Source organism: Homo sapiens, chromosome 9 (assembly GCF_000001405.40).
Source record: "Homo sapiens chromosome 9, GRCh38.p14 Primary Assembly".
NCBI classification, from domain to species: domain Eukaryota; kingdom Metazoa; phylum Chordata; class Mammalia; order Primates; family Hominidae; genus Homo; species Homo sapiens.
The window spans coordinates 100,855,749-101,343,335 of record NC_000009.12 but is presented as its reverse complement, the minus strand read 5'-3'; the positions used below and the strand labels follow the sequence as shown (position 1 = coordinate 101,343,335).

The following is a 487,587-nucleotide window of genomic DNA, read 5'->3' as shown; positions in this document are numbered from 1 at the left end:
ATTGAAAGATCTCTTTTTGGGACTAGGGGCCTCAAAATTTGGAGATTTCTGTACCTTGACATTAGTAGCCTTCACTAATATAGAGTAGCAGAGACAACACAGAGAGGTGGTGAGTGATGTGGGATACCAGACCTTCATATAACAGGGTGAGATTGATTCCATCACATAGTCTAGGGGCATAGCCAGCCTGGTTTTAGGAAGGAGTTTGATGCTGGGATTTTCTCTGTTGGTAGACTCTCATATATGACCAAAAGGAAACCCCAGACTGTTGGGATATCCTAGAGGAATTTCTCACTCAGTAGAACTTTTTAGAAAAAGTAAAAGTCATATGCTTTCCCAAAGTTTGAATCATAGTCTGTTGGCCAGTAAAAAAAAAGCATGCAACTAAGTCAGGAAACTTGGCACCTTTTCTCTCTTGACCATGATATGACCTTACAGAAGTCAATCATCCCGAGTTTGTGAAATGCAAAGTTGAACTAGTTGACTCTTTGATTGCAAGTAATAGTTATCAACTCAAGCTAATGTAAACAAAGGGATTCTATTATAAGGATGCCAGAGTGTCTCAAAGAACTCAAGTACAGTTGACCTTCAGGAGTGGTTGGAACCAGGAATTTGAAATCTAGTAAGATTACTTTCTCTGCCTTTCATCTTTATATCTACTTTATTCATTCATAACTTCTCTCTCCCCCTCTCTCCTTCCCCCTCTCCTGGTCCCCATCTCCCCCTCCCCCTCCCCCTGCCCCTCCCCATCTCCCCCTCCTCCTCCCCATCTCTCCCTCCCATTCCCCTTCCCCCTCCCCCTCCCACTCTCCCCCCCATCTCCCCCTCCCCCTCTCCCTGTCCCCGTCTCCCCCGTTCCCCCCCTCTCCCCGTCCCCTTCCTCTTCCCCCTCCCCTTCCCTCTTCCCCTCCCCATCTCTCCCTCCCCCTCCCCTTCCCCCCCTTCCCCTCCTCTCCCTCTCCCCCTCCCCTCAAACTCCCACATCTTTTCCCTAAGACTGATTTTCTGGGATTATCTGGATACAGCTTCAGCTTCTGAATTTTATGGATTCAATTACATGTGAGTCCAGGGCCAGGGTAAGGAAAGAGAGGTTCAAGGGTGCAAAATATCAGGAAGACCTTAGAGGCTTGGTCTCTCAGTGACATGAAAGTAAACTTTGGTCCTCTAGGTGCCTCTCTTGCCTCACCTTAGTCTTGACCCTGAGAGAGTGACTATTGATCTCTGGGTCTCAATTCTAAGCTAACAAGGTGAAAACATCATTGCCACATCTTGAATCTGAAATTCAGCTCTAATCCAATCAGCAATGGCACCAGGGCTGATGCCACAAGGTACATACATAGCTCTTGAGTGATCATAGCTCTGGGCTTTAGGAGACTATTCTCAGATAAAAAGGAACTACAAGTTGGGAAGAAAGCCTCAAATCTTCAATCACACATGTACTATATAATATTTATTTCCATTACATTTTTGGTGCTAATTTATTCTGCCCCTTATAAACCTTATAACTCCTAAACATGTACATTGTATAATTTATTATATCAATGTTGAAAGGATCCCTAAAGTTTTCATACACAGTTACTACCCTTGAGAGGCTCATTTGGGAGGATAAAACTAGATACAGGATGCATGCTGAAGAGTGGTTATAGTAAGCAATTAAAATAATTAACTATAAAAATAAAAGCTGTATTGGGCTAATGCATTGTACAGAAGTTTAGAGAAGGAGAATAATAGCAAGGAGAGGAAGAATCAATGATGTCTTCTTAAAGATATCTTTTTGGGGGACAAAGAGGACAGCAGATACAGAGGCTTACAGGAAGGAATCATATCAGAAAATATTAATACCTAGAGAACATTGAAATGTTGCAGGGGACACCAGACACTCTTTTTAATATTACATGTCCCATCTCCCTAACATGAATGAAAGACTCATGAAGTTGGAAATGATGCCACATTCCGTCAAGAACTTTCCCAATATTGAGAAAATATATTCATAATCATTCTATTTATTCAAAATTAATGTATTGACCATGAATTTAAGTGTGTGTAAAATGGCCAGTAGTGCTGTTTGTTAATGAGTTTATCAGGTGGGAGTGTGTACTTTGCAGAAAATCACTTTTTAAAAGTAAATGCAAAAAGACGTTTTCCCCTTGATCCTCTTCTACCTCTGATGACTAATCTCTTATCTACAGTAGAGAATTGGGCATTGCTGTAGTTGGGATGTTTGACCCCTCCAAATCTCACGTTGAATTTGATCCCTACTCTTGGAGGTGAGGCCTCTTGGGAGGTATTTGGGTCATGGGGGCAAATCTCTCCTGAATGTTTTGTTGAGGTCCTTGTGGTAATGAGTGCATTCTCCCACTCTTAGTTCCTCTGAGAGCTGGTTGTTAGCAAGAGCCTGGCATCTTCCTGCCCTCTTTCTCTTGCTTCCTCTCCTCTCATGTGATGGCTGTACATGACGGCTCCCCTTCTCCTTCTACCATGAGTGGAAGCCGCCTGAAGCCCACATCAAGAGCAGATGCTGGAGCCATGCTTCTTGTACAGCCTGCAGAATCATAAGCCCCAAGTAAACCTCTTTTCTTTATAAATTACCCAGCCTCAAGTATTCCCTGATAGCATACACAACAAACTAAGACAGGCATCAATTGCTCTTTTCCTCCACCTGCACTACTGGAGCCTATTTATTTCCACAGAAGTTTTTCTGCACCCAAATACAAACCCCAAAGCCTTTATTTTGAATTATCCCCTAAATAAAATTAAGGACCCCTTGGAGAGTCAAGCTTTTAGGGGGACACCTATTACTGCTATTTCTGTGAAGATATTGTTGAAAAATGGTTCAGATGTATATGCCAAAGTCTCATGTGAGAAATATCTTTTAGAGCTAAAGATCTTTTTGGGAAGGGCCTCACTTTTTCCTTTCCCCTAAGGAACTGATAATTTTTTCTTTGAGAATAGTTAGAACAACATAACTGACCAGGCAGCCCTTTTTCCTTTGGCTATCAGTAGATTGGCACCAAACTTACAACCCACAAAATGCCCTTCTTTTCATGTTCCAGGTTTTCTGTGATAAATACTTGTAATCCTAGTCCATATTTTCCCAAATCTTATTTTATTTAATTTTACTCTTTAACTGTTTTACTCTTTGTCAGTAAACAGATTCAAATCTTTTGTGGAATGGGGTACGGAGGAAAAAAGAAAGGAAGGAAGGGAGGGAGGGAAGAAGACCCCATTTTCCTTATAATGGAGCAGGGTACAAAGTGGCCAATCAAATGTATATGGTAGTCTCTTTACTACAAACAACATTGGCATTCATAACTCTATTAGAAAAGCATAATAGCAAAGACAAGAGCATGAAGTTTTATTTTCCCTTAAAAAGAACAAACAATGGAAAATCTGCAAAGAGCTAGAGGTCTAACAATGGCAGGTAGGGATGACAGACTAAAAGGAAAATAACAACGACAATAACAGAGAGTGTGTTTATGTAAGTCTGTGCCCATAGCCATACCCAACAGGTGTGGGGGCTGAAAAGCAGTGTTGTTTCAGAGCCCTTTGTCATGTATTATCCCCCTTGGCTCCTAATACCTTACAAAGATAGGTCATACGGGTATTATTTCAGCTGAAGAATTAAACCTTAATGTACTGAAAACCACGAAACTAAGATTTACTAGTGTTATAATGGATAAGACAGAAGGCTGTGGTGTCAGATATAGCTTGAATTCCCACTTCTACTATCAACTACTTGTGAGACTTGGAGCATGCCATATAACCCGTTTCCTCATCTGTAAAATGAGAACAATGAGTACTTTCTGCATGTCTCTCTCTCCCTCCTCCAAAAGTTCTGCACATTTTTCACTAAGTTCCCAGAAGTTTAATTTGGTCAGACCTAATATAAACCTTGCCTTGACCTTTTCTTGGAATTTAAATCTCCAACTTAAAGTCTTCTCTCCCACTACAGAGGGTGAAGCACCACTTGGTCCCTTGCCAGTTGCCAATGTTCCAGCTGTCAGCCACCCCAGCAAGTGCCCTTGCAGATGATCCAGTGCATATCCAAGGGACAGGCCTGCCCCCATCCCAGGTGATAACTCTGAAGGCCTCGCTGAAGGACGAGAAGAGGAATCTATTCTGATCCATGGCCTTCTACAGGGCTAATGAGGCTGGTGAGGTGGACCTGGAGCAGGCTCCGGCATTTGGAGGTGACTACATGGGGGTACATCCAATGGGCCTCTTTTGGTCTCTGAAGCCTGAGAGGCCTTTCCGGAGGCTGCTCAAGCAGGATGTGATGAACAGCCCCTTTTGGGTCAGTCTGGACCTATATGACTCCATTTGTTTTCAAGATTCAGCCACTGTTCAGCCCAAGGCCAGCCAGACCGTGCAGCACTGGTTCTCAGGCCCTGGGGTGCAGAGGCAGCAGATCCAAGAAGGTCCAGTGCAAGGAGCCCTTTTTCTCCCTCCAGGTGAAACTAATCTTTTGTGATACAGAAACCACTGTTAATGTGTATTAGTTCATTTTCATGCTGCTGATAAAGGCATACCCGAAAGCGGGAACAAAAAGAGATTTAATTGGACTTATAGTTCCACATGGCTAGGGAGGTCTCATAATCATGGCGGAGGGTGAAAGGCACTTCTTACATGGCAGCAACAAGACAGAATGAGGAAGAAGCAAAAGCAGAAACCCCTGATAAAACCATCAGATCTCGTGAGACTTACTATCATGAGAATAGCACCGGAAAGATCAGCTGCTATGACTCAATTACCTTGCCCTGGGTCCCTCCCAATCGTATCTCCCAGAATTCCTTCTTTGACTCTGGGAATTCTGGGAGATACGATTCAAGTTGAGGTTTCGCTGGGGACACAGCCAAACCATATCATAATGGAAATAAAAACAATAACAAATTGTATCAAATTATTAGAGAACCCGTATTTCCCATAAAGTTTTTTTTTTTTTTTGAGATGGAATCTCGCTCTATCGCCCAGGCTGGAGTGCAGTGGCGCGATCTCAGCTCACTGCAAGCTCCGCCTCCCGGGCTCACGCCATTCTCCTGCCTCAGCCTCTCTAGTAGCTGGGACTACAGGCACCCGCCACGACGCCCGGCTAATTTTTTGTATTTTTTAGTAGAGACGGGGTTTCACCGTGTTAGCCAGGATGGTCTCGATCTCCTGACCTTGTGATCCGCCCGCCTTGGCCTCCCAAAGTGCTGGGATGATAGGCGTGAGCCACCGCCCCTGGCCTCCCATAAAGTTTTAAAACTAATGTGCCAGTGTGTGTGTGTGTGTGTGTGTGTGTGTGTGTGTAATTTTGCTCACCTTGCATTTTCACGGCTATTTGACCTTTTTTTCGCTCTTTCTGATCCCATTCTCTTCTCTCTTTGCACTCGCAGGGGAAGGCCCTTTCCCAGGAGTCATTGATTTGTTTGGGGGCATTGGGAGCCTAGTAGAATTTCGGGCCAGTCTTTTGGCTTCCCATGGTTTTGCAGTGCTGGCATTAGCATATTTTGCCTACAAAGACTTGCCTGACAAACTGCAGGAGGTGGACTTGGAATATTTTGAGGAAGCTGCCAACTTGCTACTAGCTCATCCCAAGGTATTTAAAATACTTTCCATTTTACCTTGGACAACTACAAAAAAACAAAATCACCAGTGTCTGCTCTGTTTTACCAATTTGCACAGACTTGGACACAGCAGAGCTGACAGTTAAATGGGGATGGTAATAACTGCCTTGAAAGATTGTTGAGTTGATTTGTGATCAGTTTTGTGCTTATTGGCACATAGAAGACAATAAATAAATGGTGGACATAATGTGATTATTTTTTAGTGGAAAAAAACCAAGATGCCTTTCATTTGAAGTGTTTGTAACTTATTCATAAGGGTCTCTTCAATGCTTTACTGTCACTCACCTCAAATCAGGAATTCTCTGATTTGACATGTTTTGAAACTTCAGTGATTATCTCTGCAGGGGGATAATGCTGTAGTAAGTCACACTGAAGAGTCCTGAAACTAAGATCAGGACAAAGATACAAGATCAGGTCGGGAGTATCGGCAAAACTGACTTGACTGCATTACCTGACTAGCTGAATTAGCTTTTTAGTTAGTTTCAGAGCTAGGGGCCAAGTGAAGCATAGAGTAAGTGTCCAATGCCAAGAGCCAGGCTAGAGAAAGGAATCTGAAAAGGAAGGGTCATTTTAGCACTCTTTGTCAAGTGTGTCCTTCTACTATTGAAAATGTAGTTCATGGACCAGTGGCCACAGCATCACCTGGAAGCCTTCAGAAATGCAGCATCTCATTTTCCATCCCTGAAACAGCAAACTGCATATTAACAAGATCCTCAGGTGATTCTTATGCACATTAATGATTGAGAAGGACTGGAATAGTAACATTAACCTAGCTTCTTCTAAGAGGTAAATATTAGTTGAACTAGGATCTATTCTCTTGAGGAGTTCCAAAGTACTGATATTTGTGCTAATGATTAAAAATAGAGGCCGGGCGCGGTGGCTCATGCCTGTAATCCCAGCACTTTGGGAGGCTGAGGTGGGCTGATCACAAGTTCAGGAGTTCGAGACCAGCCTGGCCAATATGGTGAAACCTTGTCTCTACTAAAAATACAAAAATTAGCCAGGCGTGGTGGCAGACGCCTGTAGTCCCAGCTACTCCGGAGGCTGAGGCAGGAGAATTGCTTGAACCCGGGAGGCAGAGGTTGCAGTGAGCCGAGATCGGGCCACCGCACTCCAGCCTGGGAGACAGAGCGAGACTCTGTCTCCAAAAAAAAAAAAAAGAAACCCAGAAATAGATATCACAATATCAAGTATCAGGGTTGGTATTCTACTAAGTTTAACTTACTGTTTTGCAGATCAAAATGTTCAAATGTCAGCCATTTCTTGTGGATCAACTTAATACTGGTAAAACAATACTGGCTTACATTTGATGAGTGATATTTGTTAGACTCTATGATAAACATTTTATATGAAGTCTCATGTAACATTCACAATAGCCTTATGAAGTACTATCAACAGCAACCTCATTTTTCAGATGAGAAAGCATATTTAAAGTAATGTGTCAAAACTACATAGGCAGTAAGTGACAGATACAATCTGATAAGGTCCTTGCTCCAAACCATTAAATTATCTTTGACTTCCTCAAATGTTTTATTCTTTTCCACCCCAACCCTGGAGAGCCTTGACTCTTCTCAAGGAGAGAGAGGATATGTTTCCTATTGGGACATTATCAACATCTTCATCTTTAGTGTTGAGAAAACATGTGTAATTTTTCTAAGCTTATTTGGGTCTTTTTAAAAGATTGCCTAAAAAGAATTAAATCCCAACTAAAATGTTTTCAAATTATTTTTTTTCCATTTCAGATTTAACTATTTGTGAAATTAATCTGAGGAAGAAAAGTCAACTGCAGATATTCAACTTAGATTTAGATTCAGGGGATAAGCTTCAATTTCCACCTTTGCCCCTTGATAATGTTGTGGCCTTAAGCAAATCTTTTAAGTTTCCTGAATCCAGTTTGGCTATTGGAAAGACCAGCTGAGATAATGTGTGTATAGCAGCTAGCATAGAGTAAACTCTGAAAAAAACCACTTTGTTATCTTTGCCCATCTATTTTCTTCCCTCTCTCCCCAAGTCTTCAACCAGTCACAAGTGTTTTAGGTTCTACTCCTGTCTTTCTCAAGGAGGACCTTCTTCGTCCTCCTTGAGATTGTTTTAGCCTACTAGTCAATTTCTGACTTCCAGTTACAGCCATCCTCCTTCACTCCCTTATTCATTAATCACACAGATGTTTCCCAATTTCCTTGGGGGACATTTTACAGTATCAGATTCTTGGGCCCACTCATACCTATGGGAACAGACACTTGAAAAATTGAGTCTCAGGAAGCTCAAATTAAAAAAAAAATCAGATGATTCTGATGACAGGAAGTGCTAGGGGCACAACTGTGAGCAAAATAAACAAACTAGGTCTTTATGTACCTGTCGTTGTCTGTCCAGAGTGCCCTTCCTTTCCCCCCTCATCTTTCAGACCTTTCATGTCCCCTCAGCTCCCTCAGTCTACCAGAGAACGAATGATCCTCCTCTATGAGCTACTACCTTTTCCTATTGGTACTACAATTCAATTATTTACTGAATCCAAGCCTTTTGTCTTCATACTCTCATTGCTTTCAGGATTAGCTGTTGAATTTATGGAGGTAATATATGGGCAAAACCTTTGTAGCTATAAAATGCTATTTAAATGTGAATTCCACTTACATAATATTTGAGAGAACCTGAAAAACACCCTTTTTTTCTGGCTAGAGACAAGAATTTTATTCTTCAGAAAGCTTACCTGGCTCTATTCTTGTAATGCCAAGCATCACTGGTGGGTTAGACTCTTTTTGCCCTTACAAAACTCTACTATTGATGAAGAGTGTTTATTTCTATTGTTTCACTTGATCCTCATAACAGCCTTGCAAGGTCGGTATCATCCCTACAAGACAATAAAGGTTAGTGAGAGTTAAGTGGGTAACATTCTCAGTCCCAGGAGCTGGTAAATCTGAGTGCCAAGACTCGACCTTCTTTGACTCTTTCCATCATACTTATTTATTGGCATGCCCGGGACAGCTCTTTCTCAGCTTGTGACCTGTAGCAGATTCCCTTTGTTTTGTGCTTCAGATCCAAAGGCCAGGAATTGGAGTGATCTCCGTGTGCAAAGGTGCCGAGATTGGCTTGGCTATGGCCTGCTACCTGAAGCAGGTGGTGGCCACCGTCTGCATTAACGGGCCCAACGCCAGCTTTGAAGTTCCACTCAGATACGGGGATCTGATTGTGACACCCATCAGCTCAGCTCAGCTCAGCTCAGGAGCGCCTGCAGGTCCACGTCTCTGGAGCTGTGCTCCTCTGCCACTGTAAGGGAGACTCCCCGAGATGGGCTCCATCAGCAGAGTGTGCTTCCTGTTGAAAAGGCTAGGGGTTGGATTCTTTTCATTGCTGGGGAGAGTGACGAATGCCTGGATAGCAAAGCGTACGCTGAGCAGGCCGTGGACCAGCTGCAGAGCCATGGCAGAAGCAGCGGGAGGATGCTGGTGCACCTCGGGGCAGGCCACCTCCTAGAACCGCCCTATGCTCCCTTGTGCTTCGCGTGCTGGAACCCGGGCATTTCCAGGCCTTTGCTCTGGGGAGGAGACGCTGCTGCTCATGCGGCAGCCCAGGAGCACGCCTTGGGGGAGATCCAGAAATTCTTCAGGCAACACCTCATTAAGACCAGAAGCAAACTCTGAGCAAAAGCTGAGTGATGATGGGGTGGACAGAGGCTGGAGTGCGGGTGGGAGGATAACGAGGATAAGGCAAGAGCACAGTGGGGAGAGGGGGCTCTCCTAGTTTGGCTGGATTCACAGTCATCTTGAATCAACTGGAAGGTGGTCAGACAAAAATCAAAGGACCGGGCACACATTCATGGGAAGTATTTCTCATAAATTGGTACGTGTTTCAAATTTTTGTAAATTGAATCCTAGTTTATACGAACTAAGGCACATTATTATTTCAAAATGGTGATACCCTTGCAAATTTTTTTATTGTTTGTTTTTGTTGTTGAGACAGAGGCACGTTCATTCACCCAGGCTGGAGTGCAGTGCCAGGATCATGGCTTACTGTAGCCTCAGACTGCCAGGCTTAAGCTATCCTCCCACCTCAGCCTACTGAGTCACCGGGATTACAGGTGTGTATCACCAAGCCCAGCTAATTTTTTTTGGAGAGACAGGATCTGGTTAGGCTGGCCTCAAGTAATCTTCTTGCCTCTGCCTCCCAAAGTTCTGAGATTAAAGGCATAAGCCACTACACCTGGCCCCTTGCAAACTGAATAATCTTCTATACCCCAGTTAGCAATACCCTGGGCCCAGGCATTGCCAATCTAGATAAATTCCCTAGAAACTCCAAGTTACTGACAGAAATACATTTTCTGTTTAAACGATTTTGAATTGCGTTTCTGACACTTGATATGAAAAGTTCTAAAACCACCATTAAGTATAATGCTTGCTATAGATTTCCAGTAGAGTCTTACTTTTTTTAGAATAGTGATGCTTCTATTTATTCCTAAAATATATATTTACCATTTTAATAAAATTGAATTTTATCAAATGCCTTTGTGGCATTTATTAATTAAATGAGTTAATATTTTTTAAAGCTGTTAGAACAGTGCCTGGCACACAGCAATTACTATTCTAGAGTTAGCCATTATTATTTTCATAAAGCTGTCCTTCTCCAGTCTGTTAGTGAGGTGAATTTCATTCATTAATGGACTAATTTTTCTTATGTATCTAATTTTAATAAATTAATTTCTCATATTGATTAATGTGGGTTTTAAAATTTGTTTTAGAGCCAATCTGGACATTTACATTTTTTCAGAATTGCACCCATGTTTTCTAGAACACATTTTTCTCTTACAATTTTTGATATGGCCCCTATTGTTTATATGCATGTTTTCTTTTTCTTCTCAGCCTGATTTGCCAAATATTTCTCTTTTATTTATCTTTTCCAGGGACAGTTTTTGGTTTATTTTTTGGTCAAATTGTTTTTTACTGATTCATTGATTTCTGATTTTTAGAAATAAATTATTTTCTGCTGCCGCTTTTGTATTTTCCTGGCTTTGTGATATGCAGTGCTCTCATTTCATTAATTTCTAAGAAAGTTCTGATTTACTTTTTGTTCTGTTTAAACCCAAGAGTGATTTTGCAAAAGTACAAAGTGTTATCCTGTAAATAATTTGCCATTACTAGGAGGAGGGGAGGAATGTCACTTTGCAATGAAGGAATCAGATTATTACCACCTGAACTCACTGCTTAAGTTTAGCATCTGTAAAAGGGGTCAGTGACATATGCTTCATGATGGGATGTAATGTGGAGGACCCAGCACTGCTTAGAACTACTCCTAATGACAGTTTCAGGAGTAGTGAAACTAATCCTAGGAGTAGGCTTGAAACTAATCAAGCCTTTAACAATTAATTAATAATTACTATGGTATCTGGAGAACAAGGTAAATGGCCCTACAAGTTAACAAATCCAGAGTATGGGTCATTCTACGGGACAACTGCCTTGTTTCTTCAACAAGTTAATTACGTGAAAAAAAGAAAGGCTAGAGTGGGCTGGGGCAATTAACTTCAGAACTAAAAGAGACTTGAGACATATCAACAAAATGTGATGTGTGGCCCTGGTTTGAATAAAGTAACTGTAAAAAGACATTTTGGGGATAATTCGAGAAATTTGAATATGGACTGGATATTAAATGATACTAAGGAATTGTTATTATCTTGTTAGGTGTAATAATACCATTGTGGTTATGTAAAAAAGTCACTATTTAGAGATGCGTTCTGACATATTTAGCATAATAGAGTCGTGACATCTGGTAATTTAAAATACTATGGAAATATGGCAAAATGTGAATAATTATTAAGTTTAGATGATGGGTGTAGTCAAGTTTGTTATATTATCTCTCTATTTTTATGTTTGCCCACAATTTTTCATAATAAAAAGTTAAAAAAAGAGATATATTCAAGATATTTACCTTTCTGTCCCCAAAGACAAGAATGTTAGTATGTACTACATCTTTTTCTCCCATGGAATTCCCCCATTAATTTCAGATTATTTTTAACAATAATAACTATGCTTTAATAATTTCCTTGCTCTTTCTTTTTATATGTACAGCAATAACTTTGGCATCCTTGCTCTGTCTTACAATTCATTTTTAAGAAATTCTTGGCTTTACTTTTATTTTGCCATTTGTTCAAAGTACAAGCTCACATAATTCCTTGAAAGATTCATATTCATTTGAATCTTAGTACATCTGAAAATGTCTATCTTTTGCTCTGACATGTTAATGATAATTTTTATAGTGAAAGAATTTGATATTAACAATTATTTTCCTTCAGCACTTTGGGGTTTTTTTCGGTGACAATTTTTGCCAATGAGAAGTCTGATTCTCCTTACTTTGTGGGATTTTTTCTCTCTCTCTCTGGAAGATTTTTACAATTTTCTCTTTGTTCTGAGATTTCATCAAGATATGACTAGGGTTAGGTTTATTAGTACTCTTTAAATTTATCTTGACTGGCACTATATGGCCTATTTCAAACTAAAAACTTGTTTCTATGTTATAGTTTGAATGTATGGTGTCCCTCCCAATTTCAGGTGTTGAAACTTAATGTTCAACACTTAATGTAATGTAATATACATCAAGTTCCAACACCTGAAAATGGGAGGGTTGCCATACAATGTAATAGTATTAACAGCTGAGGCCTTTTAGAAGCGATTAGGCCATGAGGCTTCCTCCCTCGTGGATGAGGTTAGGGTTCTTATAAAAAGAGGCTTCATGGAGCGTTTGGTCTTTTTGCTTTCTGCCACATAAAGACACGGTGTTCCTTCCCTTGAGGATTCAGCAACAAGGCACCATCTTGGAAACAGAGCAGTCCTCACCAGACAACTGAACCTGCTGGCACCTTGATTTTGGACTCCCAGCTTCTAGAACTGTGAGAAATACTTTTCTCTGTTTTATTAAGCACCCAGTCACATGTATTCTGTTATAGCAGCACAAACGAACTAAGACAATCTGCCTTCAGCTTTAGGACATTTGCTTCTGTTAATTATCTGACCACTTCACCTTTTCCATTTTTTCTGTTCCTTCCTTGGAACTCCTATTAAGAGGATTTTGGAGCTTCTGGATTCATTCTCCGTGAATATTAAAATTTTCTCTTACTTTTCTCTCTACTTTCTCCTCCTGCATCCTTGGAGAATTTTACAGTTTAACTGTTCAACCTACTAACTTGTTTTTAAGGTGTGTCTAATCTATTTAGCTAATCTCTTGGGTTTTATTTTGATCATTTTTAATTTTCATGTTCTATAATTGGATCTGATTCTTAAAATGTGTTCTTGTTTTATAGATATGTCATCCTTTCTTATTCCTCCTTTTACCCATGGCTTTCATGAATACATCCAGGTTCTATTGTGGGTGTTGCCATTATATTTAAAAAACAAAATGAACTGGAGTTCCCTCATTGGGATCAGCACCACCCAGGTCTTACTTTTCAGGGATCTGATTTCAGCATAATGAAATGTGGTTTTTTTTTTTCAGCTTTCTTCTTTGCAAGGTTCTGCTGGAATCTTGGCTCCCGGGTCTGCCTTCTAGGCTTGACTTAATTTTGCCAAATGTACAGAAATTAGTTTTCAAGGTTGTCACACTTAAATCCCTCAAATGATGAATTAATTCCACAAGTGGTGACTGGTTAGTTATCCCTAGGTATGGACCTCATTGGGCCCAGGCCCTGAACCAGAGAAACCTTCACCAGACAATGGGCTGCTGTGGTGGAGCTGCACCTGCTCACCCGCACACTTAAACCCCATGGCTGCTGAAGAGCAAAAAATGCCAAGATGAGAAAACACCTGACTGCACCATCCCTACAAAGACAGAAAGAAACTTTTGGCCGCCAAGAGGGGGAATAAAAAGGGGACATATTTTGTATAGAAATACATATAAGAAGTCTGTGTGACTTTAGTGAGTCTGGATTTATCCAATCCTGAAATACTAAAAAACATCGCTTGAAGTTGAAAAAAACTTTTGGCCTTATAGGACAATTCAACAGAGAAATTACTTTGTATAACAGCATTAAACATCATCCCAAAGGAAGAGTTGTTCTCTGTTCCAAAGAACATGAAGTAAATTGATAGATGGATATTCCATTAAGATTAATAGGGAAATGTAAGCACATCTTCCTTTTAAAGAGAAAGAGAATGCTTTTGAGGAAAAGAGCTTTACCCTCAGCCTCCCCTCCATTGATCACATGGTTTTACTTGGCTTGATAGGAAAGCCACAAAATGTAACTTTTTATAGATGCTGACACACAGGATACCAAAATGACAAGCCAGGATGAGGACAGAGGCACTAGTTTGGCGAGGTGCAAAAGTTAATTTTCCTGGCAGAGTCATTTCTAGTGTTAGAAGTGTGTGTGGTGTTACCTGGGTTTCCATGAGAAGTAAAACTGTTATGGGTCAATGGGCTAGAGAGTAAATCCAAATTCAATTTATTTTCCTTTCCAGCTTTTCATCTGTCACCAGGCTCCTGTGAGTTGGGGGAATCAGATCTGGAAAAGTGTTCTCTAGGAAGAAAGTGTTTATTGAAAGCTATGATCCCACCACATACAATTGGGTCTCAAACTCTGTTGAGTCTGCTTCCTAGATATTTTTCATATCTTTCCAATGCATGTTCTCTTTACCATTACTGCCACTACCCTACATCAATCATAATCATGTTTAGTCCAACACAATACCCTCTTACACTTTCTACACACAGATGTAGCCCAGAGGGATCCTTTAAAAATACAAATCTAACTATGCCATTCTCCTGTTTACTGAGGGCTTCCTGTCCACTGAGGGCTTCTTACCATTTTAGGATAAATTCAAAGTCCATAACAAGTCCTCCAAGATCTCTGATCTTCAGTATCATTAAATATCTTTTTCCCCTTTACTCACCAGCCAGCCTTCAGTTCTTCACATGTATAAAGCTCTTTCCTGCCTCAGGGCTTTTGTATGTGCTGTTCCCTTGGCCTGATATGACTTTCCTTAGGGTTTCTGTCTCATTACCTCCTTATTCTGAATAGCCCAATATGTATGTCACTTCTTTAGAGAAGCCTTAACTGATAACTCTATCTTCCCTGTCTAAATCAGGAGTCCCTTAAAAACATTTATATATTAAATATTTTGTGTTGGTTCTCCTCTTATCCCACTCTAAGCTTTGTAAGGGTAAGAAATAGGTCTGTTTATTTTGTTATGTATCTCCAGTTCTTCACATGATCTTAGCACATAATAGATGCTCATTAAGTACTTATTGAATAAGTGAATGCATCTATCAATTCTGGAACAATCTGGATCAAGAATGAGGATGTGAGCAAGGGATTTGGTATTTATTTAAAAATCCCTATAGTAGTATAGGGGATGATAGTAAATGACATGCTAGTTCTAGTACATGTCTTGAATTCAACAGAGCATGTTGTGGGAAGCCAGGGACCCCACACAGAGGGACCAGCTGGAACCACAGCAGAGGAACATAAGTTGTTAAGATTTCATGGACATTTATCAGTTCCAAAATAATACTTTTATAATTGCTTACGCCTGTAATCTCTTAATCCTGTTATCTTCATAAGCTGAGGATGTATGTCACCTCAGGACCACTGTCATAATTGTGTTAACTGTACAAATTGATTGTAAAACATGTGTTTAAACAATATGAAATCAGTGCACCTTGAAAAAGAACAGAACAACCATGATTTTTAGGGAACAAGGGAAGACAACCACAAGGTCTGACTACCTGTGGGGTCAGGCAAAAAGAGCCATATTTTTCTTCTTGCAGGGAGCCTATAAATGGACGCGCAAGAAGGAGACATATTGCAAAATTCTCTTCCAAGCAAGGAATATTAATATTAATACCCAGGGAAAGGAATGCATTCCTGGGGGGAGGTCAATAAATGGCCACTCTGGGAGTGTCTGTCTTGTGTGATTGAGATAAGGACTGAGATAAGCCCTGGTCTCCTGCAGTACCCTCAGGCTTACTAGGATGGGGAAAAACTCTGCCCTGGTAAATTTGTGGTCAGACCGGTTCTCTGCTCTCGAACCCTGTTTTCTGTTATTTAAGGTGTTTATCAAGACAATATGTGCACCGCTGAACATAGACCCTTATCAGTGGTTCTGTTTTTGCCCTTTGCCCTGTGATCTTTGTTGGACTCTTATCAGTATAGTTCTGCTTTTGCCCTTTGTCCTGTTCCCTCAGAAGCATGTGATCTTTGTTAGATCCTTAGTAGTAGTTCTGCTTTTTGCCCTTTGAAGCATGTGATCTTTATACCTACTCCCTGTTCTCACACCCCCTCCCCTTTTGAAACCCTTCATAAAAACTTGCTGGTTTTGAGGCTCAGGCAGGCATCACAGTCCTACTGATATGTGATGTCACCCCCAGCAGCCCAGCTGTAAAATTCCTCTTTTTATACTGTCTATCTTTATTTCTCAGCCTGCTGACACTTATGGAAAATAGAAAGAACCTATGTTGAAATTTTGGGGGTGGGTTCCTCCGATAAGAGCAGGAATAGTATAATGACCATAATGTAATCTACTCCTTAAAACAGACTTCGGCAATCTGGTATTTGATGTATTTACCTCTAAGACACTGAACACATTTGAGAGGTTCTGGCAGTTGCCTGTAATAGGGAGTCTAATCAGATTTTTGAAACAAAAATGCCACTTGTGGTTCTTTCACTCTTTATATCATCCCAGTGATTCCTACTCTCTTGCATCTTGAGGGTAGAATTTTGCCTGCTTGCATTCTCTGATTCAGTACAGAATACATATTCTCTCCTGAAGGGCTATATTTTCAGCTACATATAGCCCATCTGTCTATCACAGCCTGATAGGGAGATATTTAGAACTTACCAAAAGGGGCACCCACATGTTTAGCTGGTAAGTGCAGTTTCCTCACCATTGTTAGTCCTGCATCTAAATGTATTCATCTTTCAGCTATCTTCAGGCTCCGCTAAAATCCTCTTTATTTCCAAATGAGTCATAGTCTCCCTTTAGCCAAAGTAGGAATAAGTCTGGCATCTATTTGTGTATTACAGAAATTTTAACTAAGTGATTTTTCTGTGTCAGGTGATGTTCTTGGCACAGAATAAAAAAAAAAGACATCATAGATAAACACAGGGGCTAACAGCTTCATGAGGTTGCTTATGTCAACACACCTGGCTAGCCTTCCTTTGTTTCTCTCTCCTCCCCCACTTTCCTCTTCCAAGAAGAGTCAGACTTTCTCATGCACCTGTGGGCTTTCCTTAAAAAGAGAAAAGTTTACTGCAGAATTCATTCTCTGAGGCTACAGTCGCCACTTGTCCTATTTGGACAGACGGCTTTTTCCTTGGCAGGCAACCCACATGGAGGAGTCTCTAGCCTGAAGAATTTCGAATGACAGACTTGACAGATCAGTGTGAGGCCTGTGAAGTGTCTTGGGGCTAAATAGGAGGCAACACTAAAGTTGCCATGCCATAGTGGTAGGGAATCAGACTCAGGGATTCCAGGGGTAGGAGTCCAGAGATGCCCCTTAGCTCCAAGTGGACCAGAGTGCTGTCTCAGCATGGCTCAGTCATACACCATCTCCCAAGTCCAAGGCCAGGAAAATGGAGTCTGTGGCCAAAGCTCCTGGAATACTACAGATAGGTCCCTTTAAAATCAGAACTAGAAAGAAGAATAGAAGGATAACATGACTCACTCTACCAACTTATGTTCTTAGAAATGCTATCTGGTAGCCAGATACATTGTGACAAGAAATGGGTAATGTAAAAGCAATTTAGACTGCCAGCATTTTTCAGCATGTCTTATGATGAACAATAAAATAAAATGAATCCCTCATTGTTTCTTTTTAAAAAATCCTAAAATATGTTTAGAAAAAGAAAAATCATTCTGAAATTGCGTGACATTACAGGTAGGTAGCTTATACAGGATTGGAGAGCCCAGAGCTTACAAATTATTCCTTCTCACTGTTTCCTTTTCTTCCAGCAGCATCCCTTAAACCAGATAAGTAGGTTTATTACACTGAAAACCCATGAAAAGATGTGGACTCGGTTCAAAGGCATATCTTGATGTAGTGGAAAGAATGAAATTTGGAGTTGGGCAGACCTGGGTTTTGATATTACTGCTGACATATATCGTACTCCTTTGGCTTTGTCACAGCTTCACTGGGCTCAGTGTTTTGAAAACAGACAGATTATGTTTGTGAAATTTCTTTGGTTCCCTCTCCTAACTGTAGTCAGATATCACCCAGAAGATGTGTATGACATTGTATGTGCATAGGTAAGCTTAGGCCAGAATGAGATGGGGGATTATGAAAAATTTTAGCAGAGGTAACTTTTGTTCTTAAAAACTACTATCTAACTTTTTATTGACAACTCAGAAGTATCTATGGGTAGGCTGAAGGTAGAGGGAGCGTGCTAGGGATCCAGAATGTTTCTGAGTATCTTAATAATTTAAAGAATTTTATTTGCCTAAACACTCACATATTCTCACACACACCTGTGAAGCTATCCCTCAGTCATGCCCCTATTAGAATTTATTTCAGCAGACGTGGAACTGAACAGTGTAAACACTTGAGTTCACTTCATCATGACTCTTCAAATACCTTTGTCCTGTGGATAAAGCTTAAGACAAAAGACATGAGCCAGAATACATTTTGTGATAACTTTTTCTTCTCTTTAGAAAAAAAAAATATGTACAAAAAAAGCTGAGAAGAGCCAACATGGAAGTGTCAAGAAAACATTCTGATAGGTACGGACAAAAGAGCTCCTTCAATCAAAGGAGTTACATATTAGTTCTCACCATGCTAGAAAAATGAGATGCAGTTAAAATTCTAGAATAATTAAAAGCCACAAAGTGAAACTGTTGTTCTGGGGCCCTATGTTGTAGATTCTCTGATTCCTTTTCTGTAAAATAATACTGTGCAAACTGTAAAATATTCATTTTCATATAAAGTCCATATAATATGAGATACAAAACTGTTGAGTTGACAGGGGAGGCTGATGTTGGCTGCTTTTTGGAGAAAAGCTGACAGTGGCACCTGCCTGCCAGAAGACATTCCAGAAAGATCTTGAGTTATTTAGTAGAGGCCATTATCTAAGAAAGAATCATATAACCCCAATACCCTCCAAATCCAGAATTCTCTGACAATTGTTTGTATAACTAGGTGACTTTGTTAATATATCACTTTAAACTTTGAACGTAACAATTTGTTAAGAGATCAGAGTGCAACATTCTTTTTGAAGACAATTTTTTTTCTACAATTGACTTTGAGATTTATTATTAACCAACATTGTCCTTCCTGCAGCTCAAAAGTTTGCCTTTTATTAAAATTCAAAAATTCTGGAGGAGGCAGCAACTGTGGTAATAAAAGTTTAAAGTGAATTGTTATATTCTGTGTTTATAAAACTGAGAAAAGAAAATTTGTGTACAAATATCACAAAACAACGTCAACCATTGAATAAATGTGGTTCTTCAATGCACGCTTGAACAAGAAAATTTTGTTGGTTTTAAAATTCTGGCATAAATATATTAAAGCTGACCAAAAAAAAAAAAAAAAAATCAGGGCAAGCTACATCACTTCCTCATACAAAAAATGTACAAAACATTAGCTTCTAACTAGATAAACGTAATATTTGTCATCACAGTTTGACATTGAGCAACTGTGTGTTTTGAAGTATAGAATTGGAAGATGATTTTAAAAAACAGCTTGTGACACATCAGTCGTCTCAGGTAACTTCGGTCATGGACGCAGAGTGATTCTGTGGAGCAAACACAAGCAGATAAAATCTGAGATAGGGTTGCCTGACACGTGCACACTCACTTGTCCCTAAATATTCCCTTGTTTTGTCTCCTCAAGGGTACACAGGCTGTTCCGTCCCCCTAATATGCTTTTCCAAGGCCCCTGAATTTCCCTTACCTCTTTGGTTTTTTTATTTTATTTTTTGAGACGGAGTTTCACAATTGTTGCCCAGGCTGGAGTGCAATGGTGCAATCTCAGCTTACTGCAACCTCTCCCTCCTGGGTTCAAGCAATTCTCCTGCCTCAGCCTCCCAAGTAGCTGGGATTACAGGCATGCACCACCATGCCCGGCTAATTTTGTAGTTTTAGTAGAGACAGAGTTTCTCCATGTTGGTCAGGCTGGTATCGAACTCCCGACCTCAGGTGATCCACCCGCCCCAGCCTCCCAAAGTGCTGGGATTATAGGCATGAGCCACCATGCCTGGCCTCCTTACCTCTTTTTATTAAAACTTCCCTGATTTTTCATCCAAAATAGGATAACTTCTTCACCCAAACTTTTTTTTTTTTTTTTTTTTGAGACAGGGTTTACTCTGTCACCCAGGCTGGAGTACAGCCTTGATCTGCTGGGCTCAAGTGATCCTCCTATCTCAGCTTCCCGAGTAGGTAGGACACTGGGCACATGCCACCATGCCTGGTTAACTTTTAAATTTTTTGTAGAGACAGTGTCTCACTATGTTGCCCAGGCTGGTCTCGAACTCCTGGGCTCAACTGACCCTCCCACCTTGGCCTTCCGAAGTGCTGGGATTACAGGCACAAGCTACTGTGCCTAGCATCTTCACCTAAACTTATTCTCTATATAATTCTGTCTTATGCTTAAGTATTTTCTAATATAAACATTTAAGAGCCTCAAAGTAATTTAGCATCCCGCACATTTTTAATGTAATGTTTTAAATATGAAACAGCTCTAGTGTTTAAAACCTTTCTACATGTTTTATCATTAGAGTCACAAATTACATAGAAGTGAGTTTATTATTTCAAAATGTATAGAATTTTTGGGGGGTTTGTTTTTAGTTTAACTTTTTTGGCTAGAGAAAATGTGGCTTACATAATACAGATCCATTAAAATGTTTTTCTTGAGACTTGTATCATGGTCTTGTATACGATGCATTTTCATAATGTTTCATGTGTTTTGAGGAGGGTTATATATAATGCACATCAGATCAACCTTATTGATCATGTGTATCCTTACTATTTTTGTTTGCTTATTAATAAGAGAAAAGTATTACAATCTCCTGTGACTGAGGATTCATCCATTTTCCTTGTAATTATGTCAAATATTTTTGTCACTGGCTGGCTTTTAATTAGTTTTAACTATTAAGCTTTTATACATGTAATCAACTAGGTGAGGGTGGATATTTAGGTTCTTCTTTTGAGTAAAATGGGCTCTTCACTGTTTACAAGGTTATTTCTGAGTTGCAAAAATTCTCTCTCCATGTTTTCCCTGCCATTACTCCTCTATTCAATCTTGGCTGCCACAATCAGACAGAAAGCTCAAGGACACTTTTTTTCTTGCATTGGTAATATAATAGAAACTTTAGCAGCAGATAGTAACTGCTCCAGGTTCATCAAATGGAAGCATTCAATTAAAACAACAACAACAAAATATATATATATATAACCTCCCACTTCTTGCAAACCTAAAGTCTTGTCTTTTATTTGAACTTAAAACTCAATGCTTTGGGTCTATGAAATTATTAAATCTTTAACAAACTGTGGCTTTGATCTAATTATTATTATTGCTTTCCTGATTTCTGTCTTTTTTTTTTTTTTTTTTTTTTTTTTTTTTGAGATGAAGTCTTGCTGTTGTCCCCCAGGCTGGAGTGCAAAGGTACAATCTCGGCTCACTGCAACCCATGCCTCTTGGGTTCAAGCGATTGTGTTGCCTCAGCCTCCTGAGTAGCTGGGATTACAGGCGCCTGCCACCACGCCTGGCTAATTTTTGTATTTTTAGTAGAGACGGGGTTTCACCATGTTGGCCAGGCTGGTCTTGAACTCCTGACCTCAGGTGATATAAAATATATATTAAATATGTATAAGTATCTTTTAACTATATATGTATACATATATAAGTATATATACATACATAGATGAAGAAAGTAAGGCACCAGGTTTAAGTAATATGCCCAAGGTCACCAATCAAAATTAAATGATATGTATGTATGTAACATATATATATACTTATATATGTATATAAATATATATTAGTGTATATATGTATCTATATTTAATATATATTTTATATAATTATATATATTTTTCCCCCATGGGGAAGACATCTGGAGACTCTATACCACATCCAGAGTGAGTTAACACAGTTGTTTCATTTCTAATTTAATTTTTGTTATTAGAAACTGTGTGGACAAGAACTCAACTGAACAACACTCAGCTGATTGCTCATGTACATTGTGAGTGGGGCGGGGTGTAGAACATGGATAATTAAGAATTGGTTCCTTTGGGATCCCAACAACTTTATACAATCATAAAATAATGCTTTGAAAAACTTGACTATTTTTGTTTTATAATTGTTTACTTTTTGGTTTCTCTATGGTATTTGGGAAAGATTTTAGAAAATGCACCCCATCTCAATCAACTATACTAAGGGGAATCACAGAAGGTAGATATTCAAATTTGAGGTAATGTTTTAGAGAGGCCCAGAGCACTGTGGCTCTGAGGGCTGCATGTGGCAAAGGGGAAAGAATGTCTTGGGAGAAAGGGAAACGAGCGTGACTGATGCCCTCCCCATCCAGTCTTCTCCTTAAGATATTTTGAATAGTGGGATGGATTTCATGTGTACGAATGTGTGCTCTGAAGAGAGGTTCTAATCTCTGATCTGAAAAGGTCCACATGCTGGGAAGATGGTTCTGTTCCAAAAATTACAAAGATGCCGTTTCTAACAGAAACCATGGCTGTTGGAGTTGCAAGGGAAGTTCTTGCTCACAGGGGGGTATTTACTTTGGAAAAACTGTAGCTCAGGTTCAGTATACCAGCCCCCTGTAGCATGTTTTCATATTCAATGCTGGGAGTTGTGGATTTCAAAAAAGAATTTTCATTGAATGAAATCTCAGACTGTGTGGTGTAGGAGAACCAGCAGGGCCTCAGTATTGGATGGGTCTTCATTTAATTTTGACTGGGTGACCTTGGGCATATTACTTAAACCTGGTGCCTTACTTTCTTCATCTATAAAATAGGATATAATAAAACCAATACAGTATCATGAATATTAAATGAGGTGACTCTCAATAAATGCTAGTTCTCTTTTCTTGACCAACAAATAAAGGGTTTATCTTTCTAACTATCCATGTGGAAACATTTATTACTAAAAACAGATGCTTGGTGACTTGCATTTTTCACGACTGGTATGGATAGCATAATGTGAGAGGCAATACTTCTCTTTAGCTTTCTGTGGCTTCATTCTGGCTAGCCTGCAGAAGTCCTTCTCATAGTTTCTTATAAATCTCTACTTTCCGTGGATGTTCAAATAGTGATTATGGTCAAATTTGAGGTTCTTGGTTTTGGCTAAAGTGTCTACTTTAGGTTTTGGGACAAGTTTGTATTCATCCATCAATATGTATTTCACACCTAGTGGATGCCAGGATACATGGTAAATAAGACATGGTTTATAGGGTCCTCAAAAAGTCCCAAGTCTTTGGAGGAGGCAGACATGAGGGAACACTTGGCTTTACTTATGAGTGACAGTCACATGAGAGGGGTCTGGAGGGTCCTTTGGCCCAAGCCTGGTATTCGGGCAAGGCCTCAAATTGTATCCATATGAGGCGGCATCCATAATCACAAAGATCTGTTGACAGGTTTGAGAGAAGTTCAACTACTACCTGTAAACAATGAATTAATATCTATTTTAAGAATCCTTTATCTTGTGAATAGCATTTTTTGAAACCCTGTTTAGCACTTCATTTTTCAATTTAAGTAGAATCCCTCAAAATAGAGTCTGGACATCTCTAGGCCTGATCAACCATCAGTGGCCCTGAGAATTAAGAGAGAAAGAAGTCTAGGGAAGACATTAGACAGATGTCATGCTTGAGCAGTGCTGGGTGGAAGGATGAGGTGTGCAAAAGGGGTGTTCTTATATCAGGATATTCGGGGGATAGCATTTACAAGGACACAGAGACTGGTATGTCTATGGAACTCAGCAAATATTTTCTGTTTCTTTTTAAAATTCACTTGTTTTCATTTTACCACCCCAAAATAGAGACCCTCTCTGACTTCACTAAACACAGGATTGTAATTAGGGAAGAAAAGTTAGAGAGATTCTATTTCACTATTTCATTACAGGGTATCGCTATTTAGCTAATTTGATATTTAACCTGTAGCAACAGGCTGTATATAAATAAACCAGAAATATTTTTGTTAATATTTTATTTCTAGACCAAGTTAAAATGTTAGCCTTAATACAAATTAAGGGAAAACAAAACAATACTTGGTACTGTATTAATGGAGAACCTTAAATATTTTTCCTAAAATGGAGATACGGAGGTAGATTTCTTGTTCCAACCCCCCCAAGCCCCGCCCTCAAAACCTGGTTCATTAATAATATTAGATTTAATTAAAGGTAAAAAGGCATAGGATATTGAGACCAGCCTGGCCAACATGGCAAAAAACCGTCTCTACTAAAAATACAAGAAAGTAGCCAGGCGTGGTGGCGCGTGCCTGTAGTCCCAGCTACTTGGGAGGCTGAGGCGAGAGAATTGCTTGAACCCCGGAGGCGGAGGCTGCAGTGAGCCGAGATTGTGCCACTGCACTCCAGCCTGGGCGAAAGAGTGAGACTCCATCTCAGCGGGGGAAAAAAGAGCATAGGGTAGTTTGTCTTAGAGAGATGTCATAGTTAATAATCGTTAAATAGTGAAAATATTATTTTATATTGCACTGATATGAAGTACATAATAATTCCAAAGGGAACAAAGGGAAGTGATTTATCTTTTATATCTTCTATAAAAATGCTTGAGTAGGAAAATGCCAAATGCAAACAAGATTTTACGATAAACAGACTATGACAAAACATAAACACTTTAGCCGGGCTCAGCTACCCGAAAAAGATGACATGCTAATGAAAATCATATTATTAGTTGTCCCCCATCTGCTTAAAGAACTCCTACTCATCCAGCTTTCCTACTTGCTACCTATACAACCTCGGGCAGGTAATCTAACATCACTGTCTTCAGTGTTTTTTTTGTTTGTTTGTTTTTGTTTTTTTTTGAGATAGGGTCTCACTCTGTCACCCAGCCTAGAGTGCAGTGGCGCGATCACAGCACGCTGTAGTCTTAATCTCCCAGGCTCAAACACTCCTCCCACCTCAGCCTCTGGAGTAGCTGGGACTACAGGCATGCGCTACCATGCCGGGCTAATTTTTGTATTTTTTTAGTAGAGACAGGGTTTTGCCATGTTGCCCAGTCTGGTCTCAAACTCCTGGGCTCAAGCAATTCACCTGCCTTGGCCTCCCAATGTGCTGGGATTACAGGCGTGAGCCACCACGCTCGGCCTGTCTTCTGCATTCTTATCTTTACCTGTGAAATAGGAATTATAGTATCTATTCAATAGGGTGGTTGTTCAAGTAATGATATATTTGTAAAGCTCCTAGCAATTGTCCTGGGAAAAATTAAGTGCTTCATATCATCTGTCCAGGCTCCTTTCAGTTGGCAAGTCGTCTTCCTGGCTTTCCCTGTCTTCTCACATGGAGTAGATTTTTTTCCCCTTCATTTGTATTCATACAGCACTTTGTGCACCTCTGATTCAGCATGTCATATTATGACTACCTATTTATATCCACCTTTCCTGATCATCTGTGATTTATTTATTTATTTAGTAAAGATGGTGACTTGTTACATTGCCCAGGTTGGTCTTCAACTCTTGGCTTCAAGCAATCCTCCCACCTTGGCCTCCAAAAGTGCTGGGATTACAGGTGTGAGCCACCATGCCTGCTCCTTATCTATGAGTTATTTGAGGGCAAGGACTATATCAATTATTTTTTGTATCCCTGGTATGATGCAAGGTTCTGTTGTAGAGTAACAGATCAGGAGGTACTGTTGCATTGAATTTTTGTCACAAAAACAGGTCCAAAGGGACATTTAGTAGCCTTTTAAAATGTGCCTCCAACTTACATCACTGTGTGTAACACAACCTTTTTCTTTCCAAATATGATCCTAGTTATTAAGTCAAATTGCTTTTTTCCATATGATTAGTGCAAATTTCATGAATGTGATATTATATTGTAGGTCAAAGTATCCTGAAACAGCTAAGGTTTAAGTTAGACATTACTAAGAACTCTCTGAGGATTCATGATTGCCCCAACCCCCGGAATAAATATAGGAATAATTGAGGGGAAAAAGTGAAGGCTGCCTTTTGTGAGGGCCTTTACAATAAATTAATCAGATTCTCATTGATGCTGGGTAGATTAAGTGGTATTCATGGATTGATACTGACCTCCCAAAGTGTTCAGCCTGTGGGTTTGGTTTGCTAAAACTGCTTTACCATACCTGTGCACTTAAGGTTTCCAGAGGGCTTTCTATCCTTGGGAAAGCCATTAGGGGTACTCCACGGGGATCCTCAGGCTTGGGTTTGGAAGGAGATCCTTGCGTTCCTTTAAAGTTATGAACCACACACATTCCCTGCAGGATGAGGGGGAAAAAAGAATGGGGTCAGACTGCAGCCATCAATGCCTGGCATCTGTGAGGGTGGCAGGCCTTTCCCCTTGAATATCATCACCAGAGTGACCTTTTTCCTTTGAGAGAGGGGAAAGGGACTATGGGAAGTGCTGTGGAAACGTCTGTTTAATCACCAGATGACCAGTAATAATCGCTCTCCACCCCATTGGGTCTGTTTTCTCACCTGTAAAATAAGAATAGTAATACCCACTTCACAGATTTGTAATGATTAAAGACATGGTGAATGCAAACCACCTCATAATAATAGTTAAAATTTATTGAGGGCCACTATGTGTCTGGCACGACCCTGAGGATTTTATCCAATTTCACTTAACCCACCCAACAATTTCATAAGGGAGGTACTATTATCTCCAGTCTAGATAGGGGGGCACAGGGAAGTTATCTAACTTGCCCAAGGTCACACAGAGATTGAAACTCCAGAGCCCTTAAATCATATCCCTATACTATTTTGCCCCTTAAAAAGTGCCAAATGCATAGCAAGTATTCAGTCCATGTTAGCTGGTCTTTAACTCTTACCTTAGATAGTCATCTTCAGATTATGACTATTTGCTTGAGATTAGATAACTCTTGAGTTTTCTTTTATCGCTTCCATTTAAAACTTTCCCTGTAAGTTACTGCCCACTTTTCTGTTTCCTGCCAAGGTCTTTTCATAACTGACTGTTTCTACCATCTTCCCTGCTTTTTTTTTTTTGCCCAAGAAGAACCCTCCTTTTCCCTGCCTCTTTCCATACTTTCTTTGTTTCTTCATCCAGCATGTTCGAATCTTTCCTGCTACTCTTCAAACCCTGTAGCACATTGGCATGCATCCTCTCTACCTGGCTCATCTCCATCTCACTCTTACACTCAGCTTTTTTCTTTTTTCTTTTTTTTTGAGACAGAGTCTCACTCTGTCACCCAGGCTGGAGTGCAGTCGTACGATCTCGGCTCACTGCAAGCTCTGCCTCCCGGGTTCATGCCATTCTCCTGCCTCAGCCTCCCGAGTAGCTGGGACTACAGGCACCCACCAGCACGCCTGGCTACTTTTTTGTATTTTTTAGTAGAGACGGGGTTTCACCGTGTTAGCCAGGATGGTCTCGATCTCCTGACATCATGATCTGCTGGCCTCGGCCTCCCAAAGTGCTGGAATTACAGGCGTGAGCCACCGCGCCCGAGGACCCTACACTGTGCTTTAACTGGGAAGAGGGGAACCTGTAGAAACTTTGGAGTGGAGAGACCCAGGTCCCTCTGCTGGTTATTGGTTGCATGGCTATTGGGCAAGTTACTTATCTTTGAGCCTCATTTTCCTCATCTATAAAATGAGGATAGGAATATTGTTAGAGTTGCCCTGGGGGCACTTGATTAGCTGTCTATAAAGCATACAGCATGTGGTACTTGTTCAGCTAATAACTTCCTTCCCCTTCCTCCCACATTCCGCCTCATGGGAACCACAAACATAAAGCACTATTGAACATTTACAGTAGATATCCTGCCATTCTCAGTGTTTGCTCTTCTTTTTCTGTCTCCTCTCCAAGTCTCTGCTTTGGAATGCCTCCAGGCTCCTCCAGGACATCCTTCCCCTCCCATTTCCCAGCTTTGTGTGTGTCTGTGAGGTGTGTTCACATGCATGTGCCAACAGGGTGGTCTCTCTTATGCCAGAGCAATTCAACCACAGATCTGGGTCTTACGTAAAGGCCATTTGTAGGCAAACAAATTTTGACATCAATTGGGAAGTCACTTGAAAGCACTAGCAGACTGAGTAGTTACTGAGTGATGAGAAACAGGGCTGCATGTTATGGAGAGAAAACAAGTTTAACGTTGAAGCAGGATTTGTGTATGGGGCTTCAGCAAACCCCAATATCATCCCACAAAGACCCTACAAAATTGCTTGGAACAGTCAGAATGGCTCTTCCTCTCTAACTGGGGATGGCGGCTTTAGAACTGATGGTCAGCAACATTGTTTGTCTTTTCTTGAGCCAAAGTCTATTTATACACCATTGATCTCCCTTTGAAACCCTTCTCTTCCCTTCAAGTCACCTGTTTTCTTTCCTTCTTAAAAAAATTCCTCAGGAATGGTAGTAGGCGATAGGGGGAAGAGGAGTTGGTTAATCAGTACAAAAATACAGTCAGATGGAAAAAATGAGGCCTGCTCACTATAACAGTAGAGTGACAATAATTAACAATAATTTACTGTATATTTCAAAATAAATGGAATAGATTTGGAATGTTCTTAACACAAAGTAACAGTATTTGAGGTGATGGATATCCCAGTTACCCAGATTTGATCATTATACATTGTATGCTTGTATCAAAATATCACACATACCCCCGAAACATGTGTAACTTCTATGTATCCATAAAATGTTTTTAAAAGGCGTTCCTCAGGAAAGTTCCTAATGAGATATCAAGATTTTATGATGACTTCAGCACTGCTTTTCCTGCAACTTCATCCAGAGTATTTGCATTTTAGTTTTTCATCTTTCACTATAGGAAGAATGCCTGGATCCATTCAAAATACTGGCACATTTTTGTTTTATTTCTCTTCACTTTATTGCATGTTGCAGATATTTTTTTTTTTTTTAAATTGAAGCTTTTTGACAACACTGTCCAGCAAGTCTATTGGCACCATTTTTTCAACAGCACATGCTCACTTTGTGTCTGCGTCAACACTTTTTTAAAGCCATAAAGTGCTTTTAAATTAAGGTAACTGCATTGGTTTTTTTTTTTTTAGACATAATGCTATTGCACACTTAATAGACTACAGAATAATGTAAACATAACTTTTTATATGCACTGGGAAACCAAAAAATTGTGTGCCTAGCTTTACTGTGATATTCACTGTTGCAATGGTCTGGAACCAAAGCTGCATTATCTCTGAGATATGCCTGTCATTTTGAATTAGAAAGAAGCTTCCCAATCAATGTTCTGAATGTGAGCATTGTCTGTATCTTAGATTTTTTACAAGTTGGAAAACCAAGTTAGAGGCTGGGAGAGGCATGTGTGTATTTTGCATATTGGGGAGGGAAGGAAGAGGGGCTAGGAAAAGGAAGTGTGTTAAGTCCTATGACTGAAATCCAGCTATGTGTGATGCCAATCCAAATGGATCTTGGACCAGAGAGGGCAGAATAGGAGGAGGGAGGTCCTACAAGACTGTGATGGCTTCTTTCTCCTTGGGGAGGCTTCCTGAACATTGTTAGGGGATTCATTTCATGCACAGTATAAGTCTCCAGGCCTGATGATTCATCATAAATTTTTCTGGGCCTGTTTTAAGTCCTTGAAGATAATAGAAATCTGCATCTCTGAGGTGTGACCATGCAATGGAATACTACACAGCAATAAAAAGGAATTATGGATACATTCTACAACATAGATGAATCTCAAAATAATTATGCTAGGTGAAAGATACCTGAAAAAATACATTATGATTCAATTAATATGAAATCGTAGAAAAGGCAAACTAATATAGAATGACAGAAGATCACCAGTTGCCTGGGGATAAGGGAAAAGGAAGGGTGAGAAAGTTGTATGCCAAAATTGATCAAATTGTATACTTGATGTGTCATTTATTGTATACCTATTATACTTCAATACAACCGTGAAAGAGAAGGCAAAAAGAATAAAAATTAACCTCTTTTTATCAACTCCAACTCAATTTAAGGGATTTCCTAGGTGAGCAGGTGGCCAGACCTCCATCTATTTGGGGAACTAAAACATAATCAGAAATACAAGAAAAATGTATTAACCAAAACTCTTCTCCAGGAAGATAGGTGGTTGAGAAGCCAGTTTAGCGGAAGTAAGATTCCCAAGAGGCATGTTCCAATAGTAACAGAGGCCCACTAAAAAGGGCGGGTGTGATCATCTGCAGGGTTTTTAAAATTTCCGAGTAGGAGATGCAACTTTGGAATTAGAGTTGAGTTTCTTGGGATGCTGGAGAAGAGGCTGCTTGCTTCTACCAGTGCTCTTCATTCTCTATTCTTCCCTCAAGGAACACTTAGCTTTTGCCCCCAATATGCTGAGAACAAATACTTAGAGAAGATTGGTTTGAAGGTGTGCCAATTTATCATTAGTCTGCTTGGCCCCAGTCCCAAGCCCAGTGTTGAAAGGGGTAGAGCCAGCTGTACTTCTAGGGGCAATTCTCTCCCTGCCACCCAGAAGGAATTTGGCAATCCAGTTTCTGAAAGGAAAGAGTGTTTTGAAATCATTTTTGTAGCAAAAGCATGTATAATACTTGGAGAATAATTGTAATTCACAAGGTTGGGACGAAAGGAACACAGATGGTGAAGTCTGGGAAACCTGACTCACAGTTTTTCAGAGAGTAGAAGAGGGGGAAAAGGTAAAAAGAGGGAAGTCAACCTACCAGAAACAGGGCCACTGCAGTGCCCAGGATGAAACCAGCAATCACGTCCGAGCAGTGGTTCCGATACTCAGAGACCCGGTTGAGGCCTGTCAGGAAGGCTGTGCAGAGAGTTCCGAGGCACAGCACCGGCTTGGCCAGTCGACTGCTCTTCGTCTTGATTGTGCTTGTAATATACATCTGGAATAGGACAGAGGCCAGGGAGTGACCAGGCAGCTGCCTTGTGCTATGAGTACACATGCAAGCAAGCAGGTACATACACCAGCATACACAAGCAGGGGCTTGTGTCAAAGCAACCACACTAACTAGTATTCCTTGAACAACTCCATTAAGATATTTAATAAATTATTTAGGTAGGAAATCAGTGCAGCAAGAACAATGAACAGATGTACATTCTTCAGTCTTTTGTAATCTAGTGGACATGTCAACAGAAGTTATTAGTGACACAAAGAACGCATTAACGATTAGATTCAGAACATGCAGTTTTTATGTGACAAGTTTAAATATCATTTGGGGTATAAGAAATCCATATGAGAGTCTGAGATACCAAATAAACCTTCTATGGGAATGAAGCTTTTGGTGGAGAAGACCAGGTAGGAGAGTGACTGTAAGTGACCGTACATTTTATTTTTTGTGTCCCCAAAAGTTCCTAGTTGCTTTGTCACACCTTCAGGTGATTAATACCAACAAAGTGTTGACTGATGAGTTAGTTGATAGGCTGAATTAGAACCTCCCAACAACTGCATCACATAAATAGGTTTCAGCTGTGCTAGTAAATTGACTCATACATTCCTCAGGACAGCTGTGATCAGCTTTATTCATTCATTTACTCCACTGTTTCTTAAAATATTAAAATTTTCTGTGTGTTCCACAAGATACAAAAGGTCAAGAAGACCTGAGCTAAGTAAAAGATGATACACGTTATGACACCTGAGATGTAGGCGGCTGTTATTAGTTTGTTGTGAGGTGCTGGGTAAGACTCTGACGTTTTACAGGTTCAGTTAGCAAATGTGTCCCTGGTGGTTTAGAGTTAGGAAGCCATGCCTTTTTCATGTAAGTACACTTTTTTAGCTAACCTTTGGTAGTAGTTACAAAACACCACTAGAGGGCACCATTGGTCTATCATTTCTTAACAAATGTGCTATGTGAGCTTAGCAATTCTAAAAAATAATATGCTGATACTTATATAGTATGTGTATATGGCCTGAGCACATATAAGTTAAAATAGACGCATTTTACAGTATTACAATAGAAATTCTTAATATTCTAGAATGATACCTCAACACTGGTGAGAATACCAGAAGATAGGAATCTCTTCTATATAACAGATTCCCTATAAAACTGGTTACATCACAGTTACATAAATTACAGCATATTATTACACTATTTTCAGACTCTGGTAAATGTTACTTAAAACCTATGCTGCATATATTCAGTTGTTCATGCTATTATGTTTTCCAATTATATCTGTCATAAATCTTTCCTATAAGAAAGATTAAAAACTATTAAAAGCATGAGCCTATGGTTAGTTGGTATTCTTCATAGTATTAACCAGTACTTAGGAAATCCTTGTTGAGTAATTTCTGAAAGCATTTGACATGTAATAGCGGCTCAGAAGATTTATGCAATTGGAATCTTATATCAGGGTTTATCTGACTATAGTCTGTGAGGCATGATTTGAATTGGATAACATCTGAATCCTTGAGAACATGTTATAGTCACATTTATTCTGTGTGAGCTGATGATATTTACTTCTTTCTTGCCCAAAGAACTTCGTATCTCATTTGTTGAGACAGTAGTTTATTATAAGTAACAGAATAATTTTTATAATGGTACTATAAAAATTAATTTCACACAGCAATGACTTGAGTCTGATAAAAAATACAGGAAAAGGCACAAGAATACATTGTTTAGGTTCTAGATAATTAGGAAAAATCAACATTCTGAAAATTTGAAAATATGTTGGATACTTCAGAGGGCTTTATTTGTTTAAAAAAAATACCTGCATAGAGGTTTTTTGGTTTGGTTTTGTTTTTGATAAAGCAAAGACATTTAACTGAGCTATAATCTGTTTTGTAAATTGAGGCTTCTGTGTTATTTGCATCCTTGTTTCTTTAATGTGGGGACAGCTGAAGTCCTTTTTTTCACATACTCATGTCACATAGTTGGTGGTTGACAAAATAACCCTATCGATGTGATCCTGTAAATGGGACACAAAGGCACTATCTGCTCCTGGTTGTTTTAAATAAATAGATCAGACCCATAGTCACAAAGAATGACTGTGTATTAATTATTAGATTCAGAACATGCAGTTTTTATGTGACAAATTAAAGAATCATTTGGGGTATAAGAAACCCATATGAGTTTTTGCCTTTTTTCCACCCTAGGGGTGAAGGCACAGACCCGTTTTCTTCCCGCAGAGGCAGAACATGCCTCCTGCAATTACACTCAGTGACAGGAAGGGTAGCATCTCCCTGGGGGGTGGGTTGAGGGCATACTCAGATGTTTGGGAAGAATGGACAGTTTGAAAGGAGGCTTCCTTCTGTCTTTTCCATTCCCACACTTTCCATTGAGAATTACCAGACTAGTCATATTCTGAATATAAAATAAGTTGAAGTAAGGAAAGGGGGTGTTTTGGGCCAACAGTTGCTCTGCCACTGGTAAATGCACCTGATGTCCACCAGCAATATCGTATCAGCCCGTGGAGCCTTTGAGCTGATCTCTGCATGTCTATATTCTGGGTCCTAAGAATGCATAAGCCAGACAAGAGTGAAATGAAGTTATTTCCAAAATGAATACAGTTAAAAAGTTGGAAAATAAGAGAGACACCATTGTTCTTTAAGATGTGGGACATACTTTGGTTTTTCTGTTACTAGAACAAAAAGAAAACCAGAGAAAATTATACCCCAGTGGGGCAGTCAATGGCTGTGCGATCTGGGGGACAATGAGAAACATACTCTGGGGTGTTGAGGTTTTTCTAGGATCATCCCTGTCTCCTAGCAAAGTCATGGAGAAAAGTGCCAGAGCAAAGGAAAGCTGTGTATCCTGGGTCTGCATGTTGTTGGAGCAGTCATTCATATAAGGCCCATGCTTGCAAATTTCTAGGCAGGTGTGAGAAGGTGTGCTGTTCCGAAACCAACGAAAACCTTGACAAAGAGTACTGTTGTGGGAGGTAAGAAAATCTCAGACACAGTACCAGGAGTCTGGGTCCCTGCTCTGGTTGTATGATCTTAGCTATACTGTGGGACCCTGCTTTCACATCTGTAAATGGGAGGATGTAATTAGGTGATTATCAAAACATTCCAGAACTAATATCCTCTGGCAGATCAGGAGATTGAAAGTGGGGTAGAAGTGTGTGTGTGGGGGGGCTAGTATATCAATAGCATAATGTAGAGAAATATGCCATACATAAATTTAAGAGTCGCTATAAGTGACAATGAAAGAATGGAGACAGGGCAGGGAGACACACATCCTATCAAAAACTGGACTTAGGAGAGACAAGACTTGCACACTCACCGTGGCATATAAGGCGGAGTAAATGCTCAGAGCAGCGTGTTTGGAGGGAAAGGATCTCCGAGCCTTTTCTATCACTTCCAGGTCCCCAGTACAAATGTTCCCATTGTTTATAAACTGGTGGTGCGCTTGGCAGTCTGCACTGGTGTAGTTTGGCTTGCACACAGTCAGGAAGTATGGCGTTAAGTGCCCAGTGACCACTTGTCCGGCGTTTACAAAAATGTCAGTAGCAAAAAGTCCAAATGCAAACACCCCTATAAGAAGATTTAAAATCATTAGGAATGGTAACATACTCTGTCAATTGCATTTTTCTCCTAAGAGAAAACAGCGGTGAGAGTCCATGATGACCTATCAAAATGATTCTAAGTACTCCCCGGAGTATCTTTCCAGGAGTGGTACCTGCTTCCCAAATCACCATTTCTTCCAAATTGATGTAGACATTCTACTGTTAGGACTTTATGGTTTTGTATCGGTAGTTTAGAAAAAGCACAGTCTAACGAAAATAATTTGAATTTTGGAGTCATATAGACACATCAGTGGTGACTCATTCAGAGTATAAGTTATTTATCTTTCTTGAATCTTGGTTACCTTTGCTGCAAAATGGAGTAGGGGGTAGTTTGGGGAAAAGAGAATAATCTACGTGCAAAATACTTGCTATGGTGTCTACGTAATTAATCAACATCAGTTCTCTCTCCTTCTATACGAAATACCTTCTCCCTGATTCTACTTGGAAATGTAAATCATCTTGGGAGGAGTTATTTACAACATGGCAGGTGAGAGTAAAGGAGGATCTTATGGAATTGTCTTTTAAAAAAATTATTCTAGAAACTTTGCTTGAATTGGAGTTTCATTTGATGTTGGAAACAGAAAATGAGAATAAAGGAAAAGTGTTAAAAACAAATGTTGTTGACCAATAGCCTCCTATTGCTGCTATAACAAATTACCACAAACCGAGGGGCTTACAACACAAATGTATCCCCTTCAGACTTCTGTATTCTGGAATTCAGAAGCCTACAATAGGTTCCACTAAGCTAAACTCAAAGCATTGGCAGGGCTGTGTTCCTTCTAAGTGCTCAGGGTATAATCCACATCTTTCCTTTTCCATGTGTTCTAGAAGTTGCCTTCATTCCTTATCTTATGGCCTCTTTCCAGCACTTCACATCATTCCAACTTCTGCCTTCACTGTTGTATCTCCTCTGACTCTGAGCCTCCTGCCTGTCTCTTATAAGGACCCTTGTGATTATATCTGGATAATCCAGGATAGTCTCCCTATCACAACTTCAACCACACCTGCATTCCCTTTTGCCATGTAAGGTAACATTCAGTTTCCAGGGACATGATCATCCTTTGGTGGGGAAGGGTGCATTATTCTGGTTTTGCTGTTGGTCTGAAAACCCTGTGAGTAGGCTATACTTCCTGGATTTTATTTGTTCTCTGGTAAATTCCAGAGGATTAGCCCCAACAAGCTTGAACATGCAGAGGTTTCCTTACAGAAAGCTTTGCTGTGAGTTATTTCAAGGCCTGTATATTACATCTATGCACTGAGAAAGGCTGTGTAGAGCTATAAGTGGGTTGAAGAGATGAAGATGTATTATATGCAATTGAAGGTAGAAGTTGACAAGTGCGAGAGGCAGCATTAACCCTTGTAAATGTCAAGAGTCTGCTATAGTTTCAACTAAATGTCTACCCAATTTTGACTCCCGTATTCAGTGTTCTGAATCTGCAAATTGTGCTGACTTCAGCACCCAAAAATTAATCCATTATAGCAGAAGTGAAGACTAGTTTGGCTGAAACCTTCGTCTGGTTTTCATTTGTATCTGTGCTGATTGCCATCATCTTTCTTTTTGTGGCCTTGCCAGAATGTGCTTTATCATAATGAGAACTAGCTCTTAAGCTTCTGCTGGCTCATACTCATTGGGTCTGACCTCTGAGAGCAGGCATTCATTGATCATCCGAGGCAGTTTTCACCCCCAGGTACTGGAAGTCTGAATGGTTGGAGATTTTCTACATCTTCCAGCAAGATTTTCAAAGACCAGGTTGCTGGGTCTTTCAAGGGGCAATAAGTCTGTCCAGACATAACTTTTCCAGGAAACTAGGGTGATTTACGATCTGAAAAAGGAAAAGTGGCAGGATCTCCCTTTGGCATTTTGTCAGAAGTGTTTCCAATTAGGGCAGGTTTTATTCTTTCTTTGGCAGAGGATTTCTAGGTTCCTTGGGTCAGTGCCAGCTCTGTGGTCACAGCGATTGTATGGTGGCCAGCTCTCCACACCATTGTCCTGTATGCCAAGGCTGAAAGTAGCTTCTCTTCTTCTCTCTGCCTTCTGTGGATTGTGTCTGTTTCTTCTGCTGGCTTCAGGAGCATCCGCTGTCCAACCACTTCATTCTGGTGCATTTGATCCAGCTTCAGGAAGTACCGCATCAGCCTGGGAAGCCCACCTGCCCCATGCAGGCCACACCAACAAAGCGCGGTGGAACCTGCACTGGTAACTCACAGACCATGTCAGATCATACAGGGCTTTTCCAAAGGAACTCAAGCCATCTCTCTCTTACTTCACCCTACGCTCCTTGTGTGTATTTTTACAAGCCTCAGAAGCTAAAAACAGCTACTTTTGCCCTTAGAGTCAGATGAAACACCATTTGGTCTCCAGTATTGCAAGGTATGATTTGAAGATGTTTTAAAAATGTCTCTGTATCTTGGCTTGGAGTCTAAAATTCTTCAGGTGAGATCATATTTTTTAATAGATATTTTTCATTTCTGTAACCCCACACCCCTCAGATGGTTCTATTTATCTTAAGGCTCTGCTCCATCTGTGTTGTTTCTTACTTCAGAGAAGCCAAAGCCAATTATGTTTCTGAATGGATTTTCCAATTTACAACAGACACAAAAGTCCAGAAGTAAAGCACTTTTTATTTGCCAGAGCTATGTCCTTGTTGTGATTGCTGTGGCTGTGTTCAGAATTCTGAATATGCTTGGTTTGGAAGATCAAGAGCTACAACCTGGAGGGCGAGACAGTCTTACAAAGTTTCTGAAATCAGCTGCAGAGCAGGTGAGGAAGCAGATGTGGGTGTCACAGGAGGAGCTGAAGCCCTGCCTGTTCTGATTACAGAAGTAAAGAGGTACTTACAGGCTCCCCGCCTCAGGCTGGTGTCAAGCCTCAGGGGCTGGGAAATACAAATCTCCAGAAGGGTTTTTTGTAAATGTGGACAAAGGGCATCGTGTTCCTGCTGGGGTGTAGATTGGGAACCCCACAAACATCTTAGAGAAGTTTCACATCCAGCTTGGCACCACAGCATAGGGTAACTGCATTAGCAATGGCCAAGGAAGGGTCAAATTAGTTGAGAAGAGGCTTGGAAGGACAAAAAAAATTGGTGTCTGCTGGTGATGGCCATGATCAGGTCCCAGTAACATGGATTGTCTAAGGAAACCTGAGCTCTTTGTGACCTAAAAGAACATAACTGATGCACACTGGGCTAAACAAAGGATAAAGAAAGAGGATGATGAAGGTGTTAAAGTCTCTCACTTTTTTCTCAGGGTTTTACCTGGACCCCATCTGATCTCAGATAGGATGTCTTTGGACAAGTTAGGATCTTTGATCCCTAGTAGTTTAGGACATGGAGTGAAATTCTGTGACCCTATTCCTGCTATGGACTCAGCACAGGACTCCAGCACTTGACTCCACCAAGAATGTAGTAGAAACAGTGACAGAACCAGGAAACGTGCATGAAGGAGATCTTCAAAGCCACCAGTAATTGGTCTACTGACAAACAATAACAGGCCTCATTCCAGGATCCCTTCAGAACTGGGAAAAGTACAGAACCAGACTGCTCAGTGCTGTCCACACAGCAGACCTTCATTAGGAAGCCTAGATGCATGCAACAGAGTAACAATTAGCAGAGGTTGGTGGGGTGAGCAAAGGAAGGACCATGTTCCTTTTAGGCCCGGAAAGTCTGAGACCTTGGGTAGAGCCTCAAAACTGAAGGCCAAATGTTGCATACTAAATTATAAATGTGTAATTCTCCAGTCAAAAAGGCACTTTGCTGACAGCCTCTGATGGATCATCTCTCATTGTCCACTAAAATCATACATGACGACAGTGAAAAAAGATGGAAAGTTGGCCAAATGACACCAAACTGAAGGGAGGATGAGTGAGAGGGGTCCACTGTTGATAACCTTCATATGGAGTATGTTTAATCTCTCTCTTTTTCTCACACACATACACACACTTGCGCATGCACACATGCACGCACACACACACACACTTTTACCTCATGGAAAACTCAAGCTTCTCCTCAGAAGACAGAGACTACAGAGACGGCAGGAGAAAATCTAGGGAAAGGCTTTCTTTCTTTCATACTATCAGGCCCCTGACTCTGAGATCCAGGATTTAGACTCCCCAGAAAACAAGGCTTCTGTCTCCCCACTGGATGAGTTCGCTCTGAATTGGCTGAAGACTCTCCTCTCTTACCTTTTTTTTTCCTAAATGTATTTACAGAGAGACTCCTGGACAAGAACTCAACAGGAGGTGGCAGGGGCACAGGCATGGGCATTTCGCATTCCAAGAGGACTAGATCCACGTGTTCTGGAGAGCGTGGCTGCTGCTGGCTATAGCAGCTTTGTGCACGCTCTATAGAGTACCAATGAGCCACACAGTGAGGACAGCAGATGCTAGTTCCTTGGAGCTGAGGAGCTCTAGTAGGAAGCCTGCTAACTAGGGACTGGACTTGGGGCTGTGTACGTCTGCTTTCAAGCTGTAGCTCTGAAAAGTTGGCCAAGAGCAAGTCACACTTCTGCTGATGAATAGAGCATGCATAGGTCTTGCCCCATTTAAGAGTAAATAGGGAGAAATAATCACAGATCACATCGGATGTTGGAAAAATCTCCTATTTTAGACTAGTATGGTACCATTATTCTCATATTTCTTGTTTCAGTAGGAACTTTACACTTGCATAGATTATTCAATAATTTCCATCTGTCACATTAGAATTGTTGAATATGGAAGCTTTATTACAGCAAGGAACACATTTGTTTTTGCTCATCATTGTATTCCCAGCACCTAGCATCAAACTTGGCACATAGTAAACATTTAACAGATAATTGTGGGATCAATGAATGAATTGCTGAAGAAACTTTAGAGATTAACAGAAGAGGATAAAAGAGCATAGAAACTTGTCCATATTTTCTAATTCATGTTGGTGCTTTGCATCCCTGATTTCAGAGAACATAGTTGACAAAAAGCCATTTAGCATGTATGTTGCAGGGATCATATCTCCTTTTTATAAAATTCACAAAGTCGGGCATAGTGCTAGGCAACTAGAAAATAAGTGATCATTAAAAACTGGGACTTTATAAGTGTCTCATGAATTGGAAAACTGTAAATCATAATTCACAAATCAAAGCACTCTCTATTCTAATGCAGTGAGAATAAAAAAAACCTTAGAGTATGGAGATCTATGTCATACACAACAAATACTTTTTATTGGAGATGTTTGTGAAGCACAAGAAACTCAAGTCATGATGAACTTGGGAAGTATTGATGGGTAGTTTTATTGAAACATGCATATCTTAGAAATGTCCCTATTTCTGATTCTGAGAAATTACAATGGTTGTCAGTTTCAGTATTAACACGTGGGCACATAAAAACTTCTATACATTTTCATGTGGGGAAACTAACACATGGAACTTTAAAAAAGAAAAGAATAGTGAAAAAGACATAAAAACAATTTATCTGGATTAAATTGCCAACAGTACTCTGCATCTATGTTGAAAAGCTACTCTGTGGGCAGTTGCTTAGTCTGAACCGCAGCTTTTACCACCCCTCCCTACTTTCCTTAACATTCGTTCTCAATCTCTTATCAAAAATTGTTGGCCAGGCACAGTGGCTCATGCTGTAATCTCAGCACTTTGGGAGGCCGAGGCAGGCGGATCACCTGAGCTCAGGAGTTCAAGACCAGCCTGACCAATAGGGTGAAATCCTGTCTCTACTAAAAATGTAAAATTAGCCAGGTATGGTGATGCATGCCTGTAATCCCAGCTACTCAGGAGGCTGAGACAGGAGAATCACTTGAACCTGGGAGGCAGAGGTTGCAGTGAGCAGAGATTGTGCCATTGCACTCCAGCCTGGGCAACAAGAGTAAAACTCCTTCTCAAACAACAGCAACAAACCAAACCAAACAAAAAAACCTGTGGGCAGAGTGGCTTGTCCCCGTAATCCCAGCACTTTGGGAGGCAGAGGTGGGTGGATCACTTAAGGCCAGGAGTTTGAGACCAGCCTGGCCAGCATGATAAAACCCTGTCCTTACTAAAAATACAAAAATTAGCCGGTGGTGCTGGGTGCCTGTAATCCCAGCTACTCAGGAGGCTGAGGCAGGAGAATCGCTTGAACGTGGGAGGCGGAGGTTGCAGTGAGCTGAGATTGTGCCACTGCACTCCAGCCTGGGCAACAGAGCGAGACTCTGTCTCAAAAAACAAAAACAAAATAACAACAAAAATAAACTGTTAAAAAGAGGACTGTTCTTTTGTTTCTCTATGGTAAAACGATGTCGTGAAAGATAGTGAAAGTAGTAGCATGTTGTATGATATTGAGGATACTTGAACATTTTCTCGTTTTCAAAATCTAACCAGCTTTGTGCATCTCTTTGTGGTAGCTTTTCTACCGTGATGTCCACAAAATGAGAAAACGTGCCCTCCCATTAGCTTCTGGCCTCTGTTTTGGTAGAAAAAATGATAAAAAAATCTTATCCCACACAGAAAAGTACAAGCAAATGGCAGGGGTTTACCAGTGCCATTTCAACACTGTAAGAGGAATACCTAAGGAATTCTTAACACTGTTTCCCCAACCACATTCTGATTCAACCACCAACTTCCATTGGAAATGGAACACAAGATTAAAGAAACACATACAGTTTACTTTTGCTTTTTCTTTTCCACATCAGGATCCCCAGTAGAAAATCTCTATCTAATTCCATTTTTGCCAAGGTACCTCAATTCAACTATTGAAGACCATTCCTTCAGGAAACCACAGTTTCTTTAGGAAAAGTGGTAAAATGCTTTCTCATTAACATGCTTTATTCAAACTGGAAGTTTCCTATGAAGATAATTTATCTGAGGTTACCATGTTCATCCCATTTCCTTATAAAGGTGTACTGACCTGATGAGATGTTTAACTATGACTGCCATGGATACCAGGTAATAATAACAATAGCTAATATGCTGTGCTTAGTACATACAAAGTATTGTTCTAAGTGCTTTGCAATATTAGTTCACCTAATGCTCACCATGACTTTGAGGTAGACACTATTATCCCTACATTTTACAGGTGAGGAAATTGAGATCCAGAGAAGTCAATTAACTTGACCAAGGTCATACAGCTAGTGAGTAGAGGAGCTTGGGTTACAAACAGAATAGTAAGGCTCCAGAGGCTATATTCTTAATCATAATTGTCTAAGCTTATTTATTATTAACATACATATGGATAAGCATCAGACCATAAAGATATCTTAGCTTATGCTTGGGAGCACACACACATGCACACAGCACTGAGAAGAGGCAAGGACTTTATAACATGTCCCTCATGAAATGTATTTCACTTGCCACAACAGAATACGAATTCTTCAATTTTGTAGTCAATTTTCCAAAAAGAAGATGATTGAATATCTATGATATGTCATCATTTGAATAAGGCACTTTTCTCATCACTTTAGCAATGAATCTGACTTTTTTCTAGTATGACAAACACATTCGGTGCAATTGATCCATATGCCCTATATATTGTGCTTCAAAAATAAGTTTCTGGCAAAATTGAATACATCAGTTCCTTGGATAGTAAATTTTAGGTGTTTACAGAGCAATGCTGTAGTCTTTCTCCTATCGATACTGCACAAACACCAAAGGCTGACAATAGCCTGCTTGTCTTGATCAGATGGTTGAAATCATAAGAAAAGATTTTATTAAAGTCAATTAATCTGAACCTAGTCACTTTATCTGTTAAAATGAATTATAAGTATGCCTTGTATCACAGGGTGATTATTCAAATCATAAAAAACAGTTGTAAAAACACTTTGTCAATTGTGAGCCCTTTATTGATATTGCTCTTATAACTGAGAGAAGTAGATGTAACTAAGGGAAGTGGTTATAAATTGATTATAAAATTATTTTTTAAATGCAGGAAAGATATAAGAAACCTACAATTGTAACAACCTGAAACAAATATTTGACTCAGTTATTCATCCTTTGTATTAATAAAGCACCTTTTACAATGCGATAAGCTGGTGGTTTAGAAAAAAATACCCTGTATTTGTCATTGTAATTACTCATGATAAGTGAAGATGAAGGATAATTACTTAATAAAGATGATGAGTAATCAACTAGAAAGCCCACCAAATATTTTTATAAACAAAAGAACAAACAAATACATTTTTACTTCCTCAAAGCATAAAATTACTCTGCTTCTTAACAGGATTTTATCTCAAGAATGTCCTCTTTACTCCTTTGACAGGACAATTCCCCAGTGCTTTATCTCACAAATATGAGCCTTCTCTCTTGCCACCTAGCCTCTAAATATCTTCTCGGTCCCTCTAGGCGGTATAATGCCAAATGCTGCTTAATACAGAGGAAAACATAAAAGTTTGCCAGAGGCTATGGTAACTTTAAAGTGGAATGGAACCTGTGGATGCAAGTAAGTCTAGAAAATATGCCCTGGATACAAACTAAATGTGGAGAAAAAAATGTAGCTACCAAGAGATATCGAAATATAGGAATATTGAGGCCTGGATTTTTAGAAGGCTTCAAATTCGGCTTTTGTGATTCCATGTTTGTAAGTTTCTAAAGCTGAAGCTGATGATCTGAATCTACTCCCATTCCTACCACAAGATCAGCATCAAGCCCCCATGGGCAGCTCCCAGCCCTGTTGGTGATTTACAGATACTGAGATCTGGCACTGTTGCCCTCTGCTTGATGCATTTCCTAAACAATTTCATTATGTTCTAATGTAATAACTTAAATAGTTTCTGCTCACACCTATAATATCAACACTCTGGAAGGCTGAGGCTGGAGGATCCCTTAAGTTCGAGACCAACCTCGGCAACATAGGGAGACCCTGTCTCTGCAAATAATAATAATTTAAAATTAGCTGGGTGTGGTGGTGTGTGCCTGTGCTCCCGGCTACTCAGGAGACTGAGGTGGGAGGATTGCTTGAGCCTGGGAGGTCAAGGCTGCAGTGAGCTGTGGTCATGTTACTGCACTCCAGCCTGGGTGACAGAGTAAGACCCTGTCTCAGAAAATAAAAATAAGTAAGTTGCTTCCAAAACACACACTACTTTTTAAAAATTATTATAGAAAGCTTTGAAACTACACTTTACTAACTGTTGAGTCATCAGTTAGTGCCTAGTTTTGTTATATGAATATTTTTGTTATGCAAGATATTGTATAACTTCTTAAAAGTCTTTGAAATATACTTAAAAAAACCTTTACAAAAGTAGTTGTCAGCTGAGGGTGACCCTGCCCCAGGGAACTTTTGTAATGTTTGGAGACATTTTTGATTGTCACTACTAGAGGAGTGAGTGCTATTGGCATTTGTTGGATAGAGGCCAGGGGTACTACTAAACATTGTATTAATACAATGCACACAAGTCAGTATTCTACTTCTACACAAAAAAAGAATTATCTGGCAGAGAATGTCGAGAGTGCTGAGGGTAAGAAACACTGTTTTACAGCAATTAAGTTCACTGTAGTGTCATGAATTTGCATTGTCTAACCTGCAAAGTGCTACAGAAAGCAGTCTTCTGCTCAGTCCTTTATTGGAGTCCAGCCTCTCAACACTAGAGCTAAGGAGGACCCACAGAAAAGAATCACTAGTCTCATATGACTCAATAACTTTCCTCTTGATAATTAGGGTAATCTAGGGAGTTCTAGGGTAGGAGTCTTGGTCAGATCTGTAATATTCTGGCTCACCAAGGATGACAATCAAAGGGGAATAGATTCAGTCCCTGCACTGAGCAGAGGAACCAAAAGTAACCTCATCACAATTTCTTGAGACCCAAGCAAAGGTTGCTCCCTGGCTACGCCTTCTAGGCCAGTCATGGTACCAGCTTCAGCATCCTTCCTCCCCTGCATCCTTGAATCCCAGCCACAAGCCCAATCCTGATCCCTAGTAGGAAGCAGCAAACATCTTAGTCTCTAATCTAGTGCCTTGGCTGCTTAAGTGGTCCAGAAACAGGGGTTCCATTTTGTTCCCTGAAGATTCTTCCTGGCTCTTTCCTCTTAACCTGTGTACCTGAGCTTCAACTACGGTTCCTGTTGCTGAATTCTAGAAATTATCTCCATCTGCTTATAGGCCCATGTCCTGCCTTGCTCTTGACATTTTTCTTTTATGATCTAGACTCATGGCTCAGAAAGAAAGTTGGGTGCCTGGGCACTGTCACTTATCTTTAGACTACCTGGGTAGATTGAACTTCTCGGTCAGCACATGGAGCTGGCCTGGTTCCCTGGGCATCTGTTTCCCTGGGATCATCCCTGTCTTGATTGCTCTGTCCTGCTATGAATTCACTGCCAACTCAACAATTCTCATGGTATACAGCTTCTCCTCTCCATTTAAAATTACATATCTGCTGCCACAAACTCCCTATTTCCTTTCCCTATTTTTCTCTGTACTACTTATCTTCTAACATTATAATTTATTTTGTTTAGTGTCTGGCTTTTTCTATCAGACTATAAACTGAATGAGGGCACATTTCTATTTGGTTCACTCATAGATTCTAAACACCTTAATCTGTACCTAGCATCTAGTAGGTGCTCAATGACTATTTCATTGAAGGTTGAATGAACATGACCGGCCCCCCAGCTGTATTTTAACTATAAATACTGAATGCAAACAGAAATAGACTAATTGAATCAAATAAAGTCTTTTTCTGATAAAGTACATTTAAATGACTTTCAAAATCGAGGATTTTCTAGTTCTCAAAAAGGCTGACATTAAGCTCGTCCCAGGGTATCAATTCTTAAAACCATAAAACGCCATGACCTTTGAAACTGCATTTAAAATATTCATGCTTCACTTAGACCACACTTGATTTATGGAAATTAATTAGCGTTACATGAATTCGCTGTTTACCATGGCACTTTTTAGTCTGTCCAGTGCTACCTAATCCTCGGACCGGACCTAAATGGCAGAAGACTTGGCTGGTATTTAATTAAATTTTTATTAGAAGTAATAATGGATCAACTGTGTGACCCCAAATGAAAAGACTATAATGAAGAGCTCTGGATGACAAGCTATTTTAGTGCTAATAGTCTAATGTTTGCATATTTGGATCAGTTTTTTAATTAACTCAAAGCAACTATTCAGGAAGGGAAAGTTAATTTGGTTTTCCTTCTATATGGTAAACAAACCAAAAACCCTCATCAAATTCTAATGCTGTCTATTCATTACTTTTCAGTATTAAAAAGTTACTGTTTAATAATTTATATTTACAAAAATATTTACTCAAGTATATTTGTGAGCAGAACTGAACTGAACTTCACATTTTTTTTGGAAAATGTAACTTCCTTACTTAGTCATTGCCACTGAAAAAGAAAGGTGGGTGTTTAACTCTCTTGAGAACATAAATCTGTGTTGCTGTTACTACACAATGTAATGTAGTAGCAAAGGAAATGGTATAAAGTAAAAGAAATGAAGAGGGAAAAAATGAGAGAGAGGAGTCTTAATACATGTTACTAATTTGATTACATTTGTTTTTATAAAGTACAGGTAAAATTTGTTAGTTTAGCCAGTTCCTTTCCTCCCTTTGCACATTATATAAATATAACTTGAGAAACTATACAATGGTTTAGAAGTGGATAGAGAAGTTTAGCTATGATGTTTTATGCTTAAAGCCTGGGAGGACAGGCAGCTTTCTTATAATGAGAAGGTTGGGGGGAAAAATGTATTGTTGGATTTGTGAATCAAAGGAATTTAATACTCTCCGTCAAAGTCAACACCATTAGCATTTGCTAAAGGAGGAGATGGTTGAATTTGAATGTTTTCTCTTTGATGTCACTATTCTTGTCATTGTCTCATTTAAAACTTAATTTGGATCTGTGGGGTGAAGCAGAAGCCTATCCTTCAAATCCATGCCACACAGACGAGAGGAGACAAAAGAATTAGAGAAGCAAGTTGAAGTTTTTGCTCTTCTATCCACACTGAAGACTGTTAGAGAACTTGGCCATCGTTCTGGATAGCCTTTATTCTGCCCTCACTCTTTAAAAAAATTATCTTTAGTTCTTTTTCTGATTTCTAAAAGTAAACATATTCATGATAAAAAATTAAAATTATGGAACATTAGAAAGCCAAAAATTATTTGCCCAATTTGCCCATTATCCTACAATTCAGAAGTGACAACAGCTAATTTTTAGTGTGTTTCCCTTCAGTCTCTTTGCTATGGATAACACACAAATACACATATACACTTATATAATGTTGCATTCTTTTTATTTAAAAACAATTATGGATTCATAGTGTTTTTTTAAATTTTATTTTATTATTATTATACTTTAAGTTTTAGGGTACATGTGCACAATGTGCAGGTTAGTTACATATGTATACATGTGACATGCTGGTGTGCCGCACCCATTAACTCGTCATTTAGCATTAGGTATATCTCCTAATGCTATCCCTCCCCGCTCCACCCACCCCACAACAGTCCCCAGAGTGTGATGTTCCCCTTCCTGTGTCCATGTGTTCTCATTGTTCAATTCCCACCTATGAGTGAAAATATACGGTGTTTGGTTTTTTGTTCTTGCGACAGTTTACTGAGAATGATGATTTCCAATTTCATCCATGTCCCTACAAAGGACATGAACTCATTTTTTATGGCTGCATAGTATTCCATGGTGTATATGTGCCACATTTTCGTTATCCAGTGGATCACTGTTGGACATTTGTGTTGGTTCCAAGTCTTTGCTATTGTGAATAGTGCCGCAATAAACATACATGTGCATGTGTCTTTATAGCAGCATGATTTATAGTCCTTTGGGTATATACCCAGTAATGGGATGGCTGGATCAAATGGTATTTCTAGTACTAGATCCCTGAGGAATTGCCACACTGACTTCCACAATGGTTGAACTAGTTTACAGTCCCACCAACAGTGTAAAAGTGTTCCTATTTCTGCACATCCTCTCCAGCACCTGTTGTTTCCTGACTTTTTAATGATTGCCATTCTAACTGGTGTGAGATGGTATCTCATTGTGGTTTTGATTTGCATTTCTCTGATGGCCAGTGATGGTGAGCATTTTTTCATGTGTTTTTTGGCTGCATAAATGTCTTCTTTTGAGAAGTGTCTGTTCATGTCCTTCGCCTACTTTTTGATGGGGTTGTTTTTTTCTTGTAAATTTGTTTGAGTTCATTGTAGATTCTGGATATTAGCCCTTTGTCAGATGAGTAGGTTGTGAAAATTTTCTCCCATTTTATAGGTTGCCTGTTCACTCTGATGGTAGTTTCTTTTGCTGTGCAGAAGCTCTTTAGTTTAATTAGATCCCATTTGTCAATTTTGGCTTTTGTTGCCATTGCTTTTGGTGTTTTAGACATGAAGTCCTTGCCCATGCCTATGTCCTGAATGGTAATGCCTAGGTTTTCTTCTAGGGTTTTTATGGTTTTAGGTCTAACGTTTAAGTCTTTAATCCATCTTGAATTAATTTTCGTATAAGGTGTAAGGAAGGGATCCAGTTTCAGCTTTCTACATATGGCTAGCCAGTTTTCCCAGCACCATTTATTAAATAGGGATTCCTTTCCCCATTGCTTGTTTTTCTCAGGTTTGTCAAAGATCAGATAGTTGTAGATATGTGGCGTTATTTCTGAGGGCTCTGTTCTGTTCCATTGATCTATATCTCTGTTTTGGTACCAGTACCATGCTGTTTTGGTTACTGTAGCCTTGTAGTATAGTTTGAAGTCAGGTAGTGTGATGCCTCCAGCTTTGTTCTTTTGGCTTAGGATTGAATTGGTGATGTGGGCTCTTTTTTGGTTCCATATGAACTTTAAAGTAGTTTTTTCCAATTCTGTGAAGAAAGTCATTGGTAGCTTGATGGAGATGGCATTGAATCTATAAATTACCTTGGGCAGTATGGCCATTTTCACGATATTGATTCTTCCTACCCATGAGCATGGAATGTTCTTCCATTTGTTTGTATCCTCTTTTATTTCCTTGAGCAGCGGTTTGTAGTTCTCCTTGAAGAGGTCCTTCACGTCCCTTGTAAGTTGGATTCCTAGGTATTTTATTCTCTTTGAAGCAATTGTGAATGGGAGTTCACTCATGATTTGGCTCTCTGTTTGTCTGTTATTGGTGTATAAGAATGCTTGTGATTTTTGTACATTGATTTTGTATCCTGAGACTTTGCTGAAGTTGCTTATCAGCTTAAGGAGATTTTGGGCTGACACAATGGGGTTTTTGAGATATACAATCATGTCATCTGCAAACAGGGACAATTTGACTTCCTCTTTTCCTAATTGAATACCCTTTATTTCCTTCTCCTGCCTAATTGCCCTGGCCAGAACTTCCAACACTATGTCGAATAGGAGTAGTAGACAGGGAATCCCTGTCTTGTGCCAGTTTTCAAAGGGAATGCTTCCAGTTTTTGCCCATTCAGTATGATATTGGCTGTGGGTTTGTCATAGATAGCTCTTATTATTTTGAGATACGTCCCATCAATACCTAATTTATTGAGAGTTTTTAGCATGAAGGTTGTTGAATTTTGTCAAAGGCCTTTTCTGCATCTATTGAGATAATCATGTGGTTTTTGTCTTTGGTTCTGTTTATATGCTAGATTACATTTATTGATTTGTGTATACTGAACCAGCCTTGCATCCCAGGGATGAAGCCCACTTGATCATGGTGGATAAGCTTTTTGATGTGCTGCTGGATTCGGTTTGCCAGTATTTTATTGAGGATTTTTGCATCAATGTTCATCAAGGATATTGGTCTAAAATTCTCTTTTTTTGTTGTGTCTGTGCCAGGCTTTGGTATCAGGATGATGCTGGCCTCATAAAATGAGTTAGGGAGGATTCCCTCTTTTTCTATTGATTGGAATAGTTTCAGAAGGAATGATACCAGTTCCTCCTTGTACCTCTGGTAGAATTCGGCTGTGAATCCATCTGGTCCTGGACTCTTTTTGGTTGGTAAGCTATTGATTATTGCCACAATTTCAGAGCCTGTTATTGGTCTATTCAGAGATTCAACTTCTTCCTGGTTTAGTCTTGGGAGGGTGTATGTGTCGAGGAATTTATCCATTTCTTCTAGATTTTCTAGTTTATTTGCATAGAGGTGTTTGTAGTATTCTCTGATGATAGTTTGTATTTCTGTGGGATCGGTGGTGATATCCCCTTTATCATTTTTTATTGCATCTATTTGATTCTTCTCTTTTCTTCTTTATTAGTCTTGCTAGCGGTCTATCAATTTTGTTGATCCTTTCAAAAAATCAGCTCCTGGATTCATTAATTTTTTGAAGGGTTTTTTGTGTCTCTGTTTCCTTCAGTTCTGCTCTGATTTTAGTTATTTCTTGCCTTCTGCTAGCTTTTGAATGTGTTTGCTCTTGCTTTTCTAGTTCTTTTAATTGTGATGTTAGGGTGTCAATTTTGGATCTTTCCTGCTTTCTCTTGTGGGCATTTAGTGCTATAAATTTCCCTCTACACACTACTTTGAGTGTGTCCCAGAGATTCTGGTATGTTGTGTCTTTGTTCTCGTTGGTTTCAAAGAACATCTTTATTTCTGCCTTCATTTCGTTATGTACCCAGTAGTCATTCAGGAGCAGGTTGTTCAGTTTCCATGTAGTTGAGTGGTTTTTAGTGAGTTTCTTAATCCTGAGTTCTAGTTTGATTGCACTGTGGTCTGAGAGACAGTTTGTTATAATTTCTGATCTTTTACATTTGCTGAGGAGAGCTTTACTTCCAACTATGTGGTCAATTTTGGAATAGGTGTGGTGTGGGGCTGAAAAAAATGTATATTCTGTTGATTTGGGGTGGAGAGTTCTGTAGATGTCTATTAGGTCTGCTTGGTGCAGAGCTGAGTTCAATTCCTGGGTATCCTTGTTAACTTTCTGTCTCGTTGATCTGTCTAATGTTGACAGTGGGGTGTTAAAGTCTCCCATTATTATTGTGTGGGAGTCTAAGTCTCCTTGTAGGTCACTCAGGACTTGCTTTATGAATCTGGGTGGTCCTGTATTGGGTGCATATATATTTAGGATAGTTAGCTCTTCTTGTTGAATTGATCCCTTTACCATTATGTAATGGCCTTTTTTGTCTCTTTTGATCTTTGTTGGTTTACAGTCTGTTTTATCAGAGACTAGGATTGCAACCCCTGCCTTTTTTTGTTTTCCATTTGCTTGGTAGATCTTCCTCCATCCTTTTATTTTGAGCCTATGTGTGTCTCTGCACATGAGATGGGTTTCCTGAATACAGCACACTGATGGGTCTTGACTCTATCCAATTTGCCAGTCTGTGTCTTTTAATTGGAGCATTTAGTCCATTTACATTTAAAGTTAATATTGTTATGTGTGAATTTGATCCTGTCATTATGATGTTAGCTGGTTATTTTGCTCGTTAGTTGATGCAGTTTCTTCCTAGCCTCGATGGTCTTTACAATTTGGCATGATTTTGCAGTGGCTGGTACTGGTTGTTCCTTTCCATGTTTAGTGCTTCCTACAGGAGCTCTTTTAGAGCAGGCCTGGTGGTGACAAAATCTCTCAGCATTTGCTTGTCTGTAAAGGATTTTATTTCTCCTTCACTTATGAAGCTTAGTTTGGCTGGATATGAAATTCTGGGTTGAAAATTCTTTTCTTTAAGAATGTTGAATATTGGCCCCCCCCGCCCCGCCCAACTCTCTTCTGGCTTGCAGAGTTTCTGCCAAGAGATCCGCTGTTAGTCTGATGGGCTTCCCTTTGTGGGTTACCCGACCATTCTCTCTGGCTGCCCTTAACATTTTTTTCTTCATTTCAACTTTGGTGAATCTGACAATTATGTGTCTTGGAGTTGCTCTTCTCGAGGAGTATGTTTGTGGCATTCTCTGTATTTCCTGAATTTGAATGTTGGCCTGCCTTGCTAGATTGGGGAAGTTCTCCTGGATAATATCCTGCAGAGTGTTTTCCAACTTGGTTCCATTCTCCCCATCACTTTCAGGTACACCAATCAGAGGTAGATTTGGTCTTTTCACATAGTCCCATATTTCTTGGAGGCTTTGTTCATTTCTTTTTATTCTTTTTTCTCTAAATTTTCCTTCTCACTTCATTTCATTCATTTCATTTTCCATTGCTGATACCCTTTCTTCCAGTTGATTGCGTCGGCTCCTGAGGCTTCTGCATTCTTCACGTAGTTCTCGAGCCTTGGCTTGCAGCTCCATCAGCTCCTTTAAGCACTTCTCTGTATTGGTTATTCTAGTTATATATTCGTCTACATTTTTTTCAAAGTTTTCAACTTCTTTGCCTTTGATTTGAATTTCCTCCTGTAGCTCAGAGTAGTTTGATCGTCTGAAGCCTTCTTCTCTCAACTCGTCAAAGTCATTCTCCATCCAGCTTTGTTCTGTTGCTGGTGAGGAGCTGTGTTCCTTTGGAGGAGGAGAGGTGCTCTGCTTTTTAGAATTTCCAGTTTTTCTGTTCTGTTTTTTCCCCATCTTTGTCGTTTTATCTACCTTTGGTCTTTGATGATGGTGATGTACAGATGGGTTTTTGGTGTGGATGTCCTTTCTGTTTGTTAGTTTTCCTTCTAACAGACAGGACCCTCAGCTGCGGGTCTGTTGGAGTTTGCTAGAGGTCCACTCCAGACCCTGTTTGCCTGGGTACCAGCAGCAGTGGCTGCAGAACAGCGGATTTTCGTAAACTGCGAATGCTGCTGTCTGATCATTCCTCTGGAAGTTTTGTCTCAGAGGAGTACCCGGCCGTGTGAGGTGTCAGTCTGCCCCTACTGGCGGGTGCCTCCCAGTTAGGCTGCTCGGGGGTCAGGGGTCAGGGACCCACTTGAGGAGGCAGTCTGCCCATTCTCAGATCTCCAGCTGCGTGCTGGGAGAACCACTGCTCTTTTCAAAGCTGTCAGACAGGGACATTTAAGTCTGCAGAGGTTACCGCTGTCTTTTTGTTTGTCTGTGCCCTGCCCCCAGAGGTGGAGCCTACAGAGGCAGGCAGGCCTCTGTGAGCTGTGGTGGGCTCCACCCAGTTCGAGCTTCCCGGCTGCTTTGTTTACCTAAGCAAGCCTGGGCAATGGCGGGCGCCCCTCCCCCAGCCTTGCTGCCACCTTGCAGTTTGATCTCAGACTGCTGTGCTAGCAATCAGGGAGACTCCATGGGCGTAGGACCCTCCGAGCCATGTGAGGGATATAATCTCCTGGTGCGCTGTTTTTTAAGCCTGTTGTCGGAAAAGCGCAGTATTAGGGTGGGAGTGACCCGATTTTCCAGGTGCCGTCTTTCACCCCTTTCTTTGACTAGGAAAGGGAACTCCCTGACCCCTTGCACTTCCCGAGTGAAGCAATGCCTCGCCCTACTTTGGCTCGCGCTTGGTGCGCTGCACCCACTGTCCTGCGCCCACTGTCTGGCACTCCCTAGTGAGATGAACCAGGTACCTCAGATGGAAATGCAGAAATCACCCATCTTCTGCGTCACTCACGCTGAGAGCTGTAGACTGGAGCTGTTCCTATTCGGCCATCTTGGCTCCCGGATCAGGAAAGGATCGGATTCATAGTGTTTTAACTTTTCACATATCATGAATATTCTCCATGAAAAATTCTTAATACCATTTTCTGAGGTTGCAACTTATAATGGCCTCATTTTTTTAAAAAAATTAGAGATATCTAACTTAAAAAATAATTTTAGTCCACAAAAATTAATCTACATTTCTGATTGTTTCATTAGAATGGATTATTTGCAGTGGAATTTGGGGTTAAAAAAAGACCATTATTTGTAAGGTTATTGAAATACACTGTCAAATTGCAATGCAGAAAGGGTTAAATATCAATTTAACCAGAATTGTATTAGAATCTCACGTTTTTTCATCTTTTACAGCATAAAGCCTTATTTTCTTAAAAATGAATTCACTGGCCTTTTTTGCAATGTGGAGCTGATGATATTTCTTGGAAAATACTATTTGTAGTAGATTGTGGAATAATTACATAAACTGCAAGAGAAAATTCATGCCATTTCAGGTTCATTAGAATGGCTAGTGGAAACAGTTGTCATTTTCCAATGTCAATTGCGTAGTATGTATTTTGGTAGCTTTGGGGCTAGAAAAAAGACGGTTAAGCTCTTCAAAATAAGTTTTTCTAATATATTTTGATTACTCCCTTATTTTACTCTAATTTTTTCCAAAGAAAACATTTCCATTTAAAGAGTCTTTATTGTAAGTAGTACCCTTTCTTGTGAAAAAAATTCACATATACTCAGAGTAAGTTACCCTTCTCAAGATTAATAGATGCATTCCTTCACCCCTCCTACAGGAAAAGTCAGAACAGACTTCTCTGGCTTTCTCTTAGAAATTACCTCATTTATGCACTTTAATTTCCTAGGACTAAGCTGAAAGTGGTAATAAAGTTAATTAAACAGAAGGCAAATGAATACTTAAGAATCAGCTTTTATGAAACTAGTTTTAGGCAAATCCATGATTTAACAAAGTTTATCTTTGCTTTTCATTCACCCTAATAAAGACATACCTGAGGTTGGGCGATTTACAAAGCAAAGAGGTTTAATGAAGAACTCACAGTTCCATGTGGCTGGGGAAGCCTCACAATCATGGCAGAAGGCAAGGAGGAGCAAGTCATATCATACATAGATGGCAGTGGGCAAAGAGAGAAAATGAGGAAGACGCAAAAGCAGAAACCCCTGATAAAACCATCAGATATTTTGAGACTTATTCACTACCATGAGAACAGTATGGGGGAACCACCCCCAGGATTCAAGTTATCTCCTACCAGGTCCCTCTCACAACATGTGGGAATTATGGGAGTACAATTCAAGATGAGATTTGGGTAGAGACACAAAGCCAAACCATATCAACTCTCAAAAATCATTTTTTGGCAACCTATGTACCAGGTACTTTGAAGTATGCTGTTGACATGGAATGAAAAAGATACAACTTCTGTTCTCCAAGCGATCATAAATTAATAGGAGTAACAGATTTAAGTAATTATAGTAATATGAGAAGTGCCTATAACAGATGTAGGTGCAAGGCTCAGTGGAGGCCTAGAAGACGAGGCAACTAGTTGATGGGATTGGTAAACAGGTAATGTCTAAACAGCATTCTGAAGATGAGTAGGGTTTGGCCAGCTTGTAAAGTGAAGGGGTAGCAATAGAATATTCTAGGCTGAAGGAGCAGCACATGTGCAGGTACTGAGGCAAGGTGTCACACTTTCCTTTGGAGGCCATGTGAAGCCGTTTAGCATGATGGGAGAGGGCCTCACAAGGGAGTGGCTCGGGATGAGGCTGGAGACATGTGAGGACCTCAGATTGTGAAGGGCTCTGTAGGCTATGTTAAGGACACTAGAAATCTATTGAAAGGTTTTAAGCAGAGAATTGACTTGCTCATATTTTTGCTTCAAAAAGCTCAATAGCTACAAAACGGTCAATAGATGGTAGCTTTGTGGGGCTGGGGTGAATGCAATGATATTGCAAAACAAGATATAGGGAGACAAGAACTTTTAATAACCTAAACCAGTGGTTCTCAAACTTTCCATGCATCAGAATCACCTGGATGACTTGCGAAAACACAAATAATCAGACTTAATCCCTACATTTTCTGATTTAGCAGGTATAGAATGAGGTTTAAGAATTTCTAACAAGTTCCCAGATGGCGTAAGGTGTCTCTCAGGTTTTTTACTTGAGCAACTGGGTGGATCCTAGAGTCATAAAAAACAAAAGAGGGAAAGCGTGAAGGAAGTGCTTTTTTTTTATTTTTTTATTTTTTTACTAAACCCAGCAATCCCCTTTGCCTTTCAATGCTGTTTCCTCTAATTCTCCAAAGTTTAAATGTTATCTTTTGGCTATCTCTCTGCTCTAGCATCCCTTCCTTAGAAGCAGAATCTCATGATGCTGAACTCTAACTCACCTTATTTGAATGTCGCTGGCTTATCCTCCCAAGGTCCAGATCTCTATTAGCTTATGACAGACCCAAACGGACTAATGTGTCATTGATTATAAATGGGAATTTGATGCTCCTCCAGCGTGACAAATTTCTACTTTAACGGTGGTCTTTCTGAACCATGCCTCTCTCCAATGTGGTGTCTCAAGTGGGAGTTTTGGATACCACAACAGACAATCTAGAGGACTGGTTCCTGGATGGTGGTGATCTTCTGGCATCCCTCAATAAACAGAGACTTGTGCTACCAATGCATAAAGGTCTATATAAATGACAAGTGCCAGTCAAAATTTTTATTCCTTGGACCCTGCTCCAAGTGGGTGGGTCACAAAAGGTATAATTTATCTTTGCCAAGGGAAATAACTGACTTTAAAAGGTATTCCAATTTAATTGCAATAAATCTCTGCTTTAAATAACTTGCTTTAATTATATATACAGGAAATAGATCGGACAGTAGTCATAAAATCTTCCCTGAATCAAATTATGTACGTGTGTGTGCATGCGTTACTCCTGGGGAAAAGTTACTTTACCCCATTTCCTGTCAAGATTCTTCATATGTACAACTAGGACTATGAAATACGTTACAGGGGCCGGGCACAGTGGCTCATGTCTGTAATCCCAGCACTTTGGGAGGCTGAGGCAGGTGGATCACCTGAGGTCAGGAGTCCAAGACCAGCTTGGCCAAGATGGTGGAACCTCGTCTCTACTAAAAATGCAAAAATTATCCAGTCTTAGGGACAGGCACCTATAATCCCACCTACTCAGGAGGCTGAGACAGGAGAATCGCTTGAACCTGGCAGACGGAGGTTGCAGTGAGCCGAGGTCGTGCCACTGCACTCCAGCCTGGGGAGAGAGCAAGACTCTGTCTAAAAAATAAAATAAAATACCTTACAGGGTTTTGGGTAGATTAAAAGAAATAATTTCTGTAAAATGTCTAGTTCAGTGTTCTGTATCATAAATATTCTCTTCTCTCCTCATTTCCCCTTGATGATCTCTTATCTTGCCCCTCTGGGAAGTGATCAAACTCTGGACATCTTTGGAAGGAGCCATTGTTTGGAATGAGTGAACTAGATAGTAGTGGCATCATATTGATCAGGGTATACCCTGTAAGCCAATTGCAAACTTGCATAATCTGCAAAAACTTTTATTCTGCAAATAACATCAAATGCCTGAGACTATTTTAATGTTAAGGGTTACTTCTTTTAAATTAGATTTTCTTAGGTTTCCCACTGCACTATTTCTTTCATTTCCACTCCAACCAGACAAGTTATTGCATATTTGATTTTGATGTGGTATTTGCTTATTACTTGAAGAAATTCAATCATTTCCTACAACAGGAAAAAAAGATTAAGGATTACCAAAAGGCTTGACAGCATGCTGTATTCTGACCCTCACTTTCTCAGTTGTCAGTTCTCTTGTTTTAAATGGTATCATGGCTCCCTTAAAAATCTGGTCAGGAGGTATTTGTAGGATCTCATTAGAATACTGTAATAGTTATCATTTATAGAGTACTTAATGTGTAGGAACTTTGTAAGATCTCTATTCTTACCTGTACCCATACACATTTATTCCCATATCTATAATTATTAATCACTAGCACCTCAGGAATTTTCATAAAAGTCCTAGAAGGAGGGATGTAGAATATGCCTTCATTATTCCCTATCATGAACACTAATAAAAGTATTTGTTTTCCAACTTTGAAAAGGCATTATTTTCAAGAACCTGATGGCTGAGATTTCCCACTCTTTGTTAAATTCCCTGCATAACAAAATTACTGGATGGGAAGTCTGTCAGGAAATTTGACTATTTCTAAATTTATTTTATTGGCGTCCCCTGATGCTCCCCCACCCCAACCCCTTGCCTGACTCTGCTAAAAGGTATATAGCAATATCCAGCCAATATTAAAACATACGTCCAGGGGAATCTCAGATAACTGCTATGTGGGGGGAAAATCAGTTGAAATCATTCATAAGACAATTTAAGAAGTACCATTTCGAGAGTCAAAAATTTGATGTGGCAGTAGGATCAGGAAAATCCCCAAAGCAGCCCTTGCTTTTAATGTTGATACTTCCATAGTTTATTTTACCAAGTGTTTGCCTTTAGTAATTTTACTTTTATGTGAGAGCTTAGTTCAGCACCATCTTGTACTCACCTGTGAATCTTATGATCCTTCGAAGTAAGGGGTTCAGGTAACAGCATTCTCCGGTCAGAATTGTTTTCTCCTGAGCAATCAGGGATTCTCTTGTTGATTTTATGAAATACATGGATATCTCACCAATAAAAATCTAGGGAAGGAATGTTTAAGAAATGTCAAGTTGGAGATCTGTTTGATAAGAGAGGCCCATGGCTTTAAAAACAAAACAAAACTGTTGAGGACCCACAATCATTTTAAAAGATGTTGGAGAGAGATGGTGAATTAGATCGTAATTTGCATTTAACACTTCAAAAGAATTAGAGAAAGTGATAATTGATCATTTCAGATAGAGTTTCAGCCTATAATATTAAAATCTAAGGTCACATGGAAACAAATTGAAATAATAAGTTGTAATAGAATTTATGACAAGGTTCATGCTGGGATTGAATTCTTTTTTAACTTTCTGTGTGAGTAGCAATGATGAGGAATGATTCAGACAGCCAATGTGCCCAAGAAGGCATTATATACACACATCACAAGAGGTGACAGTAAGACCTCACTTTATATCAACAGGTTTGTGAAAACTGGAACTTTAAGTGAAATGACATACTGTATGCTATAAGAATTTAACTCTTCTTTATATCAATTAGTCTATGGTAAAATTAGTTTTGTTATATAGCATGTTGTTTTGCTTAAACTTGCAGTTTCCAAGAACCTATCCACCACAACATTAAGTGAGGACTTTACTCAACTGCATTACTTTATTATGTGCCATTACAATTATTTACATTCTAAATTCTTATTTGATCACAATTGCCTCAGATATATTTCTCCTACCCTGAACTGGTTGATTAGCCCTTCTTTATTATAGGCATCTCTCTCGTTAAACTAATAAATATATGTTACCCTTTAAATTATAATGCCCTTAGGTAGATTAGAAGCCCCCTAATAGCAGGGACTACATCTTAATAACTCTTTAGTATCCTTATGGCACCCAGCACAGTGTATTCCCATTTAAAACAAGGAATTGGTAGAGACAAGTTTTCATGAACAATGACACTGCCATAACTGAAGATCGAGACTCATCAAGGAAAAGTAAAAGGTTAATTACCGTTATCTATTAAATACTGGGCGTTAGGCACTTCAGCATAGTCTTTTCAGGCTCACAAGATCCCTCCTGCAGGCATAATTATCCTTGCTTTACTGTTGAGGAGTGACAGTTTAGCAAGTTTAGGTAATTTACCCTCCAAAGCATATGGATGGTGCATGGGGCACAGGAATTAGTATACACGTCAATTGGATTCCAAAGTCCACACTTCCCACTATTCATATGCCATTTTGATTTTCCTAATCCTAATTTTAACATTTCCCCAGAATAATGTGATCTCATAGATGATCATCTTTGCTGTACATAGACCTGTGATTTTAGAGAAAATTTATTAATGTTTTAATTCCATACCTTATATTTCTCCTGTCATGCTGGAATGTCTGTTTAGATGGATAAAGATGATGACATAATGAAAGGCACATGGATAACAGAAATTAAAAAGTATAAAATTTCAAAACTGGAATCATTTATAATGTTCTCCCTTTATGGGTTTCAGGAACTCGGACACACACAGACAGATAGTATCTGAAGCATCTCTAGAACACATGCATTAAAGTGTATGTACACTGTGATGTTAATAAATCTAGCTAATTAACATATGCATGATCTTACATAGTTATCATTTTTGTGGTACAAACACTTAATGTTCACTTGGAATTTTTCAAGAATATATTTTATTAATTATAGTCACAGTATTGTGTAATAGATCTCTTGAACTTATTCCTCTTGTGAGATCAACTTCTGTAGATTCCACATCTACAATTAGAAGTGAGATCATGCAGTATTTGTCTTTCAGTGCCTGGATTATTTCACTTAACATAATGTCCTCTAGGTTTATCCATCTTGTCACCAATGACAGAATTGCCTTTTTAATGGCATATATGTCACATCATTTTAAATCCAGACACTGAGGCAGATTCCATATCTTGGCTATTGGGAATAATGCTGCAACGAATATGGCAGTTCAGATATCTCTTTGATATACTTATTTCATTTCCTTTGTATATACACTCAGTAGTGGTATATAGATTGCTACTAGATCAATGGCAATTCTATTTTTAATTTTTTGAGGCACCTCCATATGGATTCCTATACGATGGCTGTACTAACTTACATTTCTACCAGCAATGTGCAAGTGTTCCCTTTTCTCTATATTCCCACCAATATTTATCTTTCATCTTTTGATAATAGCCATTCTAACAGGTGTGAGATTATATCTCAATGTGGTTTTAATTTGCATGTCCTTGATGATTAGTGATACTGAGCATTTTTTTTCATATATTTGTTGGCCATTTGTCTTTTGTCTATTTAGGCCTTTTCTTCATTTTTAAATTGGGTTATTATCTTGCTATTGAGTTGTTTGATTTTCTTATATTTTAATAATCTTTATTAGACATATGGTTTACAAATACATTTTCCCATTCTGTAGGTTGTCTCTTCACTTTGTTGCTGGTTTTCTTCACTGTGCAGAAGCATTTTAGTTTGATGTAATCCCATTTGTCTATTTTTGCTTTTGTTGCCTGTGCTTTTGGGTTCATATCCAGAAAATTATTGCCCAGACATATGTCATGAAGCTTTTCTTCTATGTAAGACCTCATTGCTTTAGGTATTACAATTAAGTATTTAATCCATTTTGAGTTGATTTTTGTATACGGTGTGAGATAAAGTCTTAATTTTACTCTTCTGCATGTGGATAGCCAGTTTTCCTAACACAATTTATTAATGGACTGACCTTTTCCCATTGGGTGTGCTTGACACCTTTGTTGAAAATCAGTTGGCTATAAACGTGTGGATTTATTTCTGGGTTCTGTTCTATTCCATTGGTCTTTCTTTATATGCCAATAGCATGTTGTTTTGGTTACTAATAGCCTTGTAGTATATTTAGAAGTCAGATAGTGTGATGTCTCCAGATTTGTTCTTTTTGCTCAGGATTGCTTTGGCCATTCTAGGTCTTTTTTGATTGATGACTTTTAGGATTGTTTTTTCTATCCTGTGAAAAATATCATTGATAGCTGGGTGTGGTGGCTCACGGCTGTGATCGTAGCACTTTGGAAGGCTGAGATTGGAGGATTGCTTGAGGCCAGGAGTTCAAGACTAGCCTGGTCAACAGAGCGAGATCCCATCACTATAAAAAATGTATCATTGATATTTTGGTAGCAAATGAGTTGAATCTGTAGATTGCTTCATGTAGTATTAAACATTTTAACAGTATTAATTCTTCCAATCCATGAACATAGAATATCTTCCCATTCTTTTGCAACTCCAATTTCTTTCATCAATATTTTATACTTTTCATTGTAGATACTTTTCATCTCTTTGGTTAAATTCCTAAGTATTTTTTGTAGCTATTATAAATAGGATTATTATTTACTTTTTTTCAGATAGCTTGCAGTTAATATATAGAAATGCTACTGATTTTTGTATTTTGTTTTATATCCTGCAACTTTACTGAACCAGTTTATTCTAACAGTTTTCAGTAGAGTCTTCAGGGTTTTCTGTATACAGGATGTCATATGCAAACAAGGAAAATTTAATGTTTTTGCTTCCAATTTGAATGCCTTTTCTTTCTTTCTCTTGCCAAATTGCTCTGGCTAGGACTTTATGTACTATGTTGAATAGAAGTGGTGAGAGTTACCCTTGTCTTATTCCACATCTTAGAGAAAAAACTTTCAACTTTTCTCCGTTGAACATGAATTTAGCTGTGAGTTTACCACATATGGCCTCTATTGTATTGGGTTACATTTCTTTATACCTAATTTGTTGAGGGTTTTTTAAATCGTAAAAGGATATTGAATTTTGTCAAATCATTTTTTTGCATTTATTGAAATATATAGTTTTTGTTCCTCATTCTTTTAAAGTGATGTACTACATTTATTGATTTGTGTATGTTGAACCATCTTTGCACCCTTGGGATGAATCCCACATGATCATGGTAAATGGTCTTTTAAACTGTGCTGTTAAGTTTGATTTGTTAGGGTTTTTTGAGCATCTTTGTATCTATGTTCATCAGGAATGTTGACCTGTGTTGTTGTGTCCTTCTCTGGCTTTGGTATTAGGGGAATGCTGACCTTGTAAAATGAATTTGGAAGTAGTCCCTCCTTTTCAATTTTTTTGGGAGAGAGTTAGAAAAGGTGCGATATCAGTTTTACTTTAAATTTTTGGTAGAATTCAGCAGCAAAGCTGTCAGCTCCTGGGCTTTTCTTTGCTGGGGGACTGTATATTATTGATTCAATCACCTAGTTTGTTTGGAATTTCTATTTCTTCATGATTTAATCTTGGGTAGGGTGTGTGTTTCCAGAAACTTACCTGTTTCTTCTAGGCTATCCAATTTGTTGGTGTATCATTGTTCATAATAGTCTAATATGATCCTTTGTATTTCTGTAGTGTCAGTTGTAATGTTTCCTTTCTCATCTCTGATTTTGAATCTTTGAATCTTCTCTTTTTTCTTGTCTAAAGGTTTATCAATTTAGTCTATCTTTTCAAAAAAGCAACTCTTCATTTTGTTCTTCTCTATTGTTTTTCTAGTCTCTATTTATTCTTATTTTATTAATTTCTGGGTTCTCTATTCTGTTCCATTGGTTTAGGTGTCTGTTTTCATGGCAGCACCATGCTGTATTGGTTATTATAGCTCTGTAGTATGATTTGAAGTCAGGTAATATGATTCCTCCAGTTTTGTTTTTTGCTCAAGATAGCTTTGGCTATTCTGGGTCTTTTGTGATGTCATATAAATGTCAGAATTATTTCTTTTCTATTTTTTTGAAGAACATCGTTGGTATTTTTATAGGAATTGCACTGAATCTGTGGATCACTTTTGGTAGTATGGGCATTTTAACAATATTCTTCTAATCCACAAACATGAAATGTCTTTTAATTTTTTGTGTCCTCAATTTTTTGATCAGTATTTTATAGTTTCATTGTAGAGCTCTTTCACTTATTTGATTAAGTTTATTCCTAGGTATTTTATTTGTAGCTATTGTAAATGGGATTATTTTCTTGATTTCTTTTTCAGATTGTTCATTGTTGGCATATAGAAATGCTACCATTTTTTTGTTTGTTCATTTTGTATCCTGAAATTTTATTGAATTTATGTATCAGTTCTAATAGGTTTTTTTTGGTGGAGTCTTTAGGTTTTTCCAAATATAAGATCATATAGTCTGCAAGGAAGGATAATTTGACTTCCTGTCCAATTTGGATGTTCCTTCTTTCTTTCTTTTGTCTGATTGCTCTAGCTAGCACTTCCAGTCCTATATTGAATAACAGTGGTGAAAGTGGGCTTCCTTATCATGTTCCAGATCTTAGAGGAAAGGCTTTCAGTTTTTGCCCATTCAGTATGTTACTAGCTGTGGGTCTGTTTTATATGGCATTTATTGTGTTGAGGTATGTTCCTTCTATACTCCGTTTTATGAGGGTTTTTAATTATGAAAGGATGCTGAATTTTATCAAATACTTTTTTCAGCATTAATGGAAATGATAATTTTTTTCTTCATTCTGATATGATGTATCACATTGATTGATTTGCATATGTTGAACCATCCTTGCATCCCTGGGATAAATCCCACTTGGCCATGATAAATGATCTTTTTAATGTGTTGTTGCTAGTATTCTGTTGAAGATTTTTGCAACCATGTTCATTAGGGATATTGGCCTGTACTTTTCCTTTTTTTGATGTGTCTTTGTCTGGTTTTGATATAAGGGCAATACTGGCCTCATATAATAAGTTTGGAAGTATTCTTTGCTCCTCTATTTTGCAGAATAGTTTGAGTAAAATTGGTATTAGTTCTTCTTTAAATGTTTGGTAAAATTCAATAGTGAAACCATCAGGTCCTGGGCTTTTCTTTGCTGAGAAGCTTTTTACTATGACTTTGATCTTATTACTTGTTATTGATCTATTCAAGTTTTGGATTTCCTCATGGCTCAATCTTGGTAAGTTGTATATGTCTAGAGTTTATCTATTTTCTCTAGGTTTTGCAATTTATTGACATATAGCTGCTCATAGTAGTCTCTAAGGATCCTTCTAATTTCTGTGGTATCAGTTGCAATGTCTCTTTTTTCATCTCTGATTTTATTTGTTTGAGTCATCTCTTTTCGTCTTGGTCTGGCTAACTGTTTGTCAGTTATCCTTTCAAAAAACCAACTTTTCATTTAATCGATCTTTTGTATTGTTTTATAAATTTCATTTATTTCTGCTCTGATCTTTATTATTTCTTTGCATAATTTGGGTTTGGTTTGCCCTTGTTTTTCTAGTTCTTTCAGATGCATCATTATGTTGTTTGTTTGATGTTTTTCTACCTTTTTGCTGTAGGAGTTTATTGCTATAAAATTCCCTCTTAGTACTGCTTTTGCTTGATTCCATCCACTTTGGTATGTTGTGTTTCTATTTTCATTTGACTCATAATATTTCTTAACTTCTTTCTTATTCATTGATCCACTGATCATTCAGGAACGTATTGTTTAATTTCCATGTGTGTGTATAGTTTCCAACATTCCTCTTATTGATTATTAGTTTTATTCCATTGTGGTCAGAGAATATACTTGATATGACTATTTTTTGAATTTAAGACTTTTTAATGTCCTAAGATATTACCTGTCCTTGAGAATAATCTATGTGCTGAGGAGGAGAATGTGTATTGTGTTCCCACTGGATGAAATGTTTTATAAATATCAAGTCCATTTGGTCTATACTACAGATTAAGATCAATGTTCCTTTATTGATTTTCTGTCTGAACTATCTGTCCAATGCTGAAAGTGGGGTGTTGAAATCACCAGCTATTTTTGCATTGAGGTCTATCTCTCTGGCTCTAATAATTTTTTGCTTTGTATATCTGCATGCCCCAGTGCTGGGTGCATATGTATTTACAATTGTTACATTCTCTTGCTGAATTAATCCCTTTATAATTATATAATGCTAAATATAATGTTAAATTTCTCATTGTGCTCACTTACTGTTTTCCTCATTTACTTGTATTGTTTTTCTGTATTTTCTTGAAGTTCATTGAGCTTCCTTAAAAACAGTTATTTTGAATTCCTTGTCAGTGAGTTCGAACATCTCTATTTCTTTATGGTCAGTTAGCAGCATTTTATTTTGTCCCTTTGGTGATATCATGTTTTACTGATTGTTCTTGGGGCTGCGTATTGAGATATACACATTTGTAGAAGTAGGTACTTATTCCAGTCTTTGCAGATTGGCTTTGCTGGAAAAGCTCTTCAACAGTCCATTCAGAGATTTTGGACAGGCCATTAAGCTTGGTTCTGAATCGCAGGGTCACTACAGGGGTGGGGTATGCCCAAAACCTGGGGCTGCTGAGGCCTGCCTGCTGCTCTGGCCTGTCCAGATCCTATAGACACTGAAGTCAAGCCAGCGGTAGTACAACTGGGAGACCAACTCTGCCTCACAGGCTTGAAGTCTGGGACTGCAGGGTCCCACCCAGGACTGGGACTCAGTTTGTGGATACTACTCTGGAGTCTGGGGCTGTGGGTGCCTGCCAGCCTGCCTGATGCTGGATTTCGCTGTGGTGGGCCCAGGGTTGGGGTCCAAGGCAAAGTCCTGTTCTCACACCCCTCTCTTTCCCCCAAGTGGATGGTGTCTCTCTCAATGTTGTGATGGTTGGGGGAGGGGTGGTGCAGGTAATGTAAAATTCTCCTTTCTACCATTTTCAATGCATCTTTTATTATTATTGTGTTCCAACCAGTTACTCTGATCTCTCGCCTGGTTTACTTAGCTCTTGTGAAGGTATTACTATTTTAGCGCATGGATAGCTGCTCAAGTTGTTTCAGTTGGAGGGGGTATGATTACTGGATAGCACTATTCCACCAACTTGCTCCATCCCTCTTCTTCACAAATATTTTAAAAAACATGTGGTACGCAATAAATAACTGATATCAATACAAAAAGTTTAGAGGAAGTTTTTAGATTTCAGAATATAAACAGTCTGTGGAAAAAACTAGTCACTGAAAGATGTATTATAATTTTGTATTTTAAGGAAATTTCACTGCATGTTATATGTGGTTGCAATTTAAAAGGGCATTTAGAATTCCCAGAATACATATTTTGTGGTCATACATATGCTAGTTGTGGCTCTAGTACTGGGTGATATCAAAGTTTTTGCTGTTTCCTGAATGCGGGCTTTGGAGTTGAAATCTCAGCTCTCTCCTTTATTGATGTGTGATTTTGGGTAACTAATGGAAACTTTTTGAGGTTCAGTTTTTCTTTTTCTAATGATTTGAATATGAAAGTAGTGACTGTATTACATAGTTGTTGAGAGGATTAAAAAGTGAATGTAAAAGCATATATATATGTCCTATGTTTTCTGTTTGTACTTGCTGGTCTACCCAGGCAAGAATGTGTGTTGAAACAGGAGAAAGAAATCATTGTGCCCAGTCCTGGAGTAAGGAAATATAGTGTAATTCTAGCTCGACTCTGCCCTAACCAGGTGTTTAATTTTGGACTAGTTGCTTGACCTCTTTGGGTGTCAGTTTCTCATCTGTCAAATGAAGAAGTTTTACTACAGGATCCCTAAGGTGCTTTTTTAGCTCCAACATCTTTGCCATTATGATAGGAGCCAAAAAGAGAGGGCTCGTTAAGGGAAACTGAAATCATGTAACTGGGCTTCAATCGCAGTTCAGTCAGTTAAGCTCTCCAAGGCCAGCGTGATTTCTTGCATTGCTTCTTCCTTCAGCCATCATTTCCTTCTACAATCCCATGGGCCTTCACCCTTACCAAGTAACCTTCCCTGAAAGCAAAGTAGACACAGCCTACCCCAAGTCATCACATTTGCTGATATCTCTGTCACTTTGGGTTGTTAAAGGACAGCAGAGGCTGGTGATCAGATTTTGCCCACACTCTAGATATTCTAACACTCTGAGGAAGAGGAGAGAGTTCTTTATATACTCCCCAATATTAGTCTCTAAGTAGTTTCAGGGCTCTCAGTCTTACGGATTTTTAGATACTTCTAATATTCTCCCTGGGAGGCTTCAATAGTAATAAACATCTCCAAGAAGGCAGAAATGGTTTTTGTTTTAGATTTTGTTTAAAAGTTACCCAGGAGATTTTCAACCTATAGACCCTGCTGCTAGCCCTAACTGCCAATGTCTCCATGCTCCACTTTAATCTTTCCTGATGAGTGCTGTCACATTGATAACCCCAGACCTGCAGAGAGCTTCCTGTCCCCTTACTTGCAGAACTTTGGCTAGTTCAAGAGCTCTTAGGTGTAAATGATGCAATTCAGCTCTAGACACTTCCTATGCGTTTCAAAGCTCAAGGCTTAAATGGAACCAAGGCTGTTTGGATGATTCTGAAAAGAGTTCAGTAAATGGGATAATAAGTGTTTTTGTAAACTGGAGCCTCTCTACTGGTCTTACTCCAGAGGCCACATCCACCCGTTCAGAAGGTGTCTTTAGGTGGCACTTGATATAAAATAGAGCACCAGGGCGGTATCATATTTCCAAAGCATAGTGTTCTCTTATATCTTTTTATCTGAACAGTGAATACAAGAGAAATGGGAATTTTAAATGAGTTAGCTAAAATACTACTTTCAGTAAAAAGTAAAATGCATTGAAGTAAAAATAGAGTAAAAAGTAAAATGCATTGAAAATCACATATTTTTAGGCAAACAATATTCTCTCCAAGAAACAAATTGTCAAGTTCCTTAACATAATCATCTAGTCATCAATTATTAGGAGGGGTATATTGAAGATGGAAAGCATATCTCTTGGTGGCATGATGTCAGGAGAAAAACAATCTCTAAAGGAGATTTGGAGCAGTCATCTGCAGTATGGACAGAAAATGAGAAAATGGATTTAAGTTTTTTAAAAAATCCACAATAATTAATGGGCATATCTAGAAATTTTTTCCAGAAAAATGTAAATTATAAACACTGAATATATTAGCAACAAAGAAAATGTTGTGAATTTTTTTTTAAAAAAGGAAGTCATGTGATAATGTACAAAAGGGAAAAAAGATGTGAATTATAAAATGTTATAAAGAGTTTCAACAGATGAGGTTGTTCAGAGCCTGGAAAAGGCAGATTATGAGGAAGTACAAGACCCTACAATGTCTCCTTTGCTTCGGCAGCTGCACCCCTCGTCAGCCAGCCAACAGGCTTGCATTATTGAGAGCCCACTTTGTGATCTGCACTGTGCTCTGGGTTTTTACATTTGCTGGAAGAGCTTACGGCCCAGAAACCCCCAAATGAAGATTCACAATTTTCTCCAAATTGTGCCTTTCTATCAAGTTGTGTTTGTCTCTTCCTTTCCTAGGAAATTCTAGATGAGTCTTGTAATGCATGCGCGCACACTTGCATACAAAATGTGAGCTATTTCAATCCTCGGGCTGGAAGTCATGTTCTGCTACTTCAATACTAAATACTCCCCTGTCACTTCATTGTGAAGCCAAGAAAAAAGGTTTAATAGCCATTTTTTTCATGCCTTGTGCTGCTGGGGCTGAGATAAAATGAGGGTAAATCAGATTCTCTGCTGAGTAAATCCTCTTATCCAAACAGGCTCTCTTCCTTTGACTCTGAGTGTATGAGTTTATTCAGAAGGCCTGAGGCAGTAGTTAGCCAGGGTTTCCAGGTGGTCAGAACATACCCTGCAGATTTCTTTCAAGCATAGACTGCCACTTTGGGCTAAACGGGGACACAGTAAATCCCCCATGCTCTAACCTTTCCTGAAGATCTGGGACAGCAGTGGCCTTGGCCTTTTGCGATTTATCCCATGTGGCCGTGTCTCAATATGATGCTGATCTTTTCTGACAGCAAAGCACAAAAGGAGAAATAGGAAATGACAGGTTGAATATACAGCAGAGTCTTTCCCCTCAAGCATTTCTTGTGCATCCCTGCAATTGTGAATGGGGTCATTAGTGCACATCTGCAGACGCGCAGCAGTGCAGGGTGCTAGGTTCTTCCATGGTCAATGTGCTTGAGGGAGCACAGAAAACCAAGGACAGACAAGTCCACATTGAGCTACACTTTTGAGATTTGATGTTAGTTAGTGTCTCACAGATCACCCAAGAGGCGTCACGCTTCATTATACTCCATAGAGAACAGGAAATGGTTTTAAGAAGGAATAAACAACTGTGCAGTTCTGTGAAACACTTAATCCGGCACAGAGGTGCAAAATCAAACTCCAGAAAGAGAGTCATGATTTGGGAGTTTGGAAGCCTCCAAATGTTAGCTTCTGATGAGAATGTTCATTTTTCAGTTTTCATGGAATCTGAGAACTGGCAGGTGCTTAGAGATCATTTAGCCTAACCATTTCTTTTGGGTACAGATGAGGAAACTGAACCCACAGAAGGAACATGGCTTATCAGAGGTCACACAGTTACTGGGGGCAAAGCTGTGACATGAGACCTGCCTCTCTAGTCTTATTAAACCTGGGAAAAGATGACTGCATTGTGAGGAGAGTGGAGGATGCATACTCAGAAGCAGGAGTGTGTGCTGAGGTGGGCACTTGGGAGCTGCAACAGGTCATACCTCACCAGGATAGGACAGGAGAAGTGAATGCAACTCCTTGTTCCCAGGAAACTGTTCCCATGAAACTTCCCTGAGCATTATCAGAAAAGGTCTTCTGTTTTCTGTCTTGCTGCTGCTCATGTATTTTTAGGTCTTGAGGGAAAATCAAGCGCCATTAGCAGGGTAGCAAGGCCACGCTGCTCTTTGCCATTGACCTATCAGCTGCAATCAGCCCTGGTTCCTACCAATGCCCCTCATTTGCGAGGAAAATAAGTGGAACCAAATGGGTGGCTGTCTAATCATGTACAGAACCAGGTGGAACCTTCAGCAAATCATCTAACCTACTTGAGTCTCAACAGTCTCAACTCAAAATGAAAGAAATTGGACCACACACTTTCTCTATGTTCTTTGGCTGTTCTGAGGATAAATTAGGCCATGTCTGCAGAATATAAGTATATTAAAAGATGTTATTCTTGTGACCATCATTTATGTAATATATTTGGGGGGTTTGTCAGTATTATCAAAGGAATGAAAAAGCTGAATCGGGGTTTCATAATCGAGAACTAGAGTAGAACTGTAGGTGCTTAATGCTCTGTCCACTGACCAAATCACATTGACTTCCATGGGAGCAGTTGTACTACATTTCAATTTGTGTCATTTGGGGAAAATGAATTAATGGAAGAGATAAGATCAAAAGCTGTAGCCTGGAGAAGAGCTTCTGCTGAAAATCTTAAAATAAAGAAGACCTATCACTTTTACTCTGAGAGGAGAGAAAATTCTTTGTAAAGTTTTGGTGATGTATGTTTTTATTAGAATTGCCATTTTCAAGTCTTATTAAAGTTTGGTCATTTTGTAATTATTGCCAAAAGAAATGGACTATATAATTTGTTTTAGAGGTATGTCTTTGGTTTAAAACCAATATACATTCATGTAGAATTTGGAAAGAAATATATAAAAGTATAAATGAAGAACAAAAACTAACATTACCATTCAGAAATAATAGTTGAAAATGTTTACTTTCTTTCTATTCCTTTTATAATTATAAATTTGGGATTATACTTGCAACATCCACAATGTATCTTCTTAGGATATGTTAAATATTCAGATCCACAGACTACATTTGGTGCTGGTCCACTTGGAAGAAACCACAGCTTGCCGGCAGGGTAGCATTGCCTGCTTATCTTTAGCACATGTCCTTGCAGTGGTCCAGCAGAACAATACAGCTCAGGTGAATGGGGGCTACATACATTTCAGAGGATGCAGGAATTACCCTGGCTGAAAAGCCACATGCCCTGTAGGAGTCAATATATGGTGTAACAACTCCATAGGCATAGTTTCCGGGGATCCACAATAGATATGCCAAGTTACCAGAGTCACTGTTATTGGAAGTCATAGCAGAAGCACTCTCTCAGGTCATAACAGTTATCTGAGAACAGATGCAATTCACCAATAAGGGCTCAATTTTACCTGGTGACATAATTGATACATATTATCTTTTTCTAGGGGAAACAGGCAGAAAATTGTGAGGTCAGATTCTCTTACAGAAGAGAAAAAGATCTTACCCACAATACTGCATACAATTTTTTGGCCTTAAAAAATCCTAATATTAAATTACAAACATGTTCCATCATTACTTAAGGTGTTTCAAAAACATGGCTGGCACATAATGTATTAAACCAGTCTGGTATTGTGTATTTAGCTAGTTCCTAGTTTCTAATTATTAAAACTATTACTGACATGAACATCCCTATATACAAATCTTTGTATTTTTATAAATCTAGAAAATGTAATTAATGACTGGGTCTGAAGTTTATTAAGCTCTTAATACATCTTTAACAAACTGCTCTTCAGAAAGAAAATATTGGTTTATGCTTTGACTAGAATTACATGAAAGTCTCTACATTTTGTAAACATAGACTAAGTTCTTTGAAAACATTTGCCAATTTTATATGAGAAAAATGCTGTATCCTTTAAAAAATGATTTTTCTTTGGTTAGTGATGAATTTAGAAATACTTATATGCACACAGTCTATTGATTGCTGGTTGTTAGTTGTCTATTCTTGTCCTCTCTCATTTTGATTTTGGGAAGCTCATCTTTTTAAGTATTAAGGGTATTTACATTTGAGTCTCCTATGTGGCAAACTTTTTTGCAGTCTTTACTTCTGATGGAAATTTTTATTCTTAGGTAGGCAAATCTACCAGTTTGTTTTTATATGCTTGCATCAACACTGCTAAGTGAGTTATTGTTACTATTCAGAGTGCTTTTGTGGGTATTTATGTGGACTCACTTTCTAAGCGCTTTACATACATATTTTTCTTGTTTGTAATATGCACGGAAAAGTTTTTCATTTATGAAAAGGCCTTGAAACATTTTATATTGTTTGAGATTTCTTATTCCTCAAATGTTTGAGGAAAATTATTCCACAGCTGTGTGTCCTGAGTACTATTTTTTGAGAAATATTTTGGCATGTTTAAAATTTTATTCTGTTGGCATTCATATATTCAGCTTTGCTACATCTTTTAAAAAATTTGATATAAGGCATCACTAGTAAATATCTTCATAGAGTTTTCAATTTTATTGAGATGTAAGCATTTATTGGCACAGAATTGTATATACAACTTAAATAAGTCTTAAGTTTATATTTTCATTTTTAAGTATATGTTTTCTTAACTGTATTTGTATGTCTGACTTTCTATTATAGACTAGCCAGGCAGATGTACATTTAATTTATTAATTCTATTTTCTGACTAACTTTCTGCCACAATTTTTATTAATCCATTTCCTTCCCTTTTTTATATTTTTTTAAAATGTAAAACAATCTCTATAATTATAAAAAGTAACTAAAGGAGAACCTAGGCAACGATAAATGAAATTTCCTGAGACTGGGAAGAAGAGAGGAAATATGTCAGTAAGTCAATGGATCACTCAGGGATGCCTGTCTGAATACACAGGAAAGCGATATGCTTATGAGACAGGAAGAAACCAGGACCCAATTCTAGACTGAGCCCACAGCCTCCAGGTAGAGCCACCATGAAACCATACCAGACAGAACCGAGTCTGGCCTCCTAGTTTTACGTGGGGTGTGGAGTGTGTCACATTGTGAGGTACATGGAAAGGTGTCCTGTATGCTTTCTCTTATTCTGTAGGCTGGTAAGAGACATACAGAGATTACCCTTCCTCTGAGGAATGGGCATATCTCCCTTCACTCTAGAATTGGAGAGAAGAGGTCTTAATGAGGGTTCTCAGTGGAATTTCATTCCTTTCAGAAGTAGGAAGTTGGTCTGTGATTCCAAAGAGGGCAAAGAGCAGTTCCAGCCAGGTTTTTTGTTTCCCTGTTCCTGAACACTTCGTAAATGCCAGGCACTGCGCTAAGTCATTTCTAAGCCCCACAGCAACGCATGAGGTAAGCATTCAGTTGTCCTTATTTTGTATGGGAGGGAACAGTGAGGTGACTTGCCCAAAGTCAGGATGTGAATCCAGGTGTGTTAGGCAGCAAAGCTTGTTTCTTAGTCCTTCTGATACATCATGTTGTGGCTCATCAATGCTGATCTTAGTCCTTACAGCACAGTCCTATCATTTAAGGGAGAGCTTTGTAGAGCCTGGGGTCAATGAGCCAAATGAATTTATTATGCCCATATTATTTATCTTCAAAATTCTATTCCATTTCTCATCTGAAAGCAAGCAAAACATTGGCACAAAAAACTAATATTCGAACTGAATATCTAAGCAATTGCTATATTCCTCGGCATGCCAGTCAGTATTTTTATTACTGCCGAATAGAGGGCAGGTAGGGGAGGAGGGAGCGTTCAGGGAGTCAGCTGTTAGAAGAGAAGGAGGGGAATGGGAACTAAGATCACATCCTGACTAATCTGACCTTATGGCATATTTAGGCAGAAACACTTAATTTAAAACTCCCCCAAATATCATTTTAAAAAATAAAAATTAAAATGTCTAAGTGTTAAATCACTTGACCAGGTAACACAGATCTGCAAACTTTATGCTGTTAAGCAATCTCTGTAGAGGACTGTGTGGCCCATTTTTTGCCTCATGAAAGGGAAAATGAAATATATGAAGGTAAAGTTGCAACTTAATTTAATGTGATGTAATGTGAACAGAGCCAGAGCCATCAAGAATGAATCACAGCAAACTTCAGGTTAAGCAATTTCTCTCATCTCTGGTGTCTACGGAAGTTCAATGAGAACAGCAGGAAATATCGGCCTGAGGGATTCTATTCTACTCTAATCTCAGCCATTATATCAGTGCCAGCACTTACATTCAGAATCTCTTGTGAATACTTGCAACTCATAGCATATTTTTTCAAGAGGACAATAGCTGTTCTTAACACATTAGCCAATCATACCTGTTGATTTATAACATTCTCACATGCTTTTTAAAAAAAAACATCTTTTTAAAATTCAGATACCGAAAAACAAAAGCCACCCATACAAGACAAGACCTATGTTAATGAGTTTTTCTGCAGAGCTCCATTCACTCTGTTTTGGCTGAAATAGGATGCCACTGATAAAACTGCTGGTGAATGCTCAGGAAGAGAAGAAAGAGGAGAAAAAGCAGACAGAAAATATTCTTGGGTATCTGACAATAAAGAGGAAAGTCTATTTCTGTACTTACAATAGCAGTTGGGGTGGCAGCCAGCACACAATAGAGCACCAGAGGGGTGATGAAGCTTTCTTCCTCTGTCCCTGGGTAAGGCTTCATTAAGTCTCCGTCCTGACAGAAGAATCCTTGGATATGCACCTGAAAAGTGTCAGTGCATTCGAAGTAGTAGGCAAGCAGCACTGTCCCAGCCATGATGACAAGCTGAAAATACAGCATGGCCACACAGAGACATTAGCAGGGCTTCGGAGCAGCCCTTGCCCCTCAGAGCACACTCCCTCCATCACCCCAGCAGCGGCTCTCCTGATATTGGTATTGGCGAGTGTGTGCGTGCCAGGCGCAGCGTGCTCTGGGAGTGTGTGCTTGCTTGTCTGCCTTGTAACATCTGTTCTATAAACCTTCCAGCAAATAATGAGCAGCTCCCATCTGAAAGGCAGATCCCAGCCAGGCTTGTAGAGAGCTTCAGCCCCTGCTGCCACCCTTTCAGAGTCTCAGAGTATGCACGGGAACCAAGGCACTATAGCCATTTAGGACAGAGGTGAAAAGTCAAAAGGCAGTGGCAAAAGAGTTGTCAAGACATAGATGTGAGAACTGTTCATGAGCAATTTCATATAATATTACAGGTAGACTTACCTTATGAAATATGAAAGGTAGGTAAACCACGAGTAAACGAAGGAATGGACAAATGAAGAAATTAACAGGAAAGCTAAATCCTAGATGGGTTAAGGGAAATTTCGACACCCTAAGTTATTGGCAGGTATTCTACATCAGTCATAACTTTTATCTTTTTCCAAAATGGTTTCTGCCAGTAAGTCAAGGACTTTGCTGATGATCGTATCTTATTATAGAAATATAGCCTTCGTAAGATTTAGACAGACATAAAAAAAAAAAGACACAGTTATCCTTTTGTTTTGACTCAGATGTCCTAGATACTCACCGAAGTTTAGATATAGTTTTTAGCAGGTATGTGGAACTGAGGGGATATGGAAATGTAACATGTTTTTCCATTCATATTTGGAAATCACCAATGCCAAGATAAGATGGTGAATAAAGGTAGATAGAAAATACATTTGAGGTCATGAAATTACAGAAACTTAAGCTGGGGGATATCTTAGAGTTCTTCCTGTCTGACACCTTTATTTCATAGATGAGGAAAGTGGAACTGACCACTGCCTGATTATCCAAAAATTAAACTAAACATGTGCTTAGATTGAGCATTAACAAAACAGGCAAACTAAAATGAAGAAAATATATTTTTAAATGTTGATTTGTTTAAAGGTATCAAAGTTATGAAAAAAAATCAGAACTTGGTAGGACATCTTTAGATATCTATGGCTTAAAGTTGTTTGTATTTTGAAGTACATATAAGGCAGTAAAGGGAAATCATAATCTTTTCAGGGCTTAAGAAGACTAAAGTTCTTATTTCAGCCCCAGAATGACTAATCCAAGGCCACACAGCTGGTTAGTGTGAAAGCCAGGACTAGAAACCCACATTTCCTGATCTGTAGGAAAAAAGCAAAAGCTGAGCTGTATCAGGATCTAAAACTGCATCTTATACGAAAAGGTAGAGAGTGATGGGGGAGGCAAAGTAGCTAAACTCTAGCACAGAGAGGCAATTTTTGGCATCCTCATCCATTTTCCTATCCATTGCTTTAGCCACAGCATTGAAGCACAGCCTTTACCCTCTGCCCCACTATAAACCATTCTCTGGAACCAGCACAGCCTCTACTTCTGGGATAGTAATTCTGCAACTCTTCCATACAGTAGCAGATTAGCATCATTTTCTTTTTTCTTTTTTTTTTTCACATCAAAGATTTTATTTTTTTTATGTATATTTTTATTTTACTTTAGGGTACATGTGCACAATGTGCAGGTTTGTTACATATATATACATGTGCCATGTTGGTGTGCTGCACTCATTAATTCATCATTTACATTAGGTATATCTCCTAATGCTATCTCTCCCCCCTCCCCTACCCACAACAGGCCCCGGTGTGTGATGTTCCCCTTCCTGTGTCCAAGTGTTCTCATTGTTCAATTCTCACCTATGAGTGAGAACATGTGGTGTTTGGTTTTTCGTCCTGGCGATAGTTTGCTGAGAATGATGGTTTCCAGCTTCATCCATGTCCCTACAAAGGACATGAACTCATCATTTTTTATGGCTGCATAGAGACTCTGTCTCCAAAACAAAACAAAACCAGACAGAAGTTTGTACTTGAGACACATTATAACAGAGATACCAAAGAGGAAAGGCATCAAAAGAGGAGAAATTGGAAGGACAGGGAAGATTCTTAATTCAAATGATCCACCCACCTCGGCCTTCCAAAGTGCTAGGATTATACAGGCATGAGCCACTGCACCCAGCTTCAAGTACAAATTTCTAACCATCTTATCTAAAGGTGTTTACCTTTTAGCTACATCCATTGCTACCTTTCCTTTTATTCCAATTAGGCCACAAACCATCTCTTCATTCACTAGCCCTTACACATGACTTGTTTCTGACTGTTTATGGATTACATTCTTCTAGTATCTAGCGTTTTCTGCTCCCAGAGATGTGGATCTCCAATCACAACTTTGGACTGTCCAGTAATCTCTGGACACTTCCATGTGTTTTTCCATGCTTGGAGTTGTTTATTGGGGCCACATGTAAATCACCAACCTTTATGCCAGCCTTCTCTGCTGTTTGAAGTAATTGGTTTATTTATTTTCCTTATAGCAACAGAGAAGAGACTTGGATAAATATGTTTCCTGAAAGATTGAGAGAGATACTCCAAAGCTACCCCTACTAATAGGTGCTCCTGATTGCAGCTAGTTTATAAAATCAAAGCTATGAAGTTACTGTTTCTTTTATGCTTGACTTGTTAAGTGAGTTGACCTGATGGCAAGGAACATAGCCAGTTGACTTGATGTTTTGAAGATGAAATAACACCAGGCTTCCAACAGTTTTAAGGCTCTGTCTCTGGAGTTCCGTCTGTCCCCCTGCAAAGGGCTGATCTGGGATTTTTGTGTGTGTCATGTGTCTCATCCATGTGGCTGGAAACAATTTTGTCTCTCTTGGCTTCATCAGCTCTTGGGAGATACCTGAATGGGAATAGGCAAGATCTATGGGGGCTTCTGGATAAAAAAATAAAAATCAAAATGACATCTAGCTTCCTCTTTCGTAGGAAGAGGATTGTATTTTATGGGTATCTTTGTGCTACCACTTCCTTTTTCTAAAAAAAAGTGAAAATGAGGTAAATGAAAGCAAAAACTTATACATAGGAAAAGAACTCAAGACAAACACAAGGAATGGAAGCTCTTAAAACAGAACTATCTTAACACCAAATACACTGAAATAAATGAAGATCTAACAACAAAGAAAGCATTACATGCCTAAATTTGAGATCTATAGAACAAATCTTGAATAGTTGCCTAGCTGATTTAATCCCGGAAGCAGCATTCAGAGAGAACTGGATAAATTAAAAGTTTATAAAAATTTGCAGGACATAAAGAACAGAGAACCTTGGAGACCCAAAGGGTGGTAGTGGTAGGTGGGAGCTTCAGCAGCTTATGTGACAGAACTGACCACCCACCACGAGCATGAATTGGCTTGCCTTGGCTCTTCCCCCGAGCAGCCAGAAGCCAGAAACTCTTCCTTGTAATTTTCTTTTTCTTTATTTCTTTCTTTCTTTCTTTCTTTTTTTTTTTGGAGACAGGGTCTCATTCTGTCTTCCAGGCTGGAGTGCAGTGGCAGGATCTCGGCTCACTGCAACCTCCGCTTTCCCGGTAGCTGGGATTACAGGTGCATGCCATCACGCCTGGCTAATTTTTTGTATTTTTAGTAGAGACAAGGTTTCATCATGTTGACCAGGCTGGTCTCAAACTCTTGACCTCGAGTGATCCATCCATCTCAGCCTCCCAAAGTGTTGGGATTACAGGCGTGAGCCACCGCGCCCGGCCTTCCCTGTCATTTTCAAGCAATCCTCAAACTCCCTGGGAAGTCCCCCAATAATGCTATTTAGAGATGCACAGAAGCAGAAATAGAACAACTCAGATTTTGATTTCTAGTTGATTTTCTATTGAACATTCTCCTGTGACCTTTTTTTTTTGAGGCGGTGTCTCGCACTGTCGCCCAGGCTGGTGTGCAATGGCACAATCTCGGCTCACTGCAACCTCTGCCTCCCAGGTTCACACAATTCTCCTGCCTCAGCCTCCTGAGTAGCTGGGATTACAGGCGCACACCACCGCACCCAGCTAATTTTTTGTATTTTTAGTAGAGACGGGGTTTCACTATGTTGGCCAGGCTGGCCTCGAACTTCTGACCTCGTGATCCGCCTGCCTCAGCCTCCCAAAGTGCTGGGATTACAGGCTTGAGCCACCGTACCCGGCCTCCTGTGACCATATTTTTAAAGGAAACTGATGCACATACTGCAGGAACAGAAACAACACACATTGATTCTGTCTCCATGAGCAGAGAGATCCATCTCACTGCACTGATGATGCCACACAATTAGCCATCAGCATACTCCTTTCTTCCTCCCTGTCCTGAGATATGATTTATCACTGTCTATGTTTATGTCACTGGTGCCAGCTGGCACACTTGCTATCTCTGTTGCCTTCCTCAGCTCCATTTAGGAATGCATGGAGGGAGGCCATAATGTTGGTGTCACATGAGCAGATGGTGAGGCCATGCTGGGTGCAAGTACTGGTGGAAGGGTTGAAGATGTCAGTGTGAAAGAAGCAATTATGGCTGTGGGAGTATAACAAGGTGTAAGGAGCTCATGTACCAGGGACTTTCCTCAGCTGTTGCTTTCCAAGAATGACAATCCAATATAGCAGTAAAAAATGCATTAAGTGCTGATCATTCCACGAGGCTTCAGAAGGCAGAATCCAGCAATATCTGAAATTCAGCTTCCTGTGGTTAAAAGCACTGTGTTTCTACCAAGGCCCTTTGCTGGTTAAAGAAAAGTAAAAATGTCAAGAAGAGCAATAATTGTGAAGGTCACAAAGCTGAGAGAAGAGGATGAGAACCTTTTCCAACAGGCTGTTAAGTCTGGAGGAACTGTGGACCAATAATTTATATGTCCTGATACAAGCTGGGGAAACAGGGAATCAGATAATGATGGTGTGACTCATGTAAGCCTGTGTGTCCAGGGCAGTAGGACAGAGGCAAGAGTTTGGAATGAGAGTATACATGAAGCATCTTGTCTGAAGTGTAAAGGGCATCCTAGTGCTAGGTGATCAACAATCCAGTTTGTTCAGGGCTGAGGGGCTTCCTGGGGCACAGGACTTTCAGGGCTAAAACTAGGATGGCCCTGAGCAATCTGGGGTGACTAAACACAAACAATGAACCAAGCACAGACAAACCAGAGACAATATATCTGTCCCCAAAGAAGTTTCTCATTCTGGTTCGGCCATGAGCTATCAAAGCTAGTCAATCAGCAACTCTTCTTGTGAGCTGCCTCTGAACTCAGTCTAAGTGCTGTGAAGGTGAGGAATTCTCAGACATGCTCTCCAACCCCATGTAATTTGTAATCTACCTGGGGCATGCCCACCAACACAAGGAACAACAAGTCTTCTGTAGGAGGTTGTCTGCTGATCCCCAGTGGGAGTTATGCGTGGCTGCAGGTGCCTGGTGAACTGGTTGGGAGGGGACTTGATAGAAGGAGAACAATGGAAGGGGGGATATTGCATGAGGGAGAAGAGGATGCATGGGGAAGGAGAGGGCTGTGTGGTGTCTGCTTAGGGTATTGGTTTTGGCCCAGCTCCATCAATATAGATATTCAATTCCATAAAGCGAGGGGATAAAGGAAATGTTGGGCAGAGGGAGTATGACATCAGAGCTTAGGTGGTAAGAACTGACACGGTTGTGACATGAAAGCAATGTCTTAGCCAGGACACCAGGGAATAGCACACTTTAAGGATTTGGATGTTTTTTGGTATTGGGAAAAAGCATCCTAGTCACAAATGTCAATAGTTGCACACAAGGGCTGGGGTGGGAAACCCTCAAGTAGCATTCACAGAACTGGAAACCAATGTAGTAGGCTAGAGGGGAAGCACATAAATTGACAGCCCCCATGAGACCTCACTGGGGAGCCTTAGAAATAAGTTTGACCCCCTGAGAGGGGATGGAGGTCCTCCATATACAACAGACACAAGAGCCAAGGAGGTGGAGGAAGGAGAGAGAAGGAAGAAGAGAGGGAGGAAGAAAAGGAGAAGGAGACAGAGATGATAATGTTATATTGTGCATGTCCCAGGAACTGTTTTAAACACCTTACGTAAATTAACTCTTCATCTGCCCAACCATGGTGGGTGGTAAGTACATTATTATTTCCATTTTACATTTGAGGAAACAGGCACAGACAGATTGCATGAGGTCACAGAGCTCACAGGAGTAAACCTTGGATGATTACTATAAATATCTCTCTCCACTCAAATTTGTGTGGCCTAGGGGAAAGTCAGGTTACAAATATAAGTCAGCAGAATATTAAGAACTAAACTATGTTACATACTTGGACACTTTAAATGTTTCCAAGTGTCAGTTTTCTCATCTATATGAAGGTTAATAATCGTCTCACAAAAATGCAGTGAGGTGTGTTTATGTATTCCTATTTTGTTCCAAAAATCAGCTTTCATCAAATAAAGTAAGCTAGCATCAGCAAGAAGTTGGAATGGAAGCAGGAAGGAAATAAATATGGTGATATAAAATAGAGGCAGGAATTACATGCTTCATTCTAAATTGTCTAACAGTCAATGCAATAAGGAAATGGTGGTCAATATCTATAAGATCAAAAGCAAACCAATGGTTAAAGGATAAGCAGAATACTTCTGGTATAGTGACCAGACAGGAGTTCTTCCTTTGGGTTCTTGTAAACAACGTAACAGGATAAACAATGATTCAGTGGTGAGTATCATGGTGCTGTTATTTTTTTAAAATTTTTCTTTTTTTAAATTATACTTTAAGTTCTGGGATACATGTGCAGAATGTCCGGGTTTGTTACATAGGTATACATGTGCCGTGGTGGTTTGCTGAACCCATCAACCTGTCATGTACATTAGGTATTTCTCCTAATGCTATCCCTCCCCCAGGCCCCTACCCACTGACAGGCCCTGGTGTGCGATGTTCCACTCCCTGTGTCCAGGTGTTCTCATTTTTCAACTCCCACTTATGAGTGAGAATATGCATTGTTTGGTTTTCTGTTCTTGTGTTAGTTTGCTGAGAATGATGGTTTCCTGCTTCATCCATGTCCTTGCAAAGGACATGAACTCATCCCTTTTTATGGCTGCATAGTATTTCATGGTATATATGTGCCACAATTTCTTTATCCAGTCTATCATTGATGGGCATTTGGGTTGGTTCCAAGTCTTTGCTATTGTGAACAGTGCTGCAATAAACATACATGGGCATGTATCTTTATAGTAGAATGATTTATAATCCTTTGGGTATATACCCAGTAATGGGATTGCTGGCTCAAATGGTATTTCTGGTTCTAGATCCTTGAGGAATCACCACACTGTCTTCCACAATGGTTGAACTAATTTATACTCCCACCAACAGTGTAAAAGCATTCCTATTTCTCCACATCTTCTCCAGTATCTATTGTTTCCTGATGATACTGTTCTTAATATGAGACCTCATATCAACTTAATATAGGTTTCATATAAGCAAAACTCACAAAAACAAGACTCTGAAATAGAATGGAAGAGGTAGGCATTATGATTCAGCTGCAGTTGAACTTGAGAGAGACAGCATAATGAAAGGTTAAGAGTACAGGACAGATTGCCTAGGTTGGAAACCAGCTGTGCTGCCTACTAGGTGTGTGGTCTAAATTTTCGTGCCTTCATTTGAAAAACTGGGTTAATAATACTATAGTACCTAATGCTTCAGATTATCATGAAGATTAAATGAGACTGTGTAACAAGTACTTAGAGCAGTGTCTGACTCAACAAAAATAGTTTCCTAGAAGAGTAGATAGACTGTGTATCTTTCAAGACTCCTTCCTTGGTATAGTTTTTCTCAGTTTAGTTTCTAAAAACTAATGGGCAGCAGTGAATTAGAGACTATTTTTCTAGTAAGTCTCCAGTTAGTTAAATACAGAGCTATATCTTTTTTTTTTTAACTTTTAAGTTCAGGGGTATATGTGCAGGATGTACGGGTTTGTTACATAGGTAAATGTGTGTCATGGGGGTTTGTTGTACAGATTATTTCATCACGTAGGTATAAAGTCTAGTATCCATTATTTTTCCTGATCCTCTGCCCTCCAGTAGGTTCTAGTGTGCATTGTTCCCCTCTATGTGTCGATGTGTTATCATTTAGGTCTCACTTATAAGTCAGAACATGCAGTATTTGGTTTTCTGTGTCTGTGTTAGTTTGCTAAGGATAATGGCCTCCAGCTCTATCCATGTTCCGGCGAAGGACATGATCTCATTCTTTTTTATGGATGCATACTATTCCATGGTGTATGTGTTCCACAGTTTATTTATCCAGTCTATCATTGTTGAGCATTTAGGTTGATTCCATGACAGACCTATATCTTTTAATTAAAGCAATTAAAGTGTGGTTAAGAAGGACATCCTCTTGTGAAAACTGAGGGACTTCAAATGTACCAGTGTGTATATGAGAATTCATCCCCTCTTCTTTAAGGACTAAAGAGGTGCCCACAGGCAAGGATATGTAGACGAAATGTGATCATCCAGTCATTCAACTAATATTGAGTGTCTACTATACACAGACATCAATAATACTTAGTTAAAAAAACTGAGCAACAAAAATGTTAAAATAGCCATGGTCTTTGGACTCATGGGGTTTTCTGTCAGGGAAGACAGATATTATAAAAGTAAGTCCAAAGAAATAATAATAATGACTCTTACTGATTGCCCATGTAATCAGCTATGTAACTTTAAATATATTATCTTACATGATACTTAACACTACTCTGTGAGGTATAATGAGTTACCTCAATCTGAACCTCTGGAGCCATTTAACTGTTCTTTTTACACTGAAAACCTGCAATTAACACAATGACATGATGTATATAAAAAGCTTAGTACAATGCCTGGCACTTGATAAGTACTCAGCTCTTTTTCTTGCTTTTAAATTTCTATTTGCTCTTCCTTTTCAGTGCTTTTTTACTTTGGGGTGATAGTAGAGGTTGACTGAGGTCTCCTCTTCCTCCATTCTTCTTTCTTAACTATCTGAAAACATTGTTGCTTTAATTTTCCCTTTTCTTCAGCCTGGTCTATAAATGGTGGTACCCACCCAGGATCTATCTTTAACCCCTTTGTCATTTTCTTTCTATGTTCTCTTCTAGGGAGATCTCATCTCTTTTCGTGGCTTCCATTCTTATATTGATTCCATTGACTCTCCTATCATCATTTGTAGCTCTGGGTTTTCTCCTGACCACCAACTTGATGTGTTCCATAGGTACTCCAAATGCCACAAGTCTAAACTGGAACTCATTATTTCTCCTCTCCCCAGGCTGCAGCTTCTCTTGAGTTCCCTATCCTGGTAAATCCAACGACCATTCTCTCAGTTACACAGGCTAGAAATCTCAGTGTCATCTTAGACTCCTCCTTCCCCTAGCTTTCTCTTCACGCCATACCTGGTCAGTTGCCAAAGTCTTACTGAAGGGTCTCCTTACATTTATCTCATTTATGCAAACTGCCACTGCCACCTTCAGGCTTCCACATTCTCTCACCTGCACTTTTGAAATCTTGTCCAACCTGCTTTTGCTGCCTTTGGGATCTCAACCTCTCCGTGCCATCATTTACCCTGCTGCTAAAGAGTTAACCATCCTAAGGTATAGCTATGATTATATCTGTATACTCCTCCAAAATCTTCAGTGATTACTTTGTATGGGCTGAATTTTTGTGTTCTCCCCAAATTCATATTTCAAAGCCTAAATCCCCAATGTGATGGTATTTGGAGGTGGGGTCCCAGTCTCATGAATAGGATTAGTGTTCTTAGGAGACATGAGAGAGCTGATCTCTCTCTCCTGGCCTCAGTGAGGTTATAGCAAGGAGGCAGTATGAAACTAAAATGAATCTTGGGACCCCAAAATCACTAAGCCAAAGGGAAAAGTCAAGCTGGGAACTTCTTAGGGAAAACCTGTCTCTCATTCCATTTCTAAAAAACGATTAAAAAGCTCCATGCCTCCCTCACAAGGAATTGCCTTGTGGACAAAGGACAGACAGAACTCAAAGTCATCCCCCTGCTGACTGAGATAAATGCATATCCGATTGCTTCCTCTGGAAAGGCTAACCAGAAACTCAAAAGAATGCAACCATTTGTCTCTTATCTACCTGTGACCTGGAAGCCCCCTCCCTGCTTCAAGTTGTCCCGCCTTTCTGGACTGAACCAATGTACAACTTACATATATTAATTGATGTCTCATGTCTTCTAAAATGTATAAAACCAAGCTGTGTCCTGACCACCTAGGGCACATGTCATCAGGACCTCCTCAGGCTATATCATAGGCATGTCTCTTTAACCTTGGATAAACTTTCTAAATTCAGACCTGTCTTAGATGTATGGGGTTCACAGTAGCTACCTGCAAACCAGCAAGAGGGCCCTCACTAGACAGTGAATCTGCTGGCTCTTTGATCTTGGCTTCCCAGTTTTCAAAACAGCAAGCTATATGGTTGTTTATGCTTCCTAGTCTATTACAATTTGCTATTGCAGCCCAGATTAAGACACAGCTATTCTAGGTAAATCCAGCAATTTTCTCTGCATTGAACACACTGGCCTTTGTCCTGCCCATATTTTTTGGTAATGGATAGAAGCAGCCTACCATTCGAATAGAGTCCAAGCCAGCAAATCCCATCAGGCATGGCCTCTTAGTTAGCGGAGAATACATAGGTCTACCTCTCTTCTTGGGCTGCCTTCACCTTCTTACTTGGCCACTCCTTGAAGAATAAATACAAATACTACATCCTTGTCTTCATTTAGTACTTCCTTCCTCCAGTGTCTCAGTGGTTGTTTATAGGTGGATGATATGGAGAAATGTAGAGCATATAATAATATTACTAAGTAGATTTACAACTACATCAAGGAAGGGATAAATATTTGGTATAACTTAAACTAAATTGGGCTACAAAATTTTCTCTTTGATCTTTTGCTGCTAGGGATTTTTTAATTCAATGACATGGATGAATACATAGAAGAATGTTAAACGTATAGTGATACAAAACTGGCAGGCATAGCTAATATCAGAGAAAGCAAGATTAAAAATTCAAAATGATTCTGACATTTGGGATAAATATAAAATCCTACAGCAAGTTTCTGATAGTCAATAATTGCAAGGATCAGTAGAGCAAAAGGCATAGAACTCGAGCCTGAGAGGCTCAAGAGCTCTGGTCTTTCCCAGGGCTGCCTCAAAGAAGGGAAAGGGCAGAGCTGAATACACATGCTATGCATGAGAAAGTGACAGTGGTGAGAGGACGAGCCAAGAGAATTCTGTGAATAGAAGGTCATGGATGACTTGTGCATTTTACTTATTTATTCACTTGTTTAAGGGAGGGACAGGGGATAGATGCAATCCATCAAGGATCTCTATGGTCTAAAATTTTATAGTTCCGCTATATCTTTCGTTAAACTAAACTGATTTTGGTGCTAACTTGAGGTCTCTCTGGTAAAACAATAGAAGTCAGCAAACTCCTGCTACACACCAATCATGTGCCAAGCCCCTCAGAGGGATGAGAGAAATATAAAGATGAAGTTCTTAGCTTTTCAAGGATATGATGATGTGACCATATTATCAGTGTTATAACACAATTGGTTATACCTTAACAGATGGATAGATGAGTGGCTGAGAAAGATGGAAGGAAGGATGGACAGACACCACAATGACATCAAGAAGTGAATATTAACTCTGAGAGAGAAGTATGTGGCAGCAGTGACATTTGAGCTGGCTGTCATGGTGTAATAGAAATGTATGGCCTTCGGAATTTTAAGACCTGGATGCAGTACTAGATTGACCATTAACTACTTGTGCAGCTTTAGGCATTGTACAAAAATGAGTACTGAACTGGCTTTGGGAAGACTGGTTTAACTTTCTGCCTAACGTGTGGCTTTTAGCCTTTCCCTTGTTCTAACAGTCATTTTGAGTCTTAAACCTAGACAGAAGAGTAAAGAAAACTTTTATAATTAATTTTGTTGGCCTGTTCATGCTATAATAATATCCACATTAAAACCCTAATGTATGATGTTGTAAGTCCAAAATAAAGATAACTTACTTAAGGATTTAAAAATAGATTAATCCACTTAATCTAAAAAAAAATAGGATTTTAGCCCAACAAAAGAAGTTTGCCTAATCATTATGGATGGGCTATGGTGGGATTAAGTTGTATGGGGTTTTGTGATATATTTGATGCTGTACTTTTCATTATTTGAGGATGGGAGCATGTAATGTGTTTTCTATCACCAGAATATTCTAGTACAGAACACTAGTTGTCGAATTATAAAGAAGAACCCAGAAGTGGATGGACATTGGCTTAGATGAACACTAAAGCTCCTGAAATTGCTCGGAAGTCTTCACAGCATAATGTGATGGCTCCCTCCTGTGCTCACCTGCCAGGAACTGTGCCCTTCTGGCATGAGGTGTGACTATCCCAATCCCTCTAAACCAAGATGTGAGGCCCTAAGGGAAAGGATCCTTCAAATCTGTAACCCCAGTTTAGCACAGGCACATAATAATAAAATATTGGTTGAATAAGTGGGTGAGAGTCTATAGTTTGTGATATGATATGAAACTGTTTGGGACATATTATTACATTGGTTAAAACTAAACTATTGGTTTCATATAAATGTGTTCTGAGTGGTGTTCTCCAATATACAAGATAGTAATAAGTGCTCTGGGAAAGAAGAGGGAGTGTGGGGACATGAGACAGAGAGATAAGTATCTGGGGCCAGGAGAAGTTTGTGAAATCTTGGGTTAAACTCAATTTGACAGATTTTGTTACTGGAAGATTCTCAGGGCCTACTGGTATTGTGGAATTCCCAGAAATGCATTTTGGCATACAGTCATTTAAACTCATTTGAACACAGAGCTTCCCCCACTTTCTACCCATGGCGCACTAAATTATCAATATAAAGAATATTCATGAAACTGAATTTGGGAAATGCAGACAGTTTCTGAACTGGAAAGAAGAAGGGAGGGAGAGAAAAAGTATGACTGTTTATTTGTCTTGGGGGTGTTAGAAGCAACCTGTTTACAGGCATCAAATTTAATAAAAGCCTTTTGTATTGCTACAATCTTTATTTCTATCAGGATAAATATACTATCTGTTCTTGATCATTGAACCATTGACCTCAATTGTGGTTACAAAATAGGAACATTTTGCTTGGACCATTTTGAGGAACTCAGAGACAAATGCCATCTCATAGTTCAGGCATAGGGACCCCCACATCAGGTTCTTTGCTACACTATTCACTATTATGCATATGTCATAGCAAGCTAAGAAAGGAGAATGAAAGAATGTGGCAAACAATAATAGCAGCAACAACATACTTTACAATGAGCACCACCCCTGGAATTTCTGCGATTACGGAGATCCCTTTTGGATCTCTGGGTTGCTTTGGAGCAATTCTGGTGAAGCCGTCAGCAGTGGCTGTCTGCTTACCCCCTGAACCCTCGAAAAATATGGCTTGGAGCTCCTCAACTCCTCACAAGATAGTTCTTCTTCAATGCAGTCAGGCTCAGCATCACTATCACCATCTATATCTCTAAAAGACTTACGTATATTTCTTCAAGGCTTATCTGGGTGTAGTTTTATGTGATCACACCATTCTATGAACGTGTAAGCAAACACCTACCTAATATTTTAAAAATTAAACTCTTGAGTTTCTATCAATTATTATGTAAAACACATATATCCTGTTTTAAAGCTTATAAGCTATATGCAGAAAGTTTCAAAAGAGAGGATGCAGTTCAAACAGTTGGGTTAAAGGATAATAATACAAGAGTTGCTGCTGTTGTTGTTTTTTAAGGAAGCACAGGGAGGAGCAGGAGCGGAAACTAAGAGGAGCAGCAGCAAATGTGTATGGCCAGAGAAATGGGTTAGCAATGGAACACTGGACTTGGCTCCACCACTGCTGTAAGGTCATCTCAAGTTCTTTTATCTTTGGACAACTTTCTCAAAGGAGACAAGATGAAATTCCCAAGACACTAGGATGCTTTGTGAAGTTATAAGGAGTTATTATTTTACCTCTCCTAGCTCGTGAAGTTCAGACCCTTTAATCATTCACATAGATGCACTATTGGGGAAAATTGTTTTGCTTTGCAAAGGCACATCTAAATATTTGCAAATGTAGCAATGATAAGCACATTCCATATTGTATTGCCACTACTCAGTTGCATGTTGTTTTCTTGCCCCTAAACTGCAAGCTCCTCAGGAACTCATCTTTGAATCCCAGGCAGCAAGAATGAAACCTGGTGTTTGATAAACACATTTGGAGTAAGATGCATTTCTTAAATAAGATCCCTAAAGCAAAGGCCAAAGCAAAAAAATGGAAATAATTACATCAAACTTCAAGGCATTCTGTTCAGTAAACTAACTCTTCAATAAAGTTAACAAAAGGGTTAACTCTTGCAGAGTGGGAGAAATTATTTGCAATCTTCGAAACACAGATGTAGTTAACATCATATATATAAAACAAACTCCTGTAAATCCAGAAGGGAAAGACAGGAAATCAAATATTTACATGGGCAAAGTTATGAATAAGCAATTTCTAGAGGGAACAATCCAATAGTGTCCTGGAGCTGTGTTGTGCCATCTTATGAGAGCCTATTATGAAATTTCATGAGCTAGTTGCTAAAGGGTAGCTTGAAATTGGTCATGCTGCAGTATTTATACCATGGAAATTGACAAACTGCACAACAAATCAAACTCCCTTCTCTTTCATCATCCCCTATAGCCAGGAGTTAAACATTTACCAGCCAAATGCTAGAGAAATCCAAATGACTAACTTTCATATACATGAGCTCACTAATGGAGAAATGCAAATCAAAACAATAGTGACATGCTATTTTTATGTCTAATCAAATTAGCAAAAATTTGAAGGTTAGATAATAAGTGTTGATGAGAATATAGGCAAATGGAAACACCATGCACAGCCAAGAGATTTTAAGTTGGCACAGACATTTTGGAGTACAACCTGGCACTGCCTGGAGAAGGGGAGTGTGCATATGCCCTATAACCCAGTAGTCACACTCGTTGGTATACATCCCACAGGTTTGTGCAAGGAAAGACATAAGGTTGTCAATACAGTGTCATTTTTGGTTAAAAAGTTGGAGGGAACAGGAAAATAAGTAAAATGAGGTACTGCCTATGATGGAATATTACATAATTGTTAAAAAATAATGTATTGGATTTTCATAAACACATAAGTGGCTCTTATATGTCTAATACTTTTCTAAGCCTCAGTTCTTTACACACATTCATTCAGTCCTTATATTTTTACAAAGTGGATATTAGCAACTATTGGATTGGAGAGTTTAAGTTATTAGCATAAGGTCACACAGCATGGAAGAGCCAGCATTCACCCTATGTAGTATAATCTAGATCAGGGATTCACAACCCCCCTGGTCTGTGGCCTGATAGGAACTGGGCAGGAGGTGAGTGGCAGGCAAGTGAGCAAAGCTTCTTCTGTATTTACAGCTGCTCCCCATTGCTCACACTACCACCTGAGCTCTGCCTCCTGTCAAATCAGCGGTGACATGAGATTCTCATAGGAGCATGAACCCTATTGTGAACTGCACAAGTGTGAGATCTAGGTTTCATGTTCCTTATGAGAATCTAATGCCTGATAATCTGTCACTGTTTCCTATCACCCCTAGATGGACTGTCTAGTTGCAGGAAAACAAGCTAAGAGCTCCCACTGATTCTACGTATGGTGAGTTGTATAATTATTTCATTATATGTTATATTTTAATAATAATAGAAATAAAATATACAATAAATGTAATGTGCTTGAATCATCCTAAAACCATCCCTATCCCCTGGTCCATGGAAAAACTGTCTTCCACAAAATTGGTCTCTGGTGCCAAAAATGTTGGGGACTGCTGGTCTAGATTTTCTACTCTTAATCATTATGTTCTACTGACTAAAAAGCTTAAAAACAAAGCTTAAAACCATTAAGTGAAAAACAGAAAAGAAGCAGAGAAAGACCCGTAGTACAATGATTTTTATCTAAGTTAAAAACATGTACTAAAAACACTACATACTTTTCAGGGTATATACATATTTAAGGGCATATAATAAATACATTAGAGTCAGGATAGGGAATGGTGAGGACAAATCATCAAATGACTGAACCACATACTGGGCAGTATAATTAATTCAATTTGGTAGACGCAAAGACCAAATAGAGCCCATGAATGAATATTTAGCATCCTATAGACTTAGAAGGTTTTACGTTGAATAAAAGGTGGCATTTGATAATAGACCCAAAATACTGCCTTTCTCAATTTATGGTTGTAATAAATCTGACTTGTTGAAAAAGAAACAGAATGAGTAGAAAATAAGAATCATGCTGCATGCTAATGCATTTTTTTTTTTATTTTTGGAGACAAAGTCTCACTCAGTCAACCAGGCTGGAGTCCAGGGGCATGATCTTGGCTCACTGCAGCCTCCTGGGTTCAAGCAATTCTCGTGCCTCAGCCTCCCAAGTAGCTGTAATTACAGGTGTACGCCATCACACCCAGCTCATTTTGTATTTTTAGTAGAGATGGGGTTTCACCATGTTGGCCAGGTTGGTCTTGAACTCCTAACCTCAAATGATCCGCCTGCCTCGGCCTCCCAAAGTGCTGGGATTACAGGCATGAACCACCATGCCTGGCCACTAATGCATTCTTCGTCTTTTATCAAATTAAAAAAAAAAGACACCTGATTGCTGTTGACTCTTGTACAAAAGTCCACAACCATGAAATGCTGTGGAACCCTCCACTGTAATTCATCACAGCTATCAGTGTAATAATTTTGCTCTAAAAAATGAGGAATATTTTCATGAACCTACTGTTTCATAGTTTTCAAAGGAGATCAGAGATATAATAAAGTTCTATTTAAATATTAAAATCACACTTATCTCAAATCTTTTTAAAAGAGTTTTGGTTATAATAAGAATTATTTTCTCATCATGAGTTTTTAAATTAGGGACTTAGGTAATGAAAAATGATTTTATGACTCCACATTAGAATGAAAAATGATTTTATGACTCCATATTAGAATGAAAACATAAAACGAACATCGAGTTTTCATCATGCCACATGGAACAAATCAATTAAAAAAAAAACTTAGGAAACATGGTAAGCATTTCCTACATTTGCTTTCAAACAGTTTTAAACAGAAGTACTTATGGTACCGTTTTAATTTCCTTGCCAGAAAGGAACATGATTCTTCTTTCTCCATGAGCATGGCCAAGTTACTTCGGAATTAGGCAAATAAGATGAAAAGGAAAAACATTCTCTCAGGTCAAGCAGTTTGTTTTTCTAATTAAAACAGGTAAATCTCAATGTTGCAAAGAGACTCAGATGTTCTCATTTTCCTTTAAAAATTAATGGATAAGGATTTTTCTTATTTCCCTTTGAAATTACTCAATAGGTTGCCACTAAGATAATGTCTTTCCCAAACACATTTAAGGATCCTGCATAAATGAACAGATTGGGACTTCGGTCAAACTCCTTGTGGCTGTCAGATCACAAGTGTTCAGACCTGCACCTGCTTCCCTCTGGCTGCATCTAAATGAAGCCAATTATACTAGAGAAAGTAATCAGGTGAACACCTAGTTCATCTAGCTTGACAGGTGTTTCACATTGTGGGAGTAACACTGTGCATTTATGGAAATGTTCTATACCTGTGCAATCAATGTGGCAGGCACTAGCTATAGGTGGCTCTTGAGCACTTGAAATGTGGCTAGTGCAGCTGATGGATGGAATTTTTTTATTTCACTTTTAAATTTAAGTGGCCATACATAGCTACTGGCTCCATATTGGATGGCATATGATGGCATTGCATTAGCAGGGTGATACCATGAACGAAGTGTAAGTTTAAACCTTTTCTATAGAATATTGTAATATATAAATATGTAAATTGGAAAACATATCATCAGGATTTTTTATTCACTAAAGGTTAATTATTACTAATACTTGGTGTATATTTATCCTTCCAGACTTTTTCCTCCTCAGGCATATAAACACACTCAATCATAGGTAGATTTAAAAATATGTAAAATTAGAATCACAATATACATGCTGTTCTACAGCTTGCTTTTCTCTCAACAATACATTGTGACCAACCATCCTTCTATATCAGTACAGAGACATATTTACAGCTACATGAGCCAGTACGTTCTCTTCTCATTTCTGTCATTTCCAACCAAAAAGTCTTGATGAACATGAGAGACCAGAGTCACCTTTAGGGTTATGATGCTGCTTGTATCAAGGGCCCTATCTCAGGATGAAGATGGAGAAGTAACAGGTGAAACTCAAAAAAGGAGACCTTTGGATGCCAGGTAGAGGAAGTTAAATTTCTTTATATAGTCCGAAGCATTTTGAGCAAGGCAGTGGCATGGTCAAATCTGTCATTGAAGAGATTGACCCTGGTGGTAATCTATACGAGACTGGAGCAGAAGATGGCAGGCAGAAAAATCAGATTTGGTACAATGGTTTGCTTACACATCAGTTACTAAGTACTCAGAATACTTCTAACACTGCTGTGCTATTGCATTTCCAGAGCAATCTCACAACATTCTATCTAGCTTACTCTCTCATAATAAAGCAAAAGTGAAATACCCTGCTTTACAACAGTTTAAACTACTGTGAAAATAAAAAATGATTCATTCACTAAACTTTTGCTGAGCACCTACTATATGCCAGGCAGTAGAGAAACAACAGTGCACAAAAATGAAGTCTTGGTCCACATGGGAGAGGCTGTAAAAGGAACAAATTTGGGGGCTATCGGTTTAAAATTAAATAAGTTTAATTTTGAACATATTTTGATATGCCTATTAGACATCCAAGTGAGACATGAAGGAGGCAGCTGAATATGAATTGAAGAAAGTTCTTGGTTAGAGACACAATTTGGGGGGTCATCAGAGTATGTGATCAGCTAGTTAGTGAACCCATAGAATAAAGAGGAGTCCAGGAGATGAGACTGAAAAAGGTGATGACAAGAATAGACCTGCAGAGAAAGCAACAGTCAGCCATGGACAAGGATCAGAATCTCCAAAGAATAGGGGAGGTGCTGTGGTGTCAGTGAGGATGGCTATCTCTTGCCACAGTTTAGTCCCCAAATCTATCACCTAATAGTGTTGGCATATCATGAAGTTTGGCATGGAATTTGGTATAATCATGGTGATTCTATCTAACTCACAGCATTGAATGCAGCAAAGACTTCTTTCGTTTTTTAACAACTATGTATAACTGCAGCAAGGAGGCAGGGTTAGTGGTATTGATTGATGGTAAGAGTTTCCAAGTGGATTAATTTTAAGGAGGAGAGCAGGACATTAGTCTGGAAGAAGCAATGAGGAGCAAAAACAACACCTAGCCTGTCACTAAGTCCATTAGTACAAGAGATATGGGAAATAAGACATGGCCACTTGGGAGGGCTCTAGGGAAGCAATATAATTAAGGAGAGCCAAATTTCCAGTAGGAAAGGGAAGGTACTATTCAGACAACTTTAAGAATGTAATGGATTTTGCTGATTGCGGGTGAGTTTTGGAATTCATAGAGCAACTCATACTTTGAGTAAGCATAAGAGGGTGCTCTTTGAAAAGGAGGAGGATGGAATCAGTTCGAGATGCACAGAGCTGTGTGCGCACAAGAACCACAGGGTGAGAGAAGACCCAGAGTCCTTATTTTCTAAGATAGGAACAAAGGGCATGACAGAATTAGTCCCAGTGTTCTTTGAGGCAGAATGGTGGGGCTGTATTGAGAAGGGAGGAAGAGCTAGATCTTCTGTTTTGTGCTCTTCCATGTTGTGCTATAAATTGGAAAAAGTAATAAGCCTTTGGTACTAACGTAGAAATGCAGTCATTTAAAAAACATTTTTATCATGTAAAGTGTTTCCTAAATTGTGGCAATCTAGCACTAGGCAGCACGGATTTAATTCTTATTGCAAAAAATATCGGTTGAACCCCTACTACTGTACTGGGTGTGGACGACAATGTAGAGAAAGGAAAGCAATCATCTCCAGAAAACATAAGCCCTCAAATACAGCTGTGCCCATTGTCCAGCAAGAGATGAGAAGAGATGTGCCAGCTACAAAACCTTTTCTTGCTCTTTGGGATTCTAGGAGTTGCATCTTCTCTATCTCCAGAGCGAAGACCAGTTGTCCACTTCTAGTATTCCTATGTTGGGTATTTGTAGTTGAGAAAAACCTGTACCATTTCATAACGCTCACCTAACTAAACGATCAGACAATGACACACATTAGACCATCTTCATTGTTCAAAATGTGGAGGATCTAAGCACTTTTCCACACCTAACCGGGCTGCCATTTCCTGTGTTTAAAGAAGTGAGAAAATGTGAGGAAAAAAAATAGTATAGAGTCAACAGAATTAGAAATGACAAAAACATGCTATATGCGCCACCCTCCTCCATCCATGATTATGACAGATGTGCCAATAATTTTTGGGACTCTTTCCTGTTGATCTTTTCCACATGGTACTCCAGACAGTCATTACCAATCGTTTATAATTGGGCCACCCCTGATAACACAAGTGGTACCACCTTTTTAGATAGTAGGTTCTAAAATGAGATAGAATATCATGGGGTTTTAAATACATGCTTGAATGATTTCTAAGCTCACTTAAAGAAGTACCCACAAGGTCCTGAGATGAGAAAACTCTAGTTTCAAAGCATCTTCTCCAGAAGAGAGGCACACAAGAGGCAATCTAGCATGAGATACTGCTAGACATTTGCTCACTGATGGTTTAATTTTGTAGGAAGCCAAATGGCTTCAGTGAGGATGGCTATCTTTTGCTACAGATAAATCCCCAAATCTGTCACCTAATAGTGTTGGCATATCATGAAGTTTGGCGTGGAATTTGGTATAATCATGGTGGTTCTACCTAACTCACAGCATTGAATGCAGCAAAGATTTGTTTTGTTTTTTACCCTCTAATCTTAGATTAAGTTGTTCCCAGATGTATTTTGGTAGGAAGATGTTATTATACTCCCCTGACAATCTTAAGACCACTTTTTGAGTTTTGGCCTCAGAAAGTCTTTCTTCACCTTTTTATATTTAGAAGGAATGCCTAACCTATTTGGTCAACCACTTAAGCTCAGAGCTTGGAGTAATTTAAAGTTTCACTTGGAGAAGCAGACACACAGCAGATACAGTATTTTCGTTGTTTTCTCTAAATTGAAATAAGATAAGAACAGGTATTAAGCTGCTTAGAGATTTGAATTAGAGAAACAATTATCCTAATACACATGATAGGGGAAAGGATCTCAGAGCTCATAATCTCCTGATTCGTATGAAAAACTGTCACTCTGTGGATATCCATGCTTGACTGGAGGTTATGAAAAGTAATCTAAGCCTCCTTTTCTCACTTTTATCCTCTCTGATTGATTTCTGGTTCTTTTGAAAATGATTGTTCCTCTTTAAAACTTTCTGAACATAGCACAATGCATAATCTGTATCATTTGGCACTCTAACTACTTTGCTATTATACTAGGATTCTTATGCCTGAGCATGCCTTGTCGGTATTTGCAGTTGAAATTTATTCAATGAAATGTGAAAGTACTTTGTAAGATACATTTAGAGCATTTGACTTAGGCCAAGCATGCTGAGCTAAAAAGGTTCAGGAAGTTATATTCTTACACAGTTAATGTTGTTCATGACAGGTATCTTTTCATTTTTGACTGCCTGCTTTCTGACCTCTTGCAATGGCCACCAGAGGGTAGGGAACTCAGTGTGTGAAAGATCATTTCAATGGTGTCTTCACATTTTTGACATCTTTGATGTCCGAACTGCCATAACTAGGGTGAGTAGTCAGGGAGCTGGTCTGAGCTTCATCACCTGACACCTTATACCTCACCCTCTACTGTCTCCAGAAGTAGATCCTTAAAATTGTTAGTATTGCTATATGAGCTCACCCAGTCTTAGGCCACCCTTTTCCTGAACAGAGTTTATTTATTTTTCTGTGAAGGAGAATAAGAACTCTATTCCCTGAGAATCAGAAAAAAAACTTAGCTGGATATACTTAAGAGGTGGTTATACTCACTCAGCATGTTCAGAGACTGAGGAGCCTTAGGAAACAGAACAGCAATAATCAGGCTGCTTTAATTCCTACAATATTTCAAGGAGTACCCTGGGCCTGAAAGACACATCCCTCTACCTGGGGGCCAGTGAAAAATCAGCGCTCCAGACTAAGAGATCCCCAGTGATTGCAAACACAGCACAGCTCATGTGTTTTCAGAGTCTGGTACATGGTAAATGCTCTACGTGTGCTTGTTTAGTAAATGGGTGAAAGGCAAGATTCAGACATTAGCAGCTAGATGGTAATACCAGACTACTACCCATACCCAGACTACTGCACACCCACTTTCTCTCAAGTGCCTAAAGACAACCACCAGCCAGAGATGCTTTGTAGATTGACATGTGGTAACTGTCAACCCCATCAGAAACTGAAAACACTTTTCCTCATAAATCTCTCTTGAGGCCCCCTTCCTTTTTCTATGGTGGCTGTGCAAATTCGCCTCTCAGATGCTAAGTGGTTGATGTAAGACCCAATGTGGTCATCTAGAAGCCTGAGGAAGGCTGCTGGAGTTGCCTTTGTGTTGCTGCTTCTGTTTTTTTCTCTCCCATGGAAAAATCTTCCGTGGAGACCACGTTTCTGAATCCAGTTGTCTTAAAGCTTGGATCCAAATGACACATTGTTGGGCGTCCCTCCTTCCAGGAGCTGCTGCTCATGGCTTCAGGAAGGAGTCTTGTCATTGCCGCAGAAGCTGCTTTGGGCACCTCTTAGTGTGGTTTTATGGTAAATTAATGAGTTAGAGGCCTCAATTCTTCTATGAGACCTCCCATATACACATGCCATTTCCCTTGTAGTTTCTCTCACTAAATAGGAAGAGTGACTTATTTCAGCCAGTAGAGATGTGTGCTGATGTGACTACAAGCAGAAGCATTTGAGAGTTCATAACTGCTCTTGCACCTCTGCCAGGAGAATACAACTGGGTTAGCTAGGTGGAAGGATGTGAAAGATTCATAGAAGAGAGCTGAGTCATGCAGGTGACAGCAAAGTAACTCCCAGATGTGTGCACCACAGACAATAGCTGGTTAACTCTGAGACCTAGGAGTGTCCCCAGACAAGAACAGGAAAACGGCCCAGTATGGTCTAGACAACCAACATACAAGCTAAATAAATGCCTACTGTTGTATGCCACTGAATTTTGGAGTGCTTTGTTACACACTGGTATTACGGCAATGGGCACCAGATATAGTTACTTTCTTTTGCTGTTGAGAGATAGTATAATTCTGTGATTAAGGCACCAGACTCTAGAAGGGAAGAGATTGGGTTTATATCTTGCCTCTGCCACTCACTAACTGTAGAGAATCACTTAAATTCTCTATAACTCAGTTCCTTCATCTGTAAAATGGAAACAATAGTATCTACCAATAAGCTAATTACCTGAAGAGCTCAGAACTATCTCTGGCATATAGTACACACTATAAATGTGCTATTATCATTTGCTAGTATGTTGATTAGCATTGGTGAAAAGTCAGCCAAGTGGTTTAAGCCTGTGTGTCCCACAGTCTGTCCCTGTCCTCTTAATTAGGGAATGTTAATAGAGTTTTTCTAAGGAGTTTTGTTTTTTATTTCATGTGCTACTACTCCTTTCTTAGGGTGGGTAAGAAGTTTGTTAAGTTGGCCTCAGTGTCTTCTCTCTTCCTATGAGTCAATCTGTGTCATATCTGGAGATATTGAGACTTTTGCCATTTAAATGTCATTTTCCCTAGATTTCAGTGCTTATACAAATCTATCTATCTATCTATATATATATATATATATATATATATATATATATATATATATATATATATATATTCATATTCAATTTTGAGAGGTATATGGGAGATTATGGTCAAGTAGCCCTTTGACCCAGAGGTAAAACAATATAGTTTCAAATAACCAAATACAACCTTATTTGTCTTTCCTTATTTGGATTTTCCATGTATTTAGAATAACCTAGCAGATTAATATTCTTTGTCCCTTTACCCTATTTGGAGTCTATGTCAAAATATGTAATTTGACAGCTACTTGGAGAAGTTCCCTGACTTACAGACCATGTTAGTTCTTTGGCTCATGGGACTAAAGATTCTTGGAGCTGGAAAGCACTGTAGAGGTTACTCAGTCTTTCCAGTTACAGATGAGGGAACCAAAGATCAGACAAGTAACTTTTTTGTGGTTCCAGAGAAAACAAAAGAACCTGGGTAAGAATACAGAGCTCTCCCAAGTCCAGTGGATTCTTACTCTTTTAGCGTTTAATACTTGATATGCACTAGAAAAAATATATAGTGTAAGTTGGACACATAATAAAATAGATACCTAGATATATCACCAAATCTTTGACATCATCAATGACACAGAGACTTCTCATATATACAGCTCTAATCTTAGCCTACTGTATCTTGTTGCAACCCTAACCTGATACAATCCCTAAAGAGGTCAACATTTTTCTGAATTTTATATTTATCATTTCATTGAACATTGTATGTTTACCTAAATTATATATTTAAATAAAAATGGTATATCAGTCATGTTTTTTCACCACACGTTATATTGCAATACTTATCCACATTCTTGCACGTAGCTGAAGTTCATTTATTTTCATTGTTTAAATTGAGCTCTTTTTTTTGCTATAAGGTAAAATTGCTATGAATTATCTTGATCATGTCTAGTGAGACATGTATAAAGTTTATTTAGGGCAAGTGATAACAAGTGGAGTTTCTGGAACATAGGTTAATGTACACACTCAACTTTGTAAGATAACACCAAATTGTGTTTAAAGTGGTTTTTCTTTTCCATGCTTAGCAGCAGGGTTTTAGAATTCTTAACTACTCACAGGATCCATTCTTGGTGTAGTCTTTCAGCTAGTAAATATAGTACTAGTAGGTGTATTGTATTCTTAACTTGCACTTCTCTAATGACTAATAAGGTTGGCCATCTTTTCATGTTTCCTCTTTAATAAAATGCCTATTTATGTGTTTTTTTGCATTCTATTTTTCTTTTAGTTGACTTGTAGTTATTAATAAATTCTGGACACTAATCTTCTATCAGATACATATTAACAAATTTTCCCAGGTATTTATTGGCTTAACTTTTTATTTTATGGCATCTTTTAATGAATAAAAATTTTTGGTTTTAACATTGTCTTCAGTATGATTTTCACTACATCAAAGATGCATTTTATTGTATGTCAACCTAGAAAAAAGATTATCTCCAAATTATAGAGACTTATATGTGCAAATAACCTACTATCTTAGTCAATACTATATCTGAAATGAGAGACTGAATTTTTTTTTAAATCATAGAGATAAAAAATGGAAACTCCTAACACTTTGTTCTAAAAGAATTTGTTGCTCAGATACTGGGTGATGCTCAGATACTGGGTGATGATGAGAGAGCGTAGATGTAACTTAACAGAAATACCAAAAAAAAAAATTATTCATTCTCAGCTGTCAACTAATTTAGCTTTCTTGTAACCCTATTAATTATTTTTCGTCTTTCTGAATCTTGAATCTCTTCATCTTCACTGCTTCTGAACATATCTCAACATTTAAAACAAAACAAAAAATAAAGCCATGCTTTGATTTTTTTTCTTTTAAATTTTTACTGCCTTTACTCAATCTGTTTACATTCCTACACTGCAAAGCTACATGGGGGTTAACTTCATTGACTTCCTCCACTCTTCTCAAATCATCTCATTAAAGTCATCAATAACCTCCTAATTGAAAAATTCATTAGGCACTTTTCAGTCCTAACATTATTTGATGTCTCTGCAGCATTTGACACTCCTGTTCACTCCATTTTTTCTTGAATATATCTCTGCCCTAACCTCCCTTTTTTTGGGGTTATTTTCCTAGCTCTCAGAATTCCATCTCAAGTCTCTTTCATCAATTCTCCTCATGTGCACACCTCAAATGGTCATGTTTTCCAGGGTTCTACCATCAACTCCGTATTCTTTCCCTACTGTGCTGGGAGGAATGTCATATACTCCCAGGGTTTCAGCTATCTCTTGTATGTTGAAATATTCATTTATCATGTGAACCCCTTTCCTAAGTTCTAGACCTTACTTTCTACTAAGCTTTTCCAGTGGCTTCCACTACCACCTATACTTTGATGATTCACAGACCTAGAGTACCAGCCCAAAACACTCTCTTGAGCTCTAGACCCTTATTTCTTAATCCACACTTAACATCTCCTCCTAGAAATTTCTTAGGCACCTTATAGTCAAGATTTTCCAATCTGAACCATAATGTTCCCTCCCTCCACCTCCTGAAGGCTCCTCTCACAGTACTTCCTTCTCTGAAAATTAGACAACTATCTATACAGTTACTCAAGACAGAAAATGGAGAGTCATCCATGAGTCCTCCTTTCTTTTCTACACTCCATATTTAGCCAGACTGTAAATCTGATCAATTTAATATTCTTAATATGACTCAAAACTGTTCCTCTTCATATCTGCTGCTCTTTAATTCAGGCCCTCATCACTTCTTTCCAGCACAAGTCTCTTAGCTAGATTCCCAACTTTGGGTCTTGCTCTGGTCCAGAAGAGTCCATTTGCTTCACTTCCACTAATATATTTTTTTTCTAAAAAGTTAATTGATGTCCTTTTTCTAGAGGATAAAAATCCCAACTCCCTACTGTGAAATTTAAGATTCTGACGACCTGGGTCCTCTCTACCTTTCCAACCTCATCTCATAGCTGTCGCCTGCAAATATCCAATTGATGAATCATACATTTCTACTTCAGGTAAGGTTACCTACATGTGTCTCACTTTGTTATACCTCTGTGCCTATTAATATGCTTTTCCTTCTGCTACAATTATTCTTTCTTTCATTTCTTTGCCTAATGAATTTCTTTGAGGCATAATAAGTGTTCACAGGCACTGCGAAACCTCTTTATTTTTTCTAGGAAGCATTAGAAATTTTCTCCTCTGTGTTCACTTAGAGCCTTATTTTCCTGTTATAGCACATGACAGAGAACAATAATTACTTGTTTGCATGACAATGCTCACCATTAAACTGTGAGCTCCTCAAGGAAAGTTGCCAAGTTCTAGTTATCATTGTAGCCTCAGTACTTATAGTTACCAGTACACAGTGAGCACTTAATTAATGTTTCTGGAATAGGTTAACTCAATGTGCATGAATATTGTGGCATCACTTCCACAAAAGCTTCTGTCTCCCATGGCTCCATTAGCAGTTCTAGAACATATAGGCAGTGATAGTTCTGCTTTTCTGTAGGGTGATCAGTCTATATTTAGAATACTTGGTATGATGCTGCTCTTAGATTAAGGCAGATATAAACTGAAAAACATTAAGAGAACAATCAGGCACCAACATCATGTCAAAGAAGCAATGATTGAAGAAATGGAAATCATTTTGGTGAGGCATCACAAATCAAAAAGAATTTTAACAGTATCTACTGTAATAGAATTGAGAGCAAGCACTCTTATTCTAATAAAACACAAAGATGGAAGATCAAAGTTGACAGCAAAGAATTTGTTCTTTGCTGCTTCTCTCACTGAGAGGTTGAATCTAATTCTCCTCTCCCTGAAGGTGGTTTGCTTGACCAATAGCATGGGATTAAAAGGGTATGGCAAGATTTCCGAGACTATATCAGAGAAAAAAAAAAAAAAAGAATTCCAGCTCCTCCCTTGGTCTCTTGGAATGTCTCTTCTTGAAGTACCCACACTCCAAAGTCACTCACTCATTTTCATACTGTGAGAAGCCCAAGGCTCATAAAGAGGACACATGTTGGTGCTGTTAGTGCCAGCAAACTCCTAGCTAACAGGCAGCTTCAACTGCCAATGACTTCTGAACCATTTTGGATTCCCTGGTAGATAACTTAGATAATTGCAGCCACATGAAAAGCCTAAGCAAGAGCCAATCAGCCAGATTCTTTCTGAATTCCTGATCCACAAATTTCTGTGCAAAATAAAATGCATTTTAAAAAATAAATGATTACATTTGGGGCTTTTAACTATTAAAATAGGGTGGTTTGTTACCCAGAAACAGCTAAAGCAACCACTACAAATGTTGATTGATTGATTTGGTAACGATAAACCGTTGTGCCAAAAACTGACTTTTACCACTCAGATCTTCCTTCAAGAAAGGTTTTGCTGCCCAGTTACAAGGAATGTGATTATCTGGCACCCTCCAGCTGTTAGCTCCTTCAGGGTCGTCTACCTCATATCTGAGCTGTGAGCTTGCTCTTTTCAGATAAGGCCCCAGCCAATGGCTGAGTAGCCATTGCCATAAGGCAATGGTAGCCAACGCCACATTCTTAGGTGTCCCCAGTCAATGGCTAACCAAAATGGGGTGTGAAGGTCTATCTCAAGCTTGTCCAGCCAGCAGCCCATAGGCTGCATGTGGCTCAGGACGGCTTTGAATGTGGCCCAACACAAATTCATAGATTTTCTTAAAACATGAGATTTTGTTGTGATTTTTTTCAAAGCTCATCAGCTACTGTTAGTGTTAGTATATTTTATGTGTGGCCCAAGGAAATTGTTCTTCTCCCAGTATGACCCAGGGAAGCCAAAAGACTGGACACCCCTGGTCTAGCCATTTCTGTACAACTGAGGACTCCTTGAATGAGCAATCTTTGCCCTAGAACAACTCCCTTAGGCTCACAGAGACCTCATCTGTCTGCATCATGAGCAATGTCTCCACTTGCCCAGTACTGCTGCCTCTCTCTTCACATGTATATTCCCCAATAAACCTTTCATGTACCTATTCCATCTCAGTGTCTGCTTTGGAAAGAACACAAGACATACAACCATCTTGCATTATTTTTAGAAAATTATAATAGCAAAAAGCAACTTTGAAGACATGGTAGCAAAACAAGCCCATGAACACTTGTGTGGCTATTGGTCCCAGTTATTAATGGCTTAAGGTCATTGCTTGTTTTACCGTGTTCAAGTAAAGTATGGCAATGCCTTCATTATTGGCTACCTATACACTTAGCAAATAGCACTGCAAATAAAAGGAGGGAATGAGACTTACACAGAAAGCACCAGGATCCTGATTCTACATCTGCCTGAAGTGGCAGGGCACTCAATGGAATGACAAGCATTTAACAAAGATCCAGTTGGCCTTGTAAGACATTGGCTGATTTTCCTAAACCTTAATCCAACTTCAGTAATTTCCCAACTTTATTGGAAATCCTCGTCTGACACTGCTTGCTTAAAAATATGTGGGCTAAGAAGGGAGGTTGGATAACAATTTCAAGGCATTTATGAAGGAACCGTGAGATTGAATCTTTCGAAGAACATTCAAGTCACATTTTCATAGAAGCTGAAATTGTCTCTTTTCTACTTAGTTCAAAGACAGTAATTTTTTCATGTCATCCTAATAGATTAGAAGAATTGATATTGTTAAGATGACTGTGCTACCCAAAGAAATCCACAGATGCAATGAAATCCCAAATCAAAATGCCAATGATATTCTTCAGAGAAAGAGAAAAAAACAATTCTAAAATTTGTATGGAACCACAAAAGACCCTGAATAGCCAAGGCAGTACTTAGCAAAAATAACAAAGCTGGAGACATCACACTACCTGACTTCAAAATATACTGCAAAGCTATACTAAGCAAAACAGCATGGTATTGGTATAAAAACAGACATACAGACCAATGAAATGGAACAGAGAACCCATAAATAAATCCTCATATTCGGAGTAAACTGATTTTTCAACAAAGGTGCTGGGAATATACACTGGGAAAAGGACACCCTCTTCAATAAGTGATGCAGAAAAAAACTGGATCTCCATAGGCGGAAGAATAAAACTATACCCCTATTTCTCATCATTTACAAAAATCAACTTAAAATGAATTAGACTTAAATGTAAGACCTGAAACTATAAAACTACTAGGAGATAACTTAAGAGAAATGTTTTAGGACATTGGTCTAGGCAAAAATGTTATGGGTAAGTCTTCAAAAGCACAGGCAACAACAACAAATAATAGACAAATGGAACTATATCACACTCAAAAGCTTCTGCACAGCAAAGGAAACAACAGTGTGAAGGAAGAACCTGTAGAATGGGAGAAAATATTTGCAAGCTATTCATCTAACAAGGGGATATCCAGGATATACAAGGAGCTCAAATAACTCAACAATAAAAATCTGATTAAAAATGGACAAATGATCCGAATAGACATCTCTCAAAAGCCATACCAATGGCCAAGAGGTACATGAAAAAATGTTCAACATCCCTAGTTACCATGGAAATGCAAATCATAACCACGATGAATTATTTTCTCATCCCAGTTAGAATGCCTATTATGAAAAAATAACTGCTATCAAGGATGCAATGAAAAAGGAACTGTTACTGTTTTTTAGGAATCAAATCTTATTTTTTCAACTGTTATTTTAGATTTAGGGGCACATGTATAGGTTTGTTACCTGGATATATTGCATGATTCTGAGATTTGGGGTATGAATTATCCCATCACCCATTACTAGGCAGAGTACCCAACAGTCTTTCTACCCTTACCTCCCTCTCTCCCACCTCTAGTCCCCAAAAAGGGAACTCATACACTGCTGGTAGGAATGTAAATTAGTACAGCCATTGTAGAAAACAGTATGGAACTTTCTGAAAAAACTAAAAATAAAACTACCATGCAATCCAGCCATCCCACTACTGGGTATTCATCCAAAGGAAAGGAAGTATATGGAAGTGATACCTGCACCCCCACGTTTATTGCCACTCTAATCACAATACCAAAGATACAGAATTGCCTAAATGTCCACCAACAAATAAATGCATAAAGAAAATATGGTATATATGTACACACACACACACACACACACACACACTCAATGAAATTCAGCTATTTATTCAGCATGAGTAAGCCTTGAGGATATTATGTTAAGTCAGGCACAGAAAGAGAAACACTGCATGTGTAGGAGCTAAAAAAAAAAAAAGTGAGCTCATAGAAGGGGAAAATAGAACTGCGATTGTTAGAAGCTGGAAGGGTAAGAAGGAAAGGAGGATAAAGAGAGGTTGGTTAATGAATAGAAAGCTACAACTAGATGGCAGGAATGACTTCTGGTGTTCTGTATAAGTATGGCTAACAATAATCTTAATTTATTTTTATGTATTTAGGGAGTACAAGTGCAGTTTTGTGACACGAATATATTGCACAGAGGTGAAGTCTGGGCTTTTAGCCTACCCATCATCTGAATAGCAGACATTGCACCCAACAGGTAATTTTTCAACCCTCACTCTCCTCCTATTTTTCCGCCTTTTAGTGTCTCCAATGTCTATTAATCCACTCTCTACGTCCATGTGTACCCATTGATTAGCTCCCACTTGCAAGTGAGAACATGCAGTATTTGACTTTGTTTCTGAGTTATTTCACTTAGGATAATGGCCTCCAATTCCATCGAAGTATGTTGCTAAAAGACTTTCTTTCATTCTTTTTTATAGATGAGTAGTATTCCATTGTGTGCATATATATATATACACACACACACAATTCCATCATATATATATACCCTATATATATACCCATATATATATATACACCTCTATATATAGAGAGGTATATATACATCCTATATACATACCCTATATATATATAGGGTATGTATATAGGATGTATATATAGGGTGTATATATACCTCTCTCTATATAGGTATATATAGAGAGGTGTATATATATAGGTATATATATAGGGTATATATATAGGGCATATATATAGGGTATATATATGTGTGTATATGTATATATATGTGTGTATATGTATATATATACACACACGTATATAGGCTATATATATGTATGTATATGTATATATATACACACACACGTATATATAGGCTATATATATATACACATTTCTCTGATTTAAGTCTATTTGGAGAATAAGCATATATATATATATATATATATATAGGCTATATAGCCTGTGTGTGTGTGTATATATATATAGCATATATATATATATAGGCTTATTCTCCAAATAGCCTTAAATCAGAGAAATGTGTGTATATATATATGTGTGTGTATATATATATATACACACACACATATATAGCATATATATATATATATATATGCACACAATGGAATACTACTCATCTATAAAATGGAATACACAATGGAATATATATATAGCCTATATGTATATATATATATAGGCTATATACACACACATATATAGATATAGACTATATATATAGGCTATATATATATGTATATATATGATGGAATTTTGTGTGTGTGTGTGTGTATATATATATATGCACACAATGGAATACTACTCATCTATAAAATGGAATACACAATGGAATATATATATAGCCTATATGTATATATAGGCTTATTCTCCAAAGAGACTTAAATCAGAGAAATTTATAGATGTGTATCTGTGTTTAATGTGTCCTTAATTTTTGCTATACACACACACACACACACACGACCTTTCTTTATTCAATCAGTTGATGAACACTTAAGTTGATTCCATGACTGTGCTATTGTAAATAGTACTGTGATAAATATAACAGCGCAGGTATCTTTTTTTATGTGATGATTTATTTTCCTTAGGGTAGACACCCAGTAGTGAGATTGCTGGATCATTTGGTGGTTCTATTTTCAGTTCTATTGGGAAATCTCCATTGTGTTTTCCACAGAGGCTGTACTAATTTACATTCCCACCAACAGTGTATAAGTGTTCTCTTTTCTCCACATCCTAGCCAACATCTATTGTTTTTTGACTTTTTAATAATAGCCATTCTGACTGGTGTAAGATGGTATCTTGTTGTGGTTTTAATTTGCATTTCTCTGATGATTTGTGATGTTGAGCATTTTTCACACATTTAAAGATACACTTGTATGTTGTCTTTTGAAAAATACCTGTTCCTGTCCTTTACCCACATTTTAATGAGTTTGTTTTTCTTGAGTTTCTTGTAGATTCTGGATATTAACACTTTGTCAGATATATAGTTTGCAAACATTTTCTTCCCATTCTATAGGTTGTTTGCTTACTGATTATTTATTTTGCTATGCAGAAGGCTTGTAGTTTAATTAAGTCCTATTTGTCTGTTTTTGGTTTTGTTACATTTGCTTTTGAGGGTTAACAATAATACATATTTTCAAAAAGATAGAGGAGAGGATTTTGAATGTTCACATGCAAAGAAAAAAATGTTCAAAGTATTAGATTTGCTAATTATCCTGATTTGATCATTACACGTTGTATACATGTATCAAAATATCACTATAACCCATAGATATGTACAGTTATTACACGTTAACTAAAAAAGGAAAAAAAAGATGGTCATTTTTTCAAGTGTATTATGGTAACTATGAAGAAAATGTGTGTGTGTGTGTGTGTGTGTGAGTTTAGAGAGAGAGGGTAACAATTAGTCTATGATTTAAAAATAGGAATTATATATTCTACTGGCATTCTGTCCTTTGGTCCACATTTATAGAAATATTTGCCTTTTCTCTGATAGTTATTACTTTTCCTAGGGAAGAGAAGAATGCCAGGAGAAGGATGTGATTCCTCTGTTCAAATATTAGAAGAATTATGAGAAATTAGATTTGTTACAGCAAAAGTTAATATAACAGCCAGAGGGTAAAATTGGTCCAATAGGTATTTGGAAGTTAAACAGAAAAAAATTTGCATTGACTTTTTTTGGAATTGTTTAAAGATAGATGCTATAGTTTGCTTTGATAGGTAGTGTGTTTTCTATTGCTAGGGAAAACCAAGCACAACCCTGGCAATTACTTGATGGAGAGAATACTAGAAGGCATTCAAGTAAATCTAGAACAACAGGCTTTAAAGTCTCTCTACCAGAAATTCTATAAATACTGAAGAAACAGTAAGACAAATATGAAGGTATTATGAGGAACTCTCCCACTCTAAATATAAATATAATGTAACAGGAATTACATTACTATAATCAAATAGTTCTGGTTCCCATTTTGTCAGGTATAAAGCTCTGCTGACATCTTTAAAATTATTTTTTATAAAGCCAGCCAAGCATGGAATAACTTCATAGCTGCTTTAGCAAAGACTAATTCAGGAAATTACACTAATGAGAGGCTAATAAGTCACACTAAGATGAGCCTAGAAGCACACGTCTTTTTCAGAGGAAGCTGGTGAATACTGTGCCTGTAAGTGAGAGGTTTATGTTCTCATTTTCTAAGGAAAGGTTTTCAGAAATTTATCAGTAGGGGGCATTGCTGTTCTATCAGCAGAAGAGCTAGACCCAAGAAGTGCTCTCGGTAATTGAGCACTTAGAAATAATCAACAAGTCAAAGCAGATAAGAAACTATTTTTTTTCTTGGAAAAAATTCACATGTCATCTGTTCTAAATGAAACTTTAGAAAATGAAAGTACAGCATGTACATATTTGGTTTTTCCAAGATAAATGAAAGATGCTAGAGGTTTTAAAAAAATTTTGTTAAAGAGAGACTAATATCACAGCAGCTGCAGATTCAGCACTTCCAATCTCAGGAATTGAGAAGAAAGCTGAATTTGCATCATGGTGAACTAGCATCACTAATGCTTACAGCTCCCATCTAACCGTCATGAGAGTGAAATTAAACAGTTCTCCCTGTGTTCGAAACTTATTCAGTACAACAAATACTGGTCTGTTCTTCCCTCTCCCCTTCTACCCATATAGGCAAAGTCAAACAATCATGAAAGGAATCGGGGGAAAAAGTAAAATATGCAAATGTGGAATGCAGAGATGAGCTAAAGAGCTGCACTTGTTTACCTTAGACACACAAGACCCACAATTTTTCGTGGATAGAAAGATTGTTAAATACCATCAAAAATAAATGCAATTCTTTCCACATCTGCCATGATATAAATGCTAGATGTCAGGTATAATTATGTATGAATTATCATAGTTTATAGAAAAACTTGATATCCCAGCTTTTTAAAAAAATCCCTGTACTCAAGAATATGTTAGTTTTATAACTTAGAAATTAGAATCCTGAGACTTAATGAAATTCTGAATCTTAAGAAACAGCAAAAAGTAAGGATACATTTAAACACAGATACACATCAATAAATTTCTCTGATTTAAGTCTATTTGGAGAATAAGAAGGCAGACTAATTCTCACCCACTTTTAAGGTTCATTCAGATTTTATCTTCATTTATTTAACACAAATCAATGAAGTCACTTCTAAGTAATTGGCAGACAAAGGCTAGGTATTCTGGTCTAAATTTGCCTTGGCCTATGGGGCCATATTCTGAACTCCTGGAACAGGAATTTCTAGTTGAGATCTCTCTCTCTCTAATGCCTTAGATATATATCTCAACTTAAGCCCTTATAGCATTACGGTATAGAATTTTTGTTTGTTTTTTTTTTAAAAAAATACACTTGGAGATTGGAGAGAAGGTAAAACCCTAAGGACATGATACGAACCAAGTCAATAAAAGGGAGGGCTATTGGCTCTGCATTTTTAATAAATTATAAATTTGTAAATTGGGAGAGAGAAAAGGTGGGAAGCCATTGAGATAGTTCTCTGGAGGTGAAGTAGCCATTAAAACTCTCCACATGATGAGAAAACTTTTTAGAACTAAAATGTCTAAATATGAAGTTATTTGCAACATTTCAAGGTAAACTCACCCTCTTCTCCTTATACTTTCTACAAACAACTGCCTTGTGAGTGGGTATGTGTATGTTACAAACAGTAGGGGGGAGAAAACAACACCTTGGCTCCATGTTGATGACACGTGGAAAAGGATAAGAACTTGAATGACAGAGAAGTCACACAAACTAAGCTGAATATGCAGAATCAGGACCATGAACCTAGAGGAGACCATGTAAATGTAAATCCTTCTCTCATTCCTTGCCTCTCACCACCTTCTCCCTACCCCAAGAATTCACAGAAATCTTGGGTAGTACTCTGAACCTCTGCAAGTACAGAATGGAGAACTGAGTCAGTATTATAATGATATTAAAGGGTCAAGTAGCCTTAGCTGACTTTGGAATTACATGGTGGCAAAGCCCAAAAATTATTTTCAAACCATGTTTAAAGGGTAATTTTGTCTTCCTCATACCCTCCAATGCAAAGTTGTTCTGGCCACTTTCTGAATAACTGAGGTCCTGAGATTCTGGTCTCCACTTCTGTCTTAGATAATTTTGTGCAGCTGTATCACAATACCTGAGACTTATAATGGACAGTCCTGGAGGGTGAGAAGTCCAATATCAAGGAGCTGGGATCTGGTAAGGACCTTCTTGCTAAAACATTACATGTCAGAAGGTGAGAGAAAGAGCAATAGCAAGAGAGGGCCAAGTTTGTCTTTATATAATGCACCAATCCCACCCATGAAGGTGGAGCCTTCATGGCCTAATCATCTCAAAAGTCCTACGTCTTAATACTGTTACAATGGCAATTAAATTTCACTATGAATTTTGAAGGGGACAAACATTAAAGCCATGACAACTCCCATCCCCGTTGGGTCATTCTGGTAGGGCCCAAGGCACAGGGTACCATCTCTACCACCATCAACCCTTCTGATGAGCTCACTTTCATTTTAAGATTGTGATTCAAACTTTCTCTTTTTGTAAACATTATTCCATTTTCCCCAGTTACAAAATAATTTTTTAATCATTACACTTTCAGAAGTAAATGAAGAATGGCCCTAAAATCACACACCTACCTCCAGTTTGGCATGTCTATGTTTAGAGAAGCTTGTTATGGTAGTAAACAGAATTAAATGCAGCCATCTGTTGGTAAATGAAATATATGTTGAGTAGCAGTTACATTTCAGTTCAGAAAAAGATTCTGGGCTTAATCTAAATGTCCTTTGAAAGCTAACTCAAGTCTATTTGGAAAGATTAGTCCTATGTATGAGACGTATATTCCAACACAGGTTTGGAATCTGAAGTGCTCAGATGCTGACCTGAATGGGGAAGTTTCGGTGATTGGATCAGGTAAGAAAGTTGTTCAGTGTAGGATCAGACACATATTTATTTTAGCTGGAGTCAGATAAGCCAAAAGAAAGTTAATAAGATAAAGGGAAGTCTTTAGGTACCTATGAACAACCGGACATTTTCTTTAAAAGCCCCTCGTAATGTTGAGTGCCTTTATACCCATTTTACTGATTGAGGAAACTGAGGTTCACAGAGAAAAAATAACTTGCCCAAGACCTCATAGCTAGGGCAAGGTAGTGATGGGGTTGAAATGCTGGTATAATTCTAATCTCTCCATGAAAACACAGATGTAGCTCAGCAGGCAGGCAACTAGGGATGTGATTATAGGCCCAAGGCTATTGTGATATGTGAATCAGTGCTGAGCAGTACAAAAAGCAGATTTGTAATCAGAAGGTCCAGGCTCTGCTACTCATTAGACCTATGACCTTGGACAAATTGCTTGTTACTCTTTAACCCCAATTTCTTCATTATTTTTTTTCTCTTTTTAAGAAAAAAAAAAAAGAGGAGGAAGAGGATACAATTATCTACTTAACCTGAAAAAAGCTCCCCAAACAGAACAATTTAGGAGCAATAACATGTAGCCTTTTTATGTCATGATGCCCAGTTGCCCAGTTGTCCCAGTGACACTAGCACCACAGTGAGAACAGACACTCCAAGGCCACTGGTCTACTTGAACCAGTTTTTGCAGAACCAGGAGAGCAGATGAGATATATTCCAGAATTTCTCAGTGAGGCTCAAAGACCTGCAAAGAATGCTTTTGGATAATCAGTTGTTTACTTTCGAAGACATTAAAAAAATAAAACGGCACCAGAAAAATTGGCCTCCCACAAATCAGTTCAACTTCCTGTCACTAACTGTACTCAAATATTTTGTTCATTCACTTGTGGCTGCACTTAGGCCTTTTTCCACGGCAATATGCTTCTGCAAGCATAAAAGTGCTGAAATGTGTGTTTGTATGTGATTTTAAAATTTACCTTTGAAAGTGTAATGCTTTGAAAATTACATTTAACCAGGCCACATAATTTGATGATCAAGAATAGGGAGTTTGAAGTATAAGATAGAAAAAGTAAAAATATGTAAGGAAGATAATGAGAGAAATTCAGAATATTTGTGTCAATATGGATTAGCATAAACTTGGTTTTCTCTCTGATGCTGCATACAGCAACAGGAAGGAAAATCGACTACTTTAAAGCAAGTGAATCAACAATGAGCAAAGTTCACTAAAATAAAATAAAGTATACTTTGATGTTTCTCTAATATATGGGTTTTATTATTGTGGTGACACAAATGAATCTTTGTCAAGGGTGAGAATTCCCTGGGTAGTAAACTCAAGACATTTTGACTTTTGTAGTAACATTTTCAAAGCCATTAAACAAATTCGAAAGAAAAAGGTCATCAGATTTGTTTTGCAATTGAAAAGAGCCTTGGTTAGCCCCAATCAATAGGATAATCACATAAGACATTTTAAAAAACAATGTGGAATCTTCCTCCATTTTCAAAAGTACCTGAGAAAATTAAACTCTTGCAATAGGAGAATTTGTGCTAAATCTCTGCTTGATGTATATGGCTTAACCTGCTTGGGGGTAGAAAGAAACCAAAACTAAAAAAAAAAAAAACAAACGATCTCATTTATAGCCAGGAGACTTCAGGCCACAGATGGTTCCCACTGCTCTCTTACAAGTTTTTTTGTTTTTTTTTTAATTGGGGCACCATTTTCTGTTTCTTTTTTCCCTTCCCGCAATAGTCATGACAGTGAAAGGACTGGGCATGGTGTAGGGGTTGTAGGAAGGGATACAGTGAAAGTTTTCCTGAAGAAAAACTCTGGCCTTGGAGCTGGACAGTTCAAACCCCTCTTCTGCTGCTAAATGGCTGTGTAAGCTTGGACAATTCACTTAACCTCATCAAGTCATTATTAATAGGGAAAGTAATTCCTAATATGACAGAGGACAAATATCAATGCATGAGGAATAACAACCTCCTGCCAAAGAAAATTCTGGCCAGACAGCTAGATTCCTTCCTTTTTATTCAATAGATCCAGAATTAAACACTACAAGGCAGAGAGTACAGCAGAATTCACTGGAAAAAAAATAAATAAATTTTAAAAACCTGCAAATTCAGAGCAGAGAATGACTAGTTCAAAAAAAAAAAAACTTTAATAATGTCTAAAAGTCTGATGTTTTAATTCTTTTTTATTTTGAAACTAGCCTTTGTGTTTTGGTGGTGTTGATAAAATAGCACCCACTTTAGCCCACGATGGGTTTTGAATCAGTTGAGAGAGGTGTGAGAGAGATCAAAATAGTCCCTCATTACTTCTAAAGCCTGGGTTAGAGACTTAGGTGGACCTCCTAATACTGAACCACAAAATCAGGTAGATGTGCCTACTCAGTCATAGATAGTGCTAGAAAACCACAGTCCTTTTCCACACAGAAGGAACAGACTAGAACACATATTTCCTGTGGTAGCTGGCTCCCAAGGGGAAGGAGAAAGGAAGATGCTGAGCTATGCATACCTAGTTTTTCTTGCAAACTTGGCAATCGTGTACTTTATTGCATCCCAGGGGAAGAACAACTGAAGGTGTGGACAGAGGCCAGGGTTTATGCCCTTACGGGTGTCTTTCCATATGAAAGGAAATATCAACAATCAAAAATGTGCTTCTGTGAGCATCAGTCATCTCAATTCATCCTTGTTCAGTGGAATGAATTGGATTTACAATAATTTATTGTAATTAATAGAACTCTGCATCGATATCCTTAATGTTTAAACAATACATCTCAGCATCCTGATGAATACATCCTGGTTTTATTCTGGAATGGTTTGAAATGAGATATGATATGTCTGGATTTTCCTTTTCTTTATTAAACCTTTTAATGCATTTAATTTCCAGAGATGACTGGATTGGTTCCAGGAGAGGGAGGGGAGAAGCCTGTATACATCTGTAATGATCTCTGACAGTGTGACATGGAGAACTGATTTTTACAGCAGTAGTCAAAATTACAGTAATTAAGAGAAAATACCCACATCTTTATAAACAGAGTGTTAACTGATTCAAAAAGAACTTAATGAGAACTTACAAGAGGAAGTGCACGTTTGCCACTGAGTATTAAACATTAATTAAAGTCAGAAGGCAATAGTCAAATTGCCTCTCCACTTCAGTCACTTGGCAAGGCACAGAAATTGGAGAGGCTTTAGAATCTGCTGACTTTGCTGGCTCTGACCCTTCAAATGGGTTCTGTAAATTTATGGTCAGTTTTGCTGCTGAATTTTACTTCCTATTAAAGATCTTGTTGTAGAAACTCAAAGATGAAAGTTTTCAAATGCACACAGCATTTTAGAATTGGACACCTTATTTTAAAAGAGTATTTTAAATGCCCTTTTTTATTATAAAGATAAATTTAAAAAAATTTATCTGTGAAATACAGCATGAAATCATGAAATAAAATATGCCTAGAAAATATTAGAAGGAAATACATCAAATTATTAGAAATGGATTCCTATGAATGATTAAACATTTGATGAGTTTTTCTTTTTTGCATTTTATATGTATTGGTTTTATAAATGGAAAAAAATAAAGTGTGAATTTCTCAAAGTTTGTATATTCTCATGGAATAGGTAATCAGGGCCCCAAAATTGGCTACAGGGTACACATGAGAACTAGCTTTTGTTTCTGTTTCTGAGATCTTGGGAATGTTGCAAATTTAATAAGATGCAAAATGATAAACACAGCTAATCCTTGAATACCACACTGCACTGTTTTTCTTTTTACTGAATGACTGCAGATACACTTTGCCATTTCAATATACAATTACACTTGTGAATTAATGTATCATTGTGGCTCTGATCCAACATCAAACCCTTGATCTGATAACAAGCAAGACAAACTTCCAGAAGCAGACCTAACAACTTTTTTATTCTGAGTTTAGAACTGACCAATTTGAACAAGGCAGGTCATAGGAATGGTCAGATGAATCTCCTTGGGGGCTCCAACCCATGAAACACTTTATATTAACTCCTAGGCAAATAAGACAGTGACTTGAGGGTGGGTGGGAGGGGGGAATCTTTCCTTGTCTTATCCATTCAACTCACTTATTTTGTATTTTTCTCCTGCGAGTTTCTATTAACTTCCTATTGGTCTTCTCTAGTCAATCTACTCTCCCAAAAATTCGGCTGCTACTTTGTCCAGTTGCCTTCAACTTCTGCACAAAATTCACTATTTAACTGTTTTAGATTATGACTCCCCCTTTCCTGTCTAGCGTTTATGGTGTACTCAATTGGTTCTGCTTTTAAATAATCTCATTTCCCTAATACGTCACATCCCCAATAGTTCCACTGGAATTTACTATCAACCTCTGTCCAGTTTTTTTCTTTTGTTTAAATTTATTAAGTTATTTACCTTTTCTACTTCTTTACATTTTACCCTCTATACTTAATTCCTTCTTGTCTGTTTTATATACTTATTCTTTGACAATGTCTTTAAAAATTTTTTACACCGCGCTTTTAAGTGTGATATATTCTGACCAACCCTCTAGTTGGTGAGGCAGGTATCACATCCATTAACAGGTGAAGGAATTAAAGAAACTAGGATCCAAATAAAGGATGTGGACCTCACGCTTTGCTTTTAAAATCCAGTGTTTGTTCCACTGCATCCCTACTGTGTACGAGGAGCATTTGAACCACAGCTTTGGTCAGTGGAGGGAGCTTATATTAGGCCTGGAAGGAGACACCTGCCGTGGGCATGTGGGTGAGGGGAGTTTGCAACATTATTTTTCTCACCTGCTCTCCCTAAACTTCTTGATGGAGTGTGTGCATGTGTGTGTGCTCCTGACAGCAATAACAAAGTATCTCAAACATCCTAGGCAGTCATCTTGAATTTGTCAGATTGATCTGAGTTAAAAGGAAAGCCGGCTGAAAGCAGTGGTTTGTGTCTGTAATCCCAGCACTTTGGGAGGCCAAGGTGGGTGGATCTCCTGAAGCCAGGAGTTCTAGACCAGCCTGGCCAATATGGTGAAACCCCATCTCTGCTAAAAATGTAAATAATTAGCCGGGTGTGATGGCACATGCCTGTAATCCCAGCTACTTTGGGAGGCTGAGACAGGAGAATCGCTTGAACCCAGGAGGTGGAGGTTGCAGTGAGCTGAGATCACACCACTGCACTCCAGCCTGGGCAAAAGAGTGAGACTCCATCACAAAAAACAAAAAACACAGGAACAAAATTGAAAAACTAGAAACTTCACATCTTCTGAATAACTGTGGGTTCTCCTGTTTTCATTATGTCAAATGAAAAATGAACAGATTTGGGGGTTGTTTAACCTCAAAATGAAATTATGTATAGCCTGAGCTGCTGGCCTACAATTCACTTGGAAACTCTTTTGAAGGAAAATGTTAAAGACAGGCAACATACAGAATGGGAGAAACTTTTTGCAATCTATTAATCTAATGTCCAGAATCTACTAGGAACTTAAATGGATTTACAAGAAAAAAACCCCATTAAAAAGTGGGCAAAAGGCATGAACAGACACTTTTCAAAAGAAGACATTCATGCAGCCAACAACCAACCTATGAAAAAACGTTCAACATCACTCATCATTAGAAATGCAAATCAAAACCACAATGAGATACTATCTCATGTCAGTCAGAATGGCGATTATTAAAAAGTCCAGAAACAACAGATGCTGGCAAAGTTGCAGAGAAAAAGGAACACTTTTACATTTTTTTATTTTTTAAAGTGAATGTATGTATGGCATTGAAGCCACCATCACATTGGGCCACAGGAAATGTATTCCCAGTCGTGATTATTGGGGCTCCCCTACGGGATCCTAGTGCATCAAAGAGGCCCTCAAGGTGCTGATCTATACTGGTTAGCTCTGCAGCCCTTTGTGTGCAGCCCACAAAGTCCCTTCAAGTTCCCATGGCTCTGCTGCTTCTGTGTCACAATTAGGGCACAGGCACCTTTGCTGGGGCTTGGAGTTGCAGGGTCCAAGGTTCAGCCTCTTTTGGTGCCCCCATGTGGTCATCACCTTTCAGGTTCCGCTACCTCACAGAAGATCTGCCACCCAACAGGACATATGTCTCCATTAATAGAAAGACCTAATCATTTTGTTCCTCTTTTCTAGTTTTGAGGAATATGCTCCTTCCTTCTCCCTTCTGGCCCTCAAGGACATGCCTCTTCTCTTCCTGCCCCTTCAGGTATACCAGTATAACAACTTAAAAAAATATAAGCTTTGATAAAACACAAGAGCTGTGTCAAATTTATATGTTGAAATCCCAGCCTCCAAGGGATGGTATTAAGAGATGGGATCTTTGGGAGGTGATTAGGTCTTGAGGTTGAAGCCCTCATAAATGGGATTAGTTTCTTTATAAAAGAGACCCAGCAAGCTCTCTCACTCCTTTCTGCCACATAAGAACACAAGGAGAAGACAGTCATCTATGAACTAGGAAGAGGGCCCTCACCAGACACTGAATCTATCAATGCCTTGATCTTGGACTTCCCAGCTTCCAGAACTATGAGAAACACACTTCTTTTGTTTATGAGCCACCCAGTGTATGGTGGTTTGTTATAGCAGCACAAACAGCCTATGACAACAAGAACAATCAGTGACTTTCAGTAGCTTCAGCTGTTTTCCCTGGCATATATCTCTGTAATGACTAAGGCACACTCAAGCCCTGGCTACTTGCTTGGTATTGAAATGGAATGGGATGAGTGAGGAGGGGGGAGGGGAATCAACACACATACATGTGTGTGCACAAATTAATATCTCAAAATCTTTTTCTGCCTCCTTGTAATAAGCAAAGGGATTCCCAGGAAAATCACCTTTGGGAAAAGCTACCATGACACTTGTTCATAGTGCAAGCAGCTAAACCATCATGTCAGGAGGGTAAGCTCAGGAAATTAGATTGAAAAGTGATGAAAATAAGCCATGGGCTCTTTGGTTCTGTAGAAAGAACATTAAATTGGGAGTCAGGAGACATGAGGTCAGACCTCAGTTTTCTCACTTACTTACTGTACGATCTACGAAAAATGACTTTAATCTCTCTGGGCCTCAGTTTCTCCAGATGCAAAATAAGGGATATTGATGGGTTGATCCTAAACATCCTCCAAGCCTCAATATTGACAACTGGTTTGGTAAAATAGGAAAGGATCTATCATTTTTACAAAGCATCTTAATGATCCACCAGATCGCTGTCTCTAGTATCTGACACATTTAAATTATATTTCTTGGTTACATAGGGGGTGGGGGTGGTGGTGGGGTGGGGGGCGGGGGGATAATGCTAACTGAGTGTATGAAGCCTCCAAGAGTGAACACAATGTGTAAGCATGGGTGTGTGACATTTCAAAACCAACTCATTCTGACTGCTTTGGGTCCTTCTTTCTTTGTTCATTTGGAGTTATTTTCACTGCATGCTCCCGCTTCGTGTTCAGCTGCACAGGAAGTTTTTGCAATTGGGTTAAGAAATTCTGGGAAACAGGAGTTTATGGGTAAATCCTTGTATGGCAGTGGACCAGCTCTTGCTTTGGGTGAGCTATGTGGAATTGGAATGAGCCAGTCAGCCCTGCACAGAGAGGTGAGGCATGGCTCTCGTTAAATCCATCTGCGGTGCCTGCTATTTTAGGGAAGCCACAGTGTGAGCAGTGGCAATATTTCACTCCACAAATGGGCCATAAGAAACATTAAAGATGTCATGTATTCTAAAGAAATTGACTTAATGATCCTACTCACTTAAGGAGGAATTGCTGGCAAAATTCATTCCTTAAATGAGTCCAAATGACAGATTCCTGCACAAACACAAATTCATGGTAACATGCATGAATTAACAAACATGCTAACATGGTAAGTCCTCAGATCTTGGAAACTGTGACTTTCAGCAAAATGACGTACAACAAAGCCAATTTTACCATAGGCTAATTAATATAAACTGGAGTTAAGTTCCTATGGCACATTTCTGGCTATAAAAGTATCACCGAAGTTCCAAAGACAGATATCAAAATGCTTTTAATATTAAGCATTGCAATAAATGTGAACTATACATACATTTAAGAAAGATTAATAAAAAGCTAATTATATACTAAGGGTTGAGGGTTGATATTATTCATCCCAGCAACTGGAGGAACCAGCCCTGGACAGGACGCCATCCCATGGGAGGGACACTCACACCACACCCACTCTCTCAGTCTGGGACCACATAAGCACACCACTTCACCTAATGTGCGTAGCTTTGGGATGTGCAAGGAAGGTAGAGTACCCAGAGAAAACCCACAGACATGGAGAAAGCATGCAAACTTCAGCCAGACTGTGGCACTGACCAGTAATCAACTTTTTTTCCTTATCAACATTGTAATGAAGCAATGTTATTTGAAGACCTGCTGCACAGCTTTTTTGCACCCTCAGATCTCCTCCATTGTGTCTATAAACCCCAACCCTAGGCCTCAGGGCACTCAGAGCTCATAGTGTGTTTTCTTTCCGAAGTGAAACCGTCACCACGATGCCCACTTTATAAGGAAGGAATAAAACACTCTGTGAAAGACTCAATGACAGCAGCCGAGAGCATCATTAACTTTGAGTTCAGTGAAAAGAAGGGAAACAAATTCAAAGTCATCAAAATGGAAGCTTTTAATTGTTCCCCACCATGAACTAAAATGAATGTTCAAAATTGAATAGTGGATCATATCTTTTGGATATGATCCTGGCATCCCCCCTATTTTCTGGCAGAGCACTTTAAATCATTGTTAGTGTGTAATCATCAACAAAAGCAAAGACCTTCACCCAAATTTGTAGAGAATGTCCATTTTTGCAGAAGTTTTCTATTTTCTTCAGCTTCTTACATTGCCAATTGCCAGAGACTATGGCACAGTGGAATATTCTTATTTATTCCTCACAATAGCTCCCCTAGGGAGGCTTGAGGGCTTGTTATTCCATCTCTATAATATGGGGGAGATTTAGCACCAGATATCAAGCCATATGTTATAATACATCATTAATTGAAACAGGAGAAGAACTCGGGCAGAGGTTTCATATTATTACATAATGTTGACACATTTTAAAAAGAAACTAAAAACTATTTGTTTTCTACAATAATGAAGTACTGGTTTGGTTATACACACATATAATGTATATATGTACTTCATATATATATATTTGTATTGGTTTGTTCTCATGCAGCTACGAAGAAATACTTCAGACTGGGTAATTTATAAAGAAAAGAGGTTTAATTGACTCAGTTCTGCATGGTTGGGGAGGCCTCAGGAAACTTAAAATCATGGCAGAAGGCACCTCTTCACAGGTTGGTAGGGGAGAGAATGAGTACAAGCAGGGGAAATGCCAGATGCTTATAAAACCATCAGATCTTTTGAGAGTCACTCACTACCATGAGAACAGCATGGGGGAAACTGCCCCCATAATTCAATTACCTCCACCTGGTCTCTCCCTTGACACATGGGGCTTATGGGGATTACAATTCAAGATGAGATTTGGGTGGGGACACAAAGCCTAACCATATCAATATTCATACATCATTTTCTTTAAATTGATACAACTAAAGTGACTGGATGTTTGATTTTACACTACATTTGCCATTTCATCACTTCCCAGGGGAACTCAAGTTATCTCAAAATATAGCACGATTTCCCCAATTAAGGTTTTTTTTTTTGGAAACAGGGTCTCAGTCTGTCACCCAGACTGGAGTTCAGTGGTACCATCATAGCTCACTGCAAGCTCAAACTCCTGGGCACATGCAATTGTCCCACTTCAGCCTCCCAAATAGCTGGCACTACAGGCTCATCCCATGGTGCCCAGCTAAAAATTTTTCTTTTCTTTTTTTTTTTTTTTTTTTTTTTTGTAGAGATGGGTCTCACTTTGTTGCCCAGGTTAGTCTCAAACTTCTGGCTTCAAACAATCTTCCCACCTCAGTCTCCCACAGCACAGGGATTACCTGTGTGAGCCACTGCACCAGGCCCCACTCCATTTCTTAAATGCGTTTCTTCATACTCTTAGATGGTAGGTTGGGAGAGAAGTAGTCTGTAGCCTCTTTCACTGTCACTAGTTGGGATAGACAACCAAAACACTTAAAGTCCTGGTGCTTTACTTAGAATGTATCATTATAGGTCCTGTTGTCTGTGGGTGAATTAATAAAGGATCTACTATCATGGCGGGGGCGGGGGTTTGCTTTATGATGAATGGTCTCACACAAATTCTATTTTTAGAATGTCGTGACCGACACTATTGTACACCAACAAACTACTGTTCCCATGCAAACTCAGGAGAGACTTGCCACCAACAGCTGGTGTCCTTCACAGCTGTTGACTTCCATACTGTTTTAAGACCTGTCATTCTCAGATAACTTAGACATTTCAGAGGCAGATATGTACTTCCTTCTGAGACTATGGCTTTTAAATCTTTGTTAGTGTAAAATGTCCTTCACAGACACAATCTTACATAGAACTCAAATATTAGAAACATGCTGAAGTGGAGGTACCCTAGGAGAAGCAGTGAAGAAAAAACACACAGGTTGCCTCCTGGTCCCACCTCATACCATCTTTAAGGCTCTCTCTCAGAAGGCTAGCCCTCTGCAGAACCCAATTTGAGGACTCCTGCTCTAGACTATCTGTAGAACAAGCCACATCACATACAATTGCCCATATTCTCTGAGACATATGATGGAAAAATGGTAGACTGCAGAATCTGCCTTTTAGCAAAAAGCATGCTGGTGTGTATTGGCACATCATCTAACAGGAATTCCCCTAGGACACACCAACCTGAGGGGAGAGCTGAGTTGCCTTATGATGGGACTGTCATACATACTGCTGGCTTCCCCAGTTTCTCAGGTGCTACTTCAATTCCCAAGTTGCTGCAGGGCTGCCCCAGCTGCTGCTATATTTCTCTGAGGACTTGGTGTCACTACCTAAAGAAGTCATGCATTGCTCTCCTAGTGAAGAACTTGCTTCACCATTGCTATAGATGCTGTTGTTGTTATATGTTGATGCTGATTTTCTACATGGTCTCTTTACTACTAGAACAGCTAAGGATCCTCTCATTATACAAGGAATTTCTTTTTCCTATTTTCTTTCCTTCTTCCATTCATTTAATCCTCAGAAAAAGAGAAAAGGCTTTGAGTTCTGTCTTATTCAAGTAGTGTTGAGCATATTTCTTGATAAGTAACAAATTCTTAGCAAATGTATATTCTCTGTAAATATATATTCTTCTAAGATATTCACTTTTGGAGACAAAAAGCACACACTTCAGAGTGAAACAGCCATCATTTCAAACCTGTGTACTGCTTCCTGCAGGTGGTATGATTTGGGGCAGTTACTTCACCTCTGAGCTTCCATTTCCTCGTTTTTAAAGCACGGTGGCAATACCTACCTCAGGGTGGTTGTAGAAAGAAATAATATGGTGTATGTGACTGGTGTGGCATGCAGTAAGTGCTCAAAAAAGGTAAGTTCCTTTCTTTTCCCCTTGAAGAATGAAGTGCTGTACTACTTGCAGGGGGTCAGTCTGGCTCTGCCCTTCAGGGAGTCCCTGTGAGCCAGAGGTTCCAGCCATTCCATAGGAGCCAGCTGGGGAAGCCTCTCCAAAGAGCAGGGTAGGACCCACGGATCTGGGTCCACCATACTGTTCTTTACTGACTAATGGGCTGTCCCTGGACACTTATCTCAAGGAGTTTCCAGCAATGTCAAGCAAAGAAAACAGGCCTTTGATAAGAATGATACAATGGATTTTGGAGACTTGGGGGGAAGAGTGGGAGAGGGGTGAGGGATAAAAGACAACAAATACAGTGCAGCGTATACTGCTCAGGTGATGGGTACACCAGGATCTCACAAATCACCACTAAAGAACTTACTTATGTAACCTAATACTGCCTGTACTGCAATACCTTATGAAAAAAGAAAAAGAAAACAGGCCTATGGTAAAGTTGCAAAAATAGAACAGGGAGAGGGGTAGTGTTAACAAAAACTATCAACTGTAGGAGTCATGTTAACATTGTTAACAAAATTGGTGTAGAAGCATGTTATTTGTCCTCAACCCAGCATCCATTTCTTCATCTTCTGGGATTATCGTTCTAACATACTTTGAAAAACCAGTTCTCCTTACTTTTGGCTATATCGTTTGATGGGGATTAACCCTATGCCTTGCTCCAGGGTAGAGCCTTGATTGGCTAAAGCCAACAACATGTTCAACCTTCTAGCTGCAACCGTTGGTTCAGAGATGGGCATATGACTCAATGAGAACCAGTGAAATATTTTTCTGGAGCTTAAGAGGAAAAACAGTTAAATTTCTGTGGAGCTACCATGAAAGTGTGCCTTCTTTTTGGATGGGGTAATATGAAGCTGTATGACATGAACTACTACCACAAGAGGAAAGTCTAGAGCTGCTAGGCCAAGGGGTGAAACATGAGGATAAAGAAAGGGAGCTAAGAAATTAAATTAGGTGGGAGGAGTGTGAGAGGATAAAGTCCATATTTAATGTCTTTGTACTGCTGGATCAAGCCTTATCTTAAGCCTGTATCCATCTGGACTATAAGATTAGGTAAAGCAGTCAGTTTGAAAACAGTTTTCCTGATATTGCTGCTTATTAACTGTGTAACACTTGGCAGGGCCTCAATTTCCTCATCTGAAAGAAAGGATTTAATAACATCCTTTTATAGTTGAAGTGATAAATAATGAGTTAATATATGTAAACCACCGTGCTCAATTAAATGACATTTTTAACATAAAAGTGGTTAGAAGTTCATATAGAAGTATCATCTAGAAGAGTGGTTCTCAATTGAAGCAATTTTGCCCCTCAGTGGACATTTGGCAAAGTCTGGAGACATTTTGGGTTGTTACAACTCAAGGCATTTAGTGGGTAGGGGCCAAGGATACTGCTCTACATCCTATGATGCACAATGCAACCTCCCATAACAAGGAATTATCCAGCCCCAAACATCACTAATGCCAAAGAAACCCAGATCTAGAGAACACATCTACTGATGTCAGTGAAGTGCTCCAGTTGAGGCTTCCATTATTTCTGCCAGAATACTATGGGGAAATGAAAAAAGGACACTGGCACGATGAGCAAGTACATAAGACGGTAACACCAAGGGACAAAACAAAGGGATTCCCTGGCTCTCTGCCAAGGCTATGAGCATTCTACCTGTGAATTTCAGAGTAAATGAAGGTTCTAAGAGCCCAGCTGAGGTAATGCATAGATTAGGGAGCTCTAGAAAGTGTGAGCTTGATTACCCAATTAGAACTGATCGCAGGATAGCAACAAGAGGATAAATACTGTCCAGGTGGGTATGGAGCAAGACATAATCTCAGAACAGCATGTTCCCTGCATCTTTAGGTATTATGAGGAGCAGCACAGTCAAAATGTTGAGAATTTGATACCACAAGTAGAACATCTTAATATCATTAACGATCTACTGACTTCCTGTAGGTAATATATTGTTTTATACTCAAACATTATACACATACATCTCTGTGCTGAGAGAATTTGCAAATTCTGGCATGGCGAGGAAATAGAACACTGCCTAGTTCAGTCTAACAGATATTCCTAGATAGAGAGCAACAAGGTGAGATGGTCCTATAAATCATAATCTGGCCCTTTGTAACAAGGATAATTATCATGAAGTTGCAGAATACTTCCAGATTTCAGCATTAAATGCTTCTTTTCTCACGTACCAGGTAGCTGGAGTGAATTCAGTGTTATGTACCCACCTCCTACACTTGGGGCAGAATTGCTTAAAGTAACCCAACTGCGAACCTCCACGGACCATCTATCTACATGGTGTCTGGGAGCCCCATCCACCTACAGTGAGAGGTGAGGACAAAGGCAAGGACAAGCTTTAACAGAAAGCTTCCGTAGCATTAATGCTGATGCTGTGTGACTTCTCTTCCCCTTTCACAGTAGGGGAGAAGCCGGATGGAGGAGCGTGTTCATGACATGGCCGGTTTAAAAACTATCCTTTCCTCTGTTCCTCTGCTGACTCAGTCAATTTCCCTAAAGGACATATAGATGTGTGTGAGTGTGCATGTGTATATGTATCTGGTGGCAGCTTTAATTATCACCGCTCATTACCTTTTTCCCTGTGCTCATTTTAATTGTCTCTGTGACTTTCCTTAGCAACTTATTTGAAAGCATTCCAGTAATTCTTTTCCCATTTCTGTTGGTGAAATCTTTATAATAGTCTTTTTATTATCCGTGTTTTAATGGTTTTAGTTTGCTACCTGCCAAGATTGCTGTAGTCTTAATCATTACATTTTAAAAGACAGCTGTTAGAAGTTTCTTTAACTGCACAAATAACATGTTAACAGCTGAACTAAAAATGAAATAAACTTTTAATTTCCCATGCTTTGCTAATAAAAATAGTAATAATAACAATAATAGCTACCATTTGAAAGCTTACTATGGGCAAAGCACTGCACTATGCCCTATATATTTTTCATTTAAGTGTCACATCCTTATGAGATAGGGAGTATAGTGTTATCTACATCTATTTTGTAGAAAAATAAACTGAGTCATAGGTCAAGTACCTTGCTCAGGGTCATGTCAAGTGGTGCTCTGTCAAACAAGGAGTGGCCACATGTCCCACCCAGAACTAGACTGATGTCAGAGTTGGAACTCAAAGACTGTATTCTGATTCTTTCCTCTGTGGTTTCTTCCAATATTTATCATTATGCATACAATAGTTTTTATATTATTGCAAATACAGCATCGACAGACTTTATTGCTTATTCTTTCCACTTAACAGAATACTGAAAACACTTTCCAAGATGCTATCTCATATTCCCAATGTGGATCATTTTTGATCCACATTGATAGCATATTCTTGATATACTATCAAGAATAGTGTATTCTTCCATAAAATTGATAGATCGTACTTGAATTGAGCATACTTGTGTTATATGATATTTATGTGGTTTTTGGTTTTTCATCTTTTAAAAGAATCTAGTCATGTATATAGCATTTTCTAATTTTGATTTATTTTTTGAGATAAATTCCTAGGAGTGAAGTTACTGAGTCAAAGGGTAAGTGTCTTTTTAAATAATTCTTCAAATGTGTTCTTCAAATGTTTTCCAAAATTATGCTTGGAGTGAGCATTTCTTGAGATACTAGGTTTATCATGATTCTATTAATATAGAAATTTATCATTATTTTAAGTTTGTATTATTTCAGTAGTCATTTTCTGTTAATAGGCAATTGTTTAAGAATTATTGAGGTTGGACAATTCATTAATATATGGTTATTTTCAATTTCTATAAACATTCTATATCATATAGACAAAGAATCAACAAACTATGGCTCATGGGCCAAACCTGGTCTATTGCCTGTTTTTATAGTTTTATTGGAATACTTCCACACTCATTCATTTATGTATTATGTATGGCTGCTTTTGCATACTACAACCACAGAGTTGAATAGTTTCAACAGAGATTGTATGGCCCACAGGTAGAAGTGACTATATAATTTACAGGGTCCAGTAAAAATTGAGAATGTGGAGCCCCTTGTTAAACAATTAATGGGAATGTTAAGACAGTGACAGCAGAAGTTTCAACCAAGTGCAGGTAACAAGTCCATGAAACTGTCCCTGCCCACAAGGCCTAAAACATTTATAATTTGGCCCTTTACCAAAAAAGTTTGCTAACCCTTGGTATATATGTTTAATCCTAAATCTGTTATAATAGGTTCAAATGTCTTCTTTTTCTATGATTTCCCTTTTTAATTATGACATTCATGTCAAAACACTGATTTTTTTTTAAGCAGGGCAGTGATTTTTTTTAATGTGATAGAATCTTCAGATAATTTCTTTCAATAATTACTACCTCAAAGATCAGACAGTTGAATCTATTCTCTTCTGGTTATTTTTAATGATATTACTTCATATATTTAATTCTATTCACAGCATTAATTTTAATGTATAGTATTAAACATGGGTTATACGCTAATCTACTTTAAAATTGAGAATCACAACTCCAATTGTAAATATTTTCCTTATTCATTGCTTAGTAATGCCTACCTTACCATACATGAATTTCTTATATATAACTGGTCAATTTTTGAGCTTTTCAACATATTTCATTAATTTCTGATTCTATTTTTTGTTCTTTAGCTCAGTGGTTCTCAACCAGGGGTAAATTTTCTACCAAGAGCACATTTTTGGTCATCACAACTGAAGGAGAAGGTGCTACAGGCATTTGATGAGTAGAGTAGAGGCCACTGATGCTACTGAACATGTTACAATGCACAGGACAGCATCCACAATAAAAAATTATCTGGCCCCAAATATCAATGGTGCTGATGTTGACAAATCCTACTTCAGCTTTGTATTTTATTTACTGATGTAAGTACCTTAAGTGCCATTAAGGGCAGATTCTCTTCCTAATTTCTGTTTCTTTTCAAAAAATTTATTTGCTTTTGTAAAATTCATTTTGTAAATGAATTTTAAAACAGCTCTGTCAAATGGGATCACATTAATCTAAAAAGCTTCTGAGTAGCAAAGGAATCAATCAGCAAAATGAAGAGACAACATTCAGAACGGGAGAAAATATTTACAAACTACCCATCTGACAAAGTACAAATAACCAGTCTATCTAAGAATTCAAACAACTCAAGAGGAAAACAAACAAACAAAAAAATCCAATCAAAATGGGCAAAAGATCAGAGTTGACATTTCTCAAAAGAAGACATACAAATGGCCAACGGTTACATTTTAAAAGTGTTCAGCATCAATAATCATCAAAGAAATGCAAATTAAAACTCCAATAAGATATCATCTCATACCAGTTAAAGTGGCTTTTACCCAAAAAATAGGCAAAATGAATGTTGGCAAGGACATGAAGACAGACAGTAACAAATACTGGCAAGGATGTAGAGAAAATGAAAAACCTTCATACACTGTTGGTGGGAATGTAAATTAGTACAACCACTACAGAAAACAGTATGGAGGTTCCTCAAAAAAACTAAAATTGGAACTATCATATGATCCCGTAATCCCACTGCTGATATATATCAAAAAGGAAAGAAATCAGTATATCAAAGAGATAGCTACACTCCTATGTTCATTGCAGCACTATTCACAATAGCCAAGATTTGGAAGCAACCTAGGTGTCCATCAGCAGATGAATGGATAAAGGAAATGTGGCATATATACACAATGGTATATTATTTAGCAATAAAAAAAATAAAATCCTGTGATTTTCAACAACATGCATGGAACTGGAGGACATTATGTGAAGTGAAATAAGCCAGGCACAGAAAGACAAATATCACATGTTCTCACTCATACGTGAGAGGTAAAAAAAAATGAAAAATGAGCTAATGGAGATAGAGAGTACAATGATGGTTACCAGAGGCTGGGAAGGGAAGCAGGGAGGAGAAGATAAAGTGAGGATGATTAAATGAGTACATAAGTACAGTTAGATAGAATGAATGAGGCCAGCTGGGCGCGGTGGCTCACACCTGTAATCCCTGCACTTAGGCAGGGGGATCACGAGGTCAGGAGTTAGAGACCAGCCTGACCAACATGGTGAAACCCCGACTCTACTAAAAATAAAAAATTTGGCTGGGCATGGTGGCGCACGCCCTGTGATCTCAGCTACTCAGGAGGCTGAGGCAGGAGAATCCCTTGAACCCGGGAGGCGGAGGTTGCAGTGAGCCGAGATGGTGCCACTGCACTCCAGCCTGGGAGACACAGCAAAACTCTGTCTCCAAAAAAAAATAAAAAAAGACCTAGTATCAGGTAGCACAATGTTGCTGCCTGCCTACGTTGCTAGGTAAAGCTTTCTGAACCTCTCCTGGTTCTGAGCACTGGACAATTCATAAATCACTGTTTCTTTGTTCAGATAAACTCTGCTAAATTTAGTTTGACTAAAGTTTTTCTTTTAACATTTCAAATAACTTTACTATTACAAACATAAAATTTCAGGAGAGTTTATCTGGTCCCTTTAGCTTTTTTCTTTTCTTTCTTTTTTTTTTTTTTTAATTTCATGGAGTCTTACTCTGTCACCCAGGCTGGAGTGCAGTGGCGTGATCTCAGCTGACTACAACGTCTGCCTCCCAGGTTCAGGTGATTCTCCTGCCTCAGCCTCCTGAGTAGCTGGGATTACAAGTGCCTGCCACCATGCCTGGCTAAGTTTTGTATTTTTAGTAGAGACAAGATTTCACCATGTTGGCCAGGCTGGTCTTGAACTCCTGACCTCAAGTGATCTGCCTGCCTCGGCCTCCCCAAGTGCTGGGATTACAGGCATGATGCACCGCACCTGACCCCTCCTTTAGCTTTTCAAGCTATAAAGTAATATAGTTTGTTGATTCTTTCCAATGTTTATTTTTGTTTAGTTTTGAGAGCATAGGGTTGGACTTCCAAACCAATTTAATGAATAATGCTGATAGAATTAAAGGTGTGAATTATTTCTCAATTGAGCAAAATGTTCTTTAGAATATTTATCATTTAAGTTAAAAATAACAACTTTTAATGACTTTCTGAATGAAAATTTAAGCTCCAGATTTTTGTCTTAAAATACTTACTACTGGCGTTTTGATTTTATTACACAGTACATTCACGTGTGTGTATATGTGTGTGTGTGCATGTGTATATATCTACACACCTATCACATATATAATAAACCTCTAAAAATTAATGTGACATGACAAAGTGCTGGGTATGTGCTAGCTAGTTAGAATATGTTGGCAGTGCCATGATGTACTTAAGCTTATTGAAGTATAAGGAGCTATTCAAGGATATAAGGTACCTCTGTAGCAGGTCAAATTGTAATTTTCCCCAGCATTCCTGCAGAATGTGATTGATTCTTGAATGGACTTGAACAAAAATATTTCTGACCTAATCCTCAGTCCTTCAGTCCTTCAGTGATAGCAATCCCTAAGCTCCCTTTTTTATTACCAGCATCTGTCTTGTCACCTCATCCATCTCTTTATACAGATTTTTCTGGAGGCCTTACAGAGCAGTCAAGAGTGACTGAATTGCACATTCTCTTCAGAGATCAGAACTGTAGCCAAACACTTCTCTGTAAACTGACCCATGTTCCTGGTTCTTTCTATGAATATAAGGAGTCATAGAAGTTTGCATTAAGGGATACAATACTGATGAAAGAAATTATTTAATTCAATTATAACCTTTATTTCTTTCAGTATTTAACCTTATGTGAATTACATTAAGACAATGATACATTTGCATTTGAGGGGCTTATGATTAAACTAAGTTTCCCTCTGTTTTTTTCACAGTGTATTTTCCTTGTTAAGTACCAAACATCAGCTTTAGAATCTGATTGGCAATATGGAGGAATGGAAGGATCATAAAAATGAATTGCAAACCAAATGGTATAAAGTAGGAATTGATAAAGAGTATCCTATAAACAAAATGCTAAGATATATCCTAAAGACTCAGGTGGTCATAGGTTTTCCCATGATTGCTCCAGATAATGGACATGAAAGCACACAGTAACCATGTTTAAACCATACCTTTTAATTTATAAAGTTGACATTGAAAAATGACAGAAAGGTAATGTATTTACAAATTTTATATGCTTCTGCACTTTTACTATTTTAATAACCTTAGAATTTCCACATAATATGAAATTTAAACAGATTCCTTATTTTGAATTTAATATAGTGCTTTTAAAAAGTATTTTTAAGGATTTTATCTCTTTCTGGTTGCTTACTTAAACTATGTTATGCATTTTTGGATATTCAAATAAGCTCTTGATTTAGTAACTAACATGGATCAAATGTTTAAAGGTTTGAAGAGGTATAAAAATGGCTAAACTATTATAAAAATTCTGATAAACTGTAGAAGAATGGTAAGTTTGCATTAAAGGAATGATCGAGTAGACTATTAGATAGGAATAAAACCACCATGAATTTGAACCCTAGTTTCACCATTAGCTATAATCATCTTGGGCAATTTAATTCACCTCTCTATATTGCAGTGTCCTCATCTGTAAAGTGAAGGCAATAATAGCATTCACTTCATAGGCTTGTTACAAGGACTAAAACAAGTTAATTTATGTAAACTATTTATGACTACAACAGGCAGAGAACAGTGAAGAATGAGAATGACTGGCATAAAAGAAATAAAATACTCTAGGGCAAACTGAGTGGCACTTCTAGATAAAAATACTCAACAAGCTATTACCAGTGAGGAAGAGAATTACACAGGAAACGTGTTACAACTGACAACATCATCATACACTTGTACTCAATCCTCACGTTACAGATATCTCTCATTCCTTTCAATATAGATATGTCTACCATATTCAAAGAAGACAACTTCCTATATAGTTACACAATGATCCTTGATAACTCAGAGAATATACATCTGACAATACCTGTTTATATAATCTGAAACCTATAGTTATATACTGACAACAGTGCATTTTTCTCTCAAGAGTTTGATCACTGGACTCATTATTGTACTAAGAAGAATGATGTTGGAAATTACATTTACCATAAGATAAAATATGCAAATATTTTGACAATTATTATTATGATCTTCTGGAATCATGTATGTTACTCTGTATATAGCTGGCATTTTGATTTACTACTATCAGATTTTAGGGAAGAGAAGGCATCTCAAAAGCAACGGAATGTGAGTGAAGAGCAAAAGATGTGGCCGGGAGTGGTGGCCCATGACTGTAATCCCAGCACTTTGGGAGTCTGAGGCAGGCAGATCACTGGAGGTCAGGAGTTTGAGAACAGCCTGGCCAACATGGTGAAACCCCATCTCTACTAAAAATACAAAAATTGGCCAGGCATGGTGGCACATGTCTGTAATCCCAGCTACTAGGGAGGCTGAGGCAGGAGAATCACTTGAACCCAGGAAGCAGAGGTTACAGTGAGCCGAGATCACACCACTGTACTCCAGCCTGGGTGACAGAGCGAGACTCCATCTCAGAAACAAACAAACAAACAATAGCCAAGATTTGGAAGCAACCTAGGTGTCTAAGAAAAAAAAAATCTCACAGCAAAAAAAGCAAAGGATGTAGTGTTAGAACAACTTGAATTTGAGCCCTAACTTTACCATTAGCTGTATAATCTTGGCCAATTTAATTCACCTCTCTGTATTTGTTTCCTTGTATGTAAAGTGGAGGTGGTAATAATATCCATTTCATAGGCTTGTTACAAGGATTAAAACAATTTATGTAAAATACTTAGCTCGGTGCCTGATATATAGTATTAGCTGTTAGCTATTATCATTTATAAATGAAAGATCCATTTTTAGTTTGGATTCTAAGAAGAAAGTTACTCCTTCTGTCCAAAAGACTAAAATCTTTTCATCATATGAGCCCATTAATAATAAATCTCCCAGAAGAACTGAAGTCACAGAGAGGGACAGAGTTGCTTTAAGAACATGCCAGGCCTAGTGTTAAGGAGGTGGGCCTAACTAGTAGAATTCAGATTTGTTTCCCAGAATGGACACAACTGAGTAATTAGCTCATTTATAGAATATTTTCTGGCCAAAGACCACCAGGAAACCCCTAGAGTTGAACCAAGTTTGGTTTGCTTGTTGCAGCAAGGGATGATGCACACCATGGGACTGTGTGGTCTTAGATATCTCAGTCACTCATTAGATAAGACAGGTAAATGTTTCATATTTTTTGATTTGGACAATGTTTTCTCTGTTTTCAGATGTGAATTCAGAGTAGTCTTGTTTTTGTCTTGATCCATCATGGTCATAGAATAGCCTTGTTTGATGATGGTGTGTATGAAATGTTTTGTGTTCATCTGAGAACACCAAGGCCCGGTTGATAGTACTAGGACAGCTCCTGGGTGGCAGGGGCTGCCTTTTTTTCTTACCATCTTAATGAATCTTATTTCTGACTGAGTAGGTGACCCCTTGTGAAATCCCCTATCTTTTCTGAACATTAATTTCAGCATCAACATCTTAATTCTGAACTTAACCAGGGGCAATAAAACCATAATTATAGGCCGGGGGCGGTGGCTTACGCCTGTAATCCCAGCACTTTGGGAGGTCGAGGCAGGTGGATCGTGAGGTCAGGAGATCGAGACCATCCTGGCTAACATGGTGAAACCCCGTTTCTACTAAAAATACAAAAAATTAGCCAGGCGTGGTGGCAGGCGCCTGTAGTCCCAGCTACTCGGGATGCTGAGGCAGGAGAATGGTGTGAACCCAGGAGGCGGAGCTTGCAGTGAGCTGAGATCGCGCCACTGCACTCCAGCCTGGGCGACAGAGCGAGACTCCGTCTCAAAAACAAAACAAAACAAAACAAAACTGTAATTATAATAATAGGATGAATATAATATTAAGTTCAATTACAATTAAAAATGGAAGGATACCCACTTCCATGGTAAAGATAAAGCAGTAGATTGCATTCTTCTTCTAAATTCTAGATTTTAAATGCCTCTCCATTTTTATCAACAAAATTGATCAACATAAATGTGTCAAATCCATCATATTCATATGACGCAAGGCCAAATTTTGAAGAAAAATTGATTGGAGACTATGAATCCTCTTATAGTCTGTCATAAAGAATGAGAGAAAGAAAAAAAAGTCAAGTACCCCCTGCAGAAGACTCAAGAGAGTGGGTGGGAATGGCGAGGCACAGACTTGTCTTCCCAGTCTGTTGTTTAACCACTGCTTACTTCCCATACAAAGCCCCACAGAGCCCAGGGAACCCCTGAGCCCCTGGATTAAGGATTCCTAAGTTTCTGGTGTTATTATCTTCTCATACTCCTGTCTTATACCAGATGATCTCTGCAGTACTCTAAAGAAATAGCAGGGGCTACATTAATTTCTTCAAGGTATATGCAATTCATACCTCACTAAGCCAGAAGTACTTTTGCTATGACAAAATGCCACTGTATATTGTACTGCAGCACTAGCCACTATTTGTAGTGTTAGCAAAGCATGGTTGATGACCACAACTTAAAGCAATTATCAGGACATAAAAAAATGTATGTAACATTTGGTTTTATAATTCTAAAAATAATCCTACATCTGAAGGAAACTTACAAGGTTATGAAAGTAATCCATATACTTCCAGGAAGTATGGCTCATTTTTCACATCTAAGACAACATTATTCCTGGGCTTATACCTGGGTTAACAGTCACTGCACAATCAAACTGTCTGCAGGAATCAATGTCAATCTTGAAGACAGAGCAAATGATTAGATCAGCGAGGCTGTGACCCAGAACATAGCTGATGTGCTATTTTTAAAACTTCTCGCTAAAAAATTATCCACATTTGCAGTAATTCGTTAGAGTGACTACCTCAGTAGCTGAAAAATGAACAAACCCGGAATAGTCAGATTCCTTGACATTGATTTGATGTGGAAATCAAATAGTTTGGCTAGCAAGAAAACTGCAGTGTCAATTACTCAAACTATGTTGCAGGTTTTACCCTATTCATCTTCATGGTTTAAAACAAACATCAGTCCCTCATGTGATTGGTAGATCCTATCTTTCTAATGAATAAACAATAAAAAGGGGGCTTTATAAAGGGAAGAAGCACAGATTGTTGGGCTGTGGAGGTGCTGATGGACTGAAGGGGCCAAGAAATCCAAGAAACGACCCTAAAGGGAGTGATAGATAAGGAGCAAAGGTGTTTCATTCATTCCACAATTAAGGTTGGTCCTGTCTATAACACAGCTACGCTGAGTTACCCACACATATCTGCCAGACGGGAAAAATTCACAGAGGAAAAAGTCCACCTCTTTGAATCCACAGACCTCATGCTTAGTTTATTCATTTCATTTCAGAGAAAGCTTTGTGGAGAAACTCACATAGTTTCTGTAAATGGAACACAGAACACACACATTCTCAAATATTTATGCTTGTTACAATCACCTGGAGGGCTTGTTAAAACACGAATTACTGGGCCCTACCCCACAGACTTTCTGATTCATTACATTTGAAGTGGGTGTTGAGAATTTGCTTTTCTAAAAAGTTCCCAGGTAATGATGATGCTACTGGTCTGGGACCCCACTTTCAGAAAAACAATTTTTTAAAATGAATTCTTTCAGTTTATTAGTTTCTGAGCTGAGGGTAGGCCTCCTTTCTTGCCCAATACACTCCACATGTGCTCAATAAATGACAGTAAGTGAATGAGGAAACCAAGGCACAGACAGACTAAATGGCATGCCCAAGTTAGATCCTTCTTTTCTCTTAGCCTGGCCAAAGGTGGGAAGCACTAAAGGATGTGGAAGTGGCCAGTATGATCTGTCTCTGTAAATGTGAAAGGTACCAAATTACAATGAATTAGAATTTTTGTGGGTCTTTTAGAAAACCACTCCAAAGGCTCCATTATAAATGTTCTATTTCCTTTTTCTGACTGCTGTGAAAAAGAAAACTTAGTGGAATTACCTTTACAAATGTATTAATTTATTCTACCCCAAGGATATTATATTCAGTGATTTGGCAAAACTAATCTGAACTAATAACAGGCACATTTGCTGAGACTAAGCAAATTTTCCAGTAGAGAGCTACTTAGCCACTTGGAACAAATGAAGGTTGAAGTATAAAGATTAAAGAATAGCTGTAATGTCCAAAAGAGGTAAGAGTGTTTACAGAGACATCAGCACAAATTGACGAAAATGCAAAGCCTAGGATGTTAACAAAGAAAACTATCACCAAGGAGTGAAAAATTCACCAGGAAATTTTCCATCACTGACAAATGCTCAGGTTCAAGAGACATTCTCCATGTGTGTCTCCAGAGGACTTTAATCACTGTGTGACAACCACACCTTCTCAGAGCCTTTGCTTCTATCCAGTGGAGTCAGGCAAACAGTGACTATGCATTCACTTCTACACTGTCCCCTTAAAAATCCTAAATCTATTCCATAGATGAAAATTGAAATCTCACAGCCTACTGGAACCAATATAAATGAGTAAAATTGGGAGAATATAAGGTAACAGGTAGTAGTGAGACTTGGCTAACCAAAAAATATATGCTCCCTTTTAAGGGGGAGCTGCACCCCAGCTTTAGGATATTGTTGCTCTATGGGATGTGATCCCAGTGTTACCAGATCTTTCAACTTTGCAGGAGGCATCAGAATTTGGATTTCCTGATAAGCACTGTGTGACCCAAATGAAATACGTTTGTAGGTAGAATAGGACCTCTAGCTTTTCATTTGAGACCTTTCCTTAGGCTCTTGGAAGTCCTTCTGTGGTCCTGTTTACCTAGTTCTCTTATAATCTCCTTCTGGATATATATTCTGTCCTCTAGTCCCCCCAGAAGCACTCTTTCTTTTTTCAAAATCTCTCAGAGGCACAGAATTCTTCTTCCTCTAATTCTTGAAGGACCACACAGGTAGATAATGGTTCTATCAGGAATTGTCTTTGACTACTTCATATGCCAAAATACAGTCCATTAGTGATGGGTTTGTTTTCCACGGTGAATGGGGGTGGCCCAGTATCATACAGCCTCGTAAGGGGAGCTGACTTAAGGAGAAGACACTTAGGTTCTATCTGCCCTAGCCAACTTACTTCTCACACCCCCACTTCATCTCAGGCCCCTGGAACGACTTTCAAAAAAATGCATCTGGGCTCTAAGAAAAAAGAATACCCAATTGTTCAGAGCATGAAGACTGCCAATCCCCATTCGGGCTTTGAAAAAAACTGAACTAAGGAATAAAGGGTTTGAAGACAGCTTTGCTTCGTTCTTCCAATTTAGGTACAACTAAAGTGTAGAGGGCAATAATAATACTGCAGGTAATCTGGTCTAATGCTTCTAGTTCCTTTCCTGTCTCATTTTCCTTCCTTTTTTAAGAGGAATTAGTGAGGGGAAAGAAAAAGTTTGAATATTTAGATTTTTTTTAAAGGTTTATCTACTCATTCCCTGAGCCAATATTTATTCAGTATTTTGCATTTGTCAGATATGGAGTTTATAGTCTGTGAAAGATATATACACACAATAAAAAAGTAGGCAAATAAAAATTAAGATAATTATAAATTATAAAAGGTACAATCTGGAAAATAGGATAATGCAAATCACAGAGGAAAAATATCTTAGTACTTATTGCATGTTTATATTCCAAACCTAGGGTGGAAAGGGGTAGGTGATGTCCCTTTTTGAAGGATTTCAGTGCCAGGGGTTATATTCCCTATAAGTCCTGGCTTGGCAATGGAGGGGTTTCTCTGGTGGTCCACTCTATGCCATTAGAAAGGATGTCAAGGTCCTGGTGGTGCTTGAAATCTCTTTGGCCCTGGTGCAGCTTGGTCCTTGAAGCAGCTCTGAGTTCTGGAGGAATGAGTACTTTCAGGTATGGATAGTAGTTACAGGGAAAATATAATTAGCTCACATATGGGTAGACATTCAACAGATGAACAGGAAAACCTACCTAGGTGTTGTAGTTGGGAGCTGAATCAATTTTTCATGTCCAACCCTTTTCAAGAAGAGACTCTGCTGGTAAGTGAGCCAAGTTTAAACCAATCCTGTCCTCCATCCCCACCTCTGCCCCCTTGCTGTGGATCAAGAGAGGGTTGGGCAATGTGCCCACAACTCAAAAGCACAGAACAGAAAAGGCACCTAAACAGCAAGCAGAGAGCTCAGACTCTGGGAGAAAGCTCAGGCTGCAGAGTAGAACAAATGGAGTCTAGGGTTAATAGATCAAAACAGCAGGCATTTTACTATGCATTTTCAGATATAGTCCTACAGCATAATCTGTACTCAAAGGAGAACTTCCAGAAAGTTAACCATCAGGTTGAGAGTATGAACCTGGAAATCACATGTGTATTGTGTATGTCACAAGACTTGGTCCTGAATATCTTCCTGTCCTGAGTATGAGTATGGATTCAAACATTCACAGATAATTGTTGTATTTACAAAGTCCTAAGTTTAAAAATGCCTCCCGAAATCATTACAGGTCAATAGTTTTAAAATCTTTTTCAATCCCATCATTTTTGAGAAATGAGCTAGTTCCCCTAAATTCTGTATTCACTAAGACTTTAACAATTCTCCCATTTGCCAGAATCTTTGGGGCACTGTGATGGTATAATTTGTGGGCACACTCTCCCCACCCTCATGACTGTCTTACCCTCTTCCCACCATCAGTTGACAGTCTCTCTGAGGAGATATAGATCATATCCTTCTTCCCAGTTATAGGAAAGATTATGATAACTAAGCTGACTAAAACTAAGTAAGCAGCACCTCTTTGCTTTAGTAAAACTCATGTTTGTCTGAACCTGTGCTATTTTACACAAGCCTGTAAGTACAGGACACTCATAGACCATTTACAGGAGAGTTCAAATATGATATCACTTCAGTGCCTGGCATACGGCCCAGCATAAAGAAAAGTTTCAATAAGTAGGTATTTAATAAATGTTTGTTACATAAAATCTGATTGAACAGTTTTAAGGTTGCAGGCTAGTCTATGACATGACAGAGCTCTTAAGTGGTTATATTTGCCATACCTAAAGGAAATTTGTCAATGTAAACTTTATGAACATCAAAAAAAGGTGAACATACAAAACAAAATGTTTAAATACATATGATGTCCCCAAATAACAACGACTTTCAGATGAACATCTCATACCTACTATTTATTTTCCTGTAGATAGCAATGCATTACTTATTCATGATTTATGTCTTCTTAGAAACATCCAATTTCTGGCATTGACAAGGCCCCTTCTAGGTGAAGAGATTTTTCAAAAACATCATATGAGCTTCTCTAAAATAGTTTTTCTCAAAAAATAAGATCCACCTGCCAACAGCATTTAGCATCAGGTGGGGCAATTATTTAAAATTTAAATTTCTAATCAACCGCTTTTCCTGAATCTGGTCTTTGAGAGGAGAATCAGGAATCTACATTTTTTAACTCTCCTAGTGATTCTCATGCATACTGAAGTTTTAAAACCACTGCTCTAATGCCTTCAGGGTAGAGTAAGATACCTGCCAAAAGAAATAAAAGCATGCATTGATCTTATGAAGCCCCCTAATAGATACATAAGGATTTTGTGAGCAGTAATGACTCCATTCTTTCTTCTAATAGGGACTTAAAACTTTGAGACATGAGTACCTTAAAGGGTACAAAAATAAAATCCACATGCAACTATAGAATGAGTTGGTTACCACATTTCTCCTCCCCATTTCCCTCCCCCTCCCCGTCCACACCATATACACAAACCTTCTCTCCAAAGATAGAACCTAAACTTCTTTCAGGGACCCTAGTAAAATTGAGTCTTACTCACTTTAATTTGTGGTAGACTAGACTGGACTGGGGTGAGCATCTCATATACCTAAATGTTCTCAGTTCTTAAAAAGTTGAAAGTTGAATTTGACTGGCAGGTCTTTTGGGATCTCATTCATAGTAGCCCAGTAAGAAAATACCAACACCTTAGAGATACTAGAGAAGCTTAGAAATCCATTCAGTACTCCCAGAGCCCTCAAGACCCAGTTTGGAGTGGGGTTGGTCTCCAGGGAAGTGCACACAGTAGCCAAGCCCTAACAGAAGAGCCCAACCGTGGCTTTGCTTTCTCAATATACGGAAACAGCAGCTGCAGAATGCTCATCAATATGGCTGGCTGGAACTTAAAATCAGAGCTAATCATACTCAGCATCTTCACCTAAACATCAGCAAAGCCTAGGCATTCAGGTGGAGAGGATCCAGGTGGGAAGGTCAAAGCCAGAGATGATTGGGTTTAGTGCTGGTCTAGAATGTGAATTGCCTTTTCTTTGCCATCTCCAGTACAATATGATTTTCATGCTTATCTTGAAACTCCTGATTTCCCTTATTCATAGTGTGACATAAAGTCCTCTAGGAAATAGAGGTTGGGGCAGGTGAGCCCTACAAATCTCCAATGGGCTTGAGCTGGTTGCTACTACCCCTTTCACACCACTCTACCTCTTGAAAACAAATAACAAAAAATCTTGCATTTATATTGGGTTATGAGACCAAGCTTAGGTTAACTCAGTAAACTGCAACACTAAAAGATAGGGAATCCTTTTATACTGGTATAATTCTGAAGACTAATGGGAAATGAAGAGAAACTTGCGTTACAGGGGAAGCAATCTTAGTACATCCACACAAAGTTTCCACTGATATTTATCTTTACAGACCACTTAATCAGGCCAGTAATAAGAAAAACAAAGACATAACTCTTTCTCAAATTCCTTTCCCTATTCTGATCCTACATGGAAAACACATTCTCATTTCCAAGTGGTAGAGAATATTTGCTTTCAGGAAAAAAGAGAAAAAAAATTTGCAAATCACATTCTGAATGCCATAAAATTTGTCTTTTAATTTTAGAGTAAAAATAACTTCTGAAGTTATATATCTGTCTATATATATAGATAGATATATAACATATCTATATAATGTGTATATAGATATATAATGTATCTAATGTGTATATAGACATATATATACACATCACACATAGATATATGTGTTTGCACAGATGTCCATTTTTTTCCTCCCAATTTCTACTAGATCCACATAAATTTTATAAGTCCCATTGCCTTATTTCATAGGATCATTATGCTTGAATCTGGAAGAAACCTTAAGTGTTCAATATGTACATTTTACAGATGAGCAAAATGAAGTCTAGAAGCTTCAAAGTGATTTCTTCAAGGCCATATGGCTACAAGTTTACACAAGAATGAAGATGAAAATCCAAATTCCCTGATTCCTGGCCCAGCACTGTTTCCAAAGGACCATAAAGTCTTTTTCCCCCCCTAAGGTCTCTGCTTAAATCCTATATAGCTTGGTTTAAAGAGCATAAAAGTTATGCTTTAAAAGTAATGGCAAAAACAGCAATTACTTTTGCACCAATCTAATACTTTTATTGCTCCATCTTGCTCCATCTGTAACATAGCCTGGTTATAGAAGACATACCAATAATGTGAAAGAATACTGTGTCTGAAGAAAAACTGCCTCACTGCATTTAGAGGTGGCACTGCCCCCAAATCATTTAGTAATGACAGAGTTGATACTGTTTAAAACATGTATCTGCAAGAGGTTTGTAAAAAATCGATGATTTGAGGTCTTGGGATTATTTGATATTTCTTATAGCTCTCAGCAACTTCCATTCAATTCTGTGCAATAGGAGTTTATTGAGCATTACTGCAGAGGCAGCTAGTGCCCTGCCCTAGTCCCTTGGTACTCACCATTTTCTTACAAGAGCGAATCTGTGCCTGAGGGTTTTCTGAGATTCAGAAGTACACTGACTATATGCAAGGCTGGCCAAAGTACCCAAAATTCAATGCCTCTGGGAATAAACCTCAAACAACAATGTAGCTACCATATGACAGATATTCCAGCTTTCTTGCCCCTCAGCTGGGAGAATGCTGAGGCATATTCTGGCAGCCTTCTAGAAATCCCTAGCATGCACAGAGCCCCATTTCTCCACAATGAGAGGTGCTCTTTAATGCACCCTGTATCAGCTTCATTTCTTTTCCATTTCTGTGCTCTCTATAGTACTTTCTGGGATTACCACCCAGATAAACTACTTGCATTCAAATCCTCATTTTACGGTTGGCTTCTGGAGGAATCCAGTCTAAGACAAGCATATGCTTTGTGCACATAACTGTTCAATAGCAAGCCTTGAGGGATATGAAGATGGAAATGATATTACCCCAGCCCTCAAAAGGTTGAGGCCAGGGAGGGATAACTAGACTTCTAAATATGCAACCACATAGGTAAGACAAGAGAAGACAAAATATTTTTGGAGGATAAGGGATGTATGTGATAAAAATATTTTCACAAATAAAGGATTCCCACAGTGAACAGAATTTGCCAATAAGAACTTACCATGAAATTCTCTATAGCATGACATTCTCAAATACGCTAAGCAGTCACATTATGCACATTAAACAACCAACCAAGGTCTTAATTTTCCTTGGAAGCATGTGTCACAGAATTTGTGATTGCTTATACAATGCAAATTTGCATGACCGATCCAAAGGGAAAAATTTCATGCAACTTCTTGTTTTTTAGTGGCAAGAGTGGTCACATAAACCTCCAAACTGGTTGGACCTGATTAATTCCCTATTTTGCATCTTGTGTTTGAAGAGAGTCAAAACTATCTGTTTTTTCTTTTCATTCAGTTATGTCAAAGTATGCTAATTTCTGTGGGAAGCAAACAAACTGAATAAATTCTGTGTATGTCATTAGGTTGAGAAGCCAGCCCTTTGAGCTTTCACTTGAGCTAGGAATCATGCCAAAGTCAATCACATGTTTGCAGGTCACAGACGTTCACCACACAGAATCCTATAAATAACTCTTAACCCAAGATGAGTTGTTGAATAAATGACATAATAGAGCAAGTTGAATAAAACTATGTGATAAGAAACCTGAAGAATACCCGTGAACTGATACAAGGCTAGCTTTTTCATATTTGCTCTAGCTGGATTGTCTTGTAAGCTAATGATTACTGAGAATGTAGCCTGCCAGGTTCTAGGCACCTTAAAAACTCTATTTAACTCTGAAAACAGGCTAGTAAAGCAGGTATTATCATTATTACCTTTTTATAGTTTAGAAAACTGAAAGTCCGAGATGGTCAGTAACCTGCTGAAGGTCACACAGATATTTTGTCAGACCCTCAAATCCAAACTTTCCCTAAAATACCATGCTGTCTTACTCCAGAGCTGAAAATAAAGCATACTATATTTTAGCTTCAAAGTGTTTCATCTTAGGAGATGCCAAAGAAGAGTCTGAGGAAATATCAGCTAAGAGGAACTTATATTTTAACAGTACAGAGTTGCAATTATTAGGTGCTAATGGTTTCAATATGTCTCCTCCAAAGTTCAGGTGTTGAAACTTAATGGCCAAAGTGGTAGTATTGAGAGATGGGATCTTTAAAAGGTGATTAGACTATGAGGGCTCCTCTCTCATAAATAGAATTTAGGTCCTTATGAAAGAGGCTTCATACAGCATTCAGCTGTCTTGGCCTTTTGTCCTGTCATGTGAGGACATGGTGTTTGTCCCCTCCAGAGGATGCAGCCCTTACCAGACAAGCTTGACCGTGGAATTCCCAGTCCCCAGAACCGTGAAAAATACTTTGCTGGCACCTTGTTCTTGGACTTTCCAGCCTCCAGAACCATGAAAAATACTTTTCTGTTTTTTATGATTTACTCAGGCTCATATATTTTCTTATAGCAGCACAAACAGATTGGGAAATTGGGTCTAATAACATGTAGTTCCAGGGAAAATGAGTCTTTACTTTTTTTCTGTGATTATTTTATCTACTATCAAAAGAAAATTAATGAATTTTTAAGTTATCTACATTCTATGCAATGTATACCAAACATTTATCCCCAGAAAATCTGAAGATGTTCTCAAGGAAAAGTTGCAGGGTTTAATATCAAATGATTAAAATGCGTTGGTTGGGTAGGATGTGGAACCCATTAAATTTCACAGAAGGATGGGGACCTACACAGAAATAATGGCATACAACATGAAAAATAAACAAAATGAAATTGTCTACACTGACTTAGTTTTAATTAGGTAATAAGTACCCTGGATCACATAGCTCTCAGATTTAATTCAAATCTCTTTAAAAATTGTTTTAGCCCTCTATCCTTCAAATCGTATCACCTAGTTTTGTTAGAATAAAGTTTTTCCACTCTGTATGTATTCTCTGCCTTACTGGGTTTCCCATAAAGTGAACTTTGAAACAATGATGTGGGTGTAAGCACTTTATTTGTGAAGTGATCCCAGGAAACATGTTGGATGGGATCACTTCCCAAAGGGATGGGATAGGATGGGAAAGGGAGGGAAGCCAATGAGGTCCATTAATGAGTGTGTTATCACTATGGGCAACTGGCATTCTATTTTGCTGGTACCCTCTCAGAGACTATATCAAACTCCTGTGAATTGTCCCACTGAGGAATGAGGAAGCTGGATTATTTATCTACCATCACCCCTCCTTCTTTAGTTGAGGACTGCTCCTGAGCCTGCCAATGCCCCGTCAATTATAGTCTATTTGTTGCCCTAGCATGTTCCTACAGCTGGAGAACAGCCTCAGGCAGAGGACAGAGAATCCTATCTGTTCCAGAACTGTTTGCAAGGCCCCTGGGGATAGATCATGAGAAAATGAGCATCTCCCACACTCTACTGGTGTACCTTCCCACAGTGAGGTTCTTTATTCATTTAGTTCTCAAGCTTTACTGGAATGACCTGAAAACTTATAAAATGCAAATCTCTAGTTTCGTCCCATTCTGATTAAAATCAGTGGTTGGGTTCAGAATTTTAACAAGAACTCCAATCACTCCAAAGCAGGTGGTCTGTGTGCTGCAGTATGAAAAAAGTGTGCTAGTGAAACCAAAGGCTATTAATGAATCTCCATACAGGCTAACTAGTACCTCAGAGATAAAGATCTCTATCTCAGGCATAGATGTACCTTATTTTTCTGTGTCTCAGTCCTCAAATATAAGCTGTTGCTCCTAAAGAAAATATAATGAGTATATGGATGAGTTAACACTTTGCCAGTCCAATTCTGAAAAATCATTTATATGGGGAAACAAATCACTTTTATATCCAACAGATCATGCATCAGGAGAAAAAGTATCAGATACCCTTATGCTAGAGTGACCGCATTTTTCTAACACATGGTCTGCTGAAGGAGTAAATTTATGGGGAAAATAGGACAGAAGAGTTGACATTAGGACAGAGAATAAAGTTATTGTACTTACATATGCTGGTTAGAAATCTTGGGAAAATATTTTCAAGCCCCTGCCACAGGGACTAGCAGATAAACTAAAGCAGCTTTGCAAAGTATCAAAGTTAGGCCAACCATTGAGATTGTGTTTTTAAGTTTCCTGAGTTATAAGAAAGGGTGACATAGTCGTTCAGAATGCAGTCCCTTATATTCAGAAGTTTTTCAATAACTGAGTTCCTTTCACATTTTTATCTGTCTACTATGTATTACGGAAAGTGGGCAGTGAGAGCACTGGGGCCATGACACTTGTTCCCCTGTGAGAAAGATATTCTGCAGTCTGAAGGAATATGGTATCTATTGTATATAGTGAAAATCTCAGCTCATGTCTCCTTTCCATGGCTCCAGGTTCTCAGCACCACTTCTGTGATCTCATATCACCAGGTAAGGTCTAAACTCAAAATATTCAAGAATGCTCTTGTTTCCCAAAGCCCTTACGATAAATACACTGCATAATCTGGCCTGCAAGTTACTGCATGATTTGGCCTCTGCCTACCTTGCCAGTCTCCTCTGTCACTACTCCCTGTCTCATCCTCTAAGCTCCAGCCTTGAAACTCTTTTAGCTCTTCAAATTCTCAGTACCTTTATAGGTCTTGGTCCATGCCACACTATCCTTTCCTTCTGAAGCCCTTCTCCCATGAGCCTATGCCTTCACTTGAATACCACCTCACCGTCTTCAGGTATTGGTCTACATGTAAATTCCTCTGGTTGGCTTTCCTGACCCCTTCAGACAGGTGACTGGAAGCTCCTGTAGGATCTTTGCAGACCCTAGGCTCTCCTAATCTTGAAGGCTCCACCTCTCATCATGTTATGTATGTGAAGATACACCACACTGCCCATTATGAAATCATTCTTGCTATAAACATTCTGAAATAAGTTTTATAGTTATGTTTTTGAAATTTTTGAGTATGAAATTTGTCATTGATTAGGACAGAATCAAGACCTGCAGGTTTGGTTGTGACTCCGTTAATAATCAGTTGTATGATCTTAGACAAGTTACTTAACCTCTATGAACCTGTTACGTTATCTGAAACGAGGGATTTGCATAAGTGATCTAAGGCCCCATGTAGCTCTAAGAGTCTATGCTTTTATCATTAACTGTGGGGAGGGATGTTTTTAGTGGTGGTAGGTTCATGGGGATGGGAGTAGGGCACAGATTGTTTACTGATGTACATGCACCACAAAGACTGAGTATCAGTGGGTATGCTGGCCAGAGCTACATACACAAGTATATGTAGAAAATATAGTACTAAGACTGAAGATAAGGAAAACTATTTTACATAATGAACAATTTATTAATCTAAAATAAAAGAAATTCAGAGTACTCAAGTATTATTTATTTTCCTAAACAAGACTGACAAGTGAAATGTGAGTATAATTATTTATAGTCATACTCCCTAAGGCTTGGCACTGGTGAAAACCACATAGAATGTCTTGTAAAAACAATTGGGTATTAGAAAGAGCAACTCTCATTATTTCTATTGTGCTTTGAGAAATGATATGTCTTTGGATCTTTTGTGAATATAAATAGTTTTCAAATTGCAGAAGACATAACCAGTCTGTAACTTTGTATAAAGAATTCTGTATTTCATACTACACACATCAATAATTTAATGCAGTCTTTAAACATAGTTATTTTATTTCTTCTGATAAAAAGTAATACAAGTTCAACGCAGAAAATGTGTTTTTAATCCCAACACCCAGAAACAGACACTGATTTTGGTGCATACCTTTTCTTTATAGGCATACACTTGATAGGCACATAGTTCCAAAAAGGCATCACATTTTACATCTGTCTTGCCCGGTTGGACTGGAGAGGTTATCTGGCTTGGAGCCTGCAATATCTATTGCCATGACCAACACACCTGGCATATCTGAGAAGTTAGTGAGTCTGATGGTTCACAAAAGCCATTTTTATGAATTAATCTGCATAGAGAAAGTAGAAGAAAAAATGATAGTAGGAAAGACATGGAAGTCTGCCTTAAATATTTGCCCTTAAGACACAGCACCCCACTGATGTTCAGGTGACAGTGAGACATCAAGTTTGGGAGCAGGGCTTCTTCCCGGCTCTGTGTGGAGAAAGTATAATACTAGTGGGTCAATATTAGCATACTTCCTGTGAGTAACGCTAGCAATGGCAGGGTGAGGCAACTTTACATGGTTTCTTTGCTTGAGGAAACAGATACGCGTGACCAAAATTGACAAAGAAAAAGGTGGCTAGTTCTCTGGGTAACAAGGCAAGAGACTGCTTCATGAACACAGATGAAAATCTCAGGCTCAACCTGGCAATTGTGTAGAGCTGTTGGAATCCTCTGTGAACAGGTCTGAGCAATAGATGCTGGTGTTTTAATTCTTACTGATACCATGACTGTCATCTAGATTCATGTACTGGCGAAGCCTGGGGAAACTCAGATTACATACTGCTTTGAAGCCATTCCCTCCCGCATTCACATAACTATCTAATTTGAATATTTCCTCACGAGGCTAAATCTTTAACAATTTTTTTTTTTTTTTGAGACAGAGTCTTGCTCTGTCGCCCAGGCTGGAGTGCAGTGGCCCGATCTCGGCTCACTGCAAGCTCTGCCTCCCGGGTTCACGCCATTCTCCCGCCTCAGCCTCCCAAGTAGCTGGGACTACAGGCACCCGCCACCACGCCCAGCTAATTTTGTTTTTATATTTTTAGTAGAGACGTGGTTTCACCGTGTTAGCCAGGATGGTCTCAATCTCCTGACCTCGTGATCCGCCCGCCTCGGCCTCCCAAAGTGCTGGGATTACAGGCGTGAGCCGCCGCGTCCGGCCAACAATATAATTCTTTAATCAATGCATAGTGGTCCACTATATAAAGGGACAAGAATTTTAAAACCAATACTCTGTAGTTTAGTATCAGGAATTTTATTTTTCATAATTATTAACAATTTTGTGATAAATTATCTTGCAGTAAAATCTGTCATATTCATGATTATTTCTGTAAGATAGATTATTAGGAGTGTTCTTTTGGGGTCTAAAAAGAATACAAAGTCTTGAAAATTTTGCTAAACATTGCCAAGCTACTCTCTCAACAGACTGCCATTTTATATTTCATCCTCTTAAAAGCAGACTTCCTATAAAGTCTGTTTTTATAGGCTCCAAGATAGATTGGAATGGCAGTTGTCTTAAATTATTATAGCACTGCATTAGCTTAGAAATTATGCTTCATGTAATTTTGGAATTAAGATTCAAGAGAAATTCTAATACCTTGGCCAGCCACACATATCAATGATGGTCTAGACTGGTTGATATTATATTCAAAGAGGGATTAATTCAGTGACAGAAAAATGCATCACAAAGCAAAGAATGAATTTACCAGCTACCTGTGCAAAATAATACACTGCATTAGACAAGATGCTATCTTTTATAGTTCTTACAAATATAGTATGTTCACTTCAGAGTCTGCCATTATCTTGGAATGGTTGCCTGGGCTTATGCTCCATGAGGGAAGGCAAGAATGTAAAATTCTATGAAGATTAAAGTATTGGTATATTCATTCAACGTTATGAAGAATGCTTGGTTTAAAGTACTGTAATGCTAATTCTCAGGGAAATTCACAGGGAACACGTGATGTTACCACATGGTATACAGCATAGGAACAAGGTGGTCTGGAAAACAACACAAAGCAGGTGGCAGATTGAGGAAAGCTGGGGTAGAAGCTGGGAGATGCCAGATACTTCAGTATATATGGTTGTCACTAGGACTGTCATCTTTGGAATGACAGGTATTCAGAGTCATAAGGAAATGTTAATGGTCTCCTAGTCCAGTCACTCACGTAGTACTAGAATCTTCTCTTCAGCCTCCTACCACTTGGCAAACTGGTCTCTGCTTGAACTCTTTAGTGACAGGGAATGCTATCAGCACCACTTACTATATAAATTATTTAATGAATAAAAAACCCAGCAAGCACATGCAAATGCCTTTATGAAATAGAATATGTCTAAGTAAAACCTTTTATTATCTGGATGATTTGGGACTTACTTTTCAGTAGGAAGACATTAAACCATGAGGGAACTGTGGTAATCATTTAGGCTATAAAGAATCTCGTTCCCTTCAATATATTTGTGGAATGCAATTCCCTACTCTCTTTGAAGTGGGGCATGGCCACATTTCCATTGCTTTGGCTAACGAAATGTGAGTGGAACTGACCTATATCAATTAAATATGAAGCTATAAAAGCCTGTGTTGTGAATCACCATGTTTGTTTGTTTCCCTTTACCAGAGTGACCGTAAAAGCTTGTTGAGATGCAGATACCAACAGGATGGGTCCCTGAGTGATTGTGATGAGCAAGCTCTCAAACCAACACACATGGGACTGGCAGTGTCAGAAATCAGCCTGTGATATGTTAAGCCACTGAGATTTAGGCATAGTCTGTTATTATGGCAAAACTATCGCATACTAATTATTAAGGTCAGTTTTAGCAGAGACTATTTTAAAATGCCAATTTAGAATATTTAGCCTGGGTCAATATATGTATTTGGTCCAATTTCCTAACATCTGCAACTATGATAGCCTACAATCACAACCTGTGGTCAATACCTTATTTAAAAAACTACATGTAATTGCACTCAGCGTTTTAACTTTTTTTTTTTTTTTTGAGATGGAGTTTCACTCTTGTTGCCCAGGCTGGAGTGCAACGGCGCTCTATCTCGGCTCACCGCAACCTCCGCCTCCCGGGTTCAAGCGATTCTACTGCCTCAGCCTCCCAAGTAGCTGAGATTACAGGCGTGCACCACCATGCCTGGCTAATTTTTTGTATTTTTAGTAGAAACGGGGTTTCTCCATGTTGGTCAGGCTGATCTCAAACTCTTGACCTCAGGTGATCTGCCCACCTCGGCCTCCCAAAGTGCGAGGATTACAGGTGTGAGCCACCACGCCCGGTCAGCATTTTGAACTTTTTAAGGCACAAAGTAAACACATTTTAGAAAATTGTTCAAATCTTAGAAAACTACATGCATCAAATTCAGTTTGGTGATGATCACTGGAGAGGCAAAGAGGAAGACAAGACCCTGTATGGAAGGGTTCATGGGAGCTTCAACTATATCAGTTATGCTTTTATTATTTTATTTTAAATCTGAACTAAATAATGTCAAAATGTTAAGATTTTATATAGCTGGGTTGTAAGTACTTGAGCAATTATTAAATTATGTTTTATTATATAGAATATGCTTGAAATCACTCAAAATACGTTTTTAAAAGAATGTTACTTAACAGTTATAGACGTCAAAGGAGTTTTCTGATTATCAGCTAAACCTCCATCAAACAAAATGAGCCTGTATCCAGAGTTCCAGATAGTTGAGATTTACCTGGATTAAAATGTAAAAATATTCTTTAAGCTCTTAAAGGAGGGCAGATTGTAGAAGTCTCATATTTCAACATTTCTGTATGTCTGAACATATCAGAAAGGACTTCCTTACTCTATCTTTGTTATCCAGTGGAGAAAGTTGACTTCCTGAATGTGACTCTGAGACCAATAATTATGCCTACATATTTGTAGTGGAAGGAATATAAGAGTTGCATTTATGTTACATTTAAATCTCAAGTGTAACATCTATTGGCAATGTAGCCTTAAGTAAATCAATTAGCTCCTCTATACCTTTTCATTTGAAATTTAAAAAGTGAAGATGAATTTCTATTGCATAGGGTCAATATTATCCTATTGATTTTTTCAGTACTCCAGTTTTATACTAAAATACCATACAAATGTCAAATATGGTGTATTTAATGATATAACACCAATTTTGGGGACATAAAAAATCTGAAACCTGAATAATATATCTTAAGATATGTGCAGATTTATCTAGTTCATCAAAATGTTGACAAGAGCAAAGGCACTTTCATTCTGACCTTATCCCTTCTCATTCAAAATGTTTCCATGGTATGTTACAGTTATCATTACCATTTTATAGATTACTAGTGAGGCTGTATATCTTATACTTATGAGATTTGTATTTCCCGCCCCACTCCCAGAGTCAGATTGGGTCTTTATTATCTCTGAAAGGGCAGGATGGGGAGAGAAGGATGAACCATTAAGGAATATAGGAAAAGGGGATAGTAGGGGAATTACAGAAAGACAGGGGGTGGGATATTTCCATGCTCAACTCCCAGTCCTTCCCTTGGAGTCTAACCCCCTGATTTCTGTGAGAGCAGTATTTCCTTCTCTCCTGATTCCTTGTCCTCCAGTGCCAGACCCATTTTCTTAGTCCTACATTCTCTTCTCTTCTTTGTGACAATTTAAGAGTGGACTATATCTCAAAATACTCTACTTGTAGAGCCTCAATTCTGAAGAACAGAGGAACCCTCACTCAATTGGAAGAGCATCTAAAGACAAGGATAAAGGGTGCTGGAAACCATAGCTCATTTTAGAACTTAGCACTGATATTTCAATACCATGAAAAATAGATACTTGAATATTGGTATTGTCCTCATTCTGATATTGCAAACACTAGTCAAATGATGTTTAAGTAAGAAAATGCATGCAGAAGTACTTTATATTTGTCATTGCAATTTAAAATACTCTCAAAAATTTTTATTACTTTGTTTGAAGCCTTATTCAGTAACCACCTTAATATATATTATAAAAATATTCAAGCCCAGCAATGTCACATTTCTAGGGATTAAACTATGCAGAGTCCCTCTCTTACTATCAAGGTTGTATGTGTATGTGTGTATGTGTGTGTGTGTTTCATTGGTTTTCTTTTCAAATTTGTTGTTTTATATTGGGTAGAAGCTGTTGTTTTTCATTATTTTCATGTTAACATTTATAACCACCTACCTCTTGGCAAGCACATTCAGGTACAGCCACGTTTTTTTTCCCCCCTTGAAGTTCCCATAAGGAAGTCATTTTTATTTCCATTTCACAGATGAAGCAATTGGGGTCCAAAGAAATTCCCCAAGTTTATACTAGCAATAAATGGCAGAGCCAGGACTCAAACTCTGTGCTTTTGACATCAAATTGTTTTCTCTTCTCACTCATTCTATATAAGGATAAAATTATGATACTTTAATAAGATCTAGCAGAGTTTTTAAAAAGCCTCTTTTGCTTCTTTAGAGAAAAAGCTTTCAATGTTACTTAAATGTAAAAATGTAAGAGTTGCAATCTAAGTCTCAGGAACAGGGCAGTCAGCACTGCTGAATTTGGGCACCTGCAAGTAAAGGGCCAAAAGCAAGGCCAAGAGAAATTCGTTTTTCAAAACCTGAGACACACAAAATAAGGGAAACATTGAAATGGTATTCAATGTCCAAAAGTGATGATATGGAATTCTTTAAGTTCTGGCCCCAGAGAAAGACACTCGAAATCATCAAGTTCTTGCTGAACTTCATATTATTTATCTGCAGTCTGCAATTTATAACAATCACCTGCTAGGTTCAAGCTGAGAAAATTGAGTTGTCAAAAATAGGCAATAAAAATTGCAAGTATGAGCAACCATCAAAATGATAAAACTGTCAGACCTGTACACATCAAACAACAACTTCATTCATTCTGTCCAATTCCTGGTACTTAATATTGTCTGCTATGGTAACTAAGCTCCACTTAGAGTTGCTATTAGCACAAATATATATAAAAGAGACTTGGCTGAGTTATTAATGGTTTCATAGAGAACACGGTAAAATTTTCTTGAGAGGAATCCACTGATGTCTGGGAATATCTGTCAAACAGGGCATCTCAGTCTTAAGCATTTTGGAAAATATGCCTGGTATTAGCTGTGAGAAGGCATGAGAGACCTCAGGAAGTTTACATTCCTGTTTTTCAGATGTTTCACTCACCAATTAGAATGTGTTTTTCCTCAGAGAAGTCCTTTTTACAAAAAAAGTCTCAAGCATGAGAAGTTTTGCTGAAATGACAGTGAAAAAAAGGAAGGAGGAAGAAAACAGGAAGAGAGAAAGAGTAACAGAAGTGGAACGGGAGAGAAGGAAGAAGGGAAGGCAGAAGGAAGGGAAAAAGGACTAAGAATGAAAATCACAGACTATTTGAATTTTATCTCTTTTTAATTTTTGAGGTATGTTTAAGTACCTTTATTCTAACAAAAAGTAATGTTATGAGTTTAAGGAGAAAAAATGATGAGAAAATAGATGTCCTCATGTTCATTAAAGATTGTCAATTTTCTCCTTTTCCTGCACCATCTGACTTCTCTAGCTTTTGTCTGGCTCAGCATTGTTTCAGCTTGCTCTGGTAGAACCAGAGCAGTAAAGAGCTATGACCTGTCAGCCAGAAATATCATTGTGGACTACCTTGAAATTTTAGCGATTCTGTCTGAAAAGTGATAGAAAAGTTTATATCCTGGCTTTTAAAATCACTATCCTATTTTTAAGGGATCTGGCCAGGACTACAAGCTACAATTCAAGATCAGCTGAGACTGGGAGATGTACAAAAGAGAAATTTTTCTGAATGTCTGTCATTCAAGGATTTGGTTTTCAGAACTGCCTGCCATGTCCATTACATATACTTCTTGATCCATTCTGCTTTCCTCCCACTGTTAATCCTCTCCCTTTCAGCTTTTCCCTGTAGGTGCTCTTGTAATCTACAAACTTTGTTCTCTCTCCAGTGGCATCTTAACTTTTCCTTTTGGTCTATAAGAAATTCAAGGATTACCAGGGGCAATGCTGCTCCTGACTTGTGGTCCCCATAAGACCTTTTATGTTGCCTGCTGTATTGTCAGGCAGCTTCTCTACCACTATTTCAGCCTTCTGGGTGAGTCCCAGGCAGGCTCCTCAGTCATCAGCAACTTTGAATTGTAGAGGCTGGTTGGCATCTGTTCTCCCCACCAACTGCCACAAATAAACAAAACATCCCCAAGTCAAAACTCTGCTCATACAATTAAAATCACCAAGAAAATGCACATCAGCATTCCACTATGAGCAGCTTATATGTCTCATTACCACCCTGGATCTGTCACACACATTTCAAGCATGGCCCAACAGTCCCGGCTCTATGAAGAACTTAGTGAGATCCAAGTTACAGAAGGATAGTTACTATGTAAAGTATCCAAAATGGCAAAAGACATAATGCCTTGGGGAAAAATGTAGTTACTGAATAAGTGTTTGTGGAATGAATGAATGAATGTATTCATGAAACAAAAATGGCATGAAAACATTCCACTGCAAATACCTACAAACAATGGTTATCCCTCTCACCTTCCCTTTCAATTCACAGGTAAACTGAAAGTGTTCTATATAATCCACCTGTTGGTATAGGAAGACTACAAGGAAAGATCAACTTTGACGATACGTTTGAGACTTTACAAGTTTGGTTGCTGAATATAGAAATTAAACCCAAGGGCAACAAACATTTATGCAAAATTCCTCCAAAGTGATACTCTCAACACCTAAGGTCTACATGAACCTTACAGAAGAAGTAAGCTCGGCTAAACTGGAGCTAAACAAAAACCACAAATATAAGGAAACAGTCCACCATGAGCTAAAGAAAGCAGACACAACCAACAGGAGGATCAGAGTGCCAATATTTTCAGATAATAGGACAATCTGAAAATACATAATTGCATTTGATATAATTAAAGACAAACTAAAACCATAAGCACAGAAAATGACACTATAAAAATAATTTTAAAAACACACAGAATTTCTGGAAATTAAAAAGCAGCAACGAGATGGGCTAAGAGATGGAGTGAAAGAATGAGAAGATACACATAGATGTTGCAGAAAAGATATTTGAAGCAGCAATGGTTGAGAGTTTTACAGAATTAGTGACAAACATGACTTAATATTCAGGATACACAATAAGTCCTAGCTAGTATAAATTCACACTTAGACATATTATATTGAAATTTCAGAGCACCAAAAGAGGTGGAGGATTTAACCCCCCAACTCATGACAAAGTTGGAGGGTCAGACATGCCTCATTATACCCTCCTCCCTTTTGGAATTCAGGAAAAGTTGACCAGCGTTTACCATCTACACAGACTTTAAGTGTGATAAGAAACATTTACAGTCTATTCTCTCTGGAGCCTGCTACCTGGAGGCTTCATCTGTATGATAAAATTTTGGTCTCCATAACCTCTTATCAAACCGGACATTCCTTTCTATTGATAATGACTCTTTCAACAAATTGCCAATCAGAAAATTTTTAAATCTACCTATAACCTGAAAGCTCTCCCCTTCAGATTGTTCCACTTTCTGGATCAAACCAATGTATATCTTAAATGTATTTGATTGATGTCTCATATTTCCCTAAAATGTATGAAACCAAGCTTCACCCTGACCACTTTGAGCACATGTTCTGAGGGTCTCCTGCAGGCTGTGTCACAGGGCGTGGTCACTCATATTTAGCTCACAATAAATCTCTTCAGAATTGGAATCTCTTCATCAACAGTACTAGACTCTTGCTGAAAGGATTGCTAAAGGATAAACTTCATGAGCAAATTACAGTAGGAGAGGAATAGTAAGCAAAGAAACTGATGAATACAGGTAAATTCAAAGAAGCCCAACTGAAAAAAAGGTGAAAATTTTAAGGAAAATATAAAAATGAAGGATGACATATAAGAGCTCGAAGTAGCCAAAGAATGGTCATTGATTGTTTAAGAGAATCATGGAGCTATTGATGAACTTCAGTTTGTGTTGTCAAATATGTATATTTAAAATTTTAAAGTAATTTAAAAAAAGAAATATAATTTTTAACCAATAAAGGAAGGAAATAGGGGATTAAACCAAATTAAGTAATCCAAAGTAGATGATGGTAGGGAGCAAGAAAAAAGTAAAAATCCACGTTTATTCATAATTCAATAGTAAAACACTTGAAATATTTTCTTTAAAGTCGGCAACAAGGCAAAGATGTTTTCTACCACTGCCTCTATCCAACGTTACAGGGGAGTTCTTAACCAAAGCAATAAGACAAGGCAAAAAAGTAAAAAACATGACAATTGGAAAAGAAGAAATAAATCTGCTGCCACTTATAGATGATGTAATTGTCTGAAAAAAAACTACAGAATATATGACATACTCATAAAATTAATAATAGAGGTTTTTAAAATTTCTTCAAAGAAATTGATATACAAATATCAAGGTTGCTTCTATAATGCAGCAGAAAACAACTGGCAAATGTAATTATCCCCTAGCAATTCTGCTATGTGTCAAACTAAGAGAGCTCTTGCATATATGCACAAAGAGACAAAAATAAGAATATTTTCTGCAAAAACATTTATGACAGTGAAAAAGCATATTAAGCAAACAAACGCATAAACAAACTGTCCCTCAGTAGGTATATTTGCACAATAGGATAAATTGCAACAATTAAAACGAATGGACTGCCCATCTGGATAAATCTCAGAAACATAATGTTGAATGAAAAGGCAAGTTGCAAAAGAAAGGTTCAGCATAGTGTCATTTATGTAAAATTTTCCTAAAATATTTATGAATATATACATATGTAGGAAAATATAAACCATGCATGGGAAACATGTAGGGAAAAGAAGCCCCAAACTTCATACATATAATGACTTCTGGCTTCAGGACAATAGGATTTTGGCCATATCTGTAACATTTTATTTTCCTTGACAAAAATATTTGAAGCAAATATGACAAAACTTTAAGATTTTGTCTTGATGGTAGGTGCAGGGATGTCAGTTATTTTCTGTGATTAAATTCTTTCATAATTAAAAAAACAGTGAAAAGATATTCATTGGTCAAGTTGACATTTTTTACCAAGTTTTGTGATATCCTTGTTATAGTACCTGGAATAATATAGGTAAACAATAAGTGTTTGGTGAATGAAATACATGAGAATCATGAGAGCCACTTTGAGATTCACCTCCTTCCCACTCAATGTCTTCTGTGTCCTACTTCCCTTCCCTTTTGCCTGCCTATTTCTAAGACAGTTCTAAGAGAATTTCCATGCAAAATAAGAACAACAATACAACAAGAAAAAGAATAAACCATCTTTCCTCTCCCAGATTTTTAGACTTCTATTTATGTTTGTGTCAGGGTAAGCTACAGAAGAACTAATTTATCTCCTTTGTTGCTGCTCCACCGGCCAAGCTCTTCATTCACACATTAGAGAGCTGAAAATCTTCGGAGACTACAGCTTCCAGCAATAAATTAAACATCTCACTTTGAGGGTTGCTTCCTCCTTGATTTTTAAGAAAATATAAAATAAAATTGCTGCAGGGAGGATAAAGATGATGATGGATGACTTATTCCCTAACTTCCCGCAGCCTACTTAAAAAATTATTTTTCATATAACAAAAGAGAAAGCAAACACTGAAAAAGGTACTGTTATTTTACCTTCTAACTTTTTCGCATAAGCAGCAGGAAAAATGATTTTTTCCCTTCACCACAATATTAATAAGAAGAATCGTAACCAGAACCCACAATATGTATAATTATCACTATTGTCTGAATGGAGTTATTTTGGCATCGTATAGCAAGTTAAATGCAAAATATTAAGAATATGTGTTTCTTGTTGAATGATGAGTTCTTTGTTTACCCATTCAGATATTTAGCTTAAATTGAGTCTATATGTAACTTCGCTTATATTAACATCTCTGTTCCAACCTTCTCTCCTATCTTTACCTGGTTCTGCAATATGAACAGATTATCAAATATCACCAGAAAATAAGTTATGAAATATTTGTTCATCTAAAAGTACCAAGCAATGTCTATAAGGTGAAACTCAATGATCAGCCAAACACCCATATATCTGATCAAAAATCAGAATGCTCAAAATTATCTGACTATATAGGCAGGTAAAGTTATTTCAAGTTGGAGAACATAAAAGTTCTTGTCTAAGTGTTTCACAGGATTTGTATAAACAACAGATGTACTGAAAGTACATTTTTGCTAATATGAGTAGTAGTTTAACCCAACTTTGTTTTTATATGGATAATAAAGTAGATCAACACACATTTCTCCCACAGTCAGCCTAAAAGATGCCGTAAGAAAGAATATGCTACAGCTCACCCCTGGGATGTGGAGACTATCCTTCAGTTACCCAGACAGAAGTTCAGGATACTTACTTTTCAGCTCTTTACACTGTCATATTTTAGGTCTGATCTTTAGGCTAAAAAAAAACCGATCCACTAGACGCCCTATTTTCTTGATAAGGCAGATACAATAACATCTCTGGCAAATCAACATCTTATTTTGAGATAACCTAGAAAGCAGTTTTTTTCCGAATTTCCTAAAAAATTCATGTCTTTGTCTCCTCTATAGCAAACATAGAAACAGAGGTAGAGTACAAAAGGAGTTCAGGAAATTTAACCAAAAAGGTGCTGGAAAAACTGCTAGTACAAAGTTGGAGCAACTGAACAAAGTAATTCAGGACAAAAGAAATCATACATTGCACAAGCTCCCAATACTCTACTAAAATGTCCAGAGGAGATAGTAAACTCTAAGATTATTTTTCTTTATTTGGGTTCCAAGGCAAAAGACCATGAACTAATATCATCTGTAAAATGCATGGATTATTGACTTCCTGAAACAGGATATTGATTTTTTAATAAAAAAATTAATTAAAATGCTTCATTCTCTTTCATAGTTAACATTCACATCATTGTCGAAAATAGAAGAAATATAATAAAACACAATATTCATTTTATTATATTTCTTGGATATATTAATTTGGATATATTATATATCCAAAGGTGAAGTTTAAAAAATTCTTACTCTATGACTTCCTATTTAAGAAACACTTTGCATAGTTTATTAATCTTTACCAATATTTGTGCTATCAAAATTGACTTACCAATCATAAAATTAATTTTATAAAATAATCTAAGTTATCAGAATAAAAACTGTTACTTTTATTTCAATTTGTCCATAAAGGTTAAAAAATACACATACCTCAACAAATATAAAACACGGGATGATGGAATAACTTCGTTGAGTGTTGTTTCCTACAGCCATTTCTCACACCATATAGCAAGACTGCACCGTCAAAAACTGTCCAGGCTGAAATAGAAATAGGTTGCATAGTATAAGAACCATATATTGAGAAGTCCCTTAGGTACTTACATAAAAATATCAGCTACTAGATATCAGCTTTCTAGATAAGCAGGCTGTGTGCAAAAGCAATACAGTGATCTACAACACAGTCAAGTCAGACTAATAATCATTCCAATAAAAAGCAAATAATATATACTTGCCATGAATAGTTTTACAGCCAAAATGACCAGGTCAGGAGCCGCTTGTGCACATAGCTAGTGAATAGAATTCTAATTGCCTAGTACTGCATAGTGCCTTACCCCAGTAGACTGCCCTAATGCCATGAAATACAATTTTTGGTATAAAACTTTTTTTTCTTGTCCATCCTGCATGGATCTCTCTTACTTGTTCCTAATCCTCCCAATTTGCAACCTAGAGAATTGTCTGTTTATGCTCTGGTCTCTCCCTTTGAAGCTGACACTTAGTACAGAGCCACCAATCCCTGACTTCCTTCCTTGACCATTATTTGTCCTTGCTCTCTTGAATACACAGCCATGAACAACTTCAGGTTAATATGTCACCGATCTGTTTCACTGGTTCCCCTCAGCCCTGTGTGTGACCCAAACATAAAACAGTAAAGGCATAACACATTTCATTTAACTTATAAGACATTCACTTAGCTTACAAGAATGGAGTAGCTGGGCAATAGCAGATTGTCATTAAATATTTTATTAGAACACATCTTCCCTGCCTTGAACTGAAAATATAATTGTATTAGGAGATTAGTTAGTTTTGATTCTTCTTAATACAATGAAGTAAAGATTTTAAGCTTTAATGAAATTTCCAGTCCAGAGTTTTAAAAATCCAGTACATTTTTTATTCTCTAGCCAAAGCAATACTACACATTTCAGATATCTGCTCTTAAAGTCATTATTTTTCATTTGTTCTGTTTCTCTGTCATCCCTACCAACAGTTCTTGTAGATTTTGATTACAGTATGAAAGGTAACATAGGAAGTACCAGTCTATTTGAATGGCCAGCTGTACTTTTTAAAAGGTCAGACATTAATTTTAATGTCTTCATTTCTATCCTTCCTAAGTTTCTTTCTGCCCTTTTCCAGAATGAAACTTTAAAATACATATCCTTCCCTTTTGAGATATCAACTCCTCACTTGTCAATTAAAAGTTTCTCTGATCAAATTTAATATTATGTGCTTTATAAATCCATACCAACCACAGTATTTAAGTTTTAGGCAACTTAATTTTTTTCAATTAAAATTGGATATTTTCTGTTATAAAATCATACCCATACTACATGTGTTATTTCACCATTATATTTTAGGATGTTATTTTCTACAATAAGAAAGGAATCTATATGTAGAAAACACATTGAATTGATTGGATAACCATCATTTTAAAATGGACAACCATTTTAATTTTGCCCTTACTTAACCCAAATATCTTAGAATTTACTTAGTATTTATGATATAAATGAACTTTCCTGTTAGCATCAGCCAAATACAGTGTTGTATATCTGAAAAGAAAATTAAATATTAATCATGTTCAAGAAGGCAGAGGCACGAGAAAAAGCAAAGGCATCAAACACCTAGTGTTTTAGATGGCTTCTCCATGTAATTAATAAAGAATAACAATAAAGTGGAGAATATAAGACAAGCTTTAGGATACAAAATTCCCCTCTATTTTCATTTTTCTGGTCCAAAATGCAACCAAGCTTTTTATATGTATATGGCTACACACACACACACACACACACACACACACACACAAAGAGACGGGAGTAACTACAGTGAGGTATATTTTATATATACCAATTCACTCATTTTAAGTGTACAATTCAATATTTTAAATAAATTTACCAAATTGTGCAACTTTCCCATAAGATAGTTTTAGAACTTTTTAATCACCCCTAAAAGAATTATCATGTCTATTTACTGTTAATTCCCACCATCAACTCCTTCACCATATCCCAAAGCCAGGTAATCTGCTTTCTGACTCTACAGATTTGCCTTTTCTGGATATTTTAAATGAATAGAATAATATAATACACGACCTCTTATTTCTGCATTTCTTCACGTAGCATATTTTTGAGATTCATTCATGTTGTTGCACATTCAGTAATTTTTTTCCTTTTAACTGCCGAATAATATTCCATTGTATGGCTATTGCACTTTTACCAGTTGGTAGACATTTAGATTGTTTTGAATTTTTGGCTATATCCAGTATTTGGTTGTATTCAATATTATGGAAAACCATGCTAATAACATCTGTGTGCAATTCTTTGTGTGGATTTATATTTTCATTTCTCATGGATATTAGACACCTAAGAGAGTTGCTGGGTCATACGTTAAATTATGTTTAATTTTTTAACAGCACTACTAAAACGTTTTCCAAAGTAGCTATATCATTTTACATTCCCACCAGCAATGTATGAGAGTTCCCATTTCTCCACACTGTCATTGACATTTTTATTGTTTATCTTTTTTATTATAGCTATTCTACTGGGCGTGAAATGATATCTCATTGTGGTTTTAATTTTCATTTTGCTAATAAAAAATTATGTTGAGCATCTTTCCATGTGCTTATTAGCCATTTTTATATATTCTTTTGTGAAGTGTCTATTCAAATACCTTTTGTGGTTGGGTTGTTCGTCTTATTATTTTCAAGGTGTAAAGGTTTTTTGTACAGTCTATATACAAATCTTTATCAGATACATATTTTCAATATTTTCTTCCAGTCTTTTGCTTACGTTTTAATTTTATTTTTTCCATCTTTTTCATTGATTGAGGTGAAATTCACACAATACAAAGTTAACCATCTTAAAGAATACAATTCAGTGACATTGAGTACCTTCACAGTATTATGCAACAACCACCAAGTTCCAAAATATTTTTTCACCCCAAAAGCAAGCCCTGTTCCCATTAGCTGTCTCCCACTTTTCTTTAATTGACAAATAATAGTTATATATATTTATGAGGTATAATGTGGTGCTTTGATTTTTATAATATGAAATGATTAAATCAGCATAATTAACAAATGTATCACCTCAGGTACTTATTTTTACTACCAAAACATTTAAAATCTAATTTTATAGGAATTTTGAAATATATATCATTATAATCACCATTCTGCACAACAGATCATTAAAGCTTATGCCTCCTGTCTATCTGAAACTTTACACCCTTTGATCAACATCTTCCCTTTCTCCATCCATCCCCCTCTTCCAGCCACTGGTAACCATCATTCTACTCACTATTTCTATGATTTCAACTTTTTTAGATTCCACATGTAAGTGAAATCATACGGTATTTGTCTTTCTGTTCCTAGCTTATTTTACTTAGCATGATGTGCTCCAGGTTCATCCATGTTATTTCCCCCTTTTTAAGGCTAAATAGTATTCCATTACAATACTACATATATATGTTCACCAAATAGTATAGTAACACTATACTATATATATACTACCTAGGTGTCAATTATCAATGAATGGATAAACAAAATTTGGTTTATGTATGTATGTGTGTGTATATATATATACACATACACACTATATATATGTGTATATAAGTATGTGTGTATATATATGTGTGTGTATATATATATATACACACATGCACACTATATATATACTACCTAGGTGTCAATTATTAATGAATGAAGAAAATCTGGTGTATTAGGTATGTGTGTGTATATATGTATGTGTGTTGTGTGTGTGTATATATACACACACACACCCCCAAATAGTAATTTGGTGTGTGTATATATGTATGTGTGTGTGTATATACATATATATACATATACATACATACATGTATATACATACACATACACACACACACACACACACACACATACATATACCCAATTTCTTTATCCATTCATTGATAATTGACACCTAGGTAGTTTTAATATCTTGGCTGTTGTGAATAATGCTGCAATGAACATGAGAACGCATAAATATTTTTGGCATACTGATTTCAATTCCTTTGGATACACACTCAGAAGTGGGATTACTGGATAATATGATAAATTATATACTTAGTTTTCTGAGGAGCCTCCATACTGTTTTCCAGAATGGATATATTAATTTACATTCCCATTCAACAGTGCACAAGCATTTTTTTTTCTCCACACCATCGTCAACACTTACTATCTTTCATCTTTTTTATAATAGCCATTCTAACAGGTATGAAGTAATACCTCATTGTGGTTTTAATTTGTATTTCCCTGATCATCAGTGATGAGAATATATATATACATATAATATATATAAATTTATAAATATATATATTAGATATATATTACATATCTAATATATATTAGATATATAATATATCTAATATATATCTGTTGGCCATTTGTATGTCCTCTTTTGAGAAGTGTCTACAAAGATTCTTTGACCATGTTTAGATTGGGTTGTTTTATTGCTATTGAGTTGTTTGAGTTCTTCATATATTTTAAATATTAGCCCCTCATCAGATGTATGTTTGAAAATATTTTCTCCTGATCTGTAGGTTGTCTCTTAACTCTACTGTTTCATTTGCTGTGCAGAGCTTTTTTGTTTGGTGTAATCCCGTTTGTTTATATTTTGCTTGTGCTTGTGCTTTTGGGGTCATATCTAAAATCGTCTTTGTCCAGTCCAATATTGTGAAGCATTTCTCTTGTTTTCTTCTTGTAGTTTTACAGTTTCGGGTCTCATGTTTAAGTACGTAATCCACTTTGAGTTAATTTTTGTTTATGGTGTGGAATAAGAGTCCAATTTTGTTCTTCTGCTTGTGTAGATCCAGTTTTCCCAACACCATTTATTGAAGAGACTATTCTTTCTCCACTAGTGCTTTCTTGGCACCTCTGTTGAAAATCAATTGACCACAAATATATGGGCTTATTTCTGGGCTGTCTATACTGTTCTATTGGTCAAAATGTCTGTTTTTAATGCCAGGACCATGTTGTTTTCGTTCATTATAGCTTATAGATTTTTAAGTTAGGTAGTGTAATGCATTCCGTTTTATTCTTTTTTTTCTCTATTCCTTTGACTGTTTGAGATCTTTTGTGGTTCCATACAAATTTTAGAATTGTTTTTATTTCTGTGAAAAATTACATTGGAATTTTGGTAGGGATTTCATTGAATCTATAGACCTCTTTGGGTAGTATGGACATTTCTTTTAATTTCTTAATTGTATTAATCAGGGTTTTCCAGAGGGACATAATCAATCAGAATTAATGGAATGTATGTGTGTGTGTATGTGTATATATATGTGTGTGTATGTGTATATATGTGTGTGTCTGTGTGTGTGTGTATGTGTGTGTGTGTGTGTGTATATATATATATATATATATATATATATATATATATATATATATATATAAAGGAGAGTTTATTAAGTATTAACTCACACAGTCACATGGTCCCACAATAGGCCATCTGCAGGCTGAGGAGCAACGAGAGCCAGTCTGAGTTCCAAAACTGAAGAACTTGGAGTCTGATGTTTGAAGGCAGGAAGCATCCAGCATGGGAGAAATATATAGGTTGGGAAGCTAGGCCAGTCTAACCTTTTCAAGTTTTTCTGCCTGCTTTATATTCTCTGGCAGCTGATTAGATGGTGCCCATCCAGATTAAGGTGGGTTTGCCTTCCCCAGCCCACTGACTCAAATGTTAATATCCTTTGGCAATGCCTTCACAGACACACTCAGGATTAATACTTTGCATCCTTCCATCCAATCAAGTTGACACTCAGTATTAACCATCACAAGTCTACCCCTTGTCAACTTGAACCCATGCACATCTTCTGAGATTATGCATAATCTTCAAATAAAGACAGTAATAAGGTCATAATTATGTCTAATGTAATACAACTACCCTTCATACAACTGGAAATGTACCAATCCCCAACCCAAATACATAAAGTTAACAATACTTAAATGCTGATATGAAGTCAATAAATCTTATGTCACATGATAAAGGAAATAAAATGAAGATATTTTCTTAGTACAAGTGTATACGTGCACAAACATGTTTTTAACAAAAGAAGGAGGAAATACTTAGGACAATTACAGTCCTCATTCCTGCAGCTGGTCAAGTGGTCATAGCTGGTATTGGTGATTAACTTCTTCTACTACCCATTCTATATTCCCTTTGCCTTCAGCAAGCAACTCAGCAGGTTGTGCTTTTTTTCCTGATGGTGTGACCCAAACCTTCATTCCTGAAGGGTCTGGGCCATTTGTAGTCCTGCCTGGATTAGGCTGTTGTAGTTTCCCATTGACCTTAATCACAAGGCATGGTAATACTAAGCAACGCCCTAATGGATCTCCTAATAGATTCCATGCATACTCTTCCTTACCTAAGTTGTAGAGTAGTAGACTGATTTCATCTTGACAGTCCAGGTCTATTATCCCAGCCAATACTGTCACTCCCTTCTTAGCCCATTGACTTAAAGGTAGGAGAAGCCCAAAGTTTCCAGGTGGCACTCTTAACTTTCAGTTTAATGGAATCATTGTTGTATCTCCTGGTGACAGTGTTCCTCCCTCTGGAACTAAGACCTCTAGGCCAGCAGAACATAATGTCGCAGGAACAGGAAGCAAAAATTTTGCTAGTGGATCACTAGGGGTGATGGTGAGTGGTGCCACTTCCACTTCCATTCCTTGATTCCTGGACTCATGAATCCTGGCTATGGGAGAAACAGTACTGTATATTGGACACTGATTCGGAGCATACATGGCCTTCTGGCGAACTCTGCCCCAGCCCTGCAAAGTATTGTCACCAAGTTGGCATTGTAATTGTGACTTCCAAAGGCCATTCCACCATTCTATCATTCTAGCTGCTTCAGGATGATAGGGTACATGGTAAGACCAGTGAATTCCATGAGCATGAGCCCACTGCTGCACTTCTTTAGCCACAAAATGAGTGCCTTGTTCAGAGGCAATGCTGTGTGGAATACCATGATGGTGGATAAGGCATTCCATACGTTCACAGATGATAGTCTTGCCAGAAGCATTGCGTGAAGGATAGGCAAACCCATATCTGGAGTAAGTGTCTACTCCAGTGAGGACAAACCTCTGCTCTTTCCATGATGGAAGAGGTCCAATATAATCAACCTGCCACCCCAAGGAATGATGCCATATCTAGGGCTCAGTGTTGGTCTCTGCTGCTGGCAAATTGGGCACTCAGCAGTGGCAGTAGCCAGGTCAGCCTTGGTGAGTGGAAGTCCATGATGCTGAGCCCACGTGTAACCTCTATCCTTGCCACCATGGCCACTTTGTCCATGGGCCCATTGGGCAATGACATGGGTGGCTGGGGAAAGAGGCTGAGTGGTATCCACAGGTCATAGGTCATTCTATCCACTTGATCATTAAAATCCTCCTCTGCTGAGGTGACCCATTGGTAAGCACTCATATGGGATACAAATAACTTCACAGTGTTTGGCCACTCAGGTCCCTCCACATTAGTGATGTCTTTTATATTTACATTTTACTAGTTAGCCATTTTTACTCAGAGACTTTCCTTGTTAAACTTTAATTTCAAAGATCATTTAATTCAGATACTGATTACCTTACTATTATTATACCAATCCAGATTTTTGAAAGCAATTTATGATGTAAAAAATACAAATCAATGTCAAAATAAAATTAATATTGGGAATTATCAGAAAAGACTAACAACTTAATAGAAATTATATAAATTATACAACCTAATAGAAAAAATGGGTATAGTCAATTTAAAGAAGAAATATGGATGACTAACATGAAAATATTTACAACCTCATTAATAGGTTATAAAAACTAAAATAATATTTTTTGTTTCACATCCATGAAATTGGAAGAAGGTAAAACTCTGATAGCATCAAAGGTTGGCCATATGGAGCAGCAAATGCTCTTCTACACAGCTGAAAGAAGTGCTATTTGGAACAACTATTTTGAAGAATGATTCAGTAAAACCTAGTATGGTGGAAGATTCTCATTCCTTTCACCACAACAAACAAAAACAACAAACACCCTTAGTAAAACTCTTACCATACAAAACATACATCAGTTTTGTTTCTATACACTAACAATGAACTGTCTGAAAAAGAAATTATGAAAATGAGTCAATTCACAATAGCATTGAAAAAGAATACAATACTTAGGAATAAATTTAAAGAGGTAAAATATCTGCACTGAAAACAGTACATGTTGATGAAAGACATTGAAGAAGACACCAAAAAAGAAAAGGCATCCCATGTTCATGGATTGGAATAATTAGTATTGGTAAAATGTCCAGACTATACAAAGTGATCTACAGATTTAATGTGATTCCTATCAAAATTCAAGTGGCATTTTTCACAGAAATAGAAAAAAAATCCTAAAATTCCCATGGAAAAAGGACCCAAATCGCCAAAGCAATCTTGAGCAAAAGAACAAAGCTGGAGGCATCATACTTTCTGATTTCAAAATATATTACAAAGTTACAGTAATTAAAACTTACTTTCTTTGCTGAGACTATTTTTTCATTTGTTTCAAAGATATTTGTAATTTTCCACTGAAGCATTTGCATGATGGCTGTTCTATGATCCTTTTCAGGATTTTAACATCTATGTTATCCTGTCATTGGTGTCTTTTGATTGTGTTTTCATAATTAGTTTGAGATCTTTTTGATTCTTGGTATGAAAAGTGATTATTAAAACCTTAGGATATTATAAGGCTCAAAATTTTCTTTTGATCTTGTGCTGTACTGTAACTCCCCTGACGCTGCTCAAGTGGGTAGAGGCGGAATGTCACTTTGTAACTGCCATGTGAAGGTGAAGTCTAGGTTCTCCACTTGGCCTCCTATTATACATGGGTAGAGAGGGGCCCCTTGTTATTGCTTAACAGAGGTGGAGTCCAGCACTCCCACTAGGCCTCCACTGATACCACCCTGGTGGAGACAGAGGTACCTCATTACTGCCCCTAGGTGGCCTCCACAGATACTGCAAGAAGGTGGCATTGTTATTTGTCGTAAAATTTCTAACTTCACATTAGGCTTCCTCTGATACCATCCCAGTGAGGAACGCGTAGGAGTGCCTCATTACTGCCTGTTGGAGTAGGAATCCTGGCTCCCCACATATTCTCTCTTAACACCATGGAAGGGAAGATACTCATTGCTCATCAAGAAATAAAGTCCTGGCTCCCCACTTGGCCTCTGTCCTGAACCCAGCAAGAGTTTTGGGACCCTCCTTACCTCCTGGCCAGGGTGGATATCTAAGCACTTAATTCAATCTTTCTAGTAGGTGGAGGTGGGGCCTCAGTTTTTTCTGTGGTGTTTGACTAGGGTCAAGAGGTTATTATCTAAAAGTTGTCTGGCTTGTCCGGCTACCCTTTTCCAGGCCCTTTGGCTAGAACAAGCAGGCTTTCCTTGGGTCATTATTTGTCCGCTCCTATTGGCATTTGTGGTTGCCAGCTTCTCCAATATCAGGTCTGAGACACCTGAGGCAAAAGAAAATCCTGAGAAGTCACTACTATGTTGTTCCTTGTGTTGTGAAGTCCTTAGCCAGTCTGGCTTTTCTCTCTCTTGAGTCTTCTTTTCTTTTATATAAAGCATCCAAGCTTTCTAGTTGTACTTAGTGAAAGGAATAGGGAAAAGTATGTCTTACTTCATCTTCTCAAAGCAAAAGTCATCACAACTCTTTTTGAAGAAGTACCACATATGGCAGCCACCAAGATTCTCATTTAGCCCAGCCTTGCTGTGTTCTCATGAATTTGAGTTTCTTGGTGACAAAGGTTTCAAAATACCATAACAAGCCATATAATTTATTCATTCACTTATTCTTAAATTATGCCAGGTATCCCATTAGGCATGACTAGAAGCAATAAGCTAGTCAAATACCCTGTATTCTATGGGCTAACAGATATCAAGAAGAGACTGAAAAATATATAAACAAATATAACAATGTATCATAGGCACTTATATGCAAAAGAAATAATGGTGGCGCCAAAGAATGATCAATTCTAACCCTTGTGGTCAGAGATGTGTTATCTTTTAGGCACAGTAGACAGTGCCTAGGACCCACTTTTTAGCAGTCTACAAAAATGTTTTATTTTATTTTAAAATCAGAAGAAAAGTTAACTTTTAGGTAGACAAAAATGTTTTCAATATATAATATTAATATATTCAGTTTTATGCCAATTCAATTGTAAAATACAAATTTTAATTTTTTCATGAAGAAAGGTGTCCACAAAACTGCTTAGGGCCCATGAAATAATAATGCAGCCCTAGTTGGAATAAACATAAGTAAAGGTTTGTTAGAGGAGATAGCTTGTCTAAGTTGATTAAAATAGTGTTGGTGTTCCCCTATCAGACATGAGAGAGAGAAGCATTTCAGCTAAAAGGAACAGCAGGAGCAAAGGTTTCCAAAGATAAGAATCAGCCTAACATGTTTTAAAACTCTAAAAACAATGCCAGGTCTAATGTATGAAGTTCTAGGAAGAGCTATAGATGCTACCAAAATTTGTTTATGTACTTGAAGCTCATTATGCACAAACTCTCGTAATTAGAATACTTCAAGGATAAGAATTACAGAATTGGTTATTTCCACATCAGATAGGAACTTAAAGCAAAGAAAAAATCAATATTGACAGTCACTGATGTTTCTTGCTAATTAATTCAAATAAAGCTCTTCATTTCTAGGAGGTAAATATATTATGAATCAGACTTCATTGGAATATGAATTTCAGTAAAAGATTCAATGCTACCTCACGTGCTCCCATGGAATTTTCTACATAATTTCTTTCCTCTTGTTTATGAGAAATATAATCATTCCTAGGTAACTCGGGACAAATAAAAATAATTACCCATTACAAAGTATCTGTGTCTGTGGTACAGAAAATGGATGATGATGGAGCATGGTGATAGCAGGAGGGGAACAAACCTCTTTCATTTCTAAGCTGTGCAAAGTCAGAGCCACATGATCAGTCAGAGAATGTGCAGAGAATAAAAATGCCCTTCAAAAGGGTCTCCATGACCTACTGGGCCTTTCTGCCCAGCCTTGATGTCAGTTAAATTGCTAGTGGTCAAGTCACAGACCATGGTCATTTGTAATAGCCCAGCACTTTTGATTTTAAGGAAGCTACAAATTGCTCTTTGTATAGAGGATAAGTTGAATTAATCTTTTTAAAACGTCATGATGATTCCGTTCAAAATTAGAATGACTTAATAGAGTTCACTAAAATAAAAATCTAAAAAGCTAGGCAACAACAAGCCCACCAAAAATTGTACCCTTCGAAGTAAGCCCAAGAATTCTGCACTTTGAGCCTACATTGATTTTTGAGCAGTGTTTTTTCCTTTCTTTTCTTTTTCTGACAGGATCTCACTCTGTTGCCCAGGCTAGAATGCAGTGGTGCCATCACAGCTCACTTGCACCATTGACCTCCCTGGTACAACCAATCCTCCCACCTCAGCCTCTTGAGTAGCTGGAACTACAGCACATGCCACCATGTCCAGCTAATTTTTAAAGTTTTTGTGGAAACAGGGTCTCACTATGTTGCCTAGGCTGGAACATTTTTTCTCAACTCTGTCACTGTTGATCTTGCAGGCAAGATCTTTGTTGTGAGGGGCTCTACTGAACATTGCTGGATGTTTAGTAATATTGCCGGCTTCTATCCTCAAAATGCCAATAGTAGCAATTCTCCCTTTGCCACCCAAGGGTGAAAACTAAAAATTTCTACAGACTTTGCCATATGTCCTCTTCAAGGGGAGAGAGAAAAAAGGCATGGAGACTTCCCCTGATGGAGAACTACTAATTTAGGAGAATTAAGAGCAGAGTCCCTAGGATGAGAATTTTTGAGCTGGTGAAGAAACTTCTTTAGCTGGGTTAAAAGTCACAGTTTTAGCCAAGGGGACAACCATATTCCTGCCTAATACCTAACAGAGGGAAATCTGAAAATTACCTCAGGGCCTTGTTGTACTGGGGGAAACAAAGGGCTTCCCAAGCCCAGAGTCTACGGGTGATACTAAAACACTCTGAACTCCAGAAGAAAGCAGGGCTGTTTTATCCGTTAGGTACTATAGGGCCAATTGCTAGAGCCTGTGAGCTATTTAAGAGCCCATGAAAATACATAAGAAATTGTTTAAAGGCATCAAAAATATGCAAAACCAAATGAAAAATATGTAAAAATACGCCTGAAAAAGTAAAACTCTAGCAGCTTCATTAACTATTAAACTTAGTCTTCACAACAATTTCATTAATATAAAAATGATTTGTAAGTAGGCTACTGTAAATATAAAAATAATCCTTTGCAGAGAAACTATAAATAACTGTATATTAAATTAGTGACTCAGGAAAAGGATTTTAAAAGAATAGTTAAAATCTTTTCATTTCACTTTGCCATGAAATAAAAGTTTACTCTTAGATGTAGATTATTCTTTATGGGTTTGTTATCCTAGGGATTGGGGCCTCAAAAAGTGAGCACTGAAGACAATCTTAACAACCTTAAAATAGCTCTGGAGGGATTTTGCTTCCAGCCAAGATAAAGTAAGTAGGATTTCATGCCTGAAACAACTGAGAAATACAGACAAAAATAAATGAGACAATGGTATTCAAGACATTGGACATGAGGCAATAAAGTGCAATGATCCTTGAAAGATGGGAACAAGCAGAGGTGAGCCCCATGATTGCCCTAGCTTATAGTCTGGAGAGTATCTAGGCAATGATACAACAAGGGGAATCCAGGCAAGTGGCCAGCGATCACCCTGAGTTGGGTAGATAGAGCTGGGAATGTGGGGAGGCCATGGCATCTCAAGTTCACAAGGCAGAGTTCCAGAGAGGAAAGTGCTGCAGAGAGAGAGCACTTGGGGGTTTGCAGAGGGACCTTGAGTCTTCAGCAGAGTACTGATGAGCACATGCATGGGTGGAAACTACCCAAGGCCCAGAGAGAAACCGTCTAAGAGAATTAGAGTAAGTAATCATAGGGGTTTACACAGGGCCAAGAATACTTTCTCTTCCCACCAACCAAGGTAGAAAACCTCCTAACTAACTCACCAGATATCAGGTGTACTTAGGTTTTGACTGAATAATAATTGAGCATGAAAACATTTCTCATCCAGGGACCATAAAGTGACACTGAAAAGTACTCCTTGCAGCATATTTTGTTTTTTTTTTTCCCCTTTAGTGTGTCTGTTACCAAATACTGAATATTCATTGAGATATCTTTTATTTTGCAAAAGACATCTTAACATGTTATAGCCAGTCTGCACTACTGAGTGGTACGCTTTTTCCCTGGTGTTGGGGCCTCCTGGAAGCAAATATGTGTGACAGCACGACCCATGGCCCAGGTCAAGTTGAAGGCATCTCTAATATGAGTTCCACAACATTTAACATGGTGAAACTCCCTAGAAGTTCCTCAAAATTAGGTTGGTTCACAATAAAATGAGATTATGGCTAGAATTAAGGGAGAGTGGTATATTTCTATATGATGCCAAATCTTAATTGGAGGTAAGGCAGTTGGAGTAGAAAAGGAAAAATTAAAAGATAAGAATGAGACGTGAGAGTTACATTTCATCATATTCCCCAACACTCAGAGCAAGCCATGATCCCAAAAGGGAGCTCATCTTTGACACAGGTTAAATAGGCATTCGTTTCCTCAGTGATACTGAGCTACCCCTCCCTATTCTGAATCATTTCTGTTCAGTACATGATCCTCAACTAAGATCAAATTTAATTTTTAAATTAATTTGCATTTAATTTCTCAAAGCTAGAAAAATCTATTTTTTAAAGAACAAAGACATTAAGGGATAGGAACACATCCAGTGAGATTGCAGGTGAGTGCAAAATAGATTTCACCAATAGATGATGTGGGATTTAGGAATACACTCTTTGAGCTTTCAAGAGAAATACTTTGTTCACTTTTAGAGAGTTGCAAAGCTTATAAAGGACAATGTGAAGACCCAGACACAACAAGAGGGTGGCATTGGCACTGCCCTTCTCTACAGTCTCTTCGCTCCAGTTTCTTTCTGCTAGATCCACAATGCAGCCCTTGAGCTATCCCCGACTAAAGCAGTGAGATACAAAGAATGGAAGACCTACAATCCAGGGAAATCTGAAATTTAGTCAAATCTTTGCAAACTACCCAGACTCAGGAACACTGTGAGGATACCTGGGCCCCCACATTTTTCTTAAGTGACTTTTTAGACCCAGGGGTAATTCCAGGTTTCCTCAGGGCTCCCACAGTACATTGTCCTTGTTCATAAGACTAGTCTTTCAGCTTTGTTCCTATGGCTTAAATCTGGTGCATCACAAATACCTCATTCTCCCTCTAATCCTGAATCCCTGCCTGGACCTCAAGTAAGTGACCAGGACTCAGCTGCCCTATTTACCTTTATGAATCCTTTGAACTTATATGTCTGGTTCACAATTAAGTTCTGTGCCTGAATGGAAAGTCTGCAAGACAGTCATTGCTGTCTTGGGGTTGGGGACCCCTGGCCTAGAACACTCTTACCCCTCTATATTTGCCTAGGAAAATGTCTGCCTGTTTTTCAGATCTGCAATTAAATGCCATTTTCTTTTCTTTTTTTTAAGAGACAGGATCTTGTTCTGTCACCCAGGCTGGAGTGCAGTGATGCAATCATAGCTTACCATACTCTTGACCTTCCTGGTTCAAGTCATCCTCCTACCTCAGCCTCCCCAGTAGCTGGGATTACAGGCACATGCCACCATGCCTAGCTATCCTTTTTAAAATGTTTTTGTAAAGATAGAGTCTCACTACATTGCCCAGGCTGATCTTAAACCCCTGGACTCAAGTGATCCTCCCACTTTGGCCTCCCAAAGTGCTGAGATTACAGGCATGGGCCACTGTGTCTGGCCTAAATGCCATTTTCAGTGGGAAAGTTTTGCCACCTTCTCAGACTACTTCAAGTCTATTACACACTTTCATCATACTTCTTACTAGTATGTGATATGGTTTAGCTGTGTCCCCACTCAGATCTCATCTTGAATTATAGCTCCCACAATCTCACGTGTCATGGGAGGGACCCAGTGGGAGGTAATTGAATCATTGGGGGTTCTTTCTCATGAGATCTGATGGTTTTATAAAGAGGAGTTCCCCTGAACAAGTTCTCTCTTGCCTGCTGCCATGTAAGATGTGTCTTGCTTCCTCTTTAATTTCTGCCATGATTGTGAGGCCTCCCCAGCCATGTGGAACTGTGACTCCATTAAACCTCTTTCCTTTACAAATTACCCATCTTGGTTATATCTTTATTAGCAGTGTGAGAACAGATTAATATAGTATGTATTGTGTAATTGTTTCATATCTTTATTTTTCTGGACTGTCAACTTTGCTCCATGAGCCAGGACCATGTTTGTCTTGGTCAGCACAGTAACCTTAGCACTTCATACAGTGCTTGGCACATAGTAGGTACACAGTAATTGTTAATATAAACAACGTCCCTCAGCTACTCAGCTCCATCATTTGATTCTACATTGGCCCTAGATCAGTTTTTTTAAGCTCCTGATTGACTCTTAGGTCTTGGGTCAATCCTCAGCAGGTCTTGAAAGAACTCAACAATATAGTCTTAATCTAAGTCTCAGGTCAATCATCTCTGCCTACTGCAACTAGATAGAACTCACTCTACCTTGGACCCAAAGAATAGTGAAAAATAAAGTATTTGGAAGTCCTAGACATAAAAATGTAAACCAGAACACATTTTCAAATATAAAATTGAAAAGAGAGATGATTCTATTGAATTCTACCTCTGGGACTTCATTATTATGAAAAAAATCACTTTAGATTATTTTTTAAAAAGATATATACCTTGATAACATTTGATAACATGTAACAAAAAGCAATTTTTTTTTAAAAGTCTGAGTTCATCTAAAAAAGTAAGCCATCTCTGTTAGAGACTAGTCTTTTTAAGACAACAATAAGAACAAGAATGATGCCAACCACAAAACTCAGCAGGTGACCTGAAGCAGTTGAGAAGAAAGCAGAAAGCATGATAATGTCAAAATAAACTAATGGGAAGGGAGTATCCTGAATTATCTTACGGTCCACCACGAGGAGAACTGCTAAGTAGGAAAACACCATCCCCAGACTAGAAGGGCATTGCCCTAATTCCTTTTTAAAATTGTTCTTATTGTTTACCTCTATTTTTCCACTAGAAAAAAAAATGGCCACAAAAAGTAGAAGGGCACAAAGAGATTTGCTTAATTAGAAAGTAGTGAGTTAATGTTTCCTTCAATAAAATCAAAGGCTGAAAGAAAATGAGTTTTGGATGCTCAGTTAAACTGAGACCTTAAAGCAGTGGAGAAAGAACTGAAGCACACAGACACACAGACACACACACCCCAAAAGGGATGAGACATTGGGAAAGTCCCCAGCAAAAGTACTTGGTTTAAAGTCTGGAGAGAAAATAGGCCAAGAATATGTTGTCATTGCTCTCAACTTAAAAGTAATGAATATGATTCTTAAGCATACTTACGTATTTGTATTCTCTTCTTGCTTTGGTTATAAAATTTCAAATATAAAAAAGTAACTGAAGTTATCAACAACAAAATTAATAATGAAACCCCTATTACATTGCCATTATGATTCAGGTTGTAGGACTGACTACATAAAAGGTCAAGGATTGTTTTGTTGTGGTCTCTTACACTCTTTCAATAAAAAATATACATAAGGCTTAAGATGAACTTGCATTATGTTGAAGTCTATTGTAAAATGGGCCATATTTTAGAAAGCCTTTAGTGTTCCTCATGTCATAATGCCTTTAACTAAATTATTTTGAAGACGAGCATTGAGAAAAAGGTTCCACTTTATCCATTCACCCACCCATCCAATAATGTGTTAAGTACCTTCTGGGTTCAAGGCCTTATCTTAGGCTTTGAGTCATGCAAATGTGAGTCAAGCAGTCATTGACAGCAGGTAGCTTACAACCTAGAAAGAGAGTATATGCAGATGGAAATGCAGAATCTATTTTAAAAAATAACATAGAGAATGAGAATTCATAGGAAGTAGAATTTTTCCATGGATGATAGTTGAGCTAGGTCTGTGAGGACAGGTTAGTTATGAAGAGGCCCAGGAGGAAGGAGAAGGATTTCTAGTCATAAGGAATGGAATGAGCAAAGTATGGAACAGAACATCCCATATCATATCTATGGTATGAAATTAGGGTTAGGCAAGTTTGGCCAGCACATAAAAGACACCAAGGAAAGTAGCACTGCAGATAGTGACTGGGTTGTTGAATGCAAGTTAAGGATGTTAGAGTCCCTTTATTAACTATGGCTAAGAGAATGCAAGAGGGATGGCAGAGGGAGACTTATTAGGTGCCACTATCCTTTAGGACAGAATTAGAATTGATATGGTTTGGCTGTGTCCCCACCCAAATCTCATCCTGAATTGTAGCTTCCATAATTCCCATGTGTTGTAGGAGGGATCTGGTGGGACGTAATTGAATCATAGGGGCAGGTCTTTCCCATGCTATTCTTATGATAGTGAATAAGTCTCAGGAGATCTTATGGTTTTACAAAGGGGAATTTCCCTACACAAGCTCTCTTACCTGCCACTGTGTAAGACTTTGCTCCTCCTTTGCCTTTGATTTTGAGACCTCTCCAGCCATGTGGAACTGTGAGTCAATTAAACCTCTTTCCTTTATAAATTACTCAGTCTCAGATATGTCTTTATCAGCAGTGTGAGAACAGACTAATACAAGAATGATGCAAGAGCTGGCTTCAATCTAGATTTTGTATTTTTGAGATGAGCAGGGAGGAGAGGTAGATAGAAGCTCTTGTTTGAATCTGGGATTCTCTGAAGTGGCTTAAAAGGGACATTTGTTATGTTATTAAAGTCAGAGGGACCAAAGTGCCCTTTCAGAACTCCTGTCCTGTCACTGATTCCTCTCCATTGCCCTTTGATGTCTGCACTAGTTCTCATCTCCAGGGCCACAGTGGTTTCTAATGACTCAAGAGATGAGGATCATTAATTAAGCAGGGAGGAAAGAAGCCAAGGATCAATTCCAGAGTAACAAATTGCAGGAGAAGAAAGGAAATGCCCTGAGAGACTAGAATTCTGAAAAAGCTGTACAGGAAAGTATTTTTGGAGGTGGTGGTTCCAGTATATTAGACAGCCCTTTATGGTCTTGCCTGCAGGGATGTATGTCACAAGCTGTTCTGAGCAGTGGGGAGGCTGTGATACTGTTGTTCTGCCAAGCAAGGCTGCATTTTCCAATTTAAAGCTAAGCTGCCCAGGAGCCAAGCTGTTTGTTTTTCAGAAGGGGAGACAGGAAGAGAAAGTGTGTGTGTGTGTGTGTGTATGTGTGTGTGTGTGAGAGAGAGAGAGAAAGACACACACACACACACACACACACACACACACACACACACACCGAGAGACATAAAGACAGAGACAGCAATCCAGGAGTTGAAATACCAAATCTATCTGCATGTCTACTCTCTGGAACAGTGTTTTTTTTTTTTTTTTCAATAGATCTTCTGGCACCCTCAGAAATCACTGCCAGGAAGTCCCTATGCCCTAGCGACAGGGTAACTAATTAGCTCTGTTAGACCTTGTTGGAATCTCACAGGAGACAGGAAAAAGAAGTGAGAGAAATTCTCTTTTACCACAGGAGATTTCATAGCAGAACTGAGACAATGCTGGGGTTGGCCATGGTTTGCCTGCACTGCTACGCAGTCAGGGGAGCACTGTGTGCATAGTGGGGCTAAACCAACTTTAGAATTTTAAATGAGTATGATCTGAAATTTTTGCTCATTAATCTCCTTGACAAACATTTATTAATGACTTACTAGTCCACACCAGGCTTTACTGAGGCCATTGCTTTATATTTTAAGATTTACATTTAACACTATAATATTTCTGGAGTTAATTTTTGTATGATATAGAGACATACTGACCATTCTTTTTAATACTGCAAACTGCTTTCCTTATCTAAAATTCCTGATACTTACTCTGTATCTTCTCTTTCATCGATGTCACTTATCATTGGACAAATTGTCTTTCTTTAATGTCTGAATTACTAATTGTCTTTCTTTAATGTCTGAATGTATTACTAAGTTTCACAACTTCTTGCCTATTTTGTTCAACAGTTGTACACTAAGTGTCTTTTGGAAAGATGATATTAAACAAGTCATTACAAGTGGGATAAAAACGATGTCTCCCCAGAGCCTATAATGCGGTATTTAACATAGGCTAGGGGGCCAGGAAACTGTCCCATGAAAAACTGATCTTTGGATGTATAGGAATTAAGTGAGGGTGAGAAATATATTCCTGTCAAAGGGAATCCTATATAGGAAGTTCCTGAAGTGAAAAAAAACCACGGCCATATGGTTGAAACATAAAGGGCCCAGGCAATGTGGACGTGCAGTGATGCTGGAGAAGAGGCAGGGCCTGGGATGCAGGAACAAGTAGGTCTTGCTATAAAGTTTGGAATTAATTCTAAGAATAGTAAATTATAGAAAGGTTTTAAGGAAGAAAACTTCCATGATCTGATTTGCTTTTATTAAAGATTGTTCATTTGGCAGAGAGTGAGAGAAGAATGAATATGGTAAAGTGGCCGAAGACTCCTATGATCATCTAGACAAAAGGAGATGGTGGCTTAAGAATTTGGCATTTCAGACAGGCAGGAGAGTGAATTCAAAATTATTAAAATAGCAAATAGATAAGATTTAATAATTGATTAAAGTGAGAGTCATGGGGATGTCAAAATGCTTTTCCTTATTTATTTAAATCCCTCACACTAAAACAGTCATCTTTTCTGTTTTGTCTCCAGTGGTGATGAACAGATGACAAAGAACTTTCTGCTTACTCTATTGTTAAATCACCTGCAGCCTCCTCTTCTGTCCTTTTCCATGAATCCCAATTTTTCCTCTCAACCTTCATCTGGCCCAGAATCAGGCACAGCATGGAGCAGATTATTATTGAGAATTGCCTTTAAATATCTCTTTTAAAAATACCATGCTGCAAGAAAAATGACAAAAATAATATCCTATTGTAAATTTATTCCCCAAACAAATTGGAGTTCCTACAAGTATTTGCATCCTTTATTTTCTCTTTGCTTTTCCAACTCCTACATATCCTTCAAGGCATAGTTCAGTTTCTACCCCTGCCATGAAGCCTTCTCAGATGACTGTATTCAACTCAGTCAATCATTCATAACAGTCATGCTTTGATCTACCAATAAGCCATGCAACACTTACCATCTCAGCCATTGATTTCGTGCTTAACCACAGGCAACATTATGTCAATGACAGAGTGAGAAAATCACCATCTCTTAAACCCTCTTAAGCCCAGTCTGATTTGCTTTTTGTGCACTCATTTTCTTTCAGTCAGACTCCAAAGTTCTTATTTAACTTCCTATAGACATATGTGTTATCTTTCAATCCTGATTATAATCAACAGGGATCTCTGACTTACATAATGCTTTATGTCTCTCACAGCATCTGGCCTGGTGCTTTAAATGTTACCTAAGTGAACAACACATGGCAGATATTTACGATTGTTCCAAGGAGAACTGTGGAAGGGGTGACTAAAAGTTTGCCTTTAGCTCCAACTCCCTCTCCTCTCACCTCCAACCCCCTCCCCTCTCATATCTGCAAAAGACTCTGATTAATGCATAGTCAATCATAATATTCATGTTGGAAAGAAAATGAATGAATGAAGTCAAACAACCTGGTTCACCTGGTTCTTGTGCTAAAATTACTAAACAAACAAACAAACACCCTGAAAAACAAACACTTTTAGTTTTACTTCTACTTCATCTTTCCCCTTTAATTTTTAGGGAAAAAATTTATAATGCTATCAAAATGTAAGGATCACGGGAATGAAAAAAAACAGCAAAATTTTGGCCAGGTGCAGTGGCTTGCGACTGTAATCCTGGCACTTTGGGAGGCCGAGGCAGGTAGATCACTTGAGGCCAGGAGTTCGAGACCAGTCTAGCCAACATGGCAAAACCCTGTCTCTACTAAAAATACATTAAAAAAATTAGCTGTCCATGGTGGTGTGCACCCGTAATCCCAGCTACTCTAGAGGCTGAAGCACAAGAATCACCCGAACCTGGGAGGCAGAGGTTGCAATGAGCCAAGATCGTGCCTCTGCACTCCAGCCTGAGCGACAGAGCAAGACACTGTCTCAGAAAAAAAAAAAAAGAAAAGAAAAGAAAATAGCAAAATTTAAATAGCATTCATTTATTTAAAACTCATAACAACTCTATGAAATAGATCCAATTATAAACTGCATTTTATAGATGAGAAACATTTACAGAGAGTTTAAGCAGAGTGCCCAGGTTCACACAGCTGATAAGTATTAGAGCTGGAATTTATACCCAAGTGTCTGGCCCCAAGTTTGAACACTTAGTCACCACATCAACTTCTTCTCTGTAAAAATAATTTAAAAAAAAGGAAGTAAAGGGCTTAACCCACATACCTGGTCATTAGCTTTCTGGATGATGGTTAGTTTACTGTCTGATACATTGGTTCATTTTAGCATAAAATAAGCATGCAGGGATGGTGACTCCCTGATACATGTCCTGAGTTTTTCATAATTTCAAACAAATACCCACAAATTCCTACCAAGATACATTCAATGACGATATTTAGGAGACCTGCTCTTCTTTCCTATGTCATTGAAGCTCCACACCTCACAGGGTGGTAAAAATTATTCCAGGGATTTGATATTATTTTGTCACCCAACCTGGAATGGTTAACATAAATTAGCCCCCCCAAAAGATTTACATCTGCTAACTGACCGTGCCACTATCTATAAATAAACTTTGGATGAAGTTAACACCTGTTACAGTGTTCTCATCCATTTGTCCTTTTTTTTGTCTTAGTACTTGCTGGCTTGTGACCTACAGAGTAAAATCTAGATGGGTTCATTAAACAACCTGTGCTTCAGCCGGATGTCACTAGAATGCCACCAGAAGAGCAAGATTTCCTCTCCAAATCAGCACCAACCCCATCACCTGAGCACATGTATGTAACTTTGCACCTAGATGAAAAAGCACCTGTTCAACAGACTTCAGCACTAGTTTTAGTCTGACAGGTGTGGATTTGAAGCCAGATGACAACTGGAATCAAGTAAGCAAGCTAGTCCCTGAAACTTGCTGCATTTCTGTCTACTCCTTTGTATTATGAGGGGTAAATTTTTTGATGTGTGTACTGTTTAGCACATGCCAAGTGTTCCATAAACATTTGTTGAATGAAAGTTCTTACCCTCAGCATTTGTAGTTCTTACCCTCAGCATTTGTAGTTCAGTTCTCTATTTTTGTCGTGGAGTGTTCAGACACCAAATAGGAACAAACTATGATACTATTCTGTTCAATAAGAAGGGACTGCTTTTAGAGAACATTAGCAATACTTATTAAACATTCTCCTTATTCACACAGATAAAAAGATCATTAATTACTTAGCTTAGGTTAATTCCCAGGACACCTAATTTGTTCACATCTATTTTCAGAAAAGCTTAAGATTTAAATATGAATAATTTCGACAATTATTTTTCCTCACAGAGAAACCACAAGGCAGTCAAACAGGCAGTGCTTTGCAGGCTATATGTCAGCCGGTGGGGCTTTATGAGAAGTTCATTCTTGAGATTGGAGGAGAAATGTGGATAATAAGTTAAGGAGAATGATGAACCAATCAGCAAGAAAAACCTAAAAAGCACTTGTAGGTTCTGCCTGAAGGCCTTAATTAACTGCATTCCCCACAGCACAGAACAAACCCATCTGGACAACCAAGAACATAAAAACCCAGCATGTAGAGCTCCGTGATGGGTCAATGCTAACAAAATGGTAGGTCAAACCCTCAAAGCTTTTACAAGACCCAGAAAACAAAAATCAAAAGCAATGGTAAGATTGAAGCTAGAATGTCCCAAACTTAATAACACAAAAACTCGAATTCTCTCTAGTTTAGCCCATCAAGCTAAGAAGCCTCAATGGCTCTAAAAAGGAGGAAGAGATAGCTACAGCAATGTGTACATATGCTGTTGGCACAAAATTCACAAATTCTTCCCTGAGCAAATAAAGCCAGTCACAGAATCATTTGCTTTGCCTTTGGAAGTTGGTCACTTTTGTCACTGCTTTGTGAATGAGCCAAAACTGTTTCTAACCAAAGCATTTATTTAGGGCCTTTGTACTGACACAGCCTGGGAACAATCCAGAAACTTACATCAATTCTGTGTTAGGACAAAGGCAAGACAGAAGATATTCCTGCTGCTTGTGGGGTGGGGACAAAGCACTCTCAGGCTGTGTTTAATCATGCAGACATACCTGGCTGGCTGAAAAGTGAAAATTGCAATCTTTGGAAAGATTGTTTGCTGGATACCCAGTACCATATGATATAACATGAAATAACTCATTATGCTTTTCTTCCAGTCCTTTAAAAATAATATTATCTTTTTTTTTTTTTTAACAATTGTGGATACTGAGGCTCAGAGAGGTTAAGTAACTTGCCTCAGGTGACTACCTGGCTAACAAGTGTCAAAGCTAGAACATAAACTATGGCCACGGCACTCTAAAGTCAGAGGGCTTCCTACTTTACCGTGCTAGCTCCTTATCCTATACAATGCTTACCTAGGATAGCCAGGCTATCAGTATTTTGAGAGAAAAAAATATTGAAATATTTAGTCTAAATGAATGCTATGAATTAAATACTTAAAATAATGAAGTCTGGGGTAAAAACATATCCCATGAATCTAGTCCAAGTACCCAACCTATGCTTAGAGTTTCAGAAAAGAACTTTTACAGTTTGAAAAAGGTAATACTTTTTTTGAGAGACAAATGGTCCTATGGTATGGGAAAATCCCCTTATAAGACACTCTTTTGTCTTTATTTTAATAAAAAGATTATATTTTGAATGCTTCCTGTGAGGTAGGCAGAGTGAAACTCTCCAGGATTGCCTTAATGAACCCCCATAATAATCTTATAAGGCAGGCACTCTTATTAATAACCCCATTTTACAGACAAGGAAACTGAGGCCTAGAGTAGGTCCATAACTTGCCCTAAATCAGACAAGTAAGCCTTAGTGCAAGGGTACAAATCTAGTTTGTTAATGTGGTTTTCAAGTATGTGGAGACACACACTAAAATACAAGGAAGTAAAACCTAATGAGTTCCAAATATTCTCTGGCTTAACATCAGTGAACAGTTGTGCTTATTTGCAAGTTTGTAGAGAGATAGATACCCCATAACCCAATTCTTTCCTCAACTTAATGTGTGTCCATATTCTTCTCGTCATCTTTGGTTTCCTAGAGCCAGAACATCTTAGAGTAACTGAGGCAACATGATAACTACTATATATTGAGCCTATATTTGAACACCTGCAGTGAACAAAATACTCTTACAGCTTGTTCCATTTGTAGTCAGCTCAGAAAATCATACTTATATTCAGCTGACAATGTTGAAATGACTTTTAGGAACCTCCCACTTGTATCTCTTATAGGTCAAGGGCAAAAAACTGTGCTGATGAAATGACATTATCAAAATCAAAGCGGTTTAATGCTATTCATTGAAGCACAAGTGATCTTGAAGGAAACTGAGAGATATTCTTTTTCAAGGACAGCTTTAATAGCTGAAGGGGTATAATGTTTTATATCCAGTCAACCATCCGGCTATAGACAACTTGTCACACTAAAGTGATTTAAGATTTTTCTTTTTTTAATATTTCGATGACATGTTGAATGCATATAAGAGGTTAGAGTGAACAAGGAAGTTAAGGGCTTTCTTTTTTCAAAATCATATTTGCATTTAACTTGAAATTCTTTCCAGTCATACGATTTTTGCATAAATATTTATGGGATCTTGATGGCTAATTAGATTATAAGTCTTTTATCCAGGAATTTGTCTAATTTTATGCTCTCCATCAAACCTGAGCTCTGTGCTGATCTTCAGTCCATGTTAAACAAAATTATTTTAACACCCTTTAAGGCTGCATTTCAAATTCTCTCATTTGTTACTCATACTATGTCACGGAATATATAGTCTTTATTTTTGGATGAAAGTTTGAAGACCCAAATCCCCCAAAAATTGATTTCCCATGTGAAAGCTCTCATTTTGATCAAAGAATAATAAAAGTGCCAAATGCCTCAAAAGCAAAGAAAGCAAAAGGCACAAATGGGCACTTTACATCATCTGCCAGGCAGAGTTACATCAATGTCTTCATGTGGTCTCCACAACAACCCTTAGAAGTGGAGATTACCATCTCATTTTACTGTGAAAGAAAGTAAGGAGGAGAAAGGCTAAGTGACCTGTTCAGTATCATGAAGCAACTAAGGAAAAATTATTCTCCAACCAAGTCCTCAGACACAACCCCACTTTTCTAGTTGGAGGAAGGTCAACTTGCAATTATTCAGATGGGAATAAAACCATTCTCCCATTGTTCTTCTCATTTCTAGAGGCTCAAGCTGTCTCCAGGCATGCACTTTACAAATCCAAATGGGTTTTGAAGAGGCCTTTTCATCTACACTTAGCATTCTCACTCCACTTCTTTATCCCTCAAGATAATGCTATCACTGCCATCAAATTTTTCTTAGTACATTTTGTTCTAGCACCATCATGTCACAAAAAGCAAAATAAATCCTCTTTGTGGAAGAAACTTAAGTTACAGACTTAAGCATCCAGCTCTAAAGGTCTCACTCCCTGGAAAATGACATGCAAAGGTTAAAACTGTCAACACAAAGCTTGGAATACAGTAGTTGTTCATTTCAACCAGGTGGGTACCTATCAGTGCCCTCTTTCTTCATGGAAGCATTGTACACAATATCCCTTTGCGCTCATTTGTGGAAGTGATTTATCATCCTTGTATGCCTGGAATCTTTGTGCTTTTGCACTCCAGTTCTGACTCTCCACCTCTTTCTAACTGGTCTCTCTTTTAGCCCTTCTCTTTTGTTCTACAAACTCTTATTCCTTCATAGAACATTTAGAAATAAAGTAGTGTAAGTGCTGAGTTTAAAAGGTCAAATAAAACCACAAGGCTTATAGCCCAAACGGAAGTCTCTCATTCCACCTTTCAGCTCCATGTCCCCTTGAAACATTTCAATCATTTCTTTGATATTTAGTAAGTAGATTAACACATTTAAGAGTAAATAGTGTTATTCATATCATTATGCAGGAGAAAAATCATTTTTACCCAAATTTCAAAGAAAAAAATTCAGAAGGGAAACATATTTCCAGAGCCTAAACTACCACTCAAATCTTTCAAATCAACTCAAAATAGTATAAATTTGAGGCCAATGCCTATATTTATATCTCTGTAGTAATAGACACCAACTATAGGATGATGACTTTTCCTAAGGATATGAATTCTGTGACTGGGGGCTTGTTTCCCCACTTTAATTTCTAAATACCTAGATTAATTCACTGATTATTTTAAATCAAATAAGAGCTTCTACTTCTATTGAAACTGGAGCCAGGCATCATCAGGATTATATTATCAATTGCATATGTAAGATGGGGGTAGGTTTTTATCCTATAGATTTCTAATTAAACATGTTTGACTCTCAAAATTGAAAGTTTATGAATTTAGCAATAAGCACACACAAAATTATTACATGAAAGGTTAATGGAGAGTCCATTCAATGCCATGCCTCCATTCACTCAGCTGAAGCCAGTCCTCCAAACTTAGGAGAAGCAATTGGTGCTAGCATGTACCCCTGAGCCTTACTGCTTCAGTTGATCTGGCCCAACTCCCAGCTGTGCAGTATCTGCAACTTCTATTTATCTGGAGCTATTTTCCTGAAGCAGAGGATAATTGCTCAGTCACCTGCAATGCAGGCTAGAAGTGCCAGAGAAGTAAAACTCCAGGAAGCAACCCTCAACCAACGTTTGAAGGTATTTGGAGTAAAAATGCCTCAGCTTTCCCACCTTTTGGTTGAGAAAATTCTGAGGCATGCATTTTACACTGTTACAGACTTTCCCACTGAGTTAAGTTCCAGCGACTCATGATGATAGCTGACTTGACAGTTTATCCTTTGTCAGCTGTCTTCCTTCCCTTTCTCACTGTCCCACTCCACTACTGATATTTCCTCGGCTTACCAAAGAAACTATTTGTATCTGCTTTTTTGTCTCATGGCATGTTTCTGGAAAGATCCAAACTGAGATGAAAGCCAGCTTCTTCATTTGAATTCTGGTCCTATCACCTTCCATCTCACTCTCTCCTCCATTGACCTCTTCTTCTTCCTAGGAAACAATCTTTCCTCACTGTGATGAAACCCTCTCTCATCTCTTTCCAGATATCTTCCTAACTCTACCCTCCATTTTCCTTTTCATTCCATCTAAATAGTGCTTTGAGGTTGTAATTTTCCCATCTTTACTAATTGCAATCTGGCTTCTTTACCATTTCTCTATTGAAGCTTTTTTTACTAAATAACAACAAACTTTTAAGTGCCAAACCCAACTAACACTTTTCTGCCCCTAGTTTACTCCATTTCACTGTAGTTTGTAACACTGTAGAAACCATCTTCCTTAAGCTTGTTTTTTTATTTATTTTATTTTTTATTCACTTATTTTATCTTTTGAGACAGAGTTTCCATCTGTCACCCAGGCTGGAGTGCAATGGTGCAATCTTGGCTCACTGCAACCTCCACCTCCCAGGTTCAAGTGATTCTTGTGCCTCAGCCTCCCCAGTAGCTGGGACTACAGGCATATACAACCAGGCCCAGCTAATTTTTAATTTTTTTTTAATAGAGATGGTGTTTTACCATGTTGGCCAAGCTGGTCTCAACTCCCAGCCTCAAGTGATCCACCCACCTTAGCCTCCCAAAGTGCAGAGATTACAGGCATGAGTCACCATGCCCGGCCCCTATAAGTTTCATTTACCTTGACTTCTGTGACACCACTCTCTTGATTTGCCTCTTACATTTCTGATTATTTCTTTGTAGGCTGCCTTGCTGGAGTCTATTCTTCTGCAAACTATTTAAGTACCGATATTCCCCAGGGGTTTCTTCTCAGACTTTTCTTTTCACCATATATGCTTATCCTGGGTAATTTCATTTATCTACATGGTTTTAACCATCACAATATGCTAATAATGCTCAAATCCACATATTCAGGATTGATGACTCTTTTAAATTTAGACACATATAGGCACCACCCAACCGGACATATTTACTGAATGTTTATAGATGTCTACAGTTCATATATCCAAGACTAAACTCATAGATTTTGAGCTCAAATCTCATAGAATCTGCATCTTACTTAGTGAAACCTTGATATGCCTAATCACCCATCCTACCTCTTAAAGATCATGACCAATCAATCACTTGGCAAGTGAATTTTACCTCCTGAATATTTCCCAAATTTGTTCTCTCCTTTCCATCTTCATTAACATAGAAAAATCAGGTGAAGTGGGGACCAAAAAGTGTAAGCTGGCTTAGGTATTTAGAATCTGTCATTTCAAATCTGTGATTGAAATAGGTCATTATAATTCCTCATTAGCTCCTTCACATGGTATAATAACCTATTTATGTTCCTTATCTCCAGGCTTTATTCCACCCATTAATCCTTCCTCAATACTGCTACCAAATGATCCTTCTGTAATAAGTGGGACCATGTCAATGTCAGGCTCACCAGTATATAAAGACAAAGTTTAAGCTTCTTTATATGTCATATAGGGACCTTTATTATCTTAACCTTGCCTAATGCTTGCCATTCAGAATCATTTATATTTCTCTGCAAATACTAGGCAATAGCTGTCTTTAGTTTTTGAACTCAAGCTATTTCCTCCATCTGGAAAGCCTTCCCCTCTCCTCTTCCCATTGACATACCATTCATTCATTAAAACCTCCCTCAGGTATTCCCTTTCTCTGATTCCCAAACCCTATAAGACAGAATTATTATGTCTCATATTTTTTCTATTCTTTGTATATAACTATTTTACCGTATGTAGCATACCAAATTCTATTAGTTTGCTTCTGCAGCTATTTCTTTTTTTTCTTTCTTTCTTTCTTTTTTTTTTTTTTTTTTTTTGGAGACAGGGTTTGACTCCCATCACCCAGGCTGGAGTGCAATGGTGCAAACTTGGCTCACTGCAACTTCTGCCTCCCAGACTCAAGCAATTATCTTGCCTCAGCACCCCCAAATAGTTGGGACCACAGGCAGACACCACCATACCTGGTTGATTTTTGTATTTTCTGTAGAGATGGGGGTTTGCCATGTTGCCCAGGCTGGTCTTGAACTCTTGAGCTCAAGTGATCCATCTGCCTTGGCCTCTCAAATTACTGGGATTACAGGTGTGAGCCACCATGCCTGGCCTTCTGCAGCTATCTCTAACATTAGCTAGAAAACCTCTCCACCCACAACAAACTCGGAACCCATGGTCAAATGAAAGTAGTGGTATACAGTCTACTACTTTGTAGGACTTTATGTATTTGTTAGTTAACCATTATATATGCTGAATTCCCATCTTCCTTTTAGACTATTCATTTCATGAGGACAAGGTCAGTATCTCTTTTGTTCTCTGCTATAACCCCAGTGCTAAGTATTATATCTGCCAGAAGAAGTGTTGGATAAATACTAGCTGACTAATTGGCTGACTCCTTAAAGACAAGGCCTATATTATATTCATATTTGCTCTTGCTTGAATGTGTCCCCAAAATCTATGTATTAGAAATTTAATCCCCCGGCCCAGCCAGTGGCTCATGCCTGTAATCCCAGCACTTTGGGAGGCTGAGGCAGGCAGATCACTTGAGGTCGGGAGTTAGAGACTAGACTGACCAACATGGAGAAACCCCATCTCTACTAAAAATACAAAAATTAGCTAGGTGTGGTGGCGCATGCCTGTAATCCCAGCTACTTGGGAGGCTGAGGCAGGAGAATCACTTGAATCTGGGAGCTGGAGGTTGCAGTGAGCCAAGACTGCACCACTGCACTCCAGCCTGGGCAACAAGAGCAAAACTCCATCTAAAAAAAAAAAAAGAGAGAGAGAGAGAAAAGAAATTTAGTCCCCAATGCAACAATGTTGAGAGGTAGGGCCTTTAAGAGGTGATTAGGTCATGGGGGCTCTGCCCTTGTGAATGGATTAATGCTGTTGTCACGGGTGCGGGTTCCTGGTAAAAGGATGAGTTCACTCTCCTTAATCTCTTGCATATATATGCTTGCTTGCCCTTCCTCATGCGATGACACAGCAAGAAGGCTCTCACCAGATGCAAGCCTCTCAACTTTGGACTTCCCAACCTCTGTAACTGCAAGAAATAAATCTCTGTTCTTTATAAATTACCCACTCTCTGGTATTGTTATAACAGCACACCATAGACTAAAACAATCTCCTTTCTCCAGTTCAGCAGGACTGGCCCAGAGAAGGCATCAATAAATATTTAAATTGAATGTCAGTCACCCTACTCAAATGGCCTGGAAAACAAGCAAATAGACTGTTTCCTGACAGTTAGACAATCTCATTTTCTTTTTTTTTTATTATACTTTAAGTTTTAGTGTACATGTGCACAACATGCAGGTTTGTTACGTATGTATACATGTGCCATGTTGGTGTGCTACACCCATTAACTCATCATTTACATTACGTATATCTCCTAATGCTATCCCTCCCCCCTCCCCCCACCCCATGAGAGGCCCCAGTGTGTGATGTTCCCCTTCCAGTGTCCAAGTGTTCTCTTTGTTCAATTCCCACCTATGAGTGAGAACATGCGGTGTTTGGTTTTTTGTCCTTGCGATAGTTTGCTGAGAATGATGGTTTCCAGCTTCATCCATGTTCCTACAAAGGACATGAACTCATCCTTTTTATGGCTGCATAGTATTCCATGGTGTATATGTGCCACATTTTCTTAATCCAGTCTATCATTGATGGACATTTGGGTTGGTTCCAAGTCTTTGCTATTGTGAACAGTGCTGCAATAAACATACGTGTGCATGTGTCTTTATAGCAGCACGATTCATAATCCTTTGAGTATATACCCAGTAATGGGATGGCTGGGTCAAATGATATTTCTAGTTCTAGATACTTGAGGGGATATCACCACTGATCCCACAGAAATACAGACTACCATCAGAGAATATTATGAATACCTCTAAGCAAATAAACTAGAAAATCTAGATGAAATGGATAAATTCCTCGACACATACACCCTCCCAAGACTAAACCAGGAAGAAGCTGAATCCCTGAAAAGACCAATAACAGGTCTGAAATTGAGACAATAATTAATAGTCTACCAACCAAAAAAAGTCCAGGACCAGATGGATTCACAGCTGAATTCTACCAGAGGTACAAGGAGGAGCTGGTACCATTCCTTCTGAAACTATTCCAATCAATAGAAAAAGAGGGAATCCTCCCTAACTCATTTTATGAGGCCAGGATCATCCTGATACCAAAGCCTGGCAGAGACACAACAAAAAAAGAGAATTTTAGACCAATATCCCTGATGAACATCAATGCAAAAATCCTCAATAAAATACTGGCAAACCAAATCCAGCAGCACATCAAAAAGCTTATCCACCAAGATCAAGTGGGCTTCATCCCAGGGATGCAAAGCTGGTTCAACATACACAAATCAGTCAATGTAATCCAGCATATAAACAGAACCAAAGACCAAAAGCACATGATCATCTCAATAGATGCAGAAAAGGCCTTTGACAAAATTCAACAGCCCTTCATGCTAAAAACTCTCAATAAATTAGGTATTGATGGGCCAGGCACGGTGGCTCACGCCTGTAGTCCCAGCACTTTGGGAGGCCGAGGTGGGCGGATCACGAGGTCAGGAGATCAAGACCATCCTGGCTAACACGGTGAAACCCCGTCTCTACTAAAAAAAAAAAAATACAAAAAAAATAGCCAGGCATGGTGGCAGGCACCTGTAGTCCCAGCTACTCAGGAGGCTGAGGCAGAAGAATGGTGTGAACCCGGGAGTCGGAGCTTGCAGTGAGCCAACATTGTGCCACTGCGCTCCAGCATGGGAAACAGAGCGAGACTCTGTCTCAATAAATAAATAAATTAGGTATTGATGGGACATATCTCAAAATAATAAGAGCTATTTATGACAAACCCACAGCCAATATCATACTGAATGGGCAAAAACTGGAAGCATTCCCTTTGAAAACTGGCACAAGACAGGGATGCCCTCTCTCACCACTCCTATTCAACATAGTGTTGGAAGTTCTGGCCAGGGCAATCAGGCAGGAGAAAGAAATAAAGGTATTCAATTAGGAAAAGAGGAAGTCAAATTGTCCCTGTTTGCAGATGACATGATTATATATTTAGAAAACCCCATCCTCTCCACCCAAAATCTCCTTAAGCTGATAAGCAACTTCAGCAGTCTCAGGATACAAAATCAATGTGCAAAAATCACAAGCATTCTTACACACCAGTAACAGACAGAGAGCCAAATCATGAGTGAACTCCCATTCACAATTGCTTCAAAGAGAATAAACTACTGAGGAATCCAACTTACAAGGGATGTGAAGGACCTCTTCAAGGAGAACTACAAACCACTGCTCAAGGAAATAAAAGAGGACACAAACAAATGGAAGAACATTCCCTGCTCGTGGGTAGGAAGAATCAATATCGTGAAAATGGCCATTCTGCCCAAAGTAATTTATAGATTCAATGCCATCCCCATCAAGCTACCAATGACTTTCTTCACAGAATTGGAAAAAACTACTTTAAAGTTCACATGGAACCAAAAAAGAGCCCGCATTGCCAAGTCAATCCTAAGCCAAAAGAACAAAGCTGGAGGCAACACGCTACCTGACTTCAAACTATACTACAAGGCTACAGTAACCAAAACAGCATGGTACTGGTACCAAAACAGAGATACAGACCAATGGAACAGAACAGAGCCCTCAGAAATAATACCACACATCTACCACCATCTGACCTTTGACACACCTGACAAAAACAAGAAATGGGGAAAGGATTCCCTATCTAATAAATGATGCTGGGAAAACTGGCTAGCCATATGCAGAAAGCTGAAACTGGATCCCTTCCTTACACCATATACAAAAATTAATTCAAGATGAATTAAAGACTTAAATTTTAGACCTAAAGCCATAAAAACCCTAGAAGAAAACCTAGGCAATACCATTCAGGACATAGGCATGGGCAAGGACTTCATGTCTAAAACACCAAAAGCAACGGCAACAAAAGCCAAAATTGACAAATGGGATCTAATTAAACTCAAGAGCTTCTGCACAGCAAAATAAACTATCATCAGAGTGAACAGGCAATCTACAGAATGGGAGAAAATTTCTGCAATCTACTCATCTGACAAAGGGCTAATATCCAGAATCTACAGAGAACTTAAACACATTTACAGGAACAAAACAAACAACTCCAGCGAAAAGTGGGCAAAGGATATGAACAGACACTTCTCAAAATAAGGCATTTATGCAGCCAACAGACACATGAAAAAATGCTCATTATCACTGGCCATCAGAGAAATGCAAATCAAAACCACAGTGAGATAGCATCTCACACCAGTTAGAATGGCGATCATTAAAAAGTCAGGAAACAACAGGTGCTGGAGAGGATGTGGAGAAATAGGAACACTTTTACACTGTTGGTGGGACTGTAAACTAGTTCAACCATTGTGGAAGACAGTGTGGCGATTCCTCAAGGATCTAGAACTAGACAATCTCATTTTCTATGTATAATTTCACACATTTCTACTGGCTCATCATTATTTTTGGAAGATCATCAAATCAGGAAGTCCAATGGCAAGTTAGACAAAGAGTGGCAAACCGATTGCTTCTGTCACACCAACTTGAATGGATTTATAGTAGTGCTTTAAGTTTTGTACTGGGAAAGATTCTGAGGCCATGTTCGACCTAAGGGTAAGATCATGAATTAGCACTCATTTATGGACTGGGAGAGAGAGAAGTGGCAGCGCAAGTGCTACATAGTTGCCATCCCTTTGTAAACCAATGGTAGGGGAGGGTGACAAGTAATACTGCCACACAGGAGGCTTCATTGGTACATGCTCAAACATTCATCCAGAATGTCAGAGAACCTGGCAATTAGCTCATTGCTTAGGATGCTGCTCTGCTATTCTGTATGATTCTAGAACACATCAAAGCAACATGGCTTTATCTCACATTTATGCAATAGCTATTTGCCTCTGCTTAAGGACACTAATATATTTTCCTTTGATAATAAGTACAAATATTTGAAGCCAAATAAATAAAAAGGCCTTTGGGTATTCCAGCAACTAAGTTTCTTAGGATAAATTTGACTTACATAAATTATTTTCTATAGAGAATATTACCACCTTATACTTAGTTTCCTACATTTTAAAGTTGTTTTTCCACCATTATTTCATCTGAGAAGGGTTCCAAAGAATTACACAGCCAACTCATAAGGGCAACAAATTCCCATTACTTTGGTGTTATCTAGTTTATAGACTATTTTCTATAATCCACACATGGCTTTCTTTTCATCTGATTTGACCTTTAAAAACATGCCATCTGGACCTTTGCTTAAAGATGTAAAGGTGTTTCCATTTTATTCTGTTCTCTCAAATACCACATGTTTAAGACTATTACAGGAAAAAATTCATTTAAATAGAAATGGCAATGCTGTCCCAAGTATAAACTACAGCAGACCAATCATGTAAAATGTGTATATGTAAGAGTGAACATGTATGCCTCAGAACTCAAGTAGAAAGCAGACTGCACCGAGAACGAGAGCCACTGCCCTTAAAGGCATGTTGAAATGTCATTTTGTTAGAGGCAATGAGATCTGAGTTCACAAACATATCATAAAGAAGCAGGTCATATCCTGACAGATCAGCAGGGAGCTGGATCTGAAGTGGAAACAAGCCGAGTGGCTCTTCCTATGATCCACCGCATAACCACCTAGTTGATAGAGACAGTCAGAGGAGAACAGGATGACAGAGAGACAAGAGGCAGCCATCCCCAGATCATGACACTAACCAACTATGACTTAGAGGTTTTGCTAAAAACCACACCAGATTTTTGAGTGACAAAAATTGAAATCAGATGCCTAAGATTAAAATAAATAACAAACACAAAACATAACAGATTTTGTGAGAAGGCTTTTGACATAAGAAGGCTCAACTAAAGTTGCAGAATGCTCCAATTTAACTGTTCTCTTTCATTGTACATAAATATATTCTTCAGAAGCTAGCAGCCCAAATCAAGAATAACTAATAAACAAAAAGGCACCAACTTGAGACCTATGCATAAAACTACAAAACTAAAGCAAGCAAAATTAAACAAAACTGAATTCCTCCAATAAAGAAGAAAAGAAGAAAAATTGGATTAAGATCATTTAACAGAAAAAGAACCATCAGATAAAAAGGAAGGATTCTACAAATAAATCTCAAAAGACACAAAAATATTTCATATAGCTGTAGAATGAGCTTAAAGAAGAGATACAGAATTTCAAATAGGTGATTACTATGAGATTATAGAAGATGATAAAAAGAGTAAGTTGGCAGAGAAATGGAAAATAAAAATAAAAGCATGATAAAGTCCCATTAAAAGCACATATATAAAATAAACACAACTGAAAAACAGCTGTGGATACAGTGAAGAGGCTTAAAGAAATGACATAAAACAAGTTAAGAAAAACGAAGATATTAACATTTTTATAAAGATGATAGATGTAGAAGTCAAAGGGAATCCTACACACCTATAATTGGTGTTCCTGAAAAAGAGAACAGAAAAAATGGAATACAAATATTAAAAGATTTAAAAGAAGAAAATAAGCCTGGAATAAAGATTTGAAACTGAAGATAAAAAAGACATATCTTTCCCTAGGAAAGCCTGACATAGTATTGATGATGTTGCTGAACTCCAAAGATAAAAAATATTCTATGGATGCCCACTTATAAAGAGCAAGGAGAATAAAAACTTCTATTGGCTTCTGACTCCTTTCTAGCAACATATAGAAGATATATGACAACGTAATGAATTAGAATAGACTGTAGAATACAATGAAAAACCATGGATAAAATTCTAAAGAAATGAAAACATGACCTGAGAATTTTATAACCAGCCAAACTATTCTCATTGTCTAGCCACCTCTAGTGTAAGCCAGGTATGGAACTTACTTTAGGGAAGGTAAAGCCCACAGGTCCCAGATGGAATATCTGGTGCACACATGGGTACCCCCGATAACCATAAGACTGTGGGGTCTTATAGAGTTCTGGAGTCCTCATAGATAAGTCCCAGAAGTGTTTAACATGGTAATGATTGTAAGGTTAGGGATTTTTAAAGACTGAACTCTTGAGGAATTTTCATTTGCTTATGTATTCATTCATTCACAAATATCTGTAGAGTACCTGTTATATTCCAGTGTCTATGCTTTACTTAATTCTGGATGTGTAATGTATAGAGTTTTATGGTAATTATTCCTTTTAAACATAGCTCTGATAACAGTGTTTTCCCACTATCTCACACATGTGGGGAAAACACAGGAAGAACGTGTCAACTGTTCATAATTCTGTGGAGCAAATTTCTGCAAGAATACATAACACTGGTGCTTATTACCTAGATATTTCAAATACAAATTTAAAAATGCAATTGTCTTGAAAGAGTTTTAAATAAAAGATAGTGGGAGATCATCACTTCAGCCAGAAGGATGGGGAAGAGAGTGCTAATAAAAGGTTTTGGGGATATCTGGCATTGGAATTACAGACAGATTTGGACATGTGGGGATGAAGGGAGAATGACTTCCAAGCAGACGGAATTGTGGGAATAAAGGCAAAGAAATGGGAAAAATTCTAAATATGCCCTGGAATAGGGAACACTGGATTGGAGAGTACTAGAAGGTAAGGTGGGATGAGTCTCTGTGGGACTGGGTGGAGGGCTTCAAAAGCCAAACTAAGGTGTGGGAGTTTTATTCTGCAATTGGTGTGACCAAGTGAACATACAGCAAGACCTACATTGTGTTTTGGGTAAGAATAATCTGGCAAAAAATCTTTAAGAGGAACAATGAAGAGACCCTGACATGGGGCTATTTACAATGCTAATGGAGGGGCTTAACAAAAGACAGAAAGGGCTTAACCTCACATAATGGGAGTAGGGAATACAGCTGGAGAGAATGTTGGAGATTAATTCCATGAGGCAACAAGAGAGCTGAAGAAACAGTTCCAACAAATGGCTGAAAATGAGATGAGAGAAAAGTGGTGGAGGATCTACATTCCAGGTCTGATTACTTGGGAGCTGCTAGCAATTTTCTTACTCTTTAAGAGCTTTTTGCAGGAGTTGTATATGTAGTTTCATTGCAAGGCAAATGACCGGGCAGGGTTTGAAGTCAGATAACCAGTGGCACTTAAGTTTCCTTTAAAAGAGGGCAGAGTCCCCAGCCAGTGAAATATGGGACTGAAGTAAAGAAGATTGGTCACAAGGGCATTTACTGTATGAGGGTCCAAGGGAGGTACATTCCAGAGGAGAGAGTATGGAAGACTCAACTCATTTACCCACCTCACAGTTATACTAAGGCAAGGCACCCTAGGCAATTGAAACTCCATTCCGTCCACTTGGAGCAGAGAGGCAGGTTGATGACAGCCTAACTGCACACATGTAGGACCCTCTCCTAATATCCACCCTCAAGTGAATGGGCATCCAAATTTGACTTCAGTTATGACCATGGTTTGCAGAATGCCCTGAGCCAGGAAAAAGAAAGCCCCTTGGACTTGACCATAAGAATGGGCTTTGAGGTCAGAACACTCCTGGGCATTCCATTTCTGCCACTTACTAAGTGACATTAGGCAAGTGACTTAACTTCACTGAACCAGGATGTTAATATCCCACAGGGTTCTTCGGAGGATTTGACAGGATAATGAGAGTAAAGTGAATAGCAAAGAGCATGAGATGTGTAAACAGCAAATGGGTGCCTGGGGCCCTTCCCCCCACACTCCCAAAATACCTGCTGTATGAGCTGCTGGTTTCCTGCACAGTCACCTCCAATTCCTGAAACTACGTCTTCTCTCTTCTCCACATATGTCCCCCTCTTTCCTTCTCCTTCCCTGGAATTTATTTCTCTTTGTCCATTTCCTGGGTCTCTTTTTCTCCTAAATTTTGCTCTCCCGTCTTCTTAATTCATCGGTCTCTATGCTTTATGCTATTCTGCTCCTTCCCCACTGAGCAAGTATTACTAAAAAGACAGGATGAGCCAAAAAGGCAGTTAGTATGAAAATTCATCATCATGATTCCCAGAGTAATTCAAAATATCCCCTAATATTATGAAGAAATAGGTGCCTTCATAAGACTAAAAGTGGCTATTTTTGTAAAACCCACCCAAAGACAGAAAATGGGTAATTCTCACAAGGAGCCCTTACTGTGAACAAATACAAGACATTCCTTACAAATTATAAATGTGCAGACATTGGAAATATACTAGACCACTAAGCACGAGGTAGAATTCTGCTCTGAGCCACAGAGAACAACTTGTGAGTGAAGTTCAAATGAGGCCATCAAACCAGCCAATAGGTAATTCCAAGCACAGGACCTCTTTTGTAGGGAAGTTACTCTCAGCCTGCACATATAGTTTCTGTTTAGTTTTAACGTTATCAGGTAGCTGAGCCGTGACTCCACTGTTTTAAAAATGTCATAGCGACATTTCACCCAACAACACAGCCTTAACAACATCCTAGTTCTTTTTAATTAAGCAGCATAAATCAGAAACAGAAGTTTCTTAAAATTCTTAATGCCACGTGGAATCAGAACAAGGCTTACAATTGCAAAATTATCAATATCGCAATATAAAGCATCTCTGTATTTTTCACATTCTAATGTCATGTGTTTCTGGCAGAATTTTAAGCTTCTTGACCCTAGGATGATGGCCTGTGTCATCACTGAGAACTCAGGCAATGTACTGTGTCCTGGCTGGGGGTGAGAGGGAGATTAGAGGCAGAGAACATTTTGTTAATTGCTTCTTAGGCCCTTACTGGGGAGTAAGGGAACTCATTCCTTCTGCACTTCGTGCTTGGAACTTGCTTGTTCAGCCAGTTTGTTTAGCTGTGCTTTCAATAATGGTACTTCACTGGTTTCTAAAATTCCCGGGTAATCCAAAAGAAGGACAGGACATGGGACACATGATTTTGAAACATCCTGCCTTTCTTTCTGCATAGTTAACAGAAAGTCTCTTAAATTAGACTGGCTGGTAGTTTTTGGAGTGTTCTAGGAGACCTATACTTTCCACTACATGGGCCTCCATCTAGGGAGGCTTAATATCAGGTATCCTTATAAGAGGAGATGAAGTGTATTACCCCTTTTTCATTCAAGACTGTTCTGAAGGCTCTTCTCCAACCACACTAAGAATCTAACTGCCTAACTAGTCATTTTTTCAACAAACATTTATTGAGCATCTGTTATGTGCCAGGCCCTGTGCAAGTCATCGGGGATGCAGTAGCAAACAAACTATAGTTCCTCAAAGCAAGAGACACATAAAAAATTATGCTACACTATGAGAAATGCCAAGAGATATGAAGCACTATGGGAGACAGAGGGAAGTAGTAATTAATTTTATCTAAATAGTAGAATGAGGGAAGGATTCTCAGAGGTTATGTTTAAGGAATATTTTTTTTCTTTTGAGACAGGCTGTTGCTCTATCACCCAAGCTAGAATGCAGTGGTGCCATCATGGCTCAATACAGCTTCAACCTCCTGGGCTCAAGGGGTCCTCCTGCCTCAGCCTCCTGAGCAGCTGGGACCACAGGCACTTGCCAGCATATTTGGCTATTTTCATTTTTTTTTTTTTTTTTTGGTAGAAATAGGGTCTTGCCATGTTGCCCAGGCTGGTCTCAAGCCATCCTTCTGTCTTGACCTCCCAAAGCGCTGGGATGGTAGGCATGAGCCACCACATCTGGCCTGACATTTCTTTTCTTATTCTTATTTTTTAATTTTTTAACTGACAAATCATATATATTGCCAGTCATGATGGCTTGCATTTGTAATCCCAGCACTTTGGGAGGCTGAGGCAGATGGATCACCTGAGGTCAGGAGTTCGAGACTAGCCTGGCCAACATGGTGAAACCCGTCTCTACTAAAAACACAAAAATTAGCTGGGCGTGGTGGCAGGTGCTTGGAATCCCAGCTACTCAGGAGGAGGAGGCAGGAGAATCACTTGAACCTGGGAGGCGGAGGTTGCAGTGAGCCAAGATCATGCCATTGCACTCCAGTCTCAGTGACAAGAGCAAAACTCCGTCTCAAAAAAAAATTGTATAGATTTATTGTGTATAATATGATGTTTAAAATTTGTATACATTATGAACTGGCTAAATCAAGCTAATTAACACATGAACTACCTTAAATACTTATCATTTGTTTGTGGTGAGAACACTTAAATCTACTCTCTTAGCTATTTTCAAGTATATAATACATTGCTATTAACTGCAGTCCCCATGATGTGCAATAGCTCTTTTTAACTGATTCTTCCTGTCTGAAATTTGGTATCCTTTGACTAACATCTCCTCAGTCCCCTCAGCCCCTGGTATCCACCATTTTCCTTTCTGCTTCTGTGAGTTACAGCAACATGAATGAAACTGGAGGACATTATGTTAACTGAAATAAGCCAGGCACAGAAAGACAAACACTATATGATAGGTCTGGACTTTCTCACCATGGTGAGAAAGGGGAATAAGTATTAAGGCAAGAGAAACAGCATGAGCAGAGGTAACAGATGAAAAAGTATTTGGCATGTTGAAAGTGCTGTGAGTAGTGTGGTTGGTTAGAACACTATTATATAAGTGAATGAGAAGGTGGGGAAATGAAATTGGACATAGACCAGTTTATGAAGGATTTAGCAAAATGTTCTTCAGACCAGTAGTTTTCAAAGTGTGGTCTCTAGACCATCAACATCAACTGAAAATGTTAGAAATGCAGATTCTCAGATCCCACCTGTATTTGCCTGCTAGGGCTGCCATCACAAAATGTCACAGACTGGATGGCCTCAAGAACAGAAATTAATCTTCTCATAGTTCTAGAGGCTGGAAGTCCAAGGTTAATGTGTCAATAGGTTTGGTTTTTTTCTGAGACCTCTCTCCTTGGGTTGAGATGGCTGCTTTCTCACTGTGTCTTCACATGGTCACCCCTTAGTCTGTGTGTCTCTGTGTCCTAATCTCTTCTTACAAGGACACCCATCATTGGATTAGGGCTGACTCCAATGACCCCATTTAACTTAATTACTTCTTTATTATTATACTTTAAGTTCTAGGGCACATGTGCACTACATGCAGGTTTGTTACATATGTATACATGTGCCATGTTGGTGTGCTGCACCCATTAATTCGTCATTTACATTAGGGATTTCTCCTAATGCTATCCCTCCCCGCTCCCCACCCCCAACAGGCCCCGGTGTGTGATGTTCCCCACCCTGTATCCAGGTGTTCTCTTTGTTCAATTCCCACCTATGAGTGAGAACATGCGGTGTTTGGTTTTCTGTCCTTATGATAGTTTGCTGAGAATAATGGTTTCCAGCTTCATCCATGTCCCTACAAAGGACGTGAACTCATCCTTTTTTATGACTGCATAGTATTCCATGGTATATGTGTGCCACATTTTCTTAATCCAGTCTATCATTGATAGACCAAGTCTTTGCTATTGTGAATAGTGCCACAATAAACATACGTGTGCATGTGTCTTTATAGCAGCGTGATTTATAATCCTTTGGGTATATACCCAGTAATGAGATGGCTGGGTCAAATGTTATTTCTAGTTCTACATCCATGAGGAATCACCACACTGTCTTCCACAATGGTTGAACTAGTTTACAGTTCCACCAACAGTGTAAAAGTGTTCCTATTTCTCCACATCCTCTCCAGCATCTGTTGTTTCCTGACTTTTTAATGATCGCCATTCTAACTGGTGTGAGATGGTATCTCATTGTGGTTTTGATTTGCATTTCTCTGATGGCCAGTGATGATGAGCATTTTTTCATGTGTCTGTTGGCTGCGTAAATGTCTTCTTCAGAGAAGTGTCTGTTCATATCCTTCGCCCACTTTTTGATGGGGTCGTTTGATTTTTTTCTTGTAAATTTGTTTAAGTTCTTTGTAGATTCTGGATATTAGCCCTTTGTCAGATGGGTAGATTGTAAAAATTTTCTCCCATTCTGTAGGTTGCCTGTTCACTCTAATGGTAGTTTATTTCGCTGTGCAGAAGCTCTTTAGTTCTTTAGAGGCCCTGGCTTAAAACAGAGTCACATTCTGAGAGATGAAGTGTTAGGGCTTCGATATATGAACTGGAGGAAAGACACAATGCAGCCCATAGCACCACCCCAGACCTACAGAAGAAGAAGTTGACAAAGACATGAAGGATGAAGAGGCAGCCTCTAGTCTGTCTGGTAATCTCTCTAGATGATTTGATAGACTTAAGTCTGGAAACCAATGCTATAAATAGAGGGCATTAGAAATTTCTAGTTAGAGCAACAATATGACACAACTGTGTTTTACAAAGAACATGCTGGCATTAATATGGAGTTGTAGACAGGCAGGAACTGGATGTAATGGGGCCAAATAAGAGATGACGAGGAAATGAAGAAAGCCATTGATCCATCCACTTTCTCCGTGCCTCATCCAACCAGGCAAATGTTACAAGAGAAAAAAAAAAATCACTGAACTTGGATCTCTAGTTGCACAATAAATTTATGAACATCTACCTCACAGAAGCTTTTAATACCCTCAGGCCAACCCACTATACCCCACTCTCTGGAGTTTGCTTTTCTCACTCATAACACTTGTCATAGTACTTATCACAATCTGATCTCAGTTGCATCCTCTGCCCACTATAATGGGAACTCCTTGAGGACAGGGGCTTTGTCTGTCCTGTTCATCACTGAATCCTTAATGCCAAGGGGAAAAAAAAAGCAGCAGCAGCCAAATGAAGGAATTAAAGAAACAACAGTGGAAAATGAAAAAAGGAGACAGATTCAAGAGAGTGAGTTTTAGGAGAGACCTGGAAGGATTCTGGGACTATTCCTGAATTCTTATCTGGGTGAATGTCCTCAAGTTAAATAGGGAATGTAGAAGAACTAGCTGAAGCAGGCGAAGATACGGGGAGCATCTATTCTGGCCACACAGCAAGCTGGGACAAAGCAAAGACTAATCACAGAGGAAATTCCTCGTAGGAGTTCCTCTTATCCCTGATGAAAGGGCCATCCAAATAAAACCAAGTCCAAACAAAAGCATGTGGGGTCAGGCCACATTTAAGTACAAGCCTAGCTGTCCTGGCTACTATAGGCCAGAAACAGCACAAGTTTCAAGTTCTGATGGGTCTTTAACCCATCTACTCATTTTTTGTATTAAGTCACTCAAAATGTATGACCAGAGAGAGGCAGAATGGTATAATGGTTAATAGGGCAAAGTCTATAGCTAGAATGACAAAGTTTGAATCTCTGCTCTACTATTATTAGCAGTAAGACTTTGGGCAAGTTACTTAAACTTTCTGTACCTCCTTTCACTTACATGTAAGATAAAGTCTAATGAGATATTCTCTTGGTGAAGGAGAAAGTTGGGATCACCTAGTGAGAGAGATGATCAGATAGATTTGGATTCAGAAAACTGGTAATGGTTTGGACTAGACACTGGAAGATAAAAAGTAGATTGGCTGAACAGGGAGAACCAATTGGGCCCAAGAATGAGAAATCTGCAGTGATCTGGCCAATTAGCAGGGTTATGCATTTTATTTTCTATATTGTTAGGCAACAAAGGAGCAGCAGTAGAGAAAGTCAACAATGGGGTTGATCTGGGGTGGGGAATCACTGGGTGGATATAGGGACTGAAATTCTAGGGAGTGTGGGAATAGAAGGTGTCAGTGACGGAGGTTCAGGTAAAGATGTGTGTTTTCATGCAGTTTTCCAATCTCAGTTACTCACATACTTCTTTACGTCTTTCCCATGTCCATCCTATTGCTAGATAATTAACTTTCAATCTACTATTTTTACTTAGTCTCATTCTAAGAACTAAGGGTTGGATTCTTTTCTAAGCCTTGTTCAATAAATGTTTTTAAATACTCATCCATATACAACATAGAATCCTCCTGCTTATCATATGTTAGGAAAAATTCACCATTATTGTTAAGAACTTGAGTTTTACTTCAGTTCAATTTCATCTAACAGGGAGTAGTAAGATTTGCCATTTGCAGTGTGGTTTTTGGCAAAGTACTTAATCTCTCTAATCCTCCATTGGTAATAATGTCTACTTCATAGATCGTGCCCAGAATTAAATAAGATAATTCACATCAAATGCTTACCCCAGTGACTGGCATAACGAGGATGCTCAATAAATTACAGCTATTTTTGTTATATCAACCCTCCTAGTCATTAAGAATTTATGATGCTAATGATTAAATAACATGAAACATAGCCAATACTTTCACAGTGTGGAATCTTCCCTTTTGCCAGAGGAGATTTCCATAGATTCTCCTAGGAGACTGATCTCTCTTCACAATGTATAACATGCCATGTTCTTCACGGTTGGTAATTAATGTTTATTTTCTAGTCAAGGAATTCATATTGAAAGAATATGACACTCCTACATAGAGTTAAATTATACAGAAATGTCATATTTTCTTCCAAACAGAAACTTCCATATTCGGATCCTTTTGTCACAGGATTCCTGCTAGGCGTCATCATCATGAGACCTCTAAGCAGAGAGTGTTGCCTTCTGGCAGACCTTGAGGTCGCTTATCTCACAGAGCACACTTTCCACCTCTTTCTCACATCTGCCTTGCATCTTGCTATTGCCAGTTAGTTTATCATCCTAGTACTGTACTGTCCTTCCTACTAGACTAGACAGAGTACATACACACCAAACTGTGGGAGTTCAGTAAGTCTTATTATGCTTTTCACAAAAATCATCCTCCCCACAACTCATTGGCCAAGTTCCATTGTAAGTAATTGGTTATTATCTTTTTATCCCTATTCTGCTCCACACTATCTAAGGGTATAACAATTTTACTGGCTTCTGTTAGGTTATTATGTGTCATTAAATAGCTGCATATTGTACCTTCTAGAAGGGGCTATTTAGTCTTCCACAACAGATGAGATGATGAAGAGCTATTTAAATGGGGGAAAGTCCTTGTGGAGACAGCCTGTTTTGTAAAAACGTAAGGCATCTTCTGCTGCCTTTTAGCCACTTGCCAATACGTGTAAAGATATGAAGAACATTTTGCATACCGATTTCCACCCTAACGATTTCAAGGCTATTTTATCCTTGCTGGCTTTTCAAATACCTACAACTTTTCTGCTCAGTAACAACCAGAGTCTAGTACACAGTAGACCTCTACAAACATTTGCTGAATGAATAAAACTCAAATTGGCTTCTGTACATTTCAGCAATCCACTTTCTCTACTTATTCACCTTATTTTCTGTTTCCCTAGAAAAAACAGAATCTATTCTTCAAAAGCAATTTTTATGAGAATGTTTAAAACCTTAGTCCTTTTGGTGACACAAAGTGGGGAGTAGAGAGGGATGTAGGTGGATAGGGAAGTAATGATACCTTTCTAGTTCCTTTTGTACTCATACTATCCCTCTCATTTGAGGAGGTTATAGATTCACAAGCTTTGTCTTATTAACTCCATCGAATGGCAATTTGTGGCAGATGCTTATTCCACTTGTTCCTGTGAGCAGTTGAGGTACAGAATAGGGAAAGGCTCTCCAGCTGTTTCAGATCATAGACTCTAGCTGATTCCAGATTCAGGTCTAGATTCCAGGCCCTCAGTCCTTAGTTCTGAAACCACATCTACTTTCATCTTTTAGTTCAAAATGGCCATTCTAGGGAGACTGTGCATGTGTGGGAATAAGGAGTATATGATAACTCTGTACTTTTGGCTCCATTTTGCTGTGAACCTAAAAATGTATTAACTTCTAAAATATAGTCACTCCATTGGCCAATTATATATAACTCTTGGTTTACATTTCCATGCTTACCTGGAAGTAAAATGGCAATATAATGGCAACACTCTCAATTTGAGTGTAACACACTGTCGATTCATTCTTTTTGCAATCACTCCCTGGCATCTTATCTGACTACCTCCTCACCACACTGTCAATCCTGAAGGGGAAAAGGAACCTATACTCAATGAGAATTTATCTTTTCTTCCAGTCTAAATCTAAAAATCATGATAGCTTTTTAAATGTCTATAGAGTAAACAAATATGAAAAGCTTTAGTTTGTAAAGAACTGTAAGCCCAGTTTCTGAGGACCAACTAGTCAGATTCTCTCTCTCCTTCATGTCTTTGGGTGGTGACATTTTCTCCTTTAAGCACACACCCCTCATTAGCTCTGGCAATGCACACTCTCACAGGTCTCACCGCATGGGAGACAATGCCACTGGCTTCTTTCCAAGGATGTAGAGGCGCAGCCAAAGTGGCTAACATTCCATATGGTGGTGAACACAGTTCTGTCTTTATAATGTATTCATCCCAAGAGGCCTCATGGCAAACTAATTAATTTTGCAATGGGTAGTTTTTTTTTCATGTATTTGTTGTGAAATAATCTATATTTCTTCACCCTTTGAAGACATTGGTATCATTAAACATGATACTTAGACAACATGAAAAAAATGATACTTAGAAAGCATTAAGTAAATAGTTATAATGAGTTCTAATGGTAAAAACAGTTGCTGGAGACCTCTTCCCTTAATATGAAAAGACAACTATGTCCCATTGGTAGGATAGGCACACAGAAGTGGTCACATTTCATGAAGAGTCAACTTTAATCCTACCAAACCCTGGGGAAAAAACATGAAATTTGAAATGGAAATACACAGGTTCAAATCCTAGTTCTGCCACTTTTTAGCTTTATCATCCTGGTAAGGTATTATCTTCTCTGAGCCTTAGTCATCCTCTGTCACTGGAGGGTGATAATTCCTGCTTCACAGGCACTTTGTGAGCATTAAATCAGGCAACAGATGTGGCACACATATCAGAGTGCCTGGTGCTAATGAGTGAAGTAACTCAACAGAGGTCACACAGCTAGTGAGAGCCAGGGCTGGGGTTCAAATTTAATAATTCTGGTAGCTAAGAGCATAAGATTTAGGACCAATCTTGTATCTTGATTTCCTTACTTGTGAAATGGAGGTTGTCCTATCTATCCTGCATCTCTGTGATGAGAAATAAATAATATTTGTAAAGCATTTAGTACAGCACCCAGCATGCAGTAAACCTTTAAATTCATTAATTCTTTCAATAGACAAGCAGGCAGATAGATAGATATAAAACACCTGTTGGTGCCAGGTACTACACTAATCTTTGGGATACAGCAGTAAGTGAAATATAGCCTGTCTTATAAATGTTAACATTCAGAAATATGACCATGACTTTTAACAAGCCAGTGAGTTATGATGTAGATAATACTGACCTCAGTTTGCAAATGAGGAAATTGAGGCACAGGAATTCATTTCTCAAAATCACCTCAGTGGCAAGAACTCTGATCTGTATTGACCCATAGCCTACTTTCCATATTATGGGAAATAATACTAGGACAGACAAGATGGTACAAGATGACAGAGCTGTCTTAATGACTGGATGTGCATAACTTAGTTGCCCATATGCATGAGGGGTAATAATGATAATTCACACACACAGCCTCATCGATGCTATCTCTGTGCTGTGTAGGTAGCCTGGTACAGCAGAAAAGCTCAGGATTTTAGTCAGAGGATCTGGATTTAAATCCTGCATCGGCCACTTGCTTATTATTTGTGAATAACCTGATAACTTGAACCTGTCTGTTCATTTACACAGTGGGTATGACAGTACAGTCAGGGCTGTTTTGGGAATCAAATCAGGCATGGATGTTTAGGAAATTTGTAAACCCTAATACATTATGGAAAGAAACATTATGACTATTTCAGAGGCAAACTATTTTCTTGCATTACATTTTAGCCTCTAGTTATTTTCTAGTGGTACCACATACTAGAAGCTGTAGACTGCTCTTTAGAGGATATTCTTGAGCAGTTCACCCCAGGCTGCCATGTCCAGTATGCAGGCTATGCCTTGCACAAGGACACCCAACTAAGGAGGCAAATGAAAGCTAAAAAGCAGCCTACTCTCTGCTCACGAAGCTGTACACCCCAACACAGGACCACCTCCACCCAGAGGAACTGGCATCCTTTTCTAATTTACCCAAGGCAAAGTATGGGCTATCAGTGTCCCTAACTATACTTTACATTCTCCTGTTTTAATCTTTCCTTCTTCCATCGATTCCTATCCAACTATGTATTTCTTGTCCCTCCAACTTCCATTCCTTGTGACCTGTGCTCTTCTCCTCCCTGACTTTCTTTTTCACCTGGCAGTGAAAACCAGCATAGTGCCTCTCCCTGAACAGTTGCTTCTCTTGCCTTTACATATTTCTAAGCCCAGTGCACTTCCTTCTCTCCAGAACTGCCCCTCAGTCTGCCAAAGAACACCACTTCTCTGAATGCTCTTAAGACTTAAGGAACAGGCTCAGTGAAGAGCACATCTTTTTCATTTTTAATTTTTATGGGTATGTAGTATGTCTACATATGTACAGGGTATATAAGATATTTTGAAACAAGCATACAACGTGTAATAACCACATCCTGGTAAATGGGGTATCCATCACCTCAAGCATTTATCATTTTTTTAGTTACAAACATTCCAATTATACTTTTAGCCATTTTAAAATGTAAAATTATATTTTAAAATGTACAATAAATTATTATATAAAATAATCACTCTGTTGTACTAACAAATACCTGATCTTATTCATTCTATGTAACTATATTTTTAGACCCATTAACCATTCCCACATCTCTCACCCCTGTCCACTGCCCCCACTACCCTTCCCAGCTTCAGGTACCCATCATTCTACCCCAAGAAGATCAACTTGACTATAAGTCAGAAGAGCCAGATGCTGCAAGCCAGGTAACCACGTTCAATTTCTCACCATGCTAGTATGACTTATAATAACACAACATGCTTCCGTACATAAAGTTCTTAAAAGTAAACACACAGAATAAATACAATTCATGAATAAACATATGCTGACCTTATTGACCAAAAATTGAACAGAAAGGAAGAGATTTATGAGTAAAAGATTCAATAGTAACAAGTAAAGGTAGAGAAATTGGAAGCTTCACTAAGGTGATAAAAGCAGCTTAAAGTCAGAGGAAAAGAGGACATTGTCATACAAACCATGTGTTAAATGGCATCAAATAGGATCAGCAAAAGAGAATCTACAAGCCTTTTGTCCCCCAGTTTAAATATATCCAGTGAAAGAGATCTCCGATTTAGTGTACATACATGTATTTACTCTCTCAACTCTAATACTGACCGCATAAGCTATTCATGTGAACATTATATGTTTCTTCCAGGCACTCTGGAGCAATTTGCAACATACAAGTAGTATATCAGATTCTAGAGGGAAGTGGGCTGGTAATAAATGGTGAAAGAGAAGATGAGATAATTATTCCCCACTAATTCCTATTTACCCTCCACTAAAGGAGGGAAGAAGAGGAGGAGGAGGTGAGGTAAGAAAAGAACTCTGAAGTAATTAACACCCACTCAGAGGTGAAGGAGAGAGATTAAAGCTGATGAGGGGGAAAAACGTATCAGAGAAACTTTCCTAAATCCCTGTAACTTCAGTCACGGAACACACTATCTGCTTTTGCATTTTGCCTACGGTTTCTGACCTGCCTCCTCTTCCCAGCATAGCCATCTAAAATAAACCTTGGGTGTGTTAATGGACAGGATTTACCTGACTCTCCTGCTGCTCCTTTCTTCATTGAGAGCCTGCTGGGCAGACAGAGGCAGGAAGGGAAAACTGAAAAATGTAAAGGTGAAAATGTACAAGAATGTAGCAGCAAACAGGGATCTCCAAGGAGGTAAATCTCCAGCTTTTATCAAGAAAGGACTCCTGCAGCAATAAGATCTGCAACCTTTAAGCCGGAGGTAACTCAGAGTAGAAGGGAAACGTCTTTCTACTCTAATGACCAACATAATTCAGGAACACAACCCAACAGAATATAAACTCCAAACCAGCAGATCTTAGGGAGCTACAGGGAGAGCAATCCTGAGAGCCTCATTTAAGTGGAAGAGGATAATGTGTCATTGATCTTGAGGTAGTTGGTAAAAGTGAGAGAGAAAAATACACCGTAGGAAAACCAAACAAAACAAAACTGGACCATTTAGCCTGGCAGGGACAGAAATAAGGAGACCCTTAAGAGAGGAGTTTGAAATCACAGTAAAAAGTGCAAGTGATGTGATACAATAGAAAACACGTTGCCTGGGAATCAATACCTGATTCTAAGCCATCACTCTAATAACCAAATGGCTTGTTTGGGGTTGAATGTTCCCAAATGGGGATTTAGATAAGGCCTTTGTTTGAGTGGCCTATGAATTAACCTTTGCTTTTTTCGCTTTAGGGAATATGGTGTGGATAGAAAAAGGGCAGCGATTAAGCTACAAAATTAGAAAAATTACCATGGGGATAGCAGCAAGCTAATTTCCCCAGTCCAGGTTCTTTGTAATCTCTAATCCCACACTGTGATGCAGTTGCAAGTTCACTAGCCAGGGAGTCAGGACTAATAAGGTGGACCTAACACCAGCTCTGACTCCAATTAATAATGACACAGAGAAATAGTTTTCATGCCTCAATCACCTCATCTGCAAAATGGGGAAGGGTGTGAGTTGAGCCATAAGCTCGACTCTCTGCAGGTCCTCTGTTGCCCCATAAGCCATACCCAGCCCCACGTCCCACTATTTGCCCACAGATATCCTCTGATTCTCCCAAGGTTTATCATTCATCTGCTGCTCCGTACCAGGCCCAGTTCCACCGTGTCCCACACATTTGCTCTTGCTGTTCTGTTGGACTAGAAGTAGAATCCATCTCTACCACCTTCCAAAATCTTTTAGTTATTTGCCATACACTGAACAATTGAAGTTCATCTTTCAATTTTTCCTGTTCTAGCCATGTGTGGTGGCTCCTGCCTGTAATCCCGGCACTCTGGGAGGCTGAGGTGGGCAAATCACTTGAGCTCAGGAGTTCAAGACCAGCTTGGGCAATGTGGCAAAACACTATCTCTACAAAAAAATAAAAAATTTAGCCAGGCATGGTGGGGCATGCCTGTAGTCCAAGCTACTTGGGAGGCTGAGGTAGGAGGATCACTTGAGCCCAGGAGGCAGAGGTTGCAGTGAGCCCAGGTCACACCACTGCACTCCAGCCTGGGTGACAGAACAAGGAATGGTCTCAAAAAAAAAAAAAAATCCTGTTCTTACAGACCACAATATATCACTTGACACTTGGACTGTATTATCTGATGCTCTCCTCAAATTATTTTCTATGACTTAGGCTTGTCTCTTTAAATAGCAAATTCCTTAAGTGTTAAACTTTCATATTTTCTATAATTCTTAAGCAGTCAGTAAAGGCTTAACACACAGATATAGTCAGTTTGGCTTGAAGGCTGGCAGAAACTATTAGCAGATGCCAACTTCATCTTTATACAGTAGAACAAAACTCCTGAACATTTCCTAGAACTCCAAATCTAAACTTGAGTTTAGTTAGGCTAACAATCTGTGATTTCCTCAACTGTCCTTGAATATTAGTAATTCAAATATTTGAATGCTTTCCATGAGCCAGTTCTATGCGCCAAGTGCCTTGTGTATATCATCTTACTTAATTCTCACGACTACCCAATAGATAGTATTACGGATCCAATTTTGTAAATGGAGAAAATGAAGCACAGCAAGGTTAAGCAACTTGCCAAAACTCAGAGTAGTAAGGAGTGGAGCTGGGACTTGCACCTGGGTTGTCTAAGCTTATAACCACCATACTATTCTGCTATATGGCTTAAGTGCCTGTTTTTACTTTGCTCTAGTTTTCTTCACTTTCCTACAGGGATAAACTCAAGTATAGTAGGCATACAACAGTCATCCTCTTTCTAGTGTGGAAGGAGGATGTTCTTTAAGCTGAAAACATTGAACAACAATGATACAGTGTTACTTACTCTTTACTGTGTTCACTTGATGCCAGGCAATACACTAAGCACCTGTATATGTCATATCATTTAATCATGATCGCCTAAAACTAGCCATGTAAATATCATGTATAGTAGATCCAACTATTATTCAGTTTTTGCAGCTAAAGTGATTGGAGTTTAAGTTAAATAATTTATCAAATGACAAAAGGTTTCAGATGGTGAAGCTAGAATTCAAATTTAGTTCCATTTGATATTGGAGGCCAAATTCAACCTGTTCACTTTCCTGCGTTCTCATGTTACTACAAGTTATAGTGCTTTAATGATTTAATTACAGCAAATTTTCTTTCATAATGTACATAAACTCAGGGGAAATAATTAGATCTATATTCTTCCCAGCAGCTGAAAACTATGCTTATTAAAAAGAAAATAATATTAAAGTATAAGATCAATTTCAAGCATGTGTAATATAAGAGAGACAGACCATGTGTGGTAAAGGAAATTTTGTGGATCAAAGTGGGTATTGATGGGGAAAATTCTATATATGGAAAAAGAAAGAAAAAAATCATTTTATTCCTAAGACTGTTACTCAAGCTTATCTAAGTTTCCTAATTGGAACTTGATTCCCAAGGGATTTCTATCACAGCTAAACACTAATTCAGTTGCACAGCTTTGTAGCATGATTGAATCTGGTGGCTAAATTTAGACCTGAGAGAACACAACCATAATCCTTGCTTAAAATTATTCAAGACAGAGACAAGTTCCAGAGACTGAGGAAAAATGAAGGGATGAAAAAGTCCACTTAAGTACTGGAATTCACTAATGCATTCTTTTATTATTAAGACTTAATAATAAAGCAGATTTAGGTTTACAGCAAAATTGGGAGGAAGGTTTAGATATTTCTCATATACCCACTGCCCATACATATGCAGAGCCTTCCCCAGTAACAATATCCCCCACCAGAGTGGTGCAGTATTGCAACTGATAAACTTACACTGACACATCATAAGCATCCAGAGTCCATAGATTACATTAGGGTTCATTCTTGGCTTATATATTCTTTGGGTTTGGATATGTGGGTAATAACATGTATCCATCATTATAGTATCATACAAAGTAATTTCACCTCCCTCAGAATTCTCTGTGTTCTGCCTATTCATCTCTTCCCCAATCCCCAACTCCTGGTAACCACTGACCTCCTTATTGTCTCCATAATTTTGCTTTTCCAGAATGACATATAGTTGAAATCTTACAATATTTAGGCTCTTGAGATTCACTTCTTTCACTTAGTAATATGCACTTTAATTTTCATGTCTTTTCATGGCTTGATAGCTTATTTCTTTTTAGCACTGAATTTTACTTTGCTCTAGTTTTCTTCACTTTCCTACAGGGATAAACTCAAGTATCGTAGGCATACAATAGTCATCCTCCTTCTAGTGTGGAAGGAGGATGTTCTTTAAGCTGAAAACATTGAACAACAGTGAAATAGTGTTGTCCAATGAGGGGACACTGAGAAGGCACAGTGCCCCCTCAGTTTCCAAACTATCTGTGTTTAAAAACCACTACAACGTCACTAGACATTACTATCCAAATAGTCTAAGACAAATGTAGTTATGGAAAACCAAGATAATCCCAATACACCACAGCTTCTTTTACCAACACAAATACAGCACTTGCTATAAGCCAGATACTGTTGTGACCACCTTGTTTCAACTCATATCAGTGCTGGGAACAATGCTATGAGGCAGACACTATCATTATCACCATTTCACAGATAGGGAAACCAAGAGAAAGATTAAGTAACTGGCACCAGACCACACAGCCAGTAAGTGGCAAAGCTAAAAACTGAACCCAGGTAATCTGAGTACAGAGTCCATGGTTTTAACTCTTTACAAACAATTTCTTTCAAAGCGAAGTTCTTCACTACCTGTTTCTCTAGAATTTAATTCTTCCTTTGAAAAGTTAGGTTACAATATGTACCTTTCTCAGACTCTGTGGAAAGTTAGCTAAGAAAAAGAAGGTAAGTGTTGGCAAACCTTCCATATCCGCATGTAGATGTTGGCGTCTGAGGGAGAGCCTTCACTGAGCTGACCAAGTGGGCTCCCCGCTCACGACGAGTCCTCTACATTCCAGCTCCATCTGGCTCACTTTCTGCTTCTACTTCCCTAATAGAACTTCTGAGTCCTAAAAGTCCTCCTCAGGTGGCCCCTTTAAACCTGATGAGCTCAACAACAGACACAGCTGGGGTCAAGGAATTTGGAATTGCCTTAGGAATTAGAGGCTTGGGTTTTGGCACCTGTCTTCACTACTTTTAAACAAAAATACTGCTTTAGCTACCCTCCTCAGCTTAGGTTTCAAATATGACAGGTATTCTCCCCTTAAAAGAAATATTAATGAGCGGGTTCAGGAGTTCAGGTAATCTCATTTCTCCCTGCATTCACGCATACCCATGATTATTCCAGAATGAGTTTACAGAATGCTGTACCAGGGCATTACAATAGGCAATGTTTTTAAAATGCCGTCAAGGTCAGGTTAAATCACATGATTATCATTATTAACTATGCAATTGGCCTCATCCAGAATGAGAAGGGAAGTAGAGGCCATTAAGCACATATTTATCGTTAAAATTATTTCTAATATTAACATGATTATTATTCTCACAACAAATTTGTGATGTGTGTACCTTTATCTACATTTTACACATGCATAAACTCAGGTTTATAGATGTTTAATAACCTGTCCAGGGCTTCCTCTGTAAGTAGTAAGAGGCTGAGCTCATATTTAAAGCCATACCTGTCAAAACCAAAACACATACTTTTTCAAGTACTTCTCGACCAGTTTATTAAATCTCTCTTTGCACCTGATACACTTTCTCTGTATTATCCTATTCTCTACTGAGAACATCTGAACACACTTGAACATATGTTGCCAACTCAGCTTAGCACAAGTGATGGAGAATGGAGAAGATAAGCGCCCAGAAGTGATTTTGTATTATCTATATTTTGAGCCATAGTCTGCTCATTCTTTGTTAGTTGCTTTATTATTAGTAATTGGTTGGGAATCAGCAGAATTAAAATCAAACTGAGAAAGTTCTCAGTAAATTTGTGCCAGTCTCACAAAAAATAAGTGCTTAACAATATGTAATAACATGTATCTAATAGTGATAGCTACCATCTATGAAGTGCCAGACATTTAATCTAATTAGTTTTTAAAGCATCCCTCTGAGGTTGGCATATAATTAGCTCCATTTTATGGAAGAGAAAACAGGTGTAGGGATGCTGAGTAACTTTCCTGGGGTTATGCAGCTGATAAAGTGGCAGAGCTTGGATCATGTAAGCTCTGTCTGACCTGAATGCCCCCAATCTGCTCAGCGTCATCTGTGTGATTGTCTCAAAGCAGGAGCTTCTCACCATGAAAACATGGAGACAGTGGAATACTAAAGGGAGATGCAGAATAGTTTCTGTACAAATTTTTTTTGCTTTTTCCCCCAGCTTCATGAGGTATAATTGACAAATAAACTGAACATATTTAAAGTGTAAATTTGATGACATTTGACATATGTATATACCCATGAATCCATCACCATAATCAAGATAATGAGCATTTCCATATCCCCAAAAAGTTTCATCGTTGTCCTTTATCTAATGCTCTGTTTTCTCATCCCCAGGCAACTACATTAACTGCTGTCAAAATACATTAGTTTGCACTTCCTAGAATTTTACGTAAATGGAATACTATTAATATATATTATTTGTTGTCTATCTTCTGCAATTAGAATAATTATTTTGAGATTCATCCATGTTATTGTATGAATTTTTTTCCCTTTTATTTATTTTTTTATTGTTTTGAGACAGTCTTGCTCTGTCGCCTAGGCTGGAGTGCAGTGGCGTGATCTCGCCTCACTTCAAGCTCCATCTCCCAGGTTCACACCATTCGCCTGCCTCAGCCTCCTGAGTAGGTGGGACTACAGGCGCCCGCCACCACACCTGGCTATTTTTTTGTATTTTTAGTAGAGACGGGGTTTCACCATGTTGGCCAGGATGGTCTCGATCTCTTGACCTCGTGATCCACCCGCCTCGGCCTCCCAAAGTGCTGGGATTACAGGCGTGAGACACTGCACCCAGCTTTTTCCCTTTTTTTTTATTGCTATTGCTGAGTGTGTGGATATACCAGAATTGCTTATCCATTCACCTGTAAGTGGATAGGTTTTTGGGTAGTTTCTAGTTCTGGGCTGTTACAAATACAACTACTATGAACAATTGTTTACAGGTTTTTGTGTGGACATATGCTTTCATTTCTCTTGGATAAATATCTAGCAATGGAATGGCTGGGTCATATGGTGCATGGGTAACATTTTTTTTTTTAGTTTCTCAACTGTTACTTAAGGTGGATGTACCATTTCACATTATCACCAGTGGTGAATGAGAGTTCCAATTGCTCCATCACTTTGCCAACATTTGATATAGGCAGTCTTAAATTTTAAACAAGGATCTCTTGGGCCCCTACAGTGTGCTCTATAATGAACAAGAGGGCATGGGAGCACTAAAGAATTAGAGGACAAGGAACTCTACCCTATATGGTTCAAAATCTACCTGGGGAGACAATAAAGTAATGAGAACACCTTTAGTACAGATGTATATCTATATCTATGATCTGTGAGATATAAGAAGGATTAATATTATATAATATCTATATATGATATGTTAGGCATTATTAAGTATAGTTGGTCAGGTTTAGCTTCTAAGAATAGATCAGCTTTGTACCAACTTTGAGAGAACAACAGGATTTGTATTATTAGAGAGAGGAAAAAGATGGGGTTTCAAAGTCCTCTATTGATTGAGTTAACTTGAGTACACATTTTAACCTCTCTATTCCTCATCACAGAGGGTTATGTTGTGAATTACCCTCATCAAACAATAAGACAGAGTATTATGGAATCATCCACTTTCAAAGCTCTCACCAGAGAAGTTGTCAACCCTGCAGATTACATGGATTTAGGCAGAGAAATTGATAATACCTACCTATGTATTTGGAGAGATAACTCAGATTAACTTGGGCACATCAACAGAAAAAACATCACCCTCCTGTCATGTTAAACCTGCACTCGGCTGAGTACCAAACACAGTATCTATTTGCTGCTTTCAAGAAAGTTCAGGTCTACCATGCCTTTAAAACAGCAAATGGAAACTGAATTTGGCACTCAGTAAACTGCCTGCCATAGATTGGTTCAAATATGACAAGAGTTTGGCAAGAGTAGGTAAGATTATTATTATATCTCAAAGGAAAAAATGATTTATATGCACTTTTAAAAATAAGTACTCATCCTTTTAAAGAAATAACTTCTCTGAATTTAAACAAAAATCTATAAAGATACATTGGGAAGAATCATGATTCCAGTGAAGTTTTTCTTCCTTTGAATTTCTCTACAGCTGAATGTTCTGGTTTGTGTTCCAATGTAAGCCACAGACCACTTGGTTCTTTAAAACTATGGTCCCAGTTTTTCCTTAAATATATCTCTAGACACAGAGCCCATGTTCCCCAAGAAAATTCTCAATATCACAATATATCTCAATAAGCACAATTCTCATAGTGCTTAATGTTTTCTAGATCCCAGTAAAATTCCTGAACTACTTTTTCTAGAAATTCTGTTAACCTTAATCCTTACCTGCACCTCAGCCCAGTATCACCTACACAGCCCAATATCTGATGGATTTAATTCTTCCTACTCTCTTTCTCTATTTCTCATCCCTCATCCTCTTGAAATGATCCTCTAACTATCTATCTGTTTCATTCTCCTCATTTACCCCACCCCTTCCTGGGAAAAGATGAGTGTTGGGAGAAGCTGGGGCAAGGCTTGCATGTCTGACATAATGTAAAAGAGTCTTGGAACATGTCCAGGATCCAGGGTCTAAAACCCCCCATGGCCTTTGGAACACCAAGCTCTGTGCTAAAGGGTGGAGGGCTACGCTGACACACCATAATCTAAGGCCAGGGCATAAAATCCCTCGTAGCTTGGATAGAATCCAGGGCTCGTGGCTCTGGAATGTGTCTAGACTTGCTGGCTCTTTGCTCCTTGCTCTCCCAGGATTGATTGTATCTTGAGTTAAAAGAACCTGCTCTCCACTATCTCAAGTAGCAGAGCTAATGCTAAACCATCACAGCTGTAAATCATGTGCTTAATGCAATGTGCCTTTTCAACCTCCACATTCTCACCACCTGTTTCTTTGTTGGATTACCAATAAATAGCATGGGCTCCCAGAGCTCAGGGCCTTCACAGCCTCTGCAATCACAATGGCCCCCTGGTCCCACTTTACTTCTCAAACTGTCTTTTTCTCAATCCTTAGACTCCGCCGGACTTCGTTGCCCCCATGACCTGGTGTTGGGTCTGATCACACAAACATTCCTGGCACCCAACATGGGGTGACAAAGACCCTGGTGAAGGAACGCTAGAGCGTATGAAAGCAGAGGACACATCGTCAAAGGACACCCGAGGATGTCTAAAAGAAGCTCAGCGGGAAAGTTGAGTACTTGGAAGAACGAGGGTAACAATGGGACAAATTGAAAGCAGACATTCTGCTTATTTTTCTTAAGGCATTTATTACAAAGAGGGGGAGTGAAAGTTAGTACTTAGAATTTCTTATCACTCTTTAGTGCAGTAAAGCAGTTTTGCCCATGGTTCCCAGAGCAAGGGACTATGGAGTTGGATAAATGGGAGAGAATTGGCAGAGATTTTAAAAAAGCGTATAAAGATGATACAAAAATTCCAGTCTCAGTTTGGTCAATGTGGGCACTAATAAAAGCAGCTCTTGAGCCATTTCAAACAGACGATAAGGCAGATTCAGATGAGGAAGAGGAGGATGAGCATACACAACTAACTTCAGATTCTGAATGTGAGGAACAGAAACTGGAGGAAATTAAATGAAAGAGAAACTGAAAAAAAGTATGTTTTACTAGCCTGTCAGCTCCACCTGCTGAATTAAGTGAATAGCCACCTCCTCTTTCTCTCCTTAATGGGAGAGAAAATCAATTAGCTATAAAACTTACCACTCCTGTAGCTGCAACATTAAAACCTGGAGCAATTGGTAGTGCTAAGACCCAGTGGAATCTGAGGTTTGTTTATTCAGAGGGCACCTCAATAAACCGAGGCATATCTGGCACAGTCAGTGCCCTTACAAACGGCAACAATTGTCTCCCGCCGTGGCAGGCAGTGCTGCTGTGGACCTCTGCAGCACAATTCCCATCTCCCTACTTCCTGGAGAGCCACCAAAAAAGGTCCCTATGGGAGTTAGGGGACGCTTGCCCTCAGGAACAGTTGGTCTATTGCTTAGAAGGTCTGGTCTAAATTTGAAGGGTGTCACTGTGCATACAGGAATGATTGGTTCTGATTATACCAGAGAAATTCAATTAGTTATTAGTTCCTCAACTGCATGGTCTGCTTCCCCAGGAGAAAGAATTGCTCAGTTGTTGACATAAAGCTGGGAAGCAGCACAGTGAAAAGAACAGGAGGCTTTGGTAGTACTAATCCAACAGGAAAGGCTCTATATTGGGTTAATCAAGTATCTGACAAAAGACCTATTTGTACAGTAGACCTGCTGTTGGATGCTTACAGATTGACACACAGGCCTGGTTGGCAGTAGTCCCCAGAAAAAATAAATCATGGGCTGCTTTGCATAGGACAAGTAAAGCCATCTTGAAGCTTCAGTTTCATGGTTAACCTGCCTCTGCTAGAGAAAAACAGATTTAATGAGCACACAGGCATGATATGGGCTGAATGTGTTCATTGTGGTGTTTGTGGCCTTTATGATGGGAATGTTCAACCTCTACTCCTACTACATTGGTGGAAAACAAAATGAAGCCTTCACAACAGAGTTTTAAGACAATGTTCTGGGCTATATTTGGACTTTCTGAAGTGAAATCAGTGGTCATCAATTATAACCACAAATTCATTGAAAATATTGGTTATGTTCTTTATGGGGCCTGTAATGTTACAATGGTCATTGTTTTGCTAAATATGTGAATTGCCATGATCAACAACTTATTCCAGGAAATTGAGGATGACTCTGATGTGGAGTGGAAATTTGCAAGGGCCTAACTCTGGTTTTCCTGCTTTAGGCAGGAGACAGCACTTCCTATTCCCTTCAATCTGGTGCTGGGTCCAGGGTCCCTGTTTTGTCTCTTGCTGAAGCTTAAAGCATGGATTTCTGAGCTCTACCCAGGGTCATAAAAAAGGTTTCCAGGAAAGATGTAGAGATAAGTAAGTAAGTAGAGATAAGTAAGTAAGCAGAGATAAATTGAGACAAGTAAGTAAGTAGAGACAAGTAAGTAAGTAGAGATAAGTAAGTTAAGTAAAGTAGAGACAAGTAAGTAAGTAAAGTAGAGACAAGTACGTAAAGTGGAGATAAATAGAGATAGAGATAAATAGAGATAGGGACTTGCAGGAACTCACAGGAACTAACAGGTACCACAGGGACAGATAGGGATAGATGAAGACTAGCAATATAAGGTCAGTGCCCTAAAGAGGTACAAAAGCAAAGACTAGCAATATAAGGTCAGTGCCCTAAAGAGGTACAAAAGTAGAGACTAGCAAAGACTAGCAGAGATTTGCAGGGACAGACAAGAACATTCTGAATTATGGAAATTAGCTATGGCTCAAAGGGCAAATATAAAAGGAATGGAGGGGAGGGAGGTAAGGATAAAAATGCTCTTTCTTTTCTCTCCAGGACCTTTTGGTCCTTTAACTAAACTTAATCAAGGGGTGGATGCATTGGTTTCTGCGGTCTTTGCTGGCACAAGCATTCCATTCGTTAACTCATCTTAAGGCCGCAGGCCTTAGAAAAAAATATGGTCATATACAAAGAGCTGGGAAAAAGGAAAGATAACTATATGGGGAAGAGGATTTACTTGAGTCTCTTCAGGTGATGATCAGGTGCCTGTGTGGGTGCCCACGAAACATCTGAAGATCTATCCTGAGCCACAGCATCTAGTGGGCCCACCTGTACGGTGTGAATTGAAGGTTTGAAAAGCCTTGATTTGCTTTCCCTGTGCCTTCTGTTAGAAGGGGCCTGTTTCTCATTATCAGTGGCCTCCTGGCTACAGCCAAAAATGTTTTTGCTTCTGTTTCATTAGATTTACTAATATGGAGGTGAGGGTATGCTTGTGTTTTTGCAGGAGATGAATGAACCATGTAGGTGCAATCCCCATGACATGGGAACAGATCAAGAAAACCGCACAGGAAGCTGAAAAACTGCTGGAGCACCAGGGTTTTACCTACAGATGCTTAATGGACCAATGCTTTCTGACTGAGCTTCTCTCTACCCTGAATACAAGAGAACTGAACAGTTAGGCAGGAGTATCATCACCCCTATTCAGCATGAAGAAGTTACAGAAGAGGGACCTTCATCCTTCTGCAACCGCTAGAATTAAGGGTCCTCTTGAAAAAGGGAAAGGGGAGATGTGTGGGAAGTATTCAAACCAGAGCGACTCCAGTTTGAATAAGGGCTAAGAAAAATGAAGCTGGATCACCAACCGGCAATTAAAGGCTGCAGAGCATGAAAGTGCCTTGCTCAATTAAAAGAGGCCACCTTTTATGCTAGAAATAATGATAGCTAGTAATAATGATAGTAATAATAATACCTTCTGTTTTACAAAAAAGAGAAGGGGGGCATGTTGGGTAAAGCTGAGTGTCGGGAGAAGCTGAGGCAGGGCTTGCATGTCTGACATAATGTAAAAGAGTCTTGGAACATGTCTGAGGTCCAGGGTCTAAAACCCCTTGTGGCCTTTGGAACACCAAGCTCTGTGCTAAAGGTGGAAGGCTACCCTGACGCACTATAATCTAAGCCCAGGGCATAAAATCCCTCGTGACTTGGATAGAATCCAGGGCTCGTGGCTCTGGAATTTGTCTAGACTTGCTGGCTCCTTGCTCTCCCAGCATTGATTGTATTTTGAGTTAAAAGAACTTGCTCTCCATTATCTCAAGTAGCAGAGCAAATGCTAAGCCATCCCAGCTGTAAATCATGTGCTTAAAGCAACGTGCCCTTTGACCTCCACATTCTCACCACCTATTTCTTTGTTGGATTACCAATAAATAGTGTGGGCTCCCAGAGCTCAGGGCCTTCACAGCCTCCACAATCACAATGGCCCCCTGGTCCCACTTTACTTCTCAAACTGTCTTTTTCTCAATCCTTTGACTCCGCCAGACTTCATCACCCCCACGACCTGGTGTTGGGTCTGATCACCCCAACAACCCCTCTCCATGGGCTCCCTACTATCCTGTGAGCACCCATCTATCACTGGACACATTACATTTATGGTAACCCACAGTTGCCCATACAGGCCAGATCAGACTCAGGCCATCTGATTTCCAAGCTCAGAGACCTAACCATAAAAATATTCTACTTCTTAGTGTCTTCAAGACACTAACTTATAGTTCTATAAGTTAGTTCGGGACTAACTTATAGATAGAGCTATTCAATATTCCTAATTTGGGAGGACTTTCAGATTTTTAATGTTTGGTATCAATTTGAGAGCATAGAACAGTATTTCGGATTTTGAAAATATAGAGATATATTGATATGGCTTATAGGGAGAACCATCTATAACAAAGACCTTGAGAAGCTTCAGAACAGTAATTCCTTGGCACAAGCCCAGGTGAATCTACCATACCGATGTTACATTCAGGTCTAAGGGAAGAGTGCTTTTATGAGGCCCCAAAACATTGTACTTAAGAAAAGCTATTTATATTAAAAGTTACTACTTGCAATTCTGGAAACAGATGTAGACAAATACAGATCTAGCTCCTCTGGACAGAACTGAAACACAGCAGTCTTTGACAGTAACCAGTTGCTAACTAGGTGTTAGAAGAAAGACTGGCTAGGTGTTAATGAAGATGGAAGTACAGTAGTATACAAAATGCAACAGCTCTAATTCAGAGTTTGTCCTGGGTCATATTTAGAACAGAGTATTTTTCATAGGGATGTCATTTATTTCACAATAAATTTAGTGGCTCCATTGATTCTGATTAGCTACAGAAATCTTTAGTGATGACTGAACATTAAGGTGAACAATAAATATGACTCTACAGATAACGTTGGGAATATACTACTTTGAAACTGTTTTTGTTTTGTTTTAAATTAAATATCAACCTTAAAGCTTGCAGAGATTTTGATTAACCTTATTTTTTCCTAGTCTATTAAGAAAAAAAATTAAGCTTTATACAGTTTCCACTTCTGGAAAATGAGATTCATCTCAGAGTTCTTGTGAGATAAAAAGCTCTTAGAACCATGCCATGCACACAGCAAGTGCAATTAACTGTTTGCTGGTAATATTATTAAAACCAACAATTGTAGACAGTCAGTATTTGTAAAACGAAGGAAAAATAAATATGTTTTAAAATGCCTGGAAAGGGTATATATCTTTATGATGTATGACAGTGTTCCTGTGGTGAGATTAGCCTTCAGTGACAGATCAGGGAAGATTGCCAGATAAGATTCCTTGTTACAGCTCACATGCTACTTCTGAAAAATCCCTTTATACACGTTCAAAGCAAATGGCAATAACTAACCTGAAAAACAAATGAATACAAAGCAAGTTTCAATGTCTGTTTTCATACAAAGGAAATAAATACCCAAAGGCTAACTATTTGGACATGCTCCAGCTTTCTAGACAGTATTGGAAAATGCTACCTCCATGTTCCTTGGTGTGGCACTGGCCTTTTTGTTCTTTAAACTACATATTAATGAAATCACTTAACCACATTGTCATGGCCACATTTGTAATCAGTCTTCAAACAGCTTCCCTAGTGCATATCCTATATCTAAAGAAGAGTAGATACTCAGCCAGTGTAATAGCAAGGGAAAAAGCTGCTACCTTCTGGAAGAATTCACTAGTCTTACTTGACCACACTCACAATTCTTACAGCATAGCTGGTTATAAAATTTTTGCAACTCTTGTAAATCTAAGATGATCACTTATTTTTTGCCTTCTTTGAGCACCATATCCACTCCATTTGCTGACATTCAGTGTGAAAACTGACTATACACACATTCTGAGGTGAATGTAGAATGAAGCTAAGGTAGGTTTACCCTGCAGTCATTGACAAAAAAAATACTCCTTGATTATGTATTACTGTATTAAATATTATTTGCAACTAAAATGCATGGTAATACTCAGGAGAACAGAGCTTTGGTCAGCATAGCCTTTATTTCTTCATAAAAGGTGGCCTGGTGCGTTGAAAAGACAGCTATTCAGAGAGATCTGGCTACAGATTTGGGTTCTACTATGATGTGAACTTAGACAACTGACTTAAATGCTCTGAGTCTCAGTTTCTTTACCTGTGGAATGAAAAGAATAACCCTTGCCTAACAGGGTTGTTGCAAGCATTAAAGGATGTAAAGTGCTTAGCACAATATCTGATACATAGGAGCTCAATGAATGCTAATATATTCCTCATCTGATAAAAAGAAGTTAGATATTGTTTTTAAAATGCATTGCACTATTCTGCTGGCTATGATTTCAGGTAACAGTAGTAACTTGTTAGAAACCCATTTTAGAAGCCTGTAATTATTATGTGTCCCAAGTGCTACAGAAGACTTTACAAAGAATCTGATCTGGCCATCAGAGAGAACCAGTGGTGACAATTGGTCTTCCCCTCTACCTAAAACCCCCAGGATTATAGTTCACCTCCTTGTGAATCAGCCCCATCAATCTTTAGGCAAGTTTAACTTAGAAAATGCTATTTAAGTTGAGTCCTTGTTTCCCTGTAATAGCCACTCACTGATTAATTCTAATTCTGTCCTCTAAGCCACCATATGTCCAATGCAATGGATGTGATTATGGTAATAGGAAGAAAAAGTCACTAAATTCTGGATATAATAGGAAGGCCCTCATAGGGCCATATTCTCTTCCAGAATACAGAGATTCTTAAGCCATTTGGGATGTGTGGCTGAGTAACTGGTCCTCAAACCCTTTCTTTGGTGATGACCCCACACTTACATCTGTTGAAGGAGGGGAGCATATGGTGGTGTAATCATCTCCATTGTTTAGCTGAAGAAATGGAAATATCTTAAGATAAAAGAAGGAGATGGCACTTATCTTATAGACACATACCCACCCATTTATTCAACTGCACCTGTTGCTAACCAACTATGAACAGAAAGGCAAGGATAAGTCATTGAAAAAGATGCCTCACAAGGAAGTGAGGCTCTAGCCAATAAGGATATTTATGATGCTTCCTTAAGGTGTAATAAATATAGATGATACAAGGATAAAGACATTGATAAGATACAATTGGCCAGTGACCTTGAACAAAAATGTGGACATCCAAATGTTATCTTTCCTTGAAATAAGTTGCAAAGCCTAATGCCAGTAATATCAGCAAATCTAGCCATCAAGGCTAACAATAGGAACTCACAACAACGGATTCCATTGGCTAGAGTGAAGGTGCTAACAGGAGTAAAAATAAAATGGAAAATAAATTGTGAGAGATTTCTGTCTCTTTCTCATATGTGGCAGATGATTATTTTTATTATTACATGTGCAAATATATTTTGGCTGGAACATCACTTTAGGTGTCAAGATGTGTGACTTAATCAGCCACAGAAAGAATCCCAAGACCTGTTTTAGCCAGTAAGCAAAGCCAATAAAACAGAGGCTAAAAGTAGAAACACCTGCTAACTTCTAATTATGGCAGTAAAGTGAGGTTAGATTGGCCACTAGTGAGGCTGTTGAGTAGCCACTGATAACCTGAGTTTTCACCTATGTATGGCACTAGCCTCCACAGTTGAGTATGAAACCACAGATGAGACAGAAATGGGTGGTTTGGGTGGGGAGGGAAGTGAAGAAGGATGGGGAGGAGATTATTATTCCAGAGCCCAGAGCCACTGCATTCTCTAAGCTAGATAGAGGGGCAAAAAGGCCAATTGAGGTTATCTTCGAGGTCCTCTGGAAGGCATCTCATCCAGCTCTGGCCTCTGGTGATCTGCAGAAGGCAGAAGTATTATTGTTATGGTGTTAGGCTGGTCCTTACTCCACATGCTGAGTTTCTAGTTTCCCATTGATATTCCCTAATCTACTTCAGGGTTTTCAAGGTGCCAGCTCCTCAATATCTCTACAGCCTGATCTTTCTCCGAAGAATCTATTGGTTCTTCTTGATTGCTGATAGGCATTTTCCTGTCAATCCTGCACTCTCACATGCAGATACCTGTCCTGATAGTTCCATCACCTCCAGAGGGACACTGGACCATGCTCTGCAGCCCTCTGCTGCCCTCCACTGGCCATATCTGATGGCCAGGGTTTGCTCTGAGCTCCCCAGGCAGCACGGTGTGAAATGGCTTACTCTTGAAGCATCTCCCAGGAGACCAGTGGGCTGCCACATTGCCAAAGCAGCTTACCACCCTGGAACACAAGGATACCATAACACAAGGGAAAGCACTACTCTGAAGGCCCTGTCCACAAATTACTCTTCAAAGAAGAGGTATCCGCCTTTCATGTACTAAACATATGTTGACCTCTGTGGACAAGAACATGGTAAGGCTGGGGAGAAAAGAGATGAAAAAGAAATAGAAAAATACTCTCAGAAAGCTCCTGGTGCTGCATGTCCAATTTGGCTGGCCCATTCCCAGGGGCTTGATTTTAGTATTGGAGAGAAGCAACTTACTCTCTGAGCCCCAAGCCCAAGTCCTTCAGGAGCTTCTAGAAACGAACTTCTCATGTTTCATGGATGTCATCCAAATTTGAATTTTACCTGCCATGTCTTTGTCTTAAAAAACAAACAAGCAAAACAAAAAAAAACATGGCATCAAAGTCAAAGACATAGGGTCTGCCTTCAAGAAATTTCACAGTTGGAAGGAGAAAGATAGTCATAGAAAAAAAATAAAAAATAAGTCACGATGTGGCAAGAGCCAAGCTGTGTGGGAATGAGAAGCAAAGACAATTAATTAGGACTGTGGGGATAAGGTGAAGCATTTAAGGGTTGTCTTTGTAAAACAGAAATCTGATCAACATTGTCTACAGGCTCAAATAGAAACCCCTTAGCATGATCTAAAGTAGGCTCCATAATATTTCCCCTACCTTCCTTAACTGCTGCTCTCATCATTCTCCAATATCTGCTGGTCCAACTGAAATTCATCTTTATCTCAACCAATGTGCAACCCCAGAACCCATGGAGAGAGAAAGAGAGAGAGAGAGAGTTCCAGATATCCCTTCCCAGTGCAGATATCAGTCTCAGATCTTCTGTGCTTCACTTCCTCCTCAATTTCTCGTCACCTCTTGTTTGATTTATTCAGCTCTCTCTTTTAGACCTTTATCTGGAAAGACAATTTTGATCTGTAAGGTCTGAAGCCAGACACATTCTCTCCCTTGGATATTTATGTGCTTTCTCTTTGGCTGTCTCAGCTCAGCCCCACTAAACCCAGATACTCAGAACCCAACCAGGCAACACCTATGTCCCATCTGTGAAGTGGCACCTGAGATCCTGAAACATTATTGCCCACAGCAGGTCATAGCCTCTGTTTATCAGCTTCCTCCCCATCTCTGTCCTAGGATGTTAGTCATAAATCAAAGCTATAGCAGCTGCACTGTATCTTAGGTAATTTCTCTGAATATTTTATTTTATCTTCTTTCACCCATTGGCTACCATCTGAATTGTTCCTTTATGCTTTTTACTTGAAAATACTGCTAAACTTACACATTCTGTCTCTACTGACAGTGTCCAACAAAGCAGCCCTTGGACAGGGTTAACCCCAATATCCCAGAGTACCACTTAATTTGAAAAGAGGGAGTCAGACAAAACTATGGTGATTATGAGAATACTGGTAGGATCAAGGAATGTTTATTGAGTGCTCAGATGTGCCAGGTTCTGTGCTAGGTGCAGGTTGTCATTTGATCTTCACAATTGCCTTTTGAAAGAGGTAGTATCTCCATTTAAAGAGAAGGACACTAAGACTTTGGAAATTAAACTATTTGCCTAAGGTTTTCTTTCACATGTGTGATTTCAGAGCCTGTACTTTTTTTTTTTTTTTTAAGTGAAAGCAAGTTTATTAAGAAAGTAAAGGGATAAAAGAATGGCTATTTCATAGGCAGAGCAGCAGCATGGGCTGCTGGCTGCCCATTTTTATGGTTATTTCTTTATTATATGCTAAACAAGGAGTGAGTTATTCATGAGTTTTCCAGGAAAAGGGTGAACAATTTCTGGAAGTGAAGCTTCCTCCCCTTTTTAGATCATATAGGGTAACTTCCTGACATTGCCATGCCATTTATAAACTGTCATAGTGCTGGTGGGAATGTCTTTTAGCATGCTAATACATTATAATTAGTGTATAATGAGAAGTGAGGACAACTAGAGGTCACTCTTGTCATCATCTTGGTTTCGGTGGGTTTTGGCTGGCTTCTCCACTGCAGTCTGCTTTATCAGCATGGTCTTTATGACTTGTATTTAGTGCTGACCTCCTATCTCATCCTGTGACTAAGAATGCTCTAACCTCCTGGGAATGCAGCCTAGTAGGTCTCAGCCTCATTTTACCCAGCCTCTATACATGATAAAGTCACTCTGGTTTAAAAGCCTCTGACATTTTCCCCCTTCCTTTTATAAGAGAACCCTTAATCCTAAGGGTTGCAGAGGGATGAAGATCCATCTTCTGTAACTTCTTCAGGCTGAATAGGAACGATGATATGATATCCCTGCCTAACTATGAAGGTCTTTTATATTCAGGGTAGAGAGAAGCCTGGTCAGAAAGCATCAGTATGTTGAGGGCCACTCATAAATCTTGAGTTTCAACAAAAGGTGATATTTGGAAGATTAATAAGTGCTCAATTTAGGAAAACATTCAATAAGCTTATCTTGCATTTCTTTTTTTACTTTTTTTTTTTTTTTTGAGATGGAGTCCTACTCTGTCACCAGGCTGGAGTGCAGTGGTGCAATCTTGGCTCACTGCAACCTCCACCTCCCAGCTTCAAGCGAACCTTGTCTCAGCCTCCTGAGTAGTTGGGACTAGAGGCACGCACCACCACACCCAGCTTTTTTGTATTTTTAGTAGAGATGGGGTTTCACCATCTTGGCCAGGATGGTCTTGATCTCTTGACCTTGTGATCCGCCCGCCTTGGCCTCCCAAAGTCCTGGGATTACAGGCGTGAGCCACTGCGCCAAGCCGTTATCCTGCATTTCTACACAAAGAGTACAACAGCAATATATCCCACAACAGTTAAGCAAAATTATCCCAAGTAAACTAAATAAGAAGGCTTTCCATGAACTGGGCAACTGATGGAACCAAGCTGATATGGGACCGCTACCTGATTCCAATATGTGGACAAAATTAGAATATTGATTCAGACTTTTACATTACCCATTCCTTTTGTTTCTTCTGAGCAGCAGCCAGAGATCACTGGTGGTTTCACATGAATAAGCAGAGTTAGTCTAAATTCAGAAAAAAACTTAAAAAACAACTCATGAGACTAGAATCTAATAACAGACATACTATAGTTCCCAAAACATAATTATTCTCTCAGAGCCTGTACTCTTAACCGCATGTTTTTTCCTGGTTGCCTGCCTCTCAGACAGTCAGTACTCTATAGCTATTTATTGGATTTTCTAGATGAAACTGACATTTGGCCACAGAACCGCATTTGGATTTGTATTAATTCCTAGAGAATCTTGAAAGTTTTGTGCTTCTACAGAATGTTCTTCTCATTCTCTGAAAAACTGGAAGGTCTTGAGTAGAGTCCAAAATCTGCTGTTAAGTAGTGAGAGTTATTTGGAACTTAGCATAAAGTGGTCATCTTTAATGGAGTAAATTACTATTATTGTTGCTGTTATTATCTCTTTTAGTTGAATCTGAGGGAATTCTATGAGAATAAGGAAAGCAAGAAATCCCTTTCATTAAAATGGGATGCAGCTAAGTGTAGTTGAATCTGAGGGAATTCTCTGAGTATAAAGAAAGCAAGAAATCCCTTTCATTAAAATGGGATGCAGCTAAGTGTACATTCAAGTAATATGATAAAGGCATAATACACACATGCCATATGGTATATATGCTCATTTCACTGTCAGGTTTTAAGTAACGGTTGCTAAAAAGGCTATTATGCAATATGGTTTTTTATGTCTCTTACATCAATGATTTTCTTTTAAGCTCAATTCTTTGTCCTCTCTTATATTCCCTAAGGGAAGAAAAGACACATCTTTCAATCTCAACTGGCAATTTGTACTTTTAAAAGTAAAATCCCAAAAGTATGATAAGACTACATCTGTTGTGTTCATCACTATAACCCCAATGTTTGCCCATTTAGGCACCCAATAAATACTTGCATATTGAAATCAGTCATCACTCTCACAACTATCACAATCGCCCTCACAGGCTAAATTTATGCAGGTTGCTGATGCTTTGTGTGAATCAGCCTGGGAGCACGGATACATGTAAATGCTTAGGCTGCCTCTTTTCCCGTGCATTCCTGAAGCTCCATTTGGAAAGAAGAAAGCCATCTTCCAGAAGTGAGTGGGGCACTTCGTTTCACTAGGGTTTTGGAGTGGAAATGGATTGAGGTGTCATAAATGAATGTACTTTCTGTACTGTGGAGATGGGACAGAATGTGAGAAGGCAGCAAAATCAAATGCAGTCTGGCCCCAGAGTGTCATGCTGAAGTTACCTGGAGAGTCATCTCCAGCAACTGCAGGGCTCACACTATGCTGAGAAACATAATTAGCTACAAGAGATAACAAAATAAAAAGGAGACCTCTCCACCACCTCTCAAAGGTACTGAATAAGTTCATCTAAACCAGACCATTAACAAATTGTCCTAAGCTCTCCCCTTTATAGAGATGCATGTCTACCAGCATCCACCTACTGTGCTTTTAAGGAGTGCTGGAGAAACAGTAACCCCTCGCTGACCATTCAGGTCTTCATTAAATTGGGACCAGCTCTACCTAAGCACTTTGCACTTAGAGAGGCAGATATGTAATTGTTAAGAGCATCTGTCCCAGAACCAGATAAAGTTCAAATCCCTTTTCCACTGTTGCTTACCCCAAGATCTACCTTAATTACACTGTGCTGTGTCCTGAGGCGTTGGCCTGTGCGAGTCACATCAGCTGGCTTCCTTACCTTCCTGCCTCCCAGTGGGGAGCAATGGCAGGAGACAGGAAGAAAGGAGAGTGAGGTCTGATACTCCTACCTCTCTCCCTGCAGAGTGACCTTGGGCCAGCTACATTCCTTATCTAAAGATCTCAGTCTTTTGTAGATGACCCTATCCACACAGCCATATCTATTTCCTGGATCTTCAGGTTTAAGGTCTCCTTAAATCAGACAAATACAAGTGTGCTATCTGTCCCCTGTTGGGATCCTGCCTGATACACCATTTACTAGGATGTGATTTTGGTGAGTTACTTAACCTGTCTGGGTCTTAGGCTGCTCATTTATGTTGGGGATGATAGTAGTACCCTGGTCACAAGGGTGTTGTGAGGATGAAATGATACATTAAAGCAGTTAGAACAGTGTTCAATGAAATATTAACTACTGTTATTACAGAAGCTCAGTTTGAGAAGATTCCTCTTTTTTTAGCCTCAGATTGGCCTCATTCATTCTCTCATTCCTATTCTTTCTCTCTGACTTCATTTGAAAGGAAAACGCCTACACTTTTTTTAATGCTTCAGACCATCTGAACTGTCCCTATTTTCTGCCTGTCACTGTCTTTCCCTCCTTCCTTATCTGTGCTTCCTCATATCATCTCCTAAGAAGTCCCCTTCCAGGTTCCAGGCCTTCTTCTCTGCCTGCAGACCCTGCAGCTAACCTTTCCAAGTTTGCCTTCATTTATTGCTGGGCAGAGACTTCTGCACAATTCTGCAACATAACCAAAAGAACCACAGAGCTTCATGTTTCTGCAGAAATATGCAAATTGCTTTTTTAAAAGTTTTCTTGTGAAAAAAAAAGGTATGTCTATCAACAATGCAGGAGTTTGGTTGGTTTTCTGTTTTTGTTGTTGTTTGGTTTTTTGCATGTGAAAAAGCTTCAGTGGCAAAATAGACTGTTTTTTGGTTTTTTTGTTTTTTGTTTTTTGTTTTTTTGTTTTTTCTGTTCTTTCTTAACACTTACATTTTCCCCCAAGCATATTCAATACTAGACTATTTAAGAAGTTGTAAAAATTCCTATTAGGAATGTAATTGTAGTGCCCTGGGTACATTTGAATTTTGGTTTGCAAAGATCTTGGGAAGATAAATTTTCTGGTTCATCTTATAAGAGATCTATTTCCTGCAGAAAAATTAAAAACATAAATAATAGTTATATATCCCTTACTCATATCACTTTCTTGTTGCTTCTCTAAACAGCACACAGTATTTACATAGTATAAAGGCATAAATGTACAAAAACACTGACCTAATGCCTTAGTGTTTTGTTTCGTTTAGTTTTGGTTCAAGTAAATCAGAACCAGTATTTAGTTTTCACACTGGAGGCTACTAAAACATCCTCCAGGGTTAAAAAAAAAAAAAAAGGATTAATATGCTTAAGAATTAAGCAAGAGAATAAAATTATTCTTATAACTTCCTCTCTCAACTCTGATTACCATTCTATGACCTCCTGAACTTGAATGTCTATGTCTAAAAGAATAACACAGCCACGGTTGAGGGTCCAGGTATATACAACTGTGAATAGATAATTAGAAGCATCTTTCACGATTTTTCAGTTCCCAAAATGAGAAGTAAAAAACTAGAAGAAAGAATCCATCTTTTAAGCTGCAAATCATGTTCACTGAAAATGAAAGAAAATATCTGAGGCAGACATCTGAATGGTCAGTGTCTGCCATGTGAATTGACAGGCTCTTGTTTCTGCTGGGTTTATTTTGACATAAATGATAAACAAACAAACAAGCAAGTGCTGCCACCTGGCATTTGACAATGTGAAGATGAAGTTTTAACACACCTGCTCAGATGTTTCACAGTTAGACAGCTGCCAGCACCACTTCCTATATCAATTTGGAGGAATGAAAGGTGCACTCTCAGCATTCCTCATTCCCACATTTCCCCAAAGTGTGAAGCACCATACGGAAACTGTCAAGCTCAGTTCTGCACTGCTTGGGGTAACTATGGAGTCATGTGGGGGTTCTGCATGTGGAGGGAAGGAATTACTGCATGCCAGGAGGAGACAATGATTAAATGCAGGAAGAGATAGCTTCTGTATTAAACCATCTGAAAGACTGCTAATGACACTGTTTGCATCTGAAGCTGTTAATCTTGGATATTTTTAGATGAGAACAATAGCCAAACTCCTAAAATCAAAAATTGTATCCTCTCAGAATATGAACCCAATACTAAATAGGTAAGGACAGCAATCTTATCTAAATGCTATTCATGAAAATAAACTTTTATTTCCTTCTGTACTCACTTTTTAATTCTATATGTGGAGTACCTGTTGCCTATTATGTAAATATAAATACATATATGTATGTGCTTCATAAAACAATATAGAAATGACAGAATCTGAAAGTTGTCTTCACCACCATGAATAATTTTTGACACAAAAGTTTCTAAGTGACAAACTAGGTGTTAAGCTAATACGCAGGTAAGATGTTTAAATAACATTGTAAAACTGCATTGTCTTTAAATATGATTCTCAGTTGACATGTATGCCTGCTGATAAAGTGTGTATATGGGGACAGGGAAATTCCAAATGATCCTCTGAACTTCAATTTGTTTAAATAAAGCACATTATGTGGTTGGGAAGGGAGGAGGTGAGGCTGAAGCAACGCTGTATCTATTTAAAAACATTGGTATTTGAGCGAATACATTTTATTCAGTTCTACTACAAAGACTTTCTAATATTTATATGCCTTTCTAAATGTCTCATTATCCATGGTAGGTTGGGTGGACAGATACCTTAAAACGATATGATTCAATTGGGTCAAGCAGAGAGAAATGCAAGCATTTGCACTGCTGTGGGGTCAGAGAGACTCAGAAAATAATAATATGCAGTTTTTACAACTGTGCTATTAGGTTTCACTACCTGGTATTTGAAATTTTCACAAAGTAACTGACAGTGCTTCATAGTTTGTCTATCTTAGCAAAATAAATAAATCTATTTATAAAATGCCAGACTAGCACTAACAGAATATTGACAAATCATACCAAATTGCATTGATAATTTAATGTTATTTAGGCATGCAAATATAGGTATAACAGGAAAATACTATCCCCCAAATATTTCACCATACAATCTCCAAAATATTTTTATTAAAGGAATTGACTGCTAAATAGAAAAGGTCTTATGAATGCATCAGTTACATATAAATTCTATTGCATAAGCAAAGCATTATTAGCATTACTGAACTATGAAATAGAATTGGGCTACAATAATATAGAATCAGATATTCTAATAATATCAAGAGAAGATTGATTTACCCTTAGCAGGAATATCTTCCTAGCTTTTATTTGTTATTTTCTGAAAACGACTTGAATTGCTTATTTTCTTTTTAATAGCAATAACACTTGTTCTTTAGAGAGTACTTAGGAAACATAGATTTAAAAATAAAAAGAAGAATATAAAAATCACCCATTACCCCACCGCTAGTCATGTTTTGGTATATATCATTTTAGATATTTAGTTACACTGTCCATACTTTTCCAAGGGTCATCATCTAATATATGATTAATATTCCTTTATGACATTATTTTTAATAACAAACTATAATTCCATTAACCCATCTTCTGTGGTTGATCACTTATATTGCTCCCAATTCTTCACGATTATTAGCAAGGCAAAAAGAACATCTTATGGGACCATGGCTTTGCACACATACCTAGTTATTCCCATAAGATTAATTCCAAAATATCATATTGCTGGATCAAAAGGTATACATCTTAAGGCTCTTTATAAACTATTACTAATTATAGAAGTAACACATGAACATCATTTCTCAAAAAGCAAACACCTATATTTTTTCTTCCTCCATGCCACCCTGCACTTTAGATGTAACCACTGTTAGCAACTTCTTATTCGTCCAGAAATTACAAAAATTGAAGCATGCTAAATCTTAGCAATACCCCTTGGAGAGTATTCACTATCAGGACATTATATCTCTACCTCAATCCTTTTGATAATTTTACTAGATTTAGTGGCCTGGATATATCATGGCTCATAAAAACAGTCCACAATTGATAGACAGTAGGTTTCATTCAATTTTTGCTATTAAAAACAATGATATAACATTCTTCTACGTGTATTTTGCAAATTTGTGTAAATGTTTCAGAATAAAAGGAATTTGCTAGGTAAATGGATAGATGCCTTTTAATTTTGCTAGATGTCTCCATATTGCCATCTAAATAGTTGTGTTTATTTACATTTTTATTATCCTCAGCAACACTGAGTATTATGCAACATTTTAATCCTTGTCACTCTGCAAGCTAAGAAACTGTATTATTTTTGTTGTTATTGTCATTTGTATGTTTTAAATTATAAGTGAGATCTATCACTCAATCTGAAACTCAAATTCAAAAATCCTGTTGAATCATCATATGAATTCTGAAGCCTGGTGAAATTCTTGTTCCTGCTATTCTTCAGCTAATTTGTTAGCTAAAAACTTGTTTTGTAATTTATATTATTCACTTTACATACATATTATATTGCTTTTGAAGATGATAATTTAAAACAATAACAAGAGCTGTTTTCTTTTAGTACTGTTGAAAATGACTAACTGTTTACATGTCTGGGATACTTTGCTGGGAAATTATTGAACAGAAGCATCCCCACCTTTCCTAAAGCAGAGTCACTCAGCACCACACAATGGCCATTTGTATATGCCAAGAATTCAAAGTAACTTTGAAAGTGACATGTCACAAACAATCTGCCCAGTGGCAGATATTATATATGGCTAGTTGATTATGAGGAAAATTTATTAAAATATAAGGTCGTACTCAAATACTCCAAACTGTATTGAAAAAGAAAAAAGGAATATACCCAAGAATACTAACAGCGATTATCCTGGGATAATAGGATTACAGATTACTAAATTATAAGATCTTGCCATGGGAATGCTAAAAAAATCAACATTAAGTGCTTTGTGCATGAACCTACTATGTATACCTTTTGAAAAACATACTAGAAGAAATTTTGAAATTTACGGGAATAATAATTCACTCAGTGAGTACATTTTGAATACTTCCTGTGTAGCTATGATTGTGCTATAAGCCAGAAGTATATGGCATAGCACTGGCTTTATAAGAGCTCACAATCTTAGATATACGAAACATGATGAGCAATGTCAAAAGAGAGAAGATGATAAAATGCTTATTTAAATGCATCAACTACGCCCTTGGGGAAATCTAAGTTTCAGTTTTCTATTGAAATGATGGTGTTTAATTACAGTAGATCAGAGGTTCCCAAACTATTTGATTTCAGGACCCCTTTATACCCTTCAAAAATACTGAGGACCAGTCGGGCGCGGTGGCTCACACCTGTAATCCCAGCACTTTGGGAGGCCGAGGCCGGCGGATCGTGACGTCAGGAGATAGAGACCATCCTGGCTACGGTGAAACCCCAACTCTACTAAAAAAAAAAAAAAAAAAAAAAAATACAAAAAATTAGCCAGGCGTGGTGGCGGGCGCCTGTAGTCCCAGCTACTTGGGAGGCTGAGGCAGGAGAATGGCGTCAATCCGGAAGGCGGAGCTTGCAGTGAGCCGAGATCGCGCCACTGCACTCCAGCCTGGGTGACAGAGGGAGACTCCATCTCAAAAAAAAAAAAAAAATTATTGAAGACAAAAAAGAGCTTTTGCTTATGTGGGTTATATCAGTCTTTACTATATTGGTAAATAATATTGATAAACTGAAAAAATATTTATTAATTCAGGAATAACACTAATAAACCCATTGCATATTAACATAAAAACACATTTTATAAAAAATAGCTCTTGGAAATGAAAAGAATTCTGAAACTTCCAAAGCAGACAAAAGATGTAGCTTAATTGTTTGGAGTTAATTTATGGCATGAAGTGGGATTTACCAGAAATAAAGAAACAAAGGAAGAATAAGGATAAAAGGAACTGAATTACAATGCTATTGGTTTTTATTTTCTCTAAACAGAAATCCATTTTGCTGTCTTAAGGTGACCAAATTTCTTGTATGCCTGGACAGTTCTTGTCTATGCCTGTTGTTCTGGCATGACTACTTAGTTACAAACAGTGCCTGTCTTCACAAAGAGTCTCAAAGTGGACAATAAATTATCTTATCATACTACTTATCCAAAACATTGCATAATCATTTCTTTATGCATCACCTATGCATGTTTTTATTTCATTCAACAAACATCTATTGAGCACCTACTGGGTACCAGATTCTATGCTATCAGTCAGGAATACGAAGTAGAATAAGCCTTGCAAGATGCTTACTATCTGACAACTCCTGGTCCATAGACAGATCAATTGATTTTTATCATGCATTACCTGATTCAAGTCTCTTTTAACAAACATGATTATTATTATTATTATTTCCAAAAACATGGAATTACAATAGTAGAAGATAAAAGTTGTTCCTGAGGGGAGGAGCCAAGATGGCCGAATAGGAACAGCTCCGGTCTACAGCTCCCAGCGTGAGCGACGCAGAAGACGGGTGATTTCTGCATTTCCATCTGAGGTACCGGGTTCATCTCACTAGGGAGTGCCAGACAGTGGGCGCAGGCCAGTGTGTGCGCGCACCGTGCGCGAGCCGAAGCAGGGCGAGGCATTGCCTCACCTGGGAAGCGCAAGGGGTCAGGGAGTTCCCTTTCCGAGTCAAAGAAAGGGGTGACGAACGCACCTGGAAAATCGGGTCACTCCCACCCGAATATTGTGCTTTTCAGACCGGCTTAAAAAACGGCGCACCACGAGACTATATCCCACACCTGGCTGAGAGGGTCCTACGCCCACGGAATCTCGCTGATTGCTAGCACAGCAGTCTGAGATTAAACTGCAAGGCGGCAACGAGGCTGGGGGAGGGGCGCCCGCCATTGCCCAGGCTTGCTTAGGTAAACAAAGCAGCCGGGAAGCTCGAACTGGGTGGAGCCCACCACAGCTCAAGGAGGCCTGCCTGCCTCTGTAGGCTCCACCTCTAGGGGCAGGGCACAGACAAACAAAAAGACAGCAGTAACCTCTGCAGACTTAAGTGTCCCTGTCTGACAGCTTTGAAGAGAGCAGTGGTTCTCCCAGCACGCAGCTGGAGATCTGAGAACGGGCAGACTGCCTCCTCAAGTGGGTCCCTGACCCCTGACCCCCGAGCAGCCTAACTGGGAGGCACCCCCCAGCAGGGGCACACTGACACCTCACACGGCAGGGTATTCCAACAGACCTGCAGCTGAGGGTCCTGTCTGTTAGAAGGAAAACTAACAACCAGAAAGGACATCTACACCGAAAACCCATCTGTACATCACCATCATCAAAGACCAAAAGTAGATAAAACCACAAAGATGGGGAAAAAACAGAACAGAAAAACTGGAAACTCTAAAATGCAGAGCGCCTCTCCTCCTCCAAAGGAACGCAGTTCCTCACCAGCAACGGAACAAAGCTGGATGGAGAATGATTTTGAGGAGCTGAGAGAAGAAGGCTTCAGACGATCAAATTACTCTGAGCTACGGGAGGACATTCAAACCAAAGGCAAAGAAGTTGAAAACTTTGAAAAAAATTTAGAAGAATGTATAACTAGAATAACCAATACAGAGAAGTGCTTAAAGGAGCTGATGGAGCTGAAAGCCAAGGCTCGAGAACTACGTGAAGAATGCAGAAGCCTCAGGAGCCGATGCGATCAACTGGAAGAAAGGGTATCAGCGATGGAAGATGAAATGAATGAAATGAAGCGAGAAGGGAAGTTTAGAGAAAAAAGAATAAAAAGAAATGAGCAAAGCCTCCAAGAAATATGGGACTATGTGAAAAGACCAAATCTACGTCTGATTGGTGTACCTGAAAGTGATGTGGAGAATGGAACCAAGTTGGAAAACACTCTGCAGGATATTATCCAGGAGAACTTCCCCAATCTAGCAAGGCAGGCCAACGTTCAGATTCAGGAAATACAGAGAACGCCACAAAGATACTCCTCGAGAAGAGCAACTCCCAGACACATAATTGTCAGATTCACCAAAGTTGAAATGAAGGAAAAAATGTTAAGGGCAGCCAGAGAGAAAGGTCGGGTTACCCTCAAAGGAAAGCCCATCAGACTAACAGCGGATCTCTCGGCAGAAACCATACAAGCCAGAAGAGAGTGGGGGCCAATATTCAACATTCTTAAAGGAAAGAATTTTCAACCCAGAATTTCATATCCAGCCAAACAAAGCTTCATAAGTGAAGGAGAAATAAAATACTTTATAGACAAGCAAATGCTGAGAGATTTTGTCACCACCAGGCCTGCCCTAAAAGAGCTCCTGAAGGAAGCGCTAAACATGGAAAGGAACAACCGGTACCAGCCGCTGCAAAATCATGCCAAAATGTAAAGACCATCGAGACTAGGAAGAAACTGCATCAACTAACGAGCAAAAGCACCAGCTAACATCATAATGACAGGATCAAATTCACACATAACAATATTAACTTTAAATGTAAATGGACTAAATTCTGCAATTAAAAGACACAGACTGGCAAGTTGGATAAAGAGTCAAGACCATCAGTGTGCTGTATTCAGGAAACCCATCTCACATGCAGAGACACACATAGGCTCAAAATAAAAGGATGGAGGAAGATCTACCAAGCCAATGGAAAACAAAAAAAGGCAGGGGTTGCAATCCTAGTCTCTGATAAAACGGACTTTAAACCAACAAAGATCAAAAGAGACAAAGAAGGCCATTACATAATGGTAAAGGGATCAATTCAACAAGAGGAGCTAACTATCCTAAATATTTATGCACCGAATACAGGAGCACCCAGATTCATAAAGCAAGTCCTGAGTGACCTACAAAGAGACTTAGACTCCCACACATTAATAATGGGAGACTTTAACACCCCACTGTCAACATTAGACAGATCAACGAGACAGAAAGTCAACAAGGATACCCAGGAATTGAACTCAGCTCTGCACCAAGCGGACCTAATAGACATCTACAGAACTCTCCACCCCAAATCAACAGAATATACATTTTTTTCAACACCACACCACACCTATTCCAAAATTGACCACATAGTTGGAAGTAAAGCTCTCCTCAGCAAATGTAAAAGAACAGAAATTATAACAAACTATCTCTCAGACCACAGTGCAATCAAACTAGAACTCAGGATTAAGAATCTCACTCAAAGCCGCTCAACTACATGGAAACTGAACAACCTGCTCCTGAATGACTACTGGGTACATAACGAAATGAAGGCAGAAATAAAGATGTTCTTTGAAACCAACGAGAACAAAGACACCACATACCAGAATCTCTGGGACGCATTCAAAGCAGTGTGTAGAGGGAAATTTATAGCACTAAATGCCCACAAGAGAAAGCAGGAAAGATCCAAAATTGACACCCTAACATCACAATTAAAAGAACTAGAAAAGCAAGAGCAAACACATTCAAAAGCTAGCAGAAGGCAAGAAATAACTAAAATCAGAGCAGAACTGAAGGAAATAGAGACACAAAAAACCCTTCAAAAAATCAATGAATCCAGGAGCTGGTTTTTTGAAAGGATCAACAAAATTGATAGACCGCTAGCAAGACTAATAAAGAAAAAAAGAGAGAAGAATCAAATAGACACAATAAAAAATGATAAAGGGGATATCACCACCAATCCCACAGAAATACAAACTACCATCAGAGAATACTACAAACACCTCTACGCAAATAAACTAGAAAATCTAGAAGAAATGGATACATTCCTCGACACATACACTCTCCCAAGACTAAACCAGGAAGAAGTTGAATCTCTGAATAGACCAATAACAGGATCTGAAATTGTGGCAATAATCAATAGTTTACCAACCAAAAAGAGTCCAGGACCAGATGGATTCACAGCTGAATTCTACCAGAGGTACAAGGAGGAGCTGGTACCATTCCTTCTGAAACTATTCCAATCAATAGAAAAAGAAGGAATCCTCCCTAACTCATTTTATGAGGCCAGCATCATTCTGATACCAAAGCCGGGCAGAGACACAACCAAAAAAGAGAATTTTAGACCAATATCCTTGATGAACATTGATGCAAAAATCCTCAATAAAATACTGGCAAATCAAATCCAGCAGCACATCAAAAAGCTTATCCACCATGATCAAGTGGGCTTCATCCCTGGGATGCAAGGCTGGTTCAATATATGCAAATCAATAAATGTAATCCAGCATATAAACAGAGCCAAAGACAAAAACCACATGATTATCTCAATAGATGCAGAAAAAGCCTTTGACAAAATTCAACAACCCTTCATGCTAAAAACTCTCAATAAATTAGGTATTGATGGGATGTATTTCAAAATAATAAGAGCTATCTATGACAAACCCACAGCCAATATCATACTGAATGGGCAAAAACTGGAAGCATTCCCTTTGAAAACTGGCACAAGACAGGGATGCCCTCTCTCACCGCTCCTATTCAACATAGTGTTGGAAGTTCTGGCCAGGGCAATCAGGCAGGAGAAGGAAATAAAGGGTATTCAATTAGGAAAAGAGGAAGTCAAATTGTCCCTGTTTGCAGATGACATGATTGTTTATCTAGAAAACCCCATCGTCTCAGCCCAAAATCTCCTTAAGCTGATAAGCAACTTCAGCAAAGTCTCAGGAGACAAAATCAATGTACAAAAATCACAAGCATTCTTATACACCAACAACAGACAAACAGAGAGCCAAATCATGAGTGAACTCCCATTCACAATTGCTTCAAAGAGAATAAAATACCTAGGAATCCAACTTACAAGGGATGTGAAGGACCTCTTCAAGGAGAACTACAAACCACTGCTCAAGGAAATAAAAGAGGACACAAACAAATGGAAGAACATTCCATGCTCATGGGTAGGAAGAATCAATATCGTGAAAATGGCCATACTGCCCAAGGTAATTTACAGATTCAATGCCATCCCCATCAAGCTACCAATGACTTTCTTCACAGAATTGGAAAAAACTACTTTAAAGTTCATATGGAACCAAAAAAGAGCCCGCATCGCCAAGTCAATCCTAAGCCAAAAGAACAAAGCTGGAGGCATCACACTACCTGACTTCAAACTATACTACAAGGCTACAGTAACCAAAACAGCATGGTACTGGTACCAAAACAGAGATATAGATCAATGGAACAGAACAGAGCCCTCAGAAATAATGCCGCATATCTACAACTATCTGATCTTTGACAAACCTGAGAAAAACAAGCAATGGGGAAAGGATTCCCTATTTAATAAATGGTGCTGGGAAAACTGGCTAGCCATATGTAGAAAGCTGAAACTGGATCCCTTCCTTACACCTTATACAAAAATCAATTCAAGATGGATTAAAGATTTAAACGTTAGACCTAAAACCATAAAAACCCTAGAAGAAAACCTAGGCATTACCATTCAGGACATAGGCGTAGGCAAGGACTTCATGTCCAAAACACCAAAAGCAATGGTAACAAAAGCCAAAATTGACAAATGGGATCTAATTAAACTAAAGAGCTTCTGCACAGCAAAAGAAACTACCATCAGAGTGAACAGGCAACCTACAACATGGGAGAAAATTTTCGCAACCTACTCATCTGACAAAGGGCTAATATCCAGAATCTACAATGAACTCAAACAAATTTACAAGAAAAAAACAAACAACCCCATCAAAAAGTGGGCGAAGGACATGAACAGACACTTCTCAAAAGAAGACATTTATGCAGCCAAAAAACACATGAAAAAATGCTCATCATCACTGGCCATCAGAGAAATGCAAATCAAAACCACTATGAGATATCATCTCACACCAGTTAGAATGGCAATCACTAAAAAGTCAGGAAACAACAGGTGCTGGAGAGGATGTGGAGAAATAGGAACACTTTTACACTGTTGGTGGGACTGTAAACTAGTTCAACCATTGTGGAAGTCAGTGTGGTGATTCCTCAGGGATCTAGAACTAGAAATACCATTTGACCCAGCCATCCCATTACTGGGTATATACCCAAATGACTATAAATCATGCTGCTATAAAGACACATGCACACGTATGTTTATTGCGGCATTATTCACAATAGCAAAGACTTGGAACCAACCCAAATGTCCAACAATGATAGACTGGATTAAGAAAATGTGGCACATATACACCATGGAATATTATGCAGCCATAAAAAATGATGAGTTCATGTCCTTTGTAGGGACATGGATGAAATTGGAAACCATCATTCTCAGTAAACTATCGCAAGAACAAAAAACCAAACACCGCATATTCTCACTCATAGGTGGGAATTGAACAATGAGATCACATGGACACAGGAAGGGGAATATCACACTCTGGGGACTGTGGTGGGGTCGGGGGATGGGGGAGGGATAGCATTGGGAGATATACCTAATGCTAGATGACGAGTTAGTGGGTGCAGCGCACCAGCATGTCACATGTATACATATGTAACTAACCTGCACAATGTGCACATGTACCCTAAAACTTAAAGTATAATAATAAAATAAAAAAAAAAAGAATAAAGCTATAATAGGAACCACAAAAAAAAAAAAAAAAAAAAAGTTGTTCCTACCTTCAAGGAGTTTACAAGCTTATAGTATAATGGGAAAGCAGACAATTACATAAAAATTACTAGAAACATGATAAGTGAAAAAGGTAGTAACTTATAAACAGCATGGAAGAGGTGATGGCAGAATTCTTTTTTGGGAGAATAGTACTGCACTTGTATTTGCAAGTACTCTTTAAAGGGCTTCTAGACTGGCTTTAAAGGAAAAAGTTTAAACAGAGGAGCTCATCTGCTTTGTGGTTTAGGGTTATCTGTATTGGGTTCATGGGTTTATTCTCTAAATATATTCAAGAAATACCACAGTTCTTGAGAATCAGCTTCTATAGAATGATGAAGAATGCAGAAAAAAAAGATTTGCCCTCAAGGAGCTAATAGTTTTGTTCAAGGGTTTGAACCATATGGTCCATTGATATCTAAAGGATCTTTACATTTGTTTATCGTTTCATTCATCCTTTTATTCCATTTATTCAAGTGGATGACCATATATTCCATAAAGTGTTTCATAAGAAATTTTGGAAAGCAATAATGTCTGATGCTGAATTGTTATTGTTTCTTTTTTTTTTTTTCCATTTGAATTACCTCAGATTATCCTCAGGTCTTCAAGAAATGTGTCAACCACTGTCCAGAGCTGGTTCTGGAGCTGCAGCTGGACCAAAAGGTGACATACAGTAACAAAGATTCAGGAGCATTGACAGTAAACACTCATTTTCAGGACAGGACCACATTTCCTTTAGTATTAGCATACTAAATAAAAGAATGATAAATAAAAAGCCAGAAAACCCAAGGACACTTATTATATTTTGATGGGAGAAATATATGATGATATGTAAGTCATCACTGGCACATTAACCCAGTCCACATGTTTCTTCAGAGAGGTCCTAACTTTGATAAATCCTTAGAAGAATTCATGACTGCCATCCCACCACACAAAAAAGTCAAGAACCATTGGTAAAGAATGAGAGAAATGTAACTAATTATAACACAGAGCAAATGCTATAATAAAAGAATGCACAAAGTTCCAGCAGTAAGCTCAACAAGACACTAACAGGAATGGGTGTGCATTTCTTAAGGCTTAATTTACTTACACATACCTTTTAGTATACACAATACTGCACACTGGCTCAAAGTGTGAGTTTTGAGATCAGGCAGATCTGCATTCACATTTGATTCTCCCACTGTTTAGCTATGTTACTGTGGGTGAATTACTTTGCATTACTAACCACAGTTCTCTTAGCTATAGAATGGGGAAATAACAGTCCTAACTGTGGGGCCCTAACTATGAGGATTAAATTATAAAGAACCTGGGGAAATACCTGTGTATTATAACTGCTTGATAAATATGAACTAGGAACACAACACACACACACACACACACACACACACACACACACGGAACAAAGAGTAAATAGTTTCTGATGAACTGTCTTTGAGCTTCTCCCATATATTATCAGAAAATAATTCCTTGAAATTTCTTAAATGCTAGCATATAAAAGTGTGTGTTCTAAAATACATTTCCGTAATAATTATATTATTTTAGTGGTCAAAAATAATGATGTTGCACTTTAAGCAGGTGAGTTGAGAGAAGTGTGAGGAGTTGGGGTGGAAGACTCATACAAAGGCAGACAGTTCCAATAATACCTAGAAAATGCAGTCTTAGGTTTTTTTCACAAATAAAAATAAATAAGTAATTAGAAGGTAAAACCTAATTCTTATTCCTTTCCCAGGTCCCCCCTTTAATCCACTCAGTCTCATTAGCCTGCCTTTGCAAATGGAGATGAAATAATTTTGCATTGCAAAATAATCACTGCCACCCCAAAGGTGAGATCTTCCCATCTTCTTCACTTTCCATGTGTGACATTCTTTAAATCAGACCTTTTTATCTTTCTACTTTGCTGCGTTCTAAATTTAGTTAGGGACCCATATTAACTCATTTTTTTTTGTAAATTTCATGTTTCAGAATATTGCACGTAAGAAAAAAAATGCCTAAAATGTGATTCTTGTAAAGGAAATGATGAGCCCCTCTGACCGTATGTCAGAAAAAGAAAGAAAGAAAATAATCAGCCACCACATTTTTTTCCCAAATCTATAACTCTTTCTCATTTTACTGCAATACACTGAGAAAAAATAATCATCAGTGACTGGATCTGGGAAGCAATTTATTATTGGACATTAGTGGAAAACTCTCTTTCAGTTCTATACAGCACAGACTCCTTCACTGCTTCAAGGGGAGAAGAGGAGAAAGAAGGGCACTTTCTGGTGAGCCATATTTATTTAGTGTACTGTCATCCCTTGGTATCCATGGGGGAGTTGTTCCAGGACTTCTCAAGAATACCAAAATCTACAGATACTCAAATCCCTTACATAAAATGGTGTAGTTTTTGCATATAACATACGCATGGTCATTCTCCTGTATATCCTAAACCATCTCTTAATTCCTTATAATACCTAATACAATGTAAGCACTATGTAAGTGGCTGTCATATCGTATTGTCTAGGGAATGATGCAAAGGGAAAAAAGTCTGTACCTGTTCAGTACAGATGTAACCATCCTTTTTCTCCCCATGTATTTTCAATCTGAGGTTGGTTGAATTCATGGATGGGTAACCCACAGACAGGGAGAGCTGGATATATTTGCATTTCATGCTTTTTTTTCCCACCACAATTAATTTCTCTCAACTTTGCAATATATGTCAGAAATCAGAAAACAAATCCTTCTTCCTAGTCAATATTTAGGACATGAATATTTACCAAGTGGCTCATCACAGGATCATAGACAAAAAGGGAAACAGACGCAGACAAACAGTGCTGGGCTAGGAGGGACATTAGAAACAATTTAATTCAACTTTCTCCATCATAATAGCATTCATAGGGTTTTGTTTTGCTGTTGCTGGTTTGTTTGCATTTTACTAAGCACTTTACATGGCTTGTCTCTTTAAATATTCACATCCCCACTGACCAACACACTCCTCCCCCGCCTCCCCCCGACACACACACACCACATCCATTAGACTTATTTTATAGAAAATTGAGGTTTAGAGGGATTGAGTGACTTTCCGAGAGTCAAAGAACTAGTAATTGGTGCCTTTAGGCTTTGAACCCAGGACTGAGCAACTCCAGAGCCTGTCCTTGTATAAGAACAAGCATGTCGAGGACAGCCTTTAAACGCTCATCTATAGACAAAAGAGAAGTTAGTGAGCTCTTGTTCTCTTATATTCAAGACTCACTTCTCACTTTCCATATTTGAAAATGGAGGCCCAGAAACTCCAATTAATGAACCAAGACCACAAAAGTACCCAGTGGCATGGCCAGGATGGAACTCAGGAATTCCTGTTCCCAGTTGGTTCCTCTTGAACCACACACTTGATCCTTGACATTTACATTAAATACACTTTTCCTATTTTTAAAGGGATGCACTGTTTTGAGAGGCCACTTGCTGCTGCATCTTGCCTGCTTCCCTGATGGGTTGACTTCATTTCCCTTTCTCTTCTTTTACCCACCATTCACATGTTGATGACCCCTGGGGCTCCACATCTTTAGCCTCTTTGTTCCCCACTCATTCACTAGTCAGTCCCATTCCCATGAGTTTAGTTATCACTGACAGATCATCTCCACACTTCTGTCTTTGACCTGAACTATTCCCTGACCTCCAGACCCTAGAAGGGGTATGCAACCTCCCCTTCTGAATGTTGCAGAAGTGCCTCGATTGACTGTGTCTGATATCAAATGCATCATCCCTCCCTGTGCATCCTGCCTTCCTCCCCCATCTCATTTATTCGTTCTACCTGATACTCATGACCCACCAGGACACAAGTCCACGAGTGCTATTGAATTTTACTTCTAAAATGTCTTCTTATTCTGCCTCTTTCCACTGCTTTTGCTATAATTTAAGACCTTATCATCTGGCATAAACAGATGTTGGCAGTAGATTTCCTGCTACATTTCCAATCTATCTTCCACTCGGCCTCCAGAGTGATATTTCTGAACACAAACCAATCACATGACTTCCTTGCTTAAATCTATGCATTGATGCTCTATCACTTACTGGGAGGGGGAAAAAAAGCACCACCATGTTCAGGTTCAGTGTTATAGGCCACAAGGACTTCTGTGACCTGATGTCTCATGAACACTCTAGTCTCATTCTCTACTCCTCGTATTTTCATTATACAAATCCAAAACTACATGAGGTTCTCCAGACATGCCAAGCTATTTTATATTTTATGCTTATTGCCTTAGCTGGGCCCTCTTACAGAAATACCTCCCCCACCTACCTCTTCCTGGCATCCTGAAGAATTCCTAATCAGCTTTTGAAACAGACCTCACACGTCATCTCTTCCATCCACACATCCTCCTCTGGGTGGATTCCATTCCGAATGTGGCCATTGTTTCTTGTGTGTCTCTGGTCCTTGGACACTCGTTGCTGCATTTCCCACAGTGTATGGTAATTATTTGTATGTTTGTCTTATGATACAGACAATGAATACTTTCAGGTGTAAAACACATACATACCTTCTAGGGTTAAATCTACTCAGATGGTACTAGCACTCACTCAGATATTCCACATACCCTCAGATTTTAAACATGCTTGTTCACATGTTTGACAGAGGTATTGAGATGTAACACAGGTTCACTTATATTCTAAGCACATCATTCAAATGTTACATGTGCTCCTGTAGATGGCACAATACTTGTTTGGGTGATACATTTGTCCCTTAAATGTTAACATGTTCACTTAGATCTGACTTAGATGTTAATCAGTTCACTTGGGTGCTACATGCAGGTGTTACACATACTTAGGACAGTGGTTCTCAAAATGCACTTTCCAGACCACCAGGCGCAGCATCACCTGGAAGCTCATTAGAAATGCAAATTCTAACCTCACCCTTAATCTGCTGAATCAGAAACTCTGGGGTGAGGTCCCAGCAATCTGTGCAAGTTGTGCAGATGATTCTGGCCATGCTCAAGTTTGAGATCCACTGACTTAGATGTCACACACCCTCATTCAGCTGTTCTCCCTGCCTGTTCAGATGATGTCCTTATTCATGTGGGTGATACACATGTTCACTAAAATGTTACACATGTCTGCAGCTTTGATCTCCTGGGCTCAAGCAATCCCTCCCACTTTAGACTCCCTTGTAGCTGGGACTACAGGTGTGGGCCACCACATCTGGCTAAGTTTTAAATTTTTTTGTAGAGATGGGGTCTCACTATGTTACCCAGAGTGCTTTCAAACTCCTGGGCTCAAGCAATCCTTCCACGTCAGCCTCTCAAGGTGCTGGGATTACAGGTGTGAACCACTGTGCCTGGCCAGCTTTTCTAAAAACCATATTCACTTAGATGGCAAAGAGCTCCAACATTACACACTGATATTTATATAGCACATGTGCTTATTCAGATGTTATTCCTGAGATATTGCAAATCCTCATTAGACAGCACACATGTACATGAAAATAATGCAAATGTTCACTGTGTTGTTAACAACGCTCATTTAAATGTTACATATGTTAAACTATTCACTTTGATCTTTGATATTCATGTGCTTATTTAACTATTACCTACCCTTTTGCAGATGATACACATGTTCACTCAGGTCTTATGCATGTTTATACATATGCTTCACAAACATCTTCTGATGTTATATATGCCTATTCAGATCACTCTTGCTCATGTAGACACCGATGGATCATTGCATTATATGTGCACTCACTCAGATATTGTATCGTGTACCAGGTGTGCATTGCTAACCAATCCATGCTAGAGATGATCAAGGAGTAGCTACTGTTCTGGCCACTTCCCACTGTGATTATGTTATTCTTCTTCTGAAAGGTATACTTGGTCCTCTATGGCCCCCAGGCCCTTTCCTGATGCTGCTGGCATTCCACTGCTTTTTAAGAAGAATGTGCTGGCCCACCCATTGCCTCATCACTTTTTGTGATCTTCAGGGTAGCCCAAGCACACCACTGTTTACACAGAATTTATACCTGTTTGCCACACTCAAATACCCTCATCTACTTGAAGAAAATTGTTCCAGCAATTGTAAGGCTTTTACTGGATTTGAATGTGCTTATAACCACATCTTCTGTCATTTTTGGCAACCCACAGTCATGTAACTACAAGGCATTCCATGTTCATTCATTTCAGGGAAGCTTTTGATTGGTTCTACTTCATGATGTTACAATTGCTTTAACCACAATCAATAAGAAAGGCTTGGACAGCAACACTGGGTCAACATTTAAAGCAAAGAGTATTGATTGAGAACTTATTATGAATTCAGCCTCCTTCAGAGGCCCAGAAATACTTCTCTGTGTGTCCCAAGTGTTTCCTCCTCCAATATGCAGAGAAAGAGCTTGGTGTTTGGAGTCAGACTGGTGGTAATTTGAATCTCGGTTCCACCACTTACTCTGTGACCTTGAGAAAACCATTTAATATTTCAGAAACATGGTTTCTTCATCGTATAAAGGGGATAGTAATGCCTACCCTGAAGCTTTTATGTGAAAGTTTTATGTCTGGCACATAATATGTGATCAAGGAAGTTTAGCTTTTAAAAAAGGATTATGTTATAAGCTAAACAAAGGCAAAAATTATGCTTTCTCACATCGAAACTACCATGATACATGCAGGTAAGGTTTGGACTGGCAGCCAAGCTCCATTTATACAGGCAAACAAGCCCATCACAGTCTCAAGAAAGATCCAGACCAGGAACCTCCAAGGAGTAGTAAGGACAATGCTCAAAAGTCCAGCAGTCCAACAAACAATCAGCTACTATAATTCTACCCACAGCTGTCAGAAAACTCCTCAGCAGAAGCATAGGAAGCAGTGGGGAATGAATAGAAGTCCCAGTTATCTCAGATGTTATTCAAATAAAATCTTGGAATAGGGATTCAGTCTAAAGTACCATCCTATTGACTGAGGCACATGAGGATAGAAGAAGTGAGACTATTGAGCTTGGAAAACATGGTACTAATGGACCATTCCAGGACAGACAATTTGAAGATCTGAGAAAGGGATAGACAACTATATAAACACTGACTACAGTCACTATTCAGACACCTTACACTGGGTCAGATTAGCTGCAAGGCCATCGACAACACAGCCTGGAGCTTGTGTTCAGCACTGAGGCTTGATGCTACCAGGCACTAGGGAAGAGGATGGGGGTCCTTGAAACTTCCTGCCTAATATCAGATTGTTTCTAGAATGGAGATAGACTGAAGCCCCATGGGAGGTCACTAGTGAGCTGAAAAAAGTGGAAGCAAGAAAATGGGATTGTGGGTTGGTGACACAGTGGCTGCTAAAGTAGTTTTCCCATGTTTGCCACATTTAACTCACAATTTGGTGCTTATCAACCAAAAGGATCACCTGGCTGTATGCATTCATTCTTTAAATGAGGCAACCTATGTGCAGTGTTTAGAACAGTGCCTGACATAGACTAACGACCATATAAGCATTTTCTAATATGATGGTATTTATGAATTAATTCAACAACTATATAATGTATAGCTGCATGTTTTAGTTTTGAGGGATATAGGAAAATAAAACAGTCCTAAGCTCAAGGGATCAATAATCTATTAATCTAATCTGATTTTTATAAACATAAAAATATAAAGGAAAGAATGCCTAATTATGCATGGGTTTGGTGAGGTGGGTGTGCTCCAGAGAGCTTCTCTGGCGTGTTTGAGTGCATTCTGCATTCCTGTGTATTCAGCAAGACAGAGAAAGTAGGATGTTGCAAAAGAACACTAGCAACTGCAAAGGCACAGGAGGGTAATACAATCAGGGAAATGAAAGGAGCCAAAGATACTATACAGAGAATAGAAAAAATGCGAGCTATAGAGGAAGGTTAGAACCAGATAGCAAAGGCCTTAAGTGTCTTGATAGGAGATTAGACATAAGCCCATGGGTAATAGGGAGCCACTGAAGGTCTTTAAGAAAGAGAATGGCTTGAGTTGATTTGTCTTTTAGAAATATCACTCTGGCTACCATATGAAGAATATCCGGAGAGTGGCAAGGCAGGAAGAAGGGAGCTTACTAGAATATTCTGGCTGCAATTCAGATGGATGATGATGATGCCCTGGATAAAGGAGGAGCAGGAGAGCTGCAGATGGGAGGTAAGAGGTAAAAATTATGGGATTTGATGATCACATGAACAAGGGGTTGGGAGAGAGAACATGTATCCTATCACACTTTCAGAAAAACTGCAAGTTACAAATCAAATGTTGCATTGGAGCTGGAAACAATGGTCTGCTCCTTTGGTGAGTAATCCAGGAATGCTGGCAATGATTCACAGATTCCTGGTCATCATGCATTCTGGGCCTTGACTACTTCTGGGATGATAAAGCCCCAAGGCTGATCTAGTGAAAAGAGGTAGTCACAATCTCCATTTCATTTAAGCAAAGAAGATGGAAGTGGCTGCTATGTAGTAGTGATGCACTTACATGTCAGTTGAGTAGATGGATGAAAATTTTAAAGTTAAAGTAGAAGAACATAGGGTTGAATGCAAAATTGGTCCATGGTTGTGGCATGTTTGCTAGATGCATCAAAACAGACAAGGAACTAATTACATGACTTCTGAATAGGCAGAAGGCTGACATTCTGAAGTTTCTAAGCTCTGTTATAGCTCCCATGACCAAAATATTCAGTTAAAAATGTCAGGGCTACATATTAAGTGGGCACTCAATTGAGTGAATAAATTAATGAATGAATTTTTCTGAAATATTAAATCTAGCTTTCAAGATTCCCCAGTGATTACTTTATCGTTCATATTTTCTACATGGGCTTGGTGGCAGCCTATTAATAACTGAGAGTGTTGATTAATGGATTAGTATTAACTTGGAGGGAAGTTTCAGCATTCCCAGGTTTCTGTATTTGGCTCAATCCTGTTCAAGCTTTTAGTCTATAATTTAGATGAAAGTGCTATTGTTATTCTTATCAAATTTGAAAATGACTCAAAGCTGGTGACTTGCCTCTCTCCTTCCTTCCTTAGAAAGTAGTGAGAGTATGTCTAAAGCTCAAGCTGCCATAATAAAAGACCATAGGCTCGGTAGCAGTAGCTTAAACAACATTTATTTCTCTGGAAGCTGGAAAGTCCTAGACCACAGTGCTATTAGATTTGGTGTCTGGTGAGGGCCCTCTTCCTGGTTTGCAGATGGTCATTTTCTCACTGTGTCTTCACAAAGAAGAGAGGAAGAGTAAGCTCCAGTCTTTTCCTCTTCTTATAAGGACACTAATCCCATCATGGGGACCCTCGCCTCGTGACCTCATCTAACCGTAATTCCCTTTCAAAGATCCCACCTCCTAATACCATCACAGCGAGAATCAGGGTTCCAATAGATGGATTTTGAGGGGACACAAACAATTAGTCCGTAATAAGATGGAAGTCAAGGAAGATTTCCCTGAAGAGGTGAGCCCTGAGCCGAGATCTGGAGGATAAGCATGGACATGGGAATTCACTTCAGAGACAGGACGCAGGGTGCAATGTTCCTGCAGCACGAGGGAGTAAGGGCCCCTGGAAATGCTGAAAGGCCAGTGTGCATGGGGCACAGAGAGGTAGGATAAGGCTCAAGAGGTAGGCAAGGCTGGACTGGGCACCCATTTTATTTAATAAGGATTTAAACTATGGTGATACCCTTATTCACCAAATTTATGTTGAGAAATTACTATGTCAAATACCAGTTAGGCACTAAAAATATACTAGGAGTGATAAACTGGACAGATATGACTCCCTCCTGGTCCTGATGAAACTTAGAGTCAAGAAGAGCAGAGAGATAGTTAAATAAACAACAACAACAATAAATCACAAAATTAATAGGTTCTGAAATAGGGAAGTAGGGACATATAACAATTTGGAGGACGGGGATCAGCAGAGGCTTCCTAAAGAAAGTGACATTTAAAATGACACCTGAAAGAGAAGTAGACTTTAGCAAGACAAAGATAGAAACACAATGTGTTCTACTTTGAAGGAACAGGTGTACGGGCCCAGAGGTGAGAGAGAGCATGTTGTGCTGGAGGAAGATGAAGTTCAGAAGCAGCTGAAATAAAGGGTGCAAGGAGAGAGTGTCAAGAGAAGCAGCTGGGGATGTAAGCAATGGATACATCAAGAGGGGACCCATGCTTCACGTTAAGAAGTGCAGAGGGAAGGAGGCGTTTCGAATGCCTTGGCAAGGAGAAAGCCAAAAGCTGGGAGGCCAGTTAGGAGATTATCTGCACAATTCAAGTGAGAGTTGATGAGATCCGAATTGCAAGTCAAGACAAGAAAGGAAAAGGAAACTGGAATGGTTGAGATATATTTAAGAGATAAAAGCCTTTAGATGGAGTAGCTAATTAGCTAAGAAAGGTATGGTAGGCAGAATAATAACTACCCAAAGATGTCCCTGGACGAATCCCCAGAATCTATGAATATACTAGGTTATACAGAAAAGGGGGATTAAGGTTGCAGATGGAATTAGGTTGCTAACCAGATGACCTTAAATATAGAGATTATCCTACATTATCATGGTAGGCCCAATGTGACCACAAGGAGCCTTAAGGGTGGAAGAGGAAGACAAAAGAGAGAGCCAGAGGAATTGGCAGTGTAAGAAGGACTTAGGCTGAACTTGCTGGGTTTGAAGATGAAGGAAGGCAGCTATGACCCAAGGAACACTAGGAAAAGCAAGAAAACAGATTCTCCCCCAGAGCCTCCAGAAGACATGCCGCCCTGCCAACATCTTGACTTTGGCTCAGTGAGGGTCATTGTGAACTACTGACCTCCAGAAATGTAAGATACTAAAGTTGTACATTTAAATCACTAATTCTGCGACAATTTGTTAGAGCAGCAATAAAAAATTAACACAGTGAGAGAGAGGAGGGATTGAGGATGATACCAAGATTCTGTCCTGGGCAACTATATGAGATGGTGTTTCTGTAAGGAAACATAGGAGGGGAGAAACAGGTTAAGGAGAAAGGTGTTGATTCACTTCTAAACACATTGAATTTGGAGTTCTGCAATACTGATGTCAGGTACATGCATGGGTCTGAAGATCAGAAAATAACTCTAGATTAGAGATGCAGATTTGAGATTGATTAACATATGTGGTAATTTAGGCTACCAAGCAGAGGAACAGTGGAGGGGGGAAGAAGAAAAGGGAGGAGGGGAAAAGAAAGGGAGGGAAGGAGGATAGGAAGGGACCTAGCACACAACCATGAAGAACAGTGGAATTTAGAGGATGGGGAAAAAAAAAGAAGCACATGAAGTTGAAAAGGAGCAGCCAAGAAGAAAGGAAGAAAACCAGAAAGGCACAGCCATGCAAGGCAAACTTAAAATATGTTTCAAGAAGGAAAGGTGGGTCCCAATAATGCATTACTGTTTGTTTGTTTGTTTGTTTGTTTGTTTGTTTGTTTTGAGACAGAGTCTTGCTCTGTCGTCCAGGCTGGAGAGCAGTGGCACGATCTCGGCTCACTGCAAACTCCGCCTCCCAGGTTCAGAATGCATTACTATTGAAGAGGTTATAGCAGTTAAAAAACGGAGACGTGAACACTGAACTCAGGTGGAAGGAGGCTACTGGCACTCTGGAAGCCAGACTGGGGTGGGTCAAGGGTGGATTGAGGGAAAGCATAATCATCCATAAGAAAATGCACAATTTCAATAGAAATCAAACAACACCTGCATGTGTGTGCACACAGTTTTTCATCTTTAAATCAGCAAACATGAAATCTTTTTTATTTATTAAATTTTATGCAGTCCTGGTGAAATTTCAGGGAAATAAGGACTCTTATACATTGATAAAGATTGTATACTTGGTGATATGTGTTGAATTATGTCCCCCCAAAAAGATACACTGAAGTCACAACCCCCTATACCTCAGAATGTGACCTTGTTTGGAAACGGGGTCTTTGCAGATTTATCCAAGTTAAGAGGTTCTAATCTACTAGGGCTCATGTCGTTATATAAAAAGGAAATTTGAATACAGACACAGAGGGCAGAAAGTGTGAAGAGACACAGGGAGAATATGCTGTGTGAAGATTGGAGTCATGCTGCCACAAACCAAGGAATATGTCTGGGGCTCCCAGAAGCTGGAAAAAGCAAGAGATGATCCTTCCCCTACAGGTTTCAGAGGGAGCACAGACCAGCCAACACCTTGTTCTCAGACTCCAAGCCTCCAGTCTGTGAGACAATAAATTTTTGCTGTACTAATCCACCAAGTTTGTGGTATTTTGTTACTGCAGCCCTGGACAACTAATACATCTTGCAAAAATCTGCCCCAGGACAGTTTAGAAATATGTATCAAATGCTTCTAAAGCAGTAATTTTGACTCAATCTCAATTAATTTATAATAATTAAAAATAACAAGAGACTCTTAAACAGGAAGGTTCACTGTGATAAGTTTATAATGATGAAAAATTAGAAAAACAAATCAAAATGAAAATAAGAAGTTGGCTGACTAAACCATGTATTTATAAGGTGAAATATCATGTGTTAAACACTATTAAAATACCATTTTAGAAGAAAACTAATGATATGAACAAATGTTCATACTACATTTTTACATGGAAAAGCAGGTTACATTTGGTCCGATATTATTCCAACTTTGTACTTCACGTGTATATCTAAACAATGACAAGCATTAAAGGAAAGCGTGGGCGATTTCTATCTTCATCTTAACACTTTTCTTGTTTTCTGATTTTTCTACAGTGAATATAATCATGAGAATACTAATAGTATTTTTCAAAATATATTTAATTAAACTAGTTACAATAACAATGTGTTTGGTTAACAACAATTAACTACTATCTATCTATCTATCTATCTATCTATCTATCTATCTATCTATATTCTAGCTTTATTACTTACTATGTATTCCTGGGCAAGTCCCTTAACTTTTTGAACATCTATTTAATAATCTGTAAAATGAGAATAAGAACTTTCTCATTTGGCTGTTGTGAGGATTGAATGATAAAACTGATTTAACACATATTAGCATAATGCCTGCCAAATACTACATAGTTAATAAAAGTTACCCACTATTATACGCCAGTCTCCTAGAATTAGCTTATCAGGAATCAGAGATCCATGACAACTCACCAGGAAAGGTAATCCCTGTGAGTTTTAAATGTTCATGATTTATAATTGTTGTAAGGTGTCAAGATATTTGTTTCATCAGCTGAGTACTAACATTCCAGGATCAGTAATGATGCAGCACAGCAAATATGAGTAGCTCTTTTGTGTTTGTGTTGTTACTTTCCATTTAATGTTGTAATTTCATTATAAAGGAGATTTTTAGACATGGAATAATAAAAGGCTAAGCAGGTTAAAAGTGATTACTATAAGATAAATGACAGCTGAAATATCATTGCCAACCATTTCTCATTGTAATCTTGCTGTAATTTCCTCAAAGCATTTTACAGGGTGAGAGCAATAAAAAAATGTCTTTTTGCTCATATAGAGCTCAACAATGGAAAATTTTATTGCTGATTACTTAAGATGTTCTGATATAGCTATCATGAAAATCAACAGTTGCTCAATATTACAGAACCAAACTCTGCGTTTTATTTTTTTTAAAAGAAAGGAAACACAAAGTGAGACTATTTATTTTCAACTTCTATGCTATTCATCTGGCAATTTCATTTGCCTACTATATGGCCTATCTGACTTCTATAAATAGAGAGGAGACAGTCGTTTCATAAGCAAATAAATATTTTTATATTAGAATTACTTTTTTTCAATAATTATTTTATTTTTAATTTTATACATTTAAGGTGTACATCATGACGTTTTAATATACATACCGAAGTGATTACTGCCATCAGGTAAATGAACAACCATCATTGCACATATTGGAAATTTGCTGAGAGTAGATTTTCTGTACTCTTACCACAAATTCTTTATTGGTCCTCAAAGTCACTTTCCATCTGGACATACCTGCACCGTTTTATCAGAAATTCCTTGATGTTCCCTGCAATATCTAAATTCAACTAGTCATTTCCATGAGGATAAGGAGGGTAGAATTGAAGGCAGGGGAAATTTTGATGCTTCTTTTCATATTCCAAACTATCAGTAAGGGTCCTCTTCTAATTTGTACTTGAAAAGGCCTAAAAGCATTTGTTCGTGCAGTGTTGACAAACTCTCTACCATGTACCAGTCTCTCTGCTTAGTGCTGGCATTTATCAGAGAGACAGAGATACATCTAACACCTGTTATTAATGAGTCAAATTTCAGATTAAAGGAATGATTGGTGATTTCATTTGTGGAAGAAACATTTGACACAGAAAACAATACGTAGACAATTCTGAATAAAATAATACCAAATAGTCACTCTCACTTCTAGAAAAGATTACGATCAATGATTAGCAACACTGAATGGGTTAATTTCTCCCTTCCCACTTCCCAGATAATCTATGTAAGACCCTAGAGACTTATTTACATAAAATGTATTGACACTTCACATCAGTGTAAATGTGGTTTCCTGTTCATTATGCCACATTTTCTGAGAACAAAGAACAAGTAAATTCAACCCAGTCTACATTGGTTTTAGAGGGCCACTAAAGTGAGACCTAGAGAAACAAAGCTAGAGTGAATAAAAAGTGAAACCCACAGCAAGCCAAGTATTTATCCTACATTTTATAAACGTTTCTTTGGTAGAAGTAGATATAATTTTTACATCTCTCGTTCTTTTCTTCTCATGATTTCTATGGCTTCCTGAATAACATGTATGGAGACTTTTAGTAGAAAAATGAAGATGACAATGAGAAAAGACTAGCAGAATAAATAAACATAAAACAGGGACATTAAAGTACATATTCAATTAAAAATTTCCTTTCTTAAATGAAGAGAGTGTCAGTAAAACTTCACTTCTTAGATTTTATAAGAATTATCTGTCATCATAGAAAATACAAATCTAATCTCAATTTTTTTTATTTTTATTTTATTTTTTTTTTTTTGAGACAGAGTCTCACTCAGTCTGTCACCCAGGCTGGAGTACAGTGGCGCAGTCTTGGCTCACTGCAACCTCTACCTCCTGGATCCAGGTGATTCTCCTGCCTCAGCCTTCTGAGTAGCTGGGATTACAGTGTACATCACCATGCCTAGCTAAATCTTGTATTTTTAGTAGAGATGGTGTTTCACCATGTTGGCCAGGCTGGTCTCAAACTCCTGACCTCAAGTGATCCACCCTCCTTGGCCTCCCAAAGTGTTAGGATTATAGGCCTGAGTTGCTGCTCCCAGACTTTCAAATATTTTTTTATTTGGGGCTGACCTGCTTCTCATGAGATAATATTTAGATTAGTCATCAAAGCCTTGGAACACTGTGGATATAGAGTTTTCTGTGCTGGTAAGAAGTCCATGAAGGAGTATGGGAACCTGCTTATGGATTTGTGGCTATTGGCCTACTATACAGATTTTGTATATAGATTTTGACCAAGGATATAAAGGTTATCTACACACTTCTGTTCTACTCTGTGACTGAAACCTCTGATACTAGAACAAATGTTGGGTGAGAGTCTCAGATTTCTATGAGCAGTGGTGTGGTTGACATAGTAATGTATAGCCCAGATCACCCTTCAGGGGAAGATTACTGAAGACAGCCTCCAGATATAAGCATCTTCACAGTCACTTCAGCTGTAGGCAGCTACCTGGCTATGGGACACACCCTTCATGGGGTAGACCACATTTGGTTACTGAGCAAAATGGGCAAAAAGGTCCAATCATTTTGACCCATCATAGGACAACTCTGATGGAAAATTCCTATCCCAGAGCTCCCTGACAGATTGGCTGAGATTTTGTCAGACATATATCACCGTTTACCTTCTTCCCCTGCCTAATCTTGCTTCCTCCCACCTCTTCCATAAGTGCCGATCCCCAGTAAAACTCTTGTGCCCCAAATTCTAGCCTAATATCTGCTATCAAAGAGCTCAAGTGATGACATGAGTTGAGTATACAGAGATAAATGTCCTCAGTGTTCAAGAAGCTACATTAAAGACAGTAGACAAATGAACATAGTCATCATATCAATAGATTAAAATACAAAAAGCACATGATCGACTTTTCATAAAATCTAACACTCTTTCATGATAAAAACACTCAATAAACTAGGAATAGAAGGGAACTTCCTCAACCTGATAAAAGGCATCTACAAAACATTCATGGTTAACCTCATACATAATGATGACAGATTGAAAATTTCCAACCTAAGATCAGGAACAAGGCAAAGAGACACTTAGAGTTAAGGTCTTGATTGGGATGAAGACAGTAGAGCCCCCCCCGGTCCATTTCCAATGAGGGAAGTGGAACCCCAAGAAGCCAGAGTAAGTTCTGGGGACAAGCTAAAGAAGTGAGTCCACTTTACGGATTACCCCAGTGCCTCCAGTACCACATTCTTCTGAAAACTAGCCCCAGCCTCATTTAAAGTCCCTGTCTTTGACCTACTGAGGAATAACGGGATCCATTTTCTAAAAACTTTCTGGCAAAAGTTAATGAATTATGACTTCACTTCCAAATAAGAATTGAATTTTTTCTATCGCTTTTTCCCCCTCTATTCCTATAGTATCTTTTGTCTTTTAATGTTGGCCCCAATGTTTGTTTCTAAGACTTCATGCCTCTATGTTTAGGATTATGATTATAAATTGCCCCATCTGGCCATGTGCTCTGTAGATGGATCCCATCCTCTCATCCTTGACTCTCCCCTACCTCCTTCATCTTCCTTACTGACCTCACAGGCAGCCCTGTGAATTAGTCAAGTCATTTTTAGATTCAAGGGGTAGCAACTGAAGTTAAACTAGCTTTAGCCAAAGAAAAGGATCTTGGAAAGATATTCTAGAGTATCTTTTTTTGTAACTAAATAAATAGTTGAACAACCAAATTGCAGGAAATGTATCACTGGGCCTTGGAGACAACTGGGGCCAGGGATATGAATGCCATCTGGACTCTTTTTCACCCCCTCCCTCTTGTGTCTGTTTCTGTCTGTGAACCTGCTCCATTCCCATTACAGTGGTATCCTCAAAGCAGGAGATCATGGCTATCCATTGGCTCCTAAGCTTCCACAGCAGAGAGGTACAGAAACTGTGTTTTATTTTAATATGAAAAATAACAAACATTCTATTGGTCAAGGAATAAAGAAATAACTAGCCCATGAATCACAAAAATAATGACCAGGCCTAACCCATCCCAGAGAGGAGTTCTGCTTATGTGGCAAGGATTTTTGTTGCCATTGCTGTTTATCTTAATTGGAACACCTTTAGGTGGGACATGCATTCTCTGGCCAGACTCAGGCCCTGTCACACTGTCATATTCATCGATGTCACACAGCATGATTGTCCCTGAAAGAATTTGGGTTTGTAGCCCAAGGTAGACTGAATTTCTTAAGGATAGGCACTAGGCCTATTTTCCTTTCTTTATGCTTAGTACCTAGTCAAAGACCTACATACCATGTCCCAAAGAAATCCTTGAATCAAAAATTGAACAGAACTGTAACAAACCAAAGAAGCCTTGCAAAGCAAACTGTCACATCGTACATTAGAAAAGCATGACTCCCTCTATGAAGCTCTGGTTTTCCGCTTTTTTCTTTCCTAACAAAAGCCAGAGACTTTACTTCTCCTTTATAAACTTGGTGTTATAATAGTACCAACTGCACAGAAGATTGTGTAGATTAAAGGTAAAGAAAATAGAGCATGTGGCTCTGGGCCTACCAGAGCAGCATTAAATAAATCATCATCATCACTGTCACCATCATCATGTCAGCATCATCATTGCCACACTGCTTTCACTCTTAGGGAACCGCCTCCATAGGCATCTGGTGATGCATAAGAGTTTTAGTTCCTTTAGTATCACTGGTAGGAATTTTCACCATGTACCTTGCTGGGCACAGCATCTTCAACCTATCCAGATCCTGGAATTTAGAAAAGAGACTGGGTCCAAGCAGGTCTCAAAAGCATAGCACAGACTGTGTTACTCCTCCAATGGCTAGGACCACCTGATCATTTCCAACAAATTTTCCCTGATTAGACAGCCTCCCAGGAATCCCACACAGAAAGCTCTGAGTCAAAGTCCCCTTGTGTGCAAAGCTTAGAATAGGCCTCATTATAGTGACTGTAGAGAACTCCTCTAAACCCAGCCACTCAGGCCAAACACAATTTATCTTCTATGCTCCATAGTTATTAGATCTACAGATTGGGACACATTTAAACTGCATCCTCCTTACAGATGAGCTGTAAAGATTAATTAGGCAGTATCAGCCAAGGTGGAGGTCTCATGAGAATTATGCATGACTGTACTTACTCTTGTTTTTATAAGGCTTGGGAATATTCTTTCTTTCTCTTAGTTATTTAAAATAAAGAATCTGAGCATTTATAAGTAAACAGATGAAAGAATAAATCTTCGTATTCAATGCGGCATTCCTCAATCAAGCCTTCTTCTTTAAAATAGATAAAGGAATCTACACTGAGGATGCTGCATGGTAAGCGATCACTCCTCTTACGGGGACACTGCTTTATGGTGTAGATGTAATTTTCAATGTCATTTTGATTCAATCTTTTGTTAAAGATCTACCTTGAGTAACCAATTGATTTTTGTTAGTCCCTGGAGTAAATGCTTACGGGAGGCTTCATTGCATTTATTTAAGAGGCTCCTGCTCCTTTATGAAATGCATTTGATTTAATAACAGGAGAAAGAAAAAAGGCTTCATTTACTACATGCTATTCTTTCCAGTCAATTTTGCATAACTTTTTTTTTTTTTTTTTCTTGAGATGGAGTCTTGCTCTGTCACCCAGGCTGGAGTGCATTGGCACGATCTGGGCTCACAGCAACCTCCACCTCCCAGGTTGACACCTGTAATCTCAGCTATTCAGGAGGCTGAGGCAGGAGAATCGTTCGAACCCCAGAGCCGGAGGTTGCCTTGAGCCAAGATTGCGCCACTGCACTCCAGCCTGGGTAACAGAGTGAGACTCGATCTCAAAAAAAAGAAAACAAAAATTCTAGAGAGAACTAGTGTACGTTCCTGTTCCATAAAGCAGGATTCATTTGCTGATCTGTGCTGTAGAATCAGGCGTTTACAGTCCTTAAACTAGATTCTAAAGAAAAGGCCGGGCCTCAGCTTACTCCCATGCCACTTAGGAAATTCCTTTTTCTCCTTCTTCTCCCTTCTGATATTCGGTATCTTTGAATAGTCATGACAGCAATGAAAATCAGGGTGATGACAGTAGTTGTCCCTCACTGGCACATGCTGAGCAATTTACTTATATTTGCTTATTTAATCTTCACAGCAACCCTAAGAGGAACATTCACATCATCCCCATTTTACAAGTAAGAAGGCTGAGATTTAGAAAGATTAACTTGCTTGATCCAAGTCACACACATTTAGACCCAGGTTTATCTCTCCCCAAAGCCCATGATCTTTACTCCTGAATAACACATGGGACTGGAAAATCCTTGCCAAATAAATAATCAGTATACCAGCATTATCGTTCCAAATTTAAAACCCAGAAAAGGTAAGGAGTGGCCAAGCTTCCAGTGCAAACTAGTAAATGACAACTTTATTTTCACGAGCTTGACTTTGCAGTTAAACATATATCCAATCCAGTTTAATGCATGGCAAAGATAGCTTTCTCCCTGCAGCACTGGATTCACCATATGCAATAACATCTCATCACCTAAGGTGAACTTCACAGGGGCAAACCACTTTTTTCCTAAAAAAATAAAAATAAAAATCCCCTCCTTGGTGGGGGAGGAGGAATGCTTTTCTGCTTACCCCAACACCCCCTCACTCTCACCAGAAGAGAGAAAAAAATTACCCCCAAAATATCTAGGTAAGCTAATGTTGTAACTAATATGAGAGATAACAGAGAAGAAAAACAAATGGCTGAGCAAGTAAACCTAGGGACTGTAATAGTAACAGGGTAATCAGACACCACTTTTTCAACAAGAAATTGGAAGATATAGTATTAATAGGTGGATTACATGTGGTGGTTTTCAAACCCATAGCTAGAGCCCCTTATTCCCCTCCACAGTTGTCTCTAAGGCACTGCCCGTCTGACAGCCACTACATCCTCCACTCTCAAAAATGAAGCCCAGACATTAATTGGATGTAACTGACTTGATCTCAGGGACAACTCTTCAATATCTAAAGATGCATCAACCAGAGCATTGCACCTGCTTAAAATTGCAGATATTTCCTAATCCAGACAAAGAAAAGAGTGTGCTTCTTCTTGCACCAATTGTTGTGCCTTACAAAGGCAATGCCAGCCAAGTTAAGATCCAAGCTTATGCTCCTAGCTCTGTGTCAATTCAGCTACTCACAAGCTTCAGCGGATTCCCCTGATAACACATTTCAACATCCCACACAGTCTGGAGATTTCTGCTATTACCTAATCTCCATTCCTTTTTCTAAGATTTAAATACATCTCTGCTCATCTTACGTTAAGCAGAAACAGAATTGGACCATGTCGATATGTAACACAGAGAAAAAAATTAATCTAAATTTACTGTACCTATTTCTGATTTCTAATGGGGAAGTATAGGGATAGAGATGCCATAATTCATATAATTCTCCACTTCTTCTAACCCAATTCAGAGACTAGAGGGGAGGAAATAGATTGGAAGGCATTTCTGATTTAAAGTGGTGAATTAAATACATGCATTGGCCGGGCATGGTGGCTTATGCCTGTAATCCCAGCACTTTGGGAGGCTGAGGTGGGTGGATCATGAGGTCAGGAGTTCCAGACCAGCCTGGCCAAGATGGTAAAACCCCATCTCTACTAAAAATACAAAAATTAGCTGGGCGTGGTGGCAGGCGTTTGAGACAGAGAATTGCTTGAACCTGGGAGGGAGGCAGAGGTTGCAGTGAGGCGAGATCGCACCACTGCACTCCAGCCCGGGTGACAGAGCGAGACTCTGTCTCAAAAAAATAAAAATTAAAAAAAAGCACATACTTAGTTCTGCACCCACCCCCCAAACCACATTAAATCCCAAGCAAGATATTTTTTAAATGCTTGAACTCACAAAGGAAAATGGGAGAGGAGACAATAATCTAAAATGTTGGGGGCTAGAGAATGGAAGGATGGGTGACAACTGACTTGGTAGACTGAGAAAGCAGAATTCTAAATCAGCAGCAGGAAAAGGCAAGAAACAATCTGTTCTACACTGCAGAACTCCCACTAGGCTCCGGAATCAATGGCACCAGATACTTCTGAAAGGGAGAAAGATGATACGGCTAAACACAGGAAGATGTGTTAGAAGAGTGTTTAGGAAGCATTTGCTCCTCCTTAGTCTACTACCATTGTTCTTTCTCCATCTTAGTAGAACCTGGAGCTCTATTCTCAGGAATGGGAAAAAAGGGTCTCCAAACAGTTGAGTGCAAAGCCCCATACTGAAAACGATAGAATTATAGAGCATTTACAAACTGAATGCTCAGACCTCAGCCCCTTTCCATCTCTCAGTTCCCGGAGGTTGGCAGACATGCAGGGGATTAGAAGAGATTTCTCTGGGGATTGTAACCAGCCAAAGAGAAAATTCTAAAGATATTGATATCAGTATTTTTGTTGTTTGGTTGTTGTTGTTTTGGTGGGGGTTAGTTGTTTGCTTGTTTGTTTGTTTTTGTTTATTTTTATTTTATTTTTTGAAACAGGGTCTTACTCTGTTGCCCAGGCTGCAATGCAGTGGCACAATCATGGCTCATTGCAGCCTCAACCTCCCCAGGCTCTGGCAATTCTCCCATCTCAGACTCTCAAGCAGCTGGGACTACAGGCATGTGCTACCATGCCTTGCTAATTTTTGTAAAGGCAAGGCTTTTGCATGTCAGCCGGGCTGGTCTTGAACTCTTAGGGTAGCCTCCCAAAATGCTGGAATTACAGGCATGAGCCACTGCACCCAGCCATATCAGAAGTTCTGTAAGAAAAGAGTCCATCCAATCACCCTACAGTAAAGGCCAGAGTCAACAAATCTCTCCATAGTATGCAGAGATTCTAAATATGTTCACATTTCAAAAATCGAATCATCAGATAGAACAGAGAAAACAGAAGAGAGGAACTGTCAGTGAAAAAAAACTCAAGGAAATTTTCTACACATGGAAGATATAAATCTTAGATTTAAAGCTCTGACTAGCCTAATGGCCCAGTGTAATGGGTAAAATAGATTCCTATTAAGACATTGTATGAAATTTCACAGTAAAATTTCAGAATTTTAGGGAGAATTAAAAGATGCCAGAAACTTCCAGAATGAGAAAAAAATAGGCTTTCCTATAAAGAATGGAGAGTCTAGGCTGGGCGTGGTGGCTCATGCCTGTAATCCCAGCACTTGGGAGGCTGAGGCAGGTGGATCACGAGGTCAGGAGTTCAAGACTAGCCTGACCAACATGGTGAAACCAAGCCTCTACTAAAAATACAAAAATTAGCCAGGTGTTGTGGCGCACACCTGTAATCCCAGCTACTCAGGAGGCTGAGGCAGGAGAATCGCGTGAACCTGGGAGACAGAGGTTGCAGTGAGCCAAGATCGTGCCACTGCACTCCAGCCTGGGCGAAAGAGCTAGACTCTGTCTCAAAAAAAAAAAAAAGGCAATCAAAATGAAAAGATAATAGAGCAATACCTTCAAGATGTGAAGGAAATAGTGAGTTTTGATCTAGAAGCCCTTACATGCCCAACTATTATTATTTAGCATGAGGATAAAAGAGAAACAGATTCAGACATGAAAATTCTAAAACAAAACACACAACAACAACAACAAAACCTTCCCTCTTGTGTATCCTTTCTTGGGAAGATACTGAGAGATGTGCTCCAGCAAAACAAAGGAGTAAATTAAGAAAGTAGAAATAATGAATTTCAGGAAACAGAGGATTTTACACAAGAAAGCAGAAAAGAGAATCTCCAGGATGACAGCAAAGGGAGATGGCAGAATAAAATGTATGCAGCCTGCCTAGGAGCTCACCAGACCAGACTGGGCCAGGTCAGAAGTCCATGGGAATGATTTCTACAAGAAGATAACATGAGTGGAAACTGCTGAGAGGAAATTTACTTTAAAACATGGAAAGTAGATGCTTCTAGGGAGGTGAAAGTGGTAGGGAGGATGGCATTTCCTCACCAACATATTAAAATATTTAACTCAATACCATCCACACATATAACTTTAAAAATATTTTTCAAAACACTATTTTTAAATAAAACATACATGAAAGGGTAAGACCCTGACAATCTAGCACATTGTTTAGAGGATGACATTAATTAATCTTTGTGTGTACAAAAGGAGGTCAGAATCAAGCTTGAGGGTGGGGATAGGAAGAGGGCTGAGTTTTTCTGTATGAGAAACTGAGAATACTTTTTTTTCGTACTAAGAAACATACAAGAATTGAGACAGGAGGGAATGAAGATAGAGGAGAGCAAAAAGGAAATAGACTGGAGCAAGTACTAGCAGAAATGGCCAAGAGATTTATTTATTTATTTATTTATTTTGAGATGGAGTCACTCTGTCGCCCAGGCTGGAGTGTAGTGGTACCATCTCAGCTCACTGCAACCTCTACCTCCCAGGTTCAAGTGATTCTCCTGCCTTAGCCCTCTGAGTAGCTGTGATTATAGGAGTATGCCACCATGCCTGGCCAGATTTACTTTAACTTATAGGTCCCAACCTTAAGGCCAATCTCAACATGGAAAAAAATCTAGAAGCACACACAAATTTGATTCCCAAAAAACTGAAAATCTTAACTAGAGATTCTCAAGGAGATCAGGAAGGAAGTTGTATTTTACTTCACACAGAAAGATTTCCTAAAACAACTTTTTAAATATCGTTGTCTGTCCCCAGGGTTTTCTGCATTCTACTCTGAACAGGACCTGCTCACATCTAGCCCTTTTTTGTTGCCAGATCTCAGAACTCAGCCTCACTGACACTTCTCTGACCCTACCTGGAGCCTTTGACTTCCCCCCTCCCCCCTCCCCCTCCCCCTCCCCCTCCCCCCCTCCTCTTCTTCTTCTTCTTCTTCTTCTTCTTCTTCTTCTTCTTCTTCTTCTTCTTCTTCTTCTTCTTCTTCTTCTTCTTCTTCTTCTCCTTCTCCTTCTCCTCCTCCTCCATTCCAGACTCTCTTTTCTTCCAGGTAAAGCCATTTGACTTTCTCCTAGCTCCTCCAGGTCTACTTTTCACCTATCGGCCATTAGCTCATCAAAGGTATGAAAAGGAATGATCATAAACATTTACAAATTCTGTTTCCCCCTCACATATAAAAGTGAAAGGTCTTTCTGCAACTGTAGTGGATAGTGGTACAGAACCCATATCTGCTTCCCCATTCTTCGGGACAAAGGTGCTGGTTTTCACACCTGTGTCCCTTTTGGAAATTGCCCTTTCTAAGGGAGCCGCCTTGCCCAAGGTTAGGCCCCCTACCCAGGTCATATAAGGGGGTTCCTAGATGCAGCTCCCTTGCCTCAATTTGGGATGACTCTGAAGGTCTTTCCCCACTTTGGAGCTCCTCGTGGGATTGTCTAAGGCCTCTGTGGTGATGCACTGCAGTTTCACTCCCTCCTCTGTCCAGTCAGCTTCCTACCCCCTCACAGGTGCTATTCTGAGCACATCCTCCAATAAATTTTCTGCACACTAATCTCTATCTCAGAGAAGCTGACCTAAGACAGTCAGTTACAGGCTTCAGGTAACTTAATTAGCACTATTTGAATGCATAACTATTTGAATGCATAACATACCCACTAATGTGGCTGCATATGTCTAGAATACATGAAAAAAAAGAAAACAAAGAAAACAAAGGCAGCAAAGTTTCAAGTAATACACAAATGGTTAAGCCAGTCGGCTGGAGAAACGGGGTGGCTGGTAGAAAAGAGAATATATGGGAAGGAATGAAAACTCAGGGTTTGTCTTGGAGAATTGCCTCTGGCCATTCCTAGGAATCCTGTCTAGTCCTAAGAAGAGATAGGGGCATAAGCAGGAATAAAAAGAGTGGCTTTTTCTCAAAAGATCTGTGAGATGTGAAGAAGCAGAGGCAGCATTTATTTGGGTTTAGTCTGTCTAACTTTGGCATCAATGGGGTGTGAGGGATTTGCCCCTTCAGCAAAGCAGCCATAGCACTAGTCCACTGGGATGCTACCACAGTGCCACAAGGACATATGACAAGAGGTAACACCTCCAGTAATGGGAGGTGGCACAGGTCTACCTGTGATAGTTGTGGCACAGACAAAATACCCTCATATAACTTTATCAGGTATATCATAGGAAAAGAGGGAAGTAGGGAAGAAGCCGAGGAAATGGCAAATGTGAGTAGTGGAAGAAGACTTGTTCTAGAACATTCTTGAATCATCCCTTGAAGACTCAATAAATATCCAGAGGAATTTTATAGTAGGAAGGTTAAGTTTCCACTTTAGAAATATGTCTTACACATACACACAATACCAAAAATGAGCTGATATCCAGAGTAAAATAGACAACTAATATTAATTAATAACTCTCCTAATTATATTCCATTGCTAAAGTCAATTGTTTATTTCAACTAGAAAATCTGCCTTATTTAAGACATTAGTACTCAAAGACAATTGATAATGGGTTTGCATTTCCACAAGTGTATTTGAATTTCAGTTATCTGACATCTCACAGTAGGGAATTGCTATTTGCATTTTCAGGTACAGACATCTGGGATTCAAACATGAGACTGAACACAATTATCCTTCACAATAAAAGCAAATAGAGCTCAGCATGAATTTGCTAATTGTTCTTTCCCGCTGAGCCACAATTTTTAGTCAGAACATATACATAAAAGAGTAAGTACCAATATGCCCATTCTTCTCACAAAGGCCAAAGTTATCTTCTCAAAGGCAGAGTCACATTATTTCAGTCTTTTGCTTGAAAGCTTCCAATAGAGACTAAAACTCAAATTCCTTATCATGGCAAACAAGGCTCTAGATCAGCAGATCCAAGCTTAAGCATGCATCAGAGTGACCTGGAAGGTTGGTTAGAACACGGATGGCTGGGCCCCACCCCAGAGTGTCTGATTCAGGAGGTCTGGGGTGGGCCTGGAGAATTTGCATTACTCACGAATTCCCAGATGATATTGATGCTGCTGGTCCAGTGACTGCACTTTGAGAACCACTGCTGTACCTGCTCAAGTCCCTGTCCAATCTCCAGCTTCATCTGACACTCTCCCGCGTGCCCCTTCTGTGTCACTGGCCTTCTTTCTGACCCTCAACACCTCATGCTTGTTCCAGTTTCAGGGTCTTTGCACTGATTGTTCCCTCTGACTAAACTTGTTCTCACTTTGCTCTTCACCTTCTCTGAAGGGCCTTCTTACCCTATCCCCCAGCTAAAGGAAATCCTCATCCAACCACTCTCCATCTACACCACTGTCCTATTTTATTTTCTATCCCTGGCACTCATCTCTATCTGAAGGTACGCTATCATTAATTGCTTATATGCTTATTATCTGCCTTCTCTACACAGAGAAAGCTCCAAGTAGGCAAGGAATTCCTCTGGCTGTTTATCTGTAGCACTAGGGGATAAATGATAAATAATTTTTGAATAAACAAATAAATCTGTGGAGGAAACCAGATAGCAGTTTGAGTTTTCTAGTCACAAGAGAGCTTTTTTCACTAGGCACCAAATGACTCTACCTTGATTGGTCTCTTTCTGTTACTCTCATCTGAGAACTGTTTGTGACCTACGTCATCTGTAATTAGAAAATGTATTCCACATGTCATTTGTAATTAGAAAGTTAGACCAGGGCTTATAATTTAGTACAAAGCTGGTGGAATGTTCATTGTGCTAATCAGAGAATGAATATAGTAATATTATGCTTACTCTACCAAAGACAATAAAGCTATTTTATAAAAAGACCAATGGTGTGGTGAACAAATCAAACATATTTTAAAATGAAGCAGAATTCAAATTTATTTTGATGTGAGGCTATTATCTGTGATCTCAGGCATATGACTCTTAACAAGTCACCAAACTGAAAATCCATACAAGGAAATGCTTATTTACAATACTTGAAAAATTCAGTTTTCAACCCAAACAAAAATATAAAAGATATACTTCTCTTAAACACTGGATTATTTAAGAATTTTATCTGTTCTCCAGCTCTTAACATAAACCTTAATTTTTATAGCACTAATTTGAGCAGTTTCCCGCAACTGTTGTCCATGAAAATTTATTTTTAGGAGATGCTTAATGTTTGGTTCAAATTCTGTGGCTCACAGTAAGTGATCTCCCTTAATTTCTTTTGCTTGGGAAGGAAAGTAAAACACTGCACTTTAGAATCAGATCCTGCTGGGGGTTGTTTTAATGACACTTCATAAACTTGTATCTGTAGTTCTTCCTTTTGTTATCATTGCACCAAACATGTTTCTATTATTTGAAATTATTTTTCTGGGTAACCACTTGATAATTAGTGCAATACTTAGCTCATCCAGTATACAAACATACTCATACACCATTCTCTCGGTGTTCTGTTAAACCTGGCAGAAAACCTACCACATAGTGATGCTCAGTGGGTAATAAATGAATGAATGACCAACATAGCAACCAAAGAGAACAGGAGCACAAAGTCATAGTTAGAGAAAGGATAGTTGGAGGAAGGAAACCTGTTTCTCCTATGCCTTGCACTGCCCCATTTTCTCAGAGAAATGTTTTACTTAAGAATGGACAGAGCCTTGATGCTTATTCAAAGGGAAGAATATTTGTGGACCTGTTGCTGCAAATGGGTTATCATGTAATGTGGCAAAACAAGTCACTAATTAGCTGGGTCATGTTGGGTAAGCTGCTTTACCTCTATGAACCTCACTTTTTCTTTTAGGGAAAAATTGGTGAGTTTAAATGATTTATGAGAGCCAAAATTCCATGCTTATCTATTAGATCTATTTCTAATAACTGAGGAAAAATGCTACATCCCAATGTCATACTTGATTTTGTGATAGCTAATCACCTAAACTGAAATATATATAGCATTCACAAACCATCAATTTAATGTATTGCATGTTATTGATCCACAAAGACACTGGATGCCATGTTCACTTTTCCTGATGCATCGGTATACCCCCTAGGACTTCACAATTGAATTCAGAATTGAAACCTCGGAGCCATAGTTTTTTACTATGGCAAGGCCTGAGTCATACTTTGTTTCATGCGCTTTCCTGGCTTCATTTCTTTGGGACAGGAATTATATAGAATATCCTGGCATCCTTGCCTTTCTCATTTTGTGATTTTTATGGTATATGTGCTTGGAATATCATCACATGATAATAGGATATTAATATTCATGGCTTCATCTTCTTCTGTCTCCATAAAACAGATTCATATAGATTAGCACTGGCTGCTTCAGTGCAGATACGCAAACATGAGCCAAGGCATGGAAATCCGTGTAAGGAACAACTTAACTTAGAGTAAGTGAAATAGATCGATCTACTTTTATTTTTCTAGCTGAACACATTGTAAAAATTAAGCAAAACAAAAGTCAAGTGTGACAAGGATTTTAACCAGAGAATATAGTAGATTGCCATCATCAAAGCCCATACGAAAAGACAAGCCTAATCTTACTGAGCTTATCTAGGTATTCAGCAATGACCAACCCCAAGAAACCCACTGTTCTACAATCAATTTCTCCACCAAGGGAACTTATTCAAGCTAATGAACTGAGGGAAGACATAGGACTGCAAACAACGTCTGAGCTTTTTTTTTTAGCATAAAATTAAATGATCTAGGTTGCATACAAACCAATAGGATGGTTCACTTTTAATGAAACATGTAAATTCTCCTTTACATGTAGCCCTGAAAAGTTGCCAATTGAAGAGAGTCTTTTCCCTGATTAGCGGCCCTTTGCATAACACCCCTCACTATATAGTCATTGAAACAAAACACATGCTGTGCACAGCTGCCTCAATTTGTGCAATAGATTGGCTGCAAAACAAATTTCAACCCAGAATCCTGTATTGGTGAGCTACAATTCAGTTGGAAGTTCCTTTGAGAAATAACACAGCAAAAATTAGAGTTTTAAAGTATCACCATGCTATACAAACATGCCATGATTTATTACTTTGTGCTCAGATCATCTAACCCAGACCCATTCCTCTCCAATTGTCTTTGTTTTATCTGCATAATAATAGTAGCTACCTTTGATTTTCTGCATTTGTCAGGGTAGTTATATGAGTTTGTGTATTCTCACCCTACTTGGTTAAACCAGTTAAGAATTCCTAAACATCACAAATCTGGACACATGCTTTCTTAAAGTTTTCATGAATAGCAACCATGAATGGTGAAATTATTTTCTTTAATACAACATGCGAGAATAAAAAGCTTTCATATGGATGCAAGAACTTCTAAACTTCTCTGTGAATCTTCTCCTGAGTTGCTACAATATTTTCCTTTGTTTTCTTCTGAACTACAAAGCCCATAATGACAATCTAAGATCTGGGAAATATTAACATATGTTTTCCATGGCATATGATGTAAATATCATTTCCTTGGCAGCAATTTTATTTGAAAAATGTATTATTTGCCTACCCTACATCCCATGCCCAATCAATAGCAATTTTACTGCCAATTCCACTTGCCCAGCATCTACTGAATGCATCTTTTCCTCTCTATTCCCTCAGTTAATCTTTCTCTCTCAACTTCATTACTTGTGGCACAGCGTGATTTGTTATACACCAAATCAGTTCCCTTCTCTTCCTGGGCACACAGCTAGACTACACGTCCCAGCCTTCCTTGCAGTTAGCTGAAGCCACATGATTTGGTTCTGGCTATAATGGAATGCATGCAGAAGTGTTATATGCTCTTTCTGGATGGTCCATAGAATCCTTTTGAGAATACCTTCCTTTCTCTTTTCCAAATTGTGAGCTGGATGGAGGAGAGACTCCAAAGACCTAGAGGAGGGCTAAGCCGCAACACATAAGGAAGACCAGGGCTTGAGTCACAATTTGGAGGAGAGCTGTCTGTACAAATGAGCCACCCAACCAGAAACATCTGCAGTGGATTTGCAAAAATGAGAGGCAAACATTTACAGTATTGACGCTAGACTGTAGGGATATCTGACACAGTAAATAGGCTATCTAACTAATACACTACTAAAATAGCCTCATCTCCCAGCTTCTTCTCTCTCTATCCCATTGTCCATACTGAAATCATGTGTATCTTCTCCAAACACCACGTTCCAACTATTACCCCCATTCAAAAATGATTCATAGATACACTGAATAGACAGTTGCTGTATTTCTATTCTGTTCCAAGCTAACCTCTTACAGAATCTCACAGTTGAAATTCCTTCACCTGGCTTTCTACGATTTCCATTTGTGTTTACAAGTTTGCCTCTCATTACACACCCTACCCTGGGCTCTATGTTCCTAATTCCTGGCAACCCAAATTATTCACTATTCCTGACATAGTATTTAGATTGTTTGCCTTCATGCTTTTGATTTCCTTTGTTCTGTTTCTAAACTTTATATTTCTTTTTAAGCTCCACTGTAAATGCTATCATTACCAGAAAGCTGCATTCCCCTGAATCCCTAGCTGAAAGTAATCTTGTACTATCTCTGTCTGTCTCTCTCTCTCTCTCTCTCTCCTTCTCACTCCCATTGCTCTCACATGATTTTTTCTGTTTCTCCAAGTTCTGCAAGTGCAAGGAGGATGAATCCACACACCTGTCTCATTCCCCACTGGAGCTGACACTATGTCTGGCACGTAGTGGGTACTTCATTGAATGACTACCACTTACTCGTTGGGGCTTACTATAGTGCCAGAAGGGTAATAGGTCATTGTTTAATGAATGTGAAATCTACATTTCCACCAGGTTACATCAGTCTGCAATTTTTAATACTTCAAAACAGCTTAACTTTTTCCCTCCAAATATCTGTTCTTCCTCAGCACTGCCTACAGATGGCTTTCCATCCTTCTGGTTGCCTAAACCAGAAACCTAGAATGACTCCTCTCTTCCTTACTCCCTGAGCTGTCCCCTGCTGATGCTACTTCCTAAGAAGACCTCAAATGCATGCTATCTTCTTCAGCCACTGCTCTCTTAGGGCAGGCTGACATTGTCACCAAACTGGCCTTACCCTGCGTTTAGTGCAGCCCTCGGCCTCCCCATTCCTGGGTCCACTAGATACACACAGCCAGATGGTCTTTCTAAAATCAAACCTGATCTTGTTCTTCACTCATTTAAACTCCTGAAAAGGCTTTTGACTGATATTTCACAATCCCACTCTAGATAAAGTAAGCATAAACTAACCCAAATTTTTGTAAATTGATTAATTCATTTTAACTCAGCAAATAAATGTGAAGCACCTCTTTGAAGTGTCAGATACTGTTGTTAGTGCTGGAGGATACAATGCAGAACAAAAACAAAATCTGTGCGCTCGTTGAATTTACATTCTAGGGTGGGGATGTGCAGTAAAGAAAGACAAAATAAATACACTATTTAGCATATTAGAAGGTTACAAATGTTGAGGGGAAAAAATGGAGCAAATATTGAAGTCTGAGAGTGCAAGTTTAGAGGAAAGATCATGATTTAAACGAGGAAACCAGGGTAGGCCGTTATTGAGAAGGTATCACTTCGAGTGGAAGATATGAACCAGGCAGACAGAGGAAGTAGCCAGTGCTCAATCCTTAGTCCTAGAAAGAAGCATTTCTCGTCTGTATGAAAAGGTTGATCTAATAATCTGTTGGTAATCTCTGCTTCAGCCACCAAGACCTGCTTCGAGTTCCTTTATGTGCCATTCTTCCTTTTCTGGTTTTTTTGCGATGTTATTCTCATATTCCCTATGATAGGAATATGTCAAAGGAGCCCAGGATCCAACTGAAAGAGTTCCCAATGGCCAAGGCTGGAACAATTTGAGCAAAATATAGTAGTATTGGATTATAACCCAAAGTATATAATAAACATCTACGAGTCCATACTGACATAAATGACTAAGTAAATAAATGAGGGAGAAGAAATGAATCTCCTGTACAGAAGAATTCCAAATAACTTAAATTGATAGTCCCCCTGACCCCATGAAGTCGGAGCATGTCTCCCCATTCCTTAAGTGAGGAATGTGCATAGTGAATTCCTTCCAAAGTACGGAAGGGGGTAGGGACAAAAGTAATTTGCTACAGTGGAGAAATCTGACACACACTATCTCAGCCAGGTGATCAAGGTTAACATCAATAGTTATAAGTCACATTGATAGTATGTACTCTTGATACGATATGGGTAGAACAGCACTATTTTCCTCCCCAAAACCCATAAGCCCTGTTAATCATGAGAAAACATCAGAATTCCCTCTGTTCTTCCCTTCCCACTTTCCCTAAGTCCTCCTAATCCCTTAGGGGTTAGCTGAGCACTGCCTGCCATTCTCTCAAACTGTAGTGTGCATACAAATCACCTGAGGTGAAGCCTGGCAGTCTGCATTTCTGACAAATTTCCAGATGATGCTGATGCTGACAGTTAGGGACGTAAGTGTTGCCAGTCCAGAGGGCTGGTCAGTGGTTCTCAACTTTGAATCATATTGGAACCAACTAGGGAACTTTTAAATACCTGCCTTTCCCACCAACAATACTCCACCCAGATCAGTCAAATCCAAAATTCTGAGAGTGGGATTCAGGTATAAGTTTATTTTCCAGTTTTCCAGGTAATTCCAATGTGCAGGCAGGTTAAGAACCTGTGGAGTGTCCAAGATGCCTTCTAACTCAGAAACGTATCACTGGGATGGCCAGGCCTTTCCAGGGAGGACACCACTGATACTGCTCGGTTATGTCACAACGTTACCATTGTAGACACAGACCTGCAACACAGTGATTCTAATCATGGGCTCTAGAGAGGGGATGTGTAGGTTGAAATCCAGCTCTATTACTTGATCTTGGGAAAGTTGCTTTACCTCTATCAGCCTTAATTTTTTCATCTCTAAAATGAAAATCATTATATCTAACATGTTGGTTGTTGCTCTATTACAGGATTTAAAAAGGTGGTTACGCCCAGCAACTCACAGGTTATCAGGAGCCAGGCTGCTGTAGATTTTAATATGAGTTTTGCAGCATCACAGCTTTTTTTTTTCCTAAACAAATATGCTGGTTTGTTTTCTTGCTTTCCTCCTGAAGAGCATCCATATGGAAAATAACAACAGCCACTAGGGAAGGCTAGATCATCTTAAATGCCACCAGGGGAATTCTTTCCAGTAGTCAATTTCCTCTTCTGTCCTCAGTTCCCAAAGATACCCTAAGCAGAAGTCACTGTTTTGTTTTGTAAAACATTTGCCCTGGATAATGGACAGTAATTCTAAGCAGTCTTTCAGCAGACAGAGCCCTTTTCCTATCCCCTGTCATCCTGTGCATAATAAGCAAAGTTGATATACTACACTCACTAGAAGTAACGTTCTTGTCTGTCTTCATTTGCTAGCAGTGGATTATAGTTTTGATTGCCTTACATGAATCAAACACTCTCTTAGTGGAAGCTGCAACAGCAATGAAATCATTAGATGGTTCCACCTAATTAGTAAGTCTTGAGCACATTTGTCTCTCGGTGTTTGGGGAAGGGATCATAGACTCAGGGAGGCTAGGTTTTAATTTATACTAAGCCTATGGGCACCTTGAAAAATAAGAGCATTTTTCCTACTCTCAGTTCATGAAGTTTCAGCCATACCAAATGTTTCAGCATTAGAGCAATCTCAAATTCTACCCCTTCCCACCCTACCAGGCCTGGTTAGCAAGACTTGAGAAAAAAAATATTGAAAATGTATTCATAAATCCAGGTCTTTCCAAAGCTCTTCAGTGATGAATGAAAACCCTGCTCCCAAATACTGCTTTTTTAAGCCCCTACCGGGACTTGTCTGCTCTGTCCTCTTCCCCTCGGGCTTCCATCAATACACTGGCTATGTCTCTACAGCCATGACTCTACTGACACTGGAGTGTTATCTTTCTTCTCTCCCACATACAAAATTTGAGAAGTATTTTCCCTAGAAATAATTTATAAAGACTGGTTGGATTCAGTAATGTCATTAGTATAATTAATTCAGTTAATATATGTAAGGTCCTAGAATAAGGACTTGTACATGGTATTTGCTCAATAAATGTTTGGCATTAATATAACAATTATTGCCCTTATAATAGTGGATCAACCATATTATTTTCTGAATAGGCTTTTGTGGGCTAATGTGTACTTTAGACACCTTTTAATAATAACTGAGTACCTTCTCAGCATTTAGCATTATGTTAAGCATATGCTTTGCCTCAAATAATTCTCACAACAGCCCTATGAAGAAGGTACTGTTATTCCTCACTTAAACAATAAACAAACTAAAACTCTGGAAGGTTAAGGAAACTACTCAAGGTCATACAGCTCATAAGTGCCAGGCCTAGGATTTAAACACATGGCTTTTCTGTTCTTAAAGCCTGTTCTCTTAGTCACAACACTCAACTCCCTAACAGAACAATGCTTGGTCTACCCTGTCCATCTTTGCTGTTCTCAGCATCCACCTAGAGGAAAGAAAGGAATCTGTTAGTGCCAAAGGGTTTGGAAGTCCAGGGAAGACTTTTTATCTGCACTCCAGACAAAGTTTTGAAAGGTGGATTGTGACCTCTCTCGGCAGAATAAAAAGCATTTGACTTTTCCTCTGTTCTTTCAAGAGTTCTTTCTGGCTTCATGTTACTCATCCTCTAACTTCCTAAGACTCACTCATGCATACCCTCTTATTAAAGTCCTTTAGCTATTAATGAATCATTAATTTCTATTGATTATATATATTTTTTAACCATCCTATTCAATACAATATTCTTGAGGGCAAGAACCATATTTGTTTTACAAAATTCACAGCCCAAGGCCACAAGAGCCAAATGTCTCCTCTGATTGACCGTACTTCCTCAAATCCTATCCTAAAGCAGACCAAGATAATGATGGTGATATTATATGAAGTAATGTTATTTGCTCACTAAATATAGGTCCTGCCTTTGAGTCTTTTTTTTTTGGTGACTTGTACTGAGACAGAAATATTATATTGTTCAGTTACAGTTTGAACCTATAAAATAGTTGACTACCAGCAGGAAAAAAATTTATGACCTCGCAACAGAGTTGAGGCATCATTGCAAATGAACACTGTCCTACCATTACAGAGAACAAAGCTTGAATAGTAGCTTTGCCATTTACTAGCTCTCTATCTCAGGCAAGACATTTAACATATGAGAATTCTCTCATCTGGAACACCATCATGCAGGGTGATAATTTTTTCATCTTGTGTAACTAAAATGTCTAGCTCAGAGTAGCTCTTCAATAAATGGTAGGTAAGTGTTTATAAATGGTAGGCTGGGGAAATTCAATGAACCCACCCCAGGAGCAACAAGCACATCCAGTAGCTAGTTCTTGGTTTCTAATATAATTTTCCAATTAAAGGACCAGGAATCCTTGAAAAAATGGCTGATTCTAGGTCAGGGGAATAAAATATACAAGATGAGTTTGGAACACCTTTTAGTGCCAGAAAGTAAGGAAGTGCCCAAAGAAAATCACTATGATGGGGATATGTCAAAGGAGCCCAGGATCCAACTGAAAGCACTCCCAATGGCCAAGGATGGAACAACTTGAGCAACAAAATATAGTAGTATAGGATTATAACCTAAAGTATATAATAAGCATCCATGAGTCCATACTGACATAAATGATTAAGTAAATAAATGAGGGAGAAGAAATGAATCTCCTGTACAGAAGAATTCCAAATAACTTAAATTGATACTCCCCCACCCCCACCCCATGAAGGTGGAGCATGACTCCCCATTCCTTAAGAGGGGGATGTGCATGGTGAATTCCTTCCAAAGTATGGAAGGGGGTAGGGACAAAAGTAATTTGCTACAGTGGAGAAATCTGACACATACTATCTCAGCCAGGTGATCAAGGTTAACATCAATACTGATAAGTCACATTGATAGTATGTGCTCTTGATATGAGACATGGGTAGAACAGACTATTTTCATCCCCCAAATCCATAAGTCCTGTTACTCATGAGAAAATATCAGACAAACCCAAATTGAAAAACATTATATGAAATATCTGACCAGCATTCCTCAAAACCGTCAAGGTCATCAAAAATAAGGAATATCTGAAAAGCTGTAACAGTCTACAGGAGTCTAGGGAAACATGAGAAGTAAATGCAATGTGGTATCCTGAGTGGGATCCTGGTACAGAAAGCAGACAGATAAAAATTAAGAAAATCTGAATTAAGTGTGGATTTTAGTTAATAAGTGTATCAATATTGGTTCATGAATTGGGACAAAAGTACCATAGTAATGTCAACAATAGGGGAAGTTAGGTGAGGGTTATACAAGTGTTCCCTGTAATAGTCTTGCAACTTTTCTGTAAAAATAAAACTGCTTTGAAATAAAAAGTTTTTTTTAAGTCAATGAATCCTTGCTTAAGGTCACACTTGGAACAGTATATTTCTAACTATAAATAAAGTCTCATAGTAAAAATAATAGTGGGATTATGTTACACATTTGATTAAGGATTTCCTGCGTATTTTGGAACTTGGAGTAATCTAACAGTTTGTGAGTTCTCTAACACAAATTATCCACCTTTTAAACCATCTCATGAGAAGACTTTACTGAGATGGTTACAGAGCAGCATCCCAGAATGCTTGACAATTTCTTCCTACAGAATTGTGACCAGGGTAAAGAATATTTTTGACCCATTTGTTATAAATAAAATGCCTTAATGAAAACAGAGAATTTGTTATGTAGAATATTAAGGCTGGGAAACCAAGACCAATTATTCTGAGAAAAGCTGTTTTCCACAAATGTGCCAGAGAAATGTTAAGAATCAATACAGCCTATTTCCAAAGGTTTGAAAGGAAGTGAGTGCTCGATTCAATGTCAGGGTTCTCATAATATGACATCTACAATACCCTGCAGAGGAGGCATTTTTCAAATAAGAAGTTCTGAATACATACATACCTCAGCTACTTAAAGAGCGTTCTGTGCATGGAGGAGGTTAAGTGCTATGGAATTCCTTACTGGCCTGTATAAAAAAGTAGGGTGAGAGAGAAAGCCTGGTAATAATAAGTCCTTAAAATGCTCTGCAAGTCCAAGGATTCATTCCCTCCTGGTTGATATGACAGTTTAAAAATATATGCACAAATCCTTTGATATTTCTTGATATGGTTTGATTGTGTCCCCTAAAAGTTCATGTCTTAAAAAGTTGGTCCCCAGTGTAGACGTGTTGAGAGGCAGGACCTTTGGGAGGTGATTTGGTCTCAAAGGCAGAGCCCTCATGGATTAGTCCATTCATTGATTAATCAATTATCATGAGAATGGGTTGGTTATCACGAGAGTAGATCTGTTATAAAACCCAGTTTTGCCCTCTCTCCTGAGCCCCCTTTCCATGAGACTCCCTGAGCGACCTCAAAACTCTGCAGAGTCCCCATCGGAAAGAAGGCCCTCATCAGATGCGCTCCCTCAATCTTAGACCTCCCAGCCTCCAGAACTGTAAGAAATACATTTTTTATAAATTACTCAGTCTCAGATATTCAGTTATAGTAACAGAAAACAGACGAAGATGCACCTCCTACCCAGAATTGGGGTCTATGTCTGCTCCGCTTGGACCAGGAGGGCTTTTGTGACTGTTTCAACCAATGGCATACAGCAAAATGGATGCCCTGCTTCCAAGGTTAAGTCCTAAATGTCAATGTGCTTCTGACTGGCTCACAGGAATACTTGATCTTTGGAAACCTGCAGCTTCTGTGTTTGCTCTGGCACCACTGTTGGTCTAGCTCCAGCAAATATTTGACCATAACCCCATTCATTCATTCATTCATTCCATAAATATTCATTCCATAACCCTATTCATTCATTCATTCATTCATTCATTCTATAAATATTAATCCCATGAGAAACTCTGAGCCAGGTTTAGCCAAGCACTTTCTGAATTCTTGCCCCACAAAATCCATGAGGTGATAAAATTATTGTTGCTGTTTTAAGCCACTAAGTTTTCAGGTAATGTACTATACAGCAATGGCTAATTGGAATAGTTACTTTAAAATAATTCAAGAATGAGTTGGATTAATATAAAGTGTCAGTACAGGGTAATAATGATGCACTGACTGTGTTTTGTCAAACCTGTCTATAGAATCATAGATCTATAAATTTATATTAATGGTAATGGTGTTTTAGTTTAATACTACAATTATTTACTCATAACCCAGAGCCTTCTGCTTTAATTTAGAAAATATTTGTTAAGCATCTACTATATGTCAAGCACTGTGACAAGCATTAGGAATTCAATAGTGTAAAAGACAATCATATACCTAGTTTCATGAGCTTACACTCTAGTGGGAGAAACAAACAAAAGGAAGTAAACAGATCAAATGATGGCCAATTATGGTAAGCGCTGTAAAGAAAACCAACAAGGTACTTGGGACAATCTTACTTTTGACAGGTGATTAAGAAAGGTGTCTTTGATGGGGATAGTGTTTAAGAAAAACCTTAAGATTGAAAAGAAAAATGACCAGACAAGTTAAGGGCAGCAGAAATTTTCCTAGAAGAGGAACAACATAGACAAAGGCCCTGAGATGTAAATATGCCAGGATCAGGGTAAAAGTCAGGGTGGATGGAGCTTAATACGTGAGGAGTGTGGAAGAAACAGCTAGTGTTCTACCAGAGAATGTCTATTCTGTGTTGAGGAGCTGAATTAGAGAAGTGGCTTTCTAGTAAAATATTTTATTTTCTCCTCCTTCTCCCTTGCATGTAAGCATAGTTATGTGACTGAATCTTGGCCAATAGCATGTGGGTGGAAGTGCCACCACTAGAAGGGTACTCACAACCTCTCCACTCTCTGCTTAAGCGCCAGCTGGACACTGATTGACACATAAAGGATCTGTGAAACTACATGTGAGGATGCCATATCACCTTCACCGTGAGACCCTGAATGACTGCATGGGGCAGCCCCCATCATTTCTTCCACCTTCAGCTTGGTCCAGAAGAACAAAGTTCACAAAATTAGAATTTCTTTTAAATGAAAAGAAATAAGTATACAGTTCAAGGAAGTGCCTCGTGCATTACCTAGCAGCTTTTACACTTTCTGAAAGTCTTAATAAACACTTTATATGTTTTAGAAAACATAATCTCCTCAAATATCTCACTCTAGCTGTGTTAAAGAAAGTTTATGTCAGGCTTCTCACCCCTTGTGATATATGAAAAACAGTTGACTGAGAACACACAAAGATCATGTGATCTTTATCAAGCCAAGCCCATTCCCGCTGCTCCCAAAACTGAACTTTGAGCATGACCTAAGACTCTGTAGCAAATTAAGGTATCATCATCATGAGGATTACACAAATCTGGTGGACACAATGATAAATGAATGACCCAGAGTAAACCATATTTCCAAACACAAGCCCAAAGACAACACAAGCACTTACACCATATGATAACATAGAGCCTATTATTTTTGCCTTACCTTATAATTGTTATCTATTGGATCAGTTTTCATTTGAGAGTCTCTTCTGGGAAAGAATATTTAGACAAAAAACAAATTTCAGGTAATTTTAGTTGCCTTTCCTCTCTACATTTCAGGAGTTAGTGCTCTCAATGCAGTTACAATGTGTCATAAGATGTTCTAAACATGTTCCCTAAATGTAGCAGTTTAAATCACTGCATAAAATAATACAGACTAAAATATGTGAGGATTATGCCTATAACCTAGCATTAAAATAATTTTTTTGCTATGTTTAAGTATAAAACCTATCAAAAGGTTTGCTTATTCTGCAAAACTCAGGTCTACCAATATTAAAGGAATATTAGCCTGTATGTAGCCTAATGAGGGCTAAACTAAAATCCAGGCAATCAATGAGCCCCATTTGCACAATTATTATTTGAAAAGAAAACATGTATTTTTAAAAATTACCTTCTTTCTGAGAATATCTGTAAGTTTGAAGGGATTTTTCAGCTTGCATTGAGGTGGTTAATGTTGTTTAATGTGATCCTTGACAGATATTTGCATGAAATGCTCAGGTTTGTGAAGGAAAACATACACACACACACACACACACACACACACACACACACACACCACATTTTGTCATTAACTGTGAATGCCCCAGAAATACTTGCAAAAGACAGAGTTTGATTGACAGCTAGAAACTGCATACATTAACCATTTTTCAATTTTGGCTACTTTAGCCTTTACCTATGCAATTATATCACCTGATGAACAAAATGCAGCTGTTCACAAGTAATCAAAGCAACTCCAAATAGCATGATAATTCTTATCTCTCCTGAAGATTCTAGACTCAAGCCAGCTAGATAGTTATTTCTTGATTTTCTCACCCCAAAATTTCGTTCAGATTTTAGAGGAACTGTAGAGGTTATCATATTAAAGCAGTTCAAACTGATTTCCAGAGACCTTGACCAATTATTTGTTCATTTATTCCATAAATATTAACCTGTATCTGCTATGTGCCAGTTACAATAACTATGTTTTAAGGACCCTGCATAAATACAACATCTTCCTTGATCTTGAGAAGAAAATAGTCTCTAACAAGTCTAGGGAATACAGACTAGGGACAATTAACTCTAAACGACTCTGGGAGCCTCAGGAATCAAATGAGTGAATCTTACTAGGTTGGTGCAAATGTAATTGCACTTTTTGCCATTAAAAGTGATGGCAAATCCAGAAGAAAATCCCAAAATAATAAGCTTCAGTTGTTTAAAATGTGACTTGTGCTCCATAATAAAGATGTCTGACTGAGCTGCTTTTTAGTCAGCTGTCAGAAGTGTATCATGCAGAGAAAATCTTCAATTCCTGAAAGTCCCTCTCTTTCTCACACACACACACAAACTGCAGAGCATTTTGCAAGTTATATCTTAATTAACATGTTTTTTTAATATCATAAATGAAAGTTAATGGGATGAAGAGCTCAGAAGAACACCTCACACTGCCTAGAAATTTGCCTCTGTTTTCACAGAGGCAATTAGATATATTTCATATCTTATAATTTCAAGATATTAGAATGGCAAAATGAGATCTTCAATCTGTATATGTGAGACTACAGAGTAATGCTGCTTTTGTAAAGAGCAGAGCAGAATCTATCACCTCAAAGACATGCAGGCCCAATCAGGGTATAATCCACACTGGGAAGTTAATTATTTAAGTATTCTGGGGGCTTCCTCCACAGTCCTTTGGATTTCTTGAAAGGTGACAAGTCTTCATACTGAGACACTAGGATTAGTTTGAGAAAATGGTCAAAAGCAGTTCAGAGTTTGGTTTGGTAAATAAGATGAATTACAGAATGAAGAATTACCACTTTTTTTGTTAAAAAAAGGAGGGAGTGATTATAAATTGATAAAACATTTTTGTACTTTATAAAGTGGCTCTGGGGAAAATTCACAAAGGGAAATTTTGAAAGTGTTTTAATAAATGGCATCATCACTGGAATAAGTTATATATAGAAATTCTAAAGTGACAACTTTAGAGAGAAAAACACACATTTAAATGTATAAAATCCCTGTATCTTGCTACAGAGTGTAAAGCTTACACTCATTATTTTTAATGCATTAAAAAATAATGTGTTAATTATCTAAATTATTGTATATATTTTTAATACTCAGCCTCTATTTTAATTGACAAGTAAAAGTTATACATATTCATGTATGGTGAACAGCATGGTGTTTTGTTATATGTATATATGGAGAAATGGCTAAATTAAGATAATTAACATATGCATTACCTCACATATCAATATTTTTTGTAGTGAAAACATATGAAATTTACTTTCTAATCAATTTTCAAATATACAATATGTTAACTGTAGTCACTATGACGTACAATAGATTTCTTGAACTTATTCCTCCTGTGTAACTGAAATTTTGTGTTCTTTGACAAGCATCTCCCTAATTTTCCTACTCCTAGCCTCTGGTAAACACCATTTTACTCTGTTTTTCTGAATTCAACTATTTGACACTCCACGTATAAGTGAAATCATTTGGTATTTGTCTTTCTGTTTCTGGCTTATTTCACTCAACATAATATCCTCCAGGTTCATCCATCTTGTTGCGAATGACAGGATTTCCTTCTTTTATTAAGGCTGAATAGTAGGCCATCATGTATATATAACTGATTTTCTTTATCCATTCATCCATTGATGATAACTTAGGTTGATTCCATATCTTAGCTATTGTGAATCATGCTGCAATGAACATGAAAATACAGGTATCTTTTCAACATACTTATTTCAATTCCTTCGGGTATATACCCAGTAGTGGGATTCCTGGATAATATTGTAGTTCTATTTTTAGATAATTTTTAAAGCAACCTTCATACTGTTTTCCATAATGGCTGTACTAATTTACATTCTCATTAATGGTGTGCAAGGGTTCCCTTTTCTCCACATCCATGCCAGCACTCGTTATCTTGTCTTTTTGATAATTGCCATCCTAACAGGTGTGAGGTGATACTTCATTGTGGTTTTAATTCTCTTTGCTTTGCTGATCAGTGATATTCAGCATTTTGTCATATACCTGATGGCCATTTGTAAATCTTCCTTTGAAAAATGTTTATTCAGGCCCTTTGCCCATTTTTTAATTTGATTATTTGTGGTTTTGCTATTGAGTTGCTTGAGTTCCTTATATATTTTGGATATTAACCTCTTATCAGATATATGGTTTGCAAATATGTAAATTCTTGCATATTTTTAATCTCATTACTTTACAGCCATAATGCCTATTCCCTCCATGTAATTATAGGAAGCATTTTATATACACCAAATTCAAAAGCCTTTTACAGACAGGTGGCTGGTGAATTACCAGATCCTTAATTCATAAATTTAACTTGTTATACTCATTTAGTTTATTGTGTGTAATGCACACAAACCCTGAATGATTCACACAAACTATTTTTTACTCATAAAAACATGCTAAAACCTTTTCAGAGAGTTGCTTTTGTCTCCTTTTGGAGTGCTCCTTCTTGAGTGTGTATAAACAAGCAAATTCTTTGATATTCAAATTAATGAAAGCAGTGGAAAAGAGAAATGAATCCATCTGAAAATCATATGCTTCTTTTTGATACATATTAATGAAAAGATCACACAAAAAAAGTTATTTAAGAGAATGTCTACCTCATATGCAATGAAAAACTCCCTTGCTGGTAAAAAACAGACCAAAAAGTTATTTCACAGATAATCACAAAATCAGAATTTTAGTTCTCCCCCCACCAGAATAGTAAGTGGCTGGAAGTATGTACTTTTAGGTGGGAGTAATATGGACTGAAGCCCTGACTCAGAAATTTGTTAGCTGTGTGACCTTAAGTTAATTAACTTTTTTGAGCCTTAATTTATTCATCCATAATATGAAAATAACACCAATACTCATTTTACAGAGTAATTTTAAGGATTAAATAGTAGTGCACATAACTTGCTTAGTATAATGCTTTGGAACTTAATTGTTGTTATTACTGTTGTTAATATTATTTTTAATTTGAGAAACTCTTTTGCCTATAAAATGGGGCTGCCCCGTAATTAAGCAGTGAGAAATAAAAGAGATGGCATAGAAAATTAGAAAAAAATAATTTAAATGTTATGCTATCCTGGGTATCATTATGAAGTACAAAATGCTATTTTGCCTATATCACAATTAACAGTAAGATGTCTATTCCCCATACTATTTCAGACTGAACACGCAGTCTAAGTAGTTGCATCTCCTCTGTTAGCAATGGGGGATTGAGTAACTTTAGTCTGGGATGGTTGAGTTTCTCTGGGCTTCATCAACAGATGGGATCACAGTAGCTGTAATAAATCAAATTTCACTGTCTCCTGCCCCATCTGTTCAGGCAGGACCTGCAAACAACCCCACCCCCACCTCCTCAGAGTCTCACTCAGATATGTTTGGTGGGCCCCATGAAGTATCTTATGTGAGCTCACAAACGGCTCTGTTAGTTCTCATCATCACATGGTACTTGTCAGGGTCTACTTCTCCCATTCCAGCTCTCTTGGTCAGTGTTCACAGACAGCAAAGCCATTTGAGGAGGGTCCCTTGCTGCTACCATAGCTGCTGATACCGCCCCCTCTCCCATATAGAATAGTCATGCCAAGTATGATGTATCTCAGTGCTCACAAAACCATGGACCTCTAGGTGTGTTCAAGGAAGAAGGCTCTGGTTCCACACTTTCCCTCTCAGCTTTGCCACACCATTACTTAGAAATGGTGCTTTCCAATGGGCTCAGATGGGGCAGAGCATGAAGGTAGATGTTTCACAAAAGCCATCATGTTGTACTCCCCAGGCCCACTTTCTCTTCCTCCTCACCTCCAAATGTACTCATGCAAAAAGAAACTAACAGCCTGTCTAGCCCATTGTCTTCTCAGGTGTACACAAATGTGCTTGGTTATAAAGGTAGATGCAATGTGGGCTCAACCAAACACTCCTTCCAATAGAAAAGAATATAACCTAGTGGTTAAAGCATGTTCTTCAGGAACAGACAGAAGGTTCAACCTCCAGGCTTCTTATTTACTAAGATAATATCTCTAAATCTCAGTGTCTTTCTCTGTGAACTGGGAATACTAAGGACACCTTCTGAGCTATTGAGAAAACTGTCAGCAAATTAGTATAAATATATAAAACACTAAGCATAGTTCCTGGCTCATAGTAAGCACTAAAAAGGCAGTAGTTATTAAATGAGGTATTTTTTTTTTACAATATACCATCACCTTGTTTATTGTGCATTTCCACAATGCCCATTAATATATAACAGTTAAAAATACTAAATTTTTCACTAGAATGATATACCTTGATAATGCAGATACTGGCTTATTCATTTTAGAGAAATAATCCACTTTTCTGATCATAAAAATAGGTTTCCAAATGATATTGCTACTTACAGTACATTTTTGCAGAATATTAATGTCATTCCTTTAACCAAGAAAATAGTTGATCAAATCACGTTTTTCATCCTTATATATCTAACATTACACTAAAAAATTGGATTACTTTTTGGGAATAAGAATAGGATTCATTCAAACATTTGCTAGTAATGTATTATTTCATTCATTTATTCTAAAGACACAAATTGAGGCCAACAAAATGCTAAGCAATGAACTAAGTGCCAGACATACGGGGTTTACAGGTGAGGAGATGGCTTTCAAGGTGGGCAGAACAACATAAACACTGGCAGGCTTCATGCATTAGGTATGTTTGGCGTATTATCTTGTGCCTGGAAAGCTGGGCTGGGGACACAGGGCAGAGGGCTGGGGGGTTGAGTAATGAGTAGCCTGGCTTGACTGATGTGGTAGGCTCATCTCTGAGGAGCAGTGGAGAATAACCCTCAGACTTTAGAATTCCTCCCTCCCTACCACTCCTTTGTGGTTCATACTTCAGTCCACTCCATCCCCATTTCTAAACTCACTGGTCCACTGACATGATCACAATCTCCTTATCTACATCTGCATCTCCAGCTCTTCCACACCTACTGAACTACTTCTTTGGAGTTCAAAGGTTGAGTAATTGATGAATTCTTCCCCTTAGCCCTTGCATATGAATCCCCTTCTAATTTGCTCTAGTACATTTGCCCTACTCAGGCTATATTCTGTGATGATTTCACTCTCATCTTGTTTGTCTTGCATTTTCATAATATTCTGGGTCCACTGCCACCACACCCATTCATCTTCTAATTTGAATCACTCCAAAGGCCACAAGGTATTGCTACAGAAAAACAAAAATATACTAGCCCATGCTATAATAAATCTGTGATAGCCTACATCAGGGGGCACTGTTAGTGTGGCCCAACAATCTCTTTGATTTTTTTTTTAATTACCTAAACAAATTCTCTCAGGATTTGTCCCAAACTGCAACAATTCAAGCTTTAAATTGGAAAGACTTTGCTTTAAAATCTATCACTGTAACTTACTAGTTGGGTGAATGTCATCAAATAACTTACTCCTTCATCTGACAAACTTCATCTCTAGACTAGAGTCAATAACATCTGCCTTACATCTGTCACAGATGTGCAAAGGCTCTAAATGAGAGCTGGCAGAAGATCATATTTTTCCCTCCATCCACACAAGCACTGGGTTTCTTCTGTCAGCCTCTCTTTTCTCACCTAAAGACTATGGGTAATAATAGTACATACTTCCCCAGAATACCAAAGGATTAATAAAATAATGCCCGTAAAGCACTTATGCAGAGACTGGCACTTAAGAAGACTCAATAAATGGAAGCTGTTGCTATTGCTGCTTTTGTATTAATAACTTGCATAAAGTAGAAACTGTCAACTACAGATACAGGAGGCAGTTAGCTTTGGGGAACATGACGTAAATTCCAAATATATTCCAAGCAAACAGTGGCTTTATAACTGACAGCTTGAAAGAGATGAAGTTAATTGTGTCTACTAGCAAGAGAATCCTCAAAACATCTACGGCTATTCACTGTACCTCTCCATCCTACCCGTGTGATGTGGAACCATGTGGCCCAACAATAAACCAGACAGATCAATAAAGTTAAAACAAGAATTCCCACATGAGAGAATGCAGGGGGAAAGACCCATCAAATTGGATTATGACATAAAGAGCTTCTGTGTGCGTGATGAAAATATCTGTAAGTGATTTTATATGATCTAAAGCAGAATACTAAGGGCCAGTGATTACATAAATAATGGAGCAGGAAGATAGCATAAAGTATTTAAGATTATTCAAGACAATGAGTAAGCATAAAACTGCCATTTGAAATGAGAGTGTCTAATCCAATTCGCTAAGGAATTGATTAACCGATCTTTTGATTTACTTGAAACACTTGACCAAACTGCTTTCAGAAAGATAAAACCAACTGTCTCAGCTGGAGACTTAAAGGTAAGCTCTGTCTTGAATGAAATAAGAACTCACAATACATTTCATAGCCTATTATTTGGTTTTAGAGATTGTCTTTATTAGGTGGGTATCAAAAGAATGCTTCCTGGATTAGCATAGGAGAGGAAAGACTAATCCATTTAGATCTTTTTCACTGTTAGCATAAAAACTCAAAAACAATTTAATGTTACAGATGATCCTCCTGTACAGGATGCAAAAATCCTTCAAGGAAAATAGAACTTAATTTTATTCAAAGTGTGAAAAGCCCCATCCTAATGATAACCATTTTATATAATCATTGGTTCTAGTTGAACCTTTCAGTTAAAGGGACTTGGAATTTTAAGAACTGAACTATGAGCTCAGGTTAAGCAGTCCACATGGAGCCTTTCGCTTATGAAATGACCACGTTGTTAACCAAGAAGCAAAGAAAAAAGTGCTTAGCTCCCCTCCTGCCACAGACCGTCCCTGCCTTCATGCTCACAGCAGGGCCGGGGGCTCTCCGTATCTGATTCCTGCTGCTTCAGCTCCTAATGGCCTTCCTCAATTCCCATTCTGTCTTTTCACTTTTGGCTGACACAGCAAATGCACACGGAGAGGTTTTGCGGCATAGTGGAAGTCAGAGACTTGAAACAAAGAAGGCTCGTTTATTATTTATGTATTTGTTTATTTATTTGGAATTCCCTCCATTTGATGGTCAAGGATTTCAGTGGCCAGCACCTTGGAAAGGCCCTGGAACAAATCAATTTTCAATAACCTCAGGGATCACAGGGTACTGGATAATAAGCAATAAGTCTTTGTGAAGAACAAATCCTGTCTAAAAGAAGGGTTTGTCCAAAGCACAGCTGAAGACAGGAAGGCCTAACAGAAATATTACACCTTAATGCCAGTACGCCAATACCATTTTGGATTCTGTTCCAATTGAGTCTGTCATCAATATGCTTCAGAAATGTTTCTGGAATCATTTTTTGATTCAGGTCAAAGGTCGTGTCCAAATAAATGAATGCATGAGAGGGGCTTGAAAAATTATCTGGTGAATTGAAACCCTTTGTGAAAATTACGTTATAGAATTCAGGCTACTTGGGGTATTAAGTTTCATGAGGAAATTATAGTTCAATGTGGGCAAAAGTATTCACATTAATAGTTTTTGATATTGAATTCTATGATAAAAAGGATTTTTTTGTGTGTTTTGTTTTGTTTTGTTTTGTTTTTGAGATGGAGTCTTGCTCTGTCACCCAGGCTGGCGTGCAGTGGCTCTATCTCAGCTCACTGCAACCTCCGGCTCCTGGGTTCAAATGATTCTCCTGACTCAGCCTCCTGAGTAGCTGAAACTACAGGTGTGTGCCACCATGCCCAGCTAATTTTTGTATTTTTAGTAGAGACGGGGTTTCACTATGTTGGCCAGGCTGGTCTCAAACTCCTGACCTCAAGTGATCTGCCCACCTCAGCTTCCCAAAATACTGGGATTACAGGTGTGAGCCACCTCTCCCAGCCTGATAAATGGGGTTTTATATACCTTTTTCTAGAGATTTTGTGAAGTATCAGAGGCCATCATATGCTTCTAATTTTTTACAGAATAAAGGCTTGTCTTCTCAGCCTCATACGCAAGGCCATTTATGATCAAGCCCCAGACTATCCTTCAAGATGCATCTTTCCCCTACAACTTCCAGATCCTTTACTGCAGCCACACAGAAGTACTTTCTTTGTATTCACTTATTGATTCATATCCTTGTTCATTCATTCAACATACAGACAGTATCTCATTTGTTTTTCCAAACAATCTTGTAAGGTAGGCCGAGGAATTATCATTCCTCCCAGAGCAGGGACATGAATACCCTGTTAGGGCATTTGAACATAATCCCTGAAGGACACAGAGATTCCACAGAGGACATAAAATTCAAGGGATTTTTGTCATGAAATTGAAATTGTTTATTTTTGGAAGATAACTCTGGAGGCATTAGAGTAGAAGAGTTGACAGTGGACACAAAGGATATTGTAATGATCCAACCAAGGAATTCTGAGTCTAAATGAATCCTGTGGTGATGGGAATGGAGAAGTATGAAATCAATATGAGAGACCTTTAGGAGGTAAAGTAATGGAGGGCTTGACGACATTAAGAAAGGAAGTGAGCGGGAAGAAGCCTCCAGGAGGAGACCTGGTTTTCAGGCTCCAGTGATTAGATAATGGTGGCCCCATTAACTGAAATGGGAAGCGTAGGCATTTTTTGTGAGGGAAGGTAAATATTTTTACATGTTCTGTTTTAGGTACTGTGTGGCATCCAAGTTGAGATGTCATCAGGCTATTTAACATGTGAATCTGGGCTCTTCTGAGTGGAGATATCAAAAATGGATTGACATAAAGTATCTATTTTGTGCTGCCTCCGCCCTGTCCTTTTACTCTCACCTGACTGATCAAAGACTTTAAGTGCCAATTTCTTTTTACCAGCAGCTTAGAAGTATTTGTGAGATAGCGAAATACAGGTGACCATTGCTGACTGAGTCCAGTTGCCTCCCTGGAAGGCAGTTTAGCAAAAAGAGCCTCAGTTGACAGTATGCCCACCCTATGTGGAAGATTTTCTTTTAAGCCACAATGGATTGCAGCTCTGATTAAAAAGTGGAATCTCTTTTTTCTACCCCCTGAAACTGGGCTTGGCCATAGAACTTGCTTTTGCCAATGGGACATTAGAAAATATGACCTAAGCAGAGGATACAAAAGTTTTTGCACATTGGGGCTTGTCCTCTATTACTGCTGGGAAATCTTCTGCCACCATGCAAATAAGCCCAAGCCAGCTTCCTATGAAAAAAGGCAACATAGAGGGAAATCCCAGCCACTCCAGCCATGTCTGTCTTCTCCGCTATCTTGTATGTGCCAAGTGAGGCCCTAGATGCCCTTGATTGTGGCTTCTCAGCCATTCCACTATTGATTATAAAATATTATAGATTGTTCCTTGCTGTGAGAGTGGAGGGCTGTCCTGTGCATTGCAGGATGTGTAGCAGTAGCTCAAGCTTCTATACACTAGACACCATAGCTCTACTCCTTCCCCCATTGTGGCAGCTAAAAATGTCTCTAGACATGCCCAAAGTTCCCCAAGGGGACAAATCACCACCAGTTGAAAACCACTCATCAAGACCATACATACGGTCTTAAAGCTATGTTCAGATATATTTTTATAATAGTTGCAAGTAACACATATTTATTATGTGCTTATTATGTTCAATACACTATGGCATATTTTATGTGGATTATGTTATTAATCCTTACCATAAGCATAAGAGATAAGTATTATTCTTATCTATATTTTACTGATTAGGAAACTGAAGTACAAAAAGGTTAAATATTATGCCTAAGTTTACCTAGCTAGTAAGCAATAAAGCAGATATTTGAATTCAGGCAGTCTGTTTCTAATATAACTCATTTACCTACCATTGAATTCTTATGTCTCATTACATACTAAAATCCAGTTATGAAAGAATATGTATAGGGTAATATCATTTTATTTTTTTAAATGAAGAAAACTATATGTAGGCAAAAAGAAAGCCTGCAAGGATACACGTTAAAATGTAAATAGAGGTTATCACCAATGCGTGTTGGAATTACTTACACTTGCTCTGTATCTCTAAATTAAAGAATAAATGTCTACCTGCCTTGAAGAAGGTGCAGAGTAAATGGAAGAGAGTAACATGTGCATAAAATAGCTGCAAAGCAAGAACAGTAATGAAGTAAGCACTAGCAGAAGTAGAAATGTAACGTGAAAATTAAGTAGAAAATGATTATTTCTGACTAGAAGCATCTGAAAGATGGAGGAAGATTTCAGTAGGTACTGAAGGATAATTAAAACTTTGACAAGTGCACACCAGACAAGAAGGTCTAAGACATGGGAGCAGGAATATGTGGGGCATGCTAGTGGAAAGGCTACAAATCTGATGCAACTTGAGCAAGTAGAAAATAAGGTGAGGAAGAAAGTCTGGGGCTTACTATTGGAGGATATTGAGTGCCAGAATAAAGAGCTTAGATTTCATGATGAGCTGCTGCTCATGTTGAGTAATGGGGCAATAATGATTAGCAAGAGAGAGACAGAGAGAGAGAGAGATAGTGGTAGTGGTAGTAGTAGTAGTAGTAGAAGTAGTAGTAGTAGTAGTAGTAGTAGTAACAAAGAATTGGAAGGGATGGAGAGAAGAGGATATGGGTAAAAACTTATGGGCAAAATAATTACATCCTTAACTGAGATAGCAGTAAAAACAGAAACAACACTGAATGTTGTGAAGAACAGAAAATGGAAGCTCATCAATATCAGCATTTAAGGGACGATAGAGTGAGATACGCTGGAAAAGTAGACTGAAAATAAGAAGTAATAGAGGCAAGATGAAACTATGAAAGGATCATCTTCGGGAAGTCCTGGGAGGAGACAAAGTGAACCTAGAGTGACAGTAGAGTTTGGATGAAACACTCGATTGACAAAGAGAAGGCTAAGGAGACTGGGTAAGAGCCGATGGATGAAAGGAGATGTGCAGAGGCAATGAGATGAAAGGCTAAGAGGTTGTGGTAACACAAGGGTTTCAGAATTTCAGGTTTTGAAACTCTGTGAGTTTCAAAGTGAGAAGAGTTCTAGTTTGTCTAGGATCAATCAATGCTGCTATTAATAGGCATCAAGATGGGCCAATTGTGACTATTATAAATGTTTTGTATCAATTTGGCACTACCAATAGAAAGACCAGCAGAAAGACAAAATCCACTGTGTAATTTCATCATCCCTCCTCCCTCTTCTGGGTGCATGTTCTATCCTACTCCACAATACTCAAACACGTCCTTACAATACTCCCTGTCCCAGATGCTGTCTCTTCACACTTGGCTTTGCCAGGAACAAATAAACAGCAGAAAACCCAGCACCTACTCATTTGGGAAATCTTCCTCACAGATGTCTGGATATCAAAAATAAGACCCAAGCCCTTCTTGGAAAGCTCAAATATACATATAGTTTTCATCACTTTTCTGTCTTTTATATTAATGACTTCATATTTAAAATAAAATCTTTGCCATTACTCCCCTCCACTTCTCATAGTGGACAGAAAATTCTCTCAACACATGTACATCTTTTTGTTTTTTTTCCAAAAAAAGACATTGAGGAAAAATCAAATCAATTTGGAACTCACAGAATCACAGATCTTGGAATTTTCTGGAATCTTTAAGGAAGCTCCTGTTATAGTTGTCCGGTCTAAGTGTAAAAAACTCAGAGAATTGCTTATACTCTTTTTTTTTTTTTTTTTTTTTTTTCTGAGTTGGAGTCTCACTCTGTTGCAGGCTGGAGTGCAGTGGCACGATCTCGGCTCACTGCAACCTCCGCCTCCCAGGTTGAAGCAATTCTCCTGCCTCAGCCTCCCGAGTAGCTGGGACTACAGGCGCACGCCACCACACCTGGCTAATTTTTGCATTTTTAGTAGAGACAGGTTTCACCATGTTGGCCAGGCTGGTCTTGAACTCCTAACCTCAGGTGATCTGCCCACCTCAGCCTCCCAAAGTGCTGGGATTACAGGCATGAGCCACCGCGCATGGCCTATACTTTTTTTTTTTTAAATCAAGGCTCTTATTAAGAAGATCACTTGTTAACATACATACACATATATATGGTTATTTTTTATTTTGTTTTTATACAAAAATAGAATTTTACAATACCCATTACTCCATATGTTGAAAAAGAGTATACCATAGTCATTAAGAATGGCAACTTCGGAGCCAGCCCATCAGAGTTTAAGTCCTAGTTCTACCCCTAAGCATTTGTGAGACCTTGGACAAGTCATTTAACCTATATCTGTCTGCTTCAGTTTTCTCAACTGTATATTGATACTGTGAGAACTTAATGAAGCAATATATGTAAAATACTTGGAATAGTGCCTGGCATATAACATGAAGTATGTACTTTTAAGCCACTATAATTATTTTTCCAGCTGCCAAAGGATAATGAACATTCTTCCAGGTGAATAGACATAAAGTCACATTTGTCAAAGTGGCATAATGTTTCAATTTATTTAATACTCTATAAATTTATTCAATGTCTTCTTGTTAAGCATTTAGATATTTTTCCAGATTTTATCTACTAAATGCTGTATCACTGGATACATCCTTAAATATTCATACCCTTATTTTTCTAGAATATCTTCTATCTTCCCTGAAGTTGGATTACTCAATGAAAACATAATTAATTTTGAAAATATTTGCCAATTAAGTCCCAAAACTGTTATAGTAATTCACACAACTGTCTGCAGTGTTCAAAGTGTGTTTTCCCACACACAGGGGCACACACAAGTGCCAGTGCTCAATGAAAACAAAATTTTAAAATTGTTTACTGATCTGATAGCTGCAAAATGATATCTAGAGCTTTTATTTCTCTAACCACTAGTGAAATTGAACTTCCCTTGATGTGATATTGACTATTTGCCTTTTCTCTTTTATAAGTTTCTTATTTATACACTTTGCTCTTTTTTTATTATCTATTTCTTATCATTTTGTAATGTTCTTGGAGAGTATGTTTATTAACCTATTTTATGCCATATGGCATGCTACCCTTTTCCTGTATTTTAAGGCATCATTGCCTATGGGTACTAGTGGATAGCCACCCTGTAGAAGATGGCTCTGAATGCAGATTTTTCCTGACCTCTGAGGATTTGTGGCTATTGAAGTATGTATATTCAATGCAAATGCATTAGGAGATGTGCATGTTTCCTATTATAAAATCAATGCTTCTGTGACTCTCCCTGAAATGAGACAGTGTCACATTAATCTTTATACTTTACCTAAAGTAAAAGAAGCCTTTTCCTGAAAAGTGATTTTTGGCTTATTGTGATTCATTAGCTCACTCTAAGCCCCATTTCTCCAGGTTAGCCTTACAACCTAAAGTGGTGTATTCTTCTCTGATATCTTGTAGGAATATATAAGAGACTCAGTAAGAAGTTAACACAGTTTCTGAGAGGCCCAAGGGCTCTAGGATCCCTGTGACTTTTAATTAGCTCAGGGAAGGCCTGGTACCTCCTATCTTGAATGTTCACTAGATCAAGGATTTTGCTGTCTTATGTCTATGCCTTTTGTCTTCCCAGTGAAATTATAAACTCGGTTGTCATTTTTCATTTTGCTTTTCAGGAGCCCCAGTGTTTTCTTGGACACAGAACAAGCCTATTTGGCATCTCTCCCTATGAGTAATCATCTATTTATGGACTGGTTTCTCTGACACATTTCTGCTGACATAGTTCTCAAGACACAGAAGAAGAAGAAATGAAATTGGGCCAAATGGTACCTGAGTGTGGCACATGCGATAAAGGAGCAGGTGATTCACTCAGTCAGTCAAGTCAACACATTTTTTTCTAACTCCTTCTATATACTAGGCTGGGGTCCACCTACCGGTATGGCACAATTTGAGGAAAACCGCAAGATACACCTAAGTTAAATCACTTCCTTCAACATTAAAGGTTCAGTTTCTAAAGTTCTTAGCAATACCTTAGCTGTGATCAGTAGCCTGAGCAAAGAAAACATGAGAGTAATCAAAAGGGTAGAAAACAAAATTGAAGGGCTGCTCAAAGACAGGAGGGTATTCAAAACAGACTACTGTTTTGAGCATTATAAATTTTACATGAGCATTTAAATGACATTTGAGCATTATAAATTACACGAGCATTATAAATTCACACTTTTAAAAAGCACAGGTACTGAGCATCAAATACTGAGGAAATCACATGATTCCATCCTCGGGGTGGATTCATGCTGGCTGCAATGAAGCTGAAAAAATGAAAAGAGAGAGAAATTGAAATGATACCATTGTAAGGTTACGATGGAGACTGCTTGGGCTGATGAAGGGAAGGAATGGTGTGTTCCCGACACAAAGCACAGAATATGCACCACAATAAGGCAGAGTAGGTATAGAAGACAAATATCCACAAACTGGCTAAAAGACAATTTGCTTCACACAGCGCTCAGATATACCCTTAACATCTTTTACGCAAGTTCACTTCTCAATGGACAGATGAAGTCATTAAGTAGGTTATTACTTTATAACCAATTCTGATCAACAGTGATGTGAAAGTATGGAAGACATCCTCAAAACTTGAGAGTTCCCAACTGTCAAGGAGGAATAGTGCAAGAACTTCCTAGAAGGAGCAAAAATCCCTTAATCTAGAAATGGTTAAAAGGACTAAATGTATGTATATGAGAGGAGGGGAATCTCAGAGTAAAAATAAGACTCAAAAAACTATAAATCATTCTGCTGGGGAAGAAAAGATGTATTATCTAGGGCAGCATTAAATTCTCATAGGAGTGCGAACCCTATTGTGAACTGCGCATGCAAGGGATCTAGGCTGCGTGTTCATTATGAGAATCTAATGCCTGATGATCTGAGGTGGAACAGTTTCATCCCAAAACCAACCCTCTTCTCCCCCGACCCCCAATCTAGTGAGATCAATGTGACCAAAGAAGGGGGGGTTTCAGTAAGTTCCATTTTAAAGGCCATATACTAACAGTGATACTTAACCAAGATAAATGCGTTAAAATAAAATAATTAAAAGGATTTATGAAATTCATAACAGCAAGAATAAACTAAGGGAATAAGAGTTGAGAAAACACTGAGAGATTAAAGGATGTTTTACTGGGTTTTGTAACACTAAAAGAGGTAGCCCGGGTGCAGTGGTTCACGCCTGTAATCCCAGCACTTTGGGAGGCCGAGGCAGGTGGATCACGAGGTCAGGAGATCGAGACCATCCTGGCTAACATGGTGAAAGTTTTGTCTCTACTAAAAACACACAAAAAAATTAGCTGGGCGTGGTGGCAGACGCAGGTAGTCCCAGCTACTCGGGAGGCTGAGGCAGGAGAATGGCGTGAACCCGGGAGGCAGAGCTTGCAGTGAGCTGAGATCGTGCCACTGCACTCAAGCCTGGGCGACATGGCGAGACTCTGTCTCAAAAAAAAAAAAAAAAAAAAAAGAATAAAAGAGGTAAAGAAAAATTGGAGCAGATGATGGAGAAGGAAAAATGCAACTTGGCAATTTTCCTGTTGCTCTGGGCAGGGGTGGAGGGGAAGTATGAACTGTAAAACAGTCTGGGGGAAGGGGAGGGCGTCATGCATTTAGGAACAGCAAGGCTGTCTAAAATGGCCAGAAGAGTAGACAAAGACAAAAGCAAGGGAAAAGTAGCTCTGGGGAAAAAAAAGGGCAGAAAACTGGGAAAATGTCCAAGGAGAAACTCTCCTGGGTGAAGTCCACACACAGCAATGGATAAAGTGAAGTTTGTGTTTAGTAGGGCCTCAATGCAGTGCACTTACAGACACATAGATGCATTAGAATGTGTATGTTGAATTTTGTGGAGTAAACCAGTGTTGGTTAGTTAATATAAATTTCTGTAATTTTGGAAGAAGCTATGATTTTTTGTTGGTTTTCAACATGTCCATATCTGGAGGATGTTGCTGATATTTTTGTAATCTAAGATCAAGGAAAGGGGAAGATAACTGATATTTATTGAGAATGAACAATGTCCCAGAGATTTACAGACAGCTCAGATGCTCCTTACAACAATCATATGTGGTAGGTATTATGAACCCATTTTTCAAGGAAGAAATTGAAGGTTAGAGAGGTTAAATATCTTTCCCATGTTAAAGCTAGTAAATCAGAACTGGAAATCATCTGGTGGATTCCAGAGCCCAAGCTCTTCCTATTATCCTATACTATGTCCACAAGGCAGTGCAAGGATATTAAAAACTCTTCAAACATCAGGTGTTGTCATCACTCATGGCTTGTACAGCTTTGGGGCTAGCCTCTTATCTGACCCTGTCTTGTTAAAATATGCTTCTTTAGAGTAATCATTTCAGATCTCTAATCCAGTGCATTGTTGGCTCATTCTCTCCCTACCTATTGCCAATTAGGCATCTAGCTTCCAACTCTCAGAAGCTCAGAGTCATTCCATGTATTCATTGCTCTTTTGGTTCACTTACTCATTCACTTCCATTCACTTACTTATTACACTTCCATTCACTCACCCATTCCACAAATATTTAATACATACTTAAATATATTGAATAAATAAAAGAACAGGAATGTGCCTAGTTTCAACTATTGTCTAACTGCCAAGACCTCCATCAGCCTGTTCAGATTCTATCTAGACTATTCATCCAGTTGAATTTTCCTAGTGATTCGGGTCAAAATGGTTTTAGCTGCTCCCACTCCCAGCTCTACAGAGGTCGAGGGCATTGAGACCCTTCTTTTGGCACTGAGTTTGGTGCTTTCAAACCACACAGCTATGTCTGGCAAGACCTTGGTGCTTCTAATCTAGGTAGTCTTGAAATAGCTGATTCCTTTTGGATCAGCTCAGACCCCTGCTCCCTTGACCCTTTCCATTTTCATCTTTTGTAAGCAGCCCCCTTCTACACCCATCTACAGTTTTAAAATCAAGGCTGAGAATCTTCTTAACTCCTCTGGGTAATCTCAGATAGTCCTCAAATTAAGAAGGGAACATAGTAAGCATAACACCTAATACCCTTAAGTAAGTAATTTTGGGCAAATTAGGTAAAGAGATTCCCTGTATGAATGCCACACGTGTACTCAAGTTTACCATAAAACACTTCCTAGACACATCAAAGAGAAACACATCTGATCCTAGGGTGATTTATATCCTCAGCCAGCACATGCATTTCCATCTGATTCATACTATATGCTTTGGTTTTCAATTGAAAAATGAACAGTAAAAATTTGAGTTTCACATTGCTGGAAGAGTTACTTCATCTCCTTTCATTTTCTATAAAATGATGGTGCTAAATTAGAAACAACGTATTAATGAGTACTTGTGCAGAATTTTAAAATTTACCCTCCAATACTTTATCTCAAAACAATTCTCTTTGAGTTACCCTTGTCTTCATTTTACAAATGAAGCAATGAAATCTCAGAGGGGTTAAGAAAATTCTCAGCTGCACAGTGAATAAGCCAGAAGTAAGGCTTACAATCAGAACTTTTGACAGAAATCTCACACTCTTTACAGCACACTCCACCACTTCCAAATGTTTTCTGTGTTCTCTTTCAGGGAGTCGTGTATGAACTGCAAAGTTGTCTAGGGGAGAGTGTGGGGATCAAGCAGTAGGAGTCAGCAGCAAGGGCTGCCCAAAATACGCAAGAGAGCAGACAAATACAAATGCAAAGGAAGAACTGTCTATTCATTTCCTTAGCCTATTTTTTGATGGTATTGTTTGTTTGTTTGTTTGTTTTTCTTGCTAATTTGTTTGCGTTCCTTGTAGATTCTGGATATTAGTCCTTTGACGGATGTATGGATTGTGAAGATTTTCTCCCACTCTGTGGGTTGTCTGTTTACTCTGCTGACTATTCCTTTTGCCATGCAAAAGCTCTTTAGTTTAATTAAGTCTCACCTATTTATCTTTGTTTTTGTTGCATTTGCTTTTGGGTTCTTGGTCATGAAATCTTTGCCTAAGCCAATGTCTAGAAGATGGCCAAAAACATGAAAAAGTACTCAACATGACTAATGATTAGGGAGATGCAAATTAAAACCACAATATGATACCACCTTACTCCCTCAAGAATGGCCATTATCAAAAAATAATAAAGAAAAAAATAGATGTTGGGGTGCATGCGGTGAAAAGGGAACACTTCTACACTGCTGGTGGGAATGTAAACTAGTACAACCACTATGGAAAACAGTGGGGGAGATTCCTTAAAGAACTAAAAGTAGAACTACCATTTGATCCAGCAATCCCACTACTGGGTATCTACCCAGAGGAAAATAAGTCATTATACAAAAAAGATACTTGCACAAACATGTTTATAGCAGCGAAATTCGCAATTGCAAAAATGTAGAAACAGCCGAAATACCCATCAGTCAACGAGTGGATAAAGAAACTGTGACTGATATATTGATGTATGTATGTATATATGTATGTGTATATGTATATACACATACATATGTATATATGTGTATGCATATACATATATACATATGTATATATACACACATACATATGTATATATGTGTATGTATATACGTATATACATATGTATATACATACACATACACATGTATATGTGTGTATATATACACGTGTGTATATACACATATATACATACATATATACACACACACACATATATATATGATGGAATACTACTCAGCCATAAAAAGGAATGAAATAACAGCATTTGCAGCAACCTAGATGGGACTGGAGACTATTATAGTAAGTAAAGTTACTCAGGAATGGAAAAACAAACATCGTATGTTCTCACTCATAAGTGGGAGCTAAACTATGAGGAAGGAAAGGCATAAGAATGATACAATGGACTTTGGGGACTCAGGGGGAAAGGGTGGGAAGGGGGTGAGAGATAAAAGGTTACCAATTGGGTTCTGTGTAACTGCTCCGGTGATGGGCAAACCAAAGTCATCACTAAAGAACTTATTCATGTAACCAAATACCACCTGTTCCCCAAAAACCTATGGAAAAAAATGCAAAGGGAAAGCAGCTCTGGAGAAAAGGGGCAGAAGATTAGGGAAAAGTCAGAGGAGAAATTATCCTGGGTGAATTCCATATGAAGTGACTGATAAGTATGTGTCTTCATCTCCTATAATAATCAAACAATTATTTTTAATTCCCATTTTAAAAATGTTTAAATCATTCTCATTTACAGAATATTACCCTGGGAATTATAATTTCATTAAACTTTCTTTTGGTCAAAAGTATAATCACTTAAGTTATAGGAATTCCTTAAACTCAAATTGAGAAATAATCCAGAATTTTTTTTGAAGAAAAAGAAAAGTTCTCAAGTCTCTTGCTGTGGTTCTAGATGTTCAGTAGCAGGTCTCTTTGAAAGGTGAATCTACCTTGGCAGGTAACCCATCATTATTATCAGGATGGTGTCCAATGTGGCATGAGGGGGAATCTAGCAGAAAGTCTCTTGGCTACAGAAGATCTGGTAGGCCAGGCAAATTCCTAGACAAAAGAAGTGTCCCTAGGGTGATCAGTAAATGCTTTCTGAATGAACAAGAGGAAAAAGAAACCCTCATCTCAGCAACTGTCCCCTTGGATCCACAACAAAGAATCTTGAATTCAAGAAAACACCTGAAGGAACAAAAACTTACAGGTGAGTGGAGAGTTTGTGAGAGAGGGAAAAGATTTCACTCTTGGATGAAGGCTTACCCTTTGATGAAAGAAGCTATGTGGAGTTCTCTCCTCCAAATGCTCTATTGAAAAAGCTACAAATTATCTGATAAATTCTGATTTATCCTCTAGTGACTTTAAACTTGTTGTAATGTCAGGCAATCCATTTACCCAGTGCTGAATGATTAAATTTCTCTTCTCTCTGTTCTTCTTCTATAAATTATATTTTCTCTATATGTGTTTAGCTTTCCACCACCTGCCTCCAGACTTACCTTCCCTGATGACGCTCATAAAAGCTAACATCTTTTAAGAGTCTAGGCCATCATATTCTCTTTTAACATGGTTAAACTTTCCAAGAATTTTACATTTCTTTTCAATTGGTTTAGTACATTCTTCCATGTAGTTGGCATTTAAGTGAGTGAAAACTTCTGTTCAAAGCAAGAGAACCATAAAACATTCAATAATTGCTCTCCAAGGAAATCCACAGAGACGGAGACTCAGACTTATGTTTTTCAGGCAACACTGCCACTCCTTACACAGCTTCCCCAGGAGGGACTCCAGGCACAACTTCAAGTAGTCCAAAGCTTCTTTATGGCCCCAAAGTCCTCCACAGAGCTGCCTCTGGCTGCTGTCCCCTAGACCACACAGACCACAATAAACCACATAAGAACATCTGTCAGCATTTCACCCAGAACCAAACCTAGTAGCCAGAGGTACATTCACACTTAAAGATCCCAAGATAGCTAGATTTCCCATAGAAATTTGTGTTTCCTCAATAACAGTTCATATATAGAAATAAGAAGGTATATGTCCTAAATATTTTTAGTTCACCAAAGGTATTTTCTCACCTTGATTCCTTAATCTGTGTCGCATTTGCTTATTTTGTTGTAGACAAATGAGTCTTTATATTAATATAAAATGGAGTTGTATTTCTATGGGTACCACTTAATTTCATCTTCTTCCATATGAATTGCACCGCTTTACCTGGCCATCTTCCATTAACTAGCTAGAGGGAGGCAGAATTCAGCTCCATCAAGAAGAAAGCTTTAATGTTGGAAGGTCCCACAGTGAAATAGACTCATGGCATAAGTAAGCTCTCTGGCATATGCCCCAACTACCAGAGATCCATGTACTCGAAACCCAGGTTGAGACACCTCTGCCTCATTAAGAGCTGTCCTATGGGACCAAGCCCCTACATTGGGGACCATTTTCCACTATGCGTTCACAGATCTCCCCCATTCTGGGCCTCTGGAGCTAACGTCACATTTTAGATGTTCTCTTGCTCTCCTGCGTTTCAGACCTAGTGATTGCCACCGGTGTCTTAAATCCATTCTCAAGACGATATTTTTTTTTCTTTTGTTCATTTATTAAATACATTTTAATTAAATTTATAGAGTGTGACAGGTACTCTTCTAGGTCTTGGAGGTATAACAATGGACAAAATATACAGAGTCCCTCATCTTATGATGCTTACATAGTAGAAGGAGGCCGGTCACAAATAAACAAGTAAACAGACATATGAATAATAAGGCATTTATCAGTACTAATGCAGAAATGCAAATCAGAGTAAAGAGTTAAAGATTAATGGGCTGAGTGTTTTAGACAGTTATGAGGGAAGGCCTGTCTGATGACACTTGAGCAGATGTGGTGGTGGGAAAGGGAGACATTCAAGTTTTTGCAGAACAGGCATTCCAGACTGAGCTAACAGCAAACGCAAAGACCCTGAGATGAAAGTATGTTTGGGATGTTTGATGAACAACTCTCAGGATCCTGGTCAACCACAGCTCACACCCAATCAGATTCTATCTTGGGTATATCCATTATAGTCACCAAGAAGGGGAAGAAATGGAGCCCTGATGCCAAAAAGGAGAGGCTGGACAGTTTCTTGTGACATAGTATGAAAAAAGAGATTCCAGCACTGAGTAAGTGGCTGGGATTCTTAACATTCACACCTCAGTTCCATGATTCTGTGCAAGCATATATATGTGTCTACATCCAGGTGACCTACCAGTATAACTAAGGCAAATGAGACTTGAAAAAACATATTTAACTAATAGTGATAATAGTGTTATCTTTATGCTTGAGAAAGGTAGACATTATCACCAATTCCCAAGTATTTGCATGAAAATAAAATCATGCAGACAAAGAGGGCTGAAGTTTAATTTTTATAGCAAAGTTTTGATGTATTGATCAAATGCTTTCATTTTCCCACCTCTTGCTATGTTCTGAATTCTACAGTTCATGGATCAGCAATGACTAAAGATGATATTCTGAAAAGTTTTCAAATTATTAGCATATTGAGTCATATTTTCAACTTCTGGTTTAAGTCTCTATTTTTTTTTTTTTTTTTTAGGAGGCAATACGGTTTGGCCGTGTCCCCACAAAAATCCCTTCTTGAATTGTAATTCCCACAATTCCCATGTGTCATGGGAGGAGCCCGGTGGGAGGTGACTAAATTATGGGGTGGATTTTTCCTGTGCTGTTCTCACGATAGTTAATGAGTCTCACGAGATCTGATGGTTTTAAAAAAACAGGAGTTTCCCTGTATAAGCTCTCTTTTCCTGCCACCATCCACGTAAGATGTGACTTGCTCCTCCTTGCCTTCTGCCATGATTGTGAGGCTTCCCCAGCCACGTGGAACTGTGAGTTCTCCATTAAACCTCTTTCCTTTGTAAATTGCCCAGTCTCAGGTATGTCTTTATCGGCAGTGTGAAAATGGACTAATACAGAAGGTAAGAAGAGTGTTATTCAGTATTTTAAAGCTTGACATCTAAATGGTTCTAAGCACTATGTCAAGTGATATAGCCCTTATAGCTGTATATCATGGGTATATCAAAAATAATGAATGATAATGGCAGCTACAGTTTCATTGGTCATGTTGTGGACTCTGTGTTCAGGCAAGTAATTTATTTATCTCATAAAAACATCACTGTGGGAGGGGTACTTTTATTATCTCCATATCACAGATAAAAGATCTGAGACTTCATAAGAGTAAGGAATTGGAATAACATCACAAAGCTAGTGGATGGCAGAGCTCAGCCTAGAACCTAGCTCCATCTGACGCTCTAGTCCAAGCTCTTAACCACCACATGATCCTGCTTTCAGAGCAGGGAAGGATAATTAGAGTATTTAAGAATCAGAGTTCTATTTATGCTACTATCATGGAGAAAAATCATTGGTTAGTACAACAAAGATTTCATGACTTGATTAAAATTAGCAGGTAAAATTCATTTATCTTGGAATTCATTCCTTAAGGTTCAAGATGGCAAGAAGCTAAACTGAAAAATAAATCTCTACCAATATGTTTACAGATGAACACTCTCCCTAGGTAACATGGGCACCACCTGATCTCAATATTACAGCTGATTGTTGTCTAACTTCGAAGTGTTATTCTATTGTGAGAATATCAGGCCATGGAGAAGGAGAAGATAGAGTGCAGTGAGGGGTTATATGGGCAGGGATGGGCGGGAGGATGGGCACGCAATCTCTGCAGCCATTTGTGGGTTAACAGCAGTTACATAAGGCATGAATTTCAATGCGCCAGAAATCCGTTGCTCAAGCTAGTATTTGTGGAGTTCCCTTGTTCCCTCTTCTTGATGTGGGGGTTGATTTGCAGTCAAGTGTAATGAAATCAGCACTGGTTTAACAGGCTGGAAACTGCCTGTTATCCCAGCCTCTTCAATCACCAGTTGTGGAACCCTGGACAAATCACTTAACCTTGATGGACCCTAATTTTCTTATCTAGAAAAATTAGACAATTTAAAAATTAGATTAGCCCTTCAAGCAATTCTGTGAATCAAGGAGAATTTACAGCTTTTGCCATTTATTAAGTCCTCTCGTTATTTTTTTCTCTTGCTAGAATGTGAATGTTTCCAAAGTACATAGTACAGTAGGTAGCTCTTCAAATGAGCTCAGAAAAAATATTTGTTCAATGACTGAATATACATGAGGACTGATGGCCAAAGGACCCTAAGATATATCAACTGAGCTCTATTTTAAGATGGAAAGCAACAGTCATCCTTTTCATATAAGAGTAATATTTACCAAATATTTATTAATGAAAAGAAATTGCTTCTATTTGAAATTATAGCTAAAAGTAAATAGTAAAATAATATGTAAAGTTAATCCTACCTTTATAAAAATAATAAATGTAAATGTTAATGGACCAAAAATGTTGAAGAAATATACACCAAACAACTGATAGTCGTTTTCTGGGAAAGAGGTTAGAGCAGAAATATGAGTGATATTTACTTTCTACACTAAGCACCTCATTATATCTACATTTTGTATTTTATCATAGTACACATATAATTGGCTTAATTCATTTTTAATTGCTAAAATACATTGTTTCAAACTAGCCTGGCCAGGAACTGTCTGTGTCACATATTACATGTCAATCCATGCAAAAAAAAAAAAAAACTAGACCCAAAAGACTGTCTCAAACCTAGAGATATTCCCTTGCTTTTACAGCAGAAAAAAAAAAATACAGACAGATAATGTTTTTTCCAGTTAATACAAGTGTGAATGAAAAGGTCTTTCTATTTTTTAGTTCCTGTGACCCCCAGGAGGGAAGGCTGTGGGCTGATTATTAGAGCATTTGAGTGTGTGGGTTGCCTGGAAGCGATAGCTAGCAAAGGCTGGGAGATGGGAAAATGATAAAGCATGCTTGGCTTACAGAGCTGCTGAGCCGAACAGCAGTGCTCTCACCCAGATATTATTCTTGTTAATTGTATCTGATTCCACTTGATTATGTATTTCATTGAATCTAAATGTTGGTGGGGGAGGTCCATGCTACTCATCAGAAACCTCAATAAAAAGGGCACCCCAGAACCCCTCGACAGAGAGCCATGCAAACACATTACCCTTCATTGTGACAGATTTGCTCCAGTAAATATGATCACTTTTTCTTCACCCTGTGTCTGTAAGCATTTCTAGAACACTTGATGCCATAATACCCAGAGAAAAAGCCCTTTCTAACATAATGGAGGCAATATACAATATGGACTATCATGTCATGTAAAAATTTATAACATTCACACAAGCAGGGGATTTATTTCTTATGTGTATGCAGTTCTTCTCCCTGTTATTGATGAATGGAAAAAGATAAATGTACCGTATAATGAGGAAATAACAGCACGATGTGGAGCTGACTGCTGACTTCCCATCCAGTTAACATGGACAAGCTGCTGAAGCTCTCATCTAAAGCTTCATGGCATCGTGGGTGGCAAGAAGGTTATGGGGTGATCTGAAACTCTACACCTTTGAGAATCAGAAGGATTAAATAAGATAAGCATAGATTTTGGACTTAGATCAGGTTTTCAGTCCAGCGGTAGCTTTGAGAGCTTAGGTAAGCTCTTAATTCAGTTTTCTGAGACTTGGTTTACTCAGCTGTCAAATGGGGATACTGATACCTATTTTCCAGTGTGTTGTAGAGGTTAATAATCCATAGTAGTAGCTCGTATGGTACATAGGAGGCCTACTGAAAATGTCTTTCATCTATTTCTTTTTATCCTTTTCATTCATGCTTCTTTCCTTTCTTCTTCTTCCTCTTCTTTTTTTTTTTTTTTTTTTTGGCAGAAATAGCCAAGCTTTGTCATTCTACCTTCCAAGCTTGGCCATTCTACCTTCTGACCTCAAATCTTCAAAACAGGCCAGCAGTGCCATAAGCCAAGACCAGCCAAGTTTATAAATGGAATAGTTTTCTTCTCTTTTCTATCTTGGGTCTTGGGTCTTCAAAACACTTAAAAATATGGAAGTATAGTAATAACTACATGTAAATTTACAAATTAAGGACTAGTCTAGATGATCTTTACATTTTCCTCTAGCCCTAAGACAAAGAGATAAATAGAGAGATGACAGGCAGATAGAGCTTTTATTCTTATCCTTTTGGCTTTGCTTTTACAATGTGAATATAACGTTTATTGACCAGAAGATTAGCCAGGTCATGAAATGCTTATTAGCAGTTCATACCACAATGATGAATGGTGTTTCAATATTTTCAATCAGGGCCCTTGCCATATACACTGTTCCTGCATTTTTACACCAGTATAGGAAAGCTAGGATGTATCCTTTGTGGAAAGAGCAGGGCTGGGACTAGGGTCAGATGAGTGAGGCACCTGCATTGGGCACAAAATTTAAGACATTCCAAAAAACTCAGTAATCAAGGTAAACAATATTTTAATGCAACATTTAAAAAAATCGTAATGCAACATTCCATGATGAACACACACAGTATCAAAATTTTAAATAAAGTCAGGAACCAATCCTGCGTTTGCTTCTCTCACCCCACCCTCACCCCAGCCCTGGGCAGAATCTGGGTCTGAAATTAGAATATGAGAATTCTGGCCTCCATTCTGATATCACTTAACTACAGTAAGCAAAAGCCTCAGGTAAGTTGCTGCAGTTCCTTAGTTCTCAGTTTCCTTGTGTCATTTCACTTGAAAGTCTGACTAGGTAACTTCTAACGAATCTTTGAACTTGGGACAATCCTATGATTTTCTATAATATGAAGTTGCTTTATTTGAAGTGTCATCAATGACTCAAAAGGAGAAGTTGGTTCAGTAATTGATTCAGTTATTCAATCAAAAACGTTTACTGAACGCTTATATATGCCAAGCACTATGTTAGGCACAAAAAAATACAGAGTTGGGGACTACTGAAACACATAGAAAGAGAAGCCAACCTTAGAGTTAAGAGGTCAGGACAACTTCCCTAGAAAGAGACTCTGACCTAAAAACCCAAAGGAGTTAGGGGAAGACAAGGACGGAATTCCAGAAAGAGGGAACAGCATGGCGAAAGGCCTGAAGGTAAAAAGAAAAATCTCATGGGGGTAACTGTAAGAAGTTTAGTTTGGATGAAACATTAATAGGATGGATGGGGGGTAAAAAGTCTTTGATTATAGCACAGTAATAGAAGTATTTGCCAGAGTATAATGCAAAGACACAGAGTTATGAGTCAAACCCGGGTTGCAGTTCCTGCCCTGCTGCCAAATAGCTAGATGACAGAGTTTCCACATCCACTGGGATTCTATTTTAGAACACATGACAAATTTTTCCATGAAGGGAGGCATTTAATTTCCTACGGAATGTTGTAAATCTCACATTTGAGATATTTACAGTTTATGTCCCTCAGTACCAAAGAGGTGCTGTAATTAATACAAGTAGTCGTTTCCCTAAAACAATCTGCTAAACAGCTAAGTCCCTGTTGTCTGATGCCTATGAGCCTGAAGGTGCAAAGACTAGGCTAAACGCAAGCAAACTTTCATCTTCCCCAGACAGGTGTGAGAAGTGGGCAACTAGGCAAGTGTTATTGGCAGGTACTTCCAGCACATGTCTACTCTACCTAGGCTTATGACAGCCGAGCTGGTCTGCGCCTGCCATATTTGTGTCTGCTGATTTAATTTCTGCACTTAGGAAGACAGGATTCAAGCCAACTATTTATAACCAACCCCCCCGCCCCCAAATTTTTTAATGAATGCAAAAGCACACCATCTCTTGAGTCCTGAGCATAAAGTCAAAGCTTTATGTTTTTAACCTCACTGCTATCACACTTAATACTCTCCATTTATTAGGTACTTACTCTGTCCGACCTTTACAACAAACTCAGTTAATCCTCACAAACCTCTGCAATGGGATCCATCTTAAAAGCAGGAGTAATTGAAAGCACAGAGAAGTAAACTGTGTGCCCAAAGTCGCACAGTTTATAAGTGGCAGAGCCAGAATTAAGAATTCATTTAATTTAGAATTCTGAATCAATTCAGAATTAATTCAGGTTAACAGCCTAACTCTAGAGCCTGTGCTCTTAACCGCTGTGCTACATAAACAAGTCAGGCTCATCAGCCTGCATGCCCAAGTGGTACCATTGAGGTATGGCACTCAGAGGCTCCTTAAGTTTCCAGGACATTCAAGGATCTGAATTCTCTGAGTTTTAGAGGACTCATTTCAGTCATGTAGTTGTGGGGAAGAAGAGCATCTGCTGTATCTGTCCTCAAATATATCTTTGCATGCTCTTGGAGAAAGGCATCCTTTCTCCTCTCTCTCTCCTCTCCTGTTCTCATTTCCCAAACCCTTTGTTCTTAGACACTAGCTGGTTCCATCTGCTCCCTTTTGATAAAAAATGCACTTGAGACTCACTGTACCTTCTCACTGTACCTACAGCCCCATAACTCTTTCCCCTGCTAGACTTCATAAGTGACTGATAGTTACGCATTGCACGTTTTTTTTTTCCTCCCATTCCCCACTGAACTCTCTGAAATGGTTTCTGAGCACACTGCTATACTAAAATTGCTTTCCTAATGGTCACCAGAAAACTCTTTTTCATTGTCCTTTTTCAGTTCCCTACTTTCAACCTTTTCAAACTCCCCTCACTTAAAATCATCCTGGTAATTTATACATTTGATGAAAGGAAATTGCTTGTACAATTATGAAAATGGGCTTTGAGACCTGACTCTGATACTTTGTAACTTGGTAGCTATGGACAAGCTACTGGGACCTCTCTGTTTCAGCTGCTTCAGCTGTAAAGTGGGAATAGGAGTCATAGGTGTTGTCAAGATTAAATAGGATTCCACGTGGAGGCATTTAAACAAGTCCTGGCACAGTTGGGACTGTTTCTGTGAAGTCTGAGCACTCCTCATGGTTCCCTGAGGCTTTTGCTTTCATGCCAGTTCTTTTCCTTCTTGTCTGAGTATTCACTTCCTATGCTCTTTCCTGGGGCTTATTTCTCTCCTTAATCCCTATATTTTGCTAAATGCTGAAATTTAGTCTTTGGCTGTATGGTGTCCTTCTCTTCCCATCTTCTTCCCTAATAAAAATAATACTTGGCATTTACTATGAAATCACTAGATGCTGGGATCTCTACTAATGCTTTCCAAGATGTTCTGGTGTCACCCCAAAATCAATTTCTGCAAAACAGCATTAAGCCTTTTACTTTCCTGAGCTAACCTCCTTCCCCATCCCTCTGTCACCATCAATCCAGCTACCAATGGTCAAACCCGAAGTGCTATCTTGGATTTGCCTTCTGTTGCACTCCCTGTAGTCAATTTGAAAACAAACTCTGACTATGTTTTTTCCCCATTCTGGCATCTCTTAATGGCATTTTCAGATTGAAATTCAACATGTTTGGGCTTGGTTCAGTAAGGGACCTAGTTCCTGGGTCTGCAGTGTTGATGGCTGGAACACAGATGATCTGGCCCTCATTCCAGGATGCCAAGATGCAATGAGCTCTTTAAGTGAGATCCTTATGAACTCTCTGGTGCAGATTATTTTTAAAGTTTTCACAATGTATATTAAATCCGGAAATTCTGACAAGAAAGGGGGAAAAGGGAATTTATACACACTGCCATACTACTATGTATCAGCAACTGTGCTAAATGCTGTTGCTTCCAAGATGCAGTGATGAGCTCATTTTTTAAACATAAAAAAGAGTCATGATGCTATTTCTTAGTGGCACTTCAGGGTACAGTTCTTCTTCATAGGGGCAGCTGAGAAAATATGTTTTTTGTTTTGATTTGTGGCCTCCTTGGCACATTTTAACACTGACCTCCAAGTCAGTTGATCACGTTGGAGAAATGGAAGTCATGATTTATCTTCTACTATTCTAATGCAGGAATCATCACCTCATGGCTGGATTTCTCATTCATTTATTTAATGATTCATTCAACAAATATTTATTGGGTCCCTACTCCATACCAGGCCTGTGCTAAATGCTGGTGATGCCACTGTGAATGCCTTACTCTCACAATGCAAAAAAGGCAGCTACACAAGTGAATGCCAGGAAAGAAGAGGGTGATATAGGAGCACACAGAAGAAGGAAGGCCCTTCTTATATTAGCAGGCTTTATTTCACTTGTCTTTCAGATACATCTCCTCTTGTCCACCCCTACTGCCACCACCCTCATCATTTAACACCTACATTTCCACAATAAGTTCCCTGCCTCCAGTCTCAACACCTCCAAGTCATCCTCCACACTGTAGTCACAGTCATCATTCTCTAATGCAAATCTGATCATGTCTCAAACTTTCTCAACTTTCAAACAAACACCCCTAGCCTTCCCCATAAAATTGAAGTTCTTATGCTTGGATAGTTCCATTCACACTTGATTGCTGCTTATGTCTCTTGCTTGATGTTGTGCCACTGCAAAAAGCTAAGAACCCATATCTGTCGCTACAGCCACACAGAACTACTTCCAGGCCTTTCAGAGATATTTCTGCCTGGAAAGCCCTTCTTTCCTCCTTGTCCTTGTTCAAGACTCAGCTAATGTCAAGCTCTCTGAGAAACCTTCTTGATCTTCTTACTCTCCTTGAGTTGGATGCCCTCCCTTTGTGCTTCCATGGCATTCTGAGCATATCTCTAAAAAACTCACTCTATAGCATTACTTGTTAACTGGTGTCACCCAGATGCTGTTCACCCTCAATGGCTCTAACCACATGAGATGGCTTATTGCCACCCTAATTTATCAGACACTCTCAAGTATTTCCTCTGCCTGGAATGTCCTTTCTATCCTTTCCTCCCTGGTAAAAGACTATTCATTTTTCTCAAAGATCACCTGCTCAAATCCTCCAGGGAAAGGAAAAAATCACTTTCATGCCTGTACTATTGGCACATGGTTTAACCTACAATTACAGCAGTTAATCAGATTGCATCATAGTTAAATACCTGTTACCTTGATGATTGGGACCATTTTTTACTTTCTTATCTTTTTTTCCCCAGCCTCCAGCATGTAACAAGTACTTATACATGTTTTCTGAATGGTGAGAAAATCCAGGAGGAGGGGATGAAGTGTACAGCATACACGTTAAGAGCTCATAGTACAATACAGAACCATCCTGCTTTCTATTTCATGTGTGTTCATCTTGTATTTACAACTAGAACATAAACACTTTGAGGGACAGAACTATGTTACATATTTTATATGACTTCCAATGCTAAATACAGGATAGGTGGTCAATAAATCCTTGTAAATAGAATCTAGTATAATCAAAATAAACTGATCTTGCAGATGAAGGAAGAGGAAATATATAGTAACAAAGCAAATAAAGAGCTCTAGTGAAAGCAAAAAATATTCTTGATCTTTTCTTGCCAAGGTTTTCAAAGAAAATGATGAGAGTGTTCACCATGGGATAAAAAGGACATATGCTGACAATTATAGTTAAATCCCCTCTATGCCAATTTCACTTGAAAATATTCCTGGAAAGGTCTTTACTTCCCTAGTTATTTGAAAATAAAACACTCAGATTTCTATCTTACTGAATACCTTTAAAATCATAAAAGCGAAACTATTTTAATAATAAGCATCCCTTTCCCAATTCCCCCCCACCCCCTGCTTCTTTTTTTCCTTTCTTAAAAAAGCTTTTCACCTTTGGCTATGCTTACTTATGAGTGAAGATCACTTTCATAAGTCATTTCTCAATTAATCTCACAAATATCATGCTTTCTCCCACTTCAAAGAAGTCACAAAATGTTAAAGATAAAAAGGTCCCCATCCCAAGCAGCAGAGAGACTCCCCAACCTGTCATCTCAAAGTGAAGAGAAGCCCTCACCCCCACCCGTGAGGAGCAGCAGGCATAAGTACTGGATCTGAGCTTCCGGAGTTTACTTCTTTCAGCATCAGCTTGGCTTCCAGATTCCCCATACACTTTTCCTAAAAATACAAGGCTCCTGACGTGCACAAGAGCCAAAAATGTACCTGTCTGCCCAACCCGCCTTTCAGGTACAACCAACACGTCAAGATGGAGAAACTTTCACACGAGGCACTTTCTAGACCTAAACAACTAATTTGTAAGTATGCTAAATGTTATCCCAGAAATAGTGAAGTCTTTTACGCTCCAGATGTGACATTCTAGACACCTCAAAACTAGCGTCCCACCAGAAGAATAGGAGCTGCCAACCATACAAGCAGAAGGGGCATAGAAATTCAGTGAAGGCTGTAGTGTACGTCCCCTCCAGTCAACCTCTTCCTGCCTTCATTAACCTCTAGTCACACCTCTCCTAAGTGACCATTATTTGTCCCTCTTCTATCTCCCTTTGTCCCAGTCCTGGACTCCTCACAGGCTGACCCAGTCTCTGCTGTTTCAAAAGGCCATTCGATTTGACGCTTTTCCCGGGTGCAGCGGGTGCACTGCACTCTGAGATCCCGCCCCAGTAGTAGAAAGGATTTTAGGAAATCCTTTTCTCAGGACCTTTTCCGTCGGGCCGAAGAGATATTCAGAACCGTGCCTGTCCACCAACTAGATAGCAGACACCACAGAATCTCTCCCAGGAAAGAGGTTGAAAGGAAAAAAACCCGACATCCCCACAAAGAAAAATAATAATCCAGAATCCTCCACATATTCCACACGTGCGTGTCATAAAACCCTTGGGAAATGGGTTGGGAGAGGATAAAGCCCCGTCTTCCCACTGCCGCCGCCGCAGCAGCAGCCCCTGTTCAGCTCCCAGCGCTGCCGCGATGGTGTGCGTGAAGACAGCACCTTCCCTGAGGAGGAGAGATCCTAGCGTCCTCCGTTCTAGGAGGTGATTATGGCAAGCCTGTCAGTAACTCATCATTTATCCCCGCACTGACCCGAGCCTCACCCCGGCGCCTTTGGCACCGGAGCTCGATGAGAAAGCCGAAGGCCGCCCCTCCAATTTTCCAGGTGACACACACACCCCACTATGCGCCTAGGACGCAGAGGGGTGGAAGGGAAGGATGACAGGTGCCCATGCCTGAGGGAAAATCAATGGCAACCCTTACAGCTTGGGGTGAGAAATCTCAACCCCCGCCCGGGTGGGAGGACTTGGCATCAGCTACCTGCAGGGCGCCTCCGCCTGCACACCCACCCAACGCGTGCAGGCTCGCGTTGCAGCCCGGAATGCAGTCAGGAGGGTGGAACGGGACGGAGGGAGCCTCCACGCCCCCTTTGTCTCCACGTTTCCCAGATGACATGGAAGGAAAGTTTATGAGCAGGGAGGTGGTAGCTTTCTGCTGGGTCAATCTGACACCTCGCAGGAGGCGACCCTCCCTGGGTTCGTCCTCTCCTCTGCACAGCCCCAGCGCCGCCTTCATCTGCACCTCGACACCCACAAGCAAGGCATGGGACACCTGCGCCGCCGGGTCCGGCCAGGAGCTTGCCCCGCGCTGCCCTACTGCCCCGGTGCAGAGACTTCCCCAGCGGCCCGGCTGCGGGCGCCGCACTCACCTCCCGCAGCGGAGCGTCCTCCAGTGCGCCCTACTGGGCCGTCCGGCTCCCGGGAGCGAGGTACATTCAGGCGGCGGTCCGAGACACGCTCTCCAGGCGCTGCTGCATTCCGCTTGCGTGGGAGAGCAAGCCGGCGAGCGAGCGGCGCGGGCGTGTACGAGTGTGTGTTTGTGCGAGTGTGTGCGCGAGTGTGTGTATGTGTGTGTCCGTGTTTGTGCGCGCGCCCGTGGGGCGGAGGTGCGCGGGATCACAGATGCCGCTGGGCGCCCATCCCGCGCTCTGCTTCCTCCGCTGCCTCCTCCTGGCGCTGCAGCTTGCACAGGGTCCAGGTTTCAGGATCTCCTGTTTGTTTAATGAAAGGAAAGAGCAAAAGGCTGGCGCGGAGGGGGCGGAGGAGGGGAGAGGCGGGGAGGGTGCCGGGCTGCGCATGCTCAAGAGAGACTCAGCTCTGGCTCCAGAGCCCAGACAGAGCAGAGAGAGTGAGCTCGGGGTAGAGGCAAGCCAGCCAGATTGCGTCCAGCGGCAGTCGCTCCGCGGGGTTCCCAGAAGGCAGCGGGGAAACCCCGCCGCAAAGGTGCGCCCTGCGCGGGGACTCCGCGGCGCATGCAGAGCTGGAAGCCAGTGGTGGGATCCCCACCCATCCTTGGAGACCGCTTCTGCCTCGAGTCCTCGGTAACGTGGGGCTGTCCTCTCCCGGTGTGGTTTTAGCGCTGGCGCGGGCGTTCCTGTGGGCCATTCTCTTGCTTTCTACCCTGCGGGCAACCGAGATGCGTCTCCCCAGAGGTCCAGGAGGAACCACAGGCTGCAGGTCGCCCCGAACTAAAATGAGTTTCCTGGTGTGTGCTTCTTTCTTCCCCTCCCAACTTCCACTCCTTTAAGAGCAAGAAAAGGCAACGTCCAGTCGGGTCCCACAACAGCTTTAATGGGGCGAGGGCGAGAAGGGGGCTAGCGATAACTCTTCCAAACAACAAAGGAGGAGTGGAAGGAAGGTGAGTCTCTGAGGACCCCATACTAAGCCTCCTTTGATGATAGGGGTAAATGGAAGAGATATTTGCCCTATTTAAGAAGGCAAAAAAAAAAAAAAAAAAGAACAATGGGTTCATTGTCCCCTTGCCTAGAATGCCAACGCAATTCTAGGTCTTTGTGAGGCCTCTGGCTATTTGGTAAAGTGGGAGAACTGTCAACTCGAAGAGAGTCCAGTAAGAGAACCTGAGCCTGCTATGGCACAGTAACCTGAGGCCAGGGGAGATGGCAGGTGAGAGTCGTTGCAAGTAGAGTGGAAACTTCTTGGATCAGATTGTTCTGTGAGCAAAACAGAATGGTTAGGATCCATTCAAGAGCTTCTATTTTCAATCTCTTCCCTGTTTAATCGTTCTGTCTCCCCACACACCACACCCCATTTTCTTTCCTACAGAAGAAAAGACATCCCAAGCAGGAAACTCCCTGTAAAGAGATTTCTACCTCCTTTTTATTCATTTTCTGTCCCTCCAGAAAAGGATAACCTTTGGTCCCCTCTGCTTTGGAGGAATAGAGGACAGCCTGCCTTGTGCAAATCTTTTCCAAGCTTTCATTAAAGATCACCTCTAAGCATTTCCACTTTACAGTGGAAGCGAGCAGATGCCTTCTTGCTGAACTCTGACCCACATACCATTCATCTTCCCAATAATAATGCCAAGTGACACTCGAACAGCAGGACAATTAGATCAAATCCTAGAGCACACCCAGAGGAGAAAAAAACAGCATGTCTAAATACCACCAACAAAAGTTTAGGAGAACAGACTTAGAGGAAGGAGAGAAAAAAAGGAAAGTTCTTAAAAAGAGAAAGTGCCCTGGGTGTAGTGGCAGGTTTATTTTCTCAGTAGATCCTTGAAAGAAGTAGAATTGCAGCATCTCTTTGCTTAAAGGACAAGTGAGAGTAAGTCTCCATCCACCAGGTAGGGGAGATCAGGTTCTCCTGAAGAGCAGCAAAGCCTCTATAGTGAACCATGTAGGGTATTTGGAGCTCCTCCTTCCATGCCTGTTTATATCAGGACTTCCCTTTGGTGCTCGGCTTCTTGGAAGGCATCCAAGATAGATCTGCCTTGTTGTCACGTTCCCCTCAGAACAGTAAACAGTGTTCACTAGAATTGCAAGGTGTTAGTATTGGTAGGGCCAATTGCTTCCTTGAGGCAAGATAGCCATTCTCTTTGCCCTGGTGCGTAAGCACAAGGTGAGTGACGGCTTTGAATTCATGAACTAAGAGGGGCTGGGGTTTACAGTTCACTCAATAGGAGACAATTCTAAGGCACTTCCTCCTACAATGATAAGTATCCAGGGTTGCCTGGCCAAGAAGCCCACTCTATCTGAGCCTGGCCTTGGGTGAGAGGGAAAGGGATACCACTCCCCTCAATGCTTAGGGACCATCTCTAAGCAGATGGACCTGTTCGCCATCTCAAAGCAGAAAGTAGCTCCAACAAGGTGAAGGGTGAAGGAGAATTTTTAAATGCAGAATTGCAAATAAAGTGAAATCTCTTTATGGTGTGTCTGCTAGGAGATGGTGAATGAGCAGTTCTGGAAGAGATTTTTACTGTTTGGGGACAGTAGGGAAAACACAGGGACATTAAGTGAGATGATGTACATAAAGCACTTAACATAGTGCCTACTGCCTAACAAGCTCTGCATAACCTGTAGCTCTTATTTTGGTTATTAATATTTTCATTATTGTGATAGTTTATTTTTTTAAAAAGGCTAAGAAGCTCTTTTTTCCTTAGCTTAAACAAGCAAAGCAGATTAAAGCCAAAAGCCTTCCAGTTTTTCCTTCTGGCTTCCTCCATCGCCCCCTCACTCATCACCCTGATCACTGATGTATTCAAATCCATGTAATGAAAAGCATGCTACAAAGATGTGTGGCAGTGTGAATGGGGAATAGCTCCAACTCTCACCCTTCCACCCACAAATCTAGACGTAAGTGTGAGATAGCTTTGTCTTTCAGTAACATGCCTCAAGCACTTTTTGCCACTCATGTCTCACAGTGATTAAGGACTCCTGCCTGGCAGGGTCTCTTGCTATAACACCCCACCTACATTGGAATACCAAGCTTTGTATTTTCACTTTTTTTTTTTTTTGCCTGCCTTCTAATTTTAGCTATCATATGTGTTACTCCTCCTAGGTAACAAAATGCCCAAAGCCAATTAATATGCACACATCTGCAGATGGTTTGAGATAAATTAATGGTAAGAATTTCAGTGGCTGCCAGTATTTTTAATGCTCCTTTATCACAGATTTCAGACTTAATACTCATCTGCTCTACTTAAAGAATAATCCCTAAACTTTGTACTTCCTTCTACCAACCAAGCAACATACCTAATGGCCTTATTTCCTATATCAGCAAAATAACCCAGCATTGTTGCCTGGATATATATGAAATTATATATTTTTTAATATTATATATATTAAATTATATATTTTATTATATTTTTATTACATATTTTATATATGAAATTTTATATTTTTAAAGAAAACTAGCTATTAAATTTTAAATAGAAGTAGCTATTCAAAACATAATATCCAAAAAAATTCTATAATTAATAAAAACAAGTAATAGATGAAAGGACTGAACATTAAATTCTCCCAAGTTATGGAAGCTATTGAGGTGTCTGGATTCTTAGAAAACTGTATTTTCTTATAGTTTTCTTTATGTTTACATATAGTTTTCTAAGAAAACTATATGAAAATTGCATTAGGTTATATATAGGTGAAGTAACATAACTCTGTCATGATATAGCATGTGCAAAGATTCTGCTCTGAATATTTTCTAAGAAATAGGAAATACACCATTTCCATTTGAATTGTATCCTACCTATAATTTTGGTTCTTTTCAAAAATCACTCTAATAAGACAAATAAATATATAATGTTTTCTTCCTGTAGAAATTTCTTATATATAGCAATCTTTTCTGGTTCAATAAAAATGTCAGGCCATTAGTATAAAGGCTAAACTAGTGGTTTCTTATTCCAAGAATCAAAGTGTTTCTGGAACTATCAAAAACTATTACAAGACTATCCCTATAGCCCTTTGCATATATTCTTACTGTAACTCTTAACATCAAGTTCTTTTTTTATATCTGACTTGTCCCCCCTAGGTTGGATGTAAGTCATTCAAGAGCAGAGTTTATTTCTTTTTTATGCACCTAGCGCCTTGTGAAAATAAGAAAGATGTATCTGTTCAGTAAATGTTTAAGGAGTAAATGAATAAATACATTGCCAAAAGTGAATTTATGTTGGTAACACGTTGACTTTGAAATAGACTACCAAGTACCATGATACTTGGCATTCCTTATAGATGATGAAGTCAGTAGACACTGTTTTGTGTGTGATTATCTATAAATGGGAGTTGAGATGAGAAAAGCAAATCAGGCTTCTGTAGATAGTTTTTATCCCCATGGAAACATATATATTAAGCACATTCTAATTTTTCTGGTTTAGAAAGCGAATTAGTTTTGGCTCAGAGTGTACTATTATTCAAAGGATAGATTCATGCTGGCCAAACTAATCCACCAGAATAATGTTCTAATGTATTAAACTTTGCCCCTAAGTAGGACAAAATATTTGGGTAAATCATGGTTAGAACTCTTTTTTGTCATCAAGAAAATCCAAAAAGCAAAAAGGACCACCCCCAGAACTTTACCCCCAGCATTTCTACTATAGCTGTCTTGAATGAAAGGGTCTAGTAAGAAGCTGGTTCTGTTTTCATGTAAGGGTCTAGTAAGAAGTTGGTTCTGTCTTCATGGATGGGAATTTGGGTGATGAGGAGTTTGTGGGGTGGAGGAAGGCTTAACTATGAACAGTCTCATCTCTGATCAAAACTACTCTGAGACAGGGAAAGTAGGATGAGAGGACCAGGGGATCGGCATCCTGTTTATCTTTTATCTTTCATTAATTCATGCACCTAATAAAGGAGTTTATTAAGAATGATCATCAGAGAAAGAGAGATCCCAAAATAGAAGCTGCAGTCTTTTATAGCCTAATCTCAGAAGTAACAGGCCATCACTTCTGCCACATTTTTTCAATCATACAGACCAACTCTGGTACTCTCCTCAGATTATCTTAATTTTATCTTAATTTTAGGGTGATTTATGTTTCTTGCTGGGACCCTGACTGATACAGATCTCAAGAATCTCTTTGTTATTTATGGACTCATCTCACCCACCTTGGACCTAATGCTTGTTGCTATTTCATATGCTCTGATTTCTAGGTTTCTTCATATACCGTGGTTTATAACCTGGGTTAATGCCTCATATGGCCCAGCCCCCAGGATCTATGCACATGTGTTGCTCCAGCAACACTAGGAGCTCCACTCCCACCTAGTTTTCCATGTCTGCCCAAGTAGGACCCAGATACCTATCACTGATTCCACCACTGTTTGATTCCACCTCGTGGTGCCATCCCAGTTATCCCTCTCAGAAGCCTCATTGGGAAATGTGAGAATTGTGATTCAACCTCTCTTGGACTTTACATTTTGTAGATATTCTACTGCTAGATTTTCCCTTCTGTGGACTCTGCCCTAATCCAGGAGAGATAGGTTTGCAAAAGCCCATCTATCTCTTTTTCTCAGTCTGTTCCATGCTGCCAACATGGAACCATTCACTCCCAGTGGTTGATAAATCATATGTCTTTATTTTTATTATCTTTAAAATGAGAGAAGTGAACTAAATTACTCAATCATCCTTTTTTTTTTTTTTTTTTTTTTTTTTTTTTTTTTGAAACAGAGTCTTGCTCTGTCACTCAGACTGGAGTACAGTGGAAGGATCTCAGCTCACTGCAACCTCCCCTTCCTAGGTTCAATTCTTGTGCCTCAGCCTCCTGAGAAGCTTGGATTACAGGCATGCGTGACCACACCAGGCTAATTTTTGTATTTTTAGTAGAGACAGGGATTCGCCACGTTGGCCAGGCTAGTCTTGAACTCGTGGCCTCAAGCTATCCACCCGCTTCAGCCTCCCAAAATACTGAGATTGCAGGGGTGAGCCACCACACCCAGCCCTCAATCCTCACTTTTTAATAGTCTAGTCCAGGGGTCAATAAACTTATTCTGCAAAGCACCAGATTGTATATATTTTAGGCTTTGTGGGCCATATGGCCTCTGTCACAACTACTCTGCTCTACAGGCATGGACAATGAATAAAAGAATGAGAATGGCTGTGTTCCAATGTATTAAAAAAAAACAACAACAACAGGTGGTGGACTGGATTTGGCCAACAAGCTATAGATTGCCAACCCTGAGTCTAATTCTTCATTTTCCACACTTCACCTCTGGCATCAGTAATGTATTCAGTAGAAGGAACTTCAATCTTTCTTTCTGTCCTGCCTGTAGGAAAATAATAAGAACCATGAAATCTGTGCAGGAAATCTTAGTCTGTTGTCAGTTTAGGGGCTCTTCATCAGCGAGTGTGGCTTTCACACTATCTTAAGAATGTATTCGGAAAATTATTTTTTTCCTTTTTGTAAGGCAATTGGCTGTGTTTTCCACATGGAATAGTGGAAGCAAGGGCAACTATACTATTTTTAACCTAAAACCAACTTTTGTAGCCCTAAAAGTTCAGTGAGAGGAATATTGTAAAGGAAAATAAAAACAATAGTGTGAGCATGATACTCCTATTAAAATGGGGCAGGTAAATATATTCTAATTATAACTAGCACCTTAGGAAAACTGCCTCTAAAGATAAACTCAACCTCAATAAAACAAATATATTCTTATACAGGCCCCAGTATAGGAGCAACACTTCTGAGTTGAATTCACACAAGTTGAGCTGCTGTCTGAGCATTTTTCCACATTCAGTCCAAGTTATGAAATTCAGCTTATCTAAAAATTTCACTCAAATTTCACTCTGAGTTACAAATTCAATGCAATCCCTATCAAAATTCCAACATCTTTTTTGCAGAAATAGAAAAATCCATTTTAAAATTCATATGAAATCTCAAGGTTATTTGAGGGAACCCAAATAACCGAGACAATTAGAAAAAGAGACAATTTAGAAAAAAAAAAATTGGAGGTCCCAAACTCCCTGATTTCAAAACTTACTACAAAGCTAAACAAAATAGGGTAGTAGTGGCCTAAAGACAGACATGTAGACTATTGGAATAGAGGACCCAGAAATAAACCCTCACATATATGGTCAAAATTACTTTTGACAAAGTTGCCAAGACCATTCAACGGGGGAAAAGACAGTTTTTTCAACAAATATTGTGGCCAACAGGCACAATAATGAAGTTAGACACTCACACCATATACACAGATCAACTCAAAATGGATCAAAAACCTAAACACAAGCAAAAACTACAAAACTCTTAGAAGAAAACTGAGTGGAAAAGCTTCATGATATTGGATTTGGCAATGATTTCTTAGATATGACACCAAAAGCACAGGCAACAAAAGAAGAGACAGATAAATTAGACTACATCAAAACTAAAACCTTCAAGGGACACTATCAACAGAGTAAAAAGGCAACCCATGGAATGGGAGGAAATACTTGCAAACCATATATCTCATATGTCTGATAAGGTATTAATATCCAGACTGTATAAAGAACTGCAACTCAACAACAGGAAAAAAACCAACCCAATTAAAAAATGGGCAAAGGAGTTGAATAGACATTTTTCCAAAGAAGATATATGAATGGCCAATTTTTCACCATAAAAAAATGTTCAAAATCACTAAGCAAATCAAAACCACAATGAAATACCACTTCACTCCCATTAGGATAGCTTTTATTTAAAAAAACAAAACAAAACAAAACAAAAAAACAGGAAATAAGTGTTGACAAGGATTTGTAGAAACTGGGACCCTTGGTCCAATGGTGGGAATATAAAATGGTGCAGTCACTATGATCATTTTTCAAAGAATTAAACATAGAATTACCATAAGTTCCAGCAATTCCATTTTTGGGTATATACCCCTAAAAATGAAAACAGGGACTTGGATTCACAATAGCCAAAATGTAAAAGAAATCCAAGTGTCCATTGACAGATGAATGGATAAATAAAATGTAGCATATACATATACATACAATGGAATATTATTCAGCCTTTAAACGGAAGGAGAATCTGATGCATGCTATAAACCTTGAATACTATGAGAATTAAGCCAGTCACAAAAGTACAAATACTGTATGATTCTACCTATGTAAGGTACCTAGAATAATCAAATTCATATAAACAGAAAGTAGAATGGTGGTTACCAGAGGCTGCAGGTAGCAGGGAGTAGGGAGTTATTACTTATGGGTAGAGTTTCAGTTTTGGAAGATGAAAAATGTTCTTAAGATGGATGATGGTGATGGCTGCACTTAAAAATGGTTAAAATGGTAAATTTTATGTTGCATGTATTTCACCACAATTTTTAAAATTAGAAAAATAAATGTAGTTCACTCCTTCAATTGCTCCCTCCCAGCAAGCTTTCCCTCTCAAAAAGAATTATATTGATGATACCCATAATCTAGTAAAAACAGGATATTAGGCTGACATTGGGTTGAATTCCAGCTCTGTCAGGGAATGTTTTAGCTACATGCCCATAGGCAAGATACTCTAAGCCTGTTTTCTCATATATAAAATATGGAAAGTAATTTATCTTACTAAATCATGAGAAATAAGATAACACAAAAGATGTCTGACAAGAAATTGACACTTAGTAAACAGAAGCTATCATCAGCAACAACATTCATGTTTCCCACCCAACAAAACAACATTTAAGTTCCCATCTTAAAAACTTGAGGTCATCTTTGGCCTCTTATTATAACCAGTTATCATATTTTGTCACTCTGACAGGACAATTCTTTTTTCAAAATGTTTCATGATTTTTTTTCTTTCTTTTCTCAAGGCTAACATCCCAAGTATCATCCCAAGCTGGGGTGATAAGGATCTACAAATGGATTTTGGTACCTATATATATATATTTTTTAACTTTCCTATAGGAATTAGACTATGATAGTCATTCATTCATTCTTCTTTTATTTAACAAATAGGTATTGTTTGTGCCAACATAATCAATGAAATTGAGGTCAGGACCTCCAGACAGTGCTCTGAACAAATCATGCCTAATATTGTGACTTTGTATATTTATGTTATTTTCAATTTACAAATGTATTTGTTAAAATAACAATTTCATGAAAAGTATAAAGGAAAAGCCTCCGGGACTTAGCTAGAAACAATCTTAAGGTGTTGCTGGAATAATATACTATAGTCACATGAATATTTTATGTTAACCACCTAACTTTGATATAGATATGAGTTATGATTTTAAGTCATTTAACTGAAATGTTTTAAGACCATGGATCCTAGCCCTTGGATAATTCCACAGCACTTTTAATGGTAAATGATACATTAACTTAGCAAAGTGTCTAAACCACTCTCCTAACTAGGAAAACTGTCTCAGGAAAATTACTCAACAATATACCAAACTATACAAATCTCTTCATAAAATACCAATCATAATTAATCATCATTAATTACCAATTATACTATCATCATCAACAGATAACCTTCATCGGAATTAATCACCTTTAGTACACATAACTTGGTAAGCCAAAGATTCAATAAAGTGAAGTGTCTGTTGTTTTGGTTTGTAATTTTCCCCTTTTGGCCAGTAATGCTATCCATATTTCCTCATTTCCTCTAAGAAAGCACCATTCTCCAACAACTAATCCATTTGTTTTGAGTGGGATTGAAAAACCCCTCCCCGCTGCAAGCATGTGCATAGAATTCCAGCCTAGTTAACCAGAGTTTCCCATTGCTCTAGTCATTTTCCAAAACAGGAAAATTAGATTAAAATTCAGAACTTTTGTTCCAATGGGAAAAAAAAGCCTCTTTTATACTAGGATGCTAAGCAGTTAAAATGCTGTAAGGCTGGGAATGACAGAAGAGAAACTTTAACACAATTTTGAATCCCTAATCCTACTATGCCCTAAAATATCAGTGGACTTTTCAGTTACTTGAACAGTTAATTCGTTTTTTGCTTAAGGCATTTTGAATTAGATTTTCTTTCTCTGGCCCCATTGAAAATGTCTTTATCGACACATTCATTTGGGCATCTCTGTAAGAATAAAAATGGTAAACAAAAGGGAAAGCAGGCAAAGGACGAGGACAGTGTGTAAAGGATCCCTATGGCCACACTGTGACTGGTTTCTAGCCCAGGACATTTTAGCAGTCTTTCACTTATAAGCATATATCTTATGTGTCCTCTTCTCCTTTCCTGAATTGCCAGAATCGATGGCTGGCACTTTTCAAGGCTGACACCCACCATTAGACAGATGGAGCTGAGTGGGGCAAGGCAGAGGCCAGGGAGACCCTGCCAACTCATTTGGCCTCAGGCCCAGCCCAACTCTATAACCACTGCTGCTGTCAATATCCAGCTAAGGCTGGTCTGAGTTCTCTTTACTGTCAGCTTTTCTAGGCTCCTGAAGTTGACAGTGGCATTGCTCCTCCCAGGCCTGGTGGATACATGTGCCAAATCACAGCTTTGCATGGTTGGTAAGGTATCCCATGGCACTCAGGCAGACTGAAGCTGCCTCTCATCCCAAGGGCTCCTGCACTGCGGGGGTTGTCAGCAAGAATGCCTGGAACAGCTGTCACCCCTCTGCTTGCCAGACCGATGTGACTGGCTTTGTTGGTATTCTGTCCTTCCCCACACCTCCCAAAGTTGTCCAGTTCATAAGCGTCAACTTCCCAGAGAAAGAGGAAGTGTTCTTGATTTGTCCTCCTCGGCAGGTTCATCTTTTATTCTGCATCTAGAAGGGATCTAAAATGTGATCATGTCACTCACTGGCTTAACTTTTCAAGGGTTTTCCCAGGCTGATGCTCAAGGTCCTTCATGATCTTGACCAAGGATATATCTGCCCCAAACTTCACCATTCACAACCCACCCAAATCTTGTCACCTCCAAGCCATTCCAAATGTGCCAAGTTTTCTTCTATCAGCACCTCTTACATGCTGCTGTGACTTACCCCGTCATGTCTGCTTAAGTCTTTTCTGTCCTTCAGGTGTCAGCTCAGATATACCCTCATTCAGAAAATGTTTCTGAATCCCCCAAAATAGAGGAGGGGAAATAAAATACCCCTACTCAGTGTTCTCACAACCATCTGAGTACCTGTATCCTAGAACCTCTCATACTGTATTGTAACTACATATTTATAAATGGCTGTGGTTTGACTATTTTCATCCCCACCAAAATTCACGGTGAAACTTTTCATCACCGTTGTGATAATATTAAGAGGTAGGGTGTTTAGTAAGTCATGAAAATGGAGCCCTCATGGATAAGTTTAAGGATCTTATAAAAGGGCTTGAGAGTGGGTTCATTCTCCTCTACCCTCCCACCATTTGAGAATATAGCATTCCTCCCCTTTTTGCCCTTCTGCCTTCACCATGTGAGGACCCAACAAGAAAATTCTCACCAGGTGCCGGCACCTTTATCTTGGATTTCCCAGCTTCCAGAACTGTGAGAAAATAAATTTCTGTACTTTACAAATTATCCAGTTTCAAGTATTTTGTTACAGCAGCACAAACAGACTAAGACAATATGTGATTCCTTTTATAGCCTGTGAACAAATTGAAAATAGGAGTTATGTCTCTTACCTGGTACACAATAAGTACTTCACTTATGTTTGTTAAATGAATAAATTAATGGCATATAAATAGCTGTGCTTCCATATTAGAATTAGAGCATAAAATAAGACAGTAAATGCCTAACTCCTAGGAGATGTTTCATTTCAGGAAAAATGTTACTGCTGCCTTCTGCTAGTCCACAGGCGTGCCTGATTCTAAGTGAATGTGAATTGTACTGGCCAGGACATAGAGAAGCAGAAGGACTCTCACCACTGTTTCTTGCCTCTTGTAGGTCTCATAGAGAAGAACTCTTGGCTGTGGAGTATCCCATCACCACTTCCACCAAACCAAATCACCTTATCTCTGTGCGCACTCCCAAAGAATAGCACATCATGGGTGTATACAGAGCACCAGGGAGCACAGCCCTGCTTTGGCAATCAGTGTTACCAGTGTCCCCACACTGTCCATGACTGGCAGGGATAACTAGCAGCAACTGTACTGCTGCATGCCCATGGTAATGAGTGTCAGCAATATTGAGGGCAGTGAAACTTCCATGGCACCTGCAATGCTGGCTCCGTGTATTTGCTTCATCCCAAATATTAGGATCTATGCTAATAATGGTGTGCTGCAGCGGCAGTTACAATGTTGAGGCTCCCTTTTCTAGATTAGTAGTTTCCTCTTACCAGCAGCCAGAACTAGAAAATAGAAAATTAAATAAATTAAACCCAAATACAAATTAAAGAACAGAATATAGCTGGTAGAAGAGAGGATCTTTTCATCAATACTTGTGTTTCCATCTCATATACCGTAGAAAACTGGAAGAAGCTAGAGAATCATTTTTTTCTTCTGTCAATGAGACCATTTCCTCTAAACTAATATGGTCTAAGATAGTATTAAAACTCTAGGTACTGTACTGAAATAGAGCCCCAAACCTTGAGTTCAAACCTTGGTTTTGCTCTTTATTTATTTCTCACAATGATATTGGATAAGATCCTTCTCAGCCTAGGGACCACTATCTGTAAAATGGGCATAATGAAGACCCATCTCATTGGATTAATATATGGATTACATAAAATAATGTATATCAAAGTGCTTTAAAAACATGGGGTGTGATCCGCAGCCACTCTGCAGGGCATAGTCCTTTACACATAGAAGGCGCTTGATGAATATGGGTTGAATTGAAATGCAAGGGAGCTATCACTAAACACAGCATTGAAATGTTGCAGGATAAATTGACAGTTCCTTACTCTCTCCACTTCGGGTCATTCTCCTCAGTTTGGGAGAAAGAATTAAGATTTACCAGATGGTTTGCAACTGAGTAGGAAAAATAAATAGGAAGTGAGTCTTCATTTCAGTGAAACCAGTGCCCTCAAGGTTCTGAAGCAGGAATCACACTTCCTGGGTATCTTTAGAGATTCTCACCATTCCATTAAGCTCCTCCATATACACTCTAAGGAAGTTTGGGGGTGAAGAAGCTTCAGGGAGTGGTTAGCTGCATTCTCTTGACTGTTAAGTGGAATTGGGTTTTGCTAGTTGTGGGTAATGGAAGTACTCAACATAGCCAAAGAGGACCAAAAAAAAAAAAAAAAAGTCACACATGGCATCACCACACACTGAGAACAGAAAAAGGCAGTCTTGGCAAATTGGCTGTCAACAGATGCCTTGCTAACAGTGCTTCAGATGATGGGAGTCATGATTCAAGCAAAGCAGGAATCAGCAAACTCACAATGCCTGCCCAGTGGGCAATGAGAATCATCGAGCAATGCTAGGTATAGATGCAAATACAGACTTATGGGAGAAAGGTCCTGTAGTAGACCAGAGTGTATGCCCTTTTAAAGGAAGATACAGTTGTCATGCAGAAAAAGGACACAGTGTTATCAGCTCTTGGTTTTTCAAGAAAAGGTGCAAGTCAGGTTTTACACGAAATCTTTGATTTTTTTGTAAAAGTTGAATATTTTTGTTTCCCAAAACGCAGACAAAGAACCCCTGTGTTGGTCAAGGAAATACATCTACAAGCAAGATTTAAATCACAGTCAGCCAGTGTGCATCTTCTGATGTAGAGTTTCTCTGACACTCTTCAGAGATTTCTTGTTTTCATGAGGGTCATATTCTACACAATGGCACATCCTAAGGCCTGTGGATGACTGAATTATGCTGTAGTCACAAGAAAACCATGAAGTGCATCAGGATCCTTAGGAAAAGAGCTGTGATGTGGTAGGGCACAATTTCTTGTGAACCAGGGGCAGTATGGCAAATGAGGGGTGAAGGCTTTCCTATGCAGCTCAAACAGCATAGAAGACACCAAACACACACACACACACTCACCAGACTAGATCTCACCGACAGCATCACACAGGTAAAACCATGCAGCAAACTCAATAGGAGAGTCCTGTAGGTGAATGGAAAGAGAGTTGTGCTAGGAAACATAGACTTAACTGCAAATCACCTAGCTTGTAAAATGGTGATTAAAATAATGCACTCTTTGTAAGGTAGTTTAAAGGATTCAATGATATTCTATGTTTGACACCTAGCATACTGTTTGGCAAATGGTATATTCCATTATTATTGTTATTATTAAAGAAGTTAAGCCCTATTCAAACGTGGACTATTCCTGTAACACACATTTCATAGCACCCAACTCACCGAGTGATAGACCTCACAAATATCATCTGTGGTGGGTTGGTTTCATGGTTTTGCATATTGCTAAAGAGGAAAGGGTGAGGCAATCAACTCAAGAGGATTGTTTTGCAGAATTTAGTTACACTGCTGCCTTCCCCAGCTTTGCTCATTATAATTTTCCATTGGGCTGTGGGTGGAGAGTGAGTAATGTCACATTGGACAGGAGGAAAGCTCCTGGGTAGCAGAGCTTTTTGCTAATAATTAAGCCCTTTCCATAGTGGGAAATTCAGCTGAAAAATGAGGCTATAACCATTTTTATTATAGTTGACATATTTCCCTTTACCACTGAATAAACAAGATCTTTTTAGGAATGGAGAGGCAAATGCTTAATGACATTTTCCAAAGGAGTCTTATGTATATCTGAGCTCTGATCTGTAAACATGGCTCCAGTTGAGTAAATGGAAGCTGTGTGTTTGCAGTTCTGAATTTGTCAGCCTGTTCACTTGTCGATTTCCATGTGCATTTACTCATACCCTCTGTCAGTCTTAAGAGTTAGTCCACTTGAGTGATTGGTATATAGATGAGCTATCATAAAATGGGCAACATGTATAAATGTCTGCAAATAAAAAATTAAATTAACAGACAATTCCTTGCTGGCCACCAGTCATGTGTATTCAAGGTGAACTAACTAGCCCAACAGGCAACATTTAATGAGGGGCTCATTTCTCACTGCCTCTCCTTGAAGGCTTGGATCATTGCACTATGGACTATAGGAATTGTTGCTGAGAAGACATTGTTATTACGTGAAGAAAAAGAACAGATTTTTTTTCTGCATACATTTTGATAAACATTGAAAATTTTGCTTTATATACAAGGGGCTACAACTTAACAATTTAGCATATATACACAGAGAGCTTCTTTTTGGCAATAGGTATAAACCTAGAAGCCAGTAATTGAATTTTGTCAATAAAATATAATGGATAATCTAGATAAATAAAATAAATTACTTGAATTTTACTGAAAAACCTCTCTTATAATGTCACAATTTTTACTTTGTTGTTTCACATTTATACATGATGTATTCACATTGAAGCACCTTCCAGCAAGATAGAGCTACTGTAATTTTTTTTAAAAAAATAATAAAATACAAATAAACAGAGAACATCAGTATCACAGAAGATAGCAGGAAAGTCATATATTGGCTACAAGGATTAATCAGATTTCTGAACATGAGTCTCAAACCTTTCTCTATGTTCTCTGTACGTTTGAGCAAAAAGCAAAACATGAGATGATCACATCATAGAAAAGAGAAGAAGCTTACCAATTTCTCAGGAATACAAGCTTTGGTTGATTTTGTATTATTTCACTTATTACACAGTAGTTTTATTATTTTATTATTTCTACTGATATATCTATTAGCTGAGTTTTAAAATAAAGATCTAAGCATGGTAGTTCCTTCATACTGTGGGAAGAATAACTCATGCTGTTTATTAGTAGAGCAATTCCAGTGTCATTTTATAGACTGTGATTACTTTCTGCCTATTTTGCTATTTCTTAGTAAACTTTTGAAATCCACAGTTTACTTCATTGAGTATGTGAAATGTCTGTTCAGTTTCAGCAACATTGTGATTAATTTAATAAGAAATATTCTTACAAAAGCACAAAAACAGGCAAAATATATTTTCCAACAGTGTTCGGATAGGTAATCAGAAATTACTTATCATTAAACAAACTATCATCATAATCTCCTTCTGTGATGATGCTTAGAGTCATTCCTTTGCCTTAGCTTCAATCTATGGAAAGTGGAAAGAATAAGACACACACTTGAGTATTTATTTGGATGAACATTCCCCCTTCCTCGTTCCTGCCAAGGTTTTGGTAACTCTGCCTGAACCCAGTCTACAATCAGCATGTATTTATGCAGAAAGAAGGGCAGGACAGGTTTCATGTCCACTTTATGCACAGGTTGAACAGCATGAATGGGAAAGTTTCTTAAATGTAGACTGAAAGGAAATGTAAGGTAGAATACCTTCATCTTTCTCTATGTAGAACCATACTTGATTTTACAAGCACAAACCCCTCTGTGGAGCTGCTACATGCATATACAAAGGGGATAATTTCAGTTAATTTGTATCTAACACAAAGTACCCCCTAAAGAAAGTAATTTTTAAAATTCATATTTTCTACTTCTTATTGTGTCAGTTTTTGGTAAGGTGAATTTTTCTGGTATGTTCATTGCATTTATATTTCAATTTTATTGTCATAATATTGTCCACAATGCCATCTTAACTACATTTTTACTATTTGTACAATATATAGTGAGGTCCCTTCCTACTTACTATTCCTGACATTGGTTATTTGTATCTTCCTTTTTAAAAATCAGTCTTTCCAAGTGTTTCTCTATTTTAGTAGTCTTTTCAAAAAAACTTTTGGCCTTTTTATTCTCTTTATTGTTAATTTTTATTTTATTAATCTTTGTTCTTATTATTACATCCTGCTAATTTCTTAGAGTTTAATTTACTGGGTTTTTCTTACTTTCAAAAGGTAGATGTTTAATGCATTGATTTTCAGCATATACATATATATGCTCTCTCTATATATGTATAGTTATTTTTATATTTTTAAATTTTCAGATTGACAGATTAAATTGTATATAGCATGACATTCTGAAACACATAAGCACTGCACAATGGCCAAACCAAGCCAAGCAACATATGCATTACCTCACACGGTTGTCATTTTTGTGGTGAGAACATTTTAAACCTTAGCATTTTTTAAGAATACAATGTATCATTGTTTATTATATAGTCACCATGTTGTACAATATATCTCTTGAACTTATTCTATCTAATTGAAATTTTGTAACCTTGGATCATTTCCTCAACCCCCTCCTTGACCACCACCCCAGCCCCTGGTAACCATTATTCTAATAAGATCAACTTGTTTCAGATTCCACATATGAATGAGATCATGTGGTATTTGTCTTTCCATGTCTGGCTTGTTTCACTTAACAAAATGTCCTGCAAGTCCATCTATGTTGTTGCAAATGTCAAGATTTATTTTTTATTTGTATATATTTTAATTTATGCATATTTTAAATCCATAAGGACATTGTTATACATTCAACATCTACTTCTATTTATCTATGTATTACCTTTCTATTGTCTTTCATTTATTTCTGCATCTCCAAACTTTCATTTGGGGTCATATTCCTTCTGTCTGAAATGTACTTTTGAATTTCCTTTAATGATGAGTTATCACCATTCTTGTTCATCTGGAGATGTCTTCATTTCACTTTTATTCTTGAAGGATATTTTCATAAGGTGAATAATCTAGGTCAGTAATTTTCTTCCAGGGCTTTAAAGATACTCTTTTTTCTGGCTTCATTGTTTCTATTGACAACTCAGCTATCAGCCTTGTTCCTTTAAAAGTAATGTTTTTTCACTGGCTGCTTTTAAGATTTTTAAGAAGAACTTCCAAGTATGGATTTCACTTAACTTACCTTGCTTGGAGTTCATGGGACTTCTTGAAAATGTGACTTGATGTCTTTCATCACAAAAGTTTGAATACTTTTAGCCATTTTCTTTCAAAATATTGATTCTGGACCATTCTTCTTCCTTCCTGTTGGTTCAATTCCACATATATCAGATCTTCTAACTGTGTCCTGCATATCGCTTATGCATTCTTCTGTATTTTCTATCATTTTGTCTCCTTGTGTCTCATTTTGGGTTTTTTTTTCTAATCTGTCTTTCAATCACTAATTCTTTCTTCAATTGTTTCTAATCTGCAGTTAATTCCATCTATTAAGTTGTTAATTTTGGCTATTTTTTCATTTTCAGATTTGTATTTGATTATTTTTTTAGTTTTCAATTCTCTACTGAAATTTCTAGTCTTACATTTTACACCCTTGAATATATTGGGCATACTTAGTTTAAAGTCTAGGTATTAACACTGCACTACTGGGGGTCCTATAAGTCAGTTTCTATTGTTTATCATTTCTGCTGCTTTTCATCTGCATTGTCTTATCTCTTGATTACTTTTACTTTTATTGTAATAATTTCATTTTGTTTGTAGGAATAATTTGAGACCAAATCTCTCCCATGATTAGTTTCTGCCTGGTCCCTGGGGCACTAGCAATCTAGGATTCACTTTAATCCAGTTGAATGATTGTCAATATATTTGCTAAGGCTGCTATAATAAACTATCACAGACTGGGTGGCTTAAACAACAGAAATTTATTTTCTCATGATTCTGGAGGCTAGAAGTCTCAGATCAAGGTGCTAGCAGGGTTAGTTTCTTCTGAAGCCTCTCTTGTTGGTTTATAGATGGCTATCTTCTCCTTCCTATGTCTTTACCTGGTCTTCCCTCTGTGTGTGTCTGTGTCCTAATCTTTTCTTCTTATAAGGACACCAGTCACATTGCATTAAGGCTCACTCTAATGGCTTCATTTTAACTTAATTACTTTTTAAAGACTCTGTCTCCAAATACTGTCACAGTCTGAGGTACCAGGGGTTAGGACTTGAACATATGAATTTCAGGGGGACATAATTCAGCCCATAACAATGAGTGAATGAGATGACTCAAAGCTACTGACATATTGGGAAGGGGTGCTATTTACCTCTTAGTTCAGTGCTGCCACTCTTTAAGATCCCAAGACAAAGTCAAGGAGTTCACCAGGGTCTGTGCTTTTTGTTGGTCCCTGGAATTCAAGTCCATAGCCCCTTAGTTTTATGAGATTCTCAAAATGTCACTCAGGTTTGTAATCTCTCAACACTCGCCCTCTGCAATCAGTAAATTCTCAAAAGCTCTCTTCCTCTAGCCTAGTAAATATTCAACAACATGTTGGCTGTCTAGTATCCATGAGTGGATATGTAATATATTTTATCCAGATTTTCTAGTTGGCCTCAGTGGAAGAACTGGCACATTTCTTTCTTTTCATTGTCTATCAAGAATGAGAGATTTCCTTAGTAATGTGTATATGTGTTTGTGTGTGTATTTAAATAAACACAGTTGTATATATTATTAGTTTATTACAAAATAATGTTATGAAAAATTCAAGGTATAGAGATATGTTTACAGAAAAAATAAACATGGACCTCACTGCCATTTTCTACTTTCCCACCAATCCCACTTTCTCCAGAGGTGACAACTGTTGACATATTACTGTACATCCTTACATAAAATTTGCTGTACACTACCATAGGTACATAAAATATGTGGTCCATTTTCAATAAATGGCATCAGACATACCTTAAGTTCACTTAATGTCTTTCTTTCTGTGTAGGTTCACATAGATAAACCACATTCTTTTTAATTGTTACATAGAACAACTAATATGAATATACCATCATTTATTTACCCATTGCTGTATGATGATCATTTAGATTATCTTTAATTTTTTGCTATTTTGAACAGTGTTGTAATGAACATCTTTGCACATGTCTTTTCCTGCACACAGATAAATATTACTAGGTAGAAGTGTGCATGCACTTCAGATTTTAATATTTACAAATTTCTCCCCAAACATTTTACCAGTTTATGCTACTGGAAATAAAAATGTATGAGAATGCCTGATTCACAGTAGTACTCTCACAAACTCTAATTTCCCAAAATATTATGAGCATCTTTTCCTGTTATTGATGATTTTTGTTTTTCTGTAAATTGTCTGTTTATGGCCTTTGCTCCTTTTACTATTTATGTCCCTGTCTTTTTCATTTTATTTGTATCAGCTATTTAATATTTGCAATAGTATTTTAAAATATAATGCCAAACTGCTGCCTGGTTTTAATTTTTGTGACAATTCAATATTTTTCAATTGCATGTGATTAAATCAATTTTTTTTCTGTGTTCAAAATTTTTATCATTCTTCTGCATTTTCTTATTGGATATTAGTTTTAAAGTCATCATCATAAATTTCATTTTACAATCATGTATGTGTTGCACTGAATTTATTAATGTGTGAGAATTGTCAACCTAAAATATTGACTCTCTCCCTCCATTAAAATAGTACCTTTTCATTTGTTCAGGACTTCTCTTATGTCTTTCAGGAAAGATTTATAGTTTTTAATATCAGTATTACATGTTTCTCATTTGGTTTAGTTTTACATATTTGAAATATTTTATTATTGCAAATGCTTCCAAATGTTTATGGGTCAATGTGATTTTGCTTTGTTTTCTTGTAGAGACACTTACATTGAGAAATTTTCTTCTTTCTAGGTTACTGCAAATTTTATCAAGAATGAGTATTTAATTTGATTAAATGCTTCTTTGGAATCTTTTGGGATGATGATATGATTTTTCCTCTTTCAATCTGTTAGTGTGGTCACTCGCTTTAATAGAAATTATTTAATGTTTGACCATTCTAGTATTCCTGAGACTAAACCATTTGATAAGGATTTTGATTTTAAAACATTATTAGATTTTTCTTAATATTTAAGGATTTTACATCTATTTAATAATAAAATTTATAATTCTCTCTCATTTTTATTTCTCTATCTAGTTTTTGTATATAGATTACAGAAGCCTCATGTACTGAAGTAAAAAAATGTTTATTTGTCTCTGCCATGAAATGGTTTATATAGCATCGGAATGATTGGTTATTGAGTAACTTTTTGTTGTTATTTTTGGTATATCGTTTCTAAGCAACCTCTATTTGGACTAGTTTTGGTACAATATACACCTCTGTTTCAATGTGGAAATGTTTTTTAAAACTCTTAAGTTCAGGGGTACATGTGCAGGATGTGCAGATTTGTTACATAGGTAAATGTGTGTCATGAGAGTTTGTTGTACATATTATTTCATCACTTAGGGATTAAGCCTAGTGTGCATTAGCTATTTTTCCTAATCGTCTCCCTCCTGTCACTCTCCAGCCTCCAACAGGACCCAGTGTGCATTGTTTCCCTCCATGTGTCCATTTGTTCTCATCCTTTAGCTCCCACTTATAAATGAGAACACGTGGTATGTGATTTTCTGTTCCTGCATTGATTTGCTAGGGATAATGGCCTCCAGCTCCATCCATGCCCCTGCAAAGGACATAATCTCATTCTTTTTTATGGCTGCACAGTATTCTGTGGTGTATATGTGCCATATTTTCTTTATCCAGTGTATTATTGATGGGCATTTAGGTTGATTCCATGTCTTTGCTATTGTAAAGAGTGCTGCAATAAACATATGTGTGCATGTGTCATTATAATAGAACTTTCTATATTCCTTTGGGTATACACCAGTAATGGGATTTCTGGGTCTAATGGTATTTGTTTCTAGGTCTTCCAGGAATCACCATACTGTCTTCCCCAACGGTTGAACTAATTTACACTCCCACTAACAGTGTAAAAGCATTCTTTTTTTCTCCACAACCTCACCAGCATTTGTTATTTTTTGACTTTTTAATAATAGTCATTCTGACTGGTGTGAGATGGTATCTCATTGTGGTTTTGATTTGCATTTCTCTAATAATCAGTGATACTGAATTTTTTTCATGTGATTGTTGGCCACATGTGTGTCTTCTTTTGAGAAGTGTCTGTTCATGTCCTTTGCCCATTTTTTAATGGGGTTGTTTTTTTTCTTGTAAATTTGTTTAAGTTCCTTATAGATGCTGGAAATTAGAACTTTTTCAGATGCATAGCTTGCAAAAATGTTTTCCCATTCTGTAGGTTGTCTGCTTACTCTGTTGATAGTTTATTTTGCTGTGCAGAAGCTCTTTAGTTTAATTAGATCCAATTTGTCAATTTTTGCTTTTGTTGTCTTCATCATGAAATCTTTGCCCGTGCTTATGTCCTGAATGATTCAATGTGAAAATTTAATCCATTCACATTTATTGTGATTGAAGATACATTGGTATTCTTAGCATCTTATTTTCTTTTTACTGTGTTTGCTTGGAGGTTTTCCCCTTTTTAAATACCTTTTTTAGAATTGACTAATCAAATTTTGTTGTATTTTTCTTTCCTTTAATGGTTTGATGGTTTTCTATGTGCCCTTTGATGGCTACACTTAAAGTTTTATTTTTATTTATTTCCCTCAATATCTAGGGTTAGTATTATAACCTCCTCTTGAATTAAACAATAACATTATCATATTTGTAATTCTCTTTCTCTATACCCTGCCACTTCCTTTGTTAGCTCCATGTTGTTGCTTTTTTTTTACTATACATTGACAACTACATAGTTGTAACAATATAATTTTATTTTTATTTGTTTTATTGTATACCACTGTTTTATTTTCCCTTGTGTTCTTTTTGGATTTATCTGTTTTACTGGCATATCTTCAGTTGCTATTTCAAGGGGTTTCCCTGAGTAATTATATTTTTGAGAGTGCATGTGAGAGAGAGAAATTAACTTATCCACTTAACTTTTCCACTTATGCACAAATTTAGCTGAAGTGGAATTCTTGATTCAAAATTATTTTCCTTAAGAATGGTTTAAGGCATATTTTCATTATCTTCTGGAATCTAGAAAAGTCTAATAAAAATCCATTTTTTACCTTTGTAGGAGAAATATGTTTCCACTCTAGAAGTTTTTAGGATTTTCTTTTAACTATTGTCCTGAAATTTAGTATGGTTTTTAAAAATCCTGGGGACACTTTTCTACTTAAAAGTTTTGGTTTTGTTCAGCTACATAAAGTGCTCTTTTATCTTTCTTTTATTAATCGATCTCCATTCTATTGTCTCATTCTGAAATAGCTTTTTGGGCACATATGTTTGACATATGTGTCTCTTCTCCTTTACAGTTTGTCTCAAATCTCTTTCAGTCTGTCTTTTATAAAAATATGTCATTGCATTTAGGGTTTACCCAGTTAATCCAGGATAAACTCTGACTTTTAAGACCCTTAACTTAATCATATATTTTGCCACAGAAAGTAAAATGCATTTGCTTAATAAGATAATACTCATAGGTTCCAGGCATTAATAAGTAAATTAATTTTTGCAGAGGAGGACATGTTTTCAGCATACTACAACAAGGGAATCATGGTTCAAAATAGAATACATTTCAGATCACATTTACTTTTCTTTGGGTTAAAATTTATTGGCTCATTGGATTCCCTAGACTGACTCTTATGTTCAGTTCAACAAATGCTCAGTCTGTAAAATTGGCAATACAGCATTTAATTCTTATCTACTTCATTAGCATATGGAGAAATAAAATGAGAAATGATATATAAAGCATTTTCTGATGGTATCATGGAAAGAATAGAGGGCCTATATTTTACATTGTAGGTTCTAGAATCAGACATTGGAATTATAGCCAGAGTCTTGCCACTTAATAACTTAGTGACCTTGGTCTCTTCATTTATAAAGTAAAGGTAAGACATCTATTTTTACAAGTTCGTTGTCATAATTAAAGGAGAATTCATGTAAAAATGACGGACATGCTGCCAGCTTCTTGGCTCATAGTAAGATTCATCTTCCTCTTTCTGCTCTGCCAAAAAAAGGTTTTGTACACACTCTGTATTGCTAAAAGATGTTAAGATGCAGATAAGCTTAGATCAGCAGTTTTTATTTCAAGCAAGAAAGACAAACATAGATAATAACTATTTAAATAATTAATAGGCTGGAACAAACTATTCACTGATGCTATGCATGAAAAATAAGAATTCTCTGCCAGGACCTAATTCGTGTCCTTGGTCAATACATTTTTCCCCTTCTTTGTTTCAGGAAAACTTAACAGTATTGTGCAAAAATAAATAAACAAATAAATAAATAAATAAATAAATAAAAATAAAAATAAATAAAAAACTTAGTCATGGCCTAGGAAAGTATAGACAAGTAAATTGTAGTTATTGCTACTAAGTTATTATCATTGACTTGAATTCTACAAGATATTACTGGCAGTATTACTATTCATATATAAAAGCAAATGAGAGTGTGATTCAAAGGACTAATAAATTACTCTAAGTTCACTCCATAGTAGTTCTATTTCCCTTTACATCTCTGGCTAAATGGCTCCATTCATTAATTCTCCAGACTGATAACATCGAGCCTGTGGATCTAGCTACTAGGTGGCCTTTTACTCATGGCCTCTCACAGGATCACAGACTGAAACCCTGGTGTCAGGCAGAGAACTCATAAATGGGGGCCTTTGACCAAAAGGAAGGCTTGATGAGGACCCGTTTATATTAAAATAAACTCCTTCTTTACTTCTACCATTTAAGTGGTGGCATTTTTCACGGCTTCAATATCTGTATTCCTCTATTCTGGGGGACGGTAGCAGTTCCCTGGGGAATCTTGCACAGTCTCATGCATTCAGCTACATCCTATGACCTTCAAATATATAACCCCAACTCTAGCTCAGTCTTTTATCTTCTCTCTCTCCCTTTCTCCTGCATCAGGCCAGTAGCCGTAGCCTCTAGCCTTGAGATTACTCAGGCAACGAACCATAACTGTCTCTGTGAGGCACCCTCGGAGGCTCTCTCACCAGATTCAAGGGGCAGCCACTACTCTCTTTTCTGACCCTCTGGGCTCAGAGCAAGAAGAGGCAAAAAAAAAAAAAAAAAAAAAGCAGGTTTTGGGGCAGGTTTAGGAAACTTCACACTTAACTGCTGATACAAATTATCTCGTGGGCCTGGTGGATGTTTAAAAATTACTCTAGCACTTGAGGTGCTATTAGCATCCATTGATGACTTCCTGCTGGCTTTTCCTAACCATAGTTCTCTTGACCTGGTAGAGGCTCTCCTTCAGCTGGCCACTACAGGTATCCTTCAGTTTCTGCACCCAGTGCTTCACCCTTAGTTTCTACAAGATTCCCCTTGTACTCTGGTAGACACTTTTTTGGGCAAAATGTTATTTTCAGTGACCTCAGGCCAGCATTCTTGTGATAGACATGGATTCCATGCCTGTTCCCCAGGATCTCCTTTGGCTCTTTATTGGAGGAAAATGCATTGTTTTCAAAATTTAGCCTTTATTGTGCTTCCATGAGCAGCTTCAGTTAGCATCTCCCTCTTTGATAGTCTCTGGCACAGACCAGGCATCAGTCCACAGTGTCTTCCAAATGCAGGAAAGAATCTGGCCCCCCTCAGTAGACCTGAAGTGAGGAAAACTCACTCATCCCATGCCCCTCACCCCTCCCAGGTTGGTTAGGAATCAGAGTTCTACACAAAGAAATTTTGTCGTCTCCAATCACCTTAACCTCTTATAGCCTCAATATGTATAAGTTGTTTAACTAAACCCACTCACCTTGGAACATACCATCCAGTCTTTACACCTTAGTCAAAAGCTAAGGATGCATCCTATTTTGACATCCAGTTTTTCTAAATTGAAGGACTTATACAAGGTAACTCATATAGTTTAAATGTTCGTCCCTGCTCAAATATTACGTTGAAATATAATTCCCAATGTTGGAGGTGGGGCCTGGTGGGAGGTGTTTGGATCATGCGGTCGGATTCCTCATGAATGGCTTGGGCCATCCCTTTGATGATAAGTGAGTTCTTGCCATGAATTCACACAAGATCTGGTCATTTAAAAGTGTGCAGCACCTGCTACCCTCCCCCCTCCCCCCACCCCACCCCTCAACAACTTTCTCTTGTTCCTGCTTTGGCCATGTGACAGGCAAGTTCCCCCACTTGGCCTTTCACCATCATTGTACACTCCCAGAGGCCTCCGCAGAAGCAGATGCCAGCACTATGCTTTTTATACATCCTGTAGAATCTTGAGCCAATTAAGCCTCTTTTTTTTATAAATTACCCAGTCTCAAGTATCTTTTAAAACAAGGCAAGAGTGGTATAATTCAGTAACATTCATGTTTCTCTCTCTTGCTCTTCGTGTCACCATTTTGTGCCTACAAAGGTGAAATAGTGCCTGTCACGATTGCCACTTTGCGAATTTATATGTAATGAGACTTATTCAGCTTCAGGTCTTATGGATAGACTTCTTTTTTCACAAGAAGCAATTTTTATTTTTTATTATTATAAGTCATAATCTCATCTGACAAAGAGCAGGATGAAAATAACGGGGGCTGGATAAATAAATGAGTTAATTATGGACGTTCTCATTTTAAAGAAACATTAAATCATGCAGGATTATGCAGAGTGGGGTAATTGTTCTTGATTTGAATTATTAGAATACAGCATTCATAAAACCGATACCTTGTTGGTTTGCATAATTCAGTTGCAAACCAAGTGAGTAGTGTTGGTTCCAGCCTAATTCTCCATCTCTGCATTCCTCCTTCTGCCAATCCATGGATCTCCTTTTACCCCACCTGCATTGTCAGCTCCATCCCCAGGTAAGAGGAGTGTTGCTATAACAAATTGCCACAAACACAACAAATTTATTACCTTACAAATTTGGAGGTTGGAAGTACCAAGTGAGTCCCAGTGGATAAAATCAGGCTGTGCTCCTTTCTGGAGGCACTAGAAGAGATTCTGTTTTCTTGCATATTCCAACTTCTAGAGGCTGTCTGCGTTTCTCATCTCATGGCCCACTTCCATCTTCAAAACCAGCAATGGCTAATCAAGACTTTCTCACATTGCATAATTCTGGTCACTGCTTCCATACTCTCGTCTCCCTATCTATTCTAACTCTCTCTTCTGCCTTCCTCTTCCTCTTTTAAATACATTTATGATTATATTGCACCCACCTGTGTAATTCAGGTAATCTCCTTGTCTTTGGGTCAGTTGATCAGCTACCTTAATTCCATCTGCAACCTTTGCCACATTACAACATGTTGACGGGTTCCTGGGGTTACAATTTGGACATGTTGGGTAGGGCATTATTCTGCCTACCACACAAGAAATAACCCCAAACTGCAGCAGAAGTTACCTAAATCTCTCGTTGCCTTCACCTTCCATCACCCCTTAGGAAGCAGGTGTCTACTATTCTAGCTGCCAATCTGACCCTGGCATCCTAGCCAATAACCTATTCAACAATACCTTCCAAAAAAGGACAGGATTCTGAGCCTGTTTTGCAAATAGAGGAACATTCAGCCATGCCCAGGTGTTTACATACTGTCTATGTCTGCTCTCATGCTACAATAGCAGATTTGAGTGTGAAGCCTGCAAAGTCTAAAATATTTATCATCTGGTCCTTTATAGAAAAGCTAAAACATTTGTTGGCACCTGCTATGCAGAGCTGCTCCCTTTTGAATTTATTCTTATTCTTAAATTGTAGCCTTTCATTGTCCCTACTGAAAAGTGTAGACCAGGGTCTCTCCCCATTGGTGTACTCTGAACTTCATTTCTCACACCACCAGCCCTGTTAGTCTGCTACAAGTTGAGATCAATTTCTCAACCTCTAGGCTGACACTTTCAGAATCAGCAAACTGTCTTGAGAAAAAAAGTGCCAAATGCAAGGTTAACTTATTTCCCAGATTTTTTTTTCCTGCAAATCCCTTCTATTTTAGTAATCCTCCAATGCCTTCAAACATACATTGTTTTTACTTTGTCTAGCTTTTCTAGTTGTTCTCAGTAATAGGATTAATCCAAGCAATCTGGTCTGCTATTGCCAGAAATATACTTTTAGTGCTGGTTTTATATTTTTGTTGCCTCCAAGTCCTTGTTATAGTATCCATATTCCTTTATATTTCATTCTCCTGTCTTTTGGGTTTATCTTATGATTTCTTCATGGCTTTTATAATTTCCTGGGAAATATGTTTCTTTCCTTTTTTTTTTTTTTTTTTTTTTTTTTGAGACGGAGTCTTGCTGTCACCCAGGCTGGAATGCAGTGGCACAATCTCGGCTCACTGCAACCTCTGCCTCCCAGGTTCAAGCGATTCTCCTGCCTCAGCCTTCTGAGCAGCTGGGATTACAGGCATATGCCACCTCCCTAGCTAATTTTTGTATTTTTAGTAGAGATAGGGTTTCACCATGTTGGTCAGACTGGTCTCAAACTCCTGACCTCGTGATCCACTCACTTCGGGCTCCCAAAGTGTTGGGATTACAGGCGTGAGCCACTGAGCCTGGCCTCTTTTCTTGCTTTCTAGTGAGGAAGCTAGGTCTTACGAAATATTCTGAATTCTACAGTTATTTTCTCAGGTAAACTTATCTTTAACTATTCAGAATAACACTTTTTCCCTTGTTGTGCACTGATTTACTAGAGCCCTCATGGATTTAGTTTTGTCTCTGTCTTTCGATCCATCTTCCAACTAAGCAAAATTAATTTAGACTTGATAATAAATTGGTTGCTTTTAGTCTCCCTTATCAGATGAACAACAAATCTGATTATTAGTTTTGTCCTCAACTAGAGGAAAAATAGATGCATTATTTCCATTCCAAATTTTGTCATAGTTTCCTCCATCTTCTGGTGTATTGTGCATCATTGCTCTATTCAAGTGAAATATCCTATTCTCACTGCTCATTCTTTCTGATTCTGAATTGAATGAGTTATTAACATTTTTTCTCTTACAGCATTTACTGCAATGAAAGTTCTTACATCTCTCATTTTTGATATTTTTTCCATTTTCTTTTAATGAATAAATACGCAAAAGTGAGATACAGTGTTTCTGCCATCCCATGGAGAAGCACTGATAATCAGAGACAACTGGTTAAGTTTTCTGATTCAATGGTACAGTCCCTAGTTTTCTGGTTCCAGAGATGTACACAATTTCTTAATTTCTCAGACTGAGTCTGTTTCAAGGGGTGAAGCCTGGACATGTTCTTCTCTAGTCCGGCACTAAATGCATTTGTGAAACTCTCTCTCACATTCTTGTATTATATTTCCCACAAATCTTAGTTTTTTTTTAATGTTGGCTTGAAACGTACCTTATATAATTATACTCCTGCTTAGGTAGTGTATTTAGGAACTGTGAATTAAAGGTCAGCATCTACTACCAGTAACAATTCTGTAGAATTAAATCCTGCAATTATCCAGGGACTGGGTCATTCCTTTCATTCCATAGAGTTAAATGCTTTTCATAAATATTCTACTCGGGCTTTCCATATTCAAAGGAATGACATGGTTTGTGATATGAGTCACGAAAATATAAATTGATACCAATGTAAGTACTTGGCATAAATTAAACTTAATTTTCTTAAAAAATACTGATTTGTGATTTGATACCCAGGAATTTAGTACAGTCAAGGATTTCCTTTTGTTTTATGAGAAGTACTAATGAATTACAACTTGCATTTGGATATTTGGGTGTCTAATAGATAAACAATGTTGTACAGTGGGGTCAGAAGAACTGGATCTTAATCCTTTCTCTTGTGCCTATAACTCTGTGACCTGGAGCAAAGCACATATCTCTGAATCTCTTGTCCCTCTTCCATAATATGAGAATAATGATGATACAATCTTACCTATTTCCCGTGTTCATTGAATGAATAAATTGATATGTGATGTGGAAGAGCTTTTATAAACATTAAGCCCTGCTTATACTTATTTTTGAAACTATTTCAGAATGAAAACTGAGAACTACTCTTTGACGCGGTTAAATCTGAATGACTTATACCCCTGTTAATCTCTAATTATTCATTCATTCCAGAATTGACATAGAAAATATTTAATACTTAGTTTCTCTGTGATAACAAGAGTATTCCAGAGTAAACAGGGAAGCCTATGAGAAATGAAGCTAGTTTAAATTTTAAAGGTATTTTTCGGAAGGGTCAATCCATCCTCTCTTCCCCTGATAACATGTCAGACATCAACTACTAGCACATTTCTCAGCCTCAGGTGTCTTCGGTCAATTATCTGAATCTTTGAGCAACTTGGGGAAAGTTGAGTCCAAACGTTAAAACAAAAAACAAAATAACTAAGAGCGAAAACGATAAGAATTTGATGCAGATGTTTATTTTCAGTTGTTTTCAAAGGAACTTCATGTTAGGCATCACAGTATGTTAGAGATTTATTTTTTACTATCGGATAATTAGAAATATGCATTCTTTCCACCAATCAAAGAGACTCAACCCTGAGAATACAGTTCATGGCTAAAGCCAGAGAAGAGCACATTACAAGGGAAGATTAGCTCGCTAGAATTAAGAATTTTTCTGATGTCTTTCAGTAGGAAGCATCACTATCTCAGGGGCAAGACTTTGATAATTTGCATACACAGAAAAGGGGACAGAGGGTGTTCCTGTAAAGGCTGCTGTTATAATGATAGCACCAAAACTGAAGAACATGCTCAACTGATTTCTTCTAATAACATTGTGAAAATCATAGTGAGTAGATTATTACTTTGAAACATGATTTCATTTATAATATGATTTAAAAAATGTAGTATAACCCCATTCTGTCAAGAAATGTGAGAAATTATCTTTAATTAGTACAAAATTATAAATCTTTACACAGTTTTTACTGGTGTTTAACTGTAAACTTGCTTAACTTAAGGGTTACAGCTATAAAAATTAGCAGTAAAAATTTGTAAGTTCTATGTTTCCTCCTAAATTTCATTATGTACGTATAGATTATTCATTTGATCCTGTAAAGAATGATTATTGTTACAAAATCCTTATTGTATACATTTTTATTGTTAATGTTATTTGTTATTAGATGGCTTTCCTGGACATCAATGAATACATGATAAAGATTTAAAATAATTAGGAACTACAGAATAATATAGCAAAGAGAAAATATTCCTAATGTTACTACACAGAAATAATTATAGTTTAATTAATATTTTAATTTTTTTCTATGTATCCATTCACCTTCATATATACTGTATTTGGAAATTTTTGGTCATAGTTTGTATTTAGTTTTATTTTTACTTAATAATTTGATCATTTTTACTTAAAATTTTGTGAGCATTATCCATGTAATTAAACATTCTTCAAAAACATTTAATTTGAAAGGAACATATTATCATATAAATATAGTACTTAACATAATTCTCTATTGTTGCACATTTTAGTTGTTTTCAAGTTTTTCTGGTTATAAATAATGCTATGACTAGCATTCATATACCTAAATCTTTGTTAGCAGCTTTGATTAATTTATTCTGTTGAGTTCCCCTCAACTGTAATTATCAACCAAAGATATGAACTCTTAAAAATCTTACACAAATGACCAACCTATTTTGCAGAAAGGTCACACCAATGTTCATTTCTATAACAGGATGTTAGAGTGCCTTTTAAACTATATCTGTCACTGCATTTAAACATTTTTTAAAGTATATATTTATTAATTGATAGGTGAAAATGGCATGTTATTTTAATATTTATTCCTGAATTACTAATGAAGATAAGCTTTTTTTAATCTTTTGAAATGTCTGCTTATGTTCCTTGCCCATTTCATCTATTGTTTATTACTGTCTTATTCTTTGTTGGGCTTCACAGATACTGAGGTTTTAAAAATATTTTTATTGTTCCCTAAACATCTTTTCCCAATTTGTCAAGGATCTTTTATTTTTGTTTGCTTTAAGCTCATAATGTTATTTTTCCTTTCCAACTTTTATTTTAGGTTCAGGGGGTACATGTGTAGGTTTGTTACAAGATGTAAACTGCATGTTGCAGGGGTTTGGTATACAGATTATTATCCAGGTAATGAGCATAGTACCTAATAGGTAGTTTTTCAGTCCTCACCCTCCTCCCACCCTTCACCCTTCAGTAGCCCTGGTGTCTATTGTTTCCTTCTTTGTGTCTATGTGTACTCAATGTTTAGCTCCCACTAATAAGTGAGAATATGCAGTATTTAGTTTTCTGTTCCTGCATTAGTTCATTTGGGATAACAGCCTCCAGCTGCATCCATGTTGCTGCAGAGGATGTGATTTTATTCTTTCATATGGGTGCATAGTATTCCATGGTGAAAATGTGCCACATTTTCTTTATCCAGTCTATCATTGATGGGCATTTGGGTTGATTCCATGTCTTTGCTATTGTGAATAATGCTGCAATGAACACATATACATGTACCTTTATAACAAAATGATTTATATTCCTTTGGGTATATACCCAGTAATGGGATTGCTGGGGCAAATGGTATTTCTGCCTCTCTATCTTTGAGGAATCGCCACAGTGGTTGAACTAATTACACTCCCATCAACAGTGTAAAAGTGTTCCTTTTTCTCTGCAACCTCACCAGCATCTGTTGTTTTTTGACATTTTAAATCATTGCCATTCTGACTGACATGAAATGGCAACTCATTGTGGTTTGGATTTGTATTTCTCTAATGATAGTGATGTTGAGCATTTTTTCATATGCCTGTTGGCCACATGTACATCTTCTTTTGAGAAGTGTGTGTTCATATCCTTTAATCAGGTTGTTAGGTTTTTGCTTGTTAATTTGTTTAAGTTCCTTATAGATCTGGATGTTACGCCTTTGTCGAATGCATAGTTTGCAAATATTTTCTCCCATTCTGTAGGTTGTCTACTCTGTTTATGATTTCTTAAGCCCATAACTTTTGAACAGTTAAAATTTTCTACATTTTTAGACTTAATATGCAGTTTCCTATCTCAATGTCAGTTCAATACTCATCTACAGAAATGTCTAGTTGTTCAGAGTATTATTTTTAAATACTTAATTATATATAGTATGAAGTAAAAATAAAACTGTTTTCAATATCCTGCACTGAATAACTTGTTCTTCATTATTTATAATATTTATTATATAATACATTTTTATATATAGTAAGATTTATTTTAGGTCTAACTCTACTGCTCCTTTGATGAACCAGGCTTTTCTTACTCAAACCCCACACTATTGTAATCTCTGTGATTTTGTAATACACTTTACTAATGGTCAGAGAAAGTTTTTCCCCTATTACACACATTTTTAATCTAGATTTTTAAATTATTTTTTCAAAGTTATACAAGTGCTTATACTTGAAATGCTATAAAACTACAAATTAGGGAAGAAATGATACCTTTAAGATATTTTCTTTGTCTTCCCACACAGGAGCTGGTATAATTTTCCACCAATACAAGTATTACTTTAATATCATCAAGTAAATATTTGTAATTTTCTTTATGTAAACTTTTCTTGTGAAAATTATTACTAAATATTTTCTGACTTTTGTCATTATTGATAATGGGAAATATTACCCCCATTCATCTCCTACTTGCTTACTTTTAGTATATAAGAAAGCCATTGATTAAAAAAATGCTTATCCTATGTCTGATCCCTTTGCTGAATTATATTTCTTAATCCTAATAATTAGCTTATCTTCTTCCTGTATGGGTGTATATGTAGACATATTATCTACAAGTAATAATACTTTTGTCTCCTCAAGTATTATACATTTTATATCTATTTATTCTTTCATTGAATTGCTATAAATTCAAGAGCTATAGTAAATGGCCACCATGAAAAAACAGTAATAAGTATTTTGCTTTCCTATCCTCCCAATCTTAGCTTAAATGATACCTCTCTAGTGAGAGCTTCTCTGGCAAACACTCTACATAGCATCCTACTAACCTACCATTAATTTTATTTCATTATTCTGTTAATTTTCTTCATAATACTTCTCACATGAAAATTGTATTTATGCAAATAGAAATTATATAATTTCCTATTCCTTGTATATATTCTACTACAGTGCTACACTGGAAGTAACATCAGAGCAGGGATAATGTCTGTTTTGCTCCCCTCTGGTATACCCAGCATGTTTCCTAGTCCCTGCCATAGAACTGATTAACAAATAGTGTGTCTGTTTCTGATTTAAGTGGAAAGGTCTTTGGTGTTGCATATTTAAAAAAAATAATTATTGGTTCCAAATAAATATTGATGTTAAGAAATACTTCTATTCCAGCTTTTAGGATTGTTTTATGAAGAATAAATGCTGTGTGTTATCACACAGCATTGCATTTTCAGATTGCACTGAAATTATAACATATTGTCTCTAATCTATTTATTCTCGTTAAACCTATCCAAATTATTGTATAAACAGATTGTCTAATACTAAATCATCCTTGAAATTATCACATGAATCCTTCTTGGTTGTGGGTGGACTTCAAATATACTATTGAGTTCAACTTTCTTGCTTTTTTTTTTTTTTTTTTTTTTTTTTTGAGAGAGGGTTTCACTCTGTCACCCAGACTGGAGTGCAATGGCATGATCTCGGCTCAGCACAACATCTGCCTCCTGGGTTCAAGCCATTCTCCTGCCTCAGCCTCCTGAGTAGCTGGAACTACAGGTGCGTGCCACTACAACCTGGCAAATTTTTGTATTTTTAGTAGAGACGGGGTTTCACCAGGTTGGCCAGGCTGGTGTTGAACTCCTGGCCTTAAATGATCTACCTGCTTCAGCCTCCCAAAGTGCTGGATATTACAGGGGTGAGCCACAACATGCAGCCCTTTCTTGCATTTTATTAGGGATTTTTGCCCTTGTAGTCATAAGGAAAATTAATCTATGTTTTTTTCATTGCTGTTGCAAACTGTCTAATGTTTTCATAGTATTATTAAAGAATTAATAAATTGGATACTTTTTTATCTTTCACAAATGAAACAGTTTATATATGATGGGAATTATTTGTGCTTCATAACTTAGAGAAAATTTACCAGCTAAACAGTCTATAAGTACTTTTAAGAAGTGATTATTATGTGACTTTTATAATTTCTTCCATAAATATAGAATTTTTTTTCAATTTCTATTTTTTTCCTGAAGCAATTAATGTATGGTCTAATTTTCTTAATGTAAAATTAGTTTCTGTTCTCTGAAGAATATTCAGTAATATATATATAGAAGTAAATGAATATCATCTAATAGGCTCACCACCTAAAGTTAATTTCTGTTGATACCATATTTCCTTCTAGGCCCTTTCTTATTCATTTATTTGTAACTATACATATATTTATATAAAAACAGTATCATTTTCTATATATATAGATATAGCTATATACATAGTATTTTGTCATGTTTTCAATTAACACTATATCATGTTTGTTTTCTTACATTTGTGAATTTTCTTTTAGAATATGAATTTTATGAATGTACAGTATCTAATATTTAAAATAAGTTTCCAATATTTTACTGTAATAATGCTTTCATAAGCTTCCTTGACATTTGCCTGTATATCTGTATCCTTAGCATCAATTCTTCAAAATAAAGTCATTTTATGTTGAATACCAAAGTGTCTATGCAAATTTAACTTTTACCAAAGTGTTTGAAAGGGTGTATTCCACTGAGACATTTGAAACTTTATATATATATATATTTTAATCTATAGCATTTTGAAAAGCAAACCATGCTTCATTGTTTGTTTGATAAGTCTTTGATTAACTACTGCAAATTTTTCACGCATTTATTTGTAATTTGTCTTTCTAACTTATGAAATTTATTCACCTAATTTGACCAATTTGATTTGTAAATGCTGTATACATGCTGGAGATATAAATCTTAGCTTGACCTTCAGAAATTGTAAGCAAATTGCTCAACATTAGTCAATAATGAAGCAAAGATTATAACCTGTTTTATTTCTTGCTACTTAATTGATGTTTCTTTACACTGCAATAAATTATTAATATTTCCTAGCCATGTGATCTTCGGCAAAATATTTTACCTCCCTGGATCTTGTTGATTATTATACATATTTTAATATATTTATGTTTATTAACATTATATATGAATCATATTTATCAAATTTTTCAAATAAAATGTTGAATTTTGCTTTTTCTCCTGAATATTAAGTAATCTCACACCAAAATCAAACAAATCCTGATTCTAAGGATATTTACTGATAATCCAGTGATGCCTGCAGATGGGTTTGAATAAGCTTTTTGAACTTTATATTATAGGTCTCCAAGAATAGGATACCTTCCTTCTAGCCACATCATCACTGAAGCTGAAGCACGTTCTTTTTCCTGTTCAGCATTGAACACTTTGAATATATTATGACAACTATGATTTGTTTGTGCCATCTTGTGTGTGTGTGTATATACATATATATGTATATATATATATATATGCTAATAAAACCTTTCCATTAACAAAACTCATTGAAAACAAATTCTATGTCTACTTGTGATTTATCTTCCCTGAGACCTCAAATATCTAGAAATATTATTTGCATTTATTCTTGTCATATTTCAATATTTTATTGTCAATGTTGAGTGTAGAAAGAGGTGGAAAAGGAGAGCGATAATTGTGAAGTTGATCACTGGATGAATTAGTAGATGCTAGAAGAAGACTGTGCAAAAGAAACTGAAATAAAGAAGTAGTGACATTTGAGTAAATAAGTCACTGGTGAGTCTGTCTCTTTTTCTTCTTTCATATTCTTCAGCCTGAAAGATTTGACTTGCTGGCAGGTGTAATAGCTATTATGATTCTTGCCTTTCAATCTCAGAGTGGTGTGAAGCAGTGAGAGAATAATTGGAATTGCTCAGTCTTAAAGAAGATTTGATCTAGCAAAATTAACAATAAGGAACTTTATTCTCAAAGTTAGTGTCTTCAGGGATAGGTGATCCATAAAATTTCTGCCTCTTTCTCAAAAAGGGGCCAACAGGACTTGATAAGGTAGGCCTGGCTATAACCATTCTCATTCTCTTACCAACCCCAAGAAACTAGACCCATTTTCAAACTGTTAAGCTTCAGAGAGTTGCTTTTAATTTTAGCTCCTCTCCAGGTCCCATGAAAATTGTCCCCTCTTCATGGGGATATAAGATTATCTGGGGTTGAAACTTGGATTTAGGTAAGTTGCTGGCCCTTCTCATATTTGGTCATGATTTGAGAATTAAGGTCCTGACACAACATCTAATTCCCAATCCCAGATCTATGACAAAGTCTAAAAAGTAATGTTGCTCCCATTTAGGGCAGTTATTTTTCTAGCATGAATGCAAAGAAATAAAAGAAGCTGGAGAAAGAAAGCACACCCATGAAAGAGAGAATTTTTGGTTAGATCCAGTTCCTTTCAGAGACCAGCTATACTTTTTTGCCCTTACATTCCATGAGAAAAAAAAATGCATTCTTTTAATAAATGCTCTTCAACATAAGTTAGCTCTGAAAAGTTTCTGCTAGTTTCAATCAAAACAATATTGGCTAAAACTAGCCAGAAAAATTTATTCCATAGCTACCTACTAGGCCCCAGCTATGATTCAAACATTCTCTTTTGCAAACACTAAATCTCTGAATATCCTGTTTGCCCCAAGAACACTTCATGCCCCCAAACTGCTTCTCTAACTTTCTTTCCTAAAACATACAAACAAGCAAAAAATTCCTTATAAACAACTTCCTATTATATTTATACAATATTTGAAATTGTGATTGTTTTTAAGAGGCAAAATGGTCATATTGAGGTATTACATGTAAAAGTGTGAATGACCAATAGTTTAAGTCCCCCAGGGATATTTCTCTTAGAAGTACAACTTTAAATCCTACTTGTTGAATTGTATGCATCAGAAAAGGCTAAAAATGACATTTTGATTCCTCTCCAATTTAAATTAACCCAACAGAATGAAATTATTTTCTTTGGAACCATATTTGAGTTCAACACTAAAAGTAGCTAATTTCCTATATCTTAATATCCTTAGCCACAAAATAAAGACAAATATATATCTTTCAGATTTGTAAAGACAAATAAGATAATATTTGTAAACTATATAGTAAAGTTTGTAACATTCAAGTCACAGCTGTGACTAGTCACATTAATTAATTTATTCAAGAACATATTAAATTTGCCTTACAATAGAAGTCTCCTGCCTGGCTTCATATTAAGAACAATCCTCAAGGCATCAGTGAATTTGTTGGCTAAGGTTGGTTGGTCTCACAGCAGAGTGGAAAAATAAAACCCTACAGTAGAGAATTACAAATACTTGGCACAAGTGTCACCAATCCTAGCTTCTGTATCTATAGCAGACATTGCTAATAGATCCCTGCACACTTTCTTATCAACCAGAGACTCAGACTTTTCAACACAGTAAGTCCAGGCAGTAATTCCTGACCAATCAGAGCTCACATCAAGATTAAGGCACGTTTCTATTAATAGTCTAGGACAAAGGTCAGCAAACATTTTTTGTAAAGGTCTGGAAGGCTGTTTTGTTTTGTTTTGTTTTGCAGGCCATATGGTCTCTGTTGCAGCTACTCAAATTTGTCTTCATAGTATGAAAATAGCCACAGACAATATGTAAATACATGGGAATGCCTGTGTTCCAATAAAACCATATTTACAAAAATAGGCAATAGATGGTTTGAAACTTGCCAACCCAAGGTTTAGAGGCTCTCCTAAAGTCAAGGGGAGTCACAATAGTGGCAAATCCTGCTGAAGTCATTTCAGGAGAGTTTGCAAAAGAGGTGTTTTAGCAGCTGGCAAGGGGAGGGATATAAAAATGATCTTTAGACCTGGGGAGTTCCCTTGCTCAATTTTTTCTGAAATCCTGTTGTTTCAACTTTTCTCTCAACTCTCAGAGATTGCAGAGGGCACTGTGCTCCACTTCTCTTGGGTCTTAGCTGATGCAGTTGTGCTGTCCCTGATATTCACCAGCTGATGTTTCCAACCCAGGCCATTTACTAGGAGTCCAGTTATGTTACATTACAATACTGGTTTTAGCCTTGAGTTTGAGGTTCCTTCATACTGATACTCATAATCCAAAAGATCATTGGAGATTCCCATTCCCTCAGTATTTAAAGTAATCCTACAGTGTTGCCTCCCCTATGGAGTTGCAGATAAGCAATACCAGACCCTTCTACTCTCACTCTTGGAGAATTCTCAAATTGAGTCCAGTGTTTTATTTTCTTTAATAGAGAGAAATATGGATGGTTGAGAGTATGACCCTAGGCAAGTCATTTGATCTTTCAGAGCCACAGTTTCCTCATCCACAAAATAGAGGTGGTAATAATACCTTTGCTACCTACCTCAAGAAGTTATATGAGGCTCAATGGATACCTTTTTTTTTTTAACTAAGGCTCAAAAACATTATCCACTAAAACTCCTTTCAAACTAGCTTTAACACTGCCATTAACTCCCACCCACATTACCATGATAACTCACATCCTGTGACAAACATCAGGGTTAATATTGGAGGAATAAGTCTATTTGCAAATCAAAGATGTTTGTCCCCATGAGTGTCCTCCTACCTTCATTCATCAGCCTTTTGCAACAGAGAATGTGTAGAGGTCTCCAGATGGATCCTGGCTTTCATTTCCTTTTTGGCATCCCGGCACCTGCAATCAGACACACACAAAGTTATGTAAATCCTACATGACTATGCCAAGGAAGGTGATAATAAAATAACCTAAGACATAATGGACTCAAGTAGTGACTATTGCTGGGAAGCATTAGGTAAGAATCATTTACCATAACAGCTTTGACTTGGGCAAAAGAGCCCTTCAAATTTCAACTGAAGTCCTCTTTAAGAAAAATGAGTAACTAATAACCTCATTGTAAAATCAAAGCTGTTGCTTGCATTCTAAATTCCCTCAGCTGCATGGAAGTGTATATTTGACTTCTTGAACAAATTCAGATATGAAAATATTCCCATAGAACTTTTAGAACATTCATTTCAGAACAAACTACCTTTTCTTCATACATACATTTACCAAATGATGGTAAACGCCGTCTTTTTTGTGTCAAAAGAAATTCATGACAAGAGATTTTTCCAAGGTCACTTAGTTCTTTTGTTTGTCAGTTTCCCCACAGTAGAAACTCTACTTCTGCCTTTGTAAAGTAAAATTTACAAATATCTGCTTTCCTTCTTTGTGAAGGTATAAAAAGGAACAAATGGAAATATACAAATGTGAGTAATTTGAGGTTGAAAGATCCATGTTTAAAAGTTCTGTAAACTTTTAAAATGATCTCCTATAAGTTAAATAAGAACAATAATCCCCTTGCCAGCAGTGTTTTCCTTGAAATGATTTCTGCAATGAAAAATCAAATAACTCATATTTTTGTTACCCTCTCTTTTCCTCCAAGTGTCTGCTGCCTCTCATTAAACATAGTCTCTGCTATTCAGCAGTTTTACTACCACTCTATTGCCTCCTAAACTAATAAGGTGACCAACTGTGAAAAGCAGGACATACATCATTCTTACAAAGTGCATAATGTTTACTCTTCACAGAGCATGATGCTTATAATTTGCATAGTCCAAAACTGACAGTATGTTTGGCTATTTTCCCAACTGGGAAAAAAAAATCAAGCTGTTTCTCTTCAGCTGCGTGGGTCAAGATGCTGGGTACCTTATATTGTACAATAGTCCCAGTAGTAAATTCAGGATCCCACTGTTTTTGTTCAGGAGATTACGAGTGTCCTGCATTGTTGAAGTGGAGGATTTTCCACACAAATTAGTTTAGATGGGCCAAGTGAAGTGTCGAGGCCCGGGCAGCATCACTGCTGTTGGAGGGTCAATGGGTCTCTCTCTAGAGAGCCCTCACAGACATGATGAAGGCGTTAACAGCGCCTTGGCAGGAACCATCACACACTGTTATGGACAGTCTGCAGGTGAGGCTCATGTCCACAGCTTCATGATTCTGGCCATGAAATGTGCCCACCCTAAGAGACTAGGCATTGTCTCCTACATGAGGACTTGCCACTCATGGAGCCCACTGGCCTCCTCCCTAGTCTCCCTCCTCTCTCTTTACTCTCTAAGGCTGGGCTTCCCAATTCCCACCCACCTTTTACCCCCAGGTCAGAGTCTTCTGACTGGTCACCTATCTTGTTTTCAATTTTTATTATGTAGGGTTTCACTGTTCCTTTAGGGCTTTACTGGTGGACTTCTGAAATGCTGTTTTCCTCTCCTGGGTCTTGCTCTCAAAGCTTGCATCAAAAGCTTTGTCTTTCACAACGCTTTCTCTGAATTGGGCTACAAGAGTCCATTTTGGAAGACAAAAGTTAAACAGTTTTTCTTTTATAATCATCCAACCATTGTCAAAGTATTGAGTGTCTCTGGTTGAAATGGGGAAAGGTGATAAATGGGATATGAGCTAACTGGCATATTCCAGTATATTATCTCCTTACATCAGCCAGTGCTCTCTTGAGTTTTCTCTAAAGGCAGGAGACCCAAACTGAGGCGATCTTCTGATTTTCATCTCTTCTGCTCAGGGACTTGCCCACAGACTACTTCCCACTCATAAGGAGATAAGGAGAGAGCCAGGACAGTCACTGGCAAGGAGCCATTTCCTCTATTACCCAATGTATCATGTTAAGCAATATATTGCCGTGAGATACTGTTTTAAGAGTTTCTCTGAAATCAGGTCAACGTGCTAATGGAAGTCATAATGAAAAGTAGACCATAAATTTATCTCTTCTTGAATTAATGAGAAGGCACTGTTCCAAAGTGGGCCAAACTTTAAAAATTATAGTGTAATGAGTACCTTCACACCCCCACAAAAATACTTTTCGAAGAGAGTTATTTGAGCATAGAAAGATTTTGTCAACCCTCCATAATAATAATAGCAATACCTTCTCTTTCTTAAACATGTACTCTGTACAAGTGCTTCACATATGACAGCTCACCTAATTCACCCACAACTCTAAGTGGTAAATGTCTCCCCATTTTACTGAAGAAATTGAGGCTCAGCAAGATTAAATAACTTGTCCAACTTCACATAGTCAGTACATACTCACACAGTCAGAATTCAAACCCTATGTTATATGACTCAAAAAATGTACTTCAGAATAAACTACAGAGCTGGTAACAATACAGATACCCACCACCTAACTCCAGTGATTGCTGCTAAGTCTTGGGGGTACAAGTCACCAGGCAGCTTACATCCCTAGATTTGGGTGCTAGGCTGCCTTGGTTTATAATCCTGAGCACTGATCTGGATGGTTGTGTGATCCTGGAATATTTGCTTCTCTATGCCTCAGTTTGCTCATTTTTTTAAACAGAGAGAAAAGGATTGTAATAATGTCTTCATCATAAAGTTATCCTGAGGACTAAATGAGTCAGCATATGTAAGCTGCTTATAATAATATCTTCACATAGTAAACACAGATATTATTGATCTGATGCGTTATTAATATGATCCTCACTTACCCAACATATCACATTAAGCAGCATGTTTCTGTAATATATGGTTTCAGATCTGAGAATGATTGTGCTGCTCTTCTTCTGACCTCAGAAGAATTTATGGGAATAAGCATCTAATCACATAAAAAATTTCAGAGAATTGAGAATTATCCTTTTTTTTTTTTTTTTTTTATACTCTAAGTTTTAGGGTACATGTGCACATTGTGCAGGTTAGTTACATATGTATACATGTGCCATGCTGGTGTGCTGCACCCACTAATGTGTCATCTAGCATTAGGTATATCTCCCAATGCTATCCCTCCCCCATCCCCCGACCCCACCACAGTCCCCAGAGTGTGATAGTCCCCTTCCTGTGTCCATGTGATCTCATTGTTCAATTCCCACCTATGAGTGAGAATATGCGGTGTTTGGTTTTTTGTTCTTGCGATAGTTTACTGAGAATGATGGTTTCCAATTTCATCCATGTCCCTACAAAGGATATGAACTCATCATTTTTTATGGCTGCATAGTATTCCATGGTGTATATGTGCCACATTTTCTTAATCCAGTCTATCATTGTTGGACATTTGGGTTGGTTCCAAGTCTTTGCTATTGTGAATAGTGCCGCAATAAACATACGTGTGCATGTGTCTTTATAGCAGCATGATTTATACTCATTTGGGTATATACCCAGTAATGGGATGGCTGGGTCAAATGGTATTTCTAGTTCTAGATCCCTGAGGAATCGCCAAACTGACTTCCACAATGGTTGAACTAGTTTACAGTCCCACCAACAGTGTAAAAGTGTTCCTATTTCTCCACATCCTCTCCAGCACCTGTTGTTTCCTGACTTTTTAATGATTGCCATTCTAACTGGTGTGAGATGATATCTCATAGTGGTTTTGATTTGCATTTCTCTGATGGCCAGTGATGATGAGCATTTCTTCATGTGTTTTTTGGCTGCATAAATGTCTTCTTTTGAGAAGTGTCTGTTCATGTCCTTCGCCCACTTTTTGATGGGGTTGTTTGTTTTTTTCTTGTAAATTTGTTTGAGTTCATTGTAGATTCTGGATATTAGCCCTTTGTCAGATGAGTAGGTTGCGAAAATTTTCTCCCATGTTGTAGGTTGCCTGTTCACTCTGATGGTAGTTTCTTTTGCTGTGCAGAAGCTCTTTAGTTTAATTAGATCCCATTTGTCAATTTTGTCTTTTGTTGCCATTGCTTTTGGTGTTTTGGACATGAAGTCCTTGCCCACGCCTATGTCCTGAATGGTAATGCCTAGGTTTTCTTCTAGGGTTTTTATGGTTTTAGGTTTAACGTTTAAATCTTTAATCCATCTTGAATTGATTTTTGTATAAGGTGTAAGGAAGGGATCCAGTTTCAGCTTTCTACATATGGCTAGCCAGTTTTCCCAGCACCATTTATTAAATAGGGAATCCTTTCCCCATTGCTTGTTTTTCTCAGGTTTGTCAAAGATCAGATAGTTGTAGATATGCGGCATTATTTCTGAGGGCTCTGTTCTGTTCCATTGATCTATATCTCTGTTTTGGTACCAGTACCATGCTGTTTTGGTTACTGTAGCCTTGTAGTAAAGTTTGAAGTCAGGTAGTGTGATGCCTCCAGCTTTGTTCTTTTGGCTTAGGATTGACTTGGCAATGCGGGCTCTTTTTTGGTTCCATATGAACTTTAAAGTAGTTTTTTCCAATTCTGTGAAGAAAGTCATTGGTAGCTTGATGGGGATGGCATTGAATCTGTAAATTACCTTGGGCAGTATGGCCATTTTCACGATATTGATTCTTCCTACCCATGAGCATGGAATGTTCTTCCATTTGTTTGTATCCTCTTTTATTTCCTTGAGCAGTGGTTTGTAGTTCTCCTTGAAGAGGTCCTTCACATCCCTTGTAAGTTGGATTCCTAGGTATTTTATTCTCTTTGAAGCAATTGTGAATGGGAGTTCACCCATGATTTGGCTCTCTGTTTGTCTGTTGTTGGTGTATAAGAATGCTTGTGATTTTTGTACATTGATTTTGTATCCTGAGACTTTGCTGAAGTTGCTTATCAGCTTAAGGAGATTTTGGGCTCCTAGTCTCTGATAAAACAGACTTTAAACCAACAAAGATCAAAAGAGACAAAGAAGGCCATTACATAATGGTAAAGGGATCAATTCAACAAGAGGAGCTAACTATCCTAAATATTTATGCACCCAATACAGGAGCACCCAGATTCATAAAGCAAGTCCTGAGTGACCTACAAAGAGACTTAGACTCCCACACATTAATAATGGGAGACTTTAACACCCCACTGTCAATATTAGACAGATCAACGAGACAGAAAGTCAACAAGGATACCCAGGAATTGAACTCAGCTCTGCACCAAGCAGACCTAATAGACATCTACAGAACTCTCCACCCCAAATCAACAGAATATACATTTTTTTCAGCACCACACCACAACTATTCCAAAATTGACCACATAGTTGGAAGTAAAGCTCTCCTCAGCAAATGTAAAAGAACAGAAATTATAACAAACTATCTCTCAGACCACAGTGCAATCAAACTAGAACTCAGGATTAAGAATCTCACTCAAAGCCGCTCAACTACATGGAAACTGAACAACCTGCTCCTGAATGACTACTGGGTACATAACGAAATGAAGGCAGAAATAAAGATGTTCTTTGAAACCAACGAGAACAAAGACACCACATACCAGAATCTCTGGGACGCATTCAAAGCAGTGTGTAGAGGGAAATTTATAGCACTAAATGCCCACAAGAGAAAGCAGGAAAGATCCAAAATTGACACCCTAACATCACAATTAAAAGAACTAGAAAAGCAAGAGCAAACACATTCAAAAGCTAGCAGAAGGCAAGAAATAACTAAAATCAGAGCAGAACTGAAGGAAATAGAGACACAAAAAACCCTTCAAAAAATCAATGAATCCAGGAGCTGGTTTTTTGAAAGGATCAACAAAATTGATAGACCGCTAGCAAGACTAATAAAGAAAAAAAGAGAGAAGAATCAAATAGACACAATAAAAAATGATAAAGGGGATATCACCACCGATCCCACAGAAATACAAACTACCATCAGAGAATACTACAAACACCTCTACGCAAATAAACTAGAAAATCTAGAAGAAATGGATACATTCCTTGACACATACACTCTCCCAAGACTAAACCAGGAAGAAGTTGAATCTCTGAATAGACCAATAACAGGCTCTGAAATTGTGGCAATAATCAATAGTTTACCAACCAAAAAGAGTCCAGGACCAGATGGATTCACAGACGAATTCTACCAGAGGTACAAGGAGGAACTGGTACCATTCCTTCTGAAACTATTCCAATCAATAGAAAAAGAGGGAATCCTCCCTAATTCATTTTATGAGGCCAGCATCATTCTGATACCAAAGCCGGGCAGAGACACAACCAAAAAAGAGAATTTTAGACCAATATCCTTGATGAACATTGATGCAAAAATCCTCAATAAAATACTGGCAAACCGAATCCAGCAGCACATCAAAAAGCTTATCCACCATGATCAAGTGGGCTTCATCCCTGGGATGCAAGGCTGGTTCAATATACGCAAATCAATAAATGTAATCCAGCATATAAACAGAGCCAAAGACAAAAACCACATGATTATCTCAATAGATGCAGAAAAAGCCTTTGACAAAATTCAACAACCCTTCATGCTAAAAACTCTCAATAAATTAGGTATTGATGGGACGTATTTCAAAATAATAAGAGCTATCTATGACAAACCCACAGCCAATATCATACTGAATGGGCAAAAACTGGAAGCATTCCCTTTGAAAACTGGCACAAGACAGGGATGCCCTCTCTCACCGCTCCTATTCAACATAGTGTTGGAAGTTCTGGCCAGGGCAATCAGGCAGGAGAAGGAAATAAAGGGTATTCAATTAGGAAAAGAGGAAGTCAAATTGTCCCTGTTTGCAGACGACATGATTGTTTATCTAGAGAATTATCCTTTTTTACACTGCAAATTTTGTATAAAAATCATAGGAACTAGCCATAAGACACCTGAAGAATATATTCCCAGCTGTACTATAATACAGAATAACATCTGATAAAACAATTACTTTTCACTACACTGTGAGATATAAAGCAATTGTTCAAATGTAATGAGTCAAATTTGTTACATTTGAAGTCTCAATCATATTTATAATAAACAGGTGACTTTTTACTATAAATTAGAGTGCAGGCTGCTGGATACATGAGAAAATGTTAGTGCAGTTCAGGCAAGTAGCTTCTTGCCCAAAGCAACCTATCCCAGGTGTGCATAATAAAAATATTCTGTTCACAATGTGTCACCTCTTTTATCAACTCTTTCCTCATTCTAGGTAGGCAGAAGCATGTGTGCTTTGAATTCCTAAAATAAAAATGGCCCAGATAATCCTGTGTTCACTCTCAATATATGTAATTCAACAATGATTTAGAAAAAAATATATAAGTGAAAAAAAGAGAACACCTCTTAATTAGGTTTGTTTGGAGTTCTTTTGAAGAAAGGAGCTACTTCAGCCATTTCAAACATGCTGATTGCATGAGTCCGTTTTCACACTGCTACTAAAGACATACCCGAGACTGGGCAATTTACAAAAGAAAGAAGTTTATTGGACTTAACAGTTTCATGTGGCTGGGGAGGCCTCACAATCACGGCAGAAGGCAAGGAGGAGCAAGTCACATCTTAGTTACATGGATGGCAGCAGGCAAAAGAAAGAGCTTGTGCAGGGAAACTCCCCCTTATAGTACCATCAGATTTTGTGAGGCTTATTCCCTATCATGAGAACAGCATGGGAAAGATCCACCCCCATGATTCAATTACCTCCCACCAGGTCCCTCCCACAACACCTGAGAATTCAATTTGAGATTTGGGTGGGGACACAGCCAAACTATATCACTGACATAAAAAGACAAACGTAAGAGAATTTATAATATATATTTATTAATTCATCAAATCGCTATTGAATGTCACCAGCATCTTCATCTTTGCAGATGTTCAAGGTCCAGGTGGTTCACAAAGTCATGTTCATATAGGTACATGTTGCAGTAAATGTATTCCTTTTCAGATTCTAAGTCGTTCTCATAACTGCAATTGTTACTACATTTTGCTATTAAACTCTAGTTAATTTTAAACCATATTAATCTAATATATTTTATTTTAAAATGTGATAAATCTCTTGATTAATTTGATTTATAATATAAATATTAAACACTACCAAAATGCTAAACAACTTGTTTTTGGAATTCACATGTAAAGCATTTAAACCTTATTTGAACTATGCTTTTATCTATTCAATCCTTGCTACCAAATGCATTCTTACATTCACAACCTAGAATTAATATTTTTATCTCAAACATTTTAAACTAAATCATTTATACTTTTATTGGAAACCAAATCCACTCTAGCATTAATTATGTTTGTGTTCAGTTTTAAGCATTCAATTATATTTGTGTTCTATTTCAAGCACGCAACTCTTTCAGTAAGAATTTTATAGCTAGAAGTGTATTCCTGCTCTTTCAATACCTTCATTTTCTGCCTCTGTGGGATACCATTAGTCATCATTAGGATAGGATTCTGATCAAGGAAAGAAGCATGTAGGTAATGGAAATACCAGTACAAAGATGAGCATTGTGACATAAAATACTATATTTATTAATTACTTCCAGCTAACACTACAGAAATAATATAGTCCTCTACTGAAGATCTTACAACTTATCAAAGAACATGGATGGAACCTGAAATCCTGATTTGAGGAATGCTTACTTTAGAAACTACATTATTAATTTATTGTCAAATGTACTGGCATATAATTTAACAGCTTATATACTACATAACACAAACTGTGCACACTGTAAAATAGCAGATGTCTAAGGCATGTGACTCAAACATTCACAATTATTGTTATGATATAAACTGCTGAGAAAATTTATTAGAATTTTATAATGTAATGTTTCAAACCTAAACTGCAAAAATAAGACAGTGAGACCCATCTATTGGGATATGATGAATTCAGTTATAATATAATATATGGTGTTATATTATAAACTAAGAAATCAGTTTTTGTACATTTATTATTGCATAAATATTTACTGAGTGCCTATCAGTATGCTGAGGGTTGTATATCTCAAAGATAAATAGGGTATATTCCTTAACATCAAGATGCACACTGCATTCACCAACAAATACATATCAATAATGACCATTCTGTTTGAAAGGTTTTATCCTACAGGTCTGTACGAATTACCATTAGTGCAAGGAAAATGCAGTGACAAACTTATTGGATCACTCTGAGCTGTATCACAAAAGGAATGACATTTTGAATGTGGGTTTAAAGAATAAGAAAGAGTTCCCTAAGTGGAAAACTGAGAAGACATATTTCAGAAAGCGGGAGCACCAGCTGAAAATTAGATGCCTGATGGAACAGAGTAAACTTGCAGAATTTGCAGAGGGTCTGGGATTGGCAGAGGGTCAGAGGCATGGTGGTTGGGAAACAGAAGCAGCTGAGCCCAGAAAGGCATATTAGGAGGAGATTGCAAGGTTTGGCACTGGAAACCATGTTAAATAGGTTGTATTTCATCCTGGGGGCAAAACAAAAAAAGAGGCCACTAAGGATATTCACCAGGAAAACCATAGATTTGTTTCAAATATATTACTGCAGTAGTCACTCTCCTTGATGAGAGCACTCAGTGGTTATGAGTCCCTTAGCACCTAGCACCTTGCAGAATGATTTCTCAGTGGACACTCAAGAGACAATGTCAATTAACCACATGAGAGTGGCTTGGATTGAATGGTCCTAATATAACATATTATCCTGGTGAGAGGTGAAGCAAGCGGGGCTTCTGGTTCGGGTGGGGCCTTGGAGAACTTTTCTGTCTAGCTAGAGGATTGTAAACACACCAATCAGTGCTCTGTGTCTAGCTAAAGGTTTGTAAATGCACCAATCAGCACTCTGTAAAAACACACCAATCAGCATTCTGTGTCTAGCTAAAGGTTTGTAAATGCACCAATCAGCACTCTGTAAAAATGGACCAATCAATGCTGTGCGTCTAGCAAAAGGTTTGTAAACACGCCAATCAGCACTCTGCAAAAATGGACCAATCAGCCCTCTGTGTCTAGCTAAAGGTTTGTAAACGCACCAATCAGCACCCTGTAAAAACGAACCAATCAGCACTCTGTAAAATGGACCAATCAGTGCTCTGTAAAATGGACCAATCAGCAGGACGTGGGCGGGGCCAGATAAGGGAATAAAAGCTGGCCACCTGAGCCCGCAGAGGCAACCTGCTCATCCTGGCGTATCTGTGAGTGTGCATGTGTGTGCATGTGTGTACATGTGTGTACAAGCTTTGCCTGACTCATTCATGAATTAATTCATTAATTTAAAAACATTCAGTATAGATTCACTATGACCTATGTATTATAATAGATTCTGGGATACAGAGGAAATAAAACAAAATCCCTGACAAATTATCCAGTACTGTTTTATTTATTCATTTCTTCAATGACCCAGCTATTATTTGAGTGTCTCCTCCAAAACTCACATTGAAATTTAATTGTCATTTCATTGCCTACATGGGTGGGATGTATGCCTCTATAGACAGTTGAGTTCAGCCTTCTTCTCTCTTGCCTCTTCTGCCCCTTGCGACGTGAGTATCCAACCTTCCTCTCCTCTGGAAGACTTCATATGCAAGGCACCATCTGGGAATCACAATCACCAAACCTGCAGCTGCCTTGACCTTAGACTTCCCACTTCCAGAACTGTGAGCCAATACATTCTTCATACATTACCCAGTCTCAGGTAGTCTATATAGTGAAAAAAAATGGACTAAGGGAGACCACTTTAAAAATATCTGAGTGCCTGATGTGTGCTAATTACTGTTTCAGGAGATATACTGATAAGTAAACAGGTAGTATAGCTGTGTAGGGTAAATGCAAAATAAAACAAGAAAGCATTGATAGTTCTGTGGGACAGTTCTAAGAAATTTTCTACTGGAAGTGAAGTCTGAAATGAGGGAGAAGAATAAATACAACTTACCAGGAGATGAATGGGAAAAGAAAGATAGTGGCCTGAGGCCTCAGAGAAAAGAGAGTAGCACTTCTCAGGCCTGTGAAGAAAAAGAACTTTGTACACCCCTAAGTCTGTATACAGGAGGTCAACATGGCTGGAGCAGAGAGTATAAGGTGGGGGAAAGGGAGTTGGAGCTGGAAGAGGAAAGCAGGAGCCAAGTTGTGAAGGGCCTTGTGTTTCCTACAAGGTTTGGATTTGATTGATCATGATGATATAATGGTAACTCAGACAGCTGTGATCTCTTGTCTGTGAAAACCTACAGCCTGGTGACATTGACTGGACATGGTCAGATTTGCACTTTAGAAAGATCACTCTTCATCTCTGTAGAGAATGTGCTGGATGAGGAAATGAGAAGGTCAGAAGCAGAGAGACCAGTCCTGCTCATGGACATATTCCCAACAGCTAACACAGGGTCTGGTGTATAGTAAATGTTCAATAAATACAAACATGTGGTGGAGTGGAGGTCAAAGATAACTCCTGTTTGTTAGCTCTGTAGTACACCCATCAGTTGCATTCAAAGAAGCCAACCATAAGTTTCTAATAAACACTCAGTCTGTAAGGTTAAATCTTTGCATGTTGTCTTAAATCTGTAGGCTAGTTATTTTCTGTTTCCAAAGCCTATTAATAGATGTTCCCTTAGGGACCTATAAGAAAAATAACTAACCTCACACACTATTAATCAAACTCACTTTTGTTCACTTTGTCAATATGTACTGAAATTACTGATTTATTATTTTATTACCCTATTTGAAATGTCCTATACAAAATCCATAGATCTACTTTAAAGCCTTTTGCAAACAGCCAGAGTGATCTTTGGGAAAAGCACATGATTTGGAGGCATAAAACCCAGGTTCTACTTCTAGTTCTGCTTCTTACTGGTTCTATGATCACAAATAAATTATCCACCTTTCTGAACATAAATTTTCTTACTGGCAAATCGAATATAACAATACCTAATTCATGTGGTTGCAAAGATTAAATGAGATCATATACATACACATTATTTTGTAAAATCTATGGAATTATACCACCAAAAGTTTCCTAGAACTGATAAATACTTCAGTAACGTTTCAGGATACAAAATCAATGTACAAAACTCAGTAACATTTCTATACACCAATGAAGTTCAAGCTAAGAGGCAAATCAAGAACACAACTCATTTACAATAGCCACAAAAAAATAAAATACCTAGGACGACATCTAACCAAGGAGGTGGAAGATCTCAACAAGGAGAACTACAAAACACTGCTGAAAGGAATTATTGATGACACAAATAAATGGAAAAACACTCCATGTTCATCAATCAGAAGACTCAAGATCATTAAAGTGGCAATACTGCTCAAAGCAATCTACAGAATCAATGCAATTCTTATCAAACTACCAACATCATTCTTCACAGAATTAGGGAACAAAACTATTCTCAATTTCATATAGACTCAAAAAAGAGCCTGAATAGCCAAAGCAATCCTAAGCAAAAGGAAGAAATCCACAGCCATCACATTACCCAACTTCAAACTATACTATAAGGCTTCAGTAACCAAAACAGCATGATACTGGTACAGAAACAGATACATAGACCAATGGAAGAGAACAGAGAACCCAGAAATAAAGTTGTTCACTTATACCCATCTGATCCTTGACAAAGTTGACAAAAATAAGCATTGGGGAAAGGACTTACTATTCAATAAATGGTGCTGGGTTAACTCGCTAGCCATATGCAGAAGAAAATGGATCCCCACCTTTTACCATATATAAAAATTAACTCAAGATGTATTTAAGATTTACATGTGAGATGTAAAACTATAAAAATCTTACAAGAAAACCTAGGAAATACCGTTCTGGACATTGGCCTAGAAGAAGAATTTATGACTGAGTCCTCAAAAATGATTGCAACAAAAACAAAAATTGACAAGTAGGACCTAATTAAACTAAAGAGCTTCTGCACGGCAAAAGAAACTATATATATAAAAAAAAGAGTAAACACACAACCTACAGAAAGGGAGAAAATATTCACAAACTATACACCCAATAAAAGTCCAATTTTCAGAGTCTATGAGGAACTCAAACAATTCAACAAGCAAAAAACAAATAATCCCATTAAAAAGTGGGCAAAGGACATGAAAAGGCACTTCTCAAAAGAAGACATATAAGTGGTCAACATAGGAAAAAATGCTCAATATCACTAATCAGAGAAATGCAAATCAAAACCAATCTCACATAAGTCAAAATGGCTACTTTTTTTCAGAACAGGGGACTTTATTGATGGTACACAACACAGTATGATTCCCTGGGCCCCTCTCTCTTTAGAAGGTATGACATGGAAACTGTGGCAAGGGAGAGTCTCAGTGTGGTGCGGGACTGAGGGCCTCTCTCTTCCTCTGGAGATCTTTCTGGGGCTGGTGGCCTGGAGGTTCTTATTCCTTGGAGGTCATGTAGGCCATGAGTTTCACCACCCTGTTGCTATAGCCAAAATCATGGTCATACCAGGAAATGAGCTTGGTATAGTGGTTTTCAAAGGCGATGCTGGCCCCAGCATGGAAGATGGAAGAGTGGGTGTCATTGTTAAAGTTGAAGAAGACAACCTGGTGCTAAGTGTAGCCCAGGATGCTCTTGAGGGGGCCCTCTGATGCCTGCTTCACCTTCTTGATGTAATCATATTTGAAAGCTTTCTCCAGACAGCAAGTCAGATCCATGACTGACACATTGGTGATAGGGACATGGAAGGCCATGCCAGTGAGATTCCCATTCTGCTCAGGGATGACTTTGCACAGCCTTGGCAGGGCCACTAGATGCAGGGATGATGTTCTGGAGACCCCCAAGGCCATCACGCCAGTTTCCCAGAGGGTCCATCCATAGTCTTCTGGGTGTGGCAGTGTGGCAGTGAAGGCCATGGACTGTGGTCATGAGTCCCTCCATAATGCCAAAGTTGTCATGGATGACCTTGGCCAGGGAGGCTAAGCAGTTGGTAGTGTAGGAGGCATTGCTGACAATCTTGAGGCTGTTTTTGTATTTCTTATGGTTCATGCCCATCACAAATATGGGGGCATCAGCAGAAGGGCCAGAGATGATGACTGTTTTGATTCTCCCCTCTAAGTGAGCTCCAGCCTTCTCCATGGTAGTGAAGATAATGGGTAGACTCTACAACATAATCACTATTGGCATCACCCAGTTTGATTTTGGTGGGATCTCACTACTGGAAGATGGTAATGGGATTTCCATTGATGACAAGCTTCGCATTCTCAGCCTTGATGGTGCTGTGGAACTCGTCATGGGTGGAATCATATTAGAACATGTAAATACCATGTGGTTGAGGTCAATGAAGTAGTCATTGATCATGACAAAATCTACTTTGCCAGAGTTAAAAGCAGCCCTAGAGACCTGGTGTCTAATACAGCCAAACTCATTTACTCCACCCTTCACTTTCTCCATAGCATCTCAGGGATGTGGCTGGCACTACACAAGATGTAGCTGTCTGTTGAATGGGAGAAGCAGAGAGCCAGAATGGCTGCTATTAACAATCAAAAAATAACATATGCCAGCAAGGCTGTGGAGAGAAGCGAAAACTTATACACTGTTGGTGGGAATATAAATCGGTTCAGCCATGTGGAAATTGGTGATTCTCAAAGTTTAGAGATTTCCCAAAGAACTTAAAACAGCACTACCATTTAACCTAGCAATCCCATTACTGGGTATATACGGAAAGGAAAATAAATTGTTCTATCAAAAAGATACATGTACTCGTATGTTCATCACAGCACTATTCACAATAGCAAAGACATGAAATTTACCTGGGTACCCATCAACAGTGGACTGGAAAAGGATAACGTGGTACACATATACCATAGAATACTACACAGCCATAAAAAGAACAAAATAATGTCTTTTGCAGCAACATCAATGCAGCTGGAGGCCATTATCTTAAACAAATTAACAGAGAAACAGAAAACCAAATGCCATTTGTTCTCACTTGTAAGTGGGAGCTAAACATTGGCACATAGACATAAAGATGGGAACAATACACACTGAGGATTTCTAGAGGATAGCGGGAGGAAAGAGGGGCAATGGCTGAAAAACTCTCTATTGGGTACTGTGCTCACTACCTGGGTGACAGGATCATGTGTACCCCAAACCTCAGCATCATGCAATATGTCCATGTAGCAAATCTGTACATGTACCTCTCAAATCTAAAATAAAAGTTGAAATTATTTTTAAAAATCTACAGAGCTATTAATATAAATACAGTGTCATTGAAGTTATTATAAAAATAATTAAGAAAATAATTATACATTATAATTAAAATGAGTATGCCCCCATTTCTTGACAAGTAGCTCTTCTCTCACTAGTATGGTTTACCTAGGATTATAGATTTACTTACATCCAGACTCTAAAGGGATGACTTAAAGGAATCACAGTAAGAAACAAGAATTGTGAATATGCCAGTTTCACACTCCTGGGGTCTAATTTGGTCTCCCTGCTTAGACCAAACCCGGAGGATGATTAAGAAGATATTCACCCAAGGAAAGAATGCAGCAACAGGTCCATAGAGAATATAAAAGGCTGTAGTTTGTGTAAAGGAATCATACTCTGGAAAACGCAAGGAAACTATGAGGATAAAGTCACTTGTTGAAATTTGAGGAGATTCTTCACTGTTAAATCTAGAATGATAGAAAAGTGAGAAGCCATTAACACTGGTGTGAGAAGGAGTCATATCTTGCTTATATAGTCCCCATGTACAAGTGGGTATTTATTAACGCTATATGCTGCAAATACAAACAAGGAATAGAGGTAAGCCATGATACTTTGGGGAAACACTATCCTTATCTCAAAAGGAAAATAACCCACAAAAACAAAAAGGAAGCTTCTTAGCCTAATTCTTCATCGATTTCTAGTTCATTTCTAATTCATAATAATTTACATTTTCATGGAATTTGCACATAATATTGCCAGAGCCATTATGTTTATTGCTACAAATGGATTGAATCTGTATAATTTATACTTTCTTTCCAGCATCTTTTATTCACTCCTCAGAGCATAACTGGCTAAGAAGAGTAGTCAAATGTTCCTGGAGAAGCTGTTTGCTATTCCTTAGCACTTTCCTGAGAAATGTATATGCCTCCTAGTCCCCAATTACATATAAATATATTATGTCAAATATATATATACATATATTCACTATGTAGTGCTATTTTCCATAATTAATATACCTTAGTCCACCTCTGAAGAGAAACATTTACTAATTCATCCCTTAGGAAGGCATATTTCTAGCTGAAGAAAGCCTACACTTAACCACCATTGCATGTAAAGTTCTAAGCACAAGGCCTGGCACCGAGAAAACCCTCAATAAAAGTAAACTATTATTATTGCTGTTGTTTAATTGTACCCTTCTTAAAGTGTGAAGTAGAAATTTGTGCATGGCAAGAGTATGCCCTTCCTTTCCCAAGCACCTCATTAAAAATCACCTTATTAACATTTTGCTATCTGCCCAGGTGCTGCAGGCCTGCAACTTCCCACATAATCAGGGGACAAAATTTTATTCTGAAAAAAAATTCCTTTGTGTGATGCACTATTTTCTTTTTTTTTTTTTTTTTTTTTTTTTTTTTTTTTTTTTTGAGATGGAGTCTCGCTCTGTCGCCCAGGCTGGAGTGCAGTGGCGCGATCTGGGCTCACTGCAAGCTCCGCCTCCCGGGTTCAGGCCATTCTCCTGCCTCAGCCTCCCGAGTAGCTGGGACTACAGGTGCCCGCCACCACGCCCGGCTAATTTTTTTTTGCATTTTTAGTAGAGACGGGGTTTCACTGTGTTAGCCAGGATGGTCTCGGTCTCCTGACCTCGTGATCTGCCTGCCTCGGCCTCCCAAAGTGCTGGGATTGTTGTTGTCCTTTTGTAAAGAATACTGTAATAAGCATATTACTGCAAAAAGGCTTATTCTCTATTTGGGAGTATTTCCTTGGTTCAAGTCCTCACAGTTAATTTTTAATCTGACTTATCTCCTTGTTTCTATATTTAATTGCCTATTGAACTCCTCCATTCTAAAATTAACATGGTTGAAGCAGAGCAGTACTGAGGGTGAGACCATCCCTTGCCTCAGTCTAGGCACATTAAAGTATTTTCTGCTTCAAGAGAGACCAATCTTAAAGCATGAGCCAGGGAATTGCTGACAGGGGAAAGTGACAAGGATTGATGGGAGTGGGAAGTTGGTGGGGGAGGGAGAAATGGTAGCCCTCATCTTGTCCTTTAAAATCTGGGCCTATAGATCTTTGCTATGTAAACTTCGACACCAGTCAGAGCATGTAACACTTCACTCTATTTCAAAATGTATTAGCTCCTTTATTACCTTGTCAATCCTCAGAATAGTCCTGGTTCTGGACTATAATAACTTCTAATATCAATCCCATTTTACTGAGACTCAGAAACAGCTTGTCCAAAGCCAGATAAATAATAAAGTTGTACTCAAATCCAGATCTGTTCACTGAGTTTGTAACATTTCTACCTCACAGTGATGTTTCCTCTCCAGTAGTTGTGTCGGGGTGGAAGAGAAAATAAACCAGGCTACTAGATCTTTTATTCTTTGTGAATGTGTTCAAGGGGCAATGATGACAGGCATCAATCTGTAATTCTAACAAACACAGTTTAAAATCCCACATGGACTATCTCACACATTGATCCACCTGAGACCCCCCAGTTTGAGTGATGATAGAAGCAGATGGAAATTTGCAGTAGTTATGGGAGATTATATATGTTCTGGGAGCTCAGAAGGTCTAAGCACTTCACTATCTATAATTGAAAATGTACTGGAGCAAATGGAAGCTTGTGATCCCACATATATTTTATCAGATGCTTTGGACATTAAAGGAATTCTTGGGAAAATTATAAATTGGAATGCCAGTCACGTAGCTTTAACAGAAAAAAAATCATACTTAGTCTTTGGAAAGAAAAGAATAAATTGGCCATAAAATAATTCATAATAGACTTGCAGCTAGAATTGGTTATGAGAGAGTAATATGGTATAAAAGATAAGAAATAGAATTTCAAAAATGCATGGGAGCCATTGCTAATTCTTTATACAGGAGCAAGAAGAATTGTATGGTGACAGTTAATTATTCTGAATGGAATGCAAAAGAAAGACAAAAGTAAGCATTAAGAGTATAACATAAGTCACATGAGGGAGAAATGGAGGAAATACATTTTTCTTTATCTCCAATTCTATAGGAAGGAAATTCCACTCAAAGGAAAACCAACAAATTGCTTTCACAATAAAAAGTACTTGCAAACATAAATAAGTGCCTCCATTTTCTCATTTCATAAAGAGAGGGACTCTTACACAAAGAACTTGAGAGCCAATTTTAGTAAAAGGTAGAGGTATATTATTTAATTAAATACTGTAAAGGTACTTTCAGACAAAACGGTGGCAAGGGCTGTCCTTACCCCAAAATTCCCAATAAAATGTCCAACAAAGTGTATAAACAGAGTCTACAAATTAGAAATCAGCAATGGGTTCCTGACAGAATAGACAAAATGGACCAGATTAATGGAAACCATTAAAGAACGACCTGAGATGAATTACTGAGAAAGAATAGCATACCTGGAAAGCAAATGGGAGAAAGCCCCAGCGTGAAGGGTAAGAGCTTCAGAACAAGAGTTGGCTGTGTTGCTGGTGGGAAATGTAACACGTGAAACATTTGTGGACCAGCAGCAATGGGCACAATACTGAAGACCACTATAGAGATTTGCACTGGGTGAAAATGTGTAAAACAAATAGAGATGTGGGTTTTGCATGGGGTATGGTATGTGTGCATGCATGTGTTACAGAGAAGACTTCCATGGGGTTCCACCTTATAACAATAGTAAATAAAAGAAAGTCCAATCTTTAGGGCTGATAATCTGCTTCTTCCCTCCTCTTTGTTCTTTTTTCCAATCTGCACCTAAATTTCCATCCATAAAAAATTCAGACAGGAACACACAGGCTCTCTAATGGAACCACCTGAGTTCTATCCCCAATAGGGGTAAGAATATATTAGCACAAGGGAGCTATGAAAAAAAAATTCCACTGTTCAAAGAAAAGAGGAAATTGGCAGGTATGTTTCTTTTCTTATGCTGTCTTCATCAGGTTTTTGTGTCAGAGTTATCTTATAAAATGAATTGGAGAACTTACACCTTTTTCCATGAGCAAGAACAGTATAACTATAGTAGCATAGGAATGACCCATTTAAAAGGTTGGCTAAAAACTCAGTTATAAGAAAGTCTATACCCAGTGCTATTATAGGGGAGAACTCTTGGACAATCTTTGCCAATTTTCCTTCTTTTTAAAGTTATTTAAATTTCTTTTTAAGTTATTTTTTCTTTTCGATTTATTGCATCAAATTTGTGTGGGACTTCCCTCAAAAATAGAGACAGTAACAGCCCTGTTTTAAACCTTTTATTCTGAAATTGACAGTCACTTTTGGAGGCCCCACCCCATATCACATCACACATTAATTCTGAGTGGGGGGTAGTAAAATAACGGGCAGAAAAGATTTTTTAAAGTTTTTCTTAATTTTATTGTAATTTTAAATATATAGATTTTTAGGTTGGTGTAAAAGTAATTGCAGTTTTCACCATTACTTTTACTTTTGCACCAACCCAATACATGATTCCAAACTCAAAAGATTCAAAAATGTATAAAGTCCTCACTTGATATTGTTGATAGGTTCTTGGAAATTGTGACTTTAAGCAAAATAACAAAAAATGAAACCAGTTTTTTTTCTCATCAATGTTATAATGAAATAGGTTGAACAAAATGACAATATTCGAGAACCTGTTATGCATCATTTTGCTTAAAGTCACAGTTTCCAAGAACCATCTACAATGTTAAGGGAGGACTTACTGTACACAAAAAGTCCCACATTTTTGTCCACAAGCTACTTGGTTCCATTACCAAGACACGATTTATTGTATATTCTGAAATGATTTGTAAAGATTTATCTTTTGACATTAATAATTACAGCTTCTAATTAATAGTTGATGTTTCTAGCTTACTTCTCATTCTTTTTATTTTCAAGTGTATGTATTTCCATGCTTACAGTCCTTTGGGATGCCACAGGCTCTGGGTCTAATCACTGTGCTTGTAGTGCCCAATTGGCAACAGGGTCCTAGAGTAGATTTTTTTCTAACAACTCTGCATTCCATTTGCACCCCTCCCCAGTGACTCCCACCAGCAGCGACACCACCACTATGCCCTCTCTGTGCCCCGGGCAGACAATGAGCCAGAAAAATCTGTGACTTGGATTTTTAAAAAAATCTCAAGGACCATTTCTTAAAGAATGGTACTTCAAATCTTCTGTTCTTGGTCAAAGTCTTATCACGTCCACTCCCCCATTTCCAGAGACAATGTTGGAAGATCATAGAAATTGACATTTGGGATTGTGTGAGGTTAAACAGGTTTATAAGATTTACAGTACTTACATTCTTCCCAGAGTAAGCACCAGGTAACTATCCCAGAGCTCTCTTGCAAAGCATTTTACTTCAAGTTAAAATTTCTAAGAACCTATCAACAATGTCAAATGAGGACTTACTTTATACGTTTTTTAATCTTTTGAGTTTGAAATCATGTATTAGGTTGGTGCAAAAGTAAAAGTAATGGAGATATATATATATATCTCCATATCTATCTATCTATAGTTATATCTATCTATCTATCCATCTATATCTATATATCTATCTATATCTATCTATAGATATAGATATAGATATAGATATCTCCATTACTTTTACTTTTGCACCAACCTAATACATGATTCCAAACTCAAAAGGTTAAAAAGTGTATAAAGTAAGTCCTCACTTGACATTGTTGATAGGTTCTTAGAAATTTTAACTTAAAGCAAAATGCTTTGCAAGAGAGCTCTGGGATGGTTACCTGGTGCTTACTCTGGGAAGAATGTAAGTACTGTAAAAAAAAAAAAAAAATATATATATATATATATATATAAAAATATATATATATAATATATATTAAAAAATATATATATAAAAATCTCTCTCTCTCTCTCTCTCTCTATAGAGAGAGAGAGAGAGAGAGGGAGGTACCCCTAAGTATGTGGTATGTTTGGAATTACACCCAACAAGATCTTAAAAGTGATAATCCCTGGATCACAGAATTATGGATGTATTTTTTCCTTAATTCTACATTCTAGTTTTTCCATAGTAAAAATGAATAACTTGTGTTTAAAAATGAATTAAGAGAAAAATGTGTTCATGCTTTAAACTAAAAATTATACTGTAAGAGATTTATTCAGAGGTAGTAATTAATAGGGACCACAAAAGCTGGGATATGGGGATGTTTATCACAATATTTGTCTTTTTTAGTTTTAATTGAAAACTACTTCAACACAAAAAATTCTACCCAGAGTACCTAGATACCAGTCACCTGTGCATAGATAACAATTACCTATAGACCCCTGCACCCAGGTTAATCATGTATCAAGATTTTGCCATTTTTGCTTCAGATCTTTCTATAAAAAATAAAATATTACATTCAAAATCAACACTTAATCATCCAAATTCCCTGCCTCCTCAGTGTTAACAATCCTCATGAAGTTGCTAAGTAGCCTTCCCATTCATGTTTTTGTACCTTTTTTAATAGGCATACATCTCTTCAACAGTACATAGTATTTGGGGGCAATTATAAAATTTACATGAATCATGTCTTTCTGTATGACTGTACCATAAGTTCCTTTTTAATAAAGCATTGTTTCAATATTTATCCACATTGATGTATATAAATTTATTTTGATTGATGTTACTCTATTAATGTATCATAATGTATTTATCTATTATTTTATTAGTGCACAGTTTAAATTACTTAACAGTTTTTCATTATTAAAATGATCACCGAAAGACATCCTTGTACATGTCTCTGCACATATGCCAAAGCTTATCTCCGTATATACCTAGATGGAGAATTGCTAATCCCCAGGGAGATACATCAACTTTCTAGACATTGCTAAATTACTCTGCAAAGTTAGTGAAGCAATTTATACTCCCACCACCTACATATGGGAGTTCCTGCTTCCCCATATGTTCATCAATAATTGATTTCACCTTTTTTTTTCTGGCCAGGCATATGGGCATAAAATGGTAACCCATTTTATTTCTCTTCTTCAATAGCTAAAATGTTATTTATAGTTTCATATAGTTTTTGACCATTTGGGTCTCATTATTTGTACAGTTCCTGCATATATCCTTTGCATATTTTTCTACTGGGTTATGTTATCTCTCTTTTAAATATGTAAAACTTTTTATATATTCTGGTTACTAATTATTTGTCAGTTATAGGCATGAAAGTGTTCTTCCAGTCTTGACTTGACTTTTCATTTTGCTTATTTTTTTATATAGAATGTTTTCATTTTAGTCAAATATACCTATGTCTTTCTTGATAGTTGTGCTTTTGGTATCTTAAGAAATTATCCAATATCCTGCCATCATTTGTTTTTCCTGTGTCTGAAGATAACTTTACAGAAGCCACTGCTCCCCTGCTCCCTCTGCCAGTGGACTGAGTTGGAGAAACCACTCTGCCCAGTGCAGTGTCTACTATATCTGATTCTGAAGACATCAAGGCTCTCGGGTAGTACAGCTCTCTCCTCCTTCATTTATAAAGTATCTCCTCAGAGAGTCTTAGTTATTATATGGCATTTTGTGACTTTAAAAAATTTCATAATTATCAAATACTAAGACTTTTGGAGTGGTACAAGAAAAGCAGTTGAGGATCAAGAGGCCTGTACTCAGACACCACTCTTATGACAGCAGAAACCATGGCACAAAATACAATATTTTTATTAGTATAATATCCAGCCATAAAAAAGGATGAGTTCATGTCCTTTGCAGGGACATGGATGACACTGGAAACCATCATTCTCAGCAAACTAACACAAGAACGGAAAACCAAACACCACATGTTCTCACTCATAAGTGGTAGTTGAACAATGAGAACACATGGACACAGGGAGGGGAGCATCACACACCAGGGCCTGTCGGGGGTGGGGGACTAGGGAAGAGCTAACATTAGGAGATGTTATGTAGCTAATGTAGATGAGGGGTTGATGGGTGCAGCAAACCACCACGGCACATGTATACCTATGTAGCAAACCTGCACGTTCTGCACATGTATGCCAGAACTTAAAGTATAATAAAAAATAATAAAAATAATAAAAATATCCACCAACTATAACTCCCTCACAAAACATGTAATGCAAACTTTAAATTCAAGCATGCTTATAGAAGTTCAAATAGTTTTACATTTACCTAGAACTATTAATATTCTTATTTAACAAATACACATGAATAGTTGACATTTATGTAGAGACGAAATAACGTTCTTGTAGGAACAAAGAAGTTTCAGCATTCTGAAAACGTCGATTTTTTTCTTTCAAGTGTAACTTTAAATAAGAAACATAAAATTATACCAACAATATTATAAGGATGAAAAACAGTAAAAGCCAAAATCGAACAATCTCCAGATATTCTGCCCCTTGAGAAAATGTATACAAGAAAAACTTTAGGTGACAAGTACCGCCAACGGCTCTTAGAATTAACTTCTGCATTATCAGGACTCTTCTGCAATCACTACTAAAATGCAGTATTCATTGTATGATCTCATATGTAGAGTATAAAAAAAGTCAAACTCATAGAAATAGAGAATAAAATGGTGGTTACCAGAGATCTAGTCAAAAGACTAAAATTGTCAATTACATATGAGGAATTATTTCAAGGGTGCTATTGTACAACATGGTGACTAAAGTTAATAACGATATATTTGAAAATTGCTAGGAGAATAGATTTAAAGTGTTCTTACTGCAAAAAATAAGTAATTCAGATAATGCATATGTTAAATAGCTTTATTTAGCCATTCCACAATGTATACATATAACAAAACATCATGTTATACACCATAAATAGATATAATTTTACTTGTCAATTAAAAATAAATAAATGCATACATATATAAAATGCAGTAGTCATAAGGGGGAGAAAGGCATTGAAAATACATAAAATTCCTGAATCAGAAACAACCACGAAGTCTCTTTGCAGTCAAAGTGTTGATAATTACATTTAGAATGACCATGAGAGGGGTATTTTCATAGTGAAGAAAATATATATGTCCTATCATGCCTGGAACAGAGTAAATATGTAACAAATGAAAATTTTCATTATTTTTAAAATTATTACAGTCAACAAGGAAAAACAGAACCAAATCTGAGGGAACAGAGGGCAAATTATTATACCAATTCTGCAAACAACAGCATTATTTCCTCTGACATAGACTGCACAACAAATGAAGACTCTAAAACAGATTCTAGTTTCAGCGAATGTATGAATAATGATGTTGATGTCACTCTAAGATAGAGACAAGTGAAAAATATAAAAGATAAGAAGAGTAAAAGAATGATGAGACCTTTCCTAAATCCAAATTTAATATTGTGACTTTAACCAGTCATTTAACTCTATTCTGACAACTGTCACAATAAGAGTTCTGTCCATTCTAAAGGTAGAGCATAAAGCTGCATACACGTTTAGTCTTTAGTTGCAATTCAGAGGACCCCGTGCACTCCACCTTCGGTGTAAAGAAGCAGATGGCTTCTTTAATTTAGTTTCCTAATTATACATTCTGTCCTCAAGTGTATAATCTGTCCTGTTTATCAAGAGTTAAACCTCTGCATCCAAGTGTTCCTTCCAACTAAGAGAATGAAAAGGAAATCTTCTCTCATTAAGGAAATTACAGGTTTTGAAATACGTTGATGTTTGAACAGAATATTGTAACATAATACAGTTGTTTAACATTTTATGTAAAAGTTTCTAAATTATTCTGTAATTACCTTGTTTAAAAATTAAGAGACAATGATGAGATTTGTAGAAGTATTTCCTAATTTCCTTTCCTAAGTCATACAAATTTTCTCATTTTCCACCAATGATATCACAAATACATCTTTCTAAATACCACATCGGTTTAACTTACAAGAAATCCTTTCACATAGTCATGGCAATCCTAAGCTATACTTCCATATTTGAGCTAAGTTTTAACTTTCTCAAGTCGTTATCAAACTAATGATAAAGAATTTATGTGGAAAAGTAAAAGTTACTCTTTTTATTTTTATTTTCACAGAACCTTATAATCTTTTGTAACACAAAATAGATGTGGGAAATACTGAAGCTTCCAATATGCTGCTAGATCTCCCCTTACTATGTAATACACACACAATTACTAAGTAGAAAACACATTCTGATCTGTAACTGTTCTAGAAATACAAAATAAATCTGAGTTCCTATTACAAAGAACATCAGACTGGTTAAAATATGAAAAACCTATTAGGTGAAACTTATAATTGTCCTTAAAGAGCCCTAAATATTTGAAAAGTGTCCTAGAAACAGAAGGGAATGGGAAACACAAGGATGATGAAAAAGTTGATCTCTTGGAATCAAATGACATTAAATAAACATTTACTCTCTGAGATTCACAGATTCAAAATTGGATTAGGCACAGAATCTGGCCTCAATGAGTTCACATATAATATGTAACGTAAGAGCAATACTTATACATTGTATAAGGTATTGTCCAAAGTGCCATACAACCTCCGACTCCTGGGTTCAAGTGATTCTCCTGCCTTGGCCTCCTGAATAGCTGGGATTACAGGCGTGTGCCACCACGACTGGCTAATTATTGTATTTGTAGTAGATTCGGGGTTTCACCATATTAGTCAGCCTGGTCTTGAACTCCTGACCTCGTGATCCACCCGCCTTGGCCTCCCAAAGTGCTGGGATTACAGGCCTGAGCCACCGCGCCCGGCCTTTTTTTTTTTTTTTTTTTTAACCAACCAGGGGCTTCTGCTAGCAGTTTTCTGCAAGGCTCCTCCCGTCCTGGAGAACTGCCTGGGAGAACATTTCCAGGCAAGGCCTCTGCGACACTCAGTCGGCCTTGCGTATTTCCAGTTTCCAAACTTTTTCTTGAATGCATTTCTCTCTTCAATCTCCCCTTGGTCATGACACTTTGAAGCATCGCTGGCTACCTGAGTTCATCCTTGCCAAAGACTTAGATTCTGGCCCCTCTTCACCCAACACCTCAGAGCTACCTGCTATTCTCACTCATTCCTGACTTGGGTGGATCCTGGAACTCCAGCTGGCCCTGAGCCTGGGCACTCTCTTGCTCCTGCTGGGAAGTCAGGGAATCTTTCAATGAACTCAAGTTAATGTAATAAAGTTTAGAAAGATGCAGGAACACCTAAATTGATCCCACAAGGACATTAAGTTGTCAAGTGCTTAAGCAACTGAAAATTATGACAATGATGATAGCCATCTTTTTTCCTTAGGTACTCTATCCCTACATACAGGTGAAGAAACAGGTTCACATGGGTTAATAACTTGCTTGAGTTCACACAGTTTGTAAATGTGAGGAACATAGCTGATATTTGATCCCAAGTTGTTGAGCTCCAAGGCTGTGCTCCATGTAAGAGTATATAGTTTTATTTTTATTTTATTTTATTTTTCTTCTGTCTAGAGATTTTTATATTTTATATATATATAGGCTTATATGTACATATATTTTCATCTTTTATATTTAACATATAATTTTTTTATTATACTTTAAGTTCTGGAGTACATATGCAGAACATGCAGGTTTGTTACACGTGCCATGATGGTTTGCTGCACCCATCGACCCATCATCTAAATTAGGTATTTCTCCTAATGTTATCCCTCCTCTAAGCCCCCACCCCCTGACAAGCCCTGGTGTGTGATGCTCCCCTCCCTGTGTCCATGTGTTCTCATTGTTCAACTCCCACTTATGAGTGAGAACATGTAGTGTTTGGTTTTCTGTTCTTGTGTTAGTTTGCTGAGAATGATGGTTTCCAGCATCATCCATGTCCCTGCAAAGGACAAGAACTCATCCTTTGGGAGAAAATATTTGCAACCTATCCATCTGACAAAGGGCTAATATCCAGAATCTACAACAAACTTAAACAGATTTACAAGAAAAAAACAAACAACCCCATCAAAAAGTTGGTGAAGGATATGAACAGACACCTCAAAAGAAGACATTTATGCAGCCAACAAACATATGGAATAAAGGTCATCATCACTGGTCATTAGAGAAATGCAAATCAAAACTACAATGAGATACCATCTCACACCAGTTAGAGTGGTGATCATTAAGAAGTCAGGAAACAACAAATGCTAGAGAGGATGTGGAGAAACAGGAATGCTTTTACACTGTTGGTGGGAGTGTAAATTAGTGTAAATTAGTTCAACCATTGTGGAAGACAGTGTGGCGATTCCTCAAGGATCTAGAACTAGAAATACCATTTGATCCAGCAATCCCATTACTGGGTATACACCCAAAGGATTATAAATCATTCTATGATAAAGACACATGCACACATATATTTATTGTGGCACTGTTCACAATAGCAAAGACTTGGAACCAACCCAAATGCCCATCAGTGAAAGACTAGATAAAGAAAATCTGTCACATATACACTATGGAATACTATGCTGCCATATTTATTTATTTTTGAGATGGAGTCTCACTCACTCTGTTGCCCAGGCTGGAGTGCAGTGGTGCAATCTCAGCTCAGTGCAGCCTCCGCCTCCAAAGTTCAAGTGATTCGCATTCCACATCCTCCTGAGTAGCTAGGACTACAGGTGCGTCACCTCGCCCAGCTAATATTTTTCTTTTTCTTTTTTCTTTTTTTTGTATTTTTAGTAGAGACAGTGTTTCACCATGTTGGCCAGGTTTGTCTCAAACTCCTGACCTCAAGCAATCCACCTGCCGCCTCGGCCTTCCAAAGTGTTGGGATTACAGGTGTGAGCCACTGTGCCAGGCACATTTCATTTTTAATAACAGTATCTGCAATGCTGACAGGATTGAATCAAGATGGCAAATACTATAATGGAGGAGCTGGAGGCCACTGCCACTTAATAATTGCTGACATTAAATGTTTACTATATACCAGGAACTGGGCTATACATTTTATAGAAACCATCTCATTTAAACCTCAGAAATAACCCTATGGGATATACAATGTTCTTATCTTCATTTTAAAAAGGAAAAGAAACAGCTATGGCCAAGAGAAGTTTAGCAGGCCCCACAGCTATTAACCAGTAGAGTTAAAGTACCTTGAGTCCAGAGCCCATGTCACCAGTCATCATACCTAACCATTCTATCAGCCATTCTGACCATTTGTCAACTTGACAGATGTGGGGGTTTGTTCCATTCCTCCTTGCTTAGATGGCATCTCTCCCCTCCTTACCATTCTTGCAGCTTCCAACTCAAGCTACAATATCAATCCTTGCTGACACAGTAATCTTAAAAATAAGTGCAACTAGTGAAACAGGATCCCAAAGCAAACTCTGAATTATACCTTCTTTACTCGTTTTCTGCAATGGCTACCAATGTCCACTAAAGATATATATCTCTGTCTCATAATCCCAGGATGCAATAATCTCATCCAAACCCAGAGGAGATATGTGTGTTGTGTGTTTAAAAGGTAAGAACTGGGTAACTCTACATTAGGAAAACTGGATTTATTTGATCAGTACAATGATATGTTGTGCTATTGTTTAAATAAGTGTTACCCAAACTGTACTCCTTTGACCTCCTTGCTTTAGAGTTATTTGGAATGGTTTTTAAATGCAGATCTGTAGGCCTCCCTCAGCCTGCCTCCAAAAATTCTGGAAGGGGTATGGAACTCAGTAATTTTTATTTAGCAATTCACAAACTGCCCTAGTATTTTGGATATAGATGCACAACAGAACCCCTGGCCCCGTTGTGCTTGTTTCTATACTCTTCAGTATTGTATAACTTGGTTTTGCAACTGTTTGACAGATTAAAGATCAGGATTTATGTTACCTCAGAGCTTACAGAATAATTTATTACTCCAATCATTATCAGAATAGATTACTGATATTATAGGTACACCCAAATATTTCAAGAATTTTATGTACTCTATTGTCATGGAGGCCCAGTGTGCAATGATACACACAGAGCATGCCCCTAAAAGTAGCAAACAAAATTTAACTTGAGTAATTTTATGCATATTATGTCATACTGATCTTTAATTGCATTAGCCCAAGCACTGCAGAAAGATGCTAATCAGTATTTTGAGTACAAAGTGTTTTACACTCAACAAAAGCTTAGGAAACTGCTTTATTAAATCCTTCTCCTGAGGATTCACAGTCATACTAAATTTTTGAGATGCTCCAGTGTGAAAAAGAAACTTGTTAACTTTATATAGTATTTCACACACAAAAAAAACTTATTTGTGCAGAGGATAAGCTTTTTTTCCTTCTTTTCTGCACATTTCTTACCACCAATTTGCTTAGTTCTGAATTCATTTACTCGACAAATGTATGTTGTAAATGTATGCAACAACTATAAGCTAGGCAGTTATGTTAGATCTGAGGATAAAATGATGGCTAAACTAGACAGACTCTTCAACAGCCACATTCATTATCACTTGAAACTTGTCAAGTCACACAGGTTTCTCATAGCCCAAGGGGCTCTGATGCAATGCAATCAGCTATATTGCCTCAGTTCCACTACTGACCTTACTTTAGTTACAGCTTTCAAGAGGCTTCGAGAATCTCCAAACAAACCCAGAGCTGCTGCTGAGCTGGGCTTGACAAGCAGAAGAACTACCCAGGTGGCTGCATATCCAAGTTAGCCCTGTAACAAGTAGAGTATTATAGAATCTGTTTTGGCATACATAGTGCAGTGGCTGCTTCAAAACAGGCATTTGAACTGGTTGTTGAATCAAAATTTAACCTGCAAATTTTTGTGCTGGGCAGGAGTTTTTTCATACCATGAAATAATGCTAATTATTTGTAAGGCTATTTTGAACATCCACTAACAAATAATGCAGATAATTGAGGTATTTATTTGATAACGCAGGTGGACAATCCTTTGTAATTACACTTTTGTTGCTATTGGCTTATTTTCTCCTGAAATAAGGAGCACAAATGAGTTCACTGAAACAGCAGATCTTCCTTTTACCCATAATACTATTGCTTTGAGAATGACTGAAAGCATGGTACATAACGGACACATAAGAATTAATTTCAGAGTTTTATTTATTTTAATGGTCACACCAATGATACATACTCCTAATCCTATAACGCTATATATATCCTCATAGCTGTTATAATTTAGGTGATTATAATTTTGTATTTGCAAAAGATGCCTTCCAACATGGAAGATGCAGCTAACCATCCTACAGTACACAGAATTGTAACCTATAACGGTTTTATGATTGCAAAACATTAAACTCTGCCTTAGTTCCCTCCTATGGCAGAGGAGATAATACCAGAAATTTAGAAATTGAAATAGGTTCAAAAATTAGTGGTCAAAAGGCTCCTAGTCTTCAATGCACATAGCACAGTGCTATTGGAGATGTCCCACTGACACACAGAGGAAAATACCACTTCACTTTCACAGTCTCCTAATGCATAGGTTATTGTCCAAACTCTTCAATGTGGTTATCAGAGCACGCCACAATTTGTTCCCAATCTACTTACCTTAAACTGTTGCTTATAACCGACTTTTGTAATCCTCAGGAAGAATAACATGACTCACTTTGGTACCCTGTATTCTAGACATCAGCTGGATCCACCCTGCTCATCAACACAGTGACAGATATTGCTGCCAAATCTTGCACACATCCACATTACAACTACTAGCTTTCAATGCCTTGTGCTGTTCCTATTTTTATCTGACCAAATAACGGAATGCTTTGCTTTGGAATTTGGACAAAACTGACAAAATCAGACCTAGACTAAATCAAATATGTTTGTTTCTTTGGATATGTTTGTTTCTTCAAGGCTGCAGAATTATCCTTCATCTATTTAATCAAGAAATAGTTAGCAAATGCCTACTGTCTGCCAGATACTCTGCTAGGGAGTGTAGATGCAGCAGGGAAAATAAGACAACGTCTGGAATTAAAAGTACATTTTCTCAAACCATATGAGGTTCAATTCTGAATATGTAAGACAATGTGCAAAATTAAAATAGCTTCTTCGTTTTGAAGTTGTATGATCAATTTGGGTCATATAGGCCTATAACCTCTTCCAGGCTCACTCCCCAACCAGCCCAACAGCCACCTCTGCCACTATGGGGCTATTTATGGAATCCTAACTTTCAGCTGAAGAAGTTTCAAAAGGAATACTAAGTAGAAAATATGATGGAAAAAATAAAGTTCATTTGGGAGGTAGAATTAATAAAAAGTATTAAAATATAATTGAGTGACATAAGTCCCTTGTGTAAGAGAATGTAGTATGCAGGTTACATGCTATGGTTGAGATGCTCTCCCAAAAGAAAATTGTCAAAGATACCACTCTGGCAATGTGAAGTTTACCATTTAGCATACCAAAAAAAAATGCAAGTTGTGTTATGGCTTTATAACTTGAATTTGGGAAACTATCATCTGATTTAAAAGGAGAAAATAAGAGTGAGTAGGAAATTAACATTCTGTTATCAAAAATCTAGACTTCAATCTCTTGGCAGAAAATTTTACAATTTTTCTATTAATCATTTATTTACCTTTTAACATATGAGTTTCTTATTTGCCTGTATTTATTATTATCCATTGAATAAAATCTATCAGTCTTCTAAAATCTGTCACTCTTAGAGAGCATAGTATAACTAGATATGGAATATAAATGCAATATGTGCATGTTTATTTGCATACCAATAAACTGTAGCACTAAACAATTCATTTGGGGAGCTTGTTTGTGATAGCACTTTATGAGGTGGCTTTAAACAAAAGGTAGAAGAAACTGGAGCTATTTGTGTTTGTCTCAAGAGAATAAAAGCTTTTTCCTTGAGTTCTCTGATGCATGTAATGTTTGAGATTTACAGAAATAGCATCCTTCTCTCAAGAGAATAAAAACACCTCCAGGCAGAAAAATAACCCTGCAGCATGTAACTAGCAGGTAGTCTGTTTCATCAATTACTTAGATAAAAGATGCAGAAATTTGAGAAAAACAATTTTAAACTCCATTACAAAAGCACATATTTCCCTAACAGAGCTGATAGTCCATTCTGCTCCACCAAAAGAGAAGGCATAGAATTAATCAATTCAATTCTTTCTGTTTTGCCCCTCTGTCCTCCCCAGTTCCCTCTTTTACCCCATAGAAATTCTAAAGTTCCAAGGGAAGCTTTGCAATTAAGGATAGCTTTTCACAGCATCACTGGTCAGCTTGTCCTGCTGTCTACACTGCTGGAAATCTCACTGAATTCTCCAGGTATTCAGTAGCATTCTCTGACAGGAAAGGGGAGAAGGAAATCCTTCCTTGTTTCCAAGTTAAAGCTTCTTCATCATCAAAATCCTGAGTTTCCTTCTGCCCCTCTTTAACTCCTGCAGGTTGCCTTTCCCCCCACAGGACATCAGGGTCCTGAAATCCTGTTCAAGGGATGCTTTCCCCTCTAACAGCACTAGATTCTTAGCTGTTCCCTTCTTCCTGACCCTCTCTCTTCCTGTGGCTTCTCCATCACTTCTTGAGCCTGGTTTTCCTTGAGCACATCTGACTCTCCTTCTCAACTTGTCTTGCCTTCTTATCTTTGAAATGTTGGTGTTCCAGATGTTTCATCCTCAGTCCTCTTTTGTGTCCTATATTCTCTTCTAAGCTAGGTATTTTTAGGTAAGTCACTTACCCTCTCTGATACTCAGTTACACATATGTGGTAGGGGTGAAAGAGAGTGGACTGAATAGTTTCTAAAGTTTAATCCCATACTAAAATTCAGTGATAATAACTCAGAAGGAAGAAATGACAGTGGAGATAGAGAACTGCAAATCCTGAATGAAAATAGATGGGCTTGGGAGAATGGATCTTGGTAAGAATACCATGAGAGAACTGGATGCTGCAGCTCAGAACAGGATGCCCCAGTAACCCTGTGGATCCCACTCTCTTTGGGATACATTGAGATTCTCTAATAAATGCCAAGGGCAGTGTGAAACAGGGAAATAGTCACAAAAGGGAAACCAGAAAAGTGTCTGGATAAGGGGACAGATGTGAGGAATCCTTTTCCTTGCTTCCTAACTCAGAGAAAAGCAAGGTAGAAGCAACATACTCTAAGAGGAGAGTTACTGCTTACCTGGTTTTGCTCCAGGAAGCCCAAGCACAAGACATTTTACTCTGATATTCAATTAGAGCTCACCCAGGATTCAAAACAGTAGTCAAAGTACTCTTTTTTTTTTCAGACAGAGTTTCACAGTTGTTGCCCAGGCTGGAGTGCAATGGTGCACCATCTCGGCTCACCGCATACTCCGTGTCCCGGGTTCAAGCGATTCTCCCACCTCAGCCTCCCCAGTTGCTGGGTTTACAGGCATGCACCACCATGCCCAGCTAATTTTGTATTTTTAGTAGAGATGGGGTTTCTCCATGTTGGTCAGGCTGGTCTCAAACTCTCGATCTCAGGTGATCCGACCACCTTGGCCTCCCAAAGTGCTGGGATTACAGGCTGAGCCACCACACCTGGCCCATCCTTTGGTCATGGATTCTATTAGGACAACAAAAGGTTTTCTTAATAATTCCAGGTATTCTGGAACGAAAACTCTACACACATGGTTTATGGGTAACTTACATGTAAAAATGATTTTTTGATGCCTGGATCACAAAGTTATACACAAAAATTATAAAGAGTATTCATTTGGGAGCTGATATAAATGTCCAGCTCTTCCTCAGTAGGGACCTGGTAAGAGGTCACCAGGTGTGGCTCAAAGCTATAGCTCTGTCCTAGCTGGGTTCACCTTCTTTCACTGTATAAGTGTTGTTGATTCTTATCCGTGAATCTTACCCTGCCTACATGGGATGCCTATTCTTGTTTGGGAGCCCTTAGTGTTATCTTCCACCTTCTATCACTGCTCAAGAAGTTTGTTTGTGCCAATAAGTCTACAAAATGCCTGAAGTACATACTCATTACCCAGGTGTAATGGATCTGGCCTGTTCCACAAGACTCAGGTTCAGATAATGTCTTGTCATTTTCTCATATTTGTTTTAGAACAATGGTTCTCAACTGGGGAACCCCAGAAAACATTTGGCCATGTCAGGAGACCACTTTGTCACACTGAGGGGCTAGGGTGCTATTGGCATCTCACAGGTAGAGGCTAAAGATGCAGCTAACCATCCTGCAGTACACAGAGCAACCCCCACAGTAAAAAATTATATGACCCAAAATATCAAGTGTCAAGACTGAGAACCCTCAATTGAGACCCAACTCAGAGTGCTACCAGTCAAGATTGATGGGAACTCACCTAGGGACTCTCTCCCCTATCTCTCCCTCTCTTCTCTCTGGGGGTTTAAGAAGTCTGAAAAGACACATGTGGGACCCTGAGCTGGGCGTGAGGAGTTGTGCCTCTCAGCCTATTGTTACCTGATGTTGTTCCTGGTGGCCAGATGGTACCACTGATCTGACACACCAGGAATTTGTTCTTACCTCTCGTTTCCCCACAAGAGCCCCTGATTCTCATTAGAAATATCTTGATGTCTCAGGATCCAAGATTAACAGAAGGTTTTTTGCCTTTTCTGGAAGAAATGAAAGCCAGGGCTTTAGGCACACTATGCCTTCATTAAACTCTCAAGGGGGGAATCCACATGCCTTTCAATTCTTGCTGATAGGACCACAGCAGTGGAAACAAAGCACAAGGTAAGTTCCCAGTAGGTTCCCCTGCTCTGTATAAATTTGTAGTAACTTAGTCTGATTCTGGTAACGGCACCTCTCACTCTGCCTGCCTCCTTTTAGTCTGTGACTCTGCCTGTCTTCTCCTGAGCTGGGCCTTCAGGGTCCTGAATTCTGCCCCTAGAAAGACTGTACCCTAAAGGGTACTCATCTATACCCTCACAACTGGGCACGTCTATACCCTCACTATTGGGATGGGAGAGGGCAGGAAATTGCCACCCTTTAGACAAAAGAGTAACTCTCTGATAGGACCTCAGAGCTACAAATGGGTGCCACAGGGTGCTAAGCATGACTCCTCCTGTGGCCTATCTCCCATGTCTCATCCTCACCATCAGTAATGGTCTGAGATTTTCCTGTTTAACCATTTCATACTTGATGTGTGTAGATACCAAGTGATATGGTTTGGCTGTGTCCTCACCGAAATCTCATCTTGAATTGCAGCTTCCACAATTCCCATGTGTTGTGGGAGGGACCAGGTGGGAGGTAATTGGATCACAAGGGCAGGTCTTTCAGTGCTGTTCTCCTGACAGTGAATAACTCTCATGAGAGCTGATGGTTTTATAAAGGGAGTTTCCCTGCACAAGTCCTCTCTTGCCCACTGGCATGTAAGAAGTCCCTTTGCTCTTCCTTCATCTTCCACCATGATTGTGATGCCTCCCCAGCCATGTGGAACTGTGAGTCCATTAAACCTCTTTTTCCTTATAAATTACCCAGTCTCGTGTATGTCTTTATTATCCATGTGAGAACAGACTAATACAACAAGTCTTCATCACAATACTTATATCATGGAATTGTAATTATCTGTATACTCATTTGTTTTCCCACTGGGCCTAGAGCTCCTTGAGGAAAAAGACTGTTTTAGTTATTGCTACAAAGAAAGCACAAGACAGAGTGCTTGTGCATAAGAAGCACTTAGCATTACAGAATTAAAAATGCATTTAACTAAAATATTTTCCAGTGAAATATATGTAAAGATTTATAAAGGAAGGTATTAATAGGGTGAGACTAGCTATCCAGAATTTACAAGGTGATATTTTATTTTATTTTATTTATTTTTTATTTTTTAGTTCTTTGAGAAATCTTCAAACTGCTTACCATGGTGCCTGAACTAATTTACATTGCCACCAACACTGTGTGTGTGTGTGTGTGTGTGTGTGTGTGTGTGTGTGTTTATTATACTTTAAGTTTTAGGGTATATATGCAAAACGTGCAGGTTTGTTACATATGTATATATGTGCCATGTTCGTGTGCTGCACCCATTAACTCATCATTTAACATTGGGTATCTCTCCTAATGCTATCCCACCCCCCTCCCCTCACCCCACAACAGGCCCCGGTGTGTGATGTTCCCCTTCCTGTATCCATGTGTTCTCATTGTTCAATTCCCACCTATGAGTGAGAACATGCAGTGTTTGGTTTTTTGTCACAAGGTGATATTTTATATAAACCAGTTAAAATACCAATACACAGCTCTTCTGAAGCTTTTAGCACAATGGAATAAAAATCAGAAAGTTTTTTTCTTTTTTTTCTGTCATCTGGAAATTGTGGCAGCAAATAAATTCCTCTGTCTTATTTTTGGAAGACGCTGATAAAATTTCACGCATCATCATTTGAATTATTTATTTCACAAGGTTAGATGAAAAACTTACCTGCAAGTTAAATAGAAGAGACACCAGAGTGAGCTTTCACAGGCTTGCTGGCTTTCATAATCTCAAGAGAGAAATGACTAAAATCAAAGCGTTCTATGGACCTATAAGCAGCTTCTCTCCAATGCCCTCTGTAATCTAAAAGCTGACTGCTTTTAGAGATAGTTCTGAGTTATATAAATGATATTTCTATTGGTCTCGTTTAGCCCAAGGTCAGGTAACTAGTATGCATGTGTATTTCATTAAGAAGAATTCTGGTTTTGCACCATTGGATATACTTGACTCACAGGAAAGAGAAATGAATGAAGTAAAGTTTGCACTTACATTTTTTTCCTGGCTCTTAGGTCTTGTTACTAAACTGTTGAACCACCTGAATTAAGTCTATGGGAATAAGTTTGAAGTCTTTATAATAGCAAATTATAACCTATGTTTTAAGGTAGCTACTCTCCAGCTACCTTAAAAAGTGGCGTAAAATTATCAATACAATTTATTTTTATTTATTTTAAAAGATTGACCTCTATTATGAAAAAGAGGGACTCAGGTGTTGATGTGAGAATAATTATTATAGCCAATGTAGTTAATATTAATCTCAGATGTGCAAATAAGTAGACCATTATAATAATATTAACAACTTGACCTAAAATATACTTTGAATTTCCATTCCACCAAGATAGGATAAACTTAATCTCACATATTTTGGGGTTCTATACCTCAAAATAATAAAATCCATATATGACAAACCCACAGCCAACATTATACTGAATGGGGGAAAGCTGAAAGCATTCCTCCTAAGACCTGGAACAAGACAAGGATGCCCATTTTCACTGCTCCTATTCAACATAGTACTGGAAGTCCTAGCCAGAGCAATCAGGCAAGAGAAAGAAATAAAAGGCATCCAAATCGGAAAGGAGGAAGCCAACCAAATTACCTCTGTTTGCTAATGATATACCTAGAAAACCCTAGGGACACCTCTAAAAGACTCCTAGATTTGATAAATGAATTCAGTAAAGTCTGAAGATACAAAATTGTTGTACAAAAGTCAGTAGCATTTATATAATCAATAAAGTTCAAGCTGAAAACCAAATGAAGAACTCAATCTCATTTACAATAGCTACCAAAAAAAATACCTAGGAATATACTTAACCAAGGGGGTTAAAAATCTCTATAAGGAAAACTACAAAACACTGATGAAAGAAATTGTAGATGACGCAAACAAATGAAAAAGCATCCCATGCTTACAGATCATAAGAATCAATATAGTTAAATGACCGTACTGCCCGAAACAATATACAGATTCGATGCAATCCCAGCAAAATACCAATATCATTTTTCAGGAATTAAAAAAAAGTAAATTCATATGGAACCAAAAAAGAGCCCAAATAGCCAAAGCAATCCTAAGCAAAAAGAACAAATCTGGCGGCATCACATTACCTGACTTCAAATTATACTGCAAGGGTAAGGTAACCAAAACAGCTGGTACTAGTACAAAAATAGACACCTAGATCAGTGGAGTAGAATAGAGAGCACAGAAATAAAGCCACATAACTATAGCCAACTGATCTTTTTACAAAGTTGACAAAAACATACCTGGGAAAAGGGTACCCTGTTCAATAAATAGTGCTGGGAAAATTGGCTAGCCGTATGTTGAAGAATGAAACTGGACTCCTATCTCTAACCATATACAAAAATTAACCAAGATAGATTAAAGACTTATAGACCTAACACTATAAAAATACTAGAACAAAATCTAGGAAAAACTCTCCTGAACAATGGCAAATAATTCATTGCTAAAATCAAATGCAACAAATACAAAAATAGACAAATGGGATTTACTTAAACTAAAAACCTTCTATGCAACAAAAGAAATAATCAAAAGAGTGAACAGACACCCTGAAGAATGGGAGAAAATATTTGCAAACTATACATTTGAAAAATGACTAACATCTGGAATCTATAAGGAATGCAAACAACTCAACAACCACAACAAAATAACCCCATTAAAAAGTGGGCAAAGGACATAAACAGATATTTTGCAAAAGAAGACATACAAAAGGCCAACAAACATAAAAAAATGCTCAGCATCAGTAATCCTCAGAGAAATGCAGGTTAGAACCACAATGAGATACCATCTTATAGTAGTCAGAATGGCTATTATGAAAAACATGAAAAAATAACAGATGTTGGTGAGGGTGCAGAGAAAAGGGAATGCTTACACACTGCTAGTGGGCATGTAAATTAGTACAGCCTCTATGGAAACACAGTATGGAGATTTCTTAAAGGAATAAAAGTAGATCTACCATTCCATCCAGCAATAATCCCACTCTTGGGTATATACCCAAAGGAAAAGAAATCATCATATCAAAAAATACTTGCACCCATACGTCTATCACAGCACTATTCATGATAGCAAAGATATGGAATCAACCTAAGTGTCCATCAACAGATGATTGTATAAAGAAAATGTGTGTATATGTGTGTGTGTGTATATATATATATACACACCACTATATATATATACATATACACACATTTTCTTTGTACACACACACACACACACACACACACACACACACACACACACACACAATGGAATACTATGCAGCCATAAAAAAGAATGAACTCATGTCTTTTGAAGCAACATGGATGGAACTGGAGGCCATTATCTTAAGTGAAACAACTCAGAAACAAAGTTAAATGCCACATGTTCTCACTTATAAGTGGGAGCTAAATAATTTGTATATGTGAACATATGAAATAATACATGTAAAATACTCAGAAGTGTGGAAAGGTGGGAGGGGGTGAGGAATGAAAAATTACTTAATGAGTAAAATGTATATTATTCAGGTGATGGTTACACTAAAATCCCAGACTTCATCACTACACATATAGCTATGTAATAAAATGGCACTTGTACCCTCTAAGTCTATAAAATAAAAATTTAGGGTTCCCTCCCCTTGCCCAAGAGTGTGTTTAAAATCTGGGTGATTTATACAGTGCTACGCCATTTTGATGTAAAGGGTTGGATTCCCATCTGATGTTCAATATCATGTTTCTATGCAGTTTTCCTCTGAGAATGCTGTGACCCCTTTTGGTTCTCTGTTATCAATCTGCAGAGATCACCACTAAAAGAAATATCACCAGCTTCTCTCTGCCTGCCCCCTTCAAGTTGGATGTATTTCTCTTCTTCTTCCTTTTGTTTTATGGACACATAATATATTCTAACCTTTCTGTGTCATACTGAGACATCAAAATCTCCACCAAACTGGCTAAGACCCATTCTTTCTAAACTTATCACACCTGTTTCCTCTCTGAATTCCAGGCTTTCCCCAGAAAGCAAGATACAGGATCCATCTTCCTGGACCAATCCATCCACCTTCTTCTACCTGGGAGTTAGCAAGATCAACCTCTTTCTCTTCCATCCCAAACATTTTGGCTGTGCCTAAGCTTCTCTCCAGTCACCTAAGGGCCTAGGTTTTTTGGAGACAAAGTCAATAAGACTCCTTTGTTTCTATCTTTTATCCTATCCTGTCCCCTGCCTTGAGCAAGGAGCATAGAACTGCCCAAATCATTGAATGGGGTAGGGGTAGGAGGTTGATGAAAAAGTGAAGTACACATACGAAAAAAAAAATGTTAGTATCTCAAAATGTTATCTCCCCACACTTACCACATTTATTGAGTATCCTTCCCTAGTCAGTATTTTTTTAATTGCATCCTACGATTTGCTTTTTGGTTTTGTTGGTTTTGGGATTTTTTTTCCTGCTTACACATCTTTCAATCCAACTCCACTGTTTGTCCTGTGTAAGCTTGGGTGGATTGTCACTCCTCCTTACACCCCATTCTGATGTTGCCACTTTCCTTCACATAAGGAGTCTGGGGTTTTCTGCACAACCCAGCTTCTGCACAAACAGCTTCATTTGTGATTCCTAGCAGATGGACTAATGAGCTAAGGTTGGATCTTCCCTTCCTCAATCTGATCATTTCTTTCATCCCTATCTATTAACTACTATCTGTGTTCCACATGTCTCTACCTGTTTTCATTTTTTCTCTGACTAAATATCCCATAATACAGGACATTTCTTTCATAGTATACCATACAATGCAGTTTTTTCTGAGCCTCTCTTCCTCCTGCAGTGTGTGTCTTTGACATTGTATTTACCTCATGGACTGGAGAAAGAGAACTGCCATTGGAGGGTTGATGGGCTGGGGCACTGTCACAGAGTCTGGGAGAAAGGATTCCAGATCAGTCTGGCTCAGAGGGGAGCAGTGTGTGCATAACTTGCAAAATGACCCTGGATTTTTCTAGTTGTGTGACCCTTCATTATCCTGAGTTGGGTATAAAGGGAAGGGATTGGTTAGAGTTTTTCATCACCTTCCGAGGGACTAGATTAGGTGGAGCACATGGTACATCATCTAGGAAAGTGCTTCTTAATTCTTCCCCCTCAATGATGCAGTTAGTGAAAATTTGGGCCAGACTTTGAACTACATTCTTTTCTTTGTCAGTACCATTGTTAATTTTATTATATTTTCATATTCTTTTGGATTTTCAGTGAAATTTTCATAGCATATCTATTAACCACATCCAATATACCACCCTGCAAACACAGATGTCCCAAAGCTGGAATTTTCACCCATGTACATCTAATTCCAAAGCCCCACATTTTCTGCTACTTCATGGTGCCACCTTAAATGTAGTACATTCAGTTCTGCTCCTTGAATTCATGAGGCTGTTTTAAAATAGATTCTAATACTCTATTTTATCCTTGATTTCTGTTTCCTGAATTCCCTGAAGTTATTCAGTAGGAAAAAATGAGCATTGTATATGTGTGGCCTATTTCTCAAATAACATCAGTGGATGGAAATACTTCCAGACAGAAGCCAGCAAAAGGCATGAGACACATGGAACACAGAACTTTAATAAAAATATGTTTTTATAAATGTTTAATAAAAACATTTTTAAAAAGTGACCTGGGACCCCACAATTGAAATATAGTATGACATAAACAGAAAAAGTCCAGGCTTTGGGGTTTTGATAGAAGCAAGTCCACCACAAATCCATCTGTTCTGCTACCTTGAGCAACAATTCTGAGCCTCAGCTTTCTAATTTGTCAAATGGAGATCATTATGTTTACTTCCCAGGATGGTATATAAATTAAATGAGTTTATGCCTAAGGCTTTTGACAAGCACAGGAGGTAAATGAAAAATAGTAGTTGTCTTAGGTAAGATACTATTGACTTCGTGTAAAAGAATACCTAACAAATTGACTTAATTAATAATGAAGGTGACTTATTATGTAGATGAAAATTTAAAAGATAGAGTTGGCTTCATATACAATTTAACATGGCAGTTCCTGATGTCATTTCAGGATGCCAGTAATTCTGTGGCCTTGTCTTCGTTCTGCTCTTCTCCTCAGGTCAGCTTTGTGTTGAAGCTAGCTTCCCCAATATTAATAAAATGGTTCACTGCAGTGAGAGAATGAGCACTTGTTCCAGAATTACTGGCAGGAGTCATGAGATTCACTCCAGAACCAAGTGGCCAAGAAGATGGAATCCACTGATTGGCTCAACTCAGGACTCTGAGTTGGGAGCAAAATACAAGCTTATTCTCTTTGTTCTCAAAATATCTACTGTTTCATTTTCCTTCAATTTCTTCTACATACCCTAAGTACTCCTTTTAAGGAAACCTTTTCTAGTCTAGGTTTGAAAGATGAATAAAAGGTACCCTCTCTTCTCAAACTATGTAGAATTCTGTACCTATTTCTAAAAACTCAGGTATTTGGAAATCAAAGCTAGAAAGTTCTCTTTGTCTCTGTGTTTTATCTGTGCCTGTCCCTCCTCTGTGACAATGCTCACTTGATTCTTAATTTTTCTTTTCCTCAAGTCAAAAAAGTTAGAAAGTCTTACAATTATTTAAGCCACACACTCATATTTGTCTGTGGAGATGAGATATATTACACACATAATACTTATTTCAATAATCATCAGCAGTTTCATCTTGATGTGACTTTTTTTGCAGCTGCCTTGGTATTAGCAATAAACTCTAAGGACCATCTTGCTGATACTTTGAACAAATAAATAAGAATATTTCTAATCGCTAGCCCACAAACACAAGGACTTGAGCATGCACAAAATCTTAATATACTCCCCAAGTACTACTTGTGAGAGCTACATTAACTCTTGGTTTGGATTCCTATTTCCAGATATTGTTGACTCTAGGTATTCTAGTTTTCATCAGGCATTTGGGGTTTGATAGTGAACCTAACAATCTTTGGGATTCTCTTCTTGATCTTATAGTTTAAAAATAAATCAAGCAACACCACCAAATGGCTGAGAAAAAGGAAATTCAGCTTTTGTGATTTTAGACCAGTGGAACCATAACTGCATCTAGTTACATAATCTTGACATATTTTGCCTATTGTTTGTCCAAACACAACGTTACTTCACTAGAGCTCTGGGTAAGTATCAAACAAATCTACATACAGAAAGACAAACAAGCAAACCTATCTGGCTTCTAGAATGGCTTTCTTCTTTTCCTCTCCAAACCTAGAAAGTTGATTTGAGAATTGGTGACATCACAATTTACATATGGCATTTAGCAAGTACTCAATTGATGGCAACTTTACTCCTTACTATCATTATGAGAAGAAAGATATACAGATGGTCCCCAATTTACCCTGGTTTGACTTACAATTTTTTTACTTTACTATGGTGCAAAAGGGATAGTCATTTGGTAGGCTTCTCGACTTAAGATGAGACTAAACCCATCAGAGGCTGAAAATATTATTAAGTCAAAAATGTACTTTCAACTGATGATATTTTCAATTTATGATGGATTTATCAGGACATAATCCCACTGGAAACTGAGGAGGACCTGTGTATCCTTCCCAAACTCCTGGTCTGGATCTTCAATTCTGTTTCTCAGTACAGCCCCAGAGGGTGGTAGAGAGGCTTTGTAATAGAATTCCTAATTGAAATTAAATACATGGGGATTTTCAGTGAAGCTGCAAGTAGGAGATCTGTGTTTCTTAGATTAATCTAAACACTGTTCTGTGTTATTAAAGTTGTCTTGTATTGTGCTGATGTTGGATTTGGCTGAAATTTTAAAGATAGGGCCTTTTGTCTGAAGGCACTTTTTTAAAGAAATTAGACCAGGCATGGTGGCTCATACCTGTAATACCAGCACTTTGAGAGGCCAAGGCACAATGATGGCTTGAGCCAAGGAGTTCAAGACCAGCCTGGGCAACATAGAGAGACCTCATCTCCACAAATAATTTTTAAAAATAACCAGGCATGGTAGCATCTCCCTGTGGTTCCAATTTCTCAGGAGGCTGAAGTGGGAGGATTGCTTGAGCCTGGGAGGTCAAGACTGCAGTGAGCCATGATTGTGCCACTGCATTCCAGCCTGAGTGACATTGTAAGACCCTGCCTCAAAAAAAAAAAAAAAAAAAAAAAGAAATGTAATAAATACAAACCAAGGAATGAGGGAATAATCTGGTAGTTCATAACTGTGGTCCTCATGTACCACTGAAGATGTTTAACCATACACAGAAGTCACCAAATCCCGGGTGGGAATCCAAGTAGATAACTAAAAATCACCTAGGTAGACAACCCATAAGAGTAACAATTCCTGACATTGGACTCAAGTCATCTTCTACACAGAGTTCTTCTAACCTGGATTCTTCCTTTAATAATAGTTTGCCTATGACAGTGCCTGGCACAGAGTGGGCATTTAATATACAGGCATACCTCACAGATACTGTGGGTTTAGTTACAGACCATCCCAATAAAGTGAATACCACAATAAAATAAGTCACGCAAATTTTATTTCCCAGAGCATATAAAAATTATACTTACACTATATTGATATTATAATCTATCAATTATACATTATGTCTAAAAAGATGTACATACTTGCTTTTAAAATACTTTATTGCTAGACAGTGCTGACACAGAGACAAAAGTGAGCACATGCTGTTGAAAAATGGCAATGGCACCAATAGACTTGCTCAATGCAGGATTGCCACAAACCTTCAATTTGTATTTTAAAAGAAAAAGGCAGTATCTGTGGAACACAATAAAGTGAACCACAATAAAATGATATATGCCCAAATATGTGTTGAATGAATAAATAATTAATGAGACACCTTCAGGTTTTCGTGGGCTTTGACACTCCAATCACCTTCTGCACAAGCAATGACCTTCAACATTAGAGATGTTTTCAGATAGATATGCAAAGACTCCAGGAACCATTGTTAAAAAATCAATCTTTTCTCCCATAACACATTAACCCAGGAAAGATGTAAGCATGAAGACATGCCATCAAGACTGATCCCTACACATTTATTAACTTAGAATAACTAGGGTCTTTTGTGGGGGTAAGGGAAGGGCAGGTAAATGTAAAACTGGGAATCTTGGAAAGAAAAATGCAACATGTATTTCCCTCCAAATGTTGTCATATTATATTTTAATCTGGGACAATCAAATGCAAGACTACAAACAGTGAGCAGGAAACAAGCACTTCTGAGCAGACAAAACAAGGAAGTGTTTTCTGTCACTCTGTTAATCCAGCCTCATCCATGCTATCGTAAGGCCCTGGAGTAGAAAGGAAAGTACAGTCTCTGTCAGCCTTCCAGACTGCATCAAGCTTCCCCAGTTAAAAAGGTCTGCATTCTCTACTCTCTCCTCTAAGAGCTAAACTCCAGTCCTGCAGCTGCTATGGACATGTGGAAGCTGCAGACCAACAGTTTTAAGAGTAAACAAAGTATTAAGTAGGCTGTCAAAATGAACCACTTTCTTAAGGAGCGCACTAAACCAACTGTATCTCACAAATTAGTTTTTCCTGACAAGGTTCAATATTTATAAAGTAATCAAAACAAACTAAATTACCAGGAAAAACTTCAGATAATTTGCAAATACATGGAAATTAATCAACATGCTTTTGAACAACCAATGGTTCAAGGAGGAAAATAGTAGGGAAATTTTAAAATATCTTGAGACAAACAAAAATGGAAACATAAAATACCAAAACTTATAAGATGCATCAAAAGCAGTTCTAAGAGGGAAATGTATAGCAATAAATGCCTACATCAAAAAAGAAGGAAAAACTCAAATACACAATATAACATTACATCTTAAGGAACTAGTAAAACAAGAACAAACTAAGCCAAATGTTAGTAGAAAAAGAAAATAGTAAAGATCAGAAAAGAAATAAATGAAATAGGGACTAGAAAAAAAAATCAATGAAACTAAGAGTTGGTTTTTTGAAAAGATAAAATTCATAAAACTTTAGACAAAGGTTAGACTGAGAAAAAAGAAGACTTAAATAAATAAATCAGAAATGAAAAAAGAGAAATTATGACTGATACAAAAGAAACACAGAGGAACAGGAGAGAATATTATGAACAACTATATGCCAACAAATTGGATAACCTAAAGGAAGCTGATAAATTTCTAGACACATGCAACCTACTGAGACTGAATTATGAAGAAACAGAAAATCTGTACAGACCAATAATAAGTAAGAAGATTGAATCAATAATTTTAAAATCTCCCATTAAATAAAAGCTTGGGACCTGATGGCGTCACAGTTAATTCTACCAAACATTAAAAAAATTCTACCAATCCTTCCCAAACTCTTCTAAAAAATTAAAGAGGAAGGAATACTTTCAAACTCATTTTATGAGGCTGGCTTACCCTGATACCAAAGGAACATGAAGACATTACAAAAAGAAAAAAAAAAACTAAAGGCTAATACGCCTGATAAACCTAAATGCAAAAGTCCTCAAAAAAAAACACTGGCAAATCAAATCTAACAGCACATTTTTAACATCATTCATCATTAGCAAGTGGTATTCATCTCAGGGATGCAAGGAGAGTCAAACATACACAAATCTATAAATGTTGTAAAACACATCAACGGAATGAAGGAAAAAAAATGACCATCTCATTAGAGGCAGAAAAAAGCATTTGACAAAATCCAATATTCTTTCATAGTAAAACTCCCAACAAATTTGGTACAGAAGGAACGCACCTCAACACGATAAAGGTCATATATGAAAAACCCACAGCTGACATACTCAACAAGGAAAGTTGAAAGCTTTTCCTTTAAGATCCAGAACAAGACAAATGTGCCCACTGGAACCAATTCTATTCAACATAGTACTAGAAGTTCTAGCCAGAGCAATTAGACAACAGAAAGAAATAAAAGACATCAAATGGAAAGGAAGATGTCCCTGTTTACCGTTGACATAATCTTATATAGAGAAAATCCTAGACACTCCATCAAAAAAAACTGTTAGAACTAATAAACAAATTTAGTGAAGTTGAAGGATATAAAATAAATATACAAAAATTAGTAACATGTCTATACACTAAAAGCAAGCAATATGAAAAATAAATCAAGGAAACAATTTCATTTACAATGGCATTAAAAAACCTTAGGAATAAATGTAACCAAGAAGGTGAAATATCTCTACACTGAAACTATAATACTTTTATGAGAGAAGTTGAGGAAGACAATGTTCATACTACCCAAAGCAATGTACAGATTCAATGCAATCCCTATAAAAAATACCAATGACATTCTTCACAGAAGGAGAAAAAACACTCCTTAAATTTGTGTGGAACCAAAAAAGACCCCGAATAGCCAAAGTAATCTTAAGCAAAAAGAACAAAGCTAGAGGAATTAGACTGCCTGATATGGAAGTCTACTATAGAGCTATAGTATTCAAAATATCATGATACTGGCATAAAAACAGACATACAGATCAATGGAACACTATAGAGAGCCTAGAAATAGATTGACCCATTTATAGTCAATTGATCTGTGACACAGATGCCAAGAACATACAATGGGGAAAGAGCTAATCTCTTCAATAAATGATCCTGAATATCCACATGCAGGACAATGAAATTAAACGTCATCTCACACCATATGCAAACTTCAACTCAAAATGAATAAAGACTTAAACCTAAGACCTGAAACTTAAAACTATTAGAAAACATGAAGGAAAATCTCCTTGACATTAGTCTGGGTAGCAATTTTTTGGATATAACTTCAAAAGCACAGGCAACAAAAGCAAAAAAATAGACAAATGGGATTACATTGAACTAAAAAACTTCTGCGCAGCAAAGGAAATAATCAACAATAAAGAAACAACCTAAGGAATAAGAGAAATATTTACAAACATTTATCTGATAAGGAGTTAATATACCAAACATATAAGAAACTCAACTCAAAAGCAAAACAACAAATAATGTGATTAAAAAATAGATGAATTACCTAAATAAACATTTCTCAAAAGAAGACATACAAATGGCCAACAGGTATGTGAAAAAATTTTCAACATCACTAATCATCAGGGAAATGCAAATTAAACTACAAAGAACTATCACCTCATCCCTGTTAGAATGGCTATAATCAATAAGACCATAAGAATTGTCAAGGATGTGGGGGGAAAAAAAGGCATCTTTGCACATGCCAGTGGGAATGCAAATTAGCACAGCCATTATGGAAAACACTATGATGTTTCCTCAAATATAAAAAATAGAATTGCCATATGACCCAGCAATACCACCACTGGGTATATATCCAAAGGAAATGAAATCAGTTTGTCAAAGAGATATCTGCACTTCCATTTTCACTGCAGAATTATTTACAATAGCCAAGATATGGAATCAACCTAAGTGTCAATCAACAAATGAATAGATAAAGAAAATGTGATATATATACACAATGGAATAGTATTCATCCATTAAAAAGACAAAAACGCTGTCATTTCAACAACACTGATGAACCTGGAGGACAATATGTTAAGTGAGATAAGCCAGGCACAGAAAGACAAATACCAAGTGATCTCACCTATATCTGGAATATAAAATTGATCTCTTAGAAGTAGAGAGTATCATAGCGGTACCCACAGGGGGAAAGGAGGATGAGGAGAGAGTGGTCAAACAATATAGAATTACAGTTATATAGAAGTCATATATTCAAGGATATCTAGTGTAAAGTGACTATAGTTAAATGACCATTTATTGTATTATTGAGAAAGTCTAAGAGAGTAGATTTTAAGTGTTCTCGTCACTAAAATAACTTTGTGAGATAATGCATATGTTAATTAGCTCAATTTAGTATTTCTTTAATGTAAATATTTCAAAACATCATGTCAAACATATACAGCTTTATCTGTCCATTTAAACAAATAAAAAACACTAAAGAAACTAATTTAATTTTTAAAATAAGAAATGAAAAGGGAGAAGGTAGTATAAAAGGGAGGGAAGAAAGGAGGGAGTGATTAAGGAAATAATACAATTGTTATTTTATTTTCTACTTGAAGAACAATATAAGTGATACCAGTCACCATTTTCTAAAAGGCTGAGTAATGTAACCATGACTCGATTTGATTTCTATAGCTATAATTTGGAAATGAGGACCTTCATTTCTTTAAAACTAAGTACTGTAAATAAAGACCTCAAAGTAAACAAAATTAAATCCATGAGTTGAAGTTTTTGCAAAATACAAATTGACTATTTTTTATGTAATTTTATTTTTCAACTTCTATCCTTTATGTCCCTCAAAGTCCCTCTTCCTTGATAACAGTCATTATCCAGCTGGCTGTATCCTTGTGAAAACACCATCAGCCAATGTAGCTGCTGGTGGGAAATCCAGGGCAAGGTTCCCCTAAGAGATTTCAAGAAAGTAGGTAGACTAATTTACAAATTATTTCTTATGTTTCCTTACAAATTAGTAGTGACTGTAGAATAAATGAATTTATACTTTAAAAGAGAAAGGAAAGGAAAAATAAATTTTCCATCTTTTCTTCATTTATGCAAGCTTTGATTGGATTTCAAAGGCCTCCACTTAAAAAAATCATTGACTCCCTGGGTTTAAGGGATTATTGTCTGTGGAATTTTTAATTACTTTTTGAAGCAAAAAGATAATTGGATTGAGGATTTGACCAATAAAAGAGAAACTGATTTGATTTTTAATTTTTGGGATTTTAATTAAAATCTATAGTCCCTATCTAGTTAGTATCTGATACATTTTGGCTCAAAGGGTCACTCTTCCTCCCATGTATAAAGTCAGTCACATGAGCACATATACCTCTTTAGACTTTTCTATACTATATAGTAAATATGTCCATTAAATGAAGAAATAAATACATGACAGCTTAAGGTTTGGAAGCTGTGAGTGGCAGTGTTTAAATGTCTGGACTCTCAAGTCAAATGTCATAATTCACATGCCATGCTCATTTCAATCACTCTTTGTCACTGTCAAATAGATTTTACTGTGCAGGGCCCTAAACTATATGGGCACTACAGGGACAAAAAGATACCAGTCTACATAAAACCACACTGTTGTCTTTCCAAGTGTACCTGTATCTATCCTTCTATAGCCTGCCTAATTCTTTATTTAAATTTTACCATTATTTATATTTATGTAAATATTATTTATATTCCTGTTTTAAGCCTCTTCAGATACTTAACAAACACACACCAAACCAACCAACCTACAAGGTATTTATGTTTCTCAAGATTTTAAAGACATCTCTAAGCACTAATGTTCTGAAGGTACAATCCCCATCAGATTCCTTAGGAGTTATATGTTCTCAGGAAGAAACAAAACATTGTATGACTTTCATTCATCTCAACCTCTTTGAGGAATGATGCTGAGGGCACACTTGGGTGTGGCTATTACACGTGATTCAGTACCACTGCTGATGACTTTTTGTTGTGTGACCACTGGTGCAGTTTTCAAAGCCTTCCCTCTGTCTTTTTAATTCCCCCAGTCATATTTACCCAAAGTTACCTTGCTGGAAACTATCCTTTGGAATGATCATGTTTCTTTCCTATCCTTGCTCTTGAGCTAACCCCATTTGAGTTCAGCCAGGACAAGCTGGTTTATCCTCTGATGTCATCTCCACACATGGCTGGTTCAATTATGCTTCATCACTGCAGTCCTAAGAGGCATTCCCCAGAACTGATTTTAGTTTTAGTTTCATATTTAGGTTTAGGAAACAACTCAAGTACTCCCACTGTGACATCTTGGAGTTGATATAGGTTTCCCAACTATGTAAGACATAATAAATTCCCCTATTGGACATATTTGTGTTTAGTGTTGAGTTGGATACCACATCCATTATACTGTCAGAGGCCATTCTCAATTTTTAATCACATTCCAAATTCTTTGGTCCTCCAGCCATTGCCAACAAGAGTATTACTTATGTAGCAGAATGAACTGGGAGCTTTCTGCTGTCTCAGCCAGTCTACAAAAGACTTATGAACAGCCTCTGGGACTTTGATTCTGTTTTTCCAGTTTATTTATGTCCATGACACTCTACCAATTTTCTAAAAGTTAGCCCTTTGTGTTTTATATTAGCAGTACTAGCTTGGCATACACTAATAATAATTAATGAAATATTAATTGTTGCATTTATTTGTTTGTATAATTACCACTTTTATTATTCTCAAATCATCCTTCCTAAACTTAATGACTTTGCTCTTAAGAAAGCAACACCCAACTTTGTGATTAAAACAGGTTTCAAGGGGAATAAGCATTTGAAGTCAAACTCTTGTCCCTAAGACAAACTCAAAAGTGTATGTACTTATAAGTACATACTTAAATTATTTTATGCAATACAAAATAAGTAACAAATATTTACCGCTGGACAGAGTACAAATTCTAAGTTTGATGTAAAAAAGATGAAAATTCTTCCAATCAGTTACTACATGCTTGTCACCATCGTCGGTATTTACCAATCAAAATGAGCAGGTTCTAGAAGCTCAATGGATGCTTATCAACACTATGGCTTGAGTAATCATGTGAAAACTATGCCCAATTGGACACTCAAGTGAGTGTTTACATAGATCAAGAACACAGAAAATTGACATCATGCTGGACAAGCAGAGCCATCCAGTGTAGTTGTTAAGAATGTGAAGATTACTGTAGAATTAAATTCAAGATGGTTGACTAGGAACAGCTAGTGTGTGGTGCTCTCATGGAGAGAAAACAGAATGGTGAGTAAACACTAGCTCTTCAAGTAGATCATTAATGAGACCACATCAGGATTCACCAAGGAAGCAAGGGGACCCACAGAGAATAGAGAGGAGTGAAGCCAGGAAGCTGCCTATCCAGGACCAGCCTGGAGCTAGGGGAAGCTCCCTAATGCAGAGAAAGGGTGAATGAGTGAGAGTGCCCAGGGATCCACACTTGCCACATGGACCTTTGTAATCCTGAACACAGAAGCACCCACCGCCACAGCCCCTGTCTAGACCACACAGAGAGCTGCCTGGAGCTTTTCCAGAGGCACTGCTCTGGAAACCCCATAGACCCTGGATCCCTAAGCAGCCAAGCACCAACTGCCATAGCCCCAGTAGAGGTCAAAGTCATGGTGCTGAAGAGTAGTCAGACTGCCCCACTCCTCCTCTCCAGGAAAGGCTCGGCTTGGGCTTCCAACACAGCAACCCCACCCCTGCCTGAACTCTGCACTCACCCAGGAACCACCTGGACAGCAGACCATCCACTTCCCATACCCACTGCTCCTAGCAAGGCAAGGCTTGCCAGCTTGGGCTTCCAGCGTAGCAGCCCCACCTGAACATTACGGTCAGTGACAGCTCTGTGTTCTTCTAGGGCAAAACTCCCAGAAGTAGCAGACAATGCTTGACACCTTTATGTGCCCCCAATAGTAAAGTTCAGCATCGCTTCGGTGGGAGGGAAGTATGAGCGTGCCATGTTCCCTACAGCCACCAATCTTCATTGCCCCAGCTAAGGGGTCCTGCCATCCCTAGTGAAAGGCCCACAGCACAGCTGCCCTGCCCCCACCTGGTCATCTCACCTACAGCCCAGAGCCCTTCTGAAAACCCAGTCCCCACAGGCCTGTGATCTTCCTTCAGGCTCCCACCACCTAAGTGTTCCACCAGCCCCTGCCTGAGAGTTTGACCAGTTTCCAGGGAACCAGCCTTCCTGCCCCCATAATAGCCACCACGTCAACTCTGGGTTAGCTGGACCCCGATCAAGCCCTTTCAGGACTCATACATGCTGTTTAGCAGACCATATAGAAGGGCCTGGGAACTGGGAATCTACCTAATCCAATTCAAGTTTCCTGGAACCTGACTACTTTCCCCAGAAACTAAGGCTGAGCTGACTCAAGCAGCTGACACCACCACAACCAACACCTACTCACACTGGCCCAAAGGTGGAGCACCCCTCCACCCCTCCTTTAAGAGAAGCAGTAGCATTGCTACATTGGAGAACAGGCGAGTCTAAAAGCTATCTGTGTCAGGTTGAGTGACAAGGTTATGCCCTAAAACCACTCCCATGGAGATTCACAAAACAAGCATTGCCCATACCTCCCAGCTACACTGCAGTCCAGAGACAGATGACAGTGTGTGTCTGAACTAGGAGTCACAAGCCCTGGAACAGGAATGTGACAGGGAAACAGACCATATTGCTGCTTATCTAAAAGCGGGGGCCAGTTCAACCACTTCATCCCCCCTCTGCACAACACCCTCTGCCGAAACTTCAGCACATTTTACCAGGAACTCCCCCCAGCCACCCTCATCAAGGCTGGTGCCTTCTGTCACTATTGGGATATTGGTGGGAAGCCAGGGAAGGGCTCCAGCTCTGCTCAGCTGTGTCCTGCCACCTCTGTACAACAGGAAGCTCAAGACACTGGGCACCCCAATGTCCAGTCCTTCACCCAAAACAACAGACAGCACCTCACAGTGAACAAAAACCAGGTTCACACCCACCAACTTGTGAAGCACCTGGCTCTTACCTGCGAATTCCATCTACCAGCCTGCAGGTTGAGCCATATAGCCCAATAAAAAACATGCCAAGAGAAGTGCATAGGACTACAGGAGCAAAGCCAAAAAGCCCTACCCAATACAATCCTTTTCAGTTGAGAAAGAACCAACATAATAATTCTGCCACCATAAAATATCTGAATGCTGTGACACCACCAAAGGCTCACTCTAGCTCTCCTGCAATGATCTCTAACAAAAACAGAGGCACAGAGATAACAGATGGAGACCTCAAAGCATGGATTGCAGAGAAACTCAACAATACACAAGACAAGTTGAAAATGAACAAAAATCAACCTCTAAAGCAACTCAGGAAATAACAAAAGAGGTAAATATCTTAAAAATAAATCAATTAGATATACTGGAACTGAAAAACTCACTTAAGGAATTTCAGAATACAATTGAATGCTGTATCAATAAACCAGATCAAGCAGAAAGAAGAATTTCAGAGCTTGAAGACTGGTCTTTCTAACTAACCCAATCAGAAAAAAAGTTTTTTTAATTTAAAAGATGAACAATATAGGATCATGTAAAGCAATCAAACGTATGAATTATCGGCATTCCCAAAAGAGGAGAAAAAGTAAACAATCTGTGTATTAGTCCATTCTCATACTGCTATAAAGAACTACCTGAGACTGAATGATTTATACAGAAAAGAGGTTTAATTGGCTCACAGTTCCACAGGCTGTGCAGAAAGCATGGCTGGAGAAGCCTCAGAAAACTTATAACCAAAGTGGAAGGGCAAAGGGGAAGCAAGCACGTCTTCACACGGCAGCGGGAGAGAGACAGAGCGAAGGGAGAAGTGCCACACACTTATAAACCATCAGATCTCATGAGAGCTCACTCACTATCATGAGAACAGGAAGGGGGAAATCTGCCGCCATGATCCAATCACCTTCCACCTGGTCCCTCCCCCAATATTGGGAATTACAATTTGACATGAGATTTGGGTGGGAACATGGAGCCAAACCATATCATCCTGGAAAAATATATTCAAGATAATAGTTTAAGAAAATTTCTCTAATCTTGCTGAGTATAGGAAACCCAAAGAACACCTGCCTGATACCATACAAAGTAAACATCAGCAAGGCATATGGTCAGTAGACTAAGGTCAATGTTAAAGAAAAAATCTTAGTGGCGACTAGGGAAAAAAGTCAGATCATACACAAAGGGAGCTACATCAGGTTTAACAGCACACTTCTCTACAGAAATTCTATAAGGCAGAAGAGACTGGAGGTCTATATTTAGCATTCTCAAAGAAAGGAAATGTCAATCAAGAATTTAATACTGGTCAAAATGGTGAAACCCCGTCTCTACTAAAAATACAAAAATCAGCTGGGCGTGGTGGCAGGCGCCTGTAATCGCTCCTACTCAGGAGGCTGAGGCAGGAGAATCACTTGAACCCAGGAGCAGACGTTGCAGGAAATAGGAAAAGAAGAAGTCAAATTATCTCTCTTCACTGATGATATGATTCTATATGTAGAAAACCCTAAAGGTTCTGCCAAAAGGCTCCTAGAGCTGGTAAACAACTTTAGTAAAATTTCAGGACACAATGTACAAAAATAAGTAGAATTTCTATACACCAATAATATTCAAGCTGAGAGCCAAATCGAGGACACAATCCCATTTACAATAACCATAAAGAAAATAAAATACCTAAAAATACATCTAACCAAGGAAGTGAAGGTTTTCTACAAGGAGAATTACAAAACTCTGCTGAAAGAAATCATAGATGATGAAAGAAACAAAAAGAAAAACATCCCATGTTTATGGATCAAAAGACTCAATTTCATTAAAATGGCTACAATTCCCAAAGCAATCTATAGATTCAATACCATTTCTATCAAACAACCAACATAATTTTTCAAAGGATTAGAAAAAACTATTCTAAAATTCACATGGAAACAAAAAAAGGAGTCCAAAAAGCCAAAGCATTTGGGCTTGGTTCAAAGACTTGGAACCAACCCAAATGTCCAACAATGATCAACTGGATTAAGAAAATGTGGCACATATACACCATGGAATACTATGCAGCCATAAAAAATGATGGGTTCATGTCCTTTGTAGGGACATGGATGAAATTGGAAATCATCATTCTCAGTAAACTATCGCAAGGACAAAAAACCAAACACTGCATGTTCTCACTCATAGGTGGGAATTGAACAATGAGAACACATGGACACAGGAAGGGGAACATCACACTCTGGGGACTGTTGTGGGGTGGGGGGAGGGGGGAGGGATAGCATTAGGAGATATACCTAATGCTAAATGACGAGTTAATGGGTACAGCACACCAGCATGGCACATGTATACATATGTAACTAACCTGCACATTGTGCACATGTACCCTAAAACTTAAAGTATAATAATAATAAAATAAAATTAAAAAGCCAAAGCAATCCTAAGCCAAAAGAACAAAGCCAGAGGCATCGCATTAACCAACTTCAAACTACACCATGAGGCTATAGTAACCAAAATAGCTTGTTCTTGTTACAAAAAACTGACACGTAGACTAAGGGAATGGAATAGAGAACCCAGAAATAAAGCCATACCTACAACTATCTGATCTTCAACAAAGTCGACAATAACAAACAGTGGGGAAAGGACTACCTCTTAAATAAATGGTGCTGGGATAACTGGCTAGCCATATGCAGAAAAATGAAACTGGATCCCCCACCCCCACCTTTCACCATATACAAAAATTAACTCAAGTTGGATTAAAGACTTAAACGTAAGACCTAAAACTATAAAAATTCTAGAAGAAAATCTAGGAAATATCATTCTAGATATCAGCCTTGGCAAAGAATCCATGACTAAGTCCCCAAAAGCAACTGCAACAAAAAAAAATTGACAAATGGGACCTAATTAAACAGAGTAAACAGACAGAATGGGAGAAAATATTCACAAACTATGTATACAGCAAAGGTCTTATATCCAAAATCTGTAAGTTTCAACAAGCAAAACTCAAATAGTTCTATTAAAAAATGGGAAAAGCACATGAAGAGACACTTCTCAAAAGACAACATACATGTGGCCAACAATTATATGAAAGAATGCTCAACATGATTAATCACTCAAAACCACAATGAGGTAACATCACATTCCAGTCAGAATGGCTATTAAAAAGTCCAAAAACAACAGATGCTGGTAAGACTATGGAGAAAAAGGAACACTTACACACTGTTGGCGAGAATGTGAATTAGTTCAGCCACTGTGGAAAGCAGTTTGGAGACGTCTCAAAGAACTTAAAAGAGAACTTCCATTTGACCCAGCAATCCCATGAGTGAGTACAACCCCCCCCCACCCCGCCAAAAAAAATCTTCCTATCAAAAATAAATCATTCCATCAAAGGAAAATAAATCATTCTATCACAAAGACACATGAACTCACATGTTCATTGCAGCACTATTCACAATAGCAACCTAGGTGCCATCAATGATGAACTGAGTAAAGAAAATGTGGTACATATATACCATGGAATACTAAACAGCCATAAGAAAGAATGAACTCATGTCCTTTGCAGCAACATGGATGCAGACACAGGCCACAATCCTAAGAAAACTAATGCAGGAACAGAAAACCAAATACCATGTGTCCTTACTTATAAGTAAGAGCTAAATATTGGGTACACACAGACATAAAAACGGGAACAATAGACACTAGGGACTACTAGAGCGGGGAGGGAAGAAGGGGGCAGGTGCTGAAAAACTACCTATTGGGTACTATGCTCACTACGTGGGTGATGGGATCATTTGTATACCATGCCTCAGAGACACACAGTTTACCCATGTAACAAGCCTACACATGTGCCCCTGAACCCAAAAAAAGTTGAAAAAAATAATAAAAATAATAAAGATTACCATAGCTGGAAAATGTGTACTTCATGAAACTCTTAGGGCTTTGTTAAAGTATTTTTTGCCTTTTGAATGTTTGAAATGTGCCTTAACAAAATTCAAAACTAAAACTTTAAAAAATTGAACTAACAGGACTGGGCACAGTTGGCTCATGCCTATAATCCCAGTGTTTTGGGAGGCTGAGGCAGGAGGATTGCTTGAGGCCAGTAGTTCAAGACCAGCTTGGGCAATACAGCAAAACTCTGTCTCTATGAAAAAAAACAAAAATTAGCCAGACATGGTGGTTCACACCTGTAGTTCTAACTACTTGAAAGGTTGAGGCAGAAGGATTGCTTGAGCTCAGGAGTTCAAGGCTGCGGTGAGCTATGATTGTGCCACTGCACTCTAGCCTGGGTGACAGAGCAAGACTCTAGCCCTTTAAAAAAAAAAAAGAAGAAGAAAAAACCTTTATTTAAAAAAAAGAAGAACAGAAACTAAGGGCCTGTTCACCATAGAATATTATGCAGCCATAAAAAAGAATGAAATCTTGTATTTTCAGTTACATGGATGCAACTGGAGGTCATTCTCCTGAGCAAATTAACACAAGAAAAGAAACCCAAATACTGCATATTCTCACTTATAAATGGCAGCTAAACTTTGAGTACACATGGATACAAAGATGAGAACAACAGACACTGGGAACTACTAGAGGGGGGAGGGTGGGATGGGGCTCACCTATCACTCTACTGATTCATAGCTGTGTAATTTAAGTCTCTAAGCCTAAGTTTCCTTATGTGTAAAATGAGAATGATAATAATATATACATATTTCATAGAATTGTGAAAATTCAAACATATATAAACAAAACAGAAAAATAGATGTAAGTAAAAATAGTAATAACTACAGTTTCTGCTTCTTACCTTACAAGTACCTAGACATGGTACCTGGAATATATTAATCATAAGCTATAATTGTTTTTTTATTACAGTGTGTATTTGGAGTGGTCAATGTGTCTGAGGTGGTAAGTCTGTACTGAGATGCTGACTTCTCAGTGTATATAAAGCAAAACGGAATGCCAGTCCTTAAAGTTGGTCAGGAAACCAGGAATAGACAGTGAATGTGGAGTGGTCAGGCCATCCAAGCCCCAGGGGGCCTAGGGTGGGCAGTCAGCAGAGGCTGGTGAGGTTGGTGCTGAGCTTTCATACTTCTCCAAAAGCAAGACCAGGGTGAAATCTTGCTTCTCCAGGGAGAGTGGACCCTAAGGCCTTTATAGCCTGGATGGAGGCAGGTGGTTATTGCTGGCTACTAATGTGCAGATTTATTCTCTTTTTCTAGAGACTAGTCCCTAAATGAAGCCCCCAGTGTAGATCCCAGGTGGGCTAGAATGTAGGGCTCTTCCTTTTCTTTTCTTTTCTTCCCCTTCCTTACCCTCCTAGTTCTTCATTCCCATAAAGTTGCCCTCTCCAATTTCCGGGCCTTTTCACAGTGAAGTTCTCAAAAGGTAGCACAGCTGGCAGGTCTCCAGCAGGTGCAGACTCTGGAGAAGCACTGTTCAATGGAACTTTCCATGATGATGAAAATGTTCCATACCTATGCTGTCCAGCAGATTAACCACTAGCCACAGGTGCCTACTGAGCACTTGAAATGTGGTTAGTGTGTCTGAAGAACTGATTTTTTAATTTTAATGAATTTTAATACTATATGAAGCTAGTGGCTAATATATTAGATAGCACAGCTTTAGAGACAGATACTCTGCGTTCAAGTCCAAGCTCTGCATTTTCTTGGCACCATGAAATTGGGAAAGTATCTTTAATTCTCCGAGCCTCAGTCTCTCATTATACATGTGGGTTATATTATTACTGACCTCATAGTGCTATAAGATTAAATAAACTCTTAAACGAAAGCACCTAGAATCAGATACAAGCTACCCTAATATTTCAATAATGGTAGTTATATGCTTCAACACGCATTAGTTTTTCCCTGTGTTTCAGCTGGGCTTGCTCTTCTCAGTGTATTGACTGGTTGAAGTAATCAAACCAAAAATTATGTCCAGCTGACCCTTTGGTAAACATACAGAAAACATCAACCAGTAATCCTGATGGAAATTTAATAAAAGACATTTTCAACTGTACCTTGAGGAAATAAACCAACAATCATGCCTAACTGAGCCATGTAGAAATATAACTAAGCCTTTTTAAAAAAAAAAAAATCAAAAGATATCTTATTCTAAGGGTGTCTGAAAGGCTGAGTCACAAGAAAATTTCTTAAAGCAATGATATATTTTGTTTGATTATGGAACTGTTGGGCCTTGTCTGAACTATCTAAGATATTTAATAAATAAAGGATAACTGACAATAAAGCATCAAAGGGGTAAATCAATTTAATAATTTTCAGTTGAATAACTGCTCTGTGTCTAACTCTGTGCTAAGTGAAATGGGATCCCAAAAAAGAAGATGACATTGCCTCTGTTTTTGAAAATTTTGCAGTGTCTTTAGAGATGCAATTTTTTCTAATACAAATGGCAGATGTACAAGATAGGATAAATACTATAGGTGTTTGGAAAGAGCAGAGCTCAATAGTGGCTAAAATGGTCAAGGGGTTGTTTTGTGGACAGAAGTGTGCACTTGGTCATAAAGCCTAAAAACAGACAGTGCTTATCATCTAGGTCTGAAGAGATTAGAATAGAAATAATCATTTCTGAAAGCATGTTCATGTGGCAAGCATTGTTTAAATTGTGTAGGCACGTATGTGAGTTTCCTTTGGGTTCAATTCAGCTAACAAGTATTCACTGAGCATCTAGTGGGTGCCTGGCAAAAACACATCATAGGCAGCTTGTGGCTTGCTCAGAATTGTACAGTTGAAAACTGCACGAGGGGTGGGGAATCTATATTATGTAATGGCAACTTTGTAACCACATATTCATAAATCAGAATGTCCCAGTACATGAAGAAGTAAACATATGGTTATCATGACAACAATTGTTACAGAAATATGACTGTCCAGTTATCTAGTGGTGTCCACGTTAAATCTTTACTTCATTATTGTGTGCTTAATGTTTCTGGTTTCAATACCCTTCATTACTTCTTTTAAAAGAACATCTTTTAACAAATATTCTCACTTAGTAGACCAAAATCTTATTACTTTTAAAACAGTTACAAGTACAGGTCTATCAAGCCTTCCATATCTCATATTCTAAGCAACAACTTTGATCTCCAGCCCTGCCCCAGGCCTACTGAATGAAAATTGCTAGATCTGCTTTTAACTAATTTCCAGGTGATAGATACACACATGAAAAGTTAAGAAGCACTTCTCTAAGGAATATTAGATATTATTGAACTAATTCAAAAACACAGTGCCAGTTAACTCAGCCCTACACCCTTTAGTTTCATTCACAGCTAGTTACATGTAAATTGGTCTTGTGAAATAGACAGGAGTAGTGCTTTCAAGGTGAAATGACAAAGGATTCCTAACAGGTACTGACATTCTCTCTTCCTCAGATAAATATTGAACATGAATTTTTAAGATGCCAATTTAAAAAGCTGACAAATTGCTTTCTTACCTAGGTCACCTACATGACTCTCTATAGTCATCTTTCTCATCAACTGTTTCTTTTTAAAAATTAAAGTCTGAGAAGTAAATGCAACCTAATTAGTGTAATAAACGATGAATTAGATCATGATGAAAGGAGAATTGGAAAGAGTAAGGAAGAAAGAAATATCAAGGAGGTTGAGAGAAATGGAGGAAGCCAGCTGTTTCTTAGAATCCCTGCTTCCTTAACTTCTCGGAGTACTCCTGTCAGACAATCTGTCTCCCACACCCACCCTGAGCAAGTCCTCCACGCTTTAGGATGATGGAGCAGAGCTTGAAACATGACCCTATGCAAGGGACACTCATTTATGAGACACTTTCTAGAGCAAATGAAATTAAGTCCATTATTACATAACTGGAGGCATACATCCTCTAATTGATGTTAAAGTTTTACTTTTTTTAAAAAATGGAATAGAAGTGCATCTTTTAGCATGGGATGATTGATTTAAAAACAATCAAAAAAGGATCTAGTTTATAGCTGTTGCGTTTTTGTAGTTATTAGCCACCAACCAACAACTCCTTATGAAAAACAAGGGAGGAAATCATTGCTTGAGCATGGTTTCCTGCTCTTGTGTAAAATCAAATGTATGAAAATTTAAATCCAATATCATTGGCTGACTCAACCAATCACAATGATGAAGCCTGGGAGTTTTATATAAATAAACTAAATATAATCATATAAACATGGGAAAGAAAGTATAAAAAGGGCACAAATAATTGCAGTGTGCTGATAAATGTTTAACAACTGGCTTTCTGGTGGAGGGAACCCTAACTGTAGCATTTGCTGATTTCCATGACATAAATGCTCCAAACGTGCTGTGTTTCAAGCTGTCAGTGTTGTGTCACTGAGCGCAGAATTTGGAAGAGATGAAAACAATTGGTCTCTGGTTCCCATGAAAGTCACACTAGCACACCCTCACAAATAACTAAAGGTACAGATTTTTCTACTCATCAATAACTCAGCAACATTTGATATTTGATCTAGATACGTATTTATTTATATTATGAAAAGTTTAGTTGTTCTGTTAATTTTTAAAAAAAAAAAAAAAAACAAAAACAAGAAAACGGAGACTCTCTCTGTCTCCCTGGCTGGAGTGCAATGGCGTGATCTCAGCTCACTGCAACCTCCGCCTCCTGGGTTCAAGCAATTCCCCTGCCTCAGCCTCCCAAGTAGCTGGGATTACAGGTGCATGCCACCACGTCCAGCAGCTAATTTTTTGTATTTTTAGTAGAGATGAGGTTTCACCATGTTACCCAAGATGGCCTCAATCTCCTGACCTCGTGATACACCCGCCTAGGCCTTCCAATCTACCATTAATCTTAATCACAGGTGGCAGGGCCAAAATTTAAACTTCAGAAGAATAAGCATATGAATTTTAAAGTCTGGATTTCCTTTTTCATTTTCACCATGTCAGAAAAAGCCTTCAAAGTCTTGCACTTTTATAATATCCACCTGCATGTCAATCATTCTCATGCTTATGTTTTTAATACCTGTTAAAGATGGGGATCTATTCTCTGCGGCTTAGGTTTTGCTTTCTTGGATATCTTCCCCTGAGTTTCTGTCACTACATTGGATGTAATCATGAATTCTAAGGAGAGATATGAAGCAATGGCCATGAATATGTATGCTTTGAGTTACTTCGTCATAATTTTTGGCAGCAATATTCTTCAAGATTGGCATATAAAGTTGAAGTGGTGCTTCAAAAATAATTTTAAGCTAGATATTTATAGCATGTACAAAGCAAGCTTACAGTTATTTGTCACAGATATTTTAATCACATAATAGAAAATAATATTACTGATGAGTAAAGTTTAAAACACATGAAATCAAAAATCCCTACTGCTATACATTGTGTTCAACTAACAAGACAAACTCTAGTAAGCATTTATTGTAATATATGTAAATATGAGATTTCTCATTCAAAGGAGTGTCTTGTTAGCATTTACTTATGCCGTATTTCTCAATCTTTCAAAGAAATATTAATGATAATATATTTTAAAAACACAATTCACAAAGCCAGTAGAAATTAAGGCTGTCACACCGCCTAATGCCAAAATCTGGGAGAAACTAATTAATAACTAAGAAAGATAACATGAATTTAGAAAATTGACCAAAGCATCAGCTCATGGCATTAACCATCTTTGTTTTGTGGAAATAAAAGAACCATGAAAAATAAGGTAGGAAAAATCTACTATAATCCTTGCAACATAAAGTGTTTCTTAAACCCACATACAGGAGCTGCTCCCAGGAATCATCATTGTATAACTCTTAGAACTTTAGTGGAACATGAAGACCTCTGAACTCATGAAACCACTTTTTCCCATCTCCATAGGCATTCCTCTACATCCTCTTAGAGTCTGTAAATCCTAGAAAAATAACTGGGCAGGAAATGGAAGTAGAGGTTTAAGAGGGGCACAATTACAAATGGCATGGGGCATCTTAGCAAATTTATTCACAGTTTTTAATATCCTAGAAAATTAGGCAATGACGGAGAAGCCGCCCTCACTGGGGACATGGCTGCTAAGAAATGGGAATTTAAGACCTGTGTACATGAATCTTCCTTCTTCCAACAAGAAATCTAAGAAAGAGATTTGATCTCTGTGCAAATAGGAAGAAGTACATAGGCCAAATTAATCACCCTATTTGTTGATAAACACTAAGTCTATGTGATAGTTATTTTTTTGTGTTAACTTGACTGGACTAAAAGATGCCCAGATAGATGGCAAAACATTATTTCTGAGTGTGTTAGAATCGACAGGCTGAGTAAAAAAGATCCGTCCTTGCCAATGCAGGTGGGCATCATCCAATTCATTGAGGGCCTGAGCAGAACAAAAAGGCAAAAGAAAGATGAATTTGCTCTTTCTGCTTGAGCTGGCACATGCATCTTCTTCTGCCCTCAGACATTGGCTCTCCTAGTTCTCAGGCCTTCAGGCTTGCACTAGAATTACACCACCAGCTTTGTTGGGCCTCTAGCTTGCAGAGAGCAGATTGTGACAGATCGTGGGACTCCTCAGCCTTCATAATCATGTGAGCCAACACCTCATAATAAATCTCATATACATATATATGGTATATGATATATATAGCTATAGCTATAGATAGATATCTCTTATTTGTTCTGCTTCTCTGGGGAATCCTGACTAATGCAGTCTATATAGATGTTACCTTTACCAAGGATGAGTAAAAAAGAAATGTAAATATGGAACAAAACAAAATATAAAACTGCATAATAGGAAAAGGCAATATCCTGGAGACTCAGAGAAAAGCATACCTTTACAATACTGTCAATTGCAAGGTCTAAAAAAATTCCAGGAAATACCAGTAAAGTGTAAAATATATGTTATATATTTTAAAAAGCAACAAGTTCTTTTAAAAGCTGAGATGAGATGAAAGGGGGAAATGGATGAGATAACAAGGAATTGAAAAAACACAATAGCAGAATTTAAGACCACATTGAGAGGGTAAAGAACAAAATCGATGCTGCAGAAAATGGAAGAAGTTATGTCATTTAAAAACTTGAAAAGCCTTCTTAGAATGCTGGATTAGTCTGTTCTCACACTGCTATGAAGAAATATGCAAATTGGGCAATTTAGAAAGAAAGGAGGTTTAATTGACTCAAAGTTCTATAGGGCTGGGGAGGCCTCAGGAAACTTACAATAATGGTGGAAAGCACCTCCTCACAGAGTGGCAGGAGAGAGAATGAGTACTGAGTGAAGGGATAAGGCCCTTATAAAACCATCAGATCTCGAGAGAACTCACTCTGTATCACAAGGACAGCATGGGGGAAACTGCCCCCATGATTCAATTATCTCACCTGGTCCTGCCCTTGACATGTGGGGATTATTACAATTCAAGGTGAGATTTGGGTGGGGACACAGAGCCAAACTATACCATTCCACCCCGGCCCCTCCCAATGTCCTCACATTTCAAAACACAATCATGCACTTCCAACAGTCCCCAAAGTCTTAACTCATTGTAGCATTAACTCAAAAGTCCAAGTCCAAAGTCTTATCTGAGATAAGGCAATGCAATGGGGATACAGGTATTGGATGAATACACCCATTCTGAATGGGAGAAATTGGCCAAAACAAAGGGGCTACAGGCCACATGCAAGTCCAAAATCCAATAGGGCAGTCATTAAACCTTAAAGTTCCAAAATGATCTCCTTTGACTCCATGTCTTACATCCAGAGCATGCTGATGCAAGAGGTGGACTCCCATGGCCTTGGGCAGCTCCACCCCTGTGGCTTTGCAGGGCACAGCCTCCCTCCTGGCTGCTTTCATGGGCTGGCATTGAGTGTCTGCAGCTTTGCCAGGCACACAGTGCAAGCTGTTGCCGAATCTACCATTCCAGGGTTTGGAGGACGGTAGCCCTCTTCTCACAGCTCCACCAGGAAGTGCCCCAGTGGGGACTCTGTGAGGGGGCTCCAGCCCCACATTTCCCTTCCACACTGCCTAGCAGAGGTTCTCCATGAGACAGCCACCCCTGCGGCAGACTTCTGCCTGGACAACCAGGTGTTTCCATATATCCTCTGAAATCTAGACAGAGGTTCCCAAACCTCAATTCTCATCTTCTGTGTACTTACAGGCTCAACACCATATGGAAGCCACCAAGGCTTGGGGCTTGTACCCTCTGAAGCAATGGCCTGAGCTGTACCTTGGCCCCTTTTAGCCATGGCTGGAGCTGAAGCAGCTGGAACTCAGGGCACCATGTCCTAAAGTTGCACAGACAGGGGGAGCCCTGGGCCCAGCCCAAGAAACCATTTTTCCCTCCTAAGCCTTTGGACCTATGATGGGAGGGACAGCCTTGAAGTTGTCTGACATGCCCTAGAGACATTTTCTCCATTGTCTTGGTGATTAATATTTGGCTCCTCATTACTTATGCAGATTTCTGCAGTGGGCTTGAATTCCTCCCCAGAAAATGGGTTTTTCTTTTTTACTGCATTGTCAGGCTGCAAATTTTCCAAACTTTTATGCTCTGCTTCCTCTTGAACAATTTGCTGCTTAAAAACTTCTTCCACCAGATACCCTAGATCATCTCTCTCAAGTTCAAAGTTGCACAGATCTCTAGGACAGGGGCAAAATACCACCAATCTCTTTGCTTAAGCATATCAAGAAGCACCTTTATTCCAGGTCCCAACAAGTTCCTCATCTCCCTCTGAAACCACCCCAGCCTGGACTTAATTGTCCATATCACGATCAGCATTTTGGTCAAAGCCATTCAACAAGTTTCTAGGAAGTTCCAAACTTTCCCACATCTTCCTGTATTCTTCTGAGCTCTCCAAACTGTTCCAACCTTTGCCTGTTACCCAGTTCCAAAGTCACTTCCACATTTTTGGGTATCCTTATAGTAGCACCCCACTCTCCCAGAATCAATTTACTGTGTTAGTCCATTCTCATGCTGCTATGAAATAATACCCAATACTGGGTAATTTATAAAGAAAAGAGGTTTAACTGACTCACAGTTCCACATGGCTGGGGAGGCCTCAGGAAACTTACAATCATGGTGGAAGGCACCTCTTCACAGGGTATCAGGAGAAAGAATAAGTGCCCAGGGAAGGGGGAAGCCCCTTATAAAACCATGAGATCTCATGAGATCTTACTCACTATCATGAGGACAGCATGGGGGAAACTGCCCGCATGATTCAATTATCTCCGCTTGGTCCCACCCTTGACATGTGGGGATTATTACAATTCAAGATGAGATTTGGGTGGGGACACAGAGCCAAACCATGTCTAATGTGGGGACTAAAAATAACCACATATAACTAATGAAAGATACCATTATAGATACGGAAGAAAGAAAACAGAGAACAAATATTCCAATTTTTAGTGATGTTTAGTGATATTAAAGGAGAGACCAGAGCAAATTGAACATTATGAAGAAATCAGAATAAATTTTAAAAGAAAAAATGATCAAAGCTATAGTTTAACAAAATCCTTGAGCTTAGGAAAAATAAGTGCATACATTTCTTAAAGGGTTCCATACGTCTAAGAAAAACCTGCTAAAGATACACAACCACTACCTATTTGGATGTCTTTTATTTCTTTTGCCTGATTGCTCTGGCCAGGGCTTCTAGTACTATATTGAATAGCAGGGTGAGAGAGGGCATCCAAATCTTGTTCTGGTTTTCAAGGGGAATGCTTCTGCCTTTTGCCCATTCAATATGATGTTGGCTGTGGGTTTGTCATAGATAGCTATTATTTTGAGGTATGTTCCTTCAATGCCTAGTTTATTGGGAAGTTTTTTTAACATGAAGGAATCTTGAATTTATCAAAAGCCTTTTCTGCATCTATTGAGAAAATCATGTGGGTTTTGTCTTTTGTTCTGTGTATGTGATGAATCACATTTATTGATTTACATATGTTCAACCAACCTTGCATCCCAGGGATAAAGCCTACTTGATCGTGGTGGATTAGCTTTTTGATATGCTGCTGGATTCAGTTTGCTAGTATTTCGTTGAGGATTTTTGCATTGATGTTCATGAAGGATATTGGCCTGAAGTTTTCTTTTTTTGTTGTGTCTCTGCCAGGTTTTGGTAGCAGATGATGCTGGCATCATAGAATGAGTTGGGGATGAGTCCCTCCTCCTCAATTTTTTCAAATACCTTACATGCGGCCAAGAAGCATTAAAAAATGCTCAATATCACCAATCGTTAGATAAATGCAAATCAAAACCACAATGAGATGTCATCTCACACCAGTCAAAATGGCTGTTACTAAAAAATCAAGAAATAACAGATACTGGCAAGGTACAGAGAAAAGGGAACACTTACACACTGCTGGTGAAAGTGTAAATTAGTTCAACCATTGTGGAAAGAAGTGTGGCAATTCCTCAATGAACTAAAAACAGAACTACCATTTGACCCAGCAATTCTACTACTGGGCAAATATCCAAAGGAATATAAATCATTCTACCATAAAGTCACATTCACATGTACGTTCACTGCAGCACTATTCAATATAGTGCTGCAATACAATAGCAAAAACATGGAATCAACCTAAAAGCCCATCAACAGTAGACTGGATAAAGAAAATATGGTACATACATACCATGGGATACCATGCAGCCATAAAAAATAACAATATCTTGTTCTTTGCAGGAACATGGACAGAACTGGTGGCCATTATTCCTAGCAAACTAGTGCAGGAACATAAAACCAAGTACTCTATGTTCTCATTTATAAGTAGGAGCTAAGTGATGAGAACAAATGGACACATAGTTGGAAACAACAGACACTGGGGGACTATTGAGAAAGGAGGACGGGAAAAGGGAGAGGTTCAGGGAAAAAAAAAAAAAAAACCTGTCAGCCAGGCACGATGGCTCACGCCTGTAATCTCAGCACTTTGGGAGCCCGAGGTGGGTGGATCACCTGAGGTCAGGAGTTCGAGACCAGGCTGGCCAATATGGTGAAACCTCGTGTCTACTAAAAATACAAAAAAAAAAAAAAAAAAAAAACAGCTGGGTGTGGTGGCACGTGCCTGTAATCCCAGCTACTCAGGAGTCTGAGGCAGGAGAATTGCTTGAACCAGAGAGGTGGAGGTTGCATTGAGCCGAGGTCGTGCCATTGCACTCCAGCCTGGGCAATGGAGCAAGACTCTTGTCTCAAAAAACAAACAAACGAAAAACTGTCAGGTACTATACTTAGTACCTGGGTAATGAAACAATCTGTACACAAAACACCCAAGTCATGAATTGACCTATATAACAAACCTGCACATGTACCACCAAACCTAAAAGTTAAAATATTTTAAAAATAAAAGAAACACAACCTCTTGGCAAACCTGACAAAATTTTGAACAATCAAAATAAACGAATTTTTTGAAATCTTGTAAACATCTGGACAAGATTACTGATACCTGAATAAACTTACCTCTAAAGAATTGTCTTCCAGTGGGTTCCCCCAAAGAAGATTCTGAGACAAGAGTTTGCTGATCCCAGGAGGAACCTGTAGAGGAGTGGGTACATGAAATAAGGAAGAGTCAGTAATGATTAAAGTCACCTTTATTGAGATTGTTACAGCTGTAGGCAACTGAAGCTCAACTGTAATGGAGAAATCTAGGAATATAAAGCATTATCCCACTTAAGGGGTGAGGAAGCTGAGATATTTATCCTGAACTACTATCCATCTCTGGCTAAAAGGTGACGAAGGGATCTTAAATCCTGTTACTTCAGGCCAGCCCATGTGCTGACAGAAGTTCTCAGCACAAAGTCAGATGCTTGTAGTAGGACACTGTTGCCACATGCTAAAAAGGTGAATATTTAGGTTATGTGGGAGAGTACTGAAAGCATCTATGTACAATGATCAAGAACCTAGCTAACCAAGGCTTCCTTTGTACACCACAACAAAAAATGCTAGAAGGCGGTGAATTAATGTCAGCAAAATTTCTAGAAGAAAAGAATATGTATCAATAACTTGATATCCAACCAACTCTTTTATAGGCAAATACAACAGCCAGACATCTACATATGCAAGACCTCAAAAACTGTATGGCCCATGCACCATACCTTTTAAAAAATAGTTGAACATTTCCATGCAAAAATAACATTTAATCATACTTATTTAACTCTCTTCCCTCCCAAATTCCCTTTGAAATTTCAAAGCAAGAAAAAAATGTTCATCCTCAGCATAACCCAGAAAATAACTTCATCCATCATCCAGAAGCTTCAAGGTATAGCAATTTCTACAAGGTATAAGAAAAATAAGATCTGGCTGAAAAATTTACTGAGCATCCCAAGGTTCAGTGCATGCATATTTAAAGTAATTATTAAGAAGAGATCTAATGTGGGGCAGCTTCCCAAGTGACTCCCAGTGATCTCTGCCTTTGGTATTCATACTTTTGTGTAATTCCTTCCCAATGTACACGCATGTGTGCTGAACCTAGTGACTTGCTTCTAATAGAATACAGCAAGAATGATGGCATATCGTGTTTTAGATTAGGTTATAAAAGACTGTGACTTCCCTTTCGATAGTCCTCTCTCTCCTGCTGGTGCTCCTTCTTGCCTGCTACCTTGCTCACTCTGCCATGTTGTGAGATGCTCTGTGGAGGGACCCATGTGGCAAAGAACTAAGTGTAACCTCTGACCAGCAGCCAGTGAGAAACTGAGGCCTTCCAACAACCACATGAATGAGCTTGGAAGTGGGCGCTTCCCCAGGTGGACCTTGAGATGAAACTACAACCCCAGCCTATACCTTGACTGCAGCCTATGAGAGACCCTAAAAAAAAAAGTCCCAATTAAGATGCCCAGATTCTTAGCACTCAAACTGAGATACTGTCTTAAGCCAAGTTTAGAATAATTTTTTACAAAGCAAATAGTAAACCCAGAAATCTCTCCTAACATGGAATTTCAGGACTTGGCAAGAACGCTGGGTCATCAGGATGCAGTGGATACATTGAACAAATTTAAGTTCTGCATCAGTACCCATGCTAACCTTCCTTGTGAAGCAGTGCTGTTCTCAATGGTGGAAGCGTTACTACAATGAGCTCTCAAACACTGTGGGCATGCCTGTTAGAGGTCAGCTTCAGACCCTCAGCCATCTCTCTGTTGCTGCCTGTAGTATACCCAGGGCAGGGCAGTGGGAGTGCTCATATTTAGTGTGAAAGCAATAAGTGGGTGCATATTCTGGGGAAATTTTAAATACTATAAATAAAGCCAACTAAAAGTCTGATTTCTGTTATCGCCATGTACTGGCAATTCTAAACAATGTCAAGGCAACTCCTCCCCATCAGGCCAGACAGCCTTTACCGCCTCCCCTTTGGTACATCACTGACTGCTATGACAAAGATTTTACAAATGGTTGGCAGAGCTAGACTCCCTGCTGTGCATAGCCTTCTTGATAACTCCATCTGTACTTTTTATGGAAAATTGGATCCTTACCCAACAGATGCCCCCACAGATCAGAGTAGCAAGAAAGAGTAGGAGGAACAGCAAAGGCAATGGCAGGCTCAGGATCAAAGCAAATGAGACTCTTATGATTGACTTCCAGGAGTGCACCAGTGCGGCAAGTACAGAGTGACCACCCATGCTCACCTGTCAGGGGCAGTGTGCATTCTCATTTATTCAACAAATATTTATTGAGTGCTCAACTTGAGCCAGATACTGTTCTTGGAACAGGGAATCAGTAATGAACAGACACAAATAATTGCCTTTGTGAAGCTCATATTCTAGTGGAAATAGACTGGCATAAATAAATTAACAAGTAAAATATATATCAGATGCTGATAAATGCTATGGGGAAAAATGAAGCAGGGAATGGGGGAATGGAAACGTGCCAAGATGGTTTCTGTCATTTTAAGTAAGGTGCTCGGGGAAGATTTCAGGAAGTAGGGGACGTTTGAACAAAGTCGAGAGAAGGGAGACAGTCACGTGAGTATCTAGAAAAAACAATCCAGGTAGAAGGATAATTGAATCAAAAACCCTTACAGGGTAGTATCCTCATTACTGTTATCTCACCATCAACGAGGTTGAGAGGAGGGCTGGAGTGGTGTGAATACGCAGAGAGTAGTAGTAGATTGGATGGAGGGGTGGACAATGACTTTTTTTCTCTTCCTCTCCCAAATCTTCTATGAATTCCTGTCATCTGTGGCATCTGCAGTAGGAGCCTGCTGACAAAGGATTCTGGAAAATAAAGTGTGCAGGCTTCCTGCCTCTAGGACACTGAGGAGAGAACTCAGGTGGGCAGAAAAAGTGCAAGATACCAACAGGCAATTCAGCACCTCCACTGTCCCCAAACTTTCCTTCCAGGATCTGAAAATAATACCGTCAAAAATACCTTCTAAGACCTTACAACACTGACACAACCTGAAAGCATGAAAGAAACACTTGCCTTCCAGAAGACCGGATTTCTAGTTCAATTCTACTGCTTGACCTTGAATAGGCAGGCCCTTTAAGCTCTCTGAATCTGTTTCCTAACCTGTCAAATGGAGATAACCATATCTATATCTCAGAGTCAAGGAGGTCTCATGATTCAGTGCATGTGAAGGACTCGTCCCAGTATCTGGTAGGCTCTAAATAAACAGTAAATATGATTATAGATGTAAAATAAAAGGATCTGTGGGTTCTACCTCTGGCTCCACCTCCCACTAGTGAAATGACCAAGCAGTTGTTTTCACTTTTCCAATCACTGATTTCCTCATCTCTAAAATGAGAATTCCATGTGTGACTTGAAGAATAAAAATTTTGACTCCAAAAATTAAATAAGTAAAATACAATAACAAGACCTAAAGCCCTGTTGTTTTAAGGATTAAATGATATAATATACAGAGGTGATACATAAGCTGGCACATAGTTAGGTTGTCAATTAATGCTAATTATTATAATTATCTAAAAAAATCAGGGGATTGGATTTCTTCAAATTTCCTTCCCATCCTCACAGTCCTTGGTATTTATCATCAGTGGTTCTACAAGGTGGGACTTTTGTAAGTTACCTCTTCAAGAACTTGTGGGATTTACAAATTTTAATTTCCACTTAAGTAAATTCTACCTGACACACTGTCGCCAGAACATAAGAAAAGTAGAAATACATGCCTGTCCAATCAAATGTATGTCCACCGTCCAGATTCCTGAGCAGGAGCTGAAGTCAAGAGGCAGGAGTTACCACAGGAGGAGACCTTTCATAGATCATTTAGACAAACTCACTCCATTACTTTCTCATTTATCCACCATTTGGCCTCCTGGTCCCACCTGAAAGGGCAACTGCAGGCGGCTGTCCCATTTTCTGAGGCTTTTTCAGCAGAGTAAACCCAGCATGTAGGACTTGGCTGTCACCAAGCAATGTGAGGCCAAAGTCAGTGACAATCAGGAAAGGGGAGAGGAGAGCAGGCAGCAGCCATTCAATCATCAACCACCCTGCTTCCCAGAGTCCCAGACACAGCCCTGGGAGGAGTGAGAACACACACAGCAGACCATTCTCTCACTTCAACCCATCAGGGCAATTTCCTGAATGCAGCCAAAAGCGATGCTGAAAGAAAAACTGTTGAAGGAGCAAGGGAGACAATGAATGAGAAGATCCAGATATGAGTACCCTGAACTCTTGGCCAGAATGGAGAGTCACTGTTTAAAGGCCATATCAATGCACAGCTAACACAGGAATGTGAAACAATTCTTCACATGACCCTTTACTGTGACAGTGAGGAAACAAGCTGCAGGTGTACTCCATCTGAACACGTTCTCAACAGCCACTAAGTAGATAAGCTACACGTAAATTATGCTCTTTCTACTCTTCCATTAACCACTCTGTATTAGTCGGGGTTCTCTAGGGTATATGGATATACGTATATCTGAAAGGGAGTTTATTAAGGAGAATTGACTCACATGATCACAAGGTAAAGTCCCATAGTAGGCTGTCTGCAAGTTGAGAAGCAAGGAAGCCACTAGTGGATCAGTCCAAGTCCCAAAACCTCAAAAGTAGGGAAGCTGACAGTGCAGCCTTCAGTCTGTGGCTGGAGGCCCAAGAGCCCCTGGCAAATCACTAGTGTAAGTCCAAGAGTCCAAAAGTCAAAGAACTTGGAGTCCAATATTTGAAGGCAGAAAACATCCGGCATGGGAGAAAGATGAAGGCTGGAAGACTCAGCAAGTCTGTTCCTCCCACCTTTTCCTGCCTGCTGGCAGCTGATTAGATGGTGCCCACCCACATTGAAGGTGGGTGTGCCTATCCCAGTCCACAGACTCAAATGTTAATTTCCTTTGGTAACACCCTCACAGACACACCCAGGAACAATCCTTTGCATCCTTCAATCCAATCAAGTTGATACTTAATATTAACCATCACACACTCCAATTTTTCTTAGAGGAAGAACCAGGCATGTGGCTAACAACTTCTCCACTCGTCCCTCCAGAACTAACATTCACTTAATTATTAATTTATTCATCCATCCAACTGCCATGCTGGACCCCTATCAACTTCATTAGGTATGGCACCAGGTTCAAGACGCTGAAGAACAGACCTGACACCAGCAAACTAAAACATAGGTTTATTTAGGGGAACTTACAGGGTGGTCCAGTGGTAGTGGGTGTGGCCACTTGTAAGAAACATGCTGTTTATATAGCACTTTCATTTATCACCCTCCACCCCATCAACCTCCATATGGCAACCCTAGTTTATTTATTTGTTTTTTGTTTTTTTGGTGTGGGTTTTTTAAATTTTGTTTTGTTTTGTTTTTCTGAGATAGGGTCTTGCTCTGTCACCCAGGCTAGAGTGCAGTGATGCAATCATAGCTCACTGCAGCCTCAACCTCATGGGCTCAAGTGATCCTCCCACCTTAGCCTCCTGAGTAGCTGGAACCACAGGCATGAACTACCATGTCCAGTTTTTTGTTTTTTGTTTTTTGTTTTCTTAGAGACAGGGTCTCACTTTGTTGCCCAGGCTGATCTCAAACTGTCAAACTCCTGGGCTCTAGTGATCTTCCCACCTCAGCTCCCAGAGTGCTAGGATTACAGGTGTGAGCCACTAGTCCCAGCCCCTCATTTCTTACTTTCTTGCTGTCAGGTGCATCTGCCATACAGGGTCATTCTCCTGGAATGCCTAAGTTAAGTTACCGCTTTCAGATGTGTCAACCCCAGCATCCCCTTTAATGGCCCCCACAATCTTAGCATACCATTCTCCCACAATTCTCCTGGGGCCAGGTGTGCAGAGGCACACTGCGGCCAGACACAGCAGCAGGAATACAAACTGCAACAAAAAAGAACAGGGAATATAATAACAATCATAAAGTTTTTCTAAGTGCTTGGGAGTTGATCTTGGATGTGCCACAGCAGGCCCATGGTAGAGGAGAAGGGCAGCTCTCCACAGACCCAACCATCTGTTGTGTTCTGGAGAGAAGCCACTGTCTGTGCCTAGTCAATGAAGACGTTTGCTGCACACTGTCTATGGGCAGAAGGTGAGATGTTTAGTGGGTACAAGAAAGGACAAGTTTGCAGTACTAAATGATTTCCCCTCCCCCTCCCCACCATGTTGCACATGAGGCCAGAGCAAGACACCAGGGGCACCGCAACATTCCACAATGAGAAGATGATCATCCCCCCGTGTGCAAGGGCAGATCAGGACTCACCATTCCAGAAAGAAGTATGAGGGGGAGTAGGGAACAAGACGGGTGTGACCCAATATCTCACTCCAGGCCTTTCCCAATAGAGTGGAAAAACCAAACCACTGGGGCCTGGTTTGCCATTTCCAAGGCCACATAATGATGTGCTCCCCAGTGGGCAGGTTCCATGGCAAGGGCAATAGCAGGTTACCTTGATCAGTGTGCACCCCACACCTACACAGTTTCTCCATTTCCCCAAAGCTGGCAGCCACTTGGGCTGCCCAAGACACTGGCTGTCCTACCAAGGGGCTCAGGATAGACACTAGCATGCCATACCATTAGGTAGGTGCCAACTGTAAAATGGTGTCTTTCATGGCAGCAGTGAAAAGCTCATTGTCAGGACCTCGGTAACGTTAAGCATAGATAGCATGCTTTGTCCCTAATTCCGGGAGGATATCCTGCAATTCCTCCATGGTCTGTCATTGCAGAGGAGACATAGGGATGTCTCCCTCATTTGGCCAGGCTTCCTTGCAGCCTGCAACCACTCAGCTAAGAATAGGAATGGCCCGATGTTCACTATTGAAGCCACAGAGGTACTGCCTTAGGGTTGTGTGGCTTGAGATGGATGCCATTCCACTCATCTTGAGTCCAGACAGTAAGACACCCTTTGCCCCATGTCCCATAGATGGAGAAATCACCCCATGATCAACTCTCTCCCCTTCTGCCTGAACCTCTTTCCTGGCTCCACAAATTACATAGCAGTATAGTCCTACATTGTGGCATGCTGCTGCCTTTCAATTGGGGGCAACTCTTGGTGGCCTATTCCCTGCAGGCCCAGTTGGCTCACTTTTATCTTGGTAGTGACCACTGGATGTGCAGAGGATACAGGAACCTCTATGGGCTGATCTCAATCCTCACTCTCTTCCTCACTAGAGCTCTCTATGGAGTCCCAGGACAATTTAGTCATGATAGCCCTGACTCATTGATGTGGAAGCCAGTGACCCTTCAAACAGGCTACCTGATAAGCCAAGGTCTGCACTTTTTCACCCTGTGCTCACAGGCGGGACAGCAAGGTCTCCGACATTTCGGCCTGAACTAACCTGGCACCTCTTTCTAATCATAGCTCATCCTGTAACTAATAAGCCCCCACCTGTGCTGCAAGCTCAGCTTCCTTGGCTGTTCACAGTGTAGTCAGGAGCAACCAGCCAACCACAGCTGCCACAGTCTAGGCACTTTCACATAGTTGGATCCACCTACTGCAACAGCTCTTCCAGACCGTTCAATGTTTTGGGGTATCCCTGTACGCACGTGTTGGGCCTCATCCACCAAACACAGGGGCTATTGGGCCCCACATAAATGTGTATGGCCAGCCTGGAATTTCCCCCATGGATTTCCCCTTCCCCAATCCCATCTCCTTGGCACTCATGGGATTTTTCTCCAACATTCCAGCTAGCTCATCAATTGTCTGGTGGACCCGTGTTTACCTCAATAGGAAGGGAACCAGGTTCAAGAGGCTGAAGAGACGCAAAGCCAGTGAACAAAACATAGGGTTTATTTGGGGAGAACTTACAGGATAGTCCAGTGGCAGCAGGCTAAATGGGAGAATCACAACCACTTGTAAACACCATGCCATTTATATACCACTTTCACTTGTTGCCATCCTCCCAGCAACCTCCACGTGGCAACTCTCATTTCTTATGTCATTACTGTCAGGTGTGTCTGCCATATAGGCTATGCTTAAGTTATTGCTTCAGGTGTGTCTGCCACAAGGGATTATTCTCAGGGATGCTTAAGTTACTGCTGTCACATGTGTTTACCATATAACAGCGTGTAACTATTGAGTACACGCTATGCCTCAGCTAGGAACTGAAAATGTAACAAGAATAGGACTTCATTCAGCCCCAGCCCTCAAGGAGCTCTTGTTTTGGGGAAAGAGACAAATAAGTTAATGCACAATTATAGTATACTATGATAAGTATTGTGGGAGAGAAGGAAATGGCAAAGGATGCCAGAAGGAAAGCATAAAAATCAGAAAGACACATGGGGAAAGCTTCCAGGAAGAGCTTCATTGGAACTGAGTATAAAAGAATCTGGAGGAGTTAGCAAGTTGGAAAGGCAGTGATGTGGGGGTGTTAGTGGTTAGCATTAGAGATGGGATTCTAGGCACAGGAAACAGCAAGGGGAAAGGCATTGTGTGTTCTAAGTCCTGCAGGTAGCTCGTCATGAATAGGAGTGTGGTGGGAGATGAAGTTTGAGTCTGCAACTCAGAAAAAGAGCCACAACCTAGAGCCAGAGCCTTGCAAGTCCTCAGCCTCAAAGATCTTGCTGAAGCCACGGAAGGGAAAACTATTGCCTGTGGGGTGTAGTGTGAGAAATACAGTTCAAGGACCAAGACCTGCAATGGAGCTGATTGTTTCTTAACGTTCTATTCAATTCCAGACACCAAACTTCACCACACTAAATCTTCCCCGCCCTTTTTCTTCTGATATCTAGACCCTCCCTCACCCAGCTACCATTTCCTGTCTCTACAATTTCTAGTGTTGTCCCCAGTTGTCATTCATATAAAGATAGAAGAATAAGGACTGTCAACTCTTTAGGTTTTTAAGTGACAGTGGGATCTTAGGTACGATTCTGCTGTAGAGAATCCTTTTATAGTAAGAATAATCATTTGCAATAGGTCTGTGTAATACATTGGTCATAGAAAGATGCTGACATTTTTATAAAACAGAGTGTAAACTGTATTTTAACCTCTACATGTTGCTAATTAAGCATTTTCCACCAAGTCAGAGAGCAGACGGTTTCACAGACTTTACAATCTTTTGTTTTAATGATGCCTTTGTAGGAATCCTGGCAGAAAATACGTTCTGTTGCTTTTCCCTATTCATCTTTGCTTACAGGGCAGACTTGATAGATTGTTCTCACTAAACTTTTTCAACTTAAGATTTCTGACTCCTTTTGGCCAGGGAAGCCCCAGGTTTGGCCTTCTGGACTTTGAAAGCATGTGAATTTATTTTTATTGGAATTCTTCTGACTAATCGTTCTGCTGCCGCATATTGTAATTATCTGCCCAAGTTATCTTCTGGAAGGAGATGCTGCCTCTTTTTCCTTTTAAGGACTGGACACTTTCCTGTCTGTGATGGTGAAGGGCTCCCCAGTGCATCTTGTCCCTATTGAAGCTTCCTAGCTCCATCGTCATGGTAACACCATGGCATGGCAAGGAGATGCAGAGGACCTATGATGACATTCAGGCTCAGCTTCATGGGTGTATGACCTGTGCATTCACTCAAGGCCCTGCATTTAGAAAGGCAAAGACCAGCAGGGTGCAGTAGCTCACACCTGTAACCCCAGCACTTTGGGAGGCCAAGGTGGGTGGATCATGAGGTCAAGAGATCGAGACCATCCTGGCCAACATGGTGAAACCCCGTTTCTACTAAAAATACAAAAATTAGCTGGGCATGGTGGCACGTGCTTGTAGTCCCAGCTACTCGGGAGGCTGAGGCAGGAGAATCACTTGAGCCAGGGAGGTGGAGGTTGCAGTGAGCCAAGATTGCAGCACTGCACTGCATCCAGCCTGGCAACAGAGCGAGACTCCATCTCAAAAAAAAAAAAAAAAAAAAGAAGAAGAAGAAGAAGAAAGAAACAAAAAAGAAAAAAGAAAAAGAAGGAAATGCAAAGACCCTGTGCTTGGCTTAATGCTCTGTCATCACTGCCTTGAAAACATTGATAATGTTTTCACAAGAGGCCCCAAATTTTCATTTTACTTTAGGCCCCATAATCTCTGTAGCCAGTCCTGTTGACATTATAATCCCTTTTAACGACAAGAATCAGCCTCAATTGTTCCATAAACACTAGGTTTTCAGCCGCAGCAAAGCCAGTTTATTTCTTCCTGCCATTGGTGTATGGCTGCACGCACCTGGTAAACCACAAGATCTCAGAAGTCCAGAGGGCACTGGTACACCGGGAGAACATGGACAGACACATACCCACACTCAGCTGAACATCACCAGGCACCATACGCAGCTTCTTTGCCAAACATCAGCACTGTTCAGAATAATAAAGACAGAATTGTCAAGGTACTGCTAGTTTCCCCACAGCTGTCGCTAGCTGTGGCTAACCTCAATCAACCTAAGGGCTGTTCCCTAGAGAGTGGTACTTGAATGATCCAAAAAAAAAAAAAAAAAACTTACAAAATCACAATTCACAGTAATCTGAATCTGCTTTCAGGAAGTGTGAAAAGTGATGCCTGTTCAATTAGACCTTTTATTCATTTAAATGCAGTACTAAAAACCAGGTTAACAGAACAATGCTCTGTTTTTTTTCTTTTTAGTCCAAGAACACCTGGCTTGTTAGAAAAGCAACCTGAGAAGAGAAGAAGGCATCTCTCCAATTGTGGAGAGGTTTTATGCCTAATCTCTTTATTCATTTAGATTTTATCCAAAGGAGTAAAGCTGTTATACTGGATTTCACTTGCAATCACATGATACTCAGTTGTCAAGGTTATGAATATGCCTAAAATTCTAGCTACAAAAGAAAAGGAGGTCTGTGCATGTGTGTAGGTATATGTGTGTATGTACATAAATATATACATACATAATATACATATAAAATATTTTTCAAATAGTGTAGAATAATTTTGAAATACTGACTAAAGTTTTCTTAGTCAAAATATTTAAGGTGATAGATATCCCAGGTACACTGATTTGATCTTTATATGAGTGTATTAAATTATCCCATGTACCCTGAAACTATGTACATCTATTATACATCAATAAAAAATTATTTAAGAAATATATACACACATAGACAATATGAAAAAAGGATGTATTATTTCATTATTAACTTTAAGATTTTGATGACACATTGAAATGATATTTTATATTTATATATTATATATCTTGTTAACAACAGAGGCAGTGGCATACTAGAGCAGCTTCATTGGCTCTCGAGTGCTGAATGTACATTTTCAACTCCACATTCAGTGATGTTATATTGGTATTTTGAAATCAGCCATGATTTCAATACCATTAACATCATGGTATCATGGTGACATGTGCTACAACCCAAGGCATTTTCCCCCTGGAAATCCATGTACCAACACACCATTCTATTGAGCTTATTGTAAAAGTTCTAAATAAAACTTGGAAACTGTGAAAATTAAAACATTGTAGATCCAAGTGATTAAAACAAAACAAAACTGATGAAGAATGATTATAGTAGGAGTTTCAATTCCACATAAAGGAAGAGAGGAAGCTGGAAGAATAGCACTTACCTCCATCAGTTTCAACCTGTTGCTTCAGACTGTCTTCCAGGACAGCACATGATAGCCTAAGACACAGCAGTTAAAATACCACATGTTCTAACTTATAAGTGGGATCTAAATGATGAGAACACATGGACACACAGAGGGAAACAACACACATTGGGGCCTTTCAGAGGGATAAGGGTGAGAGGAGGGAGAGGATGAGGAAAAATAAATAATGTGTAGTAGGCTTAATACCTGGGTGATGAAATAATCTGTATAACAAACCCTCATGACACAAGTTTACCTATGTAATAAAACTGCACTTGTACCCCTGAACTTAAAATAAAAGTAAAAAAAATCCTTCCCCTGAGCAACACTGCACCTGAAAATGCAATGAGTGAGTATGTATAGTCTATCTTGGAGCTAGGCTACCTAATGTCATGAGTATGAATCACAAAATTAAATAATTACATAAAATATATGCCTTCATTTTCTCAAAGTCAATACTACTAAAATAAACACATTTTATAAAGATGGGGACAATTAAATCAATTAGAACTCTGTTTAATTATCCCATTTTGCTGAAGTATATTAAAATAACCCAAACATTATATATAACACAGAGGGAAATAATGATTAAAACTGAATAAGAATGTTGTCATTTTCTTTCACATCAAGTCTAATCATATGAAAAGACCCCTTCTCAACAGGGAACTATGAGAAATTAAACAAAGAATTTATTGGTCAGCTGTCTGTGGCTGCATAAATTTATGGCCAAAGGGAAAATTGCACCAGATGTATTCTGCAGGGGGAAAGGGACCACTGCATTTCATTAGTGCTAGCAAAGGTCTTACAGGAATAATTCAGCCTTTTTTATTTAATAATTTCAGCTTTTAGATCATCACTAACTTTTAGATATATCACTAACCACCCTCCACAGCCCATTAAATACTCAACATTTTATTTTCTATTGACTTCTTTCTTTCTGCAATTCCTTAAAGGAGGAGAACTAGAGAGAGGGAAGGAGAAAGTTTTTAGGAATCTTCAGGTCATATGTGTTGTTTAGAAGGAAGGATTGTTTATACTCTTGTTTTATAATACAAATTAAAGAAAGCAAATCTGGGCAAAATATTTTGGACTAGTGAGAATCCAGAGAAGATGCAATGCCAGCATAGATTAAAGACACTAATTTACAGTACTAACTACTAACACTCTAGGACTAACTACTAATACTCTGGAGCTAACTATTAATGCTTTAGTGTTTTGTGCCCAGCACTGTTCTGAGGTGTCACAACAATCCTATCAAGTGATTATCTTTGATAGGCCTCATTTTACAAATGAGGAAACTGAGCACAGAGAGGGTAACTAAAACATCAAACTAAATTATAAAACCAGAAAGTGTAGTTGTAAACTAGACTCTAATATCTGTGTACATACCTCTATACTCTGCCGCTTAAAGCGTGAAATACCTGCCTTGAGAAAGCCAAAGAGATGAAAATATAAAGCCACCAAACAAATGATTTGGGGCAGGATTTAATGACTGGTCTTGTACAGAAAGTTAATCTTGTATAAAGTACCATACATGTATAACACATTTCTGTTTTTCTTTGAGGAAGTTTTCTACCATCCCAGACTCAACTCTTGTTTATCTCCTTAAAAAGATGTCCTCTTCCCCAGCTCCTGATACAGCTAGCATCCAGAATACAGTGTTGCTTATGAAACAATTTTTCAATGAATGAATCCATCAACCAATTAATCAGTTAGCCAATGAATGAGATAATAGCTATGGCATTAAATTTATCTGTAGCTGAACAGTGCTTGATGTGGTTTATTGTTTGAATAATCCTTTATGGTCTCAGAGTATCGGGATAAGCTTTGAAAGTTTGTAGACTGGAGCTGTGAAGACCTAGTATGGATAAAATGGAGAAATAATATTGAGAAAGATAAAGGTATTAGTCTTTAATGATGTACTGAGGATGTACCAAACTCAAGACTGTTCACATAATTTAACTCATTAATTCTCACAACAATACATTTGATAGATGAAAAAATGGAGGCTCAACAAACAAAGTTATTTGCCAAAAGTGATGCTGGCAAATAAGTGGAAAATTGAGGTTGTGAGGCCAATCTTTTTAACTCCAAAGCTCTTTTCACTACCATCCAGTATTTCAGGGGGAAGTGCAGGAGTGGAACAGGAGACGGGGAGGAGGAGAGAGAAAGCATAAAGTGAGTGTAAGATGAAATTTAGCCAGGAGAGAAGCTTTATCTGTGAACTTCGGTTTCTGCTCCAGTTTGACTTAGAAATATCCAGGCAATTATTTTAATTCCCCAATTTCCTCAGCTGGGATTAAAATAAGCATGACCCAGTTGTCACAGTCCTCCTGACAGGAAAGTCAGTGCTGACATGCAATTAACTCGGGGCTTCACTGTGTGCTGGCAGGAGTTCCCATAGGGAGGTAGCCTCCATGAAGTTCTTTTTCACCTTCTGAGTTGGAGGTAATTTTCCCTGTACGGGAAATTCTAAACCTTGGTGCCTTCAGGCAGAAATCTGGCCATTGATTTGCAGAACCTTGGTACTATCCTGGCAGCTGCAGATGCCCCCTCAGCAGTTACAGCTGTCTGGTGGGACACCTGTTCTCCCTAATAGAAGGTGATGGGCAAGGGGCTGGTGAAGAAATATTGGCAGCAGCTCCTCTAATCTCTTGTGATTGGACAAAAACTCACAAGGAGCCATAATGTAAAGGAAATTCTGCCCACAGTAGCATTTTTCCAGAGAAGTACCAGTTTGAGATGCGGTAAGTTAGAGACACCCAGTAGAATCTGATGAAGGGCAGTAAAGAAACTCCTTTAGAAAAGAATTCCTGGCAGTGGCTCATGCCTATAATTCCAGCACTTTGGGAGGCCGAGGTGGGCAGATCATGAGGTCAGGAGTTTGAGACCAGCCTGACCAACATAGTGAAACCCCGTCTCTACTAAAAATACAAAAAAAAATTAGCCGGGCATGGTGGTGGGCACCTGTAATCCCAGCTACTTGGGAGGCTAAGGCAGGAGAATACCTTGAAGCCTGGAGGCAGAGGTTGCAGTGAGCTGAGATCATGCCACTGCACTCCTGCCCAGGCGACAGTGCAAGACTCCGTCTCAAAAAAAAAAAAAAAAGAGAATTCCTAAGGAGAAACTATAAAGAAGTGAAGAGTGCAGTGCCCTCTCCACATTGGTAACACTATACATTTAAAAATCTCCAGCATTCACAATGGCTTTCTTCATCCACCCTCCTCCTACTTTTTAGTAATTGGTTTAATGGACACTAAAAGCATGATGAAGAATGTAGTGTACCCAATTTATTCCTACAGCTAATTTCATAGATAGCAAGCCCACACCTTACATGCTGCATTGAATATATAGGTTACATTTAAAGATCAATATCACTTGACGGCAATTTGATAAGTGCTTATAATTTAATTTCCAGTTACGACATTTACTTAATCAAAACTTTGGCAATGAGAGTCCATTCAAGTACAATATGCAATAAGAGGATCTGGAAAAGAGTCAGAGGAAATCACAGGGTGAATATTCAGAAACTTAAGTGCATGATTTACATCCACTATAACTTAAATAAAAACTCTTACGTCTTTTAAGAAACATTCACAAGCATTAACTATCCCAACACTTGTGGAAAACATAATAATTACAAAACATTTTATATGTAGGGAGTCTGGTAGAAGATATGAACAATCCAGAAATGGCACGATCAATGTAAATAATGAGATTCAATCGGAAATACCTTATTAACTAATTATATATAAATGATGTCGTCATATTGCATTATGATCTGATACTTTTAATCACTTTAAATATATTTTGAGTGTTATTTTTAATTAAAAAGTAAATCATACTCAGGAAAATTTAAAGGCAGCTTGGAAACTGTTTTTAATGTATCTAAAAGTTATTCTAGGTATCTAACTTAAAGCCCTCAAGTAGGACTATTTTGTTATAAATAATCAAAAATTGTTTTTGTACCACTAGAGCTCCTGAATACAGCATTGTTTTCCTCATTTCATATTTTAAAGACATTGTGTCCTCCTAGTAAAGAGTTCCACAACCACACATGAAATCGTTTATATTGGTCCTTTCACTTGAAACTTTGGGCCTTTAGAAGAACATGGTTAGAGTAAGAAGAAAGAAAACAACTTTTAAGTAAATGATGAAAGATGAAAGACCAACACAGAATGTACAATATTTCAACTCAAACCTTTAAATGAGAGTGCCAAAGAAATGTACTCTTCACCTAAAAGACAGAAAAAGAGCATGGCCTTGCCATGCCAAGTAGAGAAGATTCTGGGAGCTTTCCAGGTGCTCCTTCCCTTAGATCTATCCTCTATTCTCTTCCTTTTTCTCCAACATCTCAGACATCAGCAACTTGCAGAAGAGAATTTCCCTGACTCAAAATGTAGTATAGGGGAGTTAATCTTGGCACCCCAGCACTTCATAAATGATTTTTTGTGGACTCTTTTCCTAGGATTCAGGAAGGGGATATGTGCTATCCTCTCCCCTCACCCCCGCCCCCGCCCCCCCCCCCCCACACACACAGAGAGAGAGAAAGAGCGCAAGGTAAGTAAGGAGAAAACTTCCTTGTGTGAATACAGTACTCCCCGAGAGGATACCTCCTTCTCTCTTCCAGGCCCCTTATTATACCCGGTTGGGAGAGGGCAAGCCTGAAGAGAGGCAGATGGTACCTGTGGATGATGGTCCCATGAAGAGAACGTGAGGCATGTTTGCCCTTAGCTTTAGACCTTAACCGATTTCTGCATTTCTGAGCCAACTGAAAACATTCTACTCCACACTTAACACCAAAGTCTTACATTGAAAACAGCCTAAATGCTCATCTATGGTGAAATAGAAAAAAAAATTGACATATTCAAATTATATAATATTGTGTTAAAAGGAATTAGCTAGATCTATGTATACCAACATGGAAAGATCTCAAAAACATAATGATAAATATAAAATGAGGCAGAATGAGATGTATAGTGCTCTCTAGCCTCAGTTTCCTCATCATTAAATTAATTCATTCACTCAGGAAATCTTGGTTGATCTGGGGCCTACCATGCCCCATAACCTGTTTTAGGCAATGAAAATATAGCAACAAAAAATGAAAGGAAAAAAGTTCTTCCTTCATAGAGTTACATTCTAGTGGTATGAAACAGGGAAACTAACAATAAATGAATAATAAATTTATGGCAAATCAGATCTATTGTTTTAAAAAAGCTATAAAGAAAAATAAAACAGAGAATTTAAAAATGTGGCATTAGAGGAAGAAGACCAGAAAGTTTTGCAGATAAGATTTTGCTAGAATGTTGATATCCTAACAAAGACATAAAAGAGTAGAGGAGAGAGGAATAAACCCTCGTTGTGACAAATGCACAGATTAAGATTTGAGGTTGTTAGTGAAGCCTTCTCAAGCCTATTCTAATTAACATACATCCTTTCCTATTTTCTTTTCTTCTTCCTTTTTTTTTTTTTTTTTTTTTTGAGATGGAGTCTTGCTCTGTCGTCCAGGCTGGAATGCAGTGGCAGAATCTCAGCTCACTGCAACCTCCGCCTCCTGGGTTCAAGCGATTCTCCTGCCTTAGCCTCCCAAGTAGCTAGGATTATAGGCACATGCCACCAGGCCCGGCTCATTTTTGTATTTTTAGTAGAGACGGGGTTTTACCATGTTGGCCAGGCTGGTCTCGAACTCTTGACCTCAGGTGATCCACCCGCCTCAGCCTTCCAAAATGCTGGGATTACAGGTGTGAGCTACCACACCCAGCCTGAAAAAGGGTGGCTTTTTTTTTTTTTTTTTTTTTTGATGGAGACTTGCTCTGTTGCCCAGGCTGGAGTGCAGAGGCACAATCTCGGCTCAATGCAACCTCTGCCTCCTGGTTCAAGCGATTCTCGTGCCTCAGCCTCCTAGCAGCTGGGACTATGGGTGTGTGCCACCATGCCCAGCTAATTTTTGTATGTTTAGTTGAGATGGGGTTTTGCCATGTTGGCCAGGCTGGTCTTGAACTCCTGACCTCAGGTGATCAGCCCGCCTCAGCCTCCCAAAGTGCTGGGATTACAGGTGTGAATGACCAAGCCTGGCCTCTATTTTCTAGTGTAGATAAAAAGCATTCTTTATTTTTATATCTTTTCAGGCATTTCGGTGGGAATCTACTTCCTGGGGGTGAGAGGCAGACAATTAAACTTGGAACTAATTTTATTTTGAATCAATGTGTACCTTTTAAGGGATTTGGTAGAAAAAAATTATTGTTATTGAGCTACTCAGAAATAATTGTGCCTAATATACCTGATGCTTAAGCAGGAGTCACTATTAAGAACTCTGATATTGAAAATTTTTAGGAAGCTGAATAAAAGCATCTGGCTAGTTTCCTGAAGAACAATCCAATATATGTCAAAATCTCACTAGCTTGCCTCTCAAATTTATTGTTTAATCTAATGTTAGCTACAAAGCTAACCGTAAAGTTAACGGCAGAAGAGATTCTGTGACAAATGGAAGAATATCAAAATTAATGTCTAGAAATAACTGGATATAAAACCTAGCTTCTTAATGGACCTGTGATATTAAGCAAGATAGCTCACTTCTCTGGGACTCAGTTTCCACATTCGTAAATGGAAATACATTCCTTCCTCTCAGAAGTTGAAAAAAAGGATATATAAATGTTTGCTCTACATCTTTCCCTGTGCAAGAATCTAAGCTCTATAAATGGAAAGAGCATGCCTGCTGTATTAGTCCCAGTGCCTTAGGACCTATCAGAGGCTATCCTGGAACATAAAAAATGCTCATTAAATTTTTATGGACCAAATTAATGAATATATGATAATATCTGAAATAGTGCCTGGCACAGAAAAGATCTTCACATAATAAACATTAGTTTTATCCTTTCTTTTCTTTCTTCTAGCATTCTAGACATTTTTCTCTTCCTAAACTATTTAACCTAGTCCTGTGCTAGTAATCATGAATCTCAACAGTTTTTTTCTTGTTTGGAAGTTGACTTGTTTGGAAGTTGTCAGGAGTATAACAGGAATCTTCAAGCCATGAACATGATCCCTGCACTGAAAATTGACTTTCACCAGAGTGTGATCCCTAAGTAGACCCTGGGTCTCTCTGTCAGCTCTGGCATCCTAATATACATGTTGTGCCTCTTTAGAAATCTTTTGTGACGTAAAAAGAATGCATTGATCAGCTCACCTCATTGAGGTCCTCAATCCAGGTATCCTGCTCCTGCCTAAATCAGGTGTTTCACTCAAGGTGTTCAGAGCCCAGGAGGAGTCAGCAGCAGGCTATCACAGCCTCCTGGCTTGTGGCTAGAGGCACAAACTGGGGCCACCTGCTACCTCTCTATGGTTTGCATGGCATCTCAGAGGTAGGAGGTGGAGAGTGCAGTACTAATAGTTCAGAGATCTAAGCTGTTACTTGAAGTAAAGAAATTGAGAAGAGACTGCAGGTATAAATGCTGTGAAGAGAAGCCACATAGCATTATATTTAAGTGGATACTGAAGTCAGACATGATTCAAACTGCAACTTCACTAACTTTACAGCATCTTGGCAATTGCCTAATCTGTCTGTGCTTGGGTCTCCTTCTATATGATTTGATACCAACAGCCAACATCTACCGAACACACCCTATGGGCTAGAAACTGTTAATACATGCCTGTATTAAATCCTCACAATAACCCAATGAGGTAGATGCCAGAATTATCCTCATTTTACAAATAAGGAGACAAACACATGGAGTGGTTACATTACCTGCCAAATTCCCACAATAAAGCCCATTACCTGCCTGGGTTCAATGCTCAACCAGCCAGCACTCATGGTGAGGACTGAATTCAATGATACGCAGAATAGTTTCTGGAATGTCATCATGCCTTAGAAGGACCATGACCAGAACTGCCTGGCCAGAAATAAGGGATCATGAAGTTCCATAGGCAGTGGGATTGGTTAATAAAAATTGGAGTTTTGAATCTCGTACTGCAAGGCTTGGGAAGGAATGAAGTTTGGAGCAGACGAGAGGAAGTCAATTAAGAGAAGGGTGACTATTTGGAGAGGCAACCAACAGAAAGGGGACTTTAAAATGGTTCCATGAATTGCAGTAGGTAAGGATAGTACCATGCCTTTAAAAATTGGTGGGATCACAGGGCCAAGAGTGAAAGTGGGCTTTCAGAAGAGGTGAATGCATTCAATTTCAGTCATCTTAGATTTAAAAAGAAAGCAAGACATGGCAGCCATACAGAAGATGACAAGGCTTCTTGTGAATACATGAGAGTAGACATAACAAATAAAATGGTGTAATTAAAAAGAAATGGAACTCACCTTGAGTAAGCCTGTTTTTATGTTTTTCTCTCAACAATCACAATTTATTAGGCTCCAACTTACTATTATTACATTTTCATACTTCCTTTACATATGAAAGTAGGAGAGCTTTGTGAACAATTAAGAAATTTTCACATGTGCTTCTTTTCTGAATAAATTGTTATGTGAAATAGTTTATTTTGGCAGATTCTTAGGGCTTGAGCCTTTATCTTGAAAAGAGGAAAGAAATGTCTTTCACTTAAAGTGGCTTCTCAACCATTATAACTGAAAGAGACAACAGGAAGGAAAAAGCTTTCACAACCTTTTATCTGAACATTCTGTTGAACTGTTCAAATTATAAGAACTTATACCTGAGTTCTTAAATTTTCAAAGTGCACAAAATAAACTTTCTGTTCTCCTCAGAAATCATGTGATATTATCCCTGCAGGAGAAGAGATTGGGAAGGTTTAGAACATTCTTTAAGCTTTTCAATTGATGTCAAATGGAATGGGATACCTGCCTATGTCAGGAAGCTCATTTGCTTCACCCTGTGTCTGCCAAAGTCCAATATGCTGAAATTCTCACTCAGTGGTTCCACTCTGTGGGATGCTTTATGCCACCAGGCATTAACTATTGAACTGCCAGTCTCAACTACCACTATAAACAGCCTTAGTCACACAGAAGAGTTACTTGAGAAATGGCTGCCTTTGCAGGAAGTGGTGCCTGGAATAGTGTGATGCATAATATTTCACCAAGCACGAAAACAGATGGTAACAAAGGTGAGAAGTCACCCAAAGTGTCTTCTTCCTGGAAAATCCTCACCATGCCACATCAGAAAGGTATAATATCCACGGTATTGTTGACAACCATATTGTTCAGCCTCTACCTGGCTGTGTAGTCCTGGACAAGTTACTTAAACCAGCTGGGTTATCAATTTCCTCATATGTAATATGAAGATAAAATGCCTAGTTCACAGTATTGTTATTGAAAAATTATATGAATAAAACACCTTAGAATAGTGCTTAGGCATTCAATGCATGTTAGTATCTGTCTCTCAGTTCTCAGTCATGAGCTTGTTCTCTAACTATGGCCCAAGTACTACCAGAACCCACTTTTCTCTGCATTTATGCATTTATGCCCCCTTTGGAGGGGGTCATAGGATCAGTATAAATGGTCAACAATATTTGGCTGGCAAAGTATTACATTTTTTGACACTTGCTGTACCTTACACTGTGGACATTAATAAATGTCTCTGTACTAGCTTAACCCAAAGAAAAATACTTACATATGAATTTTGCAACTAAATCCTCCCAAGACAATATGAGGATCAAGCAGAAGGCTGCAGAAAGAGGCACTGAAGAAGAGACCATAGAGGTAATATATTTAAGAGAGAAAATGCACTCTTTGTCCATTGCCCTAGGAGATTTGCTCCCATATTTTTCCATTCTCTCTTGGTATTTTGTCTTTAGCATCTGTTAATAAAGACATTTACTAGAGCAGGTTGATCCATCTGTGGGTCAACAGGAAAATACACAGATTATATAGATCCTACATATCAACCTGAGGAAAGGTAAAGAAAGAGAAGGTATCATTTGGGGACACTGTATTGGAGAAATTCAAGATGGTAGGCTAAATATCTAATCCTAGAGCTGCTATAATTCCAAATTCATAATGCTTATCTAGGTAATACAAAATACTACCTCAATCCCCTTTGAGGCCTTCCTAAATTTCTATCCTTTGGACCCATTACATAAGCCCATTTGACTATGTGTTGTCCCCAGGTTAGCTGTGGAATCACAATTAGTAAGTCATTCTAGAAAACTGTACATATCACAAATAATTTTAGAGTAACACCATCTAGAGATGTACCAATCATTTGCCAATTTGTCCAAAAAAAGACAGATTAAAATGTGTGTTGTAGAAGCATGTGTCATACATATATCAGTAAGAAGAAGTGATCATGTCAGACGTTCTGATATTACAGTCATTCAAATGACTTTCTCCTCTTGGTTCCAGGTCAAAGGAGCTCCCTTTATTTCACACATAAAGATAATAATATAACACATTTCCAGTGATAAATAATGATAAAATACCTTAGCATTAGACCATTATGCTCAAGATAAACCAAAGAAAGCACATAAATCTGTTTGGTCCTATTCATTCCTTAAACCATTTTAGAGAGCACTATATCAGGACAAGCACCATTCTAAATGCTAACAATATAGGAGTAAATGACAATTTTCCTGTCTTCAAGGAGGTTACAGCCTGTCAGACGAGGTTTGCCCACCACTACATATATACAAAATAGCATGTCGTGTGCTTTAGTAACAGTAGAGGTGCCAGGTACCATGAGAGCACAGAGATATCAGCAATTCAACTGGATCTTTATTAATAATGGAGAGTGGAGGCACATTCCAAGTAGAATATCTAAAAACAATGCAAAAGATTGGTGAGTTGAGGAATGATGGTGTTTTAGCCTAGGTCCCCTAGAAAGCAGAACCTGAAGTAAGTCTTAAGGCACTAACACTTAATTTGCAAGGTATATTCCCAGGACCACAAAAGTAACAGAAAATAGAGTGGGGTGTTGGGGGGAGGGGTGGAAGATGTGATACAGGGTGATACAATGCATTACAACAGCTATAGCCTCACAAACAGAGAGACAGAGCATGCCACTCAGCAAGCACGTTTGCTAAGTACAACTCTGGAAGCACCACATGTGGAAGCAGTCTACAAGGAAGAGGAAGAAAGAAAATGTCTGTCAACTTTTTCATCGATCAAGGTTCTCCCAGTGGTGGGTCAGCTGGCCCCTTGACAGCTGCTCAAGAATGCAGATCATACACTAGGGAGTGATGTTCATCCAAGTCTGAAAATGAAGGAATGACCTGAGGCAGGTGGTGTGACGACAAAGAAAGACAAAGATGCAAGCAGTGGAGGACTCTGGGAAGCCACTCGAGGTTTTTGTGACTAGAAAGCATGGAAGGAAGATAGGCAGAAAAAGCAGAGATTAACTTGTAAAGACCTTTGTGTACACGTTTGAAGGGTTTGGATTTTGTTCTGTGGGTGAAGAATATTTTTAGGAAAGGGGAAGTCAGTCAGACATTGTTCAAGGTTAATTGATTATACAGGTAAAAGTGGATCCGCATTTTCTACTGATTGCTTCAATATTTACCCAAGGTTAAAGAAATTCATTTTGAGACACTCCAAATTTAGATATAGAAACAATCAACTGAGATGCAATAATTATTCAGGGAGCAGACAAACTGTCAATGAACAAGCAATGGTAGATGCTCTTGTCTATTTTGTTTAACTGAAAATAGAAATTAAATTATTATTTACTCAAACAACAGATGGATACCAGGTCCACATGGCATCTTGAGATGGTCTTGAATTATGTGAGTTGGCTGATATCACTGTTGAAACTCTCTGGGAAAGAGCCTCCTTTTCGCACCTGGCTTACAAAGCAACCACCCTGGAGGATGCAAACATATTTAGTGCTCTTTGAAACACAACCAAGAAAAACATCTGGCATTTTTTAGAAGAATGGTTTTTTTCACTGTATAGTTAAAAAAAATCGTTGTTGTCTAGCAACAGCCAACATTTCTAGACAGCTTTTCATAATCCATAATCTCATTTAATCAGCATAGCAAGTTTATGAGAAAGGAATTATTGCCCCCTTGTACAGATGTCAAAATTCAAATAGATTCAGAAAGATTAAATAGTGAGCCCAATTCCTATACCTAATTAGTGGTGCTGCTGAAATGTTGGACCTTAATACATTTGTCTCCAAAGTGCACATTTTTTCTGGACTACCTTGCTGCCTCACTTTGTGTTATGAAAAGACAAAGCCTGGTTTTTGTTGTTTTTTGTTTGTTTATGGTGAGAGTACAAAGCCACAGAATTTGAAAATCTATTAAAACACTCACACCCATAATTTCCCTATGGCAAATTTCTGAGAATCTTTCTTGATCAGATTTATCTTCTCACATGGCACAAAATCTTGAGGAAATGAGTTCCACATATCTGATGTGAAGTTGTTCTTCCCATTAAGGGTATTTAGTTCATACCCTTAAAGCTTACAGAGTTCCCATGATTTTAATATTCTGGAATTCACCTTGATGATTTCAAAGATTTTTTAATATCATACACCATCCTTCAGTCAATAGATCTGAATTTAAGTCTGAGCTCCTTCATTATGTAGGTTTGAACAAATGATTTAAATTATATGAACTGCCTCTTCCTTGGATGTAAAATGGGACTTTCTTATGGGGTTTCTAGTCTGCTAGACGAGAGATTTATACAAAGCATAAAATAGGCCATTGTTTGCCTAAGAGTTACAAGGGTATTGATATCAGCACCCCCAGTGGTGCACACACCTGTACATGATCCTGTACATGATGCTGATTTGAAGTATGTATCACTCTTGAGTGCCCAAATCCTCTGATTTCCTTCAGAGTCAGAAAAATGAAAATTTGCCTTCTGAAATAAAGACACTGTATAGATAAGCTGTGTTTGTATGCATGCACCTTAATCTTTACAGTGAAAAAGAAGAGTGACCCTTTGTCTCCTGTGTTCTCTTTTACAGTTAATGTCAAATACAACAAGATAAAAGGTGTAAACCCCGCCTCAGACTCAGTCATCTTTCTGGGATCTATTTCTCTAGGTTTGCCTCTTTTTTCCTATGGGCTTCACTTTTGTGTCTCTCTCTCCTTCCTGCTCTGATGCTGCTGTTTCTGAGATGAGATTAGCAAACTTAACCCCCTGGCATAGATTCCTAGCTTTCACTTAGCAACTAGATTCTGGTTCCTTCTCATTCTCAATTCATTCTTAACTCATTCAAAAACTGTTGCAGAAAATTCATGATAAGATGTGCTAGAATAATAAATGTCTTACCCCTTTTCCCTGATCCCATTGAAACTACCAATGAACATAAAAATTAAGCTGCAAAAATATTTTGAATATTTGAAATTGCAGGGATGTAACAATATCTGGAGGATGTTTCTTTAAATTAATGTATTTCCACATAGGAAATAAAAGCTTAAACAAAACATAAAATAATAAAATGCCATGATATTATGAGTTTTTTTACTTTGTTTTACTCTTATTTGCTTCAAAATGTTAAATAATGAGCCTGAATCACTCTGTAAATAGAAACAAGATAAACGCTATTTTTAAAGAAAACAAAAGAAGAAAAAACAAAAACATAACATTGACTACATTTTACAACTTAATAGACACTGTAGTTCATTTTGTCTACTTTGGATCATAAATAGCAATACTAAGTACTTTGAAACATGCTCCAAGGCTAGTAAATAAGATGTGGCATATAATTCCCACAGGAAAAAGACAATGTGCATTTTAATGGTCTTCTGGTTAGGCAAAATGTAGATATTTGAAATATCTTCTAATGAGTTTGGTACTAAAATTTGAAGTATGCTGATAACATACCACAAAATATTTCAACAGCACAGCTACTAAGCTGATTTTAATTTTCCATTTAATCATAATCATAAAGAATATACAGGTTAAATTTAGATTTATTTTAATGATCTTCAGCATTATTATTCTATTTCTTGAAGCATTCTTCATCAGCACTCTGACAAAGGGAATTTAACATCTTTATTTACTTTTACAGCTTTCTCTTTTGCAAGGGACATTATGATCCAATAGTCTGCATGTAAGAAATTCACCTAATTATGGTGTTCCAATCTTAAGACATGTCATAAAAGTAGCTTAGATTGATAGCAACGTGGAAGGGGTAGGGAAGAAGAAGGCATAGGCAGATAATTAGAAAACTCTATTGAAGAGCTTGAGAAATGATTAAAGTATCAATGTTGAATCTTTAAAACACTTCCAGTACAGTCTGTGACCGCTTCGCAATGATTTATGAATTTATGTTGCCTTAGATTTTCTTCATATTCACATCTTCCCTCTGTTCTATGTCATTTCTTAAAATATAATTTTTTAGAGACTTCTTTCAATTATATTTTTAATTAGGCTCAGAAATACTATCTAATCCTCTCCAAATTTCTTTCTTTCATCCTTCTTTCCTTTTTTTCCCTTCCTGCAAGTTGAGCGCACTATGTTCCTAGAAACTGCTAAAAGCCAGTTGTGCAAGTGACATAAGATACAGACTTTGCCCCTCAAAGAGCTCATAGTTGAAAATCAAGTCAAACTTGGAAATAAAGAACTGTGAGTTCCATAAGAACAGTTTTCACAATGCCTTTAATAGCACAGAGAAGGTGAAAAACTCATGTATGATACAGTTAACAGGGAAGAGCCCAGGTAGGGAGATTAGTTAAGATCTTATTGCAGTTTTCCTCCAAAGAGAGAATGATGTCTTCAAATATGTTTTATTAAAGAGAAAAGGTCAAAAGGAAATAATTCTGATCGAATAGGAAGCCGAGGGCAGGAACTAGTAGGGCCAGGCTGCTGCTCTCAAGTATGATACAAGCTAGGGATGGAGAAACACAAACACATTGTGGTAAAGATTATAACTGAGTTAATTTTTGAGTTTAAAAGGGAATTATAAAGGCCAGAACCCAGGAGTAACAACTATTTTTTCTATTGATAATGGCTAACATTTATTATGTCAGGTTTTAGGCTAAGTTCTTGACCTGTATTATCTAAGCTAATGTTTACAGCAACCCTAAGAATTAAGTAGATTATTTTCTCAATTTTATAGATGAGAAAAATGAGATGTAGAGAAGTTAAGCAACAAAATACACAGTAGTAAAATCAAGATTTACCTACAGTCTGACTATTCTGGGCTCTTAACCATACTTCTAAGGGTTCTACTTGACTGCATGTTTGATTTGCCTGGGAACCTTAAAAAATGTATTGATACCCAGGCCCTACTTCAGACCAAATAAATCAGAATCTCTGGGTGTAGGACTCAGAATTGGTATTTCTCTTTTTTAAGTTACCTAGTGATCCCATGTTCAACCATATTTGAGAACCACTCTATTATTCTCTTCTTAAAGAAAAGCTAAGATGATATTGAGTTGACATTTGAGGGATTAATAAAAGTTTAGCTTATGGAGAAGCAGAAAAGGGCACTCCAGTTGAAAGAGAAGCATGAGCAAAGGCATGACATATTAGGACAAAGGGTATGCATCATATCCAAACCAAGAGCTTTGTGGGATGGAGAAGGCAAGAGAAGCTAATTGAAACTAGATTTTGAAAGGCCTTGAATTCCTCAATAAGAGCCTCTTATTTTATTCATCATGCAACAGAGAGTTTTTAAGTGTTTTTAAATATGGGAGTGAAAGAGAATCTGATCTATATTTTAGGAAAAAAATGGCTCTTTGGGGTAACAGGTATAATAAAGTTTAGTAAATGGCTTAGGGCATACTGAAATAATTTGAAGAATTCACATTTACCAGTGATTTGTTCTGTTGCATCCTACTGGAAGTGGACATACTGTTTGATATTTATAATTTAACTCAAAGTTAATTCTCTACTCTTACACCACAGCTGTTATCCAAGAGTACATGAACTTGAGAGATTTAAAATCAATTTAATAATCATTTAGGTATAAATAGAACCAAAGTGACTCACTAGCCTCTGTTTGGTGTCAGGTTTTCATCCTACATGGAGTGAAGACAGAGAAAAAGGTGAGAGTAGGAATTAAAACTCACATTTTTAAATTAGACTCAAATATTTTTTGTTAATCAAGAAAACTCTCCTTGAACCATGAAAACAAATGACATTTCTAAAACTATGGCCTATCTCATAAATCATGTTTTCTTTACCAAACTGTTGCATGTTTTTAATCACCTTACCATTTAGGAACGGGATGTGGAAGACATGGGAATACCGCAATGAATTACAGTAGAAGACCTTCTCTCATCTTCTGTGTAATCTCTCTAAAAAGCTGGGCTTCCTGCTTCCTTTATGACTGGAGTCAGCTGAAGAGACCCCTCAAGAATGACACGTAGCATAGTGCTTAGCAGCTGTTTTCATGTGAGGCTCCATAAGAGAATTAACTATAATTCCAGCCTAAGGTACTCATTGTACAGAATAAATTAACTTCCCTTATATATCTAAAATGGTACTAGCTTGTACTGTCCTTGGGAAAGTTGAGAAAGTAGTCACTAAAATCATTTTCTGTAGGGTTTAATTCTCTGGTAGAACCCAAGTGCTAAATCAGATGTATGGAAAAAATCATGGGTTGTTCAAAGAAGAGGGAGCAAGAATATCAAAAATACTCTTATCTCAAAAATAAACCATCCCAGATCCATATAATTATGAGACTGGAATTTAGGGAAATACATATATCAAGACTATTTTACTTTTTAAAATTATTCTACATTTCCTGAATGTAGTGCTAAAAGAAAAACATTAGCCAAATTAAATTTAAAAGAGTTTAATTGAGCAAAGTACAATTCAGTCAGTCTCCCAAGCTCAGGGACTCCAGTGCAGCCATGTGGTGGAAGAAGATTTATGGATGGAAAAGGAAAGTGACATACAGAAAACAGAAATGATGTACAGAAACAGCTGGATTGGTTATAGCTCGGCTTTTCCTTATTTGAACACGGTTTGAACAGTTGGCCACCTTTGATCAGCCAAAACTCAGTGATTGACACAAGAGTAGACTACAGTTTGTATATAACTCCATTTAGGCTATAGTTTGCAAAGTACAGAGAAACCTTTAGGCCAAATTTAAAATATGTAAGGAGGCAGATTTAGGCTAAACTTGGTCTAACAATTCCCCCCTTTTGGTCATCTTCTCAATTTTGAGAGATTGGCCAAAACTTTAGTCATTGATGTCACAATCACCATCATAAATATACTTCTTTGGTGTTTAAACTCACTGGGAAATAGCAGACATGGGTTTTGTAAGGTGGGAACAAGGAATTTAGGTTACCTTTTTTGTGAGGGTTAGAGTAGAGGTACCTCCTTATATGCTAGAATGTCCTGTTTACAGGAGGAAAAAACAAAACCCGGTCTGTTCTAGAATCTATGTGTTTCTTTAAACTCTTAGTTTGATTAGTCATATTTAGCACAAGTGACTCCATTTTGGTTTGGTCTGGTCTGTTAGGGCCTACTGCATGAGCTTAGTCCAAAACAATGGCCTCTCATAATTTTGTTTAATAATTCCCCCCTTTTGGTCAGGTTCTCACTTAGGTGAGAGTATGACCAAAATTTAGGGCCTTAGCACCTCTCTCAGTTACCATCATTTTGGGTTTCTGGTCTTAGCACGTCATTTACAGATTATGGTGCCCTCATGGTCACACATTTCTTTCAGGTCTTGTCATTCCAGTTGAAGAGAGACCACTTGACATTCTACAGACGGCTGCATGCAAACATTTAAAACTTTTGAGAGAATACAGTGCACCAGGGAGACTACTATTATGACTATCAGGAGGATAATACCAAAAGTTTGGAGTATGCTCCTTAGCCAGGGCTCCATAAACCAAACCACCTAAAATCAAATACATTAAAAAATGAGCTAGATAGTCTACTCACTTTAACTAAGCAGTCTCTTCATTAATCTCCTACAACTGAATCTCTGTAATGTCTGATGTGATGTATTCCTCCATGGGCAACAAGTGCCAGCAGCTGCACAGATACTTCTCTGTTTAGTCAGTAAGTAATCTAGAGCAATTCTATTATTTAGCATAACTTTCACAAGAGAATTTAAAGTCTGTTGTGTAACCATAGCCTTTATAGTAGAATCTGCTATAGAGCCTATCATGAGGGATAAATTTCTAATCATTGCCTCATTTACTCCAAACCATGGCAAAAGAACCTAACAGTTGATGCCCTTCCAGAAGAGTAAAGACCTCCTGTCAATGTTCTCTTTAACCTATGATGTGGGTTAAGAGGAATGAACCAATGTTCTATTTCTGACTGATTATGAGGCAATGTAGGTACCATTAAAATTTCTCACCTACATTGAGCCTTCGTCTTTCATCTATCAAGGCATAAGTTTATCAAATGTATAAGTTTGGCTACAAAATCCTTCACAAGTAAAATTATACCCCATGAGTACACACAACAGACTCCCTGTACACTTCTATTGTTTATAGAGGCATAAGTAAGGGGAAAAAAGTGAAAGAGTCTCATGATAGCAGAGAAAGCTTGACCTGTGATTTGGGGGGGAAAAGCTATTTCCATTAAGGATGCTATCTTCTTCTGGGAAGAAATTTCCCTGGTTAGCTTTACCTTAAGGTTTCCAATGGGTATACATTCCAAGAGTGTGGAGGGATCCTTCTGAGTTGAGAGATTATGAACCCAAGATTCAAGGTCCTGAAGTTTTGCTGCAGTGTGGATGACAAGAGCATTCTTTCTCTGATGTTCTCAGATCTAATCTTTGGGTTCTGGATTGTAAAGGGATTGATTGTCCTCAGTCAGTCAGTGAACCATGAAAAGCTTTCTTTAGCTGGTGAAAATACACTGTGGCATAATGAACTACTGTTATAACATCAGCCCTCTTGCATGGGAAAGCTTTCATACAACCAGAAAACATGCATTGAAAATGACAATTGGATGAAATCTGTCTATAAATATTTAAAAGGTCCATCGGGTAGTGAAATGTACCTGAAGTTTTGATTGTCTTTTCAGGAATATGGGTTTGACAAAACCACATGTCGGTCATAAACTATTTTAGCAATTTAGAAGTCACCATACCAATATAATATTTAATTTGGATCATTTTATCTTTTTCATGATGAGTCATGATGCAGAACTTGTAATTTAAAAAAAAAAGCCAAAAGCCTTAAGGACTCAGGAAGGACACAGTGGCCATCCTGGTTCTCCATGCTTAACATTGGACTTATGTCCTCTTGAAGTTGTTTCTCCACTTTAGGTGCATAGCACTGACAACTGATGGGTTACCATAGGTAATTTCACTTAGACCATGGAGTTCATTCAAATTGTGTACCTAAACAATTTCAGTATTGGCTGATTTAGCATGAAAATCTGGCAAAGTATTTTCTTGGTATTCAATTAATTTTTGTTCTGTTTGAGTTAGCAGTTTTACAAACCAGTCTTTTTATTGAAGTTCTAGGAATTCTTATCTAGTCCAAATGATGTGATTCTAAAGCTATCAGAAACCTATATTCAAGAGTGCTTTTCAGGGCCCTTTGCACCCTTTCATGAACCTCTTTAAAGACACCATATTATAGGATTTTGCATGCTTGTGAAGTTTTCAGAAATTGCATCATAATACATACAAATGGCCAACAGACATATGGAAAAAAAGGTTCAACATCAGTAATCATTAGAGAAATGCAAATTAAATCACAATGAGATATCACCTCAGACATGTTAGAATGGCTGTCATCAAAAAGACAAAAGACCGTAAGTGTTGTCAAGGACGTGGAGAAAAGGGAACTCCTGCACACTGTTGGTGGAAACTTAAACTGGTACAGCCATTATGGAAAACAGTATGAAGTTCCTCAAAAAATTAAAAATAGAATTACCATATGATTTAGCAATCCCACTACTGGGTATATATCGAAGGGAAATGAAATCAGTTTGTCAAAGAAATGTCCACACTCTCTGCAGTGCTTGCAGCACTATTTTTTACTATGTTTACTGCAGCACTATTCACAATTGCTGCATTATGGAATCAACCTAAGTGTTCATCAAACAACAAATGGATAAAGAAAATGAGGTATATATACACAATGGAATGCTATTCAGCGATTAAAAAGAAGGAAATCCTATCATTTGCAACAACATGGATGAACCAGGAGGACATTATGTTAAATGAAATAAGCAGTCACAGAAAGACAAACACCAAGCTTCACTTAAATGTGGAATCTTAAAAAGTTGGACTTGTAGAAGCAGAGAGTTAATAGTGATGATCAGGGGCTGGGGTGGAGGGTGGTAGCGGACAGATGTTGTGCAGAGAATACAAACTTTCAACTAGTTAGGAAAAATAAGTTCAAGAGATATACAACATGGTAACTACAGTTAATAACGATGCATTGTATTCTCAGAAATCAGTAAGAGGCTAGGTGTGGTGGCTCATGCTTATAATCCCAATACTTTGGGTAGCTGAGGCAGGAAGATAGCTTAAGCTCAGGAATTCAAGACTAGCCTTGACAACATAGTAAGACCTTATCTCTACAAAAAATAAAAATAAAAATTAGCCAGGCATGGTGCCACATGCCTGTAGTCAGAGCTATTCAGGAGGCTGAGGCAGGAAGATCACTTGAGCTCATGAATTTGAGGTTAGAGTAAGTTATCATTGCACCACTACACTCCAGCCTGGGTGATGAAGTGAGACCCCCATCTCAAACAAACAAACAAAAAAATCAATAAGAGAGTAGGTTTTTAAGTGTTCTTAATAACAATAAAAAAAGATGAGTGTGTGAAGTAATGCATACACTAATTAGCTCAATTTATCCATTCCACAATGTATACATATTTCAAAACAACATGTTGTACACAATAAATACATATAATTTTTATTTATCAATTAAAAATAAAAGGAAAATCTATTTTGTTCTTTTGAGTGTATTAAAGGAGGAGGTTTCTTGATTTTTTTAAGCCATTATCCTCAGCAAACTAACACAGGAGCAGAAAACCAAACACTGCATGTTCTCACTTATAAGTAGGAGCTGAACAATGAGAACACATGGACATAGGAAGGGGAAAAGCACACACTGGGGCCTTTCTGGGTGGGGGGATGGAGGGAGGGAGAGCATCAGGATAAATAGCTAATGCATGCAGGACTTAATACTTAGGTGATGGGTTGATAGGTGCAGCAAACCACCATGAAACACGTTTACCTATGTAACAAACCTGCATGTCCTGCACATGTATTCCAGAACTTAAAATTAAATTAAATTTTAAAAATAATAATAATTGATTACAGAGCAGGTACAAATGTAAAGAATCTACAGAAGTCAAATTAAGATGTAAAAGGAATCTTGGTAGGAAACCAAGCAAAAAAGTAATTTTTTCTTAAGTTTTTTGTGAAGAACTATATCTCTTTTGATGGCCATACAGGGCACTGAGGAGACAGAAAAAGTCACAGGTCTTTAGGTAAAATAGGCAAATCCCTCCTCCACAAGGCCCCAAATAAAGCTGGAACATCTAAGATTTTCATCGTACATATAATGGTGGGGATGTGAAGTAAATCCATCTTGCAAAATAGCATTATTTGGAAACCAAATTGTCTTGGCCCTGGTGCTGGGTGGAGAAGAAAAATACCATACCTGAGAATTCATAGATAAAACTTACCACTCATGCTACCAGTATAGTCTGAAAAACCTCAGGCAGATAATTTGATATAAAATAGTTGGCTATGCTCCATGGAATAGTAAACACAAATTCTTTCTAAAAGAATGTAATGCAATCTAGGCTTCAGAAAATTCCCATAGATAAAGTTCCAAAGAACATGAGTTCACAGTCAAAAATCCCAAAACACACAAGAACCCAAAGAACAACCACTGAAAGCATCCAAAACAATAATAAGCAAAGTCGGACCAGCAAAGATTCTAGACAATGGTATTCTTAGACACAACACAAAATAGCTATATCTTACGTGTTTAAAGAAATGTTTAAAAATCTTTAAAATGTCAGCAGAAAACCAAGTGATTTAGGAATAGCCAAACAGATTGGGAAAAGAACCATATAATTCTTCCAGATACTAAAAGTATATTCTGTCTTGCACCTAGGATGCAAAAAGTCAGCAGAGAAAGTCACTCCTACCCTAACAATAAGAGCAAGTCTGATAGCCTATAAAAAACATCTAGTCTCCACAGAGAATTGAGGCTGCAAGGTAACCTACTGCACTAAAATCCAAAAAGATGGCAACACCCTCTGAGAAGAAATGAATCCCACAGCTGTTTCATCTTCAGCAAAGAAGTGGAGGTAGGAGGTAGCCACCACAGAAGTTGGCAAGAATAAAACATCTGAGGCTTTAATAACATGTTAAATGATGAGTTTGGGTTGGCACAACAGTTTAGAATGACTGGGGGCCCCAGACAAGGGGGGATTCTTACCCATCCACAGAATCTTTTTACTAATTTCCATTGAATATTTGTGAAAAGGATTAGGGGCAGGAGAGGAAGCTTGAAAAAGATTGTCCCCGCAGTAAAGACAAGCAGGGCCTGCCTAAGTTTGAGGTTGAGAGGAAAATGAGAGCTGACCTGCTAAGCCCCAGACTCTGTGTGAGTAAGAAGCAGGGTCCTCCCCTGTTGGGAGAGGGCAGGAAATCCTGCTTTGCTCCTCTGAGAAGAGCCACCCCCACCCGGTCTCAATCTGACTTAAAGTCACTAATCTTTTTAAGTTAAAAAACATACCTGCTGTAAAGTTAGTTTTATCACTTTTACCAGATCTTCAAATATACGGAAAAACAAATAATAAAATCTCGCAGTCTCAAGACTGTTTTTTAGGTAAATATGTAGAATAACTCCACGAAACATTAAAATAGTTCATTGAATCTTGCAACTGAGTTCACTTACCTGATTATCTAGAATTCATTGGGCAAAAAAGGGAATCTTTTTCTAGGGAAACATCAGCACTCTACAGAGAAGTGTGGCAGGAAAAAAGTGCCATTTCATGTAAAGGTAGAAGAAGAAGTTCTTCCTATGCCATGGTCATCATGGTCTTCCCCACTACTGCCACCTACAACAAAATACCTCCTCCAACTTCCAAACACTTCTAGACTACTGGAATTAACAGTGGTCTAGATAGATAAGGAAAGAGTGAGAGAGAGAAATTTAGAAGGCAAAATGCCTGTATGAAAAACAATCATATTGAGATGATTTTATTCTTAGATGTGAGTGAGTGATCTAACAGAGTAGGTTATAACTACAACTGAACATGGAAGGAGAGGGAGAAGGGGGTATCTGAAGAGGGAGAGGGCATAATTTAATTTTATAACCTAAGAAATTTGTTACAAAGTAAATAAAAAAGATAACAGTAAAAAGTTTAGGTTTCATACGGATTTTCTGTTTCTGGTTCGACCAAAACTAATAAACAATATATGCCTTCACTGACACCCACATTTCTTCAGTCAACCTAATTTTATTCAACAAATATTTATTGAACCACTATTATGTGCCAGGTACTGTTCTGACCATTTAGGATACATCATAGAGTAAAGATTCCTGTCCTCATGGAGCTCCCATACCAGTGAAGGGAGACAGAGAATAAACAGTAAATATGATAAATGAGTAAATTATTTAATATGTTAGGAGGTAAGTGTGATGGGTAAAAGAAGGGGTAGAGAGGATGGGAGATCAGAAATGTAGAAAATTGAAGTTAAAATATTAAACAGGATGGTCAGGGTAGACCTCATGGAGAAGGTCAGATACGAGCAATGACAGAAAGGAAGTAAATCAAGCAGTTAGCTTTCCGGAAAAATTCCTGCAGGTGGGACATCTGGTATTCCAGCTGTATTCAAGGAACAGGAAGGAGGGCAAAATGTAGAGCAAGCAAGAGGAAATGTAATGGGATTGGAGGTCATCTCCTCCTTTTTATTCATTTTTATTCCCACTCCAAACTATTAAATCCCACTTAAGGAAATCACACAAATGCAGTGATGGACTCCACCTTGAGATAAATTATCCAACTTCAGCTGCTGTAACTCAGTCCTAGTTATGTTCTCCCTTCCCTGAATCACTTCCCACAGCAGAACTTCCAATTATATTCTTATCAAGGTGGCATTCCTGCCTCCAGACCGTCACCTCTAAAGATGCCCTTGACTCCTACTTTGTTCAGAGAGGAGAAAAGACACTGGCTGTGCTATTCCCATGTAACCCCACTCCCCATCTCATACAGTTCAAAGGGAGACTATCCTCCTACTCAAGGCCAGTCTCTGCACCTGGCCTGGGCCCTTAGCACTTCCATTGCCCCTCTCTCACAGACTCCTGAGTCTCCCTCTCTGAAGTTTCCTTATTGAATGTGGATGTCTCTCCTCAATCTCACTCTCCTCGAGCAGTTTTGTTCATGCCATCGCTATATATTTCCATCTAAATGTTGATGATTTTCTCATCAACTGCTCTAGTTCTGAGTTGTTTCTGAGGTCTAAGCAAGAATTCCCAACTGTGTACTAGACATGTATGTTCTAATGATACATCAGATATAATGTGTCAAAAATCAAGCATAACTCCACCTTCCAGATAAATTAATACTTCCCCTGTTTCCTGTCTCAACAGATGGCATCATTACTCTCTCAGTCATCTTGACTTTACAGTCAGCTTCTCTCTTTCCTTTATCTCCCATTTATAATCAGTCAAGTTCTATAAACTCTACCTTATAAATGTCTACCACATCAATAGCTACCTTTTACCAAATACCTGCATTCACCACTCTCACTGGCCTCTTCATTCAAAGACAAAAATCCAATCATGAGCATCTTTTACACTGATTCAAGGAATAATGAGCCAAGTGCCATTTGCTGTCTCTACATAGCCTTTTTTGATAAATGAGATTTGGATTTTTGCTTGTTGTTTTGTTTTGTTTTGGTTTTGTTTTTAATTTTCTAGTACCCAATGAGGTAGGTGCTTAATTCCATTGAACAATTCATGTGAACAAGAAAAAAATGATTGGCTTCTATGCAAATTAAATTCATCTTAAAACCACACCGTAACAGAAAAGTTAACAGGGTAAAGCACTTGAGTTCAGACTGGAGAAAAATTAAAAGCTTGCAAAGCAAATAAGGGAGTCTGGAAAGAACTTCAGAGGGAGAGAGAGAAAGAGAGAGAGAGAGACAGAGAGAGAGAGAGAGAGAGAACACCACTGGAGAACATATATTTTTCAGAGGAAGCCTGGAGTTTAGGCTGTCATAGGAAGGATAATGAGGAATACAGTAGGCAAGAGTGAGCTATGATTGCACTACTGCACTCCAGCCTGGGTAACACAACCAGACCCTGTCTCTCAAAAGAAGAAAATGTAGGCAAGAGATGGATTCTATATCCACCAGGGAGCCATTGAAGAGTTTTCAGCAAAAGAGTAACCTGAGAAACATAGATGTTAGGAAGACCCCACTGTATGTTGGTGGGAGGACTTGGCTTAAGTCATTTCTATTATCCCCCACAGAATCCAGTACAGTGCTTTCAAAGAATGTGTGAAAGTCAGAAATGAATTGTATTCGATTGAAGTAAACGATAGAGACTTTGTGGAAAGCAACGAGTGGCTGTGTTGTGTGCAAAGCACAGGCCTGAGCTGCCTAATTTGAAAGGGGATGTATTGGGCTGTTGTAAAGTTGAGACCAGCTTGTAAGCCCCACTCTCCCTGTTTGAAGGCTGGTGGTTGCCATGGTTACGGTTGCATGGGTAGGCTTATTTATAGCTGTACACTATCTTTAGTGAATTCCACAACAGATGAGAGAAAAATTCAACTGTGAAGCCATTTAAGTGCATTGGAAGCACTTAGGAAGAGCAATAGAATTAAATATACACTAGAGAATCTCAAAAACACTAAGGAGAGCCCCATTTTAAACAACTGTTTTGTGAAGAGTGTTCTGCGTAAATTGAAAAAATAAAGGGGTAGAAACTGCCAAAATCTAGGCTTCTGCATGCCCTCTACTAGCTCTGCCTCTAACAATTTATAAGCATAAGCTCTAGGATAGGTTTTGGAAATAAATAAATTTTCTTTACCACTAATCACATGCAAGACACCTACAGATATCAGGTCTTTCAATTCTTACAAAAACAACATAAGATAGGTACTATTATTATCCCCATTCTGCACATTAGAAAAGGAAGTAAAAAAAGGTTAAGAGTTTCCCAAAGCCACATAGTTGGTAAAGACCAAGCTAGCCAAGAGCCCAGGCAGTCTGCTTCCAGTAATCTTAACCACTATGATATACTGCCTTGTTTTAATATGTATAACAAAAAGTTCTGGGGACCAGAAATCACTGGAGACCAAGAAGCTATATTTATTTCAGTTTAAAGTGAATACAAATATAAAGTGATTATTTGATAATGCAGAAGACTGAGAATTCATGCTGCAGAACAAATTGTACCCAACCCAAAAATTTCAAATAAAAACAAACCAGGGGCATCCTACTCCTATTTCAAAAACAGCGACAGTAGGATTACTTTATAAAGAAAATTTATCTGTTTTATGTCAAATTAAATATAATTTTTAAAATTCTATTTTATGTGTGGGTGCACATGTGTATGTTCATGCGCACACACAAATTTTGGGAACACATCCATTATGAACCACAAAGTAAAACTATAAATTATTTTTAAAGGGATGGATATTGACAGCTATCGAGCATGTTCATTCATTTAATCTTGACAAGTAAATGAGGCAAGTATTATTGATCCCTAGTTAACAGAGGAAAAACTGAGGCTCATGCTGGATAAAATTCCCCTAAACACACATACCAAGTGGCCAGCAGAACTGGACCTGAAACGTAAGTCCCCCTAACGTCAAAGCCTGAAATTATTTTCTCTGTATCTTTCTGTGTCATCCTGACTTCAAGGGAACCAAAATTTGGCCAGTTTCTAACTGAGGTGCTCCTCAAAGCCAATAAAGCTGTCTTTGAAAAACCACAGCTGTTCAAAGGAGGATGACAGGTAAAAATTTGCCTGGACAAGTCCTAATTCAGTGCAAGAACCGCTCACTTTTTGGACAAATGTGTATTAAAATACCATGACTTGGGCTGGAATACATTATTGTAGTATTTCTATATCCTACACTGAGAGTAGTTTTGAATAAAAGTAATATGGTAAGTCTTTGGAATTTGTATTTGTTGTTAGTGATCTTATAATCTAAAAAATCATATGATGTTTGTTCATGCTTTTTATCAGATAAATGTTTACTAACTCCTTAAAATGTTCCTCTAAGTGTGGTAGGTTCTGGGGATTTAGTGTTGGATAAGACAAACATAATTTTGAATGCCAATGAAAGTGCAATCTTAGACTCAAAGAACATTCAGAATATTCATTTATTCAACAAATGTTATCTAGTAACTCCCATAAACCAGACAATATGGGAGATATTGAGGACATAATGGTGAATAATTCACATTACTAGAAGTAACTTTAGAGATCAAACATATGACAAATGACTGAACTGAAAATACCAGGAGACTCAGCACTCATCCAAGGTCCTACAGTGAAATTGGAGTTAAAACCAATGGTTAGTAACTGTCTTTTTGACCCCTGTACTTTTCCTGAGGGCTCAAAACAGTGGGAAGCCTCCTACCTTCTCTAGCACTTCATGGTATGACATAATTACAACCTGCTATCTTTTCTTCTAAACTGGGGGAAGTGCCAGAAAGAAGCAACATCACATCTGCCATAAAGGTGTTGGAGCCACAATTTCAATAATAAAGAATTATCTGGTCCAAAATGTCAGTAATGCCCAGGTTGAGAAACCCTACTCTAGCCTATCTTCTTATTAATAAAAAGGACTATAGAATATGTATGACAAAATAAAAATCATCCTTTCTGTCTAAAATAAAATACAAACTCAAGGAACTAGGAAGTAGTTTGATGTGACTCAGAAAACAAAAAAAAAGTAGAGAGTGGTTATCCTGTTATCTTTAAATACTGAAAATGGGGAGGGGGATATTTTGGGAGTTTATCACCAGTATCAGTTTGAATAAAAGGTTCACATCCAACTGGACCATGATTATAGGTTTAGACATGTCTTGACCTGCACATCTAACTCATTTCTGAGTCTGTATACTTACCAAGTAATTCTCAGACCTCTGTTGCTCGCATATGCAGATTATTTCAAGGAGAAAAAGGCCCACTTATTGAGTAGCAAAAATCATAGGGCAGATGGTCTTTTTGGCTTTCAGATGCAAAGTAGTCCTGTTTGGTCTTAAATCAAATGTAGGTAGACCCAAAACTCTGGTCAGTGAGGTCCCAGGTCTATAGAATATTATAGTTCAGAGACATAGAGTCTACACCAGCCCTTAACTGCTTCCTACTGCAGCCACTACATGCCAACTTCTCATCCCACTATTTTTGTTCCCTATGTAAGTATCTAAGTTAAAATATTGAAGTCCTGGGCTTTGGAGATTTAAAAGATTTTTAATAATGATGTAAACTGAATTAATACCCTAGCAGTACCTGAAATTAGCCATGAACACAATAAGTAATTATTTCTAGTAATGACAAACATTTTTAAGATACTACTTATGAAATTGAATCTCTGCCTTGAGGAGTCCTCTGACCAGAAATGATAAACACAGAGGAATTAAAGGCCAACAAATTGGCAAAACTCAAAACATTTCTCAAGAAATTTCAGGAAGGGAAGGGTTGTAATGCTAATATAAAACAAAACTGTTTGCAACCAGCCTGGTGAACATAGTGAGACCTCATCTCTTAAAAAATAATGTTTAAAAAAACCAGCCAGAAGTGGTGGCAGGAGCCTGTAGTCCCAGCTACTCAAGAGGCTGGGGCAAGAGGATCACATAATTCCAGCAGTTTGAGTGAGCTGTGATCACACCACTGCACCAGCCTGGACAACAGAGCAATACACTGTCTCTAAAATAAATAAACAAATAAACAATCTTTAAAAATTAAAATAAATAAAATAAAATTCAAGCCCTAAAGGAGAAAATATAGCATTTTATATTGATAAAAGCTAAAAGGCCATGTTGAACATTTATGTACTAAACAAAATAGCATGGAAAACAAAAACAGCTATTATTTGTTCAGTTCTTTGACTTTAACCTTCAAAACAACCTGATGAAGTAAGTATTCTGAAAGGATGAGATCAAGACTTAATATCTGAAATAAAAAAACACAAAGATGATTTTATTGCTTACCTAAATAAAGAAGAGCTATGCTGGTCAGGCACAACCTCTCCAAACTGCTGATATAAGGAGAAAACGATATATCTATAATTAAACTTTATGTGCCAAATAATGTTGCCCCAAAATATATTTAAAGGAAAATATCTTGGAAATATATTGAGAAATTGACAAAAAGACACCAGTGAAAGATATCTACGGAGCAAGCAAACAATACATGTCTCCTTATGGTGACATGTATTGACCTTCAAGGTAGAGACCTCCACATTGTCATTAAGCCGGAGGGATCATCAGCATTTAACAGGGAGGAGCTGGTCACTTCTGTAGGCCCAGAGGGTTCAATAGGATCTGAGTTTTCAAATTTATGGAGTAAAGTGATACAGATAGCCCATTCCAAATCTCAGAGTCCCACACCTTTCCAATCAGGTCCTCCTGAATTTGGCATAGAAGATTTGTTGGAGTAGAGAGTTCAAATTTCTCAAGAACTCTGCTACTCTCAAGCTTTGGACCTCAGATTTTTCTTCTCTTTCAGCTAAAAGAGGTACATCTCTATATACACTGCTAAGGAGGCACTCTGATTTACTTATTTTTTCTTCATCTGGTGATTAACCTTTAGCCTTTCATTGTCTTCTCCAATGCATCAGTATTATGAAGCATGATCGATTCCATAATTCTCATAATTTCTGTTTCCCACACAACTCTCAAGTGCCTGAGATATTGCAGCAACCAAGGCATTCCCTTCCAATATTATGCAATCCCAATGAAAATTTTAGCAATTGCAGAATTATAGCATGCCAGGGGCCATGTACTCTATCTACAGTTGGTGATGAGGTTTTCCTGCTCCAAAACTGCACTATAGATTCGGCTCCCTAAAACCATTTCTGGTACCAACTGTCATAGGTTTGGCTCCCTGGAAACATACTCTAGAGTAGAGATTTGCATGAATCACCCCTTGGGGGGTGATTTCATGAATGACAACTGTGAGAATTGGGCAGAGGGCAAAGTTGATCTATGATATGTGATGCAGTTACAACAGAGGCCTTGCTGATCCCACAGGGAACTCTGGAGAAAGAATGGCCCTTTAGGGTTGTCTGAAATTAAGGCAAGGGGCAATCCTTGTAACTCCACCTTGACCCTTTATTAGACATGCGCTACCCCTGTGGAGGGATAACCTTGGGAGAGAAGGCCCCATTTGACTGAGGCAGCTCCTGGAGAGGAACACCTGCCAGCCATTAGCACATAACATTCCTGGCAGCTGGGGGAATGTGTTCTGGAGTGATCTGGGTATTTGGAACTCTATGAACAGGAAATAAACCTTCTTTTTCATGTAATTTTGTTTTCTGTCTAATATTTTACCCTATTAACAGAAAATAGACCTTAGTGTCCATAGTAGTATGAGGGGTTTTGTTTTCATATTTTCTAGAATGTTCTGACTCTGCACTTTCAAGCCAGCTAAGTATTTATTTTAAATTTATATAGAATTGTTTAAGATAACCCTTTTAGCACTGCCACCCCAATCACCTACTTTGTAAAGAGCTGTTTTCCCAAAATATTTTTAAACCCATCATGCAGACATAATGGGATATCCAAATTAATTGAAGGTTTTCTGAAAAAATTAGTTAGTCTTGATTGACTTTTGGCAAGTAACTAGTTGTGGTTAAGAAATTAAAATCACAGGACGGACGCGGTGGCTCACACCTGTAATCCCAGCACTTTGGGATGCCAAGGCGGATGGATCACCTGAGGTCAGGAGTTCGAGGCCAGCCTGACCAACATGGTGAAACCCCCGTCTCTACTAAAAAAATACAAAAATCAGCCAGGCATGGTGGTGGGCGCCTGTAATCACAGCTACTCGGGAGACTGAGGCAGAAGAATTGTTGGAACCTGGGAGGCAGAGGTTGCAGTGAGCTGAGATCGTGCCATTGCACTCCAGCCTGGGCGACAGAGCAAGACTCTGTCTCAAAAACAAAAAAAAAAGAAATAAAAATTATAAATAATATATTTGAAATACTCACCACGGTCTTAGGGCCTCTACAAAAAAATTAATATAGCTTGGGATATGGCCAAGGGTTCTGATTTTATAAGACCTTAGTTCTTTATAATGGAAAGAGATGAGGATGGCGAGCCTGTATTATTCAAAAGAGCAAAAGATACTGATTTATTAATTTATTTATTTTTTAAATTTAGTAGACATTTTATGTTGCTTACCACGTTTTTTTTTTTTTTTTTTTTTCAGAAATGAGGTTTATATGTGAGTTCAGCAAAATCTCTTTGAAATTAAGATATCGGTCACTTTCTTTCAATCACCACTTACAGTGTTACTTATTTTTAAGGCAGTAGCTCAGATAAGCAAGACTAATTCCTAGAAGACTAAACATCAAATGATCTGATACCCGAAAAAAAAAGACAAGTTTGACAAAAGATCTGGTTCTCTCCTCAACTTTTTCTTAGTACAAAAATGAAGTAATATACTCACTACTTGTGGTCAACGGTATAACCATGCTGGATGACATTTTAAAAAATCAGAACTCCTTAGCTCCTGAGTTCCATTTGCCTTCGTTGTCCAATTAACAGGAATAAAGTCAAAATGAATCAAGAAATGCTAAGAAAACATCAGCTACATTATATCATCCTAAGTCTTATAGCCCGAGCACACCATATTGATGGATACAAAATTAGAGAACCAGCTAATGTCACTAATATTTGATGAGTCACAAAACTGAAAAGGATGCCAGGACATAGAACGTGGAAAAAATATAATCCCAATATTTAAGGAAGAGCACCACAATATGAAACCAATCATTGTGGTCACCTATAAAAATACATAGATCACTAGGGGCCAACACCAGTTCACTACGTCAACCGGTCAGTTTGTCCTGACCAGTTAGTAGATTGGGTAAATTAGGGGAATGTAAGGTATAGTCTGTGTAGAGCTTAGCCAGCATGTGATGTTTTATCTCTCATGATATCTGTGAGAACAGCATAGAGGAATATCAGTTGGTTCCCAGTATAACTAGATGTATTCGTTGTTGGTTGAATTATTGTACTGTCAAAGAAGACGTATGAACCCTCTTGAGAAGTGAGGGCGGAAAGGGTGGTAGCACATATAGATGCAATTCGGATTTTAGAAACAGCTGAGATGAAAATTCCAGTTCTGGCACTATCCTGGCTGACTCTCTGAGCAAGTCAATCCCTGCTCTGATGACCTGTAGCACCACTCCAATGGGATCTCTATCACATTTGTTCTCTTAAAACTAGTCTTTGACATTGGTTTTCAGTATAGCTTCCTAATTGAAATATCCTTTCAGATTCTGTCCATGCCTCTGCAGAGAATATAGACTTGTCTGATTATAAAGCTTAGTGAGGAAAACTTTCTTTCCTTCCATTGCCCTTTTATTTCTTAGCAGCTCTCTTCTTGAACTTTTACTGTCCCTAAATTCTATCCTTAGCTCTTCCTTTGACTAGCCTTGGAATAGCTTCAAGCTGATAATAGTTAATACTCAAAGACTGTTAATGAATTACAAAAGCTGGTATCTACCAAGAAGGACAGTTCTAGTGACAAGCCATGGGGTATCCAAAAGAGTAAAAAGAATAGAAGCACAGAGGTAGCTGTGTCATCAGACCTAAGGGCTGAAAGTAAAAAACAAGTGGAAAGTTAGTGGCCAGGTCAGCCCATAAAAAGAGCAATTAGAAAGAAGAGACAGGAACCAGCAAGACATACCAGAATATTCCTCATGTAAGAAGGAACTGTGGGGCCCTGAGCTTTGTTAGAGGTTTTCTGTACAAATGTGTGATGATAGCTCAGAGTCAAGTGGAAAAGATGTGGCTGTCAGCTTACAGGAGTCCCTGAATAACAGCCATGTAGTACCTCTGTGGAATGCTGCCTGAAGAAAACAATATGGTCCCACCTTCTAGAAGACACCCTGCCTTATAAGCTCACTTACCCCTTGGGATAACAAAATTTACACTAACAACTTTGTCTCACTACAGATCATAGGATAATTTTGAGTGAACAATATTTAAAACAACTGAAAGAAGTGTGATGAAAAGTCATTGTGGTATGTTCTTTTAATAGGAATAAGAGAGATAATAGTTACAAAGACTTTTTAAACAACATAGAATTCTATGGCTGTGTGCCCTGAAACTACCTGTTTTCTTTAATGACAAACTATGTATTTTAAAGAGTGAGCATTATTGCCTTTTAACTTAGTAGCCTAAATCATTATGTGATATGAATTTTCTTCTCCAGTGACCCATGGTTCTGGGTGCTATTGATTGCTAAAATAGCATCCAATATTGAAAACCTTTCAAGGTTTTATGATTGCTATTTGAAAGAAGTATGATACAGAATAAAGCTGTAGTGGCTCCTACAATCACATCAAATTTCACATCTCGAGTATAATTAGCATGACATTTTATGGATTTAGCTTGAAGAAGTCTACAAAATAATTCTTATTTTGCAGAATCAAAGAAAATTAGGCATTTAGATAACTAGCAGTTATCTTTGCTCAGATTTTATTATTAAAATGAATTCCTAATTCTATCCGCCAAGAACTCCATTCTCATTTGGAAAAAAAAGTCTTTCTTCTCATGAGCTCAATAACTGAAAGTCCATGGGAGTCACATAAAATGTCAAATTTATTATCAAGTACTCATTGGTTTAATTCTATTTTATGCTGGCAAACATCTGGAAGATTATGAAAAATAAATTATTTTAAGAGCATGAAAACAATAATAGGAAAAAATTAATTAGGATTTTGCTTACATATTCATTTGTAAGTCAACAAATATTTATTGAGATCTATTAGACCACCCAGTCCTTATCTTACCAAAGCCAATTATTTATTATAAGTCATTAGCATATAAAACTTAATGATAATTTACTTTGATGTTTGCTACATGTGAATTCATGAAGATATTTGAATTTCATATCTAGCACTTCTCAGCATCAATCCAAGATCAGTCACTTACTTTTTACATTGGACACTGTGGTTGAGCATAAAGTTTCTAGAGTAACATAAGGTTTATAACAAAGTTATAAATAGTACTTGAATTGGGTCTTGCCGATGTGACTGATGAACATTGTCTAGGGTTTGGTCTCAAACAACGCAACACACACACACGCATACATACATACACACACTCGAATAGTGACCATCTGTTTCTCTGGTTGCCATCAGAAACTCATTTTTCATTTCAGGAACCACTTCTCCCCTGTTCTTAAACTACCTGGTTTGAGTGAGGTGACCTCTACTTTTCCTTCCAGAGAAAGACACATGACAGGGCCTGGTCAATCATTGTCCATCCTTCTGGTCGCAAATGGCCAGGTGACCAAAGTCATACTAATCAGAGCCCTCCTTGGAAGTTTTTCTGTGACTATTGGGGAAAAAATTACTTCTCTTCTATGATTATAGAGGCTAAGGACCCACTAAGAGGATGCGGTTAAGAACAGCTTTGTGGCCCTTTGAAAAGAACCTTTCTGGCCGGGCGCGGTGGCTCATGCCTGTAATCCCAGCACTTTGGGAGGCCAAGGTGGGTGGTTCACGAGGTCAGGAGATAGAGATCATCCTGGCTAACATGGTGAAACCCCATCTCTACTAAAAATACAAAAAAAAAATATATTAGCCGGGCATGGTGGCGGGAGCCTGTAGTCCCAGCTACTCGGGAGGCTGAGGCAGGAGAATGGCGTGAACCCAGGAGGCGGAGGTTGCAGTGAGCCAAGATCGTGCCACTGCACTCCAGCCTGGGCGACAGAGCGAGATTCCGTCTCAAAAAAAAGAAAAGAAGCTTTATGAGAATGAGTCCAACAGAAGAGTGCAGCTCTGAGAGATGGAGAAAACAAAACAAACAAACAAACGAATTCTTAATGACATCAATCTAACCTCACAATCCAACCATTTCTAAAAACAGCTTGACCCCTTGAACAATCCCAGTTATATGAGCCAATTGATTCCAATTTGTGTTTCTTTGTTTAAGCTGATTTGAACTGAATTTCTGACATTTGCAACTGAATAAATCCAGACAATATACATACATACCCACAGACTCATTATCTTCTGTTTGTGATTTTTTCCTTATACCAATATACATCACACACACACACATGCACACACACAGTGTGCTACAGAAGCTTAGCATTTGTCCTATAGATGATGACAAAAAATTTTACAGTATGGTTTTCACCTTCATGGCCAACAGGATTTTGCTGAAACTCAGCAACTTTTTATCTGATTGATGTGCAACAACATGTTCTGACTGCTTGCAGAAACTCTTTTAGCCATTGACCCAAACGTGACAATACTTCAAATTGTGCATCAGCCCTCCATCTGGGTAGCATTATTCCTGCCTAAGCTCTGAGAATCAGAAAATTCACTCACGTTTCTCACAAAGTTGGAGTCCCGTAAATTATCCAGTCTCCAAAATGTTGGGCCTAAAATGATGTAAACACCTGGAGGTTCTTACCCATGATTATATAGGCATCTGTTTTCAGTTGGAGCTTTATTCCTTATTGATGCCAAATTGAGACTGGCTTAGTTGTGCATTTTCTATATCTTTGGCTGACAGCATATTGTCAGAGTTTGCTCGATTGTAGCAGGAACTCATAATTGTTTTCAGCTGCAAATAAATGCAAGGCTGACCCTATAGAGATACGTGTCTTTTGTTCCTTTGATCAGTAGCTTCAGTTTGTCCCATCAAGATGGCATCTGTAAACAGCATCTCAAGGTTAACTGCATTCAGTGTAATACATTCTGTTGTATTATTTGACATGTATACTAGTTGTTAAATTTTCTTTTCTTCAAGATAGTAGAATCAGGACCACCTTACCAAGTAGACACATGTTAACCTTTAGAAAAGTCCTTTCACCTTCCTGAATTTCAGACTTCTCAACTCCAAAATGGAAGAATTACTGACAACTTTCTGAAACTGCTTTTAAACTCAAATGAGAAAATTTACATGAAAGCACCTTATAAAATATAAAGTTTTGAATTTCATATCTATGAAATTCATATGAAAATATATGATGGTATTGTTGCCATTTCTGCTGTGGTTGACTTCATTATTGGCACTGGGGTATAAAAAAATAAGTGTATTTGTATGTATTAAGCATCTAGCATGTACCAGGTTCTGGTCAGACAAAAATCCTATTCTCCAAATGCTTATAATCATTAAAAAGACATTAACAAGAATAACTTCAAAACATAATATAGCCTTTTTTACTATTTTAACTAGCAAATCCCTTTCACAATAATATAGATAAATGTGGTCTGATAGAATTTTCTATGATAACACAAATGTTCTACATCTGTACTGTACAATATGATAGCCACGAGTCATGAATACTACTGAGCAAGAGAGATGTGGCTAGTGTGAGTAGGAAACTAACTTTTTAAATTTCATTTTAATTAATTTAAACTTAAATAGCCACACACAGCTAGTGGCTACCATATTAAATAGCACATATCTAGAAGGTCTTCAATACCTTGATACTTGTTGGCAGATTTGACAGTTTTTGCATTGTATGCTATAATGATGTGATTTTAGGTTGAAAATCTATTACATTTTAAATTCCACTTAAATGCAATCTTCCACAAATCACATATTTATATTTAATATTTATATATAAAATATAATATATAATTCCAATTTTGAACCCAGTTTCTTATTTCAAATGATTTACATTATTTACTTGAATATTTGTCCTTTTTAAGAATTATTTATCACTCTGGGTATATGTGCCTGAGGTTACTAAAAGCCAAAGAGAAAAAGAAGAAAAAAAGAAAAAGAAAAAATTTACACCACCTATGTATAAAAACAGGTTTTGACTTTTTTCTGCTAACAGTGAGAAATGCTATTTAATTTAAATTAATTTTGTAAGTAAAAGTATAATTTTAAATGCGTATTATATTGATATGGGCAGCCAAGAGTATAATAAAATTTAAATTTAACTGCATTATGGCATAAAATAGATTAAAAACTATCTTGCTGAGGAAGTTTGAAATTCATATATTTTACACACAAAAATACATATTTTGTTTCATTTGTCTGAGGATGCACACTCCTCTAATAGTAACACACGTGGTAAACAACAGTCTTTATCCCCACACAAATGAAAAGTCAACTTTACATTCTCCACTTAATATTGATTTTTGAATTCTTCTCAACTGTCCTGCTGTGCTACATGAGAATTTTGATCAAATGGATGCAGCTTACAGATTTGAGAACTATTAACATTTTATATGCCTCATTAACTTGATGTATATCAGTTTCTATATTCCTTATGTCCCCATCTTAAGTAATTGTCGAGCATTAAGAATAATTTTATTCTTTTTATATTATACTTTAAGTTCTAGGGTACATGTGCACAACGTGCAGGTTTGTTACATATGTATGCATGTGCCATGTTGGTGTGCTGCACCCATTAACTTGTCATTTACATTAGGTATATCTCCTAATGCTATCCCTCCCCCCACCCTCCACCCCATGACAGGCCCTGGTGTGTGATGTTCCCCACGCTGTGCCAAAGTGTTCTCATTGTTCAATTCCCACCTATGAGTGAGAACATGCGGTGTTTGGTTTTCTGTCCTTGGGATAGTTTGCTCAGAATGATGGTTTCCAGCTTCGTCCATGTCCCTACAAAGGACATGAACTCATCCTCTTTTATGGCTGCATAGTATTCCATGGTGTATATGTGCCACATTTTCTTAATCCAGTCTATCATTGATGGGCATTTGGGCTGGTTCCAAGTCTTTGCTATTGTGGATAGTGCCACAATAAACATACGTGTGCATGTGTCTTCATAGCAGCATGATTTATAATCCTTTGGGTATATGCCCAGTAATGGGATGGCTGGGTCAAATGGTATTTCTAGTTCTAGATCCTTGAGGAATCGCCACACTGTCTTCCACAATTGTTGAACTAGTTTACAGTCCCACCAACAGTGTAAAAGTGTTCCTATTTCTACACATCTTCTCCAGCATCTGTTGTTTCCTGACTTTTTAATGATTGCCATTCTAACTGGTGTGAGATGGTATCTCATTGTGGTTTTGATTTGCATTTTTCTGATGGCCAGTAACGATGAGCATTTTTTTATGTGTCTGTTGGCTGCATAAATGTCTTCTTTTGAGAATTGTCTGTTCATATACTTCCCCCACTTTTTGATAGGGTTGTTTGATTTTTTTTCTTGTAAATTTGCTTAAGTTCTTTGTAGATTCTGGATATTAGCCCTTTGTCAGATTGGTAGATTGTAAAAATTTTCTCCCATTCTGTAGGTTGTCTATTCACTCTGATGGTAGTTTCTTTTGCTATGCAGAAGCTCTTTAGTTTAATTAGATCCCATTTGTCAATTTTGGCTTTTGTTGCCATTGCTTTTGGTGTTTTAGTCATGAAGTCCTTGCCCATGCCTATGTCCTGAATGGTATTGCCTAGGTTTTCTTCTAGGGTTTTTATGGTTTTAGGTCTAACATTTAAGTCTTTAATCCATCTTGAATTAATTTTTGTATAAGGTGTAATGAAGGGATCCAGTTTCAGCTTTCTACATATGGCTAGCCAGTTTTCCCAGCACCATTTATTAAATAGGGAATCCTTTCCCCATTTCTTGTTTCTGTCAGATTTGTCAAAGATCAGATGGTTGTAGATGTGTGGTATTATTTCTGAGGGCTCTGTTCTGTTCCATTGGTCTATATCTCTGTTTTGGTACCAGTACCATGCTGTTTTGGTTACTGTAGCCTTGTAGTATAGTTTGAAGTCAGGTAGTGTGATGCCTCCAGCTTTGTTCTTTGGGCTTAGGATTGTCTTGGCAATGCGGGCTCTTTTTTGGTTCCATATGAACTTTAAAGTAGTTTTTTCCAGTTCTGTGAAGGAAATCATTGGTAGCTTGATGAGTGTGGCATTGAATCTATAAATTACCTTGGACAGTATGGCCATTTTCACAATATTGATTCTTCCTATCCATGAGCATGGAATGTTCTTCTATTTGTTTCTGTCCTCTTTTACTTCATTGAGCAGTGGTTTGTAGTTCTCCTTGAGGAGGTTCTGTTTATATCCCTTGTAAGTTGGATTCCTAGGTATTTTATTCTCTTTGAAGCAATTGTGAATGGGAGTTCACTCATGATTTGGCTCTCTGTTTGTCTGTTATTGGTGTATAGGAATGCTTGTGATTTTTGCACATAGATTTTGTATCCTGAGACTTTGCTGAAGTTGCTTATCAGCTTAAGGACATTTTGGGCTGAGATGATGGGGTTTTCTAAATATATAATCATGTCATCTGCAAACAGGGACAACTTGACTTCCTCTTTTCCTAATTGAATACCCTTTATTTTCTTCTCCTGCCTGATTGCCCTGGCCAGAACTTCCAACACTATGTTGAATAGGAGTGGTGAGAGATGGCATCCCTGTCTTGTGCCAGTTTTCAAAGGGAATGCTTTCAGTTTTTGCCCATTCAGTATGATATTGGCTGTGGGTTTGTCATAAATAGCTCTTATTATTTTGAGACACGTCCCATCAATACCTAGTTTATTGAGAGTTTTTAGCATGAAGGGCTGTTGAATTTTGTTGAAAGCCTTTTCTGCATCTATTGAGATAATCATGTGGTTTTTGTCTTTGGTTCTGTTCATATGAGGGATTACTTTTATTGATTTGCGTATGTTGAACCAGCCTTGCATCCCAGGGATGAAGCCAACTTGATCGTGGGTGATAAGCTTTTTGATGTGCTGCTGGATTTGGTTTGCCATTATTTTATTGAGGATTTTTGCATCGATGTTCATCAGGGATATTGGTCTAAAATTCTCTTTTTTTGCTGTGTCTCTGCCAGGCTTTGGTATCAGGATGATGCTGGCCTCATAAAATGAGTTAGGGAGGATTCCCTCTTTTTCTATTGATTGGAATAGTTTCAGAAGGAATGGTACCATCTCCACTTTGTACTTCTGGTAGAATTCGGCTGTGAATCCGTCTGGTCCTGGACTTTTTTTGGTTGGTAGGCTCTTAATTATTGCCTCAATTTCAGAGCTTTTTATTGGTCTATTTAGGGATTCAACTTCTTCCTGGTTTAGTCTTGGGAGGGTGTATGTGTCGAGGAATTTATCCATTTCTTCTAGATTTTCTAGTTTATTTGCATAGAGGTGTTTATAGTATTCTCTGATGGTAGTTTGTATTTCTGTGCATCTACTTGATTCTTTTCTCTTTTCTTCTTTATTTAGTCTTGCTAGTGGTTTATCAATTTTGTTGATAATTTCAAAAAACCAGCTCCTGGATTCACTGATTTTTTGAAGGGGTTTTTGTGTCTCTATCTCCTTCAGTTCTGCTCTGATCTTAGTTATTTCTTGCCTTCTGCTAGCTTTTGAATGTGTTTGCTCTTGCTTTTCTAGTTCTTTTCATTGTGATGTTAGGGTGTCAATTTTAGATCTTTCCTGCTTTTTCTTGTGGGCATTTAGTGTTATAAATTTCCCTCTACACTCTGCTTTAAATGTGTCCCAGAGATTCTGGTATGTTGTGTCTTTGTTCTCATTGGCTTCAAAGAACATCTTCATTTCTGCCTTCATTTCATTATGTACCCAGTAATCATTCAGGAGCAGGTTGTTCAGTTTCCACGTAGTTGAGTGGTTTCGAGTGAGTTTCTTAATCTTGAATTCTAGCTTGATTGCACTGTGGTCTGAGAGACAGCTTGTTATAATTTCACTAAGAATAAAAACACTTTATAGTATGTGTTGGCCAAGTTTACCACGGTTGGTGGTTATTGTTTAGCTCAGTTTTTGGCCAAGTGACTGAGTCATAAGCACATTCATCTCCACAATAGGCAATGACCACATATTCAAGAACTATAACACTGTCCTCTTTTAAAGGGATATTTTTGACAAAAATTACTTTATCTGTTGCTCCTTAATACAAATGTTATTAATACAAATGTTATTAATATGTTATTATTATTGCTTTTGATAACAAAGTTAACAGGGCAGTAAACTTCTCATCTTATTCGGATACGTTTTTTTTCTTTTTTTTATTAGTGGTCATATTCTATTCTAGCTCCTAACATCACTCAATTTCTTCAGTAGTCAAGCAGAAATTCATTTCAATATTTTTCCCAATAATTTTTGGAATTTATTAATCAAATCTTCTTATTCCTGTGTTCTAATCCACCAAAATCTTCTTTTATCTTTATTAATTTCTTTCTCCTGGTTTCCTTTGACTCATTTATTGTTTTCTTTAGGACTGCTTGAATTGAAAGGGTGGGTATATTTATTTGTATTTTTTCTAATCAATGATTTTAAAAAGATAATATATAATTCCAGTTTTGAACCCAGTTTCTTATTTCAAATGATTAAAATTATTTACTTGAATATTTGTCCTTTTTATAAGAATTATTTATCACTCTGGGTATGATATTGTTACTAAATTTACAACTGATATTTAGGCTTAATTTTTAATTTAAGTTTATTTTAGTATTTCCCATCATTCCTTTTTTAAAAAAAATTACATCCAGTAAAATTCACCTTTTTAGGTGTACAGTTTTATACACTTTGACAAATGTAGTTTTGTAACTATCACAATCAAAATAAATTTTATCTTCATCAAAAACTTTCTTGTGTACCTCTCCTACTCCCAGCACCTGACAACCATTGATCTAATTTCTGTTCCTATAGTTTTACTTTTCTACATGTATTTTCTACATGTGTATACATATTGTTGCATGTATTAGTAGTTTGTTCCTTTTTATTGCTGAATAGTATTCCATTGCATGGGTGTGCCAAAATTTCATTTATCCATTCATCAGTTGATGGACATTTGGGTTGCTATATTTGCATAGAGACCTTTGTGTAGGCACATGTTTTCACTTCTCATGGGCAAACACCTAGGGGTGGGATTGCTGGCCCTGTGCTAAGTATATGTTTATAAGAAACTGCCAAACTGTTTTCCAAAATTGTCATACTATTCTGCATTCCCACCAGCAATATATGACAGTTCCAGGTAGTCCATATCCTCATATCCTTGTCAACACTTAGAACTGTCAGATTAGCGTGAAGGTGCACAAACAAATGAAGGGGTGGAGTTTATTTGTTTTGTTGTTGTCATTCTAATAAATGTGTGGTGGTATTTCCTGGCATTACTTTGCAATTCCCTTGTAAGTAATTGTGTTAAGTGTCTTTTCATGTGCTTACTTGCAACCAGCCATCCGGTATCTCTCCTTCAATAAAGTGTCCACTCAAAGCCTTGGTCCATTTTTAAAAATCAGATTTATGATTTTACTACTGCATTTTGATACATCTTTATATATTCTGGTTACAAATCCTCACGTGTTTTGCAAAGATTTTCTTTCAACTATGGCTCCCTTTTTTCATTTGTAATAGCATTTTTCACTTTATTCATTTTTAACAGTATTTTCCAAAGAGCAGAAGTTTTTAATTTTGATGAAGTCCAATTTAGACGTTTTTTTTCTTTTATGGGCTGGGTTTTGTGCATCCTCTCTGTGAAATCTTTGCCTAACTCAAAGTCTCAAACATTTGTCTCCAATGTTTTCCTCTACAAGTTTAAGTTTCAGGTTTTATATCTAAGCCTCTGATCCATTTTTGCATATAGTGTGAGATATGGGTCACTTTTTTTCATATGGATGTACACTTGTCCCAGCACTATCTTTAAAAAGACTATCCTTCCTCTTATGAATTACCTCAGCACCTTTGTTGAAAATCAGTTGACCATATTTGTGTTCTTCTTTCTAGACACTATTCCGTTCTATTCATCTATACTACTATCCTTGAACCAATACCACCCTGTTCAGATTATTATAGTTTTAAAGTAAATTCTGAACAGTCTTCCAACTTTGTTCTTTATTTACAAAATTGGTTTGACTATTCTAAGTCCCTTGTACTTCTATAACATTTTAGAATCAGCTTGTTAATTTCAACAAAGCCTTTGGGGATATTGATGGCTATTTCATTAGATCTATAGATGACTTTGAAAAGAACTGACATTTTTTTCAATGCTGGGTCATTCAATCCTTGAACATAAGATCTCCTTTCATTTGTTTAGGTCCATTTTAATTTCGCTCATCACTGTTTCCTGTTTTTGATTTTCAACATTCAAATATTGATATTTTGTTAAATTTGATCTTAAGTTTTTTATATTTTATGATTCTATTGCAAGTAGTACTGTTTTTACTTCAATTTCCAATTTTCATTGTTCGTATGTAAAAGAACAGCAGATTTTCTAGTATATTGAGCTTGTAATCTGCAACCTTGCCAAACTTGTGTAGTTCATAGTTCTAATAGCCTTTTTTTTAGATTTTGGGGAGAATGCCTACATTGACAATCAGGTTGTCTAATGAAGATAATTTTATTTTCTCTTTTCTAATCTGATTGTCTTTTATATTTATCTTGTCTTCTTGAGCTAACTGAAACCCAGAGTACAAGGCTGAATAGAGGTATAAGAATAAACAACCTTTTTTGTTTTCATTCTTAAAGAAACTGCATTCCATCTTTCATCATTAAGTTTGACACCTGCGTTAGATCATCATTGATGTCCTTTATCAGGATGAAGAATTTCCCTTCAAGTTATAGTTTGGTAAGAGTTTTTATCAAGAACTGATGTTGAAATGTGTCAAATAGTTTTTCTGCATCTGGTCATATAATTTTTCTCTTTTAATCTGTTGATATAATGTTATGCTGATTTTTAATGTTAAACCAACTTTGCATTCCTAGTACAAATACCACTTGGTTATCTCTACCCCTTTTAAGCCACAATTTCACATTTTGTTCTCTATTTTTGTTTTATTTCTCACCTTAGTATTTCAGCAACTATCTTTGATGTCTACTCTATTTTAAGCATTGGTCCAGGTACTCAGAAGGGAGTGTGAATAAGACATTAGAAATCCCCCACCCTTCTGGAGCTTAGATTTCAGAGGTGAGGAGAGACCCACAATAAAAAGCAAACAAATAATTTTAAATGGTGTAGTAGAGTATCAAGTAATATTTTTTCAGGTGCAAGTCACAAAAAAAATCCCAAAACTTGTAAGCTTAAACAAGAACGTATTTCACTATTTTATACAGCTTAAGTTCAGAAAGGTTTCAAGCATGCTTTAATCATTGGCTCAATAATGTCCTAAAAAACCTGAATACTTTTCCTCACTCCACTGTTTTCTCAATGTAACTTTTGCCTAAGACTGTTCTTCCCTCCTGGTCCTTATTAGGCTGCCAGTGAGCTTGTTCTTGTGGATTTTCTTACTCAGTTTGGAAAGACTAGGACGTTAAAATTACCTCCTAAATTTCCTTACGGCTATATTTCCGTATGTAAATTAAGCTCTGACAATTAGAATTACCTACTTGAGATTTAGAAAGCAGGAGTGAGACAGAATCTATTTTCCCAGACTTTATTTGGCTGTTTCTGCCAGCAACACTGTCATGGGAACATGAATTCTCTCTGCAGCAGTGTCCATTCTCCGGTTGCCTGGCTGGTGAGTAGTTGTGGGGGTGACTGAAGTGGCAGCATTGACTTCATGCTTTGGTTTGCTACTTTACTTCAGGAATCAAAGCAATGATGTGTGTATTCTAGTTCCCTATGTTTCCAAAGGGAATTGGAATGGTCAATGGCAGCAGGAGGTTTTTCATTTGTAATAGGTTCAGTAGTGGTCTCAGAGGTAGTTGCTCTCCTGTTGGGTCAGTCCTATATTTTTCTGAGAGTCATTCCTAAATATTCAGCCTAGAATCTACTCCCTCAGTGCTTCCAAAAAATTTTAAAGCAATAATCTCCTATGTTAAATCCATTTCTGCTCCCCAGATTCTTAATATGATTATCTTCACTGAAACCTGGCTCATGAAAGATCTAGGGATTGCCAGAGTTTCTTATAGTGTCAAAGAAGTAAACTATCAGCCATATTAGAGATGCATCTGCCCTCCTCATAGGAATTACAGGTGAGAAATTCCTTGCAACTTGGGGAGGTGACTCATCAAAGAGCCCATGAAGGTGGCCTGGAAAGCAAGAGTCAACGTTACATACACACCATGTCTACAGAGTTCTGATGCTATTTCACCAAGACGGTGCCCATGACATACGAAGTTTATTGCTCCCCTTTACTCATCTGCCCCCTTTGTGGTCCAATCTGCAGTTCTCAGAAACAAGGGTTTGCAAAATAGAAAAAAGTAAATGTGCTAGATGGAGAAACACAGCACTTTTCTCTCCTCCTCAACTGCAGTTTGGCTGCATTAAAAAGGCCCAGCTGGGGAGGAAAAGAAGTCTCAATTTTAAACTGAAACTGAAGCTTTAAGTGTTACAGTGGACTTGATATTTTAATTATTAAACTGTTTCACGGTTTGAATTGACCTCAGAATTATGTATTACCTAAGAGTAACTACAAGAGTAATGGATCCTGCTAGAATGTTCATCCCGCGAGAGGATGAGAATTAGCCTCATACACTAACCTTTAAGATACAGTGGGTCTCTAAATTAAGTTGCTTTATTATTATACACTGTGAACTGTGCTTATTCAGTATAATGTAACACTGTCCTTATATTTCATTGATATTTATCCTATTAGCAAGAGCTAAATAGGATGCCCTTACTCAATCCGATATTTTTTCCCATAATCTCTATTCCTTCCTTCCCTTACTCTTCAAAATATATATTTCTTTGGAAATTCCCCAGCCTTATAGATAACCTCTTATTTCAAAAACTGCTTTTAATAGCCCAAACATCGGTTTTCTTCCCTAAATAACTTTTCCCCAGTTTGACACAGCGGCAATGAGTGCCACTTACCTGGTTCTTAAATGAACAATGCCAGACAATCATGAGACTTAAAAGAATGATGTTGCTGGATACTGTGATAAAATGATAATATATTCTGTTACCAAGATCAGTTGTCACCTTCAGCTGTGAAATTAGGATAAGTAATCCCTTCTCATAAGATTGATGTATGGATTAAGTTGAATACTATTTAAGAAAGTACCTCACAGAGATTAAGTCACATAAAAGTCACTTAATGAAAGTCAGTTGACTCTAAATCTGATTTGAACTTCACTCTGTGCAGCTCTATCTCAAAATCCCAGACTACAAATGTCAAAGATCCTTATGTTCCAAGAGCATGAAGCACAATTTTACCACTGAGTTTCAAAATTCATTTGGATTAACTGGACTTTATACCACAAAGAGAAATAATGGAGGCCACAAAGAAGAAATGTTTTTGAAGAAAGATAAACCAGATTGCTAATCAGTAATTATCATTTCCCATGAAATGAATTTATTTTTGACTGAAAATGAATGAGTTGTACTTAACAGCAGGACCTATTACTGTATTAATATACCTTCAGTAAAATGCCATTAACTTTCTCTACCTCACTTCCTCCATCTTTAAAATGGTGGTTATGGTTATAGTTGATGAATTTTATGACTGTCAAATTAAAAGTTATGTTCCCAGTGGGAGATACAGATTTGTGGATTTTAATAACATCTTTCCCTTCCACGCAGTATTGCCAGTGATAGCAAGTCCCTAGGACCTGAGTACTGGTATGAGTGTGGACCCATATAATATAGGTTATATTTATAAGTTTGTAAAATAGCATTAATAATGTCCCTCATCTGCCATATTGCTCCAAAATTTTTTCCTTCCACAGTTGGCGAGAGGAAAATCATTCTTTAACTTTGTGAACAACCTTCAGAACTAATTTCAATGGTAGCAGACAGGATTGCCAAGATAATAATGGACATCTAGAGAGTATTTGAGAAAATCAGATGTGAGGTTTTGCAATTCTGGACATAAAGAGAAGCCCCAGGTATGACCAGATTATCTGCACAAAGAGAATTCATCCATGTGAAGCAGAATGTGCTGAAAGCCCCCAGGAAGGTTGTTTTTCTTAATGCCTAATTTCAAAGCAAGAAATACCACTAAATGAAACTAACCTTCAGTCTAGTAAGCACATGTGGGCTTAAAGTTAGTTTGTCTTTGGAATTCAGTTTCTATTTAGGATTTCCCTCATGTGCTGTTCAATATAATTAATCCTATACCCAGAAAAGCAGAAAGTCATTTCAATTCAGGGTACACTGTCACGTACGAAGCTTTCTACTAGAGGTTGGACACTCAGAACCGAGAATATACGGTTGCTATTCTCAGATAGCTGGTGTAGTGATGTTCACTGAAGCACCTCTCTCAGAAATGCTGACAAAATGGAGAATGTGACTGTATTAGTCAGGGTTCTCCAGAGGGACAGAACAAATAGGATATATGTACATATGAAGAGGAGTTTATCAAGGAGAATTGACTCACACTATCACAAGCTGAAGTCCCACAATAAGGCATCTGCGAGCTGAGGAGCAAGGAAGCCAGTAGTGGCTCAGTCCAAGTCCCAAAGCCCCAAAAGTAAGGAAGCCGGGAGTGCAGGCTTCAGTCTGCGGCCAAAGGCTGGAGAGCCCCTGGCACACCACTGTTGTAAGTCCAAGAGTCCAAAGGCTGAAGAACCCGCAGTCTGGTGTTCAAGGTCAGGAAGCATCCAGCATGGAAGAAAGATGAAAGCTGGAAGACTCAGCAAGCCAGCTTATTCCACCGTCTTCCACCTGCTTTTTCTAGCCTCACTGGCAGCCAGTTGGATGGTGCCTATCCACATTAAGGGTGAGTTTTTCTTTTCCAATACACTGACTCAAATGTTCATCTCCTCTGGCAACACCCCCATGGACACACCCAGAAACAATACTTTGCATCCTTCAATCCAACCAAGCTGACACTTAATATTAACCATTACAGTGAATAAAAGTTATGTTTTTATGAATCCTCAGTGGACCTCCTGGGAAGGCAGTGGAGGGGGCATGTAAGTGATGGTTTGTATCCGGGATACTGGAATGTAAGCTCCCAGTGAGAAACTGGAGTGGACATTGCTGGTGCTCTACACAGAGCCTTACAATCCTACAGTGAACTCCACAAAGGTGCCAAGAACATAACACTGGGGAAAAGACAGTCCCATTTACTTTTTCTATGCGCCCCTTCCCCAGCTTTGGTGTGCTTTTACTTTTGACAGCGCATACCTACAATGCTAATCTGGAAGGCTGCACTGTGGCTGCTGGAGCCAGGTTGCCCAAGCACACAGAAAATCAGAGGTGTCTGGGAATTCACATCTCCAAAGGGTATGGCTAAAGCATACAAGAGTATGAAAGCTCAGCTGCCTTGCTTTGGGATGGGACAGCATTGACATAAAATCGGCATTCCAAAATTCTTCTATAGGATCAAGCTAACACTCCCTTCTATAGGATTTTCTGAAACTGCACACTTGTATGGCTCTGTCCTCTTTCCTGTTCCACTTTCCACACTATCTTGCTAATTTCTCCCGGGAACATGTCCTTAATCAGTTGCTCACATGCAAATCCTCTTCTCAGGGTCTTATTGACAGGAATCAAAACAGGCTATGCCCAAGCTCTTAGGAAATTCCATGGATAAGAAAGACGCAAACCAAAAATAAAAAAAGAACATGAGGGTATACCCATGTTCACAGTAGTGTTATTCACAATAGCTAAAACATGGAAGCAACTCCTGTTCATCAACAGATGAATGGATGAGCAAAATGTGGTATATACATACAATGCAATATTTTTCAGCTTAAAAAGGAAAGAAATTCTGACTTATGCTACAACAAGAATGACACTTGAGGACATTATGCTAAGTGAGATAAGCCAATCGCAATAGGACAAATACTATATGATTCCACTTATATGAGGGACCTAGAGTAGGCAAGTTTATAGAGGCAAAGTAGAAGAGTGGTTGCCCACAGTCAGGAGTTGGGGGAGATAATGGAGACTTGCCATGTAATGGGTATAGAGCTTCATATTTGCAAGATGAAAGGAGTTCTGTGATGAATGGATGTAATGGTTACACAACAATGTGAATATATTTAATACCATTGAACTGTCCACTCAAAAATACTTAAGATGCTAAATTCTATGTGTATTTTACCACATTTTTTAAACTGAGAAAAAAAAGAGAATGTAAGGACCTGCGGGGTCATTCATGGGACATGGGACACTAGCCTTGAAGACATTATTGGAAGTAAAATACTGCAAGGTACCTATAGAATATCTCTCACTGCTGGCTAAGGAAAAAAGTCTCACATTCCAGGTATCCAGAGCAGGCTACAAAAGGCTGCAAGAGTTCAGTAGCCCTCCTTAGAAGCAAGGCACCACAATCCACCCACAGCCCCCAGCAAAATCCTCCTAAAGGTGACCAGGTTAATATGAGAGTAAGAGAAAGGGGATATCAAGATTGCCAGGTGGTGGAGTAGAGATCAGACACCAGCAGGTATAAGACAAAACTTTAAAAACAGTGCTATGTAGAAATAGAAAGAACTATTCCAAAATTCATATGGAACCAAGGAAGAGTCCAAATAGCCAAAGCAATCCTAAGCAAAAAGAACGAAGCCAAAGGCATCACACTATCCAACCTCAAACTATATTACAAGGCTACAGTAACCAAAACAGCATGACACTTATACAAAAACAGACACTAGATGAATGGAACAGGTTATAGCACCAAAAAATAAAGCTGCACACCTGCAACCATCTGTCTTCAACAAAGTTGACAAAAACAAACAATGGGGGCCAGGCACAGTAGCTCACACCTATAATCCCAGCACTCTGGGAGGCCAAGGCTGGCAGATGACTTGACACTAGGAGTTCGAGACCAGCCTAGCCAACATGGCGAAACCCCATATCTACTAAAAATACAAAAATTAGCCAGCATGGTGGTGCATGCCTGTAACCCCATCTACTCTGAAAGCTGGGACATGAGAATCACTTGAACATGGGAGGTGGAGGTTACAGTGAACCGATATCACACCACTGCACTCCAGCCTGGGCAACAGAGCAAAACTCTGTTTCAAGAAAACAAAAAAACAAAAAAAAAAAACCAGCAATTGGGAAAGGACTACTTATTCAATAAATGATGCTGGGATAACTGGCTAGCCATATGCAGAAGATTGAAACCAGACCCCTTCCTTTCACCATATACAAAAATCAACTCAAGATGGATTAAAGACTTAAATATAAAACCTAAAACTATAAAAACTCTAGAAGAAAACCTAGGAAATATTCTGGACATCAGCCTTGGCAAAGAACAAACAACTCTATTTTTAAAAATGAGCAAAGGACATGAACAGACACTTCTCAAAAAAAGACATACACGTGCCCAACAAGCACATGAAAAAATGCTCAACATCACTAATCATTAGAGAAATGCAAATCAAAACACAATGAGATACTATCTCATGCCAGTCAGAATGGCCATTATTAAAAAGTCAAAAAATAACAAATGTTGGCAAGGTTGCAGAGAAAAGGGAACACATATACTGTTGGTGGGAATGTATATTAGTTCAGCCACTGTGGAAAGCAATTTGGAGATTTCTCACAGAACTTAAAATAGAAATACCATTCAACCCAACAATTCCATTACTGGATATATACACAAAGGAAAATAAACCATACTACCAAAAAGACACACAAACTACTATATTCATCGCAGCACTATTCACAATAGCAAAGATATCAGATCAATCTAGAAGCCCATCAATGGTGGATTGGATAAAGAAAATGTGGTACACATACACCATGGAATACGATGCAGCCATATAAAAGAATAAAGTCATATCCCTTGCAGCAAAATGGGTGAAGCAAGAGGCCATTATCCTAAGCGAATTTATACAGAAACAGAAAACTAAATACCACATGTTGTCACTTATAAGTGGACACTAAACGTGGGGTACTCATAGACACAAAGACAGGAACAATGGACACTAGGGACTATTAAAGGGGGGAAGAGAAAGAAAGGGGTAAAAGCTGAAAAACTACCAACTACCTATGGGATACTATGCTTACTACCTAGGTGACAATGTCATTTGTACTCCAAACTTCAGCATCACACAATATATCTATGTAACAAACCTACACATGTACCCCATGAACCCAAAATAAAAGTTGAAATTAAAGTAATAAAATAATAAAAATAGTGCTATGGACTGAATGTATGTCCCACCAAAATTCATATGTTGAAATCTAACCCCCAATATGATGGTGTTTGGAGGCAAGCCTTTGGAAGGTGATTAGGTAATGAGGATAGAGGCCTTGTGAATAGTATTAGTGCCCTTATTTCCCAGTGGCCTGAGAGAGTTTTCTTGCCTCTTCCACTACACGAGCACTCTGCTAGAGGACAGCCATCTCTGCACCAGGAAACAGGCCCTCACCAGACACTGACTGCCAATCTTGGCAGGCCTTGATCTTAGACTTCTTAGCCTCTGTGACAGATAAATTGCTGTTGTTTATAAGCCTCCTAATCTATGGTAGTTTGTTATAGTAACCCAAATGGACAGAGACAAATAGCAATAGGAATTTACGAGTCACACAGAGATAAACTCACAGAGATTTACCAGGGAGTGGACTCAGAGTCTGACAGTTTTTGCATCTTCTAAAGGAGACAGCATGTGTACAAATCACCCCCCACCACAAAAGGCAGGACATGATGTACATCACAAGTCATATGCAAGTTGAGTATTATGAAAATGCAAGTAGAAAAAATTGCTTCCAGATGAGAAAATTTGCAGCATCTGGGACCATGTGAACAAAAGCATGGAAATGGTGTGTTGCAGGACATAATCACCTATAGATTTAAGAGGAGCTGTGATACAAGTTATAAATGCCATGGTATATTGATTAAAGCATTTATTGACTCCAGCTACGTCTAGAACTTACTCAAGTGTTACTCACACTTAAATGTCCCACACAGACACTCAGGCATTGCAAATATTCCCAAGATATACAAAGCCATTTGTTACACATGCTCATAGGTCCACTCCAATTCAAAAGTTTCTATTCCATGCCTGCTGGGCACGGCCAGAATAAGAATATCACCAAAGCTGGAAGATTCATACTCTGATAGAATTTTCCTTTCTCATAAAATTCTGTCTCACACCTTGTAGTCTCAAATAGAAGGTCCAGTCCAATCTTGGTCTTCCAGTTTTACTGTCATAAAGTACATGCTAATCTGCTTTGTAGACATTCAGAAACTCACAAGACTAAGAAAACCTTCCCCAAAAAGATTAGGTTTTGCTGGTCTTCTCAGCACTATTAATGACAACTATAGTCAGTTTTTGATCACATATGAACTCAGAACATTAATAAATTTATGATTTCTATTGATCATAATTCACAACAAAGCCTATTTAATAATTTGAAAATAAAACCTATTGATGGAGAAATTACACACCCAGCCTTCCCAACCAAACCCAAACCTTCTCCAAGGTTTCTTGTCTCAGTGAGTAGCACCACAATCCACCCACAAGCCCCCAGCAAAATCCTCTATGTCATCATTGCTTCTTTCTATCTCTGTTCACCCACGTCCAATTAATCGCCATATCCTGGTGTCTCTGCCTTACTTAAATTTCTTACTTCTTGCTTCTTCTCTCCTTCTTTACTTATGTGACCTTAGTTCAGGCATGACCATGATTCAGTTAGACCACTCTAACAACTTTCTGTCTCCCCATTTCCATTCTGACCCACTTCAATTGGCTCTCCATATTACAAACAGAGTGATCTTTCAAAAGTACAAATGTTAAGGATAAATTGTAAATGCTTTACATGACAAGCATGCTTTATTTATTAGAGTCTCAAAAGGAAACATGATACACTCAAATTGAGAACTTGAGATCATAATGAAAAAAAAATTTGCAAAGGAGCAGCAGGATTTAGAGCCTAGTTAACAGTAGGGTGGCCAACTTTTTTGGCCAAAACCTAAAAGTTTTCTGAATTTAGGACTTCCAGTGTTAAAACCCAGAAATTCCCAGACAAACTCAAGATGAAACGTTCACAGTCAGTTACAACCAGAAACCATCACCATTCTATGCCTGAAGGCACGTGAGAAGGGAGTGGTTGGTGAGATCCAGAGAGAAAAGCTGTACAGCGCTGGCCACCTCCCAGGAGTTGTGGCATTTTGAAGACTGGTAGATACCTAACCTGTAGAGACCCAGAAGGAAGGAGACTAGAATAATAAAGCTCAAACTCATCATGCTCTTTGATCTCCTGCTGGTGTCTCTCAGTGGCCTAACCTGGAGGAAAGGGCGAGAGAGATTACTTGATGTCATCATATGGGTCATCTTGGGGGAAGCAGAATAGGGAAAACCAGAGGTGACAACATGAAAAAGATGCAATCTGACATTTTTGGCTTTGAAGATAGACAAAGGATACCACAATCCAAGGAATACAGCCGGCCTCTAAAAACTAGAAAAGGTCAGCAAGTAGATTCTCCCCTAGAGCCTCCAGAAAAAAATACAGGCCAGCTAACAACTTCATTTTAGCCCAGTGAGACCCACTTTAAACTTCTGACCTCCAGAAGTGTAAGAAAATAAATGTGTGTTGTTTTAAGCCACCAAGCTTGTGGTAATTTGTTACAGCAGTGATGGAAACTAATACAGAAGGAAATTCAGAGGGTATCTGGTCTAACATCTCAACCAAGGCATGAGTTGAACCAGAGCTTTGACCAGTGTGGGAAGTGACTTTACTCTGCTGACAGTGTGAAGTTTGTGAAGGTCTTTAACTTGCAAAGTGACATACTAAAATCTATGCTCCCACCTCCATTATAGGTGAGATGGGAAGGATGAGCAATTAAACGAAGGAACACCAGTTAGAAGGCCACTATGAAATTCGGGTTAAGGGGTATAGGCTTAAAATAAGGTGGAGACAGTAGGCATATATAGGAAGACAAGTGTGGCAGAGATGTCATTATGTGATGAATGCAACTCTGTGATGGTTAGGAGAACAGAAGCCAAAGTTTTTAAGGCTGACTGACTCCAATAATGATGTCATCATTAAGAGAGCCAACGTGGCCTTTCCTGTTGGCATTGTGCCTGCCACCTTTAACAGAGTCAAGAGTCTCTTAGAAAATATTTGAAACTCAGCTTCTAAATAAATTAAAATGTGAAAAATAAATTATTTGTTTAAATAAAGCCCAAATCTAAAGTAGTTAAAAATAGCTGGAATTCAATCCAGTAAATTGACGGTATGAGTAACTGCAGAAGTGCTTACTATGTAAATACTATATTTACCCTTCCATTTCCATTTTTCCTTAAGTTGCTCCATTTTAGGAAATTTTAAGTAAATGTTTTTGAGGTGTATAGCAAGTATGTCAATTTTTCACACACATTTCTTTTTTCATTTAATGAAAACAGCCTAGTGAAAGCACTAAACCACTTTGAATATGTCTTATAAATAATGAAGACAGAGTTTGAGCAGATGGTTTTTATTCTATAAACAAGATGGACATCAATAAGCCACCAATGAGGTTGATGTTTGTTTGCTGTTGTTGTTTTTAAGTGTTTTAGGTGCTATCCCTGAGGGAGAACCTAAGATAAGGATACATGGGAAGTGATTTATTAGGAAGTTTCTCAAAGAAAACTGGTGGAAAAATGCAGAATTGGGATAGGAAACCAAAAAAAAAGGCTGAGCAAGGATATGATATCAAGAAAAGTCCTACAGTGAGCTCAGTCTGCAAGGGAATTCTGGAGAC

General features: G+C 38.3%; 1 protein-coding gene, 5 long non-coding RNA genes and 3 pseudogenes across 10 annotated transcripts, besides 10 other annotated features; 5 read left to right on the top strand and 4 right to left on the bottom strand.

The window, feature by feature from the left end:
* On the top strand, nucleotides 3,989-9,244 carry ACNATP (acyl-CoA:amino acid N-acyltransferase, pseudogene; annotated as a pseudogene).
* Nucleotides 9,092-9,593: an enhancer, noted in NCBI's record as "H3K4me1 hESC enhancer chr9:104096025-104096526 (GRCh37/hg19 assembly coordinates)". NCBI's record gives its function as "activates a minimal SCP1, AML or CMV promoter by ChIP-STARR-seq in primed H9 embryonic stem cells {active_cell/tissue: H9 hESC(primed)}" and the evidence as "EXISTENCE:reporter gene assay evidence [ECO:0000049][PMID:30033119]".
* Nucleotides 9,640-13,634, top strand: LOC124902238 (uncharacterized). Its single transcript, XR_007061704.1, has 2 exons — nucleotides 9,640-9,681; nucleotides 12,362-13,634. It is a non-coding gene; the product is annotated as an uncharacterized LOC124902238 (long non-coding RNA).
* Nucleotides 13,635-18,200: 4,566 nt separating this feature from the next.
* Nucleotides 18,201-314,609, bottom strand: PLPPR1 (phospholipid phosphatase related 1). Of its 2 annotated transcripts, none has more exons than NM_207299.2 (8): nucleotides 314,234-314,609; nucleotides 157,779-157,886; nucleotides 73,268-73,456; nucleotides 57,100-57,232; nucleotides 33,875-34,125; nucleotides 30,362-30,538; nucleotides 25,840-25,971; nucleotides 18,201-19,311 (listed from the first exon to the last, which is right to left on the bottom strand). In NM_207299.2, exons 2-8 carry the CDS (start codon nucleotides 157,839-157,841, stop codon nucleotides 19,279-19,281), a joined length of 978 nt encoding a protein of 325 aa, NP_997182.1. In that variant the 5' UTR covers nucleotides 157,842-157,886; nucleotides 314,234-314,609; the 3' UTR covers nucleotides 18,201-19,278. The 2 variants fall into 2 exon arrangements, with proteins under 2 accessions (NP_997182.1, NP_060223.2); NM_017753.3 differs by lacking the exon at nucleotides 314,234-314,609 and adding an exon at nucleotides 158,081-158,301.
* Nucleotides 35,855-36,149: a silencer, noted in NCBI's record as "tiled region #15176; K562 Repressive non-DNase unmatched - State 22:ReprW". NCBI's record gives its function as "represses a minimal TATA promoter and a strong SV40 promoter by Sharpr-MPRA in K562 cells {active_cell/tissue: K562}" and the evidence as "EXISTENCE:reporter gene assay evidence [ECO:0000049][PMID:27701403]".
* Nucleotides 72,568-73,304: an enhancer, noted in NCBI's record as "NANOG-H3K4me1 hESC enhancer chr9:104032314-104033050 (GRCh37/hg19 assembly coordinates)". NCBI's record gives its function as "activates a minimal SCP1, AML or CMV promoter by ChIP-STARR-seq in naive H9 embryonic stem cells {active_cell/tissue: H9 hESC(naive)}" and the evidence as "EXISTENCE:reporter gene assay evidence [ECO:0000049][PMID:30033119]".
* Nucleotides 73,305-74,042: an enhancer, noted in NCBI's record as "H3K4me1 hESC enhancer chr9:104031576-104032313 (GRCh37/hg19 assembly coordinates)". NCBI's record gives its function as "activates a minimal SCP1, AML or CMV promoter by ChIP-STARR-seq in naive H9 embryonic stem cells {active_cell/tissue: H9 hESC(naive)}" and the evidence as "EXISTENCE:reporter gene assay evidence [ECO:0000049][PMID:30033119]".
* Nucleotides 100,077-116,527, top strand: LOC105376182 (uncharacterized). Of its 2 annotated transcripts, XR_930182.3 has the most exons (4): nucleotides 100,096-100,208; nucleotides 104,565-104,665; nucleotides 109,557-109,646; nucleotides 116,468-116,527. It is a non-coding gene; the product is annotated as an uncharacterized LOC105376182 (long non-coding RNA). The 2 variants fall into 2 exon arrangements; XR_001746858.2 differs by lacking the exon at nucleotides 116,468-116,527 and having other exon boundaries at nucleotides 100,077-100,208; nucleotides 109,557-113,552.
* Nucleotides 119,582-126,614, top strand: LOC105376183 (uncharacterized). 3 transcript variants are annotated; one of them, XR_001746861.2, is made up of 4 exons: nucleotides 119,582-121,173; nucleotides 121,636-121,783; nucleotides 124,015-124,150; nucleotides 126,441-126,614. It is a non-coding gene; the product is annotated as an uncharacterized LOC105376183 (long non-coding RNA). The 3 variants fall into 3 exon arrangements; XR_001746859.2 differs by having other exon boundaries at nucleotides 119,582-121,783; XR_007061703.1 differs by having other exon boundaries at nucleotides 119,582-124,150.
* On the top strand, nucleotides 217,434-218,280 carry TRPC6P4 (TRPC6 pseudogene 4; annotated as a pseudogene).
* Nucleotides 223,775-224,069: a silencer, noted in NCBI's record as "tiled region #7573; HepG2 Repressive non-DNase unmatched - State 12:CtcfO". NCBI's record gives its function as "represses a minimal TATA promoter and a strong SV40 promoter by Sharpr-MPRA in HepG2 cells {active_cell/tissue: HepG2}" and the evidence as "EXISTENCE:reporter gene assay evidence [ECO:0000049][PMID:27701403]".
* Nucleotides 227,767-228,268: an enhancer, noted in NCBI's record as "NANOG hESC enhancer chr9:103877350-103877851 (GRCh37/hg19 assembly coordinates)". NCBI's record gives its function as "activates a minimal SCP1, AML or CMV promoter by ChIP-STARR-seq in naive H9 embryonic stem cells {active_cell/tissue: H9 hESC(naive)}" and the evidence as "EXISTENCE:reporter gene assay evidence [ECO:0000049][PMID:30033119]".
* Nucleotides 244,026-244,595: an enhancer, noted in NCBI's record as "OCT4-NANOG hESC enhancer chr9:103861023-103861592 (GRCh37/hg19 assembly coordinates)". NCBI's record gives its function as "activates a minimal SCP1, AML or CMV promoter by ChIP-STARR-seq in naive H9 embryonic stem cells {active_cell/tissue: H9 hESC(naive)}" and the evidence as "EXISTENCE:reporter gene assay evidence [ECO:0000049][PMID:30033119]".
* Nucleotides 244,596-245,167: an enhancer, noted in NCBI's record as "OCT4-NANOG hESC enhancer chr9:103860451-103861022 (GRCh37/hg19 assembly coordinates)". NCBI's record gives its function as "activates a minimal SCP1, AML or CMV promoter by ChIP-STARR-seq in naive H9 embryonic stem cells {active_cell/tissue: H9 hESC(naive)}" and the evidence as "EXISTENCE:reporter gene assay evidence [ECO:0000049][PMID:30033119]".
* Nucleotides 269,734-270,286: an enhancer, noted in NCBI's record as "OCT4-NANOG hESC enhancer chr9:103835332-103835884 (GRCh37/hg19 assembly coordinates)". NCBI's record gives its function as "activates a minimal SCP1, AML or CMV promoter by ChIP-STARR-seq in naive H9 embryonic stem cells {active_cell/tissue: H9 hESC(naive)}" and the evidence as "EXISTENCE:reporter gene assay evidence [ECO:0000049][PMID:30033119]".
* GAPDHP26 (glyceraldehyde 3 phosphate dehydrogenase pseudogene 26) lies at nucleotides 366,599-367,736 on the bottom strand (annotated as a pseudogene).
* Nucleotides 417,721-418,221: an enhancer, noted in NCBI's record as "H3K27ac hESC enhancer chr9:103687397-103687897 (GRCh37/hg19 assembly coordinates)". NCBI's record gives its function as "activates a minimal SCP1, AML or CMV promoter by ChIP-STARR-seq in naive H9 embryonic stem cells {active_cell/tissue: H9 hESC(naive)}" and the evidence as "EXISTENCE:reporter gene assay evidence [ECO:0000049][PMID:30033119]".
* Nucleotides 436,513-441,836, bottom strand: LOC105376181 (uncharacterized). The gene is made up of 4 exons (XR_001746576.2): nucleotides 441,766-441,836; nucleotides 441,416-441,679; nucleotides 440,294-440,558; nucleotides 436,513-436,597 (listed from the first exon to the last, which is right to left on the bottom strand). It is a non-coding gene; the product is annotated as an uncharacterized LOC105376181 (long non-coding RNA).
* Nucleotides 441,837-444,736: 2,900 nt separating this feature from the next.
* On the bottom strand, nucleotides 444,737-451,732 carry LOC105376180 (uncharacterized). Its single transcript, XR_930180.2, has 3 exons — nucleotides 451,562-451,732; nucleotides 448,952-448,980; nucleotides 444,737-444,863 (listed from the first exon to the last, which is right to left on the bottom strand). It is a non-coding gene; the product is annotated as an uncharacterized LOC105376180 (long non-coding RNA).
* Between the last annotated feature and the right edge of the window lie 35,855 nt (nucleotides 451,733-487,587).

Excerpts from the sequence above, each read along its gene's own strand:
- PLPPR1 (NM_207299.2), bottom strand. The coding sequence starts at position 157,841 with ATGGCTGTAGGAAACAACACTCAACGAAGTTATTCCATCATCCCGTGT. Across the intron at positions 73,457-157,778 it reads CGTGTTTTATATTTGTTGAG|CTTGTCATCATGGCTGGGAC; the intron begins GTATGTGTATTT and ends CTGTATTTTCAG. Across the intron at positions 34,126-57,099 it reads AAGGATCATAAGATTCACAG|GGGTGTTTGCATTTGGACTT; the intron begins GTGAGTACAAGA and ends ATCTTCTTATAG.